The sequence below is a fragment of the Mirounga angustirostris genome, unplaced genomic scaffold (genome assembly GCF_029215605.1).
Source record: "Mirounga angustirostris isolate CCGP_5_RB_7025 unplaced genomic scaffold, mMirAng1.0.hap1 SCAF_5, whole genome shotgun sequence".
Taxonomy (NCBI): Eukaryota; Metazoa; Chordata; class Mammalia; order Carnivora; family Phocidae; genus Mirounga; species Mirounga angustirostris.
The window spans coordinates 145399348-145976063 of NW_026991713.1; the positions used below are offsets into that span (position 1 = coordinate 145399348).

General features: G+C 43.1%; 1 protein-coding gene and 1 long non-coding RNA gene across 19 annotated transcripts; one reads left to right on the plus strand and one right to left on the minus strand.

Moving 5' to 3' along the window:
* Positions 1 to 35627: 35627 nt before the first annotated feature.
* LOC123844440 (uncharacterized) lies at positions 35628 to 51364 on the minus strand. 11 transcript variants are annotated; one of them, XR_010411833.1, is made up of 7 exons: positions 51070 to 51364; positions 48643 to 48861; positions 47267 to 47372; positions 46222 to 46288; positions 43627 to 43918; positions 39668 to 39820; positions 35628 to 37266 (listed from the first exon to the last, which is right to left on the minus strand). It is a non-coding gene; the product is annotated as an uncharacterized LOC123844440 (long non-coding RNA). The 11 variants fall into 11 exon arrangements; XR_008506092.2 differs by having other exon boundaries at positions 48643 to 48773; positions 51070 to 51362; XR_008506094.2 differs by having other exon boundaries at positions 48643 to 48691; positions 51070 to 51360.
* Positions 48889 to 384558, plus strand: RBFOX1 (RNA binding fox-1 homolog 1). 8 transcript variants are annotated; one of them, XM_045874920.3, is made up of 14 exons: positions 48889 to 48979; positions 210227 to 210469; positions 259172 to 259315; positions 265853 to 265906; positions 273047 to 273139; positions 274886 to 274946; positions 285005 to 285058; positions 306084 to 306164; positions 328126 to 328258; positions 343250 to 343292; positions 348065 to 348129; positions 366082 to 366134; positions 380192 to 380267; positions 381805 to 381938. In XM_045874920.3, coding segments are annotated over exons 1-14 (1188 nt in total). In that variant the 5' UTR covers positions 48889 to 48892; the 3' UTR covers positions 381806 to 381938. The 8 variants fall into 8 exon arrangements, with proteins under 8 accessions (XP_045730876.1, XP_045730871.1, XP_045730872.1 ...); XM_045874915.3 differs by lacking the exon at positions 381805 to 381938 and adding an exon at positions 380620 to 380865; XM_045874918.3 differs by lacking the exons at positions 48889 to 48979; positions 381805 to 381938 and adding exons at positions 205532 to 205606; positions 380620 to 380867.
* The last annotated feature ends 192158 nt before the right edge of the window (positions 384559 to 576716 follow it).

Sequence of the window (576716 nt, forward strand, 5' to 3'; positions counted from 1 at the left end):
CCTAAGTTCCACCTTGTCTTTAAAAATGGAAGCATTTTTACATTCACATTCACTACTGTTGGAAACATTCACTCCTGTTCACTTCAATCATTTACAGTGTCTGATTGATCAGGATGGGTGCGTAAGTGCACGTCTATTGGTAGCCTGCTAGCTCTCTCCCTCCTTCCTTGTCAACTTCCCTACTTTCTCTTTCTGAACCAACACTCTAAAACCTTTCTTTCTACACCATTATTGTTTTTATTTTAACTGGAGGTCCTCCTACAACTGGGAGCCCCCTTCCTACCCTGTTAGGTAGAAGAAGCTGAAGGGTCACAGTGGGGCGATGCGCTGAGCCATTTGGAAGACACAGCTGTTTGCAAGTCGGGGCCCGTGTCTTTATTAGCCCTGCTTCAATCACATGGTAATGTAAGCTCCTTTCATTTTGCTGCATTGCATCATAGCTCTCTAAAGGAGACCTGAAATAGAGCATATCGCATTGTGCACATTTTTGAAGGATCATGAGTGGAGGCTAAATATAAGATTCAAGTCCATATTCTGAGTGCTTCTCCCCTAAATGGAGAAGGGATGCACTTGAACATTCTGTCCCATGCTTGCCTTTCTGATCTACACATGGTTCTTAATGTTTGATTTGCATCCTTTTTGTACGTGAGAACATTCACAGACACCTTAGCTTCAAAGGGCCGGGGCTTGCCTTGGAATCAGCGGGAGCTTCAGTGGATAGGACGAGCCAACGGCAAACACTGCCCCCCACACCCAGATGCACCGAGTGCCTTTCTTTCCCATTTGAAACGTTCTTTAAAGCAGGCTAGTGACCCCTCAGCCGTGCACATCCCACTGTTAGACTGTTTCTCATTTTCTTAATTCCATTTGTTTTATTATTTACTAAATAACAATTTGCTTTTATTCAAATATATTTATGTTACGACAGTAAATGTTATAAGCTGAAGCAGAACTGTTACACAAGGAACTTGGTATTAAAAATAAATACGTGGCTACCGGCTAAGACCATGCAATGTGCCACCTATATGCCTTCAATACCAGATGTTGGGAAACACTTATTTACAAGAAAGTGTTTCATAAGGTGGAGGAGAGCAGCCATATCCAGAGAACCAGAGTAGTTGCCCACAGGTGACCATCTCCTAGGATCTTGTTGGAAATGTCTAGGTGGTTTCATTCAGGAAAAATTTCAAACCTGCTCCTGGAATCTCTTCTTCTCCCTGGTCTCCTGTGCATGTTAGCCTACTTGACATCCCTGGGGGGCACCGCCCCCCCACCCCGGAAGGCTCCTTCTCTTGCTGCTTTAGCCTCCTTCAAGTCTTCATCCTCTTCTGCGAACAGAGAAGGCTGCTCTGCAGAGAGGGTGCTGGGGGCTGTAGTCCCAAGCCTATGTATTCCCCCATGTTTGGGGTTTGTAAGCTCTCCAGGTGCTCCCTGAGACCTCTCAGGAGCATTCTTTTGCTTTCTATTCCTCTCACAAGAGGCATGCCTCTTGCTGACTTCCCTTCCTCCATCCCTTTGACTCATCCTTGTCCATATCAGGGACCCCAGGCTGGTTGAGTGCTTGCTGATGGGAACCCCAATCTTTGCCATGTTTTTGTGTTACTGGTTCCACACCCCTGACCAGACCTCGGCTGGGACTGATGTTCTGGGTGATAGCTCTGTGGTTTCTGATCTGTAAGCATTTTATTCTAATACATTGTAAACAAGAACGGGTCCGTTTGGGGTTCTCTCCGGTGCCGAATGGGTGACTCGGCTGATGTGCCCATCCCAGCTCTGCCTCACTGAGGCTTGGTGACCTGGAGTATGTTGTCTCACCTCCTTCTCCCTGGGTTTCCTCAGTGGACAAATTGAAAAGGAGACACCTGCTTTTCAGGGTTTTTATGAGAATGAATGAGGAACTGCTTTTCAAAATGTGAAGCTTGGTCCTGATGAAAGGTGGACATGATTTTGAAACACAGGATGTTCACTAGTCTTATCTAAGTCCCCCATCACTCGGGACACAATTCAGAAGGCTTTTGCCACATCCATTTCATTGGGTTGTTCATAAAGCCGTTTATTTTCCCAATGCTGCATTTGTGTGCGGGCTCTCTCTCTGCTACTGCATAATTTCATTATCTGCCGTACATAAATGTATTATGTAATTCCCTCAATATGTCATCGATTGTTTCTGTTTTTCTGTGGTATTACTTAAGTCCATAATACTTTTTATTAAATCCCCAAGGAATTTTACTGAAGAGTGGTTGAAGGATAGTCCTGTCCACTAACTAAAACTCAGCACTTAAATACTTGAAATGACACAAAGCAGTAGAAAAAACCTAAGTGTGGAATTTCCCACTGGCTTTATGAAATCCAGGAAACCAATTGAGGTATTTGTTTATAGCACCTTTGTCTATCCAAGAGATTTACGCTGCCGTTCAGATAGTAATACCAGCATTAATAAATAATATGAAATTAGCTAATGCTTATTGAGTGCTTACTATGTTCCAGGTGCTATTATACATTCTGCTTGCATTAAGTCATTTAATCTACACAATAACCTCATAAAAAGGTCTGTTTTTTATCCCCATTTTATGGTTGAGGGAACTGAAATTCAGAAGTTTAACTGCCTTGCCCAAGGACACATAATAAGGAAGTAATGCAACTGCAAAGAGCGCGCACACACGCACACGCACACGCACACATGCACACTGCTCTGTAGGCTTAGGAAACTTATCCACATGCTGAATGACTGAGAGTTTGGGACCTTTCTGTTGTGAACTTGTTTCTGCCACTGATGTGAAGCTAATCAATTCTCTCTGCGACCAGGTTTCCTTATGGGACAGGTTTGGAGGCTTGGATGAGATCATTTATTTTTATCTGCTTCATGAAGTTCAAACACCTGAGTGGGTGGTCCAGAAGGAGTGGTGGGGTTAGGGAAGGCAATGTTGAGCAAGTAGGACTCTGGAGCCCCCTCCTTCATTACTTAGTGCACTTCTGCTTATGTCTGGGATGGATGGATGGATGGATGAATGGATAGTTGGAAGAATGGATGGAAAAAAGGAAACAGACACACACTTGAACTCATACATTATTAAATCATTCCAAAATAACATTGTGCCATGATTATTTTTCATGTACACCATTGAATATTCCTTGAAAACTTGATTTCAAAAGGCTATATATATTCAAGTATATGAATAGATCACCCTTTACTTAACCATGCCCCTATTTTAGACATGTAGGTTGCTTATAATTCCTCATCATTCATTCATTTAGCAAATATTTACTGGGAACTACTATTTGCCAGTTCTAAGTATAGAACAAATGTTCTTATACACAAGTTTTTGACATACATATATTTGATTCCATAATTATATGGAGATTATTATTTTTGGTTTTGTTTTTAATTGTTGGCTTTCTGTAGTGAAGAAAAACCTGTTCTAGAAAGCCTGCTGGATTTGGATGAAATGTTGAGATGAAATCTGTACAAACGTTGAACTTAGCACACAGAGGGAACGTGACTGGAGTTCTGGACTCGCTGTCTCCCAAGATCATCGTTATAAAATTAATAGACATTGTCTTGATTGTATATGCCCCCAGCATCCAAACCTACTTTGTGATCTGCAGCCTCAAAGGGATCATCTTGAAGCTGTAGCTTTCCGTGTTGCCTAGTTTTGAGCTGGGTGAGGCCCCAGAAAACATCTAGTCCAACCTGCCCAGGAGCCAAGAATATAAGCCCTAGCCCCAAGGATTGCAATAAGGCTTTGCCCTGGTGACTCCCCTTCTAAGTAATCTGGGGGGAAAAATCATAATTGTGTCACGATATAAACTGAATATAGCTGAGATTATAAGGTGCTTATAAGTTCCATGCATAAAAGCATGATACAGACCCTCTCTGATTGAAAAGGCAATAAAGAGAAACCAAAACACAATTCCTTGTCCATAAATGGAAATCAGACAACTCAGCTTTGTAGATTCAAAGGGACCATGCAAGGTGGCAATTTGGAAATACCCCTTGGAGGCACAATGCCAAGTCTGGAGTGAAGCTTCAGAGTGATGCGGTATCCAGAGACGAGCTGTTTCTGGCTGCAGTCTTGGTGTCACGGAATGGTGACACTTTTCCCCGTGCCCCCTAATGTCCCTCTCCTCCCTGATGACTCTGCATTTGAGTGATGGTCAGGCTGTTTGGAGACAACTGGCTTGGTTTTTCCCTCCCAAGGATTTGTTTGTGTCTTAGGACTGAAGATATCTGGAAAAGACAAGACTAGACCCCAAAGAGCTTCAGCATCCCGTGAGGACTAAAGAGACTGTGTGGGCAGAACACACCATTAGCTTTGCTCCCCTCCTCCATACTCTTCTTATCTCCTTCCCCGATGGTGAGCAAAGGGTAGGAGACTGCTCTTCTTGGCTGATTTCTTTTTTTATTTTTCTGCTTCCTAAGGGATCACTTAATTCATTTTATGCCTGTGGAAAAGACCAGAATCTCCCAATTCTTCCAAATACCTGGGCATGTTACCTCTGCCAACCTCAGCTCATCATTATTCCGTACTGAGTTATGTAATGATTTGATCGTGTTGAGGAGTAATTCACCTTTGTTCCCACCTACGTTAAGACTGATTACAAATCCTCATAAAATACTCATTATGCTACCAAAAATGTTCTTAAGAATAGTCCGTTAGAGAGGAGGTAATACTGCTACTCGGAAGTGTGGGCTTCTGTCTAATTATGTGTAAATTATCTGAGTGGAATCTCAAATGTTTAGTGATAAACAGTTTTATGCTTCCCAGCAAAGTATCTAGTTTGTGAGGCAAGAGAATCAAAAGCACTTGTGTGCAGTGAACTGTAGATTGTATAACTTTGCATCCTTTTCAAGTTATTCTTACGGAAAGAAATGGGAATGTGTCTGCAGCCCTTTAAGAAAATCAAGTGTTGTATTCTGCAATATTTTTTTCAGAAAAAGAAAAAAAAGATAATTGATCTTTGACTATACCGCTGTTCTGCTCTCAGAAGAAACATTAAAAAGTTGGATTTCTTAAGAAATGCAATTAACCGACTTTTATTTAATGATTTTTTTTCTCAAGTTATTCATCCTGGAGGAATGGTATCTGTTAGTTATTAACAAAGACAAGGATGGATTATTAAGGAACAAAATATGATACTCAAGTGCAATGCAAATATAGTTACTCAGAGAAAATCCCATGTGATTTGTTCTCAGATGTCCCCCCTCTTGGAAACCTTTCCTGGAAGACTCCCTCATCTCCCTACTCCATCTCTAGGTGGGAGGGTTAAACCTCCTCTGAGCCACCCACAGGTTGCTGTGCTATGGATGAAGGCAAACTGGACACCAGATAGTTAGGATTATTATAGTAGTCAGTGTAGCTAGTGGTCATTGTAACCAACATAATCTGAATGGTCATATAAATATGAGTGTTTAAACCAGGAAGCGTGTTAGTTCTTGGTCTTCACAGCACGGTTTCTCAAACACCCAAGAAGCTTGAGAAATGTCTGCCAGAGCAGAAACCCATCCAAAGATCATACTCTTGAGACTGCTCTAGGCACAGAATAGTCAAGATATTTAATTAGCAGAGCACAAGGAAGCTGAGTCCACCATGGAGGACTTGGGACATGGGAATACTAGTTAGGAAGAAATCGCTATGCCAGCTAAAATAAAAATCGCCACCTCTAAGAGTTTGAAAATCTTTTGCCGCTGTTTTCCTCCTAGAAACATTCCCATTTCATAACAAGATAACCAGCTTGAGGAAAAGGATATGAAATGTCAGGAGGAGAAAAAGGTAGAGAAAAACCAAAATTAAGATGGGAAGACTTCAATGACAAGAGGCAAGAATTCTTTGCGGTTCCTTAATAGTGGTCAACACAGATTAATGTCAGCATAACATGTCACGCAATTCACTGCATAGGTAGCTGAAGGGATTGCTTAACAGATCATAGTGGTGCTTGGTTCTGCTTAGTCTCTAAAACCCTGAGGAAAATTCCTTGAACATAGTTCTAAGTTGGAAATAGTTGATGTGGCCGATACTTGATATATTGATCCAACCAATTTTCCACTTGCAAACATGTGCCTATTCTCACACTTCTTGACTGAATTTTCAAGTACCATTAGCTAAGTAGCAAGTGTTCCATCGAACCTAGTGTCAGTGTCTCTAGATGGCTAAACCTTAAATTTGCCGAAAACCAAAATATCTGCAAAAAGACTCCTATATACTTTTGACATTTACAAACCATGGGGTGTTGGACATTTTGAAGGCAAACCATTTAGATGACTGACTGAGTAGATCTCTTCCCATCATGTAGCTTCGTTCTGTATTATTAGCATATTCTTATAAGGAAGTTCATCCGTACATTTATAGTTCATTAAAAGTTTATCACGAATGTCTATTGAATATACTTGTTTTGTGTTGAGTTCTGTTTTTCTACCTTCCTACCCTATGCTCTCTATATTCAGTTTGTTCTCAAGTCTGCATTTCACATTAGGAGGTCGAAAGGAATTTTATTTTGATTTCCTTTTTAGTGAAAACATATTACAAATTGCCAACTCATGATATATTCACTGTGAACTTAAAATATCATTTGTTTAAAAAAATGCAATAAAACCTGAAATGTATACTAATATTCATTCTGAAGATTAAAGCTGCCAATGAATTATGCGGCTGGGCCACGGCTGTCTTGTTCTCAGACTCAATTTATCTCATTGAAAGAGAATTATTCTGACCAGGGTTAAAGAGTGGAGACGGTTAAAGTTTGATTGTGTTTTGTGTCTTTTCTTTAAAAAAATATTTGGTTATAGTTCTCTTAGGAGCTGGGTTTTAAAATGTAAATACTGATGAGAGGCTGTGATAAGAAGTCCTATTTTCTCTGATTATAAATGTGACAAAGGTTTCTGGAGACTCTTTTAAAAAAAATGTATATTTTCTTTCCTTTTTCTTTCTTTTCTTTTTTTTTTTTAAACATGGATCTTTGGCCATAGGGGATCCCATGCTGAGGCCTAACCTCTCTGACTTTACAGAGTAAGCCTCAGTGTAATAGGAGTAAATGCTGCATTTCTCTGTACATAACATGTCACTTGAGCGAAGTGCTACAGTGTCTCTTTGGTAAAGCTGAAATGTGGATTTCTCAAAAATGTCTTGTTTTCAGTTAATGATATTTTCTGCTTTTCACCAGGTGGTCTCTTTGGGGCTTTGTTCTTGAATTCATTTCTCTGTGTGTGCACCGGGCTTTCTATTATTTGTCTATCCAGCAAGCATTTCCTGGGTTCTTGTCAAACTCAGGCCTGAGCCAAGCATTCAGATAGTGGTGGCCAAGAAGCCCGGCCCTGTCCTGTGGCATTTGTCATCTTCAGGGTAAATGGGTACTCAAGAAACAGAGGAGGGCAGGATGAATGCATCCTATGATAAGGACAACACTAGAGATAAAAAATGAAGTGTTATGGGGAGAGAAGAGAAGGATGGTCTGGCATGGAGATGGGATGAGAGAGTCAAGCTGACTTTAATCAGACCCATATGCTTAGCTAACAGGCCAGGCATGATGTAAGATGCCAGCTCATCCTAATATTGCCTGGCGCGAACCAGTTCTCCCCTGGAGATGGCTCAGTTCATCTTTCTCGAAAGTGAAACCTCACAAGGAAAGGCAACTTCCGGAAATGGCCAAACCTTCTATCCCTGTTTCAAAACCAGCCTCCAGTGACTCACAGAAGCTGAAAGGGAAATTGGTCATCAGCTCATTATAACCCCCACAGGGTAAGAGCTTTGAGAAACCCATGGGCCTGGTAAGAACCAATCCATGGCAGCAAAACAGGGCCATGTTAGCAGATGTTGGTGTATTTGCTGGCCCTAGGGATGGCCCTGCATCAGCTGTTGTGAGGATGTTTGGTTCCCTCCACGGCTGGACTCCATTCAGAGCAGGATGTATCTGCTGGGGAACGTAGCTGACTTTGGAATCCCAGTCCCGAGTTTGACTTCTATGACCACAGAGCATAAAGTTTGGGTCCTCCGCAAAGATGAAGAAACACACAATGCATCCCTTGACTTTAGTTAGCTGTTCTGTCCCATGCAGGCTTGCCTTCCTTGTAAGATAAGCAATGCCATGTTTCAGAGAACTTAGGTTACTTCCCTAACTGGGCAAAATAAGGAGCTACTTAGATGCAGGTGTTCAGCCTTCCAGAACGGAGTCCTCCTGCTCCATCTATGATGATCCTGAGAGTAATAGGGTCATGCCTGTCCCACCCTCCACAGAAGCTGTATCCTCACTGGAAGTTCTCCTTCACTGCATCTTCTGAAAATAAGACGCTCACTGCACAGAAGCGAGAAGGGGTCTTCTCACACTTTAATCTATATCTGCTCATCCCAAACAATCATTTTACCAAAGTCAAGTTTCTCAAGGTATAATTTACATAGAGTAAAACTTGCTTTCATAGCATATGGTTCTTCAAGTGTCAAGAAATGCTTACAGTGATGTAACAACCACCACCATCAGGACCTCAAACATGTGTATCATTCCAAAAGGTTCCCTATGGTCTATTTGTAGACCCCAGCCTCAGCCCCAGCAATCGCCAATCTCTTTTCTGTCCCTCTAGTTTTGCCTTTTCCAGAATGTCCTATAAATGGAATCATAAGTAAGTAGGCTTCGCATTTGACTTCTTTCTCTTGGTATAATGAATTTGAGATTCATCCATGCGGTTATGTCTATCAATAGTCCATTCTTCCATTTTATTGCTGAGTAGCATTCTATTGTGGATGCACCATAGTTTGTTTATTCAACAGCTGAAGGATCTTTTTTTTTTCCCAGTTTTTGCTGATTTTGAAAAAGTTGCTATAAACACTTGTGTACAGGTGTTTCTGTGAATATACATTTTTAGTTCTCTTGGGTAAATACCCAGAAGTGGTGTTGCTGGGTTGAACACCAGGTGTATGTTTAAAGATTTTTCTAGGGGAGATAGTAGCCATAGTTAGAGCTTTGATGTTGCTTCCTAAGGGTGACACTTCCTAGCTTTGTGACCTGATGGAGATGGTCTGAACCTCACTTTTCTGCAACAGAAGAAATGGTAGAATAATAGCTCCTGCATAGGATCAACACACTCTCTTTTGGTCCCTCATCCTGGGTTATTGCCTGCTTGCACTAGAGTTTTCCTTTCCATGGTGCTTCTGTTTCTATTCCCTGAGCATGCATGTGCTTTTCCACATCTCTGCTGCACTGTTTCCTTTTCTGGAACACTTTGCCACCCACCTTTCTCCTCACCAACTCCTCATCCTTCATTTGCCCAATGAAATGCCACCTCTTCAGAAAAGTCTTCCCTCGCCCTTAATCTAAATCCAGCCCCCTGCTATATTTAGTTTCCTTTTTAAAATTTTTGAAACCCTGTTCTTTTCTTTTATAGCATTTACCACAACTGGCCTTATAGAATTAACTGTGTGATTTTTTTTCATGGAAATTTTTATTGAGATCATTGTAGAGTCACACACAGTTGTAGGAAATAATATTGAGATATTCCATATACCATTTTCCCCAGTGGTAACATTTGGCAAAATTATAATACAATATCACAACCAGAGTATTGACATCGATATAATCCCCTGATCTTATTCAGATTTGCCTAGTTATACTTGCATTAATGTGGTGTGTGTGTGTATGTGTGTGTGTGTTTTGGGGGGGGCGGTGTATTTAGTTCCATGCATTTCTATCGCATGTGTAGATTTGTACATCCTCCACCACAGTCAAGATCCAGGATAGTCCCATCTCCAAAGGATTCTTCCCCAGTCCTTTTATAACCATGCCCACCTCCTCCAGTTCCTGACACCTGGAAAGCACTAATCTTAAAATTGAGACACTTCAGAATTGGAATCATATTGTGTATAACCTTTTGGGGTTGACGTTTTTTACTGAGCATTATTCCCTGGAGGTTCATCTGAGCTATTGTGTATCAGTACTTCCTTTTAATTGCTGAGTAATATTTCACAATATGGATGTACCACAGTTTATTTAACTGTTTACCTCTGTTGAAGGACATCTGGACTGATTCCTATTTTTAGCTGTTATAAATAAAACTGCACGTACAGTTATTGGTGTGAACCTGAGGTTCCATTTCTTTGGGATCAGTGCCCAAGAGTAAAATTGTTGGGATGTTAGTTTTATAAGAAACTGATTGATTTTTAAAATCTGTCTCTACCAGTAGACTTTAAGTTCCATCTTAAATAACCTGAATTTTGTTTGTCTGTTTGCTTGTTTGTGTGTCTAATCCCTGGATACTGGGAGCATTGCACGACCTTAGAACATAATTCACCACTCTGTTAATATATATATTTCAATTAAACAAGGAATGAATGAGTGAATGCATGAATACAGATTTTGACATGGGGATTAAGTAAAGTGTATGTAAAACATTTTTAGAATGCTCAGCTTGAAGAAACCTCTGCTATTAGGTAAATGTTTATCACCATCACCGTTATGAGATATGGCTTTGGCTAAGGGTAACATGCCCCAACTTCCATGCCTTTCTACCTTAATCGTCACAATTTTCAGGTGGCTTTACAGAATTTCAGGAGTCTAAGTTCTGGCTTCACTTCATTCCCTTAAAGAAAAGCCCATTTCATGATAATGCTCAAAAGTGGCAGGATGAGAATTTGGACATCATACATCAAACAAGATCCTGTCTGCATAGGTTCGGAGTGAAGCTACTTGGCTACTTTCTCTGTTGAAAATGAGCACAGTCCATGAAGGATAGCAGCCTTTGGAGTGTGAAGATGTGTAGCACTGAACAGGTTAACCTTGTCCCTGGATTCTCATGGTGTACATGTGAAATAAATATTGGTGAAACTGATGGAGATAGCACAGTACTTAATAGGGAGAGAAAATTAGTAATTCTCATTTGCCTGAGGAAAGTGCAGGTCTTCATAATGTCTTGATCTATGTACAAAGAGCTAGTAAAGACAAGCAGTCCTCATAATAAAAATAGAAATGAGGTTTTCCCGACAAAAATGCCACTGGAATGATGAGCTGTCACACAGGACCTGGAGAGACTAGAAAGAAACTTCTTTGGTGAATATAACTAGGCTAACATGGAGGGCAGCAAGGTTCAGGAGCTATGCAGGGTTGCTCTCTGCTTCTTTCTAGAATCACCATCACATTATCTCTAAAGGGCTAGGATGGTAAGGAGGTCAAAGCTCATTCCTGGTTACCGTACCCCCATTCTCACCATGGTGAGGCTCTGACCTAGCCTGTGATCTAGAGGAGGTGTTTTCACTCTGTACCTTGGGACACTTTAAAAAAAAAAAAACAAGAAGGAGGAGGAGGAGGAGAAAGCTTATTCCTTACTGTGGAAGTACCCCATGTACATTACAGAAAACTTGGTTAATGCAATTAGCAATAAAAAATAATAAAAGTTGCCAGTAGTCTCAACACTACTATTAACATTTGGGTGTTTCCTTGAAGCTTTAGAAATATCTATGTGGACATAGCTTTAGATTAGAAGGTGACAAACTTAGAAGTGGAGAGTATAAATTATAGATATAGATTGACCTAACATACATGGGTTATACCATATAAACTTGGGCTTATATCTTACTCCATGCCACCACCACCCCCCGCCATTTTATATGCATTTCTCTGCTTTGTAAGCCATTGTTCCCTAATTGTATTTTCAAAATCGGTTGATGTAGTCCCAAAGAAGTGAGCAATAAACTAGTTGTGTGATGGTTGTTTGACCAAAACTCAAAATCAGATCTCGGCATTTTTGCTTCCTGAGATCCATTTTACACATGCCCTGTGGAAGGAAAGGGGAAAGATAGTCACCTTGTCCTCCTTCAGGCATTGGGTCAAGGCCTGAGCTTTTTCTACCCTGGCCCAGGTTTCCATGGCAACTGGAGAACCCTGGTGGTTTAAGATGCCCTCAGGGGTCTGGGAGAGGCAGCATCTACCAGAACCATTGTTTGCAATTTTGTAATCCAGTTTAATTTTTGGAGAAAGAACCAACTCTCAGAAAACTCTTATATTGATTGTTCAACTTTCAAACATTCTACTTTAAAACCCACTTTTAGAAGTGCATTATGCAATAAAATAGAAGGTGTTAGAGGCAAGGAAATCACACTGACTTGAGTTCGGGCTTGAGTGTATGGATTTAAATGTCACCTATCTTCTCCTACCCTCAGTTTTCTCATCTCTAAAATGGGAGGGGTTATATTACCTTCTTATTGGGTTTCTGAGTAGATGAATTGTGAAAATGAATGTAAAATACTTGGCATAGCACCTAGCACACAGTAAATGCTCAATGATTCTTAGCTTTGCTATTATTTTTTATGACATTTCTTGGAATTATGTGGATCTTGATAGAACAATGGCTCTGAGGGAAAAAAAAAATGTTGGAATGGCTTGGCTGGTGAGAGGCGGGGGTTGGAGAGAGGGAGGGTGGAAGCCTGCTGAGAATCTAAGCGATATTAGAGGAAGTATCAGCACCCTGGAGTTTGGTGTTTTCACTAAAGAGGTCATAAAATATTAACATCCCCCAGAGTTACCCAGAAGAATAGTGGTGTCAGCTCCTGCTTGCTGTACAACAGAGGCTCCTTAGAGACGTCTGTGGCCCAGTTATAAGGGGGGGAAAGCAGGGAGAGGCAAGGTGGTAACAGTGATTCCAATTGCTTCTTTAGCTGGAAACACCAGAGTTAAGAGATAATGGCAGGATAGTGAACTAGCAATGGGCTGTCCTACAAGAGAAAAAAAAAAGAATGGCTCTGTTTCTTTCCAGCTAGAGAGAATGGAGCTGTCTTTCCCACAAAGGCCGGTTTGTATTGCCTTAGCCTTGTGATCCCAACCAACAACCATATCACAATCATTAGCACCAACACACATCCATCATCATCACCATCACCACCACTACTTCCACCACCATCATCATCACCATCATCATCACCACCACCATCATCATCATCATCATGATCACCACCACATCTACCATCACTGTCATTATCACCACCACCATCATCAACACAACCATCGTCATCACCACCACCACTTCATCATCACCATCATCATCACCACCACCACCACCATCATCATCATCACTATCATCACCACCACCACTTCCACCATCATCAACACCATCATCATCACCATCATCACCACCACCACTTCCATCATCACCACCACCATCATCATCATCATGATCACCACCACATCTACCATCACTGTCATTATCACCACCACCATCATCAACACAACCACCATCGTCATCACCACCACCACTTCATCATCATCACCATCATCATCACCACCACCACCACCATCATCATCATCATGCAGCTATGAAGCTAACATGCACAGTGCATTTATTAGATGTCAGGGGTTGTACTAAACATTTTATATATATCATCCAATGTTATCCAATTATGAAAAAATGCTTTTCCATTTATAAATAAGGACCCCATGACCCAGAAAGTTTAACTAACTGGCCAAAAGTCAGCCAGCTGGTACAAAACAGATCCAAGATTAGAAACTGGGCAATCTGCCTCCCAGTCCTTACTATATCCACTTTACTATTGAAAAAAAAAAGCAGTATATGGTTAGATTAAACTCTGTGGCCCCAGAACATGCCCTTTTAATTCATTTTATTTTTCCTGTGAGAAGGAAAACCTATGATCTAAGCCTCACAGTGTCACAAGGCAACCAGTGGTTTTCAAACATATAAGCATATTTATAACAGTAGTAAACCTTATACAAAGAAATTTACTTGAAACCCCGCTTAAAATACAGATGAAAGGGGCAGAGTAGAGATGAATTTTATAAATGCAAATGTGAAACATTTAGTATAAAGCCAATCATTGAGAAAAATGAGGCCATTTTGATGAACACCAATATTTAGAATTGGGAGTATAAATACTGATATGGTTTTCAACTAGCCTCATAATCCAATTCACTTCAGTATTTTCATTTGTTGTATAATATTGAGAAAGTGCTGCTTCACACATTGATACAGAGTTGCAAAAGGTAATTTTCTAAACCAGGTGACCTGAAACTACCAGGTTAATCTAGGATATGAATTTTATATCCTGCTTTGTTGATCAGTGTATCTCCTGGGTCAGCACCATGCTGGGTACAACACATACATTCAAGACGTAGGTGATGAGTGAGTAAATGAATGAATGAGCCAATGAGAATGAAATGGATCTCAGGAGCGTGGAAGTAGAAGAGACTTGTATTGCCATTTCTAAATGTTCTCATGTATTCAACCAATATTCAAGAAGCATCCACTGCACTAAGCCAGGTGGTGTTCTCAAGTGATGTGGATGCAACGTTGGGGAGGAAAAATAAAGTTCTCAATGGAGCAAGTGCATGTCACTGTGCAAAGTTCTCATGGAGTAAGTGCATGTCACTGCATGTTGGCAGGAAATAGTAAACAGACAAGGAACTCACTGTCAACACTGGCTGACCCATTTATATGCAGAGAGCTTACATATCCCTTCTGAGTTCCAATATCCTCCTGTGTAACATAGTGCTATCAGTATGGACCCAGCACTGCCCCTGTGAAGAATAAAGGGAAACACACCTAGGTACTGACATCCTCATCTACATCTCAACACTGCAAAACGTACAAAGATGTATGTTTCATTGTGGGATTATTTAATTACGCACTGGGTATTCTTGGATTTGTACACTCATATCATTAAAGCAGTCAAGCCAAAGAACATATATTTGTAGATGTATTAATATGCACTGGGCATAAGCAATTACAAGACTAGGTATGAGGTGACCAGAATCTGGAAAAAGGGAGGTACATGAAAGAAAGTGCTAGTTATGTAGCAAGATAGGAGGTGCAGTACCAGGTTAAAGCATTTAATATCATGACCTCAGCAATGGGAGGGGTCAGTGATATCTTTTGAGCAGAAGTGATGTGTTTGGTTTTGTCTATTTAAAATTTTCCTGTGGAGTCAATGTGGAGTGTGAGTTGGGAGGAACTGAGACCAGGAGCAAAGGAACCAATTAGGGAAGCACTGCCTTTTTTTTTTTTTTTTGGAATCTAGGCTAAAGAGAATAATGGGACACTGGGACAGGAGCAATGGAAAATCAAGAGAGGCTTCATAGTTGGAGCTCAGGGAGTTAAAAAATGATGTGATTTGGGAATCAATTGACTATTCAGAGCAACAAAGGGAGGTGTGAAGGGCAAATGTTGATGTTTCAAGGTTAACTAAATGGAAAGGAGGTGCTTGCATTAACAGGCAAGCAAGTCCACAGAGGAAGAGAAGCATGTGCACATGTTTTGTCTAGGAGGGATGTTAAGACAGCAGCGAGGATAGGATCTTTGTACTGACACATGCAGGAGGCTGTTTGAGGGACATGATCATTCCTGAGGAGTAGCCTGTGAGGAGAGTTCAGGGTGGAGGTGAAGAGGATTCCATGGAGTCTGATTGCTACAAATCCTTCACGGGTATGCAAAAAGTAGCATAGCCATGACGTGATGTGGGTCATGCAAGGTGATGACAATAAAGGGTACACAAGTTAAGAGACCTAACAAAGCACACCAGACAAGATCTTGTGTTTATGGAACACATAAGAATTCTGCCACGGAAGCACGTAAAAAGGTCTAGCCAGGGAAATATACAGTTTTTCTCATACACGTACCACTGTGCACAAAGAGTGTTGAATTATTCTATCTGAAACCAGGTGAAAGAAATGCTTTTCTTTTAACAGTGGACACAGGAAATCCTCTGAAAATGGCTTGATACAAACATGGGTTAGAAGGGACTCTGCTGAAGGGCACAGGGACAGCTGATGACAAGCTTTCAAGGAGCATAAAAATGTGGGACAAAGAGGTGGGAATGAGAATTTGCTCTCTGGTCCCCTCTGGGCAGAGGAAGAGGAAAAAGGAGTATGGCAGAGAAAGTCTAGAACTAGGAGAGTTGACTCGAAGTCAATGTGGTAGGATAGCTAAATGACATTTGCAAAGATATGATACACACCAATCCTTCTAGAATTGTGTTTCTGAGAATCTTTTCTCCTATTCAGTTTTCCTTACACTTCCACAGTCTTCTGTCTACTAAACTCCAACATGCCTTTTTTGAGTGGATGTGTTGCAGAATATGACAAGGGGCTGAGCTTCTTTATGTGTGGGTTCTTGTGATGGAATCCAGAGACAGGGCATAGAAAACCCTGAGCTAGCAGGTCAGATGAGGCTGTAAGAGTGTGAGGTGCCATAAATGGGAATTGTGGTTTGGGGACCAAGACTTGGGATTCCAGAGATTGTGTGTTTGGTGAGATGAGATCTTGAGAACCAGGAAGGTTTTTCTGCTGAGTATCTGATCCATTTGCTGTGTATCCTTCTGATTCTTTCAGACTGACCCAGTTTTGTTCTGAGTCCTGACATCCTTCCTAGTTCAGCACCAACAATTAGCAGCCTTTGAAGGTGTACTGATAACGCCAGGGACTGAGGATCTCTGTGGTTGCTCTTGCCTGTGTGCCAAGACAGGACCTTGGGTAGGTTAAGGTCAAAAGGGATTATTCCAGAACTTGAGATGTTAGAGGTAAAGTCACTCCTAATAGGAGATTCTTAAGGTGACTCATATTGCATAAAGATAAATATTTTGAGCATTTATGGGGTCAAAGAACCTTGTAGCCATGCTTATTACAAAGGAAAAATAGAATCTTTTGCAGTCTTTGTTTGCCTCCAGATTTGCTCGAGTTCCATCCAGAAAGTCACAACACAGAGAGTGGGTGGGGTGTGGAGGCTTCCCAAAGTAGACCTTCCCACCCACTTGTTCATTAGGAGAAATCACCACTTAGCTGTTCTTGTCTCTGCCGCCTACTGTCCCTTGTCCCACGCTCTTACATTCTGTCCTATGCACTGGAAACAGACTCCCACCCTCTCAAGTGCCAAACACTGCACTCTCCCTTAGCATCACCTCCTGGAACCTATTATTTCAGGAAGGCTCCTATGTGAACTTAGGTTATTTGCTTGATCTGGTATTTTTAAATTTGGGGTTCTATCTGGTGTGTCTTGGGTCTCTCTTGAGGAGTACCAGTTGGCTGCTCTGCTAGAACATTGTATAACTTGCAACTTTTGTCAGAGGCGGTAATAGGAAGGTGTTGGCAAATGAAAGTGTTTTCTTCTTCTTTTAAAAAAAAAATGTATCTTTTTACTAATTTTATTTATTTATTTATTTCATATTTATTTATTTACTTATTTATTTAGAAGAGCTTAAGCTAGTTTGTGAGTGAGGTGGGACTTACTCCTCCTGTAATCAAGTAGGGACCAGAAAGCTAGGGAAATTTCATACTCTGAAGTTTGGTGGCCAGGGGGACTGAGAGATTCCTCAAAGAGGAAATCTCATAGCTATGCAGACATAGAATAATGCTCCAGAGTAGGGCTTGTTAGGTTTAGATACTGCAAACAATGATAAATAAAATGTTGGTGATGACAACGATGATTTGGAAGAAGTGTCTCTACTACTATGGGACAGCATGATGATGGAAAGAATATTTCCTGGCTTTTTTGTTCAACATCCCTGATTGTAAACACTGCCCCCCTCCCTTATTAGCAGGTCCAAGTGTATACTCTTGCAGTCTCAGTTCCGTCTTATGTCAACTGGGGCAATGAAAACCCACTTTACAGCTTTTGGGGAAATTCAAAAAACAATATGGTAACCACATTGGCCAGAAGCAGTCTCTTTGCATGTGTTACCCTAGTCAGTCCCCAAAAAGTAGCAAAAGACTTGACCTGAAACTTTATGAGATACGGCTGGTGAAGAATTTAGTTGACAAGGACTAGTATCAAAGTTTGTGTTCATCTGATACATTGGCAAGGTTAAATAAATTGTTGTGCTCAGAGGACCAGGGCAGAAAGTTGATATCTACACATTTTCATATAAATGCCGTATCATTTGAAAGAATTCTCAGAAAGAAAAAATTGCATTTGGAGTTAGTTGTTTCATAAATAGATTGACTTTGTTGGTCTTGTTTGTGCAATTTTTAGCAAAAAAAAGAGGAATGTCTATGTCTTCAACTAGTCAGGGACTGAGACTAAAAGTAATCTATAATAATGGTTGCTAGTATGTACTGAGTTGTTGCTAGGTAATAGGCACCGATCTCAGAATTCATGTGTATTACATTATTTTATCTTTTAACAACTTAATTAGGAAGCCACAATTATTATCATTCCCTTTTAGAATGAAACGAAGATTTTGAGAGCTGATAACTCCGCAGATATTTAATAGCAGCCATAGAAGCATAAGACAGTGCCAGGACTCCACGCCCAAGCAGTGAGACTCCAAAAGATGTACCCCCACTTCACAGTATGCTGCATGCCCTCATATGAGCCAGAAAGCGTTCCCAAATACTTCATCACAGCTCTCATATTTCAGGTGGCCTTGAACGAGCAGGGCCGCAACCACTATGTCATTGAGGAATCTGGTGATTCCACAAATTCACCCCGTCTGACTTTTATTAAGCACTTCCCCCACTTGTGAAAGGCATGCGACTCTGGGGCTCCGGGCACGAAGAATTGAGCGACATGTTCGGTTTGTTTTGCTGCAGTGAGTCTGTCCGGGGTGAGGAGGGTAGTTATCCAGGCCTAATGAGTGTAACCGTCTGTTGGTTGCAAGCGTCCCCACATGGGTGAACATGCATTGTTGATTCTTGGTGTGCCAGCGTCTGTGCCAAGAAGCCCTTTACATTCATTATCTCGGTGGTTCCCAAATGCTGATCCGCGGATTCATCTGATTCCGTAATGACATTTTCAACAGACTGCAGCTAAATGAGAAAATTAAGGGCAATTTAGTGAAAATTTTAATAGACCTAAATTTAATCAATTTGAAGGGCTGTCCTTTATTTTGAGATTATATCCTCCTTACTTTTTGGTATAAAATGCCCTTTCCTTTATAAAATGATGATGATGACAGATGGTGTGTGTGTGTGTGTATGAGTGTGCACGCGTGCATGTGCATGTGTGTGTGTGTGTGTGTGTGTGTGTGTCCTAACTTGGCAAACAGTTTTTATGTTGTTAATTTCAGGCCCTCTCTCCACTGTTGTTAAATTTTTATTGTGATGGTCCATGAATTAGGGAGAAAAAGAACTCTGAGCCTTGCTGCAATTCTGTGAGAGAGCTATTATTAGCCCCATTTTACAGGTGAAAAAACTGGCTAGAACACGGCCTGGAATGCAGTCAATACTAAATGTCCTCCAAGTATTTGAACAAGTAGGTGACTCAAAGTGCTTGTGACAGAGATAAGGTTTTCTGCAGATACTTTAATTCTCACCTTACTGAAGATTGGACTAGGGAGCTGCCCCTATCAAAATGTGGGAGCGAGAATAAAATACTTCTGAGCGACTCCTGGACATCGTCAGGGAGCTAACCCCAGCACAGATAATTACATTTAAGATCAAGAAGTCCCGCTTTCTGTCTAACCGGAATTTTTCTTGCTCTGGGGCATGAAAACTCACATAGAAGATCCCACTTTCGTGAAATGCCTGCTCTTTTGACAGCCTTAGAAAGTGACAATAAGGATTTATGAAAGAGAGTAAAAACCAAAGTGATTTCTTTTATTCTTTTTAAATAGCTGGCAGATTTGAGGGAAGGAAAAAGTTACAAACACTGTTGTGTGGGTCAAATTAAAACCTGAGCAGCTGCCTTCTGCCTAAGGAACTTTTATTTGAAGATGGCATTGTTCATTGCTGGTTTTCCAGCACTCTGCTTCCTACAGGGGATGTGTGACCATTCAATTAAGGGTCCTTGTAGCTGAAAGGCAGGAGGGTGGCCCTTGAGTGTGCATGCACTATCTACACCCAAGTGATACTGAGTGCCCAGGGATTCTTTGTAGAGACGGAAGAGTATTTTCTTTCCCCACTTCTCCCATTTATTGATGTGGAAGAATCATTTGGGGCTAGTGGCATTGATGTGGCTCTTTCCCAGTCTCTGTTGAGATGGAATTCAAATTCAGCATCCCCAGATGCTGCTTGGAAGGCTGGCAGAATTTTGTCATCAAGTGAGCAGTCTGTGCAGATACGACATTACCTTTTGATTTAGGGTCATCGGATAATCTGTTCCTGATTAACATGCACTGATATTAGCTGTAGAATCTTCCCTGCCTGCTTCTTTGTGCAGTTGCCATGTTGGGGGTGCGCAGGGGTGTGCTTGTCTCTGTGTGCCGCGGTGTTTGTATGCACTCGTGCAGGGACGTTCAGACTCGGTTGTCCAGAGAATGGCTCCGTATCATTTTGAGGTGAATTTAGAAGGTCTGGATTCCATTGATTCATTCTGCAGACTTCCGGTGTGCCTGACTGGGAAGACCTAGGTTTAAGGAGAAGTCTGAGCCATTATTGCAAAATGGGTCTGTAGGAATCCAGTCACCACTGAGGGTTTTCAACTTTGGAGAGAAAACAGACCGGAAAACCAGTGTTGGCTCCGTGCAGCCGAGAACAGTTATTGGTTCTTCACATAATGTATTTGTTTTTCATTAAGCCATTCAGATAAGGTCTTATTAAAGTGCCATGTATTATTTATCGTGTTTCTTATGAAAATGAGCTGAAGGGAAAATTCTGTCCTCTTCTTGGGGCATTTGCAAGCTTTTCCAATGCCAGCAAGAAAGAAAATGCAGGAAAACAGGGTAAACCACTGTCAGTAGAACAAACTGGAAAGCATGGGAAGGAGAGAGTGGGGAGTGAAAAGGCAGAATCTCTGAGCTTTTATTCCATGTATGCTTTGTGGAGTGGCTTTCTCTTTGATTTTGTGAATTGCAAAATAAAAAATAAATAAAAGACAGGCAGAAAGTAAGAAAAGAAAGGCAAGAGTGAAACAGTTTATTTGTGAATCAGACCTTGTCCAGTGAATGTGATTTGTTAGACAACATATAGCAAGGATTTTTCAAACTAAACACTGCCCCCCCACCCAGCAGCATAAAATACCAGCCGGAAGCCCCCTAACCCCCATAGCAACTCCTGCTTTGGGTGAAACATGCTAGCATTGCCCCCTCTAAATTGATGGACTGTGTGAGTCCCGGGGTGCTGGAGGGACTGGTTTTGCAAAGTGAATAGAAGGAAAAAGGCTGGTCGGGGACTAGTGTTGGCATAGCAAAGACTTTAGAGTTTTCGATGGCGTTTCAAAACAGAACAACAAAAATTGGAGCTGTGGAATAATTAACTTCCTTTTCTTCAGAGAGCATTTTGATTAGCCTGCAAAGTGAGTTGTGCCTTTCACGCTGATGGCTCAGTTCAGAAGCTGTCCTTTGGCTGAGAGTGGCTCCATGAGCCCCATGGAGGGGTCAGGGGGGATGTCCCCCTGAGGCCATCCCCTGGTCCTGCCTGAGGTGCTCCTTCCTGGGGTGCTCTCATGCCTTTGAGGGTGTGCTCTATCCTGCAGGCCGGTGGCAAGCCCCCAGCCAGGTTTCTTGCAGGGAATCCAAGAATCAAAAAAGATGATGTTCAGACAGCCTCTTGCTCTGAAAAATAAAAAGAAAATCCAATCACTGGGTCAAAATCTATTTCAAAAAATATGGCTACTATTCCTGATCATGATTTTACTGCTGCCAAGAATGTGCTTTTTTTTTTCCTGTGGGGACCAACGATGCGTTAGAGTCTTAATATTTTCTTTTGATTTGCAGATCACATCCTATTTTATTGCATAAAGACTAACGAAATCTACTAATGAATAATTATTACTTCATAAAATAAAGGGAAGGGGGAGACCCCTCTGCAAGAGCAGAATGCTAATTTGGCCAAGGAGGGCTGGCCAGGCAAGAAAAAAATAAAATAAATAAACCATTGTAATTTGCCTGCTGCAGCCCACAGAGTAATGGCTTATCAGACACGGACTTTCCCACCCTGTGCATTTATAATTTGAGAAGAGCAAGGATTCTGGGCTGAAGAAGCCCCCTTGCATTCACCCAGGGCTGGCGTGTTAGTCCAACAGGCTTGACTTCCATGCCAGCCAGGGCGGTTTCCCCATTCAGCGGCTCAGGCTGGTTCCACCGCTAGCCGCTGCCTGCACAGCCAAGGCAGGGCACAGAGGGAAAGCTGCGCCCCAAAGCCTGGGGGCGCATCGCTGCCTCGCCATTCTGCCGGGGGTGGGGGCCCCCAGAATCCACCCTGCCTCAGGCGCTGCAGTCCTCAGCTGCCCGTGCCCCCAGCCCCTAGCGTCGTCTCAGCACTCTTTCGAGGGGGAATCCCATTTCTGTGTTTATTCGCCAACGAGTCGGGCAAACAAACCGCCACCAAAATCTAAGAGTCTGGGTCCCAGCTGGGCAATCGCATTAATTGTCCCCCTTGCCCGGATGCTGGCGATGTGGGGCGCTCTCTCGCTTCCTCACCCGCCCCGCGGAGATTTTTAGCAGACACAATTTGAATTTTGGTGAGTCGTTTCAGAGGAAAAAAAAAAGGCAGAGGGGAGGGGGAAAAAAAAAAAAAACCCAACCCTGCCCCTGGACCCATTTGACAAATGAGGAGGCACGCAGCATCAGCACCAACGGAGTGAGCCTCAGTGTGAGTCAAAATCTCTCTCTCTCTCTCTCTCTCTCCTTTCTCCCCTCCCTCTCTCTCGCCCTTAGCTTTCTCCCCCCACCCCACCCCCCCGCCAGCATCTACAGGAGAGCAACCACCCCCTCCCCCTTCCCCACAAGTTGCCTTTGCCTGTTCTTGTCCTCTTCACGGGGTGGGGGGGCGTGGGGTGGGGGCACCGTCCACTTTGCGGGGCATCAGAAAGCAGGCCCAACAAACCCGGAAAAGGGTACAACCCCGAAGGCAACAAAATAGTTTCCTGCCCTCTCGAGTGTCTTAGTTGGAGGCAGATGAACGCCACGATCTAGCAAACCCGAAGGGAAGGAAGCCAGCGAGGAGGGATTGGCGCGCCCGGGTGCGGCGGGGGGAGGGAGAGAGAGAAAGAGAGAGAGAAGAGGAGGGACGGCCACCGGGTTTTGACTTAGATAATCAGCAAAATTGAAAAGGAAAAAAAAAATCAAAACATTGTAGCGACCAGGCAGAGAGCGGCGTGATTGCATGCGAGCGTCCCCACTCGTGCTCGGCGGGCGCCAGAGAGACACGATGCAGCATCCTCTGACGGGGGCCACCTGCGTGGCACTCCCCAACGTGGGCATGTGTCCCCAGCTCTCGTGTGCCTTGACTTTTATGTACTTACATCAGGTAAGGCGCGCTCTTCCCTCGGTGACTGCCTCCGGGGCTCAGGCTCGGCGGACTGGGTACCCGCATCGCTGGGCTGCGCTTTGGACCCTGGAGGGGGTTGGGGAGGGGGCTTGTGCTTTCGGACGGGAGGGGTGGATCGGGGCCCCTAGTTCTCTGCGGAGCCCAGACGCCCCACGCCCCGCTGTTTTTGCACCTCTCTGAATACTTTGAATGCCTGATTCCGAGTCTGGGTGCTGGGAGTTTAAAATTGCAAACTGCATTTTCTTTACTTGGATCTCTCATGTGTCTGCATCCGGTGAGGACCTGAGTCTGAGACCCCTTTGATGCTAAGAGTTTGGATCTTTGTGGAGGCACTCGCATGCCTGGAGTTTTAATTTAGCCGTTTTAATAGGGAGTGAAAAGACATGTATATATGTTTGTGTGCTCAGTATTTTTGTTTTCTCAAGTTTGTCTGGGTTGTGCTTTATTCAGTCCGCTTGGGATCTGAGCCTTTGGGTTTCTGGAGCGTGTCAGCCCTGGAATCTGCCTCCAAACTCACTGGCTATGCTGTGATGAAGGCAGTGGTTTAGGATGCTGTCTTTGTTGGCATGTGTAAAGGTTTTTTTTTTTCTCCCCTCCTCCACTCCCCCTTAATGGTCTTGTTAAGGGATTCTGTGTTTGTTTTATTTTCCATTCTGTGTACATATCCGAACCTTTCATTGTGTTTCTCTCGGTCTTGCTCTGGGTGTTTCCCTCGGACCCTCTCTGTCTCTCCCTCTTTACTAGTAGGGCTGCTGCCTAAGTTGGTTGCTGGGCTTGGGAAACAGCTCCACATCGCCTGGTGGGGGGACAAGCCCAGCTCTCTGTCCCTGGGCAGAGGCTGTCCCTGTGAACTGGCAGCGATAGAAAGATTTTGTCACGCAGGTAGAATCCTGTTCCCTTCCTAGGATCACCGTCTTGCTCTGTGAAGAGTTAACAGTGGTAGTAGTCATTTTATCTGTTTTTCGATTGACTCCTTTCAGGAGTACCATTTTTAACTGTGTGTGGTTGTAGCTGACAAAACTTCCTTTACAAGTGTTCAGAGGGGCCTCCTTCTCCAAAGACCCTCAATTTCAATCTGCGTTGTAGGAATATATGTATCATAAAATGTCAAAATTCTGTTTTGAACATTTGGGTAATTTATTATCAAGTTGGTTGCCTCCAGAAAATGTTTCTAAGGCATATTTTCTGTTGGAAGTCTTTTTGAGAACAGCCTTTTCTTTTTGTTGTTTTAATATCTTAGGAATAAATTGGCTTATCCTTTTAAATATTGTTTTATTCCATTTCTCATTAAATAAATTGTGCCAGAAAACATCTCCCAAGAGCCTGTTGGTAACATATTATATGATTCATCTGCTTCTACCATCTCTGTACCTTTGCTGTGAATGCCTCTGTGTGTGTGTGTGTGTGTGTTTTACACCAGTTACCCACCAGAAGAGTATCGTAATGAGCATTTCTACAGAGGCTAAGCCTCAGTTGAATTTAATCAAATTATTAATATGAGTTGATCTTTTGCCTCCTCTATTCACTTCTTTCATGTTATTTATTAATTAATTTGAACAGCATTACTTAACAAGTACAGTGCTATAGGTATTCAGTGTTCTCACTGTTTCTTTGTGCATTATTCTTTTTAATAAATTGATGTTTCATCCTTCTAGATTGTTAAATTGGCTTGCTCATTTAGGCACAACTTAGGATAGAAGGCAATGAGTTTGAGTGAGAGGTTATTCTTGCCAGGAAAAGGACAAGTCCATGGGATAAATGCAGGCGTCCTCAGCATCCGCCAGGCAGTCTCTTCTAGGAGGGAGAACACTCCTGCCCTGGCAAGGGGAGGCTCAAAGGGAATGTTGGCAGCCATAACAAATATTTAGAAGTGACTGAAGCAGCATCATGGTTCCATATGAAGATAGATGGAGGTGGGTTTTGAAATGTGCTTTGGGCTGCACCCCCCTCCAGAAAGGGCTTGTAAGGCTTTCAGTGAAAGTGTTGATAAGAGGATGCTGTGACACAGCATCAGAATGCGGTGTGCGTGCGTGTGTGCGTGTGTGCGTGTGTGTGTGTGTGCACGTATGTATTTTTTCTGAGTTTCACTAAATGCCTAAAGTATAGTACAGGCAGACAATTATTTTTGCCTCTCTGAGAATTGGTTTTCCAGCCACACCTCCCACCCTGCCTAAGGCTCACGGTCAGGGTGGGAGAGCCATACCTTCAGGTCATCTCTACTACTCGGTGCTGCCATGTTTGTGTAGAAGTCCCCTGTTATTGCTTTTATGTAGCAGTCCGGACAACTGGCTGATGAAGGGTGTGAAATAGTTCACTTCAGTCTCCACAGACCACTTACTGATACCATCTGTACGTCTTCTATCCATACATCGCCACTGTATTTCCTATCTGCTGTTCATCTACAGCTATCTCTAAATAGAGATTGTATCTCTATTTAATTTTGATGATTGGAGGGCTAATGTGTACTCTCAGAGTATGCTGATCAAATGGATGAATCAGGCAACCTCTCTGATAAATAACATCTTCATTAGAAACATTTTATTTTATTATTATTTAGAAGTAAAGCTCTTTCTGTGGAGTCTTCGTCTTTTCAGATCCCCAATTACATAAGGAAATAATTAAAACCCAACGATCTTATTTTGGAGGCTTTATCGTTCTGTTTTATAAATGCACACACTCTGATCAGGAGCCACCGAGTCTTCACTGAAATGTATTCTCCCGGAATGAAGTTCATACAGCACTTATTTCTCATCCAATATCTAAGGAAAACCCCTTCATCATTTGCTTTCCTTGACTCAGCCATGACATCCAGCCTTTCTTCCTACACTCTCCCGGATTTGTTCCTGAGGCAGTTCATAAAAAGAAAAATCAGTTGGGATACCCCAACACCTGAGTCTACTGTGAATGACCAAGTGAGAATGACATAACCCTTTTGCCACAAAGAACTTATTTATTCAGACCAAGGAAGAGGCAACTGCGGTGTTTAAATTCTTTGACTGATTCCGTTTCATTTATTTATATTCCCCAGTAACTCTGCTTTAGATAGATATTTCCCTACAGTTAAGATTTCTTTCTTTTTTTTAAATCTTTCTCCTCTCTCTTAACATCAGAGATGGTACTCCAGTTTGGAATTGCAGGATGGGGTAGATACCAAATCCAACGATGCCATCATGTGCATACATACATGGATACATAGGTACACATGTGTATCTACACACCTGTCTACCCTAGTATATAGCATCTATCTCGTGCTTGTAGACCATTTTCAGATGGAAGGGACAGGTAAGCTCTGGAGCATCTGGCTTCAATCTTGCCGTCCAGGGAACGTCCCTGCTTCAGCCTCCGTTCTTAATACACTGCAGTGGTTTATTGGGTGTCTCCTTTGATGGCAAATCTTCTCCCATGTGAGAAGAACTGCAAGCCCACATATTCCCACTATGGAATCTTCCCAGAGTTCCAAAGTGGGTACCCATTTAAACACCCTTGCTTTGAGGGGAAATTCTGAATACAGATTCCAAATATGGGGGGTTTCTACAAGCTAGGTCAAAAAAGAATGTGTTTTGGTTTTCACAGAGAAACAGAAAACAACCACACACACACACACACACACACACACACACATACCCCACAGAATTCTAGAGATGCTTTCCCATCCTAAGTCACAGGGAGCCACACCAAAGAGCGTCCATCACATGGTAGGGTATGGCAAGGCTATGGACAGAGCGGATGAGGTTTGTTTTCTGATGCATGGTGCGTGTCAGATCTCCTCCAGAGCTGTGATTCACACTGAGTTCTAACTCCCTGAAAGAGGATAAGTAACATATTAACTTAGTTTTCCCTATTTCTACACCACCGTCAGTGTCTCCCAGTCCTGTTCAAAGAAAGCTTCTCATCTGTCAAATCTTATTCACTCAGAATCTTTTTTATCAACCTAAATTTAAAAACAAGTCAAATGCTTAAAATCCACATTAAAAGCGGGGGAAAAAGGGCCTTTAAAGTGGGTTATGCCACTGTCAATATCTGAAGATTGGTAATTTTTCCCACTTAATGATGATCCATGTGGTTTGTTTTAAATAGTGAAGTGGTTTGTACAAAGGGTAATTCCTGGTAAATGAAGCCATTGCTCACTGTGGACATCTTCAGATCGAAAGCAATTGAACTGAAACCTGCATATCAACCCTTTCTGTCTTTAATTAGAAAGTGGTTCTCAGAGCAGAATCACAGGGAAGGTGGGCTCTGGGAGTAAGGCTGGAGAAGGGGGGACGACCCCCTTCTCCAGCCACAGTTATCAATTTGGGAAGCGTTAGGTGGGCCATAACAATTATGGCTGTGTGGAAAAGTTCAATTATCATTCCAGTTACTTACCTTGCGCTGCTCTGTCTGATGATTTATAGAGGGCCAAATGGCATTTTATCACCTTCTTTCTTCTTGGCTTAATCCCTTGTTGATTTATTAGATTGTGCTGTGGATTGGGGCCAGTCAATAGTGTCAATAACGCAGAAAAGAATTAGGATAGATTATCTTCATGTCTGAATTGTTTAAGGAATTTAAGTGGCCAGAATGAGCACACTTCTAGGCCTGGGTGACTGGTAGAACACAGGTCCTTATGTCTCTTTCCGGAGAGATCCTATGTCATAATTTGGCAAGGTAACCAATCCTCCTGATTGCCCTGATTTTTCCCACAAAGGGGAGAAGGCCTGACCTGTGGGGGCTCTCATTAGCCTGGCAAGGCCCGCATCTCAGGTGGGCCGGCTGGCTTTCCTCCTGTGCTTCTCCCATTTCGGGGAACCTACGGGCGCCGGGGAGGGGGGGGGGCGGTGTTGGCCCCAGGGTTACTCGGGCCACCTCTGCCTTAAGATTATTTAATCCGACATTCGCTAGTGGAAACTGTAAGCATCTGCTAGCCCGCAGACCCGAGTCCTGCGCCATTCGGCAGCTCTGCCTGCCATTTCGCGGCGCTTTCCGCGTGAGACCGTACAAACGCTGCTTTTCTGCCTTTGCCCGAGCGGAGGAAGCCCAAGCTATTAGAGCTCACGCGCCATCTGTTTTCCCTACAGCTGGCCCTTGAGTAATTGTCCGGTAGCTGATGGACTGAGGGTAGACAATCTTTTTTAGGGTTTTCTGATTCATTTAACCAGACCGTCTGCCCCAAGAGGAAACATAATGCTTGTTTATTCATAGTGGCCGGGTAAAAACAGTGTAGTTTGTCAGGCAAATAATAGTCTTCTGGAAGAGAAAGAAATTGCAGCATTGTAAACAAAATCAGGTTGGTGCGTCGGTGCCTAAGGGGGCTGGGTGATGCGCCGGAGATGTCATCCCCTGAATGAGGCAGAGCTGACAAAGCGTGGGCGTAATTGCCCCATCTGCAGAGACCTTTTTAATGGACGAGGAGAGGTGTCCCAGTGTGCTGTTTAATTCAATTAAGGAAAGCAAAGAAAGTTCCATTCATCAATAAAGTTTCCTATTTCCGGGAGCTCCCCGTGAGAACTTTGCCCGGCTGAGCACTGGCCTGTGGCTGTCTGCTGATGCGCTGGCCCCGTTGAGAGAGGCTGTGTCAGACAGGGTCAGCTCGCAGGCACAATGGCTCAGGAGGACCCCCGCCCTGGCCCTTCAACCATCCTGAGTGCAAGCAAGCTGGAGAAATGAGCAGCGGACCTGTAGGCCACCCCTGCGGGCGAGAAACTCAGAGAAGGGACTGGCCGAACGATCCCCAAACCCAATCCCTGGGCCTGGCATAGGGGTAGGAAAGAACTTCTCTGGGTGGAACTTTCGGGTTCCTGGCAGGGTTTGGGGGGAAAGGGGTTTCCCTGCTATTTCTGATCTTCCTGGCATATATGGTGGCCCTGATTCATTGGTCCTGGCTGAGAAAAAGCAGATGGCTACTCTCTATTGCTTAGGATCCCACTTCTAATTCCTCTCTCGTTAATTGACATTTCTTGTATTTGTTTGGCACCAGACACTTAGAGAGCATTTTTGCTATGCTTTCTCTGACCTGTTAGACTGTAAGCAGCATGATGGCAGAGACTTCTCCATTTCTGTCCCTCTACCCGCAATGCCTAGAGTAAGCCTAATGCATAGTCGTTGTTGGTTGCAAAAATAAAGGGAGGATGAATGAATGCATGTGTACGTTTGGACTTGCTGGAACCTTATAAGCAAGGGGAGGCAGTGATTGCCACTGCTTTCCACAGTTATGTAGGATGACACATTTAGTCCCTTCATTCATTCTTTCATTTGGCCATGCAAAACATTTTTGCCAGGCATTGAGAACACTGCAGCAAATCAGTTAGGAAAGGTCCCTGCCACCATGGAACAGGCGTTCCCCTGGAAGAAGAATAGATGATATAAAAGTTAAGTGAACCAAGAGGGCATTTTCAGACTCTGGAGGGTGCTGTGCGGGAAACAAACAGGATGATGGGTAAAACACAGGGGGTAGTGTTGACTGTTGCATTTTTCTGATGGGTGGGCCAGTGGGGGTCTCTGGAAGGAGGTGATGATTCTCCTGAGAGGAGGGTAAGAGAGCGTTAGGCGGGTGGTGAATTGAAAGGGTGTTTCAGGGATGGGGAAGGGCAGGTGCAGAAGCCTCAGGAGCAAAAGACCATGTGTGAGCCAAGAGGCGTAGGGAGGCCGTTCGTGGTGCAAGCAGGTCGTGTGCTGGTGTGGCAGCCTCTGTGAATAGAGCGCAGGCTTTCTGTCATCCTCTGGGACCATATTGAAATGAGGTGGGTGGGAAGGAGAAAGGATGGATGTGAATGCCTTCTGACAAGATAAGAGGAAACCACTCCTGAGTTGTGGGGAAACCCATGGAACATTTGGAAACACCTTTGCGGGTCAGAGGTGGAGAGAGGGTTTTGATGGAACGCTGAGAGGCCTATTGATAAAACCTCATCGAAATGCTTACAACAGTGGGCTTCTTACACTGAAAATAATAAACCTAGTCCAGGGTTTCTCAGATTTCTGGCATTTAAGCGTTCCCTTCCAAATTTTTACCAATCCACTCATCCACAGATCAACAAAGTCGTATTATCCACTTAAATATTTTTAAAATTAACTTATATGTTGAACCTAAAAGTAGACCTGGCCAAACTAAATGTGAAGAAATAGATGAATAAATAAATGGCATAGAATCACAGATGGGATATTATTTTTTTCCGATGTCCTTTGAAATATTTATTCATTCACACGTTCATTCACCCATCCCGTGTTCATCGAACTATTAGGGGCCATCTGTGCCTTTAGATTTTCTTAGTAAGCAAAGGCCTCTGTCCTCATGGCAGGGCCGTGAAGTGGCTCATCCACGGGCCATCTTGTGAACTATCAGTGTAGGACCGCACTTGGGGAAACACTGGCTTGGTCCATTGGATTCCCTAGGAATCCCCTGTCACGTCTGGTCTGGAATTGCTCATTCCTCCCCTGACCCATTTGCAAAAAGCAAGACTCTAGTTATCTGCTTTGTGTCGCCTGCTCCCCTCTGGCAGGGCAACTGTCATGGTACAAGGTAAAGGGGAATGACCACGTGTTTAACATGGACAGCGTGCAGGGGCCTTTGAGGTGATGGGGTTGAGCAGGGGGTGTGGTGGTCTCTAACTCTTGACCAGGCTCTAGGTGAGAGCAGCCTCAGCCTATTTTGATCCTGGTCGTTATGTTGCTTTTAAACACACACAGAATCAAAATTAGGAATTGGAGCCAGAGTGAAAAGCGTTCAGGTTAGTGTGTGTTCCCAGGGATGTAAGGACTCCCCCCCCCCCCCGAACCCTTTGCAGCTCTGGAACAAAGTACAGGCAGCTATAGGATTTAAGTGCCTCAGATTTCCCAGTACTGATGAGTAAATGCACAAAAGGTTTAGTCTTAATGAGCCTTTTCTTTTTTGGCTTTTGATGTTTGCCCAGGATTCACCGCGAGGACTAGATTCCCCTTATCAAAAACAACAGCAGACATCCCTGCTCTTCCTTTCAGTCGCTGGGCTCTCTTGCTCTGCCTGAATCCAGGCACGGGGCGAGTCTGCTCTCGTGCAAGGGTAAGGGCCGAGAGCTGAGCGATCTCTCCCCCGGCAAGAGGAGTCTTCCATTAACAACAACCAATATCAGCAGCTATAAACAGAATGAACGGCAAGGTCCATGTTTCCTATTTTTGGACATATCCAATTGTCCATCTCAAGGGTCTTGCAAAATTCAGAGGAGAAACCTACATCCTTTTACAACCAAGTGGTGTCAGCTCCCGCCAAAGCATGGTTTAAATATTGGCGTCTCTGGAGTGTATATAGGATAGAAGTCATGAGCTGAGGGCTTAATCCCAACTGTGTTATTCAATTAGCTGATCCACGTGGATTGAGCAAAGGGCAAGTTGCTTTACTTGATTTGGGGCTTTAGTTGCGTCTTCGGAAAAACGAGGCTAGGAATAACCATTTCATACTGTTCTTTGTAAGATTAAGGACGATACCGATTTTGAAACATAGCACAGTGCCTGAACACAGGGAGAAGCCACTAGATGTTTGTTAAAGAAATGAATGAGTGAATGAATGATTGTGTTAAAGAAAAGTAGCATCTGTTCATCGAAGCTGAATATACATTTTTATTTTCCATTTCTCCCCAACCCACATGATCGGTGCACCCATGGCCTACCAAAGGCAACAGACACGTGGAGTCTGGGCGTCTCCCTTAGGCTCTTTGGTCCCTCCTGCCTGTTCTGGGTGACTTCTCCCTCCTCCTCCTGTCAACTGTCAGTCCTGCTGCTGGTGCTGGATGTAATGTGGCTACACAGCTCAATTAATGCTCTGTGACAGGAGGAGGGAAAATAAAAATTGTCTTGCTCTTGTCACTAGCAAAGTTATTTACTTTCAAAAGCTGACAGAATCACACTGCAGGGGCTTCATTTATTTCCACTCAGAATGTCATTATTCTGGGATGCAGGGGACTTGGGCGCACGCTGAAGTTTGTTCCCATAAGCTTCAGTATGGTGGCGGCCTGCTACAGTCCTTCTGGGTGCTGAAGGTATGGGGTGCTGGGCTCTGGCACCCGGATGAACGCCCCAGGCTCAGGATGGCCCTGTCCCGGTGGCGCATGCATTTTCAGACCCTGGATCTTTCCGGTGAGAAGGAGTGTATGTCCCACTGCCGTCTGATCACTCGTCCCCTTTATTCTGAAGTAAAAGAGGAAGGTGTGGGACTCCTAGTTTTCAATCTGCCTTCCTCTGGGCCACTCCTAGAATTTCTAGTAATGCAAAGGTGCCTCTTGCAAGTGACTTTGCTTTGGATCTGTTGTCTCTACCTAAACCCTCTGACAGGCTCTTTCATCCCAATAATCTGTATAAAACTATGCTTTTTTTTTTTCTTTCTTTCTCCCCCGACCCCCACCCTGACCCCCACCCCTCCTTTTCCCCCCTACTCATTTGCAATGAGAAGTTAAACTAGGAAGGCTTGAGTGGAGAAATTCTTTCCTTCATGGTGCAATGGCAGAACCTTCCACTGGGGGTCTCCATTTAGAACATGTGACTCAGGATTCTTGAGAACAGTCTTTTTCTTTTCTTTCTTTTTAAGTCTGCTTTTGGTTCCATTCAAAAAGTGAGGCTCCTCTGTAAGCAACAGGAGATGCTGTGTGGAAGCCCATTTTAGGTAACCAGAGAGAATCCAGCCACCCTTCCGATGATGATGATGATAAAATAATTAAAATAATGAAATAATCAATAACTTTTATGGAGTGCAATGTGACAAGCGCACTACTAAGCACTTTTACATGGATTACCTCATTTAATCGCCCACAAAAGGGCTCTAGGGAGTCAATACGAATCATTTCGTTTTTTAGATGCAGATCTGAAGGGGGAAGAGCATTAATTCAGTCTGGCCCCTGAAAGGACACCTATCACGTGATCCTGGCCCTGCAGACTTCCCGGGCCTTGCAGGCCGCTGGCTCCTTGCGATCTACCCCGGCCTCTGCTCAGCCATCCCTGTGGCCAGACCTGCGCACTTGACAGCGTCCTCCTGGCTCTTTTCTTTGAAAGGCAAAACTTGTCAAAAGGGGAAAGAGTCGGGCAGTCTTTCAACTTTGAAGCTTTTCATGATTTTAGTTTTAAGTCATTAGGAATATTGTTGAATAAATTGCACCACACACGGAGGCTTTCAGACTTGGGAAAGGAAGGTGAGAGGAGAGAGCTCAGGGCTGATGGGAATGTTCGGCTCCGAGAATGATGGAGTGCATTTCTCTGCAGCCACTTCCAATCCCCAAATCCCCGTTGTGCTGAGGAGCTCTCCAACTAACACAGGAAATGCGGTCACTGCCCGGCACCGTATTAATGATTTATATACCCCGCACCACTGCTTTTGTTCACTTGCGGGGCCTGGTCATGTTAATAAAGGAATTCTGGGAGCGGGGTCCCGGCTTGCCATGCTGTTCCGCTCAATGCAGTGCAGGCTGCTCCGTAAGTCAAAAGAATTTAGTGCTTTACAACCTTCCTGAGCTTCAGAGATCATGTGTGCATGTGCGTGCATGTGTGCATGCATGCATGTGTGTGTGTGTGTAATCGGATTCATCTAGGGACATTTTCACTGCCTTTCTATAAAGAATGAATGAAGGAGGGGTGCCATCTATCTTAGGTGCTTCAGGGTTGATTGGTCCGTTTCACAGTGTTATCAGGGCCCTATTTGTTTCCCATTTGGTGTTTATGCTTTATGGTGTTGTCAGTGAAAATGGGCTGACACCATTTTATTAGCATAAAGAGATGCAAGATCACATTAGAATCCCCCTTCCTTCTATATCATCAAAAACAACAGACAAGGAAGCCAGGAGGTATCAGAGGCAGGACCACTATTTGCTACAAATCAGTAGGAAATTCAGGTGTTCTTTAAACAATAGGATTTTCGAGGCTTAAAAAAAAACAAAAAAAAACAAAAAAAACTTCAGTTATTCACAGAAAAAGAATTCTGCTTTGTTTTGAAAATGAGTGAAGACATTTGTTTTTGGAATTGAAGATTCTGGATCTAGGAAAGTTTCTCCTGTCTAGTAAGCCACAGAAAACTGATTTTAACCTCAGTTTTGTTTTTTTTTCCTAATTAGAAAGAAAAAATGATATAATCAAATGGTATATTGAATGTTCAATGCCTCTTTAAAGATATCTGCAGAGAAAAGCCCTGTTTTTTTTTGATTGTGCTTGCGTTCTCCTAATTATATCATGCTTTACATTTTGTGTGTGCTTACATTTTTTTTCCCCCTGTAGAACTAAGAACTGAAAACCTAACAGAAATCTGAGTAGGAGTTTGAGGGAAAAAGAATATTTAGAAATTGGAATGATACTTTAAGTATTCTATCCAATAGGATTATTATTTTTTTAAAGGTGAAATCATGATTTTAGGAAATGTGCCTGACTTTAAAAAAAGATATGTGAAGCTTTCAGGAAATAAATATGTCAATTTGGTGGAATTCCTTAAAAAAATGTATGAGTGACTGCTGAGACTTAGTGAATAGAGCCCCAACTGACCCACACCCAAACCGGGGCTTGAATTTTCTTTTATAAATGTGAAAGTTTTGGCTAACTCGTTCTTATTCACATTTATGCTTATGAAAAAATTAGGAACGTTTCTGGATACTGTCTAGGGTCTTAGCAGTAATGAAATTGAGGCAAATACTCAGTTGAAAAGACTAGGTTTTATAAAAGTCCTGCCTTCCTGAAAAGTAGAGGACAGGAGGTACATATTTATATAAGTAAATAAAGAACGTTACAAAATTTTTTCATCACAAGAAATATGAGACAACATTTTGGACTAAGAAAGCAGGTGTCCAGCAAATGCACTTTACATTTATATTGTACTGATTTTTGTGTTTGCCTTTGTCCTCTCTTATAGGACTCTGTGAGTGTCTCATTGTCTTTAATTATGTCTACGAGGCACAAGACAACAGTCAACATCTGCTCTATTGTTTACTTGGTTTACATATAGCTTTGATGGGTTATTAAACAATCTATTTTTCAAACTGAAAACAGAGAAACCAGCCGAACCCATATTATGGCATTTTGTAAAGACCCATTATGCAATTAGCACTTGGGATTTGTGCAAAGCTGGTGATTCACCCAAATAAACATCCCTTTATTCTGATAGCTCCTCTTGGCTTTGTGAAAAATATCAATTTCTCAAAAAATAAAATCACATTTCCTCCTTAGTCATGTAGCATGCCAAGGAGCTGATGTGTTAATATGAGGGATGGATCCTTCACTTTCTATATCGGAAAAAGAGCAACTCTCCAAAATAATGATGTCTTTAATTCAAGCCAGCAATTACTATATTACATAAGACAACTAGAGGCTTACACATAAGACAGACTTTTGAGAGTTTATTTGATTCTATGGGAGGAGAGAAATGCTATGTTTTTAACCATTTATAGAATGTTTCTCATACTTCATGATCTATTTATGAAAGACGTATCGAGTTGTCTATAGCAAAGCGTGTGACATCCCTAATGATTAAATCAGACCTCATCCCCTCACTTAAGTAATTGGTTAATAATTAATTCACTTGCTCATTCATTCAACAAATATTTATTTAGCCTCTGCTCCTGCCTCAGAAATTGAGTTAGTCACTGAGGGTACAGAGACAAGGAAACCAACTTCATTTTCCTTCATGGAGCTTACAGGTTTCTAGGGAAGGCAGGTAATAAGCAGGCAATCCCCATACAAATTTGTATCGCAAGTTGTGGTAAGTGCTCTGAAAGAAAAAAAAAAAAAGTTGGGTCCGCAGAAAATAGTGGGGGTTGCATTCAAGGATGAAGAGGACTGTCTGTGAGGAAGTGACATTAAAGCTGAGATGAGGAAGCTGGGAAGAGGCAGGGGTTGGAGTGGCAGAGAGCGGGCATACTGAGGCGGAGGGTATGTATGCCGGCCGTACCACGGCTCGGTGTTCTCAGTGACCTGAGCAGAGGCCAGCGAACCTGGAGCACCATGGGAGAAGGGAAAGAGGCAGAGAGGGGCCAGAAAGAAACCACAGGGGCTTAGAAGCACTGATGGGGGGAAGGTTGGATTTTACTCCAAAAGAAATTAAAAGGGAGGAGAAATAACACTAAGAACTCTAAGCAGAGGACAGATATGATTGAGCTTAGCCTTTGAAAACACCAGTGTGGCTGCTCTGTGGAGAATAGATTAGAGGGGGACAAGATTGAAAGCAGGTAGGAGGCCACAGTAATAATTCCGGTACGTGATGACGGTCACCTGGTCTGAGAGTTGACAGAAGAGATGGACAGGAGTGAAAGTTTTGAAAAACAAGCCTGATATTCTTTGTGACACCCCTTCATTCCCCCAGAGCTGGTGTTCAGTCAAAGGAGAACAAATGGAACACACTGGAGGGGACATCTGAGGGCTTTGGTGAGGATGGTGATGTCTCAGAAGAGACTGACCTGGGGTGCATGGGGCTTCACCAAAGAGAATTACAGGCCAGCTTCAGCAGATGTCAGGCCAAAGCTCCCGGATGTTACTTGGCCAGAGCTCAGAATCTCAGCAGTTGGTCTTACACATTGTTTGGTAGCAGAGTTACCACATGCAAAGTCGTATCCCAGCTCCACGGGGTGGTCCTCACATCCTAGCAACGAACTTCCAATATGGTGGGTGAGGAGCAGGGAGCCAGTTTGACGAAATGCCCGGTGGGCAATGCCTCCACCTGCCATCTCCTGAAAAGGGAGCGCAGGAGTTAAATGCATTCTCACAGGTGTCAGGCAAAACTGGCTGTGGATCTTAAACACATCACGAATCTTGCGGACCTCTGACCAGGTGCAGGGACAGATTTCTTCGCTTCTCTGAAGCTTAGTTTCCACATTTGTGAAGTAGAGGTAATAACAGGATCAGTAACATAGGGTTGTTGTGAATACGGCATGAGACAATCTGCAGAGCACTCCGCAAAGCGCCCAGCAAACAGAAGGCTCAGTCAATACTTTTACACTGGTAGTGGTGGTGAAGGTCCTGGCAGAGGTGGAGAAGGAGGCATGCTGGCTGTGGTGAGGATGACGTCTGTGCATGGCAGGGATGTTGATTAGAATGCAGTGCGGTCCAAATCTGCCACTTGCCATCTGTGAGCCCAATGGCAAGGTACTTAACTTGTCTCTGTTTCAGTTTTCTCATCTGTAGAATGGGGATGATGATATACAGTGTTGGTCATTATGATGACTAAGTAAGCTGACATTTGTAAAAAAAAAGAAAGAAAGAAAGTGGTACAGCATTTGTTCTGATAAACAAAGTCCCAGGAGCAGAGAATGTTTATTAAATAACAAACTGGCACAGAGTACAGGCTTAAAAAAAAAAAAGAGGTACCTAGTGGCTTCTGGTCTGCGTCTTTATTCTTGATTTTGCTTTTCGTAGTGAGCGGGAAGGCTGTCTTCCCCTTTCCTCCACTGCCAGACCCACCCCCTTCTCTCCATGTGTCCCGAGTATAACAGGTGTGTGGTAAGCTGGAGCTCTGGCAGAGTGCAACATGAAAAAGACTCCCAGTAATTATAAAAATAACAACAAGGGCTGCTTAGCGAGGTAGGCAGATGAGCACACCACTAGCCAGAATGATAAATAGCGCCTGCAAATGTTAGGTCCCAGTGGGAGTGTGGGAACATATGGGGATAAGCCACACTAAAAGTCGGGCATCATTGGTAAGTTTAAGCGGGTAAGGAAGGCCACTCCAGTGCCAAGTTGGGTTTTTTTTTTTTCTTTTTCCTTTTTTATCCTAATTTTAAATCCTTCAGTTCCCTTTTGTCCCTTTGTTCTATTCTGGTCCTAAAAAGAGCATTCATCTTTGAGGCCAGCCTGGGAGTCTCCAAGGAAGTGAGGTCTGGGTGGTAATCCTAAAACAAACAGCCACCCTGGAATGGGTGAATTTCCACACTGCACTCTATCCAGTATTCTTGGGGGAGATGCAAATGAACACAGTAAATACTTTATGGAATGCTGACTTGTTGAGTTCAGATCTGTCATAGGTGGGGGTGCAGAAAAACGAGTACCTAAAAACCAACCAGTCTGGTAAGTTTAGAAGCATTTGTAGAAAGGGGAAACAGATTTCTCCACCAAACATTATTTGAAAAGAAGAGATGTGCACTGTGTGGTCGGTTGATTTTAGGTTGACGTTTCTTATTTCTGGGTCTGAATAGATTTGGAGATTGTGCAGTGTGTGTTGGAATGGCTCCACAGCAGTGGGATTTCTCTGGAAAGATATTTTGGAATTCTAGTTAACAACCCATGCAGTTTTTCCTAGGGCTCATTTAGTGGAGGTTTCAGCATGGACGCAATGTGTATGATGCGGGCACCTGAGTATTGGTGCCCGCTCCTCTGTAGATTTCCAGGATTCATTAGTTAGCAAGTACATCAACCTCCTTGGTCATGCAAAGCATGCAGAGGAAAGAAAATAGGATTTGGAAGCAGGCAGGCATGGCTTTAGCTGTGGCCCTCCCACCCAACTAGCCAGGAATGATGTAAACTCTCTGTGTTACGCTTCCTCATCTCTAGAATGGGGCAGTTATGAGTACCAATGTCAGAGAATTGTTACAAGATTAAAAGAGTTAGTCTGTGAGGTGCTTACGATAGCATTTGGCATTCAGAAAGGTCCATAAAAGTGTTTGTTTAAAAAAATAAGCAAAATATATCTTATTCATGTGTGTGTCTACTATTCTTACCGTCACTACTGAATTAGTCCAGAATCTCTTAGTTGCAAGGGATAGAAACCCAACTCAAACTAGCTTAAGCAAATATGGGGATTTATTGATTAATGAAACTGGAATGTTTGGGGTCAACCAGCAAGCAAGAAGTGAGCAGTCACTTAAATGCCTGGCATTCATGTAAACAGAGATGTTCGTGCTAAAATACAACCACCATGAGTGAAGCTCATAAAAGTGGACCCAAGCCTAAGGAATATTTTTAGCACATTGCTGCGTGATTTAGAGTACTCTCCACAGCAACCCTATAAGGAAAGTTTTATTAAATAAATCACTGAATTTGTGAGTGAATTGAGATTCAGAGAGTTAAATAATTTGCCTAGGGCGATAGAGCCAGGAATTTTCAGATCCAGAATTTGAACCTAAGTTTGGTGTGGCCCCAGTATCTTGAGTTCTTAGCCAATAGGATACATTGCTATTATAATTTTAAAAAAAAAAAGCTTTTTTTTGTTAGTCAGTTTGAGATTAGCCAAAATATATACATATATACATACATATATACATATATATATATATATTTCAGCTGATCTCAAATTGACTAATATATGCATAGTCTGGAGCCAGATTCACCACTCACAAGCTGTGTGATCTTGACCAAGTGACTTAACCTCCCTGTGCCTCAGCTTCCCTATCAGTAACACAGGGATAATAACAGGACTTTCCTTATAAAACTGCTATGAAGATTAAATGAGTTAATACATAAAGTGGTGAGAAAGTATCTAGCAAATAGTAAGTGGTATATATGGTTTGTTGAAAAATATTTAAAGATAGATTGTAATATCTATCAGGAAGGAAATGAGGTCACTTAGGGTGGTTCCTCTTTTGATGTCCCTAGAGTGTCCCAGAAGGGCACTGCTAATCCGGGAAGTTGAGAAGCCCACCTGTCAGAGGCTCTCTGTTGCCACCAGCTGCCTGGCCATGACATCGTGAAGAAACCATTTGCAGTGGTCAGCCCCTTGGCTCATCCTCACAGATGCTCAGCTGCACGGCTTGGCACAGCTTGGCTCTGGGTCCCTCCTATCTCTGTCTTGTCTCTAAGAGCAGATTGCAGAGTCTCTGAAAATGCAAGCACGTATTTCCTACCTACATTCTCCCCCAGCGCTGGTTTGGTGGGAGCCCTACTATGCCTTCCACCCGCTCATTGGGTTGATAGCATTTGTTTCCTAGCCTGGAGCTGGAGGGGAAAGGGCTTCATCAGAGAGAAGCCAGACCCCAGCTTGGGAGTATTGCTCATTACTGGGCGGGAGAGCTAGGGTGTGTGTTTAGATTCTATACTGTCTGACTTGGTTTTACATTATGGAATGCCTTAGCACTTTCCCAAGTTGTTTGACCTTCTTGCCTTTCTGAAAACCTCATCCCTGTCAAGTTGTGGTGAGAGTCCTCTGAGCGGCAGGTAGATATCCTCAAAGTCACGGTGCTGGGATAAGCAGGTCAACATGATTCCACGTGAGAACAGTCACCTGAACTGTCACCATGAGCCCGACTTAAAGGATGCTGACTCCATCCATGCCTTTCCTTTAGCAAAAGCACTGCACATATTGGCCATATATGTAAAAATCTGATAGAGATCCAGAGGCTCCTCGAGGGACCCCAGTTGAATTTCAGAGGGGCCATCAATCCCCTGTAATGATATGGAAAATTTTGTGAATTATGTGCAGTTTTCTGGAATGAAGGCAAAATTCTCATAGTAGTCCATGCATCAAAATATGAGTTAAGAAACACCACTTCTCCTCAGAAGAGGCATTAGTATGGGAAAGAGCCCAGGCTAAGACAACCCTAGAGGTTGAGATGGTGCTTCAGCATCACAAAGGAAGGTGGCAGGATAATCTCTTCAGCACGCCTTCTCCTGGATCACCCTTTTCTCCTTCCCCACCCATGCTCTCGCTTTTTGCTGGTGTTCCCACGTGACCAGCCCACTTCCGTGGGCCTTGAACCTCCTCTGCTTGCGGGGGAGGGGGGGATTTCCCCACTCCCTGAACTCTTGGAGGAGGGGGAGGCTAGTCTTGCCCCAAGCCTCGAGGTGTCATCCAGCTCTCTGTATTGGCTTTGCTTGTGTCTTTCTTTGCCTCCAGTGGCTACTGGAGAGGTTGAGATCGAGTGAGGTGTTGAGGGTAAAGGAGATAAGGAGGCCACTCAGCTTGAGTTGCATACTGGCCAGCATTTCTTAGAATATTTACATCGGGTCACATGCCAGAAAAGGGCTTCACCAAGTAATTAGCACCCAGGGCTCTGCAGCCCCCGTTCAAGGTACAGCTCCTCGTTTACCAGCTATATTTCCTTTGTCATTCACTTCACCTCTCAGTGCCTCAGTTTTCTTGTCTCTAATGTAAGAAATCTAACAGGATCTATATCATAGGGCTGTAGAGAGGATAAACAGGGAACACATATGATGACACTGGTGCAGTGCCTGGCACAAAGTAAGCATTGAATATTTGTTCAAATGGTAGAACTGTGGTGATGATGATGAAGAAGAAGATGAAGAAGTAGGAGGGGAAAAAGGAGAAGGAGTAAAGAACTTTGCACATGATTGAGACACAGTTAATTTTCAGTAGCCAGATATCACATAGCAAGGTGGATGGATGGATGGATGGATGACTGGCTGGTGGGTGGATGATGGATCGATGGACAGATGGTCAGTTGGTCATCAAATAAGTTTGGGACTATCTGGATCAAACAAGGTCAAGCAGGTTTCTATTCTTTTTCCTTGTAGGACATCTCAGGTGCTTTACTATGCTAATAGGCATCACAAATCCCCAAGAGGGAGAGACAACAACCTGAATTTCTCCTACTTCTTTGCTCATGGGATTCTTTTTACAATGAAGCATCTCCTGAAGCTTCTATTATGCAGAGCATACTGGGAGATGAAAGTCCAGGTGCTTAGTCACCCAAAGAGAGAAGGATGCACATTGAACTCAGATGTTTCAGCCAGTTCACAGGGAGTAGAGTATGTGCATGGGGTGTGGGCAGAAAGGCCCAGTTATGAGTTCTGGAGATTGTGCTATTTGGAGTGTCTCTGTGCCCAGCTCCTGCAGGGACCTGCAGCACAGACGCAGAAGATATAGGGAGGGCACAAAGCAAATTCCAGAGGAACAGCTGATAATCATCCCCCACTCTGAGAGTCCCCAGGGAGCATTTGTTTGCCTCAAGCAAGGTCAACAGATTCTCAAACCCAGTTGCCATTCATCCCAAGACAGGTCAGGGGTCGGTTCCTGAAGCATTGTTGATCTCAGCAGAGATGATGTGTGGGGTTGATATTCTTAGATTTGCTCATTCAGCCAATCAGTCTGGCTTTCAGAGGAGAATCAGGTCAAGAAGCGCTTAATGAACCAAGAGGAGCACGGTACTACCTCTACCACTGGGGGTTCGAGTTTCTAATGATAATCAGCAGCCTCCTCACTTATAAGACCTACTGGAATTTTCTTTGTGCATCTGCATAACCATTTTTGGAGGTAATAGGGTGACCCAGTGTCCCAGATTCAAAGGCACTATCTTCATCATCCCCATAAACCCTCACTTGAAATTGAAATTCTCATATTTTGGTTTCAACACTATATCTTCTATGTATAGAAGCCACACAGACATCCTTGTTAGCTCCTGTGTCTTAATTTTTGGTTAGAATCATGGAAGAAGGAGATAAGCTCTTACACAAGAAGGCACATTGCAGGTTACTTTTTTGAGCACTATTTTATTTAACTATTAGAGGTTGAGGGAGAAAGGATTTTTATAACTCCTGGTTTGGGGGAGGTCTGATTTGAGCTGGTTTGATCCTCCAGACCAGCTGTTGCTAATGCTGTTTCCACTGCAACAGCTATGAGCACCCATTAAATGAGTGTCTGCTATGAGCCAGTCCCTCAGCTAAACATGTCTGCATGTTATTCTTTTTCAAATCTCCAGACCACCTATGAGTTATGGTTATTAATGATATTCTTATTTTACAGATAATGAATCTGGGGCCCAGAGAGGTTAAGTAATTTACACAAGAAGACACAGCTAGCAGTTGGTAGAAACTAGGCTTTTCATATGGGCAGTATGGCTCAGTGTGAGCTCTTAACTACTATGAGCTGGTGCTTTTGCAAGAGGGAAGCCAGTGGTGGCAAGAAGTGTCAGACTGTGAGGGACTAGTAGTGTCTTGGTGAGATGTAATGCTTAGGAGGCACTTGTCATTCTTGTGCGAACTTTCCATGCATCAATTCATTTACACATATTAATCCAAACCAGTCCATAAGAGGGGTTGGGGATATAGCTTCTCTTCCCAGGATGTCACTTTCCCAGTTGAGGATACAAATGAAGTGGCTATAACTTGAGGAACATCTGGTCTATATGGCTTAGTACATCCTACCCACAGTCTGTGGAAGCTTTTCCTGTGGAAGATCTTGCCTCCCTGGTAATCAGCTCGATGGTTTCAGTGTCCCCTCTGGTGGGAACTCCTCTGTCTGTCCCCAGTGTCAGGACCATAAACATTATGTAGCATCTCATGGAATTTGCCTTTGAGGTCCATGCTGTTCTCACCTGCATTGGATGGGGTTTGAATACATGCCTGGTGGTGAGTGGAGTTTATCAATGTGGGTTCAAGTTGTTACCCTAGAGTGGGAACTCTTGATCTAGCAGATACTAGGGGCATGTGGAAGGGAAAACTGGCTCTTGGTAACTAACAAAGCACACATTTTGCAGTTTAAACTCAGACAAATGACATAACCTCTCTGAACCTCCATCTCACCCTGTGGACACCACAGGTGATTCTCAAGTGCTTACTGAGCATCTGCTCTAAGCCCAGTCCTATGAGAAAGACAGGAAAACAAAATGATTGAGGATGAGATAGAAAAGATAAAATGGATCTTACCTGGATGTGGTCACCAGCCAGGTCTTTACCGTCCTGAGACAAATCACTGCTGGTCTTTTGGGGGCTTAGACGGGTAGGTTGTGAGTGCTGGAGAAGGTGGGGAGGCTGCCTGAGGAGCCCACACTTGGCTGTTTGTGAAGGAGGGGTGTCCTCAACAAGCGGCCATGTGGGGGGCAGAAAGAAGGCTCCAAAGAGACATCAGTGTGGGTACTGGTGGGGCGCAGAGAAGGCAAACTTGACATAGCACAGAGATGACTAGGGAACAATTTCACACAGGTACACTAAAGACCGTCTGAGGAAAAAAATAAAAAATAAAAACACATCAGACCTTTGTGAACACCTTCCAAGTGCCAGGAACACACATGCTCAACCAGTCATTTCTTGGCAGCAGCCTGCCTGTGAGGACCTACAGAGGTTGGGTCACTTCACCCCCAAGGAGACTAGGGCTCAGGACTGAGGATCTTATCCTAGGTCAGATCCAACATCCCAACCCCCAGCCTCTCCAACTTTGAGACTCAGGCTTTTGCTACTATGCCAGGATACCCCCGGGCCACTTGAGACAAATTTAGAGACACAGGTAGCCCTCAGTTGTCCAGAGACCCCTGCGCCCCTCTGTTTGACTCATGTGTTCCCAAAGCAGCCGTTCAGCCAGTCATTCTCGGAGACTTTGTTTGTCTAGTCACCACTTCAGAGTCATTGGTTGAACAAGAAGGACTGGCAGGCTTCTTCATCTGAGCCAGTCTACCTTCCAGAGGAATAGTCACACTTCACAGAATTCTTATACCTTGCTAAGGTGATGCTAGAACAAAGGTGATGGTATAGCTCATCCTGCCTGCCGTCATGGGGAAGGCTTTGCAGAAGACGTAACATTTGATTAGGCCAGCAAGTTTGAATTGGAAGGAAGGAAGGAAGGAAGGAAGGAAGGAAGGAAGGAAGGAAAGAAGGATGGAAGAACGAATAGTTCTGAATAGCAGGCCAGCTTGTACAGAGGCTTGGATCTATAAAAATGTATGGAAAAGGCAACTTGCCAGACTGATTTGCAGAGGAAAAAAAGTGATTTGTAGAAGGAAGGGCAGTGTGTATTAGAGAATGAATCTGGAAAACTAAAGGTGAGGACTATCATGAAGGGCCTTGAATACTGTAGGAAACTGTCTCTTCCCCAACTTGGCCTGGAAATGGTATGGGATGAGTGGTTCAATATTCTGCATAGATCCGTATGGTCAGATAAACACTATCAATGTCCAAAAGATAGGGAATGCAATTAATATTGTCAGAGAAACACTCTGTTTTATGGTTTTTATTTTGTTCTGTTTCACTGGTCAATGAGTGGCAACTGACATTTGGCTTCTTTTCAGGAAGCAGATAAAGAATAGTGGAGATAGTCTCACAGAGTCTGATTCTCCTGAGCTATGGAGGAGGCAGATCCTTTCCAGACTTCAGGGATTGTTGGTACAAGGAAATGTAGCCCAAAGTTTCTAGATCTTCCAGGCTTTCAAGAGATACTATATATCTAAATTTTACATGAGACGCTTCAATTTAAAAATATCACCTCTCTTTTACACAATGCATACAAACCATCACCGTCGTCATCATCAACATTCTCCTCCTCCTCTCCTTCATCTTCCTCCTCAGACTGAATTTGGTCCATGAGGCTACAGTTGGCTCTGTTGACCAACAGAATCCATATGGCAGCAATTGGTCTTCTCCAAGTGCTGTCCTCTCCCAACCTCCAGCCAACACTTGTCTTACTTTTCTCTTTCCTTCTCCTACATGAGTGTTTAAACTTTGGGTGGCTGCCACTCACAAAGGCTGGTGGCAATCAGCGTAATCCTCATGTTTGCTCTCGGATGTGGGAAGGAGATGCGGTGTCTGACCTCGACAAGAGGAACCACTTTAATCTAAGGAAGGGGAAAGAGAAGGCAATCTCCAAGAACAGAGTGTCATCATGGAAGGTGGGGAAAGAAGATGGAAGGTGGGGTTTATTGCTTATTTGTTTTCTATTTGTTTTTTATTTTTCCGGAGAGGGAGGTAAGATTGAACTATCAAAGCCTGGCTAAGATAAAAAAAATCTCCTAATGGAAATCCCTAACTCAGGGAAGATCGACAGAACTAGCACCAAGGAAGTGACAGGAAAATCAAGAAGTATGTGGAGAAGCTGAGGGCAACCAAAAAGGAGGATGTATTTGCTATTGTATTAAAGTCTGACTTTCAGAGCTTTAATTAAAATACATGCTCTCAATTAGGGGTCAACAAACCGTGGTTTGTGAGCCAAACCTAGCCCATTACCCATTTTTATGACCCTTAAGCTTAGAATAATTTTTATACTTTTTCAAGAAGGGAAAAAAATCAAAGGAAGATCTCATGGCAGGTGAAAATTATAGGAAATTCAAATTTCAGTGTTTGTTTCTGTATTGTAACTGCTTTCATATGTCAGTAGTGGCTTTGAGTGGTTACAGCAGAGAGCTAAGGTCCTCAACACCTGAGCTATTTATCATCTGCCCATTTATAGAATCAAGTTTGTCATCCTGTCTGGGATGACCATAGCAAATATTGGTGCATGGCCCTTCGCTTGAATTCTATGTTTCTGAGGCTTACCTGTGACTCCTCACCACTGTTTCCTTTGTTCTCTACTTTATTCTTTTATTCTACATTTTCAAAGTTCCTGCAAAAAAACCCATGAATTTAATACCACACACTAGACGTTGGATAGCCATCATTTATCATGAGTCATGCACACTATCCAGTGGTGAGGAGGAATGAGCAGAAGGCGGTGTCTGCCTTTTAGCAGAGGAAGTGGATTTAAGAAGAAAGAATTATTGTCTAGTAATACTAGGTGCTTCTTATTTGGAAAAACAGAACCTGTTTTTGGAATAAGGGGTTTTGTTTAATGGTTGTCATTAAATTTTATGTTTTATTATTTCATGATGTTTTTGAGGTGGGTTTGGAACAAGGATATATTCAATTTGTACAGTTCCAAAAATATAACTACTACGGATGATACATGACAGTAATATGTGAATATACAATCAGAATCAGAGACAATGTGAATAGCAGTAGTTAGGACTGGAGGTGGTGAGGACAGGGAGACAAGAACACAAATATGCAGGCAGTAAAGGCCAACACAATGGACTTCTTATTTGGCTTTGAGCTTCCTGGCAGTCAAAATGAAAAGGGTCACAAAACAGTTAGCCCTTATCTTAAGAGAAAGGAGGAAATGGATGCTCATTACTCAGGACCAGCAAAAACTTCTGTATCATGGAGTTCTTTAAAAGAAAAAAGAAAATGCCCTCGGCAAAGGGTATAGCTATGTATTTATATGCCCCATATATAATGCATTTCTGATTTCTCTCTGAACTCATCAGGTTCTTTAGCCAAAACAATATATACAGTAATGAATACAATGATCCTTCGTATTTATGTAACTGTGCAGTTTCCCCAACACTCCCAGAATTTCGCTCTTTGGAGCAGTCTTGGTAATGAGTAAGTGGATATTGTTACCTCTGTTGTAGTTTAGGAAACTAAGCATCTAAATGTGTAAGTTCCTGGCCTTAGTGATCGAATTATTTCCTGCCTCCCCCTCCAATGGTCTTTCCATTTTGTAACACTGAAGAGATATAATCCAATCTGACCCAGCCCTTACCAGAGTAATGAATAGCTCTCCCATCCCCGGAAGCTGTCTCATGGAGATGCCTCTGTCCTCCCTGGTAACTTCTCAGAAGCGCGGTGTTGAAAGTCGTAGTCAAAAGCTAAAGTTAGAAACAGTATCAGGCTGTTAAGTAAGAGGGGTCAACTTGCAGCTGTTACTGGAGCTTTCTGAATTGTAACAGTGTGGCCACTTTGATACACAAGAATCAATTACAGAGAAACCTTGTCAAGATGGCCAAAATTCAGCCTTAAATAACTGAATTCTCTGCCAAACGCCGCCCACTGTCGTTATCTAGAAATGTAATTATGCAGCTAAATCAAGCAACTAAAATTAGTGTAGTGTAAAAACACCTTGGCTATCTAAAAGTGGAGGGATTGACATTTGGATTTAGAAAAAGCCAATAGTTGAATATGTTTTGTGGTGTCTGAAGCTCTCCGAGTTTCTGCAAAATCTATATCCTGTGTCCTGCTTAGAGTTAGAGGTGGAATGTGGCAAGCGGATGTTCGGTTTGAAGGTGATTTCCAATGATCCCTGGACCTTCAGCGCTAGCTGAACGGACTTGCTTTGTCTGTTTCACATCCTTGCTCTCAAAATTGGGGAGCTCTCAACCGGCCCACATGCCTTCCTGCTATGAGTGACGATTTGAATGTGTCTGCACCTTTGATCTGAAGCCAGAGATGTGTCCATACTGACCGCCAGGAAAACAGGAAACACGAGATACGAATGGCTGATAGCCTATATAGTATTGTACACAGGGTATGATGGCAGGGACTTTGTCATACAACCCTATGAGGTAGGGTTTGTTATCACTCAGTTTTCTAAATGAGGAAACCAAAGCTCAGAGACTCTGACTGTGAGCAAACAATTCAACCAGTGTGAGCCCCTTTCCTGTGTGTTGCCTGGAACTGATAGTAAATAGTTCAGAGAGTTGTGAGAATAAATGACATGACCCATGTAAATAACTTAGTTCATTCTCTGTGCATAGCACTCTGCAAATGTTAGCTGGCATGATTATTGTATTATTTGCACAGATTGCCCCTTTAAAATTAAAACCAGAGAGAGAGAGAAAGAAGCACAAACTATCACCTTAGCTTCTTTTGATCAGTACCACAGGCTGCCCACATTAACCTACTTGAGTTTTAAGTGGCAACTGATAATCGTATCAATTTACATTCTCAGTTTTTCTCGCTAAAAATCCCATGCAGACTCTGTCCCTTGCCTTTTGCCCCGGTTCATTAGGAAGAGCCCAAATCCTATAGCCTGACTACCTCTCTCTCTGTCATTTGGTCTCTCTCTCACTCTCTCTGAGAACTAAATTAATGAAGAGTATTTGGTTAGTCATGTTAGGCAAGCCGTTCCCAAAATAGCACCTTCCATTTTGGTAGCTTCAACTCTGCAGCTGCTGTGTCTCTTCGTCGTCTGGGAAGAAAACTTTCACATTAAGAGTTGCTGATGCGGATTTTCTTTCTTTCCCCTCTCCGCGTTGATGAGCGCTTGGCTCCTGACAGAAGCGATTTGGCTCTCAGCTTTGTAGTTCGGAAGAAGTTGGGTCTATAGATTTTCCCCTAACTCTCCATTGATGTGTTGAGCTTCAGAGGGAATAATACCTTCACGTAAAGCATGTTGCCTTCTCAAGGAGTCCTCCTGCATCCCTATGGCGTGCCTATGATTGTTCCAGCAGCCCCCTACTTCCCCGGACTGATCCAGGTAATTCAAGGCCACTGCCAGCAAGCAACTTAACTCCAGAGCGCTCGGAGTAATAATTGGAATTTTTATGGTTGAGAAAGCAAACACTTTTAATACAGGAAAAAGCCCTCGTGTAGTCAGTGGGAAGACAGTAGGAAATCAAAAAGATGGATCACCCTAATCTGGCTATTGACATCTCTCATGGCTGAATAAATGGTGTAGTTGAGCTATATTTGCTTGTATTGATCTGGGTGCTGTTTAACATTCATGCCTTTGCTTCAGGAGGTTGACCACGGGGCAAAGGATTTGCTCTCCTTCCCAGCTTTCTGAGGGACTCAGTCTCCCAGAGCAGATCATGAGGCAAAGTAACTTATCATGAGGTGACTTGGTTAAGAGCTTTAACCCAGAAAATAAAAGGAGTATGAAATATGCATTAATTCATATGTTTGCCTTCATGTGGATTGTCTGTTTTCATCGGAGCCCCCCCCCACCCCAACCTGGGTTGAGGGGTGGCATTGAGGCAAAAAGGAACACTCTGTTGATGGTTAATTTATGAAGTTCAGAGATTATTCTAGGAATCCCTTACCAGCTGTTTACTCCTTAATGATGACAAGAAAGTGGAGGATTGAAATGTGCGATGGTTTTACTTTAAGGCTATTAATTCTGTGCAGGGAGAATCATCTACCAATAAGATGCTTGGGATTTTTTTTTTTTTTTTTTTTTTTTTACCTTACCATAAGTTTGTCTTTTTAAACAAGCATTGGCTTCTGGGTGTGTGTCTGAAGTTTGTGGAAAGCTAACACTGAGTCAGTGACAGAGCCTGAACATCGTGGGAAACCCAGATGGTTAAGTGGTTGTTGTTTGTTTGTTATTTGTTTGAGAACAGCCATCCCTTTGTAATAAATCTATTACAATCCTGTTTCTACAGGAAAGGAAAGCTAAATGTCTTTTGTGTTCACTGCCCTTTCACCTTTATTCCTGCCTCCCCAACTATATTTTAAAATTCTGCAATACCCTAGCTTGTTAATTGAAATTTCTGGGGGAGGGTTCTGGGCAAACACATTTTTCCCCCTTTTCCAAATGGTGCTTGTGAACTGTAAGAACTTTGGTGATTTGAGACATGCAGGGGCGATTTTACATACTAACAAAACATTCTGTCATCCTAGATTTATGGCCATTGCTCAGTTTGGAAACTCCTATATGGTGTGTGAGAAATAAGTGGACCGTCTGAAGAATGGTCCTTTCACAACATGGAAATTGTTCCATCTTTCCTGGCGTAAGCAGGCCCATGGGGTGCACATGGAGTCTGAAGCAGGACTCCATGGCAAACTGGAACGCCTTTTGCTTCTGTTGGAAACTTGGGGTGAAGGTCGGCTGTTGGAGTTTTGTCAGACCCTCTGCCGCCCTGTCCAATAAATAATTACAAGCAAATCGTGCCCTTCACCCTATGCTGATTGATGCTGAAATTGCTTTTGAAAGTTCTCATAAGTTCCTGTTATAGATTAAGTGCCGGTGTAGGAAAAATAGTGGCACCCACTGAAATGGGTGAATGTAATCAGGCTTAATGGACTTGAGAGCTTGTTGGGAATTAAATAACTATCGATTTGCTGGAATGTTGCTGTCATTACGAAATGCCACTCTGGACGTATTACCCCAGTGATAGATGAGGAGACGCACAGGGCAACTGAGAAATTGGGGAGGTCCTATTTCTTCCTCCTTTGAAGAGTGTTTGAGAAACATATCCAGTTATTTTTGGAAGGAACAAGTGATTTTACTTGCAAATCTCAGCCCTATCATACTTTGTTTCCCCAAGTGACACTTCTGGTAACTAGTTACCCATAAGTCAGGAGAGCAGTGCAGCGAGGAGCCTCTAGACCAGCTGCTGTGACATATTCAACTTCTTCCTCTCCCACTCCCCCAGAACACACTGAAACGCGATGGCTAGAAAGAGACCTAGCTTCATTTCTGGTTTGCTGAGAGAGCCTATGTTATTTACCCGTTGGCATCAAGAAACTCAAATCACCCCACTGCAGTAACATTTGCAAGGGGAGGACATGCAGCTCAAAGGGAGAAAAATTGTAACACACACACACACACACACTCACACTCACCTTCCAGCTGAGGCTTCTGACACCAGCTGTGCTGTATCCCAGCAGGTTGTATCGGCTTGCTTACCAATTCCTTGACCTTGTATTTTTTTTTACCAACTCTTCAAGAGTTGCAGGTACTTTCCTATATTCCTATAGGGGTGTAAGGTGCCACCCACACCTTAATAATGTCATCAGCAAGGCATTAAAGTGATCCAAAATAGTGTGTGTACTCCATCATCGGTAGTAAGTTCCCTGTGACTGGAGATATGCAAACAGAGCTGTCGTGGCCACTTGACAGGGTTGTTGGATCAGAGTTTGAGATTCCTCCCAAGGTCTTTCCAACCTCAAGAGCCAACAATTCTGTGGCAGAAGAACTTCCGTTTCATAATTCTTTCAAGTGCCACTTTTTTATTCATACTAGCATTGCCCTGTTTTGGTCCGCTCGGTTGAAGAAAAAACAAATAATTGACCAGACATCATAACAGGCTTTAAGGAAGCATCATGTTGTCTGGAAAAAAAAAACAAAAACAAAAACAGAGAGTGGAGTTGTTTTCTACTAATTCTAGGGCTGTTACTCATCAGCGTCTTGTTTCCAGAAGTTACCGCTGATCCCCACCTGCCATCCTTTAGGAAAGCCAGAATGACTACCATATTGGATCTCCTGAACCCATCATCTCATGTCTAAACTTGTTGAATATATAGCAAGGTGGATAGTTTCTCCTTCTAGCCATGTAAAGAATTCCAGAATGGCCATGTGGAATTGAACTGAACAGTTTGGATAGTTTCATGGGTAGTGAGAAACAGAAGAGAAGAAGAAAAGAGTAATGTTACCAAGTGTATTATATAAACATTACTTCTTTCCCTTGGTATGGATCTCAATCTCAGACTCTTTGGATAAAAAGAAACAATGTATGTTCCTCTGGAACCTCTTTATTTACTTCTAAATGTTCAACAATACCTTGAATGATCGATGAGCTGTCTGATCTCAGAACAAAGAAAGCCTGACAAGTCAATTGTCAGTCGGTCTTGAATCCAGAAGTTACCGACATGACTAATCCAAGCCATGGACCACAGCTGCACCATCCCAAGCGACATAAGAAAACACTGGCTTTGTAAGTGATTAGTCTGTTTGTTTAGCATTTAGGTCCAATGAGCCCTTGGCTGTAGGTTGCAAGTTCAGACTTGCACCCCTCGCTGTAGATATCTGTCCAAAAGGTGTGCCCTTTGATGATGATACATGGCTGGATCATTCTCCATACTGGGGCAAGTAATTCCCATCTCATCTAGGTATTACAGATAATGGATCTGTCAGATATTTTCCTAGATGGAAGATGGTGTGAAAAGAGCCCCATCCATCTCCCCATGCGTTTGTTAATTTAGTTATTCATTCACTGCTAACATATTCCACATCAGACACTGCTCTGGATCCCCAGGACACAAAAGTTGTAGTTATAGCCACTGACCTGTAGGTTCACAGCCCGTGGAAGAGAACACTAGATCAACACAAAGCTGATACTGCAATGAAAGTATTAGAAAAGAATGACAGGGAACAGTTATTGAGTATTTGCCATGAGCCAGGTGTTGTGCTAAATGCATATAGGTATATTTCCTCAATTTGTTCTTACAAAACCCTAATATTGGGTACTCTGAGCCTACCATCCCTTATCTGTAATTTTAAATTCCAAAAAGCTCTGTAAATCAAGGTTTTTTGAGGGGCGGAGTTTGGCACCAAAACTCATTTGGGAAGCAATCTTGACCTGAAATGATGGGTGGCTATTTATAGACTTTCTTTATCCCACTTAGTGTAAATATTCATATATTTTGCTACAGGGGTATTTATGTGTTTGATTTCAGAGTGCTGTCCCAGACCCTGCTGAGGGTGTTAAATAATCAGTGTTTCCACTGAAATACCTTTCTGAAAAAGACAATTCCCCGCCCCTCCCATAAAAATTTGAATTTCAAAATACAGATGACCCCAGAGATCTCAGATAAGGAATCACAGTCCTGCATTATGATGCCCTTTTTGCATATGAAGAAACTGAAACTGACACTCGAGAAATGTAACTTGTCCGAGGTCACAGGAATGTCAGTGACAATGCTGAGATTTGGATCAGGTATGTTGGGCCAGAGCCTTCCCTCTTCACCAATCTACTGTTGTGATGCATCCATGGCAATGCATTTGAAAATACAGGAGAGGGGGTAGATGGATGTCTCTTAGAGTAGGGAAGTGGCTGGTTAAATGGGAAAGGTGGCATTTGAGTTGAGCTGGAGAGCACCAGCATGCATTCATAGGGTAAGCTAAGGAGAATGCTCTTCCTAATAGAGCAGAGCACCTGGGTGAATTCATGGTGTTGGGGTGACACATCGAGATAGAGCTTCAGTATCTTCCCCAACCCATTGGCACTATGGAATTTGACATTGTTTAAACATAGGACTCAAGAGTCCAAAGACATAGGTCAAAAGGGCTGGGAGGAATCTCAGAAATGAAATGTCCGAGTGCTCGACACAGAAATGGGCTCCGAAATACTCTTCTGTGAATCCAGCAGGTGAGTGTCCACTTTGCTGGATTTGAGTTCTGAGCACTCTTTGCCATCTTTTCTCTCTGAGACTGTAAGCTCTCTGGAGGCCGAGTGCTTTCTAACTTAAACTTCACAGAGTAGGCGGCAGCAGAGAAATGCTGATTAGTGCCCGTCTGATGGGGATAGCAATGGAATGAGCAAACCCTGTACTCTGGATTTCGAAGCAGAAATCAGCATCATTGAATTTGCAATGCCAGGAATTATCAAAGCTCTGGTCTTGACAGTGAGCCAAGACTAACCATCCCCACAGAAAGATAGAGGAACATAGAAGGAACTTGCGGGTCATGTGGATACATTTCTGGGGGGACTTAAAAGACATAAACTTGTTTTCATCTGTGGCAAGTAGAGCCATTTTCAGATCCTCCTACTGCTGCCCTGCAATGTTATCTACATGTTTAGAGTATCTGCTGATCGGGAAAGAAATCAGATATAAATGCTAGTGGTGTCATTTACTTTGAGGTCGCTCCGTCTCAGTCACTAAGTGACTTTTCTGTACTGCCAAAGAGGCCATGTCAACAGCAGACTAAATTAAAAAGTCAGGGAGGTGGCAAGGAGAATTTGGAGTCAAACAGGTCTCGGTTGATATATTGGCTCTGGCATTTACTAAGCGTGTGGCCTTGGGCTTGTCAATTAACCTCTCCAAGGCTGTTTGCTCAGCTACAAAATGAAAGCAGGAATACCTGTCTTGCAAGGTGGTTGTGAGCTTTAAATGTGATTCATCTCCTCATTCAGCAATTATTTATTGAGCACCTACTGTATGTCAGGCTGTGAAGTAGGAAAGGGTGATGAGGCAGAGTAGAAAACACACAAGACCGTTTTCAACATGAAGCTTCCCTCCTAATACATAGGAAAGGTATATATATATAAGATCTTATATATATATATAAGATATATATATAAGATATATATATATCTCTTTATATATCAGGGTAGATGTTTATTCTGCATTGTTCAAGAGAAAGAGAGAAAGTGAAAAAGAGAGGCATGATGAGTGTTTAGTCAAGACTCTTTTATTTGTAAGCAACAAAAATCTAATTGGAGAAAACATCTAGCTTCAGGCGCAGTTGAATTCAGAGGCTCCAACAACCCAAGTCATGTCTCTCCCAGACCCCACAGTGGTTGTCTTTTCCTGATCTTCATTCACAAGCACACCACATCTAAGTGGAGGCAAAAATGGTCCCCAAGCAACTCTGGACTTACATCCTAACCCAGCTTTGCAAGTCTCTTTCTCACTGTTCTTGCAAAAATTCCACATAGCAGTCTCCTTGGCTTATCTTGTGAACCATGCCCACCCCCAAAGCAATCATCTTGAGTCACCGCTCGCATGGGAGCTGGAGGCTGTCGTCCTTCCAGACTGAGCTGTAAGGGGCTGTGAATAGGGGGAGAAAATGAGTCCTGTTCTCAAACTAGGGTGCTGGACAGGCAAATACCAGGTCCTCATGATCAGCAATACTTGCCGAAGCTATTACAGACATCCAGGCATGTTTTTTCTCCCCTGAACCCTTCATACACCCTCTCCAGAGAAGGAAGTATGGGATTCTGATCTTAATTATCTTCTTTGCCTGATGCCAGTGATCATACTCACCAGGCAGTTAACTGTCATCTAGTGCACCTTGCTTCTCCATTTATGATCTGATGTATCAAAGTAGGATATGGCAATTTTACTCAATGTTTTCCCACCTAAATTAATTACCGTAGTTTTCTCCCAGTATTGTATGGTATGTTTAGAGCATTCCCACTATTTTCCAGGTGAGGACACCAAGCATGATCTAGGGAAGTAAAGACAGTCTGATAAGGACATTCAGTAACACCACAACCAAAACAAGATTGGGCTTCTCATGCAGCAATATCATTTCTCTTATATTAGCAATACATACATAAATAAATATATAAAGAAAGAAAAACCAAAGCCTTCTAGTTAAGTTTGAAATAATGCGGACCATCCGTCATTCCAAAGCACTTCGGAGATGCTAGCGACTTGCCCTGTTCTGTTTTATAGAAATGCACTTTTTTAAAAAAAATTAAAAAATTAAAGGGACACTGTCAATCTCTTCTGATTAATATCAGTCCTATAAAAAGGATATGTTTCTGCAGCAACCATCTGTCATTTTGATCATTTTAAAGGCATGCTATATCAGCAAGTCTGCTTTTTATAAAATGTTGGCATGGGACAAGCAGAGCTGGAGAGACTTGTGGATTTCACACTCCACTTTGCTGCTTTGGTGTTCAGCAATCTGAGCTTTTGATGGTGGAGCAGAGCCCCCTCCCTGTCTTTTAAAGGTTGTTTTGGGTGAGTGTTTTCCCCAGCTGATTTATGACAGAGATACTCACCCCTATTTATGTTTCTCTCACGTCTAAAGATAGTCCTGTCACACATGCATCCCACCAGCATGCAAGCACCCAATGCATCCACTTGATTAACTACTGAACCTTAAGAGGTGTCCAGAAACACTGAACTCAGTACCCCGCAGGTCTTTTCCTCTGGGCAACTGAGACCATTGTCTTCTGCAATGCCTAGTTCCTAGTTTGAGCTCCTTGGGTTGTAAAAGTCAGAGGCAGAGGTACTGTGACATTTATTAATTCATTATAATAATTATTTATGGGTCGTGGGTTCCATGTTGGGTTCTCTTCTAAGCTCTGGAGACATTGAGATGACTAAGACCCAGTCTCTGTCCTCGGAGATAGCGTGCATGGCCACACCATTGGCAGGAGAGTCAGAAGTTAAACACAACTGCTTGAAGGTAGAACTCTGTAGAATCTCAGCCCCACTCACCCTACCCAATATGGGGTCCTTACCATTGTCAGTAGCTTGGTAGTCAAGATGGATTTTTCTACAGTTGCAGGAAGATGGCTCCCTATAGATAGTTTCTCCATCTTTCCCGAATGACAGGGTTTCTGGTATGTTCCAGGAGACAAAGCGTAGGGTTTTTTTGTTTGCTTGTTTTGTTTTTTTTCTGAGGAAGAAGGATGACAGCAAGAACTGTGCCTCTGAAGCAGTGGCCAGTTCTGTCTTGTCCTACCTTATATCTGGCTCAGAGTAATGCAGTGAGTTCAGCATATCATGCTGGGGGAAGAGGGTGGCCTCCTCAGCTGCTACTTTTCCATCTGCTCTCTAATCTGCACTGGCTCTTAGAGGTGGGGAGGATTTGGAGGGGGCAGTGAGCTTGTGCTTTCCAGGGTGTTCTCACCGAGTGCTCTCTGAGGAGCTATTTCTTCTCATTTCACGAGGCAGCACAGTTAAGGACTGAGATCAGAGAGTTTAGAGTGTAGGATTTAGACCAGGGGAACCTGAATCTGGCCACGACCTTCTCCTGGTGACTTTGGGCAAGTCGCTTGACCTCTCTGAGCCTCCACTTGCTCATCTATAAAACAGTAGTCATGTGCCATATTCTCTACCTCCCAAAGTCAATGTCAGGAATAAAAGAGTGCAAAAGTAGCCACACCCAAGGCCTTTGCAGTAGAAGCACGATGCTATTCAGGCAGCGTGACATCATGCCAAGGTCTAGGCACGCCCCGCTCATAATCTGAGTAGGCATCTTGGCCCCTGTGTGATGTGGGGCTTCACCTCTCTGAGCTCCCATTGTCTCAACTTGACAGTGGGGGACGGTCTCACTCACTTCAGGAGGGAGACCTGAAGATTTGGTGAGATGATGTTTGCGGCACATGGAAGACCGCACCAGCTCACCGTAGGCACTCCGTAACGGATGGCCAGCATTGCTGGCCCGTCGTGGTTTTTCTCACCGTCTCCTGGTTTGCTGCACTTTCTTTTTCATATGAAGATGCTCTAGGTTTGGGGGTGAGGGGACACATTTGTAGCTCTCTGTTCCCCCTCTCCGTGGAGATTCTCAATAACCAGGGACATGCCTTTTGGTCCAGCTGGACAGAGTAGGGTGCCATTGGGGAATGCTGTGGAGGAGAGAGAAAGAGATACATGTGTCACTCTGGGATTTGACATGCGTAGCCCATGGCCTTGGGTTGTATCAGGCTCACCCCGCCCTTGCCATCCCCTAAGTCAATGGACCCGGAGAGCTGGGGCTGCTGGTCACACACAAAGCAGGATACAGGTCTCACTCATACTGAGCCCTTGTCCAAATCTTTGTCCACTGGCTCCCATAGGACTTCTGGGGCTGAAACTGGAGTTGGCTGACAGGAGTGGACTTTGAAGGGGGGAGAGGCCCATCCCCACCCCTCCATGTGGCCATAGCCTTCTGGGGACAAACTCTTTGGGACCACCCACACCCCTGTTCCCATGCAACTCTCAGCACACTGTGGGCGCTTAATAAATGTTAAATAATAAGAATAGCTCCCATCTGTCAGCTCCTGGTGGCAGGGAGGAGTGTGAGTGCAAGACTGCCGACTGGCACCGGGGAGCCAGTCTGTTTAGGGAGCCTTCGGGAAAAACACAGCTCCGAGTCACTTCGAGGACCTCCTCCATCTATGTGCTCTCCAGTCCTGCTGCTGATCAGAGTGCGGCCAAGTTCATCACCAATGTGCTGTCTGCCCTGGACCCCAGATCACCTGCCTCAGAAGGGCAGGGCCCGGTGCACTGTGTGCTTTACCAGCCATCCCGGGTTTCCCATGAGCAGCTGGATTTGGGAACTGGTGTTGCCCAACAGTGCAGGGGCTTTGTTGAGGTTTAAAAGGGGCGAAGGATCTGCCCTCTGAACAGACGGTGTCATAAATTCGTACTTCCGTCATTTTCTTGGAAGAAAATGCCTACTGGGCTTTTCACATTTAGTTATAATAAAAACAACAGCAGCTGCTTGTTTTCAGGCATTTACAAGGTACCAGGAGGTGTGTAAGGCACTTCACCTATGGTATCTAAGTGAAGTGTTGTATTTGCGGGGAGGTGGAAGCATGCTGACAGGATGAGGTAGGGGTGTGGGCTCTGGAGTGGATACCTGGCTCATCTCCTGCCTCCACCTCTGTGACCTCGGGCATCACTTACTACCTTTGTGACCTTGGGCGCAGTTGTCCCCCTCTCTCGGCTGCATTAACTTTGTTGGGTGGTAGTTTAACGAAGCTTGTAAAGTTCACAGCACAGTGCCTGGCTTGTGGAAAGTACTCAGTAAACATATTAGCAATTTATTTCCAAGCGCAACTGCAACACTACCATAAACAACATCAGAACTAACTATATAATAGAGACAATATTGAGTATTTGCAAATACATATATATATATATATTGGATATTGGCTACGAGTGTGAGCTCTCAAGCCAGACTGCTGGGTTAGAATCTCAGCTTTGCCTTCTTAGGAAGTTCCTAAATTGCTCTTTACTGCAGATTTCTCATCTGTAAAATGAACATATTAAAAGCACCTAAATCCGTGCTTTAGTATCCTCCTCCATTGCATGGGGACCATTACCAGAGTTGTTTTTGAGGATCAGATGAGTTAATATTTGTTAGGTACTTATAATGGTACTTGGCACATAGTAAGGCTCAATAAGAATAGAAATAATGAGGGGCTCCTGGGTGACTCAGCCCGTTAAGCATCTGACTGTTGATTTTGGCTCAGGTCATGATCTCAGAGTCCTGAGATTGAATGCTGCATCTGCTTAGGATTCTCCCCCACACCCCCAAGCTCATGCTCCCATGAGCGCGCACTCTCTCAAAATAGATAAATAAATAAATAAAAGCTTTTTTTTTTAAAAGATTTTATTTATTTATTTGAGAGAGAGAATGAGAGAGAGCACATGAGAGGGGGGAGGGTCAGAGGGAGAAGCAGACTTCCCACCGAGCAGGGAGCCCGATGCGGGACTCGATCCAGGGACTCCAGGATCATGAACTGAGCCGAAGGCAGTCGCTTAACCAACTGAGCCACCCAGGCACCCTAAATAAAAGCTTTTTTGTAAAGATTTTATTTATTTATTTGAAAGAGAGAGAGAGCCCATGAGCGGGGGGTAGGGGCAGAGGGAGAAGCAGCCTCCCCGCTGAGCAGGGAGCCGGCCCTTCGGGCTCAACCCCAGGACCCTGGGATCAGGGCCCAAGCCGAAGGCAGATGCTTAACTGACTGAGGCACCCAGGTGCCCCTAAATGAAAGCTTAAAAAAAAAAAAAATAGAAATAATAATAACATAAGGATTAAATACTACTACACGATATATATTATGTATATGTAATAACATGTATTACGTATAATAAACACATACATATGTGATTATCAGATATAATTACGTTTTGTAATTATAATACACTATTACATATAATTATATGACACACAAAATAAAACATGATAATTACATGTAATATTATGTATCATTATATAATTATGTATAACATTAATTATATTACATAATATGTAATTGCATAATATATATGCTTATATACTATGTAATATAGTTAAATAGTAGTAATAGTTTTATATTTACTATATTATAATTACATGCTAATAATTACATTACTGTTCTTTCTACCATTGCTACAGCTTCTGGTCACTACATCGGGTGTTTTCCATAGGGTATTTCTACTGCTCCAGACCATCCTGGAGAGACTTATTTTCAAGGAAATTGAGGCCCAGCAGGGTAAAAACAACCTGCCCAGGCTCGCAGGGCTTGGAAATGGCAGCCTGGGGGGACGCTCCAAGGACCGCGCTGTGCTGTGTGGCTCTGGTGCCCCTGCTCACCCTCCGCAGGGGAACAGCCTTGTCTCTTCCCCGTACAACCTATTCTGAGCAGAAGGCTAACAGGGTTTTGTGCCGCTGTCATTTCTGATCAGCTTTCCTCCCTCTGTCTTGCAGCCTTCTGTCAGGAGGTCTTGTTCCCCCGTGGAAGCCCAATTCCTCCGGGAGATCAAGACGGGAGGTGGGGCGGTGACAAACGGCAAGGAGGGGACTGCTGGGACATGGTCCTTGTGGCTTTGTTTACAAGACCTTCTCTTTGGTTATCTATGTCTAAACCTCCTGGAAATGCACTTTCTGTTTTCCCTTTAAACACAAATCAAGCAACGTTACCAACACACATTCTCTGTCAAACATGTCAGTTACTCCAGGGGCCGCGGACAGCTTGCAAGCGATGTCTTCTATTGTTACTGTGGTGGTGTGTTATTTCTCCCCTCAACAGCTCTGCATTTGTTCTGCTGAGAGGTGTAAACACCGAGGTGCCTGCTATCTGGGAGGTTTTGACAGAAAATGTGAAATTGACGTGGACCGTCCAATGACCATCTTAATAAGGCGGCTCCCGCGGCCTCATTGAGACTGGCTGTGTGGACAGCCCTGTATTTGCCTGGAGCCTTTTCCCAGAATTTGGGTGGGGGCTTAAGGACTCTAATGAGCTAGGGCTTGTTTCACACCTGGCGTTTTGGCAGGTGGTTCCCATTGTGACTTAGCTGAGGGACTTGGTGCTGCCTGCCAGAGGGCCTTAAGATTTGTGTGGGGGGCCGAGCAGATGTTGGATGCACTCACCCATCATACAGAACGCCAGTCATCAGCCGCTGAGTCCTGTCCCTGGCTGCGTTGTAAGGGACCAGAGCTCCCACTTGCTGCATGGTGATGGGGTAGCCTGGGGATGGATAAAAAGCCTTCCATTGCTGAGGGTAATGCAGACCATATGGAATTCTTATCTGTTCAAACAGTTGTGGGGTTTGGATGTGCAATGCTGTCTGCATACGTATTTTCTCTAGTGTTTGGTTCTAGCTAGTCAGAGTTTCACTAAGGAACACTTTGTAGAGTTCTCTCCCGGGGATGGGCAAGGCATGTGTCTGCTGAGATCTCTGCTTCCTGGCTTTCCAGCTTCTCCTCACATGCTAGCATTAGTTCTAAACACCCAATCACAATCAAGCCCCCTACCCTCCCTGGTGAGGGGAATGTTCCTCTGCCGTCTTTCTTTACTCTGTAGGGGTCTTGTTACTGACACATCATGGTATATTTCAGTGTCCCATGTGGCCCAGAAGCGTCTGTGTTGTTCATGCCTTTGTGTTCAGATCTGCTCTGATATCAGAAATAAGTTAAATTAAGAACTTTTTGGCTTTCTAGGGCTTGAAAGATGACAGGTAATTTTGAATCTCAAGAAACCGAAGATGATTTTTGAATGGGAGTGTTTTTGTTAAGATCCGTCTGGTTGAGAAACAGAATCCAATCCTGCCTAGGTTAGCAAAAATATAGTGGGGGAGGTGTTTGCAATTTTACGGGTTTTGAGGTGTAATGCATAAGCCATTGAATGCACAGAAACTCTTGGATTCAAAAGGGGAAAACAAAAGACCTCGGCAGGCAGAATTTGTGGACATTCTCTTCAGGTGAGTGGGTTCTCAGCCAGGGGTGATTTTGCCCTGTAAGGACATTTTTAGTTGTCACAATCAGAGGGTGGTTGCTGTTGGCACTCTACAATGCATAGGGCAACCAGAATTATTCAAAATTCTCCAGAATTATCTGGCTCAAAGCGTCAATCTTGCCAAGGTTCAGAAACCACAGTGACTCAGCTACAAAGACCACCAGCCATTGTGTCTCCATTCAAGTTCCAAATTCCCAGGAAAGAATATGATGGATCCAGCCTGGGGTACCTTTCAACTTCCAATTAGTGACCTGCATCCCAGACCCCCATTTTTTACTTGGAGCCCATTTGGAATATTGTTGAAGAGTCCTGGGGAAGAGATTGGGTGAGGATTGCCCTTGAGCCAGAACCCATCCCAAGAGACGAGTCTTAAGATGGTTTATTGATGGGCTTTGGGGGACCTCACCTGTGGCCAAAGTCCAGCCCAGCTAGTGCATTTCACACAGAGCTGTCCACCTGCAGGAAGGTTGTTACACCTTGTGCCGCTCTCAGCAAGCAGCCAATTTGTTTGGTCTGTGATTTAAGCTTATGGATTCCTTCTTGGGCTCCTTTCCAGCAGAAAATTCATTGAAAATAATTGTTGCCCACTTTTCTAATTATAAAATTAATGCAAGATAAATGCAAAATAAATTTTGGTGATCAGAGGAGCACAAACAAATACACACACATGCACACGTACACACACAAACACACAGACTATAATCCACCACCTAGAAATAACCACTTCAAACCACTGTATACATCTCTCATCTTTTTCCTTCACATATATTTTCTTTCACAAAAGTTCCCATACTCTCTTCCTATACATAAACATTTATGTCACTTGCAGCCAGCTTTTTTTTTAATAAAAACTTTTAAAAATAGAATCAGTTATTTTTTCAACTAATAAACATCCTTTCTGTTTGGAACACTAAGAGTAAGGTGATAGCTTACGACAAAACATGTAGCTAATATCTTAAGGAGATGGAGCATTAGAAAATTACAGCATTTAAGTCAGATGGCACGGGGAAGACGGGGATGAAGGAGAGGAACCAACCACATATCCCCAGGGATTAGATGATTAACAGAAGAGAGAGGCAGAGGTTGGCTGGCTCCGACCAATCAGGTGGGTGGCTTCTGCTCTCAGCTTTCTCCTAAGTTCCATGAAGTGGGGGATCCAAAAGATATGCTTCCCTGTGAGGAAAAGAGAAACTCGTTTCAGCCATCATGGAGGCATGAGTACACGTATGACTCATGGAACACACAACTACCCTTTAGAGATCTGACCAAAGTTCATGCCCATTTTAGGACTAAAAACCATGCTGCTCAAGAGATCAAGCTGTCTTCCGGACAGCCTTCTCTCAGAAGCCGAGACTGGGAGACAGACCAGACTTGCCTTGTCAGCTCTCATCACTCCTGCCTGAGTATTTCTCTTGCAAACCAAATGCACGTCTAGGGCCCAAGATCAGTTTTCAATTTAAATGACTTCACTTTCTCTCTTAAAAACTAAATCCTTCTCCTAATTCCCTTAAGTCCTAAAAGTATAACATTTTCCCTTTATAGATTGGAGAAAGAAGTCCCGGAATGGGCTTGCCCACGGCATTAGGATGAGGTGATCCAGCCAGCCCTTGCCAGAGTGTGCGCAGAAAATGTAAAAGATCTTTTTTTTCAATCAGTAGCTTACTGGTTATTGTGCTTTTCTTTCCATCTTTATATCTGACCCTCACAATCAAAATGAGAGTGATGACAGGCCATGTGCATTGTGGAGGCCAAGGAGGGGGCTTAGTTTGGGAATTCAGACGTCTCTAGATTGGTTTCCTTATGTATTCATTAATTTAGTAAATATTTATTGAGCATTCAGTATATGCTGGGCAACAGGTTTGCAGGGGTGAATAAGACCACTCAGATTTAATAGAGGAAAACAGGCAATAAGCAGAACATCTGATGGCATTATGTACTATGAAGAAAACAGAATAGATTACATGATTGTCACTGAGAGGGTTATTTTGCATGGTTGAAGGAAGGAAGGTGCGAAGTTGAGCTCAGATCTGATTGACAAGTAGGAGCCAGCTGTGTAATGTCCTGGTGTAGAGAAGAGAGTTCAGGCAGAGGGGACACATGGAAGCCCTAAAGGCACATTTGGGACTAACAAGGATGGTCAGCATGACGGGGACATGGTGGATGACGGGGGAAGAGGTAGGACATGAAGTCATATGTGTGGTCAGCAACCAGATCACCTTCAGTCTTCTAGGGCTTTGCAGGGAGTTTAAATTTTGGTCTAAGACAGATGGAAAACCATTGGAAGGCTTCAAGGAGAGGAACACCATGACCTGATTTTACATTTTTAAAAGATTCCTCCAGAAGCTAGATGGAAGATGGACTAGTAGTGGTCTTTAGTGGGACAAGATGGGAAACAGGGAGGAGGGCTTAGTGTGCGTTCAGTGGAAATTGCCAACACCAAGGTATCCATGGTTGGCTAATAAATATCCATTCCTTATGCCACCATTTCTTGAATCTTTATTGACTAGAGAATTTTGCCCAGAAAGGAGGGACAGTTTCTGGGGGGCAGGTTGGAGCAGAAAATCACAATGATTATGGAAAGAGAGCGAGAGGAGACTGGGAATCCTAAAAGTGTGTCTGTGTCTGAGGGTCTGGTACCTTTTGTAACTTCAGGGGAGCACAGCATGTGTGTTTAATTGTTAATGACCCAAAAATGTGCCCAAGGGCTACAAGCAAACCTGCTTGAGCATGGGGGATCAGTCTTGGGTGCTTTATGAAGTCTTGCCATACCAAAACTGTGAGCAACATCTGGTGAGCCATGTGCTCGTGGACTGGATTTTCCATCACAGGACAGTTCTGTCTTAGGGCTGGCTGATTTTCCTTTTATTTTATTTTAGCAGAAGTAGGGAAGGCCCCTGGGGCCTAGATATCTCACTTTTGTCATTTGTGACAACAAGAACAACCTGGGAGTTTGGATTCAGACAGAACTGTATTTCAGAATCAGCCTTACCTCCTATTCAATTTGATCTTGAATAGATAATTTTACCTCTCTGAGCCTCAGTTTACTCATGTGTACAATAGGAGGAACGGTTTGTATGTTCAAGAGCAACAGAAAAGATTATTATGCATGACTGGCTGATTCGTTCCTTGGGCAAGTCTTCAGACATTTATTGAACACCTACTGTATGCAAGATGCAGTCCTAGACATTAACGGCACGATGCGCAAGGAGTCAGATGTGATCCCTTCCTCGGTGGTATTTATGATCTTTTGGGAGAAAGAGACAAAACCAAGAACAGAGCAGCTATAACAACACAATGAGTTGATGAATTATCATTTTAGTAAGTGCCATGAAGGCAATCATGTAGGAAGGAAGAAAGAGTTACTCATGTTAAGGACGATCACGAGGCTCTGCCCTTGAGCTCATATCCTACACTATCTGGAGATCCTTCTTCCCTCCACTCCTCTCCTCTGAGCTTCCTGGGTTTGTCTTGGAGACACCTGACACTGCACTTGTCCACGCCTGAAATACACATGTCCACAGAGAGCAGCTGATTTACTGTGGGGCAGGGGAATGTGCTTCTCCAGAGTTTAGAAGCCACCTGTTTCTGGGAGTGCCATGGAAACACACATTCCGCCACTTGATCTGAAGGCCCAGGCAGAGAATTTTCAGCTGTCAGCAGCTGTGTTTCCTAACTGCTGCTGAGAAGTTTCCAACCCCAGGGAAAAGTCCATCGTGACCCTCACCAGTGACTTTGAAACCAGTCTCTGGAGCTGATAAAGAAAGAGGGACTCCCGTGGGATGATTCGTGGGCATGGATTCTTAATTGGGGTCCCTGGAAATTTCCCCTAGAAGTATATGTCCAACTGTGAGCATATGGTCTGGCGGTGGAAGGGTTTCTAACTTCCAGTTGATTCTCCCATGCAGAAACGTACTTAAGAATCTCTGCCCCAGAAATATCCGTGGCTTTGTGGCTTCTGGGTGAAGAAAGCCTTTCAGTGGAGGTTAACTGGACACTGCAATACAGTGTAACCTAAATCTTTGTACATGTCCCCAAACAGGGCAGAAGGGGCTGGCCCTATCCCCTACTCTGGGCCAAGATGACCAAGTAAGAAGAGACTGAACGTTCTGTATCTTGCTCTTGGAAGTTGCATCACCCCATCCCAGACGCGGTGGTATGCCACCCTGGGATTGGCTACCCCTCTCTTTCACAAGTCTCTGTCAGATAGAGAATAGCAAAGCTCACAGGGATCCATAGGCACTAAATTTGCTTCAGGCTCCCATCTCTGCTGTTTGGTGAGCCCTGTTCTCCAGGGCCCTTTGTGTCCAAATCCCAAAGACAAGTAAGGTGGAATAGAATAATAAAGCCAGAAGTTGTGGCCCTTCCCCAGGAAAAGTGAGAGTGACTCCACCTACACAAACTGGCCGAGTGATACTTTTTAAATTTTCCATGCAATTCCAGAAGGACCCTGGTGCAGGAGTTCTGAAGACTTCACTCTTGTTCCAGACCTGTACCTGGATGTCTGTGCATCAGTGAGCAAATCTCTGGCTTCTCTGTTGCTCATTTGTGTGCGTGGAGTGAAAACTAAATAGATGAAAGCAGAAGTTTTCAAATATACACACCCACCTATGTGTGTGCATACACACGCACATCCATGCACACATGTACAAACACACAAAAGCACACACACATGCATACACATGGACATGCACGCACGCTCACACACACACACACACACACACCGCTTTTGCAGGTGACTTCAGGTTTCAGGTCTATGCATGGACCCTGTAAGGGGAACCCAAATCTTTGTCTTTAGCCACAGTTTCCTAAACTTCAGACCTTCAACTGCTTTATAGCACAAGCACTACTATATAGTTAACACCATAATTTAAATTGATTCAGTTTTTATAAGTAGTATAAATTAATTTACAAAAGGAAACTTTGCATCTCTAATTCAAGCAAACCTCCCCACCACAAGGCATCAATAAATAGCATCTACTAAAAAAACACTGATCCCATCAACTACAATGGCAGTAATAAAAAGACGGACTATAGCAAATGCTGGTGAGGACACACGTACATTGCTGATGGGAATATAAAATTTTGCAGTCACTTCGGAAAACAGTTTAGTAATGACTCAAAAACTTACGTATGGGGTTACCATATGACCTAGCAATTCCACACCTAGACGCAAACCCAAGAGAATTGAAGATGACACATCCCTACACAAACACTTGGGCGCAAGTGTTCATAGCAGCATTGCTCCCGAAAGCCGAATGATGACAAGAACCTAAATGCCCATTGACTAATGAAAGGATAAACAAAAAGTGGTACATCATACACTGGGAAGTCATTCGGCCATGAAAGGGAGCAAAGTACTAATACATGCTGTAACACGGATGGCCTGTGAAAATGTTATGCTAAGTGACAGAAGCCAGGCACAGAAGACCACATATTATATGGTTCCAATTATACGAAGTGCCCAGAATAAGCAGATCTACAGAGACAGAAAGCAGAGTCGTGGTTGCTAGAAGCTGTGAGAGGAGGGGTGGGGAGTGACTGCTCATGGGTATGGGCTTTCTTTTAGGGGCAATGAACATGTTCTGGAATTAAATAGTGGCGGTAGTTGCAAAACTCTGTAACTGTCTTAGAAAACACTGAATTGGGGCGCCTGGGTGGCTCAGTCGGTTGAGCGACTGCCTTCGGCTCAGGTCATGATCCTGGAGTCCCGGGATCGAGTCCCGCATCGGGCTCCCTGCTCGGCGGGGAGTCTGCTTCTCCCTCTGACCCTCCTCCCTCTCATGCTCTCTGTCTCTCATTCTCTCTCTCAAATAAATAAATAAAATCTAAAAAAAAAAATAAATCTATAAACTCATAATCATACTTCAAAAAAAAAAAAAGCCTCACCTTGGCAGATGCCAATAAACTAACCCATGATTTTGAAAACTGGTAAATAAAAGCAAAGAAACGAGCATTTGTTCTGCCTTCTAGTTCTGAGGATAAGCAAAGAGCTGATTAAGGGGGTGCCTGGGTGGCTCAGTTGGTTGAGCGACTGCCTTCGGCTCAGGTCATGATCCTGGAGTCCCGGGATCGAGTCCCGCATCGGGCTCCCTGCTCGGCGGGGAGTCTGCTTCTCCCTCTGACCTTCCTCCTTCTCATGCTCTCTGTCTCTCATTCTCTCTCTCTCAAATAAATAAATAAAATCTTTAAAAAAAAAAAAAGAAAAGAAAACACTGAATTGTACACTTTAAAGGATGAATTTTATAGTATGTGTTGTAGCTCGATGGAAAAAAAAAATGCACTGAAGACAAAGCAATGTTATCAAATACTCCATTACTTGTGTTTGCTGGTGGTGTTTACTTGTCTGAGGCCTGTTCTCTCATAGGAAGATAAGGCAGGTTCGAAAGTGTCCCAGAGATGGCATGAAAGTCAGGGTAGCACCAACTGAGAGTCTCGTCAAGCAATCGGAAGAACTGAATGAGGCTTGAAAAGGGACCTACTTGGTAAAACCTTCTAAACTCACCTCTCCTACTGCAAGTGAGGTGAAATGCTTAGGGTTTCCTAATATTTTAAGTACTGTGACTTGTGCCCATCTTCAGTACTAGGGACTATCAGGAGTGAAGGAAGTTGCTTCCACTGGGGAGAGTGAAATTCTCTAGATATGTGCTGTATACTATAGCCCCATGTAAGTACTGCAGTGTAAGTTAAGGTAAACTATTGACATTTCCAGTGCTCGGTAGACACCTGTGGTTTGACTTTACCTTGTTGAACAGCAAAGTAGAGAACATTTCTTCCATTGCTCAACATTCTGTGGGGCAGCACTATTCTTTAAGATCAAATTAATTAAATTGCCATGTTATGGCCCTTCTGTCCTTTGCCTTTCCCTCATCTGAGCAGATTTGAATGCTGAAACATGAGAACAACATAATGATAATAAAATTAATAGTTAATATCTGCACTTGCTCTGTGCTGGGTGGTGTGCTAAGCATTTAACGGGCATTATCTCAGTTAATCCTCACAAAAATTCAAACAGGCAGGTACTGCAATTTTCCCAGCTTCATAGAGGAGAAACCAAGAGGCAGAGAAGTTAGGTCGTGTGATCATTTCCACAGAGTAGGCGAACGGGGAAGCCTGGGATTTGAATCCAAGACAGTCGACTCTGTCTTCTCTATCCCTCAGTCTCCCTCTGATGGAGGCACAGATCCCATCCCTGGCCCCAGCCTGGGTTCTGCTAAGATCCTGCAACCCTCTTTCTTTTACTTTTAAAACTCTAACGTAATGGTTATATTTTCCCCAAAACAGTTTCAGGAAATAAATGCGAACGCAGAGTAAAGCACGTGAGTCTGTCTACCACATCCCCCCCCACACCGCTCCCCCCTCCCCTACAAAGAGGTAATGCATGGTAACAGATTGGAGTGGTAGTCTGAAAAGCCCCCATCCCCCTCCCGTGTCATTACGCACATGTACATGTATACAGGGACACAGTGCGCGTGTTTGAAGTCAATGGGATCACATCCACCCGCATTGTTTTGCTGCTTGCTTTTATATATCTAACAACATGTATTTGGCCACCTTCTCTTGTCATTATATAGAAGTCTGCCGTAGTATTCTGAACAGACTGCATAAAATTCCATATATGGTCATACCACAATTTATTTAGGCATCTTGCCTTTTATACCCATTTTGGTAGCTTCTGATTTTTTGGGTTTTTTTGTTGTTGTTGTTGTTTTTCCTGCAGTGATGCTGCCAATGAATGCCCTTGCACATCTGTGTTTGTGTACACATAGGAAAATAAGTTGAGGGCAGAATCCTAGAATTGAGTTTGCTCGTTCCCCGGCTATGCACATTTTATATTCTAATAGGTACTGCCAAATGCCCTCCAGAAAACGGCTTTGCCAATTGTTATTCCCTCAAAGACGGTATGATAGACCAGTTTCCTTGCTTCCATGACAAAAGTGGACATCATCAATCTTTTAAATTTTTGCCAATCTGTTGGGTGATAATTTCTTTTCCTTTCAACCTTCAGGGTCATTTACACCTCCCTCCACCTGGTCTGCCCAGGCTTCTAGCTGCTGACAGCCAAAGGCATTTTGCTAGAGGCAAAACGAGGTCAAGGCCAAAAAGCATATTCCCTTTCAGTAGGAGGGGTGTTTACTTGGGTAAATATGGTATATGCAAAATGCCTCATTGGTTTGAAAGGTGAAGAAGCGAGGTCCAAGAAGCACCCTCCAAGGCTGTGTGTCTCAACTGTGGTCCTCCAACATATTGATTGATGCATTATAATCGGTTATAATAGGGAATATGTTCATCTAATCATTTATTCATCAGTAACAATGGGGCATTGATTCAATGCCAGGCGTAGTTCTAGGCACTGAAGATACAGCCCTTAACAGAGTCAAGGCCCCTGTTCTTATGGGACTTAGTTTCTAATGAGTAGGGATGGAGGCAGACAGGCAGATGTGTACTCCATATGGAGAGAAGAATGGAGTGAAATGAGAGAGGGGCTCCATGAAACAGAGGCTGGGTGTACGGGCCTCTCCTAGACAAGGGTGGTTAGCTGAGGCTCTCTGAGCCGTGACACTGAAGGCAGGAACGAATTAAAGGAGGAGCATCTCACCGAGACATACCAGCAAGCACAGAACGTTCAGAGGAAGCCAGGAGAGTTGAGTCTTGCGTTAAAGGGGAAGGATAGTGGGAGGCGATATTGGGGAGGCAGGTGGGGGCCGGGTGAGGTAGGGCCCTGCTCCGTGCTGTAATGAATTTGGATTTTTATCAAGCGGTGATAAGAGGCCCTGGCAAATCTTAAGCAGGGCAACAGCACAATCTGGTTTATTCTGAGAGCTTTAAGTTAAAGGGCCTTATAATTCTGAAGTCTGTGAAGGCTTTCTTTTTAAATAATACAAGTACATTAAAGAAGAGTTAAAGGTTGTCTTATGGAGAGCTGTGCTCAGATGTGTTGTACAATGTCTTCTCGAGTAATGGAGGAAGAGGTTTGGAGCCAGCCCGAGTGGAGGTAAAGTCACGCCTGGACTTCTGTCTGCATGGTCTGAGGCAAAGCTCATGATCAAAGCATAGCAGGCGCCTCTAGCTTCTCTTCTGTACATGAATGCTCAGGGCCCCTGCATGCGTAACCATTGCATTAGAAACTAAGTCCCAAAAAGAAAGCCTTTTTGGCTCAGGCACCCAGGGACCTGCCTGAGAGCAGAGAGGGAAACAAGAGGGGTGCTCTGTGACACCGAGGCCTGGGTGTGGGGGCCTGTCTGGAGGTGTCCTGCATCCAAGTGAATGAGCTTGCTCCAAAAGGTGCCAGGGCCAGAGAAGGAGAAGGAAGCCCTGCGCTCACGGTCTTGGCATTTAGGGACACAGGCATTTTGGATTCTACAGGCACGGACACTGCTGTCAGAAACCCGAGTGGGGTAGACAGGAGAAACGAGAGCCTCCCTTTGGCCGTTATCAACCCAGTGAATAAAAACACCCATGGTTATTGTCATTATACTCCCAGTTTTTATTCTGAATAATATTCGAGATAGAGACATTGTCCATACAAAAATTCCAGTGAGTCAGCAACACTGATTGAGCCTCATGGAGAGCAAGCAGCATGATGGTCACGATGGGGGTGGGGCAGAGGAAGTGCAGGAAGAATGATCTGGGTTTTTCTCCCTCTCTTTGGCCACGCCTTGCCCCTGCACATCTCCTGATCCCCATTGATTGAAGGAATAGAGCCCACCCCTCTCCCTCTCTTTTCGTCCTGATCTACCTTGTTCTGCCCCACATCCTTTGCCTGTCTTTGCCTCTGAGCCACTTTCCTGGCATCTGAACCAAACCCGCACCCTGTCTCTGAGCCATTTCCTGTCTCCTGCTCAGAGCTTTTGCACAGTCCCGGCCATGCCAAGGTCTCTCTTCTTGCCCTGGCCAGGCTGCTGTAGAGGAGAACAGGCCGTGGGAGATGCTTCCCATGGCAAAGTGGTGCTTTCTCTGCTTTATTCTGAGATGGATCAGGAGAGCCTGCCAATGTGCCTTCTCCCCATACTTACTTCCCCACTGCCCTCTGAGCTTTCTGCTCTACTCGTGGAGAGAGATGTTCCCAGCCTCCCTCTGATTCCTGTTTATTTGTTTATTTTTTTTTCCTGGCAATCGTGGGAGCAGGATTTGCTGTTGTAGCAAAACACATTTCATTTTTATTTTGACTGTCTCTGTCTTAATAGCGAGGTCTGCCTTCATCTGCTTGAGAATCACATTATCTTGCATGTGGGTTAATAAATACTGCAGTCTGAGACCTCCACTCAAACCAGCCTTGTAGGGCGCCTGGGTGGCTCAGTCGTTAAGCATCTGCCTTCGGCTCATGTCATGATCCCAGGGTCCTGGGATCGAGCCCCGCATCGGGCTCCCTGCTCGGCGGGAGGCCTGCTTCTCCCTCTCCCACTCCCCCTGCTTGTGTTCCCTCTCTCGCTGTGTCTCTCTCTGTCAAATAAATAAATAAAATCTTCAAAAAAAAAAAAATAAATAAACAAAACACCAGCCTTGTAGAAGTAGAACATTTAATAGGCTGATCTTCGATAGATAATTTACAAGACTTCCACTTCTTATTGATTAACTTTCATAACTCACTCCAGAAAATAAATTATGTATCTGTTGTCATTGCATTGGATATGCACAAACTGCCGTCAGAGGGTTGATAAACCTTTGGAAGAATTCATAGCCAGCTCAGCTCCTTCTACAAATAAACCATGAGAGAGCAAAGAGATGGCCATGCTACTGAAGGGGGCAGGTATTAGCAGCATCAGACTAAATGATTGGCAAGCCATCTGATACATAATGACAAATAATTCTCTAATTACCACCTGAATTTTTCCAAGGAAAAGCTAAGGTGTCCCTTCAGTACTTTTTGGTAGGACGAGAATGGCCAGGGTGGAAGGCAATATGGTGATATTAATGTGATTAAGCCCAGAGAGTAGCAAAGAGAAGGTTATGTGTTCATCAGTTAGTGTATCTGCCAGAGAAACCTGGATTTCTAAGGATAGGGCATGAGAGAATTTTGCCTTTGACTCCTGTTTCTTTATTCCCAATGATTAGAGTTTCAGATCCAGAAAGCAAAACAAACAACAAAACAACAAAACAACAAAAAAGCAACAAAAACCAAAAAAAACTATATGTGTGTGTGTGTATAATATAAACTAGATTAATTATGTTTGGGGGTGGAAAGTATGATTTCGGTTAAGCTTTTTGCTCTCTCCACATTTACTTAACCCTGCATCACATGAGAATTACCAGCTACAGCATAGCCATCTAAGGAAGTACAGAGACATGTATGTGAGTTAGACTCATGGGCTTTAGGTCCGTACGCCTGGCCCACAACCACATCTACACCCACGACAAGGTCACATGCTGTGACCTTTCAACAAGTCTTGGGTTCTCGGTGAGCGTCAGTTCCTGGTCTTGATTCAACAAGGTTGTTTTGAGAATTAAATGAGGTGGCATATATAAAATGCTGATCACAGAGGAAGCACCTGACAGATGCTGTGTGTGTGTGTGTCTGTGTGTGTGTGTGTCACTGGGGAAAATAATTAGCCTTCATTAAATAACTAAACTCTTGCTGCTCCTTCCCATGGAACCGGATACATAGGGCTGCCCACAAAAAGAGCAGTAGTTTGATGGCAGATGGTCACATGCCTTTTGGAACACTTCTCCCTGTGTCCTGATCAGGGCTTGGGTGCAAAGCCACCGTATGCACTTTGTGTCCACAACACCTTGCTGTGTGTGGCACCCCTCATCAGCAATCTCAAGGACTTTGTGTGGAACCTCAAATTTGACCACTCTGGAAAACTTGTTTTTTCACACACCATGCAGCCTTCATATGGTTGAGCCACCTTAAATATTTCCTCCAAATACAGTGAGAATATCATACAACCAACAGACAGACAGAACTTTCCCCTAAGTTATAGACTATCTGATACACTCTCCGTCTTCCGCATATTAGGTGCTACATACTACGTCACACGGTGCTCTGTTGGACACTAGACGCAACAGACCTAGACGTTTTTGCCCGCTTCTTGGGTAAATATTTCTGAGGTTGATGGGGATAAGTAAGAAGTCAAAGAATCGTTAGGAGAGAGCCAAAATTTTTCAGACAGTTGGGAAACTGTGATCAGCTTACAGCATCTCAGCGAAGTTTTGAAACAGTGGCCCCACTCCCTCTTGTATGGCGAAAATGAAGCGTGGGTGTGCGCATACATGGTGGGGAAAATGTAAGAAGCCCTTTCTAATTCTTGGAAAGCTCACGTCCCCCATCCTACCTACACCCTTCCTGGTATCAGACAACCAGGGAGGCGAATGCCCCCAGAGGAGCAGGCCTAGGCCCCGGGCCCGGGGAAGGGGGGGTTTTGAAGGACTTTTCATGTAGGCTGCAGTGAAGCCAGAGGAATTAGCCTCCCCACGATGCAGCATGCCTCTCCATTACTTGGAAAGGCCATGTCCCCGGGATTCATCGCAAATCTTTGCTGGATGATGTTGTGGACACACTGCCAACGTCTGACACTCTGGGCTTCCTTTCTCCCTGCCCCTGTTGGCTAAGTCCCTTCTTTTCACCTCCGCTTTCTTCAGACGGGGCCACTAATTAGGCTCCCACATTCTAGCCTCGCCTCCCAGAGATCTCCCTCAAGTCACCTTGAAGTCTTTGAGTATGCATTTACGGTCCGTTCATTCGTCTCTGTTGGTGGAGAGGCACATCCAGTGGGTGGGAACGTTTCTTCTTTCATTCTAAGGGCAGCCTCGGGCCCCAGCCCCTGTGAGCCATGAGTAGAAAGAATGAACCCAAACCAACCGAACAAAGGCACTGGCTTTGTGGCTAGATGGATGTTTTCAAACTGTCCACCTCCTGGCGGGTCTCTGGAGCACATGAAGAGGGCCACATGGCCAGCAATGGAAAGAGCCTGCATTCCTTCCCCTGGAAGAGCTCTCTCCAGGCCTCAGCTCCAACCTGTGCACAAGCTTACATGGTGAGGTATGCTGTGTGCAGGTTCCAGACTCGAACGAAGGACCTGTGTGTGTGGTTGCACCTGTTACAGCAGTTCCATCTCACCAGGCCTGCCCAGGTGGCGGGGCGTCTAGCAGCCTTTAGAAGAGGCCTAAATGGACTCAGAAAGCTTTGCATTAAGCAGATGTTTACTCTTGGGAAAGATTAAAATCATTTTGCATCAAAGAATGTGGCAGTGGCACTTTTCCAGGGCATGAAAGAATTGTTTCTTTTGCTTGACTAAGACTCAGTCCATCCCCTGCTTCACCCCTCATGGTCCTTGACATGGAATAAATTCAGGTGAGTCCAAGTTAGACCAGGTGAGTCCGAGGGAAGCAGGGAACAAAGGGGAACATTTCCTCTGCAGCTGCTCTGGCCTTGTTTCTACTCATAAGGATAACTAAGCAACCCAAACATCTGGGAATCACCTCCACACACCCAACAGAGGTGGGAGGAAGAGGGGAGGAGACCAGCCTTGATCATGATCATGTTCTGCCTGACCAAGTGTGAGAAGCTTGAGACGTGCTCATGAAAGTAGGAGAAAACACATATAGGCAGGTTGTGTGTATGCATGCGTTTCTGTGTGCGTGCATTTTGAGTCCTTAGTGTCATGGGAAGCAGCTTAATGTTGAGCAGAACGTAGTAGGTGAGAGCCTGTGTGTTTTACAATGTACCAGTGAACAGCTCAGATGTGGGAATCAGATGCGCTTAAGTTAATTTCTAACTCAGCACGTATTGGCTGTGTGACCTTGGGTAACTCACTCAGCCTCTCTGAACCTTAGTTTCCTAATCTGTTTTAAAAAAAACGTCTACACGGAGTGTTTCCTGAGGCTTAAGCAAGATGCTTTGTAAATCACCCAGCCTGTGGCCTGACGGATGAATTGGATTGGTTGGTTAAGGGTGCTGTGGTTACTGCTTTTATTATTATTATCATTATTGCTATCGCTGTCGTTGTTGTGAGAGACTTTGGCAGAGGCAGAACTACAGAGAAGATCACAGTGAGCCTCGGTCCTGACTTTTTGTGGCCTGCACTCCTTGTCTTCTGTGATGTTGGATGGGAACCTTCTAATGAAAAGACGAGGCAGTGGAGACATCCTGGCTCCCGCCTAACTACCTCCGTGTTACTTACAATGCGTGAGACTCTGACTTCATAAAAGGGGTAAGACAAATCCAGTTCTGGACCCACTACCGTGTGCAGCCCAGGAAATGGCCAGTGTAGAGCCCTGGGAACAATGTCTGGCCCAGGCTGGATTCTTCAGAAGAGGTCACCCTTGGAGCTAGCAAAAAATAAATAAATAAACACCGGGCTCTTTAGGCCTCCCTTCCCGGCAAAGTGCCTGGTATAAAATGGGCCACATGTCTTTTAAGGCAGGACGCCTAGCAGCCGAATAAAGGTCACCACGAGTTCCTAGAACCTTTAAACACACAGGGACTTTCTGCCATCGGATCCTTTCTCCTGGCACCATTTAAATTGTTTTGTTGGAGGACAAAACCTTTTTGCTTAAGGCTAAGTACATCTCATGGAGTATTTAATGACTCTTCCGTAGAAGTTGGAGTAGTTGTGTTTCATTTCAGGGGCCAGAGTCAGCTTCCAGAAGGTCCCCTGCCCTTCTTGCTATTTATCATCTGGGCGGAGGGGGAGGGACAGGTCGGGGAGCACATGTGGGCTTCTGCGTTTCATTGTTGACACTTCAGCAGAAGTGGGAGGAGGCATATGGCCTTCCTGGTATCTCGTGGGGAGGAAAAGAGGACATTTGAGGGGAATATTTTGGAACAGGGAGACAGCAAGATCATGTTTGTAGGTGTGATGGAAGAGTGGAACAGCCAGTCAGCTTTGGAACTCCTGAGTCCTATTTGCAGCCCACATCTTTTCAAAGCATTTTAAAGATTAAAAAGCACCTTTCAAGGTCTGTTGATAATTGTGGGGTTCAGGGGTCTCCCCCAGCTTACATTTGATGAGCTGTTGTCTGTACATCACGGGTAAGGGATGAGACAGGCTGGTGGCTTCCCCATTTTTGGAGTGCTCGGCTGCCAGAAAAGAAAGAGCCCTTTTAAGTGTGAGATCTGTTTATCTCATAATTACTATGGAGAAGAGGCCTCAGAATTAAATGCAGGTTATTGAATTTGCCATTTTTAATAGAAAAAAAATTGACTACATTGTGGTGCTAATTCATAGACCGTGAGATGCCCATGGTTTTTGCATTCACCACTTCAGTGGGCCTCTTTCTTGGTAGTATCGGGTTGGGTTCCTTGGTTTCAAGTACTAGCCATGTACTTTGATTACCTTAGGCAAGAGAACATTTGTTGAGTAGATATTAAGGAGCTCACAGAGTTGACCAGAAGGCTGGAGATAGGGGCCTAGGGCAGATGCCAGGAGGACTGTTCCACCATCGGGAGCTAGTTCTAGAATGAATGCCCTTTCTTTTATCTAAATGACCCTGCAGTCCTTTCTTCTATCATTACATCTCTCTAGTTGAAATTCTAAGTCTTAAGAGAGAGAATATGTGCTGGTTGTGTTCTTGCCCTGAGAGAATCCCTCGGAAAAAGTCTTTGCAACTCCCATAGTAAGAACACCATATTTGTTTTTCCCACGTATAATTGAGGAAGACGCAATTTATGTAAAAGGATATCAAGAAACTGTTCGAAAGGTACAGGATACCACAGGATGCAGGTAAAGGATACTACGGAATATGCCTGTCAGATGGCAAGCATTCTGATCCTTACTACATTAGAAGAGACCTGCAATGATCAGAATGACTTCTGTGGGGTATATATAATATGTAAATAATATAGTATGTCTATCTATCTATCTCAGTGTGACACATGTACAATCTCATGATGGATTGTGTTTCAAGACTAGTGTCATGAGTACAAGGGACCCCTTTTCCTCTTTGTAATCATAAACATCTTTGTGAGATATAAATGTCACCAGAGACCAGAGAAACAGATGAAACACTCCACAAGGTAATAAATATGTGAAGGACCTTGCCAGATCTGTGTAGCAAGGAAGAATTTAAAGTATATCCAAGACTGAGAATCTAAATTGCGACTTGGCCTTTTTATAGTCTCAATTCATGTACCAAACCTTAGTTGCCGTGGGTAGGCGGGGCCAGAGGACCTTGCTGGTTGTTAATGTTGAATTTCCGCATTAAAATTCTTTTAGCGCAGTGATTCTTAGCTGAGAGCAATTTTCCCCACAGGAGACACTGTTGGTAGTTACAACTGGAGGTGGGGGGGTGCTACTTGCGTCTGGTGGGTGGAGGCCAGGGATGCTGGTAAACATCTTACAGCACACGGACAACCTCCCACAATAAAGAACGACAGCACCCAAAATATCAACAGCACAGACCGAATAAGCCCTGTTTTAATGTAGGAGACATAAATGCCACTCGGATCAACTTATGCAAAGCAGTGACTCTGTTGGGAGGTCACAGATGTGTCTCCTATGATTATGGCCAAGGCAGCCAGCACTTAGAGAAAATAGGAGAACCCTAAGACTTTCACTTCCACAAACCTGTCTCCTGTGCATGATGGGAAATACGTCCACTAAAAACTACTGAACCTCTCAGTTTTGACTTCCAAGAATGGTTGGATCTTTTCCCTGGTTCCATGTGAGAAACTCCCAGGGAAGATTTTGGTAGGTCAGGTGCTCACCACTGAACCAATCAACTATGGCTTGTGTGCAGGGCTGGGTCAGGTGGCCCCAGCGTGGCCACTGACGCCACTTAAGTATATCGACGTCTTTCCCAGAGGAAATGGGATTATTTTGAGCCAGGCTGCCACTCCCATTGATGCCTGCTTCAATTGCATTGTCCTTTATTGCCAGGACACTTGTAAATCCGATGTTGTTTCCAGCAGAGCTGTGTCAGAGAATGTCACTTAGACATTGCCAGGTTGTTGAGCACCTTGGCCGAAAATCACAAAGGCATATAGGCACCTAGAGAGGAAATGACGTCCATGTGTGTTTCAAGGAAGCCAGACCCTGACTGACATTTATTGTGAGATTGCTGACCAGCTTGGGCCTTGAAAAATCATCTGGCCCAGCCTCTGTCTCCAAGATCTGTGAATCTGTAAACCACAAGCTGATGTTATGCAACCTTAGATGGTTTCTCTCATCTTCCCGGTCTGATCATGGAGGCTGCCTCCCTCGGCCTAACTGTGTTCTATTTGATATGTTTGTTGCAGCCTATTTGAAACTCTGGTCAGTTTCTCAGATGATATTGATAGTGTTTTTTTTTTTTTCCACTTAGATGAAATTTGTCAAGCCTGCATTGTGCTAAGCCCTATTAAAATGGTGCCAGAGACCCAATTACGGCAGCTACAAAGGCATTCACGAGTAAGCACAGAAAAACACATAAAGGGATTAAAGATCAAAAATCGGATTCTAGTGAAAGTACATTAGGAGACATCAGGCAGAGAAACATGAAAGAATTAGAATATGAAGAACAAAGCCACATAGAGCTTTTTGGATATCCTTACTTCTCACCCCCCAAAATCATTTAATTTTGAGCATGTTTACTCTTTTAAAAATGAAATGAAATGATCGATTGTACTTTTGTCAGGTGGATGTGTTTTTAAAGTCTGGAGTGAAATGAATTGCAGATGGGTTTTCTGGCTTGATCCTTTTTTTCTCCTCCTGGTCTTAGACAATCTGGTGTTGGTGAATCATGAGATCGCTGCTAGTGAGCACAGCTCCCCGAGTCTATGGAGGCGCTCCGGGGCGGGGTGGGGTTGGCGGCTACGCCCTGGGGAGTGCTGGAGGCCCCCAGCATCCATTTGCAGGGAAGAAGCAACAGGGGGGAGGGGGGCCATTTGGGATTTGCCGTTTTGAGATATGGCCTTATCTTCAGTTGTTAGCCATCATCTAGCTGGCCCTGAAGAAGTCTGTCACCACAGAGCTGGGCGGAAACCAGTGGAAATCAGTCACTGTGGCAAGCTTTTACCCTGGGGGCTCTCCTTCCAGTGGATTCTCTTGACAAATCCTCTCCAAATGTTTGACTTACCCTCACTTGCTTGAAAAGAAAATACATGACCTCATACTAAGAAGAGATTCTTCCACCTATATCATTACAAAGTATCTTTTCCGGGTTTGCACAGTAGGGGCAATGAGAGGTGGAAATCCACTCAGCTTGCAATAGTCTCCAACCCCAGACTCAGATGCCCACATAATTCCACATCAGTACATCAGTTGGGACGACGGGGACCATGGAGAAGCAGAGAACAAATGTCCCCTCACATATGTTCCAGCTAAAATAACATCTTCTACTTAACTATAGTTTTTTTTTTTTTTCCCCATGTAGTAATACAGGCTGTGTTACCAGATTTTCTGATATATATCAAAAGAAACTAAAAAAGAATCCAGATTTCTATGGGACTAGTCATCTGATTTTCAAATAGCAGCTAATTTAAACATGTACATTTGCATATGTGTACATCTATATGCACACACATATATACTATACAAATCACATGTAACTTTACATGTATATACACATACATACACATTACACATAACCAAGCATATCATTAACTGAAGCGTCATCAGTTTCATAATCTCTACTTTAAAGAGAAAAGGAAGGTCATAAATATTTCCCAAACTAGTGTTCCATTCCATGAGTGTTTCTTTTTTTTTTTACCCCCATTTATCTTGAAAAGCCCCATTTTGGAAAGCTTAAGCATTACCAGGAGACCAGCATCACTGATCAACAAAAGTCTTTATATACTTTAAAAGGTTTCATGAAGATGTCAAAACACCATTAACTTTAATTCTCTTTATTTTAAAATGGAACAAATGTCCTAGTATAGTTTAGGGGATTGATGGTAAGCAGAGAAGTTATCTCTTGGACTGTTATCCTCAGATTAAGCCAACAAAGAAAGGGCATTTCAATGACGCAGGAAATTTTGCCCATCCTTTATGGAACAGGAAGGATGGTGAATCTTTCTCCTTTCCAACATAAAGAGATTGGAGCTGAGAAGGAAGTGCCAGGTGATCCTTCTAGGTCATGCGTTATTTATCTGGCAGTCCTCCATCTGCTCATTTAATAAAGCCACCCTACTAGTCCTCATCTTTGAAAGGCCTTTCCTCACATATATGAGGGCTTATGAGCATTCAGTGAAGTGACAACATTTGTGAAAATCTAAAGTGGTTCTGTTCAGAATGGCAGCCGCTAGCCATGTGTAGCCGAGTACATTGAAATTATTGAAATTAAATCAAATTTTAAAATTCAGTTCCTTAGTCACATTTATCACATTTTAAGTGGTTAATCGCCACACATGGCTAGTGGTTACCATACTGCATAGCACAGACATAAATATTTCCAGCACTCCAGAAGGTTCTGCTGGTGAGCTCTGATTATACCAGCCGGTAGCGTGTGGTGATAATTTTAGGGAATCAACGAGGGTCTTACCCTCAGAGCAATAGGCCAGACAGACATAGGTTGAAATTCACAACACCAACTTGACATCAGGCTGGCCATTACATCTCTCTGAGTCACGGTTTCCTCACCAACACACAGAGATATTTTCATACCTTCACTGGGATTCATACAGGGGAAGTTGTGAGATTTGGTGTCAGATCTAGGTTTAAATCCTAGTCCTCCTTCTAATTTGCCTTATGACTTTGTCAGGTTGCTTCAAGTTGAGTCTTCTCATCTTTGTAAAATGAGGATAAATGAATGTTGTCGTGAAAATGTGGGGGATAATACAATGAGTCCATGTATCAGCAATGCAGAACCCGTGTCTTTGAGCCCCCCCATCTGAAAATTATCGATATTTCAGTAATGCTGTACCCCTTCCCTCTCAAGATTTCAAAAATAAATTTCTCCTGGAAGCATCTAATTAGCCCATGAGCTGAGGTGGACGTAACTACTATGAGAGCAGACCATAACACTACTTAATTCTCTTGAGTCCAGCGACCTCATTTGGCAGCCCTCCTCCACCAATTACTAGTTGTTCAGCTTTAGGCAACGTAATTTCCCTGTAAGACTCAGGTCATGGTGAAGAGCTAATGAAAGAAGAACTTTACAGGGCAAGCGCTCCCTAAAAATAACAAGGTAATACAATGACCAATTATTAATAATAGCAATAGAGTAAACTAATAAGCTCCCTTGATGATGAAGAAAATTGTGTGGTGCCAGTAGAAGTGATAACGAGGGTGGAAGAGAAAGGAAAAGGGAAGGTGGAGGGATGTTTTCACAACTCACGGATGAATTGGGGGACCCACGGTAGAGTTGTTCCCGTGCCACCCACCCATTCCTGGTCCCAACCTTAAAAAGCCAACGCAGGCAAATGAAGAGAATCCGTAACGCTCCCTGAGCTCTGAAAGGCTGACAGGGCCACCCCAGGAAGCCCAGAGCACCCTTCTTGCAAGCCTCTTGCAGCTTCCCTGCAAAGTGGAGGCCTGAGCGAGAAGCAAAGGCGGACAGATGGTGTCCCGCAGACCCCCTCCAGCACTTTCATCTCCTCTCTCACTATTAATTCATCTGTTTGGATGGATATGTTCACGCATGGAACCAAGATGAATAATAATGAGGTTTTTAATAACTCCCTACATTTGCATTCCTAGTTACTCTTTACATGGTTCTAGCTGATTAAAATGAATCATTTACATAATTAACATATGGTTATAGTGTTGGCTTTAATATGCTGATTATCTCAATACTTTTGTCTGGAGTCAATTGGATTCAAACTGTAACAATTGTTTGAAGTGAGACTAGTTTATTCCTGGGAGGCTAGGGAGATGTTTGCCGTGGTGCCCGATTAGCAACCACACGACTCTCCAAGAAGTTTGTTTTATTTCTGTTCCCGTAATGTGACTGGAAAATACGTAAATGATAATAAAAGTTGCAATAATCATGAAAGCTGCCATGTATTCTGGGACCAGGGCTTTCATTTCCATTAGCTCAAATTCTTGCAGCTGCCCTGCAAAGTAGACAGTATTATCCCCATTTTACAGAAGCAGAAACTGAGGTCACAGGCGTTTAAGGGACTTGCCTGGAGCCACAGTATATGAGAGCTATGAGCGATGCTAGGTCTTCTTCATCCCCGAATCCACCATTTTTCGTGACTCTGTCATGGTCTCTCAACCTTCACACCATTGACATCTTAGCCAGAAAATGATATCGTGGGGTGGCGGGGGAGAGGCTTACCTGTGTGTTATAGGACTTCTAGAAGTGTCCCTGGCCTCTGCCCTCCAGGTGCCAGCAGAAACTCTTCCCCTGGTTGTGACAACCAGAATATCTCCAGACATTGCCAGGTGTCCCCTGGGCGGCAAAATTGCCCTTAGTTGAGAACTACTGTTCTAGGTTACCTCCTTTCCTTCTATTAAGACAGAATACTACTGAGCAAATGTGTCGTCTAGGATGGTTGACTGGTGACGAGTAACTAGCTGTGTCTCACTATAGTACCTGGTGCTGCAACCATATTTGGCTCTTCCGAGGTAGATTGTGTCGCGTGCAACCCACGGATCCTATTCCGAGTCTTCCTTTTTTTTTTTTTTTTTTTAATTTTATTTTATCTTACTATGTTATGTTAGTCACCATAATACATCATTAGTTTTTGATGTAGTGATCCACGATTCATTCCAATTATATCACACATCTTCATTTTCATCAACTCTTGTAAGTTCTCTCTCTGTCTCTGTCTGTCTGTCTGTCTCTCTCTCTCTAACTTCTCTAAAGGGCATGCTTGGTATTTTCAGATGCGCCGCTTTGCCGAGTTCATAGCATGAATTTCAGGGTACCATTTTCTCATTAGCAGACCCTGGGCATGGCCGCCATCAGCTATGATCTGATTATCCTGCTAGTTCACATTGAATTTGAAAGGGAATTGTGAGGGACTGGCCAATTTTCCTGTTTAGGTACCTGAGGTTTTGGAATGTGAATGCTTTCTGAACATTCATGCATATTTCAAACACATTTTGGCTAATTGCATGACTGTTGTCCACAATTAGTCTGTGGTAGGCATGATTAATTGCAAAGAACACTGACATTTATGCATAAAATGCTTGAGGTCAAAAAGAAATGGAGAGAAGTGGTGGCTACAGCCGTGGTGAGTGGAATACTAATGCACGGTGACCCCAGAAGCAAACCCCCAAAAGGGGGATCTCTGCCTCAGCAGGGGAGATATTTCATCCGGACAGATGTCTCTGTATTTTTGACTTGCGTGTATTTCGTTCTCCTCTCCTTCACAACCCTTCAGCTTTATGCAGGTTTTCAGAAGCCTTTCTGATGTTTTAATAAATGCCAAGGCCTGCCTTGTCCCTCTCCCTCTGCCCTTCACCAGCCCAGATCACACTCCACCACCTGAAGATCATAATTTGCTTCTTTAACATAATATTTATGTGTTACATGTTTTCCATGAAGAATCAAGAAGCAAACAAATGGGCCACAATCCCACCATCCTGACCAACCAGTAAGCATTTTGTATGCTTAAATTAAAGAGATACATGCCCACGATTAATCCTTCAAATGGCACCAACTCCAGAAAAAAAAAAAAAAAAAAGCATAATAAGTCCCTTTTCTGGATCTCAGTTCTAACTAAAGCTAATCATCAGTGGCTTTTTGTATAGACCCGTTGGGGGTGGGGGCAGGACACAACATGTATACATATGTACATATATAACATGTATGTGTATGTACAGATTTATTTTCACACACAAAAAAATCAAACTATATGCCCTGTTTTCCTTTTACCTTGCTTTAATTTACTTACTGTACCCTAGAGAGTTTCTCATATTAGCACACACCGGTTCCTGTCACTCCTTCCATTGTCCCCCTTTCTATGCCCAGAACATACCTTGTTTAATCAGTTCCCTGAACGGACTCTTTGTCCTATTACACACATTAATACCATGCATATGCACACTGAGTTATCTGTGGCGGTAGAGATAAGTAAATGAAACATACGGACCTTGGCTAAGGTTTTTTTACAGGCATGTTAATTTCCTGCGTAATGTGATTCTTGGGTCAAAAGTTAGTGTCCCATATCTACTTTGTAAAGATCTGACTCAAAACTCACCTCCTACTATATATAGTGCTACCCACTTTATATCACTTTCTCACCATTGGCACAGACATCCTATTTTAAGGTATATGGAAAGAAAGAAAAAAAAAACTGCATTTATTGAGCATCCGTTATTCAGAGATTTATTTGTCCTTGCCTTGACCTCTGACTGTGTTCGCTGCAGGGTGTTAAAGACAGGACCTCAGCGCTGAGTCACATGAGGACGAGTAACCACTTTGTATGCCGGTCCCATGATGCAGGGATCAGGCAGGTGCTAACTGATTCAAAAGGAGCAGTATTTCCTCTCCTAAGAGTAAGACAGCTACCGAGTCTGTGTCAGTTATATAATATGTGCCTTTATAATAATGTTTTGCTCAATATTTCCCTCTTTGTTTTGCTGTCAAAGCGAGAGTGTAAGTCTCTGGAGGGCAGGGACCATATACTGAAAGAGAATTCACAATTTTGGACCAACCCTGATTGATCAGTAGGGGCTGCATGGAACTTTGGAGAAGGATCGTGTGTGACCCAGGAAGGAAGTAGTTTATGATCGGTTGGCGATGTCTGCTGAATAGAGGCCCTGAATAGAGGAAGGACAGCCTGCAAACAAGGCATTCTTGTTCCATCCTTCTGTAATAAATGAAGGTTATTTACTATGGTTGTTTGGGGTTTACAGAAAACATTTATCAACACCTGAAAGCAACTTTTTGGGAAAAGGAGAAGAGAGAGAGAGGGGGAAGGAGAGAACAGAAAATTCTACTCAAAAATATGAAGACTATCCTGCGTTGAGGTTGACCCTCATTTTAGCTTTTCTATATTTTTCAAAATGTACTACGGGGAACCTGTGTTATATCTGAAATTAGAAAAACAAGACCAGAGTTAAGTGTTAGGATAAAAGAAAATAAACTGAAGATGGTCTTAAAGCCACCGTGGGAGATTCAGAGACATAAACACCCCGGGGTGGGTCTTTGCAAGGCAGTTCTGCATTGTGCTGCATTTTCTTGGTTTTGTGGGACCACTGAGTGATGCGCAGAATGGATGGTGTTAATCTCCAGCCCCTTTGTAATAAATGCCAGACTGTGAACAGAAGATGGCCAAAAGACAGTGCCCCGGCAAACCTTAATCTTTAATAAGGTGCACAGCCAGTCTATAACTGTTAGAGAATGACAGAGGAACTGGGCCTCCTGCTTTCCTGCCTGCAATGAGAAACGGGGTCTGACCCGCATGGGTTGCAGGAGCCCAGACCTTTGCTCTGATCTGGGAAGAAGCCGGGAGGCTCCACACTTTGGGGCCTCAACAGAGTCAGAGCGTGGCTTGTGTGGAGGAAGCAGACATCTTTTAAAGAGGCTCAGCTTCCTGTGAGATGGAATTCAGGTACATTCTGATTCTACTCAACTCTTGGCTTGTAACTTAGGCCCCCAGTAGCAGCCCTTTGCAATGAAACTATATCACTTTTGAAGCTTAGCAGATGGGAATTGTCATAAATGATATTTTAGTCACAGATATGAGCCATAAAACTTGAAAGATAAAGTATCTTTCTGAGACACACATGGAGAGGCAGATACACGTGCAGACACGACATGAGCTTCTCTGCTGCTCCGAAGGAGTGAAGAGAAGGGGCACAGCTTGGCATCGTACTGTGGCATTGGGGTTTGCGGGCAGTACGGAGCCCTGGAGACAATGTGGAGCCTGGGTCTGGGGGGACAGACGAAGCTGGGTTTCAGTATGGGTTTAAACATTTACCATCCTCTGGAATCCTATTTCTTACCTTTTTTAAAACCCCAGTGTTTTCCCTCTAAAAGGGGAATGATGGCCTGTCCTTCATTAGGTGCTTCTGAGAATTAACTTGGCACATTGTTTGACACAGTATAGATCACATCAAATACCCCTGGTGGTCTTCCGTACAATATTCCCCTCAAATGGATGTGCTGCTTATTCCTAGTTATGCTGGATTATTCTGCTGAGTTGAATAATTCATTAGGGCTTGGGTTCCGAGATAGGGCGCAACTGTATCCAGCAGACTCTAGCCTTAAGCCAATATGTATATTAATGCTTTTTACTCAAGGAATATACCTGACTCTTACTGACCCTAATCCCACCTCCACATGATTGCTATAACATTAACCTGACAGGAAGATTAGTTTGCATGGGATGAAGGGGCAATTGTCACGTCCAAACCTGAATTAAAAGAAAAAAAAAAAATAATAGAAACTGTGGGAATCTTCTAGAAATACCTAAAAAATTCCCTCTTTTGTCTCCAACATATATGTAATCATGCTCTTTTGCTCCCGGAAATTTTTTTCACGGCTTTGTTTGCACAGTATCAACTATCCTGGTGATCTATATAGTTATTGCCATGAAGTTTTGCCCATCTGATCTCAGACAACTGGGAATTTTGAAGTAGTGGGATGATTACATTCTTTTCATTTCATCCAAATTGCATCCCCTCCATAACCTGCCAGGACTTGAATTTGAAGGCCCTGGCAAGCACGAATCTAAATGTAGCTTGGGGTAACTTAAATTAACACGTACAACATATGTACTAGTGGGAGATGGTCTCAAGTTATGCCCATCTCTCTCTCTTAGAATGGATACGCATATGTGTGTGTGTGAGAAGGAACATTTTCGGTTCCTACTATGTTTCAGGCATCGTGCCAGACATTTTGCATGTATTATCCTATTTAATCTTTTCAATAACCTTGGGAGATTAATATCATTATCCATACCCAAGGATAAAGACACTGAAGCTCAGAGAAGTAAAATTGCTTCTGTGGCCAAATTGCTAACTACTCAATCATCAAGTCAATATTCAAAGCCAGCACTGCTTCATTCCAAAGCTTGACGTCTTTCTACTATTGTATCCTATCAGGCTCAGGATATTATGAGCCTAAAATATTTTTAATTCTGATAATAACGGCAATTTGATTTTTTAGGGTAAATTACAGTGGAATATCCAGGAGCCCCATTTTGCTGGTAAGAGTACAAGAATGACTTCAGTGGCCGTTGAATCCCTACCACATAAAAGCAAGACCCGTATTGAGCTTCCCTAGGGTGCAAGTTTCCTCTAGAGTCGGACGTCCTTAGTGTGCTCATCCATTCTTGTATGGATCTGACAAAGGTGTCAGTTTAGACCCTTCTTGGTCCCCCATTCCCCCCCGAGGTGAAAAGGCATCTAGCATAAACAGTAACTAAAATTCATTCTGGGTTACAATTCTGCATTCCTTGTGGATCTGGTAAAGTTTGTCCTGAGAGCATCTTACCTACAAATACATGGAGCGACAAATAATATGAATGGTTCCCTTCTCCCTTCCTCTTTTACTCCTTCACTCTCTCTCCATGCTTTTATGAATTATTTTTAATCTACTTTGGAACTATGAAACGAGCCACATTTTTATCACTATCTAATACCATTTTGGACAAACATTCTCTGATAGAGGTGACATGTGTCCTGGCTTGAAAACAAAGTAAAGGATAAGCATTCAGTAGGTAGGGCCAAGAACCAGAGCTATCAGCTGGCAATCTGTTCATCCGACAGTCAGGGCCCCAATGCCTTAGGCTCACTAATGAAGTTTGGTTTTATTTTTCATTGTTGTAAAAAAGTGCATTGCAAAAAAAATGGGATGCATGTTTCTAAAGCACTTTTCGAAAAACAATGTGAGATAATGCAAATATTCAGTAAGCAAGCAATCTGTGTGTGTGTGTATGTATATGTGTATTTGTGTGTGTGATTCTACATTCTACTCCAAGTTGTCAAGAAATACACCCAGGTGATTTGGTAAAACAAAAACTGTTTTAGACAAAATTCAAATAAACTGAGCATCATATTGGTATTTATTTACTGGCTTTTAATGCTATTATATATTAGCAACCCAGCTTCATTAAAATTCCTCGAATGTGTTCTCTGTGAAATCATTTTATTTCAAATCATTAATATATGGCTCAACACACCATCCCCTTTGAGGTGACCCGGGACTTCCATCCCCATTTTACAGATGAGTATGAGAGATAAGAACAGGTTAAGTGATTTTTGCCTGAGGTCAAACATGCCTGGAGAAGATTAGGAATTGGTGAGTGCCCGCCACAGTGCTCTGTCTGCGATAAGTCCCTAAATTCAAATTTTCCAACCTCAGAATTTTCTGGGTTAGACCTCTAGCTGACTACCATGGGACGTAATGTTATGTAATTAATTACAGCTATAATTACCTTGGTTTCTGGGTCATTTAAAGATCATCGGTGCATTTTGTTTTCACGGTTCTTGCAGCAAAGGAAATTTTTTTTTGAAGTACAGGTATAATTAATCCAGTTTTTAGGCTCTTAAATAACAAGAAAGTTAAAACATCAATGCAGAGACTGACTTCATCTTCGCCCAGGTGCCTTGCAAGAGGGAGTGTGCAGTCATTGAAGGCAGTACTTCTGTCTCTTGGAATATAAAACTTCCCTACTGGAGTCTGAGCCCCCAGCAGGGCCCAGGAGCAAGGAGGGCCCAGGAGCAAGGAGGCCCCGGCATAGACACATGTGTTGTATGAAAGACCAGCCCAGTCTATGAAGTAGACCTAGATAGGATTCCTTCAGGCCTCCTGTGATCACTTACAGCAGTGATTGCCAGAGGTCCTTATAAAGGTTTCTACAGAAGTAATGAAAGACGTAAAATGTTTAAAGCGAAAGCACTTTCAAATTCTACTTTTCTTTTAATGAAGGTAATCTAGGGGGTGCCTGGGTGGCTCAGTCATTAAGTCAGGTCATGATCCCAGGGTCCTGGGATCGAGCCCCACCTCAGGCTCCCTGCTCTGTGGGAAGCCTGCTTCTCCCTCTCCCACTCCCCCTGCTTGTGTTCCCTTTCTCTGTCTGTGTCTCTCTCTGTCAAATAAATAAATAAAGTCTTAAAAAAAAAATTAATGAAGGTAATCTAATACTCAGGGAATTATCTTTTTACACCAGCTTAAATGTTAAAAAAAAAATGTGACTTAGTTTTACTTCACTCATGGACTTTTTCTCAATATGGAGTGATTTCAGTCACCTCTGTAGGCTCCTGGGGCTAAGGATATTGGGGCACCAGGAGACAATATCACACAAGGGAGGGGGAAGCATGCATTTGCAGGCTGAACCAATCACCAGACATCTCATTCGGAAAGAACTGGGCCTGTTTGCATTCCTTGTGTGTCACTGTGGGTGTTACACAGAAAATTTCTGAGAAATCATTTCATCATTAAGGTATATTGAATAGGAAGTTGTGCTTGCAAATCAATCATTTGGGGAAAAATACTACAGTAACAGCCTAGGAAGGACCTAATGAACCCCTCTGCTCTGGAATCCATATTTGCAAAGTGGGAAAAGCGTTTTCAAATTGTGGCATTCTTCTTTATCAGGAGAACTTTAGAGCAATTAGATGTATGAAAGGCAATTCATTAATTTATTTGTATCCTTATTAATTAATCCCATGCACATTTATTGAGAGCCTCTCTGTGCTCTAGGAGCTATCTCAGGCACCAGGGACCCAGTGTGAATAATAAATCCAGGTTCTGCTCCCAGGGAACTTAAATCTGGGGAGAGAGAGACAGAAGGGAACAGAGAGTAACAGGGGCAGTGCAGAGAAATACAAGCAAGTGACAAAAGAGTAGGCAGGGAATTGATGCTTCTTGAGTTTGGAGAGTCTGGAAAGATCTAAGAATGTGACATTTCAGCTGAGACGTGAAGGTCGAAGAAGGAGCCAAGCAGGTGAACATGTGGAGGAAGAGCATTCTAGGTTAGAGGGAACAGAATATGCCGAGTTTCTGAAGTTGGAAAAAGCTTGATATGTCTGTAGAGGAGGAAAGAGGCTTGGATGGCCAGAGGATTTGGGTTCAGAGGTTCAGACAGAGGTGGTAGGAAAAAAGACTGAGAAGTAGGTAAGCCAGATGAAGAAGGGTGAGAAGGTAGAACTTTACACAAGGTGAATGCAAAGTTATTATGCCATCTGTAAGGTTTGACGAGTATGCACAGAATATCTCCTGGGAGGTGGGCAGGGAAATGAAGACATGATGACCAGGCTCCCATCTTTCAAGTTCAGAGGCTTAGGGGATGGGAATGTATGTCTAACAGCCATACCTTGAAGAGCCAGCTTCACTGAGGAGTCCATGGCAAGGAGGAAGTGTGGGAGTGATGGCCAAGAGCAATTCATTCCAGAACTGCTACTCTTCAGGCCTTCTGAGCTGGCTCATACTTGTGTAACATTTCTGTCTAGAATGATTTTCCAACTGGGTATGGCATTTGTCCCAAGCCAATGGCAGTTCTAATATAGGGATGCACTTAATCTGGAACAAGGTGATGGGAGAAGCATTGGGCTTATTGTCCATCTTCCCTTTCATGAGGAATGCTTAGTAGAAGTTCAGTTTTGACCTCGTTGCTATAGCCTTTTATTTTTCAGCCACTTTCTCTCTCACCAGCATCCAGAAGTCCTCTGATGAGCTCTTGGCTGCTATTCTCAATGGCTGATTGGTATAGCAGGGTATGGACACTGGTGTTGGGTGAGCTGCTACTAATCCAGCCTCATTCCTGGCCATTCTTCTTGCAAGGCATGGAAGACCCTTCCAAAACCAGGGGGATGGTATATTATTTTTGTTAGTTAGTTTTTTTTTTTTTTTCTAAAGACTTATTTATTTCAGAGAAAGAGAACATGAGTGGGAGGGGTAGAGGGAGAGGGAGAAAGAATCTCAAGCAGACTCTGTGCTGAGCAGGGAGCCCGACATGGGGATTGACCCCACGACCCTGAGATCATGACCTGAGCTGAAACCAAGAGTCAGGTGCTTCACTGACTGTGCTACCCAGGCCCCCCAAGATGGTATATTGTTAAGTAGAAGCAGCTATGGGTCAGCATTACCCTGAGAACTAGACAGACATCAGAGGAACAGACAAACCTTGGGAAAATCCCACCATTGACACTTAGAAACTGGTGAACCATGAACTAGGTGTTTACTCTCTGAGCCCAGTGGCCTTATCTGTGAAGTGGGAATATTAACACATATAATATTATCACATGGAAGTGTAGCACGGACTGTGTTCCTGGCATACCATAAGAGATTTAGCTTTCCTATTTCACATAAAACTAAAGAGCTTCCATGATGACTCTGTCTTGCCTCTTCCTATCCACAATGTATCAGGCTGTTTTCAAATAATAAAAGTAACACCTCATTGAGCAAAAGTTTATCATAGCCTAATTGAAGAAATACGAAAACAGAGCCTTGTGGACAGCAGAACACAGCAGAGCCGTGGAAATGAATGAATTGGAGCTATCTGTGCCAAGAAGCATGGCTCTCACCAGTACTACCTTGAGTGAATAATGCAAAGATTGAAAACATGGGATAGTTTTAGTGCTTTATGCCTTTTAGGAATACATGCACATGGAATAAACATATAGAGACAAAAAGGAAAACTCAAACTCCAGAGTATTGATGGCTTGTAGAGATGAGGGACTTACACTTGAGGAGAGGGTTACAGATGGATGATTCAACCACCCTGAAATGTTTTATCACTTAAGCTAGGTAGTACTTACATGGATGCATTGGATGCATCCATGCTTTTATATATACCTCTTGGTATATCTGGACTATATCTGAATTATATCATGGCATATTTTTAAAATAACACATGCTCATAGAAAGTTCTCACCTCGGGCTCCCTTCAAAGGGGCTGAGGTCACTTCTGTGAAATCCAAATGCAAGAGCAAGGGAGCCTTTCTGGGCTGCCACTTCCTTGTTTTCTCTCCCACCCCTTTTCCTTTCCAACGTGTATTATTGCTTTATGACACAAGTAATGCATATAGCTTGTGGGGAAAGTTGTAAAATACAATATGCAATTAGAAAAAAATCAATATCTGAAATAAGTCTTCAAACTCACATGGAAGTAACTCCTACTCTTATTTCTGAAATTCCTGACTTTTTTCCAATGAGGGTACATGCATGTAAAATGTGTACACATTTAAAATACACACACACACACCCCCCATATTCACTGCATAGAACTGTATAAGGTAAAAAAAAAAAGTCTTTCTGTCCCCTTCTCATCCTCCGCTCCTTCACTGCTTAATAATTGTTAGCACATCTTTCCAGATATTTTCTGTGCACATTCAAAACACACACATTTAGAACATACACGCTTCCTTAAAATAACAAGTCATGACTTTATGTCACCACTTAAAAATAGTGTGTAAACCTTTCAGTGTTGTTACATATAAATGATCTTCTTCAATCTAACAACACCTGCCTAGTAATCATATTTCTATGTCCTGTCATTTGCTTAACCAGTTCCCCTATTGATAGACATGTGTATTTAAAAGAAAAAAGGAACAACACCACTCTTTCCAAACCCTGGGCTGCTTTCAAGTCAAATAGAGCAGCCCCAGCTCATGCTGTTGGCCATCTAAATATTTTGTCATCACTAGGACAAAAGCCCAGATGTTTCATTGAGTTGTTTTGGTTTCCATCTGAGTGTTCAGCTGCTATGGAACCACAGCGAGAAATTCATGCTCTGGGGAAAAAAGAGAAATAATAATAATAAAACTTAAAATCTCCAACAAGAACTTCAGATTGAGTGGAAGCAGGGGGCCTCCTCCCTCTTGTCAGCCTCCTCCTCCAAGATGTTAGTGATTTTCAAGAATCACAGGCTTTATAAATGTCATTGCTAAAGTGTGAAGGGGAAAATAGAGAGAAAGAACAGTAGTTTGAATATGGGGTTTTGGATTTCCACACTTCCCATTGGAAAAAGACAGGCATGTCTTTCTTGCGTGAGATGTTGTCTTGGCGTTTTCCCTATCTGACTATTTAACATTTAAGTCAGAGTTCATGTCAACTTTCGGGATGCAATGTCTCATCAAACAAGCCCTGTATTTTGGCTTCCCTTCAGTGAAGGGACGCAGACAGTTCTAGTCACGTGAACTTCTTCCGTGTTAAAATGTTCGTGGAAAGTTCTCACCTCGGGCTCCCTTCAAAGGGGCTGAGGTCACTTCTGTGAAATCCAAATGCAAGAGCAAGGGAGTCTTTCTGGGCTGCCACTTCCTTGTTTTCTCTCCCACCCCTTTTCCTTTCCAACGTGTATTATTGCTTTATGGCACAAGTAATGCATATAGCTTGTGGGGAAAGTTGTAAAATACACTACGCAATTAGAAAAAAATTGATGTCTGAAATAAGTCTTCAGACTCACATCGAAGTAACTCCTACTCTTATTTCTGAAATTCCTGACTTTTTTCCAATGAGGGTACATGCATGTAAAATGTGTAGCTACAAAAATGAGTCTCTACTCCACACATTGTTTGATAACTTTTAATTTAGCCATAAAATGATGTGTAAAAATTATATTGCATTCCATGAAGCTTATTTTTTTTTTTTAGCAGCTTCACAGTATTCTATTGCATGAATGCGCCATCAGTAGAGGATGTAGATTTTGCTATCAATCCCTTTCTTTCTCCTTGCTGTAAGATTATTCAGGGTGGGGGGGTGGGGTTGCTTTTACTATTACTTTTAAAATTTTTATATTATTTAGTAGATAATGGTTTTTCCCTCGTAGGAGAAATGCAGATGTAACACCATGTGGATTTGGGGTTTGCAGATCATGGGCAGTCCACCAATGGCTGTCCCACCAATGACAGGCATGGGTGATTAGATGCTGCATTTGCTGTTTATAGGCGGGTTTCTTAGTCTTGGCAGCACTGACACCTTGGAATGGATAATTCTCTGTTGTGGGTGGCTGTCCTGTGCTCTGTTGAGTGTTGGAACAGCATCTGTGGCCCTTTACCCACCAGATGACATTTGTACTGCCCCCTCTATTGTGACACCCCAAAATGCCTCCAGACATTGCTAAATGTCTGGGGCGGGGGCGAGGGGCAACCCTGTCTCCCTCCTGTCCCCACTTTGAGAACCACTGTTTTAAGTGACTGGGTTCTTAAGTTGTCTGAAGGATGATTTTTATCTTGTAGCATTTGTAAATCAGTTGGAAGTTGTTCCTGGATTAGTGCCTAAAATAAATTCCAACCTATTCTGAGAAAACAATATATTTGAGTAGGGACTAATTACCTCTTTTTTATTTCAAGTGACAAAAGCCAATATATCACACTTAGCCACTATGAAGACTCCATTTCAGTAAACTAATTAAACTAATCCTATCTCAACTCATTATTCTCAGTCCCACTAAATATTTTAACACTCTAGATTTATTTCATTACATAAATTATATCATACTTAAAGCTATGCACAGCCCTCAAGAGTTTATTTTGGACTTTTAAAATGTGACTTTAAGCTTTATCTGGAATGCATATTTTTCATATCTTTCCTAGCTAATTATTCACCTTAATTATGACTAATTATTGAAAATGATATAGTACTTTAATTAAATGAAAGTGCTTGCCTTCTTGTTAGCACTTATTAAACACTGACAACATTACGAAGATAATGCAGCGCAGGAAACGGCATAACTCACCGAATTGATTCCATTTTCTTGCTGCAAGCTGATGTAGATGCACATTTCAAGAGACTGATTAATGCACAAGATGGCAAGAAAAGTGTTTTTCATAGTTAAAAGGAATTAAAGTCTGTGTCCATCCTGGATTCATTTTCTAACAGAGGATCGCCGCATAATTAAAACGTTAATACACATCCCTCTATTTGTACTTACGTTCCAAAGCCAGCATACATTAAATAGAAATTTAGCCCAAGTGCTTCCTGGAGAAGCCAAGAGGAATAATGCCTAAGTACCACTTCAGAGTAAATTGCTCCCTACTTATAGACGTGTAATGCAATTAAATCGAGGAGCTGTAAGCTGCCTAAATCGAGTAAGTTTAGTTTAGATATTTGTCTTTGGACATCTCCCTGTAAAGGGTTCCACGCTGAGGAGAAAAGAAGGGACATCTAGCCAATGAGCTGTTCATTAGAGTTGACATATGGTAAGCAAGGCCAGAAAATGCCTGAGGAATAGAGAATTTTCTTGGCTTCTAAAGAAAAAAAAAAAAAATCCAGCATTCAGATTGATCTTAGGATAACCATTGTTAGGTAACATTCCCTCAGATTCTGATTCTAGCAAGCGCTCTTGGTCCAGTTTCTTGTTCTGTGCCTAGTTCAAGAACTAAAAATTGTTATTAAAAAATACAACACCAGCATGCATTTCTTTATAAGGCAATGTAACTTCTCTGCCTGAGACAGAATCAGATCCCCCAGGGGAGAAAAAATTGCTGATGGCAAAACATTAAGTGGCATCATTTTAAGTGTTGGGGGTAATAGACCCTTGACATTGAAATCATCTCTAGAACGGTCTGAGTTTTATGCTAACTGGGGCCAAGGTGCCCACTGCATTAATGCACTTAACTCTTCATCTTTGTGAGTTTTCAGTGAACGTCAGTAAATACTTTCCCTGACACATTTGCCTCATTCTTCTCTGTATCCTATACTCCACACTGCAAATCATCTCATTTTGAGGGCTGAGAATGTGACACCCTCACGATAAAGAAATTTAAGAGCAATACTCAGTATTAATCTGGGATTCTGTTGCACTTCCATTATGTACGTGAAACTCTTTATTCCAGGGATGTTCAGATCCAAAGAAGGGCTTACAAAGTATGTTAGAGTATCCCCAAGTAGGGGAAACATCAGTATAAACAGTGAAAAATATATATGTATATACATATATTATGTATATTTTATAGCAGGAAGAAAGAGGCAGTCATTTGGGTGTTCCTGATAGAAATTCCACTATCAAAATCAAGGGGGAAATATGGCTCAGGCTCAATGTGCACCTGCACATTTGGACCCTTGCAAACACATGGCTGTTCTGTTATTTTTGGTTCCTGAATTTAGACTTGGAACCGAGAACGAAGAGCTGTGTGTTGCATTGGATTTTGGCGTCAGACGTAACTGAGTTTGAACACCCTCTCTGCCACTCCCTGGCTATGGAACCTTGGACTGGGTGGCATCGTTTATCTATCTGTGCCTTATTTCTCCCACAGGAAAATAAATGAGATGAGTCAGAGAGGGACCGTGGAGTGAACGCTCTGTGGGATCTTGCCAGGTTTGGAATTAGTGAAGAGAAAATATGATGAATAAGACAAACCCATACTCACAATGCAGGATTAGAGAGACTTTTGCACATTGAGACTAGAGAAGTCAGAATGATTTTAAGGTTCATGCAACAGGTACTTACTGAATGCCCACCATGCTCAGCCACTGGGGATTTGGTGATAAAAAAAGACAGAATGCTGTTCTCACAGAGATGATATTCTGTTTGGGAGGAGGCGGACAAAAATTACTGTATAAATGAAGAAAATGGTTAATGATGGGTCCTACTAAGGTGATTAAAACAAATCGTGATGTATACTCAAGGAAGGCCCTTAAGAAGAGGTGAAATTTAAGCTGAGCTCCTAATGATAAATCATGCCAAGACAAGGAGGAAGACATTCCAGGAAAAACATCCTCAGAAGGGAGGAATTTGGAGTGTTTGAGAGATCCACAGAGTCCCAGAAAATAGGAGTGGCACGAGAGAGCTCTGGGAAGTAGACAAAGGCCATATGGTGCAGAACTTTGTAAACCATGGTAAGCCAGTTGTGTTTTTTGTGTTTCAATGGCCACTCAGAGGTTTGCATTTCACAAAGATGACTACTATGTGGATCATTGACCAATGGGGTCCAGGAGAGAAGAGTAGGATGGCAGCTAGGAGGCTGTGTAGGACTCTAGGCCAGGGCAGATGGTGACTTGGACTCTGGTGGTCACAAAGTGGACGGCGATGGAAATGATAACATAGTTGTTGAAAAACAGTGGGCAGAGTGTTGGAAACCAACTGGAGGCAGGAGGAAGTGAGTAGAAATGACTCTGAGGCAGTGAGGTTGGGGCCTGGAGATGGTGGTGTCATGAACGTGAATGGAGAAATCATACATGAAGGCAGTGGGAAGAGCCAGAATTGCTTCTCAGATGTTCTAGAAGAAATGTGAAAGGCAGTGGTCATCAACTGAGATGGGAGATAGATTATATGGCAGTTATGTCAGGCAGACGTTGAAACTTGCTGGTTTTCATTCCTAGAGAGAGAGATACAACTGGTAAATGAGACATCAGTAAGTGGGATCATTGTGCTGGGTAGTAGGTGAGTGTCAGACTTTGAGCTTCTAAGTTCTCACCTCTCTCCAAACAAGGCGTGATGAGGGTTCCTGGTACTCTCTGCAGAACTGTACATATGAACCAGGGATCTTGCCATGAAATCCACCAACATTCTCACAAAAAGAGACTTTAGGGATCATGTCTGTCATCATTCAGAGGACACCAGAGCTCAGGAAGGACATGTGACTTGTCTGAGATCACAGAGTGAATTGGGCAAGCCCAGGACCGGGTGCTCTCTCGTACACCACACTGCCTTCTCTCACTGATGCCCTTTGTGTACGGAGGATGGGGGCTGGCTCACCTTGTGTTTCTGAGGGATTCCCTCCCTCCTTGGCCCCCTAGACCTAAATCTTTCACAGCATAGATCCTGGATCACCCTTAAAAAATATACCTAGGATGCTTCCTGTCCCACTCCAGATTGACCAAGTCAGAATCATTAGCCTCTGGAACTAAGGTATCTTCACTTTATGAGGCTCCCCGGATGATTCCAACACCCCTACAAGTATTAAACTGACTTTCTGTCTTTTATAGAGTCCTACAGAGTACCTAGCATAATACCTGATGTAATCTTTGCTCAAAATATGATTGCTTAGTTAATCATTAATTGATTCATCACTAAGTAATCAAATCATTAAAAACAAACCCATCACCCATGACTTCTCTTACATGCTTGCACCATACTAAACTCAGCAGTTACTACCTGTCCTTACCAGGCACACCAATATTCCTCTGTTGTCTCTTCAGAGTGGTGCATTTTAGCACCCCATAGGTCACCACTGACCAAGGTACTTTGGGATATTAACAGAGAAGTGTGTCTTACCACTAAGTACATATTGCATCCATGTTTCCCCTTGCCTGGGTTTGCTCTGAGTTCTGTAAAGCTGTTGACTGGGTATAAGCCATGTCTCATTGAGTTCTGTTGCAGGGCATAGTGCCCACACATTGTATTGGTCTTCATAAGATATCTCAATCAAGGGCCAGTAAATAACTCAAAATTTAAAGGCAATCCAACCAAGGTAGTTTTGACTTCTTATCTCAACACCCCAACTTTCAGTGGTGAATGGTGAAGAATGGTTGAAAGTAATACAGAGAAGAATAGAGAAATTATAGAACCGAGAGAATGTGAAGATTAGAAGGAGGAAGGAGAAACAGACAGGATTTCAACGCTTCTCATAGGACAGACATTGTGCAAAGCACCAGGCATGCATTATCTTGCTAAATTACTATAATAGTCCTATAAAGCATGTTCCGTTATTATCCCCGTTGTAGAGGTAAGAAAACTGAAACCTGAAATTTCAATAATTTGTCCACACACAGCTGATAAAGAAAGGAGCTAGAATCTCTAATTCCAGAGTTGAGACCTTTAGTCGCTACGCCAGTCTCACATGATATTCATTCATATATTCTTTTTTTCTGGATGCATAGATCTACAATAGCTGTCAAAAGTGTGTCTCCCCCAGTCTTGTTTCCTTTCAAAATTGCACATATGCTTGCAGGAAGAGAGTGGCGGGTCGATCCCAAACTGTGAAATAAACACACACCTTGAGAGAGGCTCCTGGAATGGACGGTCAAACACCATGGAAACAGTTAGGTGTTGGGAAGACAGCTGGTACTGCAGAGCCGTCAGCACAGGGTGCCACTAGGAACAGCATCCCCGGCAGCTGCAGGCCACCATGTATCAGCTGCATGCCTCCCAGCAACTTCGAAAATCTCGCAGAGCTCCTCACCTTTTGAATGCTAAAGAGAGCAGAGGGTATGTTGGACTTCACTGTCAGCCGAGGAGATCTCTGGAATCTCTTAATTGTTTTAATGTGTTAATTTCACAAGCTTGGTTTCTGTGTTCTCTTTGACTTCGTGTTTGATGCCGTTGTTGAGGGGATGAAAGCATCCCAGAGTTTAAGAGCACTCTTGTTCTTTAACTGTCATGGGGGAAAAAGCAAACAAATGAAGCAATACACAATATCTTTCTTTTTGTCCCAATAAATCATTCCCATTGCCTTTTATTAAGATCAAGTAAACATAATCAGCATTTACCTTATGAGGAGGGTGATATTTTCAAGACTTAAAAACGCAGCCATCCAGGGACACCTGGGTGGCTCAGTCGGTTAAGCGTGCCTTCAGCTCAGGTCATGATCCCAGGGTCCTGGGATCGAGTCCCGCATCGGGCTCCCTGCTCCGCGGGGAGCCTGCTTCTCCCTCTGCCTCTGTCTCTCTGTCTCTCATGAATAAATAAATAAAATCTTAAAAAACAAAACAAAACAAACAAAAAAACGCAGCCATCTGATCCCAGATTGTATGGAGCCAGATGAGGTTAACCCTGTTGTTCCTGACCTAGAAAGGTTCTAGGGAACGCACAGATCAGGTGTGTTACTGTATATGTTCAAACTCTAGAGAGAAATTCAGAGGATGATCTGGAGCTTCCAATATGCAGAACAGTAGGTTTGCTGAGGCCACGGTATTATAATCCAGCAACAGTAATGACACCCATGGTAATAGTGGTGGTTTTCGTTTCTGGAGTATATAGAATGTCTCTGATACTGAGCTAAATTTTCATATGCATATAATCTTTATGCCACCCTGTTAGATATGTGGTATCACCACCATATTCCAAATGAGAAAACTGCGGTTCAGAAAAGTAATTTGCCCATAATCGTAGAAATAACAAATTCCCAGAATCCAAGACTTGACCCAAGTCAGTGTGACACCCAAACTGATGCTCTTAACTATGAGCTATTGGGACTTGGAGCCAAAAGACTTGGGTTCAAGTTTTAGCTTACTGGGCCTTAGCTACCTCCCTAAAACTCTCAGAACCTTGCATCTCTCATCTTCAGACCAGGAATAATAATACCTTCCTCACAAAACTCTAAATATTTAATGAGAAAATACACCTAAAATACTTTTTGTGCCTCATAAAGATTATGCAAGTGTAAGGTGCCACGTTTCACATTATCACCCGACAATAGATCATTTTTGGATTGTGTTCAGGATTGTGAATTTACAAGTTTGGCAACTTTTGATGAAAGGAATCAATATGCTGTCTTTTTAAAGAGGAATTAGTGGTTAAAAGAACTGACAATCCATTTAGAGATTTGTGTTTCTCAACAGCATGCAATGAGACCATTTTCTTTCCATTTATAAGAATATGTATGTGCTTAAGGGAGGACAGATCCAACAATCTGGTTGTTTGCTGTGATTTGTATGCCCTGGGGATATGAAGAGTCATGTAAGAAACTTGCAAATATGGAATAAAAGGTCCAGGGAGAAGGTTTTTTACTACCTGCTTCAAACATATGGCTTGGAATAGGGACCTTCTCCAAGAGGATTGAGTCTTGCCAACCTCTGGTTTTTTCGCAAGCTTGTTGACTCTCCTCATTGTGGCTGTTTCTTCTGCACTTAGCACACCTCCTATCCTCAGTTGACCTTTTGAACTAAATTTGTGACAGTTAATCCACTGTGAGGTTTTGGATAGGGCAGCATGCCCAGACACTGTCCCTTCTGCACCTGACCACCCCCACCTCGGTACCACCATCATGTTGATCCTGTGGCATGGATTTTCTAGGCCAGTCTCTTTTTAGAACCACATTTGCTGAAGTAGTTCTGAGTATGCTTGTCATATTATGTGCCCTGGTTTGTAGAAGAGGGGCCCTGTGAAGGCAGAAGGAAGAAGTGTGGGGGTCCCAAGGGCTCGAAGTGCACATTATATGGAGCCAGGATGGTCCCCCATGTTCTTGCAGTCTCCCTGAAGGAGCTCTGCCAGGATTTTCCTCTCTACCTAGACCTCCTTTTCTCTCCTTTTTTTGCCTAGTTAACATGCATATATGCTTTCGAACCCTGTTACTTTGTCCCTTCCTCAAGGAAATCTTCCTTGGCCTCACTGATTAGGTCAAACATGTCTATTATTTTATTTCTTAACTTCAGTACCTCCATTAGTAGCTCAGAGCATCATTTCAGTTTTACATCTTTTGGTATAATGATTCGATTCCTAACTATCTTTCCTGAAAAACTGTAAATACCGCGGACAGGAAAACCATGTCTGGGTTTTGTGCATATTTTCATCAATGACCGAGTGAGTGAGTGAGTGAGTGAGTGAGTGGATGGATGGATGGATGGATGGATGGATGAGTTATATGGCCTGCTTGTCAGAACACCTATCTTTCAGGTAGATTGAGATCCCTGATGTAAGAACAAGAATGTGAACTTGTATTAGCCTACTCCTCTACCCCACCCCAGTTTAAACTTCTTCATCCATCCTGGATGCCTTCAGAGTCCAAACTCTGTACATCTCCCTCCTCCCCTTGCCCTCTCTGCAAGCTCATTTAATACCTTCTTATTTTCTACCACGATCCTTCAGCCAGGCAGGAATTATTTTCAGTTTTTGAAACTTGCCCAACTTCTTCCTCCTTCAGGACTCATGCGCATGCTTTCCTCCATCAAAAGTGTTTTATTATTCCTCCTCACAACCATTTTTAGACCTCTGCCTGCATGTCACTTTGTCATGGTAGCCTTATCTGTGTCCTATAGGCTATATCAGGTCCCCCCTTTATCCCCTTTTATGGCACCTTATATTTCCCTCCATAGCACTTCACAAAATTATAGTATTTTTATTTGCAAAAAGACCTATTTCATGAAGGAGTAAGTTACTTGAGGAAATGCATTAGGTCAGTGTTACTCATCACTAAGTGTCTAGCTCTTAGTAAGTATCCCACAAGTGGCCATCAAATAAAACTATAAAACACAGACACCACACTCTTTACAGTCCTACCAGAGCCAGTGACTTTGATGGGAGGTATTTAGGGTCAAGGAAGACAGGAAGTATGCATGTTCATGTCCATCCATCTCCTCTGACTATATGAAGACCCCTACCTCTCTCTCTGGGCTGGGGCCATGCCCTCTTTCTCCTATTATACCATAGATGAAGCTGAAGAGGTTATAAAGCCTAACTCATACTAGCATAAGCCCAGGGAAGATTGATTATCTAAAGAAACTAAAAAGTCCAGGAGTAGTTCTGGCTACCATTAGTCATTGCTGAATATAAGGGTTTGAACCATAGCAACAGGGATCTCTCCTTTACATTGCTTAGCTCAGCTCTCTTTGGAGTCTTCGTTTTTCATTAGATGTAGCTTCTAGCATATAGTCAGTGGCTCTTACAACTTCAGATCTGACAGAGAATGCCTGGGGCTGGGTATGTGGGGAGCTGCAGCCCACATTGGATCACATGCTCATCCCTAAACCATAATTCAGTGGCTAGGAGGTTGGCATCTTTGAGGGGCAAGACACCTTATCACTTCTTGCCCACCTCTGGATGTCAGTCAGTGTGTTTTCATTGGTATCTCCAATGTATCCAAGATGCAACTATTATACCCAAGTGTGTAAGAGTGCACATTTTGTAGAGATTTATGTATCATTTTCTTACCCCCATCTATCTTAGGTCAGATTCTCTATGGATAATGCCTAAAATGGGGATTTGTGTGCAGGTGGTTAATTGAAGGGATGCTTTCAGGAGAACCCTATGGGAGAGGAGGTAAAGAATCAGAGTAGGGCAGGGGAAGGCTCACGGGGAAAGGTGTGGTTTCAGGGGAAAACCTAGCCTGAGCCTGAGCCTGTGGGGAGCTCTGGAATTTTAATTACACCAAAGATGGTTTCACCCAGACTCATTCCCACTTCCTTACGTCAATCTGTCTGGTCACAGGCTCAAGCTGTACCCGGGAAAGGATGACAGCCCCTCCTACTCCCACACCCCTACCTCCACCCCCATCCTCGGGCATCTCTGGCCAGGGTGGCTCCTATCAGTCAAGCTCAGAGAAAAATTCAGATTTTGAGCAGTTAACAGATAATGCCCACACCAACTGGGAAATGTTCCACTGAGCTGGGGACACTTCATGAGGCTCCAGATTTAAAGAGGCATAGAATGAGCACCTGAAATTAGAGGGATTATTTTTATAAGTAATAACCTCTGTTTTTATTTTCCAATGAGTTTCAATTCTGCATGATGCCCTGTATCTCCATGATCTCCCACCTGAGCCTCCTGTTTAAAGACCCAGATGGCCGCAAGGGACTTCTACATTTAAGGAAGATTTTTCCATTAAAAGGGTTGACACAGGAGGTGAATCCCCATACCTTTAGAGGCACAGGGAGAGAAATCCATCCTTCCCATCCCCTTACATTTCTGTTTATCCATCTCTTTCAGGGTCCAGGGTCACTCTCCTTCAGATGGGGGTCCGTTCACCCTCTCGGTGCTTGGCTGCCTCCCTTTTGGGGTTACCTATTACATAGTTTTGGGGGCCACCACCAGGTTTTCTGATGCCAAAGTTATGACATGAGCGATGGCAATTGAATTTCCCCTTATAATCACAGGAAGGCAAGTCACTGTCCTCTCCTTCTAATGTAAATGATCCGGTCCCTGCTGCACACTCATCCATGATTTCTCTGCCTCACTGTTTTTCAATACGTCTACCTTCCCAGTCCTCCTTCCCCATCCCCGACGCCGTCTCCAGCAGCCTTCATGTCTGCGCACACATAAATAAGGCTGTATGCACGCGTGTGAGAATATATAGCCATCACGGTACTGTGTGGGCATGTGTACGTGCTGAGGAAATGTAATAGACTGTGGTTGTGTGTTTGTAGGTGTATAATAAGTTTGCCGCAGACTAGGGGGAAAAATGGAGCCATTTGTTGATTCAAACCAATTTTTTTTCCCCTTGAGTTAGTACCCAATCTGTAGCTAAGAACTGCTGACTACAGCATATTTCCGAGTGTAGATTTTTTTTTTCCCTGACAGCTAAGACCTAACTCCTGCCTGATCTATGTAACTGCATTGTTCAAATTACAAAGCTTAGGTGACAGAACTGCTCCATTTTCTGGGAGCCCCCAACACACCTGTCATCAGATAGAAGCGAGAATGCAGAAGTCATCACTTTACTTAGAAACTCAGCAGATGATTGAAATTATTTCTTACTACTAATTCCCCTTTTAGTGGAGATAAGCCGCTTTGTTCAGCTGTAAATGAAACATTAGGGTATTAACTGTGGAGCCGAAGTATTGGGGAAGCTAAGATTTTATCTGCAGTAGGAACATTTTCGGCAATAAATTGTTTTGTTGGACAGAATACTAAATCTCTTGAGTTACAAAGAAACAGAGCTCATTAAAGGGGATGCTTAAAGCAGGGAAAAAAAGGCGAGACAAAAGCTTATTACCTTTGTTGTGGGGATTGGGGGGGTGTTTGCAGGTTCTCATGTATATGTAGCATGGAAGAATTATGCGGTACAGTTATTAAATAGATGTGTCTATAGACTTGCAAACGCTCTATGAATATGTCCAAGGGACAAATACATTTCTGAAATATCAATAGCAATCTGCAATAAGTTATGAATTTTGGAGTACATATTTATCCTCAAAGACTGGGTTTTTGTTTCCTGTGGGTAAAATTTCCCCCTCTCTTTGCCACATCCTTCAGATTAATCGGCTGGCATGGTTACATAAATGTTTGTAATAGAGAAGAGTAAGTGCCAGGATTATCCAAAATATTGTCGCAAAATACACACCTAAATTAAGATAATTATGTGTTGGGAACATCGATCAGCAAGCAGGGCTTGGAAGGGAGGGGAGCTTTCTCATGATGGAGGGGAAGCTCTTCCTGGGGGCACTGGGGTTGGAGCAGCGGATTATGTGTCCGGTTGGGTGAGCCCGGTGTGTAAGTGTCAGGGGACGGACACGAGGGATTGCTTCTTTGCCAAGAGCCAGGATGGAAGGAGGAGGACAGGGAGAAGGCAGTGCCATCTCTGGAGTTAGCAACCCTCCGCTGTGTCTCCAGGGGCGGGACGGCTCTCCACAGGTCTGTACTTGTTGCTCATTCCAGCCTCTGGGAGGAGGATGTCCCCAGGAGCGTTGCACCTGAGAAACTCAGACAGAGAACAGTGTAAACAGGCAAGCCTCAGCTGCAAGCAGATGGGGGTTTCGTGAGAGCCGTATCAGGGCTACACAGTTCTTCTGTTTGCTCCCTGAGTGATTCAGAGCATGTCTTCACAGACTCCCAGCCTGAAGGCTCTCATTGCTGTTTCCACCTTTCCCTGTGTGCCCCGATTCACAGGTGGATGCCCAGCACCATGTCACCAGGACAGGCTTTGTGCTCTGAGTTCCCGTTCTGGACCTGCCATTATTTCCAGATTCTCTGTCCTCCTCCTTGGTTTTTCCACAGGAACCAGGACAACACTTTTCAAAGCATAGCAGGAAGCTGGCAGTGGAAAATGAAGCACAGGAAACACATATTTACAGACTCATGTGAGCTTTGGGAAAACACTCAGGCCCGACTTGCTTTAGGAAAACTCAGTATAGGGGCGCCTGGGTGGCTCAGCTGGTTAAGCGTCTGCCTTCGGCTCAGGTCATGATCTCAGGGTCCTGGGATTGAGCCCCACATCCGGCTCCCTGCTCAGCGGGGAGTCTGCTTCTCCCTCTCCCTTTGCCCCTCCTCCCTGCTTGTGCTCTCTCTCTCTGTCAAATAAATAAAATCTTAAAAAAAAAAAGAAAACTCAGTATGTGAAAAATGAGCACACACACATATATATGTATTTTAAAAGCAGCAGGCAAATGATAATTATTTAATTAAAAATGTGCTGAATTGTAAGATCTTCTGCACACATGCAAAAAAAAAAAAAAAAAGCCATCTCCTTTGTCTTCTGTCTCTGGCCCAGAATATGGTGCAGGGAAGAGAATCTTGAACTGAAGATTCTTTTTTTTTTTTTTTAAGATTTTATTTATTTATTTGAGAGAGAGAGAATGAGAGACAGAGAGCACGAGAAGGAGGAAGGTCAGAGGGAGAAGCAGACTCCCTGCTGAGCAGGGAGCCCGATGCGGGACTCGATCCCGGGACTCCAGGATCATGACCTGAGCCGAAGGCAGTCGCTTAACCAACTGAGTCACCCAGGCGCCCTAAACTGAAGATTCTAATAAGTGTTGCCTGCATTGTATTTATATTCAAAGTTTGCTTATTTATTTATTTATTTATTTATTTATTTATTTTTATTATTATTATGTTATGTTAATCACCATACAGTACATCATTAGTTTTTGATGTAGTGTTCCATGATTCACTGTTTGCATGTAACACCCAATGCTCCATGCAGAACGTGCCCTCTTTAATACCCATCACTAGGCTAACCCATCCTCCCACCCCCCTCCCCTCTAGAACCCTCAGTTTGTTTTTCAGAGTCCATTGTCTCCCCCTCCGATTTCCCCCCCTTCATTCTTCCCATCCTGCTATCTTCTTCTTTTTTTTTTTTAACATATATTGTACCTCTGAAACAAATAATACAATATTTATTTATTTTTAAAGATCTTATTTATTCATTTGACAGAGTGAGAGAGAGAGCACAAGGAGGGGGAGTGGCAGGCAGAGGGAGAGGGAGAAGCAGGCTCCCCGCTGAGCAGGGAGCCGGACACAGGGCTCGATCCCAGGACCCTGGGATCATGACCTGAGCCAAAGGCAGACGCTCAGCAACTGAGCCACCCAGGCATCCCACAAAGTATATTTAAAACATGATTCAAATCTCAGCGTATTTAACCTGGCATTCATTTTGCAAGTGACTTTTTAGGACTACTTATCCACAGGCTGTAGGACACCAGCCTGTCAACATTGTTTTATGGGAACACTAGGCATCCAGTTAATTTCTTATGACTGTCATATAGAGGGCATTTGGTGTCTTCTTGAGACAAAGAGAAACATAGATCTACAGAGAAGTGAATAGAAGCTACTGGTGACAGAAGGGACCTTAGAGCCTTGCATTCCCTTATGAACTTTGAAACTGGTACCAAAGAGTGACAGTAGCCAATGGGAGGAGATTAAAGTCAGTATCTTTCAGTGTAATGTCCCGATGATTGGTACTCTACAGGTGAACTTTGTGGTGAATGATTCAAAAGTAAGTGCCAGGGGCACCTGGGTGGCTCAGTTGGTTAAGCATCTGCCTTCGGCTCAGGTCATGATCTCAGGGTCCTGGGATCGAGCCCCGCATCAGGCTCCCTGCTCGGCGGGAAGCCTGCTTCTCCCTCTCCTACTCTCCCCGCTGTGTTCCCCCGCTCGCTGTCTCTCTCTCTGTGTCAAGTAAATTGAAAAAAAAAAAAAAAAAGTAAGTGCCATTTACATGATAAAACTGCTCCAGCACCCCAGAATGACTTTCACATGGATATTTACACACCCACCCCCATTTTTGTCCTTTATAGTTCAAGTGATAGATGTCCGGTGATGCGAACAGGTGTCAAGAGTTCGTTCAAGTCCTGTCTGTGTCATGGCTCCATAACCCTGAATATGCCTGTTAGTCTGTTTGAGCCTGCTTTCTCACCTGTAAAATGGCATCATGAAACTACCCAATTTTTTAGGGCCCACTTAGCTGTAAATTTTCCCAGGTCATGAACAATGAAAGCTTAATTTTCTAAGTTGCCATGGTATCTGAGCTTCCCTTGTGGTTTTCAGTGGACTGATCTACATTCTCAGAGCAACCATTGGGTGATGTCATTTCACCCAACTGCTCCATATTTCTGGTACCATCCATGAGTAACTTGAGAAAGGGTGTATATACTCCAGCAGAGCATTGGTGGGGAGTGTCTCAGATGTTCAGACTTAGAGCGCCACCCTTGTGGCCAGAGGGCCCATTACAGTGGAAGGAACAGGGTTGAATGCTGTTGATTTTCCTTCCCCTCTGGGTGTTCCTGAAGTTTGCTGGGCCTAAGTTTCTCTATCTGTAAAATGGGGACAGAGAGTTACCTCTATGTTACATAAGTTTTGAAGATGATGGTGGTGAAGCATTTAATTAATATCTAGTATGTTAAGGAGTCTCAAAACATAGTGGCTATTCTTATTATATTAATTTGGGGATAAAGATCAAAGAGCAAATTCTCTGGAGAGTCCAGAGCTGAGGGCAGATCTTCAACCTCACAGCCATACTGAGTGGCTTACCGGGATATTGACTCTTTGACCCCTTTCTGACTTACGCCACCTTCAGATATTTATACACCTAAAGAGCTTTCAAGAGAAGAAATTCCTTATTCTTTCAGGAGGCTGTAAGAAAGTGAATTTTGAGCTTGAAATTTACTGATGTGGCTGGCCATGGCCAGGGGACCCCCGTAGTCAATGACATGTGTGGAGACTGAAGTGGAGTCCCAGCTCGGGCCCCCTATGGGGAGGAGCTTGCTCTTCCCAACCTTTGGCCAGACTCCTTGGAGAAGATAATTCCAAAATGATCCTTTCCAAACATAATACTTGAACGAAAGCGGAGCTAAAGGGCTTCCTATTAGTTCCTAGGGCCATTGTAACAAAACTCGGTGGAATAAGCAACACATTCTGAAGGCTAAAAGTCTCAAGTCAAGATGTCAGCAGGGTCAGCTCCTTCTGGTGACTGAGGGAAAATCCATCTCACGCCTCTCTGCTACCTTCCGGTGGCTTTTGTCAATCCTCGGCATTCCTTGGCTTGTAGACACATCACTTCAATTTCTGTCTCTGTGTTCACACAGCCTTCTCTCTGCTGTCTCTTACAAGGATTTGTCGTTGGATTTAGGGCTCGCCCTAAAGCTAGGTGATCTCATCTCAGAATCCTTCACGTAATTGCATCTGCAAAAACCCTTTTCCCAAATAACATTATATTTATGGGTTCTGGGGCTGAAGACTTGGATATCCATCTATGGGGTCCCAACTCAACCTTGGGGGCGGTGAAGTATCCTTGTAGGGAGAAGCAGTTCAATTTAAATAAGACCACTCAACAGCAGTTACATGATAAAGAAAGTCAACATTCTTGGGCATTTAGTGCTACATGCAGGGCATTGTGCCAATTGATTATATGCATATCTTTTCTATTTATCTCAACAACCCTAGGAGGTAGGTAATATGCTCCTTCTCAGCTTATGAATGAGAAATCTGAGCCTAAGGAGTGGAAGGTCATTTTCTTAGTCACCCAACCAGGAAGGTGGCACAGCTGGTGCCCTAATCCAGGTTTCTCTAATTCCCAAATCCGTGCTTGGACCCATCATGCCAGAAGTTCTCAAACTCTGTCACACATGAGAATCTCCTGGGGACTGTCAAAAGTGTACCTTCCCCCAAGCTTCATCTCCAGAGCTTCTGATTCTGTATAGGGACAGGGTAATCATCTACATTTAAAATAACTGCATTATGTAATTCTGCCCCCTCTCTCCTCCCACTGAACCCATCTCTCAGGTAATTGCCACCTTAGCACAGGGACTAGGAGACATATTCAAATTCTCCCCAAAGACAGAAATCCTCAAAAGTCAAAAGTGAAAAACCACGCAAAAGAGAGGCCAAGTTGTTGTTTTTTTCTTAGCTTTTTCTTTTTTCTTTTTTCTTGGCCCTGGCAGTTCCCCCCACCCCCACCCCCACCCCCCCGCCCCCAAGCACATCCCTCTCTTGGCTCATCCACCTGCAGGAGGAGATGTGGAGGTCAGTGGTGGTGCTGCTTCCATCCCTTTCCTTATTTTAAGTCCACTTCCTCTTTGAGCGTGTGAAGTTTTCTGCTTGGAGAACACCCACAGAGCCAGAGGGGAGAGGTCCTACATCAAACACAGCAGAGGAACCCTAGTCCTGCCATAATCCAGTCAATGAAAAATTGATTTCAGGTCCCAGCAGCATGGTGGCAGTGTGGTGGGGAGCCGCCCACGCTGCCTCTGGTGCACGTGCCTGTTAAGTGTTATTTAAGGGATCTTCTGTCATAGCAGAGAGCAGGGCGGTTGATGATCTTTGCTGTTGAAGAAGCAAAATTGAAGTGTCACGTACCAAGATTCCGTTTTGTCTCTAATATGTTGTCCTGCCAACCCTGGAGCCTTGCATGAACCCCGGGAATGTGAAGGGACAGAAGGATGAAATCTGGCTCAATACAAGTGATTGGAGAGGGTTTATCCAAAACATAGCCCCAAGACATCCCAGGAGAACTTGCCTGAGCCAAGAAAACAAGCAACAGTATTAGAAAATCAGGAAGAGTTAGGCTGCCCGATGAAGTTATTTTAAAAGTTATTTAAAAAAAATTTTATCTTCCCCACATTGATTTTTAATCACATGGTAATTGGCATAAATCCATTCTCCCTTTGAAGCAACTTAAATATAATATGAAAAACATAAATATGCAGAAATAGAGAAGAAATATTGAGTGGAGGTTTCCAAATTTCAAATAGCCCCCAAATCTCATTGCTTTCCTCAAGGAGGTAAACTTCCTAAGTAGTTAGCAGTTATTTCCGACTTTTCTCTGATGAACTCTCTAACCCAGCTTAAAATAATAGTGGGTGCTTTGGTGACTAGATAAATAGCCAAACATGTTAATAGATAGGCAGACAGATTAGAATTTTGGAATCCAGAATCTGGGCAGTTGAAAGTTATGACTTTGCTGTGTGGTCCTGAGGATTGACAAATTCATTGTTTAACTACCCTGGTCCCAACTTTTAAAATCTACTAAGTGGAGAAGACAGTATATGTGTCGTTTGCCAGACCTGAAGATGAGAGTAAGCCTTCCCTGATCAAATGTATTTGAAAACGTCATAGGCCCAGCAGATATAGTGGCACCATGAGGAGATGTCATAGGACCTTCCCCTCCTCAGCCTCAGTTCCTTTCATCAAGCATGGAGCAAAAGAGGTTGTAATTTGCATAAAGGAAACTAGATTATTCTGTAAAAATGGCCCTTGAGAAATTTCACATCCAAGCTCAAGTCATATCTCAAAGAGGTTAAATCCCCAAGAGAAAGGCATCATGTGTTAATAATACATTTAGCGTTCAGCAGGTGGGTGTTCTTTTTTCTTCCCTCTAGAGAGTTACTTTGATTTTATTTTATTTGTTTTGTTTTGTTTTTAGATTTTAAAGATGCAGAGTGACATATTCCACATGGTCAGACTGTATTCTAAAGTAAAGTTTTAATTAAAATGTAGAATGGATTTTTGCCAAACTGAAAAAAATAAAGATATAGATAGATGATAGATATAGATATATCTATTGCAGAACTCTAGCTGTGATGAGAAACTCTTTGAAAATATGTTTAAAAATTCACTGAGTCTTGTCTGAAGACTAACCTGTGAGGAAGGATGAACTAACTTATTCACTTCTGGACATTGTTAAATGCCCTGAAAGTAGTAGTTAATAATTTCCTTTTGAAGTGAAAAAATAGTAAGCATGTCCCTGAGACCCATCATCAATCTTTGATCATTTCAGATTAAGGCATTGTCTTTGGATACAAGTGAATACCATTTTTTAAATGTGGTTTTAAATAAAATTTTAAAATGTAATAATATCTTATCCTCCTGAACTGAGAATTTCTACTGTAGGATAGGAGCAAATAGAGATTCCTTGCTGCTCCTAGCAGGTAGTGGTTGGGAGCAGGATACTTCAAAGTGCCTAAACTGCAGTTGTAGAAAGATGTTCTTTGGCTTCCAAATCCTTAAGCATAATTTGAATATGACTGGCTTTCAATGCTAAGTATGTGAGGCTCCCCTCTTAATTATAGTATTTTAGATGAGCCTAATTTGACAGCCACTGGCACACAATATGCTAAATATTTCATATAATGTGACTCTGAGAAGAAGGGAGCCCCCCTCCTTGAGAATCCCATCGGGTAAGACATTATAACTTAGAATTTCAGCATCAACAGCAGGGACAGCTTAACTGCAGAAAAAGCCTTTCTTTGATTTGATGTTACCAAAAGTACAAATGATAGTCCGTAGAGGACTTGGAGGCAACTTCAGAAACACTGTAGGTCATTTGCAAATCTGATCTTGAAGGAAATGGTGAACCTGGAGCTCCACAGCCGTGACGCCATTTTACCATGAAATGGAGCTTGATTTTCCTTGGATTATCCTGCACTTCCTATACACCCATCCCCATTGGACTGGGTAGACCTACCTTCTAGAAGAGATGCACTCAGTCAGTGACTGAGGCACACATTTGGAGACCTTGTAATTCTCCATTGTCTTCTAAGTGTTGTCTGACTGATGACATCATGTGCATCATAAATATATGTGAGCCACAGATATCTAATAGTGCCGCCTATTTGTGTTTTCATAGATCTTTTTAAGAAGCATTAGCTTGTCCTATCTCATACTATACTGATAACGATATTTTGAGGTAAATAGTTTTAAAAAACAGGCGGAACAGTCTCCATTTTGGCAGATGAAAAAGACAAACACAAAAAGATGGGGATTTATTTAAGATCGCTTTGCAAGTCACTGACCTGCCGGGGACGGGTCTCCAGACTTCTGACTTCAGATAGTGTCTGAGGGGTGAACAATTACGGCTCCAGCTAACATTTTCTGAGCACTTCTAGATGTCGGACACTATGTGAGGCAGTTGGCATACACGACCTCCATGGATAGGTACTGCTTATCTTTCCTGTTTTACAATTGAGGGGGGAGAAAAAGACCTACAGAATGTAAATAACTCTCCCCAAATCGTACACCTAGCACGTGAGTGAACAGGACCTAAACCTCTGAGGGCAGCCTGTCTTCCAACCATGTTAAGCTGCCTTCCTTGGAAATATGTAGTGAATCTATGGATTTCAAGAGAACATTCTTCCAAAAAGCTGAGTGCACTTTCACTTTTTACAAATAGAAATTGCATATATATGTATATATATATATGGTGTACAGCTTGATGTTTGGATATATGTATGCATTGTGAAATAATATGGCAAGGATGGTAGCCCTGCCACATTGTTGGTGGGAATGTAAATTGGCACAATAACTATGGAAAACAGAATGGAAGTTCCTCATGATCCAGCAATCCCACTTCTGGGTATATATCCCAAAGAAATGAAATCAGCATTACAAAGACATATCTGCACTCCTATTTTCACAATACCCAAGATAATGGAAAAACCTAAGTGTCTGTTGGTAGATGAATATATAAAGAAAATGTCACCCCCCCCCCACACACACACACCCCCCACACACGCACTGGAATATTATTCAGCCTTAAAAAAGAATGAAATCCTGAATATACTGTGTAAGTCTCTGGTCCTCTCCTGCCATGCCTTTATTAGGTAGAATGCATGATAGGTTAGACTTTCCTTCTCACCATTGAGGATTTAAATGCATGTGAGCTCCCCAGGATACTGATGAGGGTTGGGTGAGGGGTTGGCAGCCAGGTGGAGTCCCTGGGTCCTTGCATCTTAACTCCCAGTGAATAGGTGTTTGGATGTGCACCCCCTTTCTCATCTCTACTCTTCCAGTAGAAACAGCTATACTCTATAACAGGAAAGATGCCTGCTAAGCCACAAAGGGCATCATTTAGGATAGGGTAATAACCCATAAGAGTGTGTTTCTAAAGCTGGGCCATGCACACTTGCTAGGTTGCAGAGCAATCACTGAGGTGGCTTTCTGGGCACATCCTAGAGAAAGACATCCAGTGAGGCTGTAGTTGCAATTTATTTCCTTATCCTAGCAAGAAAGCTCTTGACAATACAGCAGTGTTTGTTTTCTGCTTGGTAAAGTAGAAAGGAAAACAGCAGAAATTAGCCCGGCTCTGCACTGATGCCAGCCCAGAGGCGGGGACTCTGATGGTAACCCCCCCACCCCCGCCGCAAACCTGTGCCGCCAGAAAGCCTTCCCCTGCAACGAGATTAGCAGACACAGCAGCTCACGCCAAGGCGCTGTGCAATTTTTACCCTGTTCCACCAGGTGTTGCCAGAGAACATTGAGCAGAGCTGAGCTCTGGGTGAAGTGTGTTCGCGGCTGCTGGAACACGGGGCTGCTCGGAAGGCAGCAATGAAATGAGTTATGCTGACTCCAACAGCTCTCTTCCTTGAACGTCGAAATATGCCTCCTTTGTCTGCCTCATGCCTCACATTGCAAATCAACACACTTGGCTGCACATTTGGGTATGTGTGTACGCCTTTACACTGGAGGAAGGAGACCCTGCAAGACTGCGCTGATCCAGGTCACCAACCTAAGCCCCAGGGGCACCTGCGCTCACCTTGCATTTGTACTGGGAATGCAATGTGGACAGTCACCTCTTATGCCCACAAGGGTAATTCTCCACCAGGGTTGTTGCCTGTTAACCAGAGTTAATGGCTTCTCAGCACCTGTTCTCTTTCCTTTCTCTTTCTTGTACATCCAGAGCAATGAGAGCACAGTTCTAGATCTGTGGTTCTGAGCCAGGTGTGACTGAGTCACCAGGGTTCATCCGGCCATGTCCAGGGGCACTTTTCGTTGTCATGACTGGGGAGAGGCATCTATTTGGTAGAGGCCAGGGATGCTGTAAACATCCTCCCATGCACAAGACAGTCCCCCCAAAAATTATCCGAACTGCCAACAGTGCTGAGTTTGAGAAACCCTGTTCTAGAAACGAAGGCTTTATTGGCAAGATGACTGCATTCTCCAAAACACATACTGAGATAAGTCTTTCCAATTGTGATTGTCCCAGAAAAGCTCCTCTATATCACTACAATTAAACATCGTGTCTTGCCAACACCTCCATAAGGGAGTTAAAAAAAGATGCCATATGTTGTGGGCCTACTGTGTGCCAAATTCATTGCTCATAGCATCTCTTACCTTGCATAAATAACACTGAGGGTGGAATTATTGTTTCACGATATAGAAGAGGAAACTGAGGGTCAGGGTCACCCAGCTACTTAAGCGGGAAGCCCACTTTGGACCCAGATCTAATTAGTTCAGGGCCATTGTCTCTTTACCTGTGACTTGCTGTCCCTCCCTGTCCCCAGAAGGCAGCCACGGACATTAGTGGTTTCTGCATGAACTGGAAGCAAAACATACCCTGAATTGGTACCCTGCTTCCCAGATCTGGGAAAGTGACTTCACTGGGCCCCGATTGCTCCATCTGCCAATTTGGGACAAAAGAGAGGATTTGATATAGCCATGGAGGGCATTATCTGATCCTTCAAAGACCCAATTGCTGAGGGATATTCTGGACATCTACAGTATCTGCACACCAGCAATTCAACCGCTGGGTTTCTGGTTTTGACAGATTGTGGAGCTGGCATAGCTATGGACTTTCTCTTATTCGCCGGTCCCCATAGGAGGTCTCCAGATACTTTAGGGTAGAAAGATCAGGCACTGAAGAGAAAACATGAGACTCATATAATCACGCTAGGGCAGGTATGATTATTATAATTCTTATTCATCTTCGTATCCTCAGAGGCAACAATGGTACTGGGTATACGGCATGGTGGGGGAGCTCAATTTATATTTCAGGCATTCGTTTTTCTAAGAAATGCCTGAACAGGGTTCAACAGAAATACAACCCCACTAGGACAGCATATCCATTATATTAATTGCTGTTGAGATCACCTTAGTACAATGTTAACGGATAGGCGCAATCATATCCTAGAGGCTCTCCATGTTTTCAGAATGCCTTCCACATCCTCCCAGATTCAGTGTCTTCAATTACGTTCGAGTGTCGTGCAGGTTTTTCTGTCTCATCGAGGGTGGGCAAACCATGGCCCAAGGGCCAAATCTGGCCAGCAAACTGTTTTCCTAAACAGAGTGTTATTGGAACACAGCCACGCACATATTTGTTTACAAATGGCTGATGGCCGCTTTTACACCACGACAGCGTTGAGTAGCTGTAACAGAACGTATGGCCCGGAAAGCCGAAAATATTCACTCTCTGGCCCTCTACAGAAAAAAAGTTTGGAAACCCTTGCTTTAGACGACGGACTGTTGGCAACCTTCCCTAGCAAAAACACAGAGAGTTTGATTAACCAGAACACACCGCACTCTGGCAACCATGGGTGGCAGGCCATTCACATTCTTTGGGTGATAGTGTTTATTTGTAGCCTCATCCGATGAATGACCTCACTGCAAATAATAAAAGTCTCACGTTAATTGAGGCAGGCGCTCAAATTGTTCAGCGTTTTTTGTTTTTTGGTTTTTTTCCCAGCTATGTTTAGTGAGATCAATTGCACTTCACTGTGGTGACTTGTAGATGACAGTAAAGCCAAGGAGATTTTAATACAATGACTATATTCATTTTGAAATTTAAAAAAATTTTAGAATGTGTCTTCTGTGGAAAGTCGAACACAGTAAACGATTCAAAACTGTCACCTCATTGAGATGAATGGGAGTAAACAATGTGCCTCCAAACACATTCCATAAATATCCTTAAATTATAACCATCTGTTTGATCTGCTGAGGAAAAGTAACTGATTCCTGATGTTTTCCCCTCTCCAGACTGCCCATCAATTGTACACAGGATTGAGATCACTGTTGCTGATAACTAACTTGATAATCCAGTTTAATAAGGCTTCATCTCGGTCTAGCTGAGCAGTCAAGGCTGTTCTCCTCTAGAGCAGGTGTCTCCAACATTGACATTTTACGCCAGATAATTCTCTGCTGGGGGAGCTATCTTGTGCATTTTAGGATGTTTAGCAGCATCCCTGGCCTCAACTACTCGGTGCCACTAGCCTGTTCTCCCACTTTGACAATCAAAAGAGTCTCCAGGTGTTGCCAAATGCCTCTGAGGAATGGGGATCCAACTGGCCCACAGTTGAGAACCATTGTTCTGGAAGGGACTTAGGGAGTGCTTGGTGTTTGCGTGTGTAAATCATTGCATGTTGTTATTTCAGACGAGCTTCTATTCTTTTCCCTTTTGCCACCCCCAGCCCCCCAGTTCTTCCCCTCCTTCCCGCTGGGCTGGACGCTTATTAATGTCTAGAGGCACCACAGAGGCGAGATTGCCTTCAACTCCTCCAGCTTTGCCTGATAACCCTGAGCTGCGTTGTCGCTCTAAGCCAGATCAGCAGAACCAGGTCTGTGATCAGGTTCCGGGAGCTGGAGCACCTCTCCATCGCCGGCTGCTGTGATCAGAGGGTCTGGAGAATGAGCGTCTCTCTGATGTGGTCTTATCGGACTGAGCCTAATGTCAACCCTGTTAGAAGAGCTTTGTCCGATCTGCCTGTAGCTTTGTTCTGAACCGTTCAGTAACAGTTCACTGGAGCAGAAAGAGCCCTGTGAATTGATATTATAAACCCGCATGCCTGTTTTATTCATTGTGGAGGCAACCGGATATAACACAAGTATTTATTTTTAGTGATTGGAGAATGGCATTTCTTTCCCCTTCCCCCTTGTCACGGAATGTGGAAAACAGAGAAGACAACACACAACTCTTTCTGAACACAATTCTGTTGAAAAGATATTGATTATTGTTTCTTGTTTCAATTATTTTGCACTATCTTAAATAGTATATGTGTGTGCACGGAATATATATGTGTGTATAATGTACGTTACATTCGTTTGGATGATCTTAATAAGGAGCCACAGGCCAGCAAATGTAATCCCATCACCATGGGTCCGGCCATCTATCTCTGGCTGTTCCCTGGACCCCCCCACCTCCCCAGTTTCATTGAAAGTTAGATTTTCTAGAAAAATTCATGAAACTTCATCATGTTTCATTCATTCCTTGCTCCTGGGCATTCCTCGCTGAAGGTCAGGAGCTGTGAAATTTCTCTTTAGTCCCATTGCTTTGATATGGCACGCACCAGGCAATGAAGAAAATGAAGTGTGAAAACATGGAGTTACGGCGATGACTTAAATGGGAGGAGGGGACTGCCCAATGCGGTCAGGTTAGAAATGAGGAGGTGAGCTGCTTGTTGTCTGAGCTGACATTTCTCCACTAGTGGGACCTGGGGGAGGACCAGGGCACAGCTGGAAGGTTCCAATTCCAGGTTCACTTCGGTTAATTCAGGCTCCATCTCCTGTTGGTGTCTTCAAGGATGGTGATGGTGATGATGATGATGGCAGTAATGGATTGAACCATATAAACTTGCTGACATTTGACAGTTGTTTATCTACTTAAATGTCACTTTCCTATGGTTCAACTGAATAATTCTAAAATGAATGGCTAACCTGTCCAGGGAGACACTGTGGTCCAGACACAGTGCTGTGAGCATTGCTCAGGCTTTAGCTTGGTGGACCAATATAACCGCTCTCTACTGGAGATACCACTATTACCCCAGTTGACTAACGAGGACACTGGGGCTGTGGGAATCACTTGCCCAAGGCCACCAAGCAGCAAAGCTGGATTTAAACCCAGGAGATTAATACTACAGTCTGTGTTATTAACCCCCAGCCTATGCTCTTGGCTGGATAAGTTTTAGACAGATGTTCATACTTTCCATAGACAGTCCTGCACTTCCATCAGGCTTGAGGAAAATGAGATTTTTTTTTTAATCATTTGCAAGTCTCCCTAATTATGAGGAGTACTAATAGGCCCCAGTGAACTGCTCACTGCCTAGTAATGGGCTCACTGCCATCCAATTGGAATTCTAAGGATGACCCACAAACAGTGTTGCCTTGAGGGTTATGTGTTACGCAGGAAGACTCCCATTCCATCCTCATCAGCTTAGCCAAACCTCCATGTTAGTTCTTCTGACAATTTCTGGGATTCCAACTGTAAAATCTTCCTTCTTTGAATTTCATCCCATTTTTAGGACAGGAAACAAAGCCCTAAAAGTCTTAGCAAAGATGCCGAACATGTGAAAATAGTAAGTACTGCTGAAAAAAGAAATAGGATAACTTTGGTCTTCATCCCCAAAACCTATCATCTCAGACTTGTCATGAGAAAAATATCAGACAAATCCCAATTGAGGGACATCCCACAGAACATCTGACTAATACACTGTCAAGATGAGGAAAAGCAAGGAAGGTCTGAGAAACTGTCACAGCCAAGAGAAGCCCTAGGAGACATAATGCCTAAATCTCATCTAGGGATGGGACCCAGGAGCCAAAAGGGGACGTTAGATAAAAACTCAGGAAATCTGAGTGAAGTGCAGACTTTAGTTAACATAGTGCATTAACCCTGGTTCATTAGTTGTGGAAAATATATCAAAATCCTGTAAGATATTAATTACAGGGGAATTGGATGTTGAGTACATGCAAGCTTTCTGTACTCTCTTTACAACATTTCTGCAAACCTGAAACTATTCTAAAATAAAAAAGTTATATATTTTAAAAATACAGCAAACCATAAGCACACACCAAAATTATAGAATAACCAAAAATTGTCCAGGCTTTCCTATGAATAAGGGTTCCTCACACAGTGATGCAAAATAATACACTGTTTGAGCTTTTCCATGGCTTTCAGGCAAGTAAAGGCTTTACAAAGTCCCACTGTAAACAACATCAACATATCTGTGTGATTTGCTTTAACTCAGCTTTTCCTAAACTGATTTAATCATGGAATCATCTTATTTGAAAAATAGCTATGTTGGGGGGGGGGGTACAACTTAGGTCACAGGTCTCCCTGGTCATGAGGACCTTCTGAGCACTGGTTTCTCCAGGAAGCGCCGTTGGAGGCTTTCATATTACTACCCTGCCCCCAAAAGACTATGTGACTCCTAACTGCCTCACCCTCAAGTCATTTCTCCCCCCTGGTAATTCTACCACACCTGAAGTGCCCCCGCCCTGTTCTCTGTGGAAGAAGGTCTCACACTTCCCAGGAGAGCATATTAAGACCCCAGTAGCTGGAGCCCACCCCCAAGGTTCCTGATTCAGTGGGTCTGGGACGGGGCCTGGAGAATTTTCATGTCTCACAAGGTTGCAGGTAATATCAGTGCTACTGGCCTGGAGACCATACTCTGAAAACCACTGAGGTTCCTGTGCTCTCATTGTGAGTTTCTTTTGCATTTCCTCCATAGATTCTAGGCTTCATCTTGCTCCCATACATTTGCTCTTGCTGTTCCCCTTGGACAGGTTACCTAATATCTAAAATAAATATCAATGAAGCATTTCCATGTGGGTGTGGGATTCAGACATGGAGAGTAACCAAATAAGAAAGAGGGAATATTTGGTTTGAGAATAGCACAGTTTCACAAAAAGAATATTTTTCTTTGTAACAGTAGATCTGGGCCCCAGATTCATCACCATTGTTTACTAGCCGAGCGACCTCACACATATTTCACAAAGTCCAAGAGCTTGGTTTCTTTACTCTAAAATGGGGATAGTACTCACCTCTCCAGCCTTTGTGAGGATTAATTGGTGGCGCACATATTAAGGTACGCAGAGCCCGGCACATTGCAGTGACTCAGTAACAATAACTTCCGTAATTCCATAAAAGTCATCCTCAGACTTTGGTGTTCATCAGAATGACTTCCAAAGCTGGAGAGAAATGGCAGAGTCCCAAGCTTTGGGTCTGGAGATTCTGAATCACCAAGTCTGGGGGAGGGGTGCGTGGGAATGTGCACATTTAGCAGGCAATTCAGATAATCCCAGATCAAGGGGTCAACAGGCAATCCATCCATTTGTTATTCACTTACTCAGTTATTCAGCAAGTGTCTATGGTGGGTTTCCATATTCCAGGTGGGATCCAGGTGCTAGGGAGACAACAACAGACAAAGTAAAGACTGTACCATCACAGAGCTGATGTGTAGTGTGCGCACTGCACAAATAAGTAGATAATGAATGCCCAGGTCATGAGAAGTGGTAGAAAGTAGGAGTAAAGGCAGTTTGAGAAGACAAAGATGGGATGTTCAGAGAAGGTCTTTCTGAGATGACATTAGTGGCGAGACTGAATAAAGGGAGAAAACATCAGAGGATCTCCAAGTTTCGTTCTGGAATCTAATGTGAATCACATAATTTAACACAGCTCTGTTGCAGTTACTCTTAGTTTTGGGGGGCTTTGGGGTTTTTTTTTAATAGAAAACATTGATTTCCCACTCAATATGGTAGACCCTGTTGAGTGTCCACCCGTATCCTGAGCACAGCACCCAGCCCAGGAAGAAGGAAGGGAAGAACTGGGGGTATGGGGGTCACAGCACAGCACCCAGCCCAGGAAGAAGGAAGGGAAGAACTGGGGGTGTGGGGGTCACAAAAGGAAAAAAAAAGTTCATCTGAAAAAGCATGCAATGATTTATATGCACAGTATTTTGCAATTATTACTTCTAAACCCATGACAGCTCTGCAAAGGGGAGCATATCATTTCCATATTATAGATAAAGGGGTCTTGAAGAAGTTATGTGGTCATATAGTTAGTAAATGGCCGGTGTTGGCTCTTTCTACTACACCCTACAGCCTCTAACCTGTAAGAATCCCAACTTCATTCATTTCTGAAATCCATCGTGTTACCAACTATATTGTCCTCTTAAAGGACTAATTATTTTGTTGCCATTTTCCTAATTCATTCTATTGTCATGCCATGCCCAGTAGTTTACAATCCTGGCTGCACGTTCTAGTCCCCTGGGAATGGGGGCTAGAAATCCAGGACTTTAAATCTTCTCAGATGGATCTGATGTGCAGCCAATGTTGAGTACTGCTGGCTAGTGGTATAGTCCAAGATTAGTAAATATTTTCTGGCTGTACAAACAGTGGAACTATGGTTTAGAATGTAGATCCAGAGGGTAGTTTTGAGCCAATATACTTGAGGTTCATGATCAGCAGGGTGATAAATCTCTCAGAAATAGGAGACAGACCAGCCCCTTGAGTGGGCAGACAGGACGTATTGTACACAGACCTTAGGGGGGGTCCAAACTGGGTTTGACACCCAGCCCTGCCTTTCTCTGGCTGTGTGATTTTGGGTGACGTACTAACCCTAACTGTACTTGATTATATATGCCTGACATGGTTAATGCAGGCACTTCCCAACACTGTGTTTTCTACTTTCTCTCTCAAATACCCCACCCCAACCAAGGAGTACTAGCTGAATCCCAGGAAGACAAGAAAAGGGCAACAATCTCCTTTCCACCCAGTCAAGTACTGCATTACTTTTCTAGTACAGGAGAGTAGAATGAAACAAGAAGAGTGTATTCAAAAAAATTCTTCCCAGGCCCTTCTTTCCAAAGTTATTCAATTCCAAATTTAGTATCATCTCCTGGGAAAAACAGAACTGTTTTTTATGCATTCGCTGTGATAACTGTGAACCCAATAATATTTGCCATGAATCTTGGGCTAGTAGTGGTTTAAGAGAGAGGGAGAGAGAAAAAGAAAACAAACACAAAAGAAGCAAGGGACATAAGTGTCCTTCTCCTGGACATAAGACCACCTTCTCTCTTCTTTTGGAACCTTGTCTCTGCAGAGCTGGTCTCCCCTCTAGTATGCAGGGTCCCTCAGATCTCTTCCTCGCGTGGCCCTTTCTTTCTTATTAAACCCCCAATCGGAAACAATTGCTCCCACTTTGTATTCCACCGAGCTGTAATATTTGCCCAACGATGAGCTCCATTCACTGGTTTGTTAACCGAAATGGGAAGTGACAGACTCAATAAAAGGAAACCTCTGTGCCAAGGAAACAGATATTATTTCTCCCTCACTCTCCCTGTCTCCTTCTCTCAGATTACTCTGTGCCGGGAATCTGCAGACTCCAAGCTTACGGACACACCAAAGCTTCCTATTGATCCATGTTTAACTAATTAGATCAGAATAGAGACTTTTATTCCCTGTTGTTCCTCTCAGTAGCTCTTAGCAGATGTGATTGAGTGGCTCTTGAGTCACCCCCGACCTCTGGTGACTGGGATGAGGGAAGAAAGATGCACGGGAACCTGGGTCCATGCTGTGGGGAGGGAGGGGCAGCCTGTAGACAAGATGTGGAAATTACAAGCGGGTCATTATTGTAGGGGGGAGGTACAAGATCCCTTCCTGGGGGCAACTTTCTTGTCTTCTTTGTTAATGATGAATTATGGAAAGCACCCACCATTCCCAGTCATTGAAAATCACAGGATCTATGTGATGATAGATGCACTTTTAATTTCTGAGTAAAGGCTACTCCAATTTTAGACACTTTTTTGAGCCACATGTATTTGGACACTGTAGTAAATAATGGTCATGACACTGAAAATAACAGCTAACACATATCAAACCCTTATTAAGAGCCAAGAAATATCTAAGCACGTAAGACATATTATCTCATTTAATCCCTAAAACAACCCTTTGAAGGAGGCATTATTATTATCCACATTTTATGGCAAAACATTGGGGTTTAAAGAAGTAACCTGTCCAAGGACTGGTGGCTAGTGGGTAGGGGTCCTGACAGTCCAATGCATGATACCTAAACTTGCACTTTGCTTAAAACTTTCTCTTTTTTACTTTGGAGATAATTGTCAATTCACACACAGTCATAAGAAATATCACAAAGAGATGATCCCATATTCCCTTCATCCAGTTACCTTCGATGATAGCATCTTGCATACCTATAATACAATATCACGACCAGAAAATTGACATTTATGAAATACAGTCACCTTTTTCAGATTTCCCCAGTTTTTTTTTTAAGATTTATTTATTTATTATTTGAGAGAGAGAGCAGGGGTGGGGGTGCAGAGGGAGAGAGAGAGGGAGAAAGAGAATATCATGCAGTCTCCCCATGAGTACGCTTTCCATAATTCATCATTAACAAAGAAGACAAGAAAGTTGCCCCCAGGAAGGGATCTTTTGCACAGGGCTTGATCTCATGACCCTGAGATCACAACCTGAGCCGAAATCAAGAGTCAGATGCCTAACTGACTGAGCCACCCAGGCGCCCCCAGATTTCCCCAGTTTTGCATGCATTCAGTTACGTGCATGAATTTCCTTCTTTGTCAGATTATCACCTGTGCACTTGCCTGTGATGGCCGCCACAGTCCACGCGCGCAGCAATTCCATCACAACCGTCCCTGACTTCACCCTTCGTAGCCACAGCTACCTCTCTTCCCCGGCACGGCCCCAGGCCGTCACTAATCTATTCTCCACTTCTATATTTTTGTCATTTTAAAAATGCGATATAAAAAGTGTGTGAAACGCTCGCATCTCTGTGCATGTGCGTCGTTACAGAATCAGTCCGCAAACAGAACCTTATGTCCACTTGGCTTCTTCATCCCTTTCAGTTCCTGTCGTCTCCCACTCCCTTTAGCTGCAGATTTGCTGAGATTTGAAACCCTGTTGACAGTGGCGTGTAGCCCATACACCACCCTGCCCCGCTCTCATCCCAAGGTGGGCTCCAGATGTCCTTGTGTGGGAATGCTCAAATTCAGCCAATGAAGGCCAAGATATTTCCTATAATTGTGCATCCTCAGCCCCCATTCCCTACCCTCACCTCTGCCGCCAGGCCTGCCTAGGTTCATCAGCCACACTGAATCTGGGAATAGAGGACTAACTTCAGTGGCCGATCAGTGATGTCCACCCCAGAAGCTTCCTTGCCCCATACTGATTAAAAGTTATAACAGAAGAAGAGGTTTGCTCAGGTCTTAGAGAGTATACTAGCCAGGATTAAGTGTTGTCTCTGATTGGGTGGGGGGCTCTACCCCCAATTTTCCCAGGATGGGTCATCTCCTGAAGTCTTGGCTGGGAAACAGTCTTGATTCTTGCCCAGGTCCTAGAGTGTCCAAAAGCCTTCTCATCAAATGAAATGACCACTGCCCCTTCTAGGCATGAGTCAGGCCATAGAGGTGGAGATCAGGCAGCACGCATCTCAGCCCAACAGCACAGCTCTTTCATTTTCCCAATTCTGCATCTGATGCCATTTGGTCATTGCCTGTAAGTGGTCAGTTTGCATTTGGGGTGAAAGACACACCAAGCTGAACTGCCCTTTGGCACAGAGCATTACTAGATCAGGTCAGATCTTAGATTTGTGAAAGTTTTTCCCCACCTCTTCTTGCAAGTCCAGAAAACACGATGAACATGTTAACTGCTCTCTCGAGTGCACACTCACATTTTCCTTTTCTTTCTTTCTTTCTTTCTTTCTTTCTTTCTTTCTTTCTTTCTTTCTTTCTTTCTTTCTTTCTTTCTTTCTTTCTTTCTTCTTTCTTTCTTTCTTTTCCTTCTTTCTTTCCTTCTCTTCCCTGTAAACGAAGGTGGTGAGTCTTCCAAAGCCCCCTTACCAGACCCACTGTCATTGACATTGTATCCTCAGCCTAATTGGATGCTATCTTGTCCCCCACCAGCTGATGCCCCAACATACTCTTTCTTTTAATGGCTCTTACCTAGGCTGGGCATTGGACACAGACCTGAGAGTTATTTAATTTTGAGAGCTTCTTCCCCATCTCCCACCCGCAATCTCCCAGCTGAGTTTAAGGGAGTTACCCTGTTTGTCGATGTCAAGGAGCAGAATCCTGCTTGCTCCTTTGCTCTATGCATCCAGCACCTTGGAGTGGGCAGACTTTATTGCACCTTGTCAGGCCCACCATGGCTTTTGTTTTCCTGCACATTTGAATAATACATCTGATTACCATGGCAAATGTTGTGGCTATGCAAGCTTGGACCTCCTGCCTAATTAACTAATGATAACAGGGCCCACTGCCCTTTCCCCTCTCCGAAGCCATCATGGACATGACAGTTCTTTTATCTTTCTTCAAAATTGACTTGCTCTCCCGACCCTCCAGCAGCTCCTGTTTTGTCTGTTTACTTCTCATGCCTCCGCGAGACTGTTAATTTTCCGTGGCACCTCCTATCTGGTTGTAATTAACACATTGAACACTGAAGACATAGTTCTGCTTTTTGCAGATGCCTAATGGAGGTGTTTTCTTCCTCCACTAATTATACTGCTGTATTTTAGTGATCTGCATTGACCTAAAAGGATCTTTTTTTTTATTTTATTATTTTGGTTGGAAGAACAAGTATAGTTTTGGAACCCAGTTTGGGCAGAAGAGAAGGAAATCATTACCAATATATATTGTCAATGTTTCTTTTCATAGCCTTGAAAGTAACAAATGAGGATACATTTATTGTCAGCCATCCTGTTCAGCATTTGGCAACTCTTTGTTAGATGTGGGTAAAATTTGCTTTGGATATATGCTCTCCCTGGAATCTAAATATTCTGCCTTGGTAATTATACAGATGGGGCACATGACCTATTCCATTGAGTGTGGAAATCCTCAGCAGATTGTGAATAGCCTCCCATCCTATTAGATTTCAGGGAAGCTGAGCCCTTGCCTCCACCAAACATGAGACACAGAATCTGTTTATCATCTTATGCTTAGGCTTAATATTTAAGCTGTAATGAAAACCAGTTCAAAGAGATCGAGGTATAAGAAGGAGGTTGGTAGTTACAGCAATAAAAACAGGAGCAAAAAGAGCAGCTTTTGTGAAGGACTCCGGCTGGAATAATGATGATAGAATTGTCTAAATCGATACATCTCTTGTCAGACCCATGTCTGATGTTTGAATCAACCAGGCCTTTTCTCCAAGAGCTTTCCTTGAGAATATTGAATTATTTATTATTTGTATCTTTTTTTCCCCTTCTCTTTCTGATGATTTTTTTTCCCTCTGACTTAGTAAAATTTGTTTTTCATGCTGCCAGGTTCAATGTTGTCTACTCTTTGATAAATAGCAGTAATTGGGCGTATAGCAGAAGTCATGTACAAATGTATGACTTCAATTACATCTAGAGCATTTTTTTCTTTATATTGATCTCCCCCCCCCATAAGATCTGTTCTCTATGGCCCATAGTGCTTAGTATTTTAAAGAATTATTCTTTGTCTGTGTGTCGGCATGCACCCTTGAACCTGTGTGTCTTTTTTGAAAACGTGGTCCTGCCCTTCCATCAGTCTGGACAGACCTGGAGGGGAATATTTGAGAGTTTCTCCCGAAGAGCTCTCCTAGATTCTCCTCACCTGACCCTCTTGCCTTGTCTGGCAGCCTGTAGTTTCCATAGCCTGCTTTTCCTTGTTAAAGGTAGGACCAAGTTGGGGACAGTGGATTTCATAGACCAGGAAATAAATTTCTGTGTAATGAAAATTGTGTAGAGAATTTTCTACAGAAGCAGAAGAGAAATGGGAAAGAGACAAGAGAGAAATAATCTGCATTATTATTCAAACTTAAGAAACTGTTGTCGTTGGACTCTAATTGTCTCTGACTTAAAGTATTTCCTGTTTATGATTCTTAAAATAGATAGGGCTGTAGTTATGTTTGTTTGCCAGCTGAATGCATGCTTTCATGCATATATGACTGTCCAGACTCATGCATCCATCAATATACCAAATATTTCCAAGGTTTAGTACCGGCCCCAGCATTTGGTGATCCTGGTTTGGCAACAGCAACATTTCCTAGGCACAGCCAGGTTTCCTAAGGCAGGAATCTGATGTCTGACTGTTTCGAAGTCACTGCTCTGAGGGAACCAAGCCTACACAATGGAGAAGTAAAAGGCGGGATTGGAAGCCTTCCGAGGCACTAAATTGGACACAGCTTCTCTAGAACGCAGCACCCCCCCGCCATGTCCCACATCACACTCGTGCAGGCCTGGAGATGGGCTTCGCCAAAGGGCCATCAAACAAAGAGCAACTGAGTGTGCTGTCCTGTCCTGTCCAGGTTGCTCCTTCTGAGGCTTTGAATCTGCACCATTGAATCGTGCTGTGGTCAGCACTTTTCTGAGAAGCAAAATAGGATGGGGCTCTGAATTAGACTTTTTAAGGGCATGCAAATAGAGAGTGTTGATTCCGTTAAATCTTTTCTTAAGGAGAAGCAGGCACTTAAAAGGCATTTTCGGGTAGGGTGTATACGCACGTTATTTTATCTCCTGCCCAGTCCCTAAAGCCATGTCTGTCCCATTTTAGTCTGAGGAAGAAAATAGAATCAAAACCTTCAGAGCATCTGAGTGATAAAGGAATCACACTGGCAGTTATTATGCTGTAGGTTATGAAGCTGGGACTTAAATAGACAAAGAGAAATTGAGTTGGCTTTGGCGGAGTCTGTGACTCTGGACCACACCAGGTTGCTGCGTGTGTGTGTGTGTGTGTGTGTTGTGTGCGTGCGTGAGAAGCACTTTGATAAAACTGCCTCTCCCACCAGTCGGCTGTTAGGCACGGCACTCAGAAACAGCCCTATTGTTTTAGCTTTCCTTTCATATCATGTAAGTGTCTATACCATGCCACCCACACAGGAGAGCAAGTGAGCTGTGAAATATATTCATTGTTAGAGCACCAAGGAAATGGCGGCGAGCAATCGGAGGTAATAACGTCCGACAGGCAAGGGAGGCCGCCAACATTACCTGCATTATTTCGGTTGCCTTTTTCATTATAGGTTCGGGAAATAGGCAGCAATTCGATTATGGCATGATTTGGGGTGGAATTGCTTGCGCTCCTTGACCTCGTCACTGGGGGATCAAATGAGAAGTCAGCTCAAATAAAGTTTATAGTGCATTAACTGGATGGAGCAGTGCCTTACCCACAGAGCACGATTTTTCATCTTCCAGGGGTTTGTAACTGCAGCCCAGATATATCTGTACCTTAAGGCACAGGGAGGATTGGCTGAGATGTATAGGAGTGAGCAGAGGCGGCCAATGGTGTTCAGACGCCTCCCTCCCATGTGCAGCGCCTGGTTCCTCTGCAGTTCGGGCGAAGCAGTATGATTAATAACACGGAGGAAACCTGCTTGTTGGATTATTAATTTCTCGTCCCCTCTGCCTTATTTTTTTTCCTCTGCACATATTCCTGATGCGTTTCCTTCTGCCTTTTTTCTGTTTGCCTTTTGCCAAGCCTCTCCATCCCTCCTTTTCTCTCCTCTGGCCCATCTTTTCGCCCATGGAGCTAACCATTAGCATTTCACACTGACGCCTGGCCACCCAAACCTCAAGCCAGCTGGCTTCACACCTGGGGTGAGTTTATCTCTTCCCATTGGGGATTCTGTGTCTGAGAGCAGGAAAAAGAGAGAGAAAAAATGGGAGAGAGAGAGAAAGAATGGAGCCCGGGGAGTTTGAGCTCTGCTTTATTTCAGGCACCGGCTTGGCCTTCTGTTAGGAGTGACCCAAAAAGCAAGACCAGCTCACCGAGACTGCATCCCACCCCAGCCCGGCCTCCGCTGCATGAAGAAACATGGTTTCTCTTAGTTAACTAATTACATCTCTTCCCACCAGTTCTAGACACAAAGAGTGCACGTAGCAAAACAGAAAGAAAGGAGAAATAATGAGGGGTAATTGCATGCCTGTCATATGAAAAGATATTGGGGTGCCAGAGTTCCATCTGACAGCAGAATTGTGGAATGGGGTAAGGGGGAGATTTGGGAGGTTTCTGGAGTGCCTTGTGAGTGGAGGGTACCACCAAAACTCCAGCCCCTGTCTGTACCCCCAGTTTGCCAGCCATACCTTCACATCGGAAAGGGGTGTTGCCTGTGCGTGTGGTTAGGGGAACTTGCAGGTTGTGATTTGATGACCTGTTTGTGCGTCCCGTCGGTATAAAAGGAGCAGAAGAGGAGGCTGGGTCACTTCATTTTCCACATTCCATGTGGCACAGTTCTGCCTGGGATCTCTCCTCACTTGTCTTGGAGGATTTCTCTCCTCCTCTTGAATCTTCCCCCTTCTGGAAATCAGCTAGATTAAACAGCAGAAGGATGGGGGGAATGACATGTAGTATTTACATGAGCTGTCTTTGCCAGCATATCCATTTTTTTCTGAAGAAAACCTTGTGTTTTAACCCTAGAAAGTCCACTCTTTGTGGAGATTACCTTGAGGCCCCCCAAAGCTAATAGGATGGAGAACTAAAGGCAGTTGACATTAATTGTTCTCTTTATTTGTAGAACTTAAGCACAAGGCAGGAAAAAAAAAAAAAAAAACCTTCCAAGCTAATTATTCCTTTGGTTTATTCTCAGTCTGGGTGTTGTTTGATAGTTTGTTTCTTGGGTTTTTAAAAAAAGCATTTGGAGCTTCTTTAGTAGTGAATTTTGAGGGGAAAAAAACCATGCAGTGATATATTGACTCTAGCCCAGTAGCAGGTTTGCATCATGGTTTTTTGAAGCGATGCACAAATTGGGCAGCTGTGGATCTTCCTGATGCACTTTACAGGCACTCATGATTTCTCTGATTTAAGATCACTGGTAAGACCTTTATGTTCTCCTCACACCCACCCATAGAGAGACCATGCCCTTATTTTGTCTGTTACACAGCACCCAACCTAGGAGAGGAATGATGGAAAGTACTCATGGAAAGGGACAACATCTGAACTTTGACAGGCTGGGACCATAGTAGTATCCCGAAACAAAAACCAAAGTCAAAGATAAACAAGCAAACAAACAACCAAAAAAGGAGTGCCAGTTAGAGCACCTAGGTCATCACCTTGAATTTCCCATTTTTCTTTAGTTTCTTTGCCCCCCTCAGGTAATACCAGGAATGATTTGGTCTGAACGTCCTCCAGAGACGTAGATTTTGGAGAGGAACTAAGACAAATTATGCTCCAAAGCTGAGAGGATACTTAGAAGTTTGGGTACCAAGAAGAATGGCGATTGACATAGAGATAGGACCTAATTTTTCAGTACAAATCTTCCATGATTGTTAGTAGTTTGAAATATAAAAGAGAGCTTTGTCAAAATCTTAGTGCATTGTCTTTGGCGAGTACTGATTTTTTTTTTTTTCAGGGAAAGGCTTGTACTGGTGGGAAACCATCTCATTTGGATGGTTAGAGAAAAATTACAAACTCGGGTTCAGAAGTACATTTTTGCTCTAGCATGCTGAAATTCCAACATTGCTTAATGCTTCATTTAGGACACGCAGAATCACAACACATTTAATGAGAGGGGTTTAATTTTGTTCACCAGTACTTTTTGCAGACCTGCAGAGGGGAAAAAGCATTATTTGGCCAGTAATATATGAGCTAGCTCTTCACCTACCACCAGGCTTCTCACCATTTCTTCCTTCACCTGCCCTCCCTCCTTTTCCCGAGGCAGCCTGCCACTCAGGCATGGGGTAGGAAACTTTCTCCAAACCTGTTTCTACTTAGGAAATTCCAAAAGGTTGGAACTCTTCTTTGAAGGACTTCAAATACCATTTATCTCAAAATGAATCACTTTGGGACTTTAAATACCAGCTCATTTCCCGCACCTCCTTTGTCTCTGAGTTGCAGAATGTTCTGAGACTACATGGATCCCTCTCGTCTATTCTGTTTCCAAACTTCTCCAGATAAATGGGTGAAAATAGTGAAGTTGTTGAGCCCTGAGAATAAGCTCTGGATGATCCATTGTCCTACCTAAGCAAAAGCTCCAAACATTTGGAAAAGAAAAGGCACCCCCCCTTTAGCCCCCACCCCCCTTGAGTTGGGGAGAAATGATACCCTTGCAGCACTTTTTCCATGCACTGCCATGGAACAGTTCTTAAAATACTGCCTTGTTAATTTGTTTCCATTATACATGGACATTATGCAAATAGTGATAAACAAAATGTATCTTTCTCCCCCCATAAAGCTTCCTCCCAGATTCTCCTTCGTGTTTACAGAAACGTGCTCTATTCATGAGCTCCGATCAATTGTTTATGTACATTGGTGTTCATTTGTTCAAGGCGGCATCTGGGCCGTGGATGTCAGCAGAGACCGGTGGAGGCAGAGTGCTATTAATAGTGAGGCTTATCTCGTTTAGGGGAGTAATCATTTTAGTATGCTCAAGAAAAAGCCAGTGTGCAGCTCACTGCCCACCTTCACCTAGGCAGGGTCCACACCTTCCAAAGGCAAACACAGCTGAAAAGAGCTCTTAAAGAATGATTACATAGTCGTGATTGTGCTACAAATTGAGTCTTTTCTCTGCTTGACAGTGATCCTGGCATAGTCTCCCCACTTAATCCTTGCTAGCAATTTGCCTATAGTTGTAGCTAACAAGAGGTGACTTGAGAGGGGTTGCCAGTCACCACTGAACACCCAGCTCTAGGTCACCGTGGGCACAGGCTACCGAAGCAGGCCTGTTTTCCTATTAACTCACCACCTCCAGATGCATTAGCCCGGCATTTAGCTAATGATAGTTCTCAAGCACCAGCCAGCATTCCCGACCAGCATCCATTATCAGTTATCCGTTCCCTGCGCGGCCAGGAAAACCAGAAAGGAGAGAAGCCCAGTTGTTCTTCAACCACAACCAGAGAGATAAGCCAGGACAGGGACTCTCTCCCAAGAAAGTTAGTTGGACGCTGTGGTGGGCAGTCATCTGGAGGTTTCAGGTTAACTCCGAGAAGGGGACAAGACACGTGGCATATTTTGCCTGCCCTCTGTCAGGACCTGAGCGTAGCCACAGGACCATATCTGGGGTTAGAAGCAAAACCTGCAGATACCGTGGGCTCTGGAGGTATAAGCAGTGGCCGGCTCAGTGGAGGGTAGTCCGTGGTTCCCAGACTTAAGCATGTGCATCAGCATCCCCTGGAGAGCTTATTAAAACTTCGGAGTTTCTGATTCAGTAGGTCTGGGATGGAGCTGGAGAATTCCCATTCCAAGAGACACCCAAGAGTCACACTTTGAGAACGGTGGCGTAGTTCAACAGGCTTGCTGTGGAGTGTACCCCCAGTCTCCCTGCTTTACACCCACGTGTGGCTCCCCATTATCTGAGAAGAAAGGCCCAAATTCTCAACTGACTTCTGAGACCCTTTGTAATCTGGCCACTCCTCCTCAAGTCTTACCTCCCCCTCGCCCGGGCTGTCCAATGGCGAACATACTGAGGGCCTCACAACAAATGAGTTTTTACATTCTGAGAATGTTCCTCCCTCCCATTTCCTCACGTGGAGATTTCTTACCCATCTGTTAAATTTGTTCCCAGTCATTGCCCCTTCTGACTTTGTCCCTCTCTCCAAATCTGGATTTCCATAGCTGCTTATATACCTGCCTGATGGATGTATCATGTTGTATGATGGTGTTTATGTGTCTTTCTGCTTAAAGAAAGGGTCCCTTTTATTCATTTTATTCCTCCACACCTGGTGTTATGCCTGGCACATGGTCATTAGCTGGTAGAATTTTTGTTGAACACATAGCGTCTTGCAGTCCATTTGATGGGAATCATTATCTAATGGAGTCAGATGACCTGTGTTTGAATTTTCACTCAACCTAGGATGAGATTTTTTGTTTTGGGGACAACTTTTCTTCCCTTATCTGAGAGGTTTATCCATCTTTATAAATGGGAATATTTTTTTAAAGATTTTATTTATTCATTTGACAGAGAGAGCACAGGCAGGGAAAGTTGCAGAGGGAGAGGGAGAAGCAGGCTTCCCACGGAGCAGGGAGTCCGATGTGGGGCTCGATCCCAGGAGCCTGGGATCGTGACCTGAGCCAAAGGCAGATGCTTAACGACTGAACCACCCAGGCGCCTATAAATGGGAATATTAATAATGGTGGTAATTATAATAATAGTGGGAGTAGTAGTAGCAGTAATAGCTGTATTACTCCTTCACATGTAGGTAATAAAATGCACAGCCCAATTCTGGACATGTAGCAGAAATTCAATACATAGGAAGGTTTATCTTATTTTCTTTTTCCTACTGGGACATCCACACTGGAGGAGGAGGATTGCACCAGTGGAAATGAGTAGATGAAGTCTAAGGGAAACCACACAGGAGCGGCCGGGCAGTGAGCAAGGTGATGCTTTTCCTGGCATCCCCTGATGTTAATATTCTGAGTAAAATCTTGTGGACTGAAGCCACTGGAAGAGAGAACTTCTGGAGGGCAGAAGGCAAAGCCACATCCCCTGTCTGGTCTTTCCCCAGTTACCCTGGATCCTTTCTCATACCGGAGTGCTCTGGGATCCCAAGGACTTTGCCCAAGCCATCCTGCCTCTCCTTCCCTGACAGCCTTCTCATTCTTCGGCAGACGATGCAAATACCACCTCCTCTGAGAAGCCTTTCTTGGCCAGCCCATCAAAAGGTAGCCTCTCCCCAGTCAGCTTTTATTTTCTCTGCCAGCACCTGGTACCTCTCTTTCAGAGCCCTGAGCAGCCTGGAGAGATTGTACATGCATTGAACGTTTCTTTCTTTTACTCTGCAGTGAGCTCCGTGAAGGCAGGAAGCCACCGATTTTGTCCTCTCTTATATTCTCAGAACCTAGTACAGTGCCTGATATAGGGGTGAGAAGGAAATAGTCATCGCATGGATGAAGGAGTGGTGGGAGGGAGTGATCAAAGCGGATATATATATATATATGTATGTATATATATATATATATACATATATATATACATATACACATACATACACATACACACATACACACACACACCCACTGAGGGTCAAGGCAAAGGGTAATGAATGTTTTCCCTTGGGGACTTCACCATCTTCATTGTTGAAAGTGAATGCTGACAGGGCACTGGTCAGCCACTTCTCTTCTGTGCTTCCCTAGACCCTAGTCATACCCTAGACCCATAGTCTCTTTCCCTCCTTCTTTTATTACTCCATTACTCCAACTAATAATAACTGAACCTACTATATGTTGGGCACTCTTCTAGAAACTGGGGGATAGCAATAAACAAAGTATACAAAAAAAAAAAAAAAAAACCCACCCTGCTCTTGTGAAATTTATGTCACAGTGTTATATTTACCTAGTTACTTTGTTACCATGGTTTTGTCCTAGCTCCTAATATGATTCTTTACAAAGAGTAGGTGCTCAATAGAAATTGGTTGAATTAATGGATTCTTTAATTTTCTTTTACTTTTCTTCCACTAATATCCAACCAAAGAGGCTCATCTTTAACCTAGCACACTTAAATATTTTTTGAATAAATAATGTTCCATAGCCTCATGTCTTTAGACCACACCACCCCCCATTTGGAAAGGTGTTTATTGTTTTGTTCTTGTTTATCCATTCCCAGTGGCAAAGGTGCAACATCTCACTGTTGAGAATAGTACAGATCAACTTCCCCTTGGATTAAAAATGGCACCCAATCATTCTGTGTCTTCGTAATAATTGTGGTATGCTTTGGGATAGGACACCGGACTTCAGGTTCAGTGCACTGGGTCCACATTTGAACTCTGGGCCACCTGTTAGCAGGATGCTCACGTGCAAGGGGCCCATAATGGGACTGAGTTGTAATGAGCATGAAGTAGAGTGACATGTGTAACACGTCTGGAAAAGAATCTGGCATAGGTACACTTCAAAGAATGTGAGCATGCTTATTTCTTGGACTCAGATACATAGAACCACATGTGTTTGAATCTATGTTGGGTGAAGGTTTGCTCTCACCATCAACCAAAAGGAGTCCAAGCCCCTCCACGATGTTCCAGTCACTCCAAAGGCATGGGCAGTGCTCAGCTATTCATAACAACAACCCCAACCACAAATGGACTTGACCAACTATCTGTGTGCCATGCCCTGTGCTGGTGTTTTCCATGATTGTCTCATTCAGTCCTCTTCCTTAACTCTAATAACAGACTTATTTTTTGTCTTTTTAAGCAAATGCTGGTAAAATACACATAGCCTAAAACTTACCATTAGTGACAATGAGTACATTCATGGTGGTTTGCAACTACCATCACCATCTAGTTCTGGAATGTTCCCATGACCCCAAAAGGAACCTCCATATCCATTCAGCCATCACTCTCCATTCCCCCCTCTCCTTAGTCCCTGGCAATCGCTAGAGAACAGAGAGAGAGGTTAACTGGCCTGCTTTGTACCCACATGAATAAGTGGTAGAGCTGGTATTTGAGGCCAGGAAGCCTGCCATCCCAGTGTAGAGCACCTAATTGCTAAGCCAGTTAGTTCCCCATTAGAGAGACCTTTTTTCCGCCATCCAATTCACACTGTTTGGTTGTTTCTCCACCATCCAATTCACACTGTTTGGTTGTTTCTCCACCATCCAATTCACACTGTTTGGTTGTTTCTAGTTGACACAAAACTGTTTGGTTGTTTCTCCACATTGACACAAACGATGACTTCCCCTGAGGCTTCCTTAGAGAATTCATACCATTCCCATCAGGGGGAAGCCTGTGTCATCTGGAGGCCTCCCTCCCTCCACCTGCTTTTCCTGTGCCTAATCCAGTAGAGAGGAGAATGTCACTCCAGTAGCTGGGGGAAGATGAGTCCTCAGGCCTGGCAGGAGGTCCCCACAATTTCTTGGTCCCCAAGGAGATTGCCAGGTCAGAAGGAATGCTTGAGGCCGGTCCAGGTCCTTTACCTGGCAGGAATATGGCTCTCAGACAACATGCCCACCTTTCTCAGTTTGAGTCCTTGTCTTAAAGGTGAGGTGTGACTTGCAAGGTGGGGCAGAATTCTGAGAGAGAGGTGATCTCTGGGATTCCCTTAGAAATATCTGCAAAAATGACTTCCAAGGAAAAGGCTAATCTGTTGCCCCATTTGTCTTTATTCTTCAGAAATATTTAGGATCTCAGACCCAAAAGAGAAAATTTTTATGAATTCAGCTAATGACTCCAGCTGTCTACTGAGGCTGTGTGGGGTAACGATCACCGAGGGCACATTGCTCCTTAAAGATACAAGATTCTTCATCTTAGACCAGGAGTCCACAAACACTTTTTGTGTGTGTGAAGGACCAGGTAGTAACTATTTTAGGAATTTTGTCACAATTACTCAACTCTGCTGTTTTAGTGTGAAAGCAGCCATAGAGAATATATAAACAGATGGGTGTGACTGTGTTCCAATAAAACTTTATTTGCAAAAACAGGTGGTAGGGTGAATTTGGTCCATGGGCTCTAGTTTGAGACCCCTGTCCTTGACCCCAGCTAACTCTGTGTTCTGTGAAGTATGGAACCTCCCCAAGATTTTTGCTGATTCTCAGGAAATACTACTCCTTTGCCCTCTCTATCCCTGCTCAGTCCCTGGATTTGCATGCGTGGCCACTGTTTTCTGGCCAGATCAACACACAACCAACAGTTCTGTGGAGTTTCCCCCCAGAGAACCCATTCTTTCAAGCAGCATTTATAACAGTGTAGAAGACTTACTTGCAACTTCTGTGGAGGGCAAAGGGGTCTCATATCCCTCAGCAAACAATATGCAAAAACACCACATAGTCATTTCTATTTTCCCAGAATTCCTTCTCAGGCAACCATGGAGGTGGTAAGTAGGGCGAGTGGGGTGAGAGTATCTCTCACCTCCCCCCAACAAAGTGTGTAACTTCTCTGCTTCTCCTCTCTTTCCTCCTGAGACTTCACTGGGAATTCTAAATCCCTGTGCTTTTAGTATTCAGAAGAGTTTCTTGCCTTCTCTTAGCTGGGCATAGATCAACATAGAGGTCTTTGAGTAGGGGGTGGGGTACAGTGATGGGCAAGGGTCCAGTCCTACTTCAGACACTCAGCTCTTACCCAGGCCTTCTCCTCAATAAAGGCAATACTCTCCCTAAAAGGAATTCTGATTAATAATTTCCCTGCCCCTATGTTATCATGCAAAGAAGGCATGGCATGTGTTCTCAGGGATTTAAAGTCTAATAGGGAAGATGCTCCATTTAGGTCCATTACAAAGCAGTGGAATGAATGCATATTACTCTGTAGGAACCAGATGAATGAGTGATACAATCACACTGAAAGATTGAGCAAAACAGGTAGCATCTGAGTTGGGCCTTATGGGGCTCATATGATGTAAGTAAACCCATCTGACTTCAAATGTTTGGGGAGTTGTCTGAGAGAGACACCATCAGTTTCTGTAAGAGCAGAGAGAAAAATAATTCATCCATCTACCTATCCACCCATCCATCCATCCTTCCATCCATCCATTCTAAAAATACTTATTTCACATCCACTGTGTACCATGCACTGAGCCAAGTGGCAGAGAGAAAAAAAGGCAAAGGAGGCCAATTTTGGAGGAGTTCATAGAAGTGTGGTAGGCAGGTATATTAGACAATTAATTATAAACTGAAAAAGTAAGTGGAATTTTGGACAAGGTATTAATGAGAGTGTTGAGGATGAACAATTAATACTGTTTGAAGCTGCTCTTAGAGAGGTCAAGACTGAATGATCTTAAAGACACTAACAGGCACCAGCCAGGTAAAAAGGAAGAAAAATCAGGTCAGGGATGGTTCTAGTAGAGGAGAGCACAGGAGCAAAGACCATGAACCCAGTGAGAGACACTCTGACACTCGCTATTGCAGGAGTTGAGACAGTTGAGATGAGCCTGGAAGATAAAACAGGGGTCAAAATGCAAGGGCCAACACGTCTTACTGGCTCGCATGTTTCAGAGGTTCTAGCGAGCCCCTCAAGTTTATTATTTTTAATAAATGGTTTGTTTTTAGAATAGCTTTAGATTTACAGAAAAGTTGCAAAGATAGTACAGAGAGTTCCCACGTACCCTGCACCCACTTTTCCTACTGTTAACATCTTTCATTGCTATGGTACATTTATCACAACTAATGAACCAATATTGATGCATTGTTGTTAACTAAAGTCCATATTTTATTCAGATTTCCTAATTTTTATTTAATGTCCCCTTTCTGTTCCTGGATCCCATCGAGGATGCCACATCACACTCAGTTGTCACGTCTCTTTAGTCCCCTGTAGTCTGTGACAATTTCTTAGACATGCCTTGTTTTTTACCTTGATGGTCTTGAGGAGTACCAGCCAAGTATTTTGTAGGGTGTCCTGAAGTTTAGGGCTTATCTGATGTTTTTCTCATGGTTAGACTGAGGGTATCAGTTTAGGGAAGAAGACCACAGAGGTCAAGTGCCATGGTCATCACGTCCTCCCAGGGGCACATACTGTCAGGTTAATCACTGTTGATGTTTGTCTTGATCACCTGGCTGAGGTAGCATTGGTCAGGTTTCTCCACGGCAAAGTTACTCTCTTTTGAAGTCACTATGTGCAGCCCACACTTGACAAAAACGTCACCTCTCAGAGAGGGCAGCATATGTATCCATGGAGATTTTGAAGCGGAAGAGGGACCTGGTTTAAGGACCACTGGGCAGAAAATGCAAGGAGCACTGTTATAAGCCCACATGAAGCAGAATTGGCTTACTACTAGGAAAAGTGTCACCCCGTAAGACTATCCTGTTGTGGTTTTGGCATTTGAGTGGGTTTAGTGCATGGATGAAAAAGATTCTTTAAAGGTCTCCATCTGACAGGTGAAAATCATAACCACCACTTCAGATCTCGCCTGAAAGAAAGCCAGTTTCATTTGCCCCTACAGAGGGTTGTATTTCAACCTCAGGAGTTGCCCCATTGTGTGTGTGTGTGTGTGTGTGTGTTTCCCCACGGAAATGACCCAAGAAGGCAATGCTTGTTGAAGTTCTTGGATATCACTGCAGCAAATTCTTTCTTCTATTACACAGCAACTTCTTCTCTCTCCACTGTGATCTTTAGTCACACATTTCTTCTTCCTTGTCTGGCGTACTTTTCTGGGGACGGTGTGGCCTGAACCTTCCACGTAACAGAAGTTCTCTCCCCAGATACAAACAGCTCTGCTGATGACAATGTAACTCAAGACAGCTTTTTGGTGGGCAGATTGGCAATACATTTCCCATTTAAAATGCTCCTATATCTTGGTCAAGCGATACGTGTATTTTCAGTGGAATTATTCTATTCTTACTGTCTTTTTTTTTTTTTTCACTTAACAGTGGATCGCAGATGTGATCTTTCCTTTTGATCAATGCTTATGTTATTTCCAGTTTGTTTTTCTGTGCTCCTTATTTGTATTCCAAAGCATTTTGGTAAGAAAACTTGAACAAATGTGTTTGGACTTATGTGTATGGCTTCATGTCAGATATTTTATAGGGAATGGAATTGCCTGTTCAAAAGTTAGGGACATTTGAAATTATTATAAGGTCCATCAGATGAGTCCAAAACAGCTGGATGAATGTGCATTCGCAATATGGTGCAAAAGTATTGCGTTGTACCTTATCCTCACTATAACCTCGCAAGGCAGTCATGATCATTCCCATTTCAAAGAGGACAACACTGAGGCCCAGTGAGGTTAAAGGACTGGCCCTGGCTTACCTCCAATCCAAGTGAAATATCTAGAAAATTATTTGGTCTCCTTACTGAGATCCTCCCAACATATAAAAACCTCATCCACCAAAAAAGGCCCTGGAATAGATGCATCACTCCGATTTACCGTAGGACCCATTTAATCTGCATTCTGATACTGTGCTAGAATTTTCCAAGTTCACAGTCATGAAACAAACGCATTACCCTAAATTGTGCTGGAATTTAATTATCTTTCCCCCCCCCCCTGCTTTTCTGTTCTATTAAATTAGTGTCCTTCTGCTCTGAATTGGCAATTCCCACTTTGTGGGTGGGGGAAGGAGTTCTTGGCCATCAGACTTGGGTGAACGGAGTGTTACTTCTGCAGCAGAGTAGATCCCGGGCTCTCTGGTGTGGCAGCTTTTGTGGAAAGGATGTTAAGAGAGACAAAAGGACACTGTCGGTGTGTTATTAATGTTAAAAATTGTTGACGTTCCATGCAGTGTGTTTTTCTAATTAGAGCCAAGCTGCAGAGTACTATTTCCATAATCAACATGGGAATGGAAACTCAGCAAAATTTCATGTATTTGCAATGAAACTGCTCCCCAGCAACATAAAAATGGCTTTTATAACATAAAGGCTGTAATTAGAATAAGTCAAATCAGTTGGAAATGATTAAGGCCAGAGTAGGCAAAGCTGCCTTCTAAATATTTGTCTGGAGATTAGCCTACTCCTGCAGCCCTAAGAAGCATCTTTGATTTACTTATACTGCTCAACGTGGCAAAGATAATCCTGTGGAAGGCAAATGAACACAGATTTAGATGTGCTGGTTGGCCCTTTCTGCAATTTGACAGGAGGCAGCCCACTGGAAGCGAAGTCAGAAAAAAAATGAATATAGGGTCACATTAGACAAATTGCTTAAAAAAAAAAAAAACATGCACCGTGATCATCAATTTAAATTCTTTTAAAATGCGCTCGGTCTTTGAAGCTTTTAGGATGCACTTTAGAAGTCCACGTGGAATAATTCCCTGCATGTCAATGCGACAGTTGATGCGCGTCTCATTGTATTTAAAATTATAGTTCTGAAATGGGACTTGCTCCATGCGGCTTGTCTGACATCAGCTATTAAAATACAAGTAAATCTTGGCAGGTGGAAATTTAAAGAAGAAAAGAGATTATATAAGAAAAATCAGAATTGTTAATAATAATTTGCTAACCAGGGGACACCGGCTATCAATAGCTCTTTATGTCTTCTAATAGGATGCTGATATGAGGAATGCCTTGTTCTTGCCAGGAATGGGGATGGAGGTTAGGAAGGGGATAGGAAGGGGTAAAAAGTGCTATCAGCAGTCCATGGTTTGGGCCCTTCGAGGCCAAAGTGGTCAGAAAGACACTGCAGGGCCCTTCTGTGGCATCGTGCTAGGAGTTTAGCACTATGGTGGGATGGCAGAAGGAGGGAATCTAGGAGAGAGGCCAGGAAGAGAACTGCTCTTGAGACCAGGCTGGAACATACACGGACTCTGGCTTTCCTTTAGAAGGGCATAATTTGTCCTAACAGGCTCCCCACTCATTTGTAAGCCCTTCAGAATCCCAAACTTGTGTGTGTGCCTGCATTTATCCATTGAAAATATAATCAGCCTAATGCATTCTCTTACTGAATTTTAAACCAGCCCATTAAAACTCCTTTAATGTGCTAAAGTCGGCTTCAGAGAGGGTTTCCATTTCATCTTTATTGAGCTGAGGCTATGGTTCGCTCTCCCCTCGCAACACGGTGAGCGTCTGTCAATAATTCAATAGCGTAGCCTTGACGGGCCCAAGCCCAACCTAGACTTTCAACCAAGCCAAGCAGCTTGTCAAAGCCTGATGCGCTGTCAATGGCCAACTGATCTATACTGCATGAATCCCCCCTCAGCTCTTGATGTGTCCCTGGGAATAAAAAGAAAGCCATTTCAGAAGTCAGCCCAGTGAGAAGCACCTGTTTGTAGAGAATCTCTAATGAGGGCAGGTCGCGCCTGGTGGAGTGGAGTTCGGCGGGAGCCGTTGCATTTTGTTTTGTTGAGGCAATGTGGGGTCTTTCCACGTGTGCTCGGGGCACCAGAGGATCACTTTCATGTCGCTGGGCGGGTGGGGATGTCCTTCTGGTTAATGGTCCTTTAGGCAGGCGTCTGTATTGTGCTTGTCTTCAGTGTTGTAGGAGACCTTGAACCCACAGATACAGTCGAGGGAGCAAACGATACTAATCACATGATCACACCAGGACGTGGCCTTCCCCACATGTCCAGTGGCAGCCATCTGAAGCTTCCAGCTCCCTCCCGCAGAGCATCCTAAGTCTGGGCTGCCTCAAGGGTCCTGTGAAAGGCAGTCTTACAAGAGTTAAGAGCTACAGGCTCACCTCTCTTCTTGGATAGAGGAAAACACACCCATTTGTGCTAAAAAGAGAGCAAATCATTTGTGTTCTTCCAGTCTGACCGTGATCTTTAACCCAGAATTATCCGCCTAGCCCCTGCCACCTCCAAGCCTTGAAAGTCAGCATAAATGAGATTTGCAAATATCTCCCCTAAAAAAGGCCACTAGGAGAGCACGTAATCCATGTTTTAAATGCAAAATGTCTTGAGTCCCAGTGCAGCTTAGTTTTTCCTGAAGATAAATTTTAGCTGGATTAAATAACTGTTTTAAACGCACTATTGATGCAAGTGCTGTCTCATTTGTGACTGTATTTGCATTGCTAATGGACATGTCTTTTCCTCATGCATAGTCTTTCCTGAGCATCCACCCCCAAATTTACAGATTTCTTGCTTGTCAAATTGGGGTTTGTGGAAAAGGTGGCAATAATGCAGATGGAAAAGAGAAGCGACGATGTGTTAAAGGCTAATAGAAAACCGTTGCACTGGAATAGATTCATGGTGTAGACTCCTGCTTTCCTCAACCACAGAACAACCAAATCATTTCTGATGAGGGAAATCACACCCCTGTGGCTTTATGGTCTCCCCAAGTAAGCAGCACCGAGTGTGTTTTACCCCAGCCACGGTCTATTGGGGGGGGCATCGGAGAAGTAGCAGTGGGGAGAAGCAGGTTTACTAATTTTGTGGTAACCTTTTGAGGGGAGGAAAAGGGAGATAAGATGAATATGACAATCTTAGGGAAGGTGATCCCCTTGTGTACCCCCAACCCCGATAGCTGATGGGGAAGAGGCACAGTGAGCCCGAGTAATAATGGCCAGCATTAGATGGTAAGTGGCCCAGCTCGTTTCAGCAAATCCTCAGGCTTCTAGGAAATTTGGGCTTAGAGGTCCTGCTGTGATGTTCACACTTCGCATTTGGAGAATGTTTAAATGAATTCATCAATTTATTTATTTTTGTTCCACATATTGGGCTCAAAGCCTCCGGTGAACGCTCAGAACAGCTAGACTGGTCAAATGGAGTGTCCGTTTGGGGCTGGGTAGGAGGAAAGAAAGGAGGGAAACGAAACCCAGGGCTTGGCCTCCTCAACATTCCCCGTTTTGCCGTCATCCCCACCTTTAGCAGTGCCCCAAGGGGCTGTCAGGAACCCAAGAGTCCAGGGTGACCCAAGTGTGTCAGCTTCTAGTCAAGTCCAACTGCATCCTCTTACGGGAAGGGAGAAGGGAGCGGTCTGCCTGGTACCTATAAGATGGGGCTGCCACTCAGTCATCGGCCCCAGAAACCAACCCCCCTTGTTTCACTGAAGCCCAATGTGGTTAGGGAATCAATGCTGCCTGCACCTGACTTGGTGATTCTGGAAGCTCCCAGAGGCTAATAATCTCTGTTTTAAGAACAATCAGCATCCATGGCTTTGGCAGTGGTGGACCTATTAGCGTATCAGTTCCACTGGAGATGGTTACATGTTTTTGGAAACTCTAAGCCCTACTTAACACAGCTTACTTCTTAAGGGTCACAGTCACAGAAGGTTGGTCTGAGAGACTACATGGACGAGCCCCTCACTTTGCGGAGGAGAAGAGAGGGGCCTGTATGGGTTCCCTGATGTGCTGGTATCATCAGGTGGTTGTAAAGGTCACAGTAGAATCTAGGCTCCTCCTAATTCAGTGTTTCTCAGATCAGGTGTTGTAAACCTGAAATCTACGCTTTTCTTTCGCCCATCCAGTTACAGTTTTCACCTTCTATGACTAGCGGCCAACATTTAAATGCCTAAAGATTTCACTTAAAACCCAGTTTTCTGGCTTCTTGTGAAAAATCGGGTTTTTGGCACATCAGGGAACTTCCCTACGTTTCAACCATCCATGGGAGCTCTGCAGCGTCTGACCCCTTAAGTGGGGCATGAGCTTTCCAGTTCAACACAGTCTCTGTCAGTCACTGATGACCCGACTCAGACTGCTTAACTACGCACCGCCCCCACAAGCAGGTGAGTTTAGAGCCCTCTCCTCTGACCCCTTGAAAAATAAACTCGCCCAGAGAAATTGGCAGCAGGAAAGCTTTGCATCTGCCTCGGCGCTGCCTGTTCTTTGCAGTCATGCCTGGAGGATCCAACAGCTTTCTCAGCACAAATAAGCTGCTTCTTCAGTTCACGTAGAGAATGGCGACCCTGGCACAGAGCAGAAAACATCTGGTAGCGAATCCATTAGCCAGGCTGTTGCTCAGGATCCAGGTGCCCAAGGGTCTAAGTGCTGGGCTGAACAGGATGCATGAATGGGACCCCAAAGATTTTACCTTTTGGCCCTCATTCTGCCAGAGCTCTGGTTTGGTCCTCAGGGCTCCTGTGACCACACCAGTGCCAGGTGTCACCCCAGTCGTCCCCAGGTGAGAAGCTGGCCCGCCTTCAGGATTCCCTCCTCCCTTTGCCTAGCACACCTCCCTCTCTGGCACAGCCCTCCCTATGCACACGGAGAAGACGCAGATTATCTTTGGCAGACGTAAGGAGCAGTATTTGTCGAACCCTGGGTCCTGCACCTCCTCGAATAGACCTGCACACTGTACAAAATCATTAGAAGCCCTGTGTCTGAGGGCTCACGGAGGTTAGGCAGGGAGGTGAGAGCGAATGAAAATGAGAGAGCCCGCAAACTGCTTTTGCCCAAGGGCTGGTTTTAATGAGCCTGTCCCTAATGAGTTGTCCCTGCAACTAGCTTCAGGCCTAAACAGATGAGGCAGGGATTCTGCTAAATTTTTGATAGGATTTGCACTGGTTTTATGAGAAAGCAAGCAATCGAGAGTGCAAAGTTGGGTCATGAATCTTTTACGAGGGTGGATGGTTGTCCATCTTGTCAACCGGAACGGGAAAGACCTGGTTGCTAATGGAAACCCTGGCCTCAACCCACTGTAGTCACTCACCAAATCAGCTAATTTGGTTGGGGTGCCTGCATGAGTTGTTTTTTTTTATTATTTTTTATTTTTTGGGGTTTTTTTCTTTTCTTTTTTCCTTTTTTTTCTCCCCCCTTCTGATTCAGGACCTGGCTCACTGCCTCCAAACTCAAATCAAAAATCAAACTCCATCAAAGAGATGACTTGAGTCAGCACCCCTTTCTAATGATCTTTCATAGAACTACACTCATCTTGGGGGGTTTATGCATGTCTCCCACGGAGCGCTGGGAAGGAAATTCCCCCAAACACTTCAATCAACATCCTTTCTTCTTTGGGGCAGCCCCATTCCTATCAAAATCACAAGACTTTACCCTTCTGTTGCATGAGGAAACTCTGACCAAGGGTAAAATGTCATTCTTGATTCCTTTGGAGATATTTCTGATGTTCTAATATTTGTCAATTCTGGGATTGAGCAGTACAGGAGATTTCATATACTCCCACTTTTTTTTTTTTTTAATATTAAAAGCTGCCAACAAATATATTTCTCCGGTTTGATTCATCCACCAAGAGGCAATTTTCTTGGTGGCTTAAAAGGTTACAAAAAATGCTTGATCAGCGGCCTTTACTGCACTGAGTGAGCTGCCTCCTCCTTCCAGCTCACACACACTCTTTCACATTAATCATGTAATTGATTTAATAAGCTCTGGCTTCGAGAGCTTTCTCCCGCCTCTCTTCTTTCTCTTCTCCCCATAAGGTTTTCAGCTCGGCATCTGACGGGTAGGCAGGCGAAGGCCCTTGAATTTTGCCAGGCATGAAATCCAACAGCCTGGTTTGTATAATAAATATCCTCATCTTATCTTTCTGTTGCTCTCTTACACTTATTTTTCGGAAGCTATTTCATTAATCACATGTAAGGGTAATAAAATGTGCAGTCTATTTCTGTCTACGTGTAGTTTTGAAGGGTAGTACTTTGCCAGCTAGAAAGCATTTCACGTGTGGAGTCTTGTTTGAACCTCTCTAAAAACCCTGAGAATGAGCCAGGGGAGATCTATTACCCCTATCTTATAAACAAGGAAACTGATGTGCAGAGAGGTGAACTGACTTGTTTAAGACCTTGTAACTAGTTAGTCATGTGCATGGGGTGAAAATGTTGGCTTCCAAACTGCCTGCAATAAGACATTGCTGTTTTCATATTCCTTTGTTGCCTTAGGCGTCTTTTCTCTGGGTTGAAACAAAAGCTATACATATTTATCTTCAAGAGAATACTTTCAGTTTCTCTATCAGGGAGTAGCTGGAGTTGTTTTCTGTAGTTGTTTTAAGTTAGATGTGTTAATATAACATATATTTAAGTCAAACAAGACCATCTCTATGCAAAACACTTGATGAATCACAGAAAGCTAAACCAGCATTGGCTAGGATTATTATTTCAGATTATAGTTATGCAGGACTTCAGTGTTAAGTCTCGGGGAAATGTCCTCCCCAGGAGCTTACCCGGTATCCTGACTTTTCTCGTAAAGGGTAAACTTACAAACTTGGGTGTGATCTGCTTGGTATGAGTCCATAGAATTGGGGCAGGGTCATTGTTTTAAGGAGATGTACATCTTCAAAAATTAGTTATGAGATTGTAGAATCTAAAGAAAGGACTCCAGTGAGGGATGCCAGTGGCAATATTGGGAACAGATGACAGAGTCAAAGTCTTAAAGATCTGGGGAGAAATTAAACTCAAAGACAGCTGCTATAAATAATGAAGATGTTCTGCAAGATGTCCCTGACCAGGCTCTAACTGACCAGCATGGGCTTTTCACTCTTCACCCTGACCTATATTTGAAGCGTCTGGGGTGAGTGTAGATATTAAGATAATAGTACCACTACCTATGTTAGTCAGGGTTCTCCAAAGGAATCAGACCAATAGGAGATTAGCAGATATGTATAGATATATAGATATATATTTATTATAAGGAATTGGCTCAAGTGGTTATGGAGGCTGAGAAGTCCCATAGTCAGCAAGCTGGTGACCCAGGAAAGCCTGGCTATATAGTTCCCAACCTAGTCCATTGGTTTGAGAGCCAGGGGAGTCAATGGTGTAAATATGAGTCCATAGTCAAGAGAAGATGAGATGAGATGTCCCAGCTCAAGCAGGCAGACAGGGGATGAATTCTCCCTTCCTCTGTCTTTTTGTTCTGTTCAGGCCTTCCATAGATTGGACAGTGCCCCACTACGTTGGAGAACGTGTTCTGCTTGACTGAGCCTGCCAATTTCAATGCTAATCTCATCTAGAAACACCCTCACAGACATACCCAGATACTATGTTATTCTGGGCATTCTTGGCCTAGTCAACCTGACACATAAAATTACCTATCACACTACCCATAAAAGTTTACCATCATTTCTGAGTCTCAGCAAATCCATAATCATGATGTGCCACATGAAGAACTTTTTTTCAACTCTGTTGCTGAGCCTAACTTTGAAGTTTTTCTTTGACGAGTAAAAATGAGCAAAATTCTTTACTGCCCAGAGAAATACTGTCTTATCAACTGTGGATGCTGGTGCTGGATTAGAGGGATGTGCTGGGTAGGGAAAGGCTAGCACCTTGTAAAGAGTTGAGCATAGCGCCTGGTGGTTAACAAGGATTAAATGTATTAAAGCCATTGGTGTCATGCCTGTCTTAGTATGAGTATTACAAACAGTGGAAGAAAAATGGATAATAGAAGAAAAAGAGTGACGGCGTGCACTTCAACATGGATCAGGCCTCGTGTAACCTTACCTTGATAGCAACAAGATCCTCTACTTCTCCTCCCTCACCAACCTGGAGGCCCACGGGTCTCTGATGTCTCTGTGCACCAGCTCCATTAGAGGAAATCAAAGCAGGAATCACACTATTTGCCCCAGATCTGCATAATTAGGACAGGCTTTTGAGAGTTAAAGAGGCTCATCAAATGAACTTCTCGAAAAGTATTTGATACAGCATATCAATTAATAGTGACAGGTCCATAAATCAAGTGAGATCGTGGCCATCTGATTCAGAATATAAAACATCTTCTCCCCAGCAAGCCCATCCCCCTGAAGCCCTTCACAGAATACAGAGGGCATTTCTCTCCGTCCCTGAGAAATCCAGAATACGAGGAGACTTCCTGCTATGGTTCTTTTCCCTGTCCTTGCCCATTGGGTGACTCCTGAAGATGCTCAAAGAGTGATGGTCCAAAAGTACCTAGTCTACAACTACGAATATTCTTTTGGCATTTTATCCAAGTCCTCACTCATGGAGGTGGTCTAATAAACACTTGTGGAATGAGTGCTCTCGAATGGGTGGTGGATATTTTCCTCTTTAATTTACTGAATTACTTAGCTGTTAAGCCAGGTTTTCCTTCCTACATCCGTCCTTCTCTTGCCTAAACAAGGCCATCTCAAGAGTCAGGAGTCTTCTGCTTCTAATCTCAGCCTGGCCAGCAGTTTTGTAGTGTTGGTTTTACTTTCCTCCTTTGCTACTCCATCTTGTCTGAAATCTAGGTTAACTGGGACTTAACTCGTTGTCAAAGATGCTGTGTGAAATGACTAATTAACAGTAGAGAAGGAGACAGAATTGTCATTGACAAATAGGGCTTTTAGTAACCAGCAGCTCTTGAGGAAATGTTTGCCCAGCACTTGAGTCTCCCTAGACCCTTGTGGGGGAATTTAGAGGAAGGAGGACTTTTGTCTTCCCCTCATGAATGAGTTGCTTGTCACTTGAGCTTGTAAACTCAGGAGTCACTTCATCCAAGCTGCCCTGGGATAGACAATTGTGTTGATCCTAGTTTTAGAAGATCAAGAGGCATAGAACAGATGAGCCCATGTTTTTCTAGTATAACCAGACTAGAGGTTTCCAGCAGGTTCTCCCTGAATGGTGTGGGCTAAGTACCCACATTTGCCTGTAGTTGAGCTATAATTGATTTGGGGAGGAAAGACTGACATTTATTGCATTTCAGCCACACACTAAGCAGTGTGAAGACATAACCTGAGCATACTTACAAATGAGTCTTTCCCCAGGCTGCTAAGTGCTGCCCAGTTCCATCAGACCAAGGCTGAAGCACAGGACCATGTCTGCCCTTATGCCAGAAACCCAGTAGCTCCCTATCAGGCAGTCCCACAGAACAAACTCCAGGAACTTCGGAATTCTTATCCCAGTAAGCAAAACCCCCACATCAACCTAAACTCACCTCTTTATATTTCCCCAGCAGAGAAGGATCTAGGTTTTATAAAATGTGAGACATACACAATTCAGGAGCCCTCTATAGGGTAGAGATACAAAATTATGAGTGCAAAGTGAGACATGGCCTTGGAAATACACGGCCATAAGTGATGCTCTCTGAAACTTCAGCTCTGTCACCTTGCAATTATTCACTTCTGTTTCCAAATGAAATTGTGCAGAAAAGAAGCTAATTTTCCAAACTGGTCATGAACTGTGCTTCGATCTCCTGCTTTTCCTTTCTATGACCCTCTGCCTCAGTTGGACTAATTTCCTCACTGCCCTCCTCCTACATTAAAAAAGAAAATTAAGTATTGGTTAAGAGTCAAGTCTAAGGAGAACTAAATACATTGCTTTGAGGTCATAGTGATTAGGGAAGACCAGAGTGGAATGTAGTTGAATTTACCTAATTTAGGCAGATTTCTCATTGTACCTTCTATTCACCACCTGCATTAGCATCACCTGGGCTACAGGCAGCTTGTTAGACATGTGGGTTCCTGGCCATGTCACAACTACCAAGTCAGAATCTCTGGAGTGAGGATGCAGAGATTTCCATCTTTAAGAACCATCCACCCTCATAATTCTGAGACACATGAAAGTTTGAAGACTCCAGCTCTCAGGGTCACTGAAGGCCACTCTTAAGATGGGACATTGACCTAAGAATTAAAGGACATATGGATGTAGCCAATTGGAGTAGTTTCCCAAGGCTGCCATAGCAAATTACTACACACAGAGTGGCTGAGAACACCAGAAATGTGTTCTCTGTCAGTCCTGGAAGCTAGAAGTTTGAAACCAAGGTGTTCACAGGATTCGTTCCGTCTAAGAGGTTTGAGGAGGAATCTGTTCTGTGCCTCTTTCCTCGCTTCTTCTGGTGGCTACCAGCAATCCTGTGGGCCCCTTGGCTGGTCGCTGTATTACTGCATCTTCACATGGCCTCTTATAAGGACACTAGTCCTTGGGTTTAGAGCCCACCCTAATCCAATATGATCTCATCTTAATGACATCTAAAAAGACACTATTTTCAAATAAGGCCATACTCTGAGTGAGGTTCTAGGTGGACACGAATTTCTGGGAGGATAATCTTCAACCCAGTATAGCACATAAAGGTGGTAAATGGTGGAGGGGGCAGCGAAAGAAGATGGATGAACTTAGAACCAATTAAAAGTTCAAGAAGTTGACTTAAAGGACAAATGGGTTGTCTTCCCAGACTTTCTAACACTGTTTAGAAATGGTTTCCTGTGTCAGTTCCTGGACTATAGAAAGGGAACTTAAGAGGTGTGGGAAGGGTGCTTCCATTGCTCAGTGGGTGGGATTTGATTGTATGACGTGGAAAGAGCTCAGAGTGGGAGATGCATGAGATATTGAAAAAGAAGAAGAGATAAGACAGCCAGAGGGAGATTTGTCCGCCAGTCGTCAGGGTTTCCATAAAATTCTGGTGAACCCCCTGAGCCAGGACAGTCCTGAGCCAAGCATTTGGGAAGATAATCTAAGATGAACCTGGGGAAGAAAATATTTGCAGACTTAAAAAAGAAAAGTAATCTTGAGATTCAAAGACTTGCCATGCTGTTTTCCTTCGCTCAGTGCTCAGAAAGCTGTGTTATAGAAGTCATGATGTCAAAGCCATGAAATTCTATCCTCCAGGGAAAATGCTTTCTTTCTGAAATGCCATATTTCTGGAATCATATATAGATCCTCTCCACTTACTCTTTTTTTTTTTTTTAAGATTTTATTTATTTGACAGAGAGAGACACAGCGAGAGAGGGAACACAAGCAGGGGGAGTGGGAGAGGGAGAAGCAGGCTTCCCGCTGAGCCGGGAGCCCGATGTGGGGCTCGATCCCAGGACCCTGGGATCATGACCTGAGCCGAAGGCAGACGCTTAACGACTGAGCCACCCAGGCGCCCCACTCTCCACTTACTCTTAAGATCATAGGAGGGACCAGTTGTAGGGCTTTTCTTTTGATTCCTTGATCCCACCTGCTGTTGACGCTGCCTGTGGGTCTCTGCAGACTCACTGCCTGGAGTGCTCTTCACTCAGGTCTTGTAAGGAGTGAGTCCTTCTTTGTTGCCATGTGTGTTTCACTCTCACTGCCCCTCACCAAGTAGACATGGCACCCTGAGTCATGATCTGTCCCCATCACTGTATCCTATAGTTTTGCCGCATTCCGCAATTTCCCTGTTTGTGTATCTACTTGTTTATCACAATGTCTTCCCCTCCTGCTCAGGAGACTTCAAACCTCGACTGGATTCAGGCCTGTGCACCCCCCATGCCTAGGACAGTGGCTGGTTCGTAGTCGGTTCTCAGTGATGATGTGTTGAACAGATGCTTTTAGCTGAGGAGAAAAGGATGTGTTTTTTCATCCCGCACTTGGACACGCCGCCTCTGTGTCGTAAAGACAAATGCTTGGGGGTTTGTTCTGATGGCATCTGAGACTGCAGGTCTGAGAAGGGGTTTGAAGGCGCACTTGAAAAGGCAAGTAGGACATTATGCCATGAGAGCAGGGAGAAATGGAGAACTGTATCTCTGGCTCTCATGCAGGGGAGGTGCAGCGTCAGAGTGGAGAGGAGGATGCCACACGCACCAGGGGTGTTCAGGACCAGCCTTGCTGCCAGAGCCTTTCTGGGTGTGGACTTGAGACCCTATCATCCTAGTCGCTGGCAGGCTGGGATTGGGCTGAAAGATGGAAGAGGAAAATCTGACAGCAGAGAGTATTGTGTTTGGAGAACCCTGAACGTGCTGTCAAGAATGGGGAGGAAGGGAAGAAACTAGGAAAGGAGGGAAGGAGGGAAGTCAGAAGGGAGGGAGGGAGGGAGGAAGGAAGGAAGGAAGGAAGGAAGGAAGGAAGGAAGGAAGGAAGGAAGGAAGGAAAGAAGGGGGGAGGGAGGGAGGGAATGCACTAAAGTGTGAATAAAAGGAGAGAATTACAAAGAACAAATTCAAAAAAAGGGGGCTATAGAAAATAAACCTGGCTATAAGAACTGGAAGATAATCTCCCTCAGGTTACAGATGAAGAGACGATGACCCAGGGAGCCTGTCTTAGTCTGTCTGGCCTGCTGGGACACACCATAGTCTGGGTGGCTGTGAACACCAGACATTTATTTCTCACGGGTGCTGGAGGCTGGGAAGTCCAAGATCAAGGTCCCAGCATATCTGCCTTCTGGTGAGGACCTACTTCCTAGTTCATAGATAATGTCTTTTTGCCTTTTGGTTGTGTCCTTCTCAAGGTGGAAGGGGGTAAGGGCACTTCTGGTTCTCTTCTGTGAGAATAGCCAACCCTATTCATGAGGGCTCCATCTTCATGATCTCATCACTCCTGAAAGGCCTAACCTCTGAATGTTGTCACATCAGGGGTTACATTTCAGCATGTGAACTTGCAGGGGGACACACACACTCAGTCCACAGCAAACCCCCGGGTAAGTTTCTTAAGGCAAAAGAAGGAGTTGCTGTCGGCTCTGGGACTTGAATGCTCATCTCCACACACCCCCCCTTTCTCACTTCTTGTGCATTTCAAGTAAGGAGATGGGCATGGGCATCTTTTAATTGCCTACTGGGTGCCAGGCATGGATATTAATGATTAGGTGTCCAGGCTGTTGGAGTGGGTTTGGGGGGCAGACCCTGGAGATCCAACTAGACATTGATGAGGCTCAGTGACAGCATGCAGGATTCAGGGATCTGGTCTGGATGTTCAGTGGAGTCCGGCCTCAGCAGTGGGAAAGCACGGAGCAGGTGGATTGCAGGGCATGAGTTTAGAGTGTGGTTCGGTAGCTCAAAGGCCAGTGGTTGAAGAGTCCTCTCCGTGTGAAACAGAGAGGCGACTGCCTCCTCCAATTACTGCTCTGATGAGATAAGACCTAGGCTTTGCTTCTGAGTGGCAAACTCAGAGGCAGCTGGGAGTCCCTGAGTGACGAGGAGGAGCCTGACCTGCCAGGAAGGACGGGCTGAGCGTTAGTGCACGGGAGGAGGAGAATCCCGCCGAGTGCAGCCAGCTTCCTGGGGCATGGGGGTGCACACACCGAGGGAGGGACATCTGATTTCTAGGATTTCTAGGGAGACTTTTGGGTGGGACCTTAATATGTTCAAAGTAGACTCAGTCCTACTCAGTTCTACGAGTTTTTACTATGTGCTTATTCTGTGCAAACCCTGCAGGGGATGTCTTCACAGCATGCTGCTTCTTGTAATGAATGCGAAAAGCCCTTTCTTTTTTTGGCTGAAATAGTTGAGGAAATTGAAGTGGCGAGAAAGCCCTGTTCCCTCAGCCTGGCTGTCCAAGGCAGCGGAGAAGCTAACCTGCGTGGGCCAGCTCTTCGAGGCTCCTTGCACTTGAGCCGAGTGCATTGAGTTATGAGCAGTGGCAGACGGGATCCCTGAACCCATTCTTTCCCCTTGCTCTCAGAATCTAGATTTTCTTAGATTGGACTATGCTACCATTTTGAAATTAAACCTACCTTGCTTTAATTGAGTTGTTGGCTTTCCTTCCTGTATTCCCTTTCTGAGGTAGGGGCTCCCAGCACCATTCTGGGGCAGGAAACATTTATTTCCCATCTCACAGAGGCACAACCAAATAGCCGTCCGCTTCAGCCGAGACCACTGGCCAGCCCTCCTGTTCACCTCCCAATTCCCTAATCTAATCTAACTCAGTGGGGTTTGTGGGGGTTCATTTAAGCAGCAGAAGCTCCTGTAATTGTTACATGCGCCACCAACGATTTGTACCATCTGGGTATGGAGGGGGTGGGGAGGAACAGAGAGAGAGAAAGAGAGAGACTAGTACTACCACAGAGAAAGATTTTTATTCTATTACCAAGGCAATATACTCCAAGAGTGGCTGCAGAGCAATTGGAAACTAAGGAATGGGAAGCAATGCAGTCATAGTAAAATGTCAAAGTGTAATGAAACGGCAACAGTACTGCTTTATGATACAGCCAAGTAACAGGCAGGTGGCAGCTGTAAATATGTATATAAATAACAATATGGATGAAATGTCAGGGCTTCCAGCTGGCTTGGTTAAAGCACTTTAGTGATATTCTATTTACGGTAACAATGTAGCTTGACAATTTCCACGAAAAATACAAAAATGTATCATTTGAGAACGAATCAGCCCACATTAGTGTATAGGTGATCGGAATTGCACTAAGATCTTAAACAACACGTGGTGCCTGGTGTGTCCCCATCCTACCTAGAATGGCTAGTCGCTTCATATTCCATGAGGTTAGCTTGGTTCTCTATCATTGGGATGCAAATGTCTGTTTTTCCTATTACTCTATTACCAGTAACATTAAATAAATAAGTAAGTATATTATCAATGCCCCAGACCTGGGGTCTTACCTTTGGGAAGGTGTGGATCACCTCATTTATTTATTCACTCAATGAAATGTACTGAGAACTCTCTATGTTGCTGAGGATCTAGAAATGAACAAAAATATGTATTATCTTGGACCACATAGAATCTTTTTGTCTAGCAGGGGGAAAAGACCTGAATAAAATAAGCAGGAAAATACATGTAAAACTGCAATAGTGATACATTCTGCATATTTCAGGTGGGTTGATCAGGGAGGGCTTTCTAAAGAAAGTAATGCTTAAATTGACATCAAAGGGTGAAAAGAGATGAAGCAGCTAAAGAGGAATGAGAATAGCCTACCAGGCAGTGAGATTGACATGTGCAAAGGGCCTGTGGTAAGAACATTGGTGAGTATGAATGATGGAAAGAGATCATTGTCCCCATAGTGGAGCTGATGAAGTAGAGAGTAGCCCAAGTCAAGTTCGAACATGTAGGCAGGGACAGCCCATACAGGGTCTTTCAGACCATGATCAGGAATTCTGACTTAGGAATAGTGATCCATTAAAGGGTTGTAAGCAGTATAGTCCCAGGATTAGGACTAGCACCCTAGGAGCTATTGTGTTCATACTGCCGTCTATTAGGAACTATAGGAAAACAAAAGCTGCTTTGTTAAACAGGGACTGCATATGGTTTCATAAACATGTAATAAGCATCCATTTTGTGCCAAGCACTGTTCAAAGCACTGAAGATGCATACAAGTGAGACAGCATTTTTGCCCTTGAGAAATTCACAGACCAATGAGGTGGAAGTCATATTAACCAATGGCTTAGGTGTCGAGCACTTTGATGGAATTTCAAGGCACAGAAATTTAGCCCTTATGATAGTTTCCTGGAGTGAATGTGCCTGAACAGAGCCTTCAAGGGTGGACTGAAGTTGTCTTGGCAAAGAAGGAGTAGAGGAAGGATTGGTGTCTTGGCAGGGGGAATGGTGTGCCAAGAAAGCCACAGTCAATGGCAAAGTGAGGAGGATCCTCAGGGCCAATAGACAGAGTGCTGGTGAAGGACATGGGGAGACCTGCTGCTCCCAGATGGACCTCCTTGACCAGTGTCATTCTGGAGCCTCCTAAAATTTAATCATATCGCTGGAAGGTAGTTTCCCAAGCTTTTAAGTCAAACTCATGTTTTACCCTTTGCCCCTTACCCTATTTTCTAGTCATGTGTGTTTTATAGACTATTATAGATATGATCAAGTTGGATTCATACAGGATCCCCATGCATGTGGGAAAGTGTGAACTAAAGCCACCTTTTGGACCCTCTGCATTGGTGCATGAAGGCAAGCTACACAAAGATGTAGGGAATCAACTGGTTAGATTGAGAAATTAAAAAAGATAAAATACCATCCATAACTCTAGGTGATAGCAAACATCTGGGTGGGATTTGAGAAAGGATACGATAGAGGAATGTGTTTTTGCCTCAGCCTACATCCAGCCATCTTTGACCTACACATTTCTACCATAAACACATGTAATTGCCAATCTGTATTTTCTCTCCTTTTTGGCCTTCCTTCTGACCAAGGAGGTCTTAGGGGCAAGGATGGATATAGGACAGTTACAGCAGGGGCCAGAGTGTTGTAGAGTGATGGTGAGGGTATTCTCCCAACACTATGTGTGGTCAGCTCATCCCCATAATAAAGTCCATCTCTCCATGTTTTGCTCATGGGTTCATTCATTCATTCAACAGCTATTTAAGGGGCACTAATTATATGACAGATGCAAGGCTGGGCACTGGGAATTTGACAGTGAACATGACCGTTGTCCTCTCTGCCATCTTGGAGCTAAAGATCTAGAAGGGACAATTTTAGTTTATAATTGAAACGGGGATGATCTTCCAAACAAACAGCTGGAATGGAGCATTATTAGGAATAGTTAGATCTTGACTGCAGGTTCTCTACTCTGAGCCCCTCAACTCACCAAGTGGTTGGGTTTTAGCTATAAATATTTTTCTTTCCTTTGTAGCACCCAAATATGCTTTCCTTAGATACTTAACCCTCTTCATATTCAGATGCATTTCAACAGCTTCATTCTCTTTCAGCTCTTTGGATGGTGTGTTGTTTTCTATCCAGTCTTGTCTTCTGTACAAACGTTTAATAGACCTCAGGCCTGTTGGAGAGGAAATATTAAATATTTACACAGATATGGCCATTTTGTTGAGATGATACAAGAAATCTTATTCACGCGCTAACCAATGATAATAAACAAGATCATTGAGACTATGGACCAGTGTGGAGTTTAAGATTCATTCTCTCCTTGGAGTCTTACAACAACCCTATTAAGTCAATACAATTAACATCTCCATTTTGGAAATGTCAAACTGAATCCCTTTTATCAAGGGCAGGGCCAGCTTCATGGGCACGTGCCCTATACAGTCACACAGAGACCCAGGCTTTGAAGGTTTCCAGATGTGCTCTAATGCTCCGCTTGGGATTCTTCATAATTTTTGAGTTCTTAATAATTAAAAGAATTTGAGTATTCTTAATAAATTTTTAATTATATAAGGGGCCCTATGTTTTCCTTTTACACTGGCCCTGAACATTATGTAGTGGGTCCTGACCAAGGGGCAGGAGCAGAGCTCTATGCAGGGCTGATCTAACCACAAAATCTGGTCCCTTAACTGCTTCCGTATATTAGCTCCCCCCCTCAATATTTCATGTCAGGAAGGGCCTCTCTTAGGGAAACTGGAAGATGACTGCTTCAGTCTCTGGGCTGTAGGTGGATTCTCATTGTGAAGTGAATCACCTTTTAATGTATAGTCGCTCAAGTCCATCTGCTGTGTTGATATATCACTCGTTTTATGGGCCTGGATTAACTCCAAAGTAAACACTAAGTACTCAGCTGAAAAGCTGTAAACACAAGACACGATGTGTGTCTTCAACTCCCAGCTCTGTTTGCCAAGGGCCCGATTCCCTCTGTGCTTTATCCTGTTTGGTGTAACAAAACCTTTGTGTCATCTGCTTGAGCAGTAATTTCCAAATTGATTTCAAGATCTGTAGGCAAGGGTGTTGCAGCTGGGAGAAGACACCTCAATGTGCATTCTACCTCCTTTGCCTGCCTTGGTGCCGCTGGAGGGTCATCCAGGGATGTTTGCCTTCCTGAGTGTAATGGGTGTCCAAAGGATGGCCATCTGAGGGTGCTCAGGTGACCCACAGAGGTAGCAAGGCCTATCTCTGGTGCAGGGCTACATCAGCCTGGAGGAACGGGCAACTGTTCATGATTCGTCCACTAGGAGGGCGTGCCTTTTTATAATTCAGACGGTGATGCTAGACATGCAAGCACTAGCCAAGGATATCCAGGAGGCCAGGCAATATGCTATGCTGTTGGGTCCCTGAATAGCAAGTGCTATCTTCAGTTCCATTTCCTGGGTCCTGGGCCTCCTGACAAAGGGTGACCTAGTTCTTAGCTCTCAAATGACAATTTCTAAATACAGTTTGTTTGTCAATCTCATTTTCATGGTATTAGCATTGCATGAGTGGAAAACACACACACACACACCCCTAGTCATGTATAAATACGCCTCACCTTTTACTCTTCTGTCCTGTTTATTTCAGTGGAAAGAGGGCCAGGTTTCCTGGTGCTGTGACCTTGGGGAAGTCCCTGCAGCTCTGTAGAACTCTAATTTATCACTTTAAACCTGTTTTTTTAATTTATTGATTGATTGATTGATTGATTGATTTTTTATTTGCGAGAGAGAGAATGAGAGAGAGCACGAGAGGGAGGAGGGTCAGAGGGAGAAGCAGACTCCCTGCTGAGCAGGGAGCCTGATGCGGGGCTCAATCCTGGGACTCCAGGATCATGACCTGAGCCGAAGGCAGTCACTTAACCAACTGAGCCACCCAGGCGCCCTTAAACCTGTTTTTGATTCTGCATGTTCTTTGAAGCATTTTCAATAGCAGAGATCAGATTTCCTTGTCCCTGGTTTGAAGGACTTGTCTCTGTTGCCCTCATACTTTCAGCCACTTAGGGCCCTTCCAGATCTCCCAGGGATGTCTGAAAGCAGACCCCTCTTTCCTTGGCTGTAGTCCAGTTGGTTCTCCTTATAAACATGTGGCCTCCCACCCAGCAGCCATAATGATCTGAAAAACAAAACAAAACAAAACAAAACAAAACAAAACTGTGTCAGTGATTAAGATCAATATCTTTGCTGTGACTCAGTAGACCTCTATGGCTTCCTCACCTCCTCTCCCCACCTTCTCATGACCAGCCAAGCAGATACTCCTTAGGCCCTCCAATAATCATGATCTTACTGCCACAGGACATTTGCACATGCTGTTTCCACTGCCTGGGATGCTGTAATCCCCAGTATCTACTCTAGTCCCTGGTGGCTCTTAAATTCAGCTTTCCTTGGGTCAGACATCACTTCTCTAGGGATATACCCCTGATCAACTCTCCAAGTTAAGGTAAGATTCCCTGTTTCAGGTGCTAACTTTCTGTACTTATCTTCGTGGTGTGCACCACATGTCTCTTCCACCAGACCCTGTATTTATAAAGGCAGGAGCCACATGTCTTTAGTGTTCCAGTGAATACTAAACACTGACAGGGACCTGCCTGTAACAGTCACGTGAATGCAAGAACCGTCTGATTCTGTGACATGCCACCTTCCCCTGTTTGCTGCTATACCACTGGTTCAATCCACTCTGTGTGTGGCTGCTTATTTCCCTGCAATGTCCTGGAACATCCATCCTCAAATCCCCACTGTCCATCTTCTGGGAAAGACAGAGAGTGTCTGATACTCAGGTTCACTCCTTCACCTTCTCTCAGCTTCGTTCATATATCTTTTCAGACAGGACTCTGCTCACCCCTCCATTAAAATTAGACCTCATTCTCACTCTCATGCACCCTCTTTCCTTCTCTGTCTGACGTTTGCCATATCACTTGTCACCAACTGACACTGTATGTTTTATTTATTTATTTGCCTGTGTCTGTCTCTCCCCACTAGTATGTAAACTCTACCAGGATAGATATTTTAGTCTGTTTTGTTTGTTGCTGCATCCTTGGAGTGCCTGTCACAGAGTAGGCATTTATTAACTATTTGTTGAATGATTAAAACAATGCATGGGTAGATGGGTGGATGGGTGGGTGGGTGGACGGATAGATGGATGGATAGAAAAATGGATAGATTTGGCCTTGGGTTTTAATATCAACAGTAATCTCTGTTTCTAGACCTTATACTTTGGGACAAACTTTCTGGGGGCAAGTCAGAGACCCATTTATTTCAGTTGCCACTTTGTGCAAAAAAGATCTTTGCTTCTGTTATTCTTTCCTTCTCTGGGCAGCTGAATATTATGGTTGAAGTAAGAATTTCCAAAGAACTGATGGAGTGGAAGAACATAAAAAACCCAAGCCATGGATGATTGTACATTCCACACTGCCAGATCAAAGCATTGCATCTAGCTTGTGGGACCATTTAAAATTTCAATTGTTAATTAGAAGAGTTATTGACGTGGCAGCCACTCAGCCTGGAGTTGGGTGGAAAGTTCTAGTTTCAAATATTCTACTGTGTTATGTCTGTAAAACATGGGAATGACCTGGGAATTTCAATATTTTGGCAGTCTAGATTTTTGCTTGCACCTGGAAATAGAACAGAAAAATCTTTCCCAAATACAGTTTTCTTTGGAAATATAATCAGCATAGTTGTGGGACTTACCTTTTATTCTAGTCTATCTTCTCTTAAACTATGACAGGCCATGGAAGACTCACATTTATTATTACTTTTTCACCCCATTGAGTGATTTTTGTGTTCTACTGACAACTTGTTAAAGATAAGCATCATGTTTAAATGGCATATTGGTTGGGTCCCCCTGGCAGCCAGTCATTGAAAACTGAACTAAAAGTAGCTTAAACAAGAAGGACATGTATGATTTCCCTGAACAAAACCTCACAAGGATGAGGCAGTTCTAGGACTAGCTAATTCGGATAATATAGCAATTCAACAACACCAATAAGGTTTCAGGTTTTTCCTATATTTCTCCTCTACCATTCTGCCATTCTCATTGCTTTTGTTTATCTTCTTAGGCTGATATCCCTCCTGGTCCTAAGATAGCTGCCATTGCTCCAGACATCACACAAAGATGATAACACTCAGAAAAAGAATAGGAAATTAGCCTTTAGGATTTTCCTCCTCAAGAAAAGCTCCCTAGCAGCCCATTCACCTTTCCCAGAAACTTCTACTGACATCTCATTAGCCAGATTATATCATTTGCCTTACTCATGTAGCAGAAGATATGAGATTCCCCAAGTTTGACTTAGAGCAGTGATTCTCATACTTGAATGTGCTTCAGGATCCCCTGAGTGGCTTGCAAAAGCACCGAATGCTGGGCCCCACTCTCAGAATTTCTGATTCAGTAGGTCTGGGGCGGGGCCTGAGATCCTGCATGTCTGAGTTCCCAGGTGGTGCTGCTGCTGCTGGTCCCCAGAACAACATTTTGAGACCCATGAACACAGAGCAATACAGATTTATCCCCTTGGCATTGGGGAGAAGCTCAGCTTCCTTGAAGGACATGGGTTGTTAGGAGGTGAGTGAAATATTTGGGTTTCTGTCAGCCAGAAAATTACCTGTTGTTTAGTTAGCCAACAGCAGCTGACACAAGTGACATCGTAAGGCAATAACATGATATTTCTTGTGATTGGTACGAGTTGACTGAGGGTGAACTTGAATTTGGAGACCGAATTGTGTCTAAAGGTGCATCTGCTGCCATCTAAGGACTTAACACTTACCTTCAACTCACTGCAATATTCCCATTTTATTTATTGATTTGTGTGTCTGTTTTTATATTTCCAAGAACTGTAAGTTTCATTTGAACTCACAGCCACTGTCTTCATGGGGTTGAGCAGATACTTTGGATGATGATGTGATAACTTGCACCCGGCAGGTGAGAAATCCAGGGCTCACAGAGATTAAGAGTTCATCTGCTCCTCATTGGTAGTGACTGTTGGCGTTAGAGCTCCAGCCCATGCTGTCTTCCGTCCCTCAGCAAGCATCCGAGAGGTTTCCGTGAGTATCCTCAGGGCCGCACAGCTCTCCTGCCCCTTTTTCTTCTGCTCATTAGCTTCCCCAGCCACCTGTGAAGTAGATGGGTGTCCAGGAGAATCAGGGAAGGAAATATGATCATTTTTTCCACTCACGTGCCTGAGGACAGACCAGTGAGCTTGTGGGCAAGATAGAGCTGTGGGCATCTTCTCTTGGCATCTCTTCCTGGTGTCTGGCCTGCCCCACCCATGGAGGCCCCCACATACATGAGGGTTGAAAGGCTCCCCCGCAGCCTTCTGAGGGAAGCCACTGGTTATGAAGTGAGTTTTCCGAGTTTACTCGATTGTATTCACTGCTGCTGTGACCAATCCGCACATTTAGCAGGACAAAAGAGCACCCACTGATCATCTCATAGCTCTGTTCCTTGGAAGTCCAGATTCGGTGTGGCTTACCTGGACCCTCTCCTTAGGATTTCATGAGGCCAACATCAAGTTGTAAGTAAGGGCTGTGTTCCTTTCTGGAAGCTCTGAAAAGGAAGCCACTTCCAAGCTCACTCAAGTTGTCAGCTGATTTCAGTTCCTGGCTTTCCTAAGACTGAGCCCATTTCCTTGCTGTCAGCAGAGAGATGGTCCTTGCTCTGAGGAACTGCTGCTTTTCTCATGCTTTTCATGTGCCCCCACCCCCAGTACAGTGGGTCAGGTCAAGAGGATCCTTTTTATGCTTCCAATATCCTCTCTAAGTTCTCCTTCTGCCACATTTCCCAGGCTGCTGCTGGAGAAAGCTCTCTGCTTTTGAGAGATTTAATTAGACCGGGCCCACCTATATTCTAATCCACGATAATCTCCCCATCTCAAGACCCATAACGTTGATCATGTCTCCAAAGTCTCTTTTGCCGTGAAATGTAACATATTCCCAGGTTCCAGGGATTGGAGCATGGACATCTTTTCGGGGCCATTCTGCCCTCCAAAATGATCTCATGATAATAATAAATGTTAACAGGCATTGCCCTAATAATGACAGTGACTAATCTCTAAAGAATATCGCTATATGCCAGGCACTGTGATAGGTCCTTTAAATTGATTAGTTCGTCACAATCAACACACAAAACAACAAAGTAATGGCTTTTTTTTTTTTTTTTTTTAAGAAGAAGAAGGAAAAGACACAGGACACATGAGCATCTTGTTCTGGGTCACTCAGAAGGTTTGTGTGAGACTGATACTCTACTCAGGAAGTCTCACCATGGACACCAGACTGTTCATGCTGATGTTGCACTACCCAAGCCATCCTGTCCCCCATGCTCCCTATTATGATCTGCTTGTCTGTCACCACTTCCTCCCTGAGCCCACTGGGCTCTGATTTCCTTGAAGTTAGGACGTCATCATTCCTCAAGTATCCCAGTCCACACTGTGTCATTGGTGCTCAATGAATCGTTCGCGTACATGAACCTATGCAAATACCTATAGTGGTGGACAATTAAGGTATCGGGGTCAACCATCCCGAAGTGGGTTGTGCCCATGGCTCCTGGACAGATGTGAGTGTATATGTGCATACAGCTGGGTGTATGCATCGCGCACAGCAAGGGCTAGATGATTCAGCCCCGAGCAGCTCCAAATTCTCTCCCCAGCCTCGCTCCTGGCAGCATCGCAAATGACTCCTTCTCAAACATGCTCACATCAGGCACCTGCGGCTCCCCCGGCAGAAGTCTGTGAGGTTAGTTAAGCATGTCCAGAAATGCAGCGAGGTGATCACCGTTGCTACTGAACACCCACTTTTTTTTTTCCAAAGGAGCATCACAAAAAACAGTGACATTCAAGATCAAGCTAGACGTGGGCCACTGGAGATGTTGGTCACTTCTAAAATATGGAACAAGAGGCTTTTGAACGTTCTAAGGGTGGAATGGCATTTAGGATAGCTGAGGTCCTCTCTTTCTCGGGAATCTCCTCTGCTTTCAGGGATACAGGCAGGCGGCAGCTGCTAAAGCCATTGTTAAGAACCGCTGGGTGAGGGGCACCTGGGTGGCTCAGTCGTTAAGCGTCTGCATTCGGCTCAGGTATGATCCCAGGGTCCTGGGATCAAGCCCTGCATCGGGCTCCCTGCTCCGTGGGAAGCCTGCTTCTCCCTCTCCCACTCCCCCTGCTTGTGTTCCCTCTCTGGCTATCTCTCTCTCTGTCAAATAAATAAATAAAATCTTAAAAAAAAAAAAAAAAAAGAACCGCTGAGTGATTGGTTCTCAATTTCTTCTTCTGTTAAATGAGGCAATACCTATAATGTCTTCTCGATCCTGTTGATATGTTCCCCCAAATACATCTTGAATCTTTTCTGTCCCATCCCTTGGGATTGCCTTAGGCTAGAATGTTTGCTTTGCCAGGGTCTGATCGGGCCTTCTGCCCACCTCTTACCCCAGCATCCACTATGTGACACCCACAGTGGTTTCCATTCAGTTTCTTGAGAACCCCAAGTCTTCCCTGCCTCAGGGCCTTTGCACAGTTTGCTCCTTCTGCCTGGAATCCTTCTTTTGACACTCAAACCTAACTCAATCTTTTCAACTAATGCTCAGCTGACACGTCATAGAATCCTTCTTTGCCAACCATAATTGAGGTACAGACTCATCACAGTATGTCATGAATTGATTTTTTTTTTTTGCCTGTCTTCTTATCTTGGGTGGGATCTCTATGAGTCTGTAAGCTCCATGAAGGCAGTGACCTTGCCTGTCTTGTTTGCTTTTTCAAAATCATGGACGTAGAGTGTTTCATGTTACCTGTTATCTGTCCATAAATGTATCCTCGTGCCCATCGAAAACATCTCTTGGTGTTCATCTAAGCAGAAAAAATGACAGCCTGGATAGCAGGAAGCAGACATCTCTCTAACACATCTCGTTGTTCCATTTTTAAGCAGAAAGTGCATCAGTTCCATTTTCTGATCCCAAGCTTAGGTTGGAGTAAGCTTGCCCAGGGACTTTCTCCAGGCTCAGCTAGCCGTGGGCCTGAGCACAGGGCAAGAGGCTCCTGGTTTGAGGCTGCAGTCAAGTCTGTTTGGGTCAGCAATAGAATTAAAGCCGGCACAGTTGTAATTTGCATCTAATAAAAGTAGGATTTATAGAACAAAAAGCTTCCCAGCCCCACTCTGCAGTATCGTGTATAGAAATAATGCCAGTGCTCTTTGAGGTATACCAGACCTACGCTCTCTAGTAATGATAATAAAGGTTAAATTAAGTGAGTGCTTATTCTGTGCCAGGCTAACCCTTCTAATTGCATTACCTCATTTAATTCTCAAACAGCCCTGTGAGGCAGGCACTGATGTTTCCATTTGATGAATAAGAAAAGTGGGGCCTAGTTTAGGTCCTACAGCGGGTAAGGGAGCCTCGATGTGGAGTTTGCTTTAACCCTCAGGCTGTCTTGCCTTCATCTGAGCCTCACAAAGAAGACAGGGCTGGATTATTCAGAAAGTATCATCGCTTTGGATCCCAGCTCTGCACACACTAGCTGTGTGTCCTTCACAATGCACATTGCCTTCTGAATCTCCATTTCCATACCTGTAAAATGGCAGCAGTGGGACTTCCCTGCGTGACGTGTTAAATGGTGTGATCCAAGCATCCACATAATGCAAGAGAAAAAATGCTCAGTTCAAAGGGAACTGCGCTGTTCCTCTGAGCTGGCCTGGTTGTACACAGAGTGTTCAGTTAGGGACGCCACACTTCCAAAGGAATGAGGACAGTTTGGAGTGGGGAGAGACCAGGATGGCAGAGTGACAGGAACATATGTCCACCAGGACAGGGCTGGAGAAATGTACAGCTACCCTCCGTAGCTACAGAGGCGACCCCAATCCACAACTGTGTACCGAGCAACCACCGTGCTCCAGGGACAGCGTAGGCGCTCGGCACGTAGAGGGGAGCAAGATAGATATGGTTTCTGTGTAGCTTCAACATATTTGGCAAACAATGTATATAACCATGTCGATAATTTAAAGATTGTGACATGAAGGACATTCGGCATGAGTGTGGAACAGAGGCAGTGGAAGGAGTGTCTCCTGCATAGGAAATCAGACCTGTTCAAGCCCCTAAGTGCTAGAATAAGAATTCTGACTTAGGCACAGTTAGCAAAGCTTGGAGACTTTTCCAGTGATCCCTGTGACCTGCTAGGCTACCTCAGATTAGGGAACAAATGCTGAAGACGCATAACTGCTGGATATGACCATCGCAGGCCCGCCCCTCCAAAACCCCAGGCCTCAGGTTTGACGATCGTCGAAGTCAAGCCTTTCTAGTGCTTTCTTAAATGCATGTGCTTTAAATGAAGAGGGTGAAGGGACCTAACAACCACAGTGGTTGAAAACCCCAAATGCCAAAGAGGACATCCAAACCCTAGAATATTAGACAAGGCAGTGTAACATAATAGGTGAGAACATGGATTTTGGAATCAAATAAACGCTGGTTCATATCCCAGCTCTGTCATTTACTAGCGGTGGGACCTTGGGCAAGATAATTCAGTGGTTGAAATGTGTTATGGTAAGGGGCGCCTGGGTGGCTCAGTCGGTCAAGCGTCCAACTCTTGATTTAGGCTCAGGTCATAATCTCAGGACCGTAAAATATGAGCCAGGCGTCAGGCTCCAAGCTCAGCAGGGAAGCCACTTGAGATTCTCTCCCTCTGCCCCTGCCTCTGCGCTCTCTCCTTCATAGTAAGAGAGACCTTGCTAGGGTGTCTGAGGATTCTGTGAGATTGTGTACCTATGGAAAAGTGGAGATAGGAACTCGGGTCTGTCTACGCTGAAACCACACGCCCTTTCCCCAGTGCACAGGCAGCTTCCCTCCTACCCCCACTACAGCCCTTTGGAAACCACTGTTGTCCTGCCTGACTTCAGTCTCTAAAGGGTCCTCCTTTGTATCCTGAGAGCTCAATCTATAGCCAAAGTAATGAGCCTGATCTGATTCAGCCCAAGAACTCCAGTCATTGAACTTGACTTGGTGTGTCCATAATTTGTACATTTTGGATAACAGGTTATTGCTAAGAGGGAAAACCTTTAGCTGAACCCAATACATTCCCAGCAAGTGAAGCAGGAGGAAAATGCCTAATTCCGGCTTGTTAGCCGCTGAGCTTCTGAGAACAGAATCAGCTTAGCCGCTTGCAAATAAGCAAGCATCACAGAACTTGGTTGAGCTGGCAAGAAGGTAACAAGCTGTGTATGAAAACCCTGGGATTAAATCTCCACAGCAAAATTGCTTGGTGCACAGGATCAAAAGAGCTGCAAGGGGAGAGAGACAATGAGCAAGTTCCCTTCTGCACACCCACCCAACCTTTACCATTAGGAACACCCCGAAGAGTGCATGCTTTGGCGCCTTATCAAAAAATAAGGCTGAGCTTTAGATTATAATTAAAACAATAAATTCTTCTCCCCTGCGTGTATCCCGATTAGACTGTTGACACTGTGTCAAGCTGTTAGGAAGATAAACTCACGCTGGTACTTGCACTCACCACACTGCTTATTTTTAAGTCCCTCCGATGGTGTTTTTTACATGACGACTTGCAAATAACACATTGGAGTTTCTTTCCTTCTATTTCTCTATCGAGTGATTAACACTGATACTCCTAGAACTTTCGAGGTCTGAGAGCTTTCCTCTTGATGTGTGATGTCGATCCCAGCATGAACCATTTAGAATCCAAGGAGTGTGTTTGTCAGTAAAAATGTCAGATGACACATGAGTGCTCAGGATGCCTGAAAGTTTCCCAAAGATGAATTGTTGTAAACTATGGCAAATGGTATCAGGCCAGCCCCTGAGCAGAGATTTAAGAGGTTCTCCAGCTTCTCCTTCTTGTTTCTCCAAGTGTCATGAATAAACTCTTTCCCTTGGTAGATCCCACTGATACTCAAGCCACAGTCAAGGGTGGGGATGTTGCTGGAACCATGGGTCCCAACCAAAGACCTTAGTCAGGAATTGGGGGCCTTGGAAGCATGGTTCCTGCCAGACTGAATAATTTTCAGTTCCTTTTGGCTATTGTGAGTAGTGCTGCCCACAAAGTCTTTCTTGACTCAACCATATTACCTAGTACATCCTGATGTCTGTCATGGTGCGTATCTCATAGGAATGTATGTGCTTATTTCCCTGTTTACCTTTCACACTAGGCTCCCCAGTGAGTGGATGAATGGATGGATGGACAGATTGACAGATGAATGGATGAGCAAATGGGTGGTTGTGTAGGTGGGTGGGTGGATGAGTGAGTGAGTGGATGGATGGAAAGACAGATGAACAGATGGGTGGATGGATAAAAAGATGAAGATACCCAAAGGATGGGCCTAAGCAGATGCCTCTAGGTGTACAATTTGAGTCCTGCCTTCAAGTCCAATGGGTGAATATGTGATTATAAATAAGATTTCAGAGCAAAGGGACTAAACCGACTTAGAGCAGAGAGCAAGAGTGGAGCCTTGGGTGGGTGGGGGAATATATTTTGCTTTACATTTTTTGTACTTAAAAATATTTTTCTCAGTATTTTAACAAAATAAAATAAATCAGTGAAAAACTTTTTCATGGTCTTACTGCCTAAATGGATCCTATTGAACTTTTAAATATAAAAATAATAGACACACCTATAATTCATAGGGGAAAGGAAGGAATAAAGTGAAAATTGAAAAATTGTCTTCCCAGTAATTCTCTCTACAAAAGTAACCACAGTTAACTACATTTTTACAACATTTTTACGACAGTGTGTTTACAACCATTCTTGGGGGACTTCCTATAATCAGTGAGCATACATCCGCCATGCTCCCTTTAACTGGTGTCTATCCATTGCATAGAGATCTAATTATTGAACTGCTTGCTCCTCACTGGGGAGAACATTTAGCCTTCAGCTATCCCCAAGAGAACCACGGCCTCTTGGAGTACTTTTGTGTGTCCATGAGGTCAGTTCTTCGAAGGAGACCCACTGGGCTAAATTTTTTAAAGTATATACACTTTGCATCTTAGGAGATGTTGCCAGGTGCCTCTCCCAAAAGTTGGAACTAGCTTATGTTACGGTGATGTGTTCTTACTGCCGTCAGTCACATTAACACGACTGAGCCACCCCGGTGAAAAGATGGAAGGTTAGAGCCTTTAGTTCAGTTTACCTCTGAACGTTACTAGGACTCTTTAAAGAACAAGTCATGATATTCTCTCATTTATAAAGAATTCTGAAAGGGGGAGGAGATGGCTTCTTTACACAGAAGCTGTGCACATCAGATCAAAAAAGGGGAGAATCCAGAGATGTTGAACTCAAACATGATTTGAAGTTCTGTCCATTTTCCTGTCCTCAATGGATGTATTTAAAGTGGAAGAGACAGGAGAGGTTAAGACCTTCAGTCTCCTTCTCTTAAGAGTGATGTGCGATTCTCTTCTGTCTGGGAGCTCCGGGGTCTGACCCACAGCTTGGCTGTCACTGATGCTGGGAAGAGGTGTCACTGGTTTGGCATGCCCTAATTCCATGCTTTTTCCTGCTTCCACGGGTCAAATGCCAGCATCATTCAGTATGGGCAGAAGAAGCTGATGGAAAGGAGTTTGGGGCTGGATCTTTACCAGAGTGCAGATGAGGCGGTAGTAGAAAAAGTGGTGAAAATAGTTGAGCATATGTTTTATACAACTTGACTGCTATGCCTGGCATCTCTCCTTCAACACATCCTGCCTGATATTTGACATTAAAAAAAGAAGAAATCAAAGCACATGTTACATGTTTCTGATATCTTCTTTCTCTCTATAGAGCAATGGGAGAAAAGTAGCTTCTCTTTTAAATCAGAGATAGAAAGGTAGAGAGGGAGAGAGAGACATAGACACGTGCCACTTTCCTCCTTTAGGATAAAACGCGGCTTGGTCTTCCACAAAATTTCAGTCTAAGTACGTGGTTCTACGGGAGGAGAATCGATGAAAGCAACATAAACTTTACATTAACATAGCACCTTCTTGCAACTGTCACAGTCGATTCATTTTGGGTTAACTCATCTGGAAGTCAGCTTTCTCCCCGGTTGCTGCATTGTGAGTCTGGAAACCAGTGTTATGAAACATGCAAAGAAAACATTACATTATTTTGATATAAAATACTCTATTTTTAGAATATTACATTTATGCAGTGCACAATACAAACATACAATACGAGCTTTACTGCAAAATGCCTTCTTCCACCTTTCTCTCCAGCAACTCCTTTCTGCTCCCCAGAGCGGCCACTATTACCGTTTTTGTGTATCATCCCAGAGATAGGCAATTAATATACAAGTGTATTCACATGCGGTCACATTATTTTAGAACCAAGTCCGGGGTGATGGCAAAGTTATTTCATTAAAAATAAAAGGCACAGAAAGGAATACTTGTTCTACAGAGTTTATTAGATAAAAATATTAGAATGGGGGCACCTGGATGGCTCAGTCGCTTAAATGTCTGCCTTTGGCTTAGGTCATGATCCCAGTTTCCTGGGATCAAGTCCCTCTCCGAGTCAGGCTCCCTGAGCCTGCTTCTCCCTCTCCCTCTGCAGTTCCCCCTACTTGTGCTCTCTTTCTCTCTCTCTCTCTCAAGTAAATAATGTTAGGGCAAATCCCTTAATATGGTGGTACTTCACCTAAGTATATATTCTTTTATTGACAGAAAACGCAATATTAAGATCACAGGCTTGGAGGTGTGAAAAGACACGGATTTGGCTGTGCCTTTTACTAGCTGTGTGATTTGGGCAAGGTCTTAACTCCTCTGAACCTCACAGACCTTATCTGATAATGAGGAGAAGAATGCCTACACCCAAGGGTTTATGCAAAAGGTGAATATGATGAGTTATGAAGCATCTGGACCATAATCAATAATCCATGACAGTGATTTGCTTATTTTCCTCTTTGGCCCCCAGTATCACAATTTATTGGAACAACTCCTCAAACAATAATATCTTTTTATGCTCTATTTGGCTCAGTTTAATAGAGAGAGAGAAGTTGAGGATGCATTATATAATCCAAGAGTAGTTTCTTCAGATTTATCAGCTCCCCCACCCCCTTACTTTGCTGCCTTCCTATATGACAGGAGAATGTGGACCTTCATCCTTGCGTCACACTGGCTTTCTTCCTATCTGGTGATTTAGAAGCCTGTAATTCTGGAAGATATGTTAAATGCCAAACACCTCCCGGCTCTCAAACTTCTTCTAAACCCCCTCAAGCGCCTTTTGAACCATCTTTTAACTGGCAAACAATTGAGATGTTAATTAGAAATCAATATTATCTTTTCATTAAATTTCCCCCCTCCCCCATCACTCCCATCTATTATGCTAGTAAACAAATGGCCTCCGCTGTCCTCTTTGGGTTTCCTAGTGCACTTCAACTTCACGATGGAGATACTCTATTTATGCCTCTAATGCTTTACAATTAAGGTTGGATTCTCCCTTTAGGCTAATTTAATGTGACTTGACAGTGCTTCCAGTTAGGTAAACAACCAGCTCTAAGGGCCTGGCCCTGAATCAGACTGGCTTCACTCCTATCACCGGTATGACTTTGGACAAGTCATAATGCTTTGCCTTTTCAATTCTTCATTTGCACGTCTATACAATGGGCATGATAGTAGAAATAAATCCCATGATTTCTGGGAAGGATTAGGTGAGATGATGAGTATAGAAGTATTTAGAAAAAGGGTTCTAATCAGTTAGAAGCGTTCTTCGTGTGTCAGCTCTGACTTAGTGCTGGTTAGTTCGCCAAACCCATTCATCCCTGTCCTCTCCTTCATGCACCCATTATTTATGGCAAGGCTGCGCTCTTCTGGGTACACTGCTGAGCCGCCATCTTCCCCTGGGATATCTGCTCGCCCTAGGATCGCTCCAAGTGGTTTCCACACTGTCCAGGCATTTGCAGCAAGGAGAGATTATTCACTAAGTCAGGGAGTCTTTGAGAATTCATAAGAGCTTAGAAAAGACAGATGCAGATGGGTGCCTCCTTCATGACCCTGGGCTCTCCTCAAGAGGTGTTTCATGCAGAGACCCTGGAGGGGAATCTGTGTTCCTTTCCACCATTTTATGTTGGTTCACGGGAACTTGGGAGAGGGGTCGCTCACGAGAGGAGCCAAGCCAGGATTGGATAGGACCGGCCTACCACCTGGCTGACCTTGGACAAGCTGTGAAACCGATTTGGGTCTCAGTTTCCGCATATGAAAACGAGAATTGAATCATTCCTAAGACATTGAAGCAGCTAATACAGCACCCAAAACATATTAATGTCTATAAATTCTGGCGATTACTTCTACAGTCGTGTGGTAGTATTTACAGAATGCTTACTGTTATCCCAGGAACTAAGTTGAGAACTTTGCCAGAGAAGCAACTTCAGTCCATTAACTCATAAAAGGGGCTCTGGAGTCAGAATATTTGAGTTTGAATCCTCACCCCAGCAGTTCTAAGCTGTAATCTTAATCAGTCTCCTCAACCTTTTGTTTTCTTGAGATCCTTCATCTGTAACATGTGAGAATTCAGTGAGATTATGTATGTGAAGCACTTTGAAAAATGCTCGACACATATGGAACACTTAATAAGTGTTGGTTATTCTTGTCATGTGTGACCACCGCAACTGTTTGGTGGTTTTAGCCACAGTGAGTCAACCCAGAGCAATTAAGTAGCCTGCCCAGGTGCACATGACTTATGAGATGCAAGGAGCAAACTTGAGTTGGTTTTGGCAGCTCCTCTGTGAGAGTAGGGGCTCAATGAGCAACATTCTGAATAAATGAAGTCTTCCTCATCCCCAAGGGATAACGACGCCCATTTGTCCTTGGAAATGTCACCTTTGAGGCACATTCTATAAACTGTACAAAATTAAATCCCTCATTTCATTTCCCCAGAAAGACCCCTCCGCAGCATCGCTCTGTACCCCTGCAAATCTGTACCGTGGAGGCGAGGGGCTGTCAGTAGGATTTGGTCTCCCTACAAAATCCCTGCAAAGACGTATGAGGCTGCATATAAATTGCATTGAATTTGGCCAGCCATGGGCTAGCATTCCTTTTATGCTGAATATCAGTGAAAAGTATGAAATGGAGATTACATTTTCAATTCGGGCTTTTTTCCCAAAGCTCTGCAGAGATGCCCTCATTCCCATCCATCAGAGCAGAATTGCATCAGTGTGGAGCCCCAGACTCTTGTTACCTTGCTGGGAAGTGTATCCGGCACTTGCTGTCAGACTGCAGCCGTGGGTGACACTCTCCTTAACAGCTCGTTCCTTTATCCCCCTCCCCCCAAATCTCTGCCTTTTTCTCACTACTTTTTGTTCTTAAGATCTATCGCACATGAGGATCACAAAACCAACCACACACACACACAAAATGGCATTCTTGTAGGTGCTAACATCGGTATATCTGTCTCTTGGGTTGTTCGGGGCAGAAATAAGACATTGATGCAAATGTGGTTCATCCACTGACTATGAGAAAACATGCTTATTACTTCTTCCTGAAATACATATATTCATACCAGCTATTTCAGTTCTTTTCCCTAAACAGCCCTAACTCATTGTCAGTGCCTCGGCTCCAGCTTGGGTCTACGAGAAGAGAGTTTACCAGAGGGGGACGGGAGGGTGGTTACGCATCTGGCTTTACATCAGCATTAGCTTCAATATTTCAACCGCCCTTTCTCCCCATATTCTATGCCTCTCCCTCCTGCCCCTGGACCATGATTGCCTGGCTGACTCCCCAAAGAGGAACGGTGCTAAGTGAACTTGACAGATTCCAGGCTGGCTCCATATGGCAAGGCCTGAGTTACATATTCCTGGGATCCCCAAGCTGCTCTCACCTTATTAAGATGGCAGTAACTACATGCAAGGCAAGTTCACTGCATTGGTTTTAATTCTCTGGGCACTGGAGACTAGCATCAGCCTTCAAGGTGGAATGGGATGCACTGTAAATTTGACCTTCTCCTTCCCTTCTGGACCCCCAGCTGGGAAGAAGGTAGGTGAAAAATGGACCCAGAACTCAGAAAAATCCTAGGAAAATGTGGAGATGAGGTCATAGAGCTTTCTAGGGCTTCTAGCAGAGTCTAACAAAGACATCTCAGTATTGAGTTTACTGCTTGATCTGTACTGTCTGGACCTTTGGACTCCTACACTTAATTGAGACTTTGACTTTGATTCATAAGTATATAATTTGCGCTCTCCCCCCCCCCCCCACAGACATGGTTTTAAAGACACAGAGAAAATTAACTCCAAATCTAATCAATTGCATTTCAAATGGATGAGCCCTTGAACTCAATGATTAAGGGCTGGAATAGAATCCCACATCTTTTTAAAGAATAGGAATTTTTCAGAATGAGTCTGGTAGCTTTTCACTTTACCCAGGATATACAGTAAGTTTTGCTACATTTTTTTTTAGGATAGTTGACACACAATGTTACATTAGTTTCAGGTGTACAGCATAGTGATTCCACACTTTCATTTATAAATTGTGCTGCCTTTATATAACATGGTTTTCCATAATCTGAGAGCACCATCCTTAAATAGAACAAAGAAGAGAGTATTATTAGAGCAGGGGACCACCTTATTCAAATAACTAAAAGGGATAGCAATTGAATGAGGAATGGAATGTACTTCAGGTGGCTCAAGGGGAAAAGGCATCCCAAGGGAAGACTCTTTTTTGGGGGGGTGGAGGGGTTTAGGAAGGCAAGGGGAAGCTAGACTCAGAAATGATCTAACACCTGGGGCTGTCCAGCTGGAGAAGATGCTGAAGTGCTCACGAGCGGGGTGGGGCTTGCAGTGGATAGAGGAGGTCCCTTTATGATGCCTAAATTTCCTTCCAATTCTGAAGTTCCCAGATTCTGGGCATTGGTATACCCTTAGTGAGATAATTTCCAGTGCAAGCTAAATCGATAGTAGTTATAAATGATTCAGGTGATTGTAGAAGCCATTTTTGCCAGCCTTTTGCCAAATGCAACAAAAACCCCCAGTCTCTACATTTGGGAAGTTGAATCACTTGCACTTCTTTTTGCTAAAAGTAACCCCAAACTGACTACTAGTGAGTCAAAAGCACAAAATCAAAAGCACATTTGTTTTTTATTTAACAAGAAACCTTAAAGTAAATGGTCTAAGAGTTGGTTAATTGGCTTTGTGTCATCATTAAAGACTCAGATTCTTGACGTTCGTTACCTTGCCATCCATGTGTGTTGACATTTAGCTTTTGTTTCTCCTCATGATCGCAAGATAGTTACTAAAGCTCCAAGCATCATGTCCTCACAGAAGTGTCTCAAACATAAAAGGACAAGGATAAAACAATTTTTGCAAGATTTTTTTTTGCCTTTTTATCCAAGAAGGCAAACCATCAAGGAGATACCAAGTTACATCTTATTAGCCAGGACTGGATGACATACATATAAAAGCTAATTGGGTGGTTCTGACCAGTTTAGATCAATCACTATTCATCCCTTAAAACTGGGTGAGTGGACCCGCCCTTCCTGAGATCAAACAGTGTCATCTCTTTACCTGAATAAACTGGAGTTCTGGTAGTAACACTGGGTCTATCCCGAGCAATTTGCAGATAGTATCTGTCATGGAAATCCATCGAATTCATATGATAGTGGAGTTCTTAAATTTCAGCAGAAGGGATTCTTTTCAGTCAATACTCTCCTAAGATTTCTATGCTCAGACCTTAACAAGATGTAGCCTCCACCTTCCTCCTTCATGTGATGTAAAAGAGACATCAATTAATGTTTTCAAGCTCTTGGGATTCCCTTTTCAAACCCAGGATTTTCTTTGGGGGACTTGGAGTTGTTGATGAATCAAGTAATCATGATAATGAAAATCTCATTTTAATTTATGAATGCTTGTTATGAGCCAAATGTTGTGCAGACAATCTCACATAGAGTTATTACTCATTGAATCATTGCATCAGTCTTTTCTTAGAGGGTATGAGGATTACAGATTACTGTTACCCCAACGTCTCAGAGAGTGCTTGCAGATGTGGGCTGGCCTGGTAAGGGTTTCCTTTTGGTGGGAAGTAAGATTGCTCTCTGAGTCTCAGCTTCAGAATTTGGAGGTGATCTCTTTGCCCATCTGTATATCTCTCTCAGGCTCACAGGTAAAGACAACTGCCACCAGACTTTTCTCGGGGAATCTTCTGACATAGGGGTTGGCAACCTTAGTCTCAAGCTCCTGCTCGAAGAAGCTCTCACTTTAATTACCCCTTGTGCTTTTGGGTGTCTCATCTGTTTAACCCCTTTGCATATTTACAAATTCAGTAAGCTCTGCAGGATAGCTGGTGTTGCATGTACAGAGGAGACCCTCAGTAAACTGGGTGGGGAGAAATGTGTACCAAGAAATAAGCTTAATATTTTCAGGTTTTTCTTTAGCCAGGAAAATAATGCTCATTATTTATTCATCCATGTATATATTCATAAATTTAGTAGTGGATTTGGTACCTGTTATGAACCCCCTTTTTTCATATTACATCTTAAAAATAGGATCTCCAACTACAGCAAGACACAGTTGGACATATCCAGAATCTATCTAGTCAAGGATAAAAGACCAGGGAAAACGAAGAGCAGCATTGGATTTCGGGTGCCATGATTAAAGTAGGAATGGACATTCACTACTACTGCAGTGGGAGGAGGGAGGTGAGAAGCAGGAAAGGCTTCTTCAAGAATGCTTCAGTTCAGATTAGCCTTAAAGTTTGAGGAGCTAATTGATTCGACTGACAGTGAGAGCAGAGAAGGATAAAGGGTTTCTAAGCAAGGAAATTGTGTGAAGACGGGTGGGGAGTTTGGGGGAACGTGGCAGCATTGTTTTCCCAACACGGTGGGAATGGAGAGAAGGGGACAGGTAGAAGGAAAAGGCTGGATGAGTAGACATGAGACAATGATGGGGTCTCCAGGACATCCTCAAGAGTCATTCAGTATGAGGTCTTCATGCTAAACTCAAGGATAAGGATTGGCTGAAATTGTGTCATTTGAGGATCACTGAGTTATAATTCTCTAGCTTTCAAAACTGACCAATTGCATGAATGTGGGCCAGCATTGCCAACTCTCTGATGCTTAGCTTTTCTGTGAAATAGAGACGTGAAAAAGAGTTTTCTCTGTTATTGCTATATTTATTTGTGTCCTACTTGCTAAATAAATGGACCCCATGTAAATACCAAAGACATCCTAGGGATTTTGAGAACTTCTTTGTGTGGTTTCCTATCCCTGGAATCAATACCTCAAAATACCTTCATGTTGCCTCTCTCAGTGGCTTACTCTGTTAATTCCATAAATAAAAGTGAAGAGAACCATCATTTACTTGGTCTCTATGATGAGCCAGGTGTTACATTAGCTTATTCATATGTATTATCTCATTTAAATCTCCCAGCCAATGTGCAAAAGCAAAAGAGAGAACGTGATTGTCCCCAGTTCTAAGACATGGAAGTGATGTGATCTACAGGACCTCCCTCAGGTAGTAGTGGAAAAAGCTGATTCCAGCCCAGATATCTGGCTCTACGGTGTCTGCCCTTTCTTCAACCTCACCCTGCCCCACCAGCCTTTGAGCCATTTTCTACAGCAAAGGACCAGAGTGCCGTCTTACTTCTGGGTGAGAGCAGCCAGGCAGGTCTGAGGTCTGGAGTGTAAAATGAGCCTCCTTGTGCAGCCGATCGCAGTTGATTGATGAGAGCACGTGGATCTCCACTATTCACACCAGGTCTAGCCCATGGAAGCCACTGTAGCTGGAGTTTCTTTCCGGGTGGTGTCAACTCCACCATCTCCCCAGCAAGCCCGATGTTCAGCAGAGCTCTAGGGGAAAAGTATTCACCAGAACAGCCTTCCATCATTCATTTTCATAAAAGATATTTGCAGCTTTGATGTGAGGTTTTGTATGAGATTTTGCCCACCCCCATTTGTGCCAGCAAAGACGTATTGAACCTGCGTGGAAAGTGCAGGTGCAGGGGTGTGGTCAGAAGTGGGGCTCACAGGTAGATAAGACTCACAGCCTGGTATTGTTCCCTTGATGACTGTGCTCAGAAAACTGAGCCTCTGGCTTGACTTGTCTATTTAAACTGCTCATTATCGTCTTCTTGAGGAAAGACGGGTTACTTTGGGTCTTTGACTACTTGTTAAGGCTGCCTGTCTTGGGAGAACCACACAAATGCTCAGTTTCGGTTTTCTGAGCTTCAAGTGCGAACATTCATCTCGCCCTGTCCACCACACTGGGTCTTTGTGCAGCAGCGTGGGGTCCTGGCCAGATCAAGGACAGATCTGAAATCCAATCTTTCTATTTTCTGTGGACCTCAGTTTCCCTATCTGTAAAATGAGGCTAGTAACTTTGTTGTGCTATTTGGAGGATTAAGGGAGATAATGCCTGGGACAGAGTGGTGCTCAGCAAATATTTATCCCAATTCCAGAAATGAGAAAATGAATCCAATAGTCCTTTGGGGAGAATAAATGTGATCCACACAGTAGTCCTTGGCTCTAATTACCACTAGCTCTTTTTTTTCCTTCTGTCTTTTTTTTTTCTCCTCTGCTCTTTACTTCGTGAAAGCTGCAAGTCCTGTTTTCATCACCCTCCTCAGTTTTAAGCACAGACATTTTCAATTGCAGATTCCCTCTTGCCTGAAGGCCTTGGTGCCGCATGAGCAGATTCGGCGCTGAGATCTGTGTGTACAGCCAGAAGTGCAGGCCACTTTCTGCTGCTGAGAAATACCCTTACCTCTGAGGGCACAGGCGTGCCTGCAAGGGGATGTGGGAAACCATTTGTGGGAAGTCGTAATTAATGATCCGCTGGGTCTTGGCACTTATCAAGGAGGCAGAAAGCCGCCAGGAATTGGAGCAGTCTCTTGGATAAAAGGCCTCCTCCTGGGGCTGCAGCTCTTCACCGGGAGGTGGCAGATCCTGGGAGGGACAGGAGGAGACTCGAGGGGCTCCTCTTTCCTCTGCAGCTCTGGGGACTATAAATCCTTTGCTTGCTTTGCCTGGTAACAGAGGGATGTGGGCAAAGAACCCTGGCTCTTGAGACAAAAGGTCCTGGGCTTGAATTCCTTGTGACATCTGGGTATGTTTCATTCATTTTCTGAACCTCAGTTTTGCCCATCTGTAAAATGGGGAGTGTGCCACATACTCTGCAAGGCTGTTTGGATAAGAAATTGAATAATAATATAAATGGCACAGAGTAGGGCCTCCAAAGTGCTAAGGATAAAATAATAAACTGGCAGACATAGCCCCCATCTTCAGGGTGCTTACAGTTTTGTGGATAATAGAAGTCATATTATCTATAACTACATAACATGTAGACTTGTAGATACCTGGTAGATATTTCTGTAGAATTTATGCACATATTTCTAGTGATATTAGCTATAAATTGCTGCTGAATTATCTGTCTATATCTATATATATTTAAAATACAAATGGCTTTTCTTTGGTGACATATTGAGATGCCTCTTTTGTGTAAATTACTCTCTTTTGATGAGTCAGCAAGAATCTATTACACCTTAATGTGATCCTGCTTGCTGCTGGGCTATTTTGGAAGTTAACTTACCCCCTCAAATGTCTATGGGCTATTAAATCCCTGAATAAAACCCTGAACTCAGCAACAACCTTGAATATCTCCTATTTGGTAAAACCCATTTGGTATTCCTCGTACTAACCTTATAAGACTGCTTTGAATATTAAATGAAATAGTACTTGTAAGTCCGTTGGCTCAGTGTGTTCACATAGCAGGGGCTACTAATGGTCATAATAGCACCAACCCCCCCCCTTTATGGTCATAGCAATAATATTTTGTAGCATCTACCCCATAATGTAGCAAAGAGAATTATATGATCTCTTACATGCAAAACACATGGTACAACGTTGGTATGGTCTAAGACCTCCCAAGATGTCAGCCATGATCACTGTCATCTGTTCCATCTTTAGAGTCACCTTTCCAGGTGCATCAGGTAGGGTTACAGTCCCACCTTACAGGTGAGGAGTATGGGGCTCCACACAGCTAGTAGTGATGTTAGCTTCAGGACCAGCAGAAGCCTGACCTTCTCCTGTACCTCTTCAGCCCCTCCCTCAGTTTCCCTCTGGTTCTTTTTTTTATCAAGAATCAGTTGCATTGCTTGTCGTTTCCCTCTCACTGTCTGGAGTTTGTTTTGGCAAGCAGTCGTTAAACACAGTGCTGAACCCCAGAGATGCAAATTGTGGATCTGCTTCACTAGAGAACCCCACGGGAGAACATGCTGGGATAGGCAGCCCCTTCACGGAGAGGCACCCTGCTTGAAGTTAGAGCCCCCAGCAATGAAGGAATTTTCCTTCCTGGGTGTATTTGCTTGTGTTCTTGGATGTGCTAGTAAGCCCCTGCCTACCCACCTCTATGCAAATGCATCCTCCCACATGCTTGGGATGTTCTGTCCCCATATCCTGAACACTATGTGCAGGAGATGGGCTTGGCTGTTGTAGAAACAAGATTTGAGAGGGAGAGAGATTTTGCCTGCAGTTGTCTCTTTATAGATTTTACCCTGGGTTGGAAAAGGCCTTCCCTGGATATGAGATCTGTCAATGTGTTTACCTCTCTACATAGGCTTTCCCAGGCCATGAACCTGGGCTGGTCAGCCTGGAACATGGTGGGAGGAGAAGGAAGCCACCCCCACACTAAAGAGTGCTACCCTTTTATTCACCCTCTGTGGGTCGGTGGAACGGAGTCCCTCCAACTGTAACAGGGCTGTGTTGTAATTCCAGAAGCAATGCACAGCACTTACTAATCATGTACTGTGTGTCTGTGGGCATAGATTGGTCAACTGTTTTGGGTTCCCCACTGGGCTTAGCAAGAGACTTGAAGCCAAACAGAGCCACGCTTAGGTTGTTGACTAAGAGTGTTGAGTTTAGAATGTATGGCAGACCTAACTTCGTATCCCAGCTCAGCCCTACTAAAAACTTGAACTTGGACAAGTTATTTCTCTTCTGTGACTTCCTTTCCCTCATCTGTAAAAGGAGTACAGTAATGTATCCCATAGAATTCTTGTGAAAATAAAAGTATGTTATATTAGATAAGTCTTAACACAGTGACTTTTACCTAATAAGCATTCCATAGATGGCAGATATTGTGTCTCTATCATTTATATCCAGGTCCTGCCTATGATGCCAACTTGGTCATCTACTTATGTACCTCCTGGGTTAGTGATGTAGAAGGACAGGGGTCTTACTGGGATTGCTAGTATTAGGATATTCATTCAGTATCCTGTATGTCAGGAAATGCTGACATTTTAAAGATGTTTTTTCTGGAGTTGGGTATAAGTCCAACTACCCAAGAAAACAGTCCCCATATGGTTGTGTAGCCAGGGCTGAGAAATAGCCCTGGAGACTATAAAATAATTACTTTCCATCCTGGAAGATTCTACTTTAACTGATCTGTAATGGGGGCTGCACACTTTTATTAAGTTAGTATTTATGTACAGTAAGGTTCATTCATTTAAGTCTACGGTTTGATGACTCTTGTTAATCGTATACAATCTTATAACTTCCACTGTAACCCAGATATAGAACAGTTCCTTCATCCTAAAAAGTTTTCTTAAACCCATTTTCGGTCTGTTGTGTCCCCCATTCAAAACCCCTAGCAACCACTGATCTGCTTTCTCTATTATTTTGCACTTCATATTAATGAAATCTTACTATACAAAGCTTTTTGTGTTTGACTTTCTTAGCATACTGTTTTCAAGATTCATCCATGATGTTGTGGGTATTAACAACATCTCATTCCTTTTTTATTGCTGAGTAGTATTTCATGGGAATACTACTCAGTATCATGTGGAAATATACCACAATTCGTTTGTCCGTTCATCACTTAATGAACATTTGTTTTCAGTTTTTGGTGATTATGAATGTTATGAAATTTGAGCCCATGTCCCTGCATGGACACATGTTTTCATTTTTCTTGGGTAAATCCTTAGAAGTGGAATTAGCTGGATGGTAGGGCAAGTGTAAGTTTAACATTCTAAGACATGGCTATCCTGTTGTCCCAAGTTGGCTGTCCTGTTTTGCATTCCCACCAGCAATGTGGCATCAGGTGTTTTATTTTTTTTGTTTTTTGTTTTTTAACAAGTCCCAGGTGTCCTTTATATAGATCCAGCATTAAGACCCTCTGGCTTTTGCTTTCTCTGGTTTGATGGCCACTTTGGACTGTTAGGTAAGTAAGGATGATGTTAGTATCAGGACAACAAAGAAGACATCAGTCCCAACTGGTATGTTCTGACTTTCTCAAAACTCTTGGGGAGTGAGGTACTGTCTGGACTTCCACAATTGAGGTGACTTTTTATATGTCTTGTGTATCAAAATTAGTATGCAGGTTTAAGTTCCCTAGCACTAAATCATTTTTTAAAATAATATCAGAGGATTCACCCTAGATATATAGAGAAGTCTGATTTACCCATGTAAGAACGTGTTCCCACCCAAAGTACACAGGTTAGTTAATGAACAAAGGACATGTGTGCTTGCTGTTACATGGGATGTTTGCTGTGATCTGTTTTACTGCTGTATGACTAATTAGATATATATGCTAATGACTAATTAGCTATATACTAATGACTTCTATATACACATGCACACACACACACACACAAATGCACGCACGTGTATTGTTTCCTTTACCATTTTCCAAGGCAGACCATATGGTTACTCTTTAATGGTCTCCCCTGCTACGCACTGTTGCTTGTACATTTCTGGAAGACATTTTCCCATCTTCTGCACTTGGCCTTGTACTTTTATTTTCTTCTTGTTGAATTACAAATGGATTAACATACTTAATAGGTTTTCCTCAAATCCAACTGGATGCTTCAACCTCCCACATGTGCTTTTTTTGGTCTTAAAACATGACAGGGAATGAGGTGAATGAACTGAGGATGTGCGCTTTGTCTTGGGTGAGGCAGCTCTCAACCCCCAGATGGGGTGTTCCCGCTCCCCCCAGGCAAGGGATTATAAGGAGAGGTTTTAAAAAAAATAGAAGACTGCTCTATGTTTGCATGTGTCTAACTGATGTCTACGTGCTTATTAGGTGAATTTGAAGTCCCTTGAGCATCATCTGTGGATCCCCAATCAGTTTGGTTCTCAATTTATGGTCATTCAGTAGCAAATGTCAGCAAACTATGGCCTGTGGGCCAAATCTGGCCTGCCATTTACTTTCGTAAATAAAGTTTTATTGGCACACAGCCTTGCCCATTCATTTACATAGCACCCATGGTGCTTTCTGTCTACAATGGCAGACTTGAGTAGCTGTTGCAGAGGTGGTATACATATGGCCAAGCTGACAGTGTTTTCTGTCTGGCTCTTTATAGAAAAAATTGCCAACTTCTCTACAGTATCACTCTATGTTTCTGCAACATCATCATACTGTTTATGTGTCCTTACATATGTCTCTTTTTTGTATGGGTAGGTTGTATTTGTCCAATTGCTCTTACCTTGGGCCAGTCACCTAAGTTCTCTGAGTTTCATACCTACATCCATAAAATGAGCAGAATAGTTGCATCTTCCCTATAGAGTTGTTTGAGGATTTGGAGGGGGAGAAGGTGAGACAAGTAAAGTGCCTGGCACGTATGGTGTCCAGTTCACATCAGCCGAGCTCATTGCATGGCAGCCAGGCCTGCTATGAATGTATGAGCATCCATCACATTCTGGACGGTGTTCCCTGCCATTGTGGAACAGAGGCTGAGAAATCAACCATTCAGCTGAAGCCTAGGGGACTTAGATACCCATGCCTGTTCCTAAGAGACAAACCAGCAAGAGTCTAGGTTCCAGCATCCAGGCTTTTGCCTTCCCCTTCCACTTTGTCCCACCTCCCTTGCAGCTGCTCCTAATCATTCCAAACATACTCCCCAATTCAAGGCATTGGACTTGCAGTTAACTGTGCCGTATTTTCCCCAAGATGCCCACATGGCTTACTCCTTCCCTGGCTCCTTTATCTCAGAGAGCAAGCCTCTTCACTCTAGCTCCACACCCTTGTCTTCGTCACATTTCTAGGTCATTGTATTATCTATCTGTGTGTTCATGGGTCACTTTCCGGTCTCCTGTACTCAAGGGCATTCCTCAGGCAATTGAAGAATTTATCTTGCTCTGTGCCCAGCACAGAGACCTTTGCCTGGCATAAAATAGGAAATAAATATTGGTTGAGTAAATGGATGGATGGATGGACATTCCTGAAGGTGAGAATTTCCTCTGGTGCTGCAGGATTCTCACCTGCCACCTACCCCCCACCCCCTTACCAAACCCAAAGACAAACAGGACAAAAGAATGCCCTCCTAGTCCCACTCACACCCATGCAAAATCACACCCCAGTCCAAACACCAGGCACAGGGACACTCACATGCCCTCAGACCTCTCCAGGCAGACACAAACATTCTCCTGAGAGATCTGGATGCAGACTTTAAAAGTGCCCCCTCAATCACCACTCAGAGAAGCTAACAGCCTCTTCAGTGAGATCTTGAATAGCTTTATTGGAGAGGTCTGGCCAGAAAGAAGCTGCAGCTTAATGAAGACCATTTAACAGTCCATCTTGATTCCAAGGAAAAGCAAATCTTTATTACCCGCATCCGATAATTTCTGTTTGGGGATTCCCACCCTTTGGAATGGATTTTTTTTTTTTCCAGAGCTTCTTTTCTAATTAACTCTGGAGTCTAGATTACAGGAGGCCAGCCTTGGGAATGGAGGGGCACTTCGGCCGGAAGTAAGCCCTGGAGGTGATGTTTAATTAAAGCAACGCTGTGAGAGGGAAGAGGCCTGAGCAGGCTGCAGTGCTAATCCTCCTGCCCTGCTCCCGTGTCCCTGCGTGATTGTGATTGATGAGCTGGTCCCCTACATCTTTATCTGCAGAGCACGCTAACACCCGCAGGCAGAAGGGGCTCCGACTCCACACAGACACTGAGGCTGCTGGAGTGTTGGGTTGGCAGAAGGGCAGTTCCTCTCCTCACTCTGCTTTTTTCTCCTCTTCCTTTCTCTCCTTTTTCAGATAGATAGATAGAATGATAGGTAGATATATAGATAGATGATAGCTGTTAGAATGATCAGTAGGTAGGTAGATAGATGATAGATAGAATGATAGGTAGATAGATAGAAGATAGATAGATAGATAGATGATAGCTGTTAGAATGATCAGTAGGTAGATAGATAGATAGATAGATAGATAGATAGATAGATAGATAGAATGATAGGTAGATATATAGATAGATGATAGCTGTTAGAATGATCAGTAGGTAGGTAGATAGATAGAATTATAGGTAGATATATAGATAGATGATAGCTGTTAGAATGATCAATAGGTAGGTAGATAGATAGCTAGAATGATAGATAGATAGATAGATAGATAGATAGATAGATAGATAGAATGATAGGTAGATATATAGATAGATGATAGCTGTTAGAATGATCAGTAGGTAGGTAGATAGATTGATAGATAGAATTATAGGTAGATATATAGATAGATGATAGCTGTTAGAATGATCAGTAGGTAGGTAGATAGATTGATAGACAGAATGATAGGTAGATATATAGATAGATGATAGCTGTTAGAATGATCAGTAGGTAGGTAGATAGATGACAGATAGAATGATAGGTAGATAGATAGAAGATAGATAGATAGATGATAGCTGTTAGAATGATCAGTAGGTAGATAGATGATAGATAGATAGATAGATAGATAGATAGATAGATAGATAGATAGATAGATAGAATTATAGGTAGATATATAGATAGATGATAGCTGTTAGAATGATCAGTAGATGATAGATAGATGGATAGATAGATAGATATGTAGGCAGATAAATATAACTACATAGCTATACACAGATATATATGGTTATGCATACATCTGTATGTAGCTATATCTATGTCTGTCTGTCTATTTATCTAAAACCTTGCTGGAAATCTCACTGATTTTAATGGTCTCCCCTGCTACGCACTGTTTAATGGTCTCCCCTGCTATGCACTGTTGCTTGTACATTTCTGGAAGACATTTTCCCATCTTCTGCACTTGGCCTTGTACTTTTATTTTCTTCTTGTTGAATTACAAATGGATTAACATACTTAATAGGTTTTCCTCAAATCCAACTGGATGCTTCAACCTCCCACATGTGCTTTTTTTGGTCTTAAAACATGACAGGGAATGAGGTGAATGAACTGAGGATGTGCGCCCTTCTGTCCCCATGTGTATCTGTCTTTGTGTCTGCTTTTCTCTGTCCAGATCTCTTTGTTGATCTACCTCTGTCTCTCTCTGTGTTCCTTTATGTCCTTTTGTCTCTCCTAAGACTGCCCTATGAGGTAATATTAGGGAGCCTCTAACTAAAATCTGTTTTTATTCAGCAGTGCTAATGTTTGAGTAATTTAGAAGCTACCTTTGGTCAAGCATCTACTAAATGCCAGGAACTGCCCGAGGGTAACTTTGGACAATTATTTAATAACTGCTCTTATAATAGCTAACATTGATTAATCTCGTAATGTGTGCCAGGTCCTAATGCTAAGACTTTTTGTACCTAATTCCATTCAATCTTCAAAATAATCCTTTGTACTAGCTCCTCTCACCGTTCAAGTTTTGGAGATGAAAACAGAGCCTTAGAAAATTATGCATATTATCCTTAATCCACACTTTAACACACAAAAATAAGACTTTCTTTCTACTTTTTAATGATGTGTAGACAGCAGTTTAAAAGGTGAAATGAATCATTCGGAGTCCGAGAACTTGAAGAATGAAATCTTAGGATCTTACTCCAGATGTGCCTTTCTCCAAAGTGCTCCTTTGAATAGACCAGAAGGTGTGCTGGTGGCTCCCAGTGTTTGTCTGTTTTCTCTCTCCCTTCACATCTGTGTCCTGGTTGTGTTTATTGAACATGACTGCCATGTGGCCAAGGGGCCAGCTTCTGAATACAGGAGGCTGCAGAATTTCCAGCTCTTGTCGGAGCCAGAATACATTGGCAGAAATGTCTGATTTGACTTTTTCCTCCTTCTTCAAGGCAGATGCTTTTCTCACTACTGAGAAAAGAATGACACTTTGTTTCTCCAAGAGCTCAGATGATCATAATAATAGCCATGCAGTTTCTGATCTTGCAGCCGCCAACTCTGGTAGGCTAAGGAGGCTGCAGTGTTCTGCCAGGCTCTTTCCCTGGTGAGATTAGGCTTGCAGAATGTCTTCTAGAACTTGTAACCACTCCCTGGAGTGGACTGGTCTGTGATTCTGGTTTCACTGTGTGCAGTTCAAATTCTTTGAGCCAGCAAGGCTGCCTTTGTAATTGGAGGGGTTGAGTCTGACAGGAAAGGAATGGATAACATGCCCACGCTCCATTTTTATCTATCAACAGGGAAGAATTAAAATAAATTAAACTATGACTTTTTCCAGTTCTACATCAACTTGAGTTAGAAATTTCTACTTTAAAGAAGGAACCATGAGCAAAACAGGAGTTTGAAAACCATGGTCCATACCAGCTCGTAAGTCCAAGTTCAAGTCTTGTGGAAAGTGGGGTTTTTGATAGCTTTCAGTAAACCTCGAATTGTTCATGATCTTCTAGCCTTGGTGAAATGGGCTTTTTCATGTTTTGCATAGTAAAGATGCCTGTCCTAAGAAGCCATGGAAACTTAGACCATTTCAGTATCCTTTCTTGATGTGGTGGCCTAAAAATGAATACTGCACATGTCTTTTCCATACTTGGGAAAGTCTAAAAATATACTGCTGAATTGCTTTAATGGGAAAATAAAGTGTATTTGAGGGTTTAAGGATTCATCAAGATAATTGAATTTTACTCTGCTGTCATTGGTCTGGAGATCCATCAATGGGCCACTCTGAAGAAGCCAAGAAGTAGTCAGACGTCTCATATTCCCTGCACCCCATCTGGCTCTGAAATAAAGTGATTAGCTCTCTAACTGTAACAAGATATTAAAATCATTATATTTGTTCTGAAACCAGTTCCTGAACCATCTACCACTCCATGTTTGCTTGCCTGGTGATGCCATGTCCCTTTCTCTTTCAGTCTTGTCTACTCTACCACTCCCTGTGACCATTTGGTTTATTCTCAATCCACTACTTCAGCTTTACTGCAACTTGTCATCCTGTTTTTGGCTTTGATTTGACTTGGTATTCTAGTAAGGGGCTCTCCTTAGGTTTTACCTTAAGATTCAGTCTGCTCAAAGCATGTGCCTCCATCATAAGCAGATATAGCCCTTGAGGGCTGGACCAGACAGACTGATGGTATGTTCTCCCTGATTTTCAGAATTCTTTTGAGAGATCATATTGGCCTTCCTTCTTGATATTTGGGCTGAGGGCAAGGCAAGGTTTTGAATGCTGTCTCTCATTCTCTCTCTCTCTCTCAAGTTTTCTGCTTTATGTAGTATTGACATGCCTCTATTGGATTCTTTATTCTTAATAGGTTATTTCCTTATTACTATATTTGGGTCTGTGGTCCACTAAGACCTTGGGCTTTTTTTCCCCTCAAAGTGATACATCCTAACAGGTAACAGTCTTACAGCCATAGTTTTATTTCCATTCACATTTTTATGGATTTTATTGTTTCTTATGTAACAAAAATTTCAGGAATAATTTGAATTTCATCAGTAATTTTTTGTCCAGTCTTCAATATCTGGTTAATTTCCATTCCACCACTCTTGTGTGTCTCTTCTTTATCATCCTAAATATTGTTGAAGATAGTCTATGTTACTAATCCCTAAGCTAAGAAAACTCTACCCAGTGTACTTATTTCACTTTGCTGGCATTGGAACCCTGTGTTTCATGCTTGTATACCATGGAACCAGCTCAGTTTTCAGCATTAAACTTAGCATGCCAGAAGGTGGATAAAGGCTCTACAATAAACTGACAACTTAGCATGATTTTGTCTGCATTCTGCATTGGGCACTAATTCCCAACACAATCTAAATAGGCATAAAATTCCGTTCTTTGGGATTCATTCACCAATCAGAATACTGTAAAAGTCATCTGTAAAAACTCAAGTAAAAGAATGTAGATTAACAGAGGAGTCTAAACCGCCCCCCCAATTTTTTTTTTTTTAAATCTTTGTGTTTCTGTCCTTGGTGCTGAAAAACAAGCAGGGGACCTTTGGGCTGGCTCCTCAGTAAATGTAATGATGGGACTGTACTTAAATGAGTATGTATAAGAGATCATGCATTTCTCTATATTCATCCTTTAATCTTATTTTCCTAGAACTATAGATGCTATTGATGACACAATGGGAACTCATGGATGCCTACCCCAGAACTACCCTGTTCCACATGACAGTCACTAGCCACATGGGGCTATTTATGTGGATTAAAACTTAAATAGTATTAAAATTCAGTTTCCCAATTACACTATCCACTTTGCTCAATACCACACGTGGCTGGTGGTTACTGTATTAGGCAGCACAAGTATGGAATATTTCCATATCTGAAAAGTTTTATTGGACAGCGTTTCCCTGGAATATCATCATTGTGGTAAACTCCATAATGTCCCCCAAACATATCTGCATCCTAATCCTTGGAACATGTGAGTTCTGTGAGTGTTACTTTGTATGGTGAACGGGACTCTGTAGATGTTTTAGGTGATAGATATTGACATGGAGGGATTATCTGTCATTATCCCAATGGGCCCAATGTAATCACAAAGGTCTTTATCATAGGAGGGAGACAGAGGTGTCAAAATCATTGTTGAAGGAGAAGGTAATGTGATGAGAGAGGCAGAGATTGGAGTGTTGCATTCTGTAGATGGATAAAGGACCACAAAGCAAAGGATTCAGGTGGCCACTAGAAGCTGAAAAGAGCAAAAAACCAGATTCTCCTACCCACCCACTCCCAGAGCCTTCAGAAAGAACCAGCCCTGCAGACACCTTAACTTTTGGTCACTTTACGTTGTGAAACTGATTTCAGACTTCTAACCTCCAGAACTATAGTAGAATTGCATTGTTTTAAGCCACCAAGTTTGTGGTAGTTCATTACAGCACAATAAGAAACTGATACAGTCATCATTATCTTTCACCAGCTTCTTGCATTTAGCTTAGATTCTTATAATTTTACTTTCATCTCCAGTAGAATCAAAATAATCCCTTGGGTATTTGAAGAACCATGCTTGTAAGCAATGGTGCCTTTTTCATTTTAGATATTCTTACTGGCTCATGAATGATTTCTTCTCTGAGAGTGATTATTAGAGGCTTAAACAGTATGTCCTGAGTTAGCAATGTCAGTAAGGGGTAGTGGGAGCTGTAACAGACAAAGGTGAGAAGAGATCACCTACATAGCCATTCATTCTGATGTTTTAGGGTGGCTATCAATTCTAGTTCTGGTTTTGAGCACAGATGACCATCCTACTAAATGCTCTTAGGTGAACCAGAATCAAAGCTCAGTCCAAGATTTGGAAGGCACGGTTTGGGGAATATATTTTCTGCCCTTCCTGCCACTGGGGGCTTGTATGTTATTTTCCATGCCCTGTGCAGTTGTGGGTGTGATGAGTCAAACCTAATCTCTGCTCTCCCAACCTGCTTTCCTCCCAGGCTGGGTTTTGATGGATTATTTTTTTCTGGAAAAATTTCCTTCACACCTTGTACAGTGCCATCCAATTTATTTCCCTTTTAATTAATAATAATGACAATAATTATACAGATACCATAACTATTATAATAAACATATTGAATAACACTTATGTTAAGTAGGGTGATAGGCAATGTATATGCAATGACTAATTTATTCCATAAATAAACCAATAAGGGTATGCTATTAGTATCCCCATTATAATAGAGAGAAGCCAAAGAGCCCAGAGAGGTTGTGCTACTTACTCAAGGTCATATACCTGGTGAAAGAGAGGGCCAGAATTTGGACAGCATGCCTCCTATTCTAGAGATGGCTTGCCGTCTAAACCTCAGCAAAAGGTTCCCCTTCTCAGTCTTTAAGATCCTTAATGTCGGGCACCTGGGTGGCTCAGTCATTAAGCATCTGCCTTCTGCTTGGGTCATGATCCCGGGGTTCTGGGATCGAGTCCCGCATCAGGCCCCCTGCTCAGCGGGGAGCCTGCTTCTCCCTCTCCCACTCCCCCTGCTTGTGTCCCCTCTCTCGCTGTGTCTTTCTCTGTCAAATAAATAAAATCTTAAAAAAAAAAAGATCCTTAATGTCAAAAACTATGCTATCTTCTTTTTTCCCCCTATCCCCTCAAAGAGCCTAGACCATTTCTTGGAAAACCATCAAAACCTCATTGAAATTGCTGATTTAAATTTATTTGTTGATATCTAAATTATTAATAAGGACTGTAGAGGGGAGGCCAATATGGCGAACGTCCCAGAGAAATGCTATAGAACATGGTGTAGTCGGAATATACCAGGTTCGATGCATAGTCTGGCTCTAGCTCTTATTAGCAGTGTGGCGGTAAGTCCCTCCTTGACTTGAGTCTCAGTTTTCTCATCTATTAAATGGGGATAGTAATATCTAACTCAGAGTCCTTGTGAAGAGTTAATGAAGTAATGGGTATAAGTCATTCAAGGTATATAAAAGGCTTTACAAATGGCCACCATCATCAACTTTATCTCTGCCACCCATAGCACATATTCAAGAGCCTATCACATTAAAATTCATAGTAGAGTTTGGTTTTCTTAAATGCATTTATATTTCAACAATTTAATCCGTCACAGAGAATTTTTTTTTAATTTGACCACTTTAATGGAGCACAAAAACTGTCTTCTTATTTAGCGTAACTGCTCTGAATATCTTTTAGGGTAGAGAATGTTCATCAGCATCCTATTAAAATAAAAAAAATTAAATCAGTTATTTTGCACTGGACACAGGAAAGATTGCAAAAGATTAGAGCTGTTGGCATTATTGATGCAAAGAAATAGCCTAGAAAGGAGACCTCTGATCCGTCTCCTCTTCGTCTCTGTCCCGCGTTGTCATTCCTCTCATGGATGACCACCATCATCTTTGCTCTTCCCTCCTTGCTGCCACCAGTTTCTCTCTCCAATGTACTATTCATTTTGTGGCCAAAGTAGTCTTAATATAACACAGATCTGACCAGGCCATTCCCATTCCTGGAACTCTTTGATGGCCTCCCGTTCCTGGACCAAATCCAAACTACTTTATATGAAACTCCCTGTTTTTCTTTGAATGCCTTTCACCTTATTTCTAGACCCAATTCCACCAAATGCCCACCACACAATACATTAGCCATATAATCTTGTTCTCTGTGTTCTTTTATGCCCTGAAGCTATATGCTTTTCCTGTTCTTTGGATTTTCACCTAACTCCCTCCAACTTCTCCTTCAAGACTCATCTTGACCATTGCACCCTTGAAGAAGCATTCGATACACCTTCCATCTCTCAAGTGGGATGCTTCAGATGCTTCCTCTCTGGTTCCTTTGATAACTTATCCTTACACTTATAAAATCCGTGACACTTACTTTCATCATTGATTTTCCTAGATCTCTCTTTATCCATATTTTAATCTCCATTTTAGCAGAGACTGTTTTCTCAGGTCTGAATTTATTTTATAGTAATAGAAACACAAATGCTGATTTTGAGCCTCCCTAGTGCATCTAAAAACATAGTCAAGAAGTACATCTTGAGGAAGTGAATGAGTGAATGAAAGCAAGACATCCTACCACGTGTCTGTGAGATTTAAAAAAGAACTAGTTTCTTTCTGATCAAATCCAATGGATAACCTTGTAGAATTAGATCTAACTCAGAATGTCTGCTGATGCCTTAAGCATCCTGCATACTGGAGCGTGTTCAAGGGCTCTTCCCTGACCTCACACACAGTGAATGTCTGAGCTCTGTAGGCTATTTGTAGAGAGTTTATTTCATCTTTGCAGAAAGCTGCCCAGTATAAATATTAGTCAGTTGATTTCACACAGAGTTAAAACAAGCTTTTAAAAGCCTTTTACCTCTCCTGTCCCCAAATAGGTACTTTAGACAGATTCTCAGAGCCTTGGGAGCTTTGTCGGATTTGGTAAAGTGAAAGTTATGTTCTTTTCAGAAGCAGCCTTCTGTGAAAGGCTGTCTTGGGGTTGATGCAGAAATTGTGCAGAAAGGGTCAGGTAAAATGAAGAATTTTAAGATCACAAACATTGGATGAGGAGTGGCTTTGGAATCAAGCTTATTTTTTCTGGATTCATCTCCATGAGGACGTTTCTAAAGATGTTCACCTTTGGTGCCAAGATGGTAGCTTGGTTTTGTGAAGGGGCTGGAGCTTCAAACTGGAATGGTCTGAGTTCAACCCCAGCTCTGCCCATCGGCTGGTCTGTGGTAGATATGGATCCAACCCAGCTCTATGATCTTCGAATCAATGGATATTACCAGTGCTATCCAACAGAAATAGAATGAGGGCCACAAATAGGAATCACATATGTAGGTTTTCTTTTTTGTTCATTTTCTGGTAGCCACATTAAGCAAAGTAAAAATGAAACAGGTGAATTTAATTTCAATATTTTATCCAATCCAGTATATCTCAATATATACCCAAGAATGTTTTATTTAACATTTCCACACTATTATCATTTCAACACATCATAAGAATAAAACTATTAGAGAGATATTTTACATTATTTTCCTTATACCATGTCTCTGAAACCCCGTGTGCCTTCCATGCTTACAGCCTGCCTTATTTTAGATCAGCCACATTGCAGTTGCTCACTAACCACACATGGCTAATGGCTACCACATTAGGACAGCCCAGGGTGAAACCACAGTGCCAGGGCAGATCTCTCAAGCTCCTAAACTTATCGTACTGGGATTACAAGATGTGCTTCACAGAGATCAAATGAGAGCACATGAAAATTGTTACATGGCTCAGCATCCTCCTTTTAAGTATAAAGAATGGAATGAAAGGACAGGATATTGAATCATTCTGGTTTGCTGGATTGTTATATTTCTTTCACTGGACCTCAGGGTCATGAGATAGGGAGTGATTTCACTTAACACCGTGTCTTCTGTGATAGCACATAGTAGGTGTATCATTTTCCTGGGGCTACTGTAACAAAATACCACAAACTGGATGGCTTAAATAACAGAAATGTATTGTCTCAAGAGTTATGGAAGCCAGATCAAGGTGACAGCAGGGTTGGTCCTTCTGAGGGATGTGAGGAGGAATCTGCTTCCAGGCTTTTCTCCTGCTTCGGGTGGCCTGTTGGCCATCTTTGGCATCCTTGGCTGTAGAACCATCATCCCCATCTCTACCTTCATCTTTACTTGGTGTTTTTCTCCTGTGCATGTCTGTATCCACATTTCCCCTTTCTATAAGAACAGTTGTATTGGATTAGGGGGTCCACCCTACTCCAGTATGAACTCATTTTAACATAACTAATTACATTTGCAACTATTCTCTTACCAAAATAAAGTCACATTCTGAGATACTGGGAGCTGGGACTTCAACATTTAAGTTTGGGGGGGACACAATTCAACCCATAACAGTAGGTGTTCACTAAGCTTAAGTCAGATATGTAAGTCAATAATACTTGAATGTGAGGACCACCTTTTGTCTATTTGGGGTAGATTCCAAGAGTATTCCATTCTGTCTGAAGATGATAAGCATGTCAAAAACCAAATGAGGAAAACTGGTTAGTGAAGAGGATGAATGTTGCCAATGAGCAGGTACACTGCAAAAACACATACTATGCAATCACATTTGAAAATATTATCAGACTGCTCCTTGAAAACCTTTTGAATTACAGTTACTTGACTTCCATCAGCCTCAGTGTTCTTAGCTGTGGCTATCTTGGAGTTGTTTGGATAAATCAACTTGAACATCATATGTTGTACACAGAGTGATCACACAATTTATTTGGCCAGACTTCCACACTGTTGATATCTGAATAAAATTTCTTACCGCTAGGTAAAATTGTCTCCTATTACAAATAAGGCAAACTTCTTCCATGTTTCCAAAAACCCACTGTCTTCCTTGAATCCACCTTGATGTTTTGCAAAACCTCTTTTTCTAAGTCAGTCTGGCCCTGTTCTACTACAAACTATGTGACTTGTTCAACATTCAATCAAGAAGACATCCCAGTGGACACCTGGATCGCTCAGTCTGTTAAGAGTCTGCCTTCAGCTCAAGTCATGATGCCAGGGTCCTGGGATCGAGTCCCATACTGGGCTCCCTGCTCAGCAGGGATTCTGCGTCTCCCTCTGCTCATGCTCGTTCTCTCTCTCTGTCTTTCTCTCTCTCTTAAAAATAAATAAAATCTTTAAGAAGACATCTCTAATATATCACACATCCTTAGGTACAGAAAAATAATATTTATGCACTGATCACATGTATATGAGGAATTCAAAGTTCTCCGGTCTCAAGTGGTACTTTGGCTGAAGACCATGGGCTCAAAGACCCCTGTGTAGAGACAGGGCCAGTGACTGGACATCACTAGTTTCATTCCCTATGAACTTACTTAAAAACATAGTAATAACCCCAGTACTGCCATGCTTATGCTAAGTTGAGTTGTATTGAATTTGTCAGGCCAATAAAGTTCTTTGTTCTAATGATAGATTCGATTGCCCAAATGTCCACATTCAGTTTTCTTATTCTTCGTGTAAAAGTTTATGAGATCAGGATAGAGGACACCCACAAATGCATCATGCCATCAAACCTACTGATATAGCTAGATCTGTCAGGTTATGTAAACAGAAAACTTAGGAAGCAGCTTGGTACAATGGAAATATATCTAGAGTTCAAATACCAGCTAGAATGTCAAGGAGCTGTGTGAACTTGGGCATGGCATTGGGTTACCGCACCTCAGCTTTCTCTTCTGTTAAATGGATATGCATGGTATCCACCCTACCTACATTCCAATATGGTATGTGAGGCTCGAACAGATACTGTGTAAGTGCTCCCAGTAACCTTTATACCAGCTAAGCTATTGTGAGCATGGTGATGAGAAGAAGGATGAGCCTCTTCCTACTTATTTACCTAAAGTGACCACCCGTTTCTTCTGTTTATTTCTTCTATTTCAACCATTTGAGTTGCTTAAAGTGAAAAGGTAATGCCAAGAGTCTATTTCAAATGATCACTTTCTTTACTATTATTCCCTTTCCCCTTCCTTCCCTCCACTAGCTTCAGCCTGGTTTGTATCATCATTGCATTTACTCCGTGATTTAACCAAAACATTTTATAAGCATTCACTCCATGCACGCCATTCTGACAGTGCTGGGAATATGGTTCTCAGTAAAACAGACCTAGGTCTCTGCCCTCAAGGGCTTTACAGTCCATTAGGCTTCAGGTCTATATCTCAGTTCTATATATTGTGGGTCCTGTTGCTCTGAAAATAGCTACATCACTTTCTTTTACTCCTTTTTCATTGATTCTGCTGTTCCGGGTGTGAGGTATTTCCTCACATCTGGCCTTGCAACTGGCCTGCCCATGTATTGTTTTGCCAACGTGTTTGATACCACCTGGTTATTTCCTGCTCACCTTCAACTCTCGGTTTAAACATCTGTTCTTCCGGAAAGCCCTGCTTGATAAACCATCGGGGATAGGTGAGACCCTTTAGCACCTTGTATTTATCTTCTCATGGCACATATCCCATTGCACTGCAAATTCCTGGACAGTGCTGTGTGCCCTGCCAGCCGGTAGCTACAGAGGGACCTGGACTGTGTCTATCCTTGTCACCACTGGGAGAGGGACATGGACTGTGTCTACCCTTGTCACCACTGTAGCCCTTGAACTTAGCACAGGACCTGCCACCCAGAAGATACCCAACACCTAGCTGCTGAAACAATTGCATGACTGACGCTCTTGCCTATTTGAATAGTGCATTGCCCTTGCTTTCTGGCAGTCTTTCCTAATTTCATTTCTTCCAAGTCCAAGTCTAATTCATTTTATGACAGCCTTTTTTTCCAGTTGGCAAACTATTAGAGGCTAAAACTTATGCAATATACCATGAAAGACAAGGTCATATTTTATCATCTTTGCCTGTTGCTGTAACCAGATTAGACATCTTTCTACAAGTGAGGTGAATTCAAGCCAACAGATATTTATCATGTCAAACACCTGATTACAAAATATGGAAGACAAAGAGGGAAGCATTAAAGATGAATCCGACAAGTACCTGCCCTGAAGGAGTTTATAATCTTATGAGAGTCCAGTGATATTCATATGAGGAAACTGGGTAATTAAGAATACACTCAAGTGTTTGATTCTGTAAATTCGTTATAAACTATGTGCAGGCGGTAGGTATTTTCTGTGTCTTAACTGTGCCATGTCTCCTTAAGGTCATGGGGTTATATCAGCTATGCTGAGGCATCCAGGTTTGAGGAGGACTAAAGAAGTAGAAATGTTAATTAGTGGCACTGGAACATAAACTTTTCTGATGGATAGAAAACTCAGTTTTCATAACGTGGTACAAAAGGAAATGATTCTGAATCCATCCATGTGCAAGACAGTGGTATCCACTCCTCCCACGTGTTTCTATGTAGAATGCTTACTTTGCCTTTTGCCTGAGTATTTCATGATCTGTAACATCATCCCAGTGAGGAAGGTATATAATTCTCTTTCTAGCAGTGTGACTTAATTCTCCCAATTTTCTAAATCTAGTGGCAGACCCCCAGTGACATTCTTAGTACTATGCTTTACTCAGCCACATCCGCAGCAGAGCTGGTACCTCTCTAAGCTACTTGGTGTTGTCTGTATGGATAGTGACCTCCTCTCTTACAGAGACAACTGCCTCACACCAAATCTCAATTTTCCATTTTAGAAGCAGGCAGAGAATCCGTTGGATAGCTATGATGAAATTGGTAACAGTGATATCATCCCAAATCATACCTGCAGGATACCTGTAAGAAGCTGTTTAAGGGAACAAAATTCATCCTTTTTGTGGATTCGGCTAACTGTAGTAGTATTCGCAATGGTGCACGTCATTGGAATTCATCTTAAATATAAATTTGACACTGATATTACCCTGGTGGTGGTGGTGGTGGTGGTGGTGGTGGCAGTGAGAACTTTTTCCCCTTCTTTAGAAAGTAGCTAGCTGGGAGAAGAGATGGAGTGTGAAAGTTAAAGTCTGCTCCAGATTGAAGCTTTCCTCCCTACCCAGGAGGTAAAGAATCCTTATTGAATTATAACTGAAAATGCATTTGTCTGTTCATTCCCTTATGAAAACAGTTTTTGCTAATATTTATTTGCTTGACCAATTTTCTACTTGTTCATCTGCCCTTCTGTCTGTGTCACTCTATTTGTGACAGGGGTGGGCAGCTCTGGCTGTCACTCAAGGGTAAATGGCAATGGCCACTTGGCCGTGGCATTGATAACAAAGGACTCACAACAGCTGGACTTGTACTACCCTAACTTCTCATTGTGTTTGCAGCAGTGTGAAGCAGTGGTCCTACAATGTCGATTTCCTAATTTCAACAGTGTACTGTAGTTGTGCAAGACCTTACCATTGGGGGAAACTGCATACACAGGAACTTCCTCTAATTTTTTTTTCAACTTCCTGCTTTGAGTTAAGAATTGGATTGGTACAAATAGGAGTTTCATCATGCACTGTTGGAGTGACCTCAGATTATTTGCTTAACCTTTCTATACAATATACAATATACAACACCCATCTATACAGTGAAGATAAAGATTGTGACTACATCACGGAGCTGTGGTTGCATTGAGAGAATTACATTTATAGAACATTTAGGGCAATGGCAAGTACATATTATGAGCCCTTCTAGTTATATTATTGTTGTTATCAATCATGTTATAATCACCATTGTCATAATTAACCCTGTTAATACTCCCTTGGATTCTGAATCTTGGGACAGCAGGAACAAAGAACCCATGCCTTTCTGGTAGCCTCTCACTTGGGCTAGAATACTTTAGGGATTTGCCAGATAATCTCAGAAAATATTTTGTGATTGAATAGTCCCACCTTAGCCCTTTCAAATATCATCCTTCATCTTAGCCAACAAAGAGGTCAATCATAGCATATTTGAAAGTACCTCGACTTTGGAGAAAGACCTGGATTTGAGGTCTGCCTCTAACATCTGCTAGCTTCAAAACCTTGTGCTTTCTTATCTGTTGAAATGGGTGTGATAAAAACAAGTTTACTGAAAATATACTTTTGTATGAAGATGAAGTTAAATAATATATGCAAAGTGATTAACATTGTCCAATGCTCAGAAAGAACTCAATGTATCTCAGCTGCTCTGGCTGCTACTTTTTTATTAGTGATTGGAAATAATAATAAGCCATTCACAGCTAATTCACATACAAAAGGTGAAGCCCTATGTTGCATGACTGTCCAACAAGAAGTCCTTCAGTACAATATTGGGATATCCCAGTGGAGAAATTTTTTTTTAATAGGTGCAGAGCAACATTTAATGGTTTGACCTTGTTTTTCAGTGCCCTATGTGGCTGGTGAGTCGGAGCATGTCTTAGTGCTAGTAAGGATAAAGGACAAAGGGACTAGCTTGGGAATTCATTTTTCATTCAACAGAACTTCTGAACATGTACATGTGCACACCACTGTTTGAAATGCTTGAGACAATAGTGATGAGAAAAACAGATAAGGTTCCTGTCCTAAGAGAGTTTATAGTCTACTTGGAACAAACCTCAAAAATATACAATATAAAAATATATAGAATGTCAAAATCAAAATGTACAGAATGTTAAACTTGGACAAGACTTTGAAGGGGCGAGTCAGGGTCCTCTGAGAAACTGGGGCAATGGTGAGCAAGATGAGAAAACCTATCTTTTTAAATGCCCAATGCTGTTGGTTGGGATCTTCACTTGCTCCAGAGGCTGCTAATCTTTTTAAGAGACAAGCACATTTCCCTTTGGAAATATCACCTCACGAGCAACCACATCAAGACTCCTGCCTTGCCCTAAGTGCCATAAATATTTGATTGTCACTAACTTTTAAGGAGTTGAGAAAAACAACCTCTACATTGCCTTCTGTGACTCCAAATGGAAAATTGGGTTGGAACATTTTGCAAACATGACACCTCATCATCGCAAGCCTGCCACCCACTTGGCTGGTTTGTATTTCTGGGGATGGTGTTTGTCAGCCACAGAAAGATGGCTTCTGGCCTCTCTCTCTTGCTTCCCTGTTGAGGCCAGGGAAGTGAAATGAAACAAATTGCTTTCACTTGAATCTGTGACATGGATTCGTGTTATCTTTGTTGTTTGTTTTTGTGAGTTATGGCCTCAGAGCAATCTCGGTGTTCTTTGTTCAAGAGATGCTGCCCTGTAAGCTGGTGTAGTTAGGGAAACCAAGGTTTGTATGTTACCTAATTGAGGTCAGATTCAAACCCATCTCCAACTACTTTAGAAAATAGAGCTTAGGAGTCTGACAGATTTGGCTAACTAGCACTTCCCAGTTGTGTGAGTATGGGGAAGTAACTCCATCTCCCTTAGAAAGGGAATAACGGTATTGGGTTCTTGTTAGAAGAGGTAATGTAGGAAAAACTCCTTTGTTGAGTTTTATATCCTCAGTGCTTAGAACAATGACTGGTACATGGTTAGTGCTCAAGGATATTTGTCTTATCATTATCATCATCTCCATCTTCATCATCATCATCACCACAACCACCATCATCATCTCCATCTTCATTTTAGTATGGATTCAGTGGCAGGAATTCTTCAATAAAACCATATGAGGTTCAAATTTTGGTTCTGTTACTTAACTAATGTATTAGATCCCGTAGTAGGAAATATTTTTTCACTTGTTTGGAGCCTCAGTTCCCTTATCTTTAAAAGGGACTATAGTACCTATCAAAAGGGGCTGATGGTGAGGATTGAAGTGCCTAGCACAGCACCTGGCACCTGGTGCATGAGGACCTGACATACTTCTCCATGTGCACTCCAGATGGTACACTTTGCTGGATAAAAGGAGGAATGGTTTCATCCCCATAATACGAAATGTACTCATGGGACTTTTTAGATTATAAAACACAGTCCTATAGATTTTTCCCCTAAAGCATTCCAAGAGCCTCATTGGGAAGAAGAATACATATTATTACTTATATTTATAAATAAGGAAACTGAGGCACATGAAGGTTGAATGACTTGCCAATAATCCTATCATTATACTCCTGACTTCTGATCATTTGACTTTGACTCTACAGCCACAGTTCCAGTAAAAGATTAAATGGTGACACACACTGGAAATTAGTAGCATAGTGTTTTTAATTTTACGTATTTTACTGCAATCCATAAAAGATTTTACATCACAACCCAGTTCCCCCACATAAAAGTTTCATGAAACAATGCTAACTCTTACCATTTTATTCTGATTCTATTCTTTTCCAGCGTGGTGTAATTTTTTTCATTTAAAGAATGTTGGCGTGATAACTCCCTACATGGGTTTTACAGCCCAAGGGATCACAGCTATAATTTGAAAAACGGAGAACACTTTCCCCCAGGGTGGCAGAATGATGTGGGGCAGCTCTACACAGCATCCATGCCGGGATCCCACCCTCAGAGATTTGAAGACAGTGGATCTGGGGTGGAATTCTGGAGTCTAATTTTTTTTTTTAATAAGAATACCCCCAAGTGACTCTGATGGTCCACTGGCTAAGGACTAGTGTCCTATTGCGTCTCCCTGATTGTTCCCACCTGAAATGTTCCTCTCTATTGAGTGGTTTGTTGGTTGGTTTTTGAGTGTTTCCTCCATCACTCCCTAGAACATACTTTACCAGGGAATTTGTCTGCCTTGGTCTCGTCCCTCCTTCCCAGGTTGAAGGACAGAAGTTTGGCTTTTCAGTGATCTGTGAGCCCCGGGGGAGCTTATGGCTCCTGAGAGTGACTGCTGGATCCACATGTTGGGCTGGAGCCGTGGGAAAGAAGGGGGGGGCCTGGTCCTCTGTGGTTCCCCAGCTCTGAGACAGGGGCCAACATGGCCCTGTAAGGAACCTACATGGGCTGCTTATTTTAATTCTGCATCAAAGGTGTCCTGGGAGTATGATTAGAAATGGAAATGGAAGGTTGTCACAGATACTGTTGATCCAGATTTTCTTTCCAACTCTGGGGAGCTGGGAATTTAAAAAAAAAAAAAAAGTCACCCAGGGGCTACCTGAACTAGACAGACCAGCAGGAAGGTTGAATTCTTCCAGGCAGCCTCTCCTGCCCTCACCCCCTCCTCTGTTATACAATTTAATTACACATTTAATCACTTCAGAAACCCCATCCATTCCCTCCAGTGTAGCGAGATCTCTCTTCTTAGCAAGGCATCTCGGTGATAAGCCAGCTGTCCACGGGAAGGGTGGATGGGACTCCTGAAACTCTCCCTTGGTGAGCAAGAAAGACATGGCCAAATAAAAACTGAAATTGTTTTGACATTTCACTCTGGTTGTTGTAGTTTTAATAATAAAGAAAGAACAAAGTATTTGTAGCTTTAAATAAAGAGGTAGCATTTGGCATTGAAATCACTGGGGATTTTTTGTATGTGGTTTTGTTTTTGCTCACTTGAAAAGAAAGAAAAAAAAATGAGCTAAGAGGAGAAAAAGTTCAAGAAAAGGAGAAAGCAAGACTCCTAGACTTGTCCTTCATAGCACTAATCACCACGGCAATTTGGGGATCATCTGTGGGTTCCTTTCTTGAAAGCCTGCTGCCCCTCTTGACTACATAGTCCATAGGCACAAAGGTGGTCTTGAGTTTTGCATCACCATGTGATGAATGAATCTGTTTATATAGTGCATACTATAAGCCAAGCCCTGTGTGTGTTTGTTTTGTTATGATTAGGTTTTTATTTTGATCCTTGCAATCACACTGTGAAGTCACTCATCATTATCCCTACTAAACAGAAGCAAAAACTGAAGCCCGGAGCGCTGCAACTACTTGGCTAAGGTCACACAGCTAGTCTGCAAAGGAGCCGGGCTTCAGAATCTTCCAAACCATGGTCAGTTACAGTATTTTAAGATCAATTTACAGTTAACTGCGCAGCTCTGTTATAAATTCATTCCCTCTGTTCTGAGGGCATTTCTTTAAATTTTCCTATCCCCATCTCTCTGTCTCGGAGCTCTTTCTTCATCCTGCCTCTGTCTCTTCCTCTGCTACCCTTGGCACCCCCCCAACCCTCTTAAAAATATAAAACAAAATAGGATAGTAAGCAAGCTCCCTGGTGGATTTCATAACTTTGCATCCCATATATTTAGTTTAGTAATGAAAAATTCCAGCTCCAGGCGATGCATAGGATAGCATTTCTAATGTTTTTTAAACAGCTATTAATGTAGGCGAGCGCTCGGTGTGTGTATGTGTGTGTGTGTTTTCTGCCTTCTCTATATAATCATCTGCTCAGTGTGCACCCTGAAACTGAGAACAGGAGCCAGAGGAGGAGCGAGCGGTGATTGATGGGCCAGGCCTCGCTGGCGGAAAGAGTCCCATCTGGGGTTGGTTTTGGGAGCAGTCAGATGTTGAGGGGGAGGTCAGCCAGGCGGCCTCAGCTCCCCTCCTTCAACATCCAGCCATCCACACGTTGCACAGAGCGCACACCCTCGCTCATAACTGAGGCTTGCTTTGGGCAGATGCTTTGTGGTGTGGGGCTAGAACAGCTGCTAAGTTTATGGAGGAGAAGGGAAGCAGGATGGTGCAGCAGGTACTTTTCCCGATTTTATTTTTCGCTCGAAATTGTGATTTGAATGAAGCTGAAGCCTTGCCTTGTGTTAAGTCTCTGTTGCTCTCTGTGATGTGTACTCTGCTCCTTGAATCCTGCCGGGGGGGGGGGGGGGGGGAGAAAGGAGAGGATTTCAGCTGTGTGTGTGTGTGTGAGAGAGAGAGAGAGAGAGCTTTCTGCTTGATGTGTCTAACTGAGCTGGTCTTAGAACCAGCAGGTTAATGGTGTAATTTTGCATTTTCTTCTTTGTCTCAATGCCCCTGGGGGCATGATACAGCTTAGCTCTTTTCAGTCAGGCACTGGAGGCTTTCTCTGAATATGCGCAATTTCTTGCCAGAGAAGTAGAACAGACCACTACAAAACTAAAGTAAAACAGTCAGCAAGATGGAAAACTGCAGGAGACCAAGAAGGGAGGCTTTCTTCCAGGAGTCCGTGTTGGGGGGAGTCCCCTCTGGGAGTGGCTGCTTTTCTTGGCTGTGTGGACAGATACAATCACTGGTTTATTAGGGCCGAACGGTTCCTGAGCATGTCTTCATTAGAAGGACTGTGTTTAGGCCAGAAGGGGTTTTGCGGGGCAAGAAATGGACGGGGGGCAAATCAATTCCAGAACCAAAAGGGGAAATGATAATTCAAGAACTTTGACTATTAAAGCTGGGGAAACACACACACGTACACAGGAAGAATACTTCATTATTTTAAAGTCCACCTTGACAGCTCTGAAAGCAGGTACTTTGTCCTCTCACTAAAAGTCAGGCAGTTACATTGAAAAGAACATCCCCACTTCGCACTCTGCCACGTAAAGACTGTTTCTCAGTTGAAATGTGGTTTGCATTAGATTTGGGGCCAAAATATTTTGCAAATCTGATGGGCTGCCACCCTTTGTTCTCGTATTACTTTCCAAAAATGACTTTATTAAACCACTTGGGGCAATGAATTGGGAGAAGGGAGATGTCTGGGGGTTGTGGGCGGGGTGGGGGGGTGGCTCTCATTTTCTCTCTGACTGTCTCCTGAGCCCACCTCGGAGAGAAAATTAAAGGTGCCGGGTATTTCAATGACGGAAGCAGTCCTCCAGTGTTTGAAGACTGCCTCTCTGAATGTCTCCAAGCAGTCATGTCGGCACACTATGCTAATAGTCAGATTACAGTGTTTGTCTTAAAATAGCAATAATATCCTGGCTATTTCATGCTTCAGTAAAATATTTAAATTGAAATGGCATTTTTTTTTTTCCTTTGGTGACTCAGACTTGGTTGCATTTTAATAATCCTCTTGCTCTCAGTAACTAGAGTCCAAGCCACCCATTGGGGTATCTCGGGTAATGATGGGGTCCCACATCATCTTGCTGTTGTTTAGTTGCTGCTCTGATTGAGGCTTGTGGTATGAGGACAGGGAAGTTTCCTCTACATTCCTAATAACTGTTCTCTATTTCAAGTCTCTATCCAGTTCCACAGCAGCAAGCGTGGACAGAAAACCTAAGGTCTTGGCTTTTTTCAAAAAAATATTTTGTGTATTTATCAGCAACCCAGGAAAGTCCGGGCACTGAACAGCTGATGTTAGGTTTGCACATCTCTTGCAGCACTTGCTGGATGATGTGGGGGTTCTGTGCAAAGCCGAATCACCCTCCCCACCACCTCAGGACACCCACAAGCACCCTGACTCAGTAGATACCAGAATCTTTGTGATCATCCCATTTATTTAGGGAAAGGTGGGGGCTTGGCATTGGAGTAGAAGAAAGAAGGCAGCTTCTACAAAATGAGGGAATATCTAGCCAGAATGCTCCGAATAATTTTCATCTGTCACTGTCACCTACGTGAAGTTGGCCTTGGCCTTCAACCTGTTCACGTGCCCAAGATCTGCCTTGACCTGGAGTACCAAAGGTGCCCTTAATGCGAATGTATTTTTCCAGAAAACACACTTCAGCCAAGCTAAGAATCCAGGAACACCACTAGGGAGGAAACAAAGACATCTCTGAAGCCATTTGAAGGTAAAAAAGAATTCTGTAGGAAGTACAATGATCTTAATTAAATATTAGCCGTAATTAGCCCGAAGTGCAAATGTTGGGAATATTAATAGGGTCTCTCTGGAACAGCTGTCAGTGTTAATAAGTAACTGTGGGGGGTCCCACTAACATCTGTTTGAGGACTTCAGAGCAGGAGTGCCGTCCAGAGCCTCGTGGACTTGAACGCTACCTGTGGGCTCCTTGGTGACCATGGACACACTCCCTAGAGCTTGGTGCCCTGGGTTTGCCAGAATGGCACAAGGTTTGGATGGTTTGTCCCCAGTTGGCCCTTGCCTTTCCTGGGACAGCCTCAGAACCTTGTAATGCTAGATCCTGGGCTTGAGATGGCACAAATTTTCTAGGCTGTGGCTTTAACATGCACCAGAGGCTTGTCTGGCAAATGGAACACTGGTATTTCTGTATCAAGTACGCCAGCACTGACTCCCCATAGGGTGTAACACACCACCAGGTGGGTAGCAGGTCCTGAGGCCATGGTGTATGTATGACTGAGAGAGGTTCGTTTATTTCAAAACGGGAACAAACCTTTCCACCAGGTGATAGTCTTTCAAGGCCAGAGACACCTGGGCATCCATTTGGTTCCTGGCTTCCCTAAGAGCTACTTGTTGCTGTGATGATCATTTCCTAGTTCTGGACTGCAGTCTCCTTCACAGCAAAGGATCATGGGATGAAAGAGGCACCGCATGCAAAGCAGGGATCCCAGGTCTTGGCGAGATTAACATTTGGGGCTAGGTAATCCTTTGCGCAATGCACTGTCCCATGCATTGGAGGGTGTTTAGCATCATCCCTGGCCTCTCCCTACTAGATGTGAGCATCAACCCTTCCCCCTCACTGGGAACAACCAAAAGTGTCTGCACACATTGTCACATGTCCCGGGGAGCAGTCACCCTGTGTAAGAAGTACTGACGCCAAACCCCCAGCACAATGCCTGGTACCTTCTAGGCCTGAGAAGAGAGCATCCCTCAGCGTGCCTTCTGAGCATTAGTAAGAAGAGATCCCTTTCACATGAGCACAGAAGCCTGAGGTCGTCATTGATCTTCCCCTCGGCAGCCCACTATGCTGAGTCTGAAGCCTGCGTGTGCACGTGTGTGCTTATAACGTAGAGGTACAAAGATGGAAAGCACACTCTGAAGAAGACTTCTCCATTGGGCACCATCCTCGGCACCACCCATCCACAACTCTGGCTGAGCTTTCCTCCTTGGTTTAGGGAGAATGCACCCCCCTTTCTCTGTCTCCCGCTTTTACTGCCAACTTTATTTCCTGCCCAAACTTACCATTACTTCCGCAACGGTGGCTTCTTACTTGATGTCCCCATATTTAGTGATAACTTTGCCACCTTGATTTAAAAACTTTTTCCGCAAAGGGCCAATATGGTTAAATAATTTAGATTTTGTGGGTCTCTCACAACTACTCAACTCTGACATTATAGCCCGATGAGCATGGCTGTGTCTCAATAAAACTTTATTTACAAAACAACCAGTGGGCCAGATTTGTCCCATGGATCATTTGCCAACCCCTTTTCTATCCCCCCACCCCACCACCCTATGTCCTGTTGCCAGATTAAGCTTCTCAGAGCCCAGTGTTCATTATTCGAGCATGCATTCGCTTAGCAAGTGCTGATAAATGCCTACTTAGCAGCTAGCATGCCATGGGACACTGGAAATTGAATGGAGAATGTGACACGGTCCCCAGCCCTGAGGACTCTCCCAGACAAATAAGCAGGCAGTGGCAGCACTAAGAATTATGTGAGATGTGGCCACAAGCTACAGTGGAGCATAAGTGGGCTCAGTGTCAAGGAAGGCTTGCTAGAGGACTTGGCCTGGGACCTGAAAGGACTTTCAAGACTAGCCAGGCAAGGGAGTAGGGAGGGTTTTCCAAGCAGAGGGGCAGCGAATGGGTAGACTTGATGGGTGTGGAGAGTATGGAGTGACTGTTGGCTTCCTGAGGGCAGGCCTTTCTCCTTCAGATGCAGAGAGAGCTCAGATCCCAACAGAAAGCCCTTGCAGTTTTTTGGGAACCTGTGGGGGAGAGATCACTGTCCCTGAGACTGCTCTGCTATGTGGAAAGGCCTATGTGTCCCCATAAAAGTGTTTTCTGCTAGAGGCAGAGGGGAGGAAAGCTTTTTCTTTGTGTGAGCATCTCTCTGCTGTTGCTTGTGGGATCATTTCATGCTCCCCTATGGGGCCACACCTGGAGTTTTCACTGGCCTGGCTTTCAATTCAAAGAAGCAGCAGATTGAAGCGGGGGGGGGGGGGGGTGGTGGAGCTGAAACAGACCTTTGGGCAGAAGTAGAATCTGGCACAACGAATTTCCCTTTGGAGGGTTCTCAAGATCCCAAACTTCTCATCAGCCAGAAAGAAGTGGCTCTGCATGGAATTTGCATACAGAGAGCTATGTTCCTTGAGCAGCCCTGTAGAAGAGAAGGATGCTAGTTGGCTTATAAATGGGAGAGGATGTTTCTGTTCTTATTAGTCCAGACTCTTTTGGTTGTAAGTAACAGAAAATAAAACTATCTTACCCAAAAGGAGGCATTTACTGACTCATGTAACTGAAGCAAACAGTGGTGTTATTAACTGCAGGTAAAGCTGGATCCAAGGCTTCACGTGATATCACCGGGACTCAGTTGACCTGTTTCTCATTTTCTGGGCTCCGTTTTCCCCTGGGTTGGCTTCTGCTTTAGGTGGGTCCTTTTCAAGTGGCAGTTGTTGGCAGATCTAGGGTGGCATTATTTTTACAGCTGCCAATCCCAGAGGAAGGAGAACTGCTTCCCCAAACTCCAGGAACCTCGCCTCCTTGGTGTTGCTAGAGGTGAACTCACTAACTGGCTTAGATAGATGGGCGTGAACCCATGTCCCTGTGACTGTGACCGTGGAACCCTCTGAATAGCCAGGGTCATGTGACTGTGTCTGGAGGTAAGCTGCGGCAGGGCTCAGCTCCATCTGCACTCTGTGGGCTGAGAGTGGACGTGTCCCCTAAAAGGAACCCAGGCGTTATTACGAAGCAGCAGTGATAATGTGGCTTCCCAAGGATGGTCAGGGTTAACTTTCCACGTGCAGGGATCCAACCACAGCGCAGACAGACCCTGCACAGCCCCAAACGCGAGGAAAAGACGTGAGACAGAAAGTAAGCAATGGTTGTGCATTTCTGCTTCCAATGCACAGACATTTGGAGACATTCGTCTGGGGGAGGAAAGGGCATGATGGGAATGTTTTCACTTGTAAAATGTTTTAAACTTATCCTAAGCTTAGTTCTCTTCAAAGTGTCATCTTTAACATTCTAATTAAGGTCCCCTCTAAACAAATGCACAAGCTCTGTGCACGGCTCTGAGAATAAACTCTTTTTTTTTTGGTTCCCTTCTCTGTCATAATGTTTTTGCTGCACTCAAGCTGCTTTAGCTGGAGAGGCTCTCGAATGTTGGTGGCGGGGACCGAGGAGATGTGAGCAATTCTGACATTTTTGCCCTGGTATCATTCTATGAGGGCTGAAGTCACATCTGATTGACCGTGGACAATGGGAGAGGCAGCTCTTTGGTGTGCTTAATTGCTAAGCTTCTCTCTCTCTCTCTCTGATTGATCTCTTTTCATGATCTCATGAGATCATGAAAAATTTGGGCCTCTGGGTTACAGTTTCTGGTGCAGTGTGCATGGGTGAGCATGCCTGTGTGTGTGTGTGTGTGTGTGTGTATAGGGTAGTAGAGTTATGAGGGTCTGGGTCGGGTAGAGAGAGATAGATGTTTCCTGAAATAGAAGCATTTGAATTCAGGGTTTTTTTTATTCTTTTGACTTGACTGTAATGATCACGCTGCATGTTTTGCCTAGATTGGAAGGGTGAATTGTTATATAATACTCTGTGCTTATAAAAAATAAGGCGGGGCGGGGGGAGGCATTGACTAATGAGGTTAAGTCCAGCATTTTGTAAAGATACTTAAAATGGTGAACACAGTATCACAGAGTGCCATCTTTGTCCAAATTAGGTCTTGAATGTCCATTGGCTGCTTCATATTGGCGTGGGAATATCACACACACACACACACACACACACACTGTGACCATTAAAAGGACTTCCCCCATCCCATTATGTGAGCCAAGTCACATAAAACTTTGATTAAATTCAAATGCTTAGATGAATTGTCTCTGCTCTCAAGAACACACACGTTCAATTTAATCTCTCTTGGCATTTTAAGTACCAAATCAAGGCTCTGCTATCGCTGGAGACAACTATATGCTCATATGTTCCAAAATGGGAACGAAATAAGGAGGATCTGCCAGAAAAATCTAATCGGGCAGAGCACAGAACCTCCGTCTTTGGCTATGGGGCTGGAAGGTATGGGGAAAGTGACTGCATCTTGCTGAGCCTCGATTTCTGCATCTGCGCAATGGGGTTATGTCTGTATACATGCTGAGCACTATTTCCTTATCGAGTCTGGGGAAGACGAAGTGGGATGCGTTCATCTCGGGCTCTTGGCATAGTGCTGGCCCCTGCAGAGTGTTGGGGGGAGCACTAGTCCTTGGGCCCCAGGGAAGGGGTCTGCCTGGTGCCCTCTCACGGTGTTCTCACCCTCTCTCCCCCTTTCTGATTTTTTTTTAGGGTAATCAGGAAGCAGCAGCTGCCCCGGACACAATGGCTCAGCCTTACGCTTCGGCCCAGTTTGCTCCCCCTCAGAACGGCATCCCCGCGGAATACACGGCCCCTCATCCCCACCCCGCGCCAGAGTACACAGGCCAGACGACCGTCCCCGAGCACACGTTAAACCTGTACCCTCCCGCCCAGACGCACTCGGAGCAGAGCGCAGCGGACACCAGCGCGCAGACCGTGTCGGGCACCGCCACAGTAAGTGGGCTCGCGTCCTGGGTAGGCGGGTGGGTGGGGGTGACGACGCGGCACCCGCCACCCGCCGGGGGCTACCATGGCGGAGCAGTCCCTGAGGCCGGCCTTCTCGCAGCGACTCGCAAAGTTCCCCTGTCTAGAGGCCTCCTCTCCTATTACTTACTTAAATCAACACATTTTTCCTTAACTGCCTTTATTCGTAAAGGGAAACCTTCATCTAATTTCTGTTCCTATTGCACTGCCTTTTCTGGGATGATGTCCCCTTGGTAGAATCATACACTATGTAACTTTAACAGCTTTTGGTTATATATGGAGATATATATATATATGGAGATATAATTTGTATACCAGAAATTCGCCTATTTTTGGTGTACAATTCACTGATTTCTAATATATTTGCAGACTTGTGCAACCAGTGGCACGATCTAATTTTGGAATATTTCCACCACCCAGAAAGAAACCTCATGCCCCTTTGCAGCTCCTCCCCATCCCAGCCCCTGTCTTCTTCAGCTTCTTCAGCCTCCTTCAGGCCTTTGCAATTTACCTGTGTTGTTCTGTATCTTGTGTGAGCCATAGGGCGGGGGAGGCCTGGGCTGCAAAGGGGCAGCACCAGAGAATTTTGCAGGGTCATGGGATGTTTCGTATTTTGATGGTGGCTGTTTACTTTATGCACCAAAAAAAGTACATCTTATTGCATGTGAATGCATTCAGTGGATTAAAAACAAGCAAACAAACAAAAAAGAAACATTTATCACCACCATAAATTAAAAAACTAGCATTGTTGGCTATTAATCAAAGATAAGCCTAAACAAAAATAATTATTAAAATTAAACACTTGTTCGTTTGTGCGTGACCTAAAATAACCGCAAGATGTATATGTTCATTTGAGAAACCTTGTTCTGTGGGATTCTTTAGAAGCCTGGGCACGCCAAGCCGCTAGAGTAGAACGTTTCGTAGGTAGAAGGCAACTGTGCCTCTTTCTCCTGCCCCCAGACCTCTGGAAAACGAGTATTTGTGAGGAAATTTCTTGGTTTGCAGCAGGAGATTATTTTTTGGCCCTCAAAGTAACCATTTACTACTTTGCTACCTGGTACTTCATTTTGAGGTCAGATACAGAGATTTTTGAAAAATAGTATACATTCTAACATGGTCTATTGCCTGTCTCCCCTTTTTAATTGTGGTAAAATATATTTATGACATGGAATTTACCATTTTAACTATTTTAATACATATAATTCAGTGGGATTGAGAACATTCACAGTTCAGTGCAACCATCACCATATCTAGTTCCAGAACATTTTCATCACCCCAGAAGGAAACCCCATACCTGTTACAAACACACTCCCCATTCCTACAAATGTGCTTTCTGTCTGTATGGATTGGCCCATTCTAGATATTTCATAAAAACAGAATTATACAATATATGACCTTTTGGTTCTGGCTTTTTTCACTTAGTAGAATGTTTTCAGGGTTTATCCACACTGTAGCATGTATCAGTACTTTGTTCCTTTTTATGACTGAATACTATTCCACTGTATGGTTATGCCACTTGTTTGTCTATTCACTGATGAGCATTTGAGTTGTTTTCATCTTTGGGTTTTTGTGAACAGTGCTATTTCCTGTTTCTATCTGGCTGTTCAGACTTAGCAACGAATTTATTAAATGGGTTTGCTGGTCTAGCAGGTGTCTATTATCAGCTGTGTTAACTACCAGGTTGGTGTTTATTTGGTTTTGGTTATTTTACGACAGTCAGTGTCAGTAGGGCTTTAGAAGGTTATTTTAGGACTGAAAAAGACATGTAATAATGTTCAATCAGACATTATCTATTAAGCTTCAATATGTGCCTACTATATTAACCTGCTATGGAAGATCCATTGTTCAGGCATATTTTTAAGCCTCTACTGTGGCTAGGACTCATACTAGGTGACATGGCTGAACCGAGCAGCAATGATCCTTTCCCTCTTATAACTTAGTGTGAGAGTCATAGAGTGAGCATGTGTCAATCAAACACCTGTATAAACACAAACTGTGATAGGTGCTCTTAAGGAAAAGACAGGTGCCATGGAGGATTAAGAAGAACAGGGGTACTGCATGCAGATGAGTAGTCTGAGACTCTTTCTTGAAGAAGATGATATTTAAGATGAGAAGATAAGCTTTCCAGGCAGAAGGAATACCAAGGTCAAGGTCCCAAGGTTGAAAAGATCTTGACTTGTCCAAAAAACTAGAAAGAGGCCAGTATGTCCAGGGCATGTGAAGAAGGTCCAGGGGTACGGTGGGAAAGGATGAAATGGGAACAGTCACCAGGGATCATATCCCATGGGCCTGGTGGGTTTGATAAGTGGGTGGAATTCCACATTAGGAGCAATAGGAATCCATTGAAAAAGTTTAAGCCAGAAGAGTTAGAAAGGGCAATCTTAAAAGGAAGGTTAACGGCGCATACCTAAAAGGAGATCTGAATCCATTCGAAAAGTTGTGATGCTCAACATCCTTCTGTCACAAAAAGAACTCTTTAGACATCAACACAAATTTAAACAGGGTGTTGGGTGTCCACAGAGCCTCAGGCACCGCAGTGCCATGAAATGGTGAGCACATATGCTCTCTTTCCTTAGAGAGATTTTTGGTCTGCTAAAGAGTATAGGATATGTGTTCTATTATGATTGTAATGTGATAAGCTCTAGAGCATGGATTTTTAAGGCTTTAATGTGTTTTGATGATGGAAGAAACACTTGCTAAGGGATGTGCCTCAACACCATGGTTGAGGGGATATACAGTTCATAATCTTCTGGTTGCTGTTAGTAACAGAAAATTCAGGAGGAAATGCATTGGCTTATACAACAAAAAGTCTCAAAGGACGGTTGACTTTAGACACAACTTGGTGGTTGGCACACATGTGTTAGGTTCCAACAAGATCCGCCTGTGGCTCTTCTTCCTCTTGCTCACCTTTATTCTCTAGTTTTGTATGATGGTCCCTGAAAGTTCAGGCTCCTGATACCATACCAGGTTCCTAGGGAAAGACTCTTGGATTAATCCATGCAGACAAGCCCTGGGAACCACTCTCTTTCCCTGGTTTGCATTGTATTCTATCTGTTCAGTGGCTGAAGCTGAGAATGGGTGCCTCAGCCCTGGAGCCACTGAGGAGCCCCATATCCAAATATAGAGACCAAGCATGGGTCCACCAGAGTCAATGATAAGGTGCTTAGGATCTTCTTACTAACGGTATTAAACAGATAGAAACTGGTCAGAACTAAGGGTGAGCCATTTGTATGGAGAAGCTTAAACAGATACATTTGCCAAGCATCAGGAATGGAGAGAAGTACAGGCAGATCACTGAAAAACTCACAGGTGGCAAGGTTTGGAAGGCAAGGAGCTACTGACATGAATGGGGTCTCCAGACTGGAGGTTGAACCGGAAGAGTGTTGTCAGGGCTGCCTGGCAGGTGTGAACTCAGAAGACATTACTGAAGCCGGCATCACTGGAGACAGGGAGAAAGCAGTGCACTAGAGTGCTGAGGAGAGATACCAGGGGGCCAGGACTTGAGAAGTAAGTGGGAATGGTTGGGGTCAGAGTGCACTACCCATCATGAGCACTTGCAGTCAAGAGAAAGAAAAGATAGCAACTGAGGAGCATGAGAGTTCAGAGGAAGCAGTTTGTACAAGAGTAGATTTCAGTTCCTATTTTATGCCAAGGAGAAGGCACCTGTGGGGGCAGGTGGAGGGACCGAGAACAGGAGGTAGGGAATGATGACTCAGGAGAGAAGGTGATCAAGGGTGTACACATACAGCAGGTAGTCTAGGAAAGGGGAGGAGATACTTTATTTTTTTACAGCTTTATTAATATATAATTGACACACAATAACCTGTGTGTATTTAGGGCATGCAATTTGATAAGTGATGACATATGTACATATGGTGTAACCAACATTTCCATCACCCCAAAGCTTTCTCCTACCTCTCTACAATCTTTCCTCCTGCCCTCTACCTCATTCCCCAGAGGGACCCACAGATCTGCTTCTTTCACTATAGCTTAGTTTTTAGTTTCTAGAAGTTTAGAACAAGAAAGTCAAACATTATGTACCCTTTTTGCCTGGCTTCTTTCACTTAGCATCATTGCTTTTAGATTCCTCTGACTTGTTAGATCTGTAGCTCACTGCTTTTCATTGCCAAGTAGCGAGCCATTGTGTGGATACCCCACAGTTTGTTGATCCATTTGCTCATTGATGGGTATTTTGGTTGTTTTCAGCTTTGGGTCACTACAAATAAGGCTCCTATGAAATTTGGGGAACATTTCAGGTTTGAAATAGAAGAGAAATGTCTTGGTCCATTTGGGCTGCTGTAATAAAATCCCACAGACTGGCTTATAAAGATCAGAAATTTGTTGCACACAGATCTGGAGGCTGTAAGTCCAAGATCAAGGTGCCAGTGTGGTCGAGTGAGGGACCCTTCCTGGTTCATAGCTGAGTTTTCTCACTGTGTCCTCACATAGCAGAAGAGGTGAGCGAGCTCTCTGGATGTCTTTTATAAGAACACTAATCCCATTCATGAGGACTCCCCCTCATGACCTGATCACCTCCTAAAGCCTCCTAAACACCTCCTAACACCAATCCTGGGGCTTTAGGATTCCAGCATGTGAATGGGGGGGAGGCACGAACATTCAGACCACAGCAAGAAGAGTGGATATGTGTGGAAATCGAGAAATCTCCAAGTGAGGAGCTCCTTCTCTGTTGCCTTCCTGTTCTCAGGGATGAAGTCACCATCATCAGCTGACACAGAGAAGCAGAGGAATTTGGGAGCAATAGAATGATTCCTGAATTTGGACAAACATGCTAAGAATCTGGTTCAGATGATTCCTAGGGTGTCTGAGGGGCAATGGGCCCCTCTCTGAGCTGGGAGCGTGTGAATTTGTGGAGGGTTGCTTAGCCGGCCCCTTTGTCTTCTCCAGCAACATTTGGGTAAGACACGCTGTCCCTGGGAGTTTCAAAGCAAGGGGAACCATTCTAAACTGGAGGAGGGGGTTACCTGGCCTCAGGAAGGGGCAGGAACGTAGAAGAGGCCATCTTGTTTTCTACTACACATGATTCCATGCATATGCTTTTCTCTCTTGGCCAAGACAGAAGGTGTTTCTGCTGTCCATGACACACTTCTCAGTTGTACTTTACTGACCCAACCGAGCAGAACTTGGTCTGTGACAAGTGAGCTTCAAACTGTCTCTGCAAAAAATCCTCACGCCTTTACTGAGTGTACCTTCCCTCCACTCCAGGTTCTGTGCTAACCTGAGGAAGGAATTCAACCCCGAGTGGGTCAGACCCACGTTCTCCTAACCCTGGAGTCCATGGCCCTGTATTTGCATGCCTATGTTATTCTCCACAGGGTCGTATTGTGCCTGAGTTACCCTAACTGTCCTTGTGCACGGTTCTTAATGCCAGTCGGAGGGCACTGTCGAGGACATCATTTCTTTGAGAAACCAAGTAGTTTTGGGTATGAGAAAACATCCATCCATCTGGTAGGCTCCAAGAACATCTAATATATGCACATGATTTAACACAAAATACAAAATCTGTAAAAGGGAAACAGGATGCACCCAGAGCTCCCAACCAGAACTGAGCAAAGTACAGACAGAAAAGACCTACCAGGTCATCCCCTCCATTCCCCAAGGGCTGAGAGGAGTCCCTGCAGGACATGTTTCTGCTGGGTGTCTATTCAAGGTAGGCCTCCAAACACATCGTGGATCGCCGTGTTGACAGGACCAATGCTCTGTTATCTTAGCTACTGCTCCTGACAAGGTATTTTACTCTTGACATATTATAATTAGAGATTTGCAAGTAGTGAATTCTCCATGTATCTCCAATAGCAACTTAACTTCTATTTTTAACACCTCTGCAGTCTGTGTAAAGTCTCCCACCAGCTCTGGGATCTGATGGGAGAAAGAATGTGGGTCCTAGGGCGAGGTCCCCGAGCTCTGGACTCTGTTGACAGGGACAGGAGCTGCTTGAGGAGCCAAGTCCCTGACCTTCAGCCGCTTCCAACTACAGCGTCAACTGGGTCTCCAGATTTCCTTAATACCTTTAAGAAGTGAAGACATTGGTTGGTGATGACTTCCTGTTCTCATCCCCTTTAAAGACTGGCTCTGCTTTTGAATCCGGGTGTGTAGCTGAGGTGTGGGGAAAACTCAGTGCATTCCCTTTTGTCTGTTAGCTGCTGCTGTTGTTGATATTAATATTATATTAAATTATTAAATTAGTTTTAATTATTAAATTATAAATTACATTATTATTATATTAAAGCAACTCAAGTTTGTGGTTAAAAAAGCCACACTTTAGAAAAGGGTATACAATGAAAACCAAAGTTTCTTAGTGCCCACAAGCCCAGTTCTTCATCTCCTTGCAAGAAATAACAGTTACCAATTCCTTATCTTTCCTTCCAGAAATGTCTTGTGCCAGTGGGAGCATATGCCTGTGTCTTGGTCCATTCGGGCTGCTATAACGAAAATACTACAAACTGGGTGGCTTATAAACAGCAGGCGTTCATTTCTCACGGTTGTGGGGCTGACAAGTCTGAGACCATGGCACTGGCGGTGGCCATGTCTGGTGAGGGTGCACTTCCCACTGTGTCCTCACATGGTGGGAGGGGACGAGGGGCTCTCTGGAGCTTCTTTATGAGGCATCCACCCTTATGACCTGATCCTCTCCCAAATGCCCCATCTCCCAATATCATCACCTTGGAGGGGATAGGATTTCTACATGTGAATTTTGGGGGACACAAACATTCAGTCTATAGCAGGCTTGCTGGTCTACTTCTCTCTCTATGTGTGTGTCTATCTCTATCTCTATCTCTCTGTCTCTGTCTCTCTCAACCTCTCTTCTGTCTTTCTGTCTCTAAATCAAATCTCTACCTCTCTAATTCCTCTTTCCAAAAGAACAGAATTAAGATAGTTTGAGAGTTGTCTGCCATCTGGGAAGAGGGAAAGGAAGGTTTGCCGCTGTTGACTGAGGCCTGCTATGGTCCACAGACCATGATGGATGCTGTGCACACCTCATCTCGTTTTGCCTCCACACCAAACCCTTTAAATGATACCCATACTCCCATTTTACATTGGGGAAACAGAGGCACCAAGAGGCTAAGGACACTGTGAGTTTGGGAGAGTTGTGAGTGGCAGAGTGGAGAGCCTTGCCCAGGTCTGTCTCATGTCAAAGTCTGGCTCTTTCCTCAATCTCTGGGGTATTCCCTACAAGGGCTCCCAGCTGGCAGCATAGGTGACCAGTGCCCGAGGCCAGGGCGAACAATCTAGAATTCTTCTGGTTTCTTTAGCCCTGCTCTCCGGTTTAGAGTAGCAGGTCAGTGAAGAACCTGGACTCCAGATTTGTTGGGATCAGACCTTCTGCTTCACCATTTAGGCTGGAGCATTTGACCTCTCTGCTCTGATCATCCCTCGTGTTCCCTCCCTCCTCTGAGGTTCTGCCCTTCTCCAAACCCCCTTCCTCTTCCCTTCTAAATACCCCTCAGAGCTGCGTCGGAGAACACCAGAGAGTTCCTCTGCCTGGTGGAGGACTTCGGCCTCACCTGCTCACATTCAAAGTTTGGCGAAATCATTGAGCCTGTCTAAAAATAGGCTGAGTAGCCATGTCAAAACAGGAAACGGGGAATAGCAATCTCAAAAATGATAGTCTTTGCTCAGTGAGTGTCAGACTATGTCCTAAGCACTTTTCATGCACAATTTCAAGTTATCTTGACTTTCTACCACCCCCCTCAAAAAAATATATATGAAGCATTATCATCCCCATATGAAGCATTATATAAGGAACCATGGCAAGGGACTTCCTGAAGTTCACTGTAGCTAATAGGGAGGAGCTAGAGCTCCAAACCAGGTGTGTCAGACTCAAGACCAAAGTCCTAATGAGGGCTTGAAGCCCAGAAGGCATCCCCAGGCACACCTAGGCACTCAAGCCAGGCTCTTCTCCATGTAAATTGTACGGAATGCTTTGCCTGGGAATCACCCATCCCACCCTGGGGAGGGCCCCCGCAGACCCAAGCATGTGCAATATTACAGGCTTAGCGTGTGCTCTTATTTGAGACCTGTGCCTTGAGCAAACTCCAATAACACGTTTCGGTGGCTTCACAATTATCTTTTCAGATGACAGTGTGGCTGAGCTGTTTTGTCCACACCAGTTCTATTTGCCTAAGGTTCACATTTACCTTAAGGACACAGGAACAGCCTCTTGTTCCCTCATGAGGCCAAGTATTATGCTTCTGCCTCCTGGATAACTTTAAAATAAATGGCCCATGGCTTTCAGGATAAATTAAAGGCCTTCATTCCCCAATACCCGGGCCATCTTACCATTCTAAAGCCCCTGTTCACCAGTTCCCAGTCCTGATAGGCCAAAAGGCATGATTAATCCCACCTTAGGATAACTCTGAGAGGGGCGGCCTGGCTGGGAGCATCAGAGACCCATGTGTGTAATGTCCTGTTACAGCACTAGGGTTATGGCCTCGGAATCCAGTGGAAGTGAAGGTTCTCATGACAGGTCAGAGATAAATACCATTCAGTATTGTCAAGAGCATCAGAGAAGAATCAAGTGAAGAGCCTGAAGTTCCCACTCCATTTCTGATGTGGAGTGGGACCATTGGCGTGTGACATAACCTCTCTGAGCCTCACTTGCTGCCTCCGTATATGTGAGGCTGAGAGCAGCAGTGACGTCCTGAGGAGATAATGCTGAGGCAGGGCTTCACAGTGACAGGCACACGGTAGATGCTCTACCATAAGAACCTTTCCAATTATGAGAAAAAAATCACATCATTCCTAATGGGAAATCAGAGTGTTCTCTTCTGTCCTGAATTTTTCATTCTCAAAATTCTTCAGGAGAATAAATTCATCCTAAGAATTGCATAACTTTCTGTGTTAAGAGTCAAACCAAGACTCAAAAATCCCCACATCTATTTTACAAGTAATTCTTACATTTAATGATTTTGATACGAATAGCTTCCAACCCCTCGTGTCTGAGTTCGACTGATGGGTGGCAGCTAGTCATTGACCTAATTATGTCCAGGCCATGCGCACATGAGGCTAAGATTTATTAGGGAAATATGCAATTGATGTTCTGTTTGTAGGGCTCAAAGCCACCTTGCTTTTGCTAAATGAGGAAAGATCAGACATACTCTGGGAGTGAGTTGGTGTTTCCTTCGGGGGACTTGATTGTCGTGTTTGAGTCGCAGGTCTACTAGGCACTTGAAATGTTTCACCTTGGCTTTCTCTCCATCTGGTGTTTTGTGCTTATTCACACCCATATTCATTGTCATTAATTTTACACTCTCGGGATGACTAAGCAGTCTCTACCCTTGATGAAGATGTTAGTCTTTGAGCAAGTATCAGCACATGGTGTAGTTCTAAAGAGTTGGGTTAATGATTGGATAATCTGAAGATGAAGTGGGCTGTCTGTGAGCTGTACAAGTGGCTGGTCTAGGTGTTTGAAAAACCTAATTGCCTTTGCATGGCTCATAGCCCCATTAGGTGGTTTTGTTGCTTTTGCTTGTTTTTTCGTTTGTTTTTAAATGAACTAAGGAAGCAGGCACTCATCTGTTTTGTGTGCAGTATTTGAATCACTCATCAGCCAACCATAGCTCATGCTCTTAATTGGTGGCCATATATTCTACAAGTTTATATTGAGTTCATAGGAATTCTGTGCTCTATTTGGATCCTTGGCTGGAGAAAGTAGTTGGCTATGCCCTGTTAACTGAGGGTTCCTGGGTGCTTTGGCCAGACCCTTGGCATGTTAGCGCCAGAGGAAACCGAAGAGTCCACCTGGTGCATCTTCTCACTGTACAGATAGGAGATCATACAAGTTAAGGGCTGAAACTCAAATGCTTTCAGGTCCAGGCAAGTAACATACATGTTTGAGAGAGATCGGTTTATGATGGAGACATAGGTAAAAGAAATCATTAATTTTCTCCATTAACATAGGAAAGATAAAACCATAGGCAAGGTGCTATGTGACCCCTTGGTAGTGACACTGTTGTAGTCTAGAAGACACATGGACCATCCAAAGGGGTGCCCCCATCCGCCCATCCAATCACTGCCATATTGGATCGCTGACCCAGCATTATAGTATCTTTTGATGTTTTTTTAAAAATAAGCAGCTATTTGGATTTTTATGTGTTCTCTTGTTCACTCCTGTTTCACTCATTTTTGTTATCTGCCCAGCCTCTGAAGATATGAGTTTATAACCCCTGACTTAGTCTTGGAATCTTAATTTATTTTTTTTTAAACAAGAGGCAAAGTTATGAGCTTTAATCCTTCATTACAGGTGTATAAAAAAGACAACTTGAGGGCGCCTGGGTGGCTCAGTTGGTTAAGCGACTGCCTTCGGCTCAGGTCATGATCCTGGAGTCCCGGGATCGAGTCCCGCATCGGGCTCCCTACTCGGCAGGGAGTCTGCTTCTCCCTCTGACCTTCCTCCCTCTCATGCTTTCTGTCTCTCATTCTCTCTCTCTCAAATAAATAAATAAAATCTTTAAAAAAAAAAAAAAAGACAACTTGAATGCTTCTGCATGACAGTGTAGAGAGTCATAGAAGGTTACAGCTTGAAATGACCATCTTGTCTGCCTGCTTCATTTATGAATGACACCAAGGCTCAGAGAGGGAAAGTGACCTGCCTGAGTTACACAGTGAATATCACAACAGGGATGTCCCAAAAGAAAATTTCCACTGTAACACTTCCCCCACTATGGATTCTACTGGCTGTGACCATCCTTTTTCCCTTCCATCTCCTCGATTCTGTAGTAGTTTTCAAAATCCACTTACTTGGGGTTATCTCTGCATTGAAATGGATAAAACCTGGTATCTTTAGGAGCAGTTCAGACTATGACTTGGGGCTCCATTTCTCTTTGACATCTTACTTTGGTTCCTAGCCAGAGGTTGCAGAGCCTTACTCACACCTTAGAAGGCTTCCAGACTTCTAAAAAGAGTCCTTATTTCCCTTCTTCTCTCCTGCTGATCCTGTTGGTTAGGTTGAAGAGGCTGTGCTCATTCAGTGGTGTTATGTATTCCAACCAGCTCTAGTCTGAATCACTTCTGAGTCAAAACACTCTAACTAGGGGGTCTGGGTTTCTGCCTTTGCATCCCTGGAAAGGAGAGAGGCTGTCGGATAGTCAAATTATAACCTTTTCTGTACAGCTGCGTCCAAGTTACCGCACAAGCTCCCTGAGGGACAGAAGCTCCAAGGCTGGGCTCTGCCCTCCATAGAAGACCAAACAAAGCCTTTGAGGCAGGTGAGCCTGGTAGGTGAGCCAAGCAGAATGGAGAGCCCTAGGGGCTCTTCAACTCCTGGACTTCGGAGAGAAGGTCACTACAACCCGGACAATAAGCCATCCCTCCTGCGTCAGGAATGTATCAGGCTCAAGGACTTGATTTTTATGTGATCTCGATGTCCTTGGGACAAAGCTACATGGGCAAATTTGTTCTTTGATAGACCGAGGTTTGTAGCCTGTACAGACCTAAACAAACCAGGCCATTGGGACCAAGATGATTTGAAACCTTAACAGTTGCAGACTTGTTTTGGAAGTAAAAAAGGCAGTTTTTTTCCTTTAAAAATTAATAGAGTGAGTTACAAATAATACAATTCAAAAAGTTTGGGTTACACTGGTCTTTTAAAAGTGAAAAATATAAATGTGCATCCTAATTGGTAGGAAAACAAATGGAAATTTCTTGGGCTAAAAAGAATTAAAAAAAAAAAAGAGGCAGCTGTCATTTATTAATAACGTATGAGGAACAGTAACTAGCATTTAGTGAGCACATACTAGATGCCTAGTGCAGTGATGCTACAAACTTTATGTGCATGACCTGGGTGAATCTTACAGCATCCAGAGGAGGCGGGGACCATAACTGACCCCTTGTTACCTAAGTGAGAGAACCAGAGCATAGAGAAATCAAGGAGACTGCCCAAGGTCACATCACAGAGCCAATAAGGCAGAGCAGGGATTTAGAGGCAGCTAATCCAACTCCAGAATCCACTCTATCATTCACTCCAAGAGCTAAGCACTATGGCACATTTTCTTCACATTCCATAGCCCATCGAGGGATGGATGTGACGATACCAGAATTATAGATGAGGAAATAGAAGCACAGATGTTAAGTCACTTGCCCCAGGGCCCTACAGCTAATAAAGGGAGGAATGTAAATGCAAGCAGAGGTCTGGCAGATTCCTAAACCCACATTGTGTGACTTCCCCATCAGAAGTAGTTTATTTTACCTAAATGACATTCTCTGTTATTTTAATCATGATATCATAGCAGACAAATGTGTTAATAATCTTTGTCCCCATAATTCTTTGTTTAGCTGAAAACTGCCTCAATTTACACACACACACACACACTGTTTCTCTGTCTGATCCCTCTCCTCCCATCCCCCAAACACCCCAGACCCCCAGGGCATCCAGTGGCCCCATGGAGTGAAAAGGGCCTCAAACCTTTTGGCAAGCTGGCTAAGGAAGCCTGGATCTCCCAGAGAAACTTGCTACAAGGAAATCGCTAATTATAACCCAAATTGTATTTGACTTCTGCATCTTTGCTTCACATTGTAACACTGCAATTTAAAGAGATTGTTCCCTGGCCTTTTTTAGGGGAAGAGATTAACTACCGTTTTCTTGCTAAGAAAAGCAGTGGTGACAGCACCACAGGAATGACAGGAGGTGGGCCCATCCCGCCTTCCCTCTACCCAGATTGCACGTGGGCGCCGGGTTAGCAATTATGCAAGGAATTGCCTGGGGTTCCAGGCACTGTCTCTGGGTGACACCCATCTGGCCTCACCAAAGGGAGAGAGAAGATGAGGATGGGGCAGGCTTGAGAACAAGAGTCTCTTTGAGTCCAGGAGTGGAAGTTTGGAGGCAGAAGGCAAGCAAGGTGCATTAGTCCTTGGATTTGGGGGTCTTCTCCCGTTTTGAGCCACTGGCACTCTTGACAAAGACTAGAGAGGACCTGGTCAGAGGTTGAAAAGGAGAGTTGCAGGCATTACCTGGACTTCAGAGCCTTGGCTGTCTTTCTGTCTGATCCAGCTGTCAATGGGATGCAAAGCCCCTTGCTGGCACCCCGTTTTCCCTCTTCTCTCCAGCCTTCCCCAGGCCTTTAGTATCAGTGTTAAGCCAGGTCAAAAGTTGGCAAACTATGACCAGTGGGTCAATACTGGCCCACTGCCTGTTTTTGTCAATAAAGTTTTATTGGAACACAGTTGCACCAATTCATTCATGTATTGACTATGCTGCTTTGCTTTTGCAGAGCTGAGTAATTACAACAGACATATAACCCAGTGAGCTGAAAATACTATTTTCCTCTACTTAAAAGGTTCGCTGATTCCTGATCCAGGCCAAAGTTTACATATTGTTGGCCTGCTGGCTTTATTTAGACCTCAGGCCTGTTTTGTTGGGTTCACAAATGGAATGAATTGCCTACATTTTGAAATAGGAGATTTCACAGTATAGTCTGGCTCTGATTAAAAAATGGAAAAGTTTAGGGGCGCCTGGGTGGCTCAGTCGTTAAGTGTCTGCTTTCGGCTCAGGTCATGATCCCAGGGTCCTGGGATCGAACCCCACATCGGGCTCCCTGCTCCACGGGAAGCCTGCTTCTCCCTCTCCTACTCCCCCTGCTTGTGTTCCCTCTCTCAGTGTGTCTCTCTCTGTCAAATAAATAAATAAATAAAATCTTTTTTTTAAAAAATGGAAAGGTTTAACAGAGCACAGCAGCGGTGTGCTAATGTTGAGGGTAACCTGTCTCTCGAGGCTGTTTGCCGTGGTCACCACCACTCCCTACAGTATTTTACCACCCTTACTAGTCTTGGTAGGCATTCGAGTTTGACTAGGTCATGTGGGTCTTCTGGATTATTTTTTAATAAGACATTTCCAATTTCTCCCCTGGCCAGTGAATTACATTTCTTTTATTCTTGCTCCTTCATCAAACTGGACTTCCCTGTGGAACTCTGGCGAGAAAGTAAATGTTGGTGTAATGCCAGAATTCAGTGAATGCCAGACTTATATCAGAAATATAGCATCGGGCGCCTGGGTGGCTCAGTTGGTTAAGCGACTGCCTTCGGCTTGGATCATGATCCTGGAGTCCCGGGATCGAGTCCCGCATCAGGCTCCCTGCTCGGCGGGGAGCCTGCTTCTCCCTCTGACCCTCCCCCCTCTCATGTGCTCTCTGTCTCTCTCATTCTCTCTGTCTCAAATAAATAAATAAAATCTTAAAAAAAAAAAAGAAATATAGCATCTCGTACCCCTAAATACATCCATATTCACACACACACACACACACACACACACACACACACTGCCCCTGTTTTCTCAAAAGTCAGAACCTATTTCACTGCTGTCTCTGATTTAAATCCAAGCTGGATTAGTACCTGTTATATTCTTCTGAGATCACGGAATGAATATCACACTTGTTATCATTAACAGGTTGATAATAATAGTTGTGGCCAATGTATTCAGGCTTTAAGTTCATTAATCCTACACCTAATGGCCGGCAGGGTTACCCCCATTTCCCAGGTCAGGAAAACAGAGACCCAGAGAGGGTGCACCTTCAGAAAGTGATGGGCACAGAAGTCAAACCCAGTCCTGGCTAATGCAAAGGCACAGCTCTTTAATTCGGCCATGGCAGCCCTTTAAAGCACAGCTACTGGAGCCAACTCTTGACTGAATCGGACAACCGATGCCTAGCTCCGGAGCTGACACGTACAGTGTGCTAAGCCCCAGGGCCAAGTCTTCTGCAGCTAGAACAGCTGATCCCAAGAAGGGCCTCTGGAGGCCTGAGTAGCGGCACTGAAGGTCAGTTTTCGGTGAACCGTCACTGAAGATTCTTCCATGGCTCTCAGCAGACCTGCTGAGAATATTTTTTTTTGCCTGCCAGCCTTCGCAAGCTCAGCAGAGGGAGTTACTGGGGGATGGGGAACCCCATGTTTTCTTTTAAAAATAAGGGCACAGGGCGCCTGGGTGGCTCAGTTGGTTGAGCGACTGCCTTCGGCTCAGGTCATGATCCTGGAGTCCCGGGATCGAGTCCCGCATCGGGCTCCCTGCTCGGCAGGGAGTCTGCTTCTCCCTCTGACTCTCCCCCCTCTCATGGGCTCTCTCTCATTCTCTCTCTCTCAAATAAATAAATAAAAAATCTTTAATAAATAAATAAATAAATACATACATACATACATAAAAATAAGGGCTCATAGGGAAGGAGGATACCCACGGCAGAGGAAGATTCCAGAGACCAGGATCTGGGTTCCGTGTGGCAGCTGGATTCCAGCACAGAGCCCAGCCTACCCTGAGACACTTGTGTGGCTTTAGGAAGCCCTGTGATTTAGCACCTGCTGCTTGGGCTTCGAGTCTGCAGGCTTCATGAGGATGCACAGTGGTCTGACACTGGGGCTGAGCCCTTGATAATGACACTGTAGACGCGAGGTAATTACACATCCGTTACTTCCCAAGTCAAGCTAAGTGGACCTCTGATTATTATTCTGCATATAACTAACATAGCATAACTAACACTGAAGGGAAATTGTACTTCTCTGTTTTATTAACCGCTTTTATATTCCCTCGTGCAAGGCTATGATGCTATGAAATCTCTTTAAATGTGATATTACTCAATATAATACAATAATAATGCACACACCATAATAGATTGGATTACTTTGCAAACAGCCCTTCTGAAATTGAATTTCCCATCATTTCCCTGGGCCAGCTCAGGGTTGCTGGGCTCACAGGCCCTTTCTGTGCCTGGGAACCTGGGGTCTACCTTCACAGTCACTTAGATTTTCATAGATGTAAGCAATTGGTCCACATCATCTTTATTCACGGTGGGGATGTTGGCGAGCTACATTGCCAGGCATCTTGCGGTAAATTGCAGCTCAGCAATGGTAACAGTTTCTGAAACCTCAGCATAGTTTGAAAATGATCTGGGTTCTATGACATCAGGAGGGAGCTAAGTCAGATGGAAGGGATGCCTTCCATGCTGGAATTAAATTCTGAAGTATTTGTAATCTCATTGCTGGAGATTCTGAGAGACCTGTACACTTATTCCCCATTTCTGCTCATCTGTAAACCCTTTCATGATACCATCTCAAAGCCGTGGTTGGTGCCCCCTTGACATACTGCCTATGCCTTGAGAATTCACCCCTTTGACATCCAAAAATAATGCTTATTGAATCCATACAATATGTCAAAATTGTAACAATCTATTAAGTGACATCTGATAATTTTAGAGTAATTTAAAACTTTATTCTTGCCATAAAGCTATGAAGTCCATAATGATGCCACTGTGTCTTGTCTTTTTTATTCTTCATGCCAAGCACAGTGCCCGGAATAAGGTAGATACTCCAGAATTGTACGTCATTTATTTATTTGTGGAAAAGTCTTGAGTTCCTGCTGTTTGAAAGGGGCAGTGTCAGGCCGTGGAGGGAGCATGGCAGAAAGAGGAGTCAGTGAGCTACTGCAGTGGTCCAGACAGGACAGGACAACATGCATTAGTGTGGTCTGGGCAAGGAGTTGGCTATAGGATGTAAGAAAGTGGGTAGGATCCGGGATGACTTTAAGTTTGGGCATGAGTAAAGGCCAACTCTTACAAAGCTGAATCTTGGTGGAGATGAGGATCATTTGCCAAAGAGTAGAAGGATTTGAGATCAAAATTTGTGCGTGCGTGTGTGTGTGTGTGTGTGTGTGAACTTGGAGATGCTTGTGAGACATGTAGGTACATCATTACACAAGCCTCTATTCCTTTATCTTTAAAATGGACAGAATAGTGCCTATTTCACATGGTAGCTGGGATTCTTAAATGGATTGATTTATAAGGAAGCACTTGGCATATGGGCAACAAGCAATGAAATGTAGTTGAATCTGAATTTCTGACACATTAAATCTGTGCCCTTTTAAAAATTGGACAGCCAGACTGGAATTAATTGATAATGTTTTAGGTTTAGTCTGAAATACAGAGTTTCCTATAATTGAGTCATAGTGTATAATGCCATGGGGAGAAACAAATGTTAAAGCTAAGAGTCTTCAGTTCCCATTCCAGTTAGGGCATCCGCCTATGCAAATCACTCAGGGCAGGGGTAGTAAGATCACCAACATGGTGTCACATTGTCTTGAATCAAATTCTACTTCTACCACCTCTTAACCAGCTAAGCAAGTTACTTAATGTCCCTGAGCCTCAATTTTTCAGACTATAATTGTCTTAACTTACACGGCTTTTGTGAACACAAAGTGGGTATTTCAGGCAAAGGTCTATGACTACGCCTGGCATGTAATTGGCACTCAGTCAACGGGGGCTATGATGAAGAAACACTTTAAGTCTTGGTTTTCCCATCTTTCAAATGGACACAATAATAATCTATGCCCTGCCCAACTCACAGGGTTGGAGTAACTATCAAATGACCAAAGAATATGCCAAAGCTCTTTGTAATACACAATATGCACACATGTGAACTTCTGTTACTAGTTTGAGGTACTATAGTCTTTTACAATGTAGCCTTCAGAATGGACATCAGGTGTAGATGATACTCTCTTTACAGATGAGGAAATTGAGGTTTGGAGAGTTGACATGACTTGATGTCTTTCCTGTGATCACATCATATATGGTATGTCTGAACCCACAATCTGTGCTAAAACCACAAATCTGTAGTACTTCTCCTGCAGCCTTCTCTAAGGGGCTGGGTTTGGAGGAAAAGGACGAAGAAAAGATGGACCTGGTTCTGTGAGGTCCATCTCTCCTGACCTTGCCAAGGGAAGTAAGAATCAGAAGACACTTGTTTCTTACATGACTTCCCCCAGACCCCTGCCCTCAGAGTGGTGCTTGGGATTAACAGAGAGAGCCAGAGACTAGCCAGACCTCCCAGTGCAAATTTCCGGTTGGATGCAGACTAGAGCCTTTGGAAACTAAACTGTGCATTGGAAAACATTTCTGGATAAATTAATTTCTGTGATACATAATGCATAAGGGGAAATCCGTGGTATTTTTAAACAATGGAAATGAGAGAATCTGCCTTTTGGGCATTGATCCCAATTACATTTAGTTCAGAAAACATTTATCAACACCTACTGTGTGCCAGGTCCTTGCTGGGAAACAGAGATGAGTCAGACATTGTCTGTGCCCAGGAAGGGCGAGAAATCAGTGGAGGCACCCACTGAGCCATCAGCCCCGGGTTAGACCTTGAGAGCAGAAGACGAGGGCAGTTGTGAGTTTATATGCCTGCCTCTTCTTGAAAGCGTAATAAGGCAGATCAATAATGAAACATCTGTGAGATGCGTTACAGAAGGGACCTCCCATGGCCTTCCCAGCGTCTGTGTTAGGCTCGCAGGAATGTTTCCATTTTGCAGATGAAAAATTGGGGCTCAGGGAAGGCTTATAACCTGCCCCAAACCCCAGGTGCCTCATGTTGCCAAGGGTAGACTCATCCCCAACGCGACTACCCTAAAGTCCCTCTGTACAGCTTCTGTTGTGTCTCTGAATGATGTTCATTTTTGCAGACTCTGCTGAATTCCATGAGTTGACTGGCTGCATCTCTCATAGGCTCAGATGAGAGACACTTTAGATCCCACCTTGCCCAAAGCCCGGGGTGTTTCCCTTAGAAGAAGCCCCCCACCTGGAAATCCAAGGCTCTAGCAGTTCACACGGAAGCCCCTTTCCACCCCTACTGCTGTGCACATCCTGAGCAGAAAGATAATTCACCCTAATTATCCAAAACCCATATTTAAGGACAAGTATAAAGAACTCTAACTGAGGTTCAAAAAGAAGCGATTCAGCAAAATTGCACGAGGTAAATTCCCTCAGAAAGAAGAGTTTCTCGCTGACGGTTCTAAAAGGGAGCCTTTACCCTTTGTTGGCTGTGGATTCAAGCTAAAGGCACAGGCTGGTCTGCTCCCAGTGGCACAAATCGCTTCGCACCAATGTAGCTCTAGAAGCCCTGCTGAGGGGAGGGTCCTCCCTCTAACTGTCCCCCTATCCTGTGTCAGATGATACAGGATTTTGGTTTGGTTTGGTTTTCACCTGGTGTTTCCTTGTTTTTTTCTGACTTATTGAAGTTGAAGGTCTGCGCTCATTTAGTGCATAGGAAATATGCATTCCACCTGGAGTATCTCAGATACAATCGTATTAATCTAGGTTTGGGGTTTGCCCTTTAATCAATTTCTGACATAGAAGTTTAGCAATTTATGGGCGCCTGGGTGGCTCAGTCGGTTAAGCGACTGCCTTCGGCTCAGGTCATGATCCTGGAGTCCCGGGATCGAGTCCCGCATCGGGCTCCCTGCTCTGCGGGGAGCCTGCTTCTCCCTCTCCCCCTCCCCCTGCTTGTGTTCCCTCTCTCGCTGTGTCTCTCTCTGTCAAATAAATAAATAAAATCTTTAAAAAAAAAAAAAAAGAAGTTTAGCAGTTTATTTTCCAGAATGCTCAAAGAGGGCTAGTGCATCAGCTTGGAGAGCACACGGTCCGTCCTTCTCACCAAGCGCATGGCCCTCGAACCTGGCACTTTCTCTGAGGCTCAGCCTTCTTACCTGGCCAGTGGTCTTGTCGATTGCCACAGGGGTTGAACGGCATGACACGAGTGATTCTGGGTGCCTAAGAAATTCTCCGGGTCACTCCTAGAGTAGTTGCTTGTAAAGATGTCTCAGATGAACAGATGCTTAATTTGGCACCAAAGCAAGATCCCTAAGGGACAGTGTAGCTGCTCGAGGTCAGAGAGCTGGGCTTGGCAGGTACCTGAGGGTCTTCCCTCTCTTAGGACCTGAGCTGAAGAAGGGTGCAGGCCCTGGGAGCTTTCCCAAGGATGCCGCTGAGCCACCTAGAGCAGCACTTCCCCGTTAGACCTAGCAGATGGGATTTGGAGGATAGGAAATGTAACAGAGGCTGAAACCCAGAATATTCTGAACCTACTCTGTCACCCCTTCCACCGTATGGGGTACCCAGCCCAGAGGGATGTAGACTGGGAAGACTGGCCAAAGGGGAGACCAAATACTCCTTTTAAAATACCCAGGCAAGGCACAGAGGTCATCTGATGAAGGGACGTGTGACAAAGACTGAGTTGGACAATGTGACCTCCACCCACACACATAAGCCAGACACATAATTCTCTCCTCACGTTTCCCCTCATCTCCCACCCTGGATTGCCTAGGTCTGCAGGCCAAATCCCCAATGGTTACAAGCACAGAGGAGGTGAAACTGGGTCAAGGGATAAAACAGAAGATAGAGAGACGGAGAAAAAGGGAAGGCATGAAGGTGGAGGGAGAGGGAGAGAGACAGAGATAAAAAGACAGAGGCTAGGCTTACTCCATAATTTTTGTCTTCTTTAAAATTTATATGTATTATTATATTTATTATTATTATTATATGTAATATTATTATTATATGTAATATATATTATTATATATATATTATATATATAAGCAGCAGGGAACTTAAGTGACATCCCTACTGTAGGTACTGACATTGGAGGCTCGGTGACCCTGGTCGCTCTAGATGGAGTCCCAGTGAATGTTCCAGGTTCTGAACGATCTTACTGGCAGGTGTCCTGACTCAGTAAAAGGGGCGAACGGAGGGCCGCCTGGGTGGCCTAGTCGGTTGAGGGTCCAGCTCTTGGTTTCGGCTCAGCTTTGGCAGCACTCTCACTGCCACTTAGACTGCAGAGTGGCGAACTCTAGGAGGCATTTGGGATTGCTGGAAAATATGAGATATTTTGCAGGCCTGTTCCCGATAATGGTGACACCAGGAGCTGCCATTGCCAAGGACCCATCAGATGCCACTGGCCCACGTATCTCCTGATCCCAAGAACCCTGGAAAGGGCCATCGTTCCCTTTCTCAGATAAGACACCTGAATCTAGGAGGCTTAAACGGCCTCTATGGCCACAGCAATGCAGCCCATGGAACGGAGCCTCATGCATATTGAAATCGAGAACCGTCTCTGGAGGGTTTCTTAACAACCGTAATTTATGGAGTACCTGATATTTGCTGGGCAGCATCTATGTGTCCTAAACTCTTTATTTCCGTTCGTCTTCTCGATAACTCTATGAAGTGGGAGAGAATCCTCTCCTTCTCTGGAGGAGGAAAATGAGACCAGGAGAGCCCCAGCTGAACCCACACTGACTGCTAAGACGGGGCTGTGAGTTGCTACAGTATATTTCTCTCCTCTCTTTGGGGGTAAAAGCTGCTTGATGATGGCTGTTCTTGGGGGACAATGACTAAGGGAAGCAAGACTCGGAGTCAGTCCAAACTCAGGCTAGCTGTGTTGTCTGGTTTGTCAAATGGACTGAATCTGATGGACTGTGTTACATAGTGTGTCCCCCTTCCCACCCCAAATTCATATTCACCTGCCACCTCAGACTGGGACCTTGTTGGAAATAGTTTTTGCAGGTATAATTATGGAAGTTAAATGAGGTCGTATTGGGTTAGGGTGCACCCTAAATCCACCGGCTGGCGTCTTAAAAGAAGGCCTGGTGAGACACAGAGGGAAGAAGGGCATATGAGCACAGAGACAGAGGTTGGGGTGATGCGACTACAAGCCAGAGAAGCCCAAGAACACCAGAGCCCACAGAACGTAGGAAGACGCCAGGGAGGATTCTCCTCCAGCACCTTCGGAGGGAGCGTGGCTCAGCCAACACCTTGATTTTGGACATCTGGCCTCCAGAACTGTGAGAGGATAGATTAATATTGTTTTAACCACTCAATTTGTGGTAACTGGTTATGACAGCCCAAGGAAACTAATACATCCAAAGTACTTGCTTCTTGAATTTGTTGGCTTTATAGCACTCACTAGAGCTCGCAATAATTTTCCTGATTAGGTTACTTGTGTAGGCCCGTCGGCCACACTATCAGCTCCACATGATGTTTTGTTCATCATCCTGTCTCCCCAGTGCTTTGCTCAAAGTAGGTGCTCAGGGAAAATGTGCTGACTGAATGAATGAATGAACGACTGAATGAAAAGGGCTGGTTTGAGGCTTACGCAGGATAATACATCGAGATTGCATCAAACGGTGTTTGGCCAAGAGCGGCAGACAAAATAAAGGTTGTTTTGATTATCATTCCAGGCAGGAGTTATATTTTTCTTAGGGCCCCTCTGCCTTGCAGAGAGCCAACAGGCACTTGAGTAGTTACGCGGACCAGGAGAACATGGCTAAAGTAAAGGTTGTTTCTGCAGAGATTGACAGGATGAAAGCCCCCGCCCTCCCTTTCTTGAAACTGCGGTTCCCTTTCAGAAAAGGAGCCCACCGGGGAGAGCAGCAGGGTCCAGGCAGTGGGGGGCAGGGACAGCAGGGTTTGCAGCCCCCTGACACCCTGGCTCGAGGCCAGGCCTCCACCCTCCTCCTCTGCAGGAGACTTTGATCTCATCTCCCTGTCCAACAGACACACATTAGTCGATAATTCTGGGACACATCAAAACCCCAGCACTAGCCCCTCCTCTGCCTGCAGCCGCTGGAAGCTGCAAGGCACTGTTAATGGGCCTTGGACTGGTCTGTTCTGTTCCCTGGGGTTTGGGGTGCTACTGTTTCCTGTTTTATTAAAGCCCCAGCTCTGTCTCCACTCTATCTGCCTCTGGGGACCCAGTGAATTTAGAATTAAGCCAGGTAGGCCAAATGGAAGAGCTGACCTGCACAGTGACTTGATTTACCTAGGGCGGCTATGTTCTCCCTGGCCTTTCTTTCCAGGCCTTTCCAGGTGAGGCACACGGTGGGGGGAAGGGACATGGGCTCAGGAGCTGGAAGGCTTGGTACAGAGGGTCCCACCTCTGCATTTTGAGACTCTGTGACCATCGGCAAATCATATGCATCCTCTGAGTCTCGGTCTCTGCCTCTGGGAGCAGAACCAGAAATATCAGTCCCGCCTGCCCGACAAGACTGTTTGGAGATTCACATGAGAAATCAGATGTGAGCGTGCTTTAGAAATCAGAAAGTGTCATAAAATAGAAGCAATTATTACCATTACCCCATGACTCTGAGCTCATTAAAAAAAAAAAAAAATTCATTACTGACCCTGTGTTACACACTGCAGATCGAGAGACAAACAAGACCCAATCCCTTAAGACTTTTCTAAACTATGTAAATCAGTCCTATTCATTATAGAAGAGATAGAAAACCCAAATAAGCAAATAATAAAAATCGCCACAGTTGTACTCTCTCAGCATTGATCACCTGCTTATCCTCCAGGGGCTTTTGCAGTGTGTTACAAACATTTTTTAAATAAATAAAAATACGAAGATGGTGTATGCCATAATGTTTTGTGACTTGCTTTCCAATTAAAAATACCGTAAATAGCTTCCCAAGTCATCTAATGTATTTTAACGCTTCTCCCCCCTCTGGTGGCTTCTTTGTGTTTCATTGTCTAGCATTGTTTGGATTGGACTTCATTTAGCCAGTCCCTTGTCGTTGGACACTTAGGTTGCTCCCCATTTTTCACTGCAGCAAATATCACTGTAATGAATTTCCTCTTGCCCAAATCTTTGCACACTTCCCTGATTGTTTCCATAGAATAAATTCCCAGAAGTAGAACTGCTGGGTCAAAGAGTAAAAATGCACATTTTTAAAGGCTTTTGATAGTCAGATAAAACTAAAAAATCACCCTCCAGAAAGATTATACCAATTTAAACTCCCAACAAGACTGCACGGGAGTGCCCCGTTTCCCGAACCCTCGCCAGTACCAAGCATTATCTCAGAGTGATTTAAAATGCCTGAAGAAAGGAGTGATAATGGTTTCTACCCAGCACTAGCTAAAACACGAGTGCTGCGTATTGGCTTTCAGCTTGATAAATACTTTCTTATAAGGTCATAAATATCGGCAGTACCAAAGGTTAATGTAGTGTGCAATGCTGTAAAATTCAGCAGGCAGCCCGCTAGATCATAATGATGCATTAGCACCTTTCAGTATGAAGTGGGATGGCTTACAAAGTCTGTTTACAAGTGGCCACTAACTCAACAAGTGCATAATTGTGTCAGGTGGTACCACTGCTTCTGCAAACATAATTTATTAAGTGCACACCTTGCCTTCCATTGTATGCCAAAATCGAGAAACAGAGGAGAAGGGGAAGGAGGGTGGGAGAGGACAGAAAAGGAGAAAAATCGGATTAGTGGATCTGACTGTGTATTTCATCCCTTTTGCAAGCTAGAGATCCTTAAAAGACCAACATAATTTATTGCAGAAAAAATAAAGCAAATAATCCCTTTCACATATTAACAGTGAACTTACCACATGGCTGGCAGCATTAGACTCAGAATCAAGGCAGGCATGACAAAGAGCTATGCCATTAGAAAGCATGTGCTTTTAGAAATTAGACTTTTAAATTATTTAGTTTGGGTTTTCAAGTTTGTGATTCAGATACCTCGCTTGTTCCATTTCTTATGCAGGTGGAAACAGGTTTCATGGTTCTTTGCTATTATTGTTCTTGGATTGGCTGATATGAAGTTGAAACCTGTTAGAGTGATTAATGAACAGGAAGGTTGTGTGTATTTTAAAGCAGAACAGTAATCTATCCTGCTAGGAGACAAAACAGAATGGATGGTAGCATCGGCCACGTGCCCATTTGGCTTCGCTTCTTTAGTGACGGAGCAAATCCCAGGCGTCATGCACCAACTTTACTAAGCCTGTCTTAGTGTTTGCTCAGGAGTGGTGCCTTACTCTTTTGAAATTGTGGAAAAGAATACACTCTGTACAATGGAAATAAGCTGGATGTTTGCATTTTGAGCAATTTATTCCATTCATTTGCAGTGACTGTTCACCATGCAAAATATCCCAAAACAAACCAAGTTGTTCTCTACATTGGCCCCCTCCAGCCATCCCCCTGTCCCCTGCACCCTCCCAGACACACACACACACACACACACACACACACACGGTGTTTTATTTATTTATTTATTTATTTATTTATTTATTTTTAAGATTTTATTTATTTATTTGAGAGAGAGAGACTGAGAGAGAGAGCACATGAGAGGGGGGAGGGTCAGAGGACGAAGCAGACTCCCTGCCGAGCAGGGAGCCCGATGTGGGACTCGATCCCGGGACTCCAGGATCATGACCTGAGCCGAAGGCAGTCGCTTAACCAACTGAGCCACCCAGGCACCCCTAGCCTTTTTTTTTTTTCTTTAAGATTTTATTTATTTATTTTAGAGAGAGAGAGCACGGGGAGGAGCAGAAGGAGAGAGAGACAAGGAGACTGGCTTCCCCCTGAGCGCAGAGCCTGATGCAAAGGCTTGGTTCCAAGACTCCGAGATCATTACCCGAGCGGAAACCAAGAGTTGCATGCTCAACTGACTGAGCCACCCAGGCGCCCCACACACTTGGTGTTTTAAACAAGCTTTAAATCTGGTGCTGAGTGTTGGGAATAGAGAGGTGAATGAAGCAGCCCGCGGCCTCACGGACCTCATCCCGGTCTGGGGATGTAGAGCAATGCAGATGGCAGACGCATTCCCAGGGGCATCAAACAGGATGCTTGGGGTGGGAGCCCCAAGTGAGGCACAAGAGATCCTTCTCTCCAGCCATAGTTTCTGCTCCCATTCATCCATATTTCCCACCACCTGATGCATCACGAGGAGAGCCGGCCAGTTTCCCTCTGTGGTTTCTTCTGTACTTGACGCCACCATATTGTTCTCTATCTTGAGTCATGGGCCTGGCTGCAGACCGGCAGAAGACAGAGAAGACATTCCAGGCATGATGGCACGTTGTGCCACACCATTAACTAGAAACCCACTTACTTATGCCTTAATGATTAACGAGGTAGTCACTCTTAAGAACCCACCTCTCTGGCTTCTGGAAGTATGTTGAATAAGACCGAGAAGATGCTGCCATCACAGAGCTTATATTCCAGGGGGCCAAGCAAATACATCAGAGCACTTGCTAGCCTTGCTGGTGACACGAGAGAAACAGACAAGAGCGGTGCTGCATCATAGGGGGTGGGCAGGGAGGATGCTCTGAGGAGATGACATTTAAGCTGATGACTAAGGATGAGAAGGATCCAGTTATGGCAAACAGCGGAAGGAAGAGGTTCCAGGGAGAGGAGCCCACATATGCAAAGGCCTTGATGTGGGAAAGACCCTGGTGGTTTGCGGGGAACGAAAGCAGGGTGGCAGGCCTGGAAGAAGTTCTAGAAATGAAATCGTAAAGGCGGGTCCTTGCTAGTCAAGCCAGGAGTCCAGATTTAATTCCAAGAGCTAGGGGAAGCTCCCTGAGAGTTTTGAATCAGTAAGAGTCCCGCTCTCTTGGGTGGACTCCAGAGTCTTTCTTTTTCTTTCTTTCTTCATCTTTTTTTTTTTTTTTCGGTTGGACTAGAGACTACCCTTAAATGCCGGGTAAACAAGTGGTTCCTGGGACTCCCCCGTCTATGAAGGTTAATTTGGCAATACAAATGTCTGCTCCCAGGCTAGGGAGATGGCTCTCACAATGCCCAGAGGGTGGGCTTTATGATCTGAGAGCACTTGGAATGTTTGCAGCGGCAAAGCCACGTCGTCCCATCGAATGTCTCTTTCATTTTTAATGAGGAGCCTGGAGGCACTGTATAAATAAAACGGCCAAATTATTAAATTATCACTCTGCAGAGCATCTTATATTAGTCCTAATTAAATGATGCTTTTCATATTAACAAACAGTGTTCAAAAAAGGATTCCAATTTTTAATCTCGACCTAACAGAAGTAGGAAGCCCTAGAAATTTCTAGAACATGCACAATGCCCCCAGACTCACTGGAGGGCACAGACGGTGAGCTTTCAGATGTCATCCTGTATTTTAACATTCCAGGTAACCACAGTGACTGCCCTCTTCACCCACACGCAGACATCCTCATTCATCCAAATGAGAAACAATTCTAGGATTTCTGCCCTTAGCCATGGTGGAGTAACGGACTGGGTTTTCATCCCCACCTTAAACAACTGGAGTGCTCAGCAGAAAAGGAACAGTAATTCCAGGTTTTGGACCACAAGAAGCACCAAGAGAAGGAAGATAAATGAGATGAACCCTATAGTGGTCCCAGATCACTACATGGAGAGGGTTTCCAAACCACAAGGCAAGAGTGGGGAACCCAAATAAGGAATATTTAGGGTGCATTTGCTGGGTACCAGCTGGAGGGAGACCATCAATAAGTAACCAAATAAATGGGATAATTTCAGCTAAGTCAGTGGGGTGTTTGAATAGGCTGGCAGGAGCCAATTGTGAGCATTGTTTTCCCATCTCTGTTCAGTGACATCATGTTTGTAGTTTGGAATCACCAAGAGGAGAGTATTTACACCACAGAAGTTGGCAGGGCTTGCTTCTTGTTATCGTTTTAGAGAATTTCATTACCAACATACTCTTAGATAGTGTGGTCAGGGAAAGCTTTGTAAGGGAGTGCCACTTCTGCCAAGACATGAGGATGAAAAGCCAGTCATTCACGGGCAAACTCTAGGAGGAATGTTTCAGCAGAGGAAATAGCATGTGCAAAGGCCCTGTGTCTCCATCTTCTGCTCCTCCATCCTCTCTGATGTCCAAGACAGAAGTGTCTCTCTTCCCTACAATCCCTTAATGAGATTTTCATTCTACTTGTGTATTAGCCGTTTTGTCCCCCAATCCCCTTTTCTCTCCCATCTCAGCATCGTAGAGAGTATCTTTATAGAATTATTACACTTGATCCTTATGCTTTGTTTTAAGATTATCTTCTCCACTCTGGGTTTGTACCTTTTTTTTTTTCATAGTGGAGTTTTACAACTTATTCCCAAGGATGCTTCTTTAGATCCTTGTCTGTGGGAACGTTGGTCAGTAGCTATAGTTTCTTATTTCATCTGTGATATCCTTCTACAGTCTGAGAATATTTAAAAACAAACACCGAAATGGGAATATTTCTTTAACATCTAGAGGTGTAGGACTTTAGCATTGGAAAGTGGAAAGACTTCAGAAGAGATTTTCACCAGAAACATTTTCTTAAGCACCAAAGTGTCTTCAGAGAAGGTAGAGAGCTGAACCTGGTGGTACGGCCCGGGCAGACCAGTGGCCTGAGTGACCAGCAGGTCAATATTAATTGATAACCATGCTTTGTATGGCAAAATCTGAACTGAACCTCAACTCAATTCTGAATATGCACTGCAGAACCAGAGAGGAGAAATCCATAGTTCGTGACCCCATAAGATTTATGTCTCCAGCATTCTTAAGGCCCCATCTCTTTCTTTTCTTTTGTTTTTACGTGACCTATTCACCACTCTCAAATACTCTTTGACGTATCCCCTCTGTCCTCTCACTAAGCACATGAGATATTCCAGTAGGAGTAAGACCCTCCCCTCTTTCCTTCCTTCTTTCTTTTCTGCCTTCCTTCCCTCCTTTCTTCCTTCCTTCCTTTTTTTTTAAATTTCCCAATGTCTACAATTTTTAAAGAACAGCTTTTGAATAACAACAAACATGAATGTTAGACCTATAGGACCCCAAGGCACAACTGAACCCTGTTGTACCCTCATACGGGAAGGAAGAAACGGGTAGCAACAGTCACAATTCCAACGAAGATCTCCAAGTGGCCAGGATCTTCAGGTTAAGATGCACAGCTCATTTCAGAAGGGGATGTTGGGTTTTGCCCAGATGGAGCTGCGTCCTAAGCCCCAGCTGTAAGAGGTGGTTGCCTCAGTCCACGTTTGGACAATTACACCTCAATGTGGATGAACTTGTGAGTAAAGAGGCTGGTTCTAGAAGACAAGAAGAGACAAGATTTCTCATAGATAGTGACCTCCAACCTCAGCTGCCATCCAGACTTTCAGCCCGAGAGCTCTTTTGACAGAGTCCAGTTCTGCTCAGAGGTCATCAGCGTATGGCAGGCTCTGTGCCAGGCATTGAAGGTGAAGAATAGAAGACCCAGATCCTATCCTTTCAGAGCTCACAGCTTAGTGGGGATGATGGGCAAATGGACAGATGTTTCAATTCAACATAGTGTATTCTAGGATAGGGTTAGGAGAAGCAAAAGCACCAGCAAAACAACCACACAGGATCCTCATCATGCCAGGAACAATTATAAATCTATTACCTTCCAGGCATTATACTAAATGCTTTCTATGCGTGGTGTTATCCTGTCACAGCAAGCCTATATTTTAGGTATTCTTAAATAAAAGTCAGTTTCTCTGATTAGCAGCCTGGGCACAGAGAGGTTAGCTAACTGACTTGTGGGTTGCACAGCAGAGACAGAGAAAAAAATCTGAACTAAGAAAATTACATTCTCAAGTTCAGCCTCTTAATTATCAGCTGTTACAGCTGCAGTAACAGATTTAGCCTCGCTGCATCTCAGCTTCCTCATCAGAAATATGGGGGTGTCCATGCAAAGCAGCTCTAAAGGGAAGCAGCTGATTTTGAATGTCAGTGAATTCAGACAAGGGATTCAAGCACCTTTAGCCCCCACCTGTTTAAACCAAGCACTCAACAGAATTACTTAACGAGCCCCAATCTAGACAATTTTTATAACTTCTTTTTTTTTTAAGATTTTATTTATTTATTTATTTATTTGAGAGAGAGAGAGAGAGAGAGCACATGAGAGGGGGGAGGGTCAGAGGGAGAAGCAGACTCCCTGCCGAGCAGGGAGCCTGATGCGGGACTCAATCCCGGGACTCCAGGATCACGACCTGAGCCGAAGGCAGTCGCTTAACCAACTGAGCCACCCAGGCGCCCCAATTTTTATAGCTTCTGAGTGCTCTTATTTTGTTTCATTTTCTTATGCAAAGCCAAAGGCATGACATCAAACCTGTAATTTTGGCCACATTATCACCATGTTCTAACCAGGCAAGCTTATTAGTTCAGACAATTAAGAAAATACAAGTAGAAAATACCTGGCTATTAGGGGGAAAGGAGTAACAAAAATCCAAGATGTTGGGACAATTAGCATTTGCAGTAATAAAAATCAAGTGGAACACTAAGGAAATGAATATTATGCTTATTATTTAACATTAACATAGCATTTTGTATTTATAAAATGCCTGATAATTGTTTTTGGCCATTTCTTTTGTTAAAAGTCTGATAAAGGACATTTGCTATTCTCAGGGGGAGCATAAGGGAGGTTTAAGTGAGAGCCCATTAAATTACAATTCGAGTAATCTTCCAATCCTCTTGTTCTCAACTCAGATTTAAGGAGAAAAAGAAAACACCCAGAAATCCTGCTAAAGTGTAAATCATTTCATCTACCTCTGTTAAAAGCCCTCTAGTGGCTCCCTCAGTTTCTCTCAGAGTAAAAGCCAAAATCCTATAAGTGCAACTTGATATTCAAGAGTGGATCCTACAAGAGAAAAAGGACATTAGTGGAAAAACAGGAAATTTGAATAAACACTGTAGTTCATAATATGCAAATGTTAACTTCTTAGTTTGGATAAATACACACGGTTGGGTGAGATGTTAACTTTAGAGAAAGCTGGATGAGAACCCCACTATCTTTGCAATACCTCTGTAAATCTAAATATATTTCAAAAGTTAGAAAACTTTTTTTTTAAAGCCAAAGTTCCTACGGTACCCTAAAAGGCCTTATTACATGACACTTTATTATATCTCTGACATCATCTCCTATTCTCTTCCCTCTGATCACTCTGCACCAGCCTCACTCGTCCTCATGTTCCTACCCCAGGACCTCTGCACAGACTGTCCCTGTGTCTGAACCATTCTTGCCTGACCTATCCCCATGGCTCAACACTCTGTCAAATTTTGACTCAAATGTCACCTCAAAAACCATTCACTAAAAATTTCAAACCCTCCCCAGCACCCCAATCCTCATGTTCAATGTTTTGTCTCATGGCACTTACACTCCTAGCCTGTTCTGTCGTGTTCTTTATGTACTGTGCTATTGCTTATCAGTTTTCAACCCCACCGGAAGTAAAGCTCCTTGAGGAGGGATTTTAATCTACTTTCTCCATTATCTGTTTCCAGCACCTAGAATTGTACCTAGCCCACACTTAACACTTAATGAATATTTGTCAAACGTGACTATGAAATTCTAAACTAAAAGAAAAATTAATACCTGCTAGTTGCTTTGATAACAAGGGCATTTTGCCATGCGCTTACGTACTTTGGTAGAATTTTCATTACATGCTACAATTTCAGTATTATTGCCACCATTTATGAGGCTCAGGTTTTGCCCAGGGTCACACAGCTCTGCATCCAAATCTCAGAGCCAGGATTCAAACCTGTCTCCCAATGCTGCTTCTGGTCCTGTTTCTCTCACCCCATCCCATCTGCCAAAATGTCACAATTTGCCCCCTTTCATTAAAGCCATGGTGCTTGAAAATTAGAAACAGCCTAGCTCGTTTAGTCAGTTGTTCCTATAATTCAGCCTTCTTTCTCAGGTGTAGTACCACCCAGGATAAATATATGGAACACACTGTTTCCCTCAAAGGTCACAGATAACTCTGAAATATTGTGAGTTTTTCATGAGTAATCTAATACAGAACTTTGACCTTCAATTTCTCCTTCATGGGCCTGTTTTTGCTTTCAGCTTCAACAATCTCTTATGGATAAAGAGCTTCATTCCTAAGAAGGCTACAGGTCATCAGGGAAGGACACTGGCTTGTGAGCTCAAGGCCTTAGCTCTGGGACCTATTCTCATCTTTACTAGCTGTGTGGGCCTCCTCTTAACCTTTATTTTCCTCATCTGTGAAATGGGCATAATTGCAGCACCAACTCCATAGAAGTGTCATGAGGATAAGTGACATGGTCAACATGAAGTGGTCTGCACTGTCAGTATAATATCAGCATCTTCTATTATCATTTGCATATAATGGTTTAAATGAAGAAGTTGAAATGGATAGGAGGTTTGTTTGTTTTTCCTAGAACCTTCTAACCTTCAGACTACTAAGTTAGCTTTTTATCCATCAACTGCTTCCATGATTTCAAGGGATTTCTCCCAGATGCCTCTGTTAACAACACCTTATCATCACCATGATCATCACTGCCATCACCATCACCACCATCACCATCACCACCACCATCATCATCATCACCATCATCATCACCACCATCATCATCATCACCATCATCATCACCACCACGAACATTATCACCACCATCCCCATCACCACCATCATCACCATCACCATCACCACCACCATTATCACCACAATCACCACCACCATCACCATCCTCACCACCACCATCACCACCACCACCATCACCACCATCACCATCACCACCATCACCACCACCACCATCATCACCATCATCATCACCACCATCATCATCACCATCACCTCCATAATCATCATCACCACCATCACCATCATCACCATCACCATCATCACCATCATCATCACCACCATCATCATCACCATCACCTCCATAATCATCATCACCACCATCACCATCACCATCACCACCATCATCACCATCACCTCCATCATCATCACCACCATCACCATCATCACCACCACCACCATCACCATCACCATCACCACCACCATCACCATCACCATCACCATCACCATCATCATCACCACCATCATCACCATCACCTCCATCACCACCACCACCATCACCATCACCATCACCACCACCACCATCACCATCACCATCATCATCACCACCATCATCACCATCACCACCATCATCATCACCATCACCACCATCATCATCACTATCACCACCATCACCACCATCACCATCATCATCACCACCATCATCACCATCACCTCCATAATCATCATCACCACCATCACCATCATCATCATCATCACCATGGTCATGATCAAACACCTGTCATTTACTAAACAATTACTAGGAGCCAGGATTGAGGCTATATTCTAATAATATCCTTCACTATTGTTTACCATGAGTCTGTAAGTATTGAAAACCCATTTTACAGATGAAGGAAATGACTTTTCAGGGAGGTTAACTCATTTGCCCAGTGTCACACAGAAGTCCTGGAGCCAGATCTAGAACCTAGGTATCCTTGAGTTTACAATCTAGCCCTTTGTGCACACTTGGCACTGCTTTATTGCCAGGGAGAGTTTTAGAGCCACTGACAAAATGACCAGAAGACAGCTCTTCTGGGGACTGGCTTTTCTAAATCTTTGGCATCATTTTCTTAAACTGTGTCCCAGACACTGCTTTTATTAGAATTGTCTGGTATTGGTGTGTTATAAATGAATATTGCTGGCTCTAGCCAGTGATGTGCTGTGTTTAACAACCTACTTGGGGCGGTGGGGGGACGGGAGGGGTTCAGGAGCCTGAGTTGAAGCATTTGCTGATTTCCATGGTGTAAATACTCCCAACCTGGTCATGTTCAAGCTTCCAGTGCCTCATCACTGAATTCAGAGTTAGCTAAAGATGTACAGGAGCGCACCATTATATAGTTATCTCTACCGTTCAGGTACGAAAGCCAGAAGAAACCTCAAGAGCAATAGATAATAGCAAAATGTAGTAAAAGAACTAGGAAGTAATGAGTTTGGAACATTTATTACCGTTTTATATATTTTATTCAATTGCGGGTTTATGTTACTTAATTTTTATTAAAGGTCACATTTAGCAAGAGGCTCACAAAATCCCTGAAAAGTAAACAACCCCTTGAGTGGACTGCAGCCCCTCCATGGCTCCACCCCAAGCTGATAAATTGGCCCTGAAAAGGCTGGAACCCTGGAATCTGCATTTCTCAAGAGCTCCCCAGGTGTTCTCCTGCACACTGTTACTGAGCCAGCTCCTTTAGCCTTTTTTAGCACACATTTGAAGTACTCCTAGGAAAGTAACATATAATATGATAAGCATCTAAAAAATGTAGATGGGATTCATATTCCTAGCAAATGCTCATGGGCAGCTATGCTAAATGAACTCCACTGTTACTCATCTTAAAAGATTTTTCGAAAAATTGAATAAAAATATTCCAAAGTTTTATTTTATTTTACTCTTCAATGAAGTATGGTTGTTCCATGTTGAAGAATAAGGCAGTAATCCTATTTCCCTGGCAGCCAGAATAGGAGGACAGTTCAGAGGCCCTTCCTGAAAGGCTTATGCAAAGATAACAAAATGTCAGGGAAAGCTGCAGGGCAGGGCTGAATGGAAAAGGAGGCTTGTAATCTCAAATTCAATATAAAAGATCGAAAACATCAAATAATCAGTCAGCAGTGAGCCTCCCCATCAGAATGTTCCATCTGCCTTGGAATTCAACTTTGTGATTGTATTATGATGTATACATTATACATCTCTCTCTCCATATATATAACCACCTAGAAAAAGGTAGGCATATCTGAGGTCCCATAAGGAAGTCTTGCTTGACTTTAGAAGGGAAACTGTCTGAAACATCACCTGCCTCCACCCCAACCCCACCCCATCCACCTTAAAAACATTAAAGTCTCTTTTCTAGGCAGAGGTTTTAATTCAGGGAGAAAGGCAGGGCCCCCCAAATCAAGAGCAGTCCAGTAGCTGTTTACAAACCCTGATACACAACAGATCCAACCCAAGGCTTATGATTTGTCCTCTAAACAATGATTCTGCTTTTGGAAGGTGAATATGGAGGGAAGTTAAAGGATTTCCATGACTAATTTTTACCTAGTGCTCACAAAATGCCTTAAGCCATTGGTAAGCACTTTGCATGCATTAGGATTTTAATCCTCCCCCTGCCTTTTGGTTCTTTTCCAGTCACATTGAAGGTAGTCAATCAATAGTCTTTGAGTGAATGAATGCACAAATCCCCATGTTAAAGCCAGGGGAGGTGAGGTGTAAAGGGGTGGAGTAACATGTCCAAGATCAGGTGACTGGGCATTGGAAGTGCCAACCATATTCGGTTTCTCATTCCAAACACATAAACTCACTGTTACCTCCCTGGGATATACAAGAGTGGCTGTGAAGATGTTAGAGCATAATCCATCTTGGGTCTACAGTTACGAATAGTTACTTTGGGAGTGGGGACCAGTAATCTGCATTTGCAACAACTTTCCCAGGTGACTTAGGGGTGATCTGAAGGGTGTACCTGGAGATAGACTGAGGTAGTATGTGCAGAGCCCTCCTATAAGCAAGCCTGTCTACCTTTCAAACCACAAAACCAGCCTTTTGTTAAGGGTAACCAAGAACCCCTACCAAGGAAGAACCCCTATCTCGGCCCACCCTCCTGAATCTCAGAGCCTTGGCACGATCGGTACCTGCAAGGTGACCAAAATCAGTGCCTTCATTTATTCGGGTGCAGTAAATTTCATCCAAGAAATGTGACATGGTGAGAAACTGGCAGGCGTCCTTGAATCTAAGTCTGCTGTAGTGAAGGGCCTCCACTAAGAGTCTTCTGGTTGCCACAGTGGTTTTCATATTTTCATCTGCCGTGTGAGCAAGTCTTGCTTTTTATGTAGTGTAACCAAGAAAAATGTATATTGTGGACTACAGATACATAACACCTTGAAATGGCCACAGACTTTCTGGGGCAGAATCCCAACTGCTTCCCCATGATCTGAGAGGGAGCTAGCATTCCTGTTCCTCTTGCACACATGAAGAAATGGTCTCTGAGAGGATGGGTAACTACTTGCCCCAGGTCACCCAGCAACGTGGCTACCATCCACATCTTATCACTTCAAGTCTTACCTCCCCTTATTAGAGCCTTGAATAACATGATTAGATGAGAGAGAGCCCAGGACTGGTGGATGTTTCTCTTTGTTCATTTTTATTTATTTATTTTTTTTAAAGATTTTATTTATTTATTTGTGTGAGAGAATGAAAGAGAGCACATGAGAGGGGGGAGGGTCAGAGGGAGAAGCAGACTCCCTGCCGAGCAGGGAGCCTGATGTGGGACTCGATCCAGGGACTCCAGGATCATGACCTGAGCCGAAGGCAGTCGCTTAACCAACTGAGCCACCCAGGCGCCCGTCTCTTTGTTCATTTTAAGAATTGGACTTGTAGACCATTAAAGGTTGGCCTGTGAACCCCGCTAATATAGAACTGCCAAGTTTCTAGATGGATGAGATTGCCCAAGAAGTTTTCCATATTCCCCTCTTGTTGAATTATGTATCTGAAGGTCCTTCAATCAGAGGACTCACCCAATTGTCTTATTAATTGTATCATTCCTTATTTTTCTCTCCTGCCGTACCGGGAGATCCCCAGGGCTCTGGGTATGTCTTATTCATCCTTTACCCCTCACATCTAGCAAGAAGCTCTTTAAATGGCAGCCAAATAGAACAGTGTAGACTAGAATAATGGTTTCTCTAAGAACAGTCATGCCAAACTATGGCCCACTGCCTTTATTGTCAGCAAAGTTTTATTGGAACGTAGCCACACCCATCGTTCAGTTGTTTAGATATTGCCGGTGGCTGCTTCCACTTTCACACAGAGGCAATGGGGCCCTCAAAGACAAACTATTTTCCATATGGCATTTTTAAGAAAAAAATTTGCTGTCTAGGTAAAGAGCAAACTGGAAAGGAGATGAAGTCATTTCTATTTTCAGAGTATATTTCTTAGTATTTCCATCTCCTAACATATATTTACACTCCTCCCCACCCACCAGTGCAGGAGAAATTAGCCCACTGATGAATAGGGTCTGGAACTCAGAAGTAATCTGAATCATGGCAGTTTGCAGAAATTGTGTACTTGATGTGACAGGATTCTTTGACTGTCAAATGCAGAATGGACATATCAATATTCCAAAGAATGATATCTACACATGTCTCGGTGTATACTGGAAAAACCCCAGTACTCCCAGAGCAAAACCCTCAGAGTGCTTGTCTCTTTGTTCAAAGCGTTTATACGAAGAAAGAAGTAATTAGTAAGGAAAATCCTGGGATTTTAGCTGAGATCAGTTCCATCTTAAATTCATCACCAATTTCCTGCAACTGAGTTGTGCATTCAGCAATTTTCTTAGGCCCGGAAAATTTGCATAATGTATAGATTTGCCATTTGGTTAAATTAAATCTTGCATAATACGTTGGGGGGGAATAATCTTTTAGCTAGGTGGATTTGAGGATTCGATACAAAATATCAACATTTTTCCTTTTTAAATCGATATTTAAATTGGCTTTGATTTCTGAGTGGGATGGGTTTAAAAAAAAACCAGGAGCCAAGGTGAGGTGAGGATAAATCTTCAAGAGAGTCACTCCTGGAGAGGGAGAGTGGGCTGCCAGCAAGAAGGGGAGGCCGTCAGCTCCTTCAGGTGGATGCTCGCTAAGCTGGAAAACAGGAAGGCTCATCTTAATAATGCCATCAAAGCAGAAGGCAGTGCAGAGTTCTTGGGAGAACTTGACATGTTCCTTAAATTAGTTGGGTGCAGGGATGTCATTAACATAGAAGCTTGTGCCTGCTTCTTATCTGGGCATTTATCAACGTGGAGACTCACTGGCATAGTCCGAAACAGCAGCATGGGAAAGAACTGTCCTGGAGAATGTGTTAGGGCACCCACCATCTCACCTGGCTCTCGGAAGAGCCTGACATTCAGAGGACAGGGAAGGAGTTCTCAGGATGTTCTGGAAAACAATGCTGAAAGGCCCCCCCACCACACACACAAACCTAAAAGGAGAATGGGCAGCATCGCGCACTGACCTTGAAGATACAGGACCCTCAGCAGCTATGGAGGACAATGGGTTGGCAGATGACCACCCCAAGCAACCCAAGCATACCAGCACCCCCCGCCGGCTCCCCCCACCCGCCCACAGAAGCCACCAGTAGAACACAGGCTCCAGGAGAAGGAGAGAGAAAGCAGAGAGAGATGCTTGATTCTCTCCACCAAGAAGCATCTTGTTTCATTGAACGCCCTCTGCTTCCTCAGTCCCTTCCCCCACCCCCCAACTCCAAAAGAGCAAGACCTAAGAAGAGAAGGAGGAAGAGGGCCCCAGAGGCGGCCCCTCTAATGGACAGTGCAAAGCGCTGGATGGTAGGGGCGAGGAGGCAGGAAATGCCCCCTGCCTGAGGCACGTCTGTCAGGACACAGGTCTATCAGGACTCGGGTCTGTAGCAATAGCAAGAGAATTTGAATCTCACTGACTTTGGAAGCTTTAAAATGGACTGGCCTGAGTTTTTAATAACCACATGGCCAGAAAGCTGTTGCATCTTCTTTAGATGTCATTAAGGGATTTGCCTCGGGAAATTGCAGTGCCTAGGCTCTCCACCATTCTCCCACACTGCCTGTCATGTACTGACTGGGCGTCTTAAAGCAGCTCTTAGCCCCTCTGAATGGCAGTTCCTTTGCCATATGATAGGGATAAATGATAGAATCTTCTCTGAGTCATCAGGTGATGCAGTGAAATATAGTGTATGCAAAGAGCTTAACAGAGTGTTAATCATTCGGCCAGTGTTTATTAAGTGGCTACCAGGTGTCAGGCACTGTTCTAGATGTTGATCATCATTCGTAATTATGGGGTAGGAAGGGCACTTACATGTACTGACTCATTTGGGGTAGGTGCTAATGAAAGAAATGAGGCCCAGAGAGGTTAAGTAACTTGCTCAAGGTCACACAGCTAGGAAGTGGTAAGGCTGGAATTCAAACCCAGATCACTTGTTTCAGAGTCTACACATGTTTATTGTTATTGTTATTAGTAGTGGTAGTTATTTTCAGCTCCTTGTTCCTGGAACTGAAAACTGAAACTTTGAGCATGGAGAAGGAGAGAAAGAGCCCTTCTTATAGTCCTACTATTCCTGTCCTCTGATAAGTGGACCTAGCTAAAAGATTATTTCCTTACCTTTCCTTACCAGCTCCCAATCCTACCTGCTGTATCCCCAGAGACTGATATATATATATATATATATATATATATATATATATATATATATATATATATATATATATATGTATGTATATTAGGTGCTCAATAAATATATTTTGAATGATAAGAGAATAGCCTGTTTCAAGCCCAGTGAAACTCCATTCTCTCCCCAGGACAAAACACTTCATATCCCCAGGTGTTTGCAGGCTCAGCTTCAATGACACTGCTATAGACTGAATTGTGTCCTCTCCACCCCCCCACCCCCCCGATTCGTGTTGAAGCCTTAAGCCCCCATGTGATGGCACGTGGAGGTGGGAACTTTGGGAAGTAATTAGGGTTAGATGAGGGCAGGGTCCTCATGTTGGAATCAGTGTCCTTATAGGAAGAGGAAGAAGAGAGCGTTCTCCCTCCACCACGTGAGGACGCAGGGAGGTCGCAAGCCGGAAAAGAGACCTCACCAGAAGCCATATGAGCTGACACCTTGATCTCGGACTTTCCAGCCTCCAGAACTGGGAGAAATAAATATCTGTGGTTGAAGCCTCCCAGTCTGTGGCATTTTGTTACAGCAGCTCAAGTGTGCTCATACAGATACCTCTGCAACCCATCCACTTTACTGATGTGTTCGACACTTGGTCCCTTGTATGCTCATCCTGTACTTTCAAAGAGTAAAAAAAAAGGCAAGAGAATTTGGAGTCAGCCGTTCTGCGTCCTGCAGCACTTCTCCGTTCTGAAGAATTTCATCATTCCAGCAGAGCATTGAATTTATTCGGGTTGAGGGGAATGTGATGAGTTTCTTAAATCTGTGTCACCTGGCTGTGGAATCCACCCCGCCGAGCTAGGAAGGAGGCATTAACTACATCCAAAGCTGTGTGATTAACTTATTTGTTTGCCTACAGAGCTAAAATGAAAAAGCGGGAAGCTGAGTGAATCTGCACGAGCCCGTTTTGAAGTAGGATTGTGAGAAAACCCGAGACGTGGGTTTTAATTCACATTTCCTGGGCTTACCATTATTATTATTTTTAATGGAAAATAACGTTGCACAATCTTGCTTCGTTTTAAATGGAGAATGTGCAATATTGTCTAACGCTGGGTATGGAGTTGATTTAGTATGCATGGTTTTCTCCCCTCCCCACCCAGTACTTTGGTTCTTTGTACACATTCAATATCGTTACATTTTTGCTTAGAACATATATATTTTCCCCCTGAACTTTTCTCGATTGCTTTTTTATCAGGTTTACAAATCAAATCAAATAGGTATATTGCAGAGCTCTGTGATATTATTTTCTGAGCTTATAGTACAATGTATTGAATTATGCCGCTCCATGCTCTGCTCCTGCTATTCTCTCCAGATTGAGAGAGAGGGACTGTGGACCCTGTAAATTCACTTGGCGCCCAGCATTACTGGCTAAATCAAGACCACTATTCAGGCTGCAAGAAGAGACAGAGCAAGTGTTCGTTACACAAATCAATTTGGTCCAAAGTACATCGCAGTGGGTACTCAACCATCGCTCACATAATATTGTCAACTTAATCAAATAATGCCTCGAAGACACTCAAAAGCTTTTCTCTCTGAGAAATAACTTGATTGGTGGAGGAGGAAGAAGCAGTTGGCTATTCAAAAGGACACTTTTTATTTATCACTGTTAAGCACTTTGGGCATGAAGGGGAGGAAGCCTGTAGGAGAGGAGGGATGCTGAATATTCACTAGGCTGTGCTGGGAGAAAATCGTGCTGGTTAGCGTCCTGTCTTGGGCATTGGATTTCGACACCCTTGTGGCAGAATTGGGGATGCTCATGGAGAAAAAAGAAGCTGGGCCCAAACCTCTTTCCTGGGATGACACAATAAATATTTGTTGAGCACACATCATGTGCCACAGTAAAGGGCCTCAAAAATGATTCAATATAGTGTTTGTCATTGGGATGTTCATATTCTAGTAGGACAGAGAAGGAAGTAATCTGATACTAAAAAATATATATGGTTAATAAGGGCTCAAGAGAGGGGAACACAGGACTCCAGGTGCTCAGAGGAAGCATCTGAAGCAGCCTGGTTTGGTTTGATTTGGGCTGGTTGGTTGTGATAGAGCCCTATTCACAGAGCTCATCACTCCGTTCCAGCCCCAACTGAGAGCACAGGCAGTTAGAACTCCAGTGAATTTCACTCTGTGCAAGTTGGTGGCGGTTGCCCTCTAGGGCTGAGCTGTCTTTAGACTTCACCTTGAACTTGAGGGGACATTGAGGGCCAAAATATGGATTCTTCTGTGGCTCTACCATCTCCTGGCTGCGTGACTTTGGACAGGTGACTGACTTAACCTCCCTGAGCTTCTGTTTTTCAAATTGTTATGGTGATCAGTGGGATGAGGTGTGAAAAACACCTTGCAGGATACCAGGGTCATAGTAGGACCTTAGCAGGGTTTTACATTCAATACCCGATTCTAGACCCGTTAGCCAATTCCACACTGGGCTCATCAGCAACCAGTGGATGGTAGTATTCGGCATCAAATGTCTCAACTCAGGATAGGGGAGAGGCGAATGACCTCACACCGCAGTGGTTCTTATCCAGGGGTCCGTGGATGTCTGTGTATCCTTCAGGGAGTTTGTGAACTTCAAATTCAGAGGCTCCAGGGATTAGGATATTAACATTTCGAAGGGACCATTATTCTGCCAGCTCTAGGTATCTGTGGAGCCCATGGCTGGTATGACTGAGGAACTGGATTTTTAATTAAACTCAACTTTAATTAAAATTTAAACACTGACACTTGATTCCATTATTAAAAGCCTTTTAGGTGTGTTTTGAAAATCTTGGCTATTCAGCTGTTAATTTTTCAAAGTCTAAATATAGATCAGGTATTTCCAATGAAAATGTAGTGCCCATGTTGAGATGATGAGTCATAAATACAAACTATATACAAAATCTCAAAGACCTGGGGGAAAAAAGGAATTTAAAATATCACTTACTTTAATTACATATTGAAATAACAGTTTTGATAAATTGGATTAAAATAAATATATCCTTAAAATTAATTCCACATGTTTCTTTTTACTTTTTTTGAAATGTGGCTTTTAGAAACTTCAAGACTATGTATGCGGCTACTATTTTATTTTATTGAATGGGACTGCTCTAAAGTGCATGACCACCGTCCTTGGACTGTATCTAGTGCTGTGTTGTGAGTACATGTGTTTTTAATTTCCATCATGCATGGGAGGAAAAATAATTTTCCCGGTGTTCTTCTAGGTTCTTGGCTAAAACCCCCCATGATAAAAGAGAGATTAACAGGAGACCAAGAAACAGGATCTTAATAACATGCAAAGCTCCTGTAGACATGGGACCTACGGAGGAAAGACCGAGTAACAAACTGGAATGACCCAAGTCACCGGCTTAAACACCATCTCCAGCTAAAGACAGAAGATGTTGGGGGGCAGGGGAGCCAGCAATGGGGAGGTTATCAGGAAAAGCCCAGTAAACAAGGGTGAGGTTGTTCTAGATTGAGGTCATTGTCTTGTCTTTTGAAGGGATTCTAGAAATTTTCTAGAACTTTCTCTTCCTGCTACCTCCAAAAGGGAGACACCCCTACAAATGGAGACTTTCCTTTTAAATGTAAATTTCTCTTACAAAACGATAACTTCTACTCTTTTCAGAGCTTCTCCTGTGTCTGCTGTTTCTCAAAAATAATCATCCCAAAATAACCCTTATGCCAAAGAGGCATATTTTGGGGTGGCAAAATATAATTTGGTACCGTTCTTGTTTTATTTCTTATGGTTGTCTCCCCCACTACAGGCGCTCAGCCCTGTGCTTCCAAATCTACGATTTCTCTCTGAACTCTGATTTCTGCTGACAGCTTCACCACATTTTACTCATCCGTCCTTGTGATGGTCACTTGTGTTGCCTCCAGCAACCTGGGACCACAGACAACTCTGTGATGGGATCTTTTATCCCTACTTGCACCTCAGGTGACAGGCTCAGAAGGGTTTAAGGAGCTGGGCTAGTATGTGATGGGACTGGAGTTTAGCTCAGAGATATCCAGCTCAGAGATATCCTTTGCCTGTGCTCCCAAGATGCCTGGTCATCCCCGAAGGTGGCACACAGGTGAGCTCAGCAACGCCCCATTGGCTCAGAGAGGAGACGTGGGCGGGGCCAGCCTCTCAAAGGCACACACAAAACCATGCGGATTCTCTCCAACAGTCATCCCTGGATTGGTCGATATCAAAATCCAATTTCACCAGGATTAGCCTTGGGTTGCTCAGAGCTATTCATTGAATTAGGAACGATTATAGCAGAGGGAGCCCCGCGGTTCTTTATTAAGGTCTTTGCGGAAGCACTAAGTGATCTTCAGGAGATTAAAGTGCCGGTGGTGTTTTCTTAACATTTATAACCTGCGCCAATATCTGGGGAGTTTGTTTATTAGGAAAAATTCTGTGGCACACATCCTGCCTCCTAATAGGGCCTTCTAACTGGGCCAGAGCACAAGCTGGCTTTGCTGTCCTAATGAGCTTATTTGGGAACCTCTGCCAAGTGCTGCCTGGAAACCCACCTCTTGAGGTGAATGGACTCTTCATTCATGTGGGGTCCTGCGACCCTGCGTGCGTGATGGGGAGGCGGCATCTCCGAGTTGTCAGTATGGGTGGGCCCCAAGAAACGGAGAAGGAAAGCGGATGGTTGTTAACACTGCTAATAATAGTAATGATACGTATTCCCTATTCATTCATGGGACTTAGCTTTCACAAGACTTTGCTTTTGTTATCCGACTCTGAAGGATCCAGGACAGATGGGCGTTTATCACTTCACCCATATGCAAACTAAGATCAAGAGCTGTGAACTCAGCATTCATGCAGCTCACTTGTAGCAAAAGCCATAGGTACTCGCTGAGAACTTGCCATGTGCTCTGGCTCGCAGTTCTAGTCGGTGCAGTTTTGCCCCCCAGGGAACATCTGAACCGCAGAAGATAGTTCTGGTTGTCCCACTGTTGTACAGGGGGTGGAGGCCAGGGATGCTGCTCAACATCTTATGGTGCAGGGGACAGCCCCACATCAAAGAATTAACCAGCCCCAATGTCAGCATTTCTGGTGCTGAGAAACTGCCCTAGGGGGTAGGGACAGAACAGTGGATGGAAACTCCCCATCTCTGTCCTCATGGACTTCATGTTCTGGTGGAGGAGATAAAGAAACACCATAGAAATGAACAGAAGCACGTAATACAAAGGCAAGAAGTGATAGGTGCTATGAAAAAAGCGAACGAGCAGGGAGACAGGAGATGCTGAAGCTTTAGATGAGGATGTCTCTAATGGGTGCTGTCTTGGCAGAGAGCTGGGAAGAAGGGGGCAAGCCACATGGGCATCTGGGGTGCGAATTTTCCAGGCAAAGGAAGGATAGGCGTGAAGCCTGAGGAGGGAGCATGCTGCATGCGTGGAAGGAGGAGCCAGGTGGCCAGTGAGTTAGGAGCGGGAACCTCAGGCAGCAAGGGGGTCTGGGCCAGAGCGTACTGAATCTCCCAGCCCAGGATGAGGGTCTGGACTGGAGGGTTCTGAGAGGGAAGGTGCCCTGGCCATTCTAATTCTACCCTCTAACACCTTTGTTTTCTCAATCCCCTCTCATCTCTGAGCAAGCAGACCAGGAGTAATTTGCTTGGTCTTTATGTTCTACCTCCTGATCTCCCAAACATGGTTATGAGGCACCTTTTCAATTCAGCTAGGTCCCACTTTTAGAGCCAGAATGATACTTTAAAAGAATCAGACACAGATAAATCAAGAGTTCTTCTTCCAGCCATTAATTCCAAGTAAGCCTTGACACGTACCAGCCTTGAGGGATGTAACTACCAACCAGGTAGCCCCCGCTTTTCGGTAATACGCATTCGAGATGTGCAATTCCCTTAGCAACTTCCTCAGCTTTTTCACATGACTTTATTTTTGTCCTTAGGAATTTCACGCTGTGCATTTGCCATGAGCTTCACCAACCTTCTCGGGGACGCTCTAACTGCTTGTCCATCTGTGTGAGCTACAGTGCTAGGCTCAGGGAACCTGCAGCCCTAGCCTTGTTTTTAGAGTGTTGGATGCCTTTCAGGAGGCTGATCGAGCGCCTCTCAGCCCAGCTGAAGGGGGGTCATCACATCCAGGGGGAGGTGCACAAAGGCAGCCCAACAGCCTAGGCTGGGATGAAGAGAAGCCTCAAGTCTCTCTTTAGACAACTCATTAAAGTTCCCAGTGTGACAGATGGGAGCCTGGGACAGCTCGGACAGGGACATTCTCTCTTCTTCTAGACCTGGTGTGAGACCAACCCCTTGGAGAACCTCATGCCACCCTCAGTGGTAGAAAATGCATCCACTTCTTGATAACAGCTATTCATTCTACGTGCACTTCCGGTTTGTTTGCTTGTTTAGAAGAAAATTGTAGTGGGTTGAATGCAGCCTTCAAAACATATGTGCACGTCCCATCCTTCGTAAACCCACGAATATGACCTTGTTTGGACAAAGGGTCCTTGCAGATGTAATTAAGTTAAGGATCCCAAGACAAGATCTAGTGTGAGCTTTAAATCCGATGACTAATGTCCTTATAAGAAGAAAAAGGCAGAGGGAGATGTGAGTCCCAGACACACAGAGGGAAGAAGGCCATATGAACGTGGAAACAGAGATTGGGGAAGTGCAACTTCAAGCCAAGAGGTCACCAGAAGCTGAAAGAGGCAAAGGTGGGCTCTCCCCTAGAGCCTCCGGAGGGAGTGTGGTCCTGACGGCACCTTCTCACCTTCACTGTAGACATCTGGGCCCCACAACCATGAGGGAATCCATTTCCGTTGATTTTAGCTAGCATGTCTGTGGTAATTTCTTAGCAGACTAATATAGGGACCTAAAATTCAGGCTTGTCCTGAATATGTTTTTCCTGACAAATTCCAGAAAAAGGGAAGGGGATAGCTCTCACCCCAATATACCAATATGAGACTCTGTGAGGACCATTCTGGAAGGTCTCACCCCTCCCTTGCCCCAGGCTCTGGAGTCAGCCTCTGGATCCTGATATTCTCCTCTTCCCTCTCCTCTTCATTCACCCACGATGTCAGAAACGCTTTCGGTTTGTTTTCCATTTTACATGTTATCTTTAAAAATTACTTTTAATACACAGGTATTCCAACAAAACAATTTATGAGCTTTTGTACACATGCCCATGCTACAAAATGATTAATTGAGCGTTGTATGTTTTTATCAAAGGAAACAACGCAAAGATTTCTCCAAAGTCCTGTTTGACTAAAGATGATTAATTTTAATTTTCACATGAGCAGCATAATGCTATTAATCATTTAATATGTTTAATCATAATCTCTGTAATTCCTAATTAGGTTTATTAAGCTGAAACATCCAGCAGTTATGTACAAATCCAAATCTAAGTTTCTTTCTCGGGATGAGAAGGAGCTTGTTTTAATTTGCATTTGAACAGCAACCTGTAACCGGAGGGAAGAAATGGGCTGTAAGCTGGGGTCTCACCTGCTGTGTCTGCAAACCTAGAGTCTTAGGTCAGAGTACTAAGACCCCAAGTGCACGATTCAAGGACATCTCTGGGCCTTGGTTGTGTAACCAAACCTCATGTTACCAGCAGAGAAAACACAGTTCCCTGCTCTGTTTGGGCGTGGGTGTTATAATATTGTATTTGACTGTCACTTGAAGATGCAAAGTGGACCGTTCATTCATCCTTCATTCATTACTTTATTGATACACTCGTAATACCTTAACCTGTTCAGTCAGTGACTCAACCAGCCATCTGACCTGCGTTTACTGTTTGTCGGCCATGGCTCAGCCCCATTGTCTCATGCTGGTCACACCACACCCCGCGATGATCCATAAGTGGCTCCTCTTAGTTTTTATCATGAAATATACTTTTGCTCTGCACACAGGGCCCTTTGTGATATAACCCCCACACACCCCCACACTGTGCTGTTCTGTCCGCCCTTCCTTCATGTGCGCCCACCCACCATGACACTAAGGGGCCCATGTACTCCCCTGAATCCAGAACCTGATTTCACCTCTGCGTCTTTGCCTGCGCCTTGCCCTCTGTTGGTACAGCGTCAGCCCCCTTCATCCCTTCTGTTAGACATCTCCCACTGAAAACGTAACCTCCAGAATTGGCAGGGCTCCCAGAACATCCAGCTGTGCGGCATGTCCCTGATTTAAGTTTACTCAGCCCTCTGTGACTCACTCTGATCCCAGCCTCACAAATGTCTCTTTCCTTCTTCTTTCTCTTGCACTGAACTGGGAACAACGTGTGTTGGGAGGACTAACTTACGTGTCCAACACATAGTAGTTGCTCAGTAAAAACGTGCTTAACAAGCGAAGGAGAACCTTTCCTTTGTATGATTCCTGAGAGAGGCTTTCTTTCTTCTTGTTTTTGACATTTTAAGAAAAAGTGACCGTCACTCTAAAAAATTCATTGCCTTCCATTTATTGAGTTCATGTGCCAAGAACTCTGCCAAGCTGGCCTATATTACTGCACTAAGTCTTCACAGAGCCTTAGAAGGTGTGCACGATTATTATTATTATTACTCACTTTCCAGGTTAGGAGACTGTCACCATCCTCCTTATTCCACTCCAACAGCACAGACAAAACGACCAAGGGCAGTGTTGACATTATCATGACGTAACACTTCAAACTTGCAGAGGTCATCCGGTGGGAGTTTTGATTCCAAACTGGCTTGGAAGAGTAGTGTGCCAGCTTCTGGGAAGTCTTGACTTCAAAATGCAATTCAGGGGTTATTAGGAAGGAGAATGCAAATGAAGTCTGTCAATAAATACAAGGATTGGCAAGAAAGTCACTAATTATGGCCATTTTATTGTGGTATATATAACATGTAAACCATATTTATATAAGGCATTTATATTTATATGCATATATAAAATATATTATATATATATATATATATATATTTCACTTGGTGAAGTTGTCTCCTCTGTGTCTTTGTTATCTTACACCTGCCTGATTGCATTGATAGTTTTGTCCCAGTTAGTTATATGCTTCTAAATTGTTTAAAAGTAGGTGAGGCTGATTCTTCCCTCGTAAATTTGATGGGCTTCCACGTAGGTTTTCCATTACGGTTTTGGAGAAGCAAGTAACTGATGTGGATGTGGCATCAACTGCCACCCAGAGGCAATAGATGCTAATTGCAGAGAAAGTATCCAGAAGCATCTCGAGAACCAAGAGTATGGGCGTGGCTATCATGGTACCAAGTGTTACTGTAACTTTCCTGCCTATATATGTGCTGATATAATATCATGTTGTCCGGGCTTTTATTGTGGCAAGAGTGGGAAGCAGAGTAATGAGTTATGCTAATAGCATAGCCTTATCGACACCACTATTGTCCATAGAACGTTCCAGAGATGTTCTAGATCCTCGTTGTCAGACATGGAAACCACTAGCCACAGGTGGCTATTGAGTACTTGAAATGTGGCTAGTGTGAAGGAAAAACTGGATTTTACATTTTACTTAATTTTAATTCAAATTTAAATAGCCACAGGGGGTCAGCTGTCATGGATAGCAGAGGCCTGCACAACCAAGAAACGAGAAGGTAAAACCTTAAAAAAAAAAAAAATAAGTAAGTCAATCAGATGGTTACTTGGACTGCAGAACACCAAATAGCCTTCTCAAATGTTTTATTCCATTTGCTAATGTTTTATCTGGACAGTTACAACAATTATGCAGGCGTATCTTAAGATTTTGGACACCTTTGATTAAGGGATGCACCCTCTCCTACCTTTAACGACAGGTTAATCAATCAGTCTGATTGCCTGTTAAAACTCCCCAACACCTCCACACCAACTACCCCTCCCCTTGCTTTATTTTTCTCCATAATGCTCTCCTTCTACCAGCTCCATATTTATTTACTAATGAGCTTATTGCCTTCCCCCCACACACCCCCATAAGAATTATGTTCCGTGGGGGCGGGGAGTTTGTCTGCTTTGCTCACTGCTGAATCCCAGCTCCACCTTGGGCTGTCAGGGAACGTTCAATAAATACTTGTTGAATAAACGAATGAATGGATGACCCAGCAGCTCCTTCCTTGTCCTTGTTCCTTTGTTCCAGCATTTTCTTACCATTTAGGAGAAGCTAAAGCACTTTGGAAAGAGCACACAGGTCCACTCATAGCCTCTTTACTCTTGTCCTTTTAGCAGACAGATGACGCGGCACCAACAGATGGCCAGCCCCAGACACAACCTTCTGAAAACACAGAAAACAAGTCCCAGCCCAAGCGGCTGCATGTCTCCAACATCCCCTTCAGGTTCCGGGATCCAGACCTCCGACAAATGTTTGGCGTAAGTAGAGCGTTTCTCCTCTGCAGTGTCCGCACTGGGGTCCCCAGAGCCCTTTCCTCCTCATGTAAGTTCTGGTATTTACACAACACAAAAGTTCGATGTTTACATAGGGAGGGAAAAAGGCATTTTAGATCCTAGTCGGTGGGTATATTGTGACCTAAATCTCTTCATGATTTTAGTCTAAATGTCTTTGTATAGGTTCACCATGGTCCCGCTTTGCCAAATGGTCTTCTTCTAATTAGTAACTGGAAAATCAAACAGAAAATGAGCTCCCAGATAAAATAGCATTGAAAGAAGCCCACTGATGATCCCAGATCAAGTGGCCCTGGACCCTATGTCACAGCTGAAATAAACATTTTGTGTCCTTTGGGTTCTTCTCTCTTTCATAGTTGCCAAAGTTATCATGACATATTCCTGCATACCTCACTCTTTCCCAGGCACTGTGCATTTAAATTTCAGAAGCAGCGCTAGAGAATAGTGACTTCTGCATAAAGCTTCATTGAAAAGCAAAACAAAGGAAGCTAGAGATTTCTAAGTCTGACTTGCATCCTGCAGTATACACTCTTCCTCAATTAGTGACGAGGATTCAGAAGTTCTTACTGTGATGTTCTCTGTCACAGATGACAGCCTTGCCCAGCTACCATGATTGAAACCCAGAGCAGGGCAGAAGCCACCATCAACCCAGAGAAAATAGATGATAGGGTTGCTTCCTCATGGGACGTGATGACTCAGATTCTTTTTCTGGATGAAATCTTGCACTGTCCATCTTGGAAAGGAATGAGTTAGCCACGTCTTGGGCTCTGAAGGACAAAACTCTGACAGGGCTTAGATATCCTTAGTGGGTGTTTTGTTTTGTTTTGTTTTTTGCAAATGTAGTCAGCCTGTTTGTCCATGACATCCATCCCAGCATTGATGGGAGGTTTCTGTGGATTCCATGAACAGAACTACATCCTTAGCATTTGACTTAGAGTAAAGGTTGGCCGCCTGGAGATTGGTCCTCTAAGAGTTTGTGGATGGATGCAAGTATTACAGAAGGAATAAGAAGGGGCCAAATTTTAATGCCAAACCCTGGGCCAAGTAGACCTCATTCCCCCTATGCAAAGGGATGCTCTGGTTCATGACTGCGATTGTGGGGTTAGCTGGTATGCACCTTCTATTTCTTTACCATGCATGATGTTTATCAAGTCCACATCTGACACAAAGGCAGAGCTAGCGTCCTAATATTCAGATACCCAGACTTGAATCCTGACATTTCAGAGGAAAAGGTCAGCTTCTGCACTTTTATCTCTCTCGTTTGGTAATAACCTTGAGTTGAGCCCTCTAACTCTTGCAGAGTAGAGATACCCTCGGGCACTCTCAGGTCAAAGATGACTTTGAAAAGTGCAGAGCATTCAAAGTGAAAGTGGAGGTTAAGTGTGTATAAAGCAGTGAGACCAGGTTTGAATGATGGGCAGCCAGAGGAATTAGATTCCTCTTGCCACGTCAGGTTAGAAAGTCTTGCTCCGCAGTCCATCTTTACTCATCAGGTGTCACTGGGAGGTTGGCTTTGAATTTGGCCCTCTTAATGATCATCCTGGTGCTCTTTTATGGTGTCACTCACTGCAGCCCACCCTCGCTCCCAACCCCGAGGGCGCTCTTCCCTCCCTGGTCTTCTCCGTTATCTTGAAAGTCACCGGAGGGCTACACAGCCAAGTCAGAGAGGTATTGGAAATAATCCACAGCTGGAACTCCCAAAGACGGCATCCTGCTTGCATGGATATCTGAGCCTCTCTTTTCTTACAGGGCGAGGGCAAGTGGTGCACAGCAAGGTCTTGCCAAATATTGAACGTACTACCCAGTTGTCAAACCATGATCAAAATCCACTGGTTTCAGAGCCAGTTTTTGTAAAAGTAAAGATTTCTAAGCAACTGACATCGACTTGACCAGATGATAGATACGCTTAGTATCAATTAAGAAAATGTGGCATACATTTCAGTAATATTGAAATTAATTTCGTTCATCACAAACAGCATCTGTGTTCGTTTTAAAAGTATGCAAGATTTTTTTTTTTATGAGTTTCGGCTATAAAAATTTGGGGGCACATACAGATTCCTGGATTCTTTGTAATAATGCTGAGGCCTCCTTGGTTTACAACCACTGTCCTGAAGAAATGGAACTTAAATACTAAAAATCTGTTCTTCCCAACCAAGCATTGGTGGTGGCAATCCCATTCTGGTTATATGATACATTTAGTGGCATGAATCACATTGAAAGGCATCTGTAAACATTCTGATTGGCTCCCCACACTCCAGTTGAGAGAATTAAGTGTGGTTTCTTCTTGTAGGTCATACTTACTGTAAGAAATGACATTTTGATTCCAATTAGGTCTTTTCCAAGTCATCTGGACATGAGATCTCTTCTCTCCTTTTATTGCTATATTTTGCCTTTGCCTCTTCACTTTGGCTGGGGCTAGAATGGGGGTTATTACAGAGAAAAACCCTCTCAAAGATTTTGGGCTTTTCTCCTTTATTTCTTTTGTTAAATGCAGCCATGGGGATTTGAAACCCAAACCAAAACAAGACAAAAAAGGAAGCTCCTTTCTCCAACTGCCTAAAACCTAGCTGTGCTCATAACAACTTTTGCAACGATTAATAATTCAGAAGTTTGCAATTTCTGCAGGCCTAATGGTCACTGCAGGTGCCTCACATATTTGTGTTTAATTTGTGGCTTCAGGGCCCATTCGTTGTGATTCTGGTTACCTTTACTCCACCATGTTCTTCAGTACTTGAAATTCTTTACTTCCTCCTCCTTTGAAAGCATTCGTTCTAGTGTTTGCCATTAAATCTTCTAACTATTCATAGATTTTCTTTCCTTCCTTCCTTCCTTCCTGTCAAGGTGGAACATTCCTTGGTCAAGAAGTTACATGACCACAGTAGAGCCCAGAGTCTTTTTACAACACCAGTTGGGGCGTGAGTGAACAGATCAGAGGCGTTGGTTCTAGAGGTTTCCCTGAAAGAAATATTGGTTCTGGCCTGGCTACTTCATTCTTGAGCTCTGTCCTCTTTTCAGGGAGCATTCATGAGGGTGTGCATCCTTTATGTTTGAAATCTTAATGATCCCATGAAAGGAATGGGTGGATTTCCACCAAATTGATTATAATGGCTTGCTCTTGGACAGAATGGTTCTTTAACCTAACATTTAAAATTTACACATATCTGGGTTTTGGGTGAGAGAGGTGGTTATAATATGTCCAGACCACTGACATGACACATTGCATTATAGAACTGTTTTCAGAAGTAGCTACTCATCGAGTGTAGGATTCAAATTTGCACAATACCCTTGTTGACATCTCAGCCTTGCTTTTGTAATCAAAAGCCTTGCTTTTGTAATCAAAAGCCTTGCTTTTGATAGAGACCCTCTGGGTATGACTATGATCTATGGAAGTCACTCATTATTGTCACCCCAAAACAGACCACATGACTTTCAGAACATACAAAAGAAGCTTTCACGGTCACCTTTTTAGTAATAACATAGAGATGCCTAAACCTTTGGCGTTAATGCCAAATTCTATGCACCGTGATGTTATAATGAGTGAAGCCTTTTTTTTTTGGACCTGGCATGGTGCCTCCCATTTCTGCATTCCAAACATGAAGCCAACCCTAAGAAAACTGATATGATGCCTTTTCTTCGCCTCTGTGTGTGCTCTTTGAACTAACCTTTACTTTCATGTTTTATGCTGTACCCACGGAGCATCTTCCACAGTTTTTCAGAGAAATATTATTTGATCAGAGAATGTCTCAAAATGCCTGGTATGTATGTGCCCCAGTGCATGCCTAGAAGCTTCCGGATTTTATCCTTGATACCGCTCTTGAGACACCTTGCATGGATCCTGAGACGTTGTCGAATGTGGCGGCACATGGGTGTCGAGCAAACTAATGCGAGTTAAATCTGCGAGTCGTGTCTATTTAGACTGCACATGTCCCAGCTGTGTTTACATCATTAGTACCCAACTTCCCAATTAAACTGTTGATACTCTAAATATAGTACGCAACTGTCTTAGGAGTGGGGCGCATATCAGTGTTCTTCTCACTGCTCATTTCACTGGCTCTGAGAATCAACCACCCAATGGCAACCGCTAGGGAGGCAAACATTTGAGACCATTTCAGGGCATATGGTGTCACTGTTCCATTTAGGGAATGACACATGCTAGGATTCCTTCCTGATTGGTTGTTCTGTCTCAGCCAGATCTTGTTTTAAAGGGAGCGTTTTCGTGTTGACTGCTTAGAGAATGTTCCATAGATGACATTTGCTTCATGGTTTTGGGGAGTCCTTTTCAAGCTTCTCTGTTCATAAACATGAGTGCTTTCATGCTCTTAGGCCTGAAATAAACATAATAGCACCAGTGTGGACTAAATATTCTAAGGAGGTTATATCGAAATCACTGCTTCTGTGGACTTCACAAACTGGGGGAGTCTTTACTCTGAAATTCAGTTCACCTTTCAACGACAAATCCTGCATTCCCCAAATCTGGAAGTTTTCTTCTTCTATTTTTAACGATTTTCTCTGCCCAAATCTAGGGCACTGAAAATGCTCTGTAGAAGAATATTCTCTTGACCAAAAGGAAATTAAGAGTGTCCACAAATTGCAGGGTGAGTTCGCTGTAAGTTTCTTGGTATTTCCATCATACCTGCTGGCAATGTAGTCCTCCCCTCACCTCTCCCAGCTGTTCTTCTTCGTTTCTCCCTATCCTTCTTCTCCTGGAAGATGAGAAGCACAGAAGCACGTCCATCCACTCAACAAGACAAATTCAACCTGCAGTCCCCTGACCGTGTCCGTATCCTGAGGGGTAGGCACATTTCCATGACATAGCTTTGGGTTTCCTTTTTCTCCTAGTCACAACTACTTTTGTTTCAAGGTTTTGAGCTATTTCTCTCCAAGTGGAGTGTGCCTTTTTTTTTTCCTGTCTTTCCAAGAAAGGTAAATTTGTTCTAGAGGATAGCCTCTGTCTGTTTCCAATAATTTTTTTTCTCGAATCTTAGTAGGACCCTCTTGACACTTATTCTCAGGGTTCCGTGCCCCCCGCCCGGCCCCCCGCAGCCACCCATATCCTCTGACTGAAGCACAGTGGTCAGGGAAGCTGCCTCTGGTTCTCTGTGTTCTAATCATTTATTCCTTTTCTTTCCCTCCCAACCACTCTGGCCTCTGCTATGGAGGCTGCTTAATGCTTTCCACCCAGGGGAGAGAGACAGAACACAGAATCTCCTCGGGCAATAGAGGATGTCATAAAACTCCAGGCTGCAAAAGCAAATGTTATAATATGAAAGCTCAAAATAAAGGAGAAGGAGGATGGACATATTCCTTCATGTGGTTCTGTTTACTTTTTAATCACTAGAACGAGCACTTGCCCTCACTGTGCATCAGGGTAAAATTCCCCTCATAGTTTTCCTGGACCACGTCACATACTTTTATGATACCCTCTCCCACCTGCACACTCAAAAATACCCACTGTATTTCATGCAATCTAAGAGAAAGGAAAGGACCCCCAATGTCAGGGGAAGAGGCTCTTGAACTCTCAGATGCTTCTGGTTTCAGGGTCCCTGTTCCCTTATTTTTAAAGTGTGAATCACGAATTGCTTGATGTTGCTTTCTCAGTAGGACTACGAGATTTATCAAATAAAAAAAAAATACAAGATAACAATAGCTGAATTTGAATTTTAGATAACATATTTTGTTAAGTATAAGTGTATCTTAAATATTGCAGGGGATGTAATTATCCTGAAAATTTTGAAATTTAAATTTAACTAGGCATCTGTAATTTAGTTGGCTGCCCTATTTGTAATCTGGAACCATGTTTGAATGCTTGAATATGTCGAGTTGCTTTCACTTTTTATACAGCCTATTCCTGCTAATTGTCTAAAATCTATTTGTTTGTTTAACAAAATGAAGAATCATCTTGAGAGAAGTACATTTTGGCCTCAGGGCTAATCACAGCTATGCTGGTGTCTTGATTATGATGGATGTCCACATGGTGGATCTTGCTTTCATCTGTTTGTACTTGACTTCTCTTATATGGCCTGGCTCTTACTGTAGCTTATACAGGGGTCAAGGGCCACCATCCTCACCATCAGATTCCACTTGGACATTTTACCATCAAAATCCCACTTCATCAACGGTGCTTCTCCCAGTGGCTAGTGGAGTAGCCTAGAAGGGTCAGTTTATACTCCAGCCAGTTTTAATCTTTGCTGTTCAGTGCCTGGGAAAGCAATTGTGCACACATAAAGAAAGGAAAATAGAACTAACCACCTGACTACACATTTTGCACCAGGGCCATACTATGACATCTCACTCGGTGAGGTATCCAGTAAAATAGAAATCATATGTGTGGTTGGGCTTTCTCTTGGTTCAAGCACATCACTAAGGATAAAACAACATCAAATGTCTATCCCTGATATTAAAAAAGAAAAAAAAGCAAACTCTGACTTGGGGTACAATTACCAATGTGCATAGTATGATTTACTCCATTTCTCTTGCTTATAAAACATTTCTATTTCTTTGCAGCAATTTGGTAAAATCTTAGATGTTGAAATTATTTTTAATGAGCGGGGCTCAAAGGTAAGCGATTTAATTTACTTTAGGACTGTTTAGCTTATTTTTAAATGTTTGCTATGGATAATGGGAAACAACTGCACTCTTTTAATTAGCACATTGTGAAAATACAGTTCAGTGGGAATTCCTTTAGAGACCTTCTCCAGTTTCCAAAATGGTGGGAAATACATTGGGTTCAGTTTAAATGTATAAGGGGGTAATTTAAAATTGCTGTTTTATACCTATCTATCTATCTATTTATCTATCTATCTATCTATATATATATATATCAAGTTTCCAGAGGAAAATTACCCATGCCTAAAAAATAATGTTGTTGCTACATTTTTGTTTTTCAGTGATAATTATGTTCTTTATATTAAAAAGTGAGTTGATAGTCTCATGCGCAGGTAAATATGTGATTATTCTGTATTAATAAAGTGCAGTTATTTTCCTGGGTTGTAGGGGAGAAAATTTCATATACACCAACCTTTTGAATATAGTTTTTTTCATTAATATGTTTACCGCTCCACCTTTTGCAATTTGCCGTTGCTTTGAATTGGTTTTTGGTTTTTGGTTTTTTTCCATAGGAGACCAATTTTTAAGCCGATTTTCCTAGACCTAAGCATGTTAGTAAAAATCAGGGTGCTGGAAAGGCTCCAGCACCTTCAGCATGGAAATATGTTGGGGGAAAAAAAGGCCCAACTCTCTCAAAGCATCCCGTCTATCAGAGGTCATCAAAATGAGGTCCCCCAAAGAGCAGCACCTAGGAACATACCAGAAATGCAAATTCTCGGGGTCCAACCCAGACCTACTAAATCAGACGCTCAAAATGGGAGCCCAGCAGTCTGTGTTTCAACAAGCCTTCCAGGCCCGTTGTTAAAGTTGCAAACACTGTGTTTTCCTGTTTTAGATAAATGCCAACACTTCATCTAAATGCAGAATGCCCCTTTGCCCACTGGTGTTTTGCGGTAGCTAAAGTGTCCTCATCCCACCGGCACGCACAGAAAACTCCAGGGCTCTATCAGAATCTCCCCTGAGGAAAGCAGTGCATTCAGCTTAGCAGCAGATACTGAGTGATAACAGTCCTGTCAGAGGACTCAGAGAGTGACCTCAGCAGCCAGAAAGTGACCACTTTCGATAACTCTACCCGGTTTCCAGAGTGCTGTTCCCAGGCTGAAAGGAATTCTAAGCTCCCTTGCATCCTCAGACTGTGAAAGTGGATATTGGGACAAATTGCTTATCAGATACAGAGAGACACTGGATTTAGCCCCGTAACTTCCCTCACGCAGGCAATTTGGGACAAGTCAGTATCCAGGAGGGTTACAAGAAGAACTGGTTTTCTCTAAGGGGGCAGGCAAGTGCTCGCTCTCTTGGGCACAACAACCACCTCCTTCCCATGAAGCAAACAATTGCATGTATTATTCCTTGGGCAGTCGGCACCCTTTCCCTCCTGGATAGGATGATGCAGCTTGATGTGAGGGAAGAAAATTCCAGTATTCTCCTCTCCACGGCCAAAGTGATGATGCGATATGCTGGGTGAGGAGAAAAAAAATCAATTCATTATACTCTCTGGTTCTGCTAGTGCAAGGGTCTTCTTCTCCCAAAATTTCAGGTATTTTAGTTACTCTTCCATCAGTAACGTGACCTCTAGGCTGCGGGAAACATAAGTTAATTCTCTTTCGGCTCCTTATATGAAAATCATCATAAGAGCTGTTTCTATACCTGCAACGCAAGGTGCATTAAGAAAAAACGTGCCCAGGGCGCCTGGGTGGCTCAGTTGGTTAAGCCACTGCTTTCGGCTCAGGTCATGATCCTGGAGTCCCTGGATCGAGTCCCGCATCGGGCTCCCTGCTCGGCAGGGAGCCTGCTTCTCCCTCTGACCCTCCCCCCTCTCATGTGCTCTCATTCTCTCTGTCTCAAATAAATAAATAAAATCTTTAAAAAAAAAAAAAAAAAGAAAGAAAAAACGTGCCCAGGGACGCCTGGCTGGCTCAGTCGGTAGAGACTGCGACTCTTGATCTCAGGAGTCAGCGCGGTTGTGAGCTCAAGCCCCACGTTGGGTGTAGAGATTACTTAAAAATAAAATCTTAAAAAAAAAAAAAAAGTAAGAAAAGAAAAGGAAAAAAAAAATGTGTCCAGCCTAACTAATCCTTTTCACTCAGGCCTGATGCATTCTTGGCAAAATCCTAGAAGATGACCTGGAATGTTGGCCAACTTTCTTGTAATCCTGAGTCTGTGGCACTACTGCTTTTAAAGATTTTTTTTTTAAATTTATATTTAATTTATATTTTGTTTTGTAACTTTTGCCAGTTGGAAAAAGCTGTTTAATTCCTTTCGAGAGCTGTTCTGGGACATTAGAAGAATATTGTTTGCTATTTTGAAAGTACAATGGAGGTACTATTTTTAATACTTCCTCTGTCATTGCCATGATTAGCCTGTCTCTGGGGCTTTAGCAGTGAAGACTGTTTAAGTTTGCCACATCCAGCGACTGACTTTGTGAACCCGCTTTTTACTTTTGATTAGGAGACATCAAGAATAGCCTGGGTGGGTAGGCTCCCTCCGAAAGAGGCGGTCTGGCAGGTGCCGGGGGCTGACTGTTTCGGTGTGACTGGAGTGTCCTCGAGACAGTCCTTTAGGGAACTGCTAAATGGGGACAGTAGCTCACACAGGGATATTTTTCAGACTTGACATTATCGTCTGCAGGAAAGGGCCTTATTTAAAGGGACATTTCCATTTAAATGGTTGAGAAATCTGAACCACAGTTACGACCTCCAGTTCAGCATCTGGTGTAGGAGAAGCAGGCAGGAAGCGGGTGGGCCCTTCAGAGCTAGGAGTTCCCTGGTCCCCGAGGCAGGTCACTCAGTGCTCAGTGAGTATGACTGTGTGTTCTGGGTGTTTGGTGGGTGTGTGTATGTGCGTGTGTGTGCACGTGCACGTGTGTGTACCCTATTCAAACACAGGTACTATCTATGTTCTCCTGAGAATGTATAGCATAAATAGCTCATGAGTACATGGATAGCAAGTACACAGGGAAACCACACTGTAAAAAGACATGCCAGACTTTGAAAATGAGAATTTGATAGCACTTAGGGGTGAGAGATCCTATCATTCATTTTTTTCCTTTTAGGAGATTTAAAAACATTTTGGTGAACTCTGAAACGATGTATGTGGGGGATACAGCCAGAGAGAGCTACTTCTTAATATACCCGGGAAATATACAGTCTGATCTTTGATTCAGTAGATTATCTGTGAGGACTGGTTCCATCCCAGGTGCAAGAAGATGGGTGAATCCGTGGCGAGTGAGACCGAGGTGATTCTCGGAGACTTTCCTGAGTGGTGGGGGAGACAGACCACGTAGACCAATGACTGTGTGCTGTGCTCTGGGCAAGTGGGCGGCTGCTGAGAGGCTGAGCAGGCAGACCGATACTGTTAGGGGTGGGAAGGCTTTTGGGAAGAAGGGGCATTGAAGCTGGGAGTGAACATTCTCACGAGTAAGAATTTCCCAGGGAAGGGAAGGAGAGAAGGTGGTCCTCCAGGGAGAGGGAGCTGCACGTGCCAAGGGGAGTGGGGAGAAGTGAGACGTGAAGCTCTGAGTCCCACAGAAAAATGCATCTTTAGACTCATGTCCACAGCTCCCTTCTTATACATAGTTCTCTGCACCAGCAACTAGAGGATTTTCACTGAAGATGAAAAACCAGCGCACTCTTCTGTCCCGGGTGCTTCAGAGCCTTTATTTAACATATAAAATGTTACAGGTTCATTAATACAAAGAAGGAAGCTATCACCTAAACACATACCACAAAACCAAAACAGAAAAATAACTGGGATATGGAAAAAGGTCAGGATAACAATTTACAAGAGATTTCAAAATAAGCAAGTCACACTGGCCTGGCACTCCATCTCGGGATCCCCATTAGTATGCTTTCCCACGTGAGGTGGCACATGTCACTGTCACCTCACTGGGTCTTTTCTCCAGCAACCTTGTGCCTTCTCTCGGCCCCACCCCTCTACTGAGGTGAGCCCTGGGAGCAGTGCGTCTCCTGCAGCAAAGAGCACCTGGTCCGAGCCCTGTGTGCCCTGCATGCTCTAGAATGTTAAGGGTTCCACATCCAGCATTGCACCCAGCTCCTGTGCTCTCAGGCCAAGTCCAGAATGTGCTTCTTCCGTTCCCCTTCTAAAGGCTGAGATAAAAATATTCAGAATGTTTTTCAGAATTCCAAGTTGTGGTTTCCTTGAGATAGAATTCTGACCTTGAGGCAGGATAAAAGAAATAGCCTCAGCACCAGTTTCTAAGAGTTGCCCAGCACCTGAACTTGGCAGAGGGAACCTGAAAATGACCAGGTAACTGGCATCACCCTCCAGGTGAGAATTCTGGCGATCTTCTGACCCAGGGAGGCCAGGTCCCTTCTTGCCTTGGGGGGAGGTGTGAGTGTCCAATGGAAGAGGTGGGACAGTCCCTTTGGTATTTGGGGACTGTGTCTGGAACAAGCACTTCTGAACCCAACTTTCTAGAATCTCAACTAGTCATCTCAGCAGCTGGAAATAAGAAATATTGAGGACCTAAAAAACAAAACAAAACAAAATAAAACAAAACAGAGAAAGAGAGCGGAATGTAGCAGAAAATGAAAGTAAGACTAAGAAGCATCCATATATATTATCTTACTTCAAAACAAAGTGAGAACATGGGAATGTAGTGAACTTCACATAGATTTCAAAACCTATTTCTGTCTCCACCTTCATGTCTCCCTGATGCACACAGTGCTGATTTTAGGCCAGTGTGGGTTGCCTTGGGGTCAGACGAGAACCACAATGACGTGATTCTTTGGGATGATGTATGGCAGGTGGCTTCATGAATGGTGCCCATGGACAGCAGTGATACCACCAAGCCCTCCATCGATAAGACTCAGACTGTGGATTTTCTCTGCTTGCCTAGTGAGAGAATTGCCCCTGATGCAGCCAGAGTCCTCATTTCCCTTATTTGTTAGATGTATGACATTCTGTGCGTGCTAGAGAGTTCAGTTTTGAGGGGACAATGGCTGTACCCCTGCACCTAAGATCCAAATCACCAAGTCAGACAGATACTCATCTCTGAGACTCACTCCACTCCATAAGTTGCTCATTGGAAATCGGCAACATAATATTCTACCTCATACAAGGAACTGGAACTTGCCTTTGATGGTGGTTGGTGATATGAGAGGCCATGGGAATGCAGCTGCTGGGCTGCAGTAGCTTTCTCAGCAGACAGATTTCTGGGCTCCACTCTGGGATTCTGATTGGGTAGCTATGTGGCGGGGCTCAGGAATCTAAATGTTTCATATGCTATGCCCCCTGCTTCCTTTCACTGTGCAACCAAGTTTGGGACCCTCTAAGCAAGAGTCAGCGCCATTAATAGAGCAAAGCCTTCAAATTCTGTCTTCAGTCCATTGAAGAGCTGTTATTTCAAAATTCATTGGTTAGCCTAGTATATTGGGACACCTCACATGGGTGTACCACCAGTGATGTATGAGACAAAGTTATATATGCTCCTTCTCTTATGGAGCATAAAGGCTTATACTGATCAAATCATCCAGACTTATGCTAATCACAGATCCTCACAGTGGGACATATTATAAAAGATTTTTCAGTCCAATCCTCCAAAGTAAAGCTGCTTATTTTTTCTCTATAGAATTCTGTCAAATAATCATTTAATTTAGCTTGAATCCACCCACAGATGGGATCTCCTATAGATGAGCCCATATTGACTTTGGAAAGTTCTCTCTTCGGGCAGACCATAGGCCAACACCTCTCTGAATACCCTAGCTTTGGATATCACTTCAGCAACCTACTGAGGGGTTGGGAGTTAGCGTTAGTTGGTTATGACTACTTGTTATTTGTAATTACTGTCTGTTTTATCAGTGAGACTGAATATCAGACTGTCCCAACTAAGCTAAAAACCAGCATGTCCCTTTATTGAAGTTTACCCAGTTGCAAATAGGAGTCCCAACACATTGCATTGTTTCACCAGAATGAGCTGGGCAAATTTACACTGGAATGGTTTCAAAAGGTTGGTGTATATTTCTGAACAAGATGTACAAATATTTTTAGGGGTTTTAAAAATAATGTGTCATATTTTCTGTACTCTTCTTAGGAACAGTGTCAGTGAAGAAAAAAAGGTGGATTTTGACAATGTGATGTTTAGTGGGGTTGTTTTTTGAGGCTGAAATATTAAAACAAAATATGCCAGTGGTGAAATAAAGGGTCTATTTGTTGTCTATCAGTAAGAGAGGAAGTGCCCAGAGTGTTTTGTGAATAATATTCTCTTAACAAAGCTCCTTTATTTTCTATCTGTTGATTTGACAAATGAATATCAAGATAATGTCTTAGAACGTTACGATACGTACATACATTTCCCTTTTCAGTTAATGAAGTAGCCTGGAAAGTTGACAAATTCAGAAGCATATATGTTTTTGAGGGGAGGGGACAGTATTAATATAAAAAAGCGCTACTTGAACTGTTTGCATTATTAATCAATTGATGTTTATTTCAATTCATTTCATGTGATTATTTTGTTTATTAGATCAAAGAGTTTAAGATTTATTATGAAAAAGGTCTTTCCTTTTTTTTAGTCTTCTAATTTTTATTTTTGAGAAGTTAAGGCTGTAAAATTGACAAATTTGAATAACCCTAAATTGCATGAAGAAGAGATGTTCTTAAGACCACACGGCATGACTCTGTAGGCAATGTTAGAAGATTTTGGCATTCATTGTTGAATTTCGTGCACACGTTTTATTTTATTTTATTCTTAATTTGCATGTCAAGAGAGTGGTTCCCTTTTTTTTCCTCGTTATTTCATTTTCTTCTCTGTGAAGACACTGTAAATTTATTTTGATCTCATTTTCTTTCCGTTAGACTTATTTTCTTCTGTAGTGACATTTAGAAAGGTATTTTTGGTATCATTTTTTGAATTCTTCAGGGGTTACAGATAACTGGTGACAGAAAAAAAATCTTGTTCACATTTGTCGCTTACTTATTGCACATCTTCGTATTCTTATAATTTCTCTAATTTGCATGTTACAGAACTGAAGCCAGGACAAGAAATAGAAATTAAAGCGAGAGAACGTTACACAGTGGTCGTTGACTGGAATAATAATCTGCATGTTGTTTTCCCCTTCTCCCTCCTGCATGCAGGGATTTGGTTTCGTAACTTTCGAAAATAGTGCCGATGCGGACAGGGCGAGGGAGAAATTACACGGCACCGTGGTAGAGGGCCGTAAAATCGAGGTGCATGTTCAAAATATTTTCCTTTACATCTTCTTTATAAATGTCTGCTTCACGCTCATTCGTTGTTCCAGATGCATCATTGTGTCTTGTATGTGACCCTACTCCCTTCTCATTGTTTATATATATATATATATATATTTATATTTATATATAAAAAGGAAAACTGGCCTTACTTTTTTTTAAAATTTTACTTTATTATGTTCTTATTACTGATGAAAGGTGAATGGCAAAAGTGAGACAAAAAGAAAGGTTACTTTGAACTTTTTTTTTAATTTTCTGTGTTTTATAATTGATGGGTGCAGTAGGTTCCAAACAGTGGAGACAGTATGCAGAACAAAACAAAAAACAAAGCAGTTCTTTTCTTTTTTTTTTCTTCCTTTTTTTTTCTTTTTCTTTCCACTGCAGGGTTGACGAGGGATCCACAGTGGTGTCCAAATTGAGTCAAATGGTGAAAGCAGTAGCATTCGGAAGAACAATTGTTTCTTAAAAAAAAAAAAAATGAGAGGTCTTTGTCACTGAACCTTTCATTTTTTGTTTAAGAAGCCAGTTTGAATCTTTGCCTTCTTTTGATAATAAAGTGACTAACCAAACAGGATTTCCTGTTCAATATCTGGCCCCTCTTCACTGAAAAATAAATAAATAAATAAAAATAAATGCTAAAATGTCAATATTCAGAATCTAGTCTTTCTACCACTGGATCTCCCTCAACATGGCCACAGGGTTATATTTGTTAAAACTTAAAAAAAAAAATACCAGTTAAAAATGCTTTAGTCTTTGGAGTAAGATGTTGCATATTTTGCCTTTCGTTTCCCCCCCCCACCCTCGACGATAACGCTTAGGCCCCTCACCAAACTCTCAGTAACCATGGTAACTGTATACAAACCCATGCTGGCGATGGTGGTGAATGGTAAGTGGTGAAGTCCATCTGCCGCTTCACGTATTTAGTGCTGATTATCTCTATACATATATATACCACGTGGATTTTTTTGACTTGTCGTATTAAGTTTTCTTGATGCTCTATTTTTTTGGGTACCGGTACGCCTGTAATTGAGTGTACGTTCTAAGCGAGCCTGGGAGGCACTGACTGGATTGAGATATGATAGTGCACATCTTACTCAGATTGTTAACTCCATATTGTGTTAAACAATGCACCCTCTCTTTTATCCTTTTGTTAGCTGTGACTTTAAAGCTTGAATGATCTTGTTAATTCTTGCGATGTCAAAGGCTCTTGTTCCAAGTGTTGAATGCTAGATGTTGCTCTCCCCAATGGTCCTTCCCTCCTAAAGTGTTGCACATGGCTAAATCTTGTTTGTCCCTTTTTTTTTTTCTTGACATTTATGTTCCCTTGTACCTTGTCTCTCCCCTCTTCTACTCCACTGCATGTTCCTTCATATGAATTTTATTTTGTGTTTAAAAATATTTATTGTTTCTGTGTTACCATGGAGTACACGCATGCTTTTAAATCTTCAATTATGCAGTTCCTTTTAATTTGCTTTTACTGTCTCCTTATTAAACTTTTAAATGATATGACATTGCTTTATTGAAATGATTTGTAAGTTAAAATGGTTATGAAGTAAATGTAATTATAAAAATGTATGATTTTGTTATGCACCTACTGCCTTTTATAAATTAAAATGCATTTTAGTTTTTTTTTTTAATAAGTAATCACAGTCATAATGCATGCAACTAATTGAACTGTGGGCTGGCCCTGGAATATGTGCTCATTTGACTTTTCTATGTACATAGGTAAATAATGCCACAGCACGTGTAATGACAAATAAAAAGACTGTCAACCCTTATACAAACGGTAAGTAGAGATTGGCCTTACAAGAAGTCATCCCTACCTCTGAATCTATTAAGTAATTTAACCAGGGAATATGATTCAGTAAGCCCTGTTAGCCTTGGTGTGGTTCCCATGTCCTTGCTGCTGACCTGCTACAGTGAACCACGTGAATCAATACGATATTTTTCAGTGACTACAGTTACCATGGTGAGCCCTGAATAATGGGCAGAACTGTCAAATCTAACACTGTATGCCAACTAGACTTCAATAATAATTTTTTTAAAAGATCGTTTTCACAACAGAGGCGAATTTAGTTTTCACTTAAAGTGTGCATGCCCTTGCTCCAGTCTCTCTAGAATAACTCCCATTTGGGGTGAGATACAGTAATTATTGGGGGAGCATCTGGGTCATCTACTTTGCTGTTATTAAAGTAAGTCGAGGGAGGATGGAGGTTTTGTTTGTTTCCTTTTTTTTCCCACCACAACCTCCTCGTTGATCCCTAGTCATTTCTGGAAGAGGGACGGCAGAATTTGGTTCTGGCCTTGAGTCTTGTCTGGAGCTGTGAGGATTTTGAAGTGGCTCGGAGGGTGCCTTCTGAGGAGCTGCATAGGATGAATGCAGTATTTGCTTTCCTTTGGGTTGCGCAGTGCTGTTTTGAGCCAGATGAGAATGTTACCACGTACTGCAGACCCCTTCAGGACAATGCATCTCTGCTCTTCCTAACCAAGAAGCCATCTCAAAACCCCTCATGATAAGAATTCACATATATAACAAGAGTTGAAAGCACTCAATCATTTTGTTTCTTTAATCCTTCTCAGAACACATCTCTCTTAAGATATGGGGAGAGGGGAGCTGCTGATATGCTAATCACATACTGAGTTGTACCAAAAAGCTAGGAAGAATGTAATGTAGTAATTAAAGTATATACTCCAAGTGGGATATTACATCCATTAAAATGAGCAAGATGAGGACTCTGCAGGGCCCCCTAATGAATGAAAAATTTTAAAATGAACAAGTATAGCATGATTTCAACTAAATTTTGGAGGGCATTGCATTAAAATGCTAACTGCTGAGTTGAACTGTAAGACTGGAAGAAATTCTTCCTTTGTTTTGTAGGTTTTCAAAAATAATATAATTTTATTACTGAGATAAAGGAAATGTATGAAATTTTCCATTTTTAATATTTTTTTAAAGATTTTATTTATTTGAAAAAAAAAAGATTTTATTTATTTGACAGAGAGAGACACAGTGAGAGAGGGAACACAAGCACGGGGAGTGGGAGAGGGAGAAGCAGGCCTCCCACCAAGCAGGGAGCCCGATGTGGGACTCGATCCCAGGACCCTGGGATCATGACCTGAGCCGAAGGCAGACGCTTAATGACTGAGCCACCAGATGCCCCCATTTTTAATATTTTAATTACATGTGAAACATGGAAATACAGACTCACTCAAAAAAAAAAAAAAAAAAAAAGAAAAAAGAGAAAGAAACAAAAGAAAAGGTTGAATATATTTTGAATCATGCAACTGCCAAGTTGGTGTCCTAGTCCCCCCACCGAGAAGACACCACTGTTGTAGATTATTTTCTGTACTTTAATTTTGCATTTTTATGCATATATATATAAATAAAATAAGTACATATTTATAGTATTCACAGTATTGTGTACGTGCTTTTTATATAAATGATGTCATGGTATGCACATCATTTTTAATCGGCTTTTATATATCAATATGGAGTTCTTTCAAGGTTAATACATACAGACCAAATCCATTCGTTCTAGTGGTTACATAACATTCTATGAAATGGATATATGAGTTTATTCTTTTTTAAAAAAAAATTTATTTATTTGAGAGAGAGAGAGAGAGAGTGAGCAATAGGGTGTGCACAAGCAGGGGAGCAGCAGGTAGAGGGAGAAGCAGGCTCCCTGCTGAGCAAGGACCCCAATGCAGCACTTGATCCCAGGACCCTGGGATCATGACCTGAGCTGAAGGCAGACGCTTAACCAACTGAGTCACCCAGGCGTCCCAATATATGGGCTTATTCTTACCTTGCATACTGATTGACATTTAAATTTTGTGTTGTTGCTGTTATAAACAGTAATATTAGCAGTTAGTAGTTTTGGTTTTGTTTTTGTTTTTGTTTTGTGCCAATAACTACCAATTTGGTTAAGTCAGTCTGTTCATATTTTTAAAAGGGGCACCATTAGAGATATACCCTCAATATAACAGGGCTCCACTTTGAAAGATCAGAAGAATTATTTATTCTGCTGACCCATTTTTCCAGCTCCAACAACCCGAGACATGGCTTTAAATGGTATAGAAAATTTCCACAACAGACTTTGAATGCCCAGTGCTGAAATGAAACAAACTTCTGATTTATGCATAATGAAGCCTTTCTACTTGGGTAAAAATGATAACTCTGCAACTTGCCAGAGTTAACATGTGGTGACATCACCCCGACTCTTGGGCGTTTCCTTTAATTATGAAGTAGCAACTGTGTGTGTATGTGCACACGTGAGTGCTAGCATGCATGTGCGTAGGTGCTCATGTGTGCTGCTTATGTGAGAAAATGAAGCAAGGGAAGCCAAATACTATTCCTTAAGCTCTATGGATGCATATTTATTTTAAAGAAAGAGTTATTGATCATTGTCCTACCCAGGGGTTGAACACTAGCCCAGTGGAATTTGGGGCACAATTCAAAGCCCATCCATTAATAGCCAATATTTCTGGAACGCTGACCATGTGGCATCACATTAAGCATTTTAAATGCATGGGGCCCACATGAAGTCCTACAAAGAGGACATACTTATCCCTATTTTAAACAAGCAAAACCTGAGGTTGGAAGAGAAGTCATTAGTGAAGCCTTTCCCTTTTAGTCTGAAGTAACAAATCTTTTTTTTTTTTTTAAAGATTTTATTTATTTATTTGAGAGAGAGAATGACAGAGAGCACATGAGAGGGAGGAGGATCAGAGGGAGAAGCAGACTCCCCGCCGAGCAGGGAGCCCGATGAGGGACTCGATCCAGGGACTCCAGGATCATGACCTGAGCTGAAGGCAGTCACTTAACCAACTGAGCCACCCAGGCGCCCTGAAGTAACAAATCTTGTGGCCATACCTGTGTGGATGCAAGAATATCGCTTCCCGGGCGCCTGGGTGGCTCAGACGGTTAAGCGTCTGCCTTTGGCTCAGGTCATGATCCCAGGGTCCTGGGATCGAGTCCCGCATTGGGCTCCCTGCTCCTTGGGAGCCTGCTTCTCCCTCTGCTTCTCTCTCTCTCTCTCTCTCATGAATAAATAAATAAAATCTAAAAAAAAAAAAAAAGAGTATTGCTTCCCCTCTATCATCTTACAGAACTGCACACAAATGGCAACTGACCACAATAATGAAACTAAATGTTCAGCCCCAAATGCCTGTTTTTGTGGCATAAACATCCCACATCCCATTCCAGGTAGCCATGCATTCTGAGTTCCCAGGAATGTCATGTGGGTTTCTCATCCATGTACCTGAAAGGGGGCACTCAGGGGCTTATCCTATCACATGGGCTGAGTAGGGGACCCAGGGGGTGGATGGACAGTCACAGCAGAACTGACTTAAGAAACAAATACAAATCCCAATTACATAAAGCAGCTGGATTCTGTAGAAGACATTGTGGAGACTTTTGGTATTAAAAGAAAAGCAGTCTCAAAGCTTTTCCAATCCATAATTTGTGAGTATCATCACTACAAATAACCTTTCCCATAAATTGCAATACAACTAAAGATAATGGGGCCCTCTCAGATCCTTAACAAGAGTGACTATGTTAAAAGGGGATATTATCACCACAAAAAGAATGAAAGAAAGAGAAAGAAAGAAAGAAAGAAAGAAAGAAAGAAAGAAAGAAAGAAAGAAAGAAAGAAGAAAGAGAAAAAAGAAAGAAAGAAGAAAGAAAGAAAGAGAAAAGAAAAGAAAAAAAGGAAAGGAAAGAAGGAAGGAAGGAAGAAAAAGAAAGTTACTGTATGAGATGATGAATATGTAAATTAGCTTGATTGTGGTGATATCTTACAGTGTATATGTAATATCAAATCAACAAGTTGTACACCTTAAATATGTACAAATTTTAGTTGTCAATTATACCTCAATAAAGCTGGGGGTGGGGAAGAGAAGATAAGTCAGGACCCATGAAGTCACGTCGAAATGAGAAAAGTTACAGTTACCAACTTACACTTCAGCAAATACACCTTCCTAGAGTCATCACATTTTGAGGTCATCATCACATGGTGAAATATCATTGTGGGTGCCACTATCCCATTCATGCATTCCTTCAGTCACATGTCCAACGAGAGCTTAACCAGCCACAAAGTTTCCAGTGATGAGTAAGACCAGATCCTAAACACAAGCGGGCTCTGCTCTACCATCATCATGGCATTACATTTCCTAGGACATTTGAACTTGGATGTAAGAGAAGACTTTAGAATGACATCCAGGGATCTGCAAACACTGTCCATCAGAGAGCTTCCCAAGGAGGGACCTGGGCAACTGCTGTATTGCTGATTCCTCCTGAGGATGGAAGCCCTCAGATCAGAGCTGGGGCTCATTGTAGTCACTGCAGATCACACATTTGCAATGCAAAACAAGTTGAGAACCAGATTTTCAGGGATTCCCTGGATGTTGGAGAAGCATGGATGTTGGATGTGGATCTTTTTTTTTTTTTTCTCAGATAGCTTAGGAAAGATAAATTTGGACCAAAAAATCCAAGACTATAGAGAAGTAGACTTTTTATCAGCTCTGCCCTTCCCTGGGTACTGAACTACAGGCAAGTTGTTTAAACCCTCCACACACCAGTGTTCTTAAATGGAAACTGAGATATGATGGGACCTACTCTCTAGGGTATCTGTGCTTATTATGGAGTTAAGTACTCAACACAGGACCAGGGTTACAAAATGCCCTGAAAATTTAATTACACAATAATCTCAATAATAAGTAGGCATCTTGTTTGTTTTTTGCTATAGATAGTAAGTCAAATTTCCTGATAGACATACTAATTTTAGGATCAAATATTCAGATGCCAACAGAGGCTAGGCAGGTAAAATAGATAAGCAAACAGAGAGGGTCTGAAAGACTCACATTCTTTTTGAACTATCTTCCATTTTCTTTTTTTTTTTTTTTTTTAAGATTTTATTTATTTGACAGAGGGAGAGACATAGCGGGAGAGAGAACACAAGCAGGGGGAGTGGGAGAGGGAGAAGCAGGCTTCCCACTGAGCAGGGAGCCCGATGCGGGGCTCGATCCCAGGACCCTGGGATTATGACCTGAGCCGAAGGCAGATGCTTAACGACTGAGCCACCCAGGCACCCCAAACTATCTTCCATTTTCATACGAGGAAAAGCAAAATATTCTCTACTAGAAGAAAAAGCAAGACAGGATAACAGTAAAAGACTGCTGGCATTTGGCCTCCAAGCCAGATATACAGTAGGGAGCAGAGGTAGAGTCTGTGCCTAACTGGGGGTTAAGTGTAGTGGTCTCTGGTCACTTCCAGCAAATTGGTCTGTGTGGGATTCATAATCTAAAGTTGACTATGTCTACTGAACTTTCAAGAAAACCAGAAATCCTGTATTGTAATGAAATCTGAATATTGGCCATGAATATATGTTGCAAAAAAAAAATAGTGGGCGCACCAAACACAGTGTGCAACTAACTTTTCATTTTAGGCGTTGCCTGACATCCTCAGTAGATGTCTTTAGAAAGCACTGGTATGCGGTTCCGGAAGCCCCTGTGGTGTATTTAAGGGTACTTTCTTGAATATGTTTCTTTGATATCCAACCCAGCAAGGCCCTAGAGAAGACATGTGCAAATTTTTTGTGTGCACATGCAGACTTGGCTTTTAACATCTAATACAGCCATAGTTAACACTGGTGAGCTTGGGCAGCGTTTTTCTATGGCACGCTGGCAGATGACCTTTGAGAAGCTAAATTTGAGGAGGGGAGTGCTGATTTGGATGCAGCCCCTTGAGACCCAGCCACAGAGGGGGTCTCTCTACACAGCTCCTGTGTCTGGTCTCTGCTCCATCGCCTCATTGTATGGGCGGCTGGGAGCAGTGGGCTTTATCAGCTGTTCTCTTTTGTTGTAAGCCTCATTGTTCAGTTTAATGTCCTTGATCAAAATCTCTGAATTTGCAAGGCCTGAGGATGTACACAGACTGCCTGAGAACTTAAAACAGGGATCATTTTGTCCATCTTTCTGACAGTGCAGGCTCCTGTCTCCAGCAGGGTTATCCCAAGGGTCTCTTCCAGGTACTGGAAGGAGTCACAGGGACTAGGAGGCTATTTGCATGTGATTTGCATACATTTACATAAGCCTGCATGAGCTCTGTAAGTCTGAGCAGGGGTGATTCTGAAGGTCTGGATCCTTATTTCCTCTGCCTTGAAGACAGTCACCCCTAACAGAGTCCTTCTTTATTAGATGTATATCAGGAAACAGGTCATTGGAGGTTGGAAGGAGATAGAATCCTAGCCAAAACAGAATGAGCCCATTAGAAAAAGCTCTCTGTTCCTTCTGTTCCTTTAGAGCAAAACTAGGTAAATATTTATGGAACACTGACCATTTGCCAAATGTAGTTTTAGGTGCTGGGAATTCACATTGGACAGCAGTCCTATTCACTTTACCATTAATTTTAATGAAGGAGAATGGGTATAAAAACAATTAAGAACAAGAAAGAAAGAAAAAAGATAAACCCAGGTAGTGTTAACAGCTATGCAGAAAACATGGAGCACTGGGTGTTGTGCACAATGAATCATGGAACACTTCATCTAAAACTAATGATGTAATGTATGGGGATTAACATAAGAATAAAATAAAAAAATAAAAAAATAAAAAAAAATATGAGAAAACAGCTATGCAGAAAACAAAACAGGGAATTGAATCAGGGAATAGCTCAAGGGGAAGGACGTGGCATTGAGTAGTCTGCCCTGGGAAGACAATGGGACCTACATAATAATCAGGTCAACTGTGTCAGGAGCTGGGGAGAGTTCTCTAAGCACAAGGAGCAGTGGATATAATCCAGAATGATCTACATTGATCTACAATGATCTTAGGTGCTTTTATAAAGATTTAAAAGCATAGTGTCCCCTGTAGTTTGGAGAGAGAGGAACCATGCTATGAAATAAATGGACAGGGGTTAAGTTGTGTGGGCTTGTGGGTCAAGGTTAGAGTTTGTGTTCTTCTAAGTTCAGAAGGAAGCTGTTGAATTTTGAGTTGCAGAACGGCATATCTGATCCACTCATTTAAAATGGGCTTGACCACTAGGAATAGAATGGGTAAAGGGAGGAAGGAGAAGAGGAGTGGGAGGAGATGGCGCGTGTTAGAGCATTGTTGCTGTGGTCTCATCCAGATGAGAAATAGAAGTGTCTTGGCCTGGGATGGTGCCAACGGAGAGGAGTGGATGGAAATGTCTTTTCAAAGTCTAACCAACAGGATTTTGTAGTGGATCATACATGGGGTATGAGGGTAAGGGGAGAACCAAGGAATTATTTATCAAGAATTTTGCTTTGAGGAACCAAGCGGATGAGAGAAGCCATTTGCTGAAGTGGGGAGACTTGGTGAGGAGTAGCCTGCAGGGAAGGAGGGAAGTAAGAAGTTGGGTTGTCATGCCTGTGTTGTGAATCAGAAAGGTTTTTGTTTCCCCACAGTGGAAGCAGCATTGTTTAGGAAGAAGGACCAATAACAAGGAGCAGGGCAAAACCTGCAATGATGTTCCCATGACATTTCATTTTGCTGCTCACAGATTCCAGGTTGGTTTCCTGTGAAGGAGACCTTATCAATGCCCTTTCTCAATTAATACTGGCAGACAGGAGATAGCACGGATCTCTTAATGGGGGAGAGTATTGTTTACATATTGAATGAAAGTTTTCCATAAATAGACATGGTAAACTGGCAGGTAGTTGGTAAATAGATAGATAATGGCATTAAGTAGCCTACCCTGGGAAGACACTGGAGGTCTAAATAACATCAGGTAAACTTTGTCAAGAGCTGATCAATCTATTTTTTTTTGATCAATCTACTGATAGATAGGTAGATAGATGAATAGATGAGAAAGAGGATAGAGATAAATGATGATAGATGGATAGATCAATCAATGGATAGATAGATGGATCAATAGATAGGTATAACTTACAGTTTGAGAGTTTCATCAAAAGTAATCAGTGGGTCCACATTCAGCAAATGGTATGTCCCAGTCTTGTGTGCAAAAGGAAGTATTTAAGTGAAACAAAACCTTATTTCAATAGTGACAAAAAGACCCCGTCTCCTCCACCAGTAGAACAAGATATAAGATGGGAAGCAGAGGGATGAAGAAAAAGAGTGATAAATTCATAACTTAATTATTCACTTAATATGGGTCCTTATATACTTTGTTCACAAACTCTAGATTTCTGTGGAGGACTAGGAAAGAACACTAAATATGTCCAGATAATCCTGAATCTTTATTTTCAACCAGTTTGCTCTATTTTCTGTTTGATTCCAAGGACTCGAAATGTTTATATTAGTCCACAGATCCCCAGAAATTGGCTATTTTCTTTTTTTAGGAAATGGTAGAATTTTAGTTGGTCAAACTGAAGTCATTTTCCACATTTATAAAGCACATTTTCTGAAATGTGCCAGATAATTTTTATTTTTATATCATTATAGAAATTCCTATATGACAAGATGTGGTTAATATAAAAGAGGAAGGTGTCAGTGTGAAGAAACCATTGGGACAACACATCTCAGAATTTTATGTCTCTTTCTGGTGATCTAAAATGGGGCCAGACATTTCCATTAATAAGCCTCCCAGGTATGCAAGCATAACACTTTGAAAAATCCTATCCTAAGACCATCCTGGGGTCTGTAAACTAGCTAGCTCATTCAAGTTGGGTGAAAGTTCTTAGAAACAAAAAATTCTTAGAAAGTTCTTTGGTTCATCCAGGGTCCTATCTATTGAGATATTGAGCCTCTGTCTTCCTTAGGGGATCAGTAGGATTGTGGCCACCCTTGGCTGTTCTTACAGGTCCATCACTTAGGTCAGATGAGAGGATGTCATACCTCGCCCTTCTGGGAAGAGCTCTCCTAGTCAGAAATACCTTCTCTCGCATTCCAACTTTTACCATTGCTTTTTTTCAGAAGCATATATTAAAAGACCTCTGGTGTTTGACCTTTAGCCCAAGGACACAAAGTCTTCTGCAAAAGGCAGCATGCCTGCCCTTCTTTGTCTTTCAGGAATTCCATATAATGGATGTTTTCATAAAAACTTACCAGCAGGAACAGGAAATAATCACCAAACCCTAAAACGTGACCATTCTTTGGAGGTTGTTCCCTAAATTGTGCCCAATGGGTATGCAATGTGCAGAGCTTCTCGATTTGCAAGTATTGTTGTATGCTCTTTTCTTGAGTAAAAGTTCCTAAGGGGCCAGGATTCATTTTACAGAAAATGCTCCATCCAGAACACTGGGAAAATTACAGGATTCTGTTAATCTTATATACAGGTTGTTTGAAAGTTACCTTAGATATCATGCATTGATTAAGAATTTTTATGGTTCCTGAATGCACTGAACTGTATTCCATACTCATTCTCTAGTGGATAAATGTCATTTTCTTTGGGATGTAAAAAGCACTTCGGAATTCTCTGGGTTATAATTAGGAATGACAATTATCAGAATATGTTGCCGCAAAGAATTCTGCTTATGTGAGCTTTCAAATTTTTGTGAACTTAACATGAAGGGACATAGGATGGATTATCTAGCGATGATCTATGGAAGAAGACAAAAAATTGAAATTATTATGGTGGTTCAAGAAAATATTGATATGGAAGAAAATTAATTACCACATCATTTTCAAAAAGTTCACCTGTAGCTGGTCAGTAGTTTCCATACTATTAACTTGTGTTGGCAGTAAATCAAAAGCATAGATCTGTTTTTCCAGGTATAGGTTTCAAATCATTTTTATGCATTCCCAAACCGTATAGCCTGTAAATAAAAATAAAAAAATACAACAACCCATTTGATTTGTGGTTCACTTGCAGTGATATGAGTTGTTGAATCAAGTGTGATAATAATGTTTTTGTATATTTGTTTTAAGGCTGGAAATTGAATCCAGTTGTGGGTGCAGTCTACAGCCCCGAATTCTATGCAGGTAAAGAGTTCCTCTTTGCATGACTTCTTTTTCATCTGTTTTAAATGTGTTTTGCCTGCCAGTAAAGAACAGGTTTCATAAAATAATTTGAACTATGTAAATCCCTCTCCTAAGAAGTTCTGAAGGATTTTTTTAAAGCAAAACCAAAAGTGTTTAAAACCCTTTAAAAATAAAGGGGAATCGTGTATGTGTGTTACACTCTGCAGTATGCACGGCCCTTCTTATGACATTTTACATTGATTTTTCCTCAAAAAAGCATCGAGACTTTGTTCGAGGGCATATTGAACAAATGTAGAGCTGTTCATGCCCATTTTATTTCAATCTGCTTGGATGTGTTTTTTAGCCATCCATTTCCATGTGGGGTTACCTTTCTTTCTTCCTGGCAAAGCAGAGAGTTGGCTCACTTATTCCAATAATGTGGCAGTGAGTTGAAATTGCCAAGAGAAGGATTATTTAGAAAACGAAAAAAACAAAACAAAAAAAACCCCCAAAAAACAAAAAGCAAAAAAAAAAAGAAGTGGTCTTTCTTTCTCTATTAATCAGTATTCCTTAGCAATTCCATCTCTCTCTGCTCTGCCTTCCAGGGTAGGTCTCTCCCCTCGCCCCTTCCCTGCTACCCTCCAACTACCGGTTGATCAGGAAATCCCTGTAGAAAACTTGTTCATCACATTTTGGGAGAGGGTAACCCAGAAGCAGCAGTGGTAGAGATTTTGGCTCTGCTTGGCCTGTCACTTCTGCCCATTAGCCCCTTGTTTATTAACAAGGCTGCATTTAACACCTTAGAACGTTAGTAGATTTGTCACATGGGGATTGAAAAGAACTCTTTCTTTGATGGGGCCCTTGCTCTTAAAAAAGGAGAAATAAATGACCAGTTGGTCCAGATCCACTCACTTAGTGACCTCTTCACAGTAAGTCCTACCCCTTCTTGGTCCCTTCTGGGGTGCCATCTGTCGTTTTCCTAATCATGGATCAACCCTAGCGTATGACAGAAACATAGGACACTTGGATGGATACTCTAGCAGAGTCACCAACTCAACAAAGAAAAAAGTGGTAAATCTGGGAAGGCCCATTTGATAGCTAAGGTCTGGATTTCAGATAGGCAATGTTTGTTCTTCGCATGTGATTTTTACCACAAGCCTGGGTTAAGTCCAGTGACTCTATGGCCGTGAAGTAGCTGCGTTGACTCTTCTGGGGGAGAAAAGTCTTTGCTGTAAGGCTTTCCATGGTTATATGGTGGAACCCACCTCATGAGAGGACACTTAGCAAAGTGAGGAATGTAAACACTGTATTCAGACAGCCCAGGTTCAAATCCTGCCCCCCCCCACTTGCCAGCTGTGTGACTCTAGGCAAGTTACTTAACCTCTCTGTGCCTCAGTGTCTTCATCTGTTAAATGGGAGATGATAATAGTAACAACCTCACAGGAGCTTATTAGAATTAAATGGGTTAATATATGAAGACTGGTGCATAGTCAGCACCACATAAATGCTGGACAAATAAAAATAAATTAGTATTCCATCTCTCTGCCAGAAGGGGAAAATTAATGGAGAACTGATTGTGATGAATTCTGAGTAAACCGCTAAACTAAGAGATTCTTTTCTTAATACATGAGAGTACTAGGCCTTCTGTTCTCAGCTTGCCTGTTTGGGGGAAGTTAATTTCTGGGATTGGAGGTAAGGCAGTCTGTTTAGGGGCACAGATATTGCTGGGGTACCTCCTTGTCCAAAACTGCAAAGAAAGGACATCCCTCAAAAGGGCATGCAGGAGGCCAGCCAGCAGCTTTCATGCATCTGGGGGCACTGCCCAATGAAATGGGGTAGCTGGGAAAACAAGCTGACACATTCTCTGCAAGTGTGTGTACCTGGCTACGTGCATGGTTTCTCCCCAGAATAATGGGTCAAGGACAAGAAGCAAGAAGCCATCTGACGAGGAGGTAGGGTCTAAATGTGTCACTTGGGAGAGAGGGAGGAAGGACATGTTTCTGGTCCCATGCAGTACAGTTGCTGGTCATCCGGCTTGAGCAACCAAGAAACTCTCCTTTATGTGTGATCTGAAACCTATATGCATATCTGTGGGTGTTTGAGAGGACAGAAGAAACCATTCAAACTGGCTTGTATATATAAGAATAAATTAACCTCCATGACTTTTAGAACGTTAGAACAGCCATTCAGATTAGCCCTGAGCCCAGCTGCGGAAGTTAGATCATGGGACTATCGGGAAAGAATAAGTTATAATAAAGATTAATATTTACCGAGTATTATCTGTGGCCAGGCACAGTTCTAAGCACTTTACCTAAATTAATGTATTTAAATCCTCATGGCAGTTTTCCAGATGAGAAAACTAAGGTACACAGAGTCCCTTAGCACTAAACCGCTAAGATTTCAAGCGGGTAAGAAGCTGGCTAGATTTTGAAACCGAGAGCCTGTGTTCTTTACAACTGGGTTATATACTGCTTCTTTTTTGTGTTTAAATATTAAAATTTGTAATTCTTATGGACTGTGTCCTATGATGGTAGATCAGGCTACTGCTCTATGTCCAAGCCAGTCAAATTAAAGAAGAGATTTTTCCAACCATCACCAACACCACCACCCCGGCCACCACCACCGCTTCCTCCATATTCAGACAAGTTAACTGGCTGTGTCAGGGGCAGTTTTAAGGATTCTGGACAACTAAATAATTATTTCTATGAGATGCCCCAATAAACTTAAATCTAAAGAAATGGGGCATGAATAAGTAAGTGTTACTTGAGAAATCTGTGTATGTGTGTTAGTGTTGCCAATATGTGGGCTACCCTTAATAATCGGAAGACTTTTCTTTTTGCCTAAATTATCTGTGTATGTATGTCAGCAGAGTTCATGATATGCAGAAATATAGGGAAATGCTGCCAATCAAACACTCCAGAACAATTCCTTTGAAATATTTGAAGACCCATAAACACTGAGAATTGAGCTAACTTAAATCGGAAGTTAAGACACCAATATGGATGGAGTGCATATATGCAAATGTGGACATAGCATGTATTCATTTCGCTATGGAGATATAATTACTAACGTCAACCATTTGAATGTCCACGATTAAGAACTTAGGAGGCTTCTTGGATTTCCCCAACTATAAACATAGTCTGGATTTATCTTGCAATTTCGAATGTGCCTCAAAGCTGAAATGAAGACCTTGTCATTGATTTGCTGTGGATATTTAGCAGGCCAGCCCTGTGTCTGCCTGAGATAGAAAGCCAGGCTTATTAGGCACTCCTATATATAAGATTTTCTATTAATGACAAATATCATAATATTCCCATAGTATAATTATCGATTTTCTGAAGCTTATGCAGAATTAACAACCCAGCCTCCAATTGTCTCTCAGAACAGGGCATGAAAAGTTCACATATTTTGTAAATTAAAATCAATATTTTCAATCTCTCCTAAAGGTAATTTTCCTAATTTAGTGGACTTTTCCCTAACATTTATTTTCTCTTTAATTATAAAATGGCAGGTTATTGATTTTCGTATATAACCTCTTGACGCCCTGAGTGCATTTTTATTGCTAACGTGGGGTGGGGGTGGAGAGGGCAGGAGCACCTCTTAATGAGGATCTTTAATTACTAGCTGAACAGTATTAATTTGCTTTGATAAATTATGACGCACAGTCTCCCTCACGCACACGTTCCAGGGGAAGCATTTAGAAAGCTGTTATGAAAGGCCTTTCATTTAGGGTGGTTTTTCTGAACTCTTACCAAGTCCTACCCGGAAGAATGCTTACCCAACACCAGTCTCCAGAAGCAGATAGGCATAAATCAACACATGCCATGAACCCATGTAAATCTCCTCCAAAGACAAGTGGGTGTTTTCCTACAAAGCTACATGGTATTGATTGTTTTGCCTACATCTAATCATCTTCGGGCTCCTTGAGGCTTATTCTCAAGATAAATGATTGATAAGTCAATTAAAAAAATGTGCAGGTAGATCTCAAAATCAGTGTCTAAGACCATTCCATTTCAGACTTTTTTTTAAAAAATCGAGGGCAATAAATACAAGTACAGGATCTGCAAATATCTGTTCCCAGCAGTATGCTTCGTTACTTAGTATCATCAGAAACAGTGTTTCTAAGAATCTCAATGAGGAGGCCTCAGAGGGGGTTCTTATAGTTCCCCCTTCATTGTGAGAAGTTCCACTGCCATCTAATAAAAAGATTAAAAGAAACAGTGGTGTCTTTTAGGGAGAATCATGATAGCTAGCCAATGAAACTGTTGATTGAAAGCAAACACCTTTAATCTTCATACATAAGTAAAACAAAATAAAAATAAATAACAAAAGGTTACACACAGTTGTCGACATGGGACTGACAAATGGCAAATCCATCCGTTTCTCAGTTGCCAGTAAGACGGCTGCAAAGCTCACCCACGCTGTATATCATATCTGCCAACTCATTTCTGTGATTAAATATTCCATCAGTAGGGCTATAAGGCGGCAAAGCTTAACAAGATTCATAAGATGCACCACTTGAACACACATAACTCACTTCCGTGGATGGAGAGCACCCTGCCTGCAAAGGAAAATTGGAATTGAGGTAAATTACTCCACGAGTCATGATCAATAGGGAAAGGAAAAGATCTACCAATGCAATGCAGATCTAAGATATAGTTAGGTCCCGATGACAACAAACACACAATTCAAGTCAAAAGTAGAGAGATGCAGAGTAAATCAACTTGAAAACCTTGAGGATGGCAATGAACAGTAGTCTGGCGACACTGTTATTATTAGTGGGGGTTTTTTCAGTGCGGGGAAGAAAAAGGGGGTCCTTAATTGGATTTTCCTCCTAAAAATACACATTTCTGGTTTCAAAGGGGTGGGGGGAGTACTGAAAGAAGGATACCTGGCTGCAAAGTCACATATGAAGGTGGTCGGGTCTTAAAACTAGGTTATCCTGGGGTTATAGGGAGGATCAGGTAAGGTAATGAGTGTAAAAGAACTTTATAGACTGTAAAGTAAAATGAAACTATGAGATCAGTGTGATGACTGAAGTCATCAGTTATGTCCACCTCGGTAAAAACCTGGCCACGGACCGCAGGCCTTGATACCAGGCTGGCTGATGGGAGACTGGGTTGGGATCTCAGTATAAAGTTTAAAAATGAAGAGGATGGATGTAGCACTCTGTGATTGCTTATCTCGAAAGGGCAGGTGTATTTGACCTTGGATTACCCGTAGAGAGGTATTGGTTTTCTATGGGCTTTTGGCCACTGTGAACCATGATTCATCTAAGAATTGAGTCAAAGGAAGGTAGATGTCAGTCTCCCTCCCAGCCGCTCCCCCCATTTCACTTCATTGAGTCCATTACAGTTAAGAGAATGACCTTTAGCCACACTTTTGGACGGACTTCTCTCCAATTCCCTTCCTGCAATTTGGATACAATAGTATCTGAAAAAGAGTAAGATTGTCAGAACCTGTGATAACTAGGGTCCCTGACACAGGCTGCTTTCCTTTTATTGGCCACTGTCCTAGACTTTGTGTTGGCTTGGGATGATGTGCCCAAATCCTGGGTACAAAGGATGTGTTTGGGGTGACTACCTTAGTATCCTGAAAGAATGTAAGGTGGGTCTGCAAGGTACTTGCTACCACTCAGAGCCCCTCAAAGCAGCAAATATTCAGACACGCCTCGTGGCTCTAACACTGCCCATGTCCACCCAGAGGGCCAGTTTCGACTAGACACAGAGCGATGGCTCCTCATGAACAGTGACCTTTGGCTCTGCAATGTTTTGTATAATTTACACATCTGCCAGATTCAAATGCAGTGCACTTCAGTGAACTGGAACAGGAGAGTCCAGATTTAAGTCCCCAAGCAAAGGATTTTCAGCCTAGAAATGTTCCACTTCAAAGACTTTATCTCATACATCTGTTTACCTTCGCCTCCCCTTTTGGTTGCAATTCACTTTCCTTCTCTCTTCTCCTTTCCCTATCTGTCTTATCAGATTTCACTCCATCCTTGCCCACATTTGGCCTTAATTTTTATCTGTGTCCTTCCCTGCCCCACGGAAGGAATGCAGCTCAGCTTTGATGGAACCTGTGGGGGATTTTGCTCTTCAAATAGGATCAGAACTTGATTATGTGCTTAAAACTGCACTTCCTCAATAAATTAGTTCCCATTCTATTGCATGGAAAGTCTACCAAGAACAGCTCCCCCAAGGCAGTAAGTGATAAGACAGCCCTTGTAGGAGAAGCCCCCAACCTCTGCACATCATGGGAGAAAGACAAGGTTTGAATATTTGGCTCTGGATCAATTTCATAGGGAAAGTTCTGGGCTGCCATCATTCATACATGAACAACTCAAAACATCAGCAACAATAAGCCACTCTGGGCACTGACTATGCCAGGCACTGTGCAAAACACTTTGCATCTCCTTGAATCTTCATAAAAATGTTCAAGCATTCTCTTCGTTACAGAAATTATGAAACCAAGGCTTTCTGGAGAGTTTATCTCCTCCCTCATATCACAGAACTGGTATGTGAAAAATTGGTTTATTATATAAACGTCTTTTTTCTAACCTCAAAGCCCACACTTTCCATCACATTGCTGTGCAGCTTCCTCAGTAGGACTAGACCAGGACATGCCTGCCATGTCTTCTATCCTTGAGGTCACAGAGGATGAAAATAATTAATAAAAATATCTTTGCATGTAATATTACCTGCTGCATGCCAGACTCCGTGTTGGGATCATTGCATGTTTACAGAGCTTATAACTTCGGAGGATAAGTGTCATTTTCCTCATTTTTCAGATAAATTAGAAATCTAGTGATATTATTTTGCCCAAGGTTGCTGACTTCAAAAGTTAAAGAGCTGGGTCCAAAGCCAAATCTCTGTGATTTCAAAGCCCATTCCACTTTATTACAAGTTACCTCCCACACAGATGCGTTAGTTAATCCAATATCTTGGATTAATGGCTCTTAACTGGGAGTAATTTTATACCCCAGGGGAATTGGGCAACTTCTGGAGACATTTTCCATTGTCACATCTTGGGGGCATGGGGTTGTTCATTACTGGCATCTAAAGAGTGGAGGCCAAGGATGCTGCAAAACATCCCACAATGCACAGGACAGCCCCCACCACAAAGAATAATCTTAACATGTTGATAATGCTGACGTTGAGATTTGAGCTCCTGCTCAAGATGGAGAAGGTTCTGTAGTTATCAAAGGCAATCCAAGAACTTAAAGAGAGACATTCGCCCAAATGCTTCCTTTTCTGGGCATTACTCTGTGATTTTTGACTCCAGAAGGGAAAAGCATAAAGCTTGATTTTATGCTGCAGAGCTGTGTTGGGGGTGCACAAGACCATCTTCAGTCTCTGTGTTTGGTTGGATGTGCTCATGGGACTCAAAAAGGCTCTTATAGTCACAGTTCTGATTTATTACAAAGCAATACGGATTAAAAATCAGCAAAGGGGAAGAACACAAGAGATGGGATCCAGAAGAAACCGGGCAGAAGCCTCTGGGTGTGCCATCCAGGTGGAAGTATACGATGTGCTTAACTTTACCGGCTTTGGTGTTTGACAACACACACAAAGTGTTGCCAGACAGGAGTCAGTCCGCTTCCTGGGAGGTGGTCACAGGGATGCAGAGCCCCTGTGTCAGTGATATCAGCTACTCAAACCTTAGCCCAAAGAGCAAGAGTAAGCATTCACCATAAATCACATTGCTACGGTAAACTATCTTATCAAACTGGCCATGTATGGCCCAAGGCCTCAGGCATCCAAAAACAGTTTTATCAGGTAGACTATTCCAAGGGTTTAGAACTCATCTGCCAGGAGCTGTCCAAGGGCCAGTCCTGAAGAATGTGCAGGGTTTGAGCAGCCCAGGCCTGCTGAGTTAACCCTTTCCCGCACAACAGAAGGAGGAGGAGGAGGAGGAGAAGCGAAGGAGAAGCAGCTTGCAAGCTCAGGAAAAAAAAAAAAAAAAAAATATATATATATATATATATATATGTATATATATATATATTCGATGGTAGTGGTGAGGAGGAGGGGGAGGGTGGTATAAGACAAGACAAACCACTGTGTTTGTTGGTTCTAGGAGAAAAGATCAAGCTGGAGTCAGTTATTAAAGAGGAAAAAAATGTGTGCATTTTTCACTTCAAGCAGAGGTCTGCAAATTTCAGTAAAGGGCCAGTCTGTGAATAGGCTCAGCTGTGTGGGCCAACAGTCTCCCCCAGCCACTCACCTCTGCCGCTGTAATGCAGGAGTAACAACAGACAACGCATAAATGAGTGTGCACGGCTGTGTCTCAGTAATGCTGTAAAGGACACAGAGATTTAAATTTCATATAATTTTCATGGGTCATCAAATAGTTGTCCTCACCCCATCCCCAGCTGTGTAAAATTGTGAAAGTCACGGCCCTCCTTCGCTGACCCTGGCTTAAAGAGTCCAGATTTGCTGAACTCAAAGCCACCAGCTTATACCCTGGGGAGGTTTTTTTTAGCATTGCATTGTGGTACCAATTACACAATCCCGCATGAACCCATGAGATTAGCTGCTTGTCATTCTGCCGCATCATGTTCACCAAGGAAGGGCCAAAGAGAGAGGCCATGTATAAAGTTGCACATACCCCTGGCTTTTGTTAATTCATCCTTTAGCTCAGAGTTACAGTGCTGAAGGCCTGTAAAGTGCCAGGCACTGCGCATGCGCTGGGGAAGTACCTCTTCCCTCAAGAATTGCTTAGAGCATTGAAGGATACAAACTTAGTGTATAATAAATAATGATACCTGCCTGCCAGAACACTAAAAAAATAATAACCCTCTCTGTATTAAGAGCCAGAGAACAGGGGGTACTAATTGGGTTTTGAAGGATAAGTAAGAGTTCTCCTGGGAAGAAAATGAAGAAAGATCTTTGTAGGGGTGAGTAAGGAGGACTTTGGTAGAGTCCAAAGGAGCTTCTCAATCTTTATCTTCAGAATCCATTGAGAAGTCCTAAAAAAAAAAAAAAAAAAAAAAAATAACAGGTGCTTGATCTTCACTGGATATAGAAATTTCTGAGGCAGGGGTGCCTGGGTGGCTCAGTCGGTTAGGCATCTGCCTTCGGCTCAGGTCATGATCCCAGGGTCCTGAGATCAAGCCCCACATCGGGCTCCCTGCTCAGCGGGGAGCCTGCTTCTCCCTCTGACCCCACCTCCTCTCATGTGCTCTCTCTGTCTCTCTCAAATAAATAAACGGAATCTTTAAAAAAAAAAAGAAAGAAAGAAAGAAAGAAATTTCTGAGGCAAAATCAGATTTCTCCCAAAGGCTGAGAAATAAGTTGCAAAAGACCTGATAATCCTGTATAAAGGAATGAGGGTTCTGTATTTCATCCTTTGAGTGGTGGGCAACCATTGAAAACTCTGAAAAAAAATATATTTAAAAAACAAAATAAAACAAACAAGAACATCCGGTAATGAGTTAGCTTGCGTATCTACACTTAAAACAAATAATAGTCTTACCATGAGAACTCTTTCAAATATGTGAACCCAGTCCTGAAAAACTGAAAGAGGTAAAATCAAATTAGCAACTTCTCACCCATCTGAGAGATCGGGCTCCTGAAAGACCCCAGGATTACCAAACCAGTGCCCCAACACCAAAGTTGTGATCAAACTCATTTCCTGGTTGTGTCCTGATCTCTTCCTAGGAAAACAAATTACCAGAGACTTTAAAAATGACATGAGTTCATTTTTTAAAATATTTTAACTTGTGTCGCCATTCTATTATAAACTATTTAGTTTGGACGGTCTTGTACTTCCCACTTTTAAGGTTCTTTTCAAAATTTATAGTTCAGCGTTATTAGCCCAACCAATTAAGTTGTGTGTAAATAAAGACAAATTGGCCAAATATTATTTAATACCTTGTATGTTAATTATATGTAGGTACTCCTTCTCCAAGTATCAAATGAAGCTGTCTTTTTAAAAATGTAGTATAGAAGAACCAACACACAAATAGCAAAATCCTACTGAAATTAACTACATTGGTGACAGTTAATGCATTTCTAGAACTTCTATGGACCTGTTACAACCCATTACAGTCGAAATATTGTTTTATGAAAAATTAATAAAGCCAGTGGAAAATGGAACCCAGCATCTGCATTAGCTGTTCACACCAAAAGAATCAGCCAGAATTAATTATGCCGTATGCTACATTCTAATGAGTTTTTCATTAAACAATATACCATGATGGAAACTAAACAAGGATTATTCAGAGAATAATGCCAAAGGGTTTTTTTTGTTTTTTGTTTTTTGGAGGAGATTAAATTAGTTAATGGGTTACACATTTAAACCTGATGCAAAGGTTAATCGATGTACACTTATCATGGTATTAAACCCAGTATCATTTTAAAAAACATGAACACCCCAATATCACTGATACTTCCTCTGGGAAAAAAGATGAGTCTATTTGTGCGTTTCTAGTATTTGTTTGATATACACAATATTGTAAAGACTGAAACCTTCCGTATTAATTCCCTGTCATTTTTGAAAACCATTTTCACCAGCTGAAATATTCTTTTGCTTTCAGCCCACGGTGTGTGTGTGTGTGTGTGTGTGCGTGTGTGTGTGTGTGTGCGCGCGTGGTGTGGGAAGCATGCTTAAACAAATGTATCTGATTACTCTTTGGGAGATTCAGAGTTGAAGTATATTTTCTGCTCTTACCAAAAAGAGTGGGGTCAGGAGTTTAAACCTAATCTGGGATATGGAAGGGGACTCAAGATGAAACTCTCCCCCCATTCCACAAATATTTCTAGTCCCTCCTAAAATACAACTCCATACTAGCAAGTGAAATAGAAGAGGGGGCCCAAGGGAAGCCTGTCAGGAGGGATTTTTGGACTCCTGCAGTATCTCAGGGGTTCTTGTCCCTAGGAAGAAGAGAGAGAGAAGAGAGAGAGGGAGGAAGGCATTCTGGGTTCTTTGCAGAGACTTGTAAACTCCACAGATTTTAGCTAAAACACAGTTTCTATTTTTTTTCCCATTCATCATAATTTGCAGACGAAAATACCTTTCTGAGCTGGGAGATAAATGTGCAGTTGGAAGGGACCCATCTCAGTTATAGGGAGGAACGCCCTCTCCCTGTCATCCTGCATGGCCCTGCCACATGGGAATGCAGGCCCAAACCCATGTGGCCCCATCCCCTGATTCCTCAAGAGAAGCCAGACATCGGTCTTGTGACCTTAAACCTCCCCAGTTTAAATGTTGATGATTAATTCCCAATCTTAAAATGTTCTCCATTAAATCTGTTATGGTTAGCATTCTGTCCAGGACATGGCCAAACCCAACAGTTTGGCAGCCATCCATTTGCTCTTCAAGGAACAATGGAACAAAGTAAATCCCTCAAGTGCTATATTTTGAGCTTCATAAAAATAGTAATAGTTAATAGCCCATTATTATTATTACCGAGATCACTTATTACCTACAAATTGTCAACCCCTTCCATGTAACAGATATGATCCCTACAATAATTCTCAGTGAAGTAGATTTTTTTTTTGGTCCCCATCTTACAGATGTGAAAGGGAAGTCTGGGACCTTAACTGACTTCCCCAAGGTCAAAGAAATTTACAGTCACTGAGGTCAGAACATAAAACTAAGGATAAAATTCCCCAAACCCATACTTCTTCAGCTGCACTGTCAGGCCTTGAGAGTTCCCTATTTTTCCTCTTTCTGTGTTTCCTTCCTGCCTGTCTTAGTGCGATCTTGCAAGTGGGATTTTCTTATCTATAGAAGCTACATCCTGCCCAGAGGCTTCCTTGGTGGGATTTAAAACCCTATCACAGATTCTTAAAAGTGATCATGAGGTTCTAGCCAACATCCTTAGTCTGGAAGAGCCAGGGGTTTCCAGCCAGAAGGCAGCTGAGGAACTGTTCAAAGTGGCTTAGTGCAAATGGGGTTGGTTGGTGGATATTTATCGCTCCACAGCCGGAGAGGATGTTTAAACACCTCAAGACCAAGTATCACTATAAATAAGCTGATGTAGCTCCGTGAGTGAGTCTGAGCTTTGGAGTTACACCAAGCTGGCTCAGATTTCAGTTTTGTCTCATATTTTTCTCTCTCTGGGCTTTATTTTCCTTGTGTGTTTGATAAGAAAAAAAAATCATAATGTGTGTACAGCGTACCTGGTTCAGTACCTGAAACTCAGTGGCATCTTAATGGTCCCTCCCATTAATATTAGCTGTAACTTGACGTTCTTTATGTCATCCCTAGCATTTTACTATCGTTGGCAGCATGGGCATCCCCTGGGAGCTCACTGGAAATGCAGATTCTCATGCCCCACCCCAGGCCTACCAGATGAGAATATTCATTTTAGAATGGCCCCCAAGTAATTCAGTGCCTATTAGAATTTTAGAAACAAAGGCTCTAGGGTAGCCCTTACCTAAATACTAATAGCCACAACCCTGAAGGAGATAAAACGTATTTCCATGGTTTTTGTTGTAGTTAAATTGCTTGCCTTCCACAAATACCTTATGGAACAATTTTTTCTAGTTGTTTTGTTATCTTGAACAACAATGAATTAGAAAGAAATTTTTGGCAAGCATTCAAAGAACATGCCTTTAATTTTTTTGGTCGTTTTTAACAAAATAATTGAAATAATAATTTATTATTATTATAATTCGTGACAGCTTCCCAGGGAGGGGCTAATGTTGTTCTGACAATCACTATTAGTGTCTTCAAACAGAAAGGGGACATTAGAACAGGGGTCAGCAAACCTTTTCTGTAAAGGTCCAGAGAGTGAATATTTTAGCCTTTGTGGACAATAAGGTCTCTGTTGTAAATACTCAGCTCCGTCTTGCAGCGTAAGATAAGTCATAAATAATACAAAACATATTTTGTGGCTCTGTTCCAATAACTCTTTATAGATACTGAAATTTGAATTTTATGTGATTTTTCACGTCACCAAATATTAGTCTTCTATAGATTGTTTTTCAACCGGATAAAAATGTAAAAAACATTCTTAGATCACAGGCCATACAAAAAAAGTGGTAGACTGGATTTGGCAGAAAGCCTGTAGTTTGCCTACACCTGATTTGGAAGATTAGCCTTCAATCCATGGGTCCCAGGGATCTGTTTCGTTTGAGCTGCATTCAGCACCATAAGATTTCTATTTGTGTGACCTTGGGCAAGATTCTAAAACTCTCTCTGTCTCAGAATCCTCATCTATTATATAGATGTAATGATAGTACCTGTCTTACAGGGCTAAGAGTAGGGGATAATCCAAATTAAACAGTGAATGCGTTTGCTTGGTGCTTTTTGGGTAATTAGTAAGCCATTTTTTGAATCATTACTGTTGATGTGCTCAGTATCACATTGAGTCAATTGAATATTTTCTGTAAAAATCACTATTAGTTGAATTTTGGAGGCAGGAGAGTAAGAGTGGTTCAAGTAAGTCATTACATTTTTTAAACAACAAAAAATCAGGGAAAACTTTGTATAGAGATTCTTTGTAGTATTCCTGCAACTTTTTTTTGTATAGTCTGAAATTATGTCAAAAAGAAAAGTGAAAAGAAAAAAACCCCACAAAATCATGTATTTCTTTTTATTATGAAAGTCAAAACTTGCATCATAAATTGGAGTGAGAGATTATCTACAATCTATACAGATTTACTTCAGGGCTCCTTTAAATATGGAAATCCCCTGGCACAATTAAAACATGATTCACTTTATAAGAATTAAGTATACATCCAACAGTTTTCTACAACATCTGTGCCTCAATGGAAATACCTCTGTATTTAAAGCTCGACCATAACCCTTCAGAGAGGCTCATCTTACAGGCATGTATAAAAGCATTAAGTATTAGCTGTGAAAATATTCTTACATGGATTAGCTCAACGCCAGTCTATGTTCAAAAATGCGTAACCACAAAAAGCATCCACAACCCAAGAGGGCTTTGGATAAATGTGTCCATTGGAAGCAGTAACCTCCATGGGCAGGGAGTAGCATGCAGCAACCTCCCAGACCTCTTTATCTAACAGGAATTTGCTGCCTGTATGACCCTCATGTAGTACAGTGCCTCACTGATCCTCAGGGCAGAGCTCATTAGGAGGCAGGTGGATATATTAGTCTGTTTGGGCTGCCATGACAAAGCACCACAGGCTGGGGGGCTTATACAACAGAAATGGATGTTCTCACAGTTCTGGAGGCTAGAAGTCCAAGATCAAGGAGTTGGCAGGGTTGGTTTCTTCAGAGGCCTCTCTCCTTGACTTGTAGACGGCTGTCAACTCCCCAAGTCCTCACATGGTCTTCCCTCTGTGTCTCTGTCATAATTTACTCTTCTTATAAGGACATCAGTCACATGGAATCAGGGTCTACCCTCATGGCCTAACTTTAACCTAATTAGCTCTCTAAAGATCCTATCTCCGAATACAGTCACATCTTGTACTGGGGGTTAGGACTTCAATGTATGTATGAATGTGGAGTATATACACTTCAGTCCATAATAGTAGGGCAGGAATGGGTAGGCCTTCTTTTGGATGGGAAACCAAGAGTGGCCTTGCTAGGATTATGCTGTTCGTGATCTTCTGTACCTTCTTTACCAGCCCACCTCCAGAGAGTCTGACAGAATAGTTAGGACTGGGAGTTATTCTTTGTGTTCAAAATGCTACAAAGGAAAGGCAAAATTTGTCGATGCACAAAATAGCAATGATAAGAAGTAAATAAGCTCTTCCCCTTTGCCCACAGAAGTACTCAAACCAGGTATATTCAGCCATTTTTACTTTTTTCCCTAAAGATGTGGAGATGCCCTTGGGCCTGGATTAATCAAAGTGCATCCAGAGCAGGACAGTCACCTGGGTTGCTGATCAGAAATGCAGATTTCTGACCAGCTGAGTCACACTCTTTCGGGGTGGAGCCTTTGAAGGCATCCCATGTGAGTTCTCCCCAGTGGATTCTTAAAGTCTCACAGGCTTTGAAAACCTCCAATTTTAGGAAGGCAAGAACTCACAGCCTTGAGGTTTGAGGGACTGGCTCTCCTCCAGTGTTTCTCAAAGTATGGTCTCCTGACAACACGAGAGCTTGTTGAAAATGCAAGTTCTCAACTCCATCCCAGACCTATGGGATCAGTCCAAAACTCTGGGAGTGGGACCTAGCATTCTGTGTTGAACAAATCCCCTAGGTGATGCTGATGATGCAGGTGATTTTACGAACCCATGGGGGACTGGGGGCACCCCTTTCTGAAAGTACCAGTCCTATGAAGAAGACGTTTGCAGGTTTCTCTTACAGTGAACTAAGAGCTCAGAGCTTGTTCTTTCAATTATGACAAGAGTTTTCCTGTTTTTATTCTAATTTAAAAATATATTTTAAAAATCATTCTGTAACAATGGAAGCAGGAAAGAGTCAATGATAAAGTGAATCATGTTCTAGGAGCCTAGATAGCTTTGTTTCCCACCTGGAATTTGCCTCTGACGGATGCTAAGGCTTTTCATAAACCACATCCTTGTTCTGTGCCATTTTTTCCCCATCTCTAAAGAGGGACTAGTACTACCTGACCCTTCTTATTAGGGAGGAACAACTGTAGTGTAAAAATGTGTGGGGAAATATTAAATAAAAAATTTCTTTTTTTGTGTATAAAATGAAAGTACTATTTTTGTAGTGATTACTATTACTATGAAACATTTTGAATTACGACTGCAATACGTTACAGAAATGTGGAATAGACATTTTGCCAGTCATAATAGTCATGTTTCATAAAAACTGTGCCAAAACTACTTTTAAATTTTATTGATCTCAGCAAGCAAAGTAAATAACCATAGGGTCTCAGGTTTGGGGATCAATTCAGACTCCTTCCTTTGTTCCCTTTCTTGTGTATGTATTTGTTCCTGAACCTACGAGTACTAAAAGAGACAGCATGTCGTTCTTTTGAAGGGCACAGGGGGCTCAGCGGGCATGCCCCAGAACCCACACGGTGCCCAGCACACAATAGATGCCATCCGCATTTGCAGAATGAATGGCAGCCCTCGCAGGCCACCTTTTCTTAGCTGAGCACTCGCGACAGAGTAGCTGTCTAATGGCCTCCTGCATTCATTCACCATTTGCCTGTGGAATTTTTCCTCTCAGCCCTCTTTGCCGACTCACAAGGCCTAGTGAGAAAAGCTGGACCCCAGCAAAGGGCTCTGTTTGCACATGACTGGATCAGCACACAGATGCTTTCGGAGGCTCAGACAGCACATGCCCCTCTCAGAACCTTCCACAGCAGGTGTTCCTGAATCCCTATTGGCTCTCAGAAAATTCATAAAGTGTGGTTGTTTTTCTTTGTGCCTTTAATTTTTTTTTTTTTCATTTCAGTAGCAATAAGAGCATTCTTCTCCAAGTGTTCTAACTCTTCATCTTCGAGCTAATGAAGTGAGTCAGCCACTCCCAGTTGCTAGGCAGTTGGGGTGTTTTTTTGACATGTTTTTCTTTCTTTCTTTCTTTCTTTCTTTCTTTCTTTCTTTCTTTCTTTCTTTTTTTTTTTTTTGTGGAATTCAGAAAAAACAGGACGGGCCTAGTCATTCACCCTGGGCTGGCTTGGTGCTCTGCCTCTTCAGTACTAAAATGGAAGGGCAGGCATTCAAAAGAGCCTTTCTCTTCTTCCTTTCCCTCTTGCATCCTAATTTTATTTCTTGCAAGTGCAACTTGGCTGCCTGTCCAGAACCCTCTGGTTCCTCTTGTCAGGCACCCCCTGCCTCTCAGCCTAGGTCCCTGGACCCATGGGGATGAAAGAGGACTAAGACATGACTCCTGACCTCTTGGAGTTCAGAGCATCCATGGGAAGACACTCATTCGATAGATCATTACAACACAATTTAGAAAAGCAGAGAAAGGAAGCTGAACTTGGCAGGTGGAGGCAAATAGATCTGGTTTCTAGGAGGAGAAGCTGCTGCCGAGTCCGGAAGGGAATCATCTAGGGGAAGGGGCAGGGCTTCCAGAGAGAATTATCCTCCATAAAGGCAGAGGTGTGAAAAGGCACCGTTGTCCCAGTTGGTTTGAGTCCAATTTCCTCACCTAGGAGTTGGCAGCAGAGTACAAAGTTGAGAGGCCTCCTCTTCCCTATCTGTGATGGGAATCACCCCTTTGAGGCTTCTCCCTGCCCATCGAGGGGCCGGGAATGACCCCCAGAGCTGTGGGGAGTCTCCAGTGAAGAAGAAAGGGTTGGGTTGCCCCATCTGTACATGGACCTTGGCTCACCCTCTCGCAACTGGAGGATTCCTGATCCTGCCCGCGAGGGGCCCTGTGCATATCGTGCGGGAATTTGGGATGCTGATGAGTGAGTGTGACAGACTTTGCAAAGGCTCTGATGATTCCAAAGTTTCAATCTGCCACATGGAGCCAGTTCCTGCCAGGCACAGATACGAGCTGCTCAGATTTCATGTGAAGCTGCATGAGTCAACCTTAAAAGAACCAGAGAAGAGGAGGAAGCAAGTGAATCCCATAGAGAGGGCTCGTAACTGCACCTTGACTTCAGGCATGCGCATCCCCAGCAATAAACAAGGGGCAGAAGAAGGCACCCTCAAGAATGATTGGTTGGACAAAGCACTATTTTTAGCCAGGAAAACAGAAATGAGGAGGTTTTTAAAAACATAATAATTTAATCAAATTCATTAATCCTTCTGAGAGTCAGGTATTTTGCTAGGGGCTGGGAACAGATGAGTATGGTTTGGCTCTGACATAAGGGGGCTCATTGTGGCTGAGACCGATATGTAAATGAAAAGTTGCAGTACACTGTGACAAAGGATCTACTAGGGAGACTTTTTTTTTTTTTTTTAAGTAGGCTGCACGCCCAGCATGGCACTCAGCGTGGGGCTTGAACTCACGACTTTGAGATCAAGACCTGAGCCAGGATCAAGAATTAGAGGCTTAACTGACTAAGCCACCCAGGCGCACCTAGGGAGATTTTTTTTTTTTTTATTCTTTTAAGTGTGATGGGAGCATAGAAGGGGGAGTGATCCGTTAGCTCCTGGGGACTGGGAAAAGAGGCAGCTTCTAAATGACATAGTAGGAATTGCGGTGGGGTCTTTCTTTAAAATTAAACCCCATGAAATTCCCAGCGTTCAATCCTATTTGACATAAAGAGGTCAATTTCTTATGGTTTAACCTAACGGTAGGATCAGGAATGGCATGGAGGTTTCATGCCATCCACCAACTCTAATCAAACGGTAGCAACTGCCTAGAAGCTGTGTTAAGGATGATTCTGAGGATCCCAGGATAATAGGAAAGGACACTTGGAAATTGATGAATGGTCTGTCCTGGCCAGGGAATGGTGGCTAGTGGTTTAAATTGAACACAGTTGCCATCTTTAAATTATAAGCAGGAAAGCCCCCTTTCCCCACCTCCCTCAAAAGCCTTTGTTTGCTTTTTAAACAAACACACATGACTGGCCCCTGCCCAAAAAATGCATGGAGGTTACAGTGTTCTTTGCCTCTTGGTTTCTGTTTAATTCAAAGCTTTCTCTTAAGAAAAGGTCACAAAGGCCTAAGAGAACATACAATAAGTACTTCGCAAATTAAATTAGAGGATTTTTTTAGGTAAAATAAAAAGCAAGTCCTGTGACAGTATAGATTTTGTTTAACAAAGGTCAAAATTATTGCATAAAGAATTTTTTTTTTCCACGACCAAGAGGACATCCAAAGAAGTTATTTCAATACAGTTTCTCGGGATCTACAACATAAGAGCATTAGGAAAGCTTCATTATGCCCTGCCAGGATTTAGCTTCCTAGAGGGAATCTGTGTTGTGTCCCAATGGGATTCTCTAAATTGCATTGAGAGTGTTGAAAATTGACCCTAAGGTTTTAACCGCACACTACTGAAATGTCCTTCTGGATATGTTTTTGCTACAACCATGCTATTTTTCTTTCAATACCAAGGCACCCCCCAAGAAACTTTAGGTTTCATTTTAAAAGTGGTTTTTAACCAGGGGTGGACGCGAGAGACCCATGGAGTTTTCTCACATGCTGATTTGGCAGAAACATCCTATAGAAACATTCATTTCTCTCTAAGGTTTTAGCAGTGAGCAAGAACATAAGGATGAATGGCCTCTGCAAAGTCAGACGAAGTACTCATTGATAAAGCAGGATGGGGGTCAGGGCGTGTCCTTGGGGTGGGTATGCCACTCCTGTTGGTTGATTTTAGACCCCACACCCCCACGATCTGGTGTTCAGTCTGTTTGCTGTTAATTACCATACTGTGCCAGTTTCTTGCCAAAACTGGAAATACTTACCGGGAAGAAATTAGACCATGCAAAGTCCCATCTTATATGTTGGGTTAAACTTTTTAAATAAAATAGAGAGAAGAAAGAACCATCAGTTTAGCAAAGGCTGATCATGACTCAGGCCCAACCAGACTCTGAATACATTTACCGCCAAGAGAAGGTCAGTCAATTTCACTCTTACATCCAGGCTCTGGTGGGGGCTGTCCAGCTATAAGCGTAGGATACCAGGGTAAATGTCAGAAGGACCAGGGGACACTCCTTCAGATAGAACTTCTGTCCACGGGCTGCTTCTCCTTGTCACAGAATGGAAGGCTGAGTTGGTGATGGAGGGCATACTTAGGGATTTTAATCCATCTTTGCTTTATCTGGAAATAATGGACAAAAGCTAGGGAAACACGGGGAACAGAGGGTAGAAGTGGAATTCGCAGAAGGCTCCTCAGCCCTCCTCAGAGGATCCATCTATTCTGGCTCCGTACCTGAAGGAGGGGGAGCAGTGGTCCTGGAGACCACCTCTGGAACTGTTTGGTTTTTTTAGTTCAGGAAAGATGGCTAGCCTTTAAGGGTTCACTTGGCAGTCCTTCTGTGTTTGGCAGACCCCCACTCACTCTGCAAGTTTTAACTACACTTCTGTTGACCGTGGGAAAGATACTAAAGGATTATAGAACCCCCTAGCTAGCACTAGGGCAGGTCTTCAAAGATGTGGGTGAGCTCACATCAAGGTAAGCTTCTTCTCATGGGGAAAGCTTTCTGTTGTGGTCACAGCAGGAGAACCCAAAACTCAAAACCAAATGGAGGCAAGTGAACAGAAACCACAGGAATGCATTTCCATCTTCAGTAATGGGCTGACAACTCCTTAAAAGTCTCTCTCTTTCTTTTCAAAGTCTGAGTGTGAGCTTTGTAGCAGCAGGAGAGAGAATTGATACCCTGAGGATCCCTGACCCTGCTCATCCTTGGAGTGGGCGGTGGTTCAAAACACATCACAGATTGAGGAGATAGCTCAGGATTCCACCGTTCCTCTCTGCTGTAAAATTCCATTGTGCCAGGATAAGCCCGGTGCCCTTTGATTTAAATCAGGCAGACGACAGTGAGCTCTGCAGTGCAGGCTTGGTGAGGCCACCTCTCCTGCTGGAAGGCTGAGAGCTTTCGGGAAGAAATGAGATACACAGAAGCCAAAGATGGTCTCAACCCAAGCCCAGCGTGGGTCCGAGGTGGGCCACGTGGGAGGTGAAAGTTGCATTCATTTCTTCCCCACCGTACTTCTGTTCTTCCCCTGAAGAATTGATTCAGACGGGGGAGGGGGGTGGGGTGATGAAAAGTTTTCTCCAAACATAGCAGTTCACGTGCTTCCCCTTTACTAAGTGACGATTACATACCAGCCCCTGCCCCGGGCACATCTCTAGCCATACAATTCACAACGCTTCCTGGAGGTAGGTATATTCACCCCATTTTCCAGGTGGGCATCCCAAGGCACAGAGAGGTAGAGTGGCTTACCAAGGTCACACAGCTAAGTGGCCTCTGAGCCAGGCTTGTCATCTAGTTCTCTCTGATACTTCTCAAGCCCCCTTTGGCGTATGCCATGCTGCCACCATCACTGATCTGAAACTGGGTCCTGGGGCCACCAGACCCCGCTGCGGGAACCCCAGGTGACACGGAGTGGCCCGTGCTTGGAGGGCTGGGGGGTGGGCTCCTGACCCCCTTTGGCTAAGCCAGGGGGCCGCCACGGGTGTCCCTGTCACGTGCACGGGGATGTGGCTTACGTTTTCATTTCTTTGCCTTTCTGTTGGCGTTGCCGCGATCTCTCAGGTGTAGTGTGCCTGTTCCCGAACCAGGTACCATCTATCTCTCTCTCTTCCGTAGGCACGGTGCTGTTATGCCAGGCAAACCAGGAGGGATCTTCCATGTACAGTGCCCCCAGTTCACTTGTATATACTTCCGCAAGTAAGCCCGCTGTTGTGGCTCTCCCTTTGTTTTGTGATATAAGTCTGAGTCCAGTCACCTTCCCTGCCATGTAAGTTCTTCTCCTACCCTCCCTCTCAGCTCCACCCTCCCTGTGGCTCTCCACAAGATGAGGTTGGTTCTCATAAGCATGTTTCTGTGTTCCCTGTCACCTTAGCATCGAACCCCTTTGCTCATTATGTCTGAACGCTCACTTCCCAGATATCCCAGTCATCCTTTGTTAAGACCTGGAAGGATCGAGTCCAATGGATGGGACATGGGGCATTGGTCTGGGGGTGGGGGAGGCGCATGGGGGGGTTGGAGCTAAAGCTCACTGCCTGCCTTCTATCACAGCTTTGCAAATTAACGTGAAAATAATCGAGGCAACATACACAAGCCAGCCGAGTGGCCCCCTTGCCTAAAAAACGTGCTTGATTGTTACTCTTGAGCACCATTTTCTCACAGTGGAAAATAACGACTTGCTTGCAAGGCTCTTCTGCCCTTTACTATGTGATTGCATTGAGCATGAGGAGGAGAGAGAAGAATGTGGTTCTCCCCCATTTAACGGGGTGGGGGGAATAACAAGAAAAGGCACTTTGATTGATAGGAATATAGCCATCAAGTGCCAGGGGGAGAAGACCAAAAATAAATATGGAAGATAGATCACAATGTTGACATGGAAAAACCAAGGATCTCTCTGCCTGGGATGGATGCTCCAGGGTGGAAAATGCCCCACCCCGACCCCAGTTCCCAGAACAGGTTGAACAATTACTGTTCTCATGGATTCCATCGTGGTGCCCCCAGCTGGTTTGCCCCTCCTCAGAAAGACCCCCAGACACAGCTCATACCTTCTCATCTATTTCAAGCCTATAAGACACCACGCTGTGAAATCCCCATGACTACAAAATTGGTCCTCATTGGGATCAGTGCTCAAGAGTGAGTGTGGGGATGGGAGAAGGTGGGCTGCTGGAGACCAGCTAGAGAAGGGGTGGTGGTGATGGAGAGCAGCAGTAATGGGCGCGTGATGATTAGGAGGATGAGAGACAGAGGGGAATCCTCCCCGAGTGCCAAGATCAAGCATCTGAATTCCCAAAGGCTCAGAAAAACCAAACTCTTTGCTGGGGGGCAAGGGTTAGAAGCAGTCATCAGAAACCAAAAACGTGACTGTGAGAATCCCGATGGTTTCTGAAGGTGCCAGGTTATGGGGGCAGCCAGGTGTTCTTCCCAACCAGCATAGCACCTTCAACAGCAGGTTGGGCATACATTAAATGCAAAGTATCTTCCTGTGTCCCCGAGAAGCCAGAATCTAACCATACCGGCAAGAAGTGGTTCTTTCTAAATGTATAGACATTGCCCCCTTTGGGTGGTATAAATGTGTGTGCATGTATCTTGTAGAATTAGGATGCTAGTACACATTTTCACATGTTCAACCTTGTTTCATCCTCAAAATCTGCACCAGGTAGGTATTATAATGTTTGCTTTACAGCAGAGGAATGGAGGGGTACTGAGGCGGAGTGATAACCCAGGATCACACAGCCACGATATAGTGGATTTGGTTTTCAAACCTGGGAAATTATTCAACTTTTGACTGCTTTTCTGGCTCCATTTGACTCTAAATATCATCATCATTCCCTTGTCTCTCTCCCCCACCTTCTCTATAAACGTTATTTTCTGAAGAAACATTGGCGACCCAAAACTTAACCACAGTTGAGTTCCAGAGAGTTACTTTGTTTTATTCTGTAACATCGTCATCCTATAGAACTGTCTAAGATGAAATGTTCCATATCTGCGCTGTCCAGTACGTGGGCTCGTGGGACAGAGGCACTGACTTTTTTATTTAATTTAATGTTAATTAATGTTATTCTAAGTAACCACATGGGGCTAATGGCTACCATAATGGAAAGCATGGCTCTCAATGATCATATGAAATATGCATTTCTACTTCAGTTCTCTGTTCAAATTAATTCCAAATAAGGGCTGGTTTGAATCGGTATAGCCATTCTAAGGCAGCTTTGGGGGAAATGTGTATCATCAATATCAAATGTGGAAATCTATCACAAATTCTTCATATTAAAATAGGGGAAATATCCAGAGGAGACAGTGTCATCCGAAGCAGGGGTCAGCAAACTACAGCCCAGGGGCCAAATCCAGCCCACAGCCTGTTTTTGTAAAGCTTGTGAGCTAAGAATGGGTCTTAGAATTTTTGAAAGATTGTAGAAACGGAACAGAAACAAAACACAACATGTGACAGAGACAGGTGGACCACGAAGCCTAAAATATTGTCATTCCAGCTCTTTACAGAAAAAGTGTGTTGATCTCAGATATAAAGGGTCTGTTTTATTATTGAAAATCCAAAATAACAATATCAGTTCACTGTTTATACATTTTTTTCCTTAGTTTAAAAGTAAAAATATATAATAATTACAGAAATTGTTTAATGTGTGTCCAACACCCTTCATTTTTAAATTGCATAATCAATCATAGTACCTACACATTTTTCATCCTATTATTTTCACTGATTATCATGTCATGTGCACTTTATGAAAATACATTAAGGGCCTCATAATATTCTATCATTTCACAATATTACATTTTAATCAACCCCCCCATTGTTGGTAGGAATTTTTCAGAAATATTAAAGAAATGTCCTTGTATATAGTAGTGTTAAAGAAAACAACAATTAATAAATAGTTGATTGTCCTACCCCATAACAAAGCAAAATGAAACAAAAACCTAGTTTCTTCCAATAAGAATCTTCACTTGTTGATCCCTTAAGCAATGGTATCCAGACTGACAAGCCCAGTGAGTGTTTCTCGTATGGACAGCCAACTCTGAGGCTTCTCCTTCCCCACCTGTGTCGCCAAAGGGACTATAGATCACTTCCATCTCTAGGCAACAATGCTGAGTGTAAAGATGATCCATTCCTCCCTAAGACACATTGCTGAGGCTTTCTGCTTTAGTTCTTCAAGCGAGCAATCCTTTTGAGGCTGGACTGTTTGACATTAGCTGGCTTCTTTGTTTTTTGCTGTTTTATTTTTATTTTATTTTATTTTATTTTTATTACGTTCAGGTAGCCAACATATTAGTTTTTGATGTAGTGTTCAGCCATTCATTAGTTGCATGTAATACCCAGTGCTGTTTACCACTCGTGCCCTCCTTAATACCCATCACCTGGTTACCCCATCCCCCCACCCCCCTCCCTTCTCTAACCCTCAGTTTGTTTCTCGGAGTCCGGAGTCTCTCATGGTTTGTCTCCCTCTCTGATTTCTTCCCATTCAGTTTTCCTTCCCTTCCCCTGTGGTCCTCCCCTCTATTCCTTATGTTCCTTCCACATATGAATGAAACCATATGATAATTGTCTTTCTCTGCTTGACTTATTTCACTCAGCATAATCTCCTCCATTTCCATCCATGTCGAAGTAAATGGTGGGTGTTCATCCTTTCTGATGGCTGAGTAATATTCCATTGTATATATGGACCACATCTTCTTTATCCTTTCATCTGTTGAAGGGCATCTCGGCTCCTTCCACAGTTTGGCTGTTGTGGACATTGCTGCTATGAACATTGGGGTGCATGTGCCCCTTCTCTTCACTACATCTGTATCTTTGGGATAAATACCTAGTAGTGCAATTGCTGGGTCGTAGGGTCAGCTGGCTTTGAAACATCACATAGGTTTTCTCCTCCAGATTAAGGTATATGTTCCAGTGCAAAGTCATATGTTCTAGAAACAATCCCTCCAGCATATAGAGGGTCATTTTTGCTCTCTCTTTCTGTCACATACATGCACGCGCGCGCACACACACACACACACACACACTGGGGGCACGCACAAGGCTATCGAGGTTCATCTCCTCTCTGAGTGTGACATACACATGGCTGAAAGCCACCTCTCTTATCTCTGAGGTCCGAATGGTGTGGCCTCTTTTTGCTAAGAATCCAGCCTTCTACCCAAAAGCTGAGGATCCCTTACTTCTCAGCAATCTTGTAAGATGTACCTGCTTTTTAAGTTGAAAATATATATATTTCTCATGGTTATCTAATAGTTGTACTCCTGAAGAAAGGTGTGTATAAATTACACTTTTGTAAATTGGATCTTATGTGTTTACTGACTTCCAGGATTACTCCTGAGTTTGTGTTGGCTTTTTTTTCCCCCCATGGATCTTTAACTGGCCTTGGATGTTTTAGACTTAAATTGCCCCACTGCCTAGCCAAATAGCTAATCATCTGTAAATAACACCCTTAAGTGCAGTAGGGGAGATGGGTTTTAAAGGAATCCTGCTGAATTCCTCTGTAATGAAAGTAATTCCTACTCGAGGTTATCTGTTTTTTAAGATGCATTTTTACATAATGGGTTTTCCTCCACTTAAGTGAATCATCCTAATAATATGACCCAGGACATGAAAGCATTAAGGGAAAGATTTCCACTCATGGCTCTGTGTCAGTACAACCTAATCCTGCAGATTCTCCTGTCTCTCCCCAACTGACCCCAGTTTTTTCCCCCTCATGCTGACCTTTATCCCAGTGTGAAACCCCTATTCAACTTGTGTCATGGGACATCACGCTTGCTCCCATGTGTCCCGATGAACCACTAGCATCCAGAGTGTAAAGTGGGCCTACTTTTTAGCAGACAAATGAAGTCGAAGCAAAACTCCAGAGAATTAGGCAAGATCACCTTGTGCCAAATGGAAAACATTTAATATTAATGTCTTTGTCTTAAGAATATTAACTTTTCATCAACTAAACTAATTACATGAACTACTTTGTTAGTTTTGAAATAATTTTAATTAATTTAATAGTGTTGTGTTTGCTTTGAAGAGCCCACATCTGACCCCTTAACAGAGGGGTTTGGTAAAAGCTGGGGCAGGTCTGGTGGGCTAGCTCACTGACTTCCCCCTCCTGGGACCAGTGATCTGTAGGCTCCTCCCTCATGGGGGAAAGGCACCTGCTTTACTCTGTTTGTATATAGTGCATGCTTACTATCAAAACATGGCTCCAGACAGAACTAGGAATGGAAAGAACATGTCACCTTTCTTCCAAATGAAAACATTACCTCCATTTTTTATTAGTTGAAATTTCAAGAGGTAAATTCACGGTTCCGTGAATGGCAAAGTCACTTTCTAATTTGGATTAGCGAAGCCAGCCCTCACTGATCCTTATTTCCATGTGAAGTAGATGTTTTCAGAAGCCGGTCAGTGTTACCCTCTTAATTCTGTTTTCTTTACAGTTTTATGAATAAACTTCAAATTACAAATATAACACGTGCTCCCGGTAATTAGAGAAGCATGCAAATAAACACACACACATACGTGTGTGAAATGATGTGGTAATAATATCTCCATTTTATCCAAAAACATACACCTTTAATGAAACCCATATTGACTGCCTGGAAAGTATCTTTCCACATCTTCCCTATAATAATGCAAAGAAGGACATACACATGTGAAATGGGGGTGTTGGTAGTTTGATTTTATACAGAGGGGAGTGTTGCATATACATATTATGTGCGCATGACATGTATTAATTATATTTTGTTTCACTTAATAGCAGATTTTGGCTCTCTCGCATTCAGCCGTCTGGGTATTTTCCCACCGTCCCGTGGTGTGGATGCTCCTTCAGCCATCCCCTGTCCATACTCATTCAAACTACCCCTTTTCCTAAAGCCTGCAGCAAATATCTTTACGTATACCCTGACATCCCAGTGCCTCAAATCCCACATCTAGCTTCCCAAACACGCGGTTGGTGGTTCCATCCCGACATCCTTGCCAGAGCCTTCGTATTCTGCTCTTTTTTTAATTTTGAAAATCAGATGGGTGAAACATAGCCTCTGAATTTGCCCTCTTCTGCATTTGCCTTCCTCCTAGTGACGAGCATCAGATTCGCTACTTGCATCGTCATGTGGACTTTATGTCTTGTGGATTTCCAGTACACATCTGCCCATTTCTCTTCTGGGTTTTTCTGATTTTATTTTATTTTTTTTACTTAAATTCAATTAGCCAACATATAGTACATCATTAGTTTCAGATGTAGTGTTCAATAATTCATCAGTTGTGTATAACACCCAGTGCTCATCCCATCATGGGCCCTCCTTTATGCCCATCACCCAGTTACCCCTTCCCCCCACCCACCTCCCCTCCAGCAACCCTCAGTTTGTTTCCTAGAATCAAGAGTCTCTCGTGGTTTTTCTCCCTCTCTGATTTCTTCCCATTGAGTTTTCCCTCCCTTCCCTCTGTGCTGTTTCTGATTTTATTTTTAATTCGCATTGAGAGAGAACTATTCATTAGGGGGAATAACCTATGAAAAGCACAGATGTTGCAAACATATTTCCTATTTGGGGCCTTGGATCTTGCTCACACTCCAGCATACATTTTTAAATACACAGGCAAATATATCCGTCTTTTCTCTTGCTACAGCTTTAGATACCACTTTAGGTCACAAAATCCCTGCCAGGAGCAAGTACTCCCTAGCGTTCTATTATTTTTCTAGGGCTGTCATAAAAAATACCATAGATGGGGTGGGGAGTGCTTAGACAAAAGAAATTTATTTTCTCTCCCTTTTGGAGGCCGGAAGTCTGACATCAGGGTCCTAGCGTGGTCGGTTCTGATGAGGGCTCTCTTCCTGGCTCATAGATGGTCACCTTCTAACCATGTCCTTACAGGGCAGAGAAAGCAAGCCCTTGGGTGTCTGTTCTTATAAGGACACGAATCCCTTCATGAGGGCCCCACCTCATGACTTACTTCAACCTAATTACCTCCCACAAGTCTCATCCCTAAATATCATCACATTGGGAGTTAGGGTGTCAACATGTAATTGTGGGGAACAGGACACTTTTCAGCCCACAGCAAGTGCCTTGACACAGAGGTACCAGTTTTATTTGTCAGCAGGCAAAAAAAGCATTTTCCAGCAGAAATATATGGATGGTTCCATGTGCTTGTTAATGCAAGCAAGTGTATTTCCACACAGTTACCCAGAAGCCACAGATGAGCTTGAGATCCATGTGAGGACAAGTCCTAAGGTAAAAGGAAGATGACTGTTAATTCCCCCTGAAATTTTCACTCCTGACCACGGGGGGGATCTGATACCACAGGCTCAGGATGCTAAATGTTATCAAAATGCAAAATCACTTCCTCATTTATTCACTTTTATGAAACTCAAGGGCGAGCTGTGGTGGCATGGTTTTAATTGATGTATTGATTGCAGATTTTATGGAAGTAATTGTGTGGAATTCATAAAACAATGATTTAAGTGGCAGAAACATACATAAATCAGGCCTGCACTGTTCTACTTTTAGGTAATTGATAGAACTTCCACTGGTTTCTGTAATTAAAGTAACAGCCTAAATTAATTTATGGCTTCCTCTTTCTTCTGCCCAATACAGAAAATGTCAGTGGATTGAGTTCAGTTGATAGAAAGTACACGCACAGGTCACTGTGTTACTGACACGCTGGTTTAAAGACCCGGGTCTTCTCTCTCCCTCTCCAATATCTCAGAGCTCCTTGAGGCTCTGAAAAGGCCTTTTCTAATATTTTCTGGAGGAATCACTTAAGAGAGGATAATCAGAGCCAGAATGAGGGTGAGGCAAGGGAGGGACTCACCTTGGACAAAATCTAAAGAGGTGCCAAAAAAACTCGGTACTCAAGATAAATGATATACTAAAAAAAAAAAAAAAAGATAATATTCTAATGTGGTATTTTTTAAAAATCTAAATTAGGGGCGCCTGGGTGGCTCAGTTGGTTAAGCGACTGCCTTCGGCTCAGGTCATGATCCTGGAGTCCCGGGATCAAGTCCCGCATCGGACTCCCTGCTCAGCGGGGAGTCTGCTTCTCTCTCTGATCCTCCCCCTCTCATGCTCTCTGTCTCCCAATCTCTCTCTCAGATAAATAAATAAAAAATCTTTAAAAAAAAATCTAAATTAATGGAAAAAATTGATAATGAACAAAATATCAAAATTTTCATTAAGACAGGGTATTACTAATTTTTTTTATGTTAGGGTCCAATATGTTCAACATAGCACTTCTTTGCTTAAAGTTTGAGAGTCTGTTCATCATGGAATTTTTTAATAATTTTAACTTTTTAAAAAAATTACGATTTATCCTGATTACTGGGGTTTTTTGGTGTCACCTCCTCTTAAATTTTGCACCCAAAGTGAAGGCCTAACTGGCCCTACCTTAGTCCAGCCCTGAAATAATAAAAAAATAATAGTAACAATACTAATATTAACTCATGGTACTATATCTGAGGCATTCTGCTAAGCCCTTCACATGAACTTTCTCCTTTAATCCTCACAAGAAAAGGATGAAATATGATTATGCCCCCTTTTTGCTTGAGAAAATGTAGGATTAGAAGGATTAAGAAACTTGTCCAAGGTGACCCAGCCAGATTAACTCTGAACCCAGCCTAACTCAATCCCAAGCCTTCCATCTTCAGTCTCTAAATTTATCCACCAGCGTGTGGAAGCGACCACATGCTCTGCTCCTGGAAATGTCTGAGCAGAGAGGGGTCAAGTGCTTTCTTCTTCTCATCCCTGGATCGCTGGAGAGGCAGCTCTTCTGTGTCTCATCTGTCTGGCCAGGGTTTGGTAAAATTATCCTTTAAAAGGCCAGATAGTAAATATTTCCAGCCTCATGGGCCATCTGGTTCCTGTTGGCAACTACTCAACTCTGTCGATAGCTTGAAAGTGGCCACAGCCAGTACAGAGATGAATAAGTGTGATTGTGCTTCCAAAAACACTTTATTGACAAAAACAGTCTTTGCGCCAGATGTAGCCCAAGGGCTGTAGTTTACTGACCCCTTTTTTGGCTAGCATTCTTATCTGAAAGGGCCAGACTCCAAAGACAGCTGGCTACGTAGGGGAGGAGATCAAAAGGGACCTTCTTTTCAGTGGGCACCTTCATGGGGCTTTTGCACTTGGTGCCATTTTATCACATTTCAAAACCAATAATGGAAGGTAGGCACGTAAACAGAATACCCTTCTCTTGGTACTTATCAAAGTCAGACTGATACATGAATTTGGTCTAAATAGGGTCGGCTGGCTTAGTTTTGCCCTCCTAACAAACAACAAACAAATGGGGAGTTAGTTGGAGGCATCATTTTGGTGCTATTGGCTTTCTCCAACACCTGCCCCGGGTTCCCTGGGATAGAGGGTGAGACTCCATTAACGTACTCAGGATGCCTCATCGTTTGCCTGGGCTGACTCGGGCTCCTCCAGCACCTTCCAATCATGCTGGCTGAAAAGGTGCTCCAGAGTGCATCCTTCTAAACGGGAATCAGTGCTCCTTCTAAATCTGTGTCTCAGCATTATGGTGACATCATACCTCTGCCCGCTGTGTCATCATCTCTGAAATAATTCCTTCCATTCTTTACTCATTTTATTGGTCCTTTGATGGGGGAGGGGGTTAAAAGGCATTAGTTCGTTTAACCAATTTTTATCACGTTGTTTCTATATGCCAGGTACCCTTCCATGTAATGTAAATACTTCTTGAGCAAGGCATCCTCTTCTGAAAAATTTTTTATTCAAATTCAATTTAATTAAGCAAGGTGTCCTTAAGTCAGCCTCTGTAGTGTTGCATTCTTGTGGGCAAGACAGATAATAGATACATAATGCTAATGTCTCAGAACTACCAACAAATTACTCATGGGGATATTTGGGGGCCATACCCAACAGGAGACTTAACCTCCATTAACATGGCATTTTTAATGCCTCTTGGTAGGTCAGCTAAATATTGACGTTCTCACCACCCTCCCGCATTATGGACAGACACACTTGGCCACTGAAATCCTACTTTCCTCACTGAACCCATGGACAGGGAGATTTTGAGACTTCTACTGTGCCATGCTCTGTCACCCCAATCATAGCACACGCCCGATTTAATGCCCAGCGATTGCCCACAGCCAGACACAGCTCTGCACCACCACCGCTCCCCCAACCCCTGTGTCATTCTATCTCCATCAGTGAAGCACCATCTCTCTGCCTGGTGCCACTGGCCCCGTTTTCCCACGGCCTGGCACAGCGCGCTGATTTATGAACAGGTGGTTTTTAAGGTTTTTACTAGCTCCTGTGTTAACTTATTTCACCTGGACACCAGCTTCCTGAACAGGCTCGGTTGTATTTTCAATCCACACCCCACCATCGCCGCAACGGGGTTAGTGCCTTCAACCACAGCTGCCGTTACTTTGGCTAACTCGTGATCACAGACCACTTTGGTGTGACTGTTTTGCCCTCTTAAAAAAAAAAAAAAAAGACAATTTCAGGGCGGGGAAAAACCCCACTAGTTGAACCTCCTCAGTTGTTCCCAGGGAAGAATCTGCAAAGAAGAAGCCACGTTTCAGGCGGCTGCTATCTAGCTTTCCTGGTGCTTTGGTTATTAATCTCAATGCAGAATGGTGGCTTTCGTCTTTTGCAGATGGGGGTCTCACTTCTGCAAAAGGCTGCCAATTGCAAGAACTACCATCCCGTGGTGTGCCCCCAAACATCTTATTTGTCTTGATATTTCTTTCACAGAAATACATATGACAGATAAGGAGTCACTGGAGGATGGTTTGCTTTGTGTCAGACAGATATTAAAACAATAAACTACATTGCCCTGGGATTCCAGCGCACACACAGCCAGAGAACAAGGCCGAGACGAGACGTTCCTGAAAGGCAGCGAGGCAGTTGTTCTGGGAGAATTCCCTGGAAACCCCAAGTCCTATGATAGCGTTGACAGAAAGTACTTTTTAATGCTCACGTTTTTGTAAGAAGACCAACAAACTCTCTGGTGCAGCTCCCACATTGAACCCTGGGCCATGCCTACCTTCCACTGGTCCTTGGCAGAGGTGAGAAAGAGATCCTCCAGTGGGTTGAGCAGCTTATTTTAGAGTTCATTTTTTTAAGCTCTCATGGGTACTTCATTTGCTTTCTCAAACTAATGTAGATTTAAAATGGGAGGAAAAAACCCCCAGCTATTCTGTGTTCAGACTGAATATGAAATTTTCAGGGGCCAATAATAAGATCTTATTTGATTCCTGGAATATAAAGGGGGCAGCTTGATGCATTGGGGCAGATGTGTGCTCCTGGGGGACCCAGCTTTGTAAATGGAGCCAAGTCCTCTCTCAAAGTCGGCACAGCTGGGAGTGAACAGCTTAGAAGGGGGAGTAAGAACAGCCAGCAACATGTAATTCAAGTGCTGGAGGCGGGGCCGGGGGGTGTGGTGCTTCTTGGTGCTCCTTGCGAAGAAATGTGTCCAACCACCGAAGTGGCCCCTCCTCCCCTTGCCTTCTTTATTTTCAAAAGCAAATCTCCCTGTGCAGTGCAAAGAATCACGGAAGGAAGCCGAGCTTGCCTCCCATGGAAGGGAAAAGAGCCTGGCATAGTTCATTTAAACATGATAATTTAAACACTTGCTTCACTCCAAAAACACCATTTTCTTAAATCATGTTTTCATTTCCGTGAAAGTACTTTCGTGCCAAAAGCTATTTTATTGCTTCTGGAGAATTTGGGGGGAGTGTTAACAAAATGCAGTTTTTAGGACCAAATAACACACCACATATTTTCAATCTGTCTCTTTGGGTTTTGTTTGCCTGCAGTGTAGACTTGATGCCTAATTGCTTTTTACGTAAAAACAAACATACCAGACCCAGTTCTGTAGGCACACCTGCGCAAGGATAGATATCATCCCCACCCTTGGTAATTGCTTCCAGGTTCCAAGCAGCATTTCCCAAAGGCTCATTTCTGCTGGCAAAACCTAGCCCCAGTATTGGTTTTACAAAATTCTCCCTGAGCAACAATCATTTCATGACAAGACCTGGATTCAAATAGAGGTGGGTCTACATCATCATAGTACACCTAGTGGTTTGACCTTGGCCAAGTCTGATTGCCATGAGCATACTCGTGAATACCTACCCACTTGTGAGCATCCTTGTGTGAAGAGTCGTTCAGATTGCTTGAGGCATTTTTATCTCCTCAAACGGATGGCTACACTTTCCCTTTCTTCCATAGAAGCCATCTTCTTTGGGACTTTTTAAAAGTTCACCGAAGAAGCTAGTCTGGAATGTTTGTTAGTCTAGTGACTGGACAACCTATTTCTGAATGGTTTTCCTTTAGTCTGTTAAAGATGGGAGTTTGGGGAGGGTTCCAGCTCAGGTATCAGGCAGGCAATCCATAGATCCAGATGACACCTGTCCTCAAGTTTTACATGGGGTGTGACTCAAAGGATTGGGATTCAGCCTCCCAAAGGTGGAAGCTGACTCTCAAAATCCGATGGCCCCAACACTGACCATCTATACCCACAGTGATGGCTGGAATTAAAGTGCATCGTGTAACCATCCTGTGAACCACCGCCAACCCCCTCTGAGGGCTTCACCTGCAGGAGCTGCAGCAGCCCCAGAGAACCATGGGAAATCCATCCCAACATATGAAGCTAATTTATCTCCCTTGCCTTGTTTCCTACGTGGAGAGGCAATTCACCAGGCTAGCTGTTTCAGCCACCTGTTAGCCAGATTGTGAACGATTTAACAAGTGAAACTTTGGTGTGTATATGCACTTGATAAAGTAATTATTTATATAAACTATTTGCCTTTTTTCCCATGGCTACCTGGTAAAAGCTAAACTGACACGGCTACAGGTTTTGTCAAATGAACAGAGTATGGCAAATCGCTTCATCCAAATTAAAATAGATCTCAGCATCTCACGGCTTTGTCTCCAGAGTTCCTTCAAATAACAGAAAGCACCTTTGCAAATGCCTTCCGTGGTCCCGCCAAGTCAAGCCCTCCAAGACTGAGATTCATTCTCGTTGTGCTGAATGAAATGTTACAGAAATCCTGCCCGGGTTGGGTATTGTCAATACCTCTGCATAGATAGATCACAAATATGTCTTCTGCAAAGGAAAATTGTATCTCTGCACATCCGGCAGCCATGGCACTCACCGCGCATGTCTGTTGGATTAATCAGACCATTTGTAGCCCAGGAGAGAAGAGACAACAGCTAACTTCGGGAGGTAAGCAGGAATAATGTGGCAATTATTTAAAAACCAAGGCTGCCGTCCTCATTCAAAGACGTAGCGATGAAAGAATATCCACGTAAGCATTGTGTGTGGGTTTTGTTGCCGCTTTTTGAATTCGTTTTTAAGTTGGGAAACATTTCTGCTTTGGGAACACCAGACTCACTGCTCAGAGTAAATCATCCCTGTGCGTTCATGGCGTTTAGGTTTCTTTATTTTTTAATCCCTGGATGACTCATCTTTTCCCTTCTAAGGAAGAGACTGTTTCTAACCAAGTTATGAGTGAAGTGATATTTGATAACAATATTAAATCAATTATATAGAGAAAAAAGTGCATTACCCCAAATATGAAAGTTTTTATGCAAGTCTCTCAAATCTTGGAGAATTTCTAGTTGAAGTTAGTTGTAAGGAGCTCATTATTTTGACAGTAACGAGGTTTGTGGACACAACACCACACTAGTGTACCCCAGGTCCCCATTGCTGGGAGAGTCCATTTCCCCAGTATTTTTGGATATGTGGAAATAAGCCCCAGTGGAGAAGGAAAACAGCTTGCTTTGGACTCTTACTGGGAACATAAATCGGTAGTGATCCCTGTGGCCTGTATCCAATTAGTAGAAAAGGAGCAAAGCCCTTCCAGGTGTCTTGAAATCTCAGCACATAAACGGAGAACAGGAGAAATGGCACCTGCCTTCCCCCTCCTCCTGCCTCCTGTCCCCAACCAGGAGCATATTGAGGTCTCAGGGAGGCTTGTCAAGAGTCTCCCCTGCAAATTCACTCAGTCCATGACAAACTGGGCTGGTTCTCTTGGTTGTGGTATGAATATGGGGAGAGGATGTAGCAGCTTGTATTGCTCTAAGAGGCCATAGGAGGGTAGTAAAAACTGAGAGGTCCTAAGGAGCAGGGAGAGAGTGGAAGTAGAAAGTTTTTGCCCAGAGCCAACACGGGTTGCCTTGGTCCAAGTTGCCTCGTTGCTTTGTTGTATAATAGATAAGATGATGGGCTCTAGTGTCAGGCTGTCTGAGAGCGTTGGGCGAGCTTCAGGGCTGTTGCACGTCTTCCTGTTCTCCCCAGGAGAGTGAAGGTAGCAGTAATGCCTGGCTCGTATGGTTCGTGAAGATTTACGGAGTTAACCTTGGGGTCTGGCGGTTAGCAAGTGTCAGTAAATAGTAGCTGATATACAGTTGAATCTCCTCTGTGTGATAATGGAGTACGAGAAGTTGGACTTCAGCCAACTATAATCACAGCTTTTCTTCGACTTTTCCAGTTACTGTTGTCTGGACTTTCCTCAAGTAAGGTTGAGTCCCTCATCACTCATGTCCTCACTAAACCTGACTTTGTCTTAGCATATGCACCTTTCATAAGCAGCGTGGTAGCAACTCACAGGTGCAAGGACTGTCCCCCCTTTTCCATCTGTAGCTGAACGACTGTGGCATTCTGAGTTCATCTGACAACATACTCAATAAACATTGCAGTAATTACCGGAGGCCAGGTAATCCTGTAGCTGCTAGAGACACAGTATTGACCAAAATAAAGTCCTTAGGACATCCCCACGGAGAGCTATGTAGTGAGGGTGCAATCCGATGAGGTGGTAAGGGCCAGATGAGTCAAGGGAAGGAAAAAGGCTATTGACAGGTATGGCTGGGACACGTCGAGGAGATGGGGAGAAGCCCTTGGGGGAAGAATGACAATGGAGCCAGCATTTGAGTGAGCCGATCAACTCAACATTTAGGGACAGGACAAAGGAATGAGAACATGCAGAAGCCACAGAGAAGCAGCAGCCAGAAGAGGCTGGAGGAAAAGGCAGCGTTGCGGCCTCATACAGTAAAGATTTACATCAACAAATTCGGCTCGGGCGGTGCGGCCACCATCTTTTTTTTTTTTTCCCCCTCCTTTCTGCTTTCAAATAATGTGTTTTTTCCCTCCAAGTTCAAGTTCTTGCCAATTCCTTCGACACACCCTAATCAGACCTAGAACAGCCAAGAAACTTCTGGCTAATTTGGATTTGACTAAAACTTTTGTACCACGATGCTATGTAGAGAGATTCAATTATGGTGAGCAATGTTTTGTGAGTAACTACCACCCATAAAAAGTTAATTAATCAGGGCTGTGTCAATTTCCTCGTGCCATGTCAATTTGCTGCCAGGTAATTAATCACTAATCACCCACCAAGCAGCAGGCTGGGGGGACAATCCACGAGCCATTTATTGTCTTTTCCCAAATAAATGGCACGCGCAGCCAGGAAGAAACACATCTTGCCTTTCATAATATTTTTATCGACACTTTTGCAAGTTGTAATAGACTGTAGCAACAAGCAGCTGCAGTTCAATGGGATATGAATATTAAGGAAACAAATGAGCAGAGATTTATAGGACATTGCGTTTCTGTTATGTCAGTTTTGAGATTAAACCCAGCAAATGAACAGTGAAAAATTACTCTTCCATGTGGGGAATGGTGATTAGACTTGTACATTAATTAGAAATTTTTGTTTTCCTATTCAATGCATCTCAAATGAGGATGTCCTATAAGGAACTGTTTGTCCAAAATGTAGATTTATTCACTTCTAAACAGCAGTATTTAATATCAACATGCATTTTGAAATGAAACAAGAGTCAGCCCCAAATGTGTGGTTCAGGGATAGATGTATGAGAACACGAGAATCAGAGATTCCAACAAATTAGGTGGCTATTTTGGTCTTTTTGTAAATGACTGAGTGGGTGGGACAACCCCTTTCTCTCCCAAAACCTTGAAATTGCTGAATTTTAACAAAATTGAAAGCCGTTCCATTTTTGTTTTGACCTAGAACTAAATGTGCTCCATCATATTAAATTTCCCATTTGATGCCATTCAAAGAGAGTGACCCAGTTGCGTATAAATTCTGTTATAAACCAATTTGATGTACTTTTGAGATTCATTTTGAAAAAATAAGCAAACATTTTTGTCATTTGGAAAAAATAATCCTCTTCATTGTGATGTTTATCACACAACACTCTGCCCCTGAAATTGAGCTAGAGCTGGTTGTTTATTTCACCTCGGCATGTTACCTATTATGCCACTTCTTAATTTACGGTCCGGCACGTGAAACGAGTTCCCCCAAGGGGAATCCTGCAGAACTGTGAACCTGCTGTTGAAAGCACGACTGCACCCCCAGAATTGTGTAAGTGCATATCTCCTACCATAAATTACCCGCAGAATGATTCAACCCCGAATTAGCATGGACAGCGCTCAATCTCAGACCACTCCAGGGGTGGGCAAAGGTGGCAAGGGAGAGAAGAGGGGGACAAAGAGAAGCGCTCTCCTGCATTCTGATGGAACACCTTTTCCAGGGCATCTGGCAACCTCATGCAAATTCAAACCAGCGCACAAATGCAAAGAATAATTGCCCACTACCGCGGCTGTATATTTTTATGGCTTTGATGCAGAATCTGCCCCCCTGTTGGCTTTTGCATCTGCTACTCTTCCATCTCTCCCAAGGCTCTAAAACTTTAATATGCACTTTATAACCCTCAAGTATTTTCCACTGGTTTTGTGTTTCTTCTTTTGGGATTTCCGGGCTAGTGAGATGATCTCATTTGTGTTTATTTCGAAGGTAAGCACCATATTCGTAAAAGAGATAGAGGGGGAGCGCGCATGTTTGTCACTGTAAATACACTCAGTGCAGAGCTCAGAGAAGGTGGGAGGTGGGGGCTTTCTCTTTGATGGGAGACAGGCGGTAAGCAGTTGACACTTTGGTAAATGGCCCATTTGGCTGGTTGATACACCCACACATCTTCCGTTTAAAAATGTTGATTCGCCTTGATACTTGAGCACATCACAGCATGCCTCTTGTTACATCCCTAAAGTTTCCATTTCATTGAGTTCCATGGTATACAACTCCTTGTGCCCAAGAACTGAGCGAGTTATTCCACTCACACTCCCCCAAAATATGCTGCGGGTATCAATCTAGCTGAAGGTTGGGAGTGGGTAGGCAGGGAATGTTGATGTGTCAACAAGATGCGCAGTTGGTATTTGCTCCAAAAGCTCTTGCCCTGTTTTCTTTGAGAGAAACTCATTTTTAGCTTATGAGCTAAATCCAATTTTCGTTGCAGTGATACCAGATTTTTCACTTTGATTCATGCTGGATAAGGTTTAAGAGGGAACCTTTCCAGTATAATGAACCTATGTTGTTTTTTTTTTTCCTTCTTCCCTTGTCTCCCTCCTGCCAACAACTAAGGATTTATACTGTGTCCACAAAGCAACCTGAATATTTTCCATTGTTCCCCAATGATTGTCTCTTTACATGTTTATTAACTGGATGTTCAACTAGAAAAAAAAAAAAAAATCCAGCTCCAGCACCAGGGCTTTAGAAATGCCTATAATTTGGTGTCTTTTCTTTCTAACACTGTTTTTTCATTAACAAAGAGGCTTTTACAAATATGGGACAGGGTGACAGGTTTATGACTTTTATTAACATTGATTTACTCCGTTCCAGAAATGGAGAGGACATTGTGAGTTTCCATTTGGCTTTTTTGCATTAGATTTATTAAACATTTATTGCCCACTTACTGGATCCAAACTCCTGAACTGGGGCACTGATAGTGTGATAACTTTGACTCAACAAAAGATAGGTGTCGTGTCCCAAAGTAAGCACATAATTGAGATGTCTTCTTTCTGTGTGGTTCAAGGATAAAGCCATTTTGGTTTTGTTTCATCTGTATCTGAATCATCTAAGTAATTGTTTCAAATATGCATTTAACCGTGTCCCAGAACCAACAAGCCAATGCACATGGTAGGCAAGTAAACAAATCCGTTCCTTCCATCCTAAGTTGAGTCTAAAGGAAGCTTAACAAACAGTTGTGGGGGGTTTTGTTTTGTTTTTGTTTTTACCTGTGCAATTGACCATTGGTCTTAGTGGCAAGAGAAGAGAGTCACTCAGAATCCTAAACCAGCTGCAGGGGAGACCTCCTCTAATGGAGATGACGAGAAACACAGAAGGCTCAGCCAAAAATCACAGAGGTTAGGGATTATAAACAGTGTTATATTCATTGTTCCTTGTGGCACACATTTACCGCACTCAGAGATTTGCTCGCTTGCCAGAGAGCACTGTCTGGGGCTCTATGAAGGAACCTGACCCCACAGGTCCTTTGATAGGTATCAGTGTCTGGGGGGGGGGGGGGGGGGGGAGACGTTTGAGTCCTGCTTTTCCCCAGAACAAGAATCTGATCTCCCAATCCCTACACAGCACAGCAATGAACGTGAATTTCAATGAATTAAGGTTTTGCAATAATTCCAAGTACAATGCTTTTATCCAAGTCCTCTCCCTTTTTATCAGAACCACACATATGCCCACTGTGGTTGCCATCCTGGGCCAGCGCAGCACTTGTGAGCTTGGCTGTAGAACGTACTTTTATAGGCATCATGACTGAGGGCCAGTTGGTGTCATTGGCCCCCTGTGTGTGTGCGAACCCCGGGCAGGACACTTCGTATAGAGGGCGGTGTTGTGGAAGGTGCAAGGTGAAGGGTCAGTGCCTCTGTGGTCCCAGAAGGAGGGAGACAAACACCGGTTCACCTCCAAAGGGTATCCAGGCACCTGCTCTGTGCCAGGCACTCTTCTGAATCAACAGGTAGAACAGATAGAGATCTCTGCCCTCGTGGAGTTTACATTCTAGCAACAGTGGGAGTCCTTCTCTTTCATTTCTGTCACCCAAGCTACTTGATTGCTAGTACACCCGGAGAGCTTTGTGGCCACTTCCTTCCAAAGAAGATTCAAACATAAATGAAAGTAGGAAGGAAGAGAGGAAGGGGAGAAAGGAGGATCAAATAAGAAGGAGGGAAAGAGGAAGGAAGTGTTCATTAATCATGATGACAAACTAGAGGCTTGCTAAGGAGACCCCTTGGCAGCCCGAGACTGGTAACAAAAAAGAGATAGCTGAGCAAACCATCCATCTAGGAGACACCCGTGCTTCCTTTATGAAGCCTCGGGTCCAAAGCATGATCTGCACGAACCTCCTTATTTTGCCTAAGGGCACTTGGCCCCTCCAGAAAAGCGTCTTTTTTTTTTAAACCAGGAGTTGATGTGTTGTCTTTCCTGTGTTCCTTTAACAAAATAAGAATCCCTCTAATGTGCCTAGCTTGGAGGAGCCCCCCAAAGCCTTGCATGAAGACCTGTCCTACCTCATCCTGCCTCGGGAGGGACATCTCCCCCCTGTAGCCAAGGGTGCAAATGGAGCCCCGGCTCCATGCTTTCCAGCAGCTTGTGCTGTCCCCGCTCCGCTGCCGAGCTTCTGTTTCACCTTGTATCTCAACATCTAAATCTTCCAAGAATTATTGTAAAACCTGCTTGTCGCTGAGAGGGATCTGGTCTCACTCAGTCTGCACGGGAGCTGGCGATAATGAATGGGTCAGCATAATTACCGTGTCTCCTCACCCAGGCAGCTCTGCCACATTGTGAATTTTTCATTTTCTTTATTTCAAAATCCAGGACGTTCTTATGAAAACTTAATATTTGAACTGTGGCAAGATGGACTTGGAGTCACAGCCACGCTCGCTCATTTTCTGGCCAGTCCTGAAGCAAACAGCTCCTATCTCATTACTTCTGGGCTTCTACGGTGTTAAGACTTACTGGCTTTCCCCGTTAGGAGTGACACCTCTCTACCATTTCAAGCACATTCGCACGAGCCACGGGGCGCGGGTGAGGAGGGGCCGGCCAGCTGAGAGTTAAGTACAGCTGCACGACATGACTTGAACAACAATAAGAAAAAAAAAAAAAAGTTAAAAATAACCTTTTAGGGTATGGTCTTTGCAGACACAAATAGAAAGATAAAATCACTCTGACTTCGTTGTACAGTTCCAGCATTTTACCCTCCATGGTGAGAGAAAGATCTGGTGGAATCCATGAGAACATGCCGAGAATTGCAGGTGATAGTCCGTCAGTCTTTACTTCAGGTTCAAGGGTTCTATTCCAGTCCGTGTGATTCTGTGAGGTGTAGGGGATTAGGGATGGCTGCTTCGTCTCCCCATTCCCTACCACCCCCCCACCCCCACGCAGCTAGGGTATAGCGTATCCAAGGACGGCGTGGCTAATGAACAGATGGGGTTCTGCGCCTGTATATGGTGGTAAGGGGAGAAGCCCCCCCACCCCCACCTTGGCAGTTTGGATATAAGCTAGAAGGAACTTCAACACAGCCTGAGACTCAACATCCTGTGAGCAGTTAGGTGTTCCCCCAAATGGAGCTCCCGGGGAGAGGTGTGCGTGTGCTGATTACCTATGTTTGAGAGCCTCCCTTGTGGTAGGATGCTCTGAGCATGGATGCTCCTGTCCCTCCCAGCCTTGTCTGTCCTTACATACGCTGTGTGAACTCCCAGGAGAAGGGGAGCAGGGGAGGAGGGGGGGCATGCAGGGGAGGAAAGCCTTGCCGCCCTGCTTCCTTCTACCTGTTTCTCCCTCCCTCTGGAAAGCTCCTGTGTGTCAGAGTAGAGAGTGGGGAAAAGAACCTGGGACAAGGAGGGGAGGTTGCAGAGAGAGTCTGTCCATCCTTTGGCCTGCCCACAACTTACAACTTAGTTCTCTTGTTTATGTACTTAAGCCACCCCTACATTCATTCAGGTGTCCAATATTTAGAACCTACTGTGGGTAAGATCAGGGGGCTTCTGCTGACTCGGGGAGGCACGGGCAGAAGTGAAGACAGATGGGCGGGGCGGGGGGAATCCTGGAGCAACTTGCCGGTTGATAGGGGAGAGAAAAGGTAACACATTGACTGAGCCCCCCTTTTTGAAACCAGTACCCATGAGAGGTTGGGTGTTTTGGGCCTTTAATACAGATCTCCTGCCACAGTGGATTCCCCAGTGGGATTTCCCAGAAAAGTGCTTCCTCCCTGGGATGTGGTTTGGGCGCCCTGCCTGCAGTTTAGTGGGGATGGCATGCTCGAGACTGGCACAGTGAGAGCACTGTGAGATTCAGACACGCAGAAGCAAGCAGAAGTGGTTTCCTGAAGGCTTCCTGGGCCCCAGTGCGTCCGGATTTGCAGATACCCTAGGAGGAAGGACATCCCAGGCAGAGGCAAGAGAATGAAATATCAGGGGTCTCTGGCATCAGGCTTAATTTCCCTCTTGACTCCTCAGCAAGCCATCCCACTCAGAATTTTCCTCTGAGGAGGGAAACTCAGCCCACACCCTCTTCTGAAGGGTTGCGTTCCCAGACTTCTCTGTAATTACGGTTGTTGTGTGTGCCTTAAAAGCTGTTAAATGGTTTGGAGGCTGATGGGACATCGGTAACCATTTGTTTCTTGGCACATAAGGGATTTGCACACTTGCGATGCATGCACGTGTCTGTAGGAACACTGTATTGCAATTAAAAAATTTTAACTAGCAATATATGTACATAAAAGAAAATGTGGGAAATAAATAACGGGATAGGGAAAGCAATCAGTAGATAACTAACACACACACAGTTCAGCCCCAGAGATAACTAGGAACACACTGAAATATGTATGCGTATATACGTGCACATATAAATATGCACATGTACACATTCACATACACATGTGCACACACAATATACATATTGACATGCATATTCACCTACACATGCACCTATGTGTGGATACATCATACATGTATATTGTGTGCCCAGACACACAAATCTATTACACACAATATACGTCTGTGTGTGTATAGATAGACGCAGAGGAGTTGGCAACACAAGGCACATACTTCCTGCAATCTACCTTTGTAGAATTTTAACTTTGTGCAGTGAGCTTGTCTCCCGTTACCACGAATTCTTTGTAAATGTTCGCCATTTACCATATTCACTTGGGCACAGGGACCATCGCCCTAACTAGCCCACCTTGTCTGGAATCGCGCCTTGACCTCCCCCTTGCTGCCGCCTTTGGAACCCCGCCTCCCGGTGTCCAGCCTCGGCCTGCAGAGCGAAGGGTCCTGGGTGGGCAGGTTGTCCTCCACGGCAGGTGTGCCTCTGAAAACCTTTGCTCTGCTCTCTCCTTTCCCGCCCTGCAGTGCCCGGCTTCCCGTATCCAGCCGCCACCGCCGCGGCCGCCTACCGAGGGGCGCACCTACGAGGCCGCGGCCGCACCGTGTACAACACCTTCCGGGCGGCGGCGCCCCCGCCCCCGATCCCGGCCTACGGCGGGTAAGTGGGGCGGCCTCCCCCGCCGCGACGGCCTCCCGCACCAGCCCCCTCCCGTTTTTGTGAGTGCATGCTGGTCTGGACTGCCCCACCAGAACCGCCCCAGCATGCAGCCCGGGGCGCGCCTGCCGTGGAGCACCTTGCAAAGAGTATTGAAAAATGAGTGTAATTTGTCCTGTCATGGTTGGTGCCTTTAAGCATTCTACATGTCACATGTTGTTATGTAAATTCTCTCTGAGACTGAATGCTGGAGAACAGAGAAATGGCTACAGCCAAAGATGTATTTCTGGTGATTGCAAACATCTGGCTATTAAGGAGGTTGGATCACATTTGCCCCTTGAATCTGTCCATGGAGGGACATGAAGTCCCCAGACATAAAAGTCACTGGGGTGGTCTTGCTCCCCTCCCCTAAGACACCTTGCTCATCAAGGTTTTATGAACCCTTGCCCGAGAAGAGAAAATTAGGTGTGGAGTCAAATGGAAACATTCGAAAGTTCAAAGAAATTGGAAATAAGACCCGTTTCGGTTGGATTTTCCAAAATGGGCATTTGGCTTCCTTTCCCCTCTGCAAGGAAATGTGGGGTAATGTGTTCCCCATTGGCGGTTTGGTATCTGTGTGCATGGACTCTGGTATCGCCAAGTGAAGATCAAGGAATGACAGGGAATGCGAAGAAACAGTGGTCTTGGTGTGGTGGGCTGCAACCCCACAATGCTACCCTTTCTTTCCTCCTGTTAAGGGATCCCCCTGGAACATTCTGGCACCCCTGGAGTCAGGGAGAAAGGGATGTCTCAGCCGGTCCTCAGGGGATGTTTGGACTGTCCGGGGACATTTTGAGTTGTCACAACAGGAGCAGGAAGGTGCGATGGCATCTAGGAGGGGGAGGCCAGGGATGTTGCTCGACATCCACAGTGCACAGGACGGCCCCCAACGCAGAGTTATCAGACCCCAAATGTCAGTAGCGCTACTCAGAACAACTCAGCCATGCCCAAGGCAGTACGGTCCAAGGCTTTACCAGCCAACGACTGGCTTTCTGGTCTGTAGAAAGAATATGGCTGTGTTCCAGGCTGTATGAAGAGGGTTAATGCATTTTTTATAGCTCTATTCCTTATAAATCTTTTAGAAAACCTGAATTAGCTTAGATCATCTCTCTATTATACTGATGACAAAGGGAACCACTTTTTTTTCATTATTTATTCATATCTCACCCATTGCAGAGGAGAGCACTTGAAGTGTTTCAAACACATGCAATGAGACAAAGTTAAGAATATAAATAATCTAGATTCAGTCTTCAGGAGGAGAAAACAAAGGCAGAGAGATCGGTCCGTGTTCGTAGTTTCTTGTGTTGTCATTAACCTTGGGTCACTTCTGAGTTTCTTAGTGGACAAAGCAACAGTGAAAATGTCTTTCTCATGGAAAGATGGTGGGTAATAATAAACCAAGGATGAATTTGCCCTAAATTCTCCCCACCCTCCAAAAACATCCATCTGCACCTCCGGAAGCCTTTATCTGACCATGTATTATATGGAAGCATCCACAGTGTTAATCATTATTTCCAGCCCCACAGTGTTGAGCCTGTTTTATAGACCCAGAAATGCAGAAATAAAGACGTGTTATTCCCAAGGTCACACAGTAAGTTGTTATGAAGGGAAAAAACCCCACCAAGTTACCCTGTAGGCTCATGTAATTACTAAAGCAAGATGCATAAGCCATAAATACAAAATTGCATGTTTATACCACATTAGTTTGTCTGAAAATTATTGTCTTATCTTAGTAGACGGTAATTGTAGCTTTTTGGTATATGTACCCTCCGTATCTCACTACTATACTGAACAGGAAAAACAAATAAAATTATATCTTATCCTCACATGAACAATTTATGAAAATCTCCCAAAATAACACACCTGCCGTAAAATTGAAATTCGCTAACTTACAATGAACTCGCTCTTTGCCAGGGAAGAACCACGCATAACTAATTAATGCCACGTTCACCAGGGAGAGACACAGGCATCTCCAAATGGTGAAGCAACGTGTTTGTGACTGCTTCAGACATTTAATTTAAATATTCCAGCAAGATTCCTAATCATTTTGGTTATAATGGTACACGGTGCCTCTTTGCTGGTAATATTCCAAGTGGAATCCTGAAACCACTGTCAGTAGGAAGATGAAATTCTCAACACAGGAGGAGGAGGGGCAGAAAGGCTAGGGGTGTGCGTGTCCATGTCTGCAAGTTCTATAAGAGCAAAGTGCTGGTTGAAGATAGGAAACTCAGCGAGGGTGTTTTGCTGTATTACAAACCACCTGGAGTGCACTGGCGCCTAATGAGAAAATGTAAACCCAGCATCTTAAATGAAGGTTTCCCTTTTCTTCTGCTTGTTGGCTGAGGCTGCAGGAGACTGCAGGGGGGCAGCTCATTTTGGAAAGAATAGCAGAGGACAACTCATGTCCCAGCAGATATGGGCTGGAGTGGTGAGAGCCCTGAGCTTGAGTGGAAGCAAACAGCAGAGAGATTGGAAACCTACTTCTGTTTCCAGAAAGTGACGTTATCAGGATTCAGGTGGTCCAGGTGATTGTGTGGGTTTCCTGTAGCCGTTTGTCTCCAAAGTCCTTTGAGGGGAGATTTGTAGAGTCGATTAATGTCTTTACTCCAGTGCAGTTCAGCCTAACATCCCTTTTCTCAGTTCCAATGCATTGTCTTGCACCTTTGAGGAGTTCCTTCTAGTTAGGGGCAGGGGGTACCATATAAATTAATAATTTCAATAAATGTGATAAGTGCTAAGGGTGTTCTGTGAGCACCAAGGAAGGCCCCTTAGCTCAGCTTGGGTTTTTAGAGGAGACTTCCAGCAAAAGAAGAAATGTAGGATGCACTGAAGTCCAACCACTTCCTAAATTGCCATGCTGAGATCCCATTCCGCCATTCTCCCTCACACCCAATGATCCCCATCTTTTCTAAGATGTCACCCAGCGAGCTGCGTTTATTATGATTTTCTGTTTGTCATCAGTTGAAGATAGAGCTAACTGCCAACCTAAACCTCTGCTCTTCATGAAGTATGTAATATATACTTTGTTACTGAAATTCCAACCAAAAACGTGTCATTTATCCTACGTCCATTTATGGCTTCCATATTGTTTTCCCAATATATTGAAAAACAAAATCTGGGCACCTGGGTGGCTCAGTCATTTAACCATCGCCTCTTGGTTTTGGCTCAGGTCATGATCTCACAGTTGGGGGTTCAAGCCCCATGTCAGGCTCTGTGCTCAGTGTGGAGTCTGTTTCAGATTCTCTCTCTCTCTCTCTCTCTCTCTCTCACACACACACACACACACACACACACACACACACATTCTCTCTCTCTCTCAAATAAATTTTAAAAAGAAATCCCACAGAACCTCCATGGCTACTTCTGTGGAGCTTTGGGTGACCCTCGGAGGTATCCAACATCGAGATAGTCCTACAGGCAGATTCACCAAGCATGCCTTCCCATTTATCCATTTCCTTTGATTGATATGGTTTTCTCCTCCACATCCTGGTATTCTCTGAAGTCCCTCCCAGCAAGTAAAGAGCACAGGTTCTGGGGAGGCCCTATTCTCTTCTTTCTCACATAGCTAAAAAGAAACTTCTTGGGACATTAATACCTGATCATTTGCTCTGGGGGGAGGGTGTTCTGCTTGGACCACGGAGGGACCACAGGAATGGGTGGAAAACCTAGATTGATCCAGCCAACTCACTGTTGATTGTCAACATTAACTGAATGAGGATGGGTGATGAGTTAGAAACCTAGTGTCCCACCCCTTTCCTGGGCGGCTCCTGCAGTTCATAGACACCCCATTCCCTGCAGACCACAGAGTTGGCTTTGGACGGAGGCACTTCAATAGTTTATGGAATATGTAGATCATAAATAAAATATTAACTAGTGAATGGTTTCCGAGAGAGCTGAATCACCTGGTCTGCCATATTTCTCCTTGCATTTAATCCTGGAGTCGGTTTTGATAGAGAAGCCTCCATGTCCGGTCTGTCTTCCTATGTCTCACATGTGGGAGAAATTACCCATTGGGCAATTGCCATCCAAAGGAGCTTGCAGATTGATGACCCATGGATGGAGATGGCAGGTAGATGCACTGGAGACACATCCCCCGGACTCAATACAACATCTGATACTAGAAGACAGTACCTGAACCCCAACACCCTCCCAAAGGAATGCTGTGAGACTGGCCTCACCAAATTCTTGTTCTTAATTAATTAGCTACTTAACTATTAAGCAGCTGCTTACCAGGGGCATGCTCTGTACCATGAATATCATCTGGGGACACAGTAGAGTGCTCTAATGGAGCATCAAAGAATATTTTAAAAAATTGTTGCTACTCTAAGCCTAAAGTCCAGCATCTGCTACAGGGGTTTGGTCTTGGTTCTCTGGGTATCTTTGAACAAGGTGTTCTATACTTTCTCAGGAAATTAGTTATGGCACATCTATGTACAGCTTCTCAGAGTTACCTTGAGAAGTGGTTTGAGGACACTGTGCTATTTTTGTGTGTTGGAGAGCTGTGGTAGTATCCCAGGAAAAAACTCTTACAGCTGGCCCATGCAAGAATGAACCCCACACATAGATCCTTGGGAACGCTTTCAGGGTATGTCCTAGGAAAGCATCTGACACCAGCCTCTGGAGCTATGTGTATGTGCCTCTCCGGCTATAAATGAACCCCACTTTCTGGCTTTAATTTCTAAATGTCTAATCCTCAGACTGTATTGTCTCTTGTTTAGGACCTTTCTCATTTAATATGAACACTAGGAACTAAAGTCATCATCCATTATCAGAATATTTTCCAGAATTCTCTCTAGCTTTTTGTTTGTATGTTCGGTTTTGGTGTGAATTCTTGTTCAAACTTCCAGCCAGTTTTAAAGTGTGACCTCTTTTACATTTTTTAAAAAGCTTCTGATTTGACTGCATCTATAGACAAACACCATAAATCAGTGGTTCTTAAATTTTGGGGTGGAGGGGAGCGTTATGTCACAGATGCCTTTAGTAATTTAATTAAAAATGTGTTTTCACTAGGAAAATGTTGGTGTACACATCTATCTGTACACAACATAATAATATACAAATGCCAGGGAGTTTATGGAACCATATCTATTCAAAAACAGCTAGATTTTAAACGCATTAAAATTTTAATTTATTTTCTACTTAGAAGGGGCAGCAAGGTAGAGCAGGTTTGAATAACCTCTCCTACAGGAATGCATTTATGGGGATATATTCTATTACACAAACAGAGTGTATAGTTTGGGCATCCTCTACTTTTTTTTTTTTTTTTAAGTAATTTGCTGTAGTGCAATCATTCCCTGCTTGCATTCAACCAAATATTTAACTATTCTTATTACCTTTCTAAGAAAATGAGTTGCGCATTTGCATTATGTTCTTGCAAAAGCATATTGCAGGCCCAAAGTGATTGGCAAGCAATGCAATTACTTTTGCGTGGCTAGACAGACCGTCTTTGCATTAAAATTGTACTGCACCTGTTCAATGCATGACGGCAACTCCCCTCTCTTGTACGGGGCCTCGGTTAATTTATCTCTAGATCCGTACTAGCCACCAACTCCTGCTCTCCTTTCCCTACACGTCTGATATTTTAAGTGCACCTGTTTCATGGGGCTTTAAAAAGTCTTTGGACGCATTACTGGAAACCAGCATTAGAGTCTGTAAGAGCTTTCTTATAACCAGCTCCTGTTTAGAATAGGGCCTAGGAGACTGGTCACTCTCCTAGGTCACTGCTGTCACAAATGTAAAGAAAAAGAACACGTGGAAGGTGGTGTCCCATAGAATGATGAGCTTATTCGTCCCCGGGCCAGCAGCATTAGCATCCCCTGACCCTTGTTAGGAATTGGAATTCTTAGATCCCCATCCAGATCTCTTGAGTCAGAAACTCTGGGCTGGGTGTGGGGCCCAGTCATCTGTGTTTTAACAAGCCCTCAGGTGACCTTGTGGGCATGCTGAAGTTTGACCATTGTCTGCCACAGCAGTTCAAAGAGGACTGAGAAGCCAAGACTCCCTGGACTAGAGTCGCAGCTCAGCCAACAGGTGGTTCACTCCAGTTTAGTTTCTTTATATCTGAAGGGCGATGCCAGTCTTCTCCAACTCATGGGGGTATAATGAGGGTGAAATGGGCTAATGAGCACACGATGCTTAGACCAGGGACTGACACAGAGTCATCATTCTAGAAATGTGAGGACCAGCAGTGTTTGGGCTTGGGCTATCGCCAACAGCTTAGGAGGAGAAACAGCATTTTGGTGAAAGTGGCAGCTCATCAGTTGGCTTTGTTTCAGACCACCAAAGAGGCAGCCATATCAGTTCCTTGTTTTTAGAGTTATCCTGAGAATAGATCACTCACCCTCTCCATCATCCCCTCCTCCCCCACCCCCAACAACGTGCAGGTGCAGCACTCGGTGAAAACGGGCACTCCCTGCGGGGTGCGGTTTATAATCGCAGTGGGAATTCTTAGTTTCCTTTCTCAGCAAAGTCCCGCAGTCTGCTGGGCCTCTGAACCCTGCAGGCCCCTTAAGGAGGAGCCCGGGACCCTCTGGACACTAGGGCTTGCATGGTCTGTTCCCTTTGCCTGGACTGCTCTTCTTCCCCCTCGACCAGGCTGAGGCTTTGAGATCTCCGAGGCGCTTGCTCAGCCACCCTCACCTCTGCTGCCAGCCCTCCTCCTTCCACTACCCTTTCCGAGCACCTGTTCCTCCTCAACCCCCCATCCAAGCTGCAATTTTATATTTATGTACATGCATGCACATGACTTTGTGACAATGTGGCCCCTCCCTGTGAAGCTCCCCAAGGGCCGGTTTAGTGATGGACACACTCTGGCTTGTCTGTGCCTTTAGTATAGTTGTTGGAGGACAGTAAGCATCTCGGGAGCAGAGAGAAAGTACTCATCATTCGGTGTGTGGGGGTTTGTCAAAATGAGGATGCTGGATCACCTTTCTTTTTGGTTCTCCATCTCATAAATGTGGGATGTCAGAGGCCCAGAGGAATTTTCCATGGCCCACAGTGGAGGGCCAAGCCGGGCACAGTTTCCCCTGCTGAACGAGGGCCAGTGTCGGGGCCTGTTCTTGCCTCCCTTCTGAGAGTTTTTGGTGCCAAAAGACTAGACACAGAGGCTTGTAGCCGGCCACCACACACAGGAACCTGAGCTGGCGAAAGAGGCCGCTCTTCCAGCCGGACCCAAGCTCAGACGCTCCCGGTCCCCGTGGGTGTGCGTGGGAACAGCCCCATGTCTAGGCTGGGCTCGCCTCTTCATGATTCCCAGAAGTGCAGTCACAGACTGGGTCCCCGTCTACATATATGTAGACAGAGGCATTATTTCCCATGTTTATATTAATATGTAGTTAAAATATGAATATTTTGTTCACCCCCGGATCTCTTTCTGTACTCCGATGTCAAGCTCTGTGCTCATTGCTTTGCACGCAACACCCCACTGCATCCTCCTTTGAGATAGCCACTTCCTAGCCTCTCGCCCCATTTTACAGATGAGTACATGATGCTCAGCGAGCATAAGCGATGAGCCTAGCGGCTCACAGCTGCTGGTTGGTGAGGCTGTGACCAAATGCCCATGTAGTTCCCGTCTAATTTGGCTCTTGAAGGATGACCTGGTTTTGGAGGTGGCTATTGGGAGAGCAGGTGTTCCCAGCAGAGGCATAGCAATGAAAGAATGGGGCAGAAGCAAAAGCCGTTTTCCCACGGCTACACAACTCACTTCTGTGGTTCGGTGCCCAGACTTAATATTTGTCACTCTCGTCCATTTCCTCAGATCTATTCCAAGTCCTGTTGGCAGAGACTGGCCCTGCCTTTTGACCCCCAGCAGACATTTTCGATGTTGGGAAAGCTGAAAACATAGCTCAGGATGCTGCATACCTCAGGATCTCAGATTAGGGTTTTATGCTGCTTGATGAGTGCTCTTGTGAACTGTGGTCTCTTGGATCAAAATGAAAATAGCCGAAAGCGATTCCTACCAACCTCCTTAGCGTGTGAAATCCCTGTCACATTTTTAAGGATAATGGTACTTGGGGTCTAGCCAATCAAGTCTGAAAAGCTCTGAGAAGCACTCTGTAGGGTTCTCCAGCAAACCAGTGTCACAGCTGTGCGTGCGTGTGTGTGCACGCGCGTGCACGCGTGTGTGCGTGTTTCGAGTGCCTTCCTTTGGCTCCATATGCTTGGCTTACGTGTGGGTCCGCTCTTTCCCGAAACCTGCCGGCCCCCCTTTGGTAATCAAAGTCGTGTTTCTGTTAGAACCCAGCTCCATTCGATGACGGAGCTCACTGGACCTTTGCCAGAATCATAAATCATCTCCGAACTCCATGGGGAGATCTCAGGGAAAGTTATTAATAACAACTACCATCCCGTGGAAAACATGCATTTGGTAACACCTGCTTTTATCCTCAGTACGTCCTGTGATCCTCCCGAAGGCCTGTGAGGCATGCAGGCTCCATGCAATCCTCATGAAACCCATTGTAATGCTTACAAATTGGGAGCCACTTTCCCATGATCACATGGCTGTGAGCTTTTCTTCCTGGCTGTTTCACTCAAGGCATACCAGGAAATTTCTGGAGAAGTCCAGGATATTTTCTGCCTCCTATGAAGTACCTTCTCTCCGGAATGACTCTTTGGGCGGTGACGACAGAGTCCCAGCGGGGCCAGGCTTATTCAGTCATAATGTGGGGCTTGCTTAGCGGGGATATAATTTATGAAAATGTACACAGGGCACATGTATATATACACGTGTACGTGGGAGCCCACATACATATGCACATGTGCAAATACACACCACTACACGCATTACACACTGTATACATCCATCTGCACACACACACACGCACTTATACACATGGGCATGGTATACACACACATCCACCCACATGCATGCACAGAGCACACACACATATACAAACACGTATCATCTTGCACACACATACACACATGCTCATACACACATATAATCAGGGATATTTTCCTATATTTACCACAAAAGAGTGGCACCTGGAACTACCAAATATAATACTACTACAGGGTGAAAGAATCTAGAAGAACATTTCTGGAATCATTTGGGTTGTCCGGCTCTCCTAAAGTCATTCAGCTACAACACATACTGAAAATGCGACAGTCTGTCCCCCTCCCCTTTATCGATCTTATATTTTAAGCAGACGATTTTTTCCCCCTGGGGGGGAGCTATGCAGTGGATTGAATGCAAACTCTGACTCCCCTGTCTGTCTAGGCCACTTAAACTGAAATCCTCCCCCGTGCATTTCCACACCCCCTCCTGAAAGAGTGGCAAGTCGGATGCCCAGCACGCCACCACGTCCTGATTCTGGGCCAGCACCGAACCCCGGCCTAATTTTCTCGGGCTGATGGACAGCTGTTGTCTCCAACCTCCTTAACCAACACGAAAACTATCCTCGGTTCCTGTGTTTTGGATCTTTGTAACCAGACTAACTTCACTAGTGCAGGGGTTGGTGTGTCTGCATGGGGAAATGCACTAATATGGATGTTTCTCTTTGTGTGTGCACCCTTGCAGTGTTGTTTACCAGGATGGATTTTATGGTGCAGACATTTATGTAAGTATTCATTAACGTGCATGCCACCCCTGTTTCCTCCCGGAGTCATTCTGTTTACAAGTTTGCTGCAAGTTTCCTCCTCCCGCGTCTGTGGGAAAGAGTGCAGGGACGTATCCGCAGGGCAGAAGACCTGCTCCCGACAGCCACCATGGCTGTTGTGGGGTGGCATTAGCTCTTACATTAGCTTCAGAAGACATGGGAACACCCCCTAAAATAGATGGCATTTCTCTCGTGTCAAATTAAAGACTCTCCCCTCCCCCCCAAAAAATTCTCTCAGGTTTTCAGGATGGTCTGTGTGTTTTCAGTATAATATTTAGGGTAACAGCTGTAGTTACCAGCTGTAGAGTTTAAAAGATAGTTTCATGGCTGCTTTTTTTTTTTTTTTTATGTTTTCCTGTAAATACATTTAATTGTTCATAGTAATAGCTCTAGAAAGAACCCCTCCCATTTTGTCTGGATGATTTTAGCCAGAAACATCTCTAACAAAATGTAAGCCAACTTGACCATGAAACCCTATTTTCTTCCTTATTCTTCCGTTTCCCCCCAAACCATTACCTGACTTCAAACTGTTTGTTAAATTTAGAATTGTTTATTAAATGGTACCACTTTATTAAACTTTTCACTTTCAAAAAAGAATAGGATGGTTCTCATTATGGGCACCATAATTAAACTTACCTAAATAGATCTAGAGGTACTTTTTCTCCCACATTATGATATTAGCTGCAATGTTAGGAAAATAACCTGGAATAAACACAATTTAAAATAGATGGGCAGGACCAGGGGCTGTTTTTTAAATCATATACTTTTTTATTACAAGTGATCTCAAGTAAGTTCACTGGAATCATATTTGTCATCTTATAAACTAGATAACAAAGAAAAATAAATCCGTATTTCTGACCAAATTGATATCATTTACTAGAAAATGGGAAAGACACGATTTATTTAATTTTCTTCCTTTTGAATTTCAAATAATTACAGTTTTGAGACATAGTATTATTAATCTCCATCAATGATGCATATAGTTGAGTTCTGTCATTGCATCAAATACATTTATTATAATCTGTGGGTTAGTATTTTTTTCATAATAAAATGAACAACCTACACCCAGTGAACAACCAATTTCTTATTTTTTGTGTAGTTTAATCCATGCCTCTAAATATCCTCTTTAAAAAAAAAAACAAAAAACTTTCAATGCATACCATTATAAACAGGCAGGCTGGGGCTGGGCATCCTCAAGCCCATCCACATCCTTACAAACCTAATGAACCCAACATCAGTCTACACCCTCCCCCAGTGTAGCCTCTAGATAGAGCATACCTAAGTTTAGGGCTTTTTTTTTTCTTTTTTTTTTTTTTTTTTAATTTGGGAAATGGGGAGAAGAGAAGGGATGAAAAATGAAGGAAAAAGACAACCAAAAAAAAAAAAACAAACAACCCAGAAAACAAAAAAGAAAACTATCTCCATCAACAGCCACCAGTGGGGATGGGGGGGGAGTGCCCGCCTCTCTGTGCCTCAGTTTCTTCATTTGTAAACTGACAGCAATTGACTATTAATTTGTGCTGTCCTGTGGATATATCTGGTGGGCGTCTTTCCCTGCCTCTTAGATGTTTGAGTAGCAGGAGGGAGGAGCTGCCCAAACGCAGAGTCTCTTGGATCACAGACACAGGGAAAGAATGCACTAGAAAGAGAAGTGGGCAGATGTGTCTGTGCTGGTTGGCCCTAGAGACCACAAATGGAAATCCATGAGAACAAAGCAAATGGAGGGAGCAGAGACATGCAGAAGGGAGCAAATGTGCTAGCTTCCAGACTACGCAGGAAGATAAATTCCATTCAGGGAGGAAAGCTACGAAAAAGGTCCCTTTGTCCTTTAAGTTCCTTTAGTGGTTTTGTTTCCCCCAGATTCCTCATATCTGGGCCAAGCCTGCCGGGCATAGTGGCGTAGCCCCGACAGGTGTCTGGGTGACGCCCGCAGAGAGATTCTGTCTGGGGGCGGCGTGTCTTGTCTTTGCCATGCTGCGCTTCCCCGGTGTCAAGGTTTAGAAGACTGTTTCTCTCATTCTTTGCAAGCCACTCTTCTAGCCAAAAAAAAAAAAAAAATTTAGATCAGTTTTCCGCTGTTCATATTATATGACAATAAGGTATTTCAGGGGGTGTTTCCAAACAGGCAATTAGGGGACAGAAGCACTTACTGAAATAACTTGGAGCCTTGTTTACCCAGCACTTGTTTCTGTCCTCTTTCCGAGAAGGTAGTCCAGGCCTTGCAGACCTTCCTGACTATACTGCTCTGCGTAAGATGGCAAGTTGGGAATATTGCTGCCAGGTAATGTGTGTCTGTGGGGCACAGTGAGGGACTAGACCGCCCGTTACGGCAGCAGAACAAGGGCTCATCGATGGCCTTATGTCCATTTAAGGGAAAGAAAGAATAGGAATATTTCCTGTACTCTTAGAGTTTACAGAGCAGGATTCCTCCTGGCTAGAAGTACCTTACAATCTGGAATGTGCTTTTTCAAGCTGCCACCCCTGCCTCCCTTGTGGTACTGGTCTGTTCTTACGACTGGAACTGTCCCCAGGGCACCGTTTCTTGAAGGAATGGTGATTAACAAGGTTCATAAGAAAGTATGCGAGGTTCTATTTTATTTAAAGGAAGTTTCTGGCTTGCTCCTTCAATCTCATTAAAAATAGTGCACAATAAATAGGGTTAGGGCAATCCTGAGAGGTCCTGGGACAGGCGTTAGACACCTGGGCCACCTCTAACAGGTTTAAATGTCCTCTTTCATGTTCACTTTACTGGGTAGAGTAGTGAGCTTCTAGCTTTGGTCACTGCTAAGGACGGCACAGGCAGGCCACCCTCCAGTTCTTCCTGCTCAAGCACTGTCCCCCCTCAGAAGCTGTCACAACACATGCACTAGACCATGGCCTCCACCCCTTCTCTCTGTCCTGCAAGGTCTTTCCATCCCTCCCCCCACACACACACCTGATGTTGGAGGCCTTGGGCATTTCTCAGTCCTAACGGAGCACATAGGATTTGAAAGACCTGCAGGAGAAGCTCAGACTCTGGCCACAGGGGACATGCTCGGCCCAGTGTGGATGGCCATTCATCAGAGAGGATGTAATGGATTTCGAAGTCAGGAAGGACAGTATGAAAGGTCATTACCTGGGTCCTTTCTACCCAAGGACATGCTATACACACACACACACACACACACACACAAACACACACACACACACTTACTTTTATTTCAGAAGATAGGAATTTATCTTACATAACTAGCCTATCTAATCTGCAAGTTCGCCATGATTGCTTAGTGGTGCACATTTAAATGATTTTTTTTTTTTTCATGAAAAAGTGAGTCACAGTAAAGAGAAAAAAAATAATAGTGGTAGTGATCCATGGGATTGACAACCTGTTCGAAAATTGACGTAGAAGGACTAAGTTCCCTGGGCCTACAAAGCAATCCATTCTATTTGGGGGTGAAGCTATGGATCTCAGGAGACCAGAACTGGCCACAGGCTGAAAGCAAGTGTGGCTTAACTGCATTTATCCAGACGTTTGTCTTCCCCAGCTCAGGGAGCAATCCAAGGGTATGGCGTTTGATCAAAAGATAACTATTGAAAATGGAAATAAGGCCATTATAATAGAGCTATTTAAAAAGAAGGTACTAACTCAGTGGAAAGTGGAGTGAGAGAGTGGAGCACTGGAAGGAAGGGAAGAGAAGACAGTGGGGAGGGGAGACCGAGAAAGAGAGAAACACTGATAGACGATAGAACAGGCAGGCCACCCATCCATGCAGCCATGAGGCTGGTATGTTTCAGTGAGATTCCAGTGCCTGATCACATGATTCTTAAATTCCATTATACAAGTTCCTGGCTGATGCCATGGCTAAATACAATTATTTCTGAATTCGTGTCACTCTGCCATCCATGGATCTTAAAGAGGTGTCCTCATTTCACCCATGTAAACATGAATAACTGGAACACAGAACTTCTCCAAATAAACCCTAAGTCCTTATTTCTGGGACCCCACTTTCATCGGGAGTTGGCTGCGAGTCAGCTAATATTAGGCAGCTCAGACACCACAGGGGCAACTCCACAAAGGACTTAAGCATTACTATCTTTACTGCCTTCCCTCCTCCCCTCAGCACTGCAGGGGAGGAATTGCCTTCACCCGTTAGCTCCACTTTTGTTTTCAGAGGGGTCACTTTCCCTCAGAAAAGAGATGAAATGATTTGTCCAGAAATGTTCACTGACATTGGGGTCTGAGCCCACGTGATCTGGCTTCAGAGTTCAGTGCTTAAGCCCAGAGCCAACAGAGTAACGTCCTTGCCCTCACTGAGCCAAACTCTGAGAAATGCAGTGAAAGGAAAGGAGGAAGATGAGAAATAAGAGGATAATGAGGAGGATAATGGGGTAGGAGGGTCATGGAGAACAGTATCTCTACTTGAAACTTTCCAATAAGCAATGGGAATGAGAGAGAGAAGAGACTAGAATGTTGACACGCATAGTCCACAGGCTTAAATTTACTAAATCTAAGGCCAAGTAAAGGTTAAGATACACACACACACACATTTATGGGGCAGGTCCCATAATCTCTTACAGCATTCCACCACATCGATGTCTGCCCTAGAACTGGAAAATTTCACTTTAAACTAGAACCAGTCACATGAAAGATTAAGCTTGCCCACAAAAAAACTCCCACATCTAAAAATTGCATCCCAGTCTGTCCGAGGGGTTCTACTTGAGATCTTGTTGGCGTTGGACTTGAATGAGGTTGTGACATATCCTTGATACATACATTATTGGCAACTTCTCTAGACACATGCATGCACACATAATTTTTCCAGTCATATATATTAAAAGTAGCTTTGGTAGCTTCAACGTGATTCATTAATTCACAAAATTCAATTGCACTCTCTGTTGTTATGGGATATTAGATTTTTAAAATAAAGGCATTGATACAGTTATGGTTGCTCTGTATTGTCATCTTAACTGCCTCAATAATTAGGCATCGAAGCTAAATCCTCAGGTTTTCCAGAGAATTCTAATCATGAGATAAAGAGAGAAATTTGAAGTAGTTAACTTCAACTGTTGTGTTATGCTTAGAAGGGTAAGAAGCCATGAAAGTATCCTTTTTTCTTCTCTAAAAATAAACACAGGTTATGGCATAAATACAATCAGTAGGGTTTGATCCCCACCCGCACCTTCTTGATACACTGGGTTACAGAGCTCGGCAGCTAAAACCTCCTTCTTTTGGTTTGATGGGTCATTCTCAGAAGGCCTTAGTGAAGTAAGAGAAGCAAACTTGTAAATGAATTGCTCTGGAATTTCTGTCTGACTTATGCATTTTCTTTTATTTATTTCATTTTTGCATTGAAAACATTACATTTCTGTTTCCTTATAGAGTAGTGTATCAAGAGCCTGTGTATGGCAATAAATTGCTGCAGGTATGAAATCCCGACTGGTGGAAAAACTCATCACTATGATTGTGGGTTTGCTGTGAAATCCTACTAACAAGACAATTCTGGGGAGGGGAGATGTTCTCTAACATAGGAGGAGGAAAGACTTAACTGAATTTTCCAGGTTCGATGTGAATGCTTCTAGAATAGAGATGCACATCCTCAGATTTCCCCTGTTCGCTAGATCATGAGTGTATCAAAATGGAGATCTGACTTGGCTATAAATTTCCCGGCTTAAAATGCATCTACACCCAATTAATATAAATTCAGTGAAAAGACTTGCAAGGTTTCATTGTTTCAACTGTCTGGGTAACTTTGTAGTAGGTTCCTGGAGTCAACTGGAATGGTTAAGCAAAAAACTTATTCATCCAGCACTGAGGGTCAGCACAGCTAACGTTTCATTGTAGCTTCTTATAAATTTATTTCACACCTATTGCTATAGCTTTCAACCCTATTACTGACTGCGGAAGCAACCCCCAAATGAACCAATTTGTAGGAAGAAAAAAGAGCAACACATCCATTGGAGTGTAGCTGGCCGAGTCTCCCAATATGGTCTATAACCAACATTAAAACTGTCAAATAAAATGAAAGAAGAACATAAAACTAAGGATGATCAGTGGGAGTTTTATTACATGGATTTCCCTGTAACATGCAATTCCCATTTTTGTTCTGTATTAAGTCAATTAAGAAAGTATATTCTTTTTTAACCATGAGAATTAATCAAGTTTTAATGAGAAATCTAGTACAAAAGGGGGGGTACTTGGATCTAGGCGAGAACAAAATAATTTAAATTCCTGAGATCAACTTTTATTTTTACGTTTCAGGAAAAGTGATTTTCAATTGCCACAATTCAAAAACAGCTGAATGTATGATGCAGATTAATTAGGGAGCAATTACTTATGTTTAAGTGTTTCATTTTGCAAATGTTCTTATAAATGTTTTAGTAAAAATAAATAAATACACACACACACACACACACCAGTATATACCAATCCACCTTGTAGACTGCACAAAATGAGATCCTTGGGTATTCTTAGAAATGGGGAGGCTTCTGTCTAGGATTAAGCCCTTTGCTACTTTATACAGTTAAGCTGAAGAGAAAATACACATACACACACACACACACAGACTTTACAGCACTACCCATCCCCATGTCTCCACCAGGACACGAACATTTCACCTCTCTTCCTACGTCATTTGGATACTAGAACATCATTTTCCAAAAGTATGCTCTAAACTAAAAAATGTGATTTCCTTTGTTAAATGACTCTGAGATGCACTAAGGATTTACAGTGCTCATCAATATTGTTTTAGAAAGTTCCACAGATGGAGTAGCCAGTTTCGTTTTGTTTAATATGGCATTTCCCAAACCCGTTTGGTCATGGAAAGGTTTCTTTTCCTCTATTAGTATTCCACAAAGTACAGTTTTGAAAATGCTTTGTTGGAACACCATTAGAGGTTCTCAATCAGTAACTCACCCCAACCTCCAGAGGTCTCGCTAGCAAAGGAAATGTTTCTGACAATATGAGTCGGGATCTTTGTGGCCACTTCTGGTGATGGTGGCAGAGGTGGGAGGGAGAATTCATAATGGCCATTTAAAATTTATATTTTATATAAGGCCTCATTTATAGCTCGCTGCCCAATACGTGAAAAATGAGTATAGTTTATGAGTAGGAAGCAGAGAACCATGTTGTGCTTGCCATTTGGTCTGGTAGTGGGAAAAACCTAATTGTTAAGGATGCATTTTTGTCCTAAGCTCAGGCAGACTGGTTTCAACATGAACGTGGTTTGGTGCCAGCAAATGGAAGTGAGCGCTCCTTTTTCAGACATTAGCACAGAACCTTGCAGAAGCTCTGGCTATGCTCAGCGAGCTGCAAAATATGGAGCAATAAAATTGATTAGAGTCACCTGTTAGAAAGGCAAATTAAAGCAATTTGTATTTTTTTATCATTTTACAGTGTATGCACACACACACAGAGTTAATACACAACTCTGTTATTCCCCTAATGTGGATTTCATACAAAAGAAAAATAGCAAAAGAAGACAACGCAGTATATAGACATGGTGGTATCAAGCCCCCTGAGCCTTTTCTTTTTCTGCTTATTACCTATTTGAGGGATCACTTAGACCTGGACTGTCCAGTACTGAAGCCACCAGCCCCATGTGGCCTTGACATGTAAAGTCAAATTAACTCAAATTAAACAAATTAAAAACTGCAGTTTGTTTTACCAGCCAACATTTCAAGTGTTCAATAGTCACTTAGGACCAGTGACAACTGGATTAGCTCAGAGGCAGAACATTGCTATCCTCACCAACAGACCTACTGGACGGGAAGGAGACCCCTGCTCAAGGTCAAAATCTCTCCACTGGCTCCACAGACTTTGGCAAACTATGACCTTGAGTCTTAAATAGGAAATGCTGGTAAACAGATTCCTAAATATCCAAGACCAGGATATTGTCAGAGCATTGACCATTTTTGCTGTCTCGCATAGAAGCACACACTTATTTTGTCTAAATGGGCAAGTCACGTGAAAATAATGGAGAGGATGGGTCCTTCCAAGGCGTCATAGACAAGCACATCTGCTGTGCAGAAGGATCCCGGTTGCACACACATCCATTTTATGTTCATACGATAAATATCAACTGGCAGTCGGTGAGGCTCATTTTCGTTATCTGCTATTTGCACTACAGCTGTTCTTTGCACTTATCAAACTGGCTACCCATTTTCACTGATGGAAACAATCATGGAAGCTGGGGACACATACTGAGTTCAAACCTAGAGGGTATGCACGGGGTGGGGGGGGTTGCTAGAAATCTTTTCTGGGGCCAAATTCACAGTCACCAAATTATGATTGATTTACCTGGCCTTTGATGCAAATACCTTTGCAATGGCTTTTACTTTTTATTTCGGGAGAGAAAAACACACACACATACACACACACACACACTTTCTCCATCCAAGCTTTCAGCTAATGGCAGTTAGTGCCTTCTAGCAATCAACGAGCCAGCTCCAGCCCCTCCGTGCCTCATTGTTTAATATACACACCTGCACACCTGTGCCTTTCTGGACGCATCATGAAAGCCAAGGAGATGGACAAGCAGATAAAAAGAATGACTCCAGAAATCTGGTGACCTGATTTCCCCCCAGCCCATCATTCTGTATCTTGAGCTTGGTGCTGGTGTGACAACTGCTTGGGTTTTACAGCTCCTCAGCACATTTAATGAGTTTCCCTGTTCCTAATTAGAGAATATGGTGTTTGGAACACCAGGTGGTGTCTGGCTAAGACCTCTTTTTTTTTAACTTCCACATTATTTTTCAAGGGAGACGTGTTTGTAATACTGGCTCTAAATGCTTGGGGATTATCTTTCAGGATGTCTTGGATTGTGCCTTCTCCAGGGCTGATCCAAAGGACACATTTCTTTAAGAACAGACTAGATTTTTGAGTTGCTATGTAAGTCGTGGCAGATGTATTCTGAAAGTTAGAAGATGGTAGAAATAAATTATTGAGACCACTTTGTCCACATTTCAGAAGATCCTCTTTCCAGCATCTGTCTCCTTGTCTTACCACTTGGTTGTCCCCTACACACGAAGCTAAGTGTAACATACCCCTCACTCCTGATTTTGTTGTTAGATCCCCTCTGACACACGAGTACCTTGACGGTTGGGGGGTCCTGGAACACATCAGTCTGTTCAGAGTTGCCCCTTTATGGTGAGGGTAAGAACTGTTGCCTCAGAGGATTATGGGACTGTGAATTCTAATTAGAACCTGAGTGTTCCCTGTGTTATTGGTAGAGACTGGATCCTGTTTGTTAATTGTGTGAGAGCACTCGACAGTGGTTGATGTATCGCTGTGGTCTGCTGAGCAAGAAGCTCAGTTATTTTCACAGTTTGATAATCAATGCTCCATGAACACAATTCCTTTCGAATATGACCATTTGCTTGTCCTCTGCTTAACTGAACAATTGCAATAACTGCTACATGCAACTAAATGTTCATTATTTTTTTCGGGTTTTTCTCTCTCTTAATTATTTTATTTACAAATTGGAAAGTTTTATCATATTTTCCACACCAAACAAATTCCCTATCTGAACAGTGTGATATCTTTAGCGGAAAAGACAATTTTTAACAAGTGTTCACCATTTCCATTTTTCTAAATACTTATGCAACACTTAGAAAGCTAAACACAGTCTTCTTTAATTGCTTCAGTGGTTGAACAGCTCCATAGGCAAGAGATGACTAATAAACTTTCAATCAAAGCGTTATCTTTTTTTTTTTATAAATATCAGTGTAAGACAGGAGGGCATTAGCTCAACCTACATTGGATTTTTAAGGAGGTAATACGAGAGTTTGAATAAGCCATAAGTTAGTAGCTGATAAGTAAAGGTAAAGCATAATCCTTTTTGAAAATCTGGAAAGTTCAGCCAAGTACACAAGAGTGTTTAGAGAATCCCCCATAATCCTCCCCACCCCAACACAGTCACCATTAACCGTCTAGGTACATCTCTTTAGAAGGGTGTCTGGGTTCTTCCTTTGGGAAATGCTTACAACCGCTAACCTTTAACAACCAGCTGGGGTCGGTATCCAAGCCCCTGTCTCGCCAGTGTGTTTTTGTACTTCTGCTCTGGTACTAAGCTTTCATTAACCTCCGCATTAGACTGGTAGATGTGGGTTACTGCTGTTCAGCTGCGGCCTCACAGTCGCAGCGCCCCTGAGTCGGCCTCCTGTGCATTCCTAAGTCCGATTTCTCCTTGCGTTTTAGGGTGGTTATGCTGCATACCGCTACGCCCAGCCAACCCCTGCCACTGCCACTGCCTACAGTGACAGGTAAGAGTGCCCCTCCTCCTGCTTGACAGCTACCTGGAGATGGACTTAGCTGGTGGGAGACGAGATTCTCGTCTGGTTCTGGTGCGCATGCATGACTGCTGGGGAGGCAGCACCCAAAAATCAGGTCCCACGGTGAAGGTAAACAGCGTCACATAGAGAGAGGATGAACCATCAAGCCTAGAACAGCCTAAACTCTCGCCCTCTCCGCTAAAACCCGAAATGCTACGTTTTGTGCCAGTGGAGTTGCTTTTCAGATCTTTCTAAATCCCTACAACAGTGCACCTTGCATGCACACACATACGGTCCCTGTACAGCCTTCCCACGGGCTTCTGTGCAAGCAGCAGTCCTGGTCTCCTCTAACTCACCGGAAGAACACCAGAAGGTGATCGTGCAGGTTTTCCTCCAATTTAATCACCCCGCTTCCCCGCCAGCTTTTTTTTTTTTTTTTTGCAATTTTTTACACCCAGTAAAGCATTCCCTCTGTTGCCTTTTTTTTTTTTTTTTTAATCCAACACAAAGGCATGGGGGAGATGTACCTGGCGTTCCTAAGGAGATTCACTCTTTCAGCAGTGCCCCGAGTCCGATCCTACTAAGATCAGCCAGCGTGTATTTGTAATGCGCACCACATGTTGAGACTGGCAGTGGAAGGGGGACAGAGAGGGTCTAAGAAATGCAGAAGTCAGAATGGATGGCGGGGGTGGGCGTGGGGGGTGGAGGAGCTCCATTACCCATGGCCCAGGCTTGACAGACGACTCGGTTTCTGAAATGACAAGCCACGGCTATTTTCGTGTAGGTGCCTGGGGAAAAAAACCAAAAAACAAAGTGTGCGTTTCCCTGTTTGAATGCAACCCGTTGGCTCTGTTTTCTGAGGACATAAATGTGGATGTTCAGATGCTCTGCATGCACAAATGTCATCGAGGGTGCTTATTTTTGGTAATGACTCCTTTAATTTAAACATACGTCTCATGGATAAAACAGTGATGGTAACACTTTGCATGTGTGGCTGAGGCATGCTGGGTCAGACAGGTAAGCAGGCGATGTACTTGACCTCCAAATGGGAAGTGTCAGCAGCCACTGGTGCTCCTTCCTACCTGGCCTGTTGTGACTTAGTTCCTCTCTCGGTTTGCTGCCGTGTGCTTTCTCTGCGGCTCCATTCCATTTCCCACAAGGTGTGTCGTTAGCTCAATGTAGCTGCAGATTTCTTCCAAGGTAGAAGAAAGCAAAATCAACTCCTGAACCCTAAATGCTGCACTTTGAAAACCCCATGCATACACTTTTAACAAATGGCTCTTTGGCGAGATAGAAGTGAGGTCTGCTATCTGGTTGTATGTAGGTATTATTACTGTTTTCTTATAAACAGCCCTAACGAGTTCTCAGGGCCGGAGGGCGCCTCCAAAGAAATCCAAACAACTGTTAAGATGCAGTTCTAAATACATAAATTATCCAGTTACCCAATATCCTCTTGCCAAGATGCAAAACGTGTTTTTATGTACGTTACTATCTTCACACTTTGACACCAGCTTAGGAAACTAGAGAGGGTCAATAAAGCTCATAAAACTGATCGCAATCTTGAAATCCTGGAGCTCATTCTACAAATGAAAAGTCTTAATGCTATTAAACTCTGCACACTGAAGATTCACAAAGTATCAATTGTAATGTGGTTCATCTACAACCCTTAATTATTTTTATGAAAATATCTCTAGATGCTGAATTCTCAAACACCCACTTTGTATATAATTATAATCACAGTAACTTTAGCCTGCTGTATAATTATAAGAATCTTAAATGGATTTATTTCTTTGGATTTTTATCTTGCTTCTCAGTATAAGTGCATCTTCCCCCAAGTTGGAAAAAAGGTTAATTATAAAGATATAATTTAAATTGCTTTCTTCAATAAGACCCATCTAGACACTTTTAAAAAATAAACAATATTTAATACTATTCTTAAATAGAATTACTTGAGAATCTGGCCATCTCTATTGGCATTCATTTGAAAATTAAGTTAAAGTGTTGCTGTATTGGGGGGCACCCAATGCAAATTTGTGTATAAAATCTGGTATTTTAACAGTATGGAGATTTCTCATTGGCAACGTGTCCTACTGAAAATTGCCCTCAGTCTTGGTAAATCTTGAATGACTCTACAATTCCCACGTTGGTATAATCGTTTCTGTAGAAAGAAACCAAGTAAATATACTCTTGTCCACGTAATTGGCCTCTTGCTGTTCATGAAAGAAATTTGTACATTGGGTCTTCTTGGTTGCTGTGGAAATTGATTACCAGCCCTCTTTAACTTTATTATAAGCAAGACACTTGCCACATATGGGATTATTGCATTGAGGTAAATGCAGTGATAGGCAAATTACCAGAAAACAATCTTTAAAATGATATTTCTGGTTCGATTTATAAAGCATATTTATGACATGGTGGTACTTCCTTATATTTCCAGTAAGCAGGTGAAGAGAAGGAAGACCCTTCCCTTTGATAGAAGACACATATTTGGGGAAAATATGAAATTATCAGAATAGCTTTTGAATCTAGGTGAAAGATGCCAAGTTTCTAGAATTTATCTCAGAGCAGTTGTATAATAATTTATTTTTACATGATCGCAGCTTAGTATCAGCAGTGATAGATTCTTGGTTCCTCTCGTCTAGAAGACAGGCAGGATGACAAAGAGAAAAAACTTCTTAACCCAAAAAAACTCCTTCAGAATAGGAAGCAAAATCAGCAGGAATTGAGAGCGTTTGGGTAACGCTCACTGGTTGTCAACAGGATGAAAAGAGAAACCGCAACTAACTTTACTTGTAATCATGAGATTCGCTCGTCAGGCCTATGGAAAGCAGAAGAAGCTTGGTGTCCCCACTCGGTAGAATTTTTCCTTTTATCAGCACAAATTAAGCCCTCATCAAATTAAAGATTCAGGGACCTTTGGAAAATATTGAACTCCAGTAACCTCAGGACTGTCCAGAAGGTCCTTGATGGGCACCTTGCAACTCCCTCCCCAACATCTCCTTGGTTAAATGATCACATGCTGATTATCTGGGAGCACCCTGAGAGTTTTTGAATGCTGACCTCCAGAATGAAGACCATCTGGTGTGGGCAGAGATTTCCCCAAAAGAAAGAGACCTGCCTGGACTAGGTAATTTGATAGTCTCACTGACAGATTTAATGGGAATAGGCAGATATCTCTCCTTGGCATTTAGGAAATGTGTGGTAAGCACTTGACTCACCAAATCTTCATTTTTAATCTCACTCTGATGGAGGGAAAGCCAACTGTCCAAACTCTCAGAGGGGATGGTTTTCTGAGCTTGAACCAATCAAAGCATGGCAGTGGGGCCGACGGTCATCTGGTCATTGCATGCCACTTGGTGTTGCTGATGTGTCCGTGATGCGTTCTGGATTCGACAGGTCCACCATCACATTAGCTCGATGAATGGCTTGCTTGAATTAAGCCTGGGGCAGGCTTTTCTTTATGGATTGGCTCTTGGTTTCATTGTGTTTTATGACTTGGTTGTGGATGCATCTGTGAGCAGCTGAACCAGGAGGTGGGGCGGGAGGGGATATTCCCTGTTCAGTGACTTGTGCCACAAATATCTGGGGGTATATGTATGATGTGTATATAGCTTTGATAAAAATGTTCTCTCTCCAGAAAGGCAGACATTTGTCATGCTTGTCCTGCTTGCTCAACATTCTAACATCTCCTAACAACCAGTGCATGAGAATGTCCCCCATGTTAGGGCAGAGGGGAAACAGATTCCAGCAGCTAGAGAAGAAAGTAATACAGGGTGGTTCACTTGGAAATTTCATAATGATCCCATTGCACTAACAGTTACCAGGGCCATTTCTTCTTTCACATAAAACATGCATTTCCTTTAAAAATCCCCCAAAGTCAGGAGCTTTGACCATACAGAATATTGGCAGTTTCATAGACGAACTTAATGGAAACCCAGTGACAATGCCCTAGTATCAATTATCTTGCTCTCTGCGTTTGGAATATATATACATACTCAAATATATGTGTGTATGTTGTGTGTCTATGTATACATAGACATATGCTAAAAAACACACACACACATACACCTGTGCCTTAGGCCCTCACAAAGGACTCATAAGAGTATCTAGGTAAATCTTAATACAAGGAGGAGAGGACTTGTCAAATTCAGGTATCATAGGCCACATGCTAGAACATTTTTTAAATGTGATCGTCATAACCTATGAATAAAAGCTTCCATTCACAGAGAAATAGATTAGTAGTTATTTCTTAAAACTCAGGAGGCAGAAGTAGGCCTGTGTCTGAGGTCATGGAGAATTTGGTCTACTCCTATTTAAATTTATATAGGTGATAGAGATAGAAACATACGTACGTACACAGATGGGTGAATGAAGAGATGGATGTGTGGGTGGATGAATGGGAAGAGAGAGAGAGCAAAAGAACAGAAAGAGGGAAGGAGGAAGGGAGGAGGTAAGGGAGAGAGGGAAGGAAGAAAGGAAGGAAGGAAGGAGGAAGACAGATGTATGGAAAGATAGGGAAAGAACATCTCTCTACCTTCTCATAATATTTTCATCATAAGCATAACTACAGGATATAGAACTAAATTGTTATATAAAATCTTAGTTTGATCCAAACTGAAAAAGTAAAAGAATTTGCATGGATTTCCATTTAGTGAAGATACGCCCTATCTATTTTAAGACTTTTTACTTCCTGGATTCAGATTAAATACTAGAGAAATGTCATCATTAAAGGAAGGCTAGTAATTGCATTTCAAATGATGTAGCATTTTATTTGGAACTCTTTTTTTTTTTTAAAGATTTATTTATTTGAGAGAGAGAGAATGAGAGAGAGAGAGAGTACATGAGAGGGGGGAGGGTTGGAGGGAGAAGCAGGCTCCTCGCCGAGCAGGGAGCCCGACGCGGGACTCGATTCAGGGACTCCAGGATCATGACCTGAGCAGAAGGCAGTCCCTCAACCAACTGAGCCACCCAGGCGCCCTTATTTGGAATTCTTATCACATGATATAGACTAAAAATTAAGGGCTTGTTGTGAGCATCCTGAATGGAACATTTAATTTACTGTTGGAGGGGTTTTTTTAAAAGGTTTTTTGGTTTTTGGTGTGTTTTTTTGGGGGGGGGGGGTTGGTTTGTTTGTGGGGTTTTTTTTTTCTTTTTTTTGGTAGAAAGGTTAATTTTAAAAATATTGCTGTACTTCAGGGGCTTAACGATTTTACTTGTTCTTGCTGTGCCATAGAATATAGAAAGCTTTATCTGTGGATAATGCAGATCCCTTAATGAGGGTAGACAATGCAAAGGAGACAGACAAAGGAGAGAAATGTCATTGTTTTCCCAGCCCTGCTATCTGAACCCAGTTCAATAGGGGTTGAAACTGTTTCTGGTTAAGAATCCACAGCAAGCCCCATCATTCTTTGTGATGGGTGCAGGGAGAGATCTCGAGATCTTATCCTGGGGCTTTGTTTAAAGCACTGTCTCCCAAGGCCAGTTGGAGACCTGGTGACTGCTGCTGATGACATATTTACTGGGTCGCTGGGACAGGAGAAGGCCAGGGACAACGTAATGTGAGCGAGGTTTTTAGTTTTTTAGCCCCCTGGTCTTGGGAGGGGTCAGGCTTTAGCCAGGTGTTTTTCTCAGATGCCATTACAAAGAGCTTTTCTTTTAGGAAATGATGAGGACAGTGAATGGCAGCTTTGTTTTGCTTTCTTTTTTCTTTCTTTTTTTTTTTAAAGTAGTCTCCACGCCCAGCATGGAGCTCAACGCGGGGCTTGAACTCACAATCCTGAGATCAAGACCTGAGCTGAGATCAAGAGTTGGACGCTTAACTGACTGAGCCATCCAGGAGCCGCTGTTGTTTATTTTTTGTTTTTTTTTCTTTTTTCATTCACTTTTGGTTTTAGTGTTTCTATTTGGCAAAAAAAAAAAAAAAAAAAAGCTGACAACTCTATAGTAGTTCCCCTATTGTCTTTCATGTATATTTTCAATTATTTTCTCTGAGAAATCCACTGTTGAAAAATAGAGCGAGTGCATTATAAACCTCGGTGAGGCCGAGGGTGGTTCTCAGATGAATAAGGAACTGAGGGTCAGTTCATGGAGGCTCAGAGGGGACAGAAGTGTATCCCGTGGCATCTCTCAGCTGAGACAAGGATCCAGGGTCAGAAGGAAACTGGTTTGGATTCAGATTCTCACCTCTTGAGTCAAATCACAGCAGAACAGTAGTTACTTCTCTGTACCTTTGTTGACATTGCCTTCTCAAAGTTGTTCTTGATTTCAGCTCTTTATCTTATCTGCTACTTTCACATACCCTGATGAGTTCTCCCGGGTTCTGCAACTTAAGAAAAGACACTCTGTCAACTTGTAATATAAATGTAGCAGAAATGAGTCACTAATGCCTTTATTTATATCCTATACCCCAGTGCCTAAAAAGCACGTCCAACTTTTTTAATTAGAACACCAGGTTGGAAAAAATATATATGTATGTATATATAAAAGTATATATACTTAGTATATATATAGTATATAGTATACTCTTATATATAGTATATAGTATACTCTTATTTTTATTTATATTCTTGTTCTTTTTGGTGTAAAGTTCACTTTCTTAACTGATTCATTTGTTGTTGTTGTTGTTGTTTTTTCCTTTCGGTGAGTCAGGGTCCCCTCAGGAGGAGAGACTGAAGCTAGTTATTCCAGGCAGCTTTAGAGTAACTAGAAAGAAACCTATATTGCCTGTGAGTTTCCCATTATAAGGCACACACACCAGACGAAAATAAATTTCTTCAGTAAAACTTGCAATATATAAGACAGTGCCCCTGTTAACATGTTCATTAGATGGAAATGGAGGACTTTATTATTTACATGATTTTACTAAGACTTCCTGAAGTTTGATGTAGTTGGTGAGCAATCTTTGATTCAAATCATCCTCTATGACCATGACAACACAATTATGATCATCACAATACTAACAACTGTGATGGGCACTGTGCTAAGCACTTTACAAACACCGTGCCATTGAGCTGTCAGTCACACTGAGGCTAGACAGTGGATGTTGTTGTTCCATTTTCCAGATTGGGAAGGCGAGCTTGGTAGAGTTGAGTTTTTTGGCTCAGCCTGAAAGCTAGAGTCTGTGCCCTTAGTCATGAGGCTCTATTGCATCTTATTAGAGCAATCTTGAGAAGTAATTTCTTTGCATTCCATCACTTCATCTGTTAGGTGTGTATTGATTACACCTTACAGGGTGTTTTGGAAGTATTGAGCCAATGGCTGTGAAAGATTCGGCCCATGAAGGGCACTACATAAAGTGTTCTTGTTTTTATTTTCGTGTATTCCCATCAGAGCTTTAAATCTGGAGGGCAAGAATGAGCTTTGAGGAAACCAAAAATCTCTAGGTTATGTCAATTCCACCTGAATCTCTGAAATTCAGGGGTTTGAATCTGTTATTTCCTAAACAGATTCTGGAGTCATTCAAAGAGTTTAGGAAGAACAGTGACCAAATCTATTCAACTGCTGAGTATGGTGTGGACAAGCCTTTTAAAACTTAGTAGGAAGGATTCTGCGTGAATCTGATTCTTTTTAAACCAGTGAGTTCCATCAGTAATTTGATTTGTTTTTGTTTGTTATGGACAAACTTACTTGGGGGGAGGGGCTACGTAAGCCCATCAGTTTATCAGTTCTCTGATGTTTGGATTTTGATACGTCAGCTTTCCTTAAAGTAAGCAGTCTTACAGTATCTTCCCTGCCATTTTTTTTTTCCTTTTCACCATGTAGATTTCTCTTTTGAAGTCACTTTTTTTGGTAGTGTCTCTGTGTGTCAGGTACCATGTAGAACACTGGAACAACCTGATGAGATAAGCAGTGTCTTTAGGGTGACCCTAGAAATGATTATCCAGAATGTGACACTTGAGACAGAGAAAGGGATGCACTGTTATTAATAATGAGTCCAGGACAGCAGGCTTCAACTGGACTGTCCCAGAAAGAAGCAGAACATGTGTGCTCGTCCCAGGTAGATTCTCCATGTGCTCTGGGAAGTCCGATGATTGCACTTTGAACCCAATATCCATCAGTCCAGGTCCTGCACTGTCTCTGCCGCCTGCTCTTGTTAACAAAGTCAGGGCAAGGCAGGTTTGCAGCCTCAAATAGTCGTAACGAAGACATGACTTAGTGATGAAAAAGAGAGTCGAATTTCCTGCTCTCAAACCCACCAGTAATTTATCTGTTTTCTCTATGGATTGAATAGTTCCCATTGGGCATTCACCCCCCCCAAAAAAAAATTACAATAACTAAAGATAATTATATTTTCTGCCAACCTGCTGTGCAGATCGACAATGATTACATTTGGTAACAACTGAGATGGCTCTGAAATCATGGAGGAGAGGATGTATAGCTCTTGATAGAAGCATCGATAGGATTTTTGAAACTCGCATTTATGGACACAAAGCTCCCAATGCTGAAGAGACATGGCTATTACTGGTAGATTTCCTGAATTTCTCTTATTTTAAATTTACAGACATGCACACACACATAAACATTAAAAGAAAAAGTGCTCAAATTTTGGTTTCGAGAACTAATTGCCTTTGGTCCATAATCTATAATGGCTTCTTAACAACTGTTACGTGCTATTGGATGAACATGTATGTAATTGAAGCCGTTAAAAAAGGGAGCCAAGACTGTAATAGTCAACAGACTGGACCAACAAGGAGTTGGGGAGACATTAAAGGAAATTCCAAACCCAGTAGACCATAGCTGTCACAGCCATGTGGGTAGACACTTTTGCCAGTGACAAGACAAGATGTAACAACTCCTTTGGTCATGTCATGGCCTAATTACACACTTCTCTGGTTGCAGATCATTGACTTGATAGGCCACAAAGAAGCAAATAAAACCTATCCTTTAAGTAGCACCATTAGGATCTTTCAGCTGTGAAGGGTTTCGAGGCAGGTGAGAAAGCCTGATACTTTCTAGCGGCAGGTCAGAAGCCTTCGACGAGAAGGCGCACATGGAGGGCCATTTCCACTGCAATACAGAGCTCTCCTTGTGGAAGGCAACATCCCAGTCAAGGAGAAAAGAATAGACACACAATACAATCTTAGTGCATGAATATGACATATACAGAAGACGCTCCCCTTCTTTGCCTTTTTTTTTGGTCATTGTGCTATCTTTTGGGGTGAGAGGTAACTTTTCACTAAAAATTTCCAGTATTCCCTTTAAAGTTATCAAAAGAAGTTCTGACCCTGTATCTATGAAGAGAAGTTGACATTCCTTCCCAGTAGAACTGATTTCTATCTAAGTGTGGCCTCTACGTTATTTCCATATCTGTGTGCAGTACGTGCCCATGAAGTCACTAGACAGAAATAAATGACTTCTCATGATTTTCTCCCTGGCATGAATCACAGTGATTGATTCCTCTGGAATTAAATTCTCCTCAAAACCATAGTGTATTTCGTATTTAATTAACACACACACACATATTTATACAGTAGGGACAACTATCAGGAATTAGAGAGACGGTAGTTTGGAGGCGAAAGCTTGAGGGAGCATCTGTAAGGAGTAACTAACTCATCAATTTTGTCATTGTTCCTGGGCTTATTCTTGCCGCATTAGGATGAGTGTTCGAATAGATCAATAGATTGGGGGGGGGGGGATGAGACCTAATCAAAGCTAAACACCCGTTTCCCTTAATTATCCTAATCACTTAAATGGAAATGCTTTGGCCCTGAGATTATAGAAATACACCCAACATCTGATAACCCAGATCAGCGCTTCCCACTGCATTTACAGGCATGGAATCCCTTTACAAAGAAGACCATGATTTTTGGATGCTTCAATCATCCCCTCAATCCCTGACTCTGTTCGTGGTCCACTTTTGTCATCTGAAACTTTAGATTGCATTCAAAGACGAGGGGCTTATTTTCCTCACCATTTCTGCATAGTTAGAGAGTGTGCAGGCTACTTCTAGTTAGTGGACTGTGAGCTCAGGGGGTGGGCGTGGGGGCATGTTAAACCCGTGTCCTGGACACTGTCAGCCCCACAGCTTTCCCAGAATGATAGATTGCTTCTCTGCTATTCTTTGTATTAATTTCTTCAATTTCTCCATCTCAAACTTAGAACAAACAAAGGACAGGAAAAGAGTGATTGCCTGAGTCTGTTCTGAAATTTCAAGATTGGGCGGTTCATTGTGAGGGTCCTGAGAACCTTGCTCTGCAAAGTATGGTTCTCAGACCAACCCAGTTGGCCTCCCCGGGAGCCTGTGAGCAATGCAGAATCTTAAGCCCACCCCAGTCCTGTTGTATCAGATTCTACACCTTCAAGAAGCAACTGGGAATCATGAGCTCAAACAGCCTGTCTTTCCATTCAACCTGCTCTTTCCTGTCTGTGGAGGAGCTCAGGGATACATCGTAGGAAAAAATGACCCATTCTCCCCACATAAACCCAGCCTCTACACCTCCACTACTTAGATTTCTGTACAACCAGTTGCTCTACAGAGAATTACTTTTCAAAAAGTCACACCAAATCTGCCTGTGTTGCTCTTTTCCCATTGCCACTGGCGAGAAGTCCATTGTCTGGGGTGGTTGTGGGTTATCAGAATCCCCTGCGGATCTGTAAGGTTCTGGACCTTTCCACCATCACACTAACTTCATTTTGCATTTAACTCATAGGTGGGCACAGACCTCAGTGTGGCCTCTCTGGCCTCCAGAGCCTCAGCCTGGACACCCTATGCTCCCACCCCCACACCGACCTCCTTAAGCCCGGGATTCCTTTCCCCTATACAAGAGCTGCTTCCCCAAGAGAACACATGTAGCCGTTCCTACAACTGGCCAGACCCATTTCTAACTGTGCATCAGAAACTCATTCTCATGAGGGTTCCTCTGTGCCCCTCTTCATCCTGCCCAACCAAAGCTGAGGTGAGATTTTGTGTTCTGGGAGGCCCCCGCCTACCTTTGATAGGACCTGTAACCTCAAAAAGCTCTTGACTCCCCCCATCTTGGCCTAAAACCCTGGAAGCCCCGCACTTAAAAACACAAATGCCTTCTCTCTCTGAGGAGAGAAGATGACTATCCTTCATGAGTACACACAGCCAAAAAAATAAATGGCGATTTCCCCCCAAATAAAGTCTTTTCACATTCATGTTCTCATCAAAATACACACATACACACACACACACACAATATCTAAGGGACGCTGTGCTATTTTTGTTCCCATTTTCCAGATGAAGAAACTGAGGCCCAGGAAGGCGACAGGGCAGGGCTTCCAGATTTACCATTAGTTCTCTTTTTAGCTGAGAAAAAAAAGTAGTGGGAACCATGGAGATTGTTCAAGGTTGAAAAAATGAAAATTACGGAAGTGGACTGCTCCCAAAGTCTCCAGGGAGTGGAGATGTACTTGGATTTGAATTTCTGAAACCCAGAAGTTTGGATGGAAGTATTCAAATATTCAAATCAGGGATAGATTCAGAGCACTTCTCTCCTTTCCCAATTAAACTTTATTTTTTTTAATGTACATAATGTTAGCAATAGCAACTGAGGTTAAATGAAATGTTTTTACATGTATGTTAAAGGATGTGAGATAAAAAGGATCAGGAGAGATCCTTTCAGAGGATTCTATAGTCTGTACGTTTGTTTGCTTGCTGGTTTGTTTGTTTACACCCCATGTCATCCTACAGTTCGCCACAGCCTCTTGAAGTGCACGTAATTCAAAACTAAAATAGAAATAGAAATAACCACAGGGCAGGGGAAACTATAAATTTGAATGGGCTTTTTATAATCCTCGAGTTTTAGAACTGAGTGGGGAAGGGAAGAGGGAATTAAAATACTGATCCCAAGTAAATAAGTCCCGCTTTCTAGGCAGTAAAACTGAAATATAAATTAGGTTATGAGCTTCCAGGCAGCCAAGCCCAGTAAAGATGTTCCACAGTGATTTAAAGGCCAGGAGCACAACGTCCTATCCTTATGGCTTAGCTGGATGCTTGGCAGGTAGCAAACCCTCATTAACCATCTGAGGATTCAAAGAGCAAAATGAGTAAACTATTTAGTAAAGTCAGCAAGAACAATTTTAATAGAAGCACCTTACTTCTGCATGTTATGTTTAACTATTCAGAAAACATTCATGGCGGAATTCCATATGACCCTTCCAGCAACTTCTTAATATGAACCGCAAGAATCCCCGATTAGTGTGCATTTCTGCCTTAATCCCCCATGTCCAAAGGGAAGCATCCTGGTAAGCACAGTTATAAAAAATTAAGTGTAAGTAATATATTAAACAATAGATATAATTATTATAATACAATTTTCAAAAATTAAAGTATTAATAATTAAAAACTATGGCAGTCAACACCAGTGCAGTTTAATTGAAAAACCAGAGGACACAGCTCTCTTTCCTGCAGAGGTAGGGAACATAAGTTCAAAGAAATATTCATACAGTCAAACGTGAGTTCTCGGTGCTGGCTGGCATGTTAGGATCACCGGAATGGTTTTCTGGGAATACCCAGGCCTGGGAACCACTCTCCAAGATTCTGACTTAAAAGACTGGGAAGTGGACCTGGTCATTAGTATTTCATTAAAAAAAAAAATCTATATCTATCTATCTATCTATCTATCTATCTATCTATCTATCTATCTATCTATCTATCTATCTAGTAGCTGATTTGTAATAGGCAGTCAGTGTTGAGAAACTCTGCCTTATAACCAGCAGGTGCCCCAGAACCTACAGATAGGATTAATTTGATTTTGTGCCACTATCCTCTTAGGGCATCTTGACTGCAATCTACCATAGGAGAAGAAAACTTCTAAGGCTCTAGGGATTTTTTTTTTACTAGCTAGCCTTGGGGGTTTTAAACACATTGTGTGTGTGTGTTTGTGTGTGTGTGCACGTGCGTGCTAGATTGATTACTCATAGCATTGGCTACAAGAAGAAACTTGCCCTGAGTGATGTCCACCCCGAGTTTTGTGTAACAATAGTGACATAAGAGAATTAAGAGGCCAAAGAATGAGAAGCCACCAGCATATTTAACAGTGAAACTTAAAACCGGCATTCTCTGATGGGAGAATATTCCCCGTCTATCCTCCCTTCTCTCCCCCCTTCCTGTGCCACAAGTTTTATTCTCTCTTGAAACCCAGCTTCTCACATTCCCTCCAGCAATACTGGCTGGCTACTATTTTAATTTCTCTCTTAGAATTCAGCTGTGGGTAATTTTTAGAAGAAAGAAAATTGCAGAGAGATGAGATTTAGCCTAAGAAGAAAAGTGGGATAGAAGGATGACATGGCAGGTCACAGGACTAATTTAAATGTACCACCAGCTGAGTCAGATTCAGAGTCTAGATGGTTGGTCTGTGAAAACCGTTGTAAAACATAATGAAGTCTGGTAATAGAATGAAAAGAGAGAAAGACCATGGCCCATGCCATTCCACATTCCAAGTTGTTAAAGCAGAATATAATTATCTCTCTCAAGCCTCAATTAACGTCATACTCCAAGGGGAATCCAAATACTGTATTGTTTCGTCTGGGAGGAATAGAAGGTTCAGGACAGTATCAGGAAGTCCCTCCGTAGAGACGTGACCCTCCACTGCTGACTCAGTACCCCTACAAGGGCGCCCTTGAGCCCAATCTTAGCGAGTGAATAAGAGTCAGGTCTTGAGCCAACCCAACCATGTTCAGATTTCACCACCACTTACCAGCTTGTGCGTGTTCCCTGACCTGCTATGCCTCTGCCTCTTCGTCTGTAAAAACTGGGATAGGAAGAGGCGTGGTCAGGAAAATTAAATCATTTAATGCATAGATACAAGGCTTGGCAGCCACCTGTCATGGATAAATACTCCATTGACATTAGGCCAGTGGCTTCTTGGCATCAACATTGCAAAGACTCAAGACAAACGTAGCCTTCTCCCTTGTGCTCAGTCATCAACCATTTCATTATTTTTCTTAAATTAGTAATCCTCCCTCCTCCCACAAAGCCTCCCCCTGTCAAACAGTCTTCCTGGGAAAAGTTGGGGCTCTGAAATGAAAATGGGAATGAACTTGCCGGAGATTTCTCGGCAGTGTTCCCAAATTTCCCCATGGTACGAATTACCTGGGACCATGATTCTCTTCAGGAACACCAGCCACTTAGGACAGTGCGAATGGGGGCCCCAGAGCTGGTCAATAACCAGGCCTTGGTTCTTGCCAAATGTATAGAGGATCAGACCTCTCTCCTGGAGGTTCTGATTCAGGCGGTCAGGGCTGAAACCCAGACATCTATATATTTTTAACAAGCATTCTAGCTAATTCTTGTCTTCAGGGAAGTTTGAGAAATTCTGCAGTAGAGGGCTCGGAAAAAAAAAAAAATTCCAGATGAAAAAAACTGGTAAAGAGAATTAGATGTAGACTCAGAAGGAAAGTGGAAAGACCTAGCAAAGATGCTCTTGGGTTTGCCCATGGGAGGTGATGAAAGAAGAGGAACAGGGGAGGAAGCAGATACAGAGAGCATGACATCGTGGCCACTGTAGACCAGCTTCGCTTTCAAAAATGAGGTTTAACATCCATTCTCTCAGAAGGCCTCCAGAAACTAAGAGGGACCATTCCTGGGCCATGTATGGTGTGTCTGTGGTTACATCCTCAGCAGGTTGCCTAAGAGGCTAGCATGGTGGGTGACAAAATGGAAGTTACAAAAGAAGCAAAAGCTGCAAAAAATTCAGTAATTCAGCTCCCTTTCCACTCTGTATTTGTGCCATACCCAGTGCTTCTCAGCTGTGGCTGATAGAAGACTCAGCTGCCGAGCATCTCCTAAACTACCTCATTCCACACCCTGCTCCACACCAGTTAGTCTAGGACCATAGGAGAAGGGCCTCGGCATTCACATTATTTTAACCTCTCCTTATAAGTCTAGGGAGCAGGCAGGTGAGAAGCATTCAGCTAGACAAGTGGCCCTCACCCTTGGCTTGTACGCCTGGAGCTCTTTAGAAACTGCTAGTGTCCGAGACCCACCCACAGAGATTCCCATTTAACTGATCTCAGGTGCAGCCTGGTCACTGGGAATTTTAGAAGGGCACCAGGTGTTTTTACCATGTGCAGCCAAGGCTGAGATCTCCTTGGCCAGACTTCAGCATCTACAACCAGTTTGCTGAAAGTCGAGTGCAACTGCTTTTGAAGTTTAAATTCTTCAGTCTATGTTGAGAGTGCAGAGCAGACTAGGATTGCCATAAGGGGTCAGGCCCCGTACCAGCCTCCTCTCTGCTCTGAAAGGTGAGCCCGCTGTCCAGAGTGTACCTGCACTGCTGTGGGCATTCAGTTTGTCCTGACCTTGCTTGGGGAGAGCTGACTTCCCAGCTACATCATTAATCTCTTTGATCATACCTCTCTGGTCATTTGGGGTAAATGATTCCACAGAGAGGGTCACATATGATCCATTTATGGGCTAAGATAGATCGTTTGTCTTAAAGGTCAAGTGGGGAGAAACAGACCGTATATAAAAATGTTATAACATAGTGGACAGAGACATCGCCATGAAACCTGCCCCTTATAACTCTACCCAGATTCCTCTGTTGGCTTCACATGTGGGCCACGTTGGCCTGACATCCCTCCCCAGGCAATAATTTGCAGGCATTTCCTGTTCACCGTACTCATAATCAGTTGGTGAAAGGGTAGCATAGTGGGGCAAGGGCTGATCATGCCAGTTGACTCCATGGAATTAACGAGCTCCATAGAAAGGCAGTTTTCTGAAATGTTAGGGAAATCTTCTGGATGTTTATGTGGAATTAAAAAAAAAAATCAGTATAGAATTGATACATCCAAATGGCTACTATTTTTTGTAAATACTCTTTAATAATTCCTTTTTTGCACTCTGCTGCAAAGGCCATGGCCTCTCCCATACAATATCATTATTGGTGATAACTTTATGCTTTGACATACATTTGATTTGACAGTCGGCCAACTTCTAAGCCAACTCTTTGAGTCATCCCCTTTGTTCAGAACTTTGCTCAGGAATCACAAAGACTCTCTAAAAAAATTCAAAATATATAGGTTATCCAAGAAAGAGAGAGAGAGAGGAGTAAGAAGGGAATGGAGAAATGGTAGCATTATTTTTCAGAGTTAGTGTATCATGTCCCAAGGAAGAGTGCTGTGAAGGACAACCATCATATTTCCTAAAATTCTGGTACAATTAAATTAAAGGTCTAGTATCTTTATAAACATACTTGTAGGTTGCATTCTTACAAGTTTTCCCTGTTCATTCAATCATCATTTTACTTCTGTTGGTTGCCTCTCATGGTTTTCCTAATGTCTAGCAGGTGGGACAGTTCCTTAGGGAAAATGCAGAAGTGGGATGCAAGGTGCCAGAGTCTTCTAGGACTATAGGGTCTGTACTGGATAGAACTACTTAACTAATGAGGCCCGTCCCATAAATAGGAGAATGGCTATACCAAAGACCCTGCCCCTCTGGATAAACCAGGTGGCCACTCTTGGTTATGGTAGTGTTCTCCTTGTGGGCATACTATAAACAGTCCTTCCAAGTGCTTGTTTGGCCCATCCAACAATCTCATACATGTAATTGGGGTGTCCATATCTTACTGCCCCTTGAGTAAGTCAAAGGTAAATAAGTCAAAACACATATTCACCCCAAACATCTTCATGTTCAGGGATATTAATTGTACTGCTCCTCAAACCTCAGAAATTTGAAGCCAGATGTTGGTGGGGCTCAGAAAGTCTATGTCCAAGCAAAAAGACAGCAGAAATCCCGGAACACTAACTTCTAGTCTTTTAAGAGAGGTGATAAATGAACTTGGCTGCCTTTTGTTACGTGGAAGAGAAACATACGGAATACTATTCTCAGAGCATGTATAATTTTGTTTAGGTTTCATTGGTGTGGAAATGGCTAGAATGTTCAACTGGATGCTAAATTCTAGTGAATTTTCCAATGGTAGCTCTGTTTATATTCCAGGGTGTACGTCTTGCAACAGTAAAACTTTCTTAAGATGTTTTAAGAAATGCTCAATCACTAGATACTTTTGGAAGCATTAAAACATTTGACAAGACCCATCAAACTAAGACCCAAAAAATGCATTTATCTTGCTTCTTCTTAATGATTCATATGCACAGTAAAATCTAACACATGAGAACCAGAAGACTCTCTACTGCCGATTTTGAGACATTTAAGAGCCTAGCCAATCTCACTGGGGGCATTTTTATAATCTGCCTCCCACAGACGTTCTTATTTCTGGAGAAATAAACAGTAGGTCTGAATTAGAACACATTTCATTGTGCAAATGCCACAGTTGGAAACATCTTAAGAGAGTTTTATCATCTTTCTGGATTTACTAAATCAAAGTAAAATGGCATTTTCCATTTTAATTTTCTTTTAAATACGGCATCATTAAAAATAATTTGATAAGATAGGATTTATTCCAATAGATGAGTGCTCTTACCTTCTTTATGTAGCCAGCCTATTTTGGTGAGGAAATTATCCATAACATGATACCATATAACATTCTCTTCTGAAATGACAGCATTTCTTTTTCTTTCCTTTTAAAGAAAAATTTTTTTGATATTATACCACAATAATAAAGAGTCTGGAATTTTATGATTTTCATAGCTAGTATCCCCTTTTCCCCAACAGACCGTCCGTATTTTCTTTAAATGTAGTCTCCGTTTAGCGCAGAAATCCAAGCACAGTTTGAACTGCCCTAGCCTTAGCAACATCCCCTGGCATGACGTTCTGGTAACACTTAGTATTAATATGACGGTGCAACAGTGTGTACATGGTCCCCGTTCTCACATCACCATGATTCCGTTGGCGAGGTCCCCGCATGCCTGTTTCACAATCTTTCTAAACTCTCAAGGTCTGAGATTTATCCACACATTTCCTTGCAACATCCATTCGAACGAAGCACCCCTCCCTCCCCGCATCTGATACATTCACCCAGTTGGCAGAGAGCACATTTCCCCCTGAGCGAGCAGTATTGTGAATTTTATCTTCTCTTCCAGAAATCAGTTCGTCTTCGTTGCAGCAGATGAAATTTCTTGTAACACCTCTGCAGGTAACAAACATTGCTACTTCTTGATGCATCCATCCAAAGCTCAGTATTCTCTCTCTCTCTCTCTCTCTTTTTTTTTTTCCTTCACATGCTGCAGTTGGTCACTCTAGAAAGTTGAGTTTAAAAAAAAAAAAAGGCAAAACAGAAACAAAGTCCATATATCTTTGGAGTATAGCTGAAGCCTTCAGGCTCCGCTGTCTAAAAAGATACTAGGCATTTTGCTAACTTGGATATTTTATTTCCAGTCTTAATGATACATGATCTAGAAAAGTAAGACTATGTTGAATGAAGCCACAATATGATCACGGTATAAGCAGTGCTCTTATGTTAAAATGCTGAACGGGGGAGATTAAGGACACATACGTGTGACTTGTATGTTTTTTGACGTATTTTGCCTGGGTTCACACAGATGTATATATGAATTATTTGGGATCTTTATTGAATGACTGGTTATAAAAGACTGAATTCAGAAAGCTAGAGGCATTGGAGAATATAATTATCTCTGTCTCATGAGAAGGGGATCTTCATTCTATTAATCAAAGATCCTCCATCTCCTTTCTTTTAAAACCTATTACAAGTAGCAGGATTTAGAGAGACAAAGTCTTCTGCTTTTGGAATCAGGGCATTGGCAAATGTAAATTGCACAGTTACATGATGTGTCCGTCAAAATAACGCCTGTCTTTTTGCTTTGATGTGGTTCAGAACAGTTATGTTTGGACTTTCATTAGCATGGAATTACTTGATTAAATGTCAAGATAGGTGAGTGCCAACAGATTCGGGGTTTTTTGGTTTTGTTTTTTTTTGTTTTGAGTTTGGGGTTGTTTTGTTTTGTTGCTTTTAAGCTTGAACTTTGACCAAAACAATTACTAGGGAATCTTACCAATATGTTGCTTCTAGCCAACAAGGGAGGACTGTACAGCTCATGAACATGTAGTTGAGTATGAAATGACCTTCAAAAGCCTACATTACACAGAGCCTTGCAGATAGAACTTCATCTGCTACCAATCACATTTTATCAGTGGAGCAGTAAATGAAGGCTTGTTTGCTAACGCTTCACTCCCTACTGAGTCTCTGGTGAGAAGGAACTAAAGGAAGGACAGTTTGCTAGGAACATGTCTCCAGCAAAAGGAAGGGCCGGTTTCATTGATAGAATCGGTCTCCATATTTTTAATGGCTGAAAGTCTTACCTTGGGAGTTCAGGAAGTATGCATGCTTATATTTTAAAGCGACAGCTTACTCCATTTCTATAAAACCCCTTGGATAAGGGCTCCCCTATTTTCCTTCCTCAACTCCTAGCCTCAAACATCGGTTTCTCCCTGTGAGAGGTGGTGACATCCCTAACACTTCACTAATACTTAATAGTAGAAGGTGGATAGTTGTGTAGCTGGGGGTGGCAGGGAATGTTCCTGGGATGCAAGAGACATTTGACATCTTCAAAACCTAGGAAAGGGAGCATGCATCTGAAGGGGTAACTGACCAGGGTGGGGAGGGATGTTGGCTTAAAATGTGAATAGATGCCATTGGTGGACATGCTGCCTTCTATCGCCTCCACCTCTCGTTTAAAATGTCTGCATGTCCCAGTGTATCTTAGGTTATATTTTGACATCATAGCTCAAACACAGCGAAGTTGCAGCTTTAAGAGGTAGACATTGATTTCATCCCGTGACTTAACAAACCCTGCCTTGTAAGCAAGTGGTCCACACTCACTGTTCCTAAAAGAGGCCACAGATAATGAAAGTTTGCCTGGGTAGAGCGCGTGTTTTCACCCACCTTACCTGATTTAGGACAGCTGCTTAGTAGATTCTTAATGAATTGCTACTGATCAGATTTCAAATTGAGAGAGATATCCCTGTTGCTTTGATGGCCATATTAATAATACGTTGTATGCTTCATAAGGTTCAATTTGAACTCTTAATTTTGAACCAAGCATGAAAAAGGAGATACCCATATCAATCAAATGTCAAATTATCTCCCAGCCAGTCCTCCCTCCTCATAGAGTGAATATGGAAAATCAGAATCGGTCGGTCAGCAAAGGTTGTGATTCATGGTTTCGACGAAGTCTCTTAGCGCCTGGGAGAACCCGGGGCACCCCTATTCTAACCAACACCATCCCCGCGTGCAGAACAACACTCCTTAGGGCAGGTCTCTTGAATCCTGGTATCTCCTGGATTTCAGTGTTCGACAAAAGACAACTTCTCTCTTTTTAAGTGAAGAAAGAAATCAATGAGACACTTAAAATCTCAGTTTTGAGGGCTCAATGGATTTTAGAACTGCAATTCTTATAAGGGCGTATTATTCTTACACAGCTGCCTGTCAGGCAGATCTGGCCAGTTTTGTCAGTGGCACGGGGTAAAGATGTGAGATGAAAATCGCCAGACAATAGGATCTGTGGCACTGAAGGACCCTTTCTTCCTGTCCCCAGAGGAAAAGTGACGATTTTTACTTGGGTCTTTTGGAGAGGATGCCAAAATGTCGACTCTGCTTTTGCTAGCCGCGGAGAAGAAACTTTTCTCGTTCGTATGTGCACTTTGTGAGACTGTATTTGTTTTCTTATTCAATAGTGTCTCCAGCACTGGTATTCGTTGTTTGGTTTTGCGTTTGGTTTGGTTGCTCCTGAAAGACAAAGTGTTCATGTGGGTGTCTCTGGTAACTGCTCTTTGCAGCACTGAACCCCCAGCATGCATGGGGGTTCTCATTCTGTACCATCAAGAACCTTTCATGAGTTAGATCCTGCAAGAGATGGCAAAAGGGACAAGGTGATTTCCCCTTCTCAGACTCGAGGTCTCCCTGCCACTGTGACTCACTGGAGCTTTTCCAGGATGGGCTAGTGATTGTAGTAGAAGGAGAATATGGGTCTTATACTCGAATGAAGGTTGAAAAGCCAAGTTAGTGATTTTGGCAGAACAGCTAGAAATTCATTTCAGTTCATTAATATGTAGTGAGTCATCACTGTGTATCAGCAAGTGTTCTGAGCCCTCAGGACATAGCATTCAATAAGCCAGGAGAAGCCTCCCTTCAAAGAGCCTCCCTTCTAGTGGAGACCAGACACCCAACGTGTAGATGCAAAGGCATGTGATAAACTTGCATGGCAAGTTATACAACAGCTATAATGATCAAAGAGCAGAGGGCCGGATAGAAAATAGGATGCAATGTTACTTTAGGTTCAGTGAGCAGAGAGGACCTCTCTGAGGGGGTGACGTTTGAGCAGGGAGGGACCTGAATCAAGTGAGGGTGTGAGCCAGGTACGGCACTGTGGAATCGTAAGCATTTCAGGCTGAATAAGCAGCAAGTGCAAATGCCATGTGGTTGAGGCATGCCTGAGGTGGCCAGGCTCAGCAGGATGTGCAGCAAGGCCACAGGCTATGAGTACAAGGCAAGAGTTTTCAAGATCAAATCAGGAAGACCACCAGGGCTCAGGACAAATGAGGACTTGGAGAATTTGAAAGCACTCAAGATTTAAGTGTGGTAGGAAGGCACTGGAGGGTCAGCTGTGATCTGCCTTATCATTTTAATGATGAGTTAGACGGCATTGTGGAGAACAGATCGCCAAAGGACAAGAGCAGGAGAAGGAGCACTAGTTGGGAGTCTCTTACAGCAGTCCAGGGAGGGGTGGCAGGGGCCTGGGTTAGGACGATGGTGCTGGAAGAGCCAAAAAGGTGGTTGGCTTTGGGCTGTATTTTGACCGGAGAACAAACAGGATAGGCCGGCAGATTAGAAGTGGATGAGGTTCGGTCCGTGTTAAATGTCCACTCTCTCCCTCTTGTTCCAGGAGCACGTCAGTTATTTCCATGGAGTGCTAAGACTTCTTGTCGCCATGAGGCGGGAGCCCTCCATCCCTGCAGTCCTTGTCCCTCAAACGGGCTTCGCTGAGTTCTCCAGGGTGTGACAATAACTTCCTGTCATTTTTGAGCAAATTCTCTGTGCTAGCAAGCTTGATAAATTTTACATATACATAGGTACCTGCATATACGTGTGTGTGTGCATATATGCACATAAGATTTATCACATCAGCTCAGTGAGATAGTTGTTATCCTGCTCCTCCTCTTAGAGGTTAAAAAAAGAAAAAAAAAATGCTCAGGCTCAGAGGACTTTGGTAACTTGGTCCCAATCCCAATGGAGTCCGTCTGATGACAAAGTTCTTTCCACTAGACCACACTGCCCCCACGTGCTCCTTGTATTTTGACCTTGGACCATTGACCTTTGCCTCCAGATGGAGTCCTCCTGCTCTCTTCAGCTGTGCTAATCTTGCTCCTAAAAAACTAGTGAGTTGGGGAGCATAGTTGTTAAAATGTTGAGGGGCCCTAAGGGAACTAAACAGCTCTCCACATGACTATTCCACTGGGTATTGATTTGACTTGGTGCGTCCCCTTCCTGCAGCAGGTGTGTGTTGAATACTCTGACGTGCTGGGGACTAGTCTAGGTGCAGGGACAGGGTGATGACGGGAAGCAGCTGCCTTGCTGGGGGGCATTCTGTGTATTCTGGGAGACAGGGTTAAACAAGCAATGTGTGTTCCGGGTCAGTTCTCCAAAAATCTTTCTTTTGCTGAAAATCAGTGGCTAAAAATGGATAAGCCATCCCCTAAAAACTACCAGAAACTTTGAACTAGCGGTTTTGGCTGCTGAATCCCAGCTGCCGCCTGCTCAAGAGAGTGTGTATGCATGCTTGTGTGTTTATGGGGTGCAGGTGGAGGCTGGGTCTCTGTCTGGCAGCAAGTCTGGCCTCCTCCACTGGGCCAGGCACTGTCTCAGAGGCATGGGACTCCAACCTGGGGACACACTCCCAGTTCTCTATGAGTACTGGACACTAGGTAAGGGTGGGGGTCCGCAAAAAAGCCCTGGCCAAATGAATGGCCAAAGCCATTAAAACAATCCCCTGTGAACGGGCTGCTATATACTTTATGAAGTAATTATTAGAAGCAAGTTCATGGCCACGTGGGGTGTCATCACCCTCTTCCATCTTTCTATCCCCGCCCAACCTGCGCATGTATGTTGCACAAACAGGCACATAAACACACACTCGCACATCCACACAGCCTCAGATAATATTTAGAGGTTTCCAAATGGGCCATTCCCCTAATTGATCCTTCGGCAAACTTCATCTAATTGTCTTCCTTACATTTTGGTGATTTGATTATCCAGCAAAGTCGTCATGCAGCAAATTGATTTGTAGTTAATTGGTCTGTTTCAATAAAATGTGATGTGTATTATAATAGAAGAGTGCAGGTGTTCAGGGAACATACAAACAAAGGAACTTAGTAAAAATATAACATTTACTGAGAGCTTGCTGTGCACTAGGCATAGTTCAAAGCTTGTTACAGGCAATAGTGATACCTTATAAAAATAAAATTTCTCTATGAGTTTACTTATAAAAATTAAAGATATCCAGATAGTTCTGAATTAGCCTGAGTGAGGGAGAGCTCTATCAGTGCAGAATTTGAATTAAAAAAATAGAACAGCAGTTATCAGACATTAGAGGGCATGAAAATCACCTGCAGAACTTACTAAAAATGCAGAATCCATTTCCTCTTTCCGTGTCCCTGCCCGAGATTCTGATTTATAGGTCTGGAGAGGGAGCCTGAAAATCTGCATTCTTACAAGTTCTCCCAGGTAACTCCTAATTCTTTAGGAACTACAGAGCTGATCAATCAGGAATCTTTCCCCCTTCAGTGGTAAGGAGAACACAGGATAGGTTTTTCTAGAGCTGTGCTTTGCAGTATAACCATATAGTATATGTGGCCAATAACCACATTTGGCTATAGGGCCCTTGAAATATGGCTGGTCCAAACCGAGATGAGCTATAAGTATAAAATACATACTCGATTTTGAAACCTTAGGACAAAAATTACGTAAAATATTTCATTAATCTTTAAGTTGATTACACACTGGAATGGTACTATTTTAGTATGTTGGATTAAATATATAAAAATGAATTGCCCCTCTTTTCACTTTTTTAATATGGCTACTATAAAAGTTAAAATGGCTCATCTTTGGCTCATTATGTTTTTATTGGACAGTACCATTCCAGAGTTAGATTTTCATTCGTTTTGTTCAAATGAATATTGAAAGGGTTTGTGTGCCCCAAGATCTGGTCTCTTAGAGGTGAGGGATACTCACCTGGGATTAAAATATTGTGGCATAATCTGGATATGGGCAGTGCATCCTGACTTTGTGTTTTGTCTCCAAGTGAGAGTATAGTGTGTGTGTGTGTGTGTGCGCGTGTGCACTTGCTCGTTCTTCTCACCCCGCTAGTTAACCTCTCAGAATCTCTGATCTGCTTACATAGTGTATGGGGGCTCCAGATGCTTACCTCAGGGGGAGTTCTGACACATGTACTCCATGGGCTTTAGTGTGGTGACCCCATCTGGGATAGAGAGAAGGCAATGCTACCTTTAAAGCATCAATAACTGACACTCATTTGGTTGCTGACTGGTAACCAGTAACCCTCACATCAACCTCACTACTGCCTTATAAAGCAGTCAGAATGCACCACGACGTCCATTCACAGATGGAGGACGTGGCTCAGAGAGGAGATAAACTCTCTGAGATTACGCTTTGTGGTTCCCCCAGTAGACTGAACCCTACCTGGGGGCCATGTTGATTTCAAAGCATGATGGGGATTTCTCAGTGATTTTGGTAGAACAGTTGTCAAAACACAAAGAAGGTGAAACAGCCTTTCTATGAGGAGGATGGCCTTGAGCTTGGCATTACAGAGAGCATGGCTATGGGTCTTTTATTTGAGGAGGCATTCCAGAGTGAAGGAATTATGGCCAAAAGCAGGACTTACTGTGTCTTCTCAACTCCCAGGTAGTGGCTATTACTCTGCTCTGATGAATCCAGAGTCAAGGTTCCTATCTCAGACCTGATCTGTCGGGACTCAGAATTGAAAGAGGTTTTGAATTGCACGGAGAGATGCCATCTGATTTGCCATAGGTGGAATGGTCCGTTTCTCATAGATGTTACAGGTGTTACAAGTGAACTTACGCATACAGAGTTCAGATGTGTGACAGTTCGGATAGGCGAACTCTACGGTTTCCTGTTTAGAAGCTAAAGAGTCCAGAAGATGTTTTCTGCACTGGTTCTGAGCCGAGAAAGCATGAGGCTGAAAAATGTATTAAGTGATTGGGGAAGGTGATCAGTTCAAATCCAGGCTAAGGAAGTGAGCAACATTCAGAAATGTCAGAGTCAAGTTGAGATGACTTCATGTTGTTCATTTGGAGAATTTCTTCCATTTCTACTTGGGCCTTTTTGGGGAAGTTTTGCTATATTTGAAGTGGTTTTATAGATGTTTTGAGTCTGGGACTGGTTAAGATCCTCTCCCATGTATCTTGAGAAGCTTTTAGAATAAAGCTTGGTCACCCCCCCCGCCATGGTCTACAAATATATACTTGTAGACAAATGGTCTATAAATGTCATTATCTAGACTACAACTAGGACAGGCTAGAATAGTCAAAGAGGAGTGTCTCCTTAGTGGGTATGTTCACTGAGGCCACTGAGCCCTCAGACGACTCTCCATACGAAAGTGAACGGGGACATCCCCTTCTAACCCATCTCCCTTTAAATTCTTTCCCAGTACATTCAAGTGGTTCCCACCCTAATACTTTCAAGAGGATTTTTCCCCTATTGTGGCAATCCAGGATATGTGGTAGGGGGTCCTATGAATCCTCTTATTTCTTCCTGTGGAAACAGGTTGATGGGCACCAGCTGTTCCGTGTCTCTTTGCGGTAGACAGAGATTAACTCATTGTCTTTGCTCTGAATGACCCTGAAAGATTGGCCCCAAATCTTGGCCATTATTACCATTTCTATCCTAAGATCTTCTCAAACCAGTGCACATTATGCTAACCCAGACTATACAGCCTCAAGTTGTGATGTTCTACGATTTGAGAAAGGAGGGTTTGCACCCTGAGCCTTCTTGGTTGTCTGGTAGATGTTTGTTTGCCTGAAAGTGAGAGCCCATTCATCTGCAGGATAGCTCAAGCTATCCCAAACCAGGAATTGGAAAGGGCTTCTGCGGCCTCCCATATTCTGGGCTGCCTCCCTTCATCTTTTGAAATGAGGGATTTTGTCTCCATCCTGAGCCACAGAAACCCCACAAGCCAAGGGGACCTGTCAGATCCTGCAGTCCAGAATCACCAAGGGATTTGTCAGAAGTCTTCCACCTCTTTCAGTAGGACTGTGGCATCTTACTATGTTCTGCTGCATGTTTATTAGTGATGAGTGTGAGATGGGTCAGTTGGAAAATATAAATGCCTATAACACTCTATTTTTGAAAATGGATTGATTTGCAGTTGGATCAGGGAAGGAATTAATGCAATAGCTGGGGCAGAGCTGAGGAATTCCGAAGCCCACATACCCTCTATGTGCTCTTTTTCTTCCTCTTCCTGACTGATATTAGCTGTAGCTCCTTTCCAGCCACTGACAATTGCCAAGAGCAGAGCATTTTCCCAAACGCAAAAAAAATGCCTGACCTGGAATGGTGTTCCAGATGCTTTCTTTCTGGATGAGGGGAAAGCAACAACCTATCAATCAGTGGATTATCCCAGCAGCAATGAAAACCAAAGGATTTTCTTTTGAAAGTCCTTTGGTTTTTCATTGGAAAAGCTCAGGAAAACCAGAGTGCTGAAGTGGGATGAACATCTGGGTGGGATGAGGAGCCCCTCTTCCTGGGCAGGTTAGCTTCTGTCTTCTCACGGGGTGCCTCAGACACCCAGACCAGGGCGAGCCATTCTGGGATCCAGACCTCAGTGGACCCTCCACAGGGAAGGGAAGGGAAATACCCCTTAGCTTAACCATCGCTCTCCAAATAGCAGGCTCTTAGAACCGCAGGGTTATGGTATGGTACCCCCTTTGTATACTGTGTTGTACGTGTGTGCCCGGCATGGATTCATTTTCCCAAATGTCTTTCAGACTGTATCTTAGATATAATTAGGAGGGCGCTATAGCCGCTGATGACAGGGCAGACACCCCAGGGATGGGAAGGCATACTCTTTGAAAAGCATACTCTGCAACACTTCTGTGTGTGGTGGGGGCACAGTCCTCCAGACGTCGTTGCTGCAGTGTGGCTGTCCAGGAGAGCTACACGCCACCGGGAACTTCATCTGGGGAGTGAGGGTTTTTCACTTCCCCTTCTCCCCCAGGGTCTTCCCCGCTATCTCTGGGACAGGAGGCATGGGGAAGTGATGCTACAGGAAGAATAAAGGTCTGAGGAGGCATAAAGGCTCTTAACTGAGATATACCGAGTAAAATACAGAGAGTGAAATTAGGGTTCTTACTATGTCCCTGTAAGAAAATCACTTCGCCGCGCTAGAATCCTGGTGTGGGTACCAACACAGCTCTACTGTATTTCATTATAATCCAGCTTGTTTCAACTAAATTCAGATCTTAATAATAAGTAATATTTGCATCTGTCAGTAGAGTTCACGAAGCACTTTAATAAACACAGGTTCTCGTTTCTCACTGAACGGGCAGCATAGTTATTCATTTTACTCCAACATAACGTTAGGCTCAAACACAGCACTTCTAACTACATCTGTAACTCATAAATTAGATAGTGCTTACCTCCACAAGTATCTGTAAGTTGACTGCTAGAGCTACATGCAATCATGTTAGAAGAGAATCTTTCCCTTGCCTCTACAGACCAGAAGTCTAGGCAGGAGTGAGAGCCTGGCTTGGCAAACTCTGTATAAGATCCCCTGCATCGTAATCTCGTATCTGTAGACTGCTTTGGACTCTAAAATGTACCTGGTTTCTTTCCATGTACTTTATGAATTAGACAAGGCTTAGACCCAACAAGACCACTTCATGAACAGGAAAATGAGGCTCAGAGAGAGCGACTTGCCTAGTCTTTGAGAAAGGACATTGCAAAGGCAGAACTTGAACTTGGATCTTCTTGCCCCGTGCCCTGTGCTCTCCCTAGCACCATGGGTGGCCTCCTGGTTTTCACTTGTTGCTAAGGTCGAAAAAAGGTGGGCTCATGATGGCATGGCTGCAAGCCATGGTGAGGTCACCAGGAAAGCTGTTATCTTCTATTTCATTGTTTGGTTGGCTTTTCCCTAAAGGGCTTTGATGAGCCTGATGGCATCTTGGCCCGTGTTCTGTGAACTCTCAGCGGTGATGTGAAATTACACACTCTGTATTCCCAGAGTCCCCAGAAACTTATTTTCTGAGTGTCTTGAAGGGTTTTGAATGTCTCTGGGAACAGCTGACCTAGAATCTTCAGAAAGCCTACCTGGAAGAATCTTGGCTGCTGACAGAATCCTAAGGATGGGTGCAAGTGTCTTCTCTCCTGTTTACTCCTCCCTCTTGGTGCCTTTACTCCCGCAGTGACGTTGGCTTGGCCCTTTGTTTACCTGCACTGCGGCCAGTGCTTGGGTGGATGCTGGAGATAAAAAAAAAAAGCGAACAAAATAGACTTGGCCCCACCTCCCATGGGGCTGACCTTCCTGGCAGGGGCGGGACGGGTCAATAACCAGGTAGGGAGATAAGTAAACAAAATTGTTAAGAGACTTGCTATGTTACATGAAGGGCAGGCAAGTGCCAAGACTGTAAGGAGAAAATGAATTTGCACGTGTTCATGGAGTAGCAATGAGGCCAGTGTGCATGGAGCACAATGAGTAAGGGGCAGAGGGTAGGAAGAGAGGATTGAAAGACGAGCAGGGGTAACTCATGCAAGTTTGGGTTTATTCTGGGATCGATGGAAAACCACTGAAGGGGTTTAAGCATGGAAGTGATATGTTTAGATTTATATTTAACTAGATAGATGATGGATGGACAGACAGGATTGGACAGTAGATAGATAGATGGTAGATGGGTTAGCTACAGAGGTTAAGTGGCTGGTAGTTTGTAGAGGCAAGAGTAGAACCGAAGAGACAAGACTTAAGGCTGTTGTGGATTTGGTTCTGATGAAATCCTGGTGGCTTATGTTAGGGTGGTAATAGCGTGAATGGAGTCAGGTAGACACCTGGAAGAGTTCATCTATAATTTCTGATGGATGGGATGTGGGGACATGGAAGCATCATGACCTGACTGCATCACTGCCCACTTTGCCAAAGGGATGGGTGGCGTGGAGGGTGATGATATGTGTAGGTCACTCATAACATGGCGGTCGTTAAGACATTTCCCCATCACTCCCATCGAGGTCCCTGGGAATTGCCATCTTTCCTCTGGGCTGTGCTTAGCCAGCTCTGAGGACATTAGGTCGCTGACGTGCCTGGCATTTCTGCTGCAAGAGCTGCGCTCCAGTCCATGTCTTCCCTAATAACCTTGTGTCTAAACTGTAGTGTCACACAAGGGCGTGTTTAGAAATTAGCATTTGAAAAGAAGCCTCCTTGCTTTCAGTTTGAGCTGACATGGTCCCTTTTCCTCTGTGGAAATGAAATTTATTAATCATAATAAAACCATCGGATTCTGAAGGTAGAGGTCACCCCGAGGAGAAAAGGAGCCCGTTCATTTACGAGGAATAGTTCAGTGCTGCTGTATTTTTCTTTTGCCTTGGAAAAGAGTACTGCCAAATTGTTACCTTGGGTTTTCCACAAAGGTTGAAGCTCTGCCCAGTGTTATATAGGCAAATAAGAATTTGCCATTAAAGTACGTGGAGGGAAGAGGTGGGAGCTACGTTCTCGTTGAATGCATTCAGACTACCAATATGTTATCTCCTCAAAAGAGGAAATTTTTGCCACAGTAAAACCATTCCCCAAATTCTAAAAAAATTAATTTCTTGAAATTGGCATTTTCATACTCGTTTTGAAGGAGTATCATCATAAGTGATGCTCTGGCATCATTTACTAAATTCCCAAGGATTTTCAGTTTATCTTTGCATTTTATGTCTTGTTCGTAAGACCAGCTTTGCTGGGTGAAAGTGCATTAAAATAATCCTATTAGTGGTTTCTTTTTTCTCTAGACCAATGACAGACTCTTTTCTCACAAAATGAAAATCAGCACCAAAGTCATATATCATGTCCTTTTACTGCTATTCACCTCTACTTCTAGTTATGTGGGCAGAGGCCCAACTTTCATGGGTGACCTCTGTGAATATAAGATTTCTTCAAAAACTTCCTCCTCCTCCTCCTTTTAATACACCCTCTGGCTTGGACTTATATCTGTTCTTCTTCCCAGAGAGAGGGAGCGTCGTTGACTGAAAGCCATCTGATTGAGCCAAATCACTCAAGGGTGTCCCAAAGAATGAAAAGCAAGAAGGGGTTGACTGTTAGTTTCCCTGAGAGGGTCACCTCAAAAAAGAAACATCTATTCATGTCCCTGCTTTGGAGGATCAGGAGAATACTGTGTGTTGAAGCAAAAGGCCTCATCTAGGTTATCTGAGCTCAGTGACCTTTGAAATAGGCAAGGAGGCTTTAGGAGTAGGACACAGCTGAGGAGAACTTGGTATAATCAAATATTTCTTTTCCATTTGGGGTCTAACTCGGACCCTAAGAGTTAAAAACCTTCACCCAAGCTTCTTCCCACTGTCCCAGACTCCATGATGTCCGTCTAGTACATTCTTATCCTCCAATCATGAGAAAGAAGACTGGAAGGAAAATGGGGGAAAGACAGGAAAGGAAAGGAATATAAATACATGCAAATGAGACTTTAAGAGATGGGAGGTGAGCTTAAGGTTGATAGTGCAGACAAACCATCTCTTCCTGCCTTGTTCCTTCATTCCCTAAAGGAAAGTCCAAGAGTCACAAGCCATTGATAATGGACATCTATCCCATGTAGTGGCCGGTACCCGCATCCCCCAGCTGCTGTGAGCATTGGCTGCTAATGGCGCACGGCTGCTCCCTCCTTCAGAGAACTACCCACTGCCAAAGAGAGTCATTTTCACCCAGAAGTTATCCTCCATTCCTTATGGAAGCCCATAGCTCACACTCAGCTTCCATGGGCGGATCAACTCTGGGGTGCAGTTCACAGGATCAGGTAGAAGTTAGTCTCCAGCTCAGACCATATCCTTGCTTCTCTATTTTCTCTTTCTCCAACCAGCTTGCCTGTCTGCCCTCCTTTTGAAAGCACTCCTCGACAAAGCATGTGCATAAGAATCTCCATTTCAGACTCTTCTTCCAGGGAACCTAACCTAGCTTAATGCACCTCAGCTCTGATCATTACCAAAAGGCCAATGTTCAAACTGTCTCCAAGAAGATACCTGGCAGATCATTCAAGTGAGGGTGCTGGACACCACAGAAAGAGCATACAGGGTGCCCTGAGAGATTCAAGGATCAGCTCTGACTCTGTTTGGCCCTGTGACCTTGAACAAGTAACTTAAACTCCCTGAACCTTAATTTCTGCTTTATTGCTGCATTCAGTCCCAGACATTCAGCAGGCATCCATCTCTTTGTTTTTATTCCAAAGCCTGTCCTGGAAGGCATGGCAGTGGAGGGAAGAGGATGGGAGAGAGGCAGAGAAAAACTCAAAGATGAGATCTCATCCTCAAGAAATATTGTTCAAAATGTGTCCCTTCTCAGAACCCGACCATTGAATTGATGAGGTAGAAGTTCTGGGGTGATAGGATCAAAATCAAATCAGACTAATTCTTGAGTGGGGGGCATGGGGGGAAAGGTCCTACAGACCCTTCAGCGGTCCTCCTATTCAAGTACATCTGTTATTTTCTCTTCTGAGATGTCAGACCCTCACTGCACCGACTGGACCGCTTTACCCTTTGTGACCTACCTTGTCTTGCTTGACTGGTAACAGCTAAATTAGGAGAAAAGACCGTCTCTCTTGAGAATAAAAGACATGTTCTTTGTGGGTACTGGGCTTCGAAAACCACTCTTTCAAGTTGTTTCTTCTGCCTACCTCAGGCTCCGTGGTAGCCCCGAGAGCAGTGTAGACACGGTTCTCCGAGACAGGAAAATGCATTGTTATCTCGCCAGCAATAGTAAATGGACAGAAGAATGTGTTGGACCCAGTTGGACTTCTCTCATGTTATGTGGCAGATGGGAACGTGTTCCCTGTCTCTGAAGAAGAATAGGGCCCCTCCCCACTGTCTTGGTATTTTTGTATTTTACGGTTGTGATTATGACTTTGTAACTGCATATTATGGATTAATCTCCACCCGTGTTTTCCTTCCAGTTACGGACGAGTTTATGCTGCCGACCCCTACCACCACACACTTGCTCCAGCCCCCACCTACAGCGTTGGTGCCATGGTGAGTACCAGTCCCTCCTCCTCCCCTTCCCTTCCCCCAGCTGGGACCTTAGTATGGGTTGACGGTTGACGTCCTTGCACTTTCCCTTAATTGAATTTGTCTCTTGTGCTAACAGCAGCTAAAATGCCACATTAATCCTCCCAGTAAACTTGATAAATGTCTTAATTTCTTGGCAATGTAGTGCATGTAAGTTATTATATTTCTAATTTTGCAAGTCTCACCTAGCAGAGCACTTACCTTAATGGAATAATTAGTCATTTTGATAATTAAATCCATCACTAACAGAATGCAGTGTCAATGCAGAACTTTTTTTTTCTTTTTTTTTTCCCTCCCTTGCTGCTCATTCACATAGCCCCAAGGTTCCAGCCCCAGCACAGACTTCAGAGGAGCTAAGCTGCACACTTCCAGGCCTCTGCTGTCAGGCAGCTGAGAATCTGACTGCCTCTCCTCCCCTATTACAATTCATGTTTAAAGTCATAGTCGCCCAGGAAAGAAAATAGAGAGAGGGGCACACTTTGTGTGTGTGCCTAGTACATAAGGAATTAATCAGAAGGAATCAGCTGGGTTTGGGAGTTGTCTTTTGTTTTTGGGTGGGGGGAGCCTGGGTTTTTGTTTTGGGAAGGGTGGGGGTGGGGGAGGGCAAAAGTGGGAGGTGAGGGTGGGGTGAATTTGCCTGTACTTGTTCAAACTTCTATGCACTAAAACTCTTGAGTACAGTAAGACGTGCCCATCACGTGAGAGCGTATGCAATCATTACAAAGCTTTTGGCATGCAGTTTTCTGCTTGGGATCAAGAATATCAGTCCTTATCCTAAAAATAAATCCCCATAGGCATTCATTTGAATCGCCAGTACTTTTAGAAAAAAAAGGAAATAGTTAAGTGCCACCTCATAGCCATCTAGAGCCATGACCAGACAAGTCACTGGAGCTTGGTCATAGAGATTCAGCCATGATTTGGAAACGTATTATTTTGCACAAGCTCAGTTACATCAAGCAATTCATCTGCAAACTCCCCTCTCAAGAGCAAATTCCATCCAGGTTGTTGAGCCAAGTCAAGTAAGCAGTTGACTTAAATTTTCATCCTGATTTTGCACTCAGCAACTCTGCCTCAACACCTAGCCCGCTTGAGGAATGTGTTGGAAAGGAGAGTTGAATCGCTGCATCCCATCAGCTGTCTACGTTCGGCCTCTTGGTGTAGACTGAGCTTTGCCTGGCAGAATGTCACATTAATGAATCAAACAAGCAAACAAAATGAGACAGGGCAAACCCTTCCATTGCCCAGCCCGTGTCAGAGTCTTTCTCTAGCAGGACTGGCCGACGGAATTTGGTCTTGCAGGGATTTTCTGCAGAAAGAGCCACTGGGGGAGGTCAGGCCTGGTCCTGCTGTTAGTTCTCTGAGAATGACCTGGGATGGGTGGCGGGTGCCTCCATTTCGGTTGCTTTTGAGTGTCTATTTTTCACATTAGTCTTTTTTTGATGATCCACGTGTTGCAAAAGGAAAATGTAAAAAACACACCCCTCAAATTGCTTTGTTTCAGAATGCTTTTGCACCCTTGACTGATGCCAAGACTAGGAGCCATGCTGATGATGTGGGTCTCGTTCTTTCTTCATTGCAGGCTAGTATATACCGAGGGGGATACAACCGTTTTGCTCCATACTAAATGACAAAACCATTAAAACCTTCCAATGTGGGGAGAGAGGAAGCTTTCTGAGGCCTGGGTATTGCAATACACGCAGTAGTACATCATTTTAGCAGCTCTAAAAATTAAAAAAAAAAAAAGGAAAAAAATTACATTTTTTATCTTATACCTCAGATATTTTGTTCTGTGTATTTTAATATTGTGGGTCTTTAATTTCTGAAGGTTCCGTAGTTTGGTTGCTGGCTGTAGGAGTTTCTGTGGTTGAAATAGAGAGACGCTAGCTATGAATAAAAACTGGTTTAGGGCCATATCCAGAGTGCTATATCATGTAAATGAATTATATATGCTGAATCTTAAGCTACTGGGGTTATCAGCTGTCCGGGAAGAGTGTAAGTGACTACAATAGTCATTTTTTTCTGCATCTGCATTATTTTATTTTACGAGCGGGAGAAGGGTGGGAGGGTCTTAGGGGATGGGGACCGGGATTTGGGCTAAAAGGAAACACGAAATAGTAACTGACGAATCCAAACGACCCACTGCACCAACAATCATATGTCAGCGGTTCTAAGTTACTCATTGAGTTCAAGCCAAAGGTTATGTTGTTAAGGGGGTGCTTCTAAAAGCACTTTGTGCATCCAAGTTGAATGAAGCTGTGCAAACCCACCCTTTAAACCATTCCACCTGGTAGTATTCAGCTTCTCAACCAGCCGCTAGTTATTTAGGCAAAAACTGGTAGTTAGGCCATCAACAAGCATTCTTTTTATATTTCTTCCAGTATAATAAATTATTGATATCATTGCTGACTTTTATATTATGGGAGGGAAAAAAATAACATTAATAAAAAGGTGATAAAAAGCACTGTTTCTATTTTTTTCTTTTTTTCCAAAAAAAGAAAGTAATAAAAACTTAAATTCTTTGTACCAGTTAAAAAAAAAATGTATAAAATTTACATCTGTGCAGTGGAGTTAAGTTCTAGAAACAGTCTATGAAGCTTTAGTTTTAGCCTAAGTAGAACTGTTAGAGACAGATGTATAATTTTTATGGAATTACATGATAATCATATTCGGATTTATAGAAGCATTTTACAAGTATTGCAATCATTGAGTAGAGATAATCATGGTATTTTCATCAGCTTGGTACTTTTTGAAACATGACTGTGTTGTGAGCAATCTGCAATTTTTCTGTCCGTGAGAGCCGGCCCTCCTCCTCTGCCTGGTCCCCAAGGATTCTCTCAAACCAGTATCTATCTTTAGTTCTGTCTCCAAGGCCCAGGACACTTGTCAGAAGGAAGCAAAAAAAAAAAAAAAAAGTAGGCTCCACCCTCTTCGCCCCCTGCCCCCGCCCAAGAGCAAAGCTCCGCCCCCCACCCACCTCAGCAGCAGGGCCAGAGTGACACAGCGGAAAAATTGCAGTTTGTACTCCTTCTGTTTGAACTCTTTCCATGTTGTCCTGTTTACAAGTTAACCTAAGTTGGGGTATCTGTCACGGGTCTTCCTGTTTTTGTATTTAAATAAAAAAACAAACAAACAGCGGCCAGCCGCCTCCAGTAGTTTTCGCTGCCATAGGTCAGTCTCCCTGTGTACAGCTAGGTCCTATGGCACGCCCTTCAGTCAATTATCAACTCACCGCTGTGAACCTGCCAATCTGCTTTAACAACTCTGCTTTCAAACAAAACCAAACAAAACTTAAAAAAAAAAAAAGTGTTTGTGATCCAGCTTTCTCTTGTCATCCTATGTGCATGCAGTAAGATCGGTTGGATATTAAACCATCAATAAAGTTTCACAAGATTTGAAAAAGTTTCTGTAGCTTCGATATCTAAGACAGATGCTCAGGATCTGGAGAGGAACGGGGGGGAGGGGACCTGCTTAGCAGCCAGAAGCAAGCATGTCAGACGTTCTGTTCAGCAGACTGATGTGGGTGGGGGAGGGAGGGGCGAGGGGCTGTTTTTATAGCATCACGGAGACATTCTCAATCCCCCACCTGGAGGACAGTGCTAGGACCACGGGTGCCCGGTGGGTGTGTTTAAAGAAAACACTCAATTAAAATGCTCCGGCATCCTGCCCCCGGAGGGGAGAAACGTGGAAGGGACAGGGGGCTCGGGAGAATCAAAAGCTCTCTCCCGATGGCCTCCGATGTCAAAAAAAAAAAAAAAAATCCAGAATTTGCAGTGTATTTGGAATCACAAACATAGAATTCTTACTGTGTTGGTTAAAGTAAAATTAATTTGCAGTTTTGATTTTCATCAATGAGCTGTACTTTCCCCCATGACTGTATGTAATTTTAATAAAATCATTTAGAGCAAGTGAGTGCCACACGATGTTACAAAAACCTTTTGTCTGGGCACTCCGCCAAGATGCCAATAAGTCATTTTAAAATGTATGTCAGAGATGTAAACGAACATTTTGGATTTTTTTAAACAGTATTTATTTGGAATGTTTTCATTTATCTAAATAACTATTGCTATTATGAATTATGGAAAAAATTATGTGTGGCATATAGTGACTTCTTAACACACACATCACGCAATCTGCAAACCCAGAAAACGTGTATATCTGTCTTTAGAAATTAGTGTTTATATCACTTACAGTGGTTTGTGAATAAAGAAAAACTGGTTTGTAATATCAAAAAATAAAAGCTTAGTCTGAAAAGGTACGTGCGAGTCGGTGTTCTGAGTCCTTTTGCTTCCGTGCGTTTCTGGGGACAGCAGAGTCCACATGCACACGCGTGGCCCCATTTGGGCCCACGGGGGGTCTGGGGGGTGGGTGCTGCCCGGGCGACGGGGTGAGTGGGAGGCTGCCCGTGCCCCTGGCCGACCCAGCCGCCTCCTGCAGGAGCACCGGGCCACCGGGCTCGGCGGGCATTCCTTCCACATTCATCTTCCCAAAGAAGTCTGGGGAAGTAACCAGCAATGTTTAAGAAAGAAACCACTACTCAGGCGACTGATTCCCCAGCAAGGAAATGTTGCCAAAAATTGCGCATTTCAAACAAAACATACGAGCAAGTCATTCATACAGTTATGGGGGGCGGGGAGGTATGGGTGAAGAAGATAAACATGAGCACGAGAGCTAGGGTATCCATTTCCCAAGGGCTTACTATGAGCCAAGAATCCTGCCCAGGCTCTTGTGCGCCTTATTTCATTGAATTATTTAATGTTGCCATGAGGGCTGAATCACGACCCCATTTAGGTATCTTAATGCCATCTTAATCCTATCTCATTTAATTGTCTTACTATCCCTATCACGTTGGTAACACATACAAAGACTAAACAAAATCTAGGGTGCGGATCCAGTCACTTGCGAGCTAGAGCCCAGGGCAAGCTAAACCAAAGCTCTGTGCCCCAGTCTCCTCTTCCGCAATTCAGGATCGTGATAACACCTACCTCTTAACATTGTTGTGCAGAATAAATGAGAGCGTCTCCGTGACAGAATTGTAAGCTCCTATGATGTATGAGGTAAGGTCACACATCAAGCAAGCGGCGAGTTCGACATTCTAGAAGGGGCGTCCTAACCGGAGTGGGGTATATGTATTCTCTCCTGGCCCATGGAGGGCTTTTAGCTTTCCACTTTAGAAATGAGAAATCTTACCCTAAGTGCCAAAGGCTGATGTTCGTTCTCCAATCCTCTTTCCACAATGTAGGTTGTCTTCCTAGTATTAATTACTCCATTTCAAGTATATCCAGTGGTCCCTTTTCTGTAAACTCCTCGAGCATAGGACTGTGCAGGTCCACACCAACTTCCATTGCCCGATGAAAGTTCCTGGAAGATAGTATTTTATAAATGAAGACAAGAAGGACTGGCAGGTCATATGATTTGCCCCGTCATGGCTAGCGACTACTGGAAGCACGGTCCACGTGAAGATCTGCCTGACGCTGAAGCCTATGCCCTCTTCCACAAATTCTGCTCCGTTACTGATGGTGGTGGTGGCGTCGAGCCTAGGCTTCTGGGTCTCTCCTTTCAGAATATGGGAGGCTATGTTAATTTTAAAAATGGATTAACAAGCTTTATCCTGGCACATGGCGAGAAGGGTGATAATTATCTTCTAAAATAATGACTCATAACGGAGTCCCTGCCCTGCCCAAATACAGGGATGCAAGTCTAGATAACAAAAGCAGTAGCCTCTGTTAGGATCTCCCAAACCAGGCTCTTCTCCAAAATGAAGGTAAGCCTATACATTTTACGTAAAATGAAGAAAATTAAAATGATGGCTGAAGTGAAAAGGTCTGTTAAAAGACTTGACCGGTGGATGCAAGTGCTTGACACCTGCCCCCTCCCCCACCTGTGTGCGTCTGGGAGGACAGGAGCAAACAAGCCCAAAGGAGCTTGTGATGTGCATGCTTTGTGTATACACAGATGCTGCTATTAAGCTTTATGTGGACAATGCCTGGGAGGTAGTCCCAACCTGATCCCAACTGTATTTTTTCTCCTACAACACTATTCAAATGAAATAGTAAGACCTCCTCCATGTTAAAAAATAAAAATAAGGGCGCCTGGGTGGCTCAGTTGGTTAAGCGACTGCCTTCGGCTCAGGTCATGATCCTGGAGTCCCGGGATCGAGTCCCGCATCGGGCTCCCTGCTCAGCAGGGAGTCTGCTTCTCCCTCTGACCCTCACCCCTCTCATGTACTCTCTCTCATTCTCTCTCTCAAATAAATAAATAAAATCTTTAAAAAATAAAAAAATAAAAATAAATAAATAAATAAAAATAAAACATCGCAGATATGATTCAATGAACTTAGAACCATTATCTCCATCCCAATGTCTCACCCAAGACCCTGACAACCTGGATTATTTATGATGGCATCAGAAGGCTGTTTCTACGGAGCACTTCGCTGTCCCTCGCACGCAGGCATGCGCACACACGTTCATGTGTGTAGACTCATGCACTCACAGAAACAGCTGATGAGCTTGTTGAAAAAGCACATTCCCGGGCCCCATGTGAGACCCACTATTGTCAGGCAAGGAGTCAGCTTTCAGCCAACTTCCTGATGGTGTTCCTGTTGGATTCTCCCCGCAGATCTGACCCTTATCATGTCGGGAGAGCCAATCGATGTGCATGTGTGTACGTGTGTGTGTGTAAACATACATGAGCACGTACCTACACGTACCCACATATTGATGCACAGTCCCAACCTTTCTGTGTGATGAATTTTTCATCGATAAAGAGAAGAATTAGGACTGAAAATAACATCCTCACGAGGGAAGATATAAAACAGTCATTTTTGTTGGAAAACTCAAAAAGACGGGTTTTGTGCACGGAGATTGGTATGTAAATTCACCAGGTGCAGGCTTTTCTGAAGGGTATGAAATTCTCCTTGTGCAGTTGCTCAGGATTTCAACGTGATGGGTGGAATTGGACCAAGGGCCACGTTTTTCTCACATCCCAAAGCAGAGTCCTTTAATCGTGGGTAACACCAGGGCTTGTCACTGCTATTATTTGCAGCCCTGAGGGATGTAGATGTGGGTGGACCAGAGCAGCTGCCCTATTGGCAATCCTGAAGAGCCCCCCTTTGAGAGCACGGTTTCCCCCGTGCGCTGCGTCCTACTCACCTGGAAAATGGCGGGTGGGGGACACCAAGGGTGTGTCTCTGCCTCGGGGAGGGGGGGGTTGCCTAGGTCACCATGGCTGCCTGGACCACAGAGACCTGGCCTGGAGAAGAGAATTTACCAATCATCTCAAAGGTGAAACATTTTCTGGGTGGCTTGTTACGAAAACACCAAGGATTCTTTTAATATGAATGGTGCCATTTCCTAAAGGAATTGAGACTGAAGCCAGCACTGAGACTCGCTAAGATCGTTTAGCTGGAGGCCGGCACTCTACAAGGGCTTCCTCTACACATTTATACACACATAACTGTCTCTCTACAGCCGTATCTACGAGAGGCATTTAGAAAGTCTCTCGGCCTCTCTGTCCTTCAGTCACCTCATCTAGAACACACGGGGGACAATAGTACCCACCTCGAAATGTTCTTCCAAGAGCTAGCTGTGTTTAAAACATGCAAAGCACGTCACCTGGCACATAGCCTTTTTCCTTTTTAACAATAAATCATTTCTGTAGCCATCTGTATAATTTATACGTATCCATCTATATTTTATAGACTCAATATATATACTTGATCTATATAACATATATTACCTAACATGATGATACATACAGATCAACACAAATATATATATATATATCACAAATATATATATATATATATACACACACACACACACACACACACATCTAAACTGATTGCATGCACACATAGGTACAAATGCTTTTTAATATATGTTTATTTTTATGCATTCGCATCATACCATATACCCATCAGTGGACCATAAATATAGATGCTAATTCTTGTAAAGGGCCTAGGCGGTGACAGAGGAAGTGACCAGCAAGCAGGGCCTTATTAGCTTTCTTGTCTCACTTAATCCTCACAAACCGGCCAGGCAGGTACCGCCATCACCAGGGTCCACCCACAAGGAAGCAGAAGCTTAAGCAGGTGGAGAGACTCTCAGGTACGCGGCTCTGGGTGGTGGGGCTGAGCCGTAGGCATCAGCTGCCTGGCTCCGAAGTCCTTGCCGCCGCCAGCTAAACAACACTCTACACCCCCCGTGGTGGCCCAGCTAAGTCATCTGCTTGACCCTGAAGTTCACACGCTGGAACTAAGAGCCAAACCCGGTGTTCTTCCCTTTCGGGCACACTGCTCTCAAAGGCCCGGCTTAACGACCACCTCATCAGCTCTTGTTTGCAGGGGTGGAAGGGTGGGGGGGGGGGGGGGACACCCGAGGGGCCCGGGTCCACCTCGAAGAGTACGCCCACCCTGGCACGACCCTTCCTCGTCAAACAGAGCCCCTGCTTGTGGTTTCGCCATCCAAACTCCCCGACTGAAACAGGCAGATGGCACATTGCCTGAACGAGGCAGAACATCAGTGAGAGTCAGTGAGCGCAGGAGAATTCCCCAGGCTCCAGAGGAGGAGGAGAAACAAGGGCTGCGGGTGGAATTGGAGAGCAGAGACCCAAGAAGTAGGGTAATGGTGGAGCTGCGGGCAGGTGATGGTTGGGAGGGCGCGCGATGCAAATTGGCAGCTCATCAGCATGCAGACTTCAGCAGACCTTAAAAAGAAAGTTAAAAAAAAAAAGCCACAAAAAACCTGCCTAAAAGCAGACGGCAATAACTGCAGGGCAGCCAACGAAACCCTCGCGCTCACATCTGGAGAGTCAAACGTTCTGCAACCACACCAGGAAGTTGTGTAGAACGGAAAAACAGGTCCGAGGCACTGCATACAGCTCGCCTTTTATCTCCCCCAAACACTCCTGGGCGGGAGAGCGGCACTGAAATTCATGACTGTAAGTAGGATTTCAGCGCCAGCGGACTGCTCAGCTGGACAGGGCTGTCAGCATAAAGGGCTTGCTGCTTTTTCCTTTTTTATTTTCCTAAGCTGCGTGACTAGATGCTGTATTGTTCTTTCCACGATTTCCCCTTTTTTGCAAAGCCGAAGCCTGCTTTTCCCCTCGCATCCTATGGACGGTGTGCGTGCGCGTGTCCACCTGCGTGCCGGGGCACCTGCTCTGGGAGAACAGGAGGCAAGAAGGAAACATAAACCCACAAAACTTTCAGTGTCGGTTGCAACATTCTGATAGAGAAATTCCTAATTGTTTGCGTCCTGCATGGCAGAGGAAAAACAGAAAACCCTCCTTTCTTTTTATGAACCATTTTCTCCCCCATCACTTCGAAACAAAACAGAATGACTCCTCCCCGCCGACAGGAAGACAATAGGTAATGGTTATTTTTGTTATGCCATCGAAGACGCAGACAGGCAGCAGCGAGAGGGGAAAAGCAGCAAAATTTAGTGGTTAGAGGCCTTTTTTTCCTCTTTTAAAGAAATGTCTAGATAAACCTAAGTTTAGGTCCTATCTCTGCTATCTTCTGTCTTCTTCCCACCTGTACAAACTTGGAGGCAACTGAGCCTCTCTGGGGCTCAGTTTGCAAGTGGGGGAAGCGTCTACTTGGGGTGGCAATGAGAATTATGTAAGACTGCATAGCACCAAGAAGTTTGGTTCTGGGAAAGTCACTCACCTCCCATTTGGGGGCCAAATTCAAACCCTGTGTTAAAAAGTGAGACATCAGTTTTTGTTTTTGTTTTTCTTTGATGGGAGGAGGGAGTTCCAGCTGAACTTGAATTATGAAAGCCAGAGGATGCTCACCTACTGAAACTGTTCTTGAAAATCTTCATGGTGCTCTGGAACCTACGTACACTCCACTGCGGTCATCAGGACGCAGCCCGGGAATCTCTACAGATCCACAGATACATATCCCTGAAGTGCAGGTGATCCTGAGAACATAGCGCCACCCCACCCCACATGTGAGTCTCAGCTCCACCACCTGGTTCTGGGCCAGGCCTTAACCACCACATGCCCCCACTTCCTTGTTAGTCAAATAGAGGGAAATATCATTACCTTGAAGAGTGCCTCTGAGAAAGTCGTCAGAAAATGCACCTGCTGCTCTGAACATAGAAAATGTGCAATAAATATTACCCTTCTTCTCTCCTTGCCCCTTCATGAGCCTCAAGATATTTTTTCATTCAGAAATTTCTGTTACTTGGGCGCCTCAGTCAGTTAAGCACCTGCCTTCAGCTCAGGTCATGAACCCTGAGTCCCGGGATCCAGCCCCATATCAGACTCCCCACACAGCGGCGAGTCTGCTTCTCCCTCTGACCCTCCCCCCCGTCTTGTGCTTCTCTCTCTCAAATAAATAAATCTTTAAAAAAAAAGAAATTTGTTACTTCCTGGTTTAGAGGATTTAAAATAAAACAAAATACTCAATGCCAAAACAAACCCACAAACTAGTATAGGTACCAAGACCCACCCTTTGCCCCCCACACAAAGGTAGGGGTGAGATAAATCAAGGCAGACCACAGGGATCCCTCACGCCATAGAACATAGGCAAGATTCCAAGCCAACCAGGACTGAGACAAGATGGACAGGGATATTTGATAAATTCCAAAATGCCAGTAACTCTCTGAGTCCCTTGCCACCAGTCTGGTTCTGTGCCAGCAGAAGAGTGCTGTGTCCACCCCTGTCCATATGGAGCTGTGCTGGGACTGGACAGAGGAGAAGTCATCAGGAAAGGCACCTTGCAGCAACAGCTTTCTGCTTTGTCGTAAGAGGTTACATCTTTCCACAGACTTTGCAAAAGGCTACAGCCATTCTCCTTAGTACCCAGCCCGACTTCTGAACCCCTGATGTCAGTACCATGGATGCCAGAACTATCTTTCCTGAATAGTCTACCAGGACGCTGTGACTGAGCTCAAGATATAGGCTGGAACTCACCTCCTGGTAGCTTTTGGGACGAAATCTGTTCTCTGAGAATCTACGGTTGAGTCTGTAGAGGTTGTTGCAAGGTAGAGGTGAACCTGCAACCTTTGAGAATTGGGAGATTTCACAGAATTCTTCCCTTGAGAAGCTGGAAGGTGTGGTGGCACTAGGACCACATGCCCTCCTGGTAACGGTTGCCTGAAGAGGAGAAGAAGCTGCCCTCTTCAGAGGACAGTAGCTGACATATCCAATAAGGGGTTAATATCCAAACTGAAGAACTTACACAACTGGACAGACACACACACACACACACACACACAAATAATCCCTTTAAAAATGGCAGGGACGCCTGGGTGGCTCAGTCATTAAGCGTCTGCCTTCGGCTCAGGTCATGATCCCAGGGTCCTGGGATCGAGTCCCGCATCGGGCTCCCTGCTCAGAGGGGAGTCTGCTCCTCCCTCTGCCTGCCGCTCCCCCTGCTTGTGCTCGCTCTCTCTGACAAATAAATAAAATCTTTAAAAAAAAAAAAAGGCAGAGGACCCAGACATTTTTCAAAAGAAGACATGCAGGTGGCCAACAGACGCATGAAAAGATGCTCCACATCACTCATCATCAGGGAAATGCAAATCAACACCACAGTGAGGGATCACCTCACGTGACCCTGTCAGAATGGCTAACACCAACGACACCAGAAACGAGGGTTGGTGAGGATGTAGAGAAAGGGAACCCTCGTGCACCATTGGTGGGAACGCAAACTGGTGCGGCCACTCTGAAAAACAGTACGGAGGTTCCTCAAAAAATTAAAAATAGAACTACCCTACGATCCAGTAATTCCCATACCTGAAGAATACAAAAACACCAATTCGAAAAGATATGTGCATCCCTACATTTACTGCAGCACCATTTAGCCAAGATATGGAAGCAGCCCAAGGGCCATCCACAGGGACACACATACCCAGCCATAAAGAAGGAGATCTTGCCATTTGCAACAACATGGATGGATCTAGAAGGTAAAATCAATCTAGGTAAAATCAATCAGAGAAAGACAAATAACCACATGATTTCACTCATATGTGGAATTTGAGAAACAAATGAAAAAAGAAAAAAGAGACAAAAGAACAGACTCTTATGTACAGAGAACAAGCTGGTGGCTAACAGAGGGGAGGTGGGCGCCTCTGGCTAAAATAGATACAGGGCATTAAGGGCACACTTAATGAGCACTGACTAATGCACAGAATTGCGGAATCATTATATTGCACGCAGGAAATATAATACTCTATGTTAATTATACTTCAATAATAAATAAATAAAATATCTTTATGGCAAAAGACAAAAAAAAAGACAGGACAGCAGCCTCTAGTTTTCCTAAAGCCCCACTTTCTTGCTGCCAGCCAGCCAAGAACTCAGGTGGGCTTTTGGTTGAGAGACCTCAGGTCTGCGACAGGTTTACTGGACAGTGATATTCGAATCCCATTGGCTAGGAGAGCAAAGGCCCAAAGAAAATCATTTTGTAGATGTATGGTCACTGAAAACCATCCTCCTAGAAAGTGAAAAGGAAAGAGAGAGAGAAAGAGGGAGGAAGGAAGGAAGGAAGGAAGGAGAAAGCAAGGAGGCTGGAACGCTCTTCTCACTGATTCTCTAATATTACAGATGTAGGTGTGTCACAAATTCATGATTCACTTCTCGTCTCGTGATCTGTATAGGCACTGACCACATTTTAATTTTTTAAACCCAAGTTTTATTTTTATTCTCAGCGTGGCTGTCTCTAGTATAGACTCCTTTGTCTATACTACCAGCTCTGCCTGCTAGAAATACCATGCATGGGATAAGACGAAATTTTAAATTATCTACACCAGCTCTGCCTGCTAGAAATACCATGCATGGGATAAGACGAAATTTTAAATTATCTAGGAACCATGTCAAAAAAGGTACAAAGAAATAGATGAAATTAATTTTGATAATAGATTTTACGTAACTGAGTATATAAACATGTTCTCATTCCCACATGTGTTCCAGATGAATACATTAAGGAGATGTGGTGCATTGTCTTCTTCCTGCCCAGCCTTCGGAGCCTGTTGCGAATCCCACACTCACAGCACATCACAGTGTAAACCAGCCACACTTCAGGGGCCCAGCCTCACACCACTGATGAACCTTCCTGGCCCCCTTATCTCCCAATCTCACGGAAGGCAAGGCCCCAGGAATGAGATCCCAGTAAGTCCGTCTGCTCCCGTGGATGATGCCGAGACCTCACCAGCTTTACCCCAGTTATTGCAGAGCTGAGTCTGGGTGAGGTCTCCCTGCACTTCTCTCAAGGGCAAACACTGACTACCCTCCGAGGAAACTGGCCATTCAATTATTATACTTCTGCGTGTTGCCACCGATGCTCAGATTCTTGAGAAATAATCCAACATGTACTAAAAGCTTGTCTTTGGGGAACTGCACTGGCCCAGTTAGCAAACTCCAGTCCCAAAGGAGGCGGACCACAAACCAGGAGGGCATATGGGAGGATGATTTAGGGGTAGCAGCTCAGCAGAGGGCTCCCCCTGCATGCCCCACCCCCACTGGCACCCCGAAAGGGAGGAGCCCATCTCTCTGTTCTTTTACTAATCCTTCACTCATGCAACAGCCCCGGGGTGCCCCAGACGCAGTGGTCAGAGTCCATCCCACCCTTGAATGTGAATTCCTATTGCTGTGACATGAGTTACTACCTCTTTAGCAGCTTAAACCACATGTTAATTATCTTGCAATTTTCATAGGTCAGAGATCTAGGCAGGAGTGAGGTGGGTCCTCTGCTCAGAATCTGCCCAGCCTAGTTCAAGGTGCCAGGGCTGATTGTCATCTGAGGCTTGAGGCCAATCTTCTAGGCTCACCAAGGCTGTTAGCAGGGTTTAGTGCCTTGTGGAGGTGGGACTGAGGTTCCCCTGCTCTTGCCAGCTGTGGGTTAGTGACTGCCCTCAGACTATAAAAGCCGCCTGCAGTTCCTTTCCATGTGACCCTATAGGAAGGACACCACACGGATGGTTTGCTTTCTTCAGGCAAGCAGGGGTGCACCTCTTGAACTACTTCACTTCCTTTCAAAGGTTCCTCTGATTAGGTCAGGGCCACCCAGGATCCACCCTGGGTGGATTAACTCACCCCTTTGGATTAACTCAGAGTCAGTTGATTAGACGTTTATTCAAGGGAGTGATATCATAGTCACAGGTTCCTCCCACTCTCAAGGGGAGCAGATTATCCAAACATGTTCACTAGGGGGTTTCTTGGGGCCCATAAAAAGCACCACCCTCTCTGTGTAAAGAACCATTTTATCAATACTTCTGATTTCTTAAGGTATCTCTATTTTCTGGATAAGAAAATCAAGACTCAGAGAAATGAGAGAAGACTGTAGCACCACTAGAAGTTGGTGCAGCCACATTAGAAGCTTGGTCTCCTTTTAACAGCAAAGCCTGGGAAGAGCCCCTCATGCCACATTGAACATAACTGGTATTGTGTTTCCAGAATTTTCCTAATGGGTTCCCTGAACTTTGGAGACACAATAAATATAAGCTCCCAGATTAGTTATTTATTGGCACACAACAAATTACCCCAAAACATAGCAGCTTAAAAGAACAAACACTATCTCACAGTTTTGTGGCTCAGGAACCCAGCAAGGAGTTCCAGCAAAATGGAAACCACAATATTTTATAACCTAGTCTCAGAACAGACACCCCACCACTTCTGATGTATTCTATTCTTAGAAGGAAGTCTGGCCCACGCTCAAGTACAGGGGATAACAGCAGAACCCCTAAACACCAGAAGGCCAGCGTCATGGTTGGGGGGTGTATTCCAAGCTGTCTACCACAGTCTCTAATAGCTGGGATGGTCCCATCAAGGTAGGATCGTCAACATTTTGAGGATCCCCAGGGATTCCACCTTCCCTTTTTTCTCAATGAATTAAGCAGTTTCATTATAAAACCATGCTGGAACACATAAATAAAATTAAGTGAAGCCACCGAGGAAACCGTCCCATCTCCAAGTACTATGGAGGAGAGCCAGGAAATGGGTTGGCTTCCAATTCCACAAACTTCGCTCCAGGTGATAAACTCAGGCAGCAAGAGAAAGCTCAGCAGACAGCTATAATTACTACAATCCTCAGCCAACCTACACAGGCCAGCAGCAGGATAAGCCCACCCTGTCCCACTTCTAAACTCCTTCTGGGTGGCCATGGGAATGAGTACCACAGGGTAGACGGGGAACATGTGGTTGATGTACAATGACCTCTACCAAAGTCAATACATGCCCAGGTAGTGCTTTTATTAATAATCCAATTTTTGTTTTCATGATCTCCATATATTCCCCCAAAGTTCTCCCCAACTCCTCCCTAGAATGGCCCTAGGGATTTTTCCCATTTCTTTTTTTTTTTTTTTTTTAAGATTTTATTTATTTACTTGAAAGAGAGAGCGAGCACAAGCAGGGGGAGCAGCAGGCAGAGGGAGAAGCAGGCTTCCCTCGGAGCAGGGAGCCCAATGCGGGGCTCAATCCCAGGACCTGGAGATCATGACCTGAGCTGAAGGCAGACACTTAACTGACTGAGCCACTTAGGTGCCATGATTTTTCCCATTTCTAAAGAGTTTTTGTTTCACTTTGATAAGGCTTTTTCCTTGAACATCCGGGAGCAGGAGTGGCCTCTGGTGGCTCCTCAACCCGGCATCATCAGCCCGCAATCTTGGCTTCCCTCACCTGTAGTCTCCAGCAGTCTCCATTTTACCATCTCCTCCTTACATCCATCTGGACGACGTCCTGCTGACCCATGTCCTTTCCCCTCACTTAATTCTACCGCTTCTAAAAACTAACCTTAGACTTTCTACTGCTCAAATGAAAATTCCCTTTCTGATCAATACTGCCCCCTCAATACCTTATCCAGCAGATTCTTACCACATCAAAGATGAAAGAGAGCTTAAGGCATTTTTTTTCTCAATATGTGGTCCACGGCCTGCCTGCATCAGAATCACCTGGCAAGTCTGTTAACAAGGCAGATCTCTGAGTGCCTCTACAGATCTTTGGGATTCTGGCTAGCGTTGAGCCCAGGTGGCTTGTGTGGGGCCCTTACTTCGAGAGCTATTGCCTTAGATCTCGACTCAAGAGGTTCTCTAACGCAGAGGCACATTAGAATCATGTGGGATGCTTTTGCAAACTCTCCATGCCTGCACTCCATCCTCCAGGGTTCTGAGTTAATTGATCTAGGCAGGACCTGGGCGCGACACTCATGCTCATCTTAGTTACAAGTGAGGAAGCTGGAGCTCCAGAAAGTGAAGCAACCTGCCCAGCAATTAGCTAAAGAATCCAGGACTCCAACCCAGCTGTAACAGATTCCAAAGTCTATACTCTTTTTAGTGCCCTAGGAGCCCAGTCTGATGGGAAAAAGTACTTCCTAATCTCCAAGAGAACCCAGAAGTTGGAGAAGCTAACTCTCTAATAAATAGAAGGTGGAACATGGTCAGTCTTCTATCCCATATTCAGACAACTTCGGGGAAGGGCTTTCCTTATAATGTTAAATGAGCGCAGATTCTTTCCGTTGTGGTCAAGAATACCCAACTCAAATCGGCTCAACGAAGGCAACACCCAATGTGAGCAGGAAGGATTTATGGGGCCCCACGTTCAGGCATGCCTAATTCTAGGAATATGCTGTGTTGTTAGAGCTCTCTCTTTCTTCATGTCTCGGCTCTGTTGCACATTATGTTTAGCCCTTTTACAGTTTTTCATACTTCAAATTGGCTCCCTCCATTTGCTGGCGTAATTGCCATCTGGTGGCCTCCATGCCATTGCTTCGGCTTAGAAAACCCAGCGAAAATCAAATGGTCTTCTTCACAGGGACCAGGTAGCAAAGATAGAGCTAAAGCCAGGGAAGGATTCTGATTGGTCCTCCTTGGACCCATCACCGTGCTCGGCAGGGATGGACCTGATTGGCCAGGTTTGAGTTCGTGTCCTCCTAGAGATTTCCATCCTTAAGACATAAAGAGGAGACATGCCCTTCCACTGAATAGGAGCGTGGCGTTGCCCAAAAAGGAAAAAATCTACAGGTGTATGCACGCTGTATCCCATGGCCTTGAATTACAGCCCTGGGGCTGATGGCTTTTTTAAAATGAAAAGTTCATCCCAGCTGCGAACCACGCTATACTAGACTCCTTCGTTTCCTTCCCAAACTTTTCTCTCCTACGTCTGTGCTAGTGAAATTGGGGAAGAAACACTACAAGTAAGACTCCAAAGCATAGTTGAAATTTAATTTTCTCAACATAACCATGACCGTAGCCGTTAAGAGTAAGCATTCCCCCCTCCCATCTGGGGAAGCGCTAAGCTAATTTCTGAAACCTTGAAGAAATGAAGACCACAAACACTGCCTGTGTCCCGAAATCACTCTTTTTTAGTTTGGCTGCCTGCTGAGCTAATGACCCACTGACTGGGTTTTAGGCTTTTGAAAGCCGAGTGCTAACATCAAACTTTCATCTCAAAGATAGCAGCCTGTCTCTAATGAATTTTTTATTTGTTTACTCATTGCTTCTCTGGGATATAAAAGTAACACTCATCTTTTTAATATTAAAAATAAAACTTTAAATCAGGGCCTAGTCCAATGCCAAACTGCTTAAATTCACTACATCCAAGACTGCCTCACTTCTGAAGAAATCATACTCTGAAATAAAGGAAGATGGTACGATAGGGGAAGAATGACATGCCATATGTACGTTCTTCCACTTTTTAAAAATCCTTTTGCGAGCATAGAGGTAAATTATTCATGTCAAACTGTGTACTGTACATCATGTGAGTTCCAGGAACACATCCACCAAACAGCTGTGCTCCCTTCCTCAGGAGAGGCAGTTCTCAAAGACTGCATAGTATTCTCCTCTCTGCCCAGGAAGCCCAGTCTGTTTACTCCTGGGGATTCAGAAACGGTCAACAGAAAAAAGTACCATGTGGGGAGGTTCAGAGTGGGAGGGTCCAGATGCCACTCGAGGGAAACCTTGCACCCAGGGGCTGCTCAGAAAGCCAGGGGTGTATTCAGCTGAACTTCTGCATGTTGTTTACTTGCCTTCCACACATGCACGGGAAAAATAAAATACAGTAAATAAAATACAGTTGGATGCAGGATGACCCACCAGGATATGGGATCGACCATAGGGACAGAAAGCAGATCAGTGATGATGTAGGGCCAGGGTGGGAGTGGGGGGGGAGGGATGGAGAGTAGCTAGAGGGACACTGGGGAACCCCTGGGGGTTCTGAATAGGTTCACTATCTTTACTTGGGTGATGGTTTCAGTGATGTATATATATGTCAGAACTCATCAAATTGTATACTTTGTGTGTGGTGCATTTTATGTCAATCATACATCAATAAATCTGTAAACACATACACATGGGATATGGAGTCATAGTGACTGGTTCTTTGGAGTTCCTGGGTCCCCATTTTAACGCACGTGTGTGTGTGTGTGTGTGTGTGTAGGCCTCCCCACACCAACAAAAAAACTCACAGACACCAGTGGGATGTCCTATAATTTAACTCAATCCTGACACTATCCACCTGGAGAGAAAGCATCAGATTCCACAGGGAAGGGTGTCCATGCCCCAAGACCACCCTCCACTTCAAGCACCAATCATAAGTCCAAGTTGTTACCTATGTATGCTTTGACCAACGGGTTCTAAATCAAAAGTTCCCATGACTCTTTCCTTGGGTTTGATTAATTTGCTAGAGCAGGTCAGAGAACTCAGGAAACCCACTTACCCCCTAGATTATGGACATCCTACAAAGGATATTAAACCATGCGAGTCAACAGCCAGATGTAAAGATACATTTGGCAAGTTCCTGAACAAAGGAGCTTCAGTCCTCACGGAGCTTGGAGCCTGGCAGCGTGGCCTCTGGAGGCGTTCTGGTTCGCCAGCAGGGAGGCTCTCCAAAACCCCTCTCTTTGCGTTTTTCTGAGAAAGCTTCTTCACATAGACATGACTGATGAACTCACTGGCCACCAGTGACTGATTCAACTTCCAGCCTCCCTCCCCTCCCCAGAAACCAGGGGGTGGTTGTTTCCCCTAGCAACCAGCCCCCAAAGCACCTCATCACCATTCACCCCTTGTGGTGGAAAGGGGCTTGTTATGACCAACAAAACCCCCATGTCACCTCTATGGCTCTGAAGTGTTTAGAGGAACTGAAGACAAGAGATCAAAATCATGACAAAAGATGCTCCATCTCCCTACTGCTCAGGAAGTTCCAAGGGATTTGCGAGCTGGGAGCCAAGAAGTTGTGGATGAAGGCCAAATATATATGAGAAATATACCTCAGTCATCTGACCGACTCTCTCTCTCAGATATATATGAGATACATATATATTTCTTATAAATCCCAATATCACACTAGGTTTTGCATCATGACTGTGCTTAACAGTCCTGCAACCGTGCATATGAAACTTTATCTCTGAGACTCAGTTTCCTTATCAGAAAAAGGGGATATTACCTATTTCATGGAATTGTTGTGAAAATCAGTGAGATAATGAAAGCCCTACTGTTCATACAAAGAAGCACTCGATAAACCATATAAACCACTGCTGAATTTAATCTGCCTCTCTCTTGCTCTTTCTCCATCCCAGCATCCCCCACCCCCATCCACCATAACTTAAGCATATTTCCCCATGTCTCTGCTCGGGATGCTTTTCATCCTATCACTGTGGTCCCTGAAAGTCAAAGGATCTCGCAATAATGCAAAGCCACACCTGTTAATGTTATCAGCACTGGGGCACCTGGGTGGCTCAGTCACTTAAGCATCCGCCTTCAGCTCAGGTCATGATCTTGGGGTCCTGGGATTGAGCCCCGCTGGGGTTCCCTGCTCAGCACACAGTTGCTTGTCTCTCTCCTTCTGCTCCTCCCCACCCCGCTTGTGCTCACTCTCTCTCAAATAAAATCTTTTTGAAAAATGTACAAATACGAACACTGACAGCAGCTTGGCCTATGAAGTGTCCCCCCTACACTGTACACATCTCTGTTTATGTAATCCTTTTGGATTTCTAGTGTGGAATTAAACAAATGCCCTTATTCTGAACCTAATCCAAGGCACAGAAGTCTTTACCAGAATGGAAAATGCTTCCTGGGATGACCCACGGACAGGCTTTTTATAAAATCTGATTACCACCTTCATTCATGCGCAAATATACTGCTCTCTAAAAATTTTGCAAAGTGGCTCACTAAGTATGGCATCTTAGAATAAGATGGCTCACTCTTTGAAATAAAAATGTATGAATAATTAATAACAGGCTCACCCAGCATTGATCTTTATGAAGATCTGCTAGAACAACATATGCCCAGTTCAGCTGGGATCCAACACACATACATAGAAGTTCAAGGCAGATATTTTGGAGTCTGGGACCTCAGACATGAAATCCTGGCTCTCCTACTCCCTCCCTGGGTGACTATGGGGGAAGCCACCTAACGTTCACAGATCTCAGTCTTATCATGCGATAAAATTGGGAAAATAACAACTTGTCCAGCTGTGGTAAAGATTAGATGAGAGAACAAAAAACCATTTAGCCACCGAAGGATGCAGGTACAGACCCATGTCCCATGTGCTCACTGATCTACTTGCTTGAAGTCTGGGGACAGGTGAAAAATGGGGACATGAGTTCATTGGCTCCTTTTTAAAAACAGGCTCTCAGTGTGCCCTTCCATAGCTAAAGCACCTTCCAGGAAGTCATGACCATGTAGCCATGCCCATCATGGCCTACTAGAACAAGGACTGTCCCCAGCAAGGCACCACTTGGCTCCTCCACATCTTTTTTTCTTTTTTTTAAAGATTTTATTTATTTATTTGAGAGAGAGAGAATGAGAGACAGAGAGCACGAGAGGGAAGAGGGCAGAGGGAGAAGCAGACCCCCTGCTGAGCAGGGAGCCCGATGCGGGACTCGATCCCGGGACTCCAGGATCATGACCTGAGCCGAAGGCAGTCGCTTAACCAACTGAGCCACCCAGGCGCCCGAGGCTCCTCCACATCTTGTGAGGGTCGCAGCCCAGGTGGCTGTGGGAAGATCCAGCAGAATAGCATGGGTCAAGAAGCCCCATAGGGCAAAACAAGTGTTTCTTACACTGGAAAGTAAGCTTCTCCTTCAATACTGCTCCTCCCTCCCACTGCCAGAAAAGTAATCCTTACAGCTCCTTGTGCAATTTATACAAGTGGTAAGCCCACACCAGCAAACCCCCACCCTCCACGGTCCCGTCACTGTGAGTAAGCCAAAAGGACCACGGACAGGTGCAAAAGAAAACTCTTCAAACAATTATTTAAGGGCTATGCAAATGTCCCAACATGCATCTTTCACCTATTTCCTACAAGTACCTACTGTTTCTATAGTATCTGACAGGTGATTCTGGATTTGTGATCTTACCTGGGTTCAAGCTCCTGCTTTGGATTCCCATGGATCAAGCATCAAATAAATCATGGCTCTCCCACTATGGGGGGTCCTGGGGACCCCACCTCACATTCAGGCACCTGACTGCCCTCACATCACAGCCTGTGGCAAGGATCACAGGGTACAAGAGGTGAATTCCCTAGCCCCATGCTTCACACACACCTGGGGGACTGCCAAGCCTGTTGTCATCGCTGTTATGATTACTTTTGTCCTGGCAAATTTTCTCCAGCCTATTAACTTTGGTGGTTTGGGGTGGGGGGACTCCAACAGGAAAGAGATGGTCTTGACCTTCCTGCCTTTAGAGGAGAAAGGGCAGGTTGAAAAGTTTTGAGTGATCCAGCTCATTCGATATGTACATTTTTTTTCTGACTCCCTGACATGGCTCTCTACTGGGACAATGTTTTGCTGCTGACAAATTTCCAAATGTAATAGGGAAAAAAGGAAAAAAAAAACTGTACATATTGTTGCTGAAAAAAATGAAAGATTTCATTGAAAGCCTGGGGGCATTTCAGAACCAATGTAATCAAATCCATGTCTCTGCATGATGATGAGAGTATCTGAGATGTACTGTGGGCTGGATGGGTAGATGTGGGGACAGAAAAAGCACTGGGAAACTTGAAGAGCTGTGTCTGTCCCATACGCTACTTCCATGTCTCATGTTGAGACTCTCTCCTTCTTAAAACTTGGCCATACATTTTTCTGTACCTCTTTAGTTGGCTGGAAATTCAGCAGAATGGCACTTACTGATCAAGTCCCAGCTGAATGATCAGGATAAAAGTCACAGAAACTCACCACACCTGATCTGCCCCCTCATGTCTATAAGACTCAGTTTCCTTATCAGCAAAATGGGGAGAGTAAGATGCCAACCTCATTGGGATTTTTAGAGAAGGAAATGAGACAACTCCATGGGGAAAGGTGTGTTGTGCTTGACACAAACTGAGTGTAGGACACCTTAACCATTACCATGATCAGGACTGAGCAAAAATAATCTCAGAACAACTCACAGCAATACTACTGATCTTGACTAGTCATGAAAAGATGCACTTGATGAAGGATATTCCTACCAGAAGAAAAAGAAAACTGATCACAAGCCCCTGGAGAAAGCACAAACCCAGGACTACAGTGCTCTTAGGAATATCCAGGAAAAGATGTCCCATCCAGCCACCTGAAGCTGATCCATGGGTGCAAGACGTCAAAACTATGACGCTCATTTGACAAATGTTCTGGTTGGCTTCACGGATGGACAGATTCACCAAAAGAGTATCAGAAAGGTTTCTGGGAATGTTCACAAAGCCATCATCACTTAATAACATGGCCTGTGCCTCCACTAGATGCCAGGAAGATGTCTAATGCCATTCAGTGGTGGACAGCTGCCTTCTGCAGTCCCTTCATTCTCAATCAAGTATATTAACATTTAAAGTGGCATCATGGTCCTCTCAATTGATGCAGAAAAAGCATTTGACAAAATACAACATCCTTTCCTGATTAAAACTCTTCAGAGTATAGGGATAGAGGGAACATTCCTCAAGTTCATAAAATCCATCTATGAAAAACCCACAGCTAATATCATCCTCAATGAGGAAAAGCTGAGAGCCTTTCCCTTAAGATCAGGAACACGTCAAGGATGCCCACTCTCACCACTGTTGTTCAACATAGTACTAGAAGTCCTAGCAACAGCAATCAGACAACAAAAAGAAATAAAAGGTATTCAGATTGGCAAAGAAGACGTCAAACTCTCTCTTTTCACAAATGACACGATACTTTATGCAGAAAACCCAAAAGACTCCACCCGCAAATTACTAGAACTCATACAGCAATTCAGCAATGTGGCAGGATACAAAATCAATGCACAGAAATCATTTGCTTTCTTATACACTAACAGTGCAACTGTAGAAAGAGAAATTAGAGAAACGATTCCATTTACAATAGCACCAAAAACCATAAGATACCTCGGAATAAACCTAACCAAAGAGGTAAAGGATCTATACTCTAGGAACTATAGAACACTCATGAAAGAAATTGAAGAAGACACAAAAAGATGGAAAAACATTCCATGCTCATGGATCGGAAGAATAAACATTGTTAAAATGTCTATGTTACCCAGAGCAATCTATATCTTCAATGCCATCCCGATCAAAATTCCAATGACATTTTTTCAAAGTGCTGGAACAAACAATCCTAAAATTTGCATGGAATCAGAAAAGACCCCGAATTGCCAAGGAAATGTTGAAAAAGAAAAACAAAGCTGGGAGCATCACGTTGCCCGATTTCAAGTTTTATTACAAAACAGTGATCACCAAGACAGCATGGTACTGGCACAAAAACAGACATATAGACCAATGGAACAGAATAGAGAGCCCAGATATGGACCCTCAACTCTATGGTCAAATAATCTTTGACAAAGCAGGAAAAAACATGCAATGGAAAAAAGTCTCTTCAATAAATGGTACTGGGAAAACAGGACAGCCACATGCAGAAGAATGAAACTCGACCATTCTCTAACACCATTCACAAAGATAAACTCAAAGTGGATGAAAGACCTCAATGTGAGACAGGAATCCATCCAAATCCTAGAGGAGAACATAGGCAGTAACCTCTTTGACATCGGCCACAGCAACTTCTTTCAAGATACATCTCCAAAGGCTAGTGAAACAAAAGCAAAAATGAACTTACGGGACTTCATCAAGAAAAAGTTTCTGCATAGCAAAAGAAACAGTCAACAAAACAAAGAGGCAACCCACTGATTGGGAGAAGATATTTGCAAATGACACTACAGATAAAGGGCTGGTATCCAAGACCTATATAGAACTTCTCAAACTCAACACCCAAAAAACAAATAATCAAGTCAAAAAATGGGCAGAAGATACGAACAGACACTTCTCCGAAGAAGACATATAAATGGCTAACAGACACATGAAAAAATGTTCATCATCATTAGCCATCAGGGAAATTCAAAGCAAAACCACATTGAGATACCACCTTAAACTAGTGAGAATGGCAAAAATTGACAAGAAACAACAAATGTTGGAGAGGTTGTGGAGAAAGGGGAACCCTCCTACACAGTGGGAATGCAAGTTGGTACAGCCACTTTGGAGAACAGTGTGGAGGTGCCTCAAAAAAATAAAAATAGAGCTACCCTATGACCCAGCAATTGCACTACTGGGTATTTACCCCCCAAAACACAGATGTAGTGAAAAGAAGGGCCATATGCACCCCAATGTTCATAGCAGCAATGTCCGCAATAGCCAAACTGTGGAAAGAGCCGAGATGCCCTTCAACAGATGAATGGATAAAGAAGATGTGGTCCATATATACAAGGGAATATTACTCAGCCATCAGAAAGGATGAATACCCATCTTTTACATCAACATGGATGGGACTGGAGGAGATTACGCTAAGTGAAATAAGTCAAGCAGAGAAAGTCAATTATCATATGGTTTCACTTATTTGTGGAACATAAGGAATCGCATGGAGGACATTAGGAGAAGGAAGGGAAAAATAAAGGGGGGAAATCAGAGATGAACCATGAGAGACTATGGACTCTGAGAAACAAACTGAGCGTTTTAGAGGGGAGGGAGTGGGGGATAGGTTAGCCCGGTGATGGGTATTAAGGAGGGCACGTACTGCATGGAGCACTGGGTGTTATAAGAAAACAACAAATTGTGGATCACTATATCAAAAACGAATGATGTATTGTATGGTGACTAACATAATAAAATAAAATTTAAAATAATAATAATAAAATAAAGTGACCTCATGGCTAGCCTGTGTGGTGTAGTGAATGATAAAAGACATTTCACCAAAAAATATACAGCTAACATCAAAGTTAAAAGTGGACATGTAAGGCTTATCTCCTAAGATTAGGCAAAAGAAAAGGATGTCTATTTTATCACTTCTACTCAACATTATGTTAGAGGTCCTAACAAGTGCAAAAAGGCAAGAAAATAAGTTAGAGTTTAAAAGGAAGAAGTAAAACCCTATTCACAGATGACAGGATTTGCATGTAAAAAACCCAAAGGGATCTAATAAGAACAACAAAAAATGTTAGGACTAATAAGTAAATTTGGCAAGGTGCAGGAGACAAAGTTAATATACAAAAATCAATTTTAACTGTGAAAACCAGCAAAAAACAACTGGGAAAAAATGTCATTTGCAAAATCATGCAAAATGTAAAATACAGACTTAACAAAAGATGTGCACTGAAAGCTGTAAGGTATTGCTGGAAGAGATTACAGAGGATTTAAAATATGGAAACTACGCAGTGCTCATATATTAGAAGACTCGATAGTACTAAGATGTCAATTCTTTCCACATATATTTACAGATTCAGTGCAATCCCATTCAGTCCCTAGAGACTTTTTGATGATTCTAAATCTATGTTCTAAATGTATATTAAAATGTGAAAGACTGGTGCACCTGGGTGGCTCAGTCAGTTTGGCATCTGACTCTTGATTTTGGCTCAGGTCATGATCTCAGGGTTCTGGGATCAAGCCCTGCATGGGGCTCTGCACTCAGCATGGAGTCTGCTTAAGATTCTCTCTCTCCCTCTGCCCTTCCCCCCACTGGAACTATAAATCAATCAATCAATCAATCTTTTAAAAATGTGAAAGACTAAGAGGAGCTTAAACAATTTTGAAGAACAATTTAAAGAAAAATCAAGTTAAACGATGTACTCAACTTGGTTTCAAGACCTACCATAAAGCAACAGTAAGAAGATAGACATACAGATTAACAGAAGAGAATAAAAGTCTAGAAATACATGTATAATCAAAAGGTTTTTGACATAGGCGCCAAAGCAATTCAGTAGGAAAGAAACTTTTCAACAAATACTGCTATTAAAAAACCAAAAATCCTGAAACCTATACTCTTATTGGTTCAGACAGATCATAGACCTAACACAAATGCTAAAACAATATTCTAGAAGAATGCATAAAAGAATATCTTCATGACCTTGTAGTAAGCAATGATTTCTTAGGACACAGAAATACTAACTATAAAAGAAAGGATGTGGGGGCACCTGGGTGTCTCAGTCAGTTAAGCGTCCAACTCCTGATTTCAGCTCAGGTCATGATCTCAGGATCCTGAGATCGAGCCCCACATCAGGCTCCATGCTCAGCAGGGAGTCTGCTTGAGATTCTCTCTCTCCCTCCGCCCTTTCCCCCACTCATGCTCTCTCTAATAAATAAATCTATAAATAGGCAAGAGGTAGACTGGGAGGAAATAGTCACAACAAACACATCTGACAAAAGATTTGTATCCTGAATATATTAAAAAGAAAAAGAAAAAGAAAAGGAAGCTCCTATGACCCAATTTAGAAAAATGGGCAGAAGATTTTATTATATATACAATTCACGAAAGAAAGTATACCAATGTTTACTCGATGCAAGAGAAAATGTTTAACATCTTTAGTCATGGCAGAAATGAAAACCAACATGAGACATGACCAGCACCGCTACAATGGAAAAAGACACACACCAGGTGATAGCGAGGCTGTAAGTAGCTCTCCTACATTGCTAGAGTGAGTACAAAATTGTACAATCACTGTGGAAAATTGTGTGGTGTGTGGCGATTTTTTAAAACAAACATCCATCCACTCTGCAACCAAGCGATTCCATCCCATTTAACCAAAAGAAATAAAAACATTTGTTCACAAAATGCCTTATTGCCAGAGTATCTTAAATAGTTTGGATGGTTACAAGATGTACCAGAGAGTGGGTGGCTTGAACAACAAACATTTATTTATCTCAGTTCTGGAGGATGGAAGTCTGAGGTCGGAGTGCCAATATGGAGGGTCTTCTTCTTGTTAAGTCCTCATGTGGCCTTTTCACGGACACTCTCACATACACACACACACACACACACACACACACACACACACACACACCTCCATCCCCTCTCTTCCTCTTTTCATAAAGACACTAATCCCATCGTGGGGGAGGGGAGCGGTCCACTCTTAAGACCTCTTCTAACTATCTCCCAAAGGCCTCACCTCCAAATACCCATCACATTGGGGATTAGGGCTTCAGCACAGGAATTCAGGGGAAACACATTCAGTCCAAAGCACAGAATGCCTATCAAAGCTTTACTCATGATAGCCCCAAACTAGAAGCAGCTCATCAACAAAGAAGGAATACAGTGGACTTCTCCATACAATGGAACACCATACTGCAGTGAAAAGATACAAAGAACTGGTATAAAACTGAGGGCAATTCTCAAAAAGATGTTCAGTAAAAGAAACTAGACACAAAAGAGCACATCCTGTTTGAGTCCATGTATATTAAGTTTTAAAGCAGGCTACGTGACTCCATGGTAATAGAAATCAAGTCAGGTCATTCTGGATGATGGGAATTTGGTAAGGGGCACTGAGTAGGCAGGTGAATGGGGCCTCTTTCTGGCAGGATGAGTATATTTTATAGCTTTATAAGCAAATGGTTTACACAGATATGTGAGTTTGTCAAACCTGGTTGATCTGTGTGATCACAAACTGTGCATTTCACTGTATATAAATTACACCTCAAAGAAAAGACCTTGGTGTACATGTAAGAGGCATTTTAGTGGTCCATAGGTCATCAACCCTCGGAAGAATCAAAATGGAATTTCTGAACCTTGGCTCACATCACCAATCTCTTCTTCCAGCTGAAGGTCCGGACAAAGTGGTTGGTGCTTAGAATAATGAATTATAGACAGAGGGTCAGAATGTCATGCCTGGGGTGGGACTGGGGAAAGAGAAGCTAGCAGAGTTATTCTGTGCAAATCTGGGGGAAAGGACTAGAGGCTCTGCCTATCAATGGGTACTCTTGCTGGAATATGACAAGTAGACTCAATTTGTCCTTAAGTTCACAAAGGGGTTGAAGGCAATTCACATCCCTCGTCTATTATAAATATTCCTTCTGTCTTCAGATGACCTAGAACAAACCTTCACTGAAAGTTTAGGAGAGTGTTCTGGCCTTACCCCTTTGACAAGCAACAAAAACCAATCCACAAAAGTTTTAGAAAAATTCACAATACACAGTGGTAGGGGTGGGGGGCTACAGATTGTAGATGATTTAGAACTCTATCCATACCCAGGATGACTTATTTGGCTCTGGGCATGCACCATAAAAAAATACAGTGCTATTTTCATACATTAGTTATAAGACAAACTTTCCCAAAATGACGCAGTTCATTAACTAAGGATATTTCTCAGTAGATTTGTTATATTAAAAAGGCACTGTGTCTACTATGCTAATCAACTATGTTGTACTAAAACTCCACGTAGATTAATTAAATGCATTACTTGCCAAAGGAATGTGATGTATATACAACACATACACATACACACACACACACACACACACAGAGTCTTGTAATAATGGTAGGGTGTAAATTACTGGAAGTTCCTCTCTCCCAGAGCCAAATGTTCTTTTAGTTCCTGGCTACATGATTTTAAACAAAACTGAATGAAATGATCCCTTCACAGCTGAGCCAAACACTTCTGCAAATAACAGCACAATGACATGCTTGTATCTCTCGGTCTGAAAGCACTTTAGGTGCCTGGCACTACAGTGAACATTTGCTTTAGATTTTAGTTTTAGCCTGGGATTGTAGAAATGAGTCCATCACCTGCCCTCACAAACTCTCAAAAAAAAAAAAAAGGGGGGGGTGAAGAAAATGAATGTTCTAAATGAAATCTTTGTGCAAACCACTGCCCCCCAACCAGGGCAAATATTCAGGATATGAGTTTAAAAACCTGTAAGAGCAAGAACAAAGGTCAATGATTATTCCCTGCTTCTCCCTCCCCCTAAAAATAAGTTGATCGGGTAGTTGGATGGCCAAGGACTGTCCCCAGCAGTAAAACCACACCCCTCAGTCAAGGCAGACCAAGGGAAGAAGACTCCAAAGGCGAGGTTGGCAAGGGACAAACATTGGGATGGAGGCCTCTGTGTGTCATTTCCTAGTCCAGCGGCTTTGAACTGCTGGTTAATCTCCCTGTGCCTAGTTCGCTCATTTGTAAATGAGGGTTGTTTTGAGGATTATGTGTAGAAATACGTCAAAGTGTGTCATAAAGTTTCTAGCTTGTGCAGTCCTCTGTGCCTCAGTTTCCCCATCTGTTTAATCCCCTCTGTGGCCTCTTGAAGATCTCCCGGCTCTAGTATTCAGTGCTGTCTGACCCCTCACGCACTCCTGCCCACAGTCAACCAGGCCCCTCCTCCCCACCCCCGATCTCACACCTGGACATTTACAGGAGGCCGCTTGTCTGAATAAAATGACATTCCAGCCACTCCCAGGATACAGCGGGCATCACTTACTGATTGTGGGAAGCAGTATGGTGTTGTGTTTAAGAACACGAGCTTCAGAGCAAGACAGAAGTGTGTTCATTTATCAGTTTTGTCACTTATCCAGTGACTTTGGGGAAGCACCTCAGAGCCTCAGGTTCTCCCCTGGTAAAATGGGGACGGATACTAGCTCTGGATCACAGGTTTTTGGAAGGATCATGTTTAACACATGCGGATGTACAAAACACTTGCATTTTAAGCATTCCATAAATGATTAAAAATAAATAATAGTACTATCATAGTAGCATTGCCAAAAGAAACAAATACTCTTGCATTCGCCACAGAAATACAAAAAAGGAGACATTGCAGAAGGTATAAATACTGAAGCTTCAAGGGAAGACAGGTAGTGTAATAAGGTGGAGACAAACTGAACCAAGTTCTGTCGCGTTCTAGCCACGTGACCTTGGGCACGTCCCCTCTGAGCCTCAGTTTCCCTATTGGCAAAATTGGTACGTGTCACATACCTTAAGCACCAAATAGGCACTGAGTGCTTATCATATAGGAAGGGGTAGGGGAGCAGGGATTACGAACAAATCAGTCAGCCTCGCTAGTTGTTGCCACCATATTATCAGGGTGTGTTCATGGCCCTTTCTGCCGCTCATTGGTAAATCATTCTTGAAAGTAAAATAAGCCCTAATAAGTTTATACGCATAGTATATGCAAATACCAGGAGAGGTGTTCCAAGAAAAAGCAAATTTTGGAAGCAAAATAAGCTGCGAAATAGTCTATTTCAACATGTGATTCTGTATGGTGCTGTTACTTTTGCAGAGAGACACAAACATTACATTATTTAAATACTATGCAATAATGTTCACTTGCTCGTTCCAGGGTTTGAATATTCATCATAGGCTGTAGTGGTTTATTAAACAAAACATGGTTGAATACATAGAGATAAACAGGTGGAAGGAAGGAAGGGAGGGAGGGAGGGAAGGAGGGAGGGAAGGAAGGAGGGAGGAAGGAAGGGGGAGAGACAGAGAGAGATTCATCGTAAAAAAAGGGAAGGAACTCATACATGAAGTAACATGAGCCCTAACGCCTGACTTGAAGATGCTTTTGGACTCTTTCCTACCAACTCAACCAACAGCAATGCAAAAGCAAAGAGACTTTTCCATTCGTCACAAAACAAAGATCAGAATACTGGATAGAGCAGTTAATGTCTTGTGTTCTAAATTTTCAACTTAAGCATGATGATTTTAAAATATTAAACAAGTTTGGAATTATATTTCCATTTTTAAAGTGGCTTTGTTTGTAATTTCTTTTTGGTGGTGATTTCTATGGTCTGTGTCAGGGAGAAATAATTTCTACATATTACTGAAATATCTAATCTTGTCACAACTGATCAGTTCACAGTCATAATAAACCATGCATTTCCACTACAGAAAACCTCTACACCATCTACTGTAACCGTATCACAGGAAAAAATTATTTTGAATCATTATGGTCATATATTATTATTTTGGAAAACACATAAGTCATAGTGTTATATAAATACAAAATAACTTATGGGAAATTTCTGAGGATTCCCACAAATTCCATCTTCTTATTCTCAAATCCTAAAGGTTAGTATCTGTCAAGAATTTGGAAACGCTACTTAGATGAAATCATACATTCACCTAAGAAGTGTTTATTTTGCACAAGCTGGGTTGTCTATAGTGAATAACCAGCTTTCAGTCTGGTGGTAGAGACAGGTATTAAACACATCAATGTAAAAATGAGACTATGATTAGAAATCCCTCTGGTTGTCCGTGATGGAACCTGTGATGGGGAGGACAGCTGGGCTCACAAAGGTTCCCCAGTGATTGTGTCTGTACTGCTTTCTCCCCTTCTTTGAGGGCAAGGCTGGGTCATAGGAAATGGAGCTGAGGGCTCCCACCTCCTGCACCCAGGTGCAGATACCTGACCCAAACCGGCCAATCAGAATGCTCCATGCTCTGACCCCAGTGACTGGTTCAGAGGTGGGCATGTGACCCAACTGTGGGACTCAGGGTCCTTTCCTGAGGTTTTGGGAGCTGGAACTGGGAAGAGGGTCCTTTCCTTTTCTAATTGAAAATCACACAGCTAAGCACCCAGAGCTACAGCGGCCATGGTTCCAGCTCAAGGAGAAAGCTTATCTGAGAGGTCAAGTGCTCATACAGAGAGACATGAATAGTGAGAAAGGAGGAGAGAACGTCAATATATTTTATTCTCTATTCCCTGTCCTGGCTCCCTTATTGCAAGAGCCAGTCTTCCTTTTAAATCAATCTAGATAAAGGTGGGTTTCTGCCAACCCAGATGTTGCTTACTAATAGAGAGTGATTAGAAGAATCTGCAGGAAATTTCATGATGACATGGGAGAGAAGCATAGGGCCTAGGTAAGCTCTTTAGGAGTGCCCCATCCACTGGGGGAGAAGACAAGCCAACCGAGACGATGTGAAGTATGTTCCTACTGATGGCAGCCCAGGTAGCTGGAAGAACCCAAAGGAGGCGTCCTGTTGTATATAACCTCCTACTCTGTGCTTTGTGTCCAAGGACTCACTGAGACCAGCTTTGTGCTAGTACTGAGAGATAAATCCAAACTTTCATTCAACTCTTGCCTATTTAGGGGCTAGAGGGCCTCAGAGAAGAGTTTCTGAGCCTTCAAAGTTGAAGCAATGTGAGTAGGGCATTCCAGATGAGCAAGAGCAAGAATAAATGTGTGAAATAGTATCCTTACTTGGTGGTCAGAGTGCCAACCGCCAATCCCCCCACCCCATTCCCCTGCAGGGGCAGGAAGGGTAGGGCCCAGGGAGGCAGGAACTGAGCAAGGGATGCTTGGAAGAGCCCCATCCCATTTGACCCAGTAGAAGACACTCTACTCTGTTCCCGGTGTCTCCCACTCACTCAGGATGAGTTGGTTTCAAGGTGGCCATTTAGAGATCTGGGCAAGCTTTCAGGCCCACTTCTTTGTGAACAGCTCAGCTGCCCAAACCGAACGCAAAACAAAGCAGATTCTTAGTGCACCAGCTTAATGGGAAACATGAGCCATCTGTGGGTGTTCCTTCTAGTTCATTTGCTTCATTGGCAAGTATTAAACAGCACTGTAAAGATCCAGAGAAATTATGGAAATGGGTATTAACATTAAAATCAGAGTACAATTAGAACATTTCACTGCATAATTGTTTGGCAGGGTCTGGGAGGATGCAAAGGGTTTCCAGCTCTGTGATTTATTGGGTACAGGTTGTCTGACTTTTTCAGAATCTCCAGGGCCAGGAACACATTCTGGGGGAGACTGCATGGGGTGGGGGGTGCCCCTGAGATGACAATACATTTGGACCACAGTTACAAACTTCACACGGTCTTTGTCTGATTCCTGGCAGCCTTTCTTCTGAGCTGCTGCATCAGCATGGTGGAAGCTAACCACAGCCTGGCCCAGATGAAGGGAACATGCAGAGATGTGGGGGAGAGCTCTGTGCCATACTCCCGTGCCTTCGTCAGAGAACGTGTACTGCATCTGCTTGTAATTAGCACTCCGACAGGCGTCAGAGAAAATGGCTAATCGGTGACATGGCCCACAGTGCTTTGTAAGTAAACACCATATTGCAATAGACATGCAATTAATTACCCAACACTCCAATTAAACATGTTCAAAATGAAAGTGGGGGTGGGGATAAGGTATCAGAGCTGTTCTTCCAAAATCCTCCCTGTTTTTCTCTTCTCTAAGAAGTAATAAAGGACTCAACTCTTGAATGTCTCCAAGCTGTTTTCAAGCATCTAGGCCAGAGACTCTGTGTTTCTGGGAAGTTTGGAGTTGCAGGACCAAAAGTCTCTTATACATACTCCAGACCCAATATCTTCCCTGGTTATTACAGAAAATATTACTGGAGGCCCTGCTACATCCTTCCCCTCCAGGTCAGTGCCCCATCTCCCAGCTTCTGCAGGTTTTGGCTGCTTGTGACTCACATCTGTATCCTCCCCTGATGAATGGCCATGACTGGCAGAGGCCACCTCCTCGAAGATGCCCAGGGATTGTGCATGCTCCCCCACTGGAGTGATGCCCACCCAATGGCTGGGTGGTGTGCACGGCTGTCAACCCATTCCTGAGAACAGGAAAACACTGTGGTACAACCAACACTCCAGAGATCCCCAGAAGATCAGGCTGTGGCTAGACTTCTCAGGAAACCCCATGTCTGTCCACTTTTTTTGCCCTAGTCTATCCTTCCTATCTTGTATAGGTTTCTCTGAGCTCCTTGACTCCATAATCACTAGCCTGGGAAGAGAAGGGAACCCAACTTAAGAGGACTAGCATATCTGAAAATTGAGGTCTGAACTAAGATGGCAGATTTTTGTTTTGCTTTGTTTTATCAGGGTGGACAGAATGCAACAGAAAGTGTCTTCTACTTATAGGTTCCATCTTCTGAGTCTCAACAGTGAAGGGTGTTTGGAGGAAGGGATATTTGCACTGAGCCCTGAAAGGATAACAGAAGTTTCAGGGGGTTGGAACCCCCAATAAATGAGGATGATGACAGGAATCAATATTTGGGGACACATCCATCAACTCAACTAAGCAACTGCCTTAGAGTTAAGTCAAGACAGGAGCTTTGGGAACAGACATCCAAAATGTCAGTCTTGCCCCTGAGGGAGTGCATCACCTATGGAGGTAGACAGACACACAGAGAAACCAAGCGATGACCACATTTATTGAGCACCTGCTACATGCCACACAAATTATGTATTTCTAAGACACTTTCACGTTTGATTCCTATGAAAATGCTATGGAGTGATTTATGGTATCGCCGCTGTGTGAAATGAAAAAATAAATTAGGCTCGAGGAGGTCAAGCCCCTTTGCCAATGTCACTCATGTCGCAACTGGTGGATGAGTAGCAGCCAGGAGCCCTAGCAGGTTTATGAACAAGGGATGACATGATGATGAGGCCCAGAGAGCTTTCATGAGAGAGAAGAGGGCCTCGCAGCTCTAAGTCCCAGGAGTGAGAAAGGAGACCCAGAAGAGGACAGAAGCCTTTCACTGTCTAATATCCAAACTGGCACACATCACTGATAAGCCAGACATTGGCACAGCTTGTCGGCTTTGCGTTCAGTGTTAAAGGCTCATTGCTTCTATTGGGAAAACTAATAACATAACAAATGAAACTATTGTTCAGTTTCATTAAAAATAAATCTGATAAGATGGGCAGAATTGAATTAACCAATCTCCACAGAGTTCTCATTATTGGAGCAAACGGAATATTCTCTAATAGAATAAGTCCTGGTTCAGTTTAGCTGGCCTGAGCAGTTCCTTGCTATAGATTTGGTTTCCAGCCTTTGGCTCTAGGCATGCTCACACTAATGTTAGTATTAGCAGGTCAGCATAATGGATCAGCGTACTAGATCTGGCAAGAGCTCTGGATGGATCAGCATGACAGATGCAGGGGCCTCAGTTGCCCTTGGCAGACACAAACTGTCCTCCCCGCTAAGGAAGTCAGATTTAGGACCCCAGAGCTTGCAAGAGAGAAATGGCCCTTGTTCCAGAGAGGGTGAGGTTGGCTAGAATCCTGTGACGGGATGCTCTTGGATCAGAGATGGGGAAAACAGACATTCGGTATGCCCGCTTGTTTTGGCTGGCTCTAATTGAAGTTAGTGCCAGCAATATTTCTATTCCTTTGCACTGGCTGAAGTTCAAAGGCTCAAGATTGAAAGCAGAGAGGAGCATGCAGGTATGTACACGCGCGCGCACACACACACACACATACACACACATAGGCATTTGCATCATTATCCCAATAGAAAGGATTTGATACAGCTTATAAAGATACCCAGAAACACACAATGGAAAAATTGAAGAAATTGAAATCAAATGTGGAATGGAATTGAGAAATAATATTGACTGATTTATAAAATATATCTCCAACTATGTGGCTGAATCATTTTTTAGAGGTGGACTGTCAGTTTTGCTCTGAACCAACTAGTGAACATGGAAACACCCCCCCCACACACACACACACCCGATCAGTTCATGACTGGTATCATTCACTGGTTAAAACCAACCCAGATGTTTAGGAGAAGCACAGTTTCTTCCGGTCCTAATGACTGAGAGCATCTTTCTTTAACTGTATATACTTACCGGGGCACCTGGGTGGCTCAGTCAGCTAAGCGTCTGACTTCGGCTCAGGTCACGATCTCTGGGTCCTGGGATCGAGCCCCAAGTCGGGCTCTGCACTCAGCGTGGAGTCTGCTTGAGATTCTTTCCCTCTCCCTCTTCTTCTCCCTCCCCTTCTGCTCCTCCCCTGCTCATGTGCTTGCTCTCTCTAGCTCTCAAATAAAACCTTTTGAAAAACTGTATATACTTATGAAGAGGAAACGGAATTAAAGTATGAGTCAATGAAGAGATGAATGAATGAGCAATGCCATAGACGACAAAGATATTAAAAGTCACTCTGTCCATCACTCCGGCCAATTCCAATGCCTGAAAGCCTCCTTCCGATAAACCCCCTGCTAGCACAGCGCCAATGTGCAACACTCGCTACTTTCAGAGACAATCTCTGTTCTGAAGTTCTTCTTACTGAGATGAGTGGGAGTGTCATAAAGGGAGAAATACACATTTTGCCCTCAGATCTGAGTTTGGACTGTGCATGTGCCACTTTCCAGCTGATGAACCATGTGGAAGTGGCATCACTTCTCTGAGCCTCAGTTTCCCCACCTGTGAAGTGAAGGTCATAGCAGCCATTGGACAGAATAGCCACAAGGATTGGATACAAATATGCATGTCTAGTGTCTCATTGCATGCCGGTGAGCAGTGTGGGGTTACTCCTTCAGTTCACTCTCATTCTATTAATTAAACAAGCACGTGTTACTTCTAGGTATGAAGGATGTAACAATAAGCAAGATAGGTTAAGCCCCTACCCTACGAGAGTTTACTAGACCATCTGTTGGGGCTAGCTACATTCGTACTGTCCACATATAGAAACTTCACACATATTTATTAACAAGCTTGCCTCTACACTGAAGGCAGTTAGGCAACACCTTCTCATTCTGATTCTCTGGTCTAAATCTGACAAATCTTCTCTCACTAACTTTTTAATCAGGAAGCTAGACACAGGACCATGGAGAACAAACTGGTTGGGGTAGGCTCAGAGTCTGGCTGTATGAAGATGTGACCTCCAATGATCTCTTCATCACTTCACTGTGGTTTAGATAAACCCCAGCAGGATTGATCTTAGCTTTGCTACTGGCAATCTGAGTAAAATAAATGTTTTAATTTTTTATAATTCAGTCCCAGGCAGCCAAGGGTGGAGCTGCTCCATTGACATTTCCCCTAATAATTAAAAAGGAAAAAGAGATAAAACCAGCTGGGTCAATCAGATGAAAAGGCACCACCTCCTCCCTGATTTTTTTTTTAAACATGAACCAAATAACTGTCATGGAAAAACTCTTTGTTTTGTTTTTGAAGGATTAAACTTAAGGCCTACGTGAATCATGCCTAATTAAGAAATCTATTTTGGCTACATTTGGATGTAGTGTAGACAAGTTACAGAGACAACAGATTAAGTTTTCAGTCCATTTTCCTGTTAGGATTCCTCTGTGTTTCAGGCTTTGGAAGTGATATGTCTGCAGCCAGGACAAGACCCACATATGAAGCTGGGAATAAATATATAATCGTGCTGACGGTGGAGATGTTGACCACCCAGATAATAAAAGCTACTGTTTCCTGGGCAGATCATATGTGCAAAGGACCACACAGAACGTGTCACATTTCCAGTCCTCCTCACCAACCCTGTGAGATAGGCGCTATTCTGGTTACCTTGATTTTACAGATGAGAAAACAGATTCACAAAGAGGTTATGTAACATGTTCCAGAAGAGTGCTGCTGATGAGTGCAAAGGCAGGGATTTGAACCTCTACACCAGTTTCCAGTGTAAGACTTGCCAGAAGGTCACTTCAGGACCTTGGACAGGTCACATCTCGGGACACATCACGCATCTTCCCAACAGGTGCAGAGAAGAGTCTGATCTGGCTAATGTCCCTTCCACCCATGACAATAACATGTTAGTTTCTTTCAACTTATGTGACACAATTTAGGTGGGTGGCCACAAGCTTAAAATTTTTCAGTCATCCAGATCCAGAGTAACATTAGGTGTTAGGAAACGATCCATTATTAAAAATTGGGGGTTCCCCCTCCTACACTGTTGGTGGGAATACAAGCTGGGCAGCCACTCTGGAAAACAGTATGGAGGTTCCTTAGAAAGTTGAAAACAGAGCTACCCTATGACCCAGCAATCGTATTACTGGGTATTTACCCCAAAGATATAAATGTAGTGATCTGAAGGGGTACGTGCACTCCAATGTTTATAGCAGCAATGTCCACAATAGCCAAACTATGGAAAGAGCCAAGATATCCATCAACAGATGAATGGATAAAGAAGATGGATACACGATGGAATATTATGCAGCCATTAAAAAACCAAAATCTTGCCATTTGCAAAGACGCAGCTGGAACTAGAGGTTATTATGCTAAGTGAAATAAGTCAATCAGAGAAAGACAGTATCATATGATCTCACTGATATGAGGAATTTGAGAAACAAGACAGAGAATCATAGGGGAAGGGAGGAAAAAATGAAACAAGATGAAACCAGAGAGGGAGACAAACCTTAATAGACTCTTAATCTCAGGAAACAAACCGAGGGTTGCTGGAGTGGTAGGGGGTGGGAGGGATGGGGGGGACTGGGTGATGGACATTGGGGAGGGTATGTGCTATAGTGAGCACTGTGAATTGTGTAAGACTGATGAATCACAGACCTGTACCTCTGAAACAAATGATACATTATATGTTTAAAAAAAAAAACATAATAGGAAGGGAAAAATGAAGGGGGGGAAATCGGAGGGGAAGACAAACCATGAGAGATTATGGACTCTGAGAAACAAACTGAGGGTTTTAGAAGGGAGGGCGGTGGGGGGATGGGTTAGCCCAGTGATGGGTATTAAGGAGGACAAGTACTGCATGGAGCACTGGGTGTTATACGCAAACAATGCATCATGGAACACTGCATCAAAAACTAATAATGTAATGTATGGTGACTAACATAATAAAATAAAATTTTTAAAAAATTGGGGGTTCCCTCACTCTACTGGAAAGCAGGTGGAGTGAAGGGCTATTCTCCAGTACAGGAAGTCTTTCTTTGGAGTCAAGAAACAAGCCCAGATCTTTTTAAGACTTGATGAATACAATCGTTTCAGGAAGAAACCAGAACCTGACTTCTTCAGTCCCAAGCTTAAGCTACACTTGAAATATCTCCTTTACTAATTCATACCCACATTGGTTTTAGGTGAATTTACAGGCTTTATTTCTGAGCCTTAAGTAAATTATAAATGGGTCAGCAGCTTCCAGAAACAAATCACTGACTCCCCCTTGCTCTTACTCGTTCTTAAATGCATCTGTATTGCCCTCTCAATTGTATTTCTCTGGTTTTTAGAATATGACTTTCAAATTTGCTACAAGTAATCACTGCCTCCCTCTCGCATAGAGAAATCAAAAGCAAATACAAACTGCTCTCTCAGCTCACTTCCAAATCTAAGCAGACCCAACTGCTGTTACATATTGCTTTGTATGCTAAGATGCAACATCTCTTTGAATGTAATAAACAAGGAAAACCTCCAAGTGGTTTGCTATTGCTGCAACATTACTGAGCTGGTAAAATTCATAAACTAATACTGCAAAGTAGCCCTTGGCACATGCTATTTTCAGCAATTTGTACTCTCTCTGTCATTATTTCCTCTTTCATGCCATCTGTAAAGCATACCCTGGCTTTCTTCTCAACAAGAAATTTGTCCTGCTGGAAGGTTGATCAGAAAATAAATAAATAAACAAATAAAACACACTTGCTGTATTGTATTGGTTAACTGTTGTAGAAGAAGTGCTACTTTAGCACCCCAGAGTGGGTAGTTTGAGGTTATATAGGACAGATATGGGAGGCTGGCAGAAACAGTAAGAAAAAAATGCAAGGTCTCACATGCCAGCTAGTATAGACTAAAGATTGCTCGTCTTCATTAGAAGTGATCATGTTTAAATCCCCATTGCCTGACTAATTAGGATAAAGAGAAGTATTCATGTCACTGAATGAAAATCTCTCTGTTTGGTTATTGAAGGATACACTTAAGCCATATGGGCATGATGCCTGCATGCAGGGCACGGACTGGGAGTCGGGAGACCCAGGCCCTTCCACTCTACCAACCGTGTCACCAAGGGCAAGTCTATTCCTCCCTCCCTTGGTCTGGGGTCATCAAATCAGATGACCAGAAAGGGTCTTTCTGGCTTTGAAGTACTTTGATTTGTCAAAAGGAGGATTCATTTCTTCAGCAGATATATATTAAGCTTCTACTGTGTGCTGGGCACTGAAAAAGACAAGACAGGATTCCCAATGCCGTGGAGCTTATGTTCAAGTAGAGGACTGTGCCAATAAATGGGTCAAAAAATAAACAAGATAGCTTCAGGTGGGAGTAAGTGCCATGACGCATCAGAAGAATTTCTGATAGAAGTTATCCGGCATGTGTTAGGATAGAAGTTAGTCATACATTAACAATGCCTATTTATCAAGGGAAGTGGTTTTTAACGCAGATGGTAGTGCAACCTACCAGCATTTTGGAATTTTATGAAGGAGTTTCCTATCTTACTTATGGTGTAGCTATGCCCGATAATTGACATATTGAAGTAAAAGTTATCTTATTATAAATTACCTTTTTAAATTCTCTTTCATATTACACCTTGAACATTTGTTTCCAAAATTGTGCAAGTGTACATATTATTTACGAATTTTACTTCAGATTACAAAAGGGGAGTCAGATATTACTTTTAATAAGGGGAAGCATTGAGTCTGACAGAATTAAAAACCACGGATCTTAGTCATTCTGACAGGTGTGAGGGGATAGCTCATTGTAGTTTTGATTTGCATTTCCCTGATGACTGATGTTCAGCATCTTTTCATCTGTCTGTTGGCCATCTGGATGTCTTCTTTGGAGAAATGTCTGTTCATGTTTTCTGCCCATTTTTTAATTGGGTCATTTGTGTTTTTTGGTGTTGAGTTGTATAAGTTCTTTATATATTTTGGATACTAACCCTTTATCGGATATGTTGTTTGCAAATATCTTCTTCCATTCTGTAAGTTGCCTTTTAGTTTTGTTAATTGTTTCCTTTGTTGCGTAGAAGCTTTTTATTTTGATGTGGTCCCAATAGTTTATTTTTGCTCTTGTGTCCCTTGTCTCAGGAGACATATCTAGAAAGAGGTTGCTATTGGAATTTAAGAAACAGAACAAATGAACAAAAGGAAAAAAAAAAGAGAGACAGACAAACCAAGAAACAGACTCAACTACAGAGAACAAAGTGATGGTTACCAGAGAGAAGGTGGAGGGGGGTGGGCTAAATAGGTGATGGGGATTAAGAGTACACTTATTGAGATGAGCACTGAGTAATGTATAGAATTGCTGAATCAACATATTGTACACCTGAAACTAATATAACACTGCATGTTAACTGTACCTGAATTAAAATAAAAAAACTTAACAAAAAAACACACGAAAAACCCCCCACCAATCTAGAACCGTCATAACCAGAAGCATAACCAGAGACGTTCTCCCGCAATGATCTATTTTTAGGCAACAGTGAGGATAATAAATTCCTATAGGGAATGAGGGGCACACATTTAAAAAGTAGCAACTTTCAGATGATTGTCTTTCCAGAAAGGTACAGGCCTCTCACATTTTCCTACATCATCTATATCATGGAGATGAACTATTCCACATGTCCAAAAATAACCCTTTATATGCTAAAGTAAAACACCCCAGTATTTACATGGCTATTTCTATTCTTAGAGTAACCAGGCTGCAGAACCACCATGAATAACCACTCTTACCTACGGCAGGTAGCTGGTCCACAGGCCTGAACCAATTGGGGCTGATCAGAATCATTCTCCCAAGATTTTTCAAAGGGAACTAAGAAGGGAATCAAGCATCCCGGGATCATAGTGGAGGGGGGTCATAAGGTTGAAGAATTATTGACTGCCATGTTTTCCTGCACAGAGAGGAAGCCTGTTTGAAGGGAGAGATCCAAGATGATATGCAGAGAGGTATCTTCACTCTTACCCATCCGATCAATGACATTTTTCATACTACTGTACTCTAGACATTTTGATGATTCTGGAAACAAATGATGCCACCCCCTACCTCCCCATGCCTTGTCAAAAAAAGATATCCATACTCAGATCCCTGGAACCCTGTGAACGTATTACCCTATATCACAAAAGGGACTTTGCAGGTGTGAAAATCTTGTGATGGAGAAATTATCCTGGATTCTTCACAGAGTATTACATTCACAGTGGAATCACAGAGGTTCTTACAAGAAACAGACAGCAGGTTCAGCATCAGAAAGTCGGATTTGAAGATGCTGCCTTTGAAGCTGCTGGCCTTGCAACGGGGGAGAGCACCACAAGCCAAGGAATATGGGCAGCCTCTGGAGAATGGAATAGGCAAGGAAACCACGATTCAGGGGCTTCAGAAGGAACTCAGCCCCACCGACACCTTCGTGGTAGCCCCGTCACCATGGAGACTCATTTCGGACTTAGAACCCCCAGAACTGTAGGAGACTAAGTCCATGCTGTTTGTGGTCATTTGTTACAGCGGCCCTAGGACACGACTACAGAGTCCCTGTCCTAGCATCACTTACGTTCTAGGATATTTGGGAACAAGTAAAACCAAACAGTGAAATCCAGAGGAAGACCAGCTGGAGTAAGAGACAAGAGAGTGAAAGCCCCTGGTTCCAGGTGAACCCCAGGCCCAGCACTCTCCGCACAGCTACTCAACATCCCAGGACCCTTCAACAAACCAAAGGGTTTTTTTTTTTTTTTTTTTCCAGTTGAGTTTCTATCCCTATCAAACAAAAGAGCCCTGCCTAATATCATCTGCATTTATGGTCCTATCGGGGCTCTGATGCTTGCTGTGTCGACCTGCAGGCAGTTTCTCAAGAAAGTCTTAATCATGTTTACCCTAACTAGACTGTTCTTACAGGAAAATATGTTTCTCCAACGTAGAAACATTTTCAGCAACAACACGAATTTTCTGTGAATTCTTTATTAGACAGGCAGTTCCGCTAAGGAAACCAGTGATGCCTTGGGCAAACCACTTAATCAAAATTCGAACGTTTTCATGCTCTCTGGTTTATCTCTGGTGTTCACTGAACACCTACTACATACCAGGCCCTGGGAAGACAATGGTGAATGAGCCAAAATCCCTGCCAAGACGTAGCAAGAGAGATTTCACTGGAAGAAGCAATTATATAATACAGTGTGATAATCACACTAACCATCAGTGCTTGTGATCACATTCTCCGGGCTAGCCAATGTCTAAAGCAATTTAAATGCCTTACGGACTGTAATGGTCCCAGATACACTCTACAGCAGGCAGCACCACGAAGACTACTTTACAAAGGAGGAAACTGAGGTAGGGACAAGAAGTAACGCTCAGCTGGAAACTGGCAACTGAGGATGTCTGGCTTTGTTTGCATCTGGGCTCCAGACCCTGGTTTAATGACTACCGTCTGCTACCTTTGGGGAAAGAAGGATGGGGAGCCACAGATGCGTAAGAGAGGCAGCAGCTTGGGCAGCAAAACTACCGGAAGAAGAGACAACTGGCTTGAGTTTTTCTGGATGATTAAGAATTAATCAGGTGGGTAGAGGCTGGAGTTTCAGGCAGAGGAAAGCTACAGGGAGTGACTTGTGGACTGAGGCTGAACAGAGTTTGATTGTTAAGCATCGGAGCTGAAGAACAGGCTGGCTCCCGGCTCTGAAGGGTCGGCGTTCTGCTGCCCCTCCTGCCTTCACCCTCCCGCTTTTGTCCCGGGCTCTGTGGATGTGCTTCCCCGTTGCTGAGCATTTTCTCCGCACCTTGGTCCTGGCAGGTGTCTGATAATCCCCCACCCCCACCCCCCATGGGTGGATGGCTTTGTACACCGCGGCCTTCTCTGAACTCGCCACCTCTTTGGCCACAAGTCCTGAAAACCCAAGTGCAGGGAACAAGTGCCGGTCCAAGGTATCAGATACTACCGTCACCAGTGTGGTTTGACATCTTTCATCTTGGCTCCATTCTCTTGGGTTCCTTGTTCTCTTGCTTGCTGTGTCCATTTGCTCACCCCGGCAGCCATTCAATAGCCATTTAATGAACATCTACTATGTTACGGTGCCGGAGTATTTGAGAACACGGAGGAAAATGAAATCTGACCCTTGCTCTCAAATGGCTCATTGCCAAAAGGAGAAGAGAGAGCTATGAAGATGATTCATGAATGGCAGACTTCGAGGGGCTGCAGGAGCATCGAGGAGGCTCCTTGGTTTCGAGGGGGCCTCAGGACCAGGTAACAGGCTACTGCCTCTGAGTCTCAAACCTACTTTTATAGACCCTTCGCTCTGCCACAGAGGTTGAGCAAACCACACTGCTGCTTTGCTAAGCGGCTCCCAGTTAGGCTCTGCAAACAGGGGTCCCAGAGGACCCTGCAAAGCTGGAGAGGAAGCAGGGAGCTGCTCCTGCCTGTCAGGCTACTGCTGGTTCCCTCTCTGCTTTCTGTTTCCATCTGCGTCATCCCAGCCTAGCTCCTCTGCTCCGGCTGCAGCGGTGTGTTCCAGTAGAGCAAAGGATTCCGCTTTTCCGTTTCTCCAAGACTCACAGAACCAGCCTCGTGACACTGCCTCGGAGACTCAAGCCCCAGCTGGCCAGCGCCCCCTCCTCGGATAAGAGTGCCGCCCCTCTTCTGAGCTCAGAGATTCGACACCAGCCAGACCATGCACTCAGTCTGAGTCCCAGCGGGGCAGGACTCCTCCTCCAAGCCTTTAAATTTTAATAATTCCAACCTCTTATCTTTGTTCCTCCAGCCCTACGGGTTGGAGCTACTTTCCACCTGTGGTATCTCTGTGTTCTCCTTGCCTTCTTAGTTCAACACCTAGTTAATAATTCTTTCTATTAAATTCCCTCTGTTAAGATAACTGGTGTGAATTCTTTCTCCCGACCAGACCCTACGGATAGAGCCTCAGAAAGAAGTCTGGCTTACCGGGAGTTCTAAGGGTAAGGAGACACCCCCAACAAGGACAGGAGTTCCAGCCAATGCTTCACAGAGACGGAAGATAATGCATACAGCTGCAACTTCTGTTCAGGTCCAGAAGGATTTTATTTCAACTGGACCGTCCTGCCTTCTAATAGCAAAGGCTTCCCAGTCCTCTGGCTTGTAGCACATGAGAAAAATGGTAATATTCCTACAGCAAGTTGCTTTTTCTCAGAGGTGACTAGCCTGAGGGCCACAGTGTCCCTGCATCCATGCCTCTCTACCTTGAGGGGATTTCTATCCCAGCACCCTGCATGGGAAATCCTTGCAGCTGACAGCTGTATCTCAGAGTGGAAACCCTACCACAAGCACTGAATGTGTGTGTGTGTGCGCGTGCACACAAGGATAAGACAACTTTGTGGCCTTAGGATCACACAGTGTGAACCCCGAAAGAAACCTTGGGATGATTCTATCCATGCTCTCCCTTTTGCCCAAGAAGAAAGGTAGGAGGAAAGGGATCCACCCAAAGTCCTAAGTCACTCAGTTTATGTAACTTTATTACGGCAACCCTAGGAAACCAATACAGCTATAACTTAAGGAGCAAAACAAACAAACAAAAATGGGAAATACCAATTGTGGAAACGTTGGAACCCTTGTGCTTTGCTGGTGGGAATGTAGCCTGGGACAGCTGTTGTGGAAAACAGTCCAGCGGTTCCTCAGCAGGTGACCCAGGATCACCATATGATCCAACTTCATCCTCAGAAGAACTAAAAACAGGTGTTCAAACCAAAACATGTGCATGAATGTTTGCAGCAGCGCCATTCAGAGTCAAGAGGTAGACCCAACCCAAATGCCCATCAACTGATAAGCAAGTGGGATATATACTGGGATGGGATATTATTTGGTCACAAAAATGAATAAAGTACTGAGACAGACTGCATCGTGGATGAACCTTGAAAATATTAAAGAGGCCAGACATAAAAGGTCACATATGGTATGATTCCATTATATACAATATCCTGAATAGCTAAATCCATAGAGTCAGAAAACAGATTAGCGGTGCTAGGGGCTGACAGGGTTGGAAAAGGAGAAACACTGCCTAATGGGCGTGGACTTCCATTTTGGGGTGAAAAAAATGTGTCAGATTGAGATGGAGGTGATGGTTCCAAAATACTGTGAATGTACTGGATTGTACACTTTAAAATGGTCCATTTTGGCGGCACCTGGCTGGCTCAGTCAGTAGAACATGTGACTCTTAATCTCAGGGTTGTTCAAGACCCACACTGGGTGTAGAGATTACTTAAAAAAAAAATCTTTAAAATAAAATGGTTAATTTTATGTTATACGAACTTTACCTCCATACTAGAAAACAAAAAATAATGGCCTAGGTTTTGTAAAGCACTATGGCCAAAGGGAAATAGCACATTAAATCTTGATTTTAGAAAGATAACAGGAAGATGGACTGGAGAAAGATGGGAAAGACTGAAGAACAAAGACACTACTCCTATAATCTAGGCAAGAAATAGAGGTCTTGGAATAAAGCTATGGCAATTAGACTGGAGAGAAATAAATTGATTTAGAAGATGGTTCCACCAGAGAGAACCATTAGAAGTGTTCCAATGTAGTAACTAAGTCCTGGGGTTCTGATCATTGGGTAACAAATCCCACACTACCCCTACCTGCTCTATAGACCTAAGCCTTCATCTCCTTATGTGAAAACCAGTAAGGATCATTGTTATGGACATGTCTTCCTATAGATCCCAGCAAAGAAGTCAAGAGACTCCATAGGAGAGATTCGTGATATGTCTCAAAGGAGCACATTTTGATCCAGGTTCTCAAAGATGACCCAAATCACTACCATCAGGTTTCCTGGCATCCGGGACCAAAAGTACCTCCAGAAACATCAAAAAGAGTCACTTCACTCTGAAGATGCCAAGTTGTCTACCGCTTGTCCACTAAAGGGTAAATTAAGTCTGCAACCGATTCTGAGTCCACAGGCAAGAAGAAAATTAGCAGGGGTGACCTGAATCCATTCACTGCATGAAGAGAAGGAACAATGTCCAGTTCCCACGCAAAGGTCTGGGGATTCAAGCCAGGCTGTTCTCAAAGAGCGTCCAGCCTGCCAGCAGTGAAGCTGATAAAACATTGCTCCTTGTCTGTGCCACTAAATTTTGGCTGCCTGCTTACACTTTATTGAGGACGTGAGGGAGTGGCAGCTTTAGCTAGGGATAAACTGAATGTGTGGTGTCTGTGGGTTACCCAGGTGGAGAAGTCCAGCTAGTAGCTGGGGGTACGTGGATTGACTTACGGATTCAAGTGCTCGGGAGTTTATGAGATGATCCAGGACAGAATCTACAACAAGTGAGATGTAGGTAGAAGGGAATCCATGAAGGTGATCAGAAGGAGTCAGGAGTTCTAGCTGGACGAGGGAAGAAGAGTAACCAAGAGAACACGGTGTCATGGAAACCAAGAGAGGAGAGAAAGTCAGGAAAGCAAGACTGGGCCGCCCAGGCACGCCCGCCTTCTATACCTTGTGACTTCCATCCCGTGCATTAATGAAAGCTATGGCAACAAGTCAAAGAAATTAAGAGGAAGAAATAAAATCAGAATTGCACGGAAGGCGTGTTCCCGTGGGAATCAGGACAATGAGACTATCGAGAGGGAAACACAGTTCCCTAAGTGCTGGGTGCTGGACACCCCAGCTATGCTGGGGACAACATTCCTTCTAATCCTCCGGTAGCTGGACAAAGTTGAAACTGTGCATGCCAATAAGGAGTCGTTTTGCTTTCTTAAAGGGGAGAAGAGAAAGACAGGAAAGAAAAAACACATCCCCTTAGTCTCACCATCTGCAGCCCTTCGCTTCTTGTCCTGTTTTTTTCAGGGAAGAAGCCTGCGAAATTGGATTTTGAGTGTTCAAGATACAGGTCAAAAGTTTCCAAACCTGGTGTGCCCACTTTGCTGGAGAAGAATAATGGGGTCGGATTGCCCACACTGCGTGACGGGTCTCACTCCATTGAATTGAATCAACTTCAGACAACTGGACTTGAACTGTGACTTGAGAGCATAATGTGGCGAAGCATGGGGCTGGGAGAACTTTTCAGGCTCTCCAATCCCGACACAGTTCCACAGGAGCCCCTGAGCTGAAGGGCTCAGACCTCACTGAGAATGCGTTTTAATAAATGGTGCAGGCCCACGTGCTTGCCTTTCGGTGTCGACTTAAAAGCCACCCTTGCTCACGTCCATTTTTTAAAATAAAAAATAGATACAAAAACAAAAGAAAGAAGCAAAAAACAAAACAAACCCCACAAAACCCAACATGCCAGTGCATTCTATTGGAATTAGGTGTAATCAATTCTATGCACTCAGGAATGGGTAGGGCTCTAGGCCATCCACTTAGGGGGTCTGGAGGTTTATATAAATGGGAAAATTGGTTCTGACAAATGAAGCCAGAGATTCCTTAAGCCATATTCGGAACATACTGGGGTTTTGTGGTGGTTATTGTTTGTTCGTTTGTTTTGTTTTTAATAATAAAGTGAAAAAGAATTTATTTGGATTTTCTCCACTCCTATATTTTCAGGAACCACCTTCAGGAGAATTGATTTATATGTTCTTTAGGGTTCAAAACAAAACAAACCAAAAATCGTAGGGATGATATTGGCTATGGCCCCTTTGGGGTTATTTATTTAGGAATTATCTAACCAGGAGTGGAGAGACAGTCAGGTTGAATACACTGGGAAGAGCTCAGCTGACCTTGAAGTTAGAAAATGTTCATACTTAGGATCTTTACAAATGCTCGTGCTGTCTGGCTGGCGCTCTCGCTCTCTCTCGCTCTCTTATTAATTCTTCCTCAGATTGGATGAGTCCAAGGCTAAACAGCACTTTTTCAGAAAGTTTCATTGGTCTCCAATCTGACAGGCAGAGGGAGAAGGAGACTCCTTGCTGAGCTGGGAGCCCAACATGGGGCTCGATCCCAGGACCTGGAGATCATGACCTAAGCCGAAGGCAGACGCTTAACCATCTGAGCCACCCAGGCATCCCTACATCTGTCTTGAAATGCAAATAATGCCTCTACCTGTTTTGATCCACTCTGAACCCCTGCGCCTAGTGCAGGCCTGGGGTGTCTGATATGCTCAGGACAAATCAAGTTACCTCCCCAATCTCCCATCTGTCAAGTGGGTATAATGCTGCTGAGTCTGCAGGTACGCCTCGTGAGGACTGCCTAGGAAGATGTCATTACACGTCCGAGTTGCCTTTAAAAAGACTTTACCATGCCCCTTTGTAGGATTTATTTTACTTCATTTCTCCTGACTCACCAAAGGAATGCTTGCCTCTTATATGGAAAACGTAGAAAACAGAAAAAAGGAAAATAAAACTCATGAGCATTTTTCCTGATTCAGAGATACCTGCCGGATGTTTTTAAACCATTGCATTTATGAGATTTGGTTACAAAGATGGTAAGAAACAAACCCAGGGCTCTCTGGTTGATCAAAGTTTTGTGTTTGAGTTATGAAGATGATGGAAAAGATAGCTAACAGAGGCTGAGCTTGTTGTTACATAATTTCTTGGAGGAACGGCAAACTGATTCAAATTCGCCTTTGACTTCCTCGCTCGCGGATTATTGCATTGGTGTAAATACAGAAAGGTGAAGATGCTATTTCTACACAGCAAAGTACTCCGTTTCTGGGGTAGCATCCAGCAAGGGCCATGGAAGGTAATTAGAGGTGACAGGTCTTTTTCCTCCTAGAAGAACTACTATCTGATGTTCACTGCTCCTAGGCTCTGTTTCGGAGTCCAGCCGGCCCCGCCCCCACCCCATCCCCCAGTCTGTGTTTGGGCTCAGTAGACATATCAAAAAATTAAGAATCCTTTGATCTTTCTCTCTCTCTTTTAAAAGGTTTCTTTGTTCCCTGAACAGAGAGAGACCAAGACAGTGAGAGAAACAGAGAGACAGGCAATAATGAACTTTTCAGCAATATTTTGCAGTTCAAGGTGTCAGGGACCATTAGAAGGAAGTGCAAAGATTCTGTCCTCACTGGAATATGTCACCTCTCTTTGAAAGACGGGCGTTCAGAGATAAGTGGCCTCTCACCTCTGATTTCTTTCACAGCTGGAGCCTCTCACCTGGGCTGAGCCAGGAGCACAGGCTGCAATCCCTTTGCAGAAAGAGGCAAGCACAGCTCAAGTCTGGCCACCTAAAGGAGAGGACCAGGGAGCTTTGGGAAGACAGAAGGAGGCTTTGGAGCTCATCTTGTCCAGCTTCAGAGACTTGACACAAATAGGGTCATGGTCATAATTACCATAAGGAGAAAAAACCTCAGGAAGAGTGTACTTCCGATTTTTTTTCTGTTTGTTTTCATCTTTTTAAAAAAACTTCTCCTGAGTATCGTTGACACAGCATGTTACATTATTTTTGGGTACCCCACAAGCGCGGCTACCATCTGTCACTGTCAACACATCATCGAATACACTCCTTGTGCTGTGCCTTTTAGTCCCGGGACTTATTCTTTCCATAGCTGGCAGCTTCTATCACCCACTCCTCTTCACCCATTTTGCTCATCCGCCTCCCCCCCCACCGACCCTCTCCCCTCTGGCAACCATCCATGTGTCCTCTTTGTAGGTCTGATTCTGCTTTTTGTCTGTTTATTCATTTGTTTTCTTAGATGCCACATATGAGTGAAATCATATGGCATTTGTCTTTCTTGGTCTGACTTATTTCACTTAGTATAATACTTTCTAGGTCCATCCATGTTGTCACAAATGACCCAATCTCATCCCTTTTCATAGCTGTATAATATTTCTCTCTTGCACACTCTCTCTCTCTCTCTCTCTCTCTCTCTGTCTGTGTGTGTGTGTACATCACATCTTTATCCATCCATCTACTGGGTTGCTTCCATATCTTGGCTACTGTAAATAATGCTGCAATAGACACAGGGGTGCGTATCTTTTTGAGTCTGTGTTTTCATTTTCTGTAGGTAAATAATCAGTAGTGGAGTTACTGGATCATATGGTAGAAAAAATTTAAAAAATACATGGAGACAAATGAAAATGAAAACACAATGGTCCAGAATCTTTGGGATACAGCGAAAACAGCATACCTTTTGTTTTTTACCCCATCGTGGAGCAAGGGGAAAGAGTAAGGAGAGGTACTCCCGTCTGCGAGAAAGAAGCAGGGTTTAGGATAAGGATGAAGACGAGGCTAGTGCTGGGGCTGGGCTTGTCTCTGAGTCCTGAGCTCTGACATGACATCAAACTGGGGTAGAGTTAAATATATGTAACCCAGCGTGCTCACAAAATAACTAAATAGGGCCCAAGGAAAAATGCCCCTTGTCTGTAAGAAGTCAAATAAGTTTAAAAATGTCTGAATGGTTTGCTTCAAAGCAGGCTTTGATTGGTCCCCGGGGCCAGAGTTACAGGTGGCTGGGGGGCGGGTCTCTTGATCATTGTATTCGCTGCATTGGAGATGCTCACCTTTTCCTGGTGCCTTCAGGTAAGACAGGTGCCTCCAGGTGCCTCCAGACTCTGCCACCAGGCTCCTGGAGCAACAAAATTAAGAAGGAAATCAACTTGCGGGCAGAAAATCCTACTCCAAGCCCTCTCCATGAGAAGTCTTTTTTAAAGACTCTCTAAGGTCCAAGTTTGCAAAACTTTCTGAGTTGCCTTCACCCCGACTACGCCCTGACCTAGAGAGATGAAGAGGCTCTCCAGGGAAGGCAGGTGTAAGCTGAGTTTTGATTCTTTTCTCCGAAAAGACTCATCTATCAAAATTCTATCCCCGACTCCCTTCACGTCCATAAGCTAAATAAAAAAAGCAAACAAAAATAAAACCTACATTATAGGTGCCCCCAAAAGAGAAACCCACTCTTCACCTTTTTTCACCTATAGGCTTATTTACAGGAGTCTGGAACTGGTCTGAGCCTGAAGGTATTTTTTTTTTTTTTACCCATCCTAATTCAATTAGTTGGCAATAAGAAGAACAAAAGAAAGCCATTATGCAAATTTATGGCCATTCTAAGTCAGAAATTGGGGTCAGGAGGTGGAGGGTGGGAAGAATAAAGATTTGGTTTTGTTTTTTGTTTTGTTTTTTGTTTTTTTTTTTACACTTGTCAGAGTTCATCTCCTGTTTTAGGGTAATATTAATTTTTCGAATCATTATTGATATTCAGACTCAACATACTGGATCGTCAGTCTTATCTCCCACCTTCCAACTGTACTGAGTAATATATTTCCTTAAAGGACACCTCTGCCTTTCTGGCTTCCACATCTGGACCTGGGATTGGCAAACCCCTTCTGCAAAGGGCCAGAAAGTATTTGAGGCTCTTGGGGCTGTGTGATCTCTGCCCCAGCTCCCAACTCCGCGGCGTGTTGTACAAAATCAGCCACAGTCACGACGGAAATGAGTGGGTGTGGCTGTGTCCCAATAATGGTCATGTATACTGACACGCTATTTGTGTTTCTTTTTTTTCCCCAATCATTCTTAGGTCATGGGCAGGAGGAAGACAGGCAGCGGGTGGAGTGTGAACTCTGTTACTGAATGTGGTCCCAGCAGCACTGATCAGAAGGAACAGAAGGCAAGCTGAGGACAAAGCAGAAGCTGACACCCTATAACCCGTGCCAGCCCCCGCCCCAGATGGGATGTATGTGACATCCCTCAGGCACTCCTGGATGCCCTAACGCTAAGGAAAGGAAAAACAAATAGTTACCTTGTAGAGATCACAGTCCTGCAAGTCTGGAGCCTCCCTCAGTTTAGAAATGTCTTAGCAATATACAAGAACAAAGCATTTCTATCAATAACCTAGCTTCCAGAAGGAAATGTAGATACAATTAAATGTCTTTATAACCTGCAGCCCACTGACAGATAACTTGAGGCGGGCAGAGTGTAATGTTCCTCCAGGAAGCTCCCAACTATCTTCATGTTAATGCCTTGCTAAGAAGGGAAAACAACCGTCACTTGACAATGGCAAGGCCTGTGGTATCCTGTGAGTCTTCTTTAACAAATGAAAATCTTTTTGAAACCTCCCTTTTCCTTGCCTCCCCCAACCCCATAGTATATAATCAGCCACCCCTCACAACCCTGGGGCAGCAGCTCTTTCTGCCCATGGGTCCTGTTCCCGTGCTTTAATAAACCACCATTTTGCACCAAAGACGTCTCAAGAATTTTTTCTTGGTCATCAGCTCCAGACCTCACCCCACCAAACCTCACCTATATTCCAAAAACCCATCAGCACCAGTATCTGGGTGATTTCTAGGAAAACATCCTCTCAGCTCTCAGCTCCCCTCCCCTCCCCAGATTTACAGGATCAGAATCTGCATCTAATCCAGGTCCCCAGGCTGTGCACATCAAAGGCTGAGGTGTACTGTCGCCCTACCAATTTTTCCCAATTTGGCCCTATTGGGATCACCACCAGAAGACCTGTTGGAAATGCAGATGCCCAGAACCCTTCCCTGGAAATTCAGAGTATTTGGAGAGGCACCAGTACTTTGTTGTGTTAGTCCTTAAAAACATCTAAATGGCAGGATTGCCATTTGACAAAGCTCCTTGGGGAAGCCAGCCTGATGATGCCCCTTTCTTCCTCCTGTAACCTGCAGAGACCCAGGAGAGCAAAGGTTCTTCAGACATCCACGTCATTGTCTCAAAGGACAAAAAGCAGCATCAGCATCCTTGATTTGACCTTTGTGACCACACTACGGATTCATGCCTGCTCCAGCCACCCCAGGAGGAGATGCCTGAACCCGTGGGGCTACAGTCTCCACTGATCATTCTGGACTTCCCTGCCTCCTCCCCAACACGCCCCCTTCCCCGCGCGACCTGCAGGGAATTCAGAACAGATTACCAAGACTTGGTAAAAATGGGCCAGCATCCCCAGACTCCAAATAAATGTAACTAGAACCCTGGGGAGGGCAAACAGTTGTAGGAAAAGGAGAGCGCACGAGGAAGGAGGGGCCGCTGGAGGAAACTGGCACACCCCTGCTTTAAAATAGCATCTAACAATGAACCACATCTGGTTTTCATAAGCACTGATACCAGGTGTAAGGCATTCTGTGAACAATCACCTCTGGCTGATGGAGTGGAATATGGCACATTATCAAGAATGAGACAAAATATTCCAATTACAGACATCCTACTTCTCACGCCAAGTGTTTGTCTCAATCATTCAAGCTACAAATTACCCCCACGCTAGAGGAGGGCTGGGAACGAGCAAACGCCATGGCTTCTGCCGAGGAAAAAAAAGATGGCTGATTTTATTTTCCGTTGGAGGGTTTGTGTCTAGGCAAACGAGGTGGTTCGCACAGCGTGTCTTTTCCCCGCCAGCACCAATGGGTATTGGCCAGGGATATCCCAGGGGTGGCCAAGAACAGGGGGACGCAGAGGACGTCGACGTCAAACATAAAGCCCACTTGAGAGTAACAGGGAAATGGCAGCATGATTTAATTTATTGGAGATCAAAAAGGACCCAGGACCTAATTAGGAAACTGGCATACATTAATGATGGTAGATCAGTCAGAGAGACAAGGCAACCAAAATAAAGTCATGTTTTTAAAGAATATTGAATAACATGGAGAAGCAGCTCGCAGGAAAATAAAAATAACAGCATTATCATTAAACAAAATAACGACCAGTGGCTGGATCCTTAGCAGGTGCCAGACTCGCTGTTAAACGCTGTATCTGCATCATGGTCTAGAATTCACAACAGCCCTGGGATGTAGGTGTCATTTCCCTGAATTCTTAGGAGGTCACCTACCTGGCCTGAGGTCAACCAGCCAGCAGGTGATGGAGCTGGGAATTAGATTCCAGCCCAATTCCAGAACTGGGGACTTTAATCTCCTGTTCCAGTCCCAATCTCGTGTTCAATGAATTTAAAGCAAACAGAAAAGGACGGAACGGTGTTTTTTTTTCTAAGTGGGAGGGCTAAGGATAAACTTTTCTTCCCCTCGGTTTTTCCAAATTCCCTACATTATTTTCTACAGACATATTCTATAATGAACACAGAAATCTTTCACCATCTGAAAGACATTAAAGAGAATTTTAAAAAAATAAGCCTGGTTTAAAATGTTCGATTTCTGTTATTTTATATTTTCAATTTGATTGCAAAGCAGTGATTTGTGATCTTAGTCACATCAATTTGAGGAACTGAAAAATAACTGATGTACTTGGAAACATGTATGAACCATGCTCCCAGCTATAACTGCCGTCACCTTCATAGACAAGGCAGATGGGCCACATCTAGGGTGATGCTCCACTAGATGGGGCAGATCTGGGACAAATCTGCCATTAACAAGCTCAGTACTTGTGAGCACTGTGACAGGGACCTTTTTCTGTCCTCCCAACGTGGGTCATGGGAAGTGAGATTAAACTGTGCTTTAATTTAACCACAAACAACAACAAAACACACACATGACAACAGAGTCACCGTATATGACCCAGCAGATATACCCAGGATACATGAAAACTTACACCCAAATGTCCCTGTCAGCATAACCCAAAATAGTAAAACCAAAAATAAATGGAAACAAACCCAGATGCCCATCGAGGGATGATTGGATAAATAAAATATAGCATATCCATTCAATGGAATATTATTCAGCCTTAAAAAGAATGCAGTACTAATGTTAGAACACAAACGATCTTTGAAAACATTAGGCTAATTATATAAGCCAGTCACAAAAGACTTCATACAGTGACTCTATTTAAATGCAATGTCCAGAATAGGAAAACCTATAGAAACAGGGAGTACATTAGTGGTTTCCAGGGGCTGGAGGTGATGGAAAATTGGACTGAATGCTAATGGGTATGGATTGTTTTGGGGGAGACAGGTGATGAAAACGTTCCAAAATTGTGATGATAGTTGCACAATTTTGTGATTATATTAAATCCATTTAAATGTATGCTTTAAACAGATCAATTGTGCAGCCTGCCAGTTCTTTCTCAATAAAGCTGCTATCAGAAAAAAGCTAAAGACAAAGTCCTTGAGATCTTGGGGACAATTTCTAAAAAACTATTAAACCTCAGTTTCCTGTGTTGGGGTCCCTTCCCTCAAGAAATATAGACACTAAGTATTTAATAAAGGAGGCCAGAGAAATATTTCAGGATGGCAATATGATAAAAACAAAAGACGTGGGCACTCGGAGTGTCTGGAATCCTTCAAAGATGGGGAAGTGATAGGAACAGCACAGCCTGACTGTGGCAGTCTTTAGAAAGAAATGGGAATGAATAGGCCAGGTCTCAGAGAACCCTGACTGTCAGGGGAAGAGGTTTGTATTTTTTTAATTATTTTTTATTTTTTAAAGATTTCATTTATTCATTTCAGACAGAGAGATAGAGAGTGAGCGAGCATGAGCAGCGGGGAGAGGCAGAGGGAGAGGGAGAGAGAGAGGGAGAAGCAGACTCCCTGCTGAGCAGATGCAGGACTTGATCCCAGGACCTGGAGATCATGACCTGAGCTGAAGGCAGACGTTTAACCGACTGAGCCACCCAGGCACCCCAATTTGTATTTTATCATGGTAGAAATAGGAACAATGAAATATGGGAGCAGAGGATGGGGTTTCCAAATACAAAAAAGCAGTGGTAGGAAGAACGCATCGGAAGGAAACATATACATTCCTTCCTGATTTCAGAAATTGTTTAAGATTGCTCACATGGGATGGTAAAGCCATAAGCCAGCAGGACTCAAGAGCATGCATGTGTGTGTGTGTGTGTGTGTGTGTACACATAGACAAACCACAGAAAGAAGGTCAGAGAATGTGTGTGTGTGTATATACACACACATACACAGAAAATACTATATAGTATATTATGAAATTGTCTTGATAATTGGTTGTTTCCATAGAGATCAAGAGGGCCTCACATTTTTTCTTCAATTAAGTTTTGTTTTGTTTTTTTTCAGTAAGTATTTAAAAATGATCAAAAGTGGGCGCCTGGGTGGCTCAGTTGGTTAAGCGACTGCCTTCGGCTCAGGTCATGATCCTGGAGTCCCTGGATCGAGTCCTGCATCGGGCTCCCTGCTCGGGGGGGAGCCTGCTTCTCCCTCTGACCCTCCCCCCTCTCATGTGCTCTCTGTCTCTCTCATTCTGTCTCAAATAAATAAATAAAATCTTTAAAAAAAATGATCAAAAGTGGGATGCTTTTCTTAGTTCGATGTTGTGTCTGGAATAAAGCAGAAACTCATCTAAAGGAGACAGAGATGATCTATTATATATAAACACACAGAAGATACTAGTTGATAAAAATGTGTCTCTGTATGAAAACCAGCCTCAGAATATCCCCCTTTGAGGACTTCTGGTCCCCTTGAATCTGCTTTGATTGCGGAGTGATAAGAGAAATAATAACGAAGCATCTTCGTTACCATAGTCATACCGCAGTGGCAAACCAACCCAGAATCCCAGTAGCCTGATAACAAAAAGCACTTCTCACTCATGTTCTAGGTCCCACGTGGTCCGTGGGGAGCTTCCGTCTCCAGAAAGCAGACTCATGGAGGCTCTACCATCTAGTGATGCCACCGTATCACTGTGGATCCCTAGGCTGCTGCAGCAGGAGAGGACAGAGCTTTAAGAACACACACCCACTCCTACCTGCCCCTACCGGCCTCTGCCTGGAAATGACCCACATCACCTGTGCTGGAGGCCATTGGCCATAATGAGTCACGCAACCCCAGTCTACCTGCAGAGGCAGCTGGGAAACACAGAGGAGAGCGTGGGATAGACACGGTGGTGACTGCTGCCTCTGCCAATCGGATACCACTATTCCTACTACTGAGATAGTTAATATTAATTGAGTGCTTACTATGTGCCAGGCACTGTGCTTTACACATGCTATTTAATCTTCTTAAAACTCTGAGAGCCAAGCAACTCTTTCCACGTAGCTGGCACCCCCCAGTTAGATAATGGATCCCGCAAAGAAATGAGTGGGCTGGGATTTGGTCCCACAGTGCCTCGCTCCCAGGACAAGCATCTTGCAGCTCCACAACCCTGTCCCTACCTTCCTGCAGACCAATTACCTGATGAAATAGTAAACAGCTGCAAACTCTGTACAAGACCCCAAGGCCCAGTCCTCCACCCACTGCCACCCTCTCTTGGGAAGGAAGGAATCAGACTGTCCCCGCTGGCTGAGTCTTCTCTTCCACCTGGACATCCAGACCCTCAAGAAGACAGCACTCGGTGGCTTCAGTGTTCCACTTGGGTAACATGCATTATTTAGTAGCACAGTTTTGAAAACATTGAAATGACCCTTGTAAACACAGTTAAAACGTTTTCCTTTCAAAAGGCCCTGCTTCTCTTTGTAGCGGTGGGATTTCAGCATGCAGAAGTAGCTTTCTCTTTTTTTCCTTTGGTGCCAGATAAATCTTAATTTTGTTTGGCATGTGGTAAATATTTAGTTTTACTCTTCCAAGGCTAAGAGACATTTATACAAGCTTCTGGGATATTTGGAAATTGTCTTGATAATTGGCTATGTTTCCATAGAGATCAAGAGGGCTTCACGTTTCCTCTTCAATTAAGTTTTGTTTTGTTTTGTTTTCAGTGAGTATTTAAAAATGATCAAAAGTGGGATGCTTTTTTTACTTCGATGTTGTGAGTGTCTGGAATAAAGCAAAAACTCATCTAAAGGAGAGATTGTCTAGATGGTAGCATTCTTAGAATGCCATCTCTTCCCTACTCTCATTTACTGTTCATCCTAAAAATAACAACATTCACTTGTTAAACAAATACAGCAAACAGTCGTGGAGTGCAGAGTGAGAACCTAAGTTATCCTTTTTTTCCCCCCCAAAGATTGCTTGGGATGTGGGGGGAGGGGACAGATTGGAACAAGGGACATTTTTCTTGTTTCCAAAACTTGTAAAGAAAACTTCATGTGAACATCAACAAGGCTCAAATTAATATAAGAAAGATTTCTAGAACTGTACAGAAGCCAGAGGAACCATCAGATTACCTTCCATGCAGAAAGCATGAATATTATTTCAGGAAACCTTTGAGGCAGTGAGAGATCACAGGAAAAGGTACAGGTGCCGGGCTCAGACTGACATGAGTCTGTGAGGCTCTCCTGCTTACTTGCTGTGTGTCTTTGGACATGCCGGTGTCCCTCTCTGTGCCTCAGCTGCCTTCCCCAAACAATGAAGAGCTGGTGATCACTGAAGTCTCTCTCCTTCCTTTCTTCTTTCATTTATTTTCTCAACATGGGTCCTGTCTTGTTCCCGGTCCAGGCAATAACCATGAAAAGTGATTACAGAGGTTACATGGAGAGGATTAAGCCCATGAACAAATGAACAATAAAGGAGATAATTCTGGATACTGATGGGTACTATGAAAAACCTAAAGTAGGTTAACAGGATACTGGTGGAGGCAGGAGTTCCTGTGGATGTGATGGCTTGGAAAGGCCTCTAGGAAGATGCGATACATCAGCCAAGATCTGGGAGGTGAGAGGGGCCAGAGACACAAGGATATGTAGGGAGAACCCATGTGTGGCAAGAGAAGCACCAAGGGTCCTTGAGGTGGGCACCAGCTTGCCAGGCTGCTCGGCGGCGACCATCTCTGATGTCCTCCGTTCTTCCTGCTCTCCAACTGGCATCTCACTTCAAGGTATCTGCAGCCCATGCAATTGTGGACTCTCCAGGGACAGTCCCCCCACCCCGGGACACACCCTGGGACACTCAGCTCTGTCCACTGTCGGAGCAATCTGTGAAGGATGAGCATGTTGTTGGGCTTCTCACTCGTTGGGAAGGTAGGCAACTCTCCTCAGGGAGGCAGGAATTTCTTTCCGCCAGCTCTTTGGGACAGGGTAGCCCTTACTTACCCCATGTGCTGGGGGCAATCTGTATCTAGGGCACCGGGAACAATGAACACTTGTTTCTCCAAAATGTTACTCCCTAGGGATATCAATGAAGGGGGCAGGAATCTGTGCTACTTTAGTCTGAACTCCTGAGCTGTATTCTGCTTTGCAGGCACCTACAGCTTAGTGACTAGGTCACTGAACTTGGAAGTCCTGAGTTCAAATCCCAGTTCCACTCACTGCCATCTGGGTGGCCCTGAGCAAGTCAATCAACTTCTCTGTGCCTCAGTTTCCTGCTCAAAATAGCGATAATCAATAAACAGTATCTATATCCTATATTCAATTTTTCGATCCTGTGAGACAATAAGAGTAAAGTGCTTAGCACAGTACTTGGCATATAGTAAGGACTCAATAAATGGTAGCTATTGTTATCATTTTATTCATCCTAAGCAATGTGGGTCCAAACTTTAATCTCTCTTTCCTTCCTTTCTTTTCCCCAGATTCCTTGGTAACTATCCACACTCTGTTATTAAAATATCTTTGGCCGTCACTCATTCCCGGGCCCTGTGTCCGATGTGGGGAATGCAGAGACAATGGGGTCATGAAGTAAGTAAGATGCTTAGATGTACAGCCTCTCTAGTTCCTATCTGAGGGTCCTTAAATCTTTCACTTAAAGGATTCTCCGAGCCTTAGTTCCTTCATATACAAAGTAGGAGAGTGAAATCTGTGCCAAAGAATTTATGTGAAGCTTAATCCATGCATTTATTAATTCAGTCATATCCTCAGCACCTAGTACGCGCCTTACTCACAGCATTCAATAAACTATTAGTAGACCAACACCACCACCACCAAAACAAAAACAACAAGCTCGTGATGTCTCGTAGTCTGGACATGGAATCTAGGAGCGGAGGTCAGGGAAAAAAAAGCTACTCTCTTTGTCCATGAACATGACATCCACCAATGCACACAATATTTCTATAAATTGAAAAAGTTGACACTGTTTCTCTTTTTTTGACCCTCGAAAGCACTTTATTTCTCCACGTCCATCCCTTCATTTATTGGACAAATATTTATTGAAGGCTGATCAGGTGCCAAACACTACTGAGACTGCGATAGTAAATGAACAGAGATAGGAACCTTCAGTCCAGGGGAGGACCCAGATATGAACCAAAGGGTGATATATCAATAAATACAAGGTGTGGGGTGAGTTTTTAAAGAAAAGTTTTGATCTATATTTCCTTAATGACTAATGATGTTGAGCATCTTTTCATGCGCTTATTGACCACTGGTCTATCTTCTCTGGAGAAATGTCTATCCAGGTCCTTTGCCCATTTTAAAATTAGGTTGTTCGTCTTTTTGTTGTTGAGTTGTAAGAGTTCTTTATATATCTGGAATACCGGATTTTTATCAGTTATAGGATTTGCAAATATTTTCTCCAATTCTGTGGATTGTCTTCCTACTCTCTTGATGGCGTCATTAGAAAGGAATGAATACTGATCCATGCTATAACATGGAGGGTCTTATAAAACCATATGCTAAGTGAAAGAAACCAAACATAAAATCATATTATATGATTCCATCTCCATGGAAATACACGGGACAGGGAAATGCATAGGGAAAGCAGATTAGTGACTGGCAAGGACCGGAGGAGAGGACATGGAACATGGAGTGACTCCTTCATGGACATGAGGCGTCCTTTGGGGGGCTTTAGATTCTGGAACTAGACAGGGGTGACGGTTGCACAGCATTACGAAGGTACTCCATGCCACTGAATGCTCACTTTAAAATGGTCAGGGGGTAAATTTTATGTGATGCGTATTTCACTGCAATAAAAATAGAAGGATACAGAAGTGAAGCTGATTAAAAGGAGACCCAATTTCCTGTGACGTATGGAGGAGGGTGTCTTGGAGCAACACGACTTGAGCTGGTAGCTCACTGTAACCTTGCTAAGGGATCTTGGAGGAAGAGCAAGGACACTTGGTGGAAATGGTTGCTGGTGGAGAAAAGAGGTTGTGTGTGGAAGGGACGTCGTATGGGAAGACTCCACTCCCTGCCCTGCTTTGCCCTACACTGCAATGCACTGCTTGCAAGGCTCTAACCTTCTTGCTGGCACAGCAACTTGCTGGTACAGGACAGGGGATGAAGACCCTATCCTATAACCACTCCTCCAAAGATGACAATACAGGCAACAAGAACCAAAAAAAATGGGGACACAGAAGTGTCATAATTTATATGGATAGTTTATAATCCATAATTTATATGGATAATAACCCCCAAAATACTTTGGGGTTGTTATCCCCATATTAAACAATCAACTGATTTTATTTTTGTCCTTTGTCTTTAGGAAATATTTCAAACACAGCAGAGAGCACAGAAAAATGGATAGCAATCACCTGGATATTAACATCCAGCTTTAACAAATGCTTGTAATGCTAGCTGAAAAATGAAAAAGAAAGAATAGAGATTCACTGACGCCAGGCAGCCCAGGGTGGGGAAGTGGACCTCAGGCAAGTTGTCACCTCTTCAGGCTTGCCCAGTTGTATGGACTTAAGCTGAACTGGGACTGGCTATCAGAAGTCAGTATCCTTATCTGTGAAATGGGGATGTTTTCTTATCTATTCATCTCACATGGCAGTTGGTGTGTATGTATGGGGAGACAGACAAGAAGATCCCAAGAAACTTCCCTATATGGAAATCATAAAACAGTCTACAAAGGAGTCACTGAGGTTTACAAGGTATCGAATGTCCTCCTCCGCACTGCCCTTCTGCCAACAGAAAGCAAATCTGATAATCCACTTTATCCAGCATCTGTGCAGATCAGTTATTTGTTAGATGCTTTAATGGCGATGATATTCATTCACTATGTAGAGACTGTACTGGACCCTTCCCAGTGGAATCCCAGTGTGAGAGGTGGAGCTCAATGATTTTATAATCTCACCCCCAAATTTCTTGAAGAAATAAAATGGATGATGGCTCGTGTCCCCAACTCCTGAGCCAGATTCCAACCAATCCTGTGACAAGGTTTCCATTTTACTAATGGCATGTGCCCCAGTGGATGCCCTCCATTGCCCAAAAATATGCAATCACTTAATTGCCATAGCAATCCTATTATATTACCATTACACAAAGTCTAGTAGGGAAAGCTCAGAACATGTTCTTAATGCTGAAAGGGACAATTTACTGGATTTCACTAAATGCCATCGCTTCCCAAAAAATGAATCAGAATTACTTGATTATGCACATCTTGCTTTAATGTCCCAGTTGGGGGATAGTGGGGAAGCCGCCACGCATGGTCTGAGCTGCTTTCAGCAATCGTGGCTTTGTGGCAACTGTGGGATGTAGAGTCTTGCCTGCCTCCACCCCAGTGTGGATGCTACAAGAGTATAAGCCATGTACTGTGTTGGGGTTCACTGAGCATGCTCCCTGCTCATCAGTCTTGGGTAGAGCTTTCACCTGCACACTTCAGTTTAAAGGAGCAGTGAATTCTCGAATGGTTTCTGCATTCTAGAGGCCATGTCAGGAAAACACAGGCATATCCCCAACTTTGAAAATTAAAGTATCAAACCAATGGAAGGTAAACAGAGGGCCCTGGTCTGAAGAGAGTGAAGATTAGTAAAAACGGATCAGACCAAATCCAGGTACAATCCCAGAAAGCCAGTGTTAAGCTCTGTGGGTCAGGATGTAATCTTTATACATGAAAAATGTCCTTCATGTATAGAGATTATGTTCTGACCAGTGAGTCTTCAATACTACTTGGCAATGACCCCCCTTGTCTTCCTGTTTGGTGCCTGTTTTCCCACCACTATAAATTGGAGCAGTTGTAACAATAAACTGTTTTTGAGAACAGTGGTTTAAAAAAAAATATATATATATATATATATATTATACACACACATATGTAATGTATAAAAATATACACACATGTATATAAATACACACACATAATGTGTGTGTATATATATATACATATATATGTATATGTATATATATATAAACACACGTGAATATATACAGTCTTCCCCCCACTCCTTCCTTCCCCGATACTCGCCATGTGGTTTAGATTGTGCTGGGCAGGTCTGTCTTAAAGTGCCATAACACAGAGTTAAAAAGCCATTTAGGTCACTTGCAACTAACCCTTTGCCTGCAGAAAACGGCAGAAAATGGAACAGGAATGTGAACGGCATCAGGACTCAGGGTGCTGACAACGCTCACAAGGGCAACAATGTCTCCAAGCAGAGTAAGAAGAATTTGTACAAGCCTTTGATTCTCTCTGATTTTTTGAAAGCACAAAGAGGCTTCATATTTAATTTATAGCGTTATCTAAGCTGCTCTGCGTGCGTGTGAATTTCCCAGCATAATCCTGACTCTGGTAGTTTGGATTTTGCATTACGGAGGCAACAACTATTCCAGGATCTGAATTCTCATCCTGGAGAGCTAAATCCAGGAGTGAAAGTGTACCAGCAATTTTGCAGTGCTGGTGGCATTTCCCTTGCCTATAAAACCAATTTTCACTGCACAAAACCCTCAGCACATTGCATCTGGGAAATGCAGTAGCTGCACATTAAGCTGTTATGAATAACTGCTGTTGGAATGGAATGAAATGGAAACAAATCTGCATTTTATTGGCACTCTTTCTGCAATCCCATGCCATCCAGACTGCAGTCAGGGTTTGGGCTGCACATCGCAAAGAGGAGAGCTTAGCCGGCAAGCATTACCATACTTGGATTTTTAGCCACACGATCATTTGAAACCGTGGCTGTTCTTCCCCGCCTCTGGCCACTGAGCATTATAATATAGATGGTTGGCTTCTTTGGAAGAAAATACAACCCATGCCAAGTTTAATTTGACTCAGGCACACATCTAACCCTCCCCTTCTAATTCAGAGGCAATGAACCTGGGGTTAGAGCTGTCAGGCTGGCCTCTGGGACTGTGAATATTCCTTTGCTTAAGGAGCCATGAGAGTTACACTGGCTGATTTTCGGCATTTGGCTCGTAACTGCCCAGCAATGCACCTCCATCAGAGGTAGGCGCTTTGACATAATGTGTTCACAGTATAAAGCTGTAACATTCTGGGGAAGAGGACCAGAATGATCCTAAACATTTGCCCTGTGATAGGGGAATGAGTCAGAAAATTATAATTACAGCCTAGACTCGTTATGCAGCCTTTCCAATGATAGTTATAAGACCAGGTATTAAAAACAAAACGAGACATGGTAAATGGGGCCATCCATGTGCAAATATTAAGGTAATATTCATTTGTACCTTTTTCTCACCTTCTATCCACCCAGTTATCTGTCATGTAGGATGCCAGGGACAATGCCATTTTGATTTTCCTTCTAAGACACACAAATACTGTTTTTCTTAGCCATGTTTTGCAGCTAGGTAAAACCATATGGTTAGTTTTGGCCAAAGGAATATGAGCAGAAAGGGTGCAAGTTTCTTGGAAGTCTGGGACACCAAATGTGCAGTGGGTCTGCTGAGCCCCCTTAATCCCATCCCTGTGGCTACAGAGCCCCAGGGTGAGGTAGCCAGAGCATCAAAGGGCTCTGGGACCCCACTTGGCTGCGTGAAGGAGAGCTGCTCAGTAGGGCCCCTCCTCACTTCTGATTTATAGGAAAGGGGAAAAAAATGTTTATGGAGCTACTGAGATGTGGGGCTGGGGTGTTTAAGTAGTGTTAACCTACTCTGAATAATGGATTCAAATGTTTTGCCTTTTTCAATGTTGTGCACAAAGGTTCTGCCTTTTAAAATGGGAATAGTGCCATTTTTTAAAAATCATACAGGGGAAGTTGAATTGTAAAGTGAAAGCTAAGTCCCCTGTTTAAAATCTGGATGATGGTTGCTAAGAATAAAACCAGCTACCTTTTATGGAATGCATGTCCCCATTCTAGGTACTTGGCATACAATTTTATGGAATCATCATAACAAACCCGCAAGATGACATTATTATCTCCTTTTCATTACGGGGAAATTCACGATCTGATAAGTAAGGTCAAAGTCACACTAAATGTAGGAATTCCAGAATGTGAACTCAGATGTGTCCCAGGCCAAAGCCCATGCTTATCAGGACTGCCCCGCTGAGACACACGATACCTCTGCCTCTAGCCAGTAGGTACAGAGTAGCAGGTGCAGAAAGCATAACCACTGGATTGTCATACATTGAGCCTTCTGTGTCCGAGGCCCTGTGCAAGGCATCATGAGGGAAGAAAAGAAAACATCCTGTGGTCCTTAAATATTTTAAGGACTGGGGGGAAGTGATGGTAGGTTGGGAGGCACAGATAGGATTTCCCCTCCCTGGTTGCTTCTGCCTCTGCCCGACCACTTTGTAGTTCTGAGCTAATGAGAAAGCTGTTAATTTTATTAACCATAGCCCAGAACTTTTGCTGGAAACTGGGTTGAGTTGCTGGGCTTTAGAGAAAGTTTATACCATAGCAACTGAGAGAGGGCTTTGTTTGTATCCCAGCCGTCCTACCTTATTAGCTGTGTGCACTTGGACTAGAGACTCGATCTCCCTGAGCCTCAGTTTCCCCATCTGTAGGATAGGGATGATGATGAAAATGGTAGTAACTTCACAGATTGTTGTAAAGCACATGGAACAGTGTCTGGCACAGAGTAAGTGCGTGTGTGCATGCATGTGTGCAAGTATGTGTGTGTGTGTGTGTGCAAGTTTACGTGCGTGCATCCCTGCATTCTGAGAGCACTGGGAATACTGAGCCAATATCATCTCTTCATGCTTTTCCACCTTTCCCTAAACATGCAGTTGGTGGGCTGACTTGTCAAGGTCATTCTTGATGACCTTGACGGCTTAGCGCTCTTTCTGGCCTCTTTTTCTTTAGTATGTCTGAGCATATTGGCCTACAGACTCCAAATCACAGGGAAGAATGGAGGAGTCTCCATTTAGACCTCAAGATCCAAACCAGCCTTTCTTGGGCTTCCAATGCTGGGACTTTTAAGGCATAGGTTTATACCTTAACTGACGCTTGGAGCCTCCACCATGGAAGACGGCTAAGATGCCCCCAGTGACGCCTACCTCCCAGTATTCATGTTCCTTACAAATGCTCCCTCCCCTTCCCCCGCCCCCAAAGTGTAGGCTGGCCCTAAAGACTGGCTTCTGTTGAGTAGAATACAAGACAGTCGACTATCACCCCCAACACTGGATTACCAAGAGATTCCTCTCTGCCTGTCTTCCTCCCCTCTTCTCTTTCTCCTACTCTGATAAGCCAACTGTCATGTTGTGAGCTGCCTTCTGGAGAGCCGACGTGGCAAGAAACGGAGGTGGCCTTCAACCAACAGCCACAAGGAACTGGATCCTGTCAGTCATGGCATGTGAGTGGGACTGGAAGCGGATTCCTCCCCAGTCGAATCTTGAGATGAGACTCCAGCCCCTGGCCAGTGCTCTGACTGCAGTCTGCAGGAACTCAGTCAGAACACTCAGCTAAGCTAACCTGTAATGCCTAACCCACAGAGCCTGGGAGATAGTAAGTGTGTGTTGTTTGAGCATCTATATTTTGAAGTAACTTGTCGCGTAGCAACAGATGACTCATACACCTTTTTTCCAATCATGAGAGGGTTCTCTTGAAGATTCAGAGAGGGTAAGGCTTAGCAGGCATGGCAGTGTTGAGAAATTTCTTAGGACCTGGCAAAAGACCATCACAGTAGCAACCATATCCCAAATCTGCTTGGTTATAATGAAATTTCTATAAGCACAGAAGCCCTCCCCCCAACTTTGTCCTCAGCAGTTAGGGAGCGTAAGACCAGGTGGATGTGGAAATCAGTTAAATTCAGCCTAAATTAAGCATAACACACATTAAAATATTCACTATGTATTTGTGTCATATTTATGATGCATAGTTTTCTTTCATGAGGACGGTTACCTTTTTTCTGAGTGCTTGCTATGTACCAGCTTATTTTTACAGTATCTGGTTTAATTTTTACAAAATCCAGTATGGTATTATTGTTTTTCTCATCTTAGAGATGAGGATTTGGAGCTGCGGGATGACAAGTCACTTGCTATTCAGCCAGTAACCAGTGGCGCTTGGATCGGACCCTACGAATGTCAGATTTTTAAAGCCTATTCCCTTTTCTCTACTCCAAGCTACCCTGAGGGCAGAAAACATGTCTCCATTTATCTTTGCCTTCCCAACAGCATATGGTCCCTTCCCTGATACACAGTGGGTGCGAACATTAATAAAATATTTAACAAAGGTTAGCAAAAAAAAAAAAAATCCAAAAATCTAATGTTACACATCACTGTATGTAGGTCAATTTACTTCTGTGTGAAGAGAGGGACACTTTCATCTCTCACCTGAGGTACTGACACTGAGTTCACATTTTCTGGTTCTGTCCCCAGATTTTGTCCATTTTGGAGAAGAACATAATTGGGTCACATTGGCTATCTCTCCTCTAACATGCTTCAGTAAAAGAAAGAGATTTCAATTCTGAAGAGAGGTCTTCACAGGAAAAACAAAAAGCAAAGCCTTAATTCCTGACCACCCTCCCATTAGCAACATACTGAATTCCAGCTCTTGTAATTCACGCATTCCTTCATTCATATATTCATTCCTTCCTTCCTTCCTTCATTTATGCCCCCAGAGGGTGTGATCTGCCTGAACTCATCTCAGGACTTAGGTATGACAAAGAAATAGGAAACAGTCTCTGATTATGACAAGCTCAGTCACCCTGAATGCATTTTGTTCTTTTATAGGACTTTTCCCAAGACAGAATAATATTTGCTAATTATTTTTTATTTTATTTTATTTTATTTTTTTAAAGATTTTATTTATTTATTTGACAGAGAGAGAGAGACAGCTAGAGAGGGAACACAAGCAGGCGGAGTGGGAGAGGGAGAAGCAGGCTTCCCACCGGGCAGGGAGCCCGATGCGGGGCTCGATCCCAGGACCCTGGGATCATGACCTGAGCCGAAGGCAGATGCTGAACGACTGAGCCACCCAGGCGCACCAATATTTGCTAATTATTAAAAATGATTATAAAACACAGAATCAAAACATGAAAAGAAGAATCTCTGTAAGCCCCCCACTTAAAGATTAATGACTCATTAACATTTGGTTGTCTTTCCTCCCAGACTTTTCTGTGCGTATTTTATAAATACAGTATACCACACATACTAACTTATGACTTTGTCTTTACTTAATATGCAGTTTATATCGCTTCATTTTATTAAATATTCTTCTACAGTGCCTTCCTTTGCCTGCAAAGTGTTCCACTCAATTGCTCTATGATACTTTCTTAAATCATGCCTGAAAGGCATTTTTCTTAATGGTGTTATTGTTGTTCTTAAAAGAAAATACAGTAATGAGAAACTGATGTTGGAAAGGTGTAGGGAACTAACCTGCCCCCAAAATTTCACCTGATTTATTTCTTTACATTCGTTTCCCAAATTACTTTTGGGTAGCTTGACACATCTTTAATTTAAGTCCTAATTATTGTACGTAATGCAGCTCACACCTGTGGTGATAATGCTTTTATTAGCATTAAAACTAAAGACATCAAAGAATCATATCAGGATAAAATGTCTATTTCTAATTTAATAGAATTGCAATTAAAGCAAATTTGATCTGAATGAAATCCCATCATAACTGAGGGTTTTTTTTTTCCTGCACAGTGAGTGAAATTATTCTCCCCTAAATTGAAGATTAATAACATGCTTTTAATGTTAAATGTAGCAATTCAAGCATTAGGTTGCAATTCAAGTTCAACATCACTGAACATTTTATAAACTTCACATTTTAACATCTCTGGGAAGCGCTTGGAGGTAAATGCATTAGCGTTAAATGCTTAATGTTATTTTTCTTTATAAATGAGCTTATAACAGTGTTGTTACCTTCATTTGAATATTTTAATGAAGGGATAATATAGGGTGAGTGTTCCATTTTCACAAGGTAATTGTTTCTTCCCTGAGTGGCTAAACTTGGGCAGAAAGCGGAATTTATCTCATTGAAATTCTATTATGGCTGCATTGCTGTTGTTACCTGTCAGACTCTCTCATTACCTGGTAACTGGGGCTTTGTGTTAATGCTCTCCTTTCCCATGGCGCCTAGTCTTCTGCCTTCCTGCCGTGTAATCCTGTCCTCTGGCAGGTCACAGCAGCAAACCTTTGGTATCTTGCTCCAAGGATGCATTGGCTCAGCACTTTGAATTTACCTGGATGGAGAATTTAGATAAGTTCAGATCAGGTTGGTCATAAGTAATCCAAATTTGCAGTAGAACCTGAAATGAGGGGCAGGTATGCAACCATTTTCAAATTACTCAGAGCTGGGCTTGTGCCTTTGGTAGATGAATTGCAAAAATGGCCCCAATTTTCTCTCCTTCATAGAATGCACTCCATTTATGATGTAACTAACTTACCAGCTTCTCCTCTCAAAAGATGGAAGTCTCTCTTTCTACTCCCTGAATCTGGGCTGGCTGTGTGATTGGCCTTGACCAAAAGAATATGGCAAAAGTTATGTCTTGCATGAATCTACTCTTGCTCTTGGACCCATGCCTCCACCATAAAAACAAGTGGAAGCCAGCCTACCAGGGGAAGATGAGGCCAAGGGGCTCCACGGGATAGAGAGTTAACTCTCACAAGCAAAGCCACAGAGCCAAAGACTCATGAGGGAACCCTGCCAAGGTCAGAAGCACCACCCAACTGAGTCCAGTCTACCTTGGCCACCTGCGGTTTTGAGCTAAAAATAAAGAGCTGTTATTTTAAGCCAATAAGTGTTGGGTGGTTTGTTACTCAGCAACCAATAGCTTATATAGTATCCACTCTCCGCCAGAGTCTATGCGAGTGATCATGGACCAGCTACTAACCTCTCTGAGTTGTGTTTTTCTTCACTGTAAGTGAAAACAACAAGACAACTCTATAGGATTGTCTTCAATTACAGATAACTGACATAAGCTATTTAGTTCAGTGCATGCCACAGAAGAGTGCTCAGAATAAATGCTCGCTCTTATTGCTCCTGATGCTACTGCTGCTCATTTCCATAACATATACCAAACATTCAGTTCATGGTTGAGAGCATGAGTTCTGGAGCTAGGCTGCCACCATTGATTCCTGACTCAGTCAGCACCGTGACCTTGTGTGACCTTGAACAGTTCACTTGACTTCTACATCTCAGTGACTTCATCTGTAAAATGGGAATAATGAAGTACCAACTTCACAGGATTGTTAGAATGATCAATTAAAATAGATGAAGTGCTTAGAACCTAATGGCATATAGTAGTAAGTCAATATAATTAGTAGGTAGGAAGTAAATATAATTATTACTGATAAAAATAAATAGATATGTAGCTTATAGCTGTCTCTACACGTCTGAGTGGAAAAATCCCTACCCATAATGTCTTCCTCTTTGGTCTTCATTTTGTCTTCGAGACCAAGAATATGAGGATTTTTTGAAAATGTGTATTATGGAAATTTGCAAATACATACACAAGGAAAATAGTATAATGAAACAAATCTACCTATCACTCAAATTCAATAATCAATATACAGCAACTTTCGTTCTTCTCCACCCTCATTCTCTAGATCATTTTACTGCAAATGCCAACTGTTAATAATTTCATATGTAAATATTTATGTATATAATCTCCTTAAAAATAAATAACCCCATTCTATTTTCACACCTAAAAATTCACAAAACTTCCCAATATCATGAAAAATCCTGTTTGATCCAAAGGTTCCCCTCTATATCCTCAACCTTTGTTCTTTGATAACCAAGATAATTTTCATGCAGAATTTCTCAATTTGTATTTTACTGATTACATAAAACAGGTATTTTAACTTGTTTCTCTGTCTCCTGTGTGTCCTATAAATTCATGTTTGGACTTAGAGGTTTGATCATATTCATTCAATGATTTTCTTTTGTCCAAGAATACTTCGTAAATGGCATTGTGTACTTATATTAGAAGCACATGATGTCTGGTTCTATTTTTTTGTGATGATATGCCAATTACGATTACTGACTAGATCCACTAATTGACCTGACTGTGTAAACTGTGAGAGCTTTATTCTATTCTGCCTTCTTTGTTCACTTGAATATAACTAAATGAAATTTCCCTTCACATCTATTTGGTGACCCTGAGATAAAGCACGGCATACTATAAACATTTACCTCCACCTTGTCTATTCTACATTAACAATATATTCTAGAGATAATTGCAGGGCAACACAATAAGATATCGTTCATTCTTTTTTACAGCTGCATAGAACTCCATTGTGGAGACACATGGATAATTCAGCTTCTCAATGATGAACATTTGGGTTTTCTTCCAGTCTTCTAATACTGCAAATAATTCCATAATAAATACTGGGTTGAGGAGGGAGCAGCAAGATGGCGGAGGAGGAGGAGACCTAAATTTCATCTGGTCCCAGGAATTCAGCTAGATAGGGCTCAAACCATTCTGAACACCTACGAACTCAACAGGAGATCGAAGAAAAGAATAGCAGCAACTCTCTGAACAGAAAAGCGACCACTTCCTGGAAGGTAGGACGTGTGGAGAAGTGAATCCGAGGTGATATTTGGGAAGATAGACGGTGGGGAAGGGGGCCTCCGTCAGCCGATACCAGCAAAGCATAGAGCCGCGGAACACAAAATCAGAACTTTTAGAAGTTGGCTCTGCTGAGGGATGTCACTCCAGTGGCTAAGCGGGGGGTGGAACCCTCACGGGACAGTGTGGTCTCAGGACCCTCGGGGTCACAGAAAGACCGGGGGTGCGTGAGTGCGGCAGAGCTCCCAGGGATCGGAGCGGGAAGCCGGCTGTGGAGACGGAGCCAAGGAGCAGGCTCTCAGCTCGGGGTTGCCATAAACCATGATCCGTGGCAGTCAGGCCACTGCTCTTCCAGCAGGGACGCAACAAGCCACAGATCCGGGGAGACTCCCCTTCCTCCCCCGGGAGGAGTGGCTTGGGAGCGCACCACAGGGATCTGCTGGGTTTGGAGACTCCACACGGGGTCAGGTGCCAGAGATAGAAACGCTCGGTCACAGGCCGGGTGAGCCCGGAGTGCAGCCAGAGACCAGGGAGACAGGAGTGACTGACTGCTTTTCTCGGGGGGCACACTGAGGAGTGGGGCCCAAGGTCTCTGCTCCGCTGGAGCAGAGATTGGGAGGCCACCATTTTCACTCTTGTCCTCCAGAGCTGAACGGAAAGCTCACAGGGAACAAAAGCTCCCGAGAGCAAACCCGAGCAGGTTACTTAGCCCAGACCGGCAAGGGCGGGGCAATTCCACCTCCGGCAAAGACATTTGGGAACCACGGCAACAGGCCCCTCCCCCAGAAGATCAGCAAGAACAGCCAGCCAAGACCAAGTTTACCGATCAATGAGAATGGCAGAACTCCAGAGCTAGGGGAATACTGCACACAGAATTCATGGCTTTTTTCCCATGATTCTTTAGTCTTTCAAAGTTAATTTTTTTAATTTTCTTTTTTTTTTTTTGAATTTTTCTTTTTCCCTTTTTCAACCAACATCTTATCAATCCCTTTTTTAAAAAATCTTTTATTTTTCATTTTTAGAGTCATATTCTATCCCTTCATAGCAGTTAACCTTATTTTTGGTATATATATATATATATAAGTTGTTCTCTCTTTAAAATTTTGGGATACAGTTTCTTCTAACAAACCAAAATATACCCTAAATCTCTAGTGTATGGATTTGTTCTAGTCTCCTGCCTGATCACATTCTCTCCCTTTTTTTGTTTTTTAAATCCTCTTCTTTTTTTTTTTCAACTAACTTATCAATTCCTTTTATAAAATTTTTTATAATTTTCACTTTTACAGTCATATTCCAACCCTTCATCGTATTTACCCTTATTTTTGTACATATATAAGCTTTTCTTTAAAATTTTGGGAGGCACTTTCTTCTAACAGACCAAAATACACCCAAAATCTAGTATGTGGCACTGATCTATGCACCAGCCTGATCATATTTGATCATATTCTGTTGTTGTTTTTTTTTTTTTGGTTGGTTGTTTGTCTTTTATCTTTTTCTTTTTTTTTTCTTTTTTCTTTCTTCCCCTTTCTTTTCCCCCGGTTTCAGGTCTCTTCTGATTTGTTTAGTGTATATTTCTGGGGTTGTTGCTACCCTGTTACCATTTTGTTCTCTCATTCATCTATTCTCCTCTGGACAAAATGACAAGATGGAAAAAATCACCTCAAAAAAAAACTACTGACTGCCAGGGACCTAATCAATACGGACATTAGTAAGATGTCAGAACTAGAATTCAGAATGACAATTTTAAAGATACTAGCTGGGCTTAAAAAAGCATGGAAGATATAGAGAAACCCCTTCTGGAGAAATAAAAGAACTAAAATCTAACCAAGTCGAAATCAAAAAGGCTATTATTAATGAGGTGCAATCACAAATGGAGTTTCTAACTGCTAGGATAAATGAGGCAGAAGAGCGAATTAGTGATACAGAAGACCAAATGATGGAAAATAAAGAAGCTGAGAACAAGAGAGATAAATAACTACTGGATCACGAGGTCAGAATTTGAGAGATAAGTGATACCATAAAATGCAGCAATATTAGAATAATTGGGATCCCAGAAGAAGAAGAAAGAGAGAGAGGGGCAGAAGGTATAATGGAGCAAATTATGGCAGAGAACTTCTCTAATTTGGGGGAGGAAACAGGCATCAAAACCCAGGAGGCACAGAGATCCCCCTCAAAATCAATAAAAATAGGTCAACACCCCAACATCTAATAATAAAACTTACGAGTCTCAGAGACAAAGAGAAAATCCTGAAAGCTCAGGGTAAGAGATCTATAACCTACAATGGTAGAAACATGAGATTGGCAACAGACCTATCCACAGAGACCTGGAAGGCCAGAAAGGACTGGCAGGATATATTCAGAGCACTAAACGAGAAAAATATGCAGCCAAGAATACTCTATCCAGCTAGGCTGTCATTGAAAATAGAAGGAGAGAGAAAAAGCTTCCAGGACAAACAAAAACTAAAGGAATCTGCAAACATGAAACCAGCCCTACAAGAAATACTGAAAGGGGTCCTCTAAGCAAAGAGAGAGCCTAAAAGTAACATAGACCAGAAAGGAACACAGACAATATACAGTAACAGTCACCTTACAGGCAATACAATGGCACTAAATTCCTATCTTTCAATAGTTACCCTGAATGTAAATGGGCTAAATGCCCCAATCAAAAGATACAGGCTATCAGACTGGATCAAAAAACAAGACCCATCGATATGCTGTCTGCAAGAGACTCATTTTAGACCCAAAGACACCCCCAGATTGAAAGTGAGGGGGTGGAAAACCATTTACCATGCTAATGGACCCCAAAAGAAAGCTGGGGTGGCAATCCTTATATCAGACAAATTAGATTTTAAACCAAAGACTGTAATAAGAGATGAGGAAGGACACTATATCCTACTTAAAGGGTCTATCCAACAAGAAGATCTAACGACTGTAAATATCTATGCCCCTAACAGGAGAGCAGCCAATTATATAAGGCAATTAATAACAAAAGCAAAGAAACACATTGACAACAATACAAAAATAGTGGGGGACTTTAACACCCCCCTCACTAAAATGGACAGATCATCTAAGCCAAAGATCAACAAGGAAATAAAGACTTTAAATGACACACTGGACCAAATGGACTTCACAGATATATTCAGAACATTCCATCCCAAAGCAACAGAATACACATTCTTTTCCAGTGCCCATGGAACATTCTCCAGAATAGATCACATCCTTAGGTCACAAAGCAGGTCTCAACCGGTACCAAAAGACTGGGATCATTCCCTGCATATTTTCAGACCACAAGGCTTTGAAACTAGAACTCAGTCACAAGAGGAAAGTCGAAAAGAACTCAAATACATGGAGGCTAAAGAGCATCCTGCTAAAGAATGAATGGGTCAACCAGGAAATTAAAGAAGGATTAAAAAAATTCATGGAAACCAATGAAAATGAAAACACAACTGTTCAAAATCTTTGGGATGCAGCAAAGGCAGTCCTAAGAGGAAAGTACATAGCAATTCAAGCCTTTCTCAAGAAACAAGAAAGGTTTCAAATACACAACCTAACCCTACACCTAAAGGAGCAGTCTGAGAAAGAACAGCAAATAAAGCCTAAACCCAGCAGAAGAGAAATAATAAAGATCAGAGCAGAAATCAATGAAATAGAAACTAAAAGAACAGTAGAACAGATCAACAAAACTAGGAGGTGGTTCTTTGAAAGAATTAACAAGATTGATAAACCCCTGGCCAGCCTTACCAGAAGGAAAAGAGAAAGGACTTAAGTAAATAAAATCATGAAAGAAAGAGGAGAGATCTCAACCAACACCAAAGAAATACAAACAGTTATAAGAACATATTATGAGCAACTCTTTGCCAGCAAATTCAATAATCTGTAAGAAATGGATGCATTCCTAGAGATGTATCAACTACCAAAACTGAACCAGGAAGAAAAAGAAAACCTGAACAGACCTATAACCACTAAGGAAATTGAAGCAGTCATCAAATATCTCCCAACAAACAAGAGCCCAGGGCCAGATGGCTTCCCAGGGGAATTCTACCAAACATTTCAAGAAGAATTAATACCTATTCTTCTGAAACTGTTCCAAAAAATAGAAATGGAAGGAAAACTTCCAAACTCGTTTTATGAGGCCACCATTACCTTGATCCCCAAAGGAGACAAAGGCCCCATCAAAAAGAATTACAGACCAATATCCCTGATGAATATGGATGCAAAAATTCTCACCAAAATACTAGCCAATAGGATCCAACAGTACATTAAAAGGATTATTCACCACGACCAAGTGGGATTTATCCCTGGGCTGCAAGGTTGGTTCAACATCTGCAAATCAATCAACGTGATACAATACATTAATAAAAGAAAGAACAAGAACCATATGATCCTCTCAATAGATGCAGAAAAAGCATTTGACAAAGTACAGCATCCTTTCTTGATCAAAACTCTCCAGAGTATAGGGATAGAGGGTACATACCTCAATATCATAAAAGCCATCTATGAAAACCCACAGCAAGTATCATTCTCAATGGGGAAAAACTGAGAGCTTTCCCCCTAAGGTCAGGAACGTGGCAGGGATGTCCACTATCACCACTGCTATTCAACATAGTATTAGAAGTCCTAGCCACAGCAATCAGACAACAAAAAGAAATAAAAGGCATCCAAATCAGCAAAGAAGAAGTCAAACTCTCACTCTTTGCAGATGATAGGATACTTTATGTGGAAAACCCAAAAGACTCCACCCCAAAACTGCTAGAACTCATACAGGAATTCAGTAAAGTGGCAGGATATAAAATCAATGCACAGAAATCAGTGGCCTTCCTATACACCAACAACAAGACAGAAGACAGAGAAATTAAGGAGTCGATCCCATTTACAATTGCACCCAAAACCATAAGATACCTAGGAATAAATCTAACCAAAGAGGCAAAGGATCTGTACTCAGAAAACTATAAAATACTCATGAAAGAAATTAAGGAAGACACAAAGAAATGGAAAAACGTTCCATGCTCATGGATTGGAAGAACAAATATTGTGAAGATGTCAATGCTACCTAGAGCAATCTACACATTCAATGCAATCCCCATCAAAATACCATCCACTTTTTTCAAAGAAATGGAACAAACAATCCTAAAATTTGTATGGAACCAGAAAAGACCTCGAATAGCCAGAGGAATATTGAAAAAGAAAAGCAAAGCTGGTGGCCTCACAATTCCGGACTTCCAGCTCTATTACAAAGCTGTCATCATCAAGACAGTATGGTACTGGCACAAAAACAGACACATAGATCAATGGAACAGAATAGAGAGCCCAGAAATGGACCCTCAACTCTAAGGTCAACTCATCTTCAACAAAGCAGGAAAGACTTCCAATGGAAAAAAGACAGTATCTTCAACAAATGGTGTTGGGAAAATTGGACAGCCACATGCAGAAGAATGAAACTGGACCATTTCCTTACACCACACACAAAAATAGACTCAAAATGGTTGAAAGACCTCAATGTGAGACAGGAGTCCATCAAAATCCTAAAGGAGAACACAGGCAGCAACCTCTTCGACCTCGGCCACAGCAACTTCTTCCTAGAAACATCTCCAAAGGCAAGGGAAGCAAGGGCAAAAATGAACTATTGGGACCTCATCAAGATAAAAAGCTTTTGCACGGCAAAAGAAACAGTCAACAAAACCAAAAGACAACTGACAGAATGGGAGAAGATATTTGCAAATGACAAATCAGATAAAGGGCTAGTATCCAAAATCTATAAAGAACTTATCAAACTCAACACCCAAAGAACAAAGAATCCAATCAAGAAATGGGCAGAAGACATGAACAGACATTTTTCCAAAGAAGACATCCAAATGGCCAACAGACACATGAAAAAGTGCTCAACAGCGCTCAGCATCAGGGAAATTCAAATCAAAACCTCAATGAGATACCACCTCACCCCAGTCAGAATGGCTAAAATTAACAAGTCAGGAAATGACAGATGTTGGCGGGGATGCAGAGAAAGGGGTACCCTTCTACACTGCTGGTGGGAATGCAAGCTGGGCAGCCACTCTGGAAAACTGTATGGAGGTTCCTCAAAAAGTTGTAAACAGAGCTACCATACAACCGAGCAATTGCACTACTGGGTATTTATCCCAAAGATACAAATGTAGGGATCCGAAGGGGTACGTGCACCCTGATGTTTATAGCAGCAATGTCCACAATAGCAAAACTATGGAAAGAGCCAAGATGTCCATCAAGAGATGAATGGATAAAGAAGATGTGGTATGTATATATATACATATATATATATATATATATATATATATACACATACATACATACACACACACATACATACAATGGAATATTATGCAGCCATCAAAAGGAATGAAATCTTGCCATTTGCAACGACGTGGATGGAACTGGAGGGTATTATGCTGAGTGAAATAAGTCAATCAGAGAAAGACATATGACCTCACTGATACGAGGAATTCGCAATCTCAGGAAACAAACTGAGGGTTGCTGGAGTGGTGGGGGGTGGGAGGGATGGGCTGGGTGATCGACACTGGGGAGGGTATGTGCTATGGTGAGCACTGTGAATTGTGTAAGACTGTTGAATCGCAGACCTTTACCTCTCACACAAATAATACATTATATGTTAAAAAAAAAAAAAGAAGAAGAAGATAGCAGGAAGGGAAAAATGAAGGGGGGGAATCGGAGGGGGAGATGAACCATGAGAGACTATAGACTCTGAGAAACAAACTGAGGGTTCTAGAGGGGAGGGGGTGGGGGGATGGGTTAGCCTGGTGATGGGTATTAAAGAGGGAACATACTGAATGGAGCACTGGGTGTTATATGCAAACAATGAATCATGGAACACTACATCAAAAACTAATGATGTAATGTATGGTGATTAACATAATATAAAAAAAAAACAGTGGGTTGAGCATAGAGGGTTGTGTGTGTGTGTGTGTGTGTGTATCAGGGTCCATTTTTATAGCTGGTAGCTTTCAGAGCCTTATTGGAGATAAAGAAGGTTGTAGGGGATAAATCCAGTTAGCTGTTTCTTCATGGTAAATAAAAGCAGAGAGAAGTATTATGACTTTCATGGATTTCATCATTCCAGCTTCAACTCCTTTCCAAAATCTCCAAATCTCCTTGATATGTCTATACAGTCATTTGCCCTTCGATGAAATTTCAGGAATCCGGATTGTAGGAGGGAAATGCAACTCATGTCACAAGGGAGTGAACCCCCTTTGCCTCAGCCTCCCCTCTCACTGTGCCCTCACTTATCTCTCTTGAACACGGATTCCAGGCTTCGCTTCTTCATTTAGAAGAGTCCACAGAAGAAAGCCAACAGCTTGTGCTGCCACCGAAAGTGTGTAGCAGACAAGGAACCCTGAGCAAGCGATGCATACCTGGGGGAGGTATGGCAGGGAGGGAGACAGGCACCTACGCAGGGATTGGTGATGGCTTTGGAACACAGTGCACGTATGTCGTGCATCTCCTCTGCAGGATTTTTCAGTGCTCCAAAGCCATGAGATTGTAGGATCGGAGGTAACTTCAACATTCGGCAGCTCAATTCAACCTCTCACCTAGTATTTATTTTCAAACACATGGATCCGCTCAATAAATACCTAAGCAAAAGGCAATCCCTACAAGGAGTCAAAACAAAGGTCTGGCTCTTCACTCGAGATTGCGTTCCCGTGCCCACGCTAGTCCGTCTTCAACAGTGTTTTACCTGCATCAGCTGTAATCTCATCTTCAAGATTTATCTTACTCTTTTCCAAGGGTCCACCTAATCAACAGCCCAAATCGGTTTCCTGAAAGGTGTGTATACACCTTGGGTTAGAATCCAAGCAGAAGAATGGAAAAACTGCCTCTTTGCCAACTCGAATGACTCTCCCTAACGACCAGCCCAGAGAGAGTTTCAAGAGGATTGAATGTTGGTGAAGGAATCTGGTATGTGTGAGTTTACATCTGTGAAATTGTTACAAAATAGAGGACAAAATAAGCCGAACGAGACTCTTGACAGCAAATGCTATTTTTCATATTATTTAATATTACTATTACTGATAATACTAAGTTACCAGTTATTGAGTCTCTTGTGTTGACAAGAGTTTAACATGACATTGGTTCAAACAATTCTGCAAGGAAGCTAATATTGGTTCCATTTGACAGGTGAGGGAAGATTATGTAGAACTTGCCTGAATTTGGAGACAGAAATTAAGCCTGGTTCTCTCTGACTCATGTCCATTTTACTCATTGTTCTATGACCCTCTAGTAACTTCATTTATGGATTTGAAACGTTCCTGAGTTGAATCTCACTCCTATCGCCCAGCTGACATTTAAGCAGTTAGCATGGTAACCCTAAACCAGGCAAGAGGCTTCCATTTAACAGAGCTATATCTTGGCAGTAGGCTTTCAGTGGGTATCTGAAAAAGTAGGGAACATGGCCTACAATACACTCTTCACAGCATTTTTATGCAAAAGGATTGCTCTTAATATCCTGCTCATGTTTTGATTTTTAATTTTCTCCTCTAACGACGTAACGTGCCATTTAGAGCAAGGTTCAAATCAATATGACATTTTCGTACTTGTTAAATGTCTTGGCAGCTAAACTTCATTGTTATCAAATTACTTGTCACTTAATAAACATGCTTCTACCTCGAATCAGGGAACAGCACAGGGGTGAGCTCCCCCACCCACATCCTCTTTTTTTTTGACGATGGTTAGCCGAGTGTAGGCACTGGCTGAGTCCCCTATGCCTTCCTCCCAACCCAATAGGGCCCTGTTCTATTTGCCACTCTATATCTTATTTTGCACAGTGAGAAATCAACACAGAAATGTCCTTTCTCTGCCACACAGCTTTGCTCCCTGATTTGCTGTTGTTTCTCAGTGGCACTTATCTACCTCATGCCTTACAACAAAGTGTGAAAATAATTTCCTTCCTCTATGGGCCGTAGCCACCTGCTTTTCCTTATTGGATCTTGCTTTCTCTACTCTTTTCTCACCCAATAGTCATCTCAGGGTTCCTGCCAAAAATGTCTTCTACAGATCAAACTTTCTTTCTCCTTTCTCCATCCCGGCTTCTAAACACTTAAAATCAAACCCATGCATAACAGAGATGAGTGAGGAAGCAAAGTTAGCAGCAACTATGTTTACTGTGGCTTTTATCTTTAGGCTTTTTAAGATTCGTTTTTCATTGGGATGCACCGTTGGAGTGGGATGCTGGATTGAGAATTTATACTGTCAGCAGAAGCTCACTTTTTGTCAGATGTCAGCCCTGACTCTGGTATTAGACAGCAGAAACTAAAGGACCTTGAGAAAAGAACTTCCCCCTCTCTGGACCTCCATGAATATCTATTTTAAGATGGGATTTGCATGGAAGAGATCTATGGTTCTTCTTCAGAGTGATCCTTAGGTTCTCCAACAATGGATACTACCTGCATTTACAGTAAGAAGAGCAAGTAGTCAGGCATGATTTAAGAATGCTGTGCTTGATGCTCTCCAAGTTTCCTTCCAGTCTATAAGTCTATGGATACTTTGTTTCTGTAAGGAGGCATGCAAGACCCCAGCATAATACCCAAGACAATCAGCAAAAAAAAAAAAAAAAAAAAAAAAAGAGAGAAGTAACACAATCACACAATACATTGAGTAAAACTGTATGTTTTACAGGAATGAGAAAGACATTAGCCCTGCTACTGAGGAGAGCATCTTCAGCTGCAGAAGCTACTTGAGTTCCATGGACAAAGTAATCTCCCCTCCACCCAAAACATGAGAGATACTTCAGCTAGGATGATGTATCAGAGTTACTAAAGTGGTAGGTGACAAGAGCTACAGTTTATTAGCCAATCTACCCATTGGCAAATCTCTTGACATCTCTGTATTCAACTTTTTCATTTACCAACTGAGGTAATGACAATAATAAGGACAATACCTACCACATGGGGCTATAAGAGGATTAAATAAACTTCTATATGTCAACTACAGCTATTTTGGCTATTATCATTACTATAGAAAAATATATTTCAGATGAGAAACAGGACAGACTCAAAGCTATCTTACCCCTAATCCTCTATTTCATCTCACTGAAGTGCAGATACAAGCAGGACACACAGCTTTCCTTCTGCCCTTCGTCTGTGCCATTAAGATAGCTCTGAGTTGTAGAAGGATATGGTTTAATGACTGGAATTTTTAAAAATTTTATTTTATTATGTTAGTCACCATACTTAATGATTGGATTTATCCCCCATTGTGACAACAGCTAGACAGACAGAGAACTCCATGGAAGCCATGGGATTTTCAGCACTCTGAGACCCCTAATCTTATTTAATCAGATTTATTGATCATTAGTTTAAGATGTTTAAATATCAATGGGAGGTGAAATGCTTTATTCTATTCTGTTGAAGACTGAAATGTCTCCTTACCCCAGCAACCAGAAAAAGTATCGGCACATCTGAGAAGCACATCCAGAGGATCTGTGTTCTTCTCAGCATCCCCCTCTTCACCCCTGGACCACCAGGCAGTTCCCACATAAATCAAACCCAAGGATGGCCACTGATTTCTTTATGTAAAGAAATTCAGTAAAAGGGGATTTTAGGACCATTATAATATAACCTGTCTTACCATCTATGAAGTCAACTGAAGCTTCTTTCTCTTTTTTCCTAAATCAATTTTCTTATCAGGAAACAAAATGAAGGGTCTGTCACCATCTTTTATTTCTGCAAACACTGTGTCTATGATGACACAGTGGTACAGACACTCCTGACCTCAAAACACTCACATTAATTTATTTTTCACTGTGTTACGAGCCATTGCATACGTAAGATGATAAGCGTACCTTTGTTTTATATCCTAAGATGGAGGTCTAAGACAATAAATGCCCTGATTCTCACATTTATAATTAAGATTTGACCTGATGGATGTATACAGAACTGGAGAATGAGCACTCGTTTCTGGCACATGTGAAACATTTACAACAAAGTAACCATGCACTGGCTATAAAGCAAGCACGGCCAAGTTGCACATAATCGGTGTTACATGGACCACATTTTTTTTGGAATTTAATGTAATTAAAATAGGAATTTGTTACCAAAGTTAACTAAAATATAGATTAAGGAATTTTAAAAATTACTTTTAAACCACCCATGTGTTACAGAAGAAAGCATACTGGTTATTTTCAAAATACTTGGAACTGCATTATAATTTAAGTACTAGATATTAAGAGATGAAGGATGAAGCTAAAGTGATATCCAGAGGGAAATACACAGCTTTGAATCCTTACATGTTAATATAATACCTATTAAATATATTTGTATAAATAAATGAGCTTTACACCTAACTTAGGAAGTTTCAAAAGAACCAACAGAATGAGCTCAAAAGAGGGAAAGAGGAGATAACAAACTTGAAGGCAGAAATTAAAGAAATAGAAAACAAAATTAGTGTCAAAAGGATCAGCGAGACAAAAGTTGATTCTTTAAGAAAGACTAATAAAATTGACAAAAGTCCTCCAAAACTAATTAAAAAGAGGTCACAAATACATAATATTAGACATGGAAAGAGACATCACTACAGAAGCAAGAGATGTTGATTTATTATGTTTGTGAAGAATGAGGTCACCACTGGGAAGGGAGGTGGGAGCCGGAGAATGCACTGTAGACTCTTCTGGACTGTTTAAATGATTATAGCCTGTGTGACTGCCTGTTACAAAGTAGAATTAAAGATTTCCTGGTGATGGGTATTAAAGAGGGCACGTTCTGCATGGAGCACTGGGTGTTATACGCAAACAATGAATCATGGAACACTACAACAAAAACTAAGGATGTAATGTATGGTGATTAACATAATAATAAAAAATAAGATTTCCCTAGACATAGATTTTATAAACAGCATTTGCATAGTGATTTTCCCTTTACAAAGACTTAAATTTGGAGTGTTACAATCAATCCTCACAACTATCCTATGAGATAGATTTCATGATTCCTATTTTGTGAGTGATGAAATTAAGGTTTAGAGAGAGCAATACACATGGCTAAAAGTAAAAAATGAAGATTCATTTTTCCTATTCTTTAATATTTAATTGTGCAAAATTTTAAACATATGAAAAAGGTGGAAAAAATTGTATAGGGCATTCCATGCACATACCACCTAAATTCTAAAATATTTTATCGTATTTTCTTTATCACATAATTAGAGGACAAATATTTGAATTGAAATTGTGACCTTTAAATTCTGTATCTTTCTACCACACACAAATACAAAGATTCACTATTACTAAGGCATTTGTGTGTGTCCTAAAGTCAGATAGCTGTTTGCAAATGGTACTTTCAAATAAATATAGAGCTTTGTCATCATCTTTGCAATGAACGTATAGCTTCTTAAAGTGACTACCTTGAAAGTAACCAGTCTTTTCACTATTTCTCACCAGCATGTTGATCATCTGTAATGTTATTTTTTCTCCTCCCTCTCCTTTGTCCATCCTTGACACTTCTGATTAGCTTCCTCCTTTTCTCCTTCTCCCACTTATTCTGCATCTTTTTGCAGACATTACAAATTCCCTCTGCTTCTAGCATTCTGTAAGTCCAGGTGGGGCCAAACAAGAAAGAACGCCAACATTATAATGCCTTTGGAGGCTACTATTTAATCTCCCTCAGGATTCAGCCATGATTATATTCTTATGACATTATATCTATATATTCTTGAAGAAAATGTAGACTATTTCTGCCCTGGACTAAACAATGCTGTGACAGTTAATTTTATGTGTCAGTTTGGGCTAGGTGAAGAGATGCCCAGACAGCTGGTGAAACATTATTTTTTGGTATGTCTGTGAGGTTGTTTCTAGAAGAGATTAACATTTGAATTCAAAGACTGAGCGAAGAAGACGGCTCTCATCAAGGTGGGTAGGCATCATCCAATCCACTGAAGGCTAAAATCTAACAAAAAGGTGGAGGAAGGGTAAATTTGCTTTCTCCTTGAGCTTGGACATCCATCTTCTTCTACCATCAGACAGTGATGCTCATGGCTCTTGAGCCTTCAGACCTGAGTGCAAACTCAGTGGTTTTCTTGGAACCTCCAGCTTGCAGATGGTGGGCTGTGGGACTTCTCAGCCTGCATAATAGTATAAGCCAATCCTCATAATAAATACATTTTTATATATCTTTATATGTAGAACCAAGAGCATACTTGGTTCTGTTTCTCTGGAGAACCCTGACAGAAACAAATATAAGTATTATTTTATTGTTGTAATTGACCATAGTTTTCTTGTAGGTAGTGTTTTTTTAAGGTTCTCATATAGATAATTTTTTATTAACATTAATCTTGTCTTTTTTTTTTTTTTTAGAGAGAATGAGAGAGAGAGAGAGAGAGGTGCAGAGACAGAGGGAGAGTCTTAGGCAGGCTCCACACCCAGTGTGGAACCCAATGCAGGACTTGATCTCATGGGATCATGACCTGAGCCGAAATCAAGAGTCGGATGCTTAACCAACTGAGCCACCCAGGCACCCCAGTCTTGTCTTTCATTAAGCATTTACTGAATGTCTACTATGAGCTAGCCACTCTTGCAAGCATTAGGATCAGGGCTCTAACTTCAAATGAAAAACAGGGTTTTGTCCTCAAAGTGAACGGTCATCTGCTTGTATAAGGTAGGTATTAGCCACTTTTTCAGATGAGAAAAAAGTATCTCCAATAAGTCAAGAACAAGTCCAAGACAACCCAACTAGGAGCAGTCACAGCAGAGATGGGATTCAGAGCTGACTAGTTCTAAAACCTGAGATGTCTCGATGACACAAATGCTCTGTACACCACCCTGAAAATTCACTGTGAGGCTCATGTTCAAGCTACACATAGTTTGGAGCAAGGCCAGCTAGAGCTACAGCCTCTCTTTGCATGGCCCTTGAACTCAGAATCCTCCCTGCCATGTTCAAAGAACTGCAAAATAGCAAAAGAAAACCAATAAAAATAAAAGAGAATATGCAACAGACATGTATGTAGCCCTGCAAAACACAAACTGTTTACTCTCTGACCCTTTACAGGAAAGGCTTGCCCACCCCTGACCTGCAGTGTCGGAAGAAATGCATGAGTCTATCCTTGTGTTTCGCTTTGCTTTGTCTTAATAACATGGCTCATGGGCTTCAAAAATAGCCACCATCATCAATTATCCCACCCACTGTTCCATGAGTAAATAAATGCCCTCTCACAGCATTCCTTGGGAAGGTGGTTTCGCACCTAGTTGTAATTCCTAACAAGAGAAGCTGATCCTAGGCAGCGTGCAGGCAGAGGGAAGCCATGCTGTTCACTGACAGTGTCATCACCAGCTAATGGAATTGGTCTTTCTCCAGCTATCAGAATCTGTGTGGGAGGGGGTGGTTCGATGGAATCAGCACTTTCAGAGCCATCGACGACAACTGCATTGGAAAAATGCACCAAAGCTTTGGGCCCTGGCGGGCTACTGACTTAACATGGATTGAGTCGGGAAGAAAAAGCACCATGTGCAGTTTGCCTGTCCCACCTTCTCATTAAAGTCTTGGTTGCGGGTAACTCAGTGGGCCTGTTCCTCCCCAGCTCCCAGCTGAATGAATCAGTCATGCGAGAGGTAGTAATATACCATTTCATGGCGCTTGGAAGGAACTGCCATAATTCAGCTTGAAAACCTGCTCTGATGACTATTTACGAAAATAAAGCCTGCCCAGGCCGACAGGCACTTGGCTTTTCCCTCACTGGCCACTCCCATCTCCGTCTTGGAGCAGGTGACCCACGCGGTGAGATAACAAGCAGCTGCTCCCCACAAGCCTCCCCCAGCCTGCCAGCCGCCCGATTATTTAATTACAGTGTTCTAGCTTCAGCACTTCGCCCTTACCTGGGACTGTAAGTGAAATGTGTCAGAAATAAAGAAATAAATTACAAGCTAAATCAATAGGAAAGAACCGCGCAAATTGGCATCGTGGTGGAGATCTGTTTATCCAAAGGCTTTCAAAGTCGTTTAGACCTTCAAGGGGGGAAAAAAAAAAGACAAAAACAGGGTAAGTCGGAGAGGTTGGTGGGAACACAAGGGAGATGTCCGTCTGCAGACAGCCCGGCCTGTATCTGTCTTGGCTTCATGCAGAGCCCCTGAGGTCAGCCCTCATGTTCTTCTCCAACGCAGGCGCCAAGACGCGGTTTCCTAAGTGGAAAATTTAAAAGTAATTTTTCACCTTGAGAGAGAGGTTTCCTTCTGTTTAATGCTTACTCAGGCAAGACAGCAAATCTCAGAAACAAACAAATTGGAGGCGCTTCTGCCAAAACTCCACTCAGACAGAAAGGAAGATGGGAGAGGACACCTCTCCCACTTGGCTCGAGCTAGAAGGGAAGCCTGGTGTAAGGCTCTGAGAGCCCCCAATGTCCCTAAGACATTATGCTTATTATTTTTATAAATGTTGAGGGCGTGCCTATGTAGCCATTCCCATGTGTGGGTTTCCTTCCACCACGCCAGCAAGCAATTCTCAGAAGCCGGGTGCCCTACAATTCAACTCAATTCTGATACCATCTACCTGGAGGCACTATCAGATCCCACAGGTGAAGGGCTCCGTCTTACGAGACTGCTCCCCCTACCCCGACTTCAGATGCCAGTCACAAGTCCGGGTTGTCACCTGTGGTTTGGACTGACCAGATTGGAGGTTCCAACAATCCCCCTCCTTGGGTTTGATGAATTTGCTAGAGCGGCTCACAGCACTCAGAGACACATTTTACTTACTAGATTAATGGTTTGTTACAAAGCACGTAAATCAGGAACAGCCAGAAGGCGAGATGCGTGGGGCAAGGTGTTGAGAAAGGACACACCACTCTCCCCAAATCTCCAAATGTTCGCTAACCCAGAAGCACTCTGAACCCCATCTTTTGGGTTTTTTAGGGAGGCTTCATTACACAGACATGCTTGATTAAATCATTGGTTAGTGGTGATCAATTCACTCCAGCCCCTCTCTCTCCACTCACACGTCCAACCCTCACATGGCTGGGACTCCTGGCAAGCAGCTCCCACCTTGCTTTCCAGCGTCCCTTAATCAGCACAACAGGTATGGTTGAAAGGGGTTTGTCATGAATATCAAGGTTCTTATCATTTAGGAAATTCCAAGGGTTTTAGGAGATCTGTGCCAGAAACAGGATGAAAACCAAGTATATACTTCTTATTATAAGCCACAACATTATAGCTTGAATATGTGACAGTGTTCCCAGACCTTCAATTCTGCTGATGAGAAATGAGGGACTAGTGACGCAGACCCTGTATATCCCCCATAAATAGTGTACTAGCCAGGAAATATTGATCTCTAAGAGAAAAGAAAAAAAAAAAAAAGAACTCGATTTAGCTGCAAGCAATGACAGCAACATCAACCAGGTTGGAAGAACAGGGGTGTCTCTAACTTTACAGAGATCGGGGTTCAGTTTCGCTAATTTCTCTTCTCCCTTTCTCTCCCCTTCTTTTCCCATCTTCTCTGCTGCTCTCCGTCCTCCACCCTGTTCAGTGTCTCTGTCTCCCTCCCTCATCTGTATTTTCAAGGGCTTGCACCAAGAGTTGAAGCCAGCGTCACAGAGCCCCAGGTGTCCCTGATCACACTTAGGAGCCCCTTCTTTCTCCTGCTAGCAGGGGAGCTTGGCGATTCACCCTGCCGAGTCAACGTCCTCCCCTTCGAGTATCTGCTGGGGTGCCAAGGGTGAATACTCCCCTCCAACGTGTCTGTAAAGATTAAATGAGATCAAAGCTATAAAACACTTGGCATGAAGTGTAACCTACAGTAAGCCAGCCAATCCAGGTCTTACAAACTTTCCATTAATTCTGGGCTCCCTAGACCTCTTGTCTCCCATTAGAGTAACCACCTGTCCTGGCTTGCCTGTGACCGAGGGGTTTCCTGGGACATGGAAATTTACTGATAAACTTCCTCAATTTGGCCACGGTGAGGGGTATCCCACAATGTGGGGCTTTCAGTACTAAAGTTAGGACAGTCCCGGGCAAACAGGGCTGGTCAATCACCCTTCCACTAATGCGTATGTCCTGGATTTTCCCCCTTTGTTATGGATCATCTCATGCTACCATAAAGAAATAAAACTCCATCCTTTTCTCTTGATATGACAACAGTGGTAAAATTTCCATTTAGGAGAGCCAAGCTTCTAAATAAAACCTGTTTTATAAAATCATTAAACCCCTCAGGGATCTTTTCCATAGATGCCTTTAAAGACCACCTAGGAGTTGTACACATGCATGCCTTTCCCCTGAAGTGATATATCAAAAATGCTGTCACCCACTCCAAGTTTTGACATTACACAGATCAATACCAAATTAAAATCACATGGTAGCCATAATAGCTGCATTCTTAGGGACTTTTTTTTTTAATCACAAGAAATCACCAAGGGGAAATTTTAGAATATATTGTGGGCATTATATATTTAAGGGTCTTAATATTTTTGTAGAAATCAAAGGTCAAAATTAAAAGTAAACAAAATTTTAAAAATTTAATCACTGTGTCTATCACTTGAAAAATATCACCACCAGCAGTGAATGGCATATAAAACTGTTATAACACTAAAAAGGGGGATACAAAGTCAGAGAGGAGGGAAAAGGGAGAGGAAGAGGAGAGAGAGAACAGAGAGCGGGGAGAGATACCTGGGGACAAGAGGGGAGGAACTTAAAAATGAAAGGAAAGAATTGGCAAATGAGAAGACAAGAGAGAGCAGAAGAGGTGGGAGAGAGAGACAGAAAGTCCCTCGGCTCGGCTCCGCATTCTTCACAAAATGCTGGGGAGCAGCTTCTTGCATTAAGACCGTGTTTTTCTGTTCTTTTGTTTTTAAATTACATCGCATTCCCCTTACAGAAGCTGTAATTTAAATTTCTTGATGAGATGTGGGGGATGGAAACATCATTTGTGCCTAGAAGGATTGTAGCAAGAAATCTGTTTAGAAAAAGCTATTTTAAGAAGTCAGATTTCAAAAATGGCCATTATATCTACATTTTGGAAATTGCTGAAATGTATAAAAAATCAGGTAAAATTATATTCCACATCTGCAATCCCTAACTCTTAAAGGCTTTTAATAATACTTATGAAAAAATCAATGACCGTATCCCTGACTTTATTCCTGGAAGGTTGCTGTAATGCTTTGAGGTACAGCAACCATACTGTGACCATGAGGATGAGAACCATGTTCTAAGGATGCATAAAAGAAATTCAGAAGTAATCTAGGCCCTCATGATACTGGGAATATGCTATATTAGTCCTGGACTACCCAAACCCAAATATCTTTTTACATGATAAAAATGAACTCTGTCTTCCACTTCTGAATGTGAGGGCATAAGAGGGATGAGTCTTAATCTCACACTGTATAGCAAAGTATAAGAAGGTTGGATATACATATAACATATGGTGTATGTGTATTTTATATATATATATATATCTCACAACTACAGAAACAAATCTCACAATATATCTACACCTACATCACAACTATGTTCATACATTCAGGTGTCAAACAATAGATTCCACAGGTCTGGGATACTAGAGCAAAGGGAAAAATATGAGCTAATCTCTAGCCCTCTGCATTCTCCATGGAAGGAATATCTAGATTATGCTCACAGGGAAAGGAAACCGAAAAGACTGAGGATATAGAGATCAATAAATACGTGGGGAGGCTGATGAGCCTGGAGATTGGAAGGAACAGTTTTGGGAAGAAGGAAGTTATGCTGTTGGTCGAAGGGTGCAAAGTTTCAGGTATTTATAATGTTACTAAGTTCTAGAGCTCTAATATACGGAATAGTGACTACAGTTAATGATACTGTATTATACACATAAAATCTGTTGAGAGTCAAACTTAACAGTTCTCATCACACATGCAAAAAATGGTAACTATGCAAAGTTGTGAATATGTTAATAAGCTTGACTGTAGTGATCATTTCACAATGTATATGTATGTCAAACATAAAATATATATTTTATAATATATAATTATACATTTTTATATCTAGTTTATAATTATTATATATTTATAACATTATATAATATATAATTTCCAATTACTTATTATAATGTATATAATTTACATTTTTCACACTTGATCTTAGCCAAAAGGCTGAAAAACAATATGTAATTTATAATTTTTATAAATATAATAAAACATGAATAGCTATGGGGTGCCTGGGTGGCTCAGTCATTAGGCGTCTGCCTTCAGCTCAGGTCATGATCCCACAGCAATTTTGGAAATTAAGAACAGAGCTGGAAGACTTACACTACTTGGACTTACTAATTAAGCTATAATAATCAAGGCAGTGAATCAAAATAAAAATAGAATAAAAACTGACTTAAGGATTAGTATATAGGTTAATGGAACTGAAGAGAGCATCTATAAACATAGAGCATATCAACTGATTTTCAACAAATATGCTGAGGCAATTCAGTGTGGGAAAGGATAATAGTTTCAATAAATATCACTGGAACAACTGGAGATCCATTTGGAAAAAGATGAACTTCACACTATATAAAAATTAACTAAAAGTGGATCATACCCCAGAAGCCAAAAGCTAGCATTATAAACTTTGTAAAAGAACAGTTAATGGCTTTGGGGTAGACAAGATTGCTTAGGACATCAAAAACCTGAACCATAAATGAGAAACAATGATAAATTGGATTTGATCAAAATTAAAATCTGTTCTTTAATAGCCACTGCTAAGAGAACAAAAAAGCAATAAAACTGAGGGAATATATTTGAATATATTTTTTCATACTGACAAATATTGAAACTATTTAAATATATACATATATATCTTCATCAGATATATATATATATATCCTTGACTGAAAAATATCCTTGACTGATATTTATAGAGACAGAAAGAGAGAGAGAATGCCAGTAATAAGTAACCCAATAAAACAGACAAAAATTTCAAACAGATACTTCACAGAAAAAGATTTAAAATGACCAATAAGCATATAAAAAATGATCAATATTATTAGCTGGCAGGGGAATGAAAAAATCAAACCAAAGTAAGATATCATTCTTTACCAGTTAGAATGGCTAAAATTAAAAACACTGGTAACACCAGTTGCTGGCAAGGATATGGAGCAATTGGAAATCCCAGGGAATGTAAAATGATATAACACTTGGAAAACATCTTATAAAATTAAATATAAACTTACTCTATGTCCCATGAATTCCACTCTTAGAAATTCATCGAAAAGAAATGAAAACATATGTCCACACAAAGACCCAAATGTCAACATTCATAGCACCTTTATTTATAATACTCTAAAACTAGAAAAAATTCAATGGTCCATCAACAGATGAATGGATAAACAAATTGTGGTATATCCATGTAATGGAATATTATACAGCTGTAAAAATGGAATGAACCACAGGCAAACACAAATATATCAAAATATTATGCTGACACAAAAAGCTACAAACTAAATGAATCCGTTTATATGGAACCCTAAAAAACACAAACCTCACCTCGACTAATAAAAAAGCAGATCTGTGGGGGCCTGGAAGTGAGGGAGGGCCCAGAGAATTACTGAGAAAGGTCATAATTGGGATTTTTGTGGCATGAGAATTTCTAGATATTGTGGTGGTGGTGACTGATATGCTCATATTTGTCAAACTCATGAAATACATGCTTAAGATGGGTACATTTTATATATGTAAATCTCATCTCTAAGTTGACTGAAAATGCTATGGAGAATTATGACCCAACAGCAAGTGCATAAATCAGAATATGAGACAATATATAATTTGATCTCATCATTTATAGTAAACACACCTACACCTACACACACAAAGTTAAGACTGAAAGGAAGAAATTCAGAATAAAAAGATTTTAAATTATTTTTCATGGGCAGAATTTTAGCAATTTTATTTCCTGTTAATTTTATGTTTTCTTCCATAAATGGTGTTGGTTTCATAATTTGGAAAAGTAATAGAATGATTTTCCTAAACACGATTCTGTCCTATATCTCATGATTGGTGCTTACCTTTAGGTTCCCGGTGATCCCCAGTTTAGGTCTTGGATGACCCTAGTCACTGATTAGACTGACCAATGTTAAAATCTCTCCCATTTCCATTGTTCGTGGTGGTGTTTTCTTCTCTGGCTCAGTAATCAATGGTTTTCACTATCACTTCCCCAGAACAAAGGCTGCACATGTCACCGGGAGGGGACTCGAAAACACAGATTGCTAGGACCTCCATCCAAGTTTCTGACTCAGTAGGTCCAGAGCAAGGAGAGTCAAAGTCAAAAGTGTAGTTCATGGGTATCACAAATTATTGCCACATGAAAATAAATGCTAGGTATTAAGTTCCTACTGTGTTTAAAGTCATGAGCTGGAGCTTTGCATAAGTTTTCTCACTCAGTCCAGAAATAAGAGTCCTAAATCAAGAAGTGGTATCATCCTCATCACAGTCTCCAACAAGAGAAAGAAAAATAACAAAAACCCAAGTATACATAACTATGTAGCACTACGCTTGAAAAAGCAGACTTAATTCATAATCTGTAGGAGCTACAAAAGCAATTTAAAATAATTGAGTAAACAATTGGCTTTTTTTTTTTTTTAGGAACATTCTGAGCTCGTTATCTTTTTACTATTTATTATTCTCATTACACAAGAGTCACTTCATCAATGGTACTTGAGGCTAAGCTTTAAACACAAGAATAGTAAACATAGCCCCGTGATCCCCAGGGTCCTCGTAGTTCCATCTTGAGCTCTCCCAACAAAACACTTGGCACTGACTTATAGTAACAATATGTATTAAGTGCGTGCTGTGCCCGAACACTGTTCTAAACACTTCACATATATTGATTCACTTAATCTTCATACCCACATTGTAGGGCAGGTGTACTGATTCTTTCATTGCCTCTGTTTTTACATTGCATTTCTTGACTCTCTCGGTTTGGTGAGCCAAAACCTTACCTAACTGCCTGGCCTTGGGTTCAACATGTTGACCTGACCACACATTCTCTTTCCATTTTAGCATTCTACCTCCTGGGAAACACCATAGTGGGAGGATTTATAGCAGTGGAACTTTATATTTAATGGGGAAAAACAGGGCTTAGATGAGAAACTCTTAAGAGTAATTTTGAAAAGCATATAATATCCCATCTCTGAATCCCTTGAAATATTGGGAAGACCTCGGAGACTGAGTTTCCTAACTTATACTGGATGGGAAGTTGGACATGATTTTATTTAAACATCAAAAGACAGAAAGAGGACACCCTCATATAATTGGGGGAGTTGGGGGCATGCCATTCCTGTCGCCAGGACAGGTGAAGGAATGTGGCACCTGACTTCTGCTATGACCCCCTGAGTTCAGGAATGTTGGACTTGGTTTTGGAATTCAACAGTTTGGGTTGGAGTCAACTTAATTTTATTTTAGAATTTTTTCCAGCTTTTTTGAGGTTTTAGTGAAAAATAAAAATCATGTGTATTTAAGGTATATCCATCACCTAATGAAGTTACTGTGTGTGTGTGTTAACTCTTGAGATCTACTTTCTTAGCAAATTTCAGGTCTACAATGCATTATAATTAGCTATAAATATCATGCTGTACATTGGGTCCCCAGGACTTACCCATCTTACAACTGAAAGTCTGTATCCTTTGACCCATATCTCCCCATTTCCCCTACCCCCAGCCCCTTGCAACCATCATTTTGCCCTCAATCAACTTATCTCTTGCAGCCTTCTTGACTGGGTGAGTATAAAGCATAATTTTAGGTAAAAATTTCCTCACCTTTTTTTTGTTTATACGGATTGCCCCTGGCCCCTCTTATGGAAAGGGAGAGAAGTGTAAAGATGATGGAGACCTATTGATACAAAGTGGTTTTGGGTACACATAGAAAGGGGACATCACTCTGGGACTGAGGGCTCAGAGAATGATTTCATTTCAGATCTCTCATCTGAAATGACTCTTGAAGCATGAGAATAGATCAAAAGCAGAGGAGGCAAAAGGAACACCAGGCAGAGAGAACCACATGTACAAACACACAGGGGCAAGCAGCTGCAGAGCGCATTCTTTGAGAGACCCGAAATTCCATTAGCCTGCCTGGGGGGTAAAATGCGTGGCAAGAGATGAGCTGCAGAGAGGGTGAGAGCCAGCTCCTGAAAAGCCTCACGTCCCTTCATCTTGACTGCTTGGCTACAGGGGAGGATGAGAGCACTATCTTCCAAGCAAGCCCCTTCCTGACCATCTCTGGGGAGGTGTGTCTTACACAGCAGGTCTGTGTGTGCAGCCAGTATTTGAAAAGCTTTTCCTTCATGTTTCCAGATAAAGGTTTTGCAACATCACTCACTACATTAAAATGCTTTCTTAGCTTCAGGGGACTGAAAGCACTTTTATTATGTTCCAACATTATTTATCCTTCCTGTACACAAGAGTGAAAAGCAGAAATCCAAAGAGAAAAATCCCTCTAATGTCTAAAATACAGCCGTGGTCCATTTGTCTGATACTGCAGAGGTTGAGAGATGACAAAATATGTAAGAGGGGGCTGTGCCTGCCCCCACTTTCCCAGGGTAGGTAGACGGGTGGAGAAGCATATGCAGGGCAATGTCCATGACTCAACACAGAGTCCTCATCCTCACCCTGGAAACCTCATTTCAACAGAATGCACCACAGACTGGCCTTCCTCTGCGAAGCCCCATCTATCAGGTCACATTGTCCACAAGGTGCTCCAAGGCCAGTCTTTGATCAGAAAGATAAGCATCTCTCAAGTGTGACAATTAAATAGTATCAGCAGGCACTCACGCATTTCCAGGAAATACACAAATTCTTACTGAATGACAGAAATTAGTTTTCGCAAAAGTCTCCAAATGGCCTTATGACCAAAACAATCCAAATCAATTTAAGGTAACCTGTGTGAAATCAGCATTTTCTGGACAACTCAGGAGTTGCTCCTATGTATTTCCGAAAGGGTTATATAGACATCACAGAGGTTTTGTTAACACCCCTCAGGTGGAGGAGAGTAGTTGCTTGCCCATCATCATCTATGCACACTAGAATCAACTCAAATGGACTTTACCATGATGGGGGCCAGCTGTATACATCTATCCCAGCTAGAAATGGTTGAGTAGGAGCTATTTTCCACCTGGTCCCCAGATTCCAGGTTACTGTTTTGTTGATGCCTTGGTGGGTCAACCATGTGTCTCCCTGGTCTTCCCACTCTTGTCCTGGGGACCAGAGCAGGCTTGGTAGATTTCTCTCAGGCTTTCCACCTCCCACGCCCTGGTCCTGTCCCACTCTCCTGAGGACAAATTAAGCCACCACAGCCACCTCTGTGTGAGACCAGATGCCTCCTTGGATTTCACAGGAAATAATGCACAGGTTCCCTAGAGCCTTGGATCCCCTCCCCTCTCTGGGACTTTTTCCTTCTACAAACGGGCTTGTTGACTTAAGGAAGTGGACAGGGTATAGGGTCTTCCTGCAAGACTCAACAGCCTCTAATTCTAATTTGCTTTGCTTCTTCCTCTTCTGGAATCTTAGCCACTGCACATGGAGATAATCTCCCCAATCTCCCCCCTCAGTTCCTAGCATATAATCATGTGTCCCTACAGTTTGTATTTCTTCCTTCACTTACTCATTCATCTATTCTCCACTCCCATTTCTTCCTCCATCAGCAACCACCAAATGTGGTTATGGTGTGCCTTTTGATTTGTAGGTTTCCTTGCAAAATGTATATGACCATTTTGTGCATGTGCATTTGAATTTATACAAATACTTTGGTCGTTGACTTAATTTGTCCATTTTTTTTCATTGAGCAAAAATCCTTGGACTTCCTTCCCATCTCTCATTTTGTCAGTCTTGGGAAATCTAATTTAGCTCAGGCAGTAGAAAATAAACTGGACAAGGCCTCGACATTTAATTCTAAGAGCCTTAGAATGAAGTTTCAGTATTTTCTATGATCTCCCTCTCCTTGAGTAGTGGAGGCCCAAGGGACAGGGGCAGAAATAAGGGACAAAAAAATTAATTTCAGAAAACAAAATCCCAGAAGTTAAAACCATAAGGAACTATTTTACCCCACGTGACTATTGGACAATCACGTACAGTCCAGCCTCTTCTAGGTGTTTTTTATGCCAGAGCACCAAAACATTTTCCTTGCTTGCACAGACCACCTTTCATACCATGACGTATCGCTGATATATTTTACTCTGATGCAAGGCTTTCCACCAGGGGACGCCCTGCAACCTAATCAACTGGAGCAGGCACATTCCCAGTTCTTACCAACCACATATTTGCAGACCATCTCTTGAGTCACTGCCTCAAAGGGAATGTAAATTAACACCTGTGTGTTGATTTTCACTAATCTTGCTCTCATCTGATGTCCAAGTTGGGTGAATTCTTGCCTATGCTCCTAAGTGCAAATAATAATAAAAGCACTGCATTAAAACAAAACCAAAGACTCTGGAATAAGACAGATCTAGTTCCTAAACTTGGCTCTGCACCTTACTCACTGAGTCATTTCTGCTCCCCGCGCTCATTTCCTCAAAAGCGAACTACAGATAATTCATGGGGTTATAGTGAGAGGTAGATGAAATAATGTATATAAAACATTAACACTTTACCTAGCACACAGTAAGACCACAGTGTTAACACTTACTATTTGCTACATTATTCGATGACCTTTGTTTTACCCACTTCATTGATACGTAACTCATCTCGAGAGTGACCGGGACATGTAATAGGATGAGAATCTAGTGTGTTGTGTGACATTTTTTCCACGGCAAGGAGAAAAATGGCCTCCTTCTAAGGAAGGGCCTTCACCTACAGAACAGCTTTAAAATACTGTGCCAAGCACTGCAAGCAATTCTAACACATGAAGTCTGAGATGTCAAGAAAACCTTGGCAGGGCTATTTCTCTGGGGCCCCTAGAGGATTCGAACAGGTGCACAGTCTTGACCTTACACAGCAACGGCACTATTTTTCTCAAGCATGAAGCATGACTGCACACTTCGTATAAGACCCGGAGGCCATGGCCCCAGGAAATTGGAAGCTTGGAAAATAAGCGCTCAAAAGGCGAAACGCTTCATCTGGTTATTAGAGGAAGAGAGAAAAATGTTTGCCAGGAGTAGGGCCTTCAAAATCCACGTGGATATGCTGAATGCACCCACCACAATGTCCTTGGCTTGTTGTTCGAACTGACTCAACCCGTGGGAATGGAGACCAGGGTAGGAGCTTCCTATCCTTCATCACAGAGGTCTGCTGATTGTGATAGGAGCACAGCTGAGGCCCAGGTGATGGCAGTTTCTCCCCAGTTGATTAAAGAAATGTGTATTCAAACAGAAACAAGGGAAACATAGAGAAATGTAACCATTTTCCATAATCCTACCACCAAGAGACAGTAACTGATCAACTCCCGCTGTGGGCTCTTCCTCCATCTTCCTCCCTCCATCTTCAAACAACCTCATCCAGGGATATTTCTACACCATACATATTTCCCTCTCAAATTATATAGGGCAATGACTCCTAGTAAATTTACTGAGCTGCAGGACCATCACCATAATCCAGTTCTAGAGCATTTTGATCACCCCCATTTAGATCCTTCATGCCCATGTAGAGTTAATCTCTGTTCCCTTCTCAACCCCAGGTAACCACTGATTTCTGTTCCACCTTTAGAGATCTGCCTTTTAGGAGGAATTTCATGCAAATGGACTCCTACAACATGTGGCATTCTGTGTCTGCCTTCTTTCACTTAGCAACATGTTATGAAGGTCCATCCATGATGTAGCATGAATCAGTACTTCACTCCTTTTCATGGCTGAGTAATACTCCAGTGTGGAAACAGCACATTTTCTTTCTCCGTTCACCCACTGGTGGACATTCAGGTTGTTCTGCACTTGGGGGTTACTATAAATTATGCCTCTAAGAACACTCATATGCTGGTCCTATGTTTTGAACCTTCCAGAGGAAACACCACAGCATGGGATTGCTGGGTCATCTGACAAACACTTTCACTCTTTAAGAAACTGTTATGCCAAGTGGCTGCATCACTTTCCAACCTCAACAGCAACGTAAGGTTCTCACCTCACCTCCTTGCCAACTGCGGATCGTCTGCCTTTTGGATCACACCCCTTCCGGTGGGTGTGGAATCTCTTTGTTCCTCTGCATGACTTGATTTAATCGAAGGACTCATTAGGATGTAAGCCTCAGAAATCCTTCCCTACCTTATCACATAAGCCAACAGGTCATGTTTTTCTGCTCGTCAACAGTTTTGCTTTCTTTTCACTCAGTTTTTCCCACTCTTCTCTCCATCAACATACTCAATGCATGAATACATATTGTGCATGTCATGGTTTAAATTATTCTGACTCAACCGGGTATAGCAATTGCTGCACAGGTGGGATGTTCTCCCTTCTTATGCCCATGCAGATCTTGCTAATCATTTCTGCTGGGTGCACACAAGACCTCAGAATCCTTTTCGGCACAGAGTTCCAATCTGCTGTTATCCACCAATTGGCAATGACACAAAGAGTGGACTCAATTTATCATGCTTAATATAGAATTACCTGTACATGGCTTTTCCATCAATTAAATTTATATCATAAGTATGTTAAATATTCTTCATAAAAATAACTTTAATGGTCTGTAATATTCCATCATATAAATAGACTATAATTTATTTAACCATTCACATATTTTGAATATGTAATATCTCACTGGTTTATTTCTATTATAAATAATGCTGCAGTGAAAATATTATATATTTATACATCCTCGAAGTGGAATTATCGGATCAAAGAGTAAAAAGGTTTTTGAATCTCTCAATGCATCACGAGGGTGATCTCAGAGAATAATATTAGTTTTTGCCCCATTTTTATAAGGGATAGAGATCCAGGCTGGTAATAGCTCAGACTTCTCCTGAGATCCTGGAAAGAACTTTTATTAAGTTCTTATTTAGCCCTTAGAATTGATGTGACCGTCCCTGGAAGTTCTTCCTTGGTTTATCAGGGAAATAAACCTGTTTTGGTTTTTCTATTCAAAATGGCAAGGATATTATTTCTTCCTTGTTTACTTGTTCTTTGCTAAATTCCTATCCCTAAAAATACCTTTCAAAACCTGGTAAAAGAGCTCAAATCCCAGGATCTGTTGAATGTGCTCTTAGGAGGATGCACACAGGGAACTGGATACAGTGGGTAGAGCTGGCTTCTTCCTCAGGGAAGAGAAACTGGGCTTGGCCCAGTGTGTTGCCTCCCCAAGAGGATTCCAGCATGGAAACAAACAGAAAAGAAGCTGCTACACACAACTTTGAGGACACAGGCCATCCCAGAGGGGTGAGATGGCTCCATCTGACACCACACTGCATGCTCTGGTTTTACTTCCGGCTTCCAGGAATGATGGCCAGTTCTGAGTCAAGCCCCAGTTGCTCTGGGTCCCCTGCATCAAGGACTGTGTATGTCACCTCTCCCTGGGGTCTGAACAAGACCATTACACATCATCCAGGGGCATACTTATGGGCAGTATGTTTCCATCAGATGCTTTCCCCTAAAATCCTCCTCCTACGTTTAGTAATACACCTCTAGCTCTCTATCCCTTTGCCTCTCTTAAAGAGTTCAAGCAAACCGATGTAGCAAAATGTCTGTTACAAGAAGTGTCATTGTTATTCTCCACTCTTGAAGGCAGGATGATGGCAAATTTAATGCAGCCATGATTTAGGGTTTACCTAGTCAACTGAGGTTAGGGCAGAAAGCAACTGCCAGGAGGCTAGGGTACGGCAGTACTGATTACTCTACCCTCAACACGTAGTAGATGTTCTAGAAAGATTGTTGAGTGAATGGGACAATGTATGTAAAGATTCTTAGTAGGCTTGACACAAGCAAGAGCATACCCTTGACGTAACAATTTCACTCCAGTAGAAAGGAGCACTGATGTCCTCTAAGAGACATGGGCAAGAATGTTTGTCATTACTTAAAAGATCTGAAACTACTCATAATCCTAATTTTCTTCAACCATAGAACGGGGTCAATACATTGTGATACATTTTTTAAAAATAGGATGATACACAGCAATACAAATAGAACTAACCACAACAAGAAAATATCACCATGGAGATAATATTGAATAAAAGAAGTCAGACACAAAAATGTATAGGTTGCACTTTCCCATCTGGATGAAGTTCAAAGACAGGCAGACATGGTATAGTTGTCTATACTATGGAACTGACCCTCCCATGCAGCCGGAAGTTTGCGTATAACCTCTGAACCCCCCAAAAATGAACAACTAACAACCTACGATTGACCAGGAACCTTATGGAGAACATAAGCAGTTGATTGACACATATGTTGTTATATGTATTATATCCCATATTCTTACAATAAAGCAAACTAGAGAAAATGTTAAGAAAACCATAAGGAAGGGAAAATACAGTGATGGGACTGTACTGTATTTATCCAAAAAAACCCCACGTAGATGTGGACCCATGCAATTCAAACCCATGCAGCCCAAGGACAACTGTATTTGGTGATAGACAGAAGAGTAACCTGGGGGGTGGGGGAGGATATTGGCTGGTACGCAGCAAGAATCAATAGCTGAACCTGTCCCATATGTTGATTTGAGTGTTATTTCTATGGAAGCATACCTACACATGAACTCGATTTACATATTCTGCCGTATATAAGTTCTATTTCAATTTTTTAAAAGTGCGCTTCCTAGTACGGCATCCCAGCTTTTCCTGACCTGACTCCTACCTCCCTCGGAGCTCATATTTAGCTAAGCATATAAGCATATTTCGCTACTTATTGCTAACCAGTAAGTCCCTGAATACACACCACGTATTGCCTCACTATCAGGATTTTGCATGTTCTATTTCTTTCTCGCTACTCCTTTAAGCCTGAAAAACTGCTCTATAATCTTCAAATACCATTTTAAATGTCATTACTTTTCAGGATAATCTCTTTGTCACCTTTCCCCCAAGACTGCATTAGCCAGGTGCGCCTCTTTTCGCCTTCTCAGCGCTGAGTATTTACTCTTACCCCAAGCTGAATCAAAACTGCGTGTTCCAGTCCGTCTCTCCTACTAGATTCTGAAGTCACAAGGGCAGGGACCCTCTGCTGAGTCCCAGCTTACAGTACCTTGCCAGGCACTGAGCAGGGCCACAGTCAGTGCATATTGGACTGAATTCTGAATCTCTCCTTTGGCAACGAAGATGTAGCATCAGCAGCCCGGATTTTTTTCCTCCCAAGAGTGTTGGCGTTTGTAGGGCTCTTGCTAATGCCACATTGACATGTTCTCTGCAAAGGCCCTGTTGGAAAATTAGATCAGGTGGCTTCCCCACTGTAACATATGACACTTTTCTAATTAGGGCAATGTTTAATTTACTGTCTCATGGCTTTTTGAATAAATATAAATTGTCATACTAAAGTGACAGGTGTAAAACCCAGGATGGCTGTGTTAGAGAGGTTAATCTGCTGTTAATCAAATCAGTTCTGCTTGACTTTCTCCCGAAGAGTGAGAGATAATGGCCCTGTTTAACTGGAGATTAGCCAGCTTTTGGCTGGAAATCCCTCTGGGCTCACCTGAGCCTCTTTGTGTCTGTTCAGAATGAAGATATTCAAATGTGCTGATAATTAAAGTTGGGACCTTCTCTCTCCTTTGGCATTCCACGAAGTGAGGACATTTTCCATTGGGCCTTTCCATTTACCAGCAGGATTTTTCTCTTAATCCAGTGAGTTCTGGAGTATTCTAGAATATTACTACCCTCCCCCACAAAATTCTGAATTCCTGCCAGCAATAGAGTTGGAGTTGTCCATTCCCATTGCTGCTCACCACTGCAAAACTGGGGTACTTGGGGCATGATAGGGAGGTGACCTTGTCCTCGATGTGGCCCATGAAAGTGTCTCTGGCTAAGGAGAGGTTCTAGGCAGAAGCCAATGAAATTGCTGGCACCAGGAATTATGAGATTGGGACACACAAGCAGAATTGATTTGGGATCTAGCAGACCAAGTAGGGATTCTCCTTAACCTTTGTGAGGACCCCATCATGGCTTTCATACTGTGAGAACACCCATGCTTTATAACCTCAGGGATCTGCAGCCTCAAGAGCACGGGGGTTCTTAAAGGTGTCAGAGCAAACATCAACACTATGATTGGCTCCAGCCCAAGCATAAGGCAACCATGCTTGGTGGCTTTGCAGGTAACCGGGCAAAACAGATATGAATGAGAAGGGCTGCCCTATTCTGAGCTTCCCAGAAATACCTTACGAAGATTCTGGAGAGATTGAAGACTTCATTTTGCAGATAGTGGAGAAGCAAACAAAATATGAATCACTATTCATTTGAACAGCCCAGTAAAGGAAGGTAATGTAATGAATGGCATGATTAAGACTGAAGGGTACAGAATCAGAGCGCTGGGTGTGAATGCTAGTTTACTATACAAGTTATGTAGCTATGAACAAGTCATTGAGGCACTCTGAGTCTCATTTGTCTCATATATAAAATGGGGCTGTTTTGAATACATAATACGCATAATGTACTTAAAACTGTGCCTGGCTATAAAGTCACTAAATAAGCCTTAGTTTTCACCATTATAATCTCCATCATTATCATGAATTCATCATCATTACCATGATCACCATCATCATTATCACTGCTATCAACATCACCCCCAGCATCACTACCATCACCGTCAGTATTAATACCCACAGAATGATGGGGACTGACGAAATTTAAATTACATTGATATTATCACCTCCACTTTATAGATGAGGACAGCATTGAGCAGAAGCTTGCCTGAACCACAGAGTTCAAGACTGGAGCTAGAATCTGAGCTCAGTTTTTTCATGTGCTAAAACCCAATGTTCTTTCCAAAGAGAGGGTTGGTTGATACAGAGCAAAGAGCATCTGAAAGAGGACAACAGTAAATACTGTAAAATTATATGTCCCCATTAATTTAAGATACGGCATTATTACACAGTTGGTGGGTTTCAAAAGAAAGAACATGTTCCTAATTACTTGAATTTTGAGATTTACTCTTTTATTTCCCACCTACAGATTAATGATGTAATAAGAACAGACATATTCTCTTGCATCTTTCCAGCTAACATTGCATTGTTAATCTCCCTGGTGACCCTGAATTGTCTCTGGATTTTCGGAGAGGCGAAACAATGTATCCACTTATTCTCCCTTAACTCAGCCTGAAGGTAAAACAAATAACTTGGTTGACACATCTGAAGTGGTGTGTCGTGGGCAAAACGAGGAAGCAAGACAGTCCTGCTCTTCTATTTATGGACTATAAACCCTTTACGGTGGCATTGATGAAGGGTTTATAGTCAGTACACAAGCTGGTTACACCATAAATTTGTAATGTTATATGATAAACTGGGACTTTATAGCAGTAGTAGATATCAAAGAAAAAAATGAGTTGGGAGTCTGAAAGGATCTATCATTGAAGATACTTGCTTCGAGTTTAAATATTCAAGCTTGTTTTTGTCTTCATTTCGTTCAAGCACTGGATAATTCATGTTCTTCTGGGTGGGGATTTATAGATTTACCTAGAGATCAACTCTGATAAAAAGAGAGAGAGAGAAGGTGCCCTGAATGGTGAACAGCATCGTCATGATGTGGATAAGAAATAGAAGAGAAACACTGAATTATTCAAGCATTTGGGTTTTCTATTTTTATACTGGCAGATGACAGGTAAGCCTTCCCCCCCAGTTTGGCGCCTGCTAATATGCCACTGTTATAAGACATCTCCGTTACTGTATCAAGAAACAGAAAATATTTACAAGGGAAATGTGTTGAACATAACTTAATTGCCTCTAGTTTACATTAAAGCTAAAAGCAGTAAAATGTCAACAAATGTTAATTTCCCAGCCTCTCTAATGGGCACATACTCTTTCAGTTCCCAATTCTGTCCTTATTCATTACCGAACTGAAATTGCTAATATTTACTTATTACTTATTTATATTTTCATTTGAAAGTAAAAATAAGCTCACTTGCCATAATAACAGCTTAATATTTCCAGTGCTAAGAAACTGTCTTTTTAAGGATTTCTATTAATGGCCTCTCAAAGAAGAAATCAGAGTTTTCACTTTTTGCATATGGAGTCTGAGGAAAGTATCATTAACTTAGAACATGATCATCATTCACTGCAGTGCTTACTTGGTGCTCTGGAAAATAAGGTGCCCTGAATTCACAGAGAAAAGTAATGGCTTGTTACTGGCTGAGGGCTAAAAGCAACCTGCCAAGAAGGAGAGCTTAGAACATCCATCCCAGAGTCTGGGAGTTCAGCCTCCCCTCGAGTTGGCAAGCCTGAGACTATTTGGGGTTGACCTGCTGGAACGTCCCAAGTAACATGGCCAGAGGTGGGAGGAATGGTTATTGTCAGTAGATGCTCTTGAACAGACATCAGAGACTGAATTCTTACCGATTACTTGTGCCCCGAGAGGGATGTTACCTACGCGCTCCCAATTTTCTCAAAGACCTTCCACAGACTGGAAGCTGGAGATCATCCTCCTTGGCCTTGGCCCCGTCCCTTGACTTCCCTACCAACAAGCAGCTTTGGCCAAAAGCTTGTGCTTGTCCACAGTGATCCTCCCAACCCAACCAGTGCCAGAACAACCAAACCCCCCAGTTTTTCTGAGACCGAGGGACTTCCTAGGACAGGAGCCTTGCGATTTTAAATGCAGAAAATTTCCAACAAATCACGATGTGTTGGTCAGATGCTACTTGTGACCCTGAATTCCCAGGAGTGCCTGGGATACAGAATTCCAGTTGGTGGCTGTAGGAATCTGCGTGAAGCTCAGAGCCGGTGATGAGGAAGGTGCACAGCTATCTGCATGGAGGTGAGAGGCCACGGGTGGGAGGTGAATACCTAGCTGGTGGGGTCCGGGGCAGGGAAGGAAAATCAGGACTGCCTTGTACAACAATTCTGATTGATTGGAAACGGCTGGCTGGAGTTACGTGTTGGGGAGTATCCTGGAGCTATTTTTTTTTTTTAAAGATTTTATTTATTTATTTGAAAGAGAGAGAATGAGAGAGAGCACATGAGAGGGGGGAGGGTCAGAGGGAGAAGCAGACTCCCTGCCGAGCAGGGAGCCCGACGCGGGACTCGATCCCGGGACTCCAGGATCATGACCTGAGCCGAAGGCAGTTGCTTAACCAACTGAGCCACCCAGGCGCCCTATCCTGGAGCTATTTAACAAAAGAAACATGAATGATAAATTCACAGACTGGGGAAATGGTAGCAGCAAGTGCATCACTGACTACCCAGATGTGGATGAGAGAGACAGACTACTGACCAAGAAGTGGATGTAATGAACATATAACACTGATTTAAAGGGAACTTTAAAAAAAAAAAAATCTTAATAAACTAGAAGCAGTCACAGCCAGTGCAAAAAAATGAGAAAGCACACACGACTTTGATATAGATGACGCTATGTCCTTTTTTCTCTGCATAAATATATTCTAAACAAATAACACTGTTGGTGCTGTTTGTCAACCTATTTCTTTTGTTTGTCTTGTTTTCTGTAGAAGACAATATTCTTGAATAATATCTCTATCATTAAATACCATTCTGCAGCTGTGGAGTGTATTATTACACAGAATATGCCCCAAAATGGCTTAAAAGCTCTCCCATCGTTAGACATCTGATCACTAATGTTCACCCATTTTTGACCTACAAACATGGCAGTTTCATATGATTCAACCTAATGACACATTTGTTCCTACCCCAATCTAATAAAACACTTACTGTACGAATAATGGCCATGTGCACTCTGGGAGCTAGGGTTTGCACATTTCCCTGGTGACGGCTTTACGAGAAATTCCAGAAAGTGAATTTGCAAATTCTAAAGGTAAACTTTCATCCTAAGGGCAACACATCACCTTTTAGCCCTGGAAGGATCCTGCAAGTTTGGCCAGCACTGATTGTAGAAAAGGGAACAGCTGTCCCTGAGGCTTTGGTGACTTGTTCAGCGCTGGGGACAAGGGATAAAGCACCAGGGACAACTCCTTCCAAAGTCACCCCTTATAACCAAAGTGCAGTCCTGCCACGCCGCCCAGTGCCAGACCTGAAGGAATGAAAGCACCTGATTTTGCCATTGATGCAGATCTGACGAAGGCAAGGATGAGCACTTGTGTGCACAGCATTTGGAGGATGAAGCTGAGTAGGAAGGGCATAGTTGGATCACTCTGTGATGCAGAATCAGAATGAGGTACTTCCAACTGCAAACAGCTATTCACATTCTCTCTTCATCAATTTATTACTTATATTTATTACTTAAGTTAGAGCACGGAGAGTGCTTAACAAAGTTTTTATGCTGTTTTACTGTTTTCATTTAAATAAATGCACTCGAAAATATAATTTTATATCAATACCCCCAAATCCACGATTTTTCTCATGTATACTTAAATGTAATTAGGTTAAGTTGATCCATGGGCCAACAAAAACCATCCTATTTATCAACAGGATATGGCATGGCAAACTCTACATGCAAAGATATTTTGAGGTCACTTTTCATTCTTCTACTTTTTAAGAAAAGTAAAATCCAGGGGCGCCTGGGTGGCTCAGTTGGTTAAGCGACTGCCTTCGGCTCAGGTCATGATCCTGGAGTCCCTGGATGGAGTCCCGCATCAGGCTCCCTGCTCGGCGGGGAGCCTGCTTCTGCCTCTGACCCTCCCCCCTCTCATGTGCTCTCTCTCTCTCATTGTCTCAAATAAATAAATAAATAAAAATCTTTAAAAAAAAAAGTAAAATCTGATGAACACGGTTTTTGTTTTAACAAAACTGCATACTTAGAACTGAATTATAATTACAGTAACTGCCTTGGAGTTTCCAGCTTGGAAGAACTTGTGCTGCCCAAGGGTGAAGCGTTATTAATAATTGTGCCTTGCTTTGCTACAGAACTCTCTAGACTCTGCAGACAACCTACACATTGCTTACTTCCTTTCATTCTCAGGCAAGCAGGTGTGGGTTGGCAAACTGGCCTGGAGCACACAGAGAGGCAGGGCGAGAGCAGAGAGAGAGAAGCAGGCCACTCCAGACCGGCAGGCGGAGGCGTTAATAAGCAAAGGGTCTTAACTCGGAAGGAAGGCTTGTTCTCGGCGCTGCAAGACCAGTGAATCTCTGCACCTGCTGCCAGAATGCTAAGAGTTTCTAGAAAGACCCTAGCGGGGTCCTGTCATGTCTCCGGTGGGGATGGTCTCCACTACACCTCACTCTCCAGGCTGCTTCCTTGGACCGGCTCCCACCATGGGGCAGTGAGCAGAGCCCACATTCCCCCACCGCCCGGGGGGGCCAGCTCCCGGGTCACCGCGGTCGTGCCCCCTGGATGACCTCCTGCGTCACTTTCCCTGGAAGCCCACCTCTCAGCGGCCAGATCCGGCTTTGCAGAGGGCCACTGAGGCCTCCAGCTTCTCCTCCTGCTCGCCCACCCCGTGTGCCAGCCCGGGAGCCGCCAGGCGCTGGCTCACCCAGCCCTCCCGCTGGCTCTCTAACAGGGGCTCCAGCCTGCCAGGAGCCCCCCGGGGCATGAGCCCCAGGAGAAGCCAGCCCGCCCGCGGCCCGCGCCGCGCGCCTCCCACCTGGCTCAGTTGCAGAAGCGCGCAGCCGCCCAGAGGCCTTCCTGGCGTCCCGGGTCCCCCAGTGCCGATGGTGGGCCTCCCCCCTCCCCGACAGAGGTCAGGGCGGACTCGGGATTTCCCGCTTTGCTGCTTCCCGGCACCGGTTCCTCATCTCCTGGCTGTCCCGCCACTCGGCTCGCAAACCAGTCCCGGGACGCAGGACCAGGGAGCCTGAGAGAGGCGGGCCGCCGAGCGCGTGCAGGCCGCAGGGTTCCCGAGCAAGGGGACTCACCCAGGAGGCTTGTCCCGGACATCGCACCCGCCGTCGGGATCCTCAAGAGTCTGCAGAGAGGCCTTCACGGGGCTCGGCCAGGTCTGCGGGTTGGAGGGTCTCCACCACACCTGACTGAGGCTGGCCTCGACCGCACCTGACTCTCCCCAGGCCCCGGGCTTGCATCGACGCCGCCCACGGTGGGAACTGCCCTTGGAGCGTGCATTCCAGAAGGGTCAGAATGAGGAGCTGCCCATCACGGGGCCAGCGGGGGCCACGCCCTCTCCGCGACCTTTTCCAACAGTTAACTAGTGTTAGCTGGTTTTACAGACGAGAACCCTGAGGCCATGGATGCTCAACAGCTTGTTTCTGTTCACCCGGAAGACTCCTTGAGGATCTAAGATGGTAAGTCATGTTTCTTTATAATAGTATTGTGTATATACCTTACTAAGGATCAGTGGGAGAATCAAGTGGTTTATAATTTAGGACGGTCTTCCTTCTTGTCTTGTAAGTAGGAATGTGTTGTATCTGCCTTCTATTGCTCTCGATTTATATCACTCATAGGCCACTCAGTGGACTTGTCTGGCTGACATTTTTCTTTTCAAGCCAGTGGTTCTGGATGTGTGTTGGAATAACTTGGGGGTGCTTTTAAAATATACTGACTCTTTAGCTCATCCCCAGAGATGCTAATTTAATTGATTGGGATGGTGCCTAAAAATTGGTGTGTAGAAACCACAGACACCCCAAGCGACCCCAAGGTGTCTCCTGGTTTGAGAACCACAGCCTTATCAGCACTGACATTACCCAGGTCTTGTTAGAAAGTCAGAATCCCAGGTTCCTCCGACCCTTGGCAGTCAGAATGTGCGTGAGGACAAGGTTTTGGTACTATTTGTATGTGCATTACTGTTTGAGAAGCCCTTCATTGAAAGGGCGGGAGTCTGCCTTGTTGCATTTTTACTGGTGATGTGGTTTATCTCTTCAAGTATTCCCCCTGAGGTTGACAACTGAATGGACCCTGAGAAAAACCAATTAATGGGTGAATCAGTATATCAGTCTTACCATTTAGGACTAAAGAAGCATATATGAACTTCTTGGCTCATCCAAAAGATCTGAGTGTCATGATTTAGCATTCCAACACTTAGCATATAATTTTAAGTAGGCTGGAGCTGTGGTAGACTTTTTCTTTAATATGAACCTGGATTGGGCCCCTAGATGGTATTCATCTTTGTAGTAATGGAAGGAAACCTGGGAATTATACGGTCTCCCTACTAGCTGTGTGATTTTGGTAAGTGACTTAATCTCCGTGAGCTCAACTGCTCTCATGAGAATAAAATAAATTTATACACAGGAATTGACTAAGGCATGATGGGAGCCCCATGAGTGGTAGATCTTGGGAAAACATGTTCAAAATCCACAGAATTTCTTTTTCTCATCCTTAAAATGTGGAGAGAGGTTGGTAGAGATTGGGAAAACACACAGTTTTAGAAATGTATTTAGCAGGATGCCTGGCCCTTGGAAAAGGCTCAATAAATGTTTATTTTCATCGTTATTATCATCATTACTTCCTTCCATTTATGGCATTTGTATTTAGATTGGTCTTTAGAAATTTTGAACTAAAAAAAAACAAAGCACAGAGGAATTTGAAAGCCTTATTACTTGTAATTTTTTCTGCCTTCCCTTCGCTTTTCTCTCCATCCGTAGAGATCCTTTCTTTGTGTCCTGCTTTTGTCTGGTGTACCTGCAAAACCTCACCTTCATTCATTCCGGTATCACATCATTATTGTGTTCTTAATGATCCTCTTTCCCAATTTTTGGCATCAGGAAAGTAGAAGGTTTTGACTTGGTAAATAACTTGGTGATATGACAAGATTTTAATCACCAGAAAGAAACCAGCAGTGATCAGGGGTGCTAGGAAAGTGCCTGAAAAGCACATGAAACTGACTTGATCCCACTTAGTCACAAAAATGGAGGTGGGGGGGAACAAGGTGTGGAAATTCACCTTTAGAGATGAAAGGTGATAGAAGACACCCCCCCCACCCTCCCTGCGACTCCCCAGCTCCAAGCAGCTGCCTGACACATGAGGTTACATTTCTTAATGTGCATCCCTCCAGAGTGACTATTCGTCAACTTTCTATCTATGGCTTTTTTTTTAATAGACATTTCCAAAAGAACAAATGAGCCAGCCACTTCCCTACCCTCTCCTGACCCCACCCCAAGTTGGAGAATCACTCTGCAGCCCCTCTCCCGTGCACAGAATTACCCAATTATCTTCTAAATTACAAAAGGCACATCTTCACCAACTGTTCATGGCAGGGCCAGGATGCATAGTGTTGCAAAACTGTAGCAAAAAAAAAAAAATGTAAACAAAAGAATCCCAAGGAACAGAGGGGCAAGCTGTCCATATATGCCAATCCCAATGGCTTCAATCAAAGGCAGAATTGCTTTCCCAATAAATGAAGCCAGTGCAACTAATAAACTCAGGCGCTAATTGCTGGCTGCAGATGTATTAACTGAAGCAAATGTGATGCTGGCAACCATTAATTATCTTATGAGGCCAGCCGTCTTCTGATGGGGGGGTGCTGATTAAATATTAAAGGATGGCATATGGAATGTGCCAGGAACAAAAGATTTCAATCTGGAAAAAAAAAGAAAGAACGAAGAAAAAAGTGAGTTCTTTCTTTCTTCCCGCCCCCCCCCCCCTTTTTTTTTAAGACAAGAGCCATCCCTGTGTAAGAGAAAGGTAATTAAAGTCCCATTGCTAGCAGAAGTCTCAAAGTGAATTCGGGGAAATCAGACTTCTGAAGCTTGAGCACAGATGAAAAGGTTTCACTTTAAAAGATGGTGACAAAACATTCCCATGTAAAAGCAGTTGCCTTTGTTTAACCCTTAGAGCTTGGGTGGATGTCTGCTGTTTGAGCTATTTCTTCTGCTTTTCCTTGGGGGAGGTGTGCTTCCTGGCTGATTCAAACCAGGAGGCACGTGGATGGGTCCATCCGTCGTCCCCCCGCCCCCCGCCGCCGTGGAAGCTGTTCCCAGCACGGTCTTTAAGCATCTCTTGTCATCTCCTGTTGGGCTTGCATATTAAACCACATCCGGAGTCACTCTTTGCAGGACAGGAGCAATATGCCTGGCACCCCGCTAGCTAACCACTTGACACGTGTAATCTCATTTCACCCACAAAACAGGTTGTAAGATAGGTATTCTCCCCTTTTCAAAGCAAGACATTTTGAGGCTTAAAGGGGGTAAAGTGACTTGCTCAAGGTCGCGTGGCTGGTTAAGGAGCAGACTTGAGATTCAAATCTGGGCTATATATTTGAATGGCTTGGCTTGTAACCATTGTACCATATGCCCCCCCCGGCCCCCAAGAAGGACAGTTTAATGGCCAAGTGGTACATGAATCATTGCTCGTGTGACATCTGCTTCCAGTAGAAAAGTAGGGAGCAGATTTAAGTGGTTTTCTGATTGTCCCTTGGGAAGGTGATCGTCCAACTTTCAAGAACGTCTGAAAGAATGAAATACAGTGATGTCTTCTGTGTAGCTGTCTCTGACCCCAGGAGGATTTGGGGTACCAGATGACCAGTTTTCTGGGTCTGAGGTACTTCCTGGGTGGACAAGCCAGGACAGTCCTGGGCAAACGGGGATGGCTAAGTAACCTTAGTAGATATAGATAAAAGTTTTTCCAGGTCCTCTTCATTTAAAACCCAAGTTACCTTTGGGTGAAATGTTTAGCAGATTTCAATCAGACTTGTATTCGAGAGAGACGTCATTCAGAGTCAGGGACATAGTAGAAATATGCTGCTTGCAGTACTGGGGTTATGATCCCACGTTTGCCTCCGTCAGCTGGTCAGTCACTGGCTGTTCAGGACTCCGTTTCCCACCAAGAAATTGAAATGACTGATGAAGTGCCCAATCTCTACATTTTCTTGCAACTTTAAATTTCTTTGAGTCCAGAGGGGAAAAAGAAGAATATTCACATCAGTGTCATTAATGACAGTAACCAGCATTCATAGAGCTTTATTTACAGTTTGTAGAGTTATCTTGCATTGTCTAACTGTACTTTACAACCTTGAGATAACAGGCAAGCTTTTGGGGATTATGTTGAGAAAAGTAGCACTCAGTGATCTGGAGTTGTTAGAGAAGAGTCATTAGAGCGAACTTCATTAAAAATAAATCAAGGTCCCAAATTAAAACCATAGACATTTCTCTCTTGCCCATTTCAGTTATCAAACGTTGCCTATCTTGTGTAATTTAATGGAGGCAAGATTTTATATGTATAACATAATAATATATATTATAAAATTATAGATTATCTATGTTATAGTATTTTAAAAAAAAACCCTTAAAATTGACTATTGTTTCTTTGTAAGGGAGAGAAAACCCCTTATTTTGTTCAGATCAGTTCTTTTCTCTTCCCCAGATCTGTAGCCCAGCACCCCCTAATGTGTATTCTATAGCATAGTGTTTCAGTGAGTTGCTACAGAAAAAAAAAAAAGAAAGAAGTTCCCTACAAGCTACAGATACATTCAACAACTTGGATGAATCTCAAAACATCATGATAAATAAAAGAACAGAATCATTTTCAAAAGACAAAACTAATCTGTGCTGAGAAAAAATGCGAGTGATTATTATTGCTGGCATGGTGGTGGAAAAAAAAATCAAAAAAGTGGTTTTCTTTGAGTTGGTGGGAGTAGGGATTCACTGAGAAGGGGGCCTTGGGGAACTCTGTGGGGTGATAAACTTGGGTTATACAGATCTATATGCATTTGTCAAAATTCTTGTAAAATTTAAAAAACTTAAATTAAAAAACTTAAATTTGACCGTTCTTTAAAAATCCTTACACTGTGTGCATTTTGCTTTTATGTAATGTTGACCTCAGTAAGAAATAGAATCACAGAATATGTCGAAGTCTTATTAGTAATACACGTGTTGAGGGGCACCTGGGTGGCTCAGTCGTTAAGCGTCTGCCTTCGGCTCAGGTCATGATCCCAGGGTCCTGGGATTGAGCCCCGCATTGGGCTCCCTGCTCGGCGGGAAGCCTGCTTCTCCCTCTCCCACTCCCCCTGCTTGTGTTCCCTCTCTTGCTCTCTCTCTCTAATAAATAAATAAAATCTTTAAAAAAAAAATAAGAAAACAATTAAGGGGCGCCTGGGTGGCTCAGTCGTTGAGCGTCTGCCTTTGGCTCAGGTCATGATCCCAGGGTCCTGGGATCGAGCCCCGCATTGGGCTCCCTGCTCGGCGGGAAGCCTGCTTCTCCCTCTCCCACTCCCTCTGCTTGTGTTCCCTCTCTCACTGTCTTTCTCTGTCAAATAAATAAATGAAATCTTTAAAAAAAAAAACAACCGGTGTTGAAGGGTTTATGTTTGAAGAGTACTGATGTGGTGCAGTGTACTTTAAAATGCCTCCAAATATAAGAGGAATCAATGAATGGATAAAAGGATGAATAGATAAATGGATGAATAGATAGATAATAGGTGAATGGATTAATGATGAATAAGGGACAATAAGTAGATTGATGGATGGATGATAAACAAATAAACCAGAGTTGTAATTGTAGCATCTGGGCAATGAGTACATGGGTATTCACTGTATAATTGTTTCAACTTTTCTGTTTGCAAATTTTCATAATAAAATGTTAGGTAAAAATAATCAGATCATAGTCTTAAAGAAGGTTCTATATTTAGGAAATGCTGCTTGCTATTTATCTCTCCCATCTTCCCCTTGGGGGTGTTTAGAGCTCAGAAACGTATTAGAGACTTTAAGTCTTGTAGTTAAAACAAAACAAGTAAACTTTATTTATCCTAATATTTCCTAGAAATAGTTGGTCATGAAACTCTTGGTTTTATTTCGATTTTTTGCTTGTATGGGTGGTGTGGTGGATCTGTGGTTCTTCACTACACTGTGGGGCATACTCCACTGTCGGGATACAACATTAACACATAGGATCAGATATCACATGAGAACAATCACTCTTTAGAGTGTGTCGAGTCATGGTTAAGATACTATGTTTATTAGAATCGGAGTTACTTCCAAATTGGGCAGAGGTGTTTCATATTTTGCGCCAGAGTTTGCATAACTATAAGTTGTGGTAAAATGGCCCACTGCTTGCAGGAATGTGGTGAGAAGTAAATGAGGTAATTACGGAACGTGGTTACCTATAAGGAATAGCGGATGATGTCCATAACATCCACTATGACTGTTGCAAACATCCAACAGTGAGTAGGGTAAACAAAGATAAATCCATACCAAGACACACAGTAGTGAAAGAATCAAATATTCAGGAGCGCCTGGGTGGTGCAGTCAGTTGAGCATCCAACTATTGGTTTCTGCTCAGGTCATGCTCTCAGGGTCATGAGATTGAGCCCCGTGTTGGGCTCTGCAGTCAGCGGGGAGTCTGCTTGAGATTCTCTTTTCTCTGCCCCTCCTACTTGTGCTCTCTCTCTCTCTAAAAATAAATAAATAAATCTTTAAAAATAAGCAAATATGCAAAGGAAATAATTTAACCCCTTGCAAGGAAAAGACAGTTACGTTACTTATAAGTAAAAATACATAGACTGAGGCCCAACTTATCCACCTCAATGAGAGCCAGAAGAAAATGGCCTGCAGACTTCTATGAGAAAGTTAGAAGCTACCCACGTGCCCACCCACAGTGGAATGAGTGAATAAATTGTGGCATATTCACACAATGGAATAATACACAGTAATGAGAAAAAATGATCAGCAGCTATCTACGACAGTGTGAAAGGAAGAAGCCAGACACAAAACAGTACTTTATTATTTTATTGGCATAAACTAAACTATGCGGTTAGAAATAAAAATCTTGGTTATCATTGTGCTGTGGTGGGAGATAAGTGGAATGGGTGGTAGTGACTGACAGAAATAATTAAGATGGTTTTGGGTATTAGGAATATATATATACATTTTTTAAAATTATTTATTTTAGAGAAAGCGCTCTTGTGTGTGTGGCAGGGAGGGGCAGAGGGAGAGAGTCTCAAGCAGACTCCCCGCCAAGCGTGGAACCCAACGTGGGGATCCATCCCACCAACCTGAGATGGTTTATTATTGGCATCTGGGATGGTGTGGTAGGACACAGGTTTCGATATGGTTGTTTAGAAGAGAAAAGCTAACGGGGTGGCACTTGAAAGCAGCCATTCCAAATGATTGAGAAAGATACAAAGGCAAACGTCGATTGTGATATTTTCTATCAAGGTTGGTTGTCATCCAAACATTAGAGCGTTGACGTTGGCAAAAATGCAAGTGCATAGTGGGCGAGTGGCAATGCGGAATGGCAGCACCTTGCTTTCTGTGGAGAGGAGGTACAGGAGGAAAACACACAAGGAGAAAGAGAGGATCTTTGTGTTGAGAGCTCTAGTGAGTGGACCTCGGAACACAAATTGCATTTTCAGAGAGGGAAGTTACAAACATAACCCCTGGGCATTTGGCAGGCGCTGTGAAATAAAAACCCAACAGCCTACAGCTGCAAATCCTTTCCGTGGGACCAAGGTGCTCAGAGGTTTTACTGCCAAGGAGGGAAGTGTCAGATTCCAGAAAGCACGTCACCCCCAAACCTGATTTGCCTTAACTGTAAGGACGATCCTTTCCCCAGCTCTCATTTTATTTCTTGATAATCCCCCCTCTTTATTATAATCTTCTTAATATCCATCTGTTACCCTTTAGGCAGAGGCTTCTTAAATTCAAACATCATGCTATTTTTATCATAGAAGAATATGTAAAGCAATAGAAAACAGTTTAATGGATTTTGGAGCCTGTGGCCCTCTTTAGCATCATTTCCATAACGAAATCCAGTTACGGGCATCCATGTTGCTACAGTTGACTGTTCACAGAAATGAGCAGTGAACATTTCCTTCGTGTCAGATATCCCAGCAAAGCAGAGTGTAGGGTACCCACCTGTGACAATCTGTGATCCCTGAAATGTGCGCTGGAAGATTATGTTACTCGCTGTTTGATCCGGTGAAACTCCATGGCTTGGGGGACATAGGTTGCATGCCTGGGATCTGTGAAATGGAGAATGGAAGGTGGTTTCTTTCCTTTTATTTTCTTTTTAAAGATTTATTTATTTATGAGAGAAGAGAGCGAAGATGGAAGGGACAGAGGGAGAGATCCCAAGCAGACTCACTGGTGAGTGTGGAGTCTGAGGCGGGACTCGATCTTACTACTCATGAGATCACGACCTGAGCCAAAATCACAAGTCAGCCGCCTCACCGACTGAGCCACCCAGACGCCCCAGAAAGGTGGTTTTCACAGAACAAGGTCTGGGAAGGAGAATTCTCTTCCCAGGGGAATTACAGTTTCAAAATCCTTGGGTCTAAAGATTTCATTGGTAATCACCATTCTGTGTTCTGTCTCAATGAATTTGACTACTCTAGTGGAATAGAGATGGACTCATGCAGTACTTGTCTTTTTGTGACTGGTTTATTTCACTTAGCATGATGTCCCTGATGTTTATCCATGTTGTAGCATGTAACAGCATTTCCTTCCTTCTTAAGGCTAATGAATATTCTGTTGAATATATATATTGCATTTTTTTATCCGTTTACCTACTGATGGACAAAAAACTGGGTTGTTTCCTCCTTCTGTCATGAATAATGCGCTATGAATATGGGTGTACAAATATGTCTTCGAGACCCTGCTTTCAATTCTTTGGGGTGTATATCTAGAAGTAGGTTTGCTAGATCGAACAGAAATTCTATGTTTGATTTTTTGAGGAACCACCGTATTGTTTTTTAGCTGTAATTAGGCACCACCAGGATACAGGGCTGAATCAGCCATGAGCCCTCCAGATCATGAATTAGTTGAGGAGGCTCTTGAATCTAAACATGTGAGGACAGCGCATTGGAATAAAAGAGACAATGAAGGACTGGCTAAGAGACCTTGGAAGTGCCAAAGAGGGGGTGCTTAGTTCTTCTCGGAGAGAGGAAGGGGGGCTTTCAAAGGGTGGTGGCATTTGAAGTCAATCTTGAGTGTGGTGTTCGCTAAAGATGGAGGCTTTTTATCCCGGAGAAAAGATGCCTGGGAATTCATCACTGTTGCCTTCAAGTCTGTCAAGAGTTATTATGTAGAAGACTGAGCAGATGTCTTCTGTGGGATCCCGATATGGAAGGGAGACAGACCTCAGATCAATGGTAGAATGAGATTGCCAAAAATTAGAACTGTCCAGCACTAGTGCTGGCTGTCAAAAGGTAGAGAGTTCCACATCATGTTCCCAGTGACAGCCTGTCAGGGCATGGCGGGATAGATGCATTCAGCATCTCGGGTACCACTGATGATTTCTAAGACCTTCCAACTTGTGGATTCGATTATTCTAACACTGAAGCATCTCTTGAGATTCAAACTTATTCTCATAGTTTCCCTTAAATTCGCTCTTACATTACCTCTTAAAGATATATACCCATGCATACATATACTATGTATAGACGCATATATTATATGCAAGATATTTACGTAATATTATAAGATATAATAATACATCTATGATATATCAGAATGCATTTTCTGTATGACCTACAGTAATCATAACTATTATTTATTAATAGTTTACTTTGTGCCAAGTACTATTCTATGAGTGTTATATTTTATTTCATTCGACCTTCATATTAACCCTATGCATTGCGTACTATCCTCAAACCCACTTCAGAGACCTGAAACCTGTAGCAGAGAAGCTGAGGAACGTGTCCAAGTTCACATCGTTGACTGAAATGGCATTTGAACTTTGGCCCCAGAGGCTGGACTCTATGCTAAGCCCTATGTTATATAGTCTCTCTTGGTGGAGCTGTTTCTTAATCATGGTTACCATATGCCGTTATTTCATTAATTCTCTCCAATGAGAGAGAATCTCCAATCCTATGAAGCATATATTAAAATACCCTCATTGAACAAGAGAGGAAATGGAAACCCAGAGTGGTCGACTGGTAGGTATGTCTGATATACCTGCCAGTATAGGCATTAAGCCAGGAAAGAAGGCAACTCTGTTTGCTGCCTGAAACCATTTGCTGATATTATCCCTCCACTGCAGAGTCCTATCAGGGACCCTAGCATCCTAGGAATCGGAAGGGCATCTTGTTTTCTATTATCTTGCAAGATCAGATGACAAAATAGAAAAGTGCATACAATAACTTGGGTCAGATGTTTACTCTTCACCCGTCCTCCCCCTCCCTACTCCACCCTGCCAAGAGAAACATGTTCTTTGGAAGTTTTTGTTTGTTTGTTTGAGTAGATGAATTGTAATTTCACTCCTTTTTTTTTTTTTTTTCCCCCTCCTAATGCATCACACAAAAGACATTGTAGAGGGCTTGGTCATAAGATGGAATTGTTTTATTTTTAATGTTTATTGCTGGAGAGGACCAAGTTGAAAATCAAACACATGGGTCTCACGACTTTAATCGGAAGGAAACTTGCTAATAGATTTTTTTTTTTAACTTTAAATTTAACAACTTAACAACCTGGTGACTTAATTAACTTTTTAAACACAACATAAACCAGCCTGTGGGACTTTCTGCTGCCATACTTAATTGTGGCGAATAGCCTAAGAAGTGGCAAGAAAAACAGATGAGACACCTTTATGGTGAAAGGCACCATCTGTAGTTACCAGCTAGGATTTTTTGTCACAATCCATCCCTAGGAAGTGTAACTCAAGACTTCCAAACCGCTCTCTGTTGGATTTTCCTTGGGAGCTGGAACCATGGCATCATAGCAACCATGAGGGGAAAATAATACTACAATTCCATAGTAAGAGAATTTATTCCTGTCGAGTGCCACAGAGGGCCTGTATCTTCTTCTAATTAATTAATTAATTCAACAAATGCGGATTACATGCTTGCTGTCAGAATAATTTTAAGTCAGAAACAGACAATATCCATGCTTCCAAAGGACTTGAAGTCAAGAGGGAGAAGACACGCCTTCACCCGGTAAGCACAACATGCACTTGCTCCCACCCACTGAGCAGGATTATTAACCATGCTCTCTGCCAGGGGATTTACTCGTGTTATTATCACACTGAATCCAAATAGATTTTTTTTATTGGCCCATCATCTAGAAAGAAAGGAGACAGAGAGAGGTTATATCAATTTCTTGAGGTCCCAGAACTCATTTACCTGGCTGATAGTTAAACCTAGGTTTACTCATTCAAAGACACTTAAGCCAGGGTTTCCCAAATTGGAACTCTCTGCCTGTCACATTTACCTCTTACGCTCTGTCCAGGTATCACCCAAACCAGTATTTATTTATTTGTTTCTTTGTTTTTGCTTAATGAAAGGTAGCCCCATTTCAGCAGCAAGGTCTCTGGCATTAATGGTTTGATTTTAACCAAGATCACGTGGTGAGTGCATGACTGGTCCATTATGCAAATGGCCTCCTCCAAAATTCATTCCTTTTACCACTTTTTTTTCCAACTCAAAGGAGGTCGGAAATTTTAGAAGAACTCCTAGTGTAAGTACCTGATACAATTTTTAGTTAGTTTTATGATTTCCCATGTTTATTTTTTTTTCTCTCCACTGGTTGGTTTGTTTTCCATATATAGAATAAGAGAAACAAAATAAGGTTAGAGTGTGCATTTGGGGGAACTAGGAAGAAAGGCATAGCCAGAGGGGCCTAATTGTCAAAGTTTCATAGAATTAGGAAGTAGGGAACTTAAGAAACATTTTCCAGGGCCAGGCACATAAAACTCAGTTTTATCCAACTCTAGAACCCTTGGCCGTCGGCAACACGGTATACTTCCTGTTAGAATCTCACCATTCCCTGACTCAGCCCTTGTTCCAGCCCAGCTGTTTTTTCATCAGAGTGCAAAGGACATCACACCTAGCTGTATTATTTTTATCTGATTGTCATTTCCCTGGGCAACACTGATCAGTTTTGTTTTGTTTTGTTTTCTAAAAATATAAATAGGCCTCACTCCCCTGAGAGCTGCTGGAGAATTATTTTACTGGCGACAACTCTTTTCTACCTCATCACAAAACTGGTGGTGGGTCAAGATTCTATTCCTTATTCTTCCAAATAGAAACAGCAGGGTTCAGTCATGGCTCTGTGGTCCTCGTTCCTTTTGTTGTAATAAGAAGGCACTTAAAAATTTGTGGTTTTTCCCTAGGCGTCATTCTGAACATCACACCGTATGGGATCTTGGTTGCAAATGGTGGGGACGCGTGGACTCATCAGAGTCCCTGCCCTGGATCCATTCTGAATCTGTCAGCTCTCCTTTGTTTTATGGGTTCAGTTCCCAAGTAAATTAATCCTGTTGTTTTTGTTAAATCAGTATTCTGTGTCTTAAGCAATAAAGTTTGTTGGCAGTGCACCTTACGTGATTCTTTAATTTTCAAGAGTCATGGACGTTGCTGTGTTTACTGGTGACATGCTAGGTAAAGCTGAATCCTGGGCTGGGCTCTTCGGCTCAGATCCACATTCTTCCACTGTGCCCTGATGCTTCTGCGGAACATACTTCAGAACAGGGAGGAAATAGCCAGGCGCGGGGGTTTTTTGTTGTTGTTGGTTTTTTTTTTCCTGCCTGGCCTATTTTTCTTTGACAGTGAGTCGATTTCATGGGTAAAATGAGAGGTTGTTCTTGATGGTCTCAGAGGTCTCACACAGCTCTCTCATTCGGTGATTCTCTCTCTCTCTCTCTGAACTTTTCTTTTATTCCCAGTGGGGTGAGGATGTAATGCAATGTGCTACGGTATGAGAAAAACTTTCAAAGTCTTAGTGGATCCTAAATAGACTCGTTTAATCTATGCGGGGATTTGAATCCTCACATAAGACATTTTGCTTAATTAAGCCACATTCAAACATGAAAAAGTCATGTTCATACAAACTTAAGGATCAGATTTACAACTGCTGAGCACCTAGATAGTATGGATTAGTCTCAATTAGCCACATCCTGATTCTTGCTGAGAAAAGGTCACCAGATTTTTCAGTCCTTCAGTTACTGGAAATTCAAGTCCGCCAACTCAACCATGGCTAAATGCTTAAAAGGACACTTGGTTTGTCATGAAGCTTTCGTGGAGCGAGTAGGATTCATTCATTCACTTAACAAACACGCATCGAGCACATTGAGCCACCTCGTATATTAAACACAAGGGATATGAAGACCAGTCTGCTTCCTGCCTCTTTAATGCACCGTTAATGAGGTTTCAGGAGCCTGGATAGTAATAGAATGGACCCAGCGTCGAAGTCTGGAAGCCTTAGAGAAGAGAATTTTGAACCAAGGAAGCAGCATCCTGTAGTCAATACAGGGTTTGTGCCCTTATTCTCTCCCGTAAGGTGATTTGTAGCTTCATTGTGTTTATAAAAGAATTGCATGCTCATTATAAAAGTATCAAGGAAAATATACAGAAAGAAGATATTTGCAAATCACCACACATAGGGTCACCCTAAAAAACCAACATTAGGTGAATAGCATGCAACTATTATTTTGTGCATAAACACAGATTTGAGAATACATAAATACTTTAACCTAATGTGTTGTTGTTTTTTTTAAAAGAATCACATTTCATGGCACGTGGCGTTAAAAATGGAACAATTAACATGAATTTGGTAGTATAGCTGAAATAGATGTTTTTTTTATTGCGGAAGATATAATTTCCTGAAAGGCTCTTGTGATGTAAAGATGTTACAAAATCCTTAAGAAATTGGAGTTGGTATTACATTTTAAAGTACTTTCGCTTTTTAGGTGATGTCATTTGGCTCTCTGCTGTAAAAGATAGAGCTCTTAATACAGATTTTCTTGACCTCACTTCTCCACAACTTCCAAATTTTTCAGTTATGTTGTTAATTTTGACATTGCCAAGGATGATGACATTCACATCTTGTTCTGTGACCATGATTTTCACAATTGCTAATTATTAGTCCTATATTGAAAATAGAGACAACATTCACAGTCTTTTGACCACAGTGTCTTTATTCCTGAATTCTTTGTTTTAACTTCTCCTTTACATGCTGTCAAACATTAATATGGAAGTGAGCCATCTGGGGAGCTTGTTAAAATGCAGATGAAGATTCAGTAGGTTTGCAGTGGGGCCTGATATTCTCCCTTTGTTTCTAGGTGATGTTGATAAACCACAGTTTTTGTCCTGAGATGATTTTCCAAAGAAAGAGCTCTGTTCCCTGAGTTCTTTTTGAAGACTACTGCGTGTTGTTGCCTTTAGAACAAACTCATTCCTTGGCTGGGATTATTCCTGAATCCCGTTTGTATGGTTATTTCTCCACTTTTTTTCTAGCATTAAATTTTATTTTGGAGAAATCTGAGGCCAGCCAAACTTCACTCTTTGTAGATAATTATTTTAGTCTCCTTAAAGGCTTGGGGGGGGAAATAATTAAAAAAAAAAAAAACTTTCATGTTCAATAATGTAGACAAAATATGCCTCATATAGATCGTTGGGTATCACATGTCCTTCTAAAATACTGTGTCCCATAATTGTATAGATTTGGTTTTGTTTTTCCATTTCATAAAATTTTTCTTGTATTATATCTTTGAAAACTTTTATTTTTCCTATTCCATTTGTTGAGTTCTTTCCTAGAAAGACAATCATTCTTTTTTAAACCATTTTTGTGTCCCACAAATAATATCTTCTCTCTGACTCCTTGGATAGTTTGGAGTTTTGATCTGCATCCACCCAGTCGGATAACAAGTCTTTCTTTTAGATCAAATCTAGATGAGACACATCTTTTGGTACTATCATTTCAGTATCTTCCTGTTCTACATTTCTTTCCTTGCATGTGCTAGCTCTCATTTATATTTTCATTTGTCACTTCATCTTGTTTTTGAGATATTATTATTATTATTATTATTATTATTTAAATGTGTTCTAGTCAAGTTAATGTAATGCTTGAACATTTCTGTAAATCCCTATTTGCCGTTATTTTAGATATCCTTCCAGGTTGAGCCCACTCCCCACCCTGCCCTGAACCATTTACATTTATTTGTCTCTTATTCCTCTCCTTCTGGCTCTATTTTGCAGTTTTCTCCATCTCCCTCATGTTTGGACAGATCAACCCAGGTCTTCTTGTTGCTCTCATAGCATGCACATGATTTCTTGACTCCTTTCCAACCAGGGAGCAGACTGTGTGCACAGCCACAGGGTGAGAGGGCTAAGTATTGGGATGATGTCTGTCTTTCCTCCTGCCTGAGGTTGTAGCCTGGGATGGGGCCGTGGGAGGGGGCTCACCTGAAGGAGAATGCTTTCTTTGTTGTAATTGTGCTCTGAACAGACTCCCAGGTTCTGTTAGATATCCCGGGCTCACTCTTTTGAGGCCCAGGATACATCCTATTTCCAGGTGAAGGTATGTTCAGCTTTTATGCTTACCTTTTAATTCATGTCCCTCATAAATGGTCAGAGTCATTTTTTGCTTCTCTTCTTTCACTCATTTCCCCCTAGAAAGTCTTTATCATCAAAAGAGGAAAAAGTCAAGGATGCACACTCAGTTTGCTCTTCCTCTAAGATTAGTGAGAATTGCCCACCACACAGCTTCTAGGTCATTGTGGGGGCAAGAGGCTGAGCACACCAGGATGCTCTGGTTAAGGAAAGCACTTTTTTGGTATTTACGGCAGTGGATTGTGGTTTTACATTGCCGGGATGCTTGGAGGTGAACACTTTTGCTCTTGATTACATTTTGTCTTTTCATCAAATTGGATGGTTATGTCCAAATGTTTGGGTGCACTGTTTTAAGATGAAACGTCCCCATGGATGTGGTACATCATCAGGGTATTATTTGCGTGACATTCTGTATTCTTCCTACTGGATGACCACAAAAGATACACTAAATTAAACATCTGTAGCCCAGTTTTTGCACATAGCTCCCTTCCTGGCTGACAACAGATACTCGGTAATGTTTGCTGAATTAATGACAGGACTAGGGAGAGGGAAGGAGGTCTGCTGAGCAGCTGTTATGAGCCAGACATACCTTACTTGATTTACTTTTCATAAGAACCAATGATAAGTTGGTGCTCCTATTCCTGTCTTTCGGATGAGGGTACTGATGGGCATACAGAGTTTGGGACTTGGTCAGTATGTTTATATTGGTCTCACAGGCAGATCGGGGTGAGGCCAATCCCCTTCCATTAGGACACAGTCCCAGCCACATGGGAAAAGTGGACACAGCTAGAAGGACCACCGTGTCCATATGTTGTGGATTGATTGGCCCAGGGGTTGGATACAGCCCATAGATATTTTGTATGTCCTATACTTAAAAAAAAATGTAACTGTCAATTATCAAATATTCACATGTAAATCTGGGCTGTGGCATGACTTCCGAAATCAGAAGCTCTAGCTGCTTGGGGACTGCAACCTTCATGGGGACAATTGACAATGACTGAATAGTGGTCATCCTTTTTAGATGACACATGTACTCTGTGAGGCACCATGGCCCTCTTCTTCCCCCTATCCTCCTTAACATGCCTCGCCTCTGTAGGCATTTGGGTTTGCAACCATGACCCAAATGAAACTTGTCCCAGGCCCTCTGCCCTTGCAGAGGTTAGAGAAATCTCCGAGTCCTCAGGGGGCCCTAGTCCTGATGGAAGCATGGTCACAAGAGGCCTCCCTGATACAGAACATTGTCCCTAAGGATTCCTTAAGCTCTACTGTGGAGTCTGGAAGTGTCACTTTATTCAGCTAACAGTTACTGCATCCTCAGCAGGCTCTGTAAAGACAGTGATCTAAGAGATGGTTTGCAAATCCTGCAGGAGCAGCTCAGAGTTGGGCTCTGGTCTCTCGGGATGACTCAGAGAGATCATCTTGTGTGTGTGGTAGGGTTGTTTCCTCCCCAGAGAGAGAGAATTAATGAGAGTCAGGAGAGGTCTGTCTTCAAGGTCTGGTGGGAGCGCCTCCTGAGGAAGGGGCTGTCAGGATGCCTCCTCTGAGAGACATATTCCAGAAGAGCAATGATGGGAATCATCACCCAGATTAGCACTCCAGGGAAAACAAGCCTCCCCTTCCATCTCTCTGCTCAGCCGCGTGGGCTCTGTTAGCTGTGATCTGAGTCCGTCTTGCCAGGGGCAACCTTGCAACCCTGGAATTTGCAGGTGAGGGTTCTCAAATTCTGTCATACCAGTAAGTCCCCTGTGCAACCTGTGAATTAGGGAGATTCCCTGGCTCTTAACTTGATGCCATAGGGTAAATATGTGGTGGAGTCTGGGAATTTGCATGTTTAATGAAAGTCAAGTGTTTAATATGGATGGGCCAGAGTTTGAGGGGGAAAAAAAAAATCAATGTAGAAATTTCCAGAAAAGTCAAAACTGTAAAGAGAAAGCAAGTCAGTGGTTGCCTGAGGCTGGGAGTAGTTTCAGGGGTTGACTGCAGATGGGCATTAGGGAACTTTATGGGGTAATGGACACGTTCTAACACTGGATTGTGTGATGGTTGCATGTCTGTATACATTAACTAAAAGTCATCAAACTGTGCACTTAGGAAGGGTGAATATTATAGTATATAAATTAAAGCCCCATAAATATGCTGTTAAACGCGCGCACGCACACACACACACACACACACACTTGAAGTAACAATAAGACAATGATGTAATGAGGAGGGTCTGGGTGGCACGGTCTATTGAGTGTCCAACTCTTGGTTCTGGCTAGGGTCGTGGTCTCAGGGTTGTGAGATTGAGCACCGCATCGGGCTCCACACTTGCAGGGAGTCCCCTTAGGATTCTCTCTCCCTCTCCCCCAGCCCTTCCCTGCCAAGACAAATAAATAAATCTTTAAAAAAAAATGATATAATGTTGGAGCAACATGGAAAAATAATGAACGATGGTGATAATGGTCATGAATATAGGGATGATAGGGAACAATGAGCACTGTCTAGGGACCAGATGGTGAGCCAAGTTCTTGCATGCATTTGTCATCATTTCTTTTTTTTTTTTTAAAGATTTTATTTATTTTTCAACAGAGAGAGAGAGAGACAGCGAGAGAGGGAACACAAGCAGGGGGAGTGGGAGAGGGAGAAGCAGGCCTCCCGCTGAGCAGGTCCCTGGGATCATGACCTGAGCTGAAGGCAGACGCTTAACGACTGAGCCACCCAGGCGCCCCTGTCATAATTTCTTACTCCTGCCGCATGAGATCATCCCATCACCAGCCTCACCTTGCAGATGGGAAACTGAGGCTTGAGACCTTAGTGATTTTCTCATGACACAGAGCGATGTAGACAAGACCTGACGTTTGAATGCAAGTGATCTGATGCCAGGGAGGTAGTTCCTTACTAATTGGTCTGTCACATGAGGCTCAGAGTCCCACATAAGTAGGTCTGACATCTGACTTTACAACATGCAACTAGCTGAACTCGAGCACCTGCCTTAATCTCTCCACACTCAGCTGTCACATCTGCAGACCAAAGATGGTAAGTCCCTGTCTCATAGGTTTCTCGGAAGAACGAAATGAAGTAAGATATGGAAAGCCTGGTATGTATACAAAGCTCTCCAATAAACACAGAGGTCATGAAGTTAGAATATGTTGATCCCTTGGCATAGATGTTGGTGCATCATACGAGCTTAATAAACAGCTAATCTAGAACTTGAAATGTTGGTATTGTTTGTTTATCCAACAAGCACCTGAGCATCCACAGCTGCCAAGCCTAGGAAAGTCACTGAATCAGACCTTAGGTAAACACTAGGACACAACCCTGCTTTCCAGGAACAACCAGCATGTCAACTAATGACCAGAACGGGATGTTTGAGTGCTTCACAAGGTATTCGCTGGTGACCCAACTGCTCCCTTCAATGATGGCACGCAAACAGAGGTCATTGTTAGTTAGAGACAGGGTGAGTCCTCACCAAGGCGAAGACTGTTGCGCTCAGCCTTCAAGAATGAATGTCTTTGTAGCCGACGTCTTTTTATGTTTGCAGCATCTGTTCAAACCACAGGCAGCACCAAAGAAAATTTTTTTTCCAGATTTACAGATATGTAGAAATCCCGGTTTTCCTTATTCTGTAAGGCTGCCTTATTTGTTCAGGGATCTTGGCGTTTCCCCTTACCTCATCTCTTTCTTCATACAAATCCCGATGGCTTCATTCTCAGCGGAACTCTCCAAGTGGAAACGGAGTGCTGACTTCTGGGACATGGCTGGTATCATTTACCCCCTCCGTGCTAACTCCCCAAAGCTGCCGTGCAAAATATGGCTTCTTGGGGACCCTGGGATCCAGCATTGTGACTCTGCATGGGACCTCTTCTACATATCCCCTGTTGTGACAAAGCAACCATTCGTGAAAAGCTGTTCTCCTACCTGGAGGGTGAATTCACTCCTAGGAAAACTCAGAAAGTCAGGTGTTTCTAAATGACTGTGATTTTGGTGTCTGGGGGTTGTTTAATTCCCTCTCCCTTGATTTATTGTTTTAAACTCCCAGAAACACATGGCTGCTGGCTAAAACAGAGTTCCATGTCTTCTTTCCCTGAATTTCTCAATGCAGGGGAAAATCAGCCGAAGGTGAGGTTGAAGTTGCGAGCTTCGTTAGGAGAGCAGGCGAGGAAGCTTCTCAGAAGCTCCCTTACTTTCATTTTAAATTGCAAAACATAAGGCAGCCATCTTTGAAACTGGTTCTTCTAATTCTTAATAATGGCTATCCACCATCCTCGATCTGATTGCAGATAGATGGGGGTTGGGGAACGAAGGCCAGGACCCAGAATATTTTAATTCTCCAGAGCATCGATTTTAGGAAGGGAGGAGAAGGAAATTTGGTGTTCGTGGCCATTAGCAAAAAGTCCTTGGTGTCTCATACAGACTGACTTCCTTCAAGTGCCTCTGTCTCAGATTTTGTTAGATGAGAAGGGGACTCGGCGTTTTACACAGGCGTGTGTGGTAATTTATAAAATACGTACATAAATTATTGATGCCTCATTCCACTGATATTCTTCCAATTGCCTTAATAGACCATAAAAATGGTAATGCCATGGTAAACCATTAAATGCTCAGCTATTTAGCTCAGCAAGTTATATAATTTGTAACCAAGTAAATCTAATTTTGAAGTGGGTGGGGGAAGGGAAGCCGAATCCGGGAATGCTGCAGACTCGCTTTCCTGGTGGGAACATCGCTGATGACGTGCCCCCTGGACTCTGAGCACCTGCTAATGAAGCCAGATTCTCTGAACAGCTAATGAGTTTGGCTCTTCTTTATATAACTTAAAATGTGAGTGCTTTTTTTTTTTTTTTTTTGCCTTTCTTTTGTGGGATTGTTTGGAACATCCAAAGGATGAGAGTTCTCTTGTGTGTTTGACAATTCATGCCAGTAAGTAGCCTGCCCGATCATTTAAGAATTATTTGTACTGCTTCTGGCAACCTCTCCCTCTGGGACACCGGCTACACCTTGAATGAAGTACAAAATCTTAGCTGGCACTTAAAGAGTGAAATGTAGGGTTGTCCCTATTAAATAGTTCGTGTCCAAAATGAAAAAAAAAAAACCTGTATAAACTGTAAAGATAATTAACAGAGAAGCAGGTGGAAGTAAGTTTGGCAGGGAAGGTGGGACAAGGTCGTAAGTCTGTCTTGGAAAGAGCTTAGACTTTATTCACTGAGTGGTGGTGGTGGATCCACTGAAGGTGTCTGAAAGGGGAAGGAAGATCAAGCTGGTGGCACCATGTGGAGAGGGAAGGCTTGGAGTACTTGCCAAGAATCACTTTCAGAAATGTGAGGGTGAGGTGATGTGGGTTTCAGTTGGATGATATCAGGCAGAATGAAGGGAAAGAAGCAGGTATAAGCACTATGAAGTTGTGCAAGGCAGAATTCTAAAGTGACCCTCAAATTCCAACCCCAGTGTCCCACACTCTTGTATAATCCCCTCACTTGAGTGTGTGTAAGATATGTGAATATAAGGAAATATCAATCCCAGAACCAGGTAACTAATCTGCTGACTTTGAGGGACTCACAAAGGACACTAACTAGGTGGGCCTGGTCTAATCAGGTGAGAACTTCAAAGAAAATGTAGCATCAGAGATTCCCTCTGTAGGTCTTGAGGACGAGAGCAAGCAGCTCTGTTGTGAGTTGTGCTCCTCTACGTCCTACAACCACAAAAGAACTGAATTCTTCCAACAACCAATGAGTTTGGAATAGGAAGCTAAACCTCAGATGAGAATCTAGCCCTGCCGATAGTTGATTTCAGCTTTGTGAGACCCTGACTAAGGGACCAGACACACTGGGCCCAGACTTTGGACCTTCTGGGCTGGGAGATGATCAGGGAACGTTGTCTTAGTGGCTAAGTGTGTGGTCCTTTGTTATGCAGCATTAGAAAACTAATACAAGTTCAGAGTAACTAGGGGCTATCAGCCTACAAGACTCATAAAAATCTCACTTTAAACAGTGCATCTTTATTTCAGCTATATACAGTGAATCCAAGTAAAGCCAAAGCCAAATGACCTGTTGACAAAGTGTTCCCAAGCTGGGGGGTCTTTCAAGTTTACTGAACGTAGACGATGTTTCCATAATCACTATAATCAATATCTCTGTAACCATGGTCCTAGTCAAGTGCTTTTGTCAAGACCCATTTAAGTTAAAGAGATCTCTTTTCTCTCCCTACCTCTTCACAATTGTGTATCTCTGAAACCCGGTAAGGTTTTATTCCACATGTAAGACTTAGATAAACATATGCCTTGTAACAGCAGAGGAGGAATTTACTGGGGAACGCTGACTCACCAGCTCTCTGGCTTCCCACCACGTGGAATTTGCTTTGGTGAGATGTGCTCTGGCTGCTGTACAGAGAGGGAGTCTCTACCATGAAGGCTCAGAAATCCTTTACTGTTAGAGTTCTAGAAGGTTTGTTCTGACACGGGGTGAGACCTGACAGGCTGGATTCAGGCTGAATTCAGATCCTGATTCTAATGCTGAACCTCAGTTACCAGATTTTTTAAATGCTGAAGAGGTGTCTATCTTAAAATGGCTTTGGGGGGATGGAAGGATTAATAAGGTGATTCCACATGAGCCACTTGGAGTAATGCTGATCATTGGAAAATATTTATAGATCAGTTAGGATGGTGATAATGATGATGATTCATCAAAAGAGCACACACAGGGCGCCTGGGTGGCTCAGTTGGTTGAGCGACTGCCTTCGGCTCAGGTCATGATCCTGGAGTCCCGGGATCGAGTCCCGCATCGGGCTCCCTGCTCGGCGGGGAGTCTGCTTCTCCCTCTGACCCTCCCCCCTCTCATGTGCTCTCTCTCTCCTCTCATCCTCTCTCAAATAAATAAATAAAATCTTTAAAAAAAAAAAAAAGAGCACACACATAGTAGGGGTTCTCTAAGTGAATAAGTGAATGAATGAATGAATGAATTTATGAATATGTGAAGGGCTCTGGTAATAATAATATCCGAGGCCAGTTTATGAATTAAACAGGAGGACTTGGAGCTGCCAAGAATTTGGGATAATTATCTTGGCCTGACTAAGGAAGCTATAGGGGATGCCAAGTTATTTCCAAAGGTTGCTTGGTGAGCATGGACAAGGGCGAGGGGAGTTTTGTTTTGTTTTGTTTTAATATAGGAATTGGCTGCTTCCTACCACCAATTTGTGATCTCCAGATACATCTATGAACACACTCAGCTTAAATGAGCCCAGCTGTCCACTCCTCAGGTTGACTTGCTAGCTTCCAATCTCCTTGGCACAGGGCCTGGCTAGATGCTAACACTTGAGTCTGTAACTCCCCGTTCCTTAACCAGCACCAACCCCTTTGGAAACAACTTCGACTTTATCCTAACATGTTTATTCAAGCCCAGCCTTGCAGAACTCACCACCATTCTGTTTCATCAGACCAATGTTGTGTCCCATACTCCAATTTTTCATGTATTGATGCCATATTTTAAACCCCAGAGGGTGACCTTATTTTCAGTCCCTTCAGGGAGGGGGCCACTCAGACTTGCCATTGTATCACATCTACAGAATAAATCATAAAGACTAAATAGACCTAGTGAGATTATAAAGCCAAAGCCAAAATGTATTTTGCCCAAAGTCATTCTAGACCAAAGACAATTCACAGACAGTGAAATGAATATTTTTCCTTTACTTTCATGATCTGAAAGATTTATGGACCATGACTTAAAAAGCCTATTTAAGTTGTGTAGAAGAATGCCCTGATTTTTTAGATGCATGCTGAAGATTTCAGAAATGAAGTGTCATGATGTCTCAACCTACTTTCAACTGGGTCAGCAAAAAACACATATGCATATACATATATGGAGATAGGTAGCCATCAAGCAAAATTGAGTGGTGTGTATATTAGACATGCAGACAATTAGACATTATATTAGTCTTTCAAAGTTTCTTTATGTTTGAAATCAATATAATGTTGGAAAGAAATTCCAGCTGTGTTTTAATTCCATTTTGTGCATCCAAGGGAGCGTTTGCTCTTTTTCTTTCTTCTGTGATACTGACTCTAACCATTTTGATGTATAAAAACTTTGACTAGAGCTGCCTTCCACTCTACAGTCGTATTTTTGTTTTTTATTCTTTTATCCTTGTAACTGTTTTGTCCAACCCTCCTCTTAGAACATGGATTTACTTTCTGCTTTTAATGTAATTTTACATTTAATAAGAGTAGGCTTTCTTTGGCTGTGTCTTGTTTAATACATCAAAAATATCTGGCCTCTGCGATTAAGCCTACCCAACACTCAGTTTCTCGTTAGGATGGGAATGTCTGTAATTTTCCCCCTGCTAGGCTGCTACAGAAGGACTTTGCATTTGGCCCTCTTTGATCTGAGCCTCTTAACGTAATTTTCTAGTGTTTGACCCAATGAAGATCATGGAGTGGAAAATTTGAGAAAACCTGATTACTTAAGGTTTTTTGTTGTTGTTGTTGTTTTGTTTCTTTTACGTAAAAAGAAAAGGACTATTGGAAGATGCTTAAAGAGATGACACTGCATGGGAGACATTGCTATGAGACAAGACATACCAGAATCAACCGACCAGAAAGGCACCTTGGCGTTACTTCTCAGAGAGGACACATTTGAACAGGCAGAAGGACACTGATCCCACAGAGAGAAACAGAAAGAGCATAATCGTCATGTTAGCAACTTACTTCTCAGGAGAGTTACTTCTCTTAGCCTGTCCGCATTAACCGATGGTGGTGGCATTAGGTCCCCGAGGGGTAGTGAGGTCTTACCATTGGAGAAGACATGGACCAGAGGAAGTTCCACTGAAGATGTGCCCACTCACTAAATCCTCATAACAGTGCTTTAAGGTTAATGGAATTATCCCAAGTTCAAGGTGCCGAAACTGAGGCGCAGAGATTTGAGTAATTTGCTGAATAAAAGCTGGTTAGTGACATAGCTGGATCATCAGATGGGTCTTTTGGACTCCAGAGCCTGAGCTTGTAGGCATAAAAAAGGGAACTTAGAAATCACATACTCCAAGCTGTCTTTCCTCTCTTCACTAATACTCTCTTCCTACACATTCTGTTTTGGCGTTCACCCGTTGATGGACATGTGGTTTGTTTCTACATGTGTGCTATTATGAATCATACTGCTGTGAACATTCATGTACAAGTTTTTATGGGACCATATGTTCTTGGTTCTCTTGGGTAGGAGTGTGGGAGTGGGATTGCTGGGTCAGTTGGTAACTTTCTGTTTAACTTTTTGACACACTGCCAAACTGATTCCCAGAGCAGCTTCACTATTTTTTACGTTCCCACCAGCAGTGCAAGAGGGTTCCAATTTCTTCACATTCTTGCCAACAGTTGTATTTGTGTCTTCTGATCATAGTCATCTTGGTGAGTGTGCAGCAGTATTTCATTGTGAGCTTAATTTGCATTTCCTTAATGACTAATGATCCTGAGTGTATTTTCATGTGTTTGCTGGTCATTGATAGATCTGTGGAGAAATGTGTATTCAAGTCTTTTGTCAATTTTTAATCAGGCTACTTTTTATTGTTGAGTTTTAAGAGTTATTTAATAGTCTGACTACTCTTATCAGATGTATGATTTGCAAATATTTTCCCCCATTCTGTGGCTTTGTTTTTACTTTCTGAACAGTGTCCTTTGACACACAAAAATGTTTAGTTTTGATGAAATTGAACACATTTATTTCATCTATTTTTCATGAAGATAGTGCCTATGTTTTAAGAGTTTAATCATTTTAACTCTTACATTTAGGTCTTTGATCCATTTTGAGTTAATTTTTTATATGGTGTGAGGTAGGGGTCCATGTTCATTCTTTTGCATGTGGACATCCAGTTGTCCCAGTCGTCCCATTTGCTGAAGAGACTGTTCTTTTCCCAATGAATGGTCTTGACACCCTTGTCACATATTTCCCAAATTTGCTTTTATTGCTTATTCCAGTTCCCTTATTTAGTAGGAGATGTATATATAGGAGATATGTTTTTGATATAAATACAAGTGTATATATATATGTGTGTGTGTATGTGTGTATATATATATATATACAGTTATCTTGAACAATGCAGGGTTAGGGGCACTAACCTCTTCCCTCCCATGCAGTACAAAATCCACAGATAACTTTTGACTCCCCAAAACGTTAACTACTAATAGTCTGCTGTTGACCAGAAACCTTACTGATACACAAACAGTTGACTGTATATGTGTATATATATATAGTGATTATAAACAAAACCTGTAAACATTCAGAGGCAGATTTTGGTGAGACTAAATATATGTGTGTGTGTGCGCGCGCACGTGCGGGCATGTATGTGTGTGTATACATGTAATTTTTTAAAGGTCAGAAGTTTTTGGATTTACATATTTTTTAAAAAGATGATACTCTACCTGACTATAGTATTTGAGATTTTCAGATAGAGCTAAAGATGGGCAAAATGGTGCAAACTGGAATATATTCAATATGGTAGTTATTAAATTAATTCTGCACTATAATTGCTCATCTTCTAATGGAACTCACTCCTACCTGACCTTTTATAGTAATTGAGACCCTGCTATTAGTATAAAAACTTGTTCAAGAAGAACATCATTTGGCTCAGCAGAAATATCAACTTGAGCAATGGAGAAATAAATCCAGCATTGAAAAGCAGACTGGGAGAAGGTGCAGGAAAGGGACACCTTGGCCCTTCTAGGTCTGTTTGGTCAGTAGGTGACACTAGCCTGTATTTTAGTATGTCAGAATTGGGAAAAGTTTAAGATGATCTCTTCTCCCAAAGTGCTCACTGGAGGGGTTGGGGCTCTGAGAAACACAGCAGAATGAAAGAGGTTGGAAGTTGGAGTCACACAGACTTGACTTTGAATTCCCCAATCTTGCCATTTTATTTATCTCTGTACCTTGGGCAAGTAGACTTTACTTTTCTAAACTGTTTTTATCTGCTAGTAAAATGACATGATACTTTCATTGTAAGGGCTGTGAGGACTAGGAACAAAATATATTAAACATCTAGCTTCATTCCCACACCGAGGAAGCATTTAATGCAAAGAAAGGTGGTGTTATTATTATAATGATTACTTAATTCCCACTAGACGTTGGGCTTGGGAACTTCTGTTCAGCTCAGAGATATTGGCTCAAACATCATTTATACGAAGAAAGCTTATATGGCACTCAGCCTCAAACCTGACATACACATGAGTCTTTGCTCCATATTCATGGACCTCACATCCTGCATTCACAGAAAATCAAGCACTTTTCTTCTTATTACTTGTCAGAAGTGTACAATCACACATGTACATGCTCCACTTAAATGTTTAATTTACTATATTTTCTCTTTTCTGTTGAAATATAAATTACATAGACTAAAAGTCTCCCATTATGGTGTAGTTCTACAAGTTTAGACAAATATAATAGTTACCCCACCAAAATCAAGATATAGAACATATTCATCACCCCCAAAATTCCTTCATGTGTCATTGTAGTCAGCCCTGCTCCCCACCTCCAACCTCTGCCAACCACTACTCTGTAGTCTATCTATATAATTAACTTTCTCAAAATGTCATAAAAAAAAGGAATTGCACAGTGTATATAACCTTTTGAGTATGGTTTATTTCACTAAACAATGCATTTGTGATTCATCCATGTGGTTGTGTGTGTGTATCTGTAGTTTATTGATTTCTCTTGCTGAGTAGTATTTCCACTGAATGGATGTACCACAGTTTGTTAAACATCTGCCCATCGAAAGATGTTTGGATTCTTTCCAGATTTGAGCAATTATAAACAAAATCAGTGTAAACATTCATAGGCAGATTTTGGTGAGACTGTAACTTTTCATTTCACTTGTGGACATGCCTAGGAGTGGAATTTCTAAGCCTAGCTGCAGTATTTTATTTCTTAAAAAAATAGAATATCTAAGGCAAATGTCGGTTTGACAAATGTGAATTATAAGAAGATAGATGTTCTTTATAACATTCTGTATAACATTTTCTTATGCTTAAACATTTTTAAAAGATATATTTTAATAAATAAAACTTATGCAATAGAAGTCAACTCAACAATTCAGATGATTCTGGTAATTATGTCAAGGTATGGAACATGGGCTTTGTCACAGTGATAAAATCATTTTGTACCTGAAGATACTGATAAATTTAACCATTCCACTGAAACCTCTTAATGATTGTAGAATAGAAATGAATCAACCTTATCTGGAGCTGACAAGGTGGCCCCTTTGGATGGTGCAAATCTCTCTTATGGTTCCATATTCCAGGTACTACTGAACGGCACATATATGCCCACTATTCCCTTCTTCTTCCACCTTTTTTTTTTTCCTTCTTTTTCCCCCCATTTTCCCTCTACCTCTAACCCTCCCTAACCAAGGTGCCACCTTCACTTTCTTTTTTTCTTCCCTCACACCTGTTCTTTTAAAAGGAGCTTTCCAGAGAGGGCAGAGCATTTCCAAGGCATTAACCTCCCATATAGATATAGATCATGATTGTATTCTATGCGCTTATCCCCACATGGGGTGAGGAGGGGGATCACAAGAAAGGACAAGGAGACAGGAAACCTGTGGTGCTAAGCTACAACAAAGAGGTGAAGGGTCACCAAATCATATCCTACCACACAATCAGCAGGCAGCAAGGAGTTGGGTGGCCCCCGCCAGCCACCTGGAAGGTGACAGTAGGGACACTTCCAGGCGGAAAATGCTTTATTTGAAGTGCCTTTGGATTATGTTTCAGAAAATGGCATTAGCTGAGATGGTGATAAATGGTCTTTTAAGCCTGCAAGACATTCATCAGCTTAGCACTCAGGCCCTTCAGGTAATGCAAAGAGTGAACATTGACTGGAAACATGAATTATGGGCCAGTTCACCATCCACTAACTAAAATGTTTCATCTGGTAATCACTCTGGAGCAAGATTTATTTTTGGTTTCACAAACATCTTTTTAATTTAAATTAGATTTAAGGTATCCTCTCCCTTCATCCTCTGTCTTCTTAGAATTTTGCATTTGCTGGCTTTTTTTTTTTTTCATTAACCCTCTCATAATCACCTTCCAGTCAAGTGTTTCCAAAGAGAAAATTGTATGTGGGGCTGAACAGTATTATGAACTCCACTGGAAGTTTGGGATGATGGTATGTTTTGTGGGAAGCAAGCTGAGCGTTCTCTAAGGAGAGGAATTAGGAAGAAATCAGACATATAATCAGAGTGTCATGCTTCCCGACATTGTGTAGGTTACGAAGCTCAGGAGTGCTTGGGCATTCCCTCTTCCGTGGAGCCTTTTTTCGGTTCCGTCCACCCCACCCTGACATACCCATATGCCCCCCTGCTCTAACCATGCAGGACTCTCCTGCTTCCACAGAGGGGTCCCTCATGGCATCCCTCGGCCCTCATCATCGGCATTGCTCCTTAGTCCTTAATACCAGGAGGCTGATCTCAGTTATGACTGAGATCCCCCATGCCTCTGCTGGGGTCTGGCACCAGCGGACACTCACTGAATGCTCAGCGAATGAATCAAGTCATCTTTCTGTGTGCCATGGTCCTGCATCCTGAGAGAGTGAGGGAGACAGGAAGCCAGAAAGCAGGCAGGCGGGCAAGAAAGAAAGAAAGAGGAAAAGAAGGAAAAAGGAAATTGTGTCCCATGACCAATGGAATGGAGCACCATTTTCAAGATAATGAGAAGTGGCTCAAAGAGAACATTTTGGAAGGGGTAAATTATCTGTAAGGTGGGAAACAAGATCATGTCACATGGCCTGCCGAGCCGTCCTAGGGATAGACTCGTTTCTTTGCTAATTTCCAGATTTACTTGATGTATCTTCCCCCACACACACACATCCACAGTTCTTTCAGTTTCTGAATGTAGTCTTTTCATCCTTTTCAGTTTCCTTAAAACAACTTCAGTATACGAATACCTTAAATTTAACTCCAAGTTAAATCTGTCTGATGTGTGCGTGCGCATCATGCACACACACACACACGCACGCTCCACAACTCTTGTTTTCTTGCTCACTAAAAATGTCTCTGTTTTTCATCAGATTGTCTCAAGGATCATGTTCCTTGGAGGCCCCGGTTTGGAATTCCATGTAGAATGATATTTGTTTGCATGTAGTAGAGAAACATGATCTAACATTGAGACAGAATTTCATTGGAGGAGATTTCCACGGCTTCTCCTACTCTGTCCGGGGATTTATGCGGGCAGGGTGTGTTCAGATGCACAGCAGCATCTGCTCTGAATGCCGTCGATATCGATGGGCCTGGCTTTTGTTGACTTGCGGATGAAGTCTGCATGTCTCTAGCTTCAGAAGCAGATGCGTGTGTAGTATCGAAGAGCAGCTTGATCTGGCATGATTCTGCAAAGCAGTCCGCCGAAGTTAATTTGATATGTATTTAAATCTTTCAATTCAGGCCAACCCTCATTTCCTGAAAGCTGGTCACATACCAGACATTGTCAGGTAATGGGTTCTATACTGGGTGTCCCTGGGGTTGTAACACACACGAGGAGCTCCATTGGGGCAGGGGTTTGGCTGTCTTCACCCTGTCTAAACCTGGGTTATCTCCCTGTGTGAAACCACCCCCATGAACACACAATCTAATATTTAAAAAGAAAACTAAGTGCTTGCTATGAAAACACAGCTTTGAGATAATTCCCCAGCTGTTCTTCCTTTAAAGACAGATTCTCTTGCAGAGAAAGTCAGCAGCCTTCTCTGAGCACACGTATTAAAAGCCATGACACCTGACCTCAAAGAGTAAAGCAGAGAGTGTTAATGGCTGTGGGGAGGTATACAGCAGGTACTCGGTAAGCACAGGGAAGGGTGCTCAGCTCCACCTGGTAGGTAAGAAAAGGCTCCTTGGAGAAGCTTACTGATTTAAAGGCCAACATGTGCATACACGTTGCCATCACTCTGTACTTCCATCATTCACTAAAAACATGGTGGTGGTTATAACAAAACATCAGAGACTGGGTGGCTTTTCAACAGTGGAAATTTATTTCTCACAGTTCTGGAGGCTGGAAGTCCAAGATCAGGGCGCGAACAGGATTGGGTTCTGGTGAGAGCCTCTTCTGAGTTGTAGCCGGCCGACTTCTCGCTATGTCCCTATGTGTCCTCATGTCTTGGAAGGGCCTTGTTCATAAGGGCACTGATCCCATATGACCTAATCCCTTCCCAAAGGCCCCACCTCCTAACACCATCACATTGGGGCCTCGGATCCCAACATACGCATACAATCCAGAGCAACATTTAATACAACCCATCTCAGTGACTTCAGTTTGGACACCAATTTCTGTGTTCACTGCAGTACGGAGATGTTCTCAGACTCTGTCCATATGGAGCACTTTGCTGTCCTTCCCTCAGAATCCCCAAACTGTGACACCTCCTTGTGTCTGCATTCGGTACCTTTTTTCTACTCCTGCTATTACAAAATAGCGCACCTGCCTTGTTCAACTCTGTTTTCACTTGCCCCTACCTGTCTCATCTACTCATTTCTGTTCACAGTAGGCAGGAAAACCGAATGCAAACTTTTGTAAATTGTGCATAAATATGGTCAGAGTGAGACTAAAAGTGTATAGCATTTGCAATAGTCATTTTGTAGTCTGTTTGTTGAGGTTGGAGGTTCAGGTCAAAAGGCCTTAATTCCCTTGGAACATTCCACATTTATGTGGTTTTAAACAAAGCTAGTTTGGGGAATCGACTTCCTTCCTCCCCCTCCCCCGCACCCCCATCTGTCTCTCTCTCTCTCCCTTCCTTCCTCCCTCCCTCCCTCTTTCCTTTCTGAAACTCTAGGTCAGAAACAACCCTGCAAAAACAGGCATCTAGAAAGTTCTTGGTGGTTTTACTTTTCTTTCTCTCACCTTATTTCTTATCACAGTTCGGGATCTAAATCTAAACATGGAATCTACAGAGGGAGCCTACATGGTAAATGGTTACTTATCAGTCAGTCAGCCAGCCTAATTATATGGACTTTAATCACCATGAACCATATTTACAAAACTTATTCTTCCTTTCTTCTCTTATTCACTCCAAAACTCTTGGGAGGAGATGGTTGTCTTGTCATCTGGGCCCTGGTCCTCCTCCATTCCGACAGTCTTTAAGAACATTGGAGGTACTCGCCTCCAAGGACTGACCTAAAATCACTGAAAAGTAGGGCAAAGTTAACGGCAACCTGGTTCGCTCTGGTGGCCGTCAGTTATAACCTATTCTCTTGCCTTAACTTTTATTTCCCCTGCAAGCTTTCTACCTGCTGTGGATATCCTCACTCCAGCTCCCATGTTCCAGCTCTGGGCACGAGAGAAATTTCTGCTACATTGTTCACTGCTAACACATAAGGACGATGTCAAGAGCTCTTTCGGTTCCTGACACCTCGAAGAGTGTTGGGCTCCTAATTGTCATTGTCTTAGTTTCTATGGATGCTCTGACAAATTACCACAAATTTAGTGGCTTTAGACAATACAAATTTAGGAGGCTCGCTGGGTGAAAACAGTTTCGTACATAGCACCTAATACATTTCTATCCATCACAATAAGAACATTTATATCAGAAAATAGCATTCCTAAAGAGATGAGCATGAGACAAGAAACATGATCCAATGAGAAGCAAAGGAAGAACTTAACCTCAGAGACAACTCTCCACTTGCAGCGATTAAAAACTGAGCAATGGTGTCATACAAATTTGGGATCAAATCCTGGCTCCACAGCCAACACATGACTGGTAAGTCACTTCACTTCCCCAGGCCTCAGTTTCGCGATTTGTGTAATGGGGATAAAAATGTAATTGCCATGTTATTGTCAGGATTGAATGACTTAGTGCATCTAAAAGCCTCAGCATTATGTTTGACACATAATAGTCACTCAAAAAATTTTAGTGATTAGTAGTATCTCACTCACAGCAGACTATGGGTGTTCTGCAATTTCTTAGGGAGGAAAGAGTTGAAATTAATACCAGAACTGCCTCCCCAACAAACACACATATCATATGTCATTTAAAATTTGATGCATAAAACTATTCCCAAATGAACCATCTCTCTCTATATATGGTTTCACTCGTAAGATTTAACATTACCAAAGATTTTTCTTTCTAATATTATATTTATTTTCACTGAGTCATAAACTAAAGATTCTCCCAAACTGTTGCTATATACAAGCGTTAGCCAAGTTTTGGTGTTCTGCTGAAAAGTGAAATAAAAAAGAAAGACATTAGGCCATGGTAGCTGAGGTCTAAGTAATGCTTCTGTCTCTGTCCCCTTTTAGAAAATCACAGAAAGTCCCAGCATAATCAATTATCTGAAAAATCTCACTCCGGTGTTTAATGTTGTGTGCTTACTCAATTTAGTTTTGGCCCCACACCCTTGTTTTTCATAAGCATATTTATTAATCAGGTTGTTTGAAAATGCAAGAAACTGAAACCCATCTCTAGCATACTTAATCAAGTAAGCGGATTTATAGCACCAAGTAATTGCATTGAATGAGGGTGGAGTTCAGGCATGGTTGACTCCAGTGACCAAATCAGGTTGTTGGTCCACCTCGAAACTGTGCTTTTCTCTGTGTGCATGCAGTTCATTCTCAGGAGGGCTTTCCCTCAGTGGTTAAAACACAGAAAACACCAGCTTTAAGATTTCTAGGAGAACAGAAATCCCCAGGAGATAGGAAGTAAAGTTTATTTTTTAATAAATATTAAGGAAAGTGTCCAGGTCTCCTTTAATAGCCCAGCTTGGACACTGTCACTGAGACCAGAATGGTGTAATGATGCAGTGTTGGAGCACAAAGACCTAGAGTAGGACCACGGCTCCCCCAAGAAAACCAAGCATTCAAGAGGCTGTTTCCAAAGGGGAGTAGATGCCGAACAGGATCATTCCTTTCTCTTTTTTCCATTTTCTTGCTTCCTTCCTCCATCCTCCTTTCTCTCTCTCCCTCCCTGGTACATTTCATAACCTGGGGGGACCAAAGGGTTAATTCCCAAGCAGCCCTGTTGCCAGCAAAGCCATCTGAGATCATTGTCTTGCCAGAAAGGGCTCCATGCTGAATTTGCAGAAAGGTTTAATTTCTCCTCTGGATCTCTGAACAAGGTTATTAAGAAGCCCTTTCAAGTTCTCCCTCTGGGAGACTCTACAAACAGCTGTACAGAAAGGAAGAGGAGCAAGCATGAAAGCCTTTGGAGTTCAGCTGTGCACCTTCCAGGAACCTAGTCTTTATCTGGGCAACCTTGATGGGGAGCAGCTGCAAGCAGGGGAAGGTGAGGCCCGAAGGTGTTCAGCAAAGCTCATTTCTGATCGGATGCCTCCCTGGGAATGCCCTGTGCTGCCATATCAAGGATGGAGAATAAGGCTGATATCCAAGAAAAATACTGATTTAGTTTTGAATAAGGATTGGCTGGTCAGTGAACATTTTATGGTAACGGGGAGAGGGCTGCCATTTTTCCAGCTTGGAGAAACATGCATATCACATGAGACTTCTCGCTGGGTTTGATGTTGTATGTCCTACCAAAAGTGCTCTGGGTCTGGGGCGTGCGTGTGTGCTTTGCTTGGAATGCGTAAATCATCCTGGGAGCCGTGACGGAGAAAGGAACAAGCAAATGGGCAGCATGGTGGATAGAGCATTAACTAAACCGATTCACTGACTCGCCAGGGAGAATTCCCTTCCCCTCCCTGAACTTCACTTCATCTTCTCACAAGGTGAGAAAGTTGGACTAGATCAGGGATGGACAATAATCTCGTCAAACAGGTCAACTCAGGTGGTGTTGGCCCTGTGTTGAGGATTCCAAGGTCATATCCTCACTCTACAAAAAATAATTAGCAACCAAGTTGGAATTTATGTTCCATAGCCATGAGAGAGAAGGGTCAGTGACCCATCTCTTTTCTTTGCTATCCCTGGAGAAGATGGTATCTGTGATGCCTTCTACACGGACAAATCTGTTCTTCTAAACACTTTGGTATTTTCTTTGATGCTTGAGACTAGATAATTATTTTCAACTTCCCTCAGTCACTTTAAATGTTAACCCCACACCAATCTTCTGCAAAAATACAGCATCACAAATCGTTTTTTTCAGTGTCAAAACTGAAAACATATATAAAGTGCAGAACATTCCATTTACCCCCACTTCCCGGCCTCCCTCTGCCGTGCGTTCCTGTAAGTGAACTCTGCTGTACATTCAGAAACTAAGTGTGTGGAGCCGCTGTGTGTGCCCTTGCTTGGCTGGTATTTTTCTTCCTCCCTCGGCCCCGATCACATTGTTCCTTTTTGAGAATCCATGTCTCCCACAGATGCCAGGAAACCATGTCTGAGCAGCTGGGAAGTTCCTGGGGCAGGATTTTGATCAAAGCTGGTGGCTTTTCATGTGTGCTCTTCAGCTAAGCTGTCACTGTTCCTTTTCTTTTACGTCCTTTAAAGGAAGTCCTTCTTTGCACAACAATTCCATCCAACAAACACTTTCTAGTGTCAATTGTGGGTAACTCCCTGTGCTAAGTGCAAGAGGAAAATAAAGATGAAGACATCATCTGTGTCCCTGACAGGGTCACAGGCTAGTGAAGGAGAGAGACTTGAACATCACAAACGGTAATAAAAATCAGGCTAAATATCAGGCTAAAAATCAGATAAATATTTTAAAAGAGGTATTCAAACACAGAGGGCTTACTGTGAGAGAATGGGGCAGAGGAAGGCACGTCCTGGATGGGTAGGCTTTGGGTACATTTCTAGAGAAGCTGTTTGAGCTTGGCAGTGGAGGCTGAATGCTAGGGTGAAAGAAGAGTGTTTTCCAGTGAAAATAACCAACATTTATAAAAAAAAAAAAAATATGAAGGGTAGGGACTGCATGGTGTGTCCAGAGAACAATGAGTGAATGGTACTGGGTGGGCTGGTCTGTAGAGTCCATGTGTAACCGCAGTGGGGATGGAGTGGAGATTTCCAGCAGGGTCCGGATTTGGAGGCCCTTACGTAACAATCAAATTTACTTCAACTTATAACACAGATATTGAAGACGCAACATGGAGTAGATGTAGCTGAGTTGGAAGGACAACACACAAGGGTCCCTGCCCTCAAGAGACTGTAGTGAACTAGGATCCCATACACAGTGCTAATTGCAATAAAATGTGTAATTAATTATCTGATGCAAATATTGGAGGCAATATCCAATATCCAGTGGGGAGGATAGAGAAAGTATTGGTGAACATATATGAGACAGAGTGGAAGATTTTTCCAGGCTCCAAAAACAGCATAAGCAGAGACTTGAAATCATGATAGATTCTAGCACTTTGTGGGAATTGTGATAAATTTGGTATGGCCAAAACGTAGACTAAATGGGGGCAAGTGATGGAAGTTAAGGCTAAAAAAGCCTGTGGTTTAGTCTGAATGAATTAAGGGGAAAAGGAACACTGAACTTATTGGAAAATGAATTATAAATTTTAAGAAAATTGCAATGGAGTATTTGATCCCACTAATATTCAGTGCTCATTTAAAATGATATGTAGTGTATAATCAGTATTCTACATATATTACTCCTTATAATTTTAAGGTCAGTTAAGTGTCCACTTTGTATTGAGGGGCTATATGCATTGGAATATGTATGTAGCAGAATGCAATTTTATCTTTAGTATAGAAACTTTTTATAATCTCGACTAACACTAATAGAATTTACTATGATGATGTGAATGTTCTGTGCTGTGCTATCTGATTACGGGATCCATTAGACACATGGTGTATGGAGTGCTTGAAACGCACCTAGTCAACTGAGGAACTAAATGTTTTATTGTGATTGCTTTTACTTAATTTAAATTTGAACTTAAGTAGCCAGATGTGGCTAGTGGCTACCATATTGAATAGGGTTTAGACAAAACAAATACATAAAAGTCTGAGATATGAAATTTGACAGAAATAGATTATTTAGAGGACCATCACAAGGATGAACGAGTGAGATGAATTTTTGGAAGGAGCTATGTCAAGTGGAAATGCCACTAACAGAGAGAGAGAGAGGCTGGGAACTCTCTCTTCCTAGAATAATGACCTTCTGGGTAGAATCTTTGAAGGTACCAAGTTGAACACCAAAGGCTTGAAAGCAATTAAATGGAACAGCAAATTTTAAGACAAAGCTTAAACCCCAACCTTGGTACGAGTGTATTGACCTTTAACAGAATACTCTTAGGGAAGGGTGGTCACAGTCCAGGCTAAAACCCAGTACCTGAGATGAACATGTCTTGCTTTTGACTCTCCAGCACCTCTTCCCTATTCTTCTCAAGCAACACCATTTTTTTCTTTGGGGACCTGCCATTTCCACATTCTACATGTGAAAAGGCCTAGTAGACCTTTAAATTTCAAACCCTGGGCATGCTACACGGCCCAGGGCTGGGCAATAGAAATTCTTCACCACCCTGGACTCAATGATGGGTTCAGGGATGAACCAGCAGAGCCAACCAGAAGTTGCCCTAGAACCCTTTCTAGATGCTAGTTTTTTTTTCCCCCCTGAAACTAAAAGCTAAAAATAGTACAGATTGGGAATTTCCAGTGATTATCCTGCTGTTTTTCTGAGAGGAACCACGCAGAGGCAGGCATGGAAAGCCCTGAAGATACAGTTCAAATCCTTGTTTCCCCTCTGCCTGAAGTTCCTGACCCACTCTCTGGGATTGCTACTTATGTGAGCTAATGAATTCCTTCTTTTTACAGAACTTGGACTGAGTTGGGTTTCTGCCGTTTGCAACCAACAGCCTTTACAAATATATTGGTCCACAGAAGATACGTCTTGAGATTTGACGGATGTTTTTCCATTAATTAAATCTAAATATTTGCCTCTGAAAGACAGGCAAAATGATAGTTTTTAGTTAGTAATGGAGGGTTTTGGAGCAGAATAATTTTTTCCTTATTATTATTTTAGCAATTAGTAAAAGAAAAAAAAGGCAGGGAACTTGGGACTTTTCCAATATTTTGGCAACTGTCATATTTATGATCTTGAAATAAGGTAGCCCAGAGGGATGCCAGCTACTTTACAACTCCTAAAGCTCAAACACGGAGTCCCCGGTAAATATGACCACACTAACATCATCACCTTATGCCTCTGGCATGTGGAGGTATTAAATTTTGGAACCAGCATCATGGTCAGTTTCCCCTTCTGATGGAACCATCAGCTACCTTGTCAACCCTGTCTCCATTGTCTCATCTGTCCATGTTGGAGATAAGCTGAGCAGCCCTCGAAACTTTTGGTGGGTCCTAGAAAAAAATATAAGTGGCCCCAAGTGATTAGTATTTACCTTAGGAATAGATGCGGCACCCAACTTAGGTTGGACATCTGGTGTGTGGGTGTCAAAACAAGGTACGAGGTCCTAAAAGTAAGCAAACAACCCTTAATGAGATCAGTGTCATTGTCTGTGAAGATCATCCATGGAGAGATCAAGTCACTTGCAGGATGTGAGTACCTTTGCATGGTGAGGAAGGAGGGGTGAGAGCATCGTGAGGACAGATGCCCGAAGCATGCGGTTAGAAGGGTCAAGAAGGAGGGGCTGGAGGGTAGCTCTCAGGCTTGGAGCCTGAGAAAGTGGGTGCCATGTTGATTGTCAGAGCTAGGAAGGGGCATGGCTTCACAGAGAACTGTGAGATGGGGAGGGCCAAGGGTGGACCCTAAGCAGGCTTGCGAGGAGCCAAAGGAGGAGAGTTTGAGAAGGTGGTCTCCAGGAAGTCAAGAGAGGAGAGTGGGGAAGAGAAGAATTATGGCAGAGACGCTAGAGAAAACCGAAGTTCGGGGAGGCACTATTACTAGCCCCAGCTAGCAAGCTGCCAAGCGAGTTCTGGGACTCTCCAGCTCCAAAGACCACGCTCTTTCTGTCAGATCATCTGTCTTACAGAAGAGACGTGGGGCAGTGTAGGGTCCCAAAAAACCCTGGATCTGGCAACATTCAGAATAGCAAGGTTTGTGATGGGGGGGAGGGATGCATTTACGGGAGGAGAGAAGCCTGACTATAGAAGATTACAAATGACAGCAAAGGAATCAGAAAGAAAGATGATGAAGGTGGCTCTGTAGAAAGAGAGGGGACAGAACTTTTAGTGGACAGGAGGTCGAAGAGAGGTACTTTAGAGATAGGATGATCCAGAATTGGTAATGGATACATGGTGGTATAGAACTGGGGCTCTAGAATTCAGTAATGAGCTCAAATAAGCAGACTACTGTTTATCTCTGCCATAAAGCAGAAAACCCCATTGGGGTAGCTGTGTCTTGCAGGAGACGAGACACATGGCAATGTCTGGAGACCTTTTATCTTCACAACTGGGATGTAGCAGGTAGAGGCCACTGACGCCGCTCAACATCCTACGATACACAGGGAAATCTCCCTTCAGCGTAACTCAGCCCAAAATGCCAATAGTGCTGAGATCGAGAAACACAGTCCTAACAAAAACATTTCTTAAGATCTTTAGAACTAGTGGGCGCCTGGGTGGCTCAGTCAGTTAAGCATCTGCCTTCAGCGTGGGTCATGATCCCAGGGTGTTGGGATCGAGTCCCGCGTCGGGCTCACTGCCTGGCAGAGAGCCTGCTTCTCCCTCTCTCTCTCTGCCTGCCGCTCTGCCAACTTGTGCTCTCTCTCTCTGTCCGTCAAATAAATAAATAGAATCTTTTTTTAAAAAAAGATCTTTAGAACTAGTTTCCCTCAACCATAAAGCGGAAATAACAGTGATGCTTGCTTCCTGGGCATTTGGGGATTTACTGAGCTAACATGTGCTAAGTAAGCCCTCAGGACCCCTACCATCATCATCCTCATTGTTTTTACCATTTCGTGCAATGGACCCACGTATTGCCTTACACTTACTGGGTGCAAGAGCAAGGTTCAGGGACAGTCAGGAAGGGGGTGGCTTTAGTGGTTATGTGTCAGGGCCCTCGATTCCTGGGTCCTTCTTTGTGGGGCGTGGTCCGGGCCGGAGGGGACAGCAGAAGCTGCCTTTAGGATGGGTACATTGTTTCTTCAACCCTGGAGATTCCCCAGATGTCCTGGCCTCAGAAACAGAAATATTCCCTGTAGTAGGGTCTTATGGAGGAAGGAGAGAAGCTGACCATCAGCTGGGTCAGAACTAAACCACTTCTGACAGAAATGGTTTCCAGGCAATTGAGTGGATTCTGTTCCATTGCAATGGGCTGTTTGGTGGCAGAACGGATGGATAGATACTCCTTTGGGGTACTTTCGATCAAAGGAGAAAGCAGATTAATAGCAAATGGAAATACGTATATTTGGATAATTATATTTGTCATACCTGTGTATTCTTCTGTTTTCCAAGGTGGCATAAAAAGCAATTGAATAGACCTGGGGAAATGTAATTGTTTTGTTACCAGGCTGTAACAAGGGTATGTGTGTGTGTATGTGTGTGTGTGTACCCGTTAAATAAAAATTGCCTGCAAAAGAGCTGTGGTAGAGAAGCACATTTGAAAGATTCCTCCTCCAGTCAGACTTACTTAGCTCCTTAATCCCTTACAGTGGCAGTTGAACCCCAAGGACAGGTCTGGTGCACAGAGGAGCAATAAACAAACACAGCCCAGGGCTCCTGGCATCATGGAAAAAAAATCGCCCATTTCTTGTAAATAGATTGCAATAAAACAATAGCGACTCAGCATTTAGTGGAAGAGAAAATCAACCGAGAGGAGCTCTGACTTGGTGGCCTTTAAGCTACAGGGACAAACAAAAGGACATCGAAATGGACTTGGATGGATCCTTTCAAAACAACCAGCATTTGAAGGTTTATTAATCAACCTCTCAGGCACAATATCAGACTGTTTTAACTTGTCTGAAGGTTAAAAGCAAATTAAAAAAAAAAAAAATGGCCTATCAATCATCCAGAAGACTAGTGTTCTAATGTCAACGATTTTTTTTCCCCTGCTCTGTTTTCATGTCTTTGCCCTGGTCTGGATGAATGCCTGTCTTTCACAGACTAGGTAAAAGAAAATCAAAGGGTCCACTGCTTGTCAGGGACATCTGTGGGCATCTTCTTACTACACTCAGCTGCTCCTTCCTCCTGTCCAAGCCTGCCGGATCTCCATCTGGGGACCCCTGTGATTCTGAATTACCCCCCATTTGGAAGGGGGTGGGGATGGAGTGCATGACTTGGGCTAAGCCGATTGGGTCATGACATCCCCTTTGGCTGCTGTGGTTGGGTCTAATCTGGCCATTTTAGATTTGCCAGCCAGAAATACATTCTTTTCACCATAAGGTCAGTTCTGATGGGTTTTCTGTTATTTGTAACCCAGAGAATCTCAACTACTGCAGCGGTCCCATACCTCAATGTCTTAATTGCTCAAGTGCATTTAGTATATTAGTTTTCTGCATCTACTCTGACAAATCACCACAGACTTAGTAGCTTACACGACACGAATTTATTGTGCCTTAGGTTGGAGATCTACCATGTTCTCATTGGGCTAAAATCAAGGGGTTGGCAGAACTATGGTCCTTTCTGGAGGTTCTAGGGGAAAATCGGTTTCTGTGACTTTTCCACCTTCTGAGGCTGGGGACCCATCCCCCATCTTCAAAGCCAGCAACAAGGCACCCTCTAATAGTGCTTCTGTGGGCACGTCTCTTTCTTTGGCTTACTTCTGTCTGTGTGTCTCTTGTGCTTCTCTTGGCTGGACTACCCCCACATGCTTATGCTGTCAGACTATCAGGATAATGGGACAGAGTGGATAAAGGAACACAGTCGATAGTCTTAAATTAGCAGGCAATATATTTTTGTCTTTGATATTTTTTGAAAAGAATGCATAACCATATAAACCCATTGCCAAGCTTCCTCCCAGGGTTTTGGGAAGAGCCAGTGTGAGAGAGGGGCTTTGAACCAAAGGTGAGGTTCAGGAATTATGGCACATTCATGGATGTGATCAAAAGGAGGGGGTGTTGCCAGCCTGGCTCAGTCGGTGGAGCAGGTGACTCTTGATCTCAGGGTTGTGAGTTTGAGCCCCACACTGGGTGTAGAGATTACTTAAAAATAAAAATAAATAAATAAAAGGGAGGGAAGGGCATGAGGCTTTTGTTTCATGAGTTATGTGATAAACTGGAAGTTTTGGGGACTGCAGTTTATTTGATTGGCCAACGTAGTCTTCCTTGACACAGATGACACAGATCTGGAATGGATAGTTTATTGTCTCCTTCTCCAATGGTTTGGCATTTTACTATTCCCCACGCCTTTTTACATTCACGATCTCATTAGAAAGTTGTTTTCTTAAATTTTCCCATAGCCTGTAGCCTATTTTTAGATACTCGTATAATGAAAGTGGGGTGTGTGTGTTGGGTAGTGGTGTGCATGCTCCCCAAAGACCACTGAGAACTTTTTAATGAGTCCAGTGTGTCTTTTGGGATGAGTTTTCCCCCAAGATCCAGGGGGAGCTTATACACCTGTCCAATACACAGGAATAGACATGCTATCTCAGGAAATACACAGAGGTTAAAACCAGAGAACCACTCAATTAGATACAAAATACAGCATCTTTCCATAAAGATGCTTACAAAACTGCCCCTCATTGAGCAGACATCCACTGAGTATCTCCTATGTTATGATTACTCTGCAAAGCGGTTGGAACGCAACGGGGAAAATTGAGAAAAACTGTGAAAGGCTTTGACATGAACCAAAAAGATTAGTTGGTGTCCCACCTGGCAGTCTGCTCTGCATTATCTCTGCCTTTCCCGGTCTTAGAGCTACTTTACAGCTCTGTAAATTGTATAAATTGTAGAAGACTGATAGCAATGCAAATGGTTCTTATTCATAGAAATTCAAAATGTGTCCCATGGAAGGCAAATGATTCATGCCCCGTGGATATTGACCACTCTTGCCTGTTTGGCTTCTATTTGTAATTTTTTTTCCCCAATATTTCTGATGCCTGTCCTATATATTTCTCTGCCCTTTGGATTCTCCTTTTGAATATCAACATCTTACTGGTTCCCTCATTAATGAAAGAGTTAAATGGAAATTTTTGAGATGTGTTCATTTTATATTTGTAAAAAAAAAAAATAGTCATGATTTTACCATTTTTAAACATGTACCCTTTAGCAACACATAAGTTTCATGGAGGTTACAGCCCGCAGAGACATTAACCACATTAGCTCATACAACACACGCTGGTGGGCTCTGAAGGAACCCTGAGTCCATAACAGGGGGACCTGGTATTATCTATTTGATCAGGGCAGAATCCCCCATGAAAGTGACATTTGAGTTGATCAAGCAGGAGTTTACAGGGTGTGTATAGGAGGAGAGAAGGATTCAGGAGCAAACAAGCCTGTCATGAAAGCAGCTCAAGATCATTTCTCCCAGAAGGAGATTTGCGGTTCTGGGGGAGAGTGGGCTTTGGACAATAAATCAGAGAAGCTGGAAGATTTAGCAGCTGCCATTGTCTGTGCTTCATGATAAGCCAGGAAGCCATCTTCAGATGGGATGGGGCCAGGGGTTGGGAAAGATGGGAGCCCAGAACCTGGGGGCTGTCCCTCACCTCCCTTTGCTGGAGGAGTGTTGCAGCCACTTGCCTTGATGATCAAACAGTCTCCTTTGAAATGCATTCACTCCAGGCCCTGCCTACAATGCAGATGCTGCATTTCCGAAAATGGTAGCATCATTAAGAGAGAAGGAACCTGGCTTTTCTTTGTGAATAGCGCAGACCTTTAAATCTATTTTCATCAAACCCCATAGGTATTGAATTAGCAGCACATCATAGTTTCCTGACCATTTTTATTCTGGAACCTGGCATCGGGTTATTTCGTGAGCAGATCCTTCTTCCAGAAATCTGTGGGTTCCTGCATGTCATTGACCTGAGTGTCATCTCCTCAGAGAGGCCTTTCCAGATCATCCATCTGAAATTGCAAACCCCCAGCCAGTTCCCCTAATCTCTACCGTCTGCCATGTCTCCTTCAGGAGCCATTCTCCCCCAGTTCCAAGAAAATTTTAGCTGAGACCAAGGGTGAGCAGGGAGGAAGTGTGAGACACCAATAAAAATGTCTCTCTGTGTTCCTTAAAAACAGATACAAAAGCTTCTCGATTGATTTCTGTCTATTTTTGGTGTAAAGCACCAAAAGGAATCCACTCAGCTGATTGGGTTTACTCAAAAGGAGCACAACTCCAGTGAGGACATTCAAATGAAAGATTTTGACATAAAGTTAGTTAAGAGTACTGTTGCGTATATATTTGTAAGAAGTTGTTTTTATGGGCCTGGGGAAGACTTTCCCAGCCCCAAAGAATTTCCCTCACAGATGGCTGATGAAGCCGCAGATCTGGCTTTGGGTTTTATTGGTCCTTTGTCAGGTGGAATTGCCTCTGAGACATGTGAGCATACACACAGCCCCATATCTGCCTTCAGAAAGTTCACTGTTTGGCCTTCCCAGGTATTAACCCCCAGGTGTGAATGGGATCATCAGATCATTTAAAACTTGCAAGTACCCTGACACTAAGAGCATATATTGGTTATATAGATGGCAGTCACAATAATAATAATATCTGATGTTTATCACATCCATGTGCCAACCACCATACCAAACACTCTCATGGATTATTTCATTTCTGCCCAAATGCCCTGTGAAATAGTTTTTATGGTTCACATGAATAGGAGGAAGTTGGCCCAGAGAGGTTACATGGATTTGTGCCCAGTCACACCAAGATGGGAAACCAGGATTCCAACCAAAGCAGTCTGACTCCAACATTCACTGTCTTCCAACTCATGGAGTGTTTTTCCTATTTATACTCGGTTCATCCATGCAACAAAGGCAGTAAGGGGGTGGTAGCTCTCACATTGTTTTAAGCCACGGAAACTGATTCTCGAGCAGTGAAGTGATTTACCTAAGGCTCTGGTTTCAACGCTGTCTGCATAGTATAATCACTCAGAGCCTTAAAAAATCTCATGCCGGGGCCTAGCCCCCACTAAGAGATTCTGATTTACATGGTTTATTTGCTCCAGGGAAGGCCCAGTCACCAACATAACTATTTTTTAAGCATCCCCATACAGAACCGCTGTGCTTGTTTGTTAGGCAAAGATGAAATTTCTTTTTAACTCAAAAGCCTTGCGCACTGTCCAGCAGACAGGGGATCAGAGTCTAGCTGGAGTTTAGTGGGTTGCGTTGTGGTAGGACTTGGGTTAGGAGTCTCTAGACAGTCTGGCCTGGGCCCTCCCTCCCATACCACATGTCACCATCATCCCCTTGACCTTCAGTGTTCTATCCGTAGAGAAATGCTTGCACTGCCTCCCCAACATTCATCACCTCTCTGGTCTCCAGGCTGGAAAGTCATCCATGGTTTGTATAACGTGTCTTCTTTCATTCACCAGGCTGGTTCCTGTTCATCTGTTAGGTTTCAACTTAAATGTTAGCTCTCAGAGGAAGGCCTCCTGGGCCTGACTTTGCCCTCTTCTGCCTAATGTATACAACAGTTGACTGATTTAGCAAACAAAAACAAGATATCCAGTGAAATTTGAATCGCAGGTATTCAGGTTTTTTTAGTATGTCCCAAATGTTGATTGCATGGGAAATACTTAAACTAAAAAATATATATTGTTTATATAATATTAAAATGTAACTGCATTTAATCTAGAAACCCTACCAGGAAGCCTTTCAAGATGTGGGGAACATCTTTTAAAAGCTCTTCATGTCTTCCCAACCCCAAAATTCCATTAAGATTATCCTAAGAGAATGAGAACTCCTAGAACAGCCTTACTCAAAGGGCCAGCCGTAGGCCACCTGATAATAACTATTCAAAAGATTACAAAAGTTATCAACTGTTTAACTTATTAAAAGAAAAGATTCCCAGAATCCATCTAGGCTTAATGAATCAGAACCTTAAAATTTTGGTCAGGGGATTTAGACAGTAATCTGCACTTTTAATTAGCAACTCAGGCATATCTAATGCACACTGAAGTTTGAGAATCTATGCCAAAGAAAATCACTTTGCTTTGGTGCGGAACTTTGGGGCCTAATTCTCAAGCGCGTGGAGGTAGGAAAAAGTCAAAACCTATTGCAATACTGTCTCTGTTTTATCCCCCTTCAGACCCATAGCTCTTAAAGATTGTATCTATCTTAAAGATTTTTTATTTATTTATTTGAGACAGAGAGCATGAGAGCATGAGAGGGAGGAGGGTCAGAGGGAGAAGCAGGCTCCCTGCTCGGCGGGACTCGATCCCGGGACTCCAGGATCATGACCTGAGCCGAAGGCAGTTGCTTAACCAACTGAGCCACCCAGGCGCCCCAAGATTATATCTATCTTGCTCACTGTTCTAGTCCTATATGATAGTAAGTTTATGTTATCTGAAGCCACTAAGTGTGTGGTGATATGTTATAGCAGCAATAGGAAGCTAATACAACAGGCCATTTTATGCTTTGGTAAGGAGTTTAATCTAAGTATAATGGAATCATTGGAACATTGGGGGATTTTAAGCAAGGGGGCAATGTAACAGGTATGGAAACCTGGCCATTGTAGTAAAAGAATAGAATCAGATACTATTGCAGATGTCAAGAGGAGAGGTGACCATGGGTGTGGATGTACACATGAAGGTTGTAACAAGAAAGGTGGCCAGCCATTTCCCTTTGCTAAGGGTTGAGGGGATTCCCAAGATACAGGGATTTCTATTCAAAATGGAGCCAGTCCTGGCAAACCATATAGGTTTGTCTGGGACCAAAGGATGCCTGGGTTGTGGGACTTTTGTTACTAAACTTGGGGAAGCTCCAGACAACCCTGGATGAGTTGGTCACCCTGGTGAGAAATGAGTGAATTGGTGTTCCATGCAATAGAACTTGGTTGCTTTGTTCAGGGTGAGAGGTGGAAGATCTGGACCATTCCTAGATTTGGGCATGAAATTGCATGGATGGGGGCTCCATTTAAGGAATGGAGGGAGATGGTGAAGAGCACGTTGGGGGGTGTTAGAAAGGCCAGTTGGGCACCTGGCATTGGGAGTTGGAAAGCCGATGGGAGGGAAGGATGCTCACAACAACAAAAAAATCACCTTATTGTACTTCACCATTTTGCTAACCACCAGCCCCGAAGTGATTCCATCTAGAGGCAATTTTTTTTTCACTTGAAAGAATCGTGACAACAGCTACATCCTTACAAATTGAGTTTGTCTTCTAAGGTGTTTGCTAGAGCTTTTACAAGAGGCTGAATCAGTTTCACATGAATTAATGATGGCTATCAAATGGGGGGAAGAGAATGAATTCCAAATAAATACTTATTGCATAATTGAAGTTGCAAGAATCCGCTATGAATAAAATATATTTGTATTTACAGTGCATAAATTTGATGGCGACACTGGGGCGACACACAGCTTTTTGATAAGAACCCTGAACAGTGTTAAATTAGTAATAGGCTGAATACATTTCTTAATTATGTCACTGGTGTTGTGCTCAGGAATACCATTTGCAATAAATTGAGTCCCATTTGTATGCATGCAGCACAAAGAGAAAGTGCTGTATTTTGAAAATCCTAATGGACTCATGGGAACACAGGTTAATGTCAGCCACTGCTTAAAATTAGTCCTCGGTTTCAGAGCTTGCAATTGTATTAAGACTTATCATGTACTCTTTTCATCAAGATAATAATTGCTATAGATTTACATATCCTGCCACAAGCAGAAACATGGAAACATGGATCCTTCAGGGCTTTTCAAAACAGGAAGTAGCTATAAGAAGGGAGTGGGCAGGATATATATATTTATTTGTTATATTATATAAACTATATATCCATATATAGTATAAACAGGATATTTATATTTATATCCTGTTTCTACAAGTAATTTTTGCTTCTCAAAACGATTATGAAATAGGTGAAGGGAAAAATGACAAAAATGAGTCATTATTCATATAGGGGGTTGAATAGTAGCATCAAAAAAAGATATGCCCGGGATGCCTGGGTGGCTCAGTCGGTTAAGCATCTGCCTTCGGCCCAGGTCATGATCCCAGGGTCCTGGGATCGAGTCCCACATCGGGCTCCTTGCTCAGCGGGGAGCCTGCTTGTCCCTCTGCTTGTTCTCTCTCTGTCAAATAAAATCTTAAAAAAAAAAAAAAAAAGATATGCCCAAGTCTTGATGCCTGGAACCTTTGAATTTGACCTCATTTAGAGAAAGTGTCTTTCCAGATGCTATTAAGTTAAGGATCTTAAGGAGCGGGTCCTAAATCCAATGACAAGTACCCTTATAAGAGAAAGAGTTGAGCTTTGAAACACGAGTATAGACTAGTGGTTAGACTCTATGGAAACAGTGTCCAATGGAACACAAAATTGAGGCAGAAACACAGGAAGGTGATGTCATGACAGAGGCAGAGATTGGAGCAGCAGGTCTACAAGTAACACTGAGGATTACCAGCAGCCACCTGAAACTAGGGGAAAGGAATGGAACAGACTCTCCTCCAGAGCTTCCAAAAGGAATTCACCCTGCAGAAACCTTGATTTCTGACATTTGGTCTTCAGATCTTAGAGTAAATGTCTGTTGTTTTAAGGCACCAAGTTTGCGGTTATGGGTATGGCAGCCCAAAGAAACTGATACAATCCATATTTCTATCAACTGGAGACAACTATGATTGACCTCTATATGAGAGAGATGCTGTATATATAGGGTAGGAGCTATTAAGAACCCTGTTTTATGGATAAGGAAACTGAGACACAGAGAAATTAAGCAATTTGTCCAAGTGAAATAGCTAACAAGTAGTGGTGCTGGGATTTGAGCCCAGGGATACGGGCTCTAGAACTGTGCTTTCCAATATGGTAGCCTCTGGTCACATGTGGCCATTTAAGTTTAAATTTAAAGTAACTAAAATTAAACAAAAATTCAGTTCCTCACTTCCAAGAGCAACATGGCAAGGACTCAGTAGCCACATGCGGCTAGTGACCACCATGTTGGTCAGCGAGGATTATAGAACATTTCCACCCATGCTAACAGTTCTATTGGACTGTGCTTCCATAGAGTCCGTGAACCTACACACTACCCTATACTGTGTTATCGAGTCCTGTGTGTAAAGCATTTCTTATAGTATCTGGCCTAGATCGAGATTTCTATAAAGCATAGTTATTATTTCCAGTGTTGTGTTCGTATGTGTGTCTGTACTCACGTATGTATGTGTGTGTTTATGGGGGATGGGATAACTGTTTTCACACCCAGATCTGCGTTTTATGTGGTGAAGGATATATTGTGCACACATGCAGTTCTATTTCCTCTTTTTTCTCCATAAAGAATATATTGTCAGACCTTCTGGTGGGTATTTTAATTCTGTGAAACAGTCTCCACAGCTTGTCTCTGGACACTGAAGTCCTCTCTAGGCACTGTGTGCTCTCTTAGAAGCACCAGTGGTGGGCTATCGGAAATAACTAGAATCCAGAATTAGGATATCGTGACCTGGCTCAAGATAAACAAACAGGGTTCTCCAATGTATTGTGACCATGTATGATAACGGTTAATTGTGACTTTGTGTGATAATTGCCTCTCTGTGTAATAATGGGATAATCTGTGTAATAACAATGTAATAAGGGACTGTCTGCTCAACAGTTGACTCTCAGTGTCATAACTGAGATGTAATAGTTGTCTCTTTGCATAATAACTATCTCTTTGTGCCATAGTCGACTCTGCATAAATATTGACTCTCTGTGTAGTTACTGTCTCTCTGCATAAAAATTGGCTCCCTATAATAATTGACTTTCTGTGTAATAATGAGCTCCCTGTATAATAATGGACTCTCTTACCATAGGCACAAATTTTCAAATGCCTGTGGAGTAGTAGAAATTACAGTAATAGTCAAACCATATCCAGTTGCAGGTGATAGAAAACAACTCAAACTAGCTTAAGATGGCAGGAGGAAGAGGAGGAAATCATTAACTCACAGACCTGGGAAGTCCAGAGGCTAACTGGCCTCAAGGCCGATTGAATCCATGGGTTCACATGAAGTCTTTGAGGCTCTATGTCTCTCCCCATCTCCAGGGTCTTGGTTTTATCCTCAGATGAGTCCATGGTCCACGTGGTTGGAGGGTGCTCCGAGCAACTCAGGTTTTCACAGCCCTTAGAGTGCTTGTTTCCAGAGAATACAAGAAAGCAACCCTTTACTCCCAGCATCCATTTCCTCAAAGAACTCAGGCCACCCAACACCTGGGATGGTAGAAATGGGCACCTTGATTGGCAGGTACCTCATTATCACAGGGGATAGGGAGTAGTTCACAAAATGAATGGATGGAGAGCAGAACAAACAAGTAACAGATGTCTCCCTTGTTCACAGCCTGTGAGCTACATTCTCCCAAGGGTGGGCATGAGCTCAGTGAATTTGTTCCAGCAAGTTCTTTAGTCTTTATGAACCAGCCATCAATTCTTTTTAGAGTAGGTGACAAATATCTGCATATATATCTGACTAGTTTTCAAATAAGCATAAATATTCTTATAAAGGATATAATGCAGAGTCATTTACAACATCAGATTTATATGTCTTTATGAATTTTCTCAGTCAGTGATCACTAAATATATAGCTGCCTCCCATAGTGCTCCATAATTTATTTTTCTTTTAAAAATACTCAGGCTACCTTCAGCAGAGGTTTTAACCTATTTTGTGTCATGGATTCTTTTGATCATCTGGAAAAACTATAAATTTCTTCTGAGAGTAATGTTTTGTTGTTTTTTTTTTAAAGATTTTATTTATTTATTTGACAGAGAGAGAGACAGCGAGAGCAGGAACAGAAGCAGGGGGAGTGGGAGAGGGAGAAGCAGGCTTCCCGTGGAGCAGGGAGCCTGATGTGGGACTCGATCCCAGGACCCTGGGACCATGACCTGAGCCAAAGGCAGACGCTTAACGACTGAGCCACTCAGGCGCCCCTGAGAGTAATGTTTTTAAGCACATAAAATAAAACACTTCGGAGTTAAAAAAGAAAGGACTCTTATGAAATACCTATATAGCACGGAAATACACAATTTTTAAACTATATATTTGGGCTTTTCACTGAATGAGTTTTTTTCAGTGAACGTTTTCCAAATATGGATGCAAATTTGGAATTAGTGCCTTAAACACAGTTGCCCAGATTGGGACCAAGAACAGGAGGCTCAAAGAAAAACTCCTTGGCTGTCTTTATGTCCTGCACCCTCCTTTTGTCTGGTTAATTCTTACTTAATCCTTCAGATCACAGTGCACGCATCACTTCTTGGGGAAAGTCTTCTTCTGACTTCTCTGACTCGGTTCATGTCCCTTTTATTACTGTGTACCACCACCACCTACCACCCACCCACAATACACACTTGAGCATATGTCCCGGTTATCGAATAGCCTCTGTCTTCTCTAGGATACTGGCATTGCCAGGAGAACAGGACAGACCTGGTTTCATCCCTGGTTCCTAGCATAGTACCTGGGACCTAACAGGACCTCACTAAAATTTGCTACATGGATGAATGAATCCATAAGTGTGTAGACAAAGAGTCATCATAGGGTCATATCTGATTTTTCTCCTCACAACATACAAAGTTAGAAGACAAAGTGCCCAAATTCTGGTCATCTCCACGAAATAGTTGCTAAAAGGTTTTACCGAGTGATGACATCTTTCCAGTTCATAGGCGATTTTTGTTTTAAAAATTCAGAAGAAGGGATGGAAAACAATCAAGTTGAGGAAGGGGACTCATGGTAGAGAAAGGATAGTCAGAATCGGCTGATGGATGGAGGACTTCGACACCATCGTCTAATTTAGAAAAAAAAAAAACAACTCTACAGTCAAAATCTTAAGGCAAATTAATGTAAAATCCATCCAAAAAACCCACAACTGTTTCTGGCATTTTTGAGTGGAGACCAGAACTGAACAGGTCAGTAGGTTATGGGTGGACATACCTGCTCACAAAACCCGGTGCCCAGTGGGTATCTCCATATTCACTTCTTGTAGACACTCTCTTGCTGCTGAAACAGTGGCTCTTTCTGATGGGGAACCCACTCAGGGGGAATCGATACTGGCCCCGCCTGCCCACCCACATAGGATGTGGGATGCAGGCCAGAGGGCTCCTCTCTTTGGTCCCGGTCATTGGTTCTGAGATGGACATGTGACCTGAGCTGAGCCAATTAGAGTCTTCTCAGAGAACTCTTCTGCCAAAGCTAAGGAGAAAGCCACTCTCATTGTGGTGGGTGAGCTCAGTTCTACCTAATATGTGGGTTTGGGGAAACAGGTGTGCATCATGCCTGCTACATGGGTGGTCACACCTGGAGAAATGGAGAGAAATGCATGCATGATGGCATTCTTTAGGCCTTCGGACCAGAGTCAGCATCCTGGGACATCTTTGTTATTTGACCCAATCAGTGCATTTTTTTCTTCCGTTTTGCTTGAGTTGGGTTTCTGTCACTTGCAACTGCTGAAACATCTGTCATTTATTTCACATTAATGTGGACTTACAATATTTCTTGGACTGGATAAGTAGCGTTTTACAGTTGCTTAGGCCAATAGAACAGTTTCATTGGACTATCCATGACGGATCTAAAACAGGCTATTACATAGCTTCTCCCACATTTTAGATTTTCATCAGATTCTAATACAGTTGTTGAGTGGCCCATAAAACAGGATAACCAGACAATGCCTTCAAAAGGCATCCTGAAAGCATGTTGTTTTGAAAGCTTAGGAAGAAAGTGGGACATTTTTCATGTCTCTGGCAGCTCCATTATGATGTATTTGGACATTTGTGATAAAATTATGAGGCATAAAAAGTTTGAAGCATTGAAGATTAATTTTCCTCCATAAATATATAGATCATAGTCAAATTCTATATGACTAGTTTTGCCCAGAGCAAAAAATATTTTCAGTGTAATTTCATAGCAATATGGAAGCAGATGATGAGAGAAGCACTGAAAAAGACTTTGGTGGATTGTAAGTGTCAGGTTAACATTCACAACCTGATGAATCGAGCTGAAACTGCTGTTAAAATGTAGGGCTTTGTTGTTTTAAAGTTAGAAAAAAAGTTGGGAGCTGGTACAGAAGTAAAATTAAAGTAAAAGAAAATAAATAATCCATATCTCTTCTGTTCTGTTTAAATATTAAAGTGTCAGCTGCAATTTTGAAATGACACAAAAAAAGCTTGCTGGGCTGGGGAAAAAAAAAAAAAGTGCTTCATTTGTTGGATTTCCATGCTGTCTAAACTGTAATTTCACCTAAGGATGATTTTCTGGGATGAGGGGCCTGAGCTCTCTGGTCTGTTACAGATGGAGAGGCAAGCCCACAATGCATGGGCTGGCTTTTATTTCTTCTAGTTCCTCTCCAACTTTACAGCCTCTTCCTGGAGCCTAGTCTTCGGTGCCCAGTGAAATGGAGTCCCCCATTCTTGTTGGAAGTGCAGTTCCCTCCTAATGCCCCCAACTGTACTGTTTGTTTTGGCTAACTGGTCATCTCATTCTTCATGGAATTCCCAAGGGCCAAGAAGCGAGGGGCTTACATACTTCCTGTCATCTGGGAGCATCATAGTTCCCAGCTATGGCCACTCAATCTCTTGACAAAGTCTGGCACACACAGATGGCTGTTTGTCTCTGAATATTAGCGGCTTTGTTGGAATCCACTCAGGGTGGAGAAATTGGAGAAAGGCTGAGATAAGACTGGAGAAAGTAGATGTCAGAAACAAATGAGGATTGTAAGCAATCCCGCCCAAAATGGCTTTGTGGTATCTATCATGAGACTTGTTCTTCAGCTCCCTTCCTTTGATTAAGAAATACACCACCTTATAAGAACAGAACATAAAAATCTCAGGAGCCTCATTTTCCCAGACTCATCTTCTGCTAGGAGAACATTTCTCAATGTCAGCACTGTTGACATTTTAGACCATTTCTCTTGTACATCATAGGATGTTTAACAGTATCTTTGGCTCTGTGGGTGGGTGGGTGGATGGATGGATGGATGAATGGATGAGGTGCTGGCAGAACTCTTCCCTCAGTTGTGACAACCAAAACTGCCTCCAGGCATTGCCCAATGTCCCCTGGAGGCAAACGCATTGCCATTGAGAACCATCGTCTAGAGTGTGGTCCAAGATCTAGACTCAGCCAATCGATTGCATGTTCACCAGAACTGGGACCTAGAAAGTCTAGAAATCAGACAGTGGGAAATTTACCATCCCAACCCACAGTGACAGCGGTACCACCATCAGAACCAGCAGGACCCAGTTCTGAACGAATAACAAGCTACAGGGGGCTTTTCAGGGAAATCCAGCAGTGTCAAGGATGAGTGAAGCTGGTGAGAATTTGATGTCAATGATGTCACCAAACTAGCTACAGAGCATGATTTGGGCTGGGACACATCTTATAAGCCTGGCCCTCCATCTTTTCTGGTGACCTTGTGAACAACCCAAATGAGTCTTCTAATAAATCCCCTTTATGCTTAAATGAGCCATGGCCCATTTCTGTTGTTTAAACCAAGAGTCATAGTTGTTATACCAGCCTTTAAACTTGCCTAGAAAATAGTGAGACCCAAGGATGGTAAGGGAGGTTGGTTCAGAGGTCATGATGGAATGAGGGTACCTAGCTGGATTCAGACCTAGGGTCCAGAAGATATAGAAGGAAACAAATAACATCCCCCGGAATTTTCTCCCATGCTCCCTTCTACCTCACTGTGTCTCTAACCCTTCAGAAAATACATAACAAAAAATGGTGCCTAGGCTCTCTTTGCAGAAAGCATGAGTGTTTGAAGGTGCATTTGGAGGCTGACTTCCTGGGTTTCCATGTAATAGCTGGTGAGTTTAGACACTTAACCACCTCACATTCCCTGTCTTCTCATTACAAAATGCAGACAAGGCTTCCAGTATTAAAGATAATGTGTAGGAAAGCAGTGGAATGACTGTTGTTTCCACCAGCTCAATGTCCATTTCCCTTTTGTTTCTTTCTTTTTATATCATGCCAATATTTTCCCCTTAGAGAAATTACCTTGGTGTCTGTAGTTTCAGTGAGAGGGGGTTCAAGCTCAGGGATTCAAAAGCAAGAACTTGACCCAAGCCTAGAGGTGAGCATTTTCTATATCCTTGACCATCATGATGATTGAGTTGTGATGGTCTCACAACTAGGTTTGTCTAATCAGAGTTAATGTGTGGACATTTGCTGAAGTGTTCAGACAGTTCCTGAGAGCTGTAAATGTCAGTCTGGAGCTGCTGGTATTCACCTTGCCAGGTGAGGCGATAAAGAGAAGTGTAGCAGAGAGAAGAGAGAGAAACACAGTCTTGATATCAACATTTTAGCCCCTGGATCCAGCTGTAGCTGAAGCAGGTCCTAGCTGTGAAGTTCCCAATACATTCCCCTTCCTGCTTAGGTCAGTTTGATCTGAGTTTCCAACCCTTGCAACAAAGAGAGGCTGAATTACTTAACACCTAGCCCACGATGAGTGCCCACCACATCGGCACCAGCAATAAAACCATGACAAATGTTTGGAGAGCTAATCATGGTGATTGTTCTTTCATTTCCATACTCGGCATCTAGTGCAAGAGACATTGATAGGCATGTATTGTATTAGAGTCTAACTGCATGAATGCACAGAGCAGAGTCTCAGGATATGATAGGTTGAATTTCCATTTGTCAAGGCTATGGATTTGGGGCAGTTAAAACCTTTGGGGAAAGGGAGCCTCTTACACTTTCATGGATGACACGCACACTTCTCTTTAACACTTTATAGCTCTCCAGCTCCATGGAGATTAAGCTTTGCATGTCCAGGAAGGTTTCAGTACTTTTAGGGTAATGAAATTACAATAAATGGTACCAACCTGGGAGTGTTGCCTGGGGCTCAGTCTCAACTCCCTTCCCCTCGAACTCTGCTGCCATTAGCTCGAACATGATGTGTGGCACAGAATGCCCGTATTTAAAAGTCACTGCCAAAGGGCCTTCAGATCAATATTATCCCCCCTGTAGCATTTCCTCACATATTACATTAAAAAGACTAATCCCTTGGAGAGCTGTAAAGATGTTTTAGTGCAGAGCATATATTATGAATGTTTCATCGTTATTCCTCAGGATTTATTTAACATTTTACTCGACAGTCCCTTTGGATTTTTGATTGATTACTAGGCAAATTAGATAAGAAAACTCTTTCTGTAAGAGAGTCCCATGCAGCATCCTAGCTGTGGTGGTGCTAATGATGGAATCCAAGATTTATCTCGTACTTCTTCTGTCAACAGCCACACTAAGCTGTTTACAGGCACTGTTTCCACTCATCGAATAAGATATTCCTATCCCCATTTTACAGATAAGGTACTAAGGTCTAGGGAACTCCTGAGTTGAGGTTAGAGCTTCAACTGGGGTCTGATTCACTTCGGAGCCTTGTTCTTAATAAATGCCGTCTTTACTCCAAAAACGTCATCACAAGCCCTGCAATGTCATGTTTCAGGATTAAATACATTGGGGTAGCATTGTTCACTCGAAACCTTCTCTTTGGGATTCACAAACATATGACCCAATTCAAGGTTCTGAGACATCCAATAAGGAAGGATCCAGTTCATTTTACAAATGCTTTCAAAATGACTGGATTCTGGAGCCAGCCTTTTGGTGTGTTGGTTGTGTTTGTTGGTGGCTTCCCATCACAACCGTTAACATAGGGAGTGTGATAAAAAAAAAAAAACAACAACAACAATCTGGCCTTTGGCATCTCCCACACCACTTCTCAGGTACAAAACCATCAAGGGGCTGGCCTGATGGAGACTTATGAGACCCCAGGTATGGCTGGAGACGTTAAGTTTCTTTGAAAATCAGATCATAATTATTAGATTGGCTGGACTCATTTCTCCTCTCTCCATGGACATGTCATTCTGCAGGACATATGGCGCAGTGGTCTTATTGGTGACTCTGTTGGAAGCTAGAGGATTGCCCAAGTAGGTGCTTCTGTGTCTGGTTTTGAAGCAATTTTGTAAAGTCTGTAGTCTGTTCATTCAGTATTTTGACAAGCTTGCAAGCCATTAGGATTGTTGGTGCACAATGAGTTGCTTGGGTTGGGTTGGGCCAGTGGTCCTCAGTGGAAGCAGTTTTAACCCCCAGCCTCCCAGGGGAAGAGAGTCTGGAGCAATTCTGCAGACAACTGTAGTTGTCACAATTGGGAGGTGTGCTGCTGGGTCTGGAGGGTAGAACTAAACATCCTGCGATGCACAGGACAGCCCCCATGACTAGCAATTATCGAGCCCCAAATGTCAATCAGGCCAAGGATGAGAAACCATGAGCTAGGAGGAGGGGGGAAAGATGGCGGAGGAGTAGGGGACCCTATTTCAACTGGTCCCCGGAATTGAGCTGGATATCTACCAGACCACTCTGAGCACCCACGAAACCAGCCTGAGATGTAAGAAGATCTGGATCTCTACAAACAGAATATCGCAGGTGGTTGGTTTTGAGGTACGAAGCAGGGAGCCGTGATTCCGCGGGCAGATATCGGAGGATAAACGGCAGCGGGAGGGTGCCTGGCCGTGGGGATCCTACACCGCCGGTGAGTGACAGCCTCGTGCGCTGCGGACGGGGCCCAGACTCGCAGACCAGTAGCGTTGGGAAAGGACTTTAGGCCAGCCCCCGGGGTGGAAAACCAGACCAGCGGGGTCGCGCGCACGCGAACCACAGCCCCCCCGGACAGAAACCCGGAGCGACGATTGCACGCACACGAGCTGCAGCCTCCGAGGCGGAAACCCGGTGCGCCGTGTCCCGCCGGTGAACTGCAACCCCCGGGGTGGGAACCCCGAGCGGTGGAGTCGTGCGCATATTGGGAGCGGCTTTAGAAGCACAAAGGGCAGAGACGTGCCCCGACCTGGAGGCAGGACTGGGGGTGCTGCGGAGGGGCGCACAACCCAGGACGCTGCAGTTTATAGCAGCACGGACAGAAATGGAGACAGTGTGGCCTGGAGGGCTCACTGAAGAACAGACTGCGGTCTCTCTGCTCTGAGGCAGAGGGTTGGAAACGGTCTCTTCTGCTCTGACTCGCGGAAGAGATGCAGAAAGCTGCCAGGGAAAGGCGCCAGAGAACAAAAGCCCCAAAGACTGATTCCCGCTGAGCCCATCCCCCGCCACAGGGGCGCAGGGCAACTCCGCCCAAACAGGGTTCCCTGAGTAACAGCGCGGCAGGCCCCTCCCGCAGAAGACAGGCTGGGAAAACAAGAGGCCGGCAACCCTAAGGTCCCAAGAAAACAGGTGCATCTTGCTTGGGTTCTGGTCAATAATCTGGACTCTATACATTCCCTCAAACACCCATCAACAGAATGACTAGGAGGAGGAGCCCCCAAAACAGAAAAGACTCAGAGATTATGACTTATGCTGCAGATTTACAAATGGATGCAGATATAACCAAGATGTCGGAGATGGAATTCAGGCTAGCAATTGTGAAGACAATGGCTAGGATGGAGAAATCCATTAATGGCAACATAGAGTCTCTAAGGGCAGAAATAAAAGGTGAATTGGCAGAACTTAAAAATGCTGTCAGTGAGATCCAATCCAATCTAGATAATCTAACAGCTAGGGTAACTGAGACAGAAGAGAGAAGAAGCGATCTGGAAGACAGGATAATAGATAAAAAGGGAAAAGAGGAGGCCAGGGAAAAACAACTCAGAATCCATGAAAATAGAATCAGAGAAATAAGTGACACCATGAAGCGTTCCAATGTCAGAATCATTGGAATCCCGGAGGGAGTGGAGAGAGAGAGAGAGGGCTAGAAGATGTATTTGAGCAAATCATAGCTGAGAACTTCCCTAATCTGGGGAATGAAACAAACATTCGAGTCCTAGAGGCAGAGAGGATCCCTCCTAAGATCAAGGAAAACAGGCCAACACCCCGGCAGGTAATAGTAAAACTTGCAAATCTTAGAACCAAGGAAACCATCTTAAGGGCAGTTAGGGGGAAGAGATTCCTTACGTACAGAGGGAGGAACATCAGAATAATGTCAGACCTATCCACAGAGACCTGGCAAGCCAAAAAGGCCTGGCAAGACATATTCAGGGTACTAAATGAGAAGAACATGCAGCCAAGAATACTTTATCCGGCAAGGCTTTCATTTAGAATGGATGGAGAGATGCAGAGCTTCCACGACCGGCAGAAGTTGAAAGAATATGTGACCACTAAGCCGGCCCTGCAAGAAATATTAAGGGGGGTTCTATAAAAGGAGAAAGACCCCAAGAGTGATCTACAACAGAAATTTACAGGGACAATCTATAAAAACAACATCTTCACAAGCAACAGGATGACAATTAATTCATATCTTTCAATAATCACTCTCAACGTGAATGGCCTAAACGCTCCCATACAACGGCACAGGGTTGCAGATTGGATAAAAAGACAGGACCCATCCATATGCTGTCTACAAGAGACTCATTTTGAACCTAAAGATACATCCAGACTGAAAGTGAAGGGATGGAGATCTATCTTCCATGCCAGTGGACCTCAAAAGAAAGCTGGGGTAGCAATTCTTATATCAGACAAATTAGATTTTAAACTAAAGTCTGTAATAAGAGACACAGAAGGACACTCTATCATTCTTAAAGGGTCTATCCAACAAGAAGATCTAACAATTGTAAATATCTATGCCCCCAACATGGGAGCAGCCATCTACATAAGCCAACTGTTAACCAAAATAAAGAGTCATATTGATAACAATACCTTAATTGTAGAGACCTCAATACTCCACTCTCAGCAATGGACAGATCATCTAAGCAGAAAATCAACAAGGAAACAAGAGCTTTGAATGATACACTAGACCAGATGAACCTCATAGATATTTACAGAACATTCCACCCTAAAACAACAGAATACTCATTCTTCTCGAGCGCACATGGAACCTTCTCCAGAATAGACCATATACTGGGTCACAAATCAGGTCTCAACCGGTATCAAAAGATTGAGATTATTCCCTGCATATTCTCAGACCACAATGCTCTAAAACTGGAACTCAATCACATGAAAAAATTTGGAAGCTAAAGACCACTCTGCTCAAGAATGTTGGGTCAACCAGGAAATCAAAGAAGAACTTAAACAATTCATGGAAATCAATGAGAACGAAAACACATCGGTCCAAAACCTATGGGATACTGCAAAGGTGGTCCTAAGGGGGAAATACATAGCCATCCAAGCCTCACTCCAAAAAATAGAAAAATCCCGAATTCACCAAGTCTACACCTTAAACAACTAGAGAAAAAGCAACAAACGACACCTAAGCCACGCATTAGAAGAGAAATAATTAAAATTAGAGCAGAAATCAATGAATTAGAAACCAGAAACACAGTAGATCAGATCAATGAAACTAGAAGTTGGTTCTTTGAAAGAATTAATAAGATTGATAAACCGCTGGCCAGACTTACCCAAAAGAAGAGAGAAAGGACCCAAATTAATAAAATTATGAATGAAAGGGGAGAGAGCACCACTAACACCAAGGAAATAGAAACAATTATTAGAAATTATTATCAACAACTATATGCCAATAAACTGAGCCTTCCTGGAAACCTATAAGCTGCCAAGAATAAAACAGGAAGAAATTGACAACCTGAATAGGCCAATAGCCAGTAACGAGATTGAAGCAGTGATCAAAAACCTCACCCAAAACAAAGAGTCCAGGGCCTGATGGATTCCCTGGGGAATTCTACCAAACATTCAAAGAAGAAATAATACCTGTTCTACTGAAGCGGTTTCAAAAAATAGAAACAGAAGGAAAACTTCCAAACTCATTCTATGAGGCCAGCATTACCTTAATCCCCAAACCAGGCAAAGACCCCATCAAAAAGGAGAATTTCAGACCGATATCCCTGATGAATATGGATTCCAAAATCCTCAACAAAATCCTAGCTAATAGGATCCAACAATACATTTAAAGGATCATCCACCACAACCAAGTGGGATTTATCCCTGGGATGCAAGGGTGGTTCAACATTCGCAAATCAATCAATGTGATAGAACACATTAATAAGAGGAAGGAGAAGAACCATATGGTCCTCTCAATTGATGCAGAAAAAGCATTTGACAAAATACAACATCCTTTCCTGATTAAAACTCTCCAGAGTATAGGGATAGAGGGAACATTCCTCAAGCTCATAAAATCCATCTATGAAAAACCCACAGCAAATATCATCCTCAATGGGGAAAAGCTGAGAGCCTTTCCCTTAAGATCAGGAACACGTCAAGGGTGCCCACTCTCACCACTGTTGTTCAACATAGTACTAGAAGTCCTAGCAACAGCAGACAACAAAAAGAAATAAAAGGTATTCAGATTGGCAAAGAAGACGTCAAACTCTCTCTTTTTGCAGACGACATGATACTTTATGTGGAAAACCCAAAAGACTCCACCCGCAAATTACTAGAACTCATCCAGCAATTCAGTAATGTGGCAGGATACAAAATCAATGCACAGAAATCAGTTGCTTTCTTATACACTAACAACGCAACTGTTGAAAGAGAAATTAAAGAAACGATTCCATTTACAATAGCACCAAAAACCATAAGATACCTCGGAATAAACCTAACCAAAGAGGTAAAGGATCTATACTCTAGGAACTACAAAACACTCATGAAAGAAATTGAAGAAGACACAAAAAGATGGAAAAATATTCCAGCTCATGGATTGGAAGAATAAACATTGTTAAAATGTCTATGCTCCCCAGAGTAATCTATACCTTCAATGCCATCCCGATCAAAATTCCAATGACATTTTTCAAAGTGCTGGAACAAACAATCCTAAAATTTGTATGGAATCAGAAAAGACCCCAAGTCGCCAAGGAGATGTTGAAAAAGAAAAACAAAGCTGGGGGCATCACGTTGCCCGATTTCAAGCTATATTACAAAACAGTGATCACCAAGACAGCATGGTACTGGCACAAAAACAGACATACAGACCAATGGAACAGAATAGAGAGCCCAGATATGGACCCTCAACTCTATGGTCAAATAATCTTTGACAAAGCAGGAAAAAACATGCAATGGAAAAAAGACAGTCTCTTCAATAAATGGTGCTGGGAAAATTGGACAGTCACATGCAGAAGAATGAAACTCGACCATTCTCTAACACCATTCACAAAGATAAACTCAAAGTGGATGAAAGACCTCAATGTGAGACAGGAATCCATCCAAATCCTAGAGGAGAACATAGGCAGTAACCTCTTTGACATCGGCCACAGCAACTTCTTTCAAGATACATCTCCAAGAGCTAGTGAAACAAAAGCAAAAATGAACTTTTGGGACTTCATCAAGATAAAAAGCTTCTGCACAGCAAAGGAAACAGTCAACAAAACAAAGAGGCAACCCACAGAATGGGAGAAGATATTTGTAATTAACACTACAGATAAAGGGCTGGTATCCAAGATCTATAAACAACTTCTCAAACTCAACACCCAAGAAACAAATAATCAAGTCAAAAAGTGGGCAGAAGATATGAAAAGACACTTCTCTGAAGAAGACATACAAATGGCTAACAGACACATGAAAAAATGTTCATCATCATTAGCCATCAGGGAAATCCAAATCAAAACCACACTGAGATACCACCTTACACCAGTTAGAATGGCAAAAATGGACAGGGAAAGAAACAACAAATGTTGGAGAGGTTGTGGACAAAGGGGAACCCTCTTACACTGTTGGTGGGGATGCAAGTTGTTACAGTCACTTTGGAAAACAGTGTGGAGGTTCCTCAAAAATTTAAAAATAGAGCTACCCTATGACCCAGCAATTGCACTACTGGGTATTTACCCCAAAGACACAGATGTAGTGAAAAGAAGGGCCATATGCACCCCAATGTTCATAGCAGCAATGTCCGAAATAGCCAAACTGTGGAAAGAGCCGAGATGCCTTTCAACAGATGAATGGATAAAGAAGATGTGGTCCATATATACAAGGGAATATTACTCAGCCATCAGAAAGGATGAATATCCAACTTTTACATCAACATGGATGGGACTGGAGGAGATGATCTAAGTGAAATAAATCAAGCAGAGAAAGTCAATTATCATATGGTTTCACTTATTTGTGGAACATAAGGAATAACATGGAGGACATTAGGAGAAGGAAGGGAAAAATGGGGAGGGGGAATTGGAGGGAGAGATGAACCATGAGAGACTATGGACCTGAGAAACAAACAGGGTTTTAGAGGGGAGGGGGGAGGGGGGATTGGTTAGCCCGGTGATGGGTATTAAGGAGGGCATGTACTGCATGGAGCACTGGGTGTTATACGAAAACAGTGGATTGTGGATCACTACATCAAAAACTAATGATGTAATGTATGGTGACTAACATAACATAATAAAATTTTTAAAAAATAAAATAAAATAAAATTTGTTAATCATAAAAAAAAAAAAAGAAACCATGAGCTAGACTATGTTAAAATAGCATGTAAGCCCTCCAATCTCAGGGTCTTCATATGATGTAAATTTTTGTTGTTGTTATTGTTTGCCCATTTACCCAAGATCTAATGCTAATGTTTGCCATTTGTCAACCTTTCTGAGAAATGCTTGTCCAAGTGGTACCCAGAGGATGCAGGCTTCCATGCTTTTCCTGTCATGTGCTTTTCATCGTCTTAGAAGCTGTCCATACCAGCCATCCACACAAGTGAAAGAGGATGGGTGATCATGTAGCTCTTTTAGGGCTGGGGCCCGGAAATGCCTAACATCTTTCCCACCTACGTTGTGATGGCCGGAACTCAGTCATGGGGGCCTCCCCAGCTTCTGGGAGGGCTGTGGAATAGCCCTCCTTTGTCTTCAGACAATGAAATGTTTTGATGAATACATCGTATCATCCCTGACGTGCAAGGGAAGTTCATTTTGAGCAAATACTGATTAAATAGGGTGCAAGAGGCAACATGTTTACCCAGCAATTAAACAGTGGCAAAGCATAATTTTACTTTAAGAGACTTGCACTGTAGTTGAGAAAATAGATCTCGGGCCCATGCATCGGGATTTAGGTAATGGTTTTGATATTTATTACGGACCCACTGTCATCGGTCACTTGGAGTGTGTTGGCTTCATTTTACCGGCAAGGTAGTTATTACACCTGTTCGATAGATGACGTAAATGAGGATCAGAGACAGAAAGATACTGGTACACAGGCACACAGCTAGAAAGTTACGGTGCCCATGTGCAAACCAAGGACAGACTTGAAAACCCATATTCTTTTTTCTTCATCAGCCCAAACCGGGCTTTGTCACACACTATTCCTGCGACATGCTCCTAGCCAAAACAGCCCCGTGAGCCAAAGCATTTGAGGACTTCCAAATCCTGTCTGTTCCTCCTGAAAAATCACAATGCCTGTTAGAATACTTAAAGCGTATGAGAAGCCTAGTTTTAAAGAGACCACTTAGGCCACTTACATGAAAGACTCCTGTATTGTCATTACATGTATTAATATTCCATACAGTCAGCTAAAACAAATCTTTGCAAACGTTGCTTTCTCACAGCATTTTTATTTCCAATTTGGAATTTAATTTTATCCCCACGCCCATGCACATCACATGCGCTGTTCTGTCTAAAGCACTGTTTGGGAAGCAGCATGGTGTACCCACAGCAGTGTAAGCTGGGGGATTCGGAGAGGGAGTTTAAAAGTCCTGGGGAGTTCGGGGGAGGACACTGCCAACCTGAATATGGGTTCTGTCATGCATAATGAGGGCAGGGGGCAGCACCGGGTCTTATCCTGTATGTCACATCAAATATGCTGATTGTGGCTGCCCGGAACAGCGTGTTGGTAAGGATTCTGGAGCCAGGCTGCACAGAAATAAGGAAGGTTCTGAATGATTCATGGTGTCTGCCATGAACACAGATGGTTTCCATGTGCTATAAATTTGCTGTCTCTGAACTAAAGGAAGCCTAAGGTCATTTCCAACTCCAAGGTTCTCCAACTCAACTTGATGCGAGAAATAAGGTGGATGACATTCTCCACCTCCTACCTGCTAATAAAATGGGGTGGAAGAACAGGGTGGGTTGTTGACCTTTACATAACTTACTAGGTGCATTGCATGTCTAAAATCCAAGTACAAAGCAAGAGGGACTCCAGACAGGTGAGAGAGAAGCATTGCTGATAGAAGCTGTAAGGCATTTTTGAAGAAGTGATATCTGAGCTGGGTTTTGAAGGGTGTGTAGGAGCTTGCCAGGAAGAGGCAGAGAAAAGGCAGTCCAAGGAAAGAAAGAACATTGCAGAAGGCTGACCAAATGAAGGTCTGTTTGATGAGGGTGGGGGCCCAGACTGGTGGGAGCAAATGTGGACTTTGGGCATGGAACAGGGACAGACAGAGACAGATGGGGATGGAAGTCAGGTAGACGGGGATCAGATTGCCACGTTCCCTGAGTGCTAAACTCTGGAAGTTGCTGACTTCTCGGTGTTCACGCAGCAAAGGGACCTCATGGTGGCTGGAGTGACAGTCACTCCAGCAGGTGTGAGCGGAAGAGCTGTTCTTGCAGGTGGCCTGTCCACTTCCCTGTGGCTGACAGGGCTAGCCCATGGCCTTTGTCCCTTCTGCTTTCCCTCACCGCCCAGGGCTCCTTCCCCGGGACTGGGCCTAATGAAATGTTTCCCATTTTAATTTCAGCTCTGCTGGGAGGAGCTCTTTTATCTCAGCTGCTTCTCTGCCATCAAAGCCCACTCAGTGTTGAGTACTGCCCGCCCCCTCGCTGGTCCTGTCCTCCCCAGAATCCTGCCTGGAGGTTTTAATTCTGAGTCTCAGAAGACAAGCAAGGGGGCTGCTTTTGATTGATCAGTCAAACACAATCCCTTCGCAATTGTCTTTAGAGACTCAGACTCCAGACATGAAAGATAAAAACAAGAGATGCCAGTTTGGTTTAAGATGGAAGTTTGTGCTAGATCTTTCTGTTCTTCCTTCAACTCAGAAAAAAATAAAGTAAAATGAAAGCCTTTCCTCTCAGCTTAGTCAGTGCATTGTTTTCTTGTCTGCCCATCTTGTTCCATTTCCCGAGTGATTTTCTTACTTATTTCAGAAGTAACAAAAACCACCTGACATTTATTGAGATTCCTCTGATCACTTTCTGTCCATCCTAGACACTCTATGCATGTTAACCCATTTAATATTAATTGCTATCTTAGGAAATGGGTACTATCATTAACCCCATTTTACAGTTGGGGAAACTGAGTCACAGGGTCCTAAGTAATCAGTCTTGCAGAGCTGTTACGTGATGGAGCTGGGATTCATGATTAGGAAATCTGGCTCCAGAGTCCCTGCTTTTTGCCACCACGCTGTGCTGTGTCCCTGCCATCCCATTCTTGGGGTGACATTATATATGTTGATTTATGGCAAGGAAATTGACATCTTCATCGTTGTCATATTTTGTATAAGAAGGGGCAATTATCTCCTGATTGCATGGACAAGGGGTGATGAATGACTCTATGATTAAATAAAACCAAAAGATGTGGTCTCAAATAATTGAGATCAACTTTGAGGAAGCTCTCCAAGGCTTGCCTGAATTACCTTAGTCTAGACAATGGACACGTTGCAGGTGGACTTTTGGATGCCAGTGTTAGAGCCTACTTATCCAAAGGAAGTTTCATCAAAGAGACCCAAACCTTTACTATTTTCTCAGCCCCACACCTTGGCTGGAGTTGGAGAAAGTGGATTACACTGGCCCAGACGCCCTCCCTGCGTGGCAGTGTTTCCTAGACTGAGAGAGACAGAGATCATGACAGAGATAGCAAGAGAGAGCACCAGCAGGGAGCCTGACGTGAGACTTGATTCCAGGACCCTGGGATCATGACCTGAGCTGAAGGCAGGTGCTTAACTGCCTGAGCCACGCGGATGCCCCCCTGTTTATCACTCTTTTTAAAGTTCAAGTATGAGTTTCAAGTACTCTCTAGAAATAGTTGAGCTTTACTTTTAACTTTTCCCCAAGGTCTTAAATGTACATGTCTATTACTTCCAGTGTCAATCATAAAATAATCAAATGCCTAATGCATCATCTTCAGTAGTATTGGACTGTTATTGTATATGTGTAAGATGATCACAGTGTGATACCTAGCTTGCCCCAACGATTTTTGCTTCTTTGTACTTGTGCCCTTGTGTAGTCTCCTCCCACACGGAATCACACGGTCTGGTTTGTGTGACCAACAGCATGTAGCGTAGGTAGTGGTGAGTGACTTCCAAGGCTAGGTCATAAAAAGCATTATGTCTCACTCCTTTGTTTCTTGGATCATTGGCTTTGGGTGAAGCCAGCTACTGGCCATATGAGAGTGCCATCTTAGGAATGGTTTCTTCAGCCCCAGTCTAGCCTTCTGATGATTGCAGCCCCAACTGACACTTGAAAACTCACAGGAGACTCCAATTCCCTGCAACTCTATGAAGTCAGTATTATTAAACAAATGATTTTTCTCTCAGATAAGAAAACTGACACTCAGAGACTTTGTTGCCAAAGATCACACAACCCATAATTGGAAGGAGCCAGAAATTGGACCCAGCTCTGCCTGAGTTGATGGCCCATGTTCTGAACCACTGTACCAGATCACCTTCCTGCTGAAAGCGTTCATGGTTGTTTGCCAAGCCCTGGCATAGGTCCTTAGCATGCATTCTCAAATCTGACCTTCACCATTGTGATGGTCGCCTTACAGACAAGGAAACTGTGGCACTGGAAGTAAGGGCCAAGTTCCATGCTCCTATTTATTGTTTGGGAAGTATGATCATACAACACAACATGCCACATCCTTGAAATGACAAGTCATGTGACCTTTCTCTGGGTCATTCACAGTGACTGGGACCATGCTGGGTGCATAGAAAGTGTTTAGAAATTACAGAAGGAAGAAAGGAAGAAAGAAAGGAAAGGAAGAAGGGGGGAAGGAGGAAAAGAGGAAGGGAGGGAGGAGAACCCAAGAACTGTAAGACTCCCCTTAGGTAGGGGAATGAAGTAGGGACAAGGAAGTGTGGGCAGTGAGCAGGTCTTTTTGCTCCAGGGTGTGGAGAGGGATATTACAGATCACAACTTTAAAAAGGATCCAAACAACTAAATACATGATGTGGCCCTGGCAAAACCTTTGAAGAAAAGTGGCAATCCTAGCAATATGAAGCATGCTTGTCCCATTTAAAGAAGGTCATTTCTATTCTGCTCAGCCCATTGTAGGCAACAGGTAGTCTGGCTCAGTGCTGTGGATTGCCCTCTCCCTCCCTCCCTCCCTTTTTTCCTTCCTCCCTCCCTCCCTTTCTCCCTTCCTCCCTTCCTCCCTGAAGCTAAAAATCTAGATTTTTGTGTGCTACCTCCAATCTTTAAAAGTTGACAGTGTTTATTTTTTAAACACCATGTGGGCCAAGCCAAACATGGCTGTGAGCCTGGCATGTCCCACAGGCTGCATGTTTGTGGCCTCTGTTGAAGAGAAACAAAAGGGCAGGAGGTAGCCAGACTGTGAAGGACCAACCACTAAGAAAGAGAAGAACAAAGGGAAGGAGAAATCAAGAAGACAGTTGCTTGATTTTTCTCCCACCTTACAACTTATAACCCAAAGGCTTGCTGGCATCACCACTGGAAGACGGGCTGGGGTAGAGCTGGAGACATCTTTAGAAGCTTCTGGATGAAGAATAACCAGTGACCTACCCTGGCAGCTTTCAACTTTGTAGCTTCTGTTCTCAGAAAAAACATGTTGTCAAAACAGAAAGAAATTTCGGACCAGCCCCCTGAAAAGACATGAGCTGTATTCTTGGTTAACACATGCATCTGATTGCTGACAGTTTCTCCTCCTCCTCCTCCTCCTCCTCCTCCTCCTCCTCCTCCTCCTTCTCCTCCTCCTCTCTTTTCCTCTTCTTCTTCTTCTTCCTCTTCCTCCTCCCCCACCCCTTTCTTTTCCCTTTTGACTCTGGGACATAAGGGATTGAACACAAACTGGCAGTGAATGATATCCCTCCAGACTTTGGGTGATTATGTTCATTAATAATGATTATAGCTTCTATGTAATATTTGCATGATAAACTGTAGACATCTGGTGAAGTGTACATGTGCGTGTGGTGTTTGTTGGGAAACAGAAGCAAGCCGAACGCTGATGAAATGTGAAATCTAACTGCTCAGACTAAAAATAAAGTCGGCAGGCTTTAGGATTTCTGCATGCCAGCAATTCTGAGACGCTCCTGTACGCTGCCTTAGTTACCGTGGAGACATGTGGCTGCGCATACGCAGAGCGAGGTACACACTTTGTGGGCCTGGCCCCTGGGGGTCCCATTACTGAATTTCATATGTTTAGAAATATTTTGTAATAAGGCCCCTCGTGTCACTTATTAGTCATAAAATGTGCAACTGCCTTCATCAGCATCAACTGCAAATTTGTTTTTTGTGGAAATGAACCAGCACATTTTCAGGTAAAAGAATGTGTGTGTGTGTGTGTGTGTGTGTGTTGAGTGTGTATGTGTATATATATATATATATATAATTTAAATATATATTTACATATGTGCATAAAATTTTATCTTCCTCAAACTGTTCTGTTACAGTTTGATTTTTTTTTCCTCCAGGAAATTCTGCACTTTTTTTTTAAACCTGCAGAACCTACTTAAATTTCTAAATGATGTACAGAGCAATGTGTGTTTCTGGAGGCCAAGCCCAGGCTGAGAAGCAGTGACACTTTAAGGGTGTATGAAGCATGAGGTTTGCAGGGTGCTTCCTTGTGAAGTGCGGATTTTAGGGAACGGGTGATTCTTGGCATCATTAGCCCCTTGAATTCTAGGAGTCCCGGGTGGGAAAAACCTTTGTCCAGTTGTAAATGTTGTATTCTTTCAGTGCTGTGTGAATCACAGTCATAGAAAGGGTCTAAAAACAAAGAGATGACTGTGATTTTTTTTGGGGGGGGTTGTTTTGTTTTTACCTGCTCAGCATCTCCAGAAGAGAAAGACTCCCCCTGATATGTGCCATCTTGGTTCTTTTCCAAAAGCGTTCATCTAAGTGTCTCTGGTAGCAGAGAATGGAATGCTCTTTTCTGCTAATGGTTTTCAGCCTGTTCAGGAAGACCTGCAGTTTAACACTCCCTGGTGGGTTCTACAGTATTAGTAGGAGGATGGGCATCAGAGACTCCAGATAGCCTGGTACTTTTTATGCAAGTCAAGCCGCTGGCTATAGACAGACACCCTGGACCACATCAACTGGTTTGAGTTTCCAGGTGCGTTTGTAAATTGGAACTGATACATGGTGGAGCCGGGAGATCTTTGGTTCTGCAGGTCATCAGACCTGGGATGGAATACTAGCTTCACTGTTCTCTTAATTGCTGGGAGCCTTTACCTCACCTGAAAAGCTGAGGGACTAGCACCTTCTTGGTCAGGACTTTGAAAAGATTAAAGAGGATGGAGCTACATAAAGTTTCCAAAGTATAAAATAAAAATATACAATCGGGGCACCTGGGTGGCTCAGTTGGTTAAGCGACTGCCTTCGGCTAAGGTCATGATCCTGGAGTCCCTGGATCGAGTCCCGCATCGGGCTCCCTGCTCGCCAGGGAGCCTGCTTCTCCCTCCCCGCCCCCCCATGTGCTCTCTCTGTCTCTCATTCTGTCTCAAATAAATAAATAAAATCTTTAAAAAAAAATAAAAAAAATAAAAAAAATAAAAATATACAATCATAACAATGATTAAAAGTTAAGCACTTTCTGTGTATTATACACTGTGTTGAATAATTGAGATGCATTTTCTTGTGTTAACCTCACCATAGTCCTTTGAGATGAGTAAGATTATTATTCTCCCTTCAGAGCTGGAAGAAAAATAGAGGCTCAGAGAAGTGAATACTTTGCCTAAAGTTTACGAAGGCAATTGAGCCACGATTCAAATCTAGAGCTAACTAAATTCAGGACCTTTTCTACACTTGTATATAGTGCCAAGCACTGTTGTTTTTAACAAGAGAAGTGATGATGATAATTGACCCTTGCAGTTTATCTACAGCTCTGGAGCTCTTGGCATGTGGCTAGTGCAACTGATGAACCAATGCTGCATTTTATTTAATTACTTAAATTTTAAGTTGAATCATATATGGCTAATGGCTACCATATTGGACAGCACAGATCTGGGCGATGAGGTAGGGAAGCAAGCCAGTGGCAATGATGAAGGCTGGAGTCGGCAGCCTCCACCATTGCTAGCTCTATGACCTAGAAAAGTTGGTTAAATAAGGGAAAAGGGAAGTTAAATAATTTGTGTGAGCATAGAGCTTGCATCTGTGGAATGGGGACAAGTATGGTGAGAAGGATGGTGGGATTGCCGTGAGTATGGGATATCCTACATAAAGCTCTTAATGTTTGCAGGAGTTTTGATAAAATATTAGCATTTATCACTATTGCTGTTGTCATTGTCATCATTGTTTTGTAAACAGAGAACATCCAAGTTGCTGCAAGGCCATTGAACTTCCAGCCCTTCATTGTACTGTGATTGAGGCAAACGTCGGAAGGAAATATCAGAACATAATTCACGGGAGGGCAACATTTGAGCTTCCTTGTCCACTGTTGATAGATACACAACTGCTCCCCAAGATGAGGTAGAGTGATGTGGACAGAGGGTGTGCTTGGGACAAGCATCAGGTTTTGAGCAAGTCCGGCTTGTTGGGGAGAAACCACAGTAATGAGTCTACAAGAAGAGCGAGGTCCTACAGCCACAGTGGATCAGGGTGCCTCTGGGAGATGATAGTGATCCATCCCATGGATTTATGGGGAGAAGTGGGATTGGATTTTCCTATCAAACAATGAATCTGGCTGTTGGGAGGACATGGATTGAGGTGGGGGGGGATGCTGAAGGCAGGAAGGTCAGCTGGAAGGAGGTCTGGTGTGAGACAGATGAGACTCTTGATTAGGTTAAGGGCTCTGATGATGGGGAGCAGGTGAATCTGGGAAAATTGGTAAGCCTCTCAGGGACAGGGAAAGAAAAAGTAGAACTTTCATACTCAGTAGGCCGATTTAGATAAATAACAATGGCAGTGACGTTGGTTAGTAGGTCCATGTGCCTTCCAGTTTACAAAGTATCCCCCGCAATCTTGCCAGTTCCCCAAAGGATACCTTGCAGATAGAAAGTGGTGTTAAGTGTGAGATACCAGGTCAGGCTGTAGGAAGCTACTGAGCCCTCAAAACTGGACGGTCGTGGCTGGGGTGGTTGTTGTCAATGCTTTGTTAAGACAACTGGGACGCCATCCACCTGAAGAGGCAAGTCCAGCCCAGAGAAAAGCCTTGTGAGCCTGTAGCACAAAAGAAGGGAAGGAGGTGCAAAGCAAACCTTGCAGAGAGAGCCTCTCCAGTCCAGGCTGAGGCTGCTGGGAACAAGGGCTGTGGGGTTCCTTCTGGGGCTTGACCGCCCCATGCAGACTCTGCCTTCGGTTCACGAACCATCCCTGGAATCTGCCCAGCCTGTTGCGTGCTTTTTTTCCGGTTTATGGATTGTCTTTACTTGGATGTATTCTTTTTTTTTTTTTTTTAAGATTTTTTTTTTTTTTTAATTTGAGAGAGAATGAGATAGAGAGAGAGAGCATGAGAGGGGGGAGGGTCAGAGGGAGAAGCAGACTCCCTGCTGAGCAAGGAGGCCTATGCGGGACTCGATCCAGGGACTCGATCCAGGGACTCCAGGATCATGACCTGAGCTGAAGGCAGTCGCTTAACCAACTGAGCCACCCAGGCGCCCCCACTTGGATGTATTCTTAATGCACCTAGTGTCATGAAAAGATCTCGGGCTGCAGTTTAGGTGGTAATGGATTTGCATATTATTTCTACTCAGTGGATTGTTTTATGTGTTTGTTTGATTTGGGGGGAGGGGTAGGTAAGGAGAAGCATGGAAACCTTCTGGCTTCTCCTTTTTTCTCATCTATCAAAATTAGGGGAGTATTACCCATCTCATAGTATTTTTTTCCTGCTGGCAATATCCTAAAATACTCTGTGTGTTATGTGAGAGAGAGAGAGACAGACAGACAGAGACAAAGAGACAGAAAGAGATTTCTTTTCACTCTTTTCTTTCTGGTATTTCTAGGTCTTAGGTGACCCTAAGACTTCAACCAGTAAATTTTCGCGAGAGCCCTAAGGGATTCCATATGGCACCAGTCAACACTGAAACAGCCTTTAAGGCAGCTCACCTTAAAAACTCATCAGGCAGATATGGCTGAAAAGGAGGTCTGACAAACACTTGCAGCCTCAGAACTGAAATGAGCTCCTCAGGATCAGTCCTTGGGCACTGACTCCTTGGGCTTGTCGCTCTCGGATGGGCAGGGCTGACAAATCTTGCCTTTGATGTTGCTCACTGCTCTGGACCAGAATAAATTCCACGGTCATGCCAGCCACGGCAAATGTGCCCCAGTGGGCAGTAGATGCCAATGTTGGTAACTTTTTCTTTTCTTTTTTTTTTTTTTCTTCAATTTCAATTTCAGAAGCTTGAGCTTTGCAGGTGAAGAGGCCTCCCACAGCAGGAACAGTCTTACAGGACGGTCTTAAAATCCTCGCTTCCTCTAGGGGTGGGTTTCTCTTCTTCCTTCCACCATAGCATCTTGCTACTCCCTGCCTCTCCTGTCCTGATTAACTCATTTATCAGGCAACACAAGGGAATGACCCATTCCACAAAAAATAATTTCCAGGTAGCTTAAGTTTGCCCCCTTAAACACCTATGCTGTTTGTTTTTATTTTAGTTTTTTCTTTTAATTGGTGCAAGCATTTTATTTTTTTAATTTTTTTAACATTTTTATTTATTTATTTGAGAGATCACAGAGGGAGAGAGAGAGAAGCAGGCTCCCCGCCGAGCAGAGAGCCCGATGTGGAGCTCGATTCCAGGACCCCGGGATCATGACCCGAGCTGAAGACAGACATTTCACCGACTGAGCTACCCAGGCGCCCCTGGTGCAAACATTTTAAACACATATTTCACTTTCCCCTCAGCTTCCTGAAGCAGAGTCCATTCCACATAATATGACTTGTCTCTAATGATTCAAGGCCAAATGTCCGGCACTTTCTTTGTTGAAGTGTGATATACACAATATCATACTCTGGGTTACTCCAGATGGAGAGGCAAGTGTGTCCCTGCGCTAAATGCCCTGAGATGTTCTGAGCTGTTTTTCCACAACTCTGTCTGCTCTTGGTGTGATTTCTATGAGTTTTTTCTCCTCCCCACAGTAAGGCTGGCATCCGAGTTCACTTCCTGTTCTCACCAGCTGCCAGCAAACCCCTTTCTTCTTCCAACGTGTGGCCTTTAATCTGCTTCCCAGTGTAAAACCAGATTATGAAGGCTCATTATCACTGGGACCAATGCAGAAGCGACTAAACTCAGAGCACAGGTCCTGGAGCAGTCTCCTACGTCAAAAGTGCTTGAATTCCAGAGGACTGTTTCCGTGAAATATTCTCTGGCCACTCAGAAGCCTGACCCTATGTTTCGTTCATTGTGAGGAGCAAGGACAGAAGGTTCATTGTTCCGAGTGGACAAAGACGGGCAGGCAAATGAGCACCGCCCGAGTCTTAATATGTGTAGCATTGGTTTGTTTGTTCTGCTTTGTTTATTCATATTCACGTGAGTATGAAAACTCTGACTCCTAAAACGCAGGAAGGCGGGGAAGGAAACTCTACCGCCGGAGAGGACACAGGAAAGCATATGATGCAGAAACCGTGTAATCTATGGGCGGTCCAAATCAGTAATGCCGGGTTTTTGTCGCATGTCACAGTTTTGCACAAAAGTGGCCTTAGTTTTACAGGAATCTTTCTTGCCACTTACTAGAAACCTGTCTAGCTTCGGAACCCCCGTGGAGTGACAGTCCCTGTGTTAGACCCTGCTTGGGTCAACAAGAAAGGACCTAGCTATGGCCATCCGAGTTGTCCAGTGAATGAAACTTTTGAAACTGTTGGAGAAAAAGCTTCTGCTTCCCGTAATGACTAGCTTCTCCCAGCTGATAAGTCGGTATTATCCCATGATTTCTATTTCTGGATCTACTCCCCTCCACCAGTCCTCCCTCAGTAAAAAAGCATTGTTTGTGTTGTTTGTTTTTTTCTGAACGCTTTGTTAGGAGTCTGCCACTAACAGGACCGCAGTGCACTGTGTGACCCTGGACTGTATCCTGGATTTAAAAATGCTGTAAGGTGGGGTGCCTGGGTGGCCCAGTCAGTTAAGCGTCTGCCTTCAGCTCAGGTCATGTTCCCAGGGTGCTGGGATCGAGCCCCACATCGGGCTCCCCGCTCAGCTAGGAGCCTGCTTCTCCCTCTGCCTCTCACTCATGCTCTCTCTCTCTCTCTCAAATAAATAAATTAAGTCTTTTTAAAAAATGCAATAAGGTATGCTATAAGGATTATTTTATAAATTTAAATATAGACTGTATATTAGGTAATGATACTGGATCAACACTTAAAGTTCTTGAGTTGATACTTCTGTTATGGTTATATTGCAGAAAGACCAGAAGATTCATGCTGAAGTATTTGGTAATAAAGGGTCACGATAGATGCAACTCATTTTCACAGATGCATGCATCTGTGAAAATATGTGTAATGTATATGTGAAAATATATGTATATGAGACACACACCCATATGCATATGTACGTGTTTGTGCACACACTCACATATGGAGTGAGAGAAAGACGGAACATTAAAGAAGTAAAATATTAACAATTGTCAGTGTAGCTGAAGAACACCCAGATAGTCAATGCATCCTTGCAACTTGCGGTTTTTTTTTTTTTTTTAATTTATTTTTTTAAACATCGTAAGATAGAATGTCAGTAAAGAAGTAAGCAAACAGAAACAATAGTTTTCTCTCCTGGTGATCACAGTACTGAAATTGAATCACACGGGCTCAGCTGTGTTAGCTTCCTGATCCAAACCTGTGCAGTGGGTCCAGTTCTCCATCAGATGGATGAGACTTTCTCTGTCCCATGGGTTGGTTCTGTCCTACCGAAACCAAGAAGAAGGGACTCCTACAAGGAAATTGAGGCCCCATCCCCGGAATAAGAGGAGGAGGATGCTGATAGGCAAAACGGCAGGTGTCCAGCTCACCATTATCTTACTTCCATTGTAGAACAGAACTTCAAAATTCTGAAGCACCATCTTCAATGTTTGCCTTAAACGAGCATTGAAGTTCGAGGAGCACCTTGTGAGCGCAAAGCAGTCGTTGAATGTGAGATTCTATAAAGCCGTTCCAACTCCTTTTTCCTGTTCAGATAAAAGACAGGGGGAGCGCATTGGCTGATCTTAAACACACACATCAATTAATTTAATTGACTTAAGTGTTGTTCTTGCATAAAATGCTACTGTCTGGATTGTTTTAAAAGACATCAATTTGTCCTAAAAAATACTATACAGTAGCTTTAATTTTTTCCTCCCATTCCTTTAATGTCTGTTTTGTTAAATGCTTAGCAGCAAAAAAGCTGGCTTGGATAAGAGCTCCTTTGCCAAGATAAAAATAATCTAAAATTTAGATGTGTCTGCAGTGATCATGGCAATGTAAATTAATTAGCCACGCTGAGCCTGAATCAGCCTCTCTGAATGGGTCTTGCTTTTTATGCTGCTCTGTTTTCTAAAATGTATTCACCCTTGAAAGTAGCCATTCTTGTGAGTACCTCCCTTCCCCAATCAGAAATCACAGTTGGCAAGAAATTTCTTTTTTTAGGGGTGAAGTTAATAATCCACTAATAAATATTGGAATTTAAATTTTGTGCCAGGGGCCAAGCTGAAGGCTAGTTGTTGCTGCTGCTGAGGATATGGAAATAAATCGGAGATTATCCCTATCCTGGGGGAAGTTTACATTATTGGGGTTTTGTTTTTTTTTTTGAACATTAAAATATGTATACCAAAAGTTAAATTATGCAACATCAAACAACAAGCAATCCCATGAGGCAAGTTTTTATGGCCAAGAAGGAGCTACAGTAGAGTTTTATAGGAGTAGCGGTTGTGTAGGATGGAAGAAAGTCTGAGAAGACTTTCTGAAACAAGGGCGTTGGAATAACAATTTTGTATGAGTTCTGCAAGCCCAGGTTCCGATGCTAAGACTTTATAAATCTTTGTTGACAGCTTCATTGGGCTATTACCTGCATAATGTAAACTTCACTTATGTTTAACTGTCCAGCGATACTTGGTAAAATCAGAGAGTAGTGCAGCCATCACCACAATACGGTGTTTTTTTTTTTTTTAATTTTATTTATTTATTCATGAGAGACAGAGAGAGAGAGGCAGAGGGAGAAGCAGGCTCCCAAGGAGCAGGGAGCCTGATGTGGGACTCGATCCCAGGACCCTGGGATCATGACCTGAGCTGAAGGCAGACGCTTAACCATCTGAGCCACCCAGGCGCCCCCGGTTTTATAACATTTCCATCACCCTAAAGAGAAAAAAAACCTCCTTGAAGCCCATTCTCAGTTCATCATCGTTCCCAACACCAGCCCCGGGGCAACCAGTAATCAATTCTTTTTGTCTCTAATTTGCCTTTCCTTGCCTTTTACATACGTGGGACCACACGATATGAGGTATTTTGATTCCAGCTTTTTTTTTTAACTTAACATGATGATTCTGAGGTTCGTATTTTGTTCCTTTTTGTTTCTGAATAATACTCCATTATATGGGTAGACCATGTCTTCTTTACCAAGTCAATAGGTGATGGACACTTGGGTTCTTTCCATTTTCTGGCTGTGTGAATCATGCTGCCAGAGACATTCACGTACAGGTTTTTACGCGGATGTATGTTCTCATTTCCCTTGAGTAGATACTTGGAAGCAGAATTACCAGGACATATGGCAAACTAACATTTAACTTTCAGAGAAACTGCCTGTCTTCCAAAGTGGCTGTGTAATTTTGCATCCCCACCAGCGGTGTCTGAAGTAAAATTTTACCCACCTTATTTCACTTAATGATCATGGGAGCTCTGTCAGGGAGGGATTCGGGGAGGAAGGAGAGGTGGATCATCTTGCCCGAGGCTATGCATCCTGTAATTGCAGAATCTGAGTTTTAACCCAGATTTGACTGCTTCAAAAACCTGTTCTCTCCCACATGCTGTGGCTCCAGGATTTTGAGACACACTCTTTTTTTTTTTTTTTTTAAGATTTTATTTATTTGCGAGAGAGAGAATGAGAGACAGAGAGCATGAGAGGGAGGAGGGTCAGAGGGAGAAGCAGGCTCCCCGCCGAGCAGGGAGCCCGATGCGGGACTCGATCCAGGGACTCCAGGATCATGACCTTAGCCGAAGGCAGTCGCTTCACCAACTGAGCGACCCAGGTGCCCCTTGAGACACACTCTTAAGGAGGGCTTTGAAATCTGAGTTCAAAGGGAAATAAGGATTGTTAAGAATGTCTGCCAAGGACACAGGCCAGGAGACCCGTGACCACTCTGTTGCCATTTGCGTAGCAGACTGGAGCTTTTGTCCCTGCTCTCTGTAATTCTATGGGATTCCTCCTTTGACTTTTCATCATTGTTTAGGCCAGATACAAGGTTGAATAGAATTCACTTTTCAACTCCTTGACTGCGGGGAATATTCTCTTACTAGGAAACTCATTGCACCGTGTTATAATTTGCTATTTGTTTCCTGTGTCTCCCACTGTGCTCAGAACCCCCGGTGGAAAGGTGTTCTGTTCTGCTCAGTACCCCTGCCCAACAACAGAGGGGCCGGCCTGGGCAAGGTCCTCAATGGATGTTGCTTGGTCAAAGGATTGCAGGAATAAACAGGAGCATAACATTAGATTTCTCCTCCTTTCCTTTTTAAATAGGGTACAGCCAAGGGATGGAGACCTAGAATAATGTACCACATCCACAGAGCCAAAGAAAGATGGAGAGGAACCTCGAGTCCCCAGATTTCTTAATCATTGGGCTCCAGCTCACTTCTTGAGAGAAATTGGCCTCTCTGTGTGACTATTACATGATTGATGTGGCCTCTTAGATTGTGCTGGTGCTGGGCTGTGCTGAGACATGGGCGTCCAGGATACATGGCTCCCTCTTGGTTTATAATGAACAGACTAGGGTTCGCAGGGCATGCAGAGAGAAAAACACTCCATGGAGGTTTATCCAGCCATAGTTAAACAAAAAAAAAAAAAAAGAAAAGAAAAGCTAATATTTTGACCCAAAGCGGTTGGTGGGGTGGCTGGTGAATGTTGTATAATTACACAATCAATGAAGGATGGAACATGATGTAATTCATTCCTTTACTTTCCCTCTCTCTCTGCCCCCCTCAACAAAAGTACCAAAGAAAACATGTTGCCAGTAGTCAATAATAAATGATGAATGTGGGGTTTACCTTCTTTTTTCTCCCCCTGTATCTTCAAATTTTCATAGTTTTCCCCTTTGTAATTAATAAGTGATCTGTGGAGAAATTCTTGAGACTGTGTAAGTATCCCATTATCTATCACCCTGTCACGACTAATTTTAGCATCCACTGGTGATTTTCTGTTATTCTTTTAATATTTATTATTTGTCAGTTTAAGGTAAGAAAGAGCTTCCCCATTTCCCCTATTAGTTAATTTATAAATAGCATTATGGACTCATTGATTTTTTTTTATTTAATGAGTTACAATCCATCTCTCATTATTTATTTCAACACTCAAATTGTCCCAGATTTGCCCGCTGGGGACCAGTTTAAAGGGCTTCAACTTTTATCCCACAGGCAATGGGAAACACATCGCAGGGCTTTAGGCAGATGGGTGAAATGATCAGATTTGCTTTTTGACAAATGAGTGCAGCTGAGGCACAGAGAATGGATTGGGGGAGATTATTTTTATGGAGGGATGAGTGAGCAAGAGCTGTAGGGAGTGTTGGAGGATCACACTGGAGATTGTTTATCTCCTTCTCCTTCTTGCCATTTGTGTGTGTGTTTGTTTTGTGTGTTTTTGTCTTTCCTGTGTGTGTGTGTGTGTGTCTTTGTACATGCATCAGTATGTATGTGTGTCTGGGGGGGGTGGTCTGGGTGTGTGTCTGTATGGGTCTTTTTATGTGTCTATGGGGGTCTGTGTGTGTGTGTGTCTTTGTGTGTGTGTGTGTCTCTGTGTGGGTCTGTGTGTGGAGAGGTCTGTGTGTGTGTCTCTGTGTGGGTCCATATGTGTGTGTGTGTCTGTGTCTTTTTGTGTGTGGGGGGGGTCTGTGTGAGGTCTGTGTATGTGTGTGCCTATGTGGATCTGTGTGTATATGTCTCTGTGTGGGTCTGTGTGGGTTTGTGTATGTGTATGTGTCTCTGTGGGTCTATATGTGTGTGCATCTCTCTGTGGGTCTATATGTGTGTGTGTCTCTGTGTGGGTCTTTTTGTGTGTGGGGGTGCCTGTGTGTGTGTCTCTGTGTGGATTCTGTATGTCTGTGGGTCTCTGTGTGTGGGTGGGGGGGTGTCTCGGGGTCTCTCTTTTACCTGGATATATAGTTTCCTTAACAGTGTATACTTTTTCCCCAACAATTGTACCCTGATACCTTTGGAAATTCTCTGAAATACTTTTCCTTTTACTATGGTAATAAGCCTTCAAAAAACATAATTGAATTCAGATATTAAATACTGTAAGCACTATCATTTAGCTTCTGATGAAAATGTGCATTATTGTGTTTGAAACGACACACACACACACACACACACGCAAAGCGGTGAATCAAAACAACATTTTTTTCCCTTCCTCCTGTGAAGTCTTTGTGTGGAATAACTCAATCTCTTTTAGGCTGCATTCTCTGTGATGTGGGAAATGGAACCAGGGCCATTATGCAGCGCTAAGATGTGGTTTCCAATTCTGCAGCACTGTGGGAATCTGCTGCACTGTAGGTTTTATCACCTTTCGATGTGCCAAGGATTTCTAGCAGGGAGAGCTCGACTCTAATCATGGTGGGAGGCCGGTACAGGGAGAGGACACGAGACTTGGAGTGACTCCTTTACTCACTCATTTGATCAAACAGTACTTATTGATCACGCAGGCTGGACACTCAGCTCACCAGATAAGAAGGACAGGGTCTGACTTCACGGAGTGTGCCAACGCTGCTTCTCCTCTTGGGGGGGTTTTCATGTTGGCAAAGTTATTAACTTCCCTGACCCTAGTTTCTGATCTGTGCAGCCCAGGTGAGCCGATAGGGTGATTTCGGGCAAAATTGGGGGCATAGTCCAAGCTCCCTGCTTGAGCAAAGTGGATCAAGTTGGTCATCATTTTCTTATCCTTCCCCAAGTGTTGTTGTTTGTTTGTTTGACCGGGATGGTCCTCACTTGTCCTCTTGGCTGATTCACGAGCTCTAGGCTATGCTGGAGGTCTACTGGACCTTGTAGATTTATGCTCTAAGGTGGCTAGGAAGTCCTGAACTTTTTAGGGTTTCATGCACAGCAAGTTGGTCATAAGATGCTGTCAGGCGGAGGTGTTAGAGGGAAAAGAGAGACATTTCCAAGGCAAACCATTTCATCCTCTGTCTCTTGATGTTTCTATCCTCCTCTCTTTCAGTAGCATGTGGGTGGTTAAGTACAGGGTTGGGAGAGGGATAGAACTTGGAGGAAGTGGCAAGTATTCTGATGAGTGGGCGCCTTCCTGGGACCTCGATCAGTCTTGTTCAAAACATATACTCAGAAACAGACTTGAGGAGTTCTACTGTCATCCCTCATATATGTTTTTCATAGAATAAAAACAGGCTGATACTCCACATTAACCTCAGGGATCTGGAAGCTTACCTTTTCCGATTTCCCTTGTAGCCAGATGTGGTCTGTGAACAAAGTCAAGCCAGAGGTGGAAGTGTCCTGAGGGTCTTCTTAAAAGGAAGGGGCATGTCCCTTGTCTGCCTTTCCTCCTTCTTGTGAGTTGGAATCTGATTATGAATGCAAGCCTTGAGGAGGCTCTCTACAACCATGAGGTCTGCATTCCTCATGGAAGGAAGTATGGGGGAACACTGAAGTAGGAAGAACCCAGGTCTCTGAAATCATATAGCTACTCCACTAGTCTTAGCTTATCAACCTCTGTGCTATGCACAAGATGGAAATAAACTGATTTCCCTTCTTTCTTTCCTTCTGTTTGTTATATATGGCTGAATCTCTCAATACATTCTTATTTTTTTTAAGATTGATTTATTTATTTGAGAGACAGAAAGAGCACAAGTTGGGGGGAGGGGTAGAGAGAGAAGGAGAGAGAGAATCCTCAAGAAGACTCCCTGATGACTGCAGAGCCCGACATGGTACTTGATCCCAGGACCCCGAGATCATGACTTGCGCCAGAATCAAGAGCTGGACACTTAACTGACTGAGCCACCCAGGTGCCCCCCAATACGTTCTTATTTTAAACACAGAGAAATAGTCCCAGAGAGAGCATGTGACTTAACAAAGGTCCCGAAGACAAGGCTGTGACTAGAATCCAGCTCTCGTGACTTGACGTATACACCTCTCCCAATAATCCCAAGCTGCCTCTTGTGCATTCTGGGTCAGCTGTAAAATCAGAAATGTTGGACAAGTAAGATAATATATCATTGGGATTGATAGAGGATCACCGGCAGATGGCAACATGAAAAAAAAAAGTCAAATAAATGAGTGTAATGTATTATGGATATTCTGGAACTAGTCGATATCCAGAAATTCGTAGATTTTTTTTCCTTTTCTCTCTCTCTTTTAAGAATGAAGTAAGACAAATTGAGAAATTAATCCATCAGCTAATATTGATTTCCTTGAAAATGCCTGGCCTCGAACAATTACACCTACCGACTGGTTGATATAACAAGTTTGCGACTTGAAATGAATTGGCATAACTTGGTTTTGGTAGAGTCCCAGAGGTGCGTATGTTGGTAAAGTTGAGTTGAATTCATAATACTGCTTTTCAAGAAAATTCCTTTAGAAACTCGGTCTAGAGAAAGCAGGATCATAATAGCCCTGTGGGATGTGTACGCACAATTAAGTGACTTTCCCTGCCAATTTGGTTTTCTTCTCATGCTGTGGTGACATTTTCCTTCATGCTGGAACATTTTGTTTTTAAAACAGGGAATGGACTGTAAAATGGGGCAGTATGTTGTGGCAGAGATTAATAGGTGAAAAAATGCACTTGGTGTTAGTTGGTTAATTAATTGTTCTCTAATTGTTGGTATCTTCGTAGAGTCAGGGCACTGTTTGAGATGTCCTTAGGGGGAAGCCAGTGTCTGACAGAATGTGGGCTGGAGAACTCGTCTCCAAAATTCCATGGAACAGGCAGAGTGATGAGTGAATTGGAACCCATTCTGTTAAAATGGTACCTCTTTGAGAAACCGGGCCTTGATATGTGCAGGTCTTGTTTATCTGACCTTCCCCATGCTAGCAGACACCCTGGGAGTTTTACTGTTGGAATGCACATTGCGGTATGTGATAGGAACTCCTTAGAAGCAGACCTATGGGAATGTCTACCAAACCTTCTCCCTGAGCCGGATTACTGCATTATCATTCAATCCTCACAGGACAGTATTGTTATTGCTATTGTTTTTGTCTTCTTCTTATCATTGTTTTGCAAATGTTTATCGGTAACCTGCTTAAGGTCACATGCCCAGGAAATATAAGAAGCAGAATTTAAACCTAGTTTTTTTTTTCTTTTCCCTATCCAGTTAATGACAATGAAAAAATTATGGAAATAGGGGAAATTCAGAGGGCTGAAGATTGGTATGTAGTTGAGAATTTAGCAATGTGTGTCAAAAGCTTTGAAATTTGTACAACTGTAAGACAGATCTTATATGTTCTCCCCATCAAACACACACACACACACACACACACAGACTATTTGAGGTCATGGGTTTGTTAATTAATTTGATTGTGGTCATTTCACAAAGTATACTTACATGAAAACATGTTGTACACTTTAAATGTATATATTTTTGTCAGTTGCCCCTTAACAAAGCTGGGGGGGGGGTAAAAGTGTGACTCAGAGAAAGTAGGGAAATCCATTTCATAAATTTTTGTGGGTATAGTTTATCCTGTCTCAGACTGCTCACTAGCGAAACCCTCTCCCCTATGCCGCCTCTTTCAAGATGTTGATTGACACCTGACACTATGTGGCTCCGCTGAGAACAATCTTTTAAAGACACAAATGTGGGAGATAATAGCCCTTTGTACTGGCTGTACCGAAATGCTTATTACTTTAAAATGAACATAACCTGTGAATTATCATTTCTGTTTCTAGAAATGTATCCTCAGGAAATCATTGGAAGTGTCATATTCCTCTTGAAGGGAGAAAAGGAAGTAGAGATGGTATTTTACAGAAAGAGAGCAAGATTCAATTTAAAATTTAATTGCGCGTTTGTTCATTGGTGGTGGTGGTGGTGGTGGTTCTAAAGAGCAGCTAGGATTTGCGCTCATCCAACAAAAGGGGACCTCTGTAGGAAACGAAGGAAGTTAAGTATTAGCAGTGCAGCTGAATTTTGAGTTTTCCTTCCTGTGGATATTCTTCAGAAGTCTTTTAATGCCTGCAATACAGTTTGGGTATTAACTTCTCTTGGCTGTTTTGCCTCTGTGCCAACAGAAATGTGGGAGGCTAACAGTACCACTAACATGCTCTTTGAGATTTCCGCTTCCCCCATGACCTTGAGCAGTAGCTCTTAGCCTCACAAGGAGGTCTTAGGCTACGTTGGCACCCCCCCGATGCTCATTTCTTCTCTCCTCACATTTTGCCTCCTCACAAAACCCAGTAATGAGGAACCCGGGATAAAGTAATTAGACCGTATGTGACTGAAGTGGCTGCCAATTATGCTGATGGAATTGAAGTCTTATTAGACTAATAAGGTTTTCTCAATTGGACTTGGAGCTCTTGGTTCTTGATGCTGTGAATATTCCACGGAGAAGTTGCCCAAGTATTTAAAATGAGTTCACCTAAGGATAAACGTCCACCTTGGATAAAGTAGAGTGAGTTTTGGAGCCAGAGATAAGTGGGTTCACACTCAAATTCTGCCACTTATCAGCTATTTGACCTCAGGCAAGTCATTTAACTTCTGAGAGTCTCCTGCCCTGTCTGTAAGATGGCGATAGAAAATTCCCACCCTCCTGAAAAGATTACGGTGGCAGCTAGATGGTTTTAAAATGACGCAAACCTCAGTATTTTATATGAGTTGTCTTAGTATTCTTACTGTCTGACACGGTTACTTAATCATACTACGTAAAAACAATTTAAAAAATCATGTAATTATACAACTAGTATGAGAAATCTCTCAACAGTCTTAGCTTTGAAGACAGATCTACATTTGGATCTCAGCCCCAATATTGACAAATGCTAATGATTTGCCTACTTTTAACCTCAGTGTTTCTCTCTTTAAGTCAGAGTAAAAATAATAACAAGAGCAGTTATGACGTGTGACAATGTTGAGAAGGCTAAATAAACTATTACATGAAAAGTGTTTACCACACAGCCCTGCTCAGGAAAAGCCTACCTATTACTGGTGGGACCAACGTATTATTGAGATCGTTATTTTCAGTTGTACTTGAAATGTATTGGTGCTGCAGATTTTCCAATGTGAAGTTGTCCAAATAGACAAAACATGCCTACCTTGGAGACTGTGGGACTATTCAGGTATTGTGTATTCTGTGTATTAAGATTATTCTAGATATAATTCAATCAAATTAGTTAAGTTCTTTTCTCATATAATGATTAAGTCGAGTTAAAGTCAGGTTCTTACATATCTGACATCAAACCTCATCAACAAAAATCTCTTTTCATCTTTGATTATGTATCTCCAAGTGTACCTTAGTTCTCTCTGGGTGGAAAGTAACATTCTGTCTTCCAGTACTCAAATCTGAGTCCCAGGGAAGACTCTGATTAGCTCTGCTTAAGCCCATTTTTTAAAAGTCTTATTGTGTCTTTGATTTGCATTTCCCTGATGATGAGTGATACTGAGCATCATTTCATGCATCTGTTGACCTTCTATATGTCTTCTTTGACAAAATGTCTATTCAGGTCTTCTGCCCATTTTAATCGAATTATTAGAGGGGAGAGGATGGGGGGACAGGTGAAATAGATAAAAGAGATTGAGAATACACTTACCTTGATGAACACTGAGTAATGCATAGGATTGTTGAATCATTACATTGTACACAAATGTAATTGTACACTAATTGTACACTAATATATCACTGTAGGTTAATTATACTTCAGTTTAAAAAAAATGTGCTATGTCAGCTGGAGTTGCTGTCCTCATCTGTGGTGTTGAAAGCTCTCACGGGCATCTTGGTCAGAGATCTCTAAGTTGTCATAGAGCTCATACCTTCATCTGTGCTAATCAGCAAGAGAGTCCCTTACCTCTCTGATCAGCAAACTCCTATTTATAAATTTTCTCTAACTGTATTTTCTGGTAACAGTTTTTAGGAAGGGAATGGAATAGAACTTTGGTATCTAGTGCTGAATTTTTCCTTCCTTAGGAAAGAGAGAAATTCTAGTATAACCTGAGAATGTCTGTTTATTCTGCAAACACATTTTAACCATCTAATATGGCGTAGGACATTTTAACCATCTAATATGGCCTAGGGATTGAGGGTAACATCTAACCATCTAATATGGCCTAGGGATTGAGGGTAACGTCTAACCATCTAATATGGCCTAGGGATTGAGGGTAACATCTAACCATCTAATATGGACTAGGGTTTGAGGATAACATCTAATCGTCTAATATGGCCTCGGGATTGAGGATAACATTTGGCCGCATGAGGCTCCCATGTCTAGAATGACGAAAGTTACACAAATGATCAACGTTAATTGTGGTAAGCATTATGAGGGCAGTGAGTGGAGGGACAGCAGGGGCTGTATTTGTGGAACCTGAGAAGTTTTTGGGAAGAGCTGCTCCATAATCTGGGTTCTACAAGATGAGTAGAAGTCATCCTGTCATTGAATGAAAAGCAGAAACCATTCCATCTGGTTAGTTGCTCTCCAACTTGTGGCCTGTTGGGCATATCTGAAGAGCAGCTTCTTCAGAGGTCCACTGATCTCCTGGTATAGCCGTCTCAGGCTTGATCAAGGCGGGCCCATCCGGCTAAGCCAAGAAGAAACAAAAGGGGAAAAATAAGGAAAAGCGAGAATGAAAGGAATGAAAAAGGAGCAGAAACTTGTTTACCCAGTGTCTATATCCCAATGAGAAGAGATTGAGCTGCCAATAATTGAGCAGGGCTCTCTGATGATATAGATTAAACCAGAAGGGCCAACAGTAAACAAGATGAACTTCAAAAGAGCAGCGTCTCTGCTCTCTGGGGACCTCCATTAGCGAGTCACCAGATAGGCAATTACTGTACAGTTCTTGTAATGACCGGGATCAAACACAAGCATTCTGCACAGTAGGCAGTCAGAAAGCAGCCAGACAAAAAACTGTGAAAATATGCCATTAAATCTTAATTATTCTTCAAAGGAAAACAAGCACGACTAGGGGGCAGAGAAGGAAGGAATATTCTGAGCCTTACTAATGCCTGGGGCTCAGGGCAATAGTACAGCTACTGTTTCAACTCTCATATTTACTTAAAACTGAGCATCTCATTCTGACTTGAGTTGGGCTAGGGAATTCAGTTTATATAAGCACCCCAGTTTCTCTGGCTCCCTATATCTCCCCCTGGAGGGTTTGGAGACTATGGTATCTGGCCAAGTTTGAATAAAAATGGTTGCTTTTCTAACATAACGTAATTTTTAAAAAATTAAAAAGTAAATATAAAAGCAAATATCTCATCATCCAGAGTTGACTTCTGTTGATTAGATTCAGGTTGGTCTTTTAGCACCTTCAGAAATAATGTCCTCCGATCTGTAATTCACAAGTACCAATTGTCATGCTAGCCATGTGTCATTTCCCTGAGGCATACATCTGAGATGTCCTTGATTGGTGCGTGGAAGCCATTGACATCCCAAACTCAATATGTGGTACTGGTTAAATGGAAGATTTAAAAAACTCAAAAGGTATTGATTTTGAATCCTGTGTGTGTGTGTGTGTGTGTGAGAGAGAGAGAGAGAGAGAAATTGGAATTGTACAGAAATACAAATTAAAATCCTATTTTGATCACTTAGAGCAGGATTTTAAATATCCTGTAGCCATAAGGAGAGGCTAGCTTAGGGTCCTCCAGTGGAAATACAATGTGAAACATATATGTAATTTTAAATTTTCTAGTAGCCACATTAAAAAAGGAAAAAGAAACAGGTAAAATTAATCATAATAGTATGTTTTTTTAGCCCAACATATCCAAAATACTTTCTTTTCAATATAAAATTATCAGTGACACATTTGACCTATTTTTGGTACTCTCTGAAATCCAGTCTGCATCCAGCCTTCCAGCATACCTCAGTTTAAACTAGCCACATCTCAGGTACACAGGAGGCTGGTGGTTATATCATGTTGGACCGTGCAAGGCTAGCCCGTGTCCCCAGTCCCATTCTGGGCCATTTCTACCTATAGACACTCATTTAAGAAAACTGCTGCGTGGGCACCTGGGTGGCTCAGTTGGTTGAGCGACTGCCTTCGGCTCAGGTCATGATCCTGGAGTCCCGGGATCGAGTCCCGCATCGGGCTCCCTGCTCGGCGGGGGGTCTGCTGCTCCCTCTGACCCTCTCCCCTCTCGTGCTCTCATTCTCTCAAATAAATAAAATCTTTAAAAAAAAAAAAAAGAAAACTGCGTATTGCATAGGTTCTAATGCAGGGTCTCACGAGCTTAGCAAAATGGATTTGACATCGAATGACCTAAACAAAGAATCCTGTGATTCTTGAAAGCCTTGAAAGCCCCACCCAGTAATGGTGACTGTGGTCTACTGGGTCAGTGGGATCCTCTCCATGGAGGAATTACAACTTGAGACAAAGGGAAACCACTTAAGCCTGTTTCAGCTCCCTCACCCTCTGTCCTCCAA

Excerpts from the sequence above, each read along its gene's own strand:
- RBFOX1 (XM_045874915.3), top strand. The coding sequence starts at position 48,893 with ATGTTGCCTTCTCAAGGAGTCCTCCTGCATCCCTATGGCGTGCCTATG. Across the intron at positions 259,316-265,852 it reads ACCTCCGACAAATGTTTGGC|CAATTTGGTAAAATCTTAGA; the intron begins GTAAGTAGAGCG and ends ATTTCTTTGCAG. Across the intron at positions 348,130-366,081 it reads GCCACTGCCTACAGTGACAG|AAATCAGTTCGTCTTCGTTG; the intron begins GTAAGAGTGCCC and ends CTTCTCTTCCAG.